At 42.9% G+C, this 568128-nt stretch overlaps 1 protein-coding gene across 7 annotated transcripts; it reads right to left on the reverse strand.

Moving 5' to 3' along the window:
• Nucleotides 1-147652: 147652 nt before the first annotated feature.
• Nucleotides 147653-431905, reverse strand: CPNE8 (copine 8). 7 transcript variants are annotated; one of them, XM_077835129.1, is made up of 21 exons: nucleotides 431634-431690; nucleotides 431147-431282; nucleotides 410186-410226; nucleotides 385105-385151; nucleotides 377986-378089; nucleotides 364732-364771; nucleotides 350686-350762; nucleotides 327664-327727; nucleotides 305468-305571; nucleotides 301592-301696; nucleotides 295036-295077; nucleotides 292625-292700; nucleotides 277785-277838; nucleotides 264677-264738; nucleotides 249224-249270; nucleotides 224831-225012; nucleotides 212470-212597; nucleotides 189989-190091; nucleotides 174006-174063; nucleotides 169101-169174; nucleotides 147653-149424 (listed from the first exon to the last, which is right to left on the reverse strand). In XM_077835129.1, the coding sequence occupies exons 5-21, from the start codon at nucleotides 378027-378029 to the stop codon at nucleotides 149236-149238; spliced, it is 1449 nt and encodes a 482-aa protein (XP_077691255.1). In that variant the 5' UTR covers nucleotides 378030-378089; nucleotides 385105-385151; nucleotides 410186-410226; nucleotides 431147-431282; nucleotides 431634-431690; the 3' UTR covers nucleotides 147653-149235. The 7 variants fall into 7 exon arrangements, 6 of the variants coding, with proteins under 6 accessions (XP_077691255.1, XP_077691233.1, XP_077691250.1 ...); XM_077835107.1 differs by lacking the exon at nucleotides 431147-431282 and having other exon boundaries at nucleotides 431634-431894; XM_077835124.1 differs by lacking the exons at nucleotides 431147-431282; nucleotides 431634-431690 and adding an exon at nucleotides 398765-398869 and having other exon boundaries at nucleotides 410186-410205.
• Between the last annotated feature and the right edge of the window lie 136223 nt (nucleotides 431906-568128).

A 568128-nucleotide genomic window follows, 5' to 3' on the forward strand; every position in this document is an offset into this window, starting at 1 on the left:
TAGAGCTGAAAATGGGCTTTCATAGTGGGATCAAAGGAGAGTGCCTCTGTTTCTTTAAATAAATGTATTTATTAAGGAATGGAGTGGATCTCTGCAGTTGGGAAGGGCACAGAGAAGAGAGTGGTCATGATGGCTTTATTCTGTAGGTTTTATTTTTGTACTGGTTATAATACAAGGTGTGAACACTATAGGAGCCCAATCCTACAGTGATTAGAAGAAAAGGTATTCATCCTTCAAGACCCTTGCAGCTACTGCAAGTCTCCTGCATGGAAATGGGGCATTTGGACTATGAGATCTACATAGTCATGGCCACCACCATTCTTGCTCTACCTCATCCATCGGAGGCTGCATGCAGTGGCTGTCCCTATAGAGATCAGCTCTGAAGAACGCAGAGGGTATGTCTACACTGCATTGTAAACCCAGGATTCAAACTCAGGCTCAAGCTAATATCCATTACATCCACACACAAATTGCACTAACCCAGGGCTTGGAGCCAGGGTTCCAGAAGCCTGTGGGTGGAGGATCTGATCCTAAGTCAAGCCAGGATCCAGTGTTCAAGCCCTATTGCTTTGCAAGGTAGACATAGCCCAATTGGGCTCATACCCTGGGAGTGCACCAAAAGTATTCCGGAATCCCATGGGCTGATTTTCTTTGTCCTCTGGACAGTCAAATTTGGTGGACAGTCAAGTTTTCCCACACTGCTGAACAAACAAAGGCCTAGACAGGCCACAGTTTGGGAGGGCACAAGGAAGTCTGGGATATAGGTGGATGGGCTCAGGCCTTCATAATGCAGTGTAGATGCCGGAACCCCAGGTTGGGACCCAAGGTTCAACAATTCCTAACCTAAGGTTACAAAGGAGATGCTCAAGCCGTATGTTAACAAACCCAGGGTCTGCTAACTCGAGTTTTACTAACCCTGGGCTTATATTGCCTGATAGACATATTCAGAGAGTGCATACTCCTGCATTGGTTCCACACATCTGTCACCTTTCCTAGGCAGTTGAACAGAACAGGGATCCTTTGCTTCAGGTAATTGGGAGACTGTGGAAGGGGTGACCAAGATTCGCCTTAAGAAAACCAGTGTTCTGTAGATCTGTCACTTTAAATTCACCACCTCTTGTGTCCTGTGTCAAACAATATTTGGACTGGGGGCTGGACAATTCATCTGCAAAGTTAATTTCTCCTTAAGAGCATTAAGGTCATGTTCTTCGTAATATCTTTTTTTAAAAATAAACTAACAAGAAAATAGAGATGAGAGATCTGACTGAGCAGTCTCCATTACATATCCTAATAAACAACTGGAGCCTTCTCATGCATCCTCCACACCTAAGAAATATTAAATGAAACTGAAATATTACATGAAAATAATTACATGAAAGTACTCAGTTCAGTCTGAGATTCCTGAGGCTTCTGAAAACACTTACTTCACACTAGACATACTAGGAGTTATAATTCAGGCATTGGGTAGTCACTCCCACATTATTAACATTACACAACCTCACCTGCATATCTGCTTAGATTGTAAACCATTTGGGACAGGGACTGTCTGCACTTCGTGAACAAAAATATAATTAGTGCTTAACAAATTATATATATTAAAATACTCCTATTATGTTCTGGGTTGCAATCCAGACTGGTGAAGAGTTGTCACTCTTACACTATAACCTTTAAGTTCCTTAAAGGTTTGCTGCTGCAGATCTCTGCCTAGGATGCCCACAATCAGCAACAAGCATGCACTTTATGTCTATGTATTGGGCAGCCAGGCTCCAAAGCTTTGGAGCCTACCTGTAATACCACATACTTCCACTGGATGCCACCAGCCTTGGTTAACTACTGGTAAGATGAGCCTATGCTCTTCGTAACCCTGAATTTCCCCTCAAACATGTTTTCTGAAACTTCCAGTCCTGTCCTGGAACAATCAGAGAAATATTAAAGTTCATTGCTCCTTTAAAGAGTCGATATCCAACAGTCTGTTCCTTTAACTGGAGTTGTCAAACAGTTCAGTTCAAACACAGTGCTGGGTTGGTTTAGAATAAAAATAAAACAAGTTGATTTCATTCCATAGAGATAGATTTTAAGTGAGTACAAATATAAGGATTAAAGTCGGAAATGGTTACTAGAGAAATAAAGATAAATTCTTTCTTGTAACTAAAACTTAATAAGATAGACTTTGTTCAAGGTAAAATCCTCACCACATTTCCATCAAGATGGCTGACAGAGCTCCTGGATCAGGATCTATCCCCTAAAGTCAAAGGCCTGGTACCTTTGTCTTCTTAGGTGAAAGACAGATAATTTGGGATTCTATACCCCCTCTTTTACAGTCCATTGAATCTTTTAAAATGGATTCTTCTGAAGGACAACTCCAGATAAAAGTCAATTTCCTGCTCTAAGGTAGGCAACATATAGTCCAGGGATTGGCAACCTTTGGCATGTGGCCCATCAGGGAAATCCGCTGGTGGGCTGGGACAGTTTGCTTACCTGCGTCCACAGGGGTTCAGTTGATCACAGCTTCCACTGGCTGCAGTTCGCCGTTCCAAGCCAAGGGGGCTGCGGAAAGTGGCGGCCAGCACATCCCTCGGCCGCGCCGCTTCCCGCAGCCCCCATTGGCCTGGAACGGCGAACCGCAGCCAGTGGGAGCTGCAATCGACTGAACCTGCGGATGCTGCAGGTAAACAAACCGTCCTGGCCAGCCAGGGGCTTTCCCTGATGGGCCACATGCCAAAGGTTGCCAATCCCTGATATAGTCTGTCTTGAAGGAAGTGTCCTGCTGCTTCTTCCCACACTGGGTTTGTTTGCTAAAATGCAAATGATTTAGTTCCTGTCCTCTCCAGTGCAACTGAATGAACATTAGACAGGTGACCGTCAATCTCCTCCCCTACCGTGGTAGTGTGAGGTTTCCTCTACCCCTTGTTAGCTTGGTGGTTCTGTTTATTCCATATGTAAATACATTCTCATTGTCTTTCGAAGTAGTTTGGAAGTAACTCTGGGGTGGAAGAACTGCATTACTTTGTCTAAGGTGGTATAACTCCTGCTTGGCTTTCAAACACATTTTAAGAATTATAATTTCAGTTTATATTCTTAACTTTGCATCAGTTGCTTGCATCTACATTACAGGATGATATTAATAACCAGTGAGTCATGAGCTTTTCATATACATTTCATGACTTTAAAGAATTGAGGTACACTTTAACTGGTTAAGATGGCTGCAATTCATTACCAGATATCTGGGTGGCCATTACCCTCTTTCCTTCAGTTGTTCTTCATATCATAACTCCCTTACTACTAACTTTATGCTTCTCCTTGGATGGCGTGGTACCATAAAGCTTATGCTGATTTTAAATAATAAATACTGATCATTACAGCACCCAGCAGAGAGAAATTATGTTCTCCTACGTGCAGTCTATACTGCAAACTGAGTGATTACCTGACTTGCCTCAACAGCAAGACAAGGTGCATGAGGTAATATCTTTTATTGGACCAACTTCTGTTGGTGAGAGAGACAAGCTTTTGAGCTTACACAGCTAAATGCCACAGCTAAATACAAGGTGGAACAGATTGTTTAGCATAAGTAGTTAAGACATATTTTAAAGGACCATTCCGGGTGAAGTGGCTAGTTAACTGGCCCAACTTGAATGGTCCCTTGAAATATGTGTGAAAAGAGATTACCTCAGCCACCTTGTCTCTCTAATATCCTGGGTCCAACATGGTTACAGCAACACTTGCCTCAATTATGGCAGCGTACAATACATTTAATTATCCCTGTGCTGTTCCTTCAGTTTCGTGTTGTGACTACTTAAAATAACTTCCCACACCCATGAATCTTCAACTAAGAAATTATTCATGTTTCAAAACACAATGAATCACCTTTTGTACAAAGTTCTACTAAGTAGTCAGATGGTAGAGGTGCTAAGTAGTGTTTCTGAGCAACCCAAGAATACTAAATTCAGCTGATAACTTGTATCATCTTAAAATGCTACAGTTAGATTAAAACACTGTCCTCCAAGTAAAAAAAGGATTTGCGATCTGGCCAATGCAGTGGGAAGCTTTTCATTAAATATTAAAGAGAGCGCCCAGTGAAAGTAGCCAATTTTCTGAAATATATTAAAATTTTATAAAAGCACAAATTTCCTCACAGATTGTGCATGATTTTTATTTTTACATTGGGTTTTACACTGTTAGATAAATGTGTAGTGGAACTCCCAGTGAAAAGGACATTTGTATGTGTGAAGAAACTTGCATGCAAAACCTTGGCCAACTTGCACAGCTTTCAGAGAGCTCTTTCCTTCCAGTAAAGTACATTTGTGCTGCCATTAACAATATTTTTTTCTGCTCTTGCCCACTTCCCAGCCTAAACCAAACAAATGTCAGAGGTCTTGCTGGAAGTAAAATAATCTTTGGTTCAGCCTGGTTCATCAGGTGATTCTACTACGCCTGTACTCATGCCCACTCCTCCTGAGCTGCTTGATTTAGAGCAGTCAGCTAAGGCAGTAATTGCAGAATGTAGTTAAGAGTCCTTCAGGTCACTAGTAAATACAATAGATGCTCGTTAGTAGCAACATATCAGTGCCCTTTTACTATGTTACTCCTAAGCGGCTGTTGCTGTTATGGGGAGTGTCCTCTGACCAAAGACAGCCTGCTTTGGGGTTGTACGGATCAGTTATCCAGGAAGAGACGTATTTTATGGCTCTGCGAGCGAAGCTGATGATCCCATTTTTTAGCCAGTCGATGAAAATCTCACCTGTGACCCAGGCATTCGCTGAACTGACATAATTTAGGGGAAGTTTCCTGAAATCCTTCAGAAAGCATCAGGGTCATTTTGACTTCCCAGTCATGAACAGCAGGTGTTTGTCACACCCATCCATGTTGGCAAAGGTGAGCACAGTCACTCTGTCCTTTGAAACTTTCCCTCCTTCTAGATTTTCATTTTTTTCTACATGCCCTCTGTCACAGAACCCTTTCAGATAAAGTCCTGTTTCATCAGCATTGTAGATGTCAGCTGGGGAAAACTTTTCCAGAATGTGAGGAAATGTTTTGCACTGTCACTGCTCAGCAGCTGCTCTGTCTGCTGACTGTTTTTCACCATATTCTTTTTTGAAAGTGACACTAAAGCGTTTCTTCCATCTGGTAAACTAACCATCACTTGCCTTAAAATCATTCAATCCAAGTGAAGTAGCAAGCTGAAGGGCTTTTTCCTTCATAGTGGACCCAGCAAGCAGTGCTCCTTGTGTCCTCTTCTCCTTTAACCATATAAAGAGAGCCTGGTCGACATCAGGGTCTTTTTCTTCACGCACCCACTCACAGCAGCTGTTTGACTGTTCATCTTTGTATTTAGTCAAAAGCTTATCCTTCTGCTTCCACATTCTGCATACAACTGACCCGTGCAACTCCCACTTGACTGCAACTTGGTTTTGAGTAGCCCCCGGAGTTTGACAGTTTTGGATAATCTGTACTTTTTCTTTCAGTGGGAGACTTCTTGGCATTTTGTCAGTTTTTGACACCAAAAAATGATTTAAGTAAGTAGAGGATGTGACATCACAAATGTTGCTCTTATGAGGTGGCAATGTTGCTGTTACTGAGTGGACAATTCATGGTAGGGAAAGTGTTCCCAAAGAAAATGTTCCTTGTAAGCGGTGTTTGCTCTGATAAGGTGCTGCTGCAAACAAGTGTCTATTATACTATTAAGGTGAAAAAAAGCAATCAAGGTGGTTGATTCTGCAAGATACTGAGTGCCTCCTATGAGTTGTTAACCCTCTTAACGCCCATTGAGCACTCTCAACTCTCATGCATTTTGATAGAAACTGAGCTGCTTGGCATTTTGTAGAATTGGGACCTAAGTGCAGAAACTCAGCACCATAATATAAATGCCCAAACTACGTTTTGGTATTCTTTTGGGTCTTGAAAAGCAAACCAATTCTGTAGTAATTCTTCAAGTACAGTGGAATAAAAGCTGTCTTGTTAAAATATGTGCTAGAGGATTCTCGGGTGATGTGAATAATGAGCCATCTAAAAAGCTGTACGCAAGATCTAATTTATTCTTCTGATTTCATGAAGTTTACATACAAAAACCAACAATTAAATAATGGAAGGATGTGACACAAGCCAACAAGTTGAAAATTACACTGTTCAATCAGACAGTGTGACACAGTGTGCTCCACTCACCACTGGGCTGGTGCCTCCTCATTGGTTGGTCACTCTGGGGATTAGCTCTACAGGCCAACGTCCCTGTGTGACATTATCTGATTACAATATAACCATATAGATCATTGTTACAACCACAGCTATATATTTGCATCAAATCTTGTACAAAAGTTGTCAAGTGAGATGTCTATGAAAAGGTTATGATTTGATAGATATAATTATGCTATCTGTATGCATATATCATTTTTGTATGTGAAGTTATAAGTATTGGGTCTATACTTGGATTTCAAATGTTTGCTCCTGCGGTAACACCCATGAAGTAATTAGCTAGCACATCTTGGAGGGACTATTCAAATTGAGTAGCCTATTGAAAGAACATTTAACTGATAATGGACCATGGGAGATGCCCAGCTACACTTAATGAAATTCCCTGCTGTGACTAGGCGAAATGCATGGACATGGGACTTGCCCATGTGACTCCAAACTCCATCTTGTTGCTGTAATTTTCCACAGTAAGAACAATGGAATGCCCTCCACATGGCAAAAGCTATAAAAGGCCCTGGAAACATCTCCATTTTGTCTTCAATTCCACTTCTTACCTTTGGAGGAACCTTGCTACAAACTGAAGCTCTGAACAAAGGACTGAATGACCCATCCAAGCTGTGGATGTACTCCAGAGACTTGACTTAAGCCAGCAGTTTATTCCATCGCTGTTACAGCCTGAACCAAGAACTGTGCCATTACTGTGTGTAATTGATACCTTTAACCAATTTTAACTCTCACCTTTCTTTCTTTTTATAAATAAACCTTTAGATTTTAAATACTAAAGGATTGGTATCAGCGTGATTTTTGGGTCAGATCTAAATTATATATTGACCTGGGTGTGTGGCTGGTCCCTTGGGACCAGAAGAACCTATTATTTGATGAGGCTGGTTGTAAAGAACCACTCATCTCTGAATCCAGTGTTTTTGGTGGTGATATAAAAACTTGAATGCCTGAGGAAACTGCCTTTATGTTTTCTTGTTAGCCAGTGTGGTGAAACAGGATTTTACTTTTGTCGCTGGTTTGGTATATCTTATAAAAGAATAACCACCAGTTTTGGGTTGTGCTTGCCCTGTTTCTCAGCAGTTCATCCTGAATTTGGCATCCTCAGTTCTGGCATCCATTAAGGCATGGTTACATCCAGTCAGTGGTTAGCTCTTACTCTGGTCTGCAGCTCCTCTATCTCCACAGCCCTCAGCATCTCCTTCATGACTTAGGCCTCTGGTTAGGTCACTCAGCGTTCCCCTTTCTGGGGTACAGTCCATCAGCAGTCCTAGGCAGTCTTCCCATTCCCTGCCTCAGTTTTATGCCACGCCCTTGGTGGCTGGTAGGGGAACCTGGCCCCACCATCTTCTCCAGGTTACAGTCCAGAGACCCTCAATTTAGGAGTTCTGGGATTTTTCTCTTTCTGCCCTCACTGTCCCTTCCCTGGCCTACTTCCTACCATTCTGGTTCCCCTTCTCTCTCTGGGTGTACCAACTCCAAAAACTCTCTTCCCAGGGAGTGACTGATGCCTGCCTTCTTGCAGCCTTTCCCAGCAGCCCCAAAGACTCCTCCCTCTTCCCAGCTAATTGGCCTACTCAGCCACCTTAACTCCAATCAGACTTGTGTGGGGTGGACACCCCATCACACAGTGCCCCTGCATACGTAGACCTCAAGGTGTACAAAGGCCCCTGCTTGCAGCAGCAGGAACAAGCTGCTGTAGAATCATGCAGAGGAGAAAGATCACTATGTGGAAATGTCTGCTTTTCCGTGCAGCCACCTTTGTTCCCTCTGCAAAAGATCTGTGTGGCACAAAAGGAAAGAGAGGATGGGCAAGAGAATGGCAGGGTGAGAAAAATGGAATTCCTTTTCTTTCCTCTAGTAAAACTTAATATTTTCTACAGCAAAAGCTGTGGCAATTTAATCCTGCCTAAAGTAGCCATAACTGCACTCTGGACTCAGCAATGACTAGCCCTGTCAACCCTCACAAAGAGCAACTGTGACATGGCTGGCCAATGGCAGCAGCGAAAAGGGTTATGGGGACAGAGTCAAGCAGGATCCATGGTATTGAAGGCTTGCTTTGACATGGAATCATGTGTGTTTTAGTCCTATTTCCTACTAACACATCATCCCACCCTGTCCTAAAAAATAGAAGGAAAATAGCTTTAAGCCACTGTTCTTAGAGAAATGTGTAGTTCTAGGGCAGGGAGGGCCAACCTGATCCTGAGAAGGAGCCAGAATTTACCAATGTACATTGCCAAAAGAGCCACAGTAATACGTCAGCAACCCCCCCTCAGCTCCCCCCACACCCTGCTAGCACCTCCCACCCACTGGCAGCCCCACTGATCAGCACCTCCCACCTCCCCGCACCTCCCAATCAGTGGTTTGGTGGTGTGCAGGAGGCTCGGGGGTGGGAGGGGGAGGAGCAAGGGCACGGCAGGCTCAGGGGAGGGGGAGGGAAGGGGGAGTGGGGACAGGGTCTGTGGCACAGCCAGGGGTCGAGCAGTGAGCACCTCCTGGCACATTGGAAAGTTGGCACCTGTAGCTGCAGCCCCAGAGTCGGTGCCTATACAAGGAGCAGCATATTAACTTCTGCAGAGCCGCATGTGGCTCCGGAGCCACAGGCTGGCCACCCCTGTTCTAGGGCCAACTTATTCCCTTTGTGGTGTTTTATGCAGAAGGGGAATCTATGGATCAAGCTATTAAGCCAATAAGACCTACAAGGGTGTAGAGTTAGTCTCATAGGTACAAGGGACATAAATAATAGCTTCCCCAATTCAATGGGACCAGCATGCTATTCCCACAGCCATTACAGACATCTGGGCTCGGTACAACTTTTTTTAAACAAGTCAGCTGCAGCCCCCAACAAAGCCATGTGAGAGTAATAGATTTTGGCTAGACTTAATAGATCAGTCCTACCCCATTATACCCTCCCCATCAAAAATCTGGGCAACCTTCTAGTTTAGCCAGTCAATCCAGCTGCCCAGACCTCCTGAGCCAATGCCTGCCACTCCTGACAAAGCTATCTATTGCTGAATATCAGAGAACTATGATAGCTTGACATCACACTCTAATTATGAATTCAAAGTGTGATTGTGATGTTATCTGATTAAAATGTAAACATGTAATCCATTGTTGCAACCACTGTTATATAACTGCAGCAAATGTTATACGAAGTATGACACATGGCCAGAAAGGGTTAAGCAGCTTGTAGGCTAAATAACCGAAAGTCAACCATTACAGACATGTTAAAACAGTATGCGAATGCTAATTAGGGCCATTCCATGGTAGATAGGCTAGATTCGAAATTTGAAATGCAAACCTATATTGTTAGAAATTCAAGGTGATCACTAATTGTATATGTTTACTTATATGTTGTTTAATGATTAACCATGTAAACAGATGGTTCCTGTCTGTCACTAAAGCTATTAATTCAGAGATCAAAAGGGAATATTAACATTTAGATGAATCTTGGGTGCAATAATGTCATTGTCTATATGTCTCTTTGAAGTTTGTGATAGACTGCTTAATGGATAAATTGCCCTGTGTTAATTTGTGTAACTAATTACCGGTGGTTCTTTGGAAATAAGTCTCCATAATTGCCTATTGTTTGCTGAAGGACTCCAACCCGTCAAAGAAGGCGAAACTGTATGAAACTGTATAAAAAAGGCTTGAGCCCCAATCCTTTTTATCTCTGTTCTGCATAATGCTTCATGCAGGAGAAGCTTAAGTCATAGGGCTGAGATCCCAGTCCTAAGCTGCAACTACAAAACTCACCATCTCTGCTATGAGTCTGAATCTCAAGAATTGTACTCATGTCTTATGTACACTGATATTTTAACCACTACTCTCTCTCTCTCTTTTCTTTTTTAATAAATTTTAATTTAGTTAATAAGAATTGGCTATAAGTGAGTATTTGGGTAAGATCTGGAATATTCATTAACCTGGGAGGTAATGTGTCTGATCCTTTGGGACTGGTAAAACTCTTTTATATGATGAATAAGATTTTCAGTAATCCTCATCATATTTGGCTTGGGTGTCTGGATGGAGGCCTAAGGCGGGGTTACTTCAAAGGAACTGTGTTGTTGACTTCTGGATAACCAGTGAGGTATTATATAGAAACTGTTTTGAGCTGGCTTGGTAAATCTAAGTATTGGAATATTCACCATCTTTGGGGATTGTCTGCCCCATTCTTTGTAGTTCACCCTAATTGAGTGACCTCAGTTGGCTCCCCGGGGACTCCGGTCACAGTGATTGATCTAGGAAAGTGGTTTTCAACCTTTTTTCATTTGCAGAGCCCTAAAAATTTTGAATGGAGGTGGAAATCTGAGACAGAGTCTGTGGACCTCCAGGGGTCTGTAGACCACTGGTTGAAAACCATGGTTCTTTGGTAATGACAACCTTTCGCAGACTGCTGAGACATAGCCTGCTGACCCTCCGAGGTCCATGGTCCACAGGTTGAAAACCACTGATTTAGGAGTCATGGTTAAAGTCCTAGGAAATAAATAATCTTCTCCTACGGAAGCATCTGCTAGTCAAAAACTTAGTTCTGAGCTGTAAAAATAAGTTTCCACCACTGTCAACTTTTTAACAGTATACAAAAACAGAAATGGCAGGAAGTCAAATATACTCTGATCTCACTTTGGTGTGACGCTACACTGAAATGGATGACTCCAGAGCCTTGGCTTGTAACAGGACTTGGCAATACACCACACTGCAGTTTGCAGGATAATTACTTGTCCAAGTATGTGTGTGATCTCACTAGCCCCATTGGACCACAGCAGGTTTGGGCAAGGAGGAGGTTGGTCCTGGGGCCGGTTTTGTTCAATATCTTCATAAATGATCTGGAGGATGGTGTGGATTGCACTCTCAGCAAATTTGCGGATGATATTAAACTAGGAGGAGTGGTAGATATGCTGGAGGGCAGGGATAGGATATAGAGGGACCTAGACAAATTGGAGGATTGGGCCAAAAGAAATCTGATGAGGTTCAATAAGGATAAATGCAGGGTCCTGCACTTAGGACGGAAGAACCCAATGCACCGCTACAGACTAGGGACCGAGTGGCTAGGCAGCAGTTCTGCGGAAAAGGACCTAGGGGTGACAGTGGACGAGAAGCTGGATATGAGTCAGCAGTGTGCCCTTGTTGCCAAGAAGGCCAATGGCATTTTGGGATGTATAAGTAGGGGCATAGCGAGCAGATCGAGGAACATGATCGTCTCCCTCTATTCGACATTGGTGAGGCCTCATCTGGAGTACTGTGTCCAGTTTTGGGCCCCACACTACAAGAAGGATGTGGATAAATTGGAGAGAGCCCAGCGAAGGGCAACAAAAATGATTAGGGGTCTGGAACATATGACTTATGAGGAGAGGCTGAGGGAACTGGGATTGTTTAGTCTGCAGAAGAGAAGAATGAGGGGGGATTTGATAGCTGCTTTCAACTACCTGAGAGGTGGTTCCAGAGAGGATGGTTCTAGACTATTCTCAGTGGTAGAAGAGGACAGGACAAGGAGTAATGGTCTCAAGTTGCAGTGGGGGAGGTTTAGGTTGGATATTAGGAAAAACTTTTTCACTAGGAGGGTGGTGAAACACTGGAATGCGTTACTTAGGGAGGTGGTAGAATCTCCTTCCTTAGAAGTTTTTAAGGTCAGGCTTGACAATTAATTAGGAATTGGTCCTGCTTTGAGCAGGGGGTTGGACTAGATGACCTCCTGAGGTCCCTTCCAACCCTGATATTCTATGATTCTATTATACCAATTCTCCCATCCAACTGCCAGCTGGCCCCTGGGTCACATCTTGGGGTCCAGATGATGTGCACTGAGTACAGGTCAGTACATATATACAAAGGTACTCCCCTGACGTGCTGCAGCTCTGTGCTGGGCTACTCCCCTTGTGCTGTGATAGCAGAGGTCTAGGGCTGGTTTAACTTACATCAGTACAGCAAAGGAGGAGCCTGAGGAGCCAAAACTGCAGATGGGAGTCTGTGTGTCACAGAGGCATCCCAGCCTTGATCCCTCCTCCCTCATTTCCTCTGGCCATGCTCCCATTTCCCAGCTACACCAACTGCCAAAAGGGGGAGTGATGTCACTGGAGGATAACCCTTATGCTGGACTAATCCTACTGTGGCTGGCTGTAGGGCCAGTTAACACTGACAATGAGACACAAAGCAGCTGCAGTGTGTCAGAGAAACTGGCCCCATGCACTGGCACTAGGAGACAATAAATTGTGTCAAATATTGAGCCAGAGTTTTACAGATCAAATAAATGTGTGGTCTATTGCCTTTTCAGTTCAATAAGTTGCCATGATCTCCTTTTTGGCAGCACGAGCATAAATATTTTTCCATTGCACAGATGCTGAATTAGTCACAATACTTGGCTGCTCTTTGCCAACATTTTTAGACTTAAGAGATCCAACACAATGACACTTCAAATTTACAGGAATGAGTTACTGTCATTAAATGCACATTTACATCCTGCAAAAAAGCTATCACTATGCTAAGTTTGTTTGAACCTGTGTAGCATCTTATTAACCTGTATGAATAAATATACAACCCAAGCAAAGCCCTCTTCACTGAAGAACTGTTTAACAGAATGAAGCTAAAAAGACAGAAGGCTGACAGTGACATATTACCGAGCCAGATGGCACAGTATCTTAAGACAAACTAACACATTTCTAAAAGAGCAACTTGAATCTCACACAGAAAGTATATTAATTTAACATGGAAATGCATTTGCATTAGAAGAGGCACCAAAGGTTTCATTCAGAAGCCCAGCATGAGCCATTAACAGACTATCAACTAGAGTACATTGCTTTGGCTTAAGGAAATGAACAGTGGAAAGAAATGGGATGACTAAAATCATGAATGTCACTGGAATTTCAGATGTAAACTGCTGGAATAAGCAAAGAATCACGTCTTTGTGGGAGGCTTTCATCTGGGAGGAAATAGACAGGAGTTACTGGAATCAATAAATCATCTTCAAATTGAGATGTCACTTTGCTCAGGGGGTTGTATATCAAATTTTAGGATGGAATGAGACACATGGCTCATTTGAGTCACATCCATTCTGTCTAAGTTATAAGTTTCACTCCACTTTTTTCTCTCTGAATACTTTTCTCGTTTGCTACGGTAAATTAGAGTATGTCTACATTGCAGTCATGGGGTAGGATTGCAGCCCATGTAGACATAGCCAAGCTAATTTTATCTAGCTAGCTCAGGAACCACTTGCAGTGAAGCCACAACAGCACAGGCTTCGGTCTGGGATGTACAACTCTGGGTAATTACTTTTGGGGCTAGCTCATGCTAAGGTCCATGCTGCCGTGGCTGCACTGCTCCAGTGCCTGAACTAGCTAGATTAAAACTAGCTCATGTATGTCTACATAAGCTGCAATCAGGTTTCATGATGGTAGCATAGACATACCCTTAGTCTCTATATTAACTGTTCTGCAAGTGAAGAATTAAAGGGCGGTCAGAGGGTGTGGAACGGGGGTTGAATGGCGGCAGGGGCCCCAGGGGGGCAGTCAGGATGGGGGGGGCGGTCAGGGGATAGGGCGCGGGGGGTGTTGGATGGGGCAGCGGTCCTGGGTGGGCAGTCAGGAAGGAGAGGGGGGGTTGAATGGGGTGGTGGGGGCAGTTAGGGGCAGGGGGCAGTTAGGGGTGAGGGGTCCGGGGGTGGTCAGGGAGAAGGGGTGGTTGGATGGGGCAGGAGTCCTGGGGGGGGCAGTCAGGAAGGAGGGGGTTTGGATGGGGCGGTGGGGAGCAGTTAGGGGTGGGGAGTCCGAGGGCAGTCAGGGGACCGAGAGCGGGGGGTGGGGTGGTTGGGGGGAGGTCCGGGGGGGCCGTTTAACTACCAGCTTAGCAGGTGCAGAATGATGGGTGAATGTGCCTTTAGTCATTTGAAGGGTTGCTGGCATTGTCTGCTCACAAGATTGGACCTCAGTGAGAAAAATATCTCAAATGGTTATAGCTGCCTGCTGTGTCCTGCATGATATCTGTGAAGCAAAGGGGGAAAAGTTTCCGCCAGGGTGGAAGGCAGAGGTGGAGCAGCTGTCTGCTGAATTTGAATAGCCAGATACCAGGGCTATTAGAAGAGCTCAGCGTGGACCTATATGGCTCAGGTAGGCTTTAAAAGACCATTTTCACAATGAGCCAGAATAATATATGTTGTTGTAGAGTCTGTCCCCCCTTCTCCTCCTCCTTTTCCATGTCCACCACCTCTTCCTCCCTGCTGTTCACAGCAGGGGTTTGTGACTCAGGCTTCTCGGAGGTATCCACTGTGCTGTGGCAGGATCGGGGAGAGGGGAGGAGGGGGTTCAGCTGAGCGTGGCATTCAGCTCTTCGTAAAGCAGCAAGTCTGCAGCTTGGCACGGGATCGATTGTTGGCCTCCCTGGTTCTGGTATGCCTGCTGCAGCTCCTTGGCTTTCACATGGTGCTGCTGTTGGTCCCTGTCATAGCCCTTCTCCTGAATCCCCTGAGCAATCTGCTTGTAGATGTCAATGTTTCTATGACTGGTTCAGAGCTGTGCCTGTACAGCCTGTTCTCCCCACAGGCCCAGTCGATCTAATATCTCCTGTCTACTCCAGGCAGCAGCACATCTGGAGTATGTAGCCAGCATGGTCGTCTGGGCAGTTGCAGTCAACAATGGAGAGCTGCTAGGTGTGATCGCCAAACCAGGCAATGAGGAAAAGGAATTTCAGAAATTTGCAGGACTTTAAAGGGGAGCGGGGACTTCTGGTATCTGTGACCCGTGGGTAGTAGAGTTCACAATGGTGACCAGAGCGGTCATTGTGGGGCAGCTGTTTGAGGACAGTTAGGATCTACACATGCACTGTGTTGACCTACGTACATTGACCATGGCTCTACGCCACTTGGGGAGCTGGTGTTACTATGTTGGCATAATGGGGCGCTTACAGCTGTGGGAGACCAATTTAAGTGTAGACACTTGCACAACTAGGTCGACCTAAGCTGCCTTGCATTAACTTTGTAGTGTAGACCAAGCCTAAGAAAGCACCGCTGGCTGGATGTCCCAGTGTGTTTATGTGTTTACTAGTCTGTCTATGTAGATTGTAAGTTCCTTGGGGCAGAGTCCAGATTTCTCTATATGTCTTGTCCATCTCCAAACCCAACATTGTCACTTACTAAACAATGTAATTATCATTTGTCTGACCCTTCTACTATAGGTGACTTTACCTTTCTTTATCTGTTCTGCCCACAGAAACTCAGCTTCCTGTGTTCTACAATATAAACTCCTACTGTGTTTTGAATGTCTCCTTTATACAATATACAAAGAAAAAATGTTGATTTTTTTCTTAAACTTTTCATAGCATGGCAGTATTACTCTCAAAATGATTAGCACGCTCATACACTAGGCACATGTTCCCTGAACATCATTTCTTGATCTGTTCACAAATGAGACCCCTCTCCCCTCCATTTTAGATATAATTCTTCAGCTAACTAGGTCTGTAAAAATTAAAGAGAGAGAGAGAGAGAGAGAGAGAAGCCTAGCCCAAAATAAGAATGAAATGCAATGTGCAAAGACATCTAATCAGTCAGCACCTCTTCCCCTCCCACAGTTTCTACACATACTTCGTACCAGCTGTACCTGCTTAATCTCAATAACTGGCAGGTGTTCGCAGTCAAATGTACCCACATAATTCACTTTTTCTAAAGCTCTTAGGAGTTTCACACAAAATTACCCTTCCCTTAAGTACTCCTTAAAATCAGCTAGAGCTTTTAAAATATGCACATACACAAAAGCTGAAGGAAAGAATAGCTTAGAAATGTAACAAAATGTAAGGTCAAGCAATGAGTGGGCTCAATTTCTCAGGCTTAGAACCAGCAGCTGTTCAGAAAGAACTGAAATTTCCACTGTGGGTCTGGAAGGGAGAACAATGTTATGTGCAAGCCTCTATAGCACATATTCATATTATAGCACTATCATAGGCAACTGGCCATCGTCCTTTTAGCTAGATGTCAAAAATAGTTCCTTAGTTTAGTTAGCTTAATGGAGTAAATATCAAATATTTGTGAAGATGGAATATGGCATATAAATGCTAAGTATTAATACCATTATATGTGAAAACTGGAAATGGTTAAGAAGATATGAGTGAAGAAAAAGATAAAAATAGAAATATTTACCCCAAAAAGGAAGAGATAATAGAAGAAAAGAGTTAATTAGTTGATCTCACTGAAGCCAAAAGCTGTCATCTAACCAATGGAATGTTCCATTAATCCTTGTTCAGAGAAGTAGCATTTTGAATGGCCTCCGATTTTGAGCGATAGGAATTTAGTTAAGCTAAATAGGTCTTCGGTGACTGGCACAGATTAAATTTGACTGACACAAATTAAAATAAAGTCTGCTCTAGATCACCAGCTCACACTAAAGAACAGGATGACTGCCTCCTTATGCACCTATCTCTAATGTGTAGGGGGAAAAGCTGCAGGGTCATGGGGGCTTCAGTTTGAATGACACATGTTGTAGAGCTCATGCTACCAGCACTAAAACATCCTTGGAACGTCTAAACGTTATAGATGACAATGTCGTCACTCAAAAAGTGTTGCAGCCAACATGGGGGAATTCTGTACTAGACCATATCCTAACAAATAAAGAGAAATAGACCACAGAGCTAAAAATTAATGGGAGTTTAAGTACAAGTGATCATGACTTGATTACATTTATAATATACAAGCAGAATAAAGTTGAGAACAGTAATATATATACTTGGTGCTTTAACACGGCCAATTTCACAAAGCCACAATCCCACATCTGAGGAAGAAGTCCATGCTGGTTAAAAATATGAGCTAGTTTAGAGGGGAAGTGAAGGCAGATATATTATTAATTATATTGTATTATAAAACAAATGGAAGAAAGAGGACGTTGATAGTAATTAATGTAAATCAGAAGATAGGAATTGTAGAAAATAAAAAAGGGAAGCAAATGGACAGAATAAGAAATCTATGGCCAGAAAGTTAAGGATAATAAGGAGATTTTTAAATATATTAGAAACAAAAAATCCTGACTATGGTATTGGTACATGATGAGATGGAAATGGTAGAATTATCAATAATAAATCAGAAAAAGCAGAAGTGGTCAATAAATATTTTTGTTCTGTGTTTGGGGAAAAAACAGATGATCTAGTCTCATCATATGGTGATGATAACACTTTCCATTCCACTAGTATCTCTGAAGGATGTTGAATACCAGCTACTAATGTGAAGCATTTTAAAATCAGCAAGTCCAGATAATTTGCTTCCAAGGGTTTTAAAAATGCTGGCCAGGGAGCTCACTGGACCATTAATGTTGATTTTCAATATGTCTTGGCACACTGGGGAAGTTCCAGAGGACTGGAAGAAAGCTAATGTGCCAATATTTAAAAAGAGTAAACAGGATGACCTGGGTAATTATAGGCCTGTCAGCCTGACATCAGTCCCTTGCAAGATAATGGAGTGGTTTATATGGGACTCGATTAATAAAATATTAAAGATGGGTAATGTATTAATGCAAATCATCGTGGGTTTATTAAAAATAGAACTTGTCAAACTAACAATTTTTTGTGAGATTACTAATATGGTTGATAAAGGTAATAGTTCTGACATAATATATTTAGACTTCTGTAGGGCATTTGACTTGGTACCATGCAAAATTTTGATAAAAGAACTAGACCAATATACAATTAACATGGCACACATTAAATGGATTTAAAACTGGCTAACTGATAGGTCTCAAAATGTAATTGTAAACAGGAAATCGTCATCAAATGGTTTTGTTTCCAGTGGGGTCAAGCAGGGATTGGTTCTTGGTCCTACGCGATTTAACATTTTTATCAATGACCTGGAATAACACAAAATCATCACTGAGAAAGTTTGCAGATGACATAAAAATTGGGGGCATGGTAAATAATGAAGAGGACAGGTCACTGATTCAGAGCTATCTGGCTTGTTCGGTAAACTGGGCACAAGCAAACAGTATGAATTTTAATATGGCTAAATGTAAATGTACATATCTAGAAACAAAGAAAGTAGGCCACACTTACACAATGAGGGATGCTATCCTGGAAAGCGGTGACTCTGAAAAAGAATTTGGAGTTGTAGTGTACAAACAGCTGATCATGAGCTCCCCGTGTGACACTGTGGCCAAAAGAGCTAATGAGATCCTGGGATGCTAAACAAGGGAATCCCACACTGGAGTAATGAGGTGCCCCAATAGCAACTATGGGTGAAACCAGACAATCACTACGCTCTCGAATGAACTCACACAGGAAAATGATGAAAGACAAAAACACCACATCACTTGTGGGTGAACACTTTTCACAAAGCGATCACTCTATATCTGATCTCTCAGTGCTCGTCATCAAAGGAACCCTCCACAACACTTTCAAAAGACAAGCGAGGGAGCTTAAATTCATAACTTTGCTAGACACTAATGTAACTTTAGCGCCCTCGTGACCAAGATGGAGTCTGCTCTGCAGGCAGCTCTGGCCAAGAGACGAAGCGTGCAGGAATGCAGCAGGAAAAATTCCTTCCACCCCAGGAGCACCTGTTCCAAACCCCCCAAAGTAAAACACACCCACCCACAGGAAAAGTACAATGGATATAACAAAGGGAGATATTTATTTGCAGATGGATGAAAGGAGAAAAACAACAAGGGGAAATGTAGGGGGAGCAGTGGAATAGGGCTGCATCCAAACCAAGGCCCCACAGGCCCAGTGGTGGCACAGTCTGAAAGGGCAGACGCTGAGCAATGTGTCTGCACACAGAGTTCAGGAGTCCAGTGCTGAGTCTTGGGTGCTCCTGGTTGTCTTCGGCGCCAGTGAACTTTCCTCAACAAACCCCTCCGGTGCCCTCTTCTGCCGCTCTCTGCAAAGCCACACAGAGCGACAACCTCCCCACTTAACTAATTAGCAGCCTCCCTCCTGATCCCAATGCAGAGTCACAAGCCCCAGTACTCACAGCCCCATGCAGCTCTGGGCAGCAGTGATATTGGGTCCAGCTCCGGCCTGTCCTTCTTGGGCCATTCCTCCCTGGCACAGTGCTCCTCCTGGCTCCTGTCCTAGGGTGTCCCCGATCAGCCGCCCTGTCCTTCCCAGGCTTCAGGCAGGTTCTCTCTCCTTCACTTTGTCCAGGGCCTCCCTGCTGCAGCCCTTCTTTCCCGGGGCTCCAGAGCCACACCCCCAAGTTTCCCTCTTTTCTCTCACTGCTCCCCCTCCCCAATAGGAAAAAGATTTAAAGGGGCTATGCTCTCTAAACCCCAAGGGGTTACACTAAAAATCCTGGTTTTATGGCTTATTACAACAATCTGTAACCCACTAACCCCACTTTTTGTTCTATGACCACAGGCCATTTCACCTGGAATAGTCCCTCGAAATGTGTGTTGACTACGTAACTGTTCCACCTCGTATTTAGCTGTGGCTAAATACAGAGTATCTTTCCCAGACTTGACGAAGAGCTCTGTGAAGCTTGAAAGCATGTCTCTTTCACCAGCAGAAGTTGGTCCAATGAAAGATATTACTTCCCCAACCTTTTCTCTCTGCAGTGATAATAGGACATTCAGTCAACATGCTGCCTGACCATAGTGCCTAATTGCTAGATTCTGGGATGCCATCCAAAACCAAGGCTGAAATCACCAAATGCACTTCAGTTAGGGTTGCAAACTGAATATAACCAAATTGAAAAATAACTGACTGGTACAGTTTGATGGATTCAGCAAAAAAAAAAAAAAAAAAAAAAAAATCCAAAATAGCCATTTAAGTTCACTAAAGAAAGATTTTATTACTGATCTTGCACCTTGAATTTCAATGGTAAATGGAACCACTTGTAAACCACTACCCCATAGGCCCCCCCCATCCCCATGTCAAATGTTACATACACAGACTTCAAATTGATTTTGTCTAAATGATAAATGAAATCGGAATGTAATCTCCCTACAAGCTACAATTGGGATTGGCTGAGGTTGCTGGTTCCCTGGCTCAATGGAAGGTTCTGTAACAGGCTCACAACTCTGGAACTCACTTTCCCCCTTGCTATGATAGAGCCTGAGTGTCTTGACTTTCAAGGCCTCTTTGTTTCCCCATGTTTCCAAAAGGTAGCTCGCCTATGTAGGATACAAAGGATTTTAGAGGGGGCAGACCTAATGAGCCTAACAGGCAGGAGGGAGTGTTGTATTAATGTCTGATGGAATAAATGGCCCCCAAAGTCAAAGGTGTTAATGTGAACCTGTCAAACATCCAACAGTAAACATGTTTTAAATGAGGTTCAGAGTTTGATATACAGCACCTAATCCTGCTTATTATCATGGAAAACACATCATTACAAATCTTTTAAACATTTTATTAAAGATACAGAAAAGAAGGAAAGCCAGCTAAAGCATTTACAATGTAAAATATTATGTAAATCTTTCATTTTAACAACATTCCTTGGTTCCTTTCCCTCTAACTGGAAGGCATTTTAAAAGGACCCCCCCCAATTTGACAGTCTGTCAGATGGTATTAAGATGGTAATAATTGTTCTTTTTGCAGAAAAAAAGAAGACGGTCACTGAAATGGGCTGGAGCTGCTGCTGCTGAAATCTGATCCCATTTCCTAAAAGACAAGACAAACACACAAGAGCTGAGAAAAAAGAACATCAAAGAGAAAAAAAAAGCAGCTTCTGTTAACTTTCATTTGCAACCTCATACCTGGAGAAACACCAGAACCCTCGTCTTATCCACCTATCAGGAATGAGTGTCGGCAGGTGCTCCTGCCCAGTCGTCAGACAGTCAATGAACACAGCTGTGCCCTAGAAGAACCACCTGATATTTCAAGGCAGTCATGTGGCTTGCTCTTCAACCCAGCAGCTACAGAGGCTCAGCAGTTGCTTAATGCACATGTTCATGGATTATCTGTGTGCCAACCCCTTCTCCAGCCTAGATTCTACCCTGCGCCCAGCCTTATTCCAATCATGTTGCAGCCTTGCTCCTACCTTGGAACCAGCCTGATCCTGCTTTTCCTGACTTCCAGTAATCTGCTTCTGATCTCAGCCCCTGGTTCTGAGTCTGCCTTGACACTTGGCTCTGGCATTTGAACTCTGACTTTGGTTCTGACTTTCAGCTCCGACCCTATGCTTTGACTCTTCTTGACCTTGGGCTCTGGCATTCAGACTCTGACCACTGGACCTGACTCCTGTTCTGACTGCTTATTCCTCGTCTCCCTGAAACCACCACTCTAAGACCTGGCAATTTGTACAAGCATTGGGCTGTTTAGGACATTGCTTTTCACTGCCTTTCTAGCCACAGGCTTTGAGCAGTGTTGCAAAATACAGTCTCGGCTAGGTAAGCCAGACTGTCATTGTCCCCACACCCTATGTGTTCTTTTCCTTCCCCACCCTATTTCTTCTCTTTTCTATCCCTTTTCTTTTTCCTTCTGTTTAATAACAAAGTCTCACATCCCATCTGGTGTTCGGGAGCTAGCCAGAGATAGTGGAGGTCATGATGTCGTCTGGTTCCTCTCTCTGACCCCGTCTAGTCAGGAAATCTCTTAGGAGCAGAATGACAAGTGCTCATAGTGTTATGGTGGATCCCAAGGACCCAGAAGACCGTGGGGGTGGCAACCATGATGGTAAATCTCACTGCAGCAGTTGTTGGCAGCCATCATCTTCTTCTACTAATTTTGCTCCAAAAGTTGTCTTTTAAGAACTTGAAAAGGGGATGATAAGTGGAATAGTCATCCCCTCATTATTTTGTTCACTCATTAGGTCTAATTTCCAACACACCAATTTTAGTCGATTGATTTCTGGTCCCATGCTTTTCTTGTTTAGTAGGCATTATCTTAACACAGTCCTTGAATTATATCAGTAGGCCTTTTATTTGGACTAATTCAGTCTCTCTTCCTTTTCCCTTTTTTCCCATCAACATTTGTTGTTACATATTTTTGTGACTTTTATAAACCTTCACTCACTTTTTACAACTGAGCTCAATTAGGGTAAATGTGTAAGCCCAATTATCACAACAGGTGAGACGAATTAATATCTAATTGGTTTATTTTGAATTAATTGACCTGTTCTAGCGTAATTGGATAGATACATTTTATGGAAATCCAAAAAAGTGCATAAAATGTATGTATAAGGTGAAGCTTTTGCAGTTTATATTGTTACCAGCAACTCTAAAAAAAATGTATCTAAATATACATGCATTTCTAAGGCTCCTGTCTCCATAATATCTAAGCACCATACAGCAATGAAACACAATTGATTATGCATAAATGGCAAGTTTTTGACAGCCTCCTTTGTTCCTTGTATTTCTTTTCTTTTCTTCTCTTCCTTTCTGTCTCTTTCTTCCTCCCTTTCAGTCTCCACAGTTACTGGTTGATGTGAGGCTTTGGTGTTCAATGCAGACCAGTACAAGGTTGTGTTGCTGCCTTCCCTGCAACTGTGTTCCTTAAATGCTATGCTACTGTGGCTCACAGCTCTGACACCAACAGCTAGCATATAAGCATGCAGATCACACACTGGCTTCCACTTTGCAGAGTGACACCTAACCCTCCCAGTCCCAAATTTCCCCAAAATCATCTGTCACTATGACAATCTGTTGAGGTTCCCAGAATTGGGAGTTACTGTGGTAGCCCTCTCAGCCTCAAAAAGTGAGAGTTTTGCTACTGCTAAGATGTGTGACAATTCCTTGACACACCAGATTGTTTGTTTGCCTGGCCAGCAAACTCTTCAGCACTGTGCCAGGCCAAACCTTCCTTTGGAGGTAACAAACAGTGAACCCCAACTCCTGTGTTTCCCCAGAGCCATGTCCCTACACTGTCCAGCCCTCTCTTGGAACACTCACAGAAGTTAAGTCTGTTGCTCCTTTAAATACATTGCAGCTTATTAATTTAATTGCAGTTTGACAAACACTCTTATTTCAATCACAGCACTGATTTGATTTATAGTTAAAGTAAAACAAGTTTATTTAACAAAAGGACATAGGATTAAGTGATACCAAGTACATGGAATAAAGATAGAAGCATACTTTTTGCTTTTGTTTGCATTTCTAAAACTAAAATGTAACTTCAGTAAGTTACAATCTTTGCTTAAGCAGGTTTCTCACATATATTCAGTTCCCAGATACTTCAGCTCCCTTGTTTGAAGGATTCCTCTTTCTCAGATGTACCAGAGCTGTGGCCTTTTAGCCCCCAACTGCTGTGCTTAATAACTCAAATGTATAAGAGAGGAAAAAAGACCACACCAAAGTTCATTGTCTTGGTTTCAAAAACCAGGCAGGCCCATGGACTTCCCATCCCCCTGCTGATTCATATATAAGTGGGCTTGCCATTGTTTTGATTCCACTTTGCTTAACTTACATTAGAGACAGGTAAATAGCTCCCTTCCCTCCTGTCTGGGAGAAACTGTTTCTCCCTGTGTTTGGTCACAGACTTTAAAGCATAATGCCAGAAATATTCATAATGCCTCAGAATGTTAATACATATTTCACAATGATAGAAACACCGGTGTGTCAAAGGCTTTCATATAAGACCTTACTCAACACATTTTGATAATAGTTATATTATAGATGATCAGTTCATTCAATTGCTTATCCTTGACTCTCCCCCTCCCTGCCCCGTCTTTATAGCCCAGTAAACCTTTGAAATATTAATAGAAAAAGTAAGCCCAGACCAAGCTTCTCTCTCTTGCTGCCATAGTAGCCAGGGACATGCTGCCACAGCTTAGGTGGTTCTCCAGAGTTGTGTAAGTGGCACTCAGAGCCACATTGGTCCCAACAGCAGCTCAGAATTGGCCACCTGAATCCTCCCACACCTCCTCAGTAGTAGTGAGCTATGTGCTGAGTCTTCTGGAGGTACAGTTGAGAATCTCAGCCTCAGAGTTTTAAGTATGTGCAAAAATGCCATTTTCATATGTTAATTGTTGTTTTTCCCCGCAGCCAAAGGGCCAAGGTATTTTAACAAGCCCTGTACTGAGAATCTTCAATCATACCTCAGTACAAAAAATAAACAGTAATGATGTGATCAAATATTTGGGTGATACATAGCACCTGTAATCTGTATCTGTGAACTCTTTGTACTTCATCATTTCACAGATAGCAACTTCCTCTGGGAAAATTAGGTTGATGGGTTTGAAAAACAAGACATTTTCATTAGCCTCTTCTGGTACTCATATTCTAGATTCAGTAGTTCTCCATCATTTAATAGCCTGCTCTCTCATGGAGAGTTTACATTTGTGGTATCTCTAAAACTAAAAATTAGTCATTGAGACTAAAAGCACATGGTTCTGTTTGGAAAAAATGAGAGGGGGATAAGAAATGCGGTGAAGTTGGCATTGACGCATACATTCTAGAACTTTGTAGATAAACCATACGTATTGCTGAACTATCTTATCTAATCTAAATATTAAACTCTAAATATTAAATTAAATATGGCTTTGAGTGAGATGGAAAAGAATTGTGGTCCTTGAGTGGTTAGAAAATGAACTCGTACTCCATGTAACAGCTGTGTCAAACCGATGTCAAGGTCAATAGGCCTGGTAGAAGTGGCAGAAGAAATGAAAGGTAGTGATGTACCAACAGCTAGCTACTAAGCTATCTGCTATGCTGCTAAGCTAATGGAATCAAATGGCCTGGGAAAAAGGACAGAAGGAGCACAGCACGTGTCTCCTCTAGAACATTCTTCATCATATCTGCTCACAAAATGGCAGAGAGAAAAAATGGAGAAAAAGTGATTACAGTGGAATGTGTGGCATATGGAATTACATAACTAACAGTTTAAGAATTTATTGCTATTCTATAGACTACATCCCGCATTACTGTCAAAATAATGTGGACACAAACTGGTATATTCTTTTGTGCTGACTGAAAAGCAAACCCTACTTTAATTCTTATTCTGAAGAGTTTGAATTAGGCTGGTCCCTCCCTATGAGTGCGTCTGAGTGCTGTTCAAAGCATATGACTGATCTCTTCAGCTCTTGCTCATATAGTTGCACATCTCAAAAATCAAAGCTTTTCTTTCAGTACTGTGTCAAAAGATCTTGAAGTTTTAATAGCTCAACTGGACATTTACCAGCACTAAAGTACTACCTCAGCTCATGAGGCTACTGAATGGACCCAATAATCTTTTAAAAACAGGACTCATCTTAAAGTAACTTTAAATATATGTAACCCTTCCACCAGGTGGAGCCGGCAGCAACCAGGGCCAGGTTCAATATCTAGGAGCTCCTTTTCAACAATACAACACAGAACTGGCTCGAGCCCCCATCCAGTAACTTGGGAAAATTACACACCACCCCTGAGTACCTCTGAGAGGCAATACTTCCCCACTCGCAAGAACAGAGTCTGAGTGTAGACTTTGATGGAAGTCATTAATTAGGGAAAATGCCGCAAGCAGGATTCATAATCATAAAACTGTGTGGAGGACACCCACCCCAGAATGCAAGGGGCAGTGCCTTCTGCCTCATGTTCTTGAGTCTATGACCAAAAGTTCCTTTTCTGAGCCCCTCTCTGCTCCCTCACCAGATCCCACTCACAGTGGTTGTCCTTAGTCAGTTAGAACCCAGGGTTCAGAGGTGCATCTGTGTGAGTTCACCTCCCACACAGGAAAAAGGCACCTGACTTGCTCCACCATCTGAGCACTTGCTCGAGCTCACCTCACAGCTGATGTTTCTTAATATTCCTATGCCTGGAAAGCCCATCCTCACTCTACCTTTGGGCCAATCTTCCATTGCTGACCCCTACACAGTGGTGCCCATTCCAGATATGGCCACAACCCGCAGTACTTTAAATTTATTTATAAAAGAAATATCAGGAGAGGAACTAGTAAGATGTGTATGTTAACAATAAGCTTGACTCATGATCTTTCATCCTGGTAACCCTCATTTTTCTTTGTCTCCTCCCTCTGTTTATCATTGTGTCTTACACTTATTACAGTAATATAGATATTTGGATAAAAGGCCCTACATCTATAAAGTGAAAGTTGAAGGATAAAGATCCTGTGGGAATCATTTATACGAAACAAGCTCCGATACTAAGTTTTTCACAAAGCAGACAAATGGGCCCTGCTGGTGTGAAGAGGCAAGACTCCCATCAGATTATAAGCTCTTTGGAGCAAGGACAGTATTTTTTGTTCTGTGTGTGCTCAGCACCTAGCAGAATGAGGTCCGAGTCTAGGACTGGGGCTCCTGTGTGCTATGATAATACAAACAATAACTCAGGTAAATTAAGCTGCATCCATTTATATCAGCAGAGAGCCTGGCTCAGGTGCGAAGCCAGTGAGCCTAGGAGTGGATTGCATGACCGATTGAAGTAAGCTATAATGGCAATTTTCTGGGTCCATGATGTGGATGTCTTTGGGGTAATCTGATGTATTCTTCTCATACTAGCTGTGCTGTGGTGATCTACACATTCAATTACCATATGTTTAGCTGAAAAATTCTTCAGAAAAAGGAAGAACTACAGAGAGGGATAGGTGGTTCCTGAACAAGGGTGTTTGAGTTTTATTCATCATGAATAAAAATGTTCATTTTAGGAGATATTCTAGGTAGATCCTAATGGTCTCCTAACTGTCCATGGACACTGTGCATTCATGCAGAAGGCAATTCAGTGAATTTTTTTTCCGTCTCTGAAGATACGTATGGAACCTCATTCCACATGAAGTTTAAAGGTGTGTGTGTGTGTGTTAATGTCCTTCTCAGTTCTATGTGGTCTACTAATGTGTGTACCATAGCAGCCCTTCTTCATTCAATATGTAAAAGTGCACCTCTTCTGGCCTTCAAACAATCCCCCCAACCTCATCATCAGAAGCACGCTCCCCACAGACCACACAAACCAGCTCAAAGCAGGACCAGACCCTGCCAGAACAACAGATGCAAAACCTGCAGATGTATCTCCACTGCTATAATAATCAATAGCCCCTACAACAAACCTTTCAAGATCCATGGGTCCTACACATGCTTATCACAATATGTGGTGTACCTCATCCAGTGCACTAAAAGCCACAATAACTGACTATGTGAGTGACACAAGACAACCTCTACACTCTCTAATGAACTCACACAGAAAAACAATAAGACAAAACCACCATATCACCTGTGGGCAAACACTTTTCACAAAGTGACCACTCCATATCTGACCTCTCAGTCCTCATCCTCAAAGGGAACCTGCAGAACACCTTCAAGACAAGTCTTGAAACTTAAATTCATAACTTTGCTAAACACCCCAAATCTTGGTGTTAATAAAGATGCTGGATTTATGGCTGATTACAGCAATCTGTAACCCACTAACCCTCCTTGTAGAGGTGTTGGCTGCCCACTTCATCTTGAATGATCTCTTGCATGTGTTAAATGCAGTGTGGAACACATAAGGAGTTAGCAGTGAGACCTGAAGAAGACCTCTGCCTAGCTCAAGCTTTTCTCTTTCAACAACAGAGATTGGTCCAATAAAAGAGATTATCTCACCACCTCCACCTTTGTTTCTTGGAAATTAAAAGCAACCATCACAAGGATAAAATGACTGCAAACTGCCTGGGGTTTATTTAAAAACACCAAAATAGAGGCTTACCCTAAATCTATACCCCAAATAAAAAAAAAAAAACAAATAAAACCAAAAGAAAACAACAATAAAAGTAAAAACAAAAAAATGACACCATGGCTAAACAGCAGAATAAAAGAGGCAGTTGGTGAGGGGAGAAGGCTCCTTTACATATTGGAAGTCAAATCCTAGTGAAGAAAATAGAAAGAAACATAAATTCTGACAAGTGTAAAATTACAATAAAGCAGGCCAAGAACTTTTTTTTCTGTTTGATTTTTGTGTCCTTAACTAGTTGCTCTTCAAATTCTAAGTACTTCAGAAGCAGGAAGCTTGCCATATGTGTGCGGGTGACCGAAGAGCACTCAAGGAAGACAAGGCCATTGCAGAGAAGTTAAATGAATTATTTGCATCACTCTTCACTTCAGAGGGTATGGGGGAGATTCCCACACCCAAGCCATTCCTTTTAGATGATAAATCTGGGGAACTGTCCCGAACTGAGTTGTCAGTAGAGGAGTTTTTGGAACAAATTGATAAATTAAACAGTAATAAATCACCAGGACCAGGTGGTATTATGATGATATTCATCTGAAGAAACTCAGGTATGAAATTGCAGAACTACTAACTATGGTGTAGAACCTCTTGCTTAAGTCAGCCTCTTTGCCAGATGACTGGAGGATAGCTAATGCAACACTGATTATTACAAAAGGATCCAAGAGGCAACCCTGGCAATTACAGGCTGGTAAGCCTAATTTCAGTCCCAGGTAAACTGGTTGAAATTATAATAAAGACAGAATTCTAAGACACACAGATAAGCACGATACGTTGGGGAAGAGTCAACACAGCTTTTGTAAAAGGTGAGACATGATTTCCCATCTATTAGATTTATTTGAGGGTGTCAGCAAACATGTGAACAAGGGTAATCCAGTTGATGTAGTGTACTTGGACTTTCAGAAAGCTTTTGTCAAAGTCACTCACCAAAGGCTCTTAAGTAAAATAAGCAGTCATGGGATAAAAGGGAGGGTTCTTTCATGGACCAGTAACTGGTTAAAAGACAGGAAACAAAGGGTAGGAATAAATGGCCAGTTTTCACAGTGGAGAGTTAAATATCAGGGTCCCCCAACACTGTATACTGGATACAGTGCTGTTCAATATAATCATAAATGATCTGCAAAAGGGGATGACCAGTGAGGTGGCAACATTTGCAGAAGATACAAAATTTGCAGGCGATACAACATTCTTCAAGATCTTTAAGTACAAAGCTGATTGTGAAGAGTTAATATGGGATCTCCCTAAAGTGGGAGACAGGGCAATAAAATGGCAGATGAAATTCATTGTTAAGTGCAAAGTAATGAAGACTGGAAAACATACTCTCAACTATACATACAAAATGATCAGGTCCACAGTGGCTGTTACCAGTTCTCTGAAAACATCCACTCAATGTGCAATGACAAGCAAAAAAGGGAACAGAATGTTAGGAACCATTAAGAAAGGGTAGATAATAAAACAGACAATATCATCATGCTGCTATGTAAATCCATGGTACACTGACACTTGGTATACTACGTGCAGTTCTGAGTACAGACGCTCCCTGACTTACGCAATCGTTCCGTTCTGGAACGCCTTGTGTAACTTGAATTTTGCGTAAATTGGAAACATATACCTGACCATTATGCCAAAAAAAACCCACCCCAAAACCCCTCCTATTTCTAACTTACAGAACTTTTTCAATAAGTGCGGATTTGCGTAAGTCGGGTCTTATGTAACCCGGGGAGCGTCTGTACCCCATCTAAACAAAAAATACATTGGAATCGGAAAAGGTACAGAGACGGGCAACAAAAATGATTAGGGGTGTGGAACAGCTTCTATATGAGGAGATATTAAAAAAAACTTGGACTTTTTAGCTTAGGAAAGAGACAACTAAGGGGGAATATGATAGTGGTCTATAAAATCATGAATGGAGTGGAGAAAGGAAATAGGGAAGTGCTATTTACCCCTTTAAGTAACACAATAACTGAAAAGAAAAGGAGTACTTGTGGCACCTTAGAGACTAACCAGTTTATTTGAGCATGAGCTTTCGTGAGCTACAGCTGAGCTCATGCTCAGCTCAAATAAACTGGTTAGTCTCTAAGGTGCCACAAGTACTCCTTTTCTTTTCAGTTATTGTGTTACTTAAAGGGGTAAATAGCACTTCCCTATTTCCTTTCCTAGCTGAGCTGTAGCTCACGAAAGCTCATGCTCAAATAAACTGGTTAGTCTCTAAGGTGCCACAAGTACTCCTTTTCTTTTTGCGAATACAGACTAACACGGCTGTTACTCTGAAACAATAACTGAAGGTCACCTAATGAAATTAATAGGTAACAGGTTCAAAATAAACAAAAGGAAGTACTACTTCACACAGTGCACAACCAACCTATGGAACTCATTGCCAGTGGATGCTGTGGAGGCCAAAAGTATAACTGGGTTCAAAAAGAATTAGTTAAGTTCATGGAGGATAGGTCCATCAATGGCTATTAACCAAGATAGTCAGGGATGCCATCCCATGCTCTGGGTGTCCCTAAACCTTTGAATGCCAGAAGCTGGGAGCGGACGACAGTTGATGTTTCACTCAGTTGCCCTGCTCTGTTTATTCCCTGTGAAGCATCTGACACTGGCCACTGTCACAAGACAGGATATTGAGCTAGATTGACCACTGGTCTTGTTACGAGAACTGGACTTGACATAACTGCAGCCATTTTGTGTACTTACCCACCATAAACTGGAAGCAAATACCATGTAGTCAGGAATAATTTGTCCTTTGCTTAGGCAGACAAAACAGCTGTACAGCTTCAGTGATGCTAACAAAGATAGATAAAGTGACAGATTCATGAGAATGAAAGGGAGTGTGGAAAAATGACCTTGTATCTGGGTGTCTGTAAGTTTCTTGCTGGGAATTGCTTTGCTGATAAGTAGAAACTATAAGTTCTTTGCTGTTGCTAGGGAAATTGTTACCCCATTGGGGTCACGATGAGTGATGTGCTTTGTTTTGAACAACATATAATAGATTAGTTCAGAGTGTGCAATTTGGAGACGTTTCAGAGAGGTTTTCAGCGAGCTAAGAGATGGACTTCCAACTCCCCAATGGCTAGGAAGAAGGCTGGCCACTGGAACCGGGCTGCTGACCAGTAGACAGCATTTCAGATTTTGAGTAACTATACCTGGGATACTCTACACTATTACTATTTTAGATGTGTGCTTTGGACTCAATGAAAGCAAGGATTTTTGAGTGAAAGCACTCTTGTGTGTACCAATCATTTATCAGATGGAGGAACTGTGCCCCCACTGATTTATGTCCTGACACTGTTAGCCTGGATTCCCCAGATTCAAAGCTCTTGGTAACTTTACTCTCTGCAAGGCAGTATAAAGAAATAAATCAATGGAGACGCAGCACATCCATCTGCTAGGTGGTTGGCATAAATCACACAAAGTCAAGTGCTTTCACTTAAAGCCTTTACTTAGTTTCCAGCACTCTCACAAGAATGCCTTTACTAAAAGTCTCTGCTTTATTTAATCTCGATCACATACAAACACAATGGGTTACACAATACACAATAGTTACCTATGGTCTGGAGAGGTCTCAAATGATCTAAAAACAAGGTTCAACTGGCCAGCTATCTGCCAATTGCTGGGGATTCCGAGAATCCAAATTCTTAGCCTTGTCTACCCCTTTTATGTTAGTAACTGGTACAGTTACATCAACAACACGTCAATCAAAGAAAAACCATTAAGCAAGCACTTTTTAAGCTGTTAGTTATACAGATGTGTTTTTGCAGTCTGGAGTCTCATAGGTATACACATACACACAAGTCATAAAGAGAGAGACTTCCTGTTTTTCACACACGCTTACCCCAGCATATCAGGGAGGACGTGGAGTCAGGCTCACTCCTTGTGATCACTGCCCCCCTCCCTCCCAGCTTTGCCTTAGTTATGCTAAGGCTGGTACAAAGGCCTACTAGCTTAGCTGCTTTTGACAATAAGTATAATAATGGCTATTCCAGTGCTAGCAGTGGCCTAAGCATTTTGCTGCACTGCCAATGTCTCCCCTAACAACAACACCTGGAAAACAAAAACTAGTTACCCTGGGTTATTTGAATCCAAAACTATGGTAACAGTCTGACCCAGTATGGCCATTCTTGTTGTCTTGTCTTATCCATATTTCAGGGGGTCACATACCATGGTGATGAGTGCAGTATAAGAACGTAAATAGCATAGGATGGAACCTATTGAGATCTGTGATGGGGTGTACACCCCACACTAGCCCTAATAGAGTTAAAGAGGTCCTGAGAGACCAGTTAAGTTACCTGGCATCACCTGAGAGAGGGAGGGTCAGGGCTAACTGAGAGTGAAGCTCAGCTGGGAAAGGGCTGACCTAGCACTATAAAGCCAAGAGGCTAAAAAAACAGAAGGGGGCTGCAAGGGAAGGAGTCTACAGTCACTCCCCAGATGGAGGTCATCAGGAGCAAGAAGGAAGCCCACAGAGAGAGCACTGGGATCCTGCCCTGGAGTAAGGTGTCTCAACAGAGGCTAGGAGGGGAAGTAACCATGGAGAGTAGAGTAGGCTCCCACAGTAAATCCAGAAACAGGTAAGATAAGATGCAGGGGATGGGCAGCAAGGAGCCCAGGGAAACAGCAACAGGGACGAGGACGTAGAAGACCTGGATTGCTGGTTGTAGGGTCCATGGGTTGGAACCTGGGGTAGTGGGTGAGCCCAGGTTCCCCTGCCAGCCACTGGTATAATGGCACAGAGCCCCAAGCTGGGGCTGAACACTGTCTGGAGAAGCATTAGGACAGTGGTCCTGTTGTTGGACCTTGTAACCCTGGAAGGGGTGGACTAAATGGTGACCTGGCTTGAGAACCAAGTTGCCAGAAGGCTGTTGCAGAGGAAGCAACAAGTGAGACCTAATAGCAAGAGATACATTCTCTGATATAGACACAAGGAGGTGCACTAGCAGTGAGTGGCAACCCCATTACAAGGTCCTGTTGTTCTACAGCAGAGGTTCTCAAACTGTGGTCCGCAGACCACCAGTGGTCCGCAAGCTCCAGTCCGCCGATAGTTCTCTGTAAGGTGCGTGCCTGGGCAGCTGCACACGAGAGAATGAAGGGCTGCTCACCTAATTAGTGGAGCCACACAGGCATGGCTCCACTAATTAGGTGCCTGGACCCTGGAGAAGATACACATGTAAGCTGAAGTGATGGCCTTGGGGGGGAATAGGGAGTAGGTGGGAGGGGGCAGTGGGGTGAGAAGAGGGGGTGGGGGGAATTTGGGACATGCAAGGCTGCGGCGGCCAGAGAAACAGGCGACTTTCCCTAGCTCCAGGGCTGCGGCTGCTGGGGAGCCTCCTTCCCAGCCCCAGCTTGGGGGCTGCTGTGGTGGGGGAGAGACCCCGCTCCTTCCCAGCCCCAGCTCAGGGGCTGCTGTGGTGGGGGAGAGACCCCGCTCCTTCCCAGTCCCAGCTCGGGGGCTGCTGCGGTGGGGGAGAGAGAGCACATCCATCTCATTAGAAAGGTAAGACTAATGATATTAAAATGAGTAGTGTGCTTTTATTTGTAGAACAAAAAAACATTTATTATGAAGGGTATTTTTATATAGTGCTTTTATCCTAAGCGCTTTACAATAGTTAGCTAACGGTACAAACAACATTTGGAAAGATCATTGAGTGGTCTGCTAAAACCCTCAGCAATTTTCAAGTGGTCCACAAAAAAATAGTTGGAGAACCACTGTTCTACAGAAACCGCACAAAGCTTAGCAAAACATACTATAAGGTTTTGTAGAATATCACATAAATGAGGATGTGGGGATTGACATCGATGATAAAAATTCCTGTTTTACTTGAGTGGGAAGCAGTATCAGACTCTAGCTTGACAAGTAAGGCTTATGAATTTTAACGATAAATATTCACTACTATAAATTGATCCCATTTAGCTCTCTCCTTCCCTCCAAAAATATAAAATGTTTTAATTATTTAGGTGACAAGCAATCAAATACCATACATCAGACATATCTATTCCAGGAAATAATTAGAGGCATAGAGAGGAGAAAACAAGATGCCAGAGAAAAGACCATCACAACGTGACTTGAAAGATGACTTTAGTAATGATAATATTTCATTAAATAGAAAGAAGCCAGGGCTGAAGTTGTGGAAAAGCAGACTGATCCATGGGAAAAATAAATTAATTAAAATGAGGTTGAGGATCAACAGTCTATCACAGGCTTCTTGTTTGATATTAGTGTAGAGGAAATGGATAAAAGGACAGCAAATGCCAGCAACAATAATGAATCTGTAACTCTGCCTAGAAAGGTATGAGAAAGTGATACTCATGATTATGTGCTGTACATGAAAATGATGGGAATGTGAGATGAAAGATTTCAATTATTTTGTTAATAGTTTTTTGTGAGTTGCATGAGAGGGCGTGATTCACTGGAGAAATAATAATAATAATTTATTTGTATGTAGTGCATTTCATTATCTTAATGTCTAAATGGCATAGTAATTTGTTAAAGTTGAAAGCAGATAAATGCCTAATAGTTTTTATGATCCTTATATATTTTTAATATTTAAAAATAAAACCTTGGAATAATATCAACCAGATAAGCCTATCTGTATACGTTCTCTTTCCTGATCTTAGCAATAATTTATTTCCACAGGGTCTCCCTGCATTTACAATTTGCTTAATAGTTTTAGGTTTTTTATGTTAAGTATGCAAATAACTGCACATGCAGTTTTGCATCCCCAGTGAACTGTGGGGATAACTGGTAATACATCTCACTACCAGATTTATAGATGCAATTATTTATGCCACAAGAATCTGAGTGCAAAACGGCTCCTGCAAAATCTGAGGCCAGGCAAAAGCCTGGCTGAAAATCAATCCCTAAAGGAAAAAAAGTATATTATATATTGCTTACACTGAAATTTATCTTTTCCGTGGTATCACTTATTTTTAAGTATGCTTTGCAATATACTAATTTATGAGTCAAACCCTTCAGCCTCAATACTTTTATGAGGAAATATGGTCCAAATGATACAAACTACTTGAATTGTCTACAGTAAGTTTTATAATATACTGGCATCATGTAGATGACAGCTGTATTTTAGAAGTGGTAGGTAGGGGATAAAAAGGGATGCAATGGTTAAATTTCCTGAATTTCAGAGTTTGTTGCATGTTCCCTGCAATGTGACATGGAAAATTTCCCCTGTTCTATTGTCGGTCTGCTTTTAAAATGTGCTTCTGAGTCAATGTCTGACCACAAAATTTTGATGGTGCAATCACTGTGAAACCCAGGAACTGGACAAGTATATCTTCCTGTTTAAAATATTGAAGCCAGAATGCTGATTCCTAAGGTTCGTTTTAGGATTTTTAGGAAGGTCTGTGAGATTATTCTAGATTCATAGATACTAAGGTCAGAAGAGACCATTATGACCATCTAATCTGACCTCCTGCACAACGCAGGCCACAGAATTTCACCCACCCCCTCCTGCGAAAAACCTCTCACCTATATCTGAGCTATTGAAGTCCTCAAATCATGGTTTAAAGACTTCAAGGAGCTGAGAATCCTCCAGCAAGTGACCCGTGCCCCATGCTACAGAGGAAGGCAAAAAACCTCCAGGGCCTCTTCTGTAGGGGCTGCTCCAAATTTATCCCTTCATCCCAACCAGAGTTGGAAAGAAGGATGTCTAACAGCAGCTAAAAGGTGAACTCCTCTATGCTGACTGCACCAGGTTGTGTGCAGAAGGGCAAGTATGTGTTTATAGGGAGGAGGATGTTGCAGTTGTTGAGGTGGCATGAATGAGAAGTTTGGCTGTGGGGCTGGAAAGAAAAGGGCAGATCTTGGAAATCTTAAGAAGCATCAGGAAACTTGTGGTTGAAGCTAGAGCCTAATTCTTAAAAAGACTTCAAATTGTGGTTAAAAGATTTCAAGTGATGAAGAATGTACCACATTCTTGGCAAGGTGTATTGACAGCTAACTTGGTCCACTGTTGAAAATGTGTGCCTTATTTCTGTCTTGAATTGTCTAGCTTCAATTTCAACCCATTGGCTGTTATATCTTTGTCTGCTAAAGTAAAGAGCTCTCTGCTACCTGATATCTTCTCCCCATGTGGTATAGATCACAGTCAAGTTATATCTCATGAGAGAGGCAGGTTGAAATGCAGGATTGGATGCCAGGACACAAGTTAGATAAATTAAAATCTCTACCAGCAAAGAAATGTCACTCTTAAAGGCCCCCTTATTGCTGTGCTACTTGTGCATTAATTGTTTCCCTTCTCCTAAAGTCTATCTATTTGCCTGTCTGTCGTCTTGAATGTTTGACAAATACCTTTTAAATAAGTGAATACAGGAAGATCAGATCTACTGCAGCATTCTTGGCTCCAGGGCAGACCATGTATTGCATATTGAAGGGACTGATAAAATTCTGCCTAACCTGAACTATTCAAATCTCCCAGGGTGGGTAAGTATCTATTGAGGGGTAAAGCAAACGCAGCACATGCTCTTGAGTTCTAGTCATCTTCTGACCAGGTCAAACAGCATTTGGATTTATTTTGGCTCCACTAGAGAGGCGAAACCTGTCCTCTTTAGTATTGTCTTCATTCAGTGTACACTTATCTTTAGGAGAGCTAGCTCTAACACCCTGACAAACCAGGATAGGATACATGCCAATTTAACAGCTAACTCTGATATTGTAGCAATTCAAAATTGTAATAAGAATTTGCAACCAAACAGATCTTTTTTGGCAGTGCTAATGCCAGGATTGAAGTCAGCTCCCAAAGATTAAAATAATGGGTCTGATTTCAGACCCAAAGCCTATTGAGTCAATGGAAACACTCCCACTGACTTGAATGGACTTTTGCTTGGAGCCCTTTTAAGTTTTATTCCACTGTTACTGATTGATGCCAGTTCAGTTATTCCTGAGTTACACCAATGTAAGTGGGATCACAGTTAAGCCCATTGACTCTTATGGAAAAATCCCAGATGATTTAATAGACAGTGACAGATTTTCTATAGGTTTGTTTTTAAGCATCCTGGAGAATTTCCCAGGATCCCATTCTCTATTAAATTCTTCAGATTTTTGAAAAACCTCTATAGAACCCTACTAAATTTCTCCATAACCCTGAAGGTTTCATTGCTATTAAATTCTATAGGGCTTTCATATGGCAGACCACTGTTCTCTTGAAATAAACAAAATTATTCTTAATGTTGCAAATAAATCTGATTTTTTTACCCCACTTCTCTATTTCTGCAGTTCTGAGGTGCTTTTCTAGTAAGCATAAGACATGAAGTGCATTTTAAAGATTCTTCTGAAAACAGAGCTCTCATCTGTGCCTGCCGCTATGGTAGATGGGAAACATTTAGAGATAGAATAAACCATAATATGTAAAACCCACTGAGTCAGTTCATGTTGTTATCTAATTAGATGAACAAATTCATAGCAACATTGCACCATTTTTAAAAAAAAACGTTGGAGAGCAAATCTTTCAATACTTTCATTCTGTGTTTTCTCCCGTTACTTTAAATCTTTAGTTAGAGAGTAATGGAGGTGAGCTGGATAATGAATATTTTTAATACAAACTCAAGGCACTTTTCAGATTTCTCTCCGCTGAGCTGAAGGTTAAGTCACTTCGACATAATAGAAAGTATCAACATGATTCTTTTTCGGATCCTCTTATTGTGTACAAATTGCCGATGGCAGGATATAATGAGGGGCAGGAAGATGTGGGGTATTTTAAAACTTTATTTAATTGATAGCAAAGTAACAGAATATGGCATTTAACTTATTTGGGTGGTAAAGTCAGCAAGAAAAGAATCTCTTTGTACTTTTTACAGTGTGACTCAGATCAGAGAGAGGATTCTAACAGACAAAAATGTCCCCAACAGATTTCAGGTTCTGGGATAGGTAACAATTTGTTGGCCCCATTGGGAAGTGGAGATGAATCCAGTTGATCTATTCCTTTACATAGGACTAAAGGTACAATTACACAGCAAATAAAAATGTGATTGCAATGCAGGTAGGCATACCTGTGCTAGCTTTAATCTAGCTAGCACAGGTAACACATACTAGTGAAGATGTAGCAGCATGGGCTTCAGTCTGGGCTAGCCGCTCCAGCACAAACATGTTGGAGACCCTGGGTATATACTTTGATTGCCAGTCCATGTGGCCATATCTTCAGTACTATTGTTAGCTAGTGTGGGTATATGTCCCTGTGCTACAATCTGTATGCTCCTGTATGACTGTGCTATGTGTAACCTGTATGCTCAAAAGGTCTGTTACACCCCCTGCCCTGACCCCCATTGTGTCTCCTCTCCCTCTTTGAATACCTGTGAAGTGGCTTTCCCCCTCCCTCGTGGAATGCTTGTGCTTGTGAATGGGCTGGTTGAACAGCTGGAAGATCAGAAGAGCTCCCAGATAGGCAAGGTGTCTGGGACTCTAATTAGGCTGCACTCACACACCCAGTGCATGGGCACTGCCCGAGGTGGAGTGTGACCAACCAGACACGGCCAAGTCATCTCGTTGCAGGCCATGAGGAGCAGGTCCTTAAAAGGGGAAGGGGCCATGTGCTCAGGAGTGCACTCACAAGCTTGTACCTCCCGTGAAGGCCCTTCGCCCGGACCGCCTGGCCAGGGGTTTGCTGAGTTGCATTCCATCGTGCCTTGGGAAGACTTACCTTCATCGCACCGGCCATCGCTGCACTGTGGGACGCTTATCTTGAAGGATCCTGACATCTCCAGTGCCATGGCTGTCCTGGGTGCATGAGTATGCGAGCGAGTGTGGCCCCCACGCCCCTTCTTTTGAGCTTAACTATCAGTATAATAAACGTGCTGCTTTCTGCCAAACTTTGGTGGGTCATTAGTCCTCCCTAAGCTTACTAGCTGGCCCAATTTCGGGTAGCAACCTCCATGAGGGGATTAGCTCCAAGCGCTGGGAGCGCAGCTTGTCTTTTGAAAGTATTGTGTTTGAAAGGGCTTGGATTAAATCAAGCTGAGAGGCCCTCATGATGAGGGCATATCGCCCATTCTGAACCACAATTAACCATAGTCTTCCTGTTCACCATTTGCCATGAGTGTTCCACTCAAGGATATTGTGCAAGCAAGCCCGATGCCACACACAACAGAGAAGCCAGGCTGACTCTGCCAATGTGGACCAGGGCTCAGCAACATGTCCGTACATGGACACAAGTGTCTGGTAAAAAATTTGAGGTCCATGGTAATTTTTCAAGAAACATTGAATAACTGAATGACTATTAACCCCCCATTGTCCGTCACTAAGTACGGTAATTTTGTCAAGTGTCCGTCGCACAACATGGTGGTGCCGACCCTGGATGTGGAACGAGGAACAGTCTACCTAGCCCAGCCCAAACCTGTATGACTCTCTTTTGTGGAGGCCAGATTTTGTGCTGTACATCAAATTCGTCCCTTCCAGTTGCAGCAGGATGCCCTTCCCTTGCCCCCATGTTCAAGTCAAATAATGAAAGTAGGAGCTGTTCTATTTCAAGCTACAGTGACCCATCAAGTAAAGCTATAGGAAAAGTGGGATTGAAGCCCAGCTGAGGACCCAGATACCATTCTGATACAATGTTGTGTGTTGCATCTGCAGTTGCAAACAGTGGATGAACCTGCAGTCATCAAGGGGAAAGAATTCTGTACTAGGAAAGACATAATGGGCATATTACTGAGGAGTTCAGAGGCCGTGTTCTGACACAAGCTGCATACCATCTTGCTATGGGGATGCTAATACCATGGCTCAAATTTGGAATGAATGAGTGTCAAGCTTTTCAGGGAGAACGCTAGGAATATCAGGGGGGCCACTTATGTGAGTAACTTGCAAGTGTTTGCAGAGTCAAGTCCTTAAATGGCACAAAAATCTAGTTTCACTGTAATAATACAGTCTGTAATATTCATAGAAATAATTTTAAAATGCTTTTGTGTAAACTGATTTTTGTAGTCAGAATTTTTTATACATGTCTCTTTTCTGACCAACAGAAATCCACATTTCAGATAATATTATAGATGACCTCTGTAAGGCAACTCAATTAAAAAACAAAACAAAACAACCCAGCACAGAATTGTGTGATGCCCAGCAGCAATTGCAAATATGGTCTCAGGAATTGGTTTGCAGAATTTTTTTAAGGCCATATGTCTACAGAAGCTATTCTGGGGCAAATTCTTTGCTGGTCTAACTCCAATGAAATAAATGGAGTTACACCAGCAGAGAATTTGGACTTCTGTGTGTGGCATGGAATACCTTAGTTGTTGTTGTTTTAAAGTTTAGTTTTAAAGTTGTTTTAAATGTGAGTTTTAGAAAGATCTTTTGTAATTAAAAAGGAAAAAGAGTAGGCATTATTTTTTACTGTTTTCTGAACATATAAGAGCTAGTCTACACACAAACTTTCACTAATTTAACTAAATCCCTTTTCTAAAACAGGTTTCATTACTTCCATGCAAATCAGGGTGTGGACACTCTTATTTTGTAGGAAAAGTGGCTGAAGTTGTTTAGCTAACTGACTTCAGCCATTTTTATTCTGAATTAAGAGTGTCTACATGCAGACTTCCACCAACAAACTGAAATTAGTTTTAATTCACACCTTTTGGGCGGGTTAGTTGGTGTAAGTTTGCGTGTGAACCAGTCTTAAGAGTTTGGATCTTTCCTTCATGCTGTACACATACAGAATAATCTTTTAATAATTTTAAAACATTTTCAAAGGACTACTATCAGGTCAAAACTTATTCACAGATTTTAAAAAATGTTAAAACAGCGTTCAGTTTGAAAATGCATTTGACTGGAATCCAGCTAACTTCCCAAAAGCAATATTACACTTCCTTACATGTGTTTCTCATGCCATAGAATCCTTCATCACTTAGTTTCAGCCCCTTTGACTTACCCTGCACATCTAGACAATTTTGTCTCCTAAAATTTTCAAAAATATATACAAATGGAAAAATAACCCTTTCCATCTCTGAGAAGTGACTGGGGAAACCAATGGGACTAGTTGCATCAGTATTCTGTGCATGAGTGCTGCAGGATGAAGTCCTCAGCTTCCTAGGAGCAATTATTTTGTTCATGTTTCTTACTGGGTCCCTGTTAGACCTCTCTCTGTCTAAAGACACCTTCTATATTAATGATGTATTTGTGTGACTAGGCATATTGGCAACAAAAGTTATAGATATTTTCGAGTGGATGTGAGGGACAATGAATTGTTCAAATGCCTACTAGTGGCACTTCTGCTTAGTGGGAAATATAGTGGACCAAACTCTGCTCCCCATTGCAGTCAGGCAATCTTACTGCTATCAACAGGGTTGCATGCCTGAACTGAGTGAAGAATTTGGTCCTTTGTATTCTCTGTTCTAAACTCTGTGTGTCTGTGTCTGTGTGTAAATTTCCTTGACCTCTTATTCCCAAAACCAAGGTCAATGAAGGACTGTTGCCTATCTTCAAAGGAGTTTTAAATGGTAGTTTCCAAAAATATATATGAGAGTTAAATATATCCTCTAAATTGACGGAAACGTGTCAAGATGCATTCACAATGGATGTGTGATATTGAACAACAAAGGGAAGCAGCCCTGAGTATGTGACCTGTGACTCTGTATTAAATATTTAATCAATGTATTAAAATAGGAATGCACAGCTTGTTGTCAGTTTCTAGTACACCTGAGAGGATTTTACTCTGGTACTATTTGGAACTGGGAAATCTTGCTCTTTCAGAAACTTATCTCCCTACTGTCGTAACTGCAGAGTGGTTAAAAAATGCTTTTTTCCCCCCCTTTCAGTCATTTTTAAAATGTTATTACAAAAATGAAAATACTAACAGATTTCAAACTGTTTCAGGACACTTTTGCCTACAAGGAACATGTTGACTTTTTAAACAAATGGCTTTCTTCCAGTGTGATTAATTTTAAGAGGTTCATTTCTGTACTGAATGATTAAAATAGCTACTGTGTAGCAGTTTTAGGAATCCAGGCTTTGACATTAAGAAAACTTTGTATTAATTATTTGAAAATTACAATATGCCTTTCATTTTCCATCCTGATATGGAACCATATGTTTCCCCGTAGACATCATATGCCTCTATACAGGGCATGATTCCTGTACCTTGATCAGTAGGACATACTTTTAAAAAGGTGATACTCACAGCTTTTGGAGTTTCCACAGGGTGGTAACTAACCATTCACCCAACACTTTGTCTCAAATCTCATGGAAAATCTAAGACTATACCCTTCTCCCCCAGCTACCTAGAAGTCAAGTGAAAAGGATATAAAGTATTCTCATTGACCACCATGTCATCTGTGCTGGTATTTGTTCTTCACGCTCCTGTTTCAGCAGGCAGGTCACACTAATTTGGCAGAGTTAATGTATGATCTTGTAACGTGTAACAAGGCAACTGAAAACGTACATACCAACCTGTCAATGGGATGTTAAATCCTATGTCATGGTAAGAGACCTTGTGAAATGATGAGAGATGCCATTGGCATTTGGGGGATACTCAGTGAAATAAATATTCAGGCCCCCTCCAAACCAAACTAACCCTGTTCCATCTGATCACAACACAAATGCACATGACCTGCCTTTGACTTTGGGGGTGGCTGGGGAGACATTTCTTGGGGAGATTCCCAAACATAACTAAGTCATTTAATGTAAGTGTGTGTGTCACTTGGTGTTGTGGTTTAGGAAAATGGAATTGAACAGTCAGCAGCTGCTTTGCTTGAGAAATTGGTCTCAGCCCCTGCACTGGGTCCGTGTATATTTGTCAACATTTAAAACAAAATAATCAAGGGACAAGTCTCCCACTAAGCTAAGAGTTGGAATTGGTAGACCTCCAAGGCCAAAGAGTTTTGTATGCTTCCCAGTGAACTGCAGGATGCTTTCTCAGTCCTTTTCACTAGGTATTTAACTATAGAATCCAGAGTAACCAGTAGTATAGAAAATAGTCACCCCATCCTCTTCCCTTGAATTTGCAGAAATGCAGGACATCTGCTGAGGAAGCACAATAAAATAAAGGAGCATAAATAGATTAAACTGTACTTACTGTCTAATAAAGGCTATAAATCAAGGTTGGCTCCTCTGAGAGAAGGTGCCAGAAGCGCTCTCCATGCCAGAATCCAAGTACTTGTTGTTAGTGTAGAAGCAATTGGCTCATAGACATGACAAAGGGTAAGAGTGGAAAGGGTGAGTCTATGGCTAGTGACTGCAGCTGGTCCCAGCAGGAGCCTGTTCTAAACATCTCTTAAAATGGTGGAGAGGCAAAAAAGAAGGAGCAGAATGTGTGTCAAATTCCCCTTTCCCCTGGCACATTCTGCTCTCCTTTGCTGCCAAAGTGTCCAGCCACTGCTGTGAGTGAGTTGCCTCATCCCTACTCCCTCCCGATACCTACTGAAGCAGTGGCTTTAAAAGCCATAAGAACCCTTTCTTGTTTATTTCCTTCTCCCACTGCTGTAGCCTCTTTTTCTCTTCTTCCATGACTGAAACACTGTTTCACAAGGAGGGTGGTGAAGCACTGGAATGGGTCACCTAGGGCGGTGGTGGAATCTCCATCCTTAGAGCTTTTTAAGGCCCAGCTTGACAAAGCCTTGCCTGGGATGATTTAGTTGGTGTTGGTCCTGCTCTGAGCAGGGGATTGGACTAGATGACCTCCTGAGGTCTCTTCCAACCCTGATATTCTATGATCCATTCTATCCATCTCCACACCATCTTCTCTTGGCTCACTCTGTTTCACTCCTTCTGTACCTCTCTTTGAAAAGCACTTTGGCTTGGATACAAAAAAGGAGTTAGGAGCATAAGTCTCTGTTTTAAGAATCTAAGTCCCAGTTTTGGGACCACCGTGATTCACAACTCCCACTGAAACCCTGTAAACTCCTAAACACTCTCAGCACCTAAGGTTTTGCGGTAAAAGTTCCCTTGGCACCTATGTCTCTACATTGGACATGTGCACTGTCTTGGGGCTTAGCACACCCCCCTTTCATCAGCATCTCCTATTGGCTAGCTTAGACAGCTCCCTGCCTAGCCTTCCAGCTTTTGTCAAATGCCTAAATCCTTTTGAACATTCAGCCCTTTCCCTTTTCCGCTCTTCTCGTTCCTATTCACCCCATCACACTCATTCTCTTAGACAGTCCAGGTGTGATGTCTCCAGATGCTCTGTGGCCACAGTTGAGAAACACAAAGGCTCCAAACAATGCAAGGAGCACACTAAGAAAAACATGCTTATAGTATTCTACCTTTAATGCTATTTGTCTTTGAAGCAAAATATAAAAACATCTCAATATCACAGAGCTGTGTCCCAATCCTCTCCTTACTTAGTAGGGAAAAAGTTTTGGAACTAAAGCAAAGTCATTACTGACTGTTTTCACAAAATGGATTTACTTTCAGTTCTGGTTTGTAGTCCTGTACAATGAAAACATTTGAATTTTAATGATACATTAAAGCAGTGGCTCAGAATACAGCGAGTCAAATGTGTCATTACTATTACAATATCTGCCTCGTTTACAGAGGGAGGATAATGGTATGTTCATTCATGTTGGTTTTTGTTTTGCTCTTTCATGCCAAGAGCTAGATCCTACAGATCTTCAATTGCCATCAGTGGGAGTTTTGCCTGTGTAAGGACTGCAGGATGGGGCCCAGAACATTCAATTAAAAATGTATTTTAACCAAAATAATGATGATGAATCACTCGGTATGGATTATTTATCTGAATGAAGCATTAGGTGTATAGAACTTCATAGCAAGTAAAAATGCTGTAGGAGTAACACACTCACTCACAAAGAATGAGTAAAAAATGACCAGAGCTTTGATGTTTAACCCTTTAAAAAAGGGGCATTGATTTACTGTATCAAGAAACTATTTATATTCTTAGGGTAGGTCTACACTGCAATGTGAGCCCAGGGTTCGTAGAACTCGAGTTAGCAGACACCAGCATTAACATAGGGCTTGAGCATCTACACTCGATTGTAACCCCAGTTGGGAACTGCTGAGCCCTGGGTCTCAATCTGGGGCTTCAAAGTCTGTACTGCATTATGCAGGTCCCAGTCCAATCATCCATGTCCCAGGCTTCCTAGTGCCATCCCACAACGTGGCTGCTCTAGCCCTTTCTTTGTGGTGCAGTGTGGGAAAACTTGACTGTCCAGAGGATAAAGAAAGTTGGCCTGTGGGATTATGGGATACTTTTGGCAGACTCCCAGAGCATCATTTCAGAAAGTCTGTGCTTGCATTGCAAAGCAATAGGGTTTGAACACTGGGTCCCATCTTGATTCAGGCTTGGGACCTCCACCCCTGTGAAGCCTTGGGACCATAGGTCTGAGCCCTTGGTTAGTGTGATTTGTGTGTAGATATAAGGGGGGAGGGTTAGGCTTGAGCCTGAGAGTGAACCCTGGGCTTTCACTATAGTGTAGACATACTTTTAAACAACATGGTTTAAAAATGAATTATTTTCCTAAAAGAATGACTATAGGTCTGTCAAAGGGGTTCAAGCATAACTCACCCAATAAGACCATTGTAGCCTAAGCTTCAATGAATGGGGAGAGATAGGTGCCTTACCTGCAACTCACAGAAAGCCAGTATGCAAGGTAGGGAGCCACCTAGGCTAGCCAATGGGAGAGGCTACCCTCTCTCAGAGATGAGTGTCTTCCTGTTGCCTGGACTTAGCAGAGATAAGCACCTAGCAATTTTCAGTTGTGACCCTCCTTTGGTGTTAGGGACTGTTTAGCAAGGAGGAGGTCCTCCCTCACAACTTTTAGCCTAGTGGTTAGGGTACTCACCTGAAATATGGGAGCTGGTTGATTCAAGTCCTCCACATGAGAGGGAAAGAGGATTTGAACAGGGATCTGCCACCTCTTAGGTAAGGCTCTAAACCCTGGGTTATGAGCTGTTTTGATGTAGGGGGCCCTCAGTCTGTCCTACTGAAGCTGTTGAACTATGGATAAATAGTCATTGCAGCAGGTGGACTGAATTTGTGGGTCTCCCAAATCCTGGGTGAATGCTCTACCCACCAGGCTGTAGACTAATTCTCAGTCTGTGCTCTCTCAAAGACATTTGGGACAGAAAGAAAGAGAGCAAGTCTGCATGAGCTGTAGCCTGGTGGTTAGAGTATCCTCCCAGCATCCAAATCCCCTGCTCCAGTGAAATAACTTCTGTCTCAAGTGACTCTTTAAAAGACCACAAGCATGACTCTACAGCCTGCTAGGTAGAGAACTCACCTAGGATGTGGGAGGCCCATGATCCAATCTGCCTGCTGCAGTAACTTTGTTTATCCACAATGCAACGGTGCCAACGCAAGGGACTGAGGGAACCCTCCATCAGAATATCTCATAGCCCAATGTTAGGACACTCACCTGAGGTGGTCAATCACTATTCAAATCCCTTTTCCCTCTTCGACAGAAGGGGATTTGAACCAGGGGTCTCCTGAATCCCAATATCATAACCACTGGGCTAAGAGTCATCATGGAGGTCCCACTTCTTCCCTCCCCTCACCTCCCAGCTGTTCTCTGTAAACTTGCCTTAGGGGCCTGAGCTGGTAGCCACCCCCTAACCATGCCTGCTAGATTGGGCCCTGCATGCAACTTAGGTGGGTGAACACCTGTCTTCCCCTGGTTTGTGGCTCACTCTGGGACTTAGGTGGGAGATAGGTGCCTGGGCCTCTAGAGGGAGGCAGCAGTGCACATACTCAGAAGCAGAAACATAGGCACCTAGGGAACTTTGACTACAAAAATGTAGTTGTTGAGTGAGTTTAGGTGCCAAGAGGGTTCAATAGGATCTTGCAAATCAAAGGTCCCAAAACAGGGACTTAGGTTATGTGACAGGGTCGGACCAGATGGCTATAGGAGAGTAATAGAAGGCAGATATATTAGCCCCAGGCTAAGTAGGTCCCTTTTCCCTGGGTAAGGTAACAGGGAAGGTTCCAGAACAATCAGGAACCTACTGGAGACAATTAAGACAGGCTGATTAGAACACCTGCAGCCAATCAAGAAGCTGCTAGAATCAATTAAGGCAGGCTAATCAGGGCAACTGGGTTTTAAAAAAGAGCTCATTTCAGTTTGTGGTGTGCGTGTGAGGAGCTGGGAGCAAGAGGCACTAGGAGCTGAGAGTGAGAATGTGGACTGTTGGAGGACTGAGGTGTACAAGCATTATCAGACACCAGGAGGAAGGTCCTATGGTGAGGATAAAGAAGGTGTTGGGAGGAGGCCATGGGGAAGTAGCCCAGGGAGTTGTAGCTGTCACACAGCTGTTCCAGAAGGCATTCTAGACAGCTGCATTCCACAGGGCCCTGGGCTGGAACCCGGAGTAGAGGAAGGGCCCAGGTTCCCCCCAAATCCTCCCAAATCCTGGTCAGACTCAGGTGGAGTCGACCTGGACTATGAATTCAGAAAAACGGCCAAGCTGAGGCCTGCCATGAAGCTCCAAGGCGAGCAAATCCGCCAATAAGCACAAGACCCACCATGGTAGAGCAGGAACTTTGTCACAGTACCTAACTCCTTTTGTGCATTCAGGCAGTAGAGCTTTCAGCAGTTCTCAGGGATTGTCAGCATTTGGCTTGATCAGGCTCAGAGAGGATTTTCATTCTGATCTAAAACAAATATTTCTTTCTGATCGGATATATCTTTCAGAATGACTACCCCACTCCAGTGTTTCCTTTTGTGTGATCTTGCAGTGAAGTCATAATCCTGTTTGTGACATCATAGACAATTGCCTTGGGAGTGACTGAGATCTCATTATGGGTGAGAGTGAGGTATGTTCAAATGTAAAAAGGACAAGGACATTTTTGAAAACCACAAAACAGAAAAGTGAATCTATTTTATTGGTCTATTAAAGTATTCCTCAATGAGAAATCCCTTCTTTATATGTCAGAGATATTGAAGGGCATAAATAACCCCTGATTGCATGAATAATGTAACAGTGACACAGTGAGCATGCAGCTAGCCTGCAGGCTTACATAAAAGGTAACACTGGGCTTCCAGCTGGCTTAGTTTAAAAAGTCAGGCAAACCATCCTCACTTCTGTTGCTATAATGCATCCCAGGGGCAGCCATAGACCAAATGGCACCCAGGCAAGGAGTGTCTTCGGTTCCCCCCTTCCATTTGTTAATACCTTATTTTTTATTGCATTTGTAGCCCATTTCTTGACTTTGATGCATGATTTGGATGCATGATTTATCTCTGTCATATAAGTTACATTTGCAAGCTAGGATTTGTAAATCTGTATGTATTCATGCCATATATAAGTAAATAGAAACTTTTTTAAATTTTAAGAATAACTGAAAAAATGTTCTAATGTCAAGAACTTGCACTGTGCACCAACATTGGGTGGACCAGTATTACACAGTGTCGTGGTAGCCTTTGAATAGTAACCCTAGTCCTCTAGTTCCACAGGCCATTTTTCTCGCCTTTGCCCTTGCAAACTCAAGCACAGTGTCAGAGAGAGAGAAAGACTAGCCAATGGCATTTTCAAGTGATAAAATAGCAAGTGATGCCAGTTGATTAAAGATATGTTTTAATGAGCCTGAGCTTTGAAAAGCTGTGCTCACCACTTGCGACTGTGACTGGCAGTGTAAGCAGAATCCTCAAAGCTATCCACACATTAGGAATCATAGACTTTAGACTCATAGAATCATAAACTTTAAGATCAGAAGGGACCATTATGATCACCTAGTCTGACCTGCACAGCGCAGGCCACAGAATCTCACCCACCCACTCCTGTAACAAACCTCTAACCTACGTCTGAGCTATTGAAGTCCTCAAATCATGGGTTTAAAGACTTCGAGGTGCAGAGAATCCTTCAGCAAGTGACCCGTGCCCCACGCTGCAGAGGAAGGCGAAAACCCCCCAGGGCCTCTGCCAATCTGCCCTGGAGGAAAATTCCTTCCTGACCCCAAATATGAAGATCAGCTAAACCCTGAGCATGTGGGCAACACTCACCAGCCAGACACCCAGGAAAGAATTCTCTGTAGTAACTCAGATCCGACCCCATTTAACATCCCATCACGGGCCATTGGGCATATCCACCGCTAATAGTCGATCAATTAATTAATTGATCAATTAATTGCCAAAATTAGGCTATCCCATCGTATCATCCCTTCCATAAACTTATCAAACTTAGTCTTGAAGCCAGATATGTCTTTTGCCCTCACTGCTTCCCTTAGAAGGCTGTTCCAGAACTTCACTCCTCTGATCGTTAGAAACCTTCATCTAATTTCAAGTCTAAACTTCCTGATGGCCAAGTTTATATCCATTTGTTCTTGTGTCCACATTGGTACTGAGCTTAAATAATTCTTCTCCCTCCATGATATTTATCCCTCTGATATATTTATAGAGAGCAATTATATCTCCCCTCAGCCTTCTTTTGGTTAGGCTAAACAAGCCAAGCTCTTTAAGTCACAAAAGTGTTCTTCAGCTCTACATCATGAATGAATTGGAGAACTTGGAGTGGAGAAAAGAAAAGGAGTACTAGTGGCACCTTACAGACTAACCAATTTATTTGAGCATAAGCTTTCGTGAGCTACTGCTCACTTCATCGGTTACATCCACCTGTCATTGGAGTGGAGAGTGCTTCCCATGTTGCAAAATGTGACAGATGTTGTCCAATTTGACATAGAAGTCTTTATCATTGATGTCTGAATATTCCCCATGTATCAGTGTCCAGTGAAGGTCTATACAATTGTTCAACAATGTTTTCCTGTTTGCCGGCAGCGTACAAAGGTCATACAAAATGGTGCTTCATTTATCAGAACCTTTCTTTGACGTACAGTCCTGTCAACAAGCAAGCAAAAAACCCTCCCTCTTGACTTTTTCTTCTGAGCTTCTAATCACTTCATCTCTGCCCTCATAAACAAACTGTTTCTTCTTCCAATGAATACAAGTTTCCTTGAAGATAGGCTCAATTCCTAAATTTTCCGCCATTTCTTTGGCAGCAATCATGGCATCTTCAAATTTGTTGTCTCTGTAGGCCACAACAAAATCAAGGCAGCTTCTCATCAAAGTAGTAGTGGTTGCGATGTCCACAGACTGAGTTTGTCATGCCTTGTTTACAATGTTTACTTCAAACAGGATATTGTGCCAAACCACAAGTGACACCATAAATTTGAAGTCCGTGATCTGGTTTGCCAAGCTTTGCACCTTATGTTGGATTCCAGCCACAGCTTTACTCAACTGTGCCAGTTCCATCATAGCACTGTAAACCTCAGTCACTTGGTACTTCACTGGCCTTACACTGTCAACGTGGCTCTCCAAGTGAATGTCACTTAGCAGCTTCATGGTCAGATTTATAACATTGTCCATGAGCATCTTCCACCTGGTAGTTGATGTTGAAAACAGGACGTATCTCCTTTGCCGTACTCCAAAGAGAGATACTGACTCTAAAGAAGATGACACTGCATCTGACACAGGTTGAGGGAATGGCAGCCACCAGGCACAAAGAAAGCTCTTGGATTCAGTGCAAGGATCCTAGCCTGGATATGCTGCTTCCTCCCTGCATGTTCACGCCATTGGCATAGCCTTGGCCGCGGCAGTCCTGAAGCTTTATTTTAGTCTCAGAACTGTTTATGAACATTTTGAAGTAGGCCTAACATTCTGTCCTCAGACCAGAAATGGATAGATAGTGTTCGTTTACTTGGATACAGCTATCCGTGTCATCAACAAATCTTACTGTAAAATGACACCTTTTCACTAATTAATGTAGAGAGTGGCATAGTACTTGGCTTGGCTGAACCGCATCAATATATTATCAAGCATCTTCCTTGCCATAAGGTCAATCATTACTGCAGCAAAACAATTCAAAATTAATTGGTCTATAGCTTCTTTATGAACTACTTCATCATAGCTGGGATGATGTAATTGGGGTTGGTCCTTCTTTGAGTAGGGGGTTGGACTAGGTGACCTCCTGAGGTCTCTTCCAACCCTAATCTTCTATGATTCTACTTGACATAGGTGCTTAAGCATGACATCATCGTGTTTCCCAAGGAGTTCTACCAAACCAAGGAAATTATCATTATGTTCAGTGAACAACTTATCCAATGAGCTCTAGAAAGCCAAATTATTCTTTGCAAGGAAAAGGATAATTGAAATCAGCTGCCTGAACACGATCCTCCAGTGCTGGGTTTCTACATGAATAATGTGCTGGTTTTCTGTGTCTATGCATTTATTCAGCTTGAGGCTGGACTCAATTACAGTAGGCTGTAAAATGGCCGGGTGACTTTTCATGCTGCTTCAGAGCATCAGCTAAGTTTTTTATGCCAGTAATTGTACCTGGAAAGCACACACAATGACTTGGCATTCTTGTCAAATATTTTGCAACAAAAATAGAACACTTTTTATCAGTTGATTTTTGAGTAAACTAGCCAATGCCGATTTTAGTTTCTTACCATTCTTGAGCACTCTTTCGCAGTGTGACTTTGAGAAGTGTCGATTCTGCTCATTCACTGGAAATGTCATATCCTTAATTTTGCCCAGCCTGTTCAAAATTGTACAATCAATACTGGCAGAGTTTAGGATCACCAGCCACGAAGCAGGGTCTGATGTATCATTGAGGGTTACAGTTTTCCTCACTGCTGTTTCTGCCATCATGCAATGCTGATTGTTCTTCATCATTTCTCTCCTTTGTGTGTAAACCAGATTTTTCTTTGTCATTACTCTCCTTTTCATGTGAGCCACATTCTTCTTTATCATCAATTTCCTTTAGGCCACTGGGAAAACTGGATGATTTTCCATCACTTTCCTCATATTTCCATTCCTTATCTTCAGGTAAATCTGTTAATTCCCTAGTAATAGGACTTTCATAATTTATGCTTTCCTCCTCAGTATCTTCTGCACTGGGACAATTGCTACAGCCGAAAGCCCGGTCTGTGTTCTGTTCCAGATATTTTTCCCATCAAATTTGCCCCTGGCTACAAACTAGATTGCAACTGAGCTTTTTGCTTCCTATACTGAGCTCCTGAAGGCTTCTTCAGGGGCATCTTTTATTTTCTACGCGGGAAAACAGACAGTATTAGGGAGAGCAAAAAATCTGTTCTGGTCAGACATTGTGTTAAGCATGGCAAAAGAAGTAAAAGTATCTTTTATATTGTTGCATAGATAGTGGTTTGATAGATATTACTGGTGTCTCATTAAATATATCCTTTATTAGTTGCTACTTTTCAAGTCTTAAAACACAAGTACACTTTCACAATTACACAGTAAAACAAGGTTCACAACATTGCAGCTGGACTTTCACTTTGTTCTTATATCTCACTGACTGCCGATGCCCCACCCCTTTATAGACTCATGAGGGCATGGCTAACAACATTCTAGAAGGTTCATGAAAAATGGAGTTCTCAAAGTCTGGAAGGTTCCAGTTAGAAATCTGATTGTGACAAGTGTTCTGACCACCCTGTTCTTTATGTAATTCCTGCAAGTGCACTTTTATATTTGCTCAGTTAAACTATGTTGCCAGTCAGCTAAGGTGTGGGGGAGTGCAGGGGCAGCTGGGGTGGGAAGTGGGTGAGGTGAGGGAAGTTTTTGTGGGGAGAACTTGTGCTAGAATAAGAGGATTAACAACTAGCAAACAGCTGGGAACTGGTGTGATGTTATGAGGGTGGCTCTTCATAAGGGAGTGACATTTTAAGAATGTGTTCCTTTGGTGCATGTTATATGGAAAGGAGACCTATTCAATGCAGTAATCGCAGAAACGCAAACATCTAAATGTCACCAAACATAACTGCATTGTTGGGTATTTTTCTCAGCTAACACCATATATTCGTTTGGAGGAAGGATCAGCAAGCAGCACTTTGGATTAAATTTAAAGTTACAAGCTCTTTTTGCAACAATGTTTTTTTCCAATATATACATATCACAAACAGTGCTAGATCAGTTCCTTGGCTGGGGTACCCTATGCACAGAGAGCAAAAATTGATTGCAGTTAACTGAAAAGGAAACACAACAATCTCAATGGGAACCAGGTCCCAGGACATCTACAACTTTCTAGATAATCTTTATTCTTCTAATTTCACCTGGAAACAGACAGGAAGCCAGTGCAAAGCAGAGGATTTATAATCTAATTTCAGTCTCACTGCTTTAAAGTCAGGCAATCCAATTCTGCATTAACCAAAGCTTTTGACGGGGCTTCATAGATAGCCCTAAACAGATTGCATTGCAATCCGGAGGTGACACAACTCAATCTATTCTTCTGCCTGTACCATCAGCATCATGGCCAAACTAATCTGGAGGTTTGGGGTAACCCGGTGGATCCAGACAACTTCTACTCAGTGACAGAGCTAAGTTAAAATACTCACTCTGAATAGGTTTCAGAGTAACAGCCGTGTTAGTCTGTATTCGCAAAAAGAAAAGGAGTACTTGTGGCACCTTAGAGACTAACCAATTTATTTGAGCATGAGCTTTCGTGAGCTACAGCTCACTTCATCGGATGCATACCGTGGAAACTGCAGCAGACTTTATATACACACAGAGAATATGAAACAATACCTCCTCCCACCCCACTGTCCTGCTGGTAATAGCTTATCTAAAGTGATCATCAAGTTGGGCCATTTCCAGCACAAATCCAGGTTTTCTCACCCTCCACCCCCACACACAAATTCACTCTCCTGCTGGTGATAGCCCATCCAAAGTGACAACTCTCTACACAATGTGCATGAGAATCAAGTTGGGCCATTTCCTGCACAAATCCAGGTTCTCTCACCCCCTCACCCCCCTCCCAAAAACCACACACACAAACTCACTATCCTGCTGGTAATAGCTCATCCACTCTCCCTACAATGTGCATGATAATCAAGGTGGGCCATTTCCAGCACAAATCCAGGTTTTCTCACCCCCCCACCCCCATACACAAACAAACTCACTCTCCTGCTGGTAATAGCTCATCCAAACTGACCACTCTCCAAGTTTAAATCCAAGTTAAACCAGAACACCTGGGGGGGGGGGGGGGTTAGGAAAAAACAAGGGGAAATAGGCTACCTTGCATAATGACTTAGCCACTCCCAGTCTCTATTTAAGCCTAACTTAATAGTATCCAATTTGCAAATGAATTCCAATTCAGCAGTTTCTCGCTGGAGTCTGGATTTGAAGTTTTTTTGTTTTAAGATAGCGACCTTCATGTCTGTGATTGCGTGACCAGAGAGATTGAAGTGTTCTCCGACTGGTTTATGAATGTTATAATTCTTGACATCTGATTTGTGTCCATTTATTCTTTTACGTAGAGACTGTCCAGTTTGACCAATGTAAATGGCAGAGGGGCATTGCTGGCACATGATGGCATATATCACATTGGTGGATGTGCAAGTGAACAAGCCTCTGATAGTGCGGCTGATGTTATTAGGCCCTGTGATGGTGTCCCCTGAATAGATATGTGGGCACAGTTGGCAACGGGCTTTGTTGCAAGGATAAGTTCCTGGGTTAGTGGTTCTGTTGTGTGGTATGTGGTTGTTGGTGAGTATTTGCTTCAGGTTGCGGGGCTGTCTGTAGGCAAGGACTGGCCTGTCTCCCAAGATTTCTGAGAGTGTTGGGTCATCCTTTAGGATAGGTTGTAGATCCTTAATAATGCGTTGGAGGGGTTTTAGTTGGGGGCTGAAGGTGACGGCTAGTGGCGTTCTGTTATTTTCTTTGTTAGGCCTGTCCTGTAGTAGGTAACTTCTGGGAACTCTTCTGGCTCTATCAATCTGTTTCTTTACTTCCGCAGGTGGGTATTGTAGTTGTAAGAAAGCTTGACAGAGATCTTGTAGGTGTTTGTCTCTGTCTGAGGGGTTGGAGCAAATGTATCGCAGAGCTTGGCTGTAGACGATGGATTGTGTGATGTGGTCAGGGTGAAAGCTGGAGGCATGCAGGTAGGAATAGCGGTCAGTAGGTTTCCGGTATAGGGTGGTGTTTATGTGACCATTGTTTATTAGCACTGTAGTGTCCAGGAAGTGGATCTCTTGTGTGGACTGGACCAGGCTGAGGTTGATGGTGGGATGGAAATTGTTGAAATCATGGTGGAATTCCTCAAGGGCTTCTTTTCCATGGGTCCAGATGATGAAGATGTCATCAATATAGCGCAAGTAGAGTAGAGGCTTTAGGGGACGAGAGCTGAGGAAGCGTTGTTCTAAATCAGCCATAAAAATGTTGGCATATTGTGGGGCCATGCGGGTACCCATAGCAGTGCCGCTGATCTAAAGGTATACATTGTCCCCAAATGTAAAATAGTTATGGGTAAGGACAAAGTCACAAAGTTCAGCCACCAGGTTAGCCGTGACATTATCGGGGATAGTGTTCTTGACGGCTTGTAGTCCATCTTTGTGTGGAATGTTGGTGTAGAGGGCTTCTACATCCATAGTGGCCAGGATGGTGTTATCAGGAAGATCACCGATGGATTGAAGTTTCCTCAGGAAGTCAGTGGTGTCTCGAAGGTAGCTGGGAGTGCTGGTAGCGTAGGGCCTGAGGAGGGAGTCTACATAGCCAGACAATCCTGCTGTCAGGGTGCCAATGGCTGAGATGATGGGGCCCCCAGGATTTCCAGGTTTATGGATCTTGGGTAGTAGATAGAATATCCCAGGTCGGGGTTCCAGGGGTGTGTCTGTGCGGATTTGATCTTGTGCTTTTTCAGGAAGTTTCTTGAGAAAATGCTGTAGTTGCTTTTGGTAACTCTCAGTGGGATCATAGGGTAATGGCTTGTAGAAACTCGTGTTGGAGAGCTGCCGAGCAGCCTCTTGTTCATATTCCGACCTATTCATGATGACAACAGCACCTCCTTTGTCAGCCTTTTTGATTATGATGTCAGAGTTGTTTCTGAGGCTGTGGATGGCATTGCGTTCCGCATGGCTGAGTTTATGGGGCAAGTGATGCTGCTTTTCCACAATTTCAGCCCGTGCACGTCGGCGGAAGCACTCTATGTAGAAGTCCAGTCTGCTGTTTCGACCTTCAGGAGGAGTCCACCTAGAATCCCTCTTTCTGTAGTGTTGGTAGGGAGGCCTCTGTGGATTAGTATGTTGTTCAGAGGTATTGAAAACTTGTACAGATACAGACAGACATCATCTTCCTTTCCAAATGCAAACAGATGGACATCGTACCAAAAAGACTGAAGGTAAAAAATCCATTACAATCTACATACCACACAGACTATGCTGACAGCTTGTGCCACACGCTCTCAAAGAAACTGCGGAATCACCTGATCAACATCCTCTATAGCAAACAGGGAAAGATTAAGAATGAGCTCTCAAAAATGGATACTCTCATAAAAAAACAACCTTCCACATAAACTTCCTCGTGGCTGGATTTTACTAAAACTAGACAAGCCATTTACAATGCACACTTTGCTTCTCTACAAAAGAAAAAGGACACTAAACTTTCTAAACTACTACATGCTACAAGGGGCCACAGCAATGGTTCCCTCAACCCACCTAGCAATATTGTTAACCTATCCAACTATACTCTCAGCCCAGCAGAAGCAGCTGTTCTATCTCGGGGCCTCTCCTTCTGCCCCTCCACCCCCACGAACATGATACAGTTCTGTGGTGACCTAGAATCCTATTTTCAACGTCTCCGACTCAAGGAATATTTCCAAAATACCTCTGAACAACATACTAATCCACAGAGGTCTCCCTACCAACACTACAGAAAGAGGGATTCTAGGTGGACTCCTCCTGAAGGTCGAAACTGACTTCCTGAGGAAACTTCAATCCATTGGTGATCTTCCTGATAACACCATCCTGGCCACTATGGATGTATAAGCCCTCTACACCAACATTCCACACAAAGATGGACTACAAGCCGTCAAGAACACTATCCCCGATAATGTCACGGCTAACCTGGTGGCTGAACTTTGTGACTTTGTCCTTACCCATAACTATTTTACATTTGGGGACAATGTATACCTTTAGATCAGCGGCACTGCTATGGGTACCCGCATGGCCCCACAATATGCCAACATTTTTATGGCTGATTTAGAACAACGCTTCCTCAGCTCTCGTCCCCTAAAGCCCCTACTCTACTTGCGCTATATTGATGACATCTTCATCATTCTGGACCCATGGAAAAGAAGCCCTTGAGGAATTCCACCATGATTTCAACAATTTCAATCCCACCATCAACCTCAGCCTGGTCCAGTCCGCACAAGAAATCCACTTCCTGGACACTACAGTGCTAATAAACAATGGTCACATAAACACCACCCTATACCGGAAACCTACTGACCGCTATTCCTACCTGCATGCCTCCAGCTTTCACCCTGACCACACCACACGATCCATCGTCTACAGCCAAGCTCTGCGATACAACCGCATTTGCTCCAACCCCTCAGACAGAGACAAACACCTACAAGATCTCTGTCAAGCTTTCTTACAACTACAATACCCACCTGCGGAAGTAAAGAAACAGATTGATAGAGCCAGAAGAGTTCCCAGAAGTTACCTACTACAGGACAGGCCTAACAAAGAAAATAACAGAACGCCACTAGCCGTCACCTTCAGCCCCCAACTAAAACCCCTCCAACGCATTATTAAGGATCTACAACCTATCCTAAAGGATGACCCAACACTCTCAGAAATCTTGGGAGACAGGCCAGTCCTTGCCTACAGACAGCCCCGCAACCTGAAGCAAATACTCACCAACAACCACATACCACACAACAGAACCACTAACCCAGGAACTTATCCTTGCAACAAAGCCCGTTGCCAACTGTGCCCACATATCTATTCAGGGGACACCATCACAGGGCCTAATAACATCAGCCACACTATCAGAGGCTCGTTCACTTGCACATCCACCAATGTGATATATGCCATCATGTGCCAGCAATGCCCCTCTGCCATTTACATTGGTCAAACTGGACAGTCTCTACGTAAAAGAATAAATGGACACAAATCAGATGTCAAGAATTATAACATTCATAAACCAGTCGGAGAACACTTCAATCTCTCTGGTCACGCAATCACAGACATGAAGGTCGCTATCTTAAAACAAAAAAACTTCAAATCCAGACTCCAGCGAGAAACTGCTGAATTGGAATTCATTTGCAAATTGGATATTATTAAGTTAGGCTTAAATAGAGACTGGGAGTGGCTAAGTCATTATGCAAGGTAGCCTATTTCCCCTTGTTTTTTCCTAACCCCCCCCCCCAGGTGTTCTGGTTTAACTTGGATTTAAACTTGGAGAGTGGTCAGTTTGGATGAGCTATTACCAGCAGGAGAGTGAGTTTGTGTGTGTATGGGGGTGGGGGGGTGAGAACCTGGATTTGTGCTGGAAATGGTCCACCTTGATTATGATGCACATTGTGGGGAGAGTGGTCACTTTGGATGAGCTATTACCAGCAGGATAGTGAGTTTGTGTGTGTGGTTTTTGGGAGGGGGGTGAGGGGGTGAGAGAACCTGGATTTGTGCAGGAAATGGCCCAACTTGATTCTCATGCACATTGTGTAGAGAGTTGTCACTTTGGATGGGCTATCACCAGCAGGAGAGTGAATTTGTGTGGGGGGGTGGAGGGTGAGAAAACCTGGATTTGTGCTGGAAATGGCCCAACTTGATGATCACTTTAGATAAGCTATTACCAGCAGGACAGTGGGGTGGGAGGAGGTATTGTTTCATATTCTCTGTGTGTATATAAAGTCTGCTGCAGTTTCCACGGTATGCATCCGATGAAGTGAGCTGTAGCTCACGAAAGCTCATGCTCAAATAAATTGGTTAGTCTCTAAGGTGCCACAAGTACTCCTTTTCTTTTCACTCTGAATAGTTTTTCATGCATGCTGCAGGGAAGGTCTGTGGTGTTCAGTAATCATTCAGAGAGACAAGGAGTCCGACAGAGGTCTGCTTCATTCAGTGTCTGAGTTCTGTCTAATGAGCACTGTGTAACATGAGCCTCTGCGTTATATAATTGGTTCTTCCCATAACCCCTTAAAAGTACCATTCCCCACAAGGCTGATCAGGGCTATGGCAGTGTCTCTGGCACTGAGGACATTTGTGGAACAGGAAGGGGTAAAAGGGTGTCCTCTCTTCTCTACTTGAGCTTCATTCAGTCTCACTCATAGGTGCTCTGAATGTGTTAACTTTAGCAACCACCTACAAAATGGACTTATTCCCATTAGGGTTAGCAAGAGCCAGTGGAAAGAGTTTAGGTTTATTGCTGATGGGGAGCTATTCATACCTTCTTTTGTGAGAGCATGTTACAAAGGATTCTGTCTACGAACTCTCCACAGCAGCTGGGCGGATGCTTAGCAGTGTGAGAAGACAGACATGCTAGCTCTGTTTGAGCCAGCACACTAAATAGCAGTGTAGCCACTGTGGCATGGGGGGTAGCTCAGGCTAGCTGCCCAGGTACAATCCCACCTGGCCCCCAGGTATGTACTAGCGTCAGCTGCCACATTGCTTTTTTTAAAGATGCTAGCTTGAGCAAAGTGGTGCATGTTTTATATGGTGGAGACAGAAGAATGCCCACCCTTTGTCTCACTTACTTAAAATATTGTAATCATATTAAACCTTTATTGATCTCCAATGCCCTGGTGACAATGGTGGCTTTAGCTGTATTTTATGTTTGGGCTAGAAAGTTTTTACTAGTGTCTAGGCAATGGAAAAAGGACTGAAGGGTGTGCATAAAAATTCTCTCTCCAGTGCAGCAGAACCCCAGAAGTCTTCTAACAGTTTGAAGTACAAACTACCTCCATCCCCAAGATAAAGGTAGCACAATACAACTTTTTTTTTCTAAAATCCATTTTTATCATCATGACAAGATGCAATTTCCCTCTCCACTTTGTAGAATAATACCTAACATATACGTCTTTCCTATCAAATAATGGCAAATCTCACCATTCAGTCTCTTGTGTCTTATTTACAGGGATGAAAATTCTTTTCATTCACTCTGCAGTACAATGGTCTCTTCATAGTGAAGAATGGTCCTGTTCCCCCTGTGATGGTGCCCCCCATAAGGCTTTATGGAAATATGCTTATGAATGTATATATGACATAACTAGAACTTGTTACACGGCCTATGTAGCATAAAACATATCTCTATAAAGGTTATGATCTACTGAATCTATTAATCCTATTTGTATGCATGTATCATTTTTGTATTCAAGGTTATGAATATTGGGTGTGTACTGGCTTGATTTTTAAGTAGCCTTTGTAAAGCATTTGGTCAGCTTTTTGAGAAAGGAATGGGCAAATTAAGTGCCCAGTCAAGAAGCACTTAAGGGACAATTTTCAGAGTAGCAGCCGTGTTAGTCTGTATCTGCAAAAAGAAAAGGAGTTCTTGTGGCACCTTAGAGACTAACAAATTTATTTGAGCATAAGCTTTCGTGAGCTACAGCTCACTTCATCAGATGCATGCATGAAGTGAGCTGTAGCTCACGAAAGCTTATGCTCAAATAAATTTGTTAGTCTCTAAGGTGCCACAAGTACTCCTTTTCTTTTTAAGGGACAATGGATCTTGGAATGCTCCAATCCACATAAGAAGTCTACTTGAGGATGTTCAAGGTAGCATGTGACCCATGGCTGCTACCTGTAAGTTCTGAGTCATGCATGGACATGTGAATGGCCCATGTGACTCCAAAACTCCATTTTGTAGCTGGATTCTACACAGGGGGAGGAAGGGGTATCCACCTACAAGAAAGAGTCTATTTAAGTCCCTGGGAGACCCCTCCATTTTGTCTTCAGCTGGCTCAAGAGATAGCCTCTCCACCCCCAAGGATATCTGAAAGAAACTGGAACAAAGGACAGTAACTACAGGTGGTGTGCGTGATTGCTGGACCCAGTCTAGAAGGAGACTAGTCTATAAAAGGTGAGGTTTTTATCTGTATTCAGTTTTCTTAGCCATAGACTTGCATGTTCTATTTTATTTTGCTTGGTAATTCACTTTTTCTGTCTGTTACTACTTGGAACCACTTAAATCCTACTTTCTGTATTTAATAAAATCACTTTTTACTTATTAATTAACCCAGAGTATGTATTAATACCTGGGGCGGGGGCAAACAGCTGTGCATATCTCTCTGTCAGCGTTACAGAGAGCCAACAATTTATGAGTTTATAAAGCTTATACAGGGTAAAATAGATTTATCTGGGGTTTGGACCCCATGGAGAGTTGGGCATCTGAATGTCAAAGACAGGAACATTTCTTAAGCTGCTTTCAGTTAAGTCTGCAGCTTTGGGGCAAGTGGTTCAGACCCTGGGTCTGTGTTGGAGCAGACTGGGCGTGTCTGGCTCAACAAGATGGAGTGCTGGAATCCCAGGCTGGCAGGGAAAGCAGGGGTAGAAGTAGTCTTTGCACATTAGTTGGCAGCCCCAAGCGGGTTTCTGTGATCCAACCTGTCACCCTCCCCCACTATCCCCCTGGCTTTAGTATGCTGGTTTCTTTTTCCCAGCGAAGAGAAGCCCCAGTGATGCAGACCTAAACATGATGGTTTCTTATTCCTAACAAAGAACATTCCCACTCAGTGTCTAGTCTGTCTCACAACTGAGTCTCTTTCATGGTGAATTGTTGTTTGGGAGGTTGGCCCATTGGCAAGAGACAGCGGTGCATGTTTTTTGAGCATCTTTCAGGCCATCTTTAAGCAGGCAGGCGTGTGCCTTTTCAAACTGGTGTGTGAGCCTCTTTCCCTCATCTTAGCTGGGATGCCCTCCAGGGGAAGGGAAGGGATGATTCTCTAGGGCAGTGGTGGGCAACCTCCAGCCCACGGGCTGCATGTGGCCCATCAGGGTAATCTGTTGGTGGGCCATGAGACAGTGTTTACATTGACCACCCACAGGCACAGCCACCTGCAGCTCCCAGTGGCCTCCAGCCTGTGTCACAAGGTAGGGTTTCTCCCCAACATGCTAAGGATTCCCCTGCCACCACCAGCTGCAGGATGTTTGCACCCGTGAGGAGATGATGGTAGCTGTGGGGACCTGGCCTCTGTGGATATCCACCTGCAGATGTCGCTCGTGAAGGGTTTAATGACACAGGAACAAGGTAGGGCTTCTCCCCAATGTGCTAAAGATTCACTGCTACACCCACAGTGTTTCATGCAGCTTTACTGTCCAAACTTGGATCAAATCAACAAAATCACAGTTTCTCAACTCACACTGGGCGATAGCTCACAGGGCTCTTCCCCCTCCCCCTTCAGTTACCTTTTGCTTCCCCTCCCAGACGACTCTGGCAGTCCTCCTGCTCCTCTTGTCACTCCCTCCCCTCCCAGGAGACTTGGGCAGTCCTCTCTTTCTCCAGGGCTCTCTATTCCTAGGGAGCAGGCAGTGAGAGCTCATCTGGGATCAGCTGACCAGTCACAGGTGCACAGGCCCTGCTCCCTACTAAAGGGGCAGTGCCACCCGTGAACACCCCTTAGCCTTGGATTACGTGCACACCTTTTCCCATAGCAGCTGGTGCTGTATCTGGAAGATTAAACTCGATAAGTTTATGGAGGAGATGGTATGATGGGATAACATGGTTTTGGTAATTAAATATTCATGGTAAATAGGCCCAATGGCCTGTGATGGGTTTTTAGATGGGGTAAGATCCAAGTTACCTGGGAAAGAATTTTCTGTAGTATCTGGCTGATGAATCTTGCCCATATGCTCAGGGTTTAGCTGATCGCCATATTTGGGGTCGGGAAGGAATTTTCCTCCAGGGCAGATTGGAAGAGGCCCTGGAGGTTTTTCGCCTTCCTCTGTAGCATGGGGCACGGGTCACTTGCTGGAGGGTTCTCTGCTCCTTGAGGTCTTTAAACTACAATTTGAGGACTTCAATAGCACAGATATAGGTGTGAGGTTTTTTTTGTAGGAGTGGTGGGTGAAATTCTGTGGCCTGCGTTGTGCAGGAGGTCAGACTAGATGATCATAATGGTCCCTTCTGTCCTAAATATCTATGAATCTATGAAAAGAAGCTGAGGCAGGGGAGGGTGGTGATTGGCTGGAAGGGACAGCAAGGGAAGGAAGTATCAGCCACCTGGAAGCTAGAGATGCAGAAGGACAAGGAAGCAGGAGCCTCCACCCAAAAGTCTCTCAATATGCTGTACAACAGTGAGCAGGGAGGAGATATTCAGGCCAGGACACCAGGACAGTGCTTACCCCTACAAAATGCACCATAGATCTTTAATGCCTACATAGAACTTTGAAAGTTTAGGCTTTTTTGAGGGTTGGGGGTGGGGGAACTCACTCAGTTTACCTGTCTTGGAAAGAGGAAGGGCTGAGATGACCCTTCTGGAATCCAAACTTCTAGTTACAGGAAGTCCAGATATTTCACACCCAATGTGTAGGCCACTAAACCATCCACTATTAAAATAAATTTTCCAAGTTTCCAAATGTTAGGATATAGATATTCAGGCCTGTCTGTAAAGGCCTATGCTCTAAGAATTTAGGTGTATTCTTATCACTTGGCTAGTTAGAGGTATAAAAGAAAGAATCAAAATCACTGTCTGCCAGTGTAAGGTCTTTCTCTTACTGTGACAGTCTGAGGCCCTGTTCTTAGGCTAAGGCCTTTGGCTAAGCAACAGAGGCAGCCATAAGCTGGGAAGCAACCGGTCACCACCTCAGATTCCAAACTAGTCACATTGAAAGAAGGTGCTATTGGGCTGTTAGGAATACAATCCTGTCCTGATAGTGCCTATCACCTGCAGAGAAAGGGAAGTGCCTAGAAAATGTAAAAGGAAACTTAGTTTGATAGCATCTTGTCTGGCAAGAACTTACTTATCAATAGCTGGGATGTGAAATCCTCACTTCTCTATTGTTTTGTCATTATAGTTTCCACTTTTCTATTGACAGGTTTCAGAGTAACAGCCATGTTAGTCTGTATTTGCAAAAAGAAAAGGAGTACTTGTGGCACCTTAGAGACTAACCAATTTATTTGAGCATAAGCTTTCGTGAGCTACAGCTCACTTCATCGGATGCAGTGATGAAGTGAGCTGTAGCTCACGAAAGCTTATGCTCAAATAAATTGGTTAGTCTCTAAGGTGCCACAAGTACTCCTTTTCTTTTCACTTGTTTGTCTGTATAATCTCTGTCTGGTTCTGTGATTGTTCCTGTCTGCTGTATAATTAATTTTGCTGGGTGTAAACTAATTAAGGTGATGGGATATAATTGGTTACATAATCATGTTACAATATGTTAGGATTGGTTAGTTAAATTTCAGGAAAATGATTGGTTAAGGTATAGCTAAGCAGAACTCAAGTTTTACTATATAGTCCGCAGTCAATCAGGAAGTGTCTGTGTGTGAAATGGGAACAGGGAATGGGGGTGGGGAAATTGGAATCATGTTTGGCTAAGGGCAGGAATGGGAACAGGGAATGGAGGTGGGGAAATTGGAATCATGTTTTGCTAAGGGGGGAATGGGAACAGGTACACAGGTAAGGCTCTGTGGTGTCAGAGCTGGGAAGGGGGACACTAAGGAAGGAAACTGGAATCATGCTTGCTGGAAGTTCACCCCAATAAACATCGAATTGTTTGCACCTTTGGACTTCGGGTATTGTTGCTCTCTGTTCATGCGAGAAGGACCAGGGAAGTAAGTGGGTGAAGGAATAAGCCCCCCTACCACCAAAGCTTGAGTACTCCCAGGAAAAAGTGGTAGTAGCTAGCGTGCCTCAGCTGAATGCAGCATCAGAACAAGTGATGGAATATTTTAATGTATGGTATCAGGAAATAATTTCATGGAAGCTTTCCTTGTGCTCATCAGTCTGAGGAGCTTTTAAGAACTAAAGAGCCAACTTATTTGCAAAGTAGTTGGTTCCAAGAATTCTTGCAGTTCTACCCTTTTAACCACAATTTCTTAAACATGGAGACCAAGAAAAAACAGGAGCTCACATTAGGCTTCTATGTCTTTATGATCTCAATAAATAAATCTGATTTTCAAAAGTGCCAGGCATCTACCAGCTCCCCAGGATTTGAATTGGACTGCTGGGCACTCCGGTCATTTATTTACCAAGGATCATAAAGAGATTTAGGAGCCTAACCCAAGGGTCCAATCTTGCCTCACTTCCTTATATGAGCAGAATATGAAGCCTTTCATAAACGAAATAATTATTGGTAAAGGGAGAGTAAAAATTTGCAAACGCTGCTGGAAAGGAAGAAATATAAAACTTAATTGGGATTACCCTTTCCTTTCTTAAAGATAATCTGTCTCTCCTTCTGTTTTGCAATATTTGTAGTAGTTTTATGTTGAACTAATTACTTCCAGCCCTTGGGGGCTATCATGCAAATATAAGATGTCCTGATGGCTTGACTGTTAATTACCATGATGGAAGAACAGTTGAGGTGGAGAGTAAGATGTCAGATTGCTGAGATAACTACGTATGAATAATGCAACTTTATTGCATAATGAGAATCAGAAGGCAGTAGTCTGAGTTCTCAGAGATAAAGGAGATGGGAACTCATTTGTGCTTCTGTTAAACACCCGGATTGTTAGCAAAGAGCTACTCACTAAACATATGCCTGCTCATGGAGCTGGGGGTGTGATTCCCAGCTGCAAGGAGACATAGCTGCACTCGCTGTCATTGAGGGGTACGGAGGGTTTCTGACTGGCAGGTATTCAGGGTTGCTAGCCCCTTTCACTGCTCATATTGCCACCCCTACACTCTATTTTTAGCACGCTAGCTTAATCAGCCCTAGTGTATGTCTCCTCAAGCTGGGAATCCCACCCCCCAGCATGAAATATAGATACGCTGTAAAAGCCAGGTTGCGGCATTTAGCTGCAGTCCCGAACAGGAGGCAGTGTGGACACCTGAAGGGGGTCCTAAAGGAAGCCCTGGGCCCCGAGCATGCTGCGGGAGGGTACAAACTGTGTCATCCTTTGGGACAGGGAAGCCTGTGCTCCCTGGAGTTCTCAGCTGGCTCTGGTGTGCTGGGTGAACGGGCTTAGATTGTGCCTGCTCCCCACCCCATTTAGAGTGATTTTGGTGCGTGTGTGGCCCCTGTCCACACATGGAGGAAGCAGCACCAATGCTCTCCTGTTCACAGGGCTACCATTGTCCTGGGCCCTTCCATGGCATAAGGAGAAGACTCATTGCACCCTCCCCTGCCCATCCCGCACATCCAGACTACTGCCAGGGACAAACTGACCCTATAAAGCAGGGGTGGGCAAACTTCTTGGCCCGAGGGCCACATCGGGGTTGCGAAACTGTATGGAGGGGCTGGGTAGGGAAGGCTGTGCCTCCCCAGACAGCCTGGCCTCCACCCCCTATCCATCCCCTCCCACTTCCTGTCCCCTGCTTGCCCCCCCTCAGAACCCCCCTGTGCTCCTTATCCCCTGACCGCCCCCTCCCAGGACCCCCTACCCCTAACCTCCCCAGGACTCCAGCCCCTAACCAACCCCCCTGTCTCCTGACCGCTCCCCGGAACCCCCTGCTCCTTATCCAACCCTCCCGCCCCACTCCCCTTGCCACTCAGAGCAGCAGCAGGAGCTTGCAGCCCTGCCGCCTGGCTGGAGCCAGCCATGCCACTGCGCTGCCCGGCAGAAGCGGCGGGCCAGAGCACTGGCAGTGTGGCGAGCTGAGGCAGTGGGGGAGGAGGGGCAGTGGGAGAGGGGCCGGGGGGGCTAGCCTCCCGGGCCGAGAGCTTAAGGGCCAGGCAGGACAGTCCCGCAGGCCAGATGTGGCCCGCGGGCCGTAGTTTGCCCACCTCTGCTATAAAGGGAAGAAAAATAGGAACATATTCCAGCCTGCCCATCGTGAAAGTAAAGAGTTAACAACTTCATGTTGCAGATGGCAGGATATTTGCTTCTAAACCTGAATTTCTGCATAGATTCGAAGACCAGATGGTCAGACCATTGTGATTATCTAGTCTGATCTTTTCTATGACACTGGCCATAGAACTTCCCTAAAATTCCTTTTGAACTAGAGCAGGGGTTCTCAAACTTTAGCAATCTGAGGACACCCATTTTGGTTTAAAAATTTTCAGAGACTCACAAGGCTGCCCCTGCTCAGTCCTTTCCCTTTCCCCAGGCCACGCCCCCACTCCATTCCCTCCCTCCATCGCTTGCTCTCTCTCTCCCACCCTCACTCACTTTCACCAGGCTGGGGCAGGAAATTTGGGTGCAGGAGGGGGTGAGGGGTGCAGGCTCTGGGAAGGAGTTTGGGTGTGGGAGGGACGTGAGGGTTGTGGGCTCTGGGAGGGAGTTTGAGTGTGGGACGGGGTGGCTGCGCAGCTGAGAGGGAACTTAGGTACCAAGTCAAATGCCTTACATAAGTCCAAGTATGTTACATACATTTTTTATTAACCAAACTTTATTTGTGTACATATATTCCAGAACAGCCTTTGGCGTTGATCCTGCTGAAATGTATCTTGAAAGGACTTTCAGTTCATCACCTAAATCACTCGCATCAATATCACACATGTCACCACTGTCTCTAGTGCCCTGCATTGCTGGTGTAGGTCTTCTTCAGATATAGTGAGGAGTATAGTGAGGAGTTTTGGAATATCATACAACATCCCAAATATACTGCTGTGTTCCTTGACCTGCATGAAACATTCTTCAACTGATTGTATTGCACAATCCAGCACTTGGTTAAAGAATTCAACTTTGAATTGTTGTTTGGGGTCTCTTATGGGATTATCCCGTGACTTGTAATCAAAATGTCGTCTACTTCTGTGACTCCTGTATTCTTGAATGGGTGGGAAAATAGCTTCAGTGTGAAGTTCCTCTGCCAACTTCAGAACGTTTTGAAATCCCTCATCTGACCGGTAAGCCTGTAGGTATGACTTTGCTTTGTCCAGTTGTTCCATTGCTCCAGATATATCAAGGTCAACACCTTGGAGTCTCTTGCTTATAACATTTATTTCAAACAGTATGTCATGCCACAACACTAAGCCACACAGAAATTTGAAGTTATGTATGTTTCTGGTGATTCCATTTCCCTCTGCCACTGTTCTCCCATGAACAGTTCCTGTCATAGCATTATCCTCCATAATGGCAACTATGGCATCATCTATCTTCCCAGTTTGGTGTTCAATAGGCTTTATCGCCTCCACTTGACTTCCCATTGTGTGGCACTCAGTGTTTTCAGTGTCAGAGAGGATGTTGCTTCAAAATTTGCCATCGATGAGTTGATGCAGAGAAAAATACATAGATGCTTTGAATTACATTAAAAAATTCAGCAGCCTCACTAGAAGCTGATGCTGCATCACTGACCACCAAGTTCAATGAATGAGAACTGCATGAGACAAAAAAAGCTCCAGGGTTTAACTCTCGGATCCGTGTCTGCACTCCTCTGTTCTTTCCTCTCATGTTGGCACCATTATCGTAGCCCTGACCTCTCATGTCAGCTATTGCAATTCCCGTATCTTCCAGCTTTTTAAGAAGCACATTTGTCAGACCAGCTCCTCTGGTATCATCAATGTCCATAAATTCTAGAAAATGCTCTCTGACAGTCACCATTGCTGGGACATTTTCACTAGGTTCTGTTGTTACAAAATACACCATTAAAGTCATTTGTTCCAGGTGTATAGTCCAGAATAATATCTTGCTGACTTCAGATCTGCCACAATCTTCTGTTTGACTTTTGCCAGTAACTGTATGATCTCATTGTGAATTGTTTTTCCAAGGTAGTGGTGTGTGTACATTTCTTGGGTGGTGACTCTTCTGAGCCATCAGCTCCACAATTTTAAGGAAGTTTCCATTGTTTGGCACATACAGCTGATCTGAAGTGACATACAGTGCTAGATTTTGGGTAGCAAGCATTCTCACAATGGCAATGAGCCTCTTCAGAATATTTTGCCAGTAAAGAGACTCTGATACAATCTTATCTTGATGCTGATCATCTAAGGTGGCCTTTAACCTTAGTCTCATCTCAAGCTCTTTTCACCTATGGAATGCTCTCTGGTGATTTCCTGCCTTCTCATGGCATGCCAGATTTCTAGCCAGATTTTTCCAGTCCTTTGTTCCTGTAGAACCCAATGTGGCTGGAACATTAGACTGAAAGAGTTTGCAACAAAAACAGTATGCAGCATTCTGGGTTTTTGAGTACATAAGCCATGGCTTCTCCACTTTGTCACCATTGGTGATTTCACGCCAGTAATGTGTTGGATGGAAACTTCTATTTTCATTGTCTTTGGGGAACATGAAGTTTTTCACTTGCTGTGGCCCATGCAGAACAAGGAAGTCCCTCAGGCTACTGCTCAAGGGGGTCCACAGTCCCGGATCATCTAGACTTAAGGAACTAAACTCAGCAGCAGTTGGTTCTTGCGCCTCCACCACACTCTTCTCTGATCTACACTTTTCTTCAGGAATGTGCATGGTTACATCCATTTGAGATGGAGATATGGATGCTGCAGTAGCTTCCAGTTAGTCACCGGCACTCTGACTAACTGGAAGATCAGGCATCTCCTCACCACTCACATCCTCACTGCGGTCGGAAGGCTCACCGTGAACATTTGTGTCTATGTCTCTCAGGAGAGCTCCTTCCTGCTTAGATAGAAAAGATTCCTTTGCTTCTTCTTTTTCTGAATGCTGCCCCAGAGGGGCGTTTTCTTCCTTCACTCATGACTGCTGTTCTGTGCTAGCTATAGTGGCTCTCAACACTCAGTTGAAGGGGACAATTGGTAGCAGGGCCTGAGTGAGGGAAGATATCAGCGTCTTAAGGGCCTAACTGGCTCCTACTACTTCAGTTAACTGCCTGTTCTCCTCAAGTGGGTTCAGGGAAGCAGCAGGAAACAGGAAGCTCCCTGAGAAGCTGGTGTTAATCAGTCCAGGCTCCTGAGGGTGCTAGAGAGGTACATAAGAGGCTCCTCCTCCTCTCTCTCCCTGCAGCTCCTGATGCTTTGTTATTCCCTCTCACCTTTTCTCCTGCCTGCCTGTTATGTCTCTTGTGCCCTCCTTCCTCCAGCACAGCACTCCACCATCTCTGTGCATCTAGAGCAGAAAGAATACATATGTACCAGCAGCAGACACAATTTTCTACACTCTGGGTCCTAGTGGCACTCCCCACACACAGTCTGGCACCTGAAGCAGCTGCCTCAGTTCGCCTCATGGTAAGGCCATCCCTGTTGTCATCTGTTAAAAAATATATCCGGTTAGCTTGACCGGATCTATTTTCCATAGACCCATGTTGACTGGCATTATTTATATTATCCTCCTTTAATTCTTTGTTCCCAGGGAAGATAATGGATAGGTTGCCACAGGACTTGATTAACAATGTCAGACTGATGGACATATAGTCACCCAGGTCATCCCGTTTTTAAATATTAGCACAACATTAGCTGTCTTCCAGACTTCTGGAACTTCCCCAGTGCTCCAAGATGTATTGAAAATTCATTTTAATAGTTCACTGAGCTCCTCAGCCAGGTCTTGAAAACTCTTGAATGAAAGGTTTTTTGACCAGTATGGCCTTCATTGATTGTGGGATTATGGCTTTTTGGACATCTAGTAAAGTGTTCTTATGTTCTTTACCTGAATTGTTTAGTATAGTATATATGTTAATAATTCATGTAATTTGTTTAGTTATTACAATGCAAATAAAGAACATATAGATTTGTTACAATGCAGGTAAAGAGCATTGATCTAAAACCATTTCTGGAATAACTGCTGCTTGTGAAATAAAGTACATTGTTTTACTACAGGCAGTGATTATCAGTCTAATATAATGAATCAACCAATTGCAAACTGGGTATGTTCATCTCTTAACTGGCCATATTTATTCTTAGGGTGTGTGAAGTTATCTAATTAAAATATGAACGTATAGATAATTTTTGCAACCACTGTTATATATTTGCAACAAAACTTGTACAAAATGTGTCATGTAACATTTCTATGAAAAGGTTATGATTTGCTGGTTATGATTATGGTAGTTGTATTCATGTATCATTTTTGTATTTAAAGTTATAAATGTTGGCTGTATACCTGAATTTCAAATGTTTGCTCCTGGGTAACGCCCACAAGGTAGTTAGCCAGCACATCTTGAAGGGACTATTCAAATTGAGTGGCCCAACAAAAGGACTCTTAACTCACAATGAATCATTGGAGATGCCCATCTTAAACTGAATGGACTTTTCTGTGAACGTTCCATCTAAAGCATTGGGAATGGCTTCCTGCAATGACTGAGCGAAATTGCTCATGGACATGTGACTTGCCCAGGTGATTCCAAACCCTATCTTTTATCTGTAAATTTTCCACAGTAAGAACAATGGGATTCCCTCCACAGGACAGAAGGTATAGAAGGTCCTGGAAACCCCTCCATTTTGCCTCTTTTCTGCTCCAGCTTCTGGACTATGAACTTACATTAATGGAAGCATTCTAACCAAGGAATTGAGGACCTTCCAATGATCTGGAAGCAACCAGAAATTTATCAAGCCAGCAGTTTATTCCATCACTGCTATAAGCCTGAACCAAGAACTTTGCAATTACTGTATGTATTTGATTCCTTTAACTAATTTTAACTCTCACCTTTCGTTCGCTTTATAAATAAACCTTTAGATTTTAGATACTAAAGGATTGGCATCAGTGTGATTTTGGGGAAAGCTCTAAGTTCTATATTGATTTGGGTGTGTGGGTGGTTCTTTGGGATCAGAAGAACCTGTTATTTGAAGAGATTGGTTTTAAAGAACCACTCATCTCAAAATCCAGTGTTTTTGGTGGTGATATAAAAACTGGAATGCCTAAGGAAACTGCTTTTATGACTTCTTGTTAGCCAGTGTGGTGAAACAAAAGTTTACTTTTGTTGTTGGTTTGGTATATCTTATGGAAGAGTAACCACCGGTTTTGGGACGTTTGCCCTAAATTTGGCATTCTCAGTGGTGACCCACTGAGGCACAGCTACAGTCTGTCTCCAGGAAAGAATTTAATATGGGTATACCCCCTTTTAATATTCTCAGACAAAAACATTACATTGGAGTTAAGGTTGAGAGTACATATCAATAATTTAGAGGAAAATACATTACAAAGATGTTGCAGTTGTCCCCAAACCAAATGTTATAAACCGAGGAAACTCAGAGTGAGGATTAAATTTAAAACACGTTACATGTGGATGAAAATGCACAGTTATTTAGGGCACTCACAAAACCTTAACTGGAAGAATAAGTGCTGTAATTTGGGGGACTATACTATCGTCTTCATACACAAATTTGTTGAACCCTACTTCAGGTGGAAAACATAACTCACCCGAACTATAGAGTCACCGACAAAAACGTGGCAGTTAAGATTGCCCAGTGGTAGGTCCTGTTCAGTAGAGTTTACTGATCAACAAATTTTGCCTTAGCAAAAAGACGGCATTTGACCTTGTGCTACAGTTGTAACGTACCCCGTTCCCTGAGTCTCTCGTGTGATTTGGAAAGGCAGAGTGTGTGCGCGCTAAGGGTGTGTTTGATCATCCCTCGAAGAGGGCAGAGTTAAGGTTGGTGTGTACTGTAACTCCGTATTTCCTGATTTTTTTCAGAGGTTTGAGCTTTGCTGAGCTTGACATCTTTGAAAGGAATGAGATGTCTCCAGGAAACAGTAGCTCTGTGTTAACAAGTTGTCTTTTGTTTTGGTTTAGTTTTTTGTCTGTATGCGTGTGGGTTTTGTTGTTTTGTTTAAACAGCGCAATGTTTGTCTAAGAGTTAGTGTTCTTAGGCACTTGTAGTTGTAGGTTTGCAGCTGAGGCACGGCTACGGGCTAACTAAAGGTGAAGGCTATGTGATTCCTAAGTGGTCCTTCCCACTTCTGTACAGACGAATGGCGATAATGGTCATTCTTTGAAATCTGTGGAGGGTGGACTTGCTGACAGGGCAGGAAGAGAAATCAGACGTGGTCTATGTCCCAAAAATCTTTTAAATCTTGATTACAGGAGCATGTAAGAGAAGACTGGTGTATCTCACTCCTTCTCCACTCACCTGCCCGAGCTTTCCCCACAGCATCTAGCACTTCGCTGCCAACATTTCCAGCTAAGCACCCCCCGCCCCTTCCCATCACATTAGCACTTTAGAAGCCATTAGCACGTAAGAAGCTGAACCTTGCTGTCTGGCCCCCTCTGGGACTGTGTATACACTCACAAGCTGCAGCTTACTAGTGTGGGGTGAATATGCTTATGATGGGGGTACAGGTATAATTCAGGTTCATTGACCACAGTAAGTCCCCAGGAGCCACCAAATTACTTTGAAACCCTCTTATCTAATCCTGCTGCACATGCACATTTCATTGTTTTTGGTGCATAACTGTTTGGCACATATCATGCTAGAGAGCCAAATTCTTCTATTAATACCAGTTTCAACGTTGCTTCCCCAAAGGGGCAGTGCATGTCATTCACTAGCTGAGATCAGTTTGGGGAACAAATCAGAGCCATAGGTTGAGCCCCATATGTGTACAAAAAAATTTCTAAGAACCAGCTGATTTTATACAATGTTGTTTCCCCCCTGCCCCCAGGGGGTTATATTTTGGGAATCCCTTGGTCAAATAACCCCAAATTTGGCTCACCAGTACAACCCCCTGAGGCACAGAAACTTTCAAGACAATTTAAGCATGAAAATTTTAGAGCAATTAGACAAGTCAGCCTTTAAACAGAAAGATATTTCTCAACCTAAACTCTAGCAAAGCTGGTGCTCTGCTGTAACAATTATGGAAATGTGAACGGTTGCTTCCATAATTAATGAGAATTCTCTGGCGATGATGATGTCTACTTGTCTCTCAGGATTCTAAGAATGGGTAGGAATAAGATGCAGTGAATTTCTTAAAATGGAAAGTTTTGGCTAAAAAAAACATGAAAAAATCTGGAACTTGTTTGGTCATTTTCATTTTCCCCTTTAATAATAGTTGTATTTCACAATTGTTTTGGAAACAAATGTTTTTATTTCTAGCACTGCTGGTTGTCAATGAGGTATGCAGTCCTCTGTATCTGTTTGTAGCCATTCCATAATAATAATAATAATAAAGGCAATAGCAGGTGTGAGTGCCTAACACTTTTGAGAATCAGGTGGATTCATTCCAGTTCCTAAACATGGATTTAGGGTGCCTGATTTTAGGCACCCAACTCTGAAAAATCTGGACTAAATTTAAGTAACAACTTTCAGCACAGAGGATCCAAAAGGACCTACTCCAAGACAGGCCCAACAAAGAAAATAACAGAATGCCACCACTAGCCGTCACCTTCAGCCCCCAACTAAAACCTCTCCAGCGCATCATCAAGTGTCTACAACTTATCCTGAAGGACGATCCGTCACTCTCACAGATCTTGGAAGACAGGCCAGTCCTCGCTTACAGACAGCCCCCCAACCTGAAGCAAATACTCACCAGCAACCACACACCACACAACAAAAACACTAACCCAGGAACCTATGCTTGCAACAAAGCCCATTGCCAACTCTGTCCACATATCTATTTAAGGGACACCATCATAGGATCTAATCACATCAGCCACACCATAAGATGCTCGTTCACCTGCACACCTATCAATGTGATATATGCCATCATGTGCCAACAATGCCCCTCTGCCATGTACATTGGCCAAACTGGACAATCTCTACACAAAAGAATAAATGGACACAAGTCAGACATCAAGAATTGTAACATTCAAAGACCAGTTGGAGAACACTTCAACCTTCCTAATCACTCAATTTCAGACCTAAAAGTTGCAATTCTCCAACAAAAAAACTTGAAAAACAGACTGCAACGAGAAACGGCAGAATTGGAATTAATTTGCAAACTGGACACCATTAAATTAGGCTTGAATAAAGACTGGGAGTGGATGGGTCATTACACAAAGTAAAAACTATTTCCTCATGCTAATTTCAAGCCCCCCCCACTGTTACTGGCACCTTCTTGTCAACTGTTTGAAATGGGTCATCCTGATTATCACTACAAAAGGTTTTTTTCCTCCTGCTGATGATAATAGCTCACCTTAATTGATGGGTCTTGTTACAGTTGGTATGGCAACACCCATTGTTTCATGTTCTCTGTGTGTATATATATATATATCTTCCTACTGTATTTTCCACTGCATGCATCCAATGAAGTGGGTTTAGCCCATGAAAGCTTATGCCCAAATAAATTTGTTAGTCTCTAAGGTGCCACAAGTACGCCTTGTTTTTTTTACAGATAGAGTGTGCATGATCTTTGCCAGTTGTCTTATAGAGATGATGAGCTAAGCAGAGTAGTGTGAGCTAGGAGGAGCCAGGGACATAGGGAACTGCTATGCTCCACAACGTAGGAAGAAGCATGGGGAGCTAGAGACCCTATGAAGTTCCTAAAATACACTGTCCCCTCCCTCACCTTTTTTTCTTAAAAAAAAAAAAAAAAGCCAAAAAAGTTAGTTACTTAAGTTTAGTTGAAGGTTGCTATGATATATTTATACCAAGGAATGTTAGAACTGAAATAACAAAAACCTAAACCATTTAAACCTGTGACTATGATGAGTCAGGGTTTCACTGAAATTGAATACTTCCATGGGGGAAAAAAAATCAACTTTGGTAGAATTTTCCATTGAGAAAATCAAAATGATTTCATTTTGGTTTGTTGACATGAAGTGGAAAGATTTTTTTCTCCTTGGGTAGATACCTAAGCTGCTACTCATGTACTTCAGTGGCTGAGGCCCAGGGAGACACTGTGGTGAATCTTGAGAGATGCAGTCCAGCTGGACTATAGAAGTCACTTGAATATAGATCTACTTAAAGAGAATTTGAAGATGCAGGATTTTGCACTTTCCATGTTGAGTTAGGTATGACGCAGTCTTTGGCTTGCTTCCAAAATAACTTGAAGTCAAGACATGATCGCTTCAACTGTTTGTACGGTGTACCAGTCACCTTTGAAGCCCCAGATTCACAAAGGAACTTAGATATTCTAATGTTCAGTGTTGCAATGCTGAACTTTTCGTGGCCTTGAAAATCACTGGGATCCACAAAGCTTTAGTTAGGTGCCTAGCCTCCTTATACATGGGGAGAGCGAGGTGCCTAAGAATGGATCCACAAAAGCCAGCACACTAGGTGGGCAGCTGGCTAAGCTAGCCAATAGGAGATGCCAACAATAGGGGTATGTCCTAAGTCCTGCCCCTCACAGGGAGTTTGACACCTAAGTTCAGGCTATAGAGAGGCTCCCATCTCTGCTTCTGATCTATAGCTGGGAACCCCGCTCCTGGAGTCAGGTGGCTTATGCGCCTAAGCTGTTTCACACAAAAATACCTTAGGTACCTGCCTTATTCCACATAAAATGGCCAGAGGGCGTGGAAAGAGGAGGAAGCCTTGCTTATAATCTTTAGCTTAGTGGTTAGGGTGCACACCCAGGATGTGGGAGATCTCTGGTTCAATGGCTTCAACAAGAGAGACTGAGAAAATATTCCATAGTCCAGTGGTTAGTTCAAAAATTTAGGCAGTGAGTGAATTTAGTGTTAGGTGGCAGCTGAGTGGGGGTTTTGCAGATTGCAGTAAGGCCTAAAACTGGTCCTAAGATGCCTAAATCCCTTTGTGGATCTGGGCCTGGGCACCTAACTCTGATTGATTGGGCCCTAGACATGTGACTGACAGGCCAGAGGGAGGCACTTGTCTCCCCTGGATTCTCATCTATGAACCCTCTCCTGGAGTTAGGTGCCTAAACCAAGTCAGCCCTTGCAAAAACCAAAGAGAGCAACTCCACCCCATCATAGCCAACAGCCTAGCTCTAACGGGTTAATTGATGAGTGCTGTATCCATGTCACACAAATGAGTCAGCCTTCTATGTCAGAATGTTTCTTAATTTAGAGACACCGTACTGCAGTTCCTTTCATCCAGTTTTCAGCTACTCTAAATATGAAATAGAAATACATTTGTTTTCTTGCTGGTTCCCTGATGTCCTCCTGTGAGTCAGTGAGAGTGACTGACAGCATTATTGTGATACCTGCAGATAAGGAGGAGCTGTATCATAAAAAGAAACATTTCCACAGCATGAGCAGACAAATAATATAAAGTGCCAGAAACATTATCATCAAGGCTAGATACCATAACCCAGGTCCACACACGATACTTACGTCTCTGAAGTGTTGTCCCCTGATTGGTTGGCTGCTTAATTAATATGCTCTTCTTTAAGACCCAAACCTATTCTCATATTGTAACTAGATTCTGTGCGGTCTATTAACAGGTCTTAATGTTGCAGGTCATCCTTACTAATCACTGTACCATAATCTAATGACTTCCTTTTCAGATCCAAATCATTATAATTTAACACAAAGGATATAATGAGACTGATAAAAAACCAACCCTTGATCACTGCTTGAAATGGAAACTTCAAAATGTTCAAATGTCTGCATAGTACAGCTTGTTCCATGGGTAGTACTTGTGTACTTGCTGCATTATCATAACCTACAAGAAAGGTTAATAGTGGAAATTACGGTCTCAGTAGAGCAAGCTGGAGAAGAAGCGTTATTTGAAACTAACTCAGAGCAAAAAGCAAAGGAGAAAAAAACACGTTATTGTCATAGAGGTAAACCTTCCCTTTTTGCAACAGTGAAAACAAGAAACCCAAAGGTTATTATGTGTCATGAAAGCATCCATAAAACAATTAACTGAGCAAGGAATATAGTAGTGTTGCACGAAAATAATTTCATTTCATAAGCTGTCATATGATGTCTCCTTTGTCACTGAAATTATCCATCACTTTCACTGTCCTCCCAATTTGGCACCAGTTTCTTATGAAAGTGATATTCTAGGGGTGGAGTAATGAAACTTTTGGGTCAGACAAATTCTACAGCATTGGGCGGCACACTCTAAGACCCATAACAGGAATGCAGGACTCTTCTGTTGAGTCACCTTGTGCACAAATGCTAAATTCAGATTCAGGGTAATTACTGCCAACATGGAGGTGCAGGTGGTGGGGCGGGGGCAGCTAGTTCCGATCAGGATATAAAAGGGGTGGGAGTTTCTTTGGCCAGAGGGAACTAGGGAATTAAGAAGTCCTGGTAAGAAGTCTTAGGACTGGCTGAGCCTGAGAAGGATACTTATGCTGTGAGTCATGCTGTGTCAGGGTTTGTGACTTAATGATGAGGATGTGATTTTGGATGCTGTCTAAGGCTCAGTGTGTGGTATTGGGGATGAGGAGAAGACTCAGCCTGTTCCCATTCTGGCTATGTAGGTAGACATTCTAAAGATGGAAACACCTATTTGCCAGTACAGGCTGCACAGCTGAAAATGTCTTTTAGAATTCTAAACTCTCCTGAAAAACTGGGGGAAAAACAGCAATGTAGTAGAAAGGGAGCCTGAGAGATAAGTCCTTGTAGCACAGGCCTGGTGTGAGGCCTGAGACCTGAACTAAAGTAGTCAAGCCCTGCTAATCTAAAGCAAAGTTAGCAAGAGACAGGCTGTGAGCAGAAGTCCAGCTCTGCTTGCATGCAAGCTCACAGAACCCGGCAAGAGCAGGGCTGGTATAGCAAAAACACACACAGTCCTAAGAAGTGCTAGGCACAGGACACTCAAACAAACACATTCCAAAAGGGTGGTACCAGAACACCCCGATACAAAGTATGGTACAAACACCCCACCCAAAGATAACAAGGACATGTTGACCCTGACCCCCCCCCCAAAGATAAGGTCAGGATGACAGTGTGATGGATAGACATGTTTTAATCGAACCAACATGTACAAGGTAGAGGGTGGTACTTAAACCACATCAGAAGGTGGTAATTGACCATGTCAGAGGGGCAATACATAATTTGTTTGTATTGATGAATAAAACAGAGTCTCAGAGGGAGTGTCCTTGCCCAGATTGGAGGGGACTTGAAAGTCCTGCCATTCAATGAACTGCGTCCATTGTCATGGGCTTACATGTGCTAGTGTAACCGTAGACATTGATCTGGGGAGCTAGGACTGTGCTTCGTTGGCAATAAACCGGACTGGATGCCTTCGCTACTAAACCAAGTCTTGTGGTCTCTGTGGGCAGTTCAATCAGAGCCTGCTGTATGGGCTATCTGGTCAGAGCCAGTGCAGCACGCAGGGAGAACACATACAGCCAACATCTGATGACAAGCAATACCCCAGTACTGTCAATATTCTGCCCCCAAAACATCTTCTACAAGGAAAGTGCTGCCAAAGATTTGCTTAAAATACATGGGAAAAATAACTTTCTTGTTTCTGGAACCTCCTATGTCAGAGTAGCAAAGAATATTTTATTAATACGTCAAGGTCCACCTTTGGTGTAACCCTCTACTCTAAATCCTTTCAACACTGATGAGAAGCCTTACATAATGGTGATTCATGCTCTGACTGGCTAAAACACTCAGTTAATGTTTGCTCCTGTACAGTAGCAGATGCAAGCTATGATAACGATCTGGTTTTTGGATCTGAAACTGCTTATTTAATTCCCCAGAATCACTTTGGCCAGTAGGGAAAAGGCAGGAATGCAAATTTCAGTTTTGTGGCACAAAAGCAGAATGCTTCATTTACTGCTGTCCATGTATTGTTTAAACATTTATCATCTTGTTTTTCTTAGAACTAGTTCTCATCAATTTATGATGTGCTTCATGTTTTGCTACTTTTGCTAAATCTTTTAAAGGTGACCTGTGAAGGTAAAGGACCAAACACAAGCAACTTTGCAAATCTGGGTTGACTAGCTGAATAAATTCCTCTAAGAGTCACAGTAAGTGGGAGGCCTTGACCAAGTAAATTTTTATCCAGAAGTTACTTTAATTCCATCCTTTTGACTGTAGAATATCCATCTCCTCACAACTGCCTAACTCCCCCTCCACTATGATGCCTCAACATAGACCAAACCCTGGCATGGGAGCTGGCTGATTCAGCAGGGATAAACCTAAGGGGATCAGAGGAGAAAAATAAAAATAGCTTTTAATATTCAGTTGTCTGTTTAGACTGAAGACTCATACTCTATGTGTGTGTTCAGTGCTTATCACAATAGGGCCCTGAGCTCAGCTGGGCTTGCATCTGCAAAAGCCTACATGAATCTTAACCGTGAACGTTCCCCTCACCTCCACGGAACCTACTCCGCCCCCTGATGGTGCCTCCAGTCTGGGAAGGGGCATTCCTGCAGTTCCTGGGCAGCTGGTGCCCAGTGCTTCCCTCCACCCATGGCAGCTGGCACCCTGGACACCAGTGACACCCCCCCACTCCGGTGCCAGTGTCCTGTGTCCCATGCCACAGTGGTGACTGGCACATGTGCTCCTGGGCTGGGTTTTTCTGCTGGGACCCATAGTGGCTGGAGGGTGGGGAGTGGAAAGCTGTTCCTGCCTGCTCCCTGGCAGCCGACCCAATGTCCTGCACCATGGTGGCCTCTCCCCTGGGTCCTGCTCTCGCCTCTGCTCCCCTGTACTTGGATGCGAGGGTGGAAACAGCTGGGTCCTGCTTTCACCTCCATGAGAGAGTGTGGGAGAGGGAAACAGTGGGGAGAGCAGAAACATACAGCAGGTCCCCCCACCAATATTTCCATTGGCAGGAGCACTAGCCCTCCTGGCTCCCCTAGATCAGCTGCCCTTGCTCAAAATGCCCTCTTTGAAGATCTAAGAGCAGGTTATTTGATAACATCCAGCATGGAGCTGTTCATTTCTTTGTAGCATATGGTTCATTCATAAAGTGACATTAACATTTACAATAAGAATAATTTGGATTCTGAGTTATTGCTGCTTATTATCTGATGGTCTCTGGGGTTTGTGAGGAAGCCCAGTGTGCAGAAAGTATAATAAAAATGTTCCTCTTCTTGCCTAGAAACACGCAACATTGTCTGGTCCCTTTGGGGTGCTATCTAATAACGATGAAATGTCACTTATTCCACAGAACAAGCCAAGCATCTAGCTTTAAAAAAACAAACAGACCCCTAATGTTAAAACACTGTTCATTACTCTTCTATCTCAACTACACATAGTTCATAACAGATTCATTTTTATAATCAATTTAAAATGGCTTATGTAAACATACTGCTGAAGAACAGATTTTGTGGCCTTTACTCACATTGAGCACTTATACACCCAAGGTGAAAAGCTTTCTGCTCACAGAGAACATGCCTATGCAGGCTCACTGTAGATGAGGGATGGGGGGGAATGAAATTCTCCCCATCTCTCTAACCGAGGCTAGGGTGCAGGGCTGGAGTAGCAGTCGCAGCCCCTCCTGTGAGTTGTATGGGATATAGCAGCTGCATAAATGAAGATCTGTGGCCCCTCCCATGGCTTACTGCTGGATAACCCACCCCATCACATCTGTAACGTGCCCTTCCGCACCAGGCATGCACAGACTGTGGAACTGGTCTCCATGCTGGTGTGCAGGTGGTGCATGGGCACTGTAGTGTGGCTGATCTGAAAGCACATCCTTGGCACAGCCCCCATGAGAAGCATTTGTAGAGCAGAGGGCCTTGGTCTGGCCCTGCATTTGGAGAGCTAGGCAGTTTGAGTTAAAGGGAAAAAGTATTTTACATCTAACCCACACATCTCAAATGCAGTATTTTTAGTGCCTCATTTTCAAGCATTCTTCCTTTTCATTCAGACAAATCAGCAGTGACTGGCATTTATGAAGCGACTTTCAGACAAAAGGAACCCAGAATGCTTTTACAGCTCCAAAGTATCTATTTACATCATCTGCATTATTTAATCCTCCTTATGCTTCAATTAGGGAGAAACCTGTATCAATCAGTTCCTTCTGTACTTATGCTTTCATAAGCTGTGACTGACAACTTTAATCATCTTCTTCAGACAGCATAGGCAGCATCTACAGCAGCACCTAAATGGTCCACAAGAGCTGTAATTAAAATAAAGCAGCCCATGGGTTGCTTTTGATCACAACAGGGCAGGCCAGCTTAACCTTCAATTTATGCCAACTTGAAAGATGGCTCGTACAGAGAACCAGTATTACAGACATATTTTTGAATTAATTGTGCTTATTCTCTGGTATTATTTAACCATCTGATTAGCTTCACAAGCTACCCATGGCATGATCTGTGGGTGCAAATGCCAAATCCCAGTGAGAGCTCCTCCCCATTCAGAAACAAAGTTCCACATTTGCCCAGTATTTGGGGAGGGATAGCTCAGTGGTTTGAGCATTGGCCTGCTAAACCCAGGGTTGTGAGTTCAATCCTTGAGGGGGCCATTTAGGGATCGGGGCAAAAATTGGGGATTGGTCCTGCTTTGAGCAGAGGGTTGGACTAGATGACCTGCTGAGGTCCCTTCCAACCCTGATATTCTATGATTCTATGATTCCAGCTGGCTATGGGAAGGGGTCATTGGAGCTCTATGATTTTGCTATTGAGTCTGCTAACTCAAGTTCTACTAACCCAAGTTCTACATTGCAGTGTAGACCTACCCTTTGATTATAGCTGCACATTGAGCAGAAATCTTCACTGAGCTATTCACAATTATTCCCAGGCCCTTTTTCTTGGTAAGTTGATACTGTAGATGGATTGATACTGTTAATTTTGAACCCTGTGAGGTATATGAGCCGTTCGAATTTTCCCCTCCAATGTGCATTACTTTGCACTGATCAACACAGAATCAACATTGCATTGCACTGATCAACACTGAATTCCATCTGCCATTGGGCTCAACATCGAAGTAGGGAATTTTAAGGGGTGACTTGATTACAATCTGTAAGTACCTAGATGGGGAACAAATATTTAATAATGGTTTCTTCAATATAGCAGAGAAGGGTATAACATGATGCAATGGCTGGAAGTTGAAGCTAGACAAACTCAGAATGGGCATACTGCATAAAATTTTAACAGTGAGAGTAATTAACCATTGGAACAATTTACCAATTGGTTGTGGTGGATTCTCCATTACTGACAACTTTTAAATCAAGATTGGATGTTTTTCTTAAAGATCTGTTCTAATAATTATTTTGGGGAAGTTTTCTGGTTTGTGTTATACAGGAGGTCAAACTAGATGGTCCCGTCTGGCCTTGGAATCTGTGAATCTACGGAATCTATAAATGTTGTTATTTGTGCTGTCGATTAATTGCAGTTAACTCATGTGATGAACTAAAATAAATTAATTGTGATTAATCGCAGCTTTAATCACACTGTTAAACAATGGAATACCAACTGAAATTTATTAAATATTTTTGGATATTTTTCTTCATTTTAAAATATATCAATTTCAATTACAACACAGAATACAAAGTGTACAGTGTTCACTTTATATTATTATCTTTATTACAAATATTTGCACTGTAAAAATGATGAAAATAAATAGTATTTTTCAGTTCACCTCATACAATACCGTAATGCAATTTCTTTATCATGAAAGTGCAACTTACAAATGTAAATTTTTTTTATGTAACTGCTCTCAAAAACAAAGCAATGTAAAACTTTAGAGCCTACAAGTCCACTCAGTCCTACTTCTTGTTCAGCCAATTACTTAGGCCATGTCTACACTACGAAAGGACTCCGATTTTACAGAAGTCGATTTTTGGGAACAGATTGTATAAAGTCGAGTGCATGCATCCACACTAAGCACATTAATTCGGCGGGGTGCGTCCACAGCACCATGGCAAGCATCGACATTCCGAGCGGTGCATTGTGGGTAGCTATCCCACAGTTCCCGCAGTCCCCGCTGCCGATTGGAATTCTGGGCTGAGCTCCCAATGCCTGATGGGGCCAAAAATTTGTCACGGGTGGTTATGGGTAAATGTCGTCAGTCAACTCTCCCTCCCTCCCTCCGCCAGAGCAATGGAAAACAATAGTTTTGCGCCCTTTTCCCTGGATTGCCTGAGCAGAAGTAGATGCCATAGCACAGCAAGCATGGAGCCCGTTCAGCTCACCACAGCAGTTATGACCATTGTAAACACCTCGCGCATTATCATGCAGTTTATGCAGAACCAGCACCTGAAAAACCAGGTGAGGAGGCGACAGCAGCATGATGATGAGGACACGAACACACTTTTCTCTAAAACCATGTTTCCCCACAATTTGGAGATCATGGTGTTAATGGGGCAGGCTCATGCCATGGAACGCCGATTCTGGGCCTGGGAAACAAGCACAGAGTGGGGGGACCGCATAGTGTTGCAGGTCTGGGACTGTCTCTAACTGTGGTGGGGCTATAGACGGAATGCATATCCCTATCTTGGGACCGGACCACCAGGGCAGCCAGTACATAAACCGAAAGGGGTACTTTTCAATGGTGCTGCAAGCACTGGTGGATCACAAGGGATGTTTCATCAACATCAACGTGGGATGGCCAGGAAAGGTTCATGACACTCGCATCTTCACGAACTCTGGTCTGTTTAAACAGCTGCAGGAAGGGATTTACTTCCTAGACCAGAAAATAACTGTTGGGGATGTTGAAATGCCTCTAGTCATCCTTGGGGACCCAGCCTACCCCTTAATCCCCTGGCTCATGAAGCCATACACAGGCAACCTGGACAGTTGTAAGGAGCTGTTCAACTATAGGCTGAGCAAGTGCAGAATGGTGGTAGAGTGTGCATTTGGACGTTTAAAGGGTCGTTGGTGCAGTTTGCTGACTCGCTCAGACCTCAGCGAAACCAATATTCCCATTGTTATTGCTGCTTGCTGTGTGCTCTACAATCTCTGTGAGAGTAAGGGGGAGACATTTATGGTGGGGTGGGAGGTTGATGCAAATCACCTGGCCACTGAATACGCACAGCCAGACACCAGGGTGGTTAGAAGAGCACAGCAAGAAGCTCTGCACATCAGAGAAGCTTTGAAAACCAGTTTCATGACTGGCCAGGGTACTGTGTGACACTTCTGTTTGTTTCTCCTTGATGAAAACCCGCCCCCTTGGTTGCCTCTAAATTCCCTGTAAGCCACCTGCCCTCCCCCCTTCGATCACAGCTTGCTTGCAAAGGAAATAAAGTCACTATCGTTTAAAAACATGTATTCTTTATTAATTGGTTATAAAAATAGGGAGATAACTCACAAGGTAGCCCGGGTGGGGTGTGGGAGGAGGGTGGGAGGGAAGGAAAAGACCACTTTAAAATTTCTTGAATGACAGCCTTCTGTTGCTTGGACTGTCCACTGGGGTGGAGTGGTTGGGTGCCCGGAGCCTCCCCTCCCCCCCCACGTTCTTGGACATCTGGGTGAAGAGGCTATGGAACTTGGGGAGAAGGGAGGGCAGTTAAACAGGGGCTTCAGTGGCAGTCTGTGATCCTGCTGCCGTTCATGAACCTCCACCAGACACCGGAGCATGTCCGTTTGATCCAACAGTAGCCTCAGCATTGCCTCATGCCTCTTCTGATCTTCCTGCCGCCACCTCTCCTCATGTTCATTGGCCACTTTCCTGTACTCTGCTCTTGTGTCCCTCCACACATTCTGCTGAGCTCTGTCAATGCCAGACGACTGCATGAGCTCGGAGAACTTTTCATCGGCGTGCATTTTTTTCGCCGCCTTATCTGAGATAGCCTTTGGGACGGAAGAGGGAGGCTTGAAACATTTGCAGCTGCTGGAGGAAAAAAAGAGAGTGAAGTATTTAAAAAGATACATTTTACAGAACAATGGCTATACTCTTTCACAGTGAACAACACTATTCACATTACATAGCACATGTGATTTTGGTACAAGGTCGCATTTTGCATCTTATATTGAGTGCCTGTGGCTTTGGTAAAAAGAAAAGGAGTACTTGTGGCACCTTAGAGACTAACCAATTTATTTGAGCATAAGCTTTCGTGAGCTACAGCTCACTTCATCGGATGCATACCGTGGAAACTGCCACGTGGAAACTGTGGCTTTGGTGTTAGAGATCACACACGCAGTGCCGGGCAACAGAATTTGGTTTGCAGGTGGTCATGGTAAGCCATAGTCTTTTGGCTTCTGCAACCTTCATAACAGCAGCCCTCTCCTCTCCCATACCAAGCAAAGCACGTTGAGTTAGCTATTTAGTGCTGTGGTTTTCCTGTTAATGTGCAGCAGCAGAAACCAAACTAACTCCCCTCCCCCCTGCCATCCAATTCTCTGGGATGATCGCTTTACCCCTCACCCCACCGCGTGGCTGGTATCAGGGAAGATCCCTGCTAGCCAAACCCGAACAGCTCAGCACCAATGGCCCCCCTCCCACCGTGTGGCTAACTGCGGGGAGGATTTCTTTTCAGCCACAGGCAAACAGTGCAGTAGGAACGGCCACCTCTGAATGTCCCCTTAATTAAATTCCCCTATTTCAACCAGGTTATCATGAATGATATCACTCTCCTGAGGATAACACAGAGAGATAAAGAACAGATGTTGCTTGAATGCCCTCAAACACCGGGACCATACGCTGCCAGGCTTTGTCATGCAGTGATACCAGATTACTTGCTACTAGCGTGGTAAAGTGTCCTACCATGGAGGACAGAATAAGGCTGCTCTCCCCAGAAACCTTCTGCAAAGGCTCTTAGAGTACCTCCAGGAGAGCTTCATGGAGATGTCCCTGGAGGATTTCTGCTCCATCCCCAGACACATTAACAGACTTTTGCAGTAGCTGTACTGGCCACAAATGCATCCCGAGTCCTCAGGGCTACTTAATCATTAAAAAACACTTGCTTTTATAACATGTATTATATTTAAAAAGGTACTCTCACCGGAGGTCCCTTCTCCAGCTTCGTTGGGTTGGGAGGGTATTTCAGTCAGGGTGATAAAAAGATCCTGGCTGTCGGGGAGAACGGTGTGCTGTGTGCTCTCCCCAAGCTCCTCCTCATCTTCCCCGTCTGCAAAATCCTCAGGCATGGCGGAGAGTACCCCACCATCGGAGTCCACGGACAGGGGTAGGGTAGTGGTGGCGGCTCCCCCTAGAATTGCATGCAGCTCAGTGTAGAAGCGGCATGTTTGGGGCTCTGTCCTGGAGCATCCATTTGATTCTTTGGTTTTTTGGTATGCTTGTCTGAGCTCCTTAAATTTCATGCGGCACTGTGTTGCATTCCTGCTGTAGCCTCTGTCCCTCATGGCCTCGGAGATTTTTTGAAATGTTTTGGCATTTCGTCTTTTGGAACATAGTTCTGATAGCACGGATTCCTCTCCCCATACAGCGATCAGATCCAGTACCTCCTGTTGGGTCCATGCTGGAGCTCTTTTTTGATTCTGGGACTGCCTGGTCACCTGTGCTGATGAGCTCTGCATGGTCACCTGTGCTGATGAGCTTGCCTGACCAAACAGGAAACAAGATTCAAAAGTTCCTGGGGCTTTTCCTGTACACATGGCCAGTGCATCCGAGTTCAGAGTGCTTCCAGAGTGGTCACAATGGTGCACTGTGGGATAGCCCCTGGAGGCCAACACCTTCTAATTGCGTCCACACTAACCCTAATTTGAAACAGCAATGCCGATTTCAGCACTAATCCCCTTATTGGGGAGGAGTACAGAAATAGGTTTTAAGAGCCCTTTATGTCGAAAAAAATGGCTTCATTGTGTAGACGGTATAGGGTTAATTCGATTTAACGCTGCTAAATCTGACATAAACTCGTAGTGTAGACCAGGACTTAGACAAACAAGTTTGTTTTCATTTACAGGAGATAATGCTGCTGGCTTCTTATTTACAATGTCACCTGAAAGTGAGAACAGGTGTTTCCATGGCACTTTTGTAACCGGCATTACAAAGTATTTACATGCCAGATATGCTAAACATTCGTATGCCCCTTCATGCTTCGACCACCATTCCAGAGGACATGCTTCCATGTTGATGACGCTCATTAAAAAAATAATGTGTTAATTAAATTTGTGACTGAACTCCTTGGGGGAGAATAGTATGTCTCCTGCTCTGTTTTACCTGCATTCTGCCATATAGTTCAGGTTATAGCAGTGTCAGATGATGACCCAGCACATGATGTTTGTTTTAAGAACACTTTCACTGCAGATTTGTCAAAACACAAACAAGGTACTAATGTCAGATTTCTAAAGATAGCTACAGCCCTCGACCCAAGGTTTAAGGATCTGAAGTGCTTTCTAAAATCTGAGAGAGACGAGATGTGGAACATACTTTCAGAAGTCTTAAAAGAACAACTCTCTGATGTGGAAACTACAGAACCCGAATCATCAAAAAAGAAAATCAAACTACTGCTGGTGGCATCTGACTCAGATGATGAAAGTGAACATGCATCGGTCCGCTCTGCTTTGGATTGCTATCGAGCAGAACCCCTAATTAGCATGGACGCATGTCCTTTGGAATGGTGGTTGAAGCATAAAGGGACATATGAATCTTTAACGCATCTGGCACATAAATATCTTCCGATGCTGACTACAAGAGTGCCAAGTGAACACCTGTTCTCACTTTCAGGTGACATTATAAACAAGAAGCAGGCAGCATTATCTCCTGCAAATGTAAACAAACTTTTTGTCTGAGTGACTTACTGAACAAGAAGCAGGACTGAGTGGACTTGTAGGCTCAAAAGTTTTACATTGTTTTATTTTTGAATGCAGTTATTTTTTATACATAATTCTACATTTGTAAGTTCAACTTTCATGATAAAGAGATTGTATTACAGTACTTGTATGAGGTGAATTGAAAAATACTATTTCTTGTGTTTTTGCAGCACAAATATTTGTAATAAAAAGTAAATATAAAGTGAGCACTGTTCACTTTGAATTCTGTGTTGTAATTGAAATCAATATATTTGAAAATGTAGAAAACATCAAAAATATGTAAATGGTATTCTATTATTGTTTAACAGTGTGATTAATCATGCAATTAATCATGATTAATTTTTTAATCACTTGACAGCTCTAATTGTTACTACTCAACATGGCATTAGTAAGACTATTACAGGAATATAGTGTTGCATACATTTTTTAAAAGTTGACAAATTGGAAAAGGTTCTACAAGAAGGATTCGAGGTCTGGAAAACAGTAAGAGAGAGAAGAAGTTCAATCTATTTAGCTTGACAATGAGAAAGTTAGGAGGCAATTTGGTCACAATGTACAAGTACCTCTGTGGGGAGAATATTGCTGATAGCATGGAACTCTTTAATTTTGCAAAATGTAAAAGATCCTGTGGCTGGAAGCTGAAGCTAGACAAATTCGTATTAGAAATAGTGCTCAGTGCTTTACAGTGAGGGCAATTTACCAATGGAACAGGTCACCTATTGATGTGGTTCTCCATCACTTGAAGTTTTCAAATCAAGACTGAATGACTTTTTAAAAGAAGTTCTTATTCAACCAAAAGCTGTGGGTGTGATGCAGGAACAACTTGGTGAATTTGATGGCCTGTGTTATGCAGGATATCAGACTGGAAAAACATAATGGTCCCTTCTGACCTTAAAATCTATGAATTCTTAAATTTCTTCAGAACAGATGACTTTTTATTTATCAGTTAGTTCCAGAAACTCTTCTTCTGCCACATCAATTTCTAATAATAGCTACCTCACATTATTAATAGCAAAGATTAGGTCTGGAGTCGGTGTCTTTCCAACATCTTCTGTGGGTAAGAGTGATGCAAAGAAATCAATTCACTTCTCAGCATATCTTTTAGAAAGACATTAGTAGGCAACACAAGCTCTTATATTTAGCAAAACAATATAACCTTTCTCCCATCTTGAAGATCGGTAACCTCTGAGAAGGACCCTCTGTCAAGGTCAAATTCATTCCTGGTGTAATGTAACTCCACTGATTTCATTAGTGTTACAGCAGGGATGAATTTGGTCCAGTGTGTTTTTGAATGATGAGCTTCACTAATGCTTCATTATTAAAACCATACCACTCTTGTTCTGTGTGCCTCACTGAGATAGATGGTCAAGTCTATTTCTCTGTTACAAAAAAATGTGAGTAGAAGTTAAAGCTCCAGCTGTTACCATTAATTACTGAAAATATCTATCCTGCAGGTAGGTTAAGTTTTAATTTATCTCCTGCTATGCCACTAAAATGTCAAGAGGAGAATATGCATTGAGAGGCATCGCACAGTGTCTAGGAACAGCATAGGAGGTCAGTTAATAGTTTGTATCATTTTGAAATTGTTTAGCTTTTCTTTTTGATACTTAAATTAGCAATATCACTTCCACAGCTGATTTTACCAGTTTGCTACTTCATTGTTTCCCTTTTAGATCTCTTCAACCATTGTCAATTTGCAGCTACGAGATTAATATTAACTACTAGGGAAAAATAAGATTGTTTTTGATCTGTTCTGTTCTACTCCCAGCACATAACGCAAGCCTCGTTTCATGCATCATGGAATCATAGAATATCAGTGTTGGAAGGGACCTCAGGAGGTCATCTAGTCCAACCCCCTGCTCAAAGCAGGACCAATCCCCAACTAAATCTTCCCAGCCAGGGCTTTGTCAAGCCTGACCTTAAAAACCTTAAAGGAAGGAGATTCTACCACCTCCCTAGGTAACGCATTCCAGTGCTTCACCACCCTCCTAGTGAAAAAGTTTTTCCTAATATCCAACCTAAACCTCCCCCACTGCAACTTGAGACCACTACACCTTGTTCTGTCATCTGCTACCACTGAGAACAGTCTAGATCCATCCTCTTTGGAACCCCCTTTCAGGTAGTTGAAAGCAGCTATCAAATCCCCCCTCATTCTTCTCTTCCGCAGACTAAACAATTCCAGTTCCCTCAGCCTCTACTCGTAAGTCATGTGTTCCAGTCCCCTAAACATTTTTGTTGGCCTCCCCTGAATGCTTTCCAATTTTTTCACATCCTTCTTGCAGTGTGGGGCCCCAAACTGGACACAGTACTCCAGATGAGGCCTCACCAATGTCAAATAGAGTGGAATGATCACGTCCCTCTATCTGCTGGTAATGCCCCACTTATACAGCCCCAAATGCTGTTAGCCTTCTTGGCAACAAGGACACACTGTTGACTCATATCCAGCTTCTCGTCCACTGTAACCCCTAGGTCCTTTTCTGCAGAACTGCTGCCTAGCCATTCGGTCCCTAGTCTGTAGCAGTGCATGGGATTCCTCCATCCTAAGTGCAGGACTCTGCACTTGCCCTTGTTGAACCTCATCAGATTTCTTTTGGCCCAATCCTCTCATTTGTCTAGATCCCTCTGTATCCAGTCCCTACCCTCCAGCATATCTACCTCTCCTCCCAGTTTAGTGTCATCTGCAAACTTGCTGGGGGTACAGTCCACGCCATCCTCTAGATCATTAATGATGATGTTGAACAAAACCGGCCCCAGGACCGACCCTTGGGACACTCCGCTTGATACCGGCTACCAACTAGACATGGAGCCATTGATCACTACCCATTGAGCCCGACGATCTAGCCAGCTTTCTATCCACCTTATGAGTTGGTATGAGATGGCATTACCCACAATTCAGTCTTGGCTTCTATTGCCTCACGTCTCCGCAATGTGTAGGTGTCATCATACAAAGTTAGGACTCACCTATACCAGTGATGTAACCATTTGGGGGCTCATTATATAGCTAAATAGTTTCCCAACTATTTTATTACATGTTTTCATTCTGCCTGCCGATACATTTATGTAATAATCATCTTACCAAACCATGCGAGAGCTCTGCACACTACAGAGATAACACAGGCAAAAGCAATGTATGTTAACAAGCAACACTCCATTCAGTTCTGATTAGGTTCTTATATTGTGCCATTCACTATACCCTGTCCCCTAACCTACTCATGGCTAGAATGACAATTTAGTCCAGTGATACTCAAACCTCAGTGGGTTCAGGAGCCAAATTAGCAACCAATAATACCCAAAAGAGCCACAGCAGTGTAAATTCATTGTTTTGTTTGCTACAGTACTATCTATTCATATTTAAACAGTCTGACAGGGGAAATATTTAGTGTGTGTATATATATATAATTCTCACAGCAAAATGACTGACCAAGTATTATTATTTTACCAACTACAATTGGTTAATAACATAGTAAAAGCATCCTGATTGGTTAATAACTTAGATTGGTTAATAATTAAATCACACTGAGTTTTAATATCACATGCTGCAAAGAGCCACAAGAGACACATGGAAGAGCTACTTGCGGCTCTTGTGCCTCAGTCTGAGTATCACTAGTTTAGTCCACACTACCACCTGTCCATCAAGCTGCCCTGTGCTCTAGCCATATCTGTATGGCTGTGGGTGGGCTGAGAGCTACACTATAAGCAGAATCCCTGTAGTTAGAATCCTAGAAGACTACTAGGGGGTCTTCATGTTTAGAGCCCATAGAAACACAGCCTTCAGGGCCTTCTCCACACAGCTCCCTTGCTCTCCCAATGAAAATGGGAGGGAATCATGTACTTGAGAGGATGGTGCCTCAAATCCAGCATATCCCAGGCAATCCATGAAGCCTAAGATCTCTGGAAATCCATTCCCCCGATTGAGCTGTGTAAGAGGAAGAGTGAATTATTCTAGTATTTGTGGTCACCAACAAGCTGGGACTGTTTGTTATGGATGGATAAGGTTACTGATTTTTTCCAAGTGTCAATATGAGATCAGAGCTAGCTTCAAATGTTTGGGTTTCATGGGAGTGCTACCCTTTTCCGGAATTGCCTGGGTTTATAACTTTTTCTTTATATAAACTTCTTCAAAGGTAGCATCTGCTCAACATGCTGATGTGTCTGTAACCTTAACTCACTTTTTTATGTGGAAATTCTTTTCCTTTCTTTCTTTCTTTCTTTCTTTCTTTCTTTCTTTCTTTCTTTCAAGATTCTAAGGTCCACTGGAAAGCAGCCCTGTTTCTGTAAATCTAGGCAAACTAAACTTGCAAAATCTGAACAATTCAGGTAGAGCTAGATAATACTGAGGCAAAAATTAGTGTATGCCACGTGAAAATTAATTCAGATCATTGTCAAAGAAATTTAATACAGGGAAGGATAAATAAAGAGTTTTATATAGACCCTTCTCTGTCTAGCAAGTCTTAAAACTTTGGTCCAGTCAATGTAACCTACTTTAAATTGAAACTCAGCCAGCTGTAACCTTAATTGTGGAATGACTGCTTCTGCTACATAATCTTTTAAATAATCACGAGAGCACTCTGTGTTTTCTAAGCCCCATTGTAAGCCTCTGAAACTGTTACAAATTAAACCAGCAAAAGCTGCACAGCTCAAGACAGCTCAGAATCAGAGTATGCAGTGTGAAAATTAATTCAGAATCACTGTCAAGGAGCTATAATACAATGAAGGAGATAGAAAGTGTTTTGCATAGACCCTTCTCTGTCTAACATGTCTTAAAACATTGTTCCTTTCTATCTCTCCAAGAGGAACATTTTAATGGGTTTCTGTAAGTGAAAAATGCATAAAAAGCAATTATTTCTGTAATTACCACTGTGACTCTGTTGACCCCAGAAAGCACATTCCTGCACTCACTGCTAGGAAATTATTCCTGTGATGGATGTCTGTATAAATGGGGTCAAATAGGCGAGACATTTTAAGATGGTTTGTGGATTGCAAAAAAACAAGTGTCCGGAAATATATGTGTATATATACATATATATATATATGTATTTTCTGAACCCTTGTTTTTTTGTAATCCACAAACCATCTTAAAATGTCTCTCATATACACGCACATATATATGTGTGTGTATTTAATTTTTTCCGTTAGGAGGAGACTTGCACAGAGGCCAAGAATGTAGGAGCATTTCTCATTCCTGCTGGCACAAGTGGTTCTGCACAATCAGTATCTTTTTGGCACTGCACGGGCAATATTGATATTATCTGAGTGCAGCAGCAATCGTAGTTGCTTCCAAACACTACTTTATTTATGACCGCAAATGAATGTATGCAAGAAATGGAGATTCACATCCCTAATTACATGAGTGCCTGGCACTAAGGCCTGGGAATTTACTGCAGCAGTAAATGAATGAGTCTGAGGATAAACGCCATAGAAATCAATCTTGTAGAAAACAACAGATTTGCTGATATGAGAATACTGTGGGGACAGATGCAGCTCACCTTTTAGATATGACTAAACTTAATGGCTGTGATAACTGGCTCCTAAGTTAGTGAGATCAGTTCTTTCAAATGTCCTGTTTAAGCAGGGCTGGAAAGGGTACCTAGTTAAAAATTCTCCATTAAGTTGAAGGGAAACTGGGATTATTTCTCTGGTCTGGGAAATGATTTTACCCCTCTCTGGATATTGTTGGATGGACATTTACACTTCTGAAGAGCCTAATTATGTTTTGTCTTTGGGATACACCAGACTGCATAAACTACCATGTTTATTTATTTTAAACCCCAGGGGAGCATCCCCCCATTCAGCTCTTCCAGGCCCCCAGTTTCAAGTTGCATAAGCTGAACTCTTATTAGTTGCACACTGAAATGGTGTTGAACATGGTTTGGTCCTGTCTGGATCTGCTGTTAAACTGTTTCCAACATGGGTTTGGCTGCACCTATTGCTGACCTCCTGTATCATGTTGACAAGGCTCAAGGGTGTTGAGAGATTCCTAATAAGGTGCATGAACCTGGTTAGTCTGTGTGTGCATACATTTATGGTCACTAGGCAAGCTGTGGCCTAGGAATCCAGAAAAGGAGGAACCTGCAATGCCTGTTTGTATTTGTCTCTTTTGGAGTATTATCAAGGGACTTTTCTGTTGTCAGAAGGAGACTTTCTGCTACCTTTTCTCAGTAGATTACCATGATCTCCCTCTATCTTTTCATTCATTTCCCTCCAGCTAATTCATAAAAAAACATCTAAAGTGGATATTATAGTAAGGGCTTCATGTTCCATGATTCTGCAGCTGTGGAATTTGCCCTGGGATCCACCTCTTGCCACAGAATTGTGCTCCAAAATCTAGGGAGAGATTTTAAAAGGCACAAATGGGAGCAAGGCCCAAACTATGCTACCAATCCTTATGGCTGAAAAGAAAATGTTGAACACACAAACCAATTTGAGTAACATATTGTCATCTCCCTGAATCTGCAGGAAATTGAAGACAATAGCTCTGACATATGAACTATTACATTAATCTCAATGGGAGGCTAAGTCTTCAACATTCAGATGACATGAATTGCTGAGCTAATGTGGTTCCGGGAGGGCGCTGGTATTTCTAAGAGATGCTTAGATCACTGAATCATCCCCTCCTTGTTTGGTGAGGCAAACAACAGAATAAACTAAAAATACTTTTTCTGAAGCATGGGACGGATTTGGCTGTCTGCCACAGTACATGCAAGTGCAGGACCCTGAGGTGGCATGGTAATATGGTACAAAACTTCAGCAACCTCTTTGCCACCAGGTGCCCTCACAGCTCCAAAAGTGGACAGAGCTGGCTGGGACGCGGACCAGATCCACTGAACCTACCTCAGTATTCACTGTCAGCAACATTATCTGGCAATATTGTAAGCTAGGGCCTGAGGAGAGAGCATAGTATTATAAGTTCCATTGGTTGTTTCCCACCGAAAGTTTTCAGTTTGATGATTTTTGCAGGCATGTTAATAAATTGGTTCTACTAGCAAAAACTTTTCCAACTGTTTCCTCTCAATTCATTATGGTTTTCTTTTGGGTAGGGATGGGGCATATTTATTGTATTTGTATTAGAAACTGTAGCAAAATATTTCAGCCTACACTATTTTTGCTTTATGCTGTGATGCTTTCCTCTGTGGGATTTTGTTGTATAGTGATGCAGCCAATTCTATTGGAAGTATGTCAAATTGCCTTACAGAGCTCTTGACTACATTAACATTTTCATAGCCCCTTTTCTCACAACTGTGCTGGAGTAGAACTACACAATCTGTTTAGTTGGTTCCAGGACAAGGGTTTGTATCATGACATAAGCTCTGTTTTTACATGAGCAGACCTGGAGATTAGAACTCTTTCTTGGGGGATTATAGAAGGGAACTGCTGAGTAACATTCCTTCGCACCAGCAAATTGAGTGCCTTGAAGCAAGTCCAAACTCCTGGGGATACTCCATCTAGTATGGAAGGGATAACTACAAATACAGTATCTTCTAAAAGTATGTAGCAGTCAAAAACTGATTATTATTATAGGCTAAAAACATATCACTAAAATATGTAAAATGATAAATGAGTAAAATAATAGGTTCAATACAAGAGTCTAGTGAGTAAAACAAGTTCATTAAAGACCACCAAATTCACAAAAGGATAGGACATTTTTGGAAGCTCTAAGATACAGTCACTAACTAAAGAAAGCAAATATACTGAAGGATTGCCCTAGTTTTCTGCCTCCTACATTAAGCAATTCCCTCCAATTAAAATCTTGCACACAGAATATTCTCTTGCTTAAATTTGTGACCTAACTCAGTTTTAATCAGTTAAACAACAAAAACAAAAAATCTATTTAGTTCAGCTTTAAGCATCACCTGCAAAGGAAAGTAAAATGTTTCCACCTTAGTAAAAGAATAAAATACTCCCTCCTCTTTGTTTTTAACATCATATTTATAGGCTTGGAGGGATTCAATTTTTATCGGTAAATGTCGATTTCATCATACACACACAAACTGATTTAAAAGTATTTCCATCAATAATAATCCAAATTTACAGATATACAAAGTAAGAAAAATGCTGCTTGAGACTTAAGGATATTTGCTTTGTATATTTTGACATATGAAGTTGACAATTTGTGTTTTAACATTTATAAAGCTTTAATTTTTTCAATCTTCATGTCTGCTGTCATCAAATAATTAGTGTATGACTCCCTCTTGTCTGATCCCCCCATAGTTTCCAACAAATATGAACATTTAAAATTGATACAAATAAAAATGCTTTAAAATAATCACTTAAAAAGTAAAAATTAAATTCTGCCAAACCTACATCTATATATAGAAATGTAGGTGTATGGCTTTGTGATTTTGAGTTTTACATTGTCCTTTAGCAACCTTAAGTGTTTTTGACAAGGAATTTTTTATTTGTGTCCAGATGTGTGTAATATACAAGTCTCATCAGCCTTGTCAAGCCTTGTCAACCCTGTGTTTACTGGAAGATTGCATGGACAACTGGCAAACAAGTGGGATTATAACATCTCAGATGATTGACATTTGAACAGCTGGGAGAGAAGAGATTTTCAGTCAAACTGAATAAAAGTGTTCGGTTTTATTTTTAATGCCTTTATTTTTAATGTCAAACTCCTCACACTCGGGAGACCAGCTTCACGAATGTGTCCCTCTGGGTGCTCCACCACAGGACGTGGGCACACGCCTGTGCGCTCTCAACTGCAGTGTCCGCAGGCCTGCTCCTGTGCAGAGCAGCACCTCATGTTCCCATATGAAGACATATGGGGGGCTGCTGCCACTCAGTTCCTTCTCAGCCACCTGTGGCTCAAGATGGAGCATTTGTTCTCTGCTGCTTTGGAGCTTCCCGCCTTTCTTATTTACCATGCTGTTTTATTTTTATTTTATTTTATTTCAGCACAGTTGTGCTTTCAAAGGTGTTTCTCTCCTCTTTTTTTTCAGGCCTTTGGTTAGTGCTTCAGCACACTGGGTCATGATGAAGACCCTGGGGTTTAAGCCCTTACAGACCTGCCACAAGTCTTTCCCCCACAATGACAGATACTCTAGCGGTCTTTGGTGTCTCCCATCAACGTGCAAGGTCTGCTCAAGGTTTAAAGGCAGTTCTAGAAAGGATAGAGAGGCTAGGCTGAAGCTCCTCTTAATGGAACGATTCCTAGCTCCTGTGGAGGCCACTACCCCAACTCCTGTACATTGGCCTCAACATCTCAGGACATTTTGGTGAGTGCTGGAGCCTTGTTAGCAGCTCCAGAGATGAGGACTTCTAGAAAAAAGAAGCCTTTCTCCCTTCCAGGGAAACAAAGAAGAGGGGTAGGTCACCGCCTAAATCTCACTCCTGGGAGATCTCGTGCCCCTTAAGGGATATTGCTGAGACTCTGACCAAAACAGATTCTGAGGTATTAGTACCATATAAGAAGTCACATGTGGAGAAGTATTCTAAACTCATGGTAGCTTCTTGGTACCGCCTGGCACCTCTTGGAGCCACGATGTAAACAGGGCTACTCAGAGGGCTGTGGTATTATCACCTTACAGCTGCGAGGTCAGAGAAGCCCTTCTGTTGACCTCTCCAGTAGCACATTCACCTTGCCGATCAATATTCCCAGCTCTGGTACTGACTGAGGGTTCGACAAAGTGGAGTCACCCCTGCTAATGAGATCTAGGTCACAACCTGACTCTCAGTTGGGCTTCCAACTCTCGATATTGGCACCGATGCTCGAGGGCCCCCTCTTAGCTCAGGGGAGGATACTTCTGACCCTGAGGTCTTGGTTCAGGGTTCTACCTCAGTACCGTACTGTCACACCCCTGAGTCCGTTTACTGAAGAAGACCTTTCAGAGCTCACCAGGTATCCTAGACCTTGGCGATATGAATATCCTCATGGACCCTTCCTCTATCCCCCTCCTCAGTGGGCTTACTGGAATTCATGGGAGCACTCTGGTGAACAGTTTTTCAGGGTGCCAGCTGGAAAGAGACCCAACTACTCACAGGTACTGTATCATGCACAGGCACCGACGGACCATCTCCCACTACCTTTTGCCCCCTCAGTCACCAGCACTGGAACCAGGGGGAGGGGGAACTGGGGGCCATGGCCCCTCACTTTTTAACAAAAGAAACATATGTGCTTTCTTCAGGATATTTAAGAACTAATTCCTCCACCATTTTGGCCTTGGCACCCCCATTTCTACACAGGTTCCAGTGCCCAAAGGGCCATTGTCCATCCCCCCTTTTAAAACCTGGATGGATGGGGCAAGGAGAGTGCTGTGACCTGACGTGGTTGGCCAGCACTTGGATTGAGTCACATGCTGGCATCTTGTCCCTCACCTGTTGGCTACCAAATTGCAGTGGAGGCTCCTCTTGGTGCTGGGGACCAACTGGATCTGGGAAGCAGGAAAGACTCCATCACCTGAGGGCTTTGGGCTAGTCATCAGGGAGACTAAGGTAAGGACGGGGGGAGGGATAGCTCAGTGGTTTGAGCATTGGCCTGCTAAACCCAGGGTTGTGAGTTCAATCCTTGGGGGGCCATTTAGGGAACTGGGGCAAAAATTGGGGATTGGTCCTACTTTGAGCAGGGGGTTGGACTAGATGACCTCCTGAGGTCCCTTTCAACCCTGATATTCTATTCTATGACTTCTATGACAGTGTGTGGTGGGAACAGAGGCTCCAGGAGGGTGAGGCTGGTGTGAGGGGGAGGGGCTCTGGGAGCATGAGACTGGAGGAGGGTAGGGCAGGGCTCCAGAACAGAGTGCTGGGAGGGCAAGGGGTCTGGGCGGGGCAGGGGCTCTGGGAGGGTTGGGCCATGCGGGGAGGGGCTCGGTCTCCCCACTCTTGCAGTCCTTCCAGAGCCCATGCCCTCAGTATTAGGATGCACACAAAGAGAACAGAGCCACAGACTGAGGAATACTCACCTCCTTCAGCCAAGTCATTCTCCTCCCAGATGTGGTGGCAATGTCACCACTCGCTTATGCAGATGACATTCGGGCTTTCCAGGAGCGCATGAAATGCCTGGAGGACTGCTTCCATTCCACTAGAAGAGGCCCAGGAGTCTCAGCAGTCTCTGGTGTACATTTTAAACATTACCCCCTGGGAAAAATTGGCCTACCAATTAATGAGACAAACACTCTAAAAATTATTATAACCCAGCTAAGGGAATGGAGCACTTCTCCCATCCTGCCCCCTAATTCCCTGGTGGTATATGAAGTCAATGAAAGAAACCATCAGGCTCATTCTAGACCCCCTGCTTTGGACAAAGTAATTAGACCTACTTGACTGGAAGAGCTACTCATACTTGGATGTCTCATACTTGGATGTCCAGCTCCTCAGAGATTGGTCAGCTCTAGAGGTTCAGTTGGCAACCTTGAAGGAACTAGCCCTATTCCAGTCCCTGGGTCTCCGTGTCAACCTGAAGACATTTACACTGACTCTAGTCCAGAGGATAGAATTCATTGGAGCTACTCTAGACTCTCTAACTGTCCAAGGAGAGATTCTCCACTTTGTCCAGTCTAATCTTGACAGGACACCATAGCCTGCATATAACTGCAAGGACCTGCTTACAACTCATGGGCCACACGTTGGCCTCCATGTTTGTCACACCTGAGGCAAGACTACATCTCAGGTGCCTTCAGATGTGTCTAAGGATGATGTACACCCCAACCAGACACAGTCTCTCCAAACACATCACAGGACCTCCAAAGTTCTGGATTCTCTCAGGTGGTGGAGGGGCCTCACTGAAGATCTGCATTCTCACATTCCCCACCGTCAAAGATTTTCATAACAGATGCTTACGTTTTGGGGTAGGGGGACTCATCGCCAAGGGACCAAAGTCCACGGCAAGCATGAGAGGCCAGGCGCCACATCAATATCCTAGAACTAAGAGCAGTTTAATATATTTGTCAACATTTCCTTTACATACAGGGTCACTCCATCAAGTTAATGCTGGACAGCTGGGCAGCAATGTTTTTAGAAACCAGCTGGGCAGAGCAAGATCCCAGTGCTTTTGCACAGAAGCACTAAAACTCTGGAACTAGTGCATTTTCTATCAGATATAAATCTCAGCAATCCATCTACCAGGCCTCCAGAATACAAATGCAGACTCCCTGAGCAGGAACTTCCATTTGGACCATGAACGGGAGGAAGCTCAGCAATTCTGTCTTCCACAGGACCTGCCAAACCTGGGATTTCCCAAAAGCAGACCTCTTTGCTACCCCAATCAGCAGAACATGTCACATTTTCTGTTCCAAGGGATGATATGGTCTGAAATCATTGGCAGATAGCCTGATAACACCATGGCCCCATACCCTGCAATATGCTTACTCACCTCTATCTCTAATTTGCAAGATTATGTTCAAACTGTGACAGGAAAGAGTGAGGCGGATTATCCTCATAGCATTGTCCTGGCCAAGACAGTGTGGTACTCAAACTGTCTTCACCTCCCTGAGGTAACGCCTCTCCGCCTTCCCCTCAAGAGGGATCTCCTGTTACAGAACTCAGGGGCCCTGATCCATCCCAACCCCTTGTCCTTGAAGCTGAGAGTATGGTTGCTAGATGGTTCTCCAGTCAATGCTCCTATCTAGCAGGAAACCTACTACTCGCAAAGCTTACCTTCAAAAGTGGAAACACTTCCATTCCTGGTGTTCTTGTCATTCTTCTCAAGCATCAGATGCTCCACTCTCCAAGATTCTAGACTGTCTGTTGGACTGAAATGTTTGCAGTGTTGCTGTAATCATGTTGGTCCCAGGATGATAGTGAGACCAGGTGGGTGAGGTAATATCTTTTATTGGGCCAACTTCTGTTTGTGAAAGAAACAAGCTTTTGATTTAAATACCCAGGGTCTCTCAGTGAGCTCAGTCAGAGTACATTTGACCGTTTCCACAGTACACAGCTTTCCACTCATCCACTGAAGTCTTCTTAGTTTTTTCCTCACACTACTACGACCAGATTCCTTAGGGGCTTACACAAATTATTTCCTTCTGTATGCAACCCAGCAGGATCTTAATTTGGTTCTCAATGCCTTGGGGAAATGAACCAATGACTACCTGCTCTCTCCTCCATCTCTCCTTCCAGACTTCATTCCTTATAGCCATCACTTCAGAAAGGTGAATGAGATGAGACCATTCTGACCCTTCCTTAGTTGGAAATGGCTCCAGTACCTTCTGGTGCAATGACGTGGTTTTCTACCTGCATCCAGGTCTACCTTATGACACTATAACCAGTTTACTGTAACATAAACCATTTCTGAAATTACACTAACCAAAGTGTATCAAAATGGGGCTGTCCCATCCTGATAAAACAAATGGACTGATGTGAAAACATGTTAATATTTAATATATTTAATAGCCTCGTATTCTGGTAGATTTGATGCAAAGCATGCTAACACTGCACTCTGTCTCCTGCAAATGATTCGAAAAGCAGCAGCATTTGTATGTATTATTAACTTCCACAGTGCAAGAGACATGGAAACTGCTTTGCAAACAAAGAGACTGAGTGTTCTGAGAGTCCATTGACTTCACTGATGGCTTATCTACAAGGAGCAGTAATGAGCACTAAAAGGGGACCATTTCTAAAGTGCACCAATTTGTTGCATGTTAACTGGCCAGCATAGACACTGCTGGCATGAAGAAAAACTTGCTTAGTGAACATTCATGTAATAATGTTTGAAAGAATTGAGGGCACTCAAGTCCATGTAGGATCAGGATCATAGTTATAATGTTCTGTGTGATCCTGGTCACTCACTTTCTCTGGAGGACTGACCCTCAGAGCCATCCCTTGGGTACGGCGAATCGGGGTGACTGCTCCAGGCCCTGTGTTTGGGGACCCCCTTGGGCCAGTGCGATTGGACAGCTCGGTTGGTCTCAGAAGTGACTGGTTGGTCCTGGAAGTGACGGATTTGCCACTTCCACCCTGGACCCCGCACTCCTCTAGGGACGGCTCTGCTGACCCTAATGAATGCTTAGGCAGGTCTTAACTATCTTTTAGAAAATATGCATGTGATAGTCTCTGAACAGTCTAGCTGAGAGTTTCCATTTAAGGGAACAGTGACCCAATTTACTGGATTTCCCAATTTATGGAAATTCATCACTGTGCTCTTGTTCAGTTTCATTATCAATTGGCTTTAGAATCTGCATAGAAGGCGTTTTGTTTACATCTATGTCCTTAGTTATGGAACTTTTTCATGCAATTTCTTACCATCAGGCCACACTGCTTCCTAATAACTGTTTGAAAGGATGAGACTATAAGTCCTGAAGGAACAAAATATATAGTATGTGATCTAAGCACCAACAGCCTTCAGAAAATAACCTGCCTGTTATCACTATCAAGCAGTGGTCTGTGCTCAGTGAACCATTACATTGTCTGCAGGAAACCGTTAAGAGGCTTTTGATTAGGAATTCAAAGAGGAATTCAAAATAGATTCAATCAGTAATTTAAGGACAGTCTGTAGGCTTAAAGAAAAGCTATCTTGTCACTGGTCAAATATGAACGTAAGAATTGTTATGTTCACAGTTGACCAATGACATGAAAATAGAATTGGATTGGACTATCTAGTCCAGTACCCTGTGTCTGACAGTGGTCAGTACCAGATACTTCAGAGTCAAGTATAAGAAACCCCATAAGGGACAATAATGAACTAACCTATCCATTGGGAAGTTCTCCGATCAATTACAGGATTGGTTTATGCACTGACATATGAAGGTTTATATTCTTCTTTAAACATCCTATCAAATATAACCATGGCGCTCTTGTTATCCATATAAATGTCTATTTCTTTTTTGAATTCTATTAAATCTTGGTTTGAATAATACTTTGTGGCAATGAGCTACACAGAGTTAGTCTGTGTCCTGTAAAAAGAAAAATCACCTTTTATCAGCTTTAAATTTGTTGCCTTTCCATTTCACCGAAAGGCCCTCTGTTCTTGTATTAGGAGAAAAGGTAAGTAGAGTCACCTGATTTACCTTCTCTGGACTGTTTATTATTGTGTCTCTCTAACACACACCCTTTATTTGTCTCATCTCTAAACTAAACAGTTCCAGCCTTTTCCGTGTCTCCTCATTTGGGAGTCTATGCATGCTTGTAATCTCAACCAACTGTATTACCATTTAAAAATAATTTGAGATAAGGGGCCCTGAATTGAAAACAATATTTCAGGTGAGAGAATTCCATTGTTTTGATTAATGGCATTGCAATCAATCTCTGGTTGCTGGACTAATTCAGGTTAGAAACAAAACACAACTTTAACAGTGAGAGTGTGGAACAATTGACCAAAGGTTGTGGTGGATTCTAAATTGAAAACTAAATCAAAACTGGATACCTTCCTGAAGTGGTGAAATTCTTTGGCCGGTGTTATGTAGCAGGTCAGATGATCATAGTGGTCCCTTCTGGATTTAAAATCTATTAATCTATTAATCTTGTCAGTGTTATTTTTTATCCCATTCTTTATACCTCCCAACATTTTGTTTGCTTTTTTTGACTATCACTGTGGGTTCAGCCGATGTATTAATTGAGTGTCCCCAGTGAAATGCAGATGTTTAGTAACTCAGGTAATTTAGAACCCAGCAATGTGTATAGATTTCTACAGCAACAAACTGTTAGGGCTTGGACCGCATGTTTAAATATATCTGCAAGGCTATGGATTCCTTTGAGAGAGTTAGACTTGTATTTTATATTACTGTATTAGAGAAGCAGAGAGGATACACAGGACAAAATGTTCTGGATGGGTCATTTGGAGGTTTATGTGGCTGCAATAGAATGCTTAATCTGATAAGGAATGGAACCAGAGCGGTGACCTAGCAGAGCCTGTCCCTGTGCTGTCCCAGAGGTAATTACTCCTGTCTAAGATGTAATTTGACTGGATATTTACCTTGTTCATGTGTATCACCATAGCATCAGACGCAAGGGGAGGATTGAACTGCTTCATTGTGCCAGCATGTCTCTTGTGACTCCTTGAGTTTCTGCACAATTTAAGATTTTGTTTAAAAATAAATTAAGATTTTGGCCCTTCTGATTGTAAAGATCTCATTCCAGTCATGAGCCTGCAGCCAGACTTATGCCCTACCAGTAGGCCAAAGGCTAATACTGTCTTTACCCTTTCCGTGGGCGCCGAAAGTTGTAAGCACAACAGAATCAGCTTGGTTTCTTTGTGGCGGGGAGGGCACGCAGCAGCACAGTGGTATTTTGCATACAGAAGGAGTTAGCTGCAAGGTAAGCATGGTGCAGGCCAGTGGCAGTGGATGAGATACTGCACACCAACAGGTCTGTAGCAGTGGCATGTCATGCTTACAGGCTGAGGGAAGGACTCCTTTTCCCTCAAGTGGTCTTCAAATTCTCTGCACAAAGCCCATTTGCTTGGGTTGTGTGTGGCAGTGCAGAAGGCAGCAGTAATGTAATACGAAGATGAAAACTGCTCCATTCATATTAACGGTATGTTGACTCTGAACCCTAATGGGTACCTTTAAATGTCAACATTGTTAATTTTTTCTGTGCCAATCTCTTTCACAGAAATACCTAGTGTGTTGTGGGTGAAGTTAGGACTGTGGCTGGAGTCTGGGTAGGATAACAGCATGAAATCTTCCCCAAACCTGACCCCAACTTTATTGAATCTAAAAGAACTGCACAGGTACTCCGTTTCTTGTTTGCTATTGATCCAGTGCTGCACCACTGAAGTCTGTCACTTTCACCAATAACTTCAGTTGTGTAGGATAGGTCAGTGTATGTACCTTAGTCCCCTGACAATATAACAACCCAGGGAGCTCTCAAGAGCCAACATTTCTCATGATAGGGTGTGTTAATCAGTTGGTAATGGAATTGTGTTGGGATCAGACACGCTTATTTTTGAGACTTAATCTAAAAATCCTAGGCCAAATTCTTTCTCTAGTGTTTAATTACACTAAAACTAATGGAGTTATGCCAGAAGAAAATTGGGGCCCAGTTGTTTTGAATTTGGCCTTTTCATTTGTATGGAATCATTTTCTGCACTAAAACAATGTGCATATACGGTGTCAGGTATACTTTGAATTCTGTTTTAATTGTAACCAAAAATATGTCAAATTAGTATACAGATACAGTACACAGATGCTCTAAATATTCTGATTTCTTTGGATATCCAGAGCTGTAGAGGTAATAGGCATAGAATTCCTCAGGTCTAGCTGTAGCTGCTAGCCAAGTGACAATGCCAGAGTGGTGGCAAACCTAATGGTTGCATCATTAGTTATTTGAAAAGTTGCTTTGTGTGTGTGTGTGTTTTAAATAAGTCACATTATAGAAATGGCCTTTTGTTGTTTTGCTTTGTGCTTCCTCTATGATTTCCATGTCAGGTTTACTCAGATTACTAGTCAAAATAAGCCTTTTCTTCCATTCACAGTGTAGATTTTCTGTTGCTGAAGAAAAGACCTATTCTTTTATTGTAAATATCATAATAGTCAATAGACAGATAATAAAAAACAGGTTTCATTTCCTTTGAAACACTAGCTCAGGGATTGGCAACCTTTGGCATGCAGCCCATCAGGGAAATCCGCTCGTGGGCCAGGACGGTTTGTTTACCTGCAGCATCCGCACGTTCAGCTGATAGCAGTTCCCACTGGCCACGGTTCGCCATGCCAGGCCAATGGGGGCTGCGGAAAGCGGTGGCCAGCACATCCCTCGGCTGTGGACCTTAGTTCAGTCAGTGCATAGCTGAGCTGATAGGGAATCTTGGATACTTGATCCCACACCCAGTGAAGTTAATAGGAGGTTAGACGCTGACTGATGAGAACAGAGTCAGGCCCTTGTGCCCCCTTGCAGGTGGATATTACAACATGTGGTATAAACTTTCCTAGGTTTTAAGGCCAGAAGAGACTGTCATGGTGAAGTAGGCTGACCTTCTGCATTACACAGGCTGTAGGACCCCACCCAGGAATTGTTGCATCTAGCCCAGTAGCTTGTGGTTGAGCTATAGCATACCTTATCGAAAGAGACATCCAATCTTAATTTTCAGCCCCTGAGTGACGGAGAATTTACCACACCTCTTGTCAAGCTGAAAGCATAACTCTGGTCTGGTAAAACCAATTCACTCCCATTTCATATTTTGTGTTTTGCTTTGGAATACTGCTTTCCAAGGGGCTGATCCAACTCCCATTAACCTCAGTGGTTTGAATCATTAATTGTTGCTGCTCTGGGGGCCTATTCCTCAGCATCCTTGACTCACGTATATAGTCCTATTGACATCAATGAGACAGCTGGTATGTGTATGTGCATGAAAGTGTTTACCGGATGGGGCCCCTGAACTGCAGTATACTCCCTCTCTTTACAGTAATTAGGGGTGGGGAGGCTTGAATATAACAGAGCACATGGTTGAAGGGAAGCCAGTCAGAAATCGCATGGCAGGGCTGACAGCTGTGCTGATATTACTGTAGGAGACTTAGGGGAGGCATGGATGGAGAGACGCCTATAGGAACTAGTCCTGTTTTCCCCCCACACGCAGATCTTTGCCTGCACAAGCAGTGGCTACTCCTGGAGTGAAGGGGCCCGCAAGAACATTGGACTGGTCATAATTGTTCTGTGCCTTCGTCAGAGGATCTGACTCATGGCAGGGAAGTGCTGCATGGCTGCTGTCTTCAACGAGGAGGTCATTGTTCTGAAATAAACACTGTCCTTCTGTCCTGCTCTGCTGTTCTGATTTATTACATACAAACACAGCAGCAATGTTCCAAGCACAATAAAGGGGCTGAAGGAATCTAATAGACTGCACAATTCTCTCTAAAGACAGTTACCTCGTACTTTAAACTCAAACATATTGTACAGCCCCAGTAGGCCTTCCATCATAATGGAGGAGCAGCCTGCATCTCCAGCCCACATACCATGTACTATGGCAACTGAGCTCGAGTGTGCTGGCTGCACCCAAACCTCAGCGACTTATGGCCGAACACTGGTGGGCTGAGTCCAGAGCCCTGTTAAGGCCACAGCCTGCAGCCATTCTGTCCCTCTCCTGCACTTAGCTCAAATGCATTGTTTGGTAGTGCCTGGGGCTGTCTGAACTACTGCCTTTCCTTTGGCATTATTTCTAACTAAACACTCCCCATCTGAACAACACGAGAATGAGTGATACAGCCCTGGAACAGCATTCATCTCTGTAAACTACAAGAGGTATTTTCCAACTTTGATCAGCAGGCAAGGGAGTGTGAGACAACAAGAGAAGATAGAGCTGAACCAGCATCAGATAAGAGGTCACAGGACCAAGAAGCAAAGGAGAGGGAAGTGAGAGGAGCAAAAGTGATGAAGGAAAAGGAAACTAGTAGAAAGTTTTTTCTGATTGTCATAACGATATCATTACATTATTTAGAATGTAGGCATGGGGGTGAATGACCTAGACAGACTTATTATTGTCATAAATCTACTGGATATTAACTCTTACAATTGTTTATCCTGGTATATCCAATTTGCATTCCATGTGCTCTTTAATCCTATGAATAATGGTATTACTGAGGACAAACATTCATATTTCAGGGCTGGTCTTGGTTTTTCCAGTGCTAAGCTGAACATGAAACTAAAATGAACTAAAACAAAGCAGCTGAAGGAACAAGCACAACAACTGATAGAGTAGTGGGAATTGGAGTGATCGATTAACAGGAAAAGCTCGATTTAAATCTTACATATAGAAGACAATTGCAAGCTCAGATGTAACCACTGATGTTCATCAGACACTGAGTAAGAAATCATATAAACTAAAAGGAATAAAAAGATGCTGCTCAAGATCAACATCAAGAGTAAACAAACAAACCAGTTCTTCTACAGAGGACATTTGCTGTGAAAAATAAAGTTGTTTGCAACTAAGCTGTCATAGTTAATAGCCTAACAGAAACACTTTAGAATAAATTAATCTATTGTTTGTTCAGTTTTATGTCTGCTTTTTGGTATGGGATCTTTTCTCTTATTCTCTCTCAACTCAGTCATTAAAGGAATGAATAAAAATTATGCACAATAATTAAAAACAAAATCAACACTGCTTTCCCAGCACTTTGAAATGTCATAAACTGTATTAAATTCAATTAAACAAGTGATAAGCCCTTTTCTGTTTGATCACATAGCAGTAGGAGGCTTATATTTGATTTCCCTCTGGCCAAGTGATTGCAACTGCTTCTTTCCTGTAGGTAATATCTTTTATTGGACAAACTACTGCTGGTTAGAGAGATGAGCTTTCCAGCTTCAGGACCACACCCGGTTGGAAAGGGACCTTTCCCAGCTGGTGAAAATGAGCGAGTGAGCGGGGGAGAGCAAGTGATGGAGGGAGGGGGGATAGAGTGAGCAGGGTGGGGTGAGGGTGTTTGGTTTTGTGCGACTGGAAAGTTGGCAACCCTTGGAAGAGCTCTGTGTAAGCTCGAAAGCTTCTCTCTCTCACCAACAGAAGTTGGTCCAATAACAGATATTACCTCACCCACCTTGTCTCGCTAATATCCTGGGACTGACATGTCTACAACAATGCTGCATACATCTTTCTGGTAGGTAAATGCCCAAAGTGACAACTGAAGTCTGTGGCAGAGATAAGAATTTAAACCAGGATTCTGGAGTCCCAGTCAAGTTGTTTTATTAGCAGAATAGTTTTCTCTCTACTGACTAATGAGGGAAAACGGAGTCCTAATTTTGCATGATCCTGTCCTGAAGGCAGTATCAGAAGGTCTCCTGATAGCACCAGTGACACAATTCACCACTTGAGCTTCTGCAAAAGGGGAGAACAAGAGACAAAGGCAGAGATGGGACAGAATTTACATACAGGATAGAAAATAAAACAATACCAGTAACAGAACTAAACCTTAATGGTGTATTCAATTCTATTTAATACTGCTGAGTAAATGGAAATGGCATGTGCTGTCAATTGATTAATACTACAGAGATCTCTGGTTCTTAAACTTTATTGGTTCTCTCCACAGCCTATTATATTAGAATTCTTACAGTGCCAATTTCAAAGGCAGACTCTACCAAGAAACAAATTAGTAGTTGATGATGTTCCTTTCTAAATGAAATCAGAATGAGTTTATTCTTCCACCTGAATTCGTTGTGATATTTCAAAGCTAGTCAATCAGCTGGCTAATTGTTCCTCCAACTGGACAGTGTGATAAATTTTCTAAGCTCTTACCTGGTAAAGTATACGGTCTAGGGTCCTTTTGATTGTGAGAACCTCAGGTTCTCAGCAGACTTCCTCCTTTTGGCTGGTTCTGAAATAGATTATGATGTGAATATCTGTGATTTCTTGGCGTCCCTTCCTCTACCTATGGTCAGTTTCTGACCAATCATTACTATTGTCTTGACCAGCTACTCTCGGACATATAGAGGTCTGCACTATCCATTCAGTAAGTCATTTGGTAAAACTTAAGTGCTCATGTTGTATGAAACTTTCCCATTTGGGGAAAGTTATTGAGCTTCAGGTGCATCACTACCCCACCGCCATTCTTGGTTGGATCTGGTTTGGATTCAGGCTTATGTTGTATGTTCAGACCAGACTGGTTAGGACCATTGACATCTTGGTCATGCTAGACCTCTCAGAGGATTTGGTATGATTGCCCATGGCTTATATAAGCACTCTGAGATCTACTGATGAAACATGTTATGTAACAGCGAGGTTTATAATATAATATAATTAATTTATAATTTAATTAATTATAATTAATATAATTAATATATACTGCAAGGTGGAAGAGTATGTCTGGCACTGCCTTCAATACCTCGATGACAAAAGTAAGATCAGTGATAGCATGCAATTATTTAATTGTCAAAGGATTCTAATTGTACCATCCCTCAAGGTGTCCCCACATTGCTAAATATGTGTATAAGGTCTTAAGCAAAATCATTTCTAATAATTAGAGTATCATTAGGAGCGCTGTGCTCTTATGACATTGCCAACTACAAGTGTTCAAAAATCATGAGTGCAAGGCTCCCCCCCCACAAAAAGTCACATACCTGGCTTTAAAATAATGAGTTTTTAAATAAATAATAAATGTGGGGTTCTTTTTCTTTGCTTTCTGGTTTCTGAGCCTTTAGGTTACACTAAGATCACATTTTCAAGCTTTTGCTAAGCAACCATGAGGGCTACAAACTTACTTTATTTTAATGAAAGTTGATAATCGCAACTAATCACTTGACTCCAGGTACTGGCACTTTAAGAAAAAAACAACAACTAGGAACACCGCTCCTCCCTTTATCCTAACCCTTGTTACTTACCTAGTGTATTATGATGAATCTGGTATTTGGTATATTTGTTGTATTGAAAAAAAATAATAAACATTATAAATGTGTAAAAAAAGAAGAAAAAAACTATTGTGAGACTTGCAATAAAATCCTGAGTTGATAACAGTGACATTGGCAGCTCAGTGCCTCAGAGCTGCCTCCTTTTCATACAGAAGCTTTGCTGGTGGGTAGAGGTAGATGGTATAAAGAGATTCTCTCTTTCTTTGCATTCTCAAGAGGTCATGTCCAGAAGCAGTGAACGAGGTAAGAATCTGGTGTCATTTTTGACCAGACTCTTTCCAAGAAAAGTCCCATGTGTCAGGTCTGGTATGGAAATATATTTTTTCCGCAGCAGTACTTACAGAGAGTGCACCTGTACTTCTCTCTTGAGGACATCACAATAGCAGTACATGCCCTTTTGCTGTGAAGGCTTGTCCGCGGTGGACTCAATCACAGTCCGAAATGGTATTGTCTGGTTTATGTTAGTAAGCGAAGATGTTTTCAGCAATGATTCCATTTTCTACTGTAGACTAGACTTTAGGAATATACTTTTGTCCAGACTCATTAAATAAGGGTGTCTAGGAGCACCGTGCATTTGTTTTGGGAGGGCTAACTGCACTAGTGTTAGATGGGGATTGGTCCTGCTTTGAGCAGGGGGTTGGACTAGATGACCTCCTGAGATCTCTTCCAACCCTGATATTCTATGATTAGTGGAGCAGTAATGCTAATGGTTCTCATCCACACGAGCACTGAAATAGTTTAAATTAAGGAGGCATGGGTGGAGATGTTTTCAAGGCTTCCTCAGAGCCGATGCAGCGTCCCCATCCTGGCAACACTTGTGAAATATGAGGAGCACTTAATGCAGACACAAAGTGTTTTACAGGCAATTCAGTTGCTTGAGCCAGCGTTGCAAATGCCAACCTGTTCCAGTGCAAATAAGGCTTTACAGGCCACCCCTTTTCATCTGAGGCTGCCATATGATCAAGACATGTGATATCAAGACATGTGACAGCTGACCCATCTCATTCCCATCTCTCTTCTTTAAAATACCTATACTTTTTTTTTTTTCAGAGGAGGGTTTATTTCTTGTTCATCATCTGTTCCTACATAGGAGCTGCCTTTTCAATGATGCCTTTTTAATAATATTTGATTATTTTGCTGGTACAATCTTTTAAATTTACTTTGAACTGTTTATCCAGCATCCAAATATTTAATCAGCATTTAAGGGCACTCCATACACTTTTTTATTTTATTAATCAAGGAAGAATTTTTTAAATTAAGAAGATGAGTAAATATTATTGTGCATAACAGTTGTGCCTTTTATTCAAAAGCAAACAAATACCACCGTAAGAAATGTCTGAGATACAGGATTCAGGTTGCAGGATTCAGGTTCATGGCTGATGAGGGAACCTACTTATCTCTGGCTACGGATACAACTCTAAAAAGAGCAGAAGCAAAAAGCAATTAAGAAGCTGGTCAGTAAGAACTGACAGCAGCATTTACAGTACTGCTGCTTCACATCCCTTTTTACTACGAAAGGGTCAACATACTGTAGTAACCCTAAAATGAGTAGCCGCTCTGGGATCCCCATATCATGGATCACATGAATACTGCTCCCTGTCGCCTCCTTCTGGACATTCTCTTTTGCTCCAAGAAAGCTAATATACAATAAACGCTGGTGTACATGACTTGAAGGAACCCTTCTGTGCATTGCTATACTCTGTGCAGATGATGACGTACACAGATGGGCATTTTTGGTCTCGCTCCTGCCTTCCTGGTCTGTTGCCTATTTCAGCTATTGTAGATGATCTAACATGACCACTCTTATGTTCATGGCATCCATACACGGAAGTTAGATTACAAACATAAAAGGCTATTTCTGGAAGTTTTTAATTTAACACTAATTTAATTTTAATTTTTCTTAGAATCCAGAACCCTAACATACAAGAACCAAAAACAGAGAGAGACAAGGCAGGCAGCTCCCTAAGCAGAAAGGTTCAACTCACCCCACCTTGTTCTGGGCTGGCCCTTTGCAGACTCACTGCTGAAGAGCCAGGTTGCACATTTCCTTACAGAGCCCCCTAGCCTGCAAGCAGGACCAGGAGAACCCTTACAATTTAAAGTGATAGCTTGTAATTTTAGCACAGTTTTCAATACACCACAACCACAATGGCAATGAAGATACACTGATATCATTTGCAGGGGTGGTGGCTTCTGTAGAGATATATAGGCTGTCAATGAGGTCTGTCAGCTAACTATCACAACTGTTACATTGAATGCGTGTGCTTCACCTCTCCACCTTTTACCCCCCAGAGTCTGCATGAGCCATTTCCTCCCCAGTGGATGACCTTGAACCATACTTTGTACCTCTCATTCAATCAGAGTTTTTACCCAATGCATGTATCGTTAAAAGTATTGGACTCTCCCAGTGTTCTTTGCTGGGGAGGCTTGAGCAAGGGGGAATGGCCTCCATTCAGATTTCCAGTCTTGCCTATGGTTCTCCTTGATGAGTGATGTGGTATTACTTGTACTGTCCTGGTTCCTGCTAACTGCATACAGTACACTGTCTAAAAAGGTTGAACCATCCTTGAACATGCTATCCAGTGCCACCAAATGGCCGTGGGTATCACTGGATGACCACTCATGAGCTGTGCAGGGATGAATTTTCTCCCATACGGATTACTGTGAAATGGACAGCTGACTCCTGAGCCCAGCCTTAAGAGTGGGCATGCTGCTGGGCTTGTGGGATGTGGCTATCGCCATGCAGATGCATAGCATTCAGTTTCTGACGGCTTTGCCCTTGCTGGTTCTGTGGATCCACGGGCAGCTGAGCCAACTCACAGCCACACGCTGAACACCCTCATAAGCCTGGATCACCTACCCCTCCCCTACTCACCAGTTCAGACCAACTGGCTGGATCTTTTTCCTGGTACATGTGAGGCTTTCTCAGTTCAGGCAATTGTGCAACTCGGGCCCTGCTCATCACGGTGTCTGTGATCAGCAGGGCTACTTCATGAGGCCTTTTAGCTGCTTCCGCCTCCTCTCCATAACCTATAACTGGAGGCTTCTCTGCTGTGCTGCATCTCCTATTTGCTTATTGCACGTGCTCCCTATTCTGCTAATGATAATTCCATACTATAAAGTATCCCTTATGGAGCCTTTCCTATGTGTGTATTGCAAGGGCATGGGAGAAGATGAGGCCAGGCTGGCCAGTTTCCTTTACATCCTCCCTTCTAACCCATTTGTGATGGGTTATGCCCTCTGTTCACAGATTTTGCACTGCTGAGCACAACCCAAATGCATGAGTTATGTTCAGGGATGGTGATGGGCAGGAACTGCCAGGTATTCACTTTACCCATTTTTTCTGTCCCATCACTATTGACCCGATGTAGCAGGCTTCACTTGGGACCAGCTGGCCTAGTGGGCAGGCTGTGGCTCAACTGTCTCTCAGAGTCTTGGAGTGGCCTTGCCAGACAATCTGAAGGCCTAGCGGCTGAGTTACATACCACTATTCCCTGATGCTCCACAGGTGCCCACCCCTGGGTGGAAGGAGGGGAGAGAAGAGTAGGAGGGACCAGGCTCACCCTCTCCACCATGTCCTGGCCCAGGGCCCAAGGAGAAAAGGATGAGGAGAGGCTCAGTCCCCTCAAGCTGGTACAACAGACCAGCCACCCCAGACCCCTTCATGCCCCAAACTGAAGAGAGGACAGGGGGAGGTAGGGTCATGGTGCTCGGCTTCCTTCTCAGCAGAGGATTGCTCCCACAGTCTCAATAGTTCAAACAGTCCCTTGGGTCTTCCCAGCTCACTTTCTAGTGTCCACTTGCTATCCCTTGTCAGGGTGGGGGGTGAGGGAGGAGGGGAAAAGGGGTTAGGGCCTTGGCCTTCTGATTGGGTCTTACCTGCAGTCCAGTCTCTTGCCCTCTGTCAGCCAGTCTCTCCTTCACTTTCCCCCTGCTTACCTGTCAGTCTCCTTTTAAGCAGGCCCTGCAGTTGGAGCATGCTCTGCAGCTGCTGAGGTGCAGGGCCTGCTTGGCCCAGTACTGCTCATTGCTCCATTAGTTTTAGTGAGGGGTCTGTAATCGCCATCACAGCTGGCCTCAGAGAGTCGATGCCACGGAGTTGTTTTTCTGTGCAGATATGCACTTAGGGTACTTCATGACATGCAGCCACAAGGATTATTGATGCACCGAGGTTTAACAGTTCAGATTTTGGGAAGAGTTGACTGGGAAGAGTTGATTAAAGACTAGGGCACCTTCCTTAGCACTACCATGAGTTTGCATTGATCATAGAATCATAGAATATCTGGGTTGGAAGGGACCTCAGGAGGTCATCTAGTCCAACCCCCTGCTCAAAGCAGGACCAATCCCCAACTAAATCATCCCAGCCAGGACTTTGTCAAGCCTGACCTTAAAAACCTCTAAGGATGGAGATTCCACCATCTCCCTAAGTAACCCATTCCAGTGTTTCACCATCCTCCTAGTGAAATAGTGTTTCCTAATACCCAACCTAGACTTCCCCCACTGCAACTTGAGACAATTGCTCCTTGTTCTGATCCCCTCCCACCTCAAAACCCAAAGACATGCTAAAATATTTTCTACTCTCATGCTGCTTGCTCCTAATCTGTCCATAGCAACAGAAATTCTCCTGAAACAGAAATGGATTTTCTTGCATCCAGTGTCCACACTAAATTTAAAGGAGAGAACAGAGTTTCATCAGCTGCCAGGAGCAGCAAAGATCAAGATATTACAGCATGAAGTGTGAAGTGCTTCCTGTATAATTAATGTGGAGCTCCAGGCACTTCCTGGGAAGGCTTCTTACAACAGTGCCAGTCCTTGGAGGGCAGTGACAGCACATATGATTTCTTCTAAAGCTTATTTTTCAGCCTTTAGTACTAGTAGGCCCTAGAAATGTTACTTCCAAAATTCCTCTTTAGTTCATATCCTATAATACTATGCTTTGAGATTCTGCCACTTGGCATATATTTCATTCAACCTTTTCTTCCCTTATTTCATTCCAAGCCTCCAGAGCTTGTTGGCACCATCGTTCACGCTTGAAAAGGTCTTGCAGAAAGCAGTGAATGATTTCATCAAAAGCCTTTTGGTTACCCATTCTTGTATTGCAAGTGCAAATTGCAGAGGACAGATCTTGTCTCTGTGTGGAGTGCTTTGGAACCACCATAAAGATTCTTCTTATTTTGCTTTCTATGGTTCAGATCATATTACTAAGAGGTACATTCTAATAATTTGCATTAAGTCGAGATCCATCAATAAGACAAAGTGTTTGCTTGCTCTGTAGGATCATGATGTATCAGTTAAGTCAAAGATGCAAAGGGAAAATAAAACAATGGTATACCAGATTGTTCTATAGTATCTGTATTATGCCCTTTATTGTGCCTCACTCTTGTTATATGATTATTTTAATGAATACAGGATAGTAATGATATTCTGTATTTCTCTAAAGCAAAGCTTTTTATATTAAGAAGGGATATTACTTGTTCTTATTGTGGACAGAACAATCAATTAACTTGCTTAATGCCGCTGCAATAAACACTGTATTTTATGTAACTGAGCACTCAGGAGATTAAACAAGCTAATATTTTCTTTTGGGTTTAACTGGAATTTCTTAACTCCATGGCAGTTCAGTCTTCACAGACCAGCACCTATTCAATAAATCATTCTCAGTAGCTGTGGAGTTCAAACCTTCAGATAATTAAACAGATATCATCTTAGAATCTGTCTGTAGTGGGGTAGCTGCCCCACTCCTATCCTAAATGGGGCTTCAGCAGGCCAGGGAGGCGGTGCAGGTAGGCGGCCAATCAGAGAAGGCCTGTTAGGGAGCCAATCAGAGGCTGACTTAGAGACAGCCAATCAGAGCCAGACTCAGCCATATATAAAGGCTGCCCAGGAAGGGAGTGGGGAATCTCTTCCTGGTGGTCAAGGGAGGAGAACTGGCTTCTTGGCTGGAAGGTAGCACCTTGGACAGAACAGTGCTGGGGAAGGCCAGAAGGAGCTGGGGAGCTCTGGCCAAGGAAAACCCCAGGCTACCGGTCTAGGCCAGGCAGGTGCATAGGGCCGAAGGGGAAGTAGCCCAGGGACAATAGCAGGGCAAGGGGGGAGAAGGAGGGCAGAGAGGCTGCCCCTAGAGGGTTCCTGGGTTAGGTCCCAGAGTACCAGGTGGGCCTGGGTTCCCCCCCTTCCCTTTGTGCTACACTGGGCTGAAGAGCGTGGCCCAATCTAGGCTGTGGCTGGGCCCTGCGATAAGGGGCTAGACTTAGAGGCTGCAGCCGGCCACTACAACAGGTGCAGATCGTGGACTGCTGATAACACCAAACCCCTGGAAGGGGCTGAGACCAGAGCAGTGGGCACTGCCGGAGGGCAGTGTCCTGAAGAGGACGCTGCCAAGGGGGGAGGAACGAGGGTCCCCAAAGCAGCAGAGCAGACAAGGGGCAAGGCACCACGTGAGAAAGGTGCTCCATGACTGGACAGAGCTAATTCCCGGAGCACCCAGCAGGAGGTGCCAGCAGTGTTGAGTCCTAAGCCCGTCACGCTGCCGATAAGATGCAAGAGTAGGATTCATAATGATGTGTTAGCTACTATATCATTCCTTTTAGAACCTGTTCAAGAATTCATTGAAATCAGTGAAAAGACTTCAATGATCTCAGTGTATACAAAGATTACTACTCATCATCATTTATTTTATTATGGTAGCGTCTAAGAGCCTCAACCAAAACTGGGGCTACGGAGTGCCAGGCATGTTATGAACAGATAGCACCTGCCCCAAATTGCTTACAGTCTAACTAGACATTGGATTAGGGAAAAGAATCCAGCACACAAGCAGAACAAACGGAGTGAGTGGTTGCAAATGTCATGTTATATTCCATGGCCATTTTTGTGCGTGGTTGAGTTTTTTAATAAAAAACTCTTCATGGGTTTATGCTTGTTAGACATGCACGGGTGTCAGTACATATAAAATATATTTTATGGCAGAGGTGGGTGTGGTGGAAAGGCCAGGAGGGATTAATTAAAAGGAAAAATGAAGGGGGCAGGAGCACTGAGGGGAGGGAGGAAAGGGTGGCAGATGGAGGGAACTGAAGTGAAGTGTCTGTGAGTGAGGGTGTGGGAAAGCAGAATCTGTTATCAGGCCCTGGTGAAACCACATCTATGCCTGCTGCTGCTGGTTTAAGTCACTGCCCCAGCTGGCTCCATGGAGTTTTTCTCTCCCCCACATGTATAAGTAAAGATCCTCTGTAGTTCACCTGTAAAGTTAGAGGATCTGATGAGCATTCGGGCAGTTAGAAGGAAAGTGCTGGTGTTGCCAGTGGAATAAAATTTCTCTGTCTGTGCCTGCCCAGCGTGCCAGGTACTGACCTGCTGCTGCTGCCAGTGTTTCCCCTCATCCCAGCTGACCCTGCTGTGATCAGAAAATAAAGACTGAGCACTTCTCATCCCGGGTTCTCAAAATGCTTTACAGATATTCATTAGGCCTCTCACCCCCGGCCCTGTGAAGGTGGCAAGGAATGTACAGTACAGGGAGCACTTTACCCATCCCTGACATTCAGACGCTCCTGGGCAAAATAAGGAGGCAAACAGTGCACAGAGAATTCGGCAATGTCCTGGGCCCAGCTAGTGTGTTTGTGTTGCACTGCCCTCGCTGTCTGGAATCAGAACAGCTCATGTCCTTGTCAACCCAGCCCTAGTTCTGCTACTGCTAACGGGCCTGAAGAAGAGCTCTGTGTAGCTTGAAAGCATCTCTCTCACCAAAAGAATTTGCCCCAATAAAAGATGTTACCTCACCCACCTCGTCACCACTAAAGAAGGCAGCTGCCCCTGGAATCTTACAAGGGGAGTTTTGTGCCCACCCCTTTTTCTTAAAATCTTCCCACTGCCCATCAGCTCATGCTGAATGTTCAGACCTGTCAGTTTTGGCCACTTTCCATCCAATTTGTGGATGACCATGTCTAAGAAGAAGGCAAAGCGATTCTTCAGCTGCCGGCCATCAGACCCCTGGCACTCGGTGTATCTCGTAGTTAGTTGTGTCTCATGGTGTGTCCAACTGCCATGCCGTTTTATTTTCCATTATGCTGACGTTATGGTGCCCAAAGTAAATAAACCCAGAAAGTTGATGCCTGGCAGTGGTTGGATGAGCCCAAGGACTTCTCACCTCTTGGCCTTTTCTTTGCCAAATAGCAGAAGAGGTGCCAACCCTAATCACCTGTGGCTACATTGTTAGAGGCACTTTGCTATTGAAACCAATTTGGAATAGCCAGTGGTGGGAGCCTCTCCCATAGTTAGAGCATCTAAGTAAATCTCTTCCATTTAGAGGCAGAATTTTCCCTTTGCATAGACCTGGATGTGATGGATTATCTACTTGCAGTATAATGCCATTCATCTCGAACACAGCATCAATATTTGCCATGATCTTTTGTAAGCCAGCAATAGTTGTGAAGAGCACTAAAAAGGAAAAACGGGAGTTAAAAGTGGTTTTGGTTAAAAGCAAATTTCCTTAACATTGCAGAAGCTTTTTGTGCCCTAACATGGCAGTAACTTTTAAATTCTCAGTTATGTGACAAATTAAAAATTGGTGTGTTTAGAAAAGAATAATGGCACAGTATTAGCATTTTTAAAGGTGATTTGTGTTAAAATCAGAATATTATAATTTTTCTATACATTTTTAGGGCAATAAATGCACATAGCTATTACTTTAAATAATTTCTCAGCATAAATTTTCATCTAGCCAGCTCTGTTTTGGAGAGATTTCCACATTGACTAATATTATTTAATAGTTGTGGCCCATTGTGCTAGGCACATACAAACCTATATGAAGACACAGTCCTTGCCTTGGTGTTCTTAAAACTCTGTCGTTTGCACTCTCAGTGATTCCTTAGACCTCTCTAAGGAATGTCATGTGGAAATAATAATTATGATGCCTTTCTTGTTATCAGAGTTCAAATGTCATGGAAACAAGCAAGCAGGCACAAGACACATCAATGATACTGATGTTAATGTTGCTATTAAAGAAGCGCTGAACTGCCTGCATTTCACTGAGTTGGCACGCAGGGATACCATCTGCTTTGAGAACAGTCTGTTAGCTCTGAAGGGAAGTCAATCTGTTGCTCTAAATGTTTGATGGGGCACATCGGCAGTATTGGCACTCGGTATATCGAGTATGTCAGTGTCAAGGTTCCTCCCCCACTCTGAACTCTAGGGTACAGATGTGGGGACCTGCATGAAAAACCTCCTAAGCTTATCTTTACCAGCTTAGGTCAAAACTTCCCCAAGGTACAAAGTATTCCACCCGAAACCAACTGACACACCCCTCTGGCAGCAGCTTCTTGCCCTCCCACAGGCACCACCCCCTCAGCTCCCATTGGCCGCAGTTCCCAGCCAATGGGAGTTGCGGAGTCAGCGCTTGGGGCGGTGGGCAGCACGTGGAGCCCGCCCTCCCCAGGGGTGCAGGGGCGTGCCAGATGCTTCTGGGAAGCCTGCCTTAGCCCCACTGCGCTGCTGGCAGTGGCGGCAGCAGCTGCGGGCTCCCAATCCCTTTTAAATCACCTGGGCCCATGGGCAATTGCCCCCTTTTCCGCCACCCCTAGCCCCCTGTCGGTAGGCCTGCAGCCTCCCCTGATTGGTCTCCTGGGCCCTAGTCCACTGCCACCCCCACCACTACTGCCCGCACAGTGCCCCAGCTCCAGACCACCCACAGTCAGCTGGACCTCTTCACACAGAAAACTTCAGAGCGCACTTCTTGTGCGCTTGCCTGTTAAATGCCTTTGTACTTGTGTAATTTTTGCACCATGGGAAGAGCCAGAGGTTAGGAGGTAAGTAAGGGTTTAGAAGGACTGAGAGTAGGTCCCTTCCTTCTCCTCCTTGCAGAGTTCCTGAGCTCCAGAGAATAAAGGATCCCACTCCGCTCCCCATCATATCCCCCTGCAGAGCTCCTGGGCCAGATTCACCATCCCTGTTCCTGTTCTCAGAGCAGGACTGGAGGGAGTGGATAGAGGTGACTTTAGTAATGAAAGCTGTGGGGTTACACCAGATTAAAACTAGCCTCAGGCTATGTATATACCACTGTACTGCTGCAGTGTAGACACGACAGCAACTGGAAGGGTTCTCACATTGCTGTAGTTAATCTGTGGTAGCTAGGTCAACAGGAGAATTCTTCCAGCCACCTAGCACTGTCTATACCAGGGGTGTGATTGGCTTAACAATGTGGCTCATGATGTGGGACCGTAGGCAATGAAATAATTGAAAGCACGGTGTCTGCACCCACTGTATACCCAGCAGCAGCAGCTACCCTTGTCAAAACCCCTCAGAAGCCTGGGACACTGAACAACCAGCACCTCCTGAAGTTACATCGCAATGGCAGCTAGTCAGCCAGCATGTTCAGCTTGCGGCATGAGCGTTAGAAATACTATTTAAGGAAGAGATCTTTTTAGGGCCTTATTTGCAAACACACCGATGGATCTATGGCAGGTTGGCAGCAAATAGAGATGGGACAGAAGCAGTCTTGCTAATGGGCGTCCCAGAACAGAGTCTGACTTGCTGAACTTACCTTCTTGGCACAGAGCAAGTGAACCCTGCTGTATCAAAACTCATATAATTTAAGTTGGCAACCACTTTTACATTTGCAAAGACCATGTCGTTAGCTTTAAAAAGTCATAATGTAACCTACACACCTCCTGGGGTGGTGGTCTGTCCCATCTGGTGGCACCAAGATCACTTAGAGAGAGAGATTAATGAGTCTGCTCTACAGCCTTAGTTAAGGGCCATGTGGCTTTTAGCTCATGCATTTAGCTCCAGAGGTCCCATCCTGCCTGCCACTGACCGGGGTCTGTCGGTGTTACAATAGCACCTGAGAAAATACAGTCATTATATGGGCTAATCTAGAATGATGTCTGGTTCTCCATTAGCTTTATACACTTGATTTGAGCTTAAAAGTATATGCATGATTCTGGGGAGGCGGGGGGTGTCTCAATGATGATACACTGAGTTTGTAAATAAATGCACTCAGGTTAGTTCACCCTGTTTATAGCCAGCCTTCATTGTATTGCTACTAGAAATCAACGGATGTATTGGACATTTCAAATTTCCCCTGCTACAGGAGTCTATGGAATTAAACCCAACTAAAACTGGTGATTTATTTCCCTAAATCAATCATTTCCCTAATGTTCTTTGAAAAGCCACCTTTTCTTAGCACGAGAAAATTATTACTCTTTTAGCTTTTGGTATGAGACAACTGGAGGAAACCTATTCCTAATAACCCAATATACAGACATGTCAAGACGTGGCAGGCAAATTGCAAAAGGTGCAGATGTATGGACTGGACAAAATGTCTCAAGTGCTTTTGAAATGACTTTAGCTCAGATTTTCTCCTCCCATTGAACCTCAGACACAAAAAACAGTGACTAGCTAAATAGTTGGCTACCAATTAAGTGGTTACCTTAGTAACAGGCATCACATAAAAGATCCCTCAAATTCCCTAAGCACCGGTCTCCAGAGAGAAGCTGAGGAATTGCTCTTCATTGTGACAAGCTGCATTTTAGGACATTCATTTCTAGAGCAGGCTTTGTTTGTTTTTCTGTGTCCACCATTAAAAGCTAAGGGGGGGATTTTTACCAGCACGGAAGGGGTTCTGTGGGAGATGGGCACCTAACTCCCATATTTGCCTCTGAAAAACCTCACCCTAAAGAAATAGAGTTCACTTCAGATAGATATTTGACTGTGATACATCCATTCCCTGTTAGAGCTAACTGACAACACCAGAAATCTAGACGACTAGTCAGTTTTCCAAGACAAGTGTTAGAGGGGAAGGCCAGCCTAAATTAAATACTGATTACAATAACACTCTTTTCCCTGGACCTGGAGCTCTGTGGGCTACAGAATCACCACTTCCACATCCATCCTTTCCAACACGTCCTTGTTTAAGTGCCCCCAGGTGCCTCCTTTAACTCTGTGTGACAGGACTAGGGCTGTGCAAAATGCAGTGGGTTTGCTATATACACAGGGAACCTAGGGAAACATTTCCTTCCATGTTTTATCCTCATAGGTCCACCTCACTTCTGAGTTTCACTTGCCGTTTCCAGGTTCTAGTGACCCTACCACAGGCTCCAAGTTGTAGCCTGATCCTTTCGCCGTCCCATTTGGTACTCACCTCATAAGAGGCGTGTACTTTTGTTTAATATCTCATCGGGAATCCGATGGGCAATGGCACTAGGCAATGGCGCTCACCCGGAGAGCAAAGCACAACTGTAGCCACGTTTATTATACAATTAATAGGGACAGAGAAGGTCCAAACCACACAAGTAAATAGCAATAATACAGTATTAGGGACATCTCAAATGTCATCCCTGGCATAGCTCATAGACATATACTCACACCCCTTTCTTGGAGTTCTGGTGGTAAGAGACAAAAGCCCTAGCCCTAGCCCTTGCAAGCCAAATGGGTCAGATGGTCTAGATCCCCAGTGCTTGAAGATAAATGATAGATAATAGCACTAAAGCGCTAAAGGGTGGAGGGTTAACTATCTCCTTTGTGTGGGTTCTTGCTTATATAGGGCCTAGGTACCACCATGAATATTCATTCAGATACCCAGCCTGCCCTGTCCTTATCCAACTTCCTCACCTCATCATATTGGGGTGCCTTTAGCCAATAGGCTAGCATATTAATTCCTTTTCGCTAATTACCATACACGTCCAACTACTGCTAAAGCAAGTTTGTGGTTAGACATCTGCCAATGATCCTATCCTAAAATAGCCAAGCTTGGTATCAGTTCAGTATCTCTGCGTTTGCTTAGTCTCATTCTATGCCAGCTATTCTCTTAAGCAAGCTATTCCCAGTTCCCCAAAATTCAGGGTGACCATTGGGCCACTTTATCTATGCTAATGGTCATAGGCCTATGCTTCACTTATGCTACAGTGTCTGACAGGATACAGGCCTGTAGGTTCCATCTAATTTGATTATCTGGTGTGATTAGATATCACAGATGTTAGATACGGAAAAGACCTATTTGGTCATCATGGGGGAACAGAGTTCAGGTGAGAGTAAGTATGTGGAGGAAAGTAAAGACCTCCCGTGAGTGCTAGAGAGGCTTAGCAGTTCATCATCAGTAACAGAGTAACTCATGGAAGGTTCATTGTGCAGCTAACTTTGCAAGTTTCATAGACCAAGACGCAGCACCAGGTTTTATTTCAAGAACACAACACAGCACCTAGCAGGTAAGGACCCAAGTAGCTGTTGCACTGAGCAAACAATGCCTGAGTTCTTATATAGCCAGCAAGGGCAGTCTCTGGTGGGCAGTGACCAATAGGGTATAAGCTATCCTAATTATAAGCCCTGCACAGGCTGCATGAATTCCTTACAGCAAGGCTCAGTGAAGACTCCAGTCTCTGTAATTTTGCAGGGTATTTGGCTCAGACAAAATGTTATTTCCAAATACTTAAAATACTAAAATACTTTGGAGGGAAGAGTGGACTTTAAATTATAGCTGCTTAGGGTATAGAGGTCTTTATCTGAAGCAGTCAGGGGTAGCGAAGTGGGGGCTTTTGCTTGTATCATGCAGGGGAGCAGATGCAACCTTTTCTGTGGAGGCCTTCAGTGGACTGATCTTTCCCACTTACTGACTTGTCAACCTGTGCTGTGGAAATATGACTCTGATTGTCATTCCCGCGCTGAATGAAGCAGGAGGCTTCAAGATTTGTCTGATTAATGATTCAAGTGAAGGGACAAAAGAATCTGCCCTTGTTTACTGACCCTTGTGCAGTGTCAGGCCTGAGGTCAGCTGGAATTGATGATTTACAATGCTCCGTCACGCTGAGTGAAAGGAAAGCATTGAATTACTGTCAATGCCAGTAGAAAAGGAGATATGCAGAGTTACAGAAGAGGCTGCCCTTTGTACCAGCCCCTTTGGAAGTATTCACAATTGTGAACAGAGCTTCTCTCTTATGAATCTGAACAGACCACAGAACATTAGACTTAAAACTGCCACCTCAGATATGAAGCTTGGAGAGGCGGTTTCAGAGCATCAGTGCCAATGTTCCCATTAATACTCCTTCCCCTGCAGAGTCTCTATGGGGCTAGTAATGTGCTTCACGCACTTACAGAGCTTTGCTGGTTCTGTTTCTTTGTTTTGATGCTTAGCATTTCAATATCTGCTGAAACAATTTACTTGACTTACGGTCCCTGATTATCTTGATTTATTCTGTAGACAAACTGTAAATAGTGTAGGTGCTTAGCTCTGAGCTATGCTAAGTTGTTTTCTTCCAGCTGAAACTTCTGCCACTTCCTTGCATGTTAATAAATAGACTATCTCCACATTTAAAACCCTTCACGTTATCAGCAAGGCATTGGGAACAGGCTCTCGCAACTTGTAACATTTTGGCCAAACAGTATTGATGGTGTCCCTTTAAACTGCTGGATTTTTCCTGCAGGCAGGCAGAGGAACAGTTCGTGCATGAGAATGTTTGCCAGCAAGAACCCAGTCACCTGAAAGTGTTAGAGACTTGTACAGTAACGCTTGCATTTCTGTGTAAATGGGCCTGTTTTTACTGAATTGTGCAGCTCCTGATCAATCTATGAAGTGTTTTCAAACATTTGAAGAGAAATTCAGGTATCAAGGAGAACAAATAATGGAAACTCTATCAACTTTCTGCAGAAAAAAACTCATCTGTCCATTCTGGCTGGCATCTACTTAGCAAGTTTTATGACAGCAGCTTAGTGTCCATCAATGTGAAATACCCAAAGGAATTATGAAACCCTAAAAATAGGGACAAGTTCTTCCCCTAAAGTTCATAGCTCACAGAGAAGGGGCGGGACAGGGGCACAGTCTCAGGGAAGGGGTGAGGTAGCGGGCAGGTCAAGGGTCTTTGGGTTTGTGCGATTAGACATTTGGCAACCCTACCGGGCGGGCATGTGAAAGCCATGGCCATGCCAGCAATTTGCTAGGCACTAGCCAGTGCAGGCGCAGCACTGCCCAAATGTCAGGCGGACCATGTCCGCTCTGGCACGGCTTGTGTGTGCTTGGGGGTCCATTGAGTGAGCTGCCCTGGGGCCCGGAATCGCTGTCAGCGGGCCTGGAGGCTTCCATTACATGCCTTTCAGGCTCACCAGAAAGAGCCTCAGTTCCACTGCCACTCCCTGGTCCAGATCACTCCTAGCAGTACAGCCCCCGGGAATGCCCCCTGAAGTACCAACACCCTGGAGACAACTTTGGCAGAGTCAAGAAGAGAACTCAGTTCTTCTGCCTCCCAGTTCTGTGGTTTGAACACTAAACCTTGCTCACTCTCAGAAAACAAATCACTAACATTCTGAACCTCAAAAAAAAAAATTCAGTTCCTGTTGTGTGACGCGAATTAGAACTGGGTATAGCAGAACACAAAAGCAGGAATCTTTCATCCCAAGAGGTGGGTCTGCCATGGAATCAGAATCAATGGTCTCCCAGTGCTACTGTGACTCAGAAATCCACAGCAGTCAGTGGCCAAATTGAGCCCTAAAACTATTCCTCCTGGTAACTAAATGCTTTGCAGCATGCAGGCTTTCAGGAGTGAAGCATTAGCTTTCTCTCTCTGTTAATTTAGAGGATATAAATCTTGTTCTATTGCAAGGAAATGCAATAAACATTCCTCTTTACCTATCTCTTTTTTTTTAAAATTCCTGCACCCAAGACTTCTAGGCCTGCTATCTGTCTACTCTCTAAACAGCATTTCAGTCTTTTGCAGTATCCTCCACTAATATCTGAGAGAACAATGTGTTATATCACAGGGGCACGGAAATACAGCTATCTCTTGCTGACTGTGTTCTTCGAAGAGTGACTGGGCTAACAGGCTCACCCAGCAGGATTTCTTCCTACATAGGCCTTCCCTTTATGCCAGATGGAAATAACAGAAGAAACAAATGCCTTACCAAAAATATGCTTTCCAGCATGGCCCTGAACAGCAGCATCACTTATTTTCCTGCTGAGTCTGACTTTAAGTCGTGTTGACTGCTCTGGGAAAGGTCAGTTATTACTTTTCCCCAGAACAGATTGTCCATAGAATGAATGGACTTTTTACATAACATTGCAATCTCTGTGCAAAATGAAAAAGCAGATGAAATCTACGGCCTGAAATGGGAACGTTATGTTTGGGATTTCCGCCTGGCCCATCCCATACAATACACACAGTGCATGGACTCCTGAAAGAGCAATGATGAATGTGTCACAGGCCGTGCAGGTTTCAGAGCAGCACGGGGTGCTCTAGTCTTAGGGTGCACGTGAAGGAATGTCATTGTCATGAGGCCAGAACAGGCAGGGGTGCTGGTAAAAAAAACGGATCTGAATTTCCTTGCCCTCAGTCACATGACATGGCTGAAGAGTTCAAAGGTTAATGCACCTGCTGAATGGCACATGCTAACAGCCACTGAATGCAGTGGCTCCTTGTAAAATGTTCCCTTAAAAAGAAATCAAATGCATATAAAACAAAATCAACTGATTAATGCAGCCAGTTAATAAAAAACCAAGTGGAGACATCTAGGAAGGTGATCAAGCTAAATTACAAGCACCCCAGACAAATTGAAGGATTATTCTGTATCTTACTGGACCTCTGGAAATAGGTACTGCCATATCTCTGAATCTCCATGTCTTTTCAATTACATGGCCTCTTCTTGCTCTCAGAACAGTTCCTGCTGGTGGCTTGTGCTTGGCCATGGTAGTAATATAGCTGCTGGGAGCCTCGCTTTACAGCTCCCGGTGCTTTTTAGTTAGCAGTGACTGGTGGGCAGCTGTTACTTCTGTCAGCCCAGGAGCACTGTCAGTAGTATTCTGGACGTCCTCAAGAAACAGAGGCCAGCATTCTCCTGTTTTTTTAAAAATATGCTTTTTATTCCTGCTGTATTCCTGACCTCCTCCCTCCTCCCAGTTCAGGTGGTGTAGCTGTATTCTGGCAACTTGCCAGCTCCCTGCTGTGAAATCTCACAGCCGTACTTGCTGTAACGGTCCATGTTTGTCAATCTTGTAGTATTTCGTCTCTTCTAGTTTCTGTGTGCCTAGTTCTTTGCTAGCTACTTCCTGGTTAATTGTCTTAGGCTCCAGAAGCTTGGTAGCTGGAACCTCACTAAGGTATTTTGTTCTCCTGTTCATGAGTCTCCAGCCTGGTAAGCTTCATGAAGCATAGTGAATTGTTATAGCTGCTCAGTGCTGGAGGTACCTAAGGTACCAATAACATGCCAAATGTACCATGATTCGGAAGCAAGCACTGTAAGTACTTCAACAGCTAGGCCTTGTAGGTGCTAGCCCTGGTGGGTCCCAAGGACCACTCAGAAACTTGGCTAAGGGAAAGGATATTTTACTAGGGCTGGCAGGAAAGGGGAAGGTTGCAAATACCCTAGGTACAGGGGTTTCACCAGTTACAGTTCAAGGTGAGCCATAATGGTTCTTGTTTTGGGCCCCTTGGGGTAGTCCAGTCAAGAGTCAGGGCTTTTCAGGCCTAGTGCTTGGGGTGCCCTCTCCAGTCCAGTCTCTATTCAAGCAAACAGAAGCTTGCAGGGACTCAGGCCAGGCTCACTCATTGGTCTCTCAGCACTGGCTCACTGCCCAGCTGCTGCTGCTCCCCCATAAGTCCCACAGAGACCTGCACCGAGCTGTAACATCCAGCAGTCACAGCTGGTCCACACAAGGCACCGTGTACAGCTCATGGGGGTTCTTCTCTGCATCCAGCTTCTCTGCAGTTCCTGGCTTACCCTGCAGCTGCTGCTTCCCAAAAGTGTCCACTCCAGTTAGGAGTCCTGCCTCCTACCTGACCAGGGGAAAGGTTTTTGAGGCCCGGCTTGACAAAGCCCTGGCTGGGATGATTTAGTTGGGGTTGGTCCTGCTTTGAGCAGGGGGTTGGACTAGATGACTTCCTGAGGTCTCTTCCAACGCTAATATTCTATGGTTCTATAATTCTAACATTACTCAGTATGTATCCTTGTATCCACTGTAGTGCATAGAAATTGGGTAATATCTCTTTAAATAGTTTGGAGCCCTCTAGTAGGCACCCCTGTCTCCCATTGCAGAAGCCATCAGACCCCTGCTGAAGCAGCAGTGTGCATAGGTAGTTCGGCCTTGACTATTTGTACATAGTTAAAATGTTATTTGGAATCCATCTGTGCCAAGCATGGTTTCCTCAGAGTCTTAATGTTGTGTAGAGAGCAAGGACACAACAGCCACCAGGTTTAGTTGTAGCACGTTTTTCACTGTGTGCACTGACGTTTCTGTTAACCCATTGGACTGTGTATAGCTAGGCTTTGACATAGAATCATAGAATATCAGGGTTGGAAGGGACCTCAGGTGGTCATCTAGTCCAACCCCCTGCTCAAAAGCAGGACCCATCCCCAATTAAATCATCCCAGCCAGTGCTTTGTCAAGCCTGACCTTAAAAACTTCTAAGGAAGGAGATTCCACCACCTCCCTAGGCAACGCATTCCAGTGTTTCACCACCCTCCTAGTGAAAAAGTTTTTCCTAATATCCAACCTAAACCTCCCCCACTGCAACTTGAGACCATTACTCCTTGTCCTGTCCTCTTCCACCACTGAGAATAGTCTAGAACCATCCTCTCTGGAACTACCTCTCAGGTAGTTGAAAGCAGCTATCAAATCCCCCCTCATTCTTCTCTTCTGCAGACTAAACAATCCCAGTTCTCTCAGCCTCTCCTCATAACTCATGTGTTCCAGACCCCTAATAATTTTTGTTGCCCTTCGCTGGACTCTCTCCAATTTATCCACATCCTTCTTGTAGTGTGGGGCCCAAAACTGGACACAGTACTCCAGATGAGGCCTCACCAATGTCGAATAGAGGGGGACGATCACGTCCCTCGATCTGCTTGCTATGCCCCTACTTATACATCCCAAAATGCCATTGGCCTTCTTGGCAACAAGGGCACACTGCTGACTCATATCCAGCTTCTCGTCCACTGTCACCCCTAGGTCCTTTTCCGCAGAACTGCTGCCTAGCCATTCAGTCCCTAGTCTGTAGCTGTGCATTGGGTTCTTCCGTCCTAAGTGCAGGACCCTGCACTTATCCTTATTGAACCTCATCAGATTTCTTTTGGCCCAATCCTCCAATTTGTCTAGGTCCCTCTGTATCCTATCCCTGCCCTCCAGCGTATCTACCACTCCTCCCAGTTTAGTATCATCCGCAAATTTGCTGAGAGTGCAATCCACACCATCCTCCAGATCATTTATGAAGATATTGAACAAAACCAGCCCCAGGACTGACCCCTGGGCCACTTCACTTGACACCGGCTGCCAACTAGACATGGAGCCATTGATCACTACCCGTTGAGCCCGACAATCTAGCCAACTTTCTACCCACCTTATAGTACATTCATCCAGCCCATACTTCTTTAACTTGCTGACAAGAATACTGTGGGAGACCGTGTCAAAAGCTTTGCTAAAGTCAAGATACAATACATCCACTGCTTTCCCTTCATCCACAGAACCAGTAATCTCCTCATAGAAGGCGATTAGATTAGTCAGGCATGACCTTCCCTTGGTGAATCCATGCTGACTGTTCCTGATCACTTTCCTCTCATGTAAGTGCTCAGGATTGATTCTTTGAGGACCTGCTCCATGATTTTTCCGGGGACTGAAGTGAGGCTGACTGGCCTGTAGTTCCCAGGATCCTCCTTCTTCCCTTTTGTAAAGATTGGCACTACATTAGCCTTTTTCCAGTCATCCGGGACTTCCCCCGTTCGCCACGAGTTTTCAGAGATAATGGCCAATGGCTCTGCAATCACAGCCGCCAGTTCCTTAAGCACTCTCAGATGCAACTCGTCCGGCCCCATGGACTTGTGCACGTCCAGCTTTTCTAAATAGTCCCTAACCACCTCTTTCTCCACAGAGGGCTGGCCATCTATTCCCCATTTTGTGATGCCCAGCGCAGCAGTCTGGGAGCTGACCTTGTTCGTGAAGACAGAGGCAAAAAAAGCATTGAGTACATTAGCTTTTTCCACATCCTCTGTCACTAGGTTGCCTCCCTCATTCAGTAAGGGGCCCACACTTTCCTTGGCTTTCTTCTTGTTGCCAACATACCTGAAGAAACCCTTCTTGTTACTCTTAACATCTCTCGCTAGCTGCAGCTCCAGATGTGATTTGGCCCTCCTAATTTCATTCCTACATGCCTGAGCAATATTTTTATACTCTTCCCTGGTCGTATGTCCAACCTTCCACTTCTTGTAAGCTTCTTTTTTATGCTTAAGATCCGCTAGGATTTCACCATTAAGCCAAGCTGGTCGCCTGCCATATTTACTATTCTTTCGACACATCGGGATGGTTTGTCCCTGTAACCTCAACAGGGATTCCTTGAAATACAGCCAGCTCTCCTGGACTCCTTTCCCCTTCATGTTAGTCCCCCAAGGGATCCTACCCATCCGTTCCCTGAGGGAGTCAAAGTCTGCTTTCCTGAAGTCCAGGGTCCGTATCCTGCTGCTTACCTTTCTTCCCTGTGTCAGGATCCTGAACTCAACCAACTCATGGTCACTGCCTCCCAGATTCCCATCCACTTTTGCTTCCCCTACTAATTCTTCCCGGTTTGTGAGCAGCAGGTCAAGAAAAGCTCCCCCCCCAGTTGGCTCCTCTAGCACTTGCACCAGGAAATTGTCCCCTACGCTTTCCAAAAACTTCCTGGATTGTCTATGCACCGCTGTATTGCTCTCCCAGCAGATATCAGGAAAATTAAAGTCACCCATGAGAAACAGGACATGCGATCTAGTAGCTTCCGCAAGCTGCCGGAAGAAAGCCTCATCCACCTCATCCCCTGGTCCGGTGGTCTATAGCAGACTCCCACCACTACATCACTCCTGTTGCTCACACTTCTAAACTGAATCCAGAGACACTCAGGTTTTTCTCAAAAAAAGAAAAGGAGTACTTGTGGCACCTTAGAGACTAACCAATTTATTTGAGCATGAGCTTTCGTGAGCTACAGCTCACTTCATCGGATGCATACCGTGGAAACTGCAGCAGACTTTATATACACACAGAGAATATGAAACAATACCTCCTCCCACCCCACTGTCCTGCTGGTAATAGCTTATCTAAAGTGATCATCAAGTTGGGCCATTTCCAGCACAAATCCAGGTTTTCTCACCCTCCACCCCCCACACACAAATTCACTCTCCTGCTGGTAATAGCCCATCCAAAGTGACAACTCTTTACACAATGTGCATGATAATCAAGTTGGGCCATTTCCTGCACAAATCCAGGTTCTCTCACCCCCTCACCCCCCTCCAAAAACCACACACACAAACTCACTATCCTGCTGGTAATAGCTCATCCAAAGTGACCACTCTCCCTACAATGTGCATGATAATCAAGGTGGGCCATTTCCAGCACAAATTCAGGTTTTCTCACCCCCCCACCCCCATACACACACAAACTCACTCTCCTGCTGGTTTTTCTGCAGTTTCGTACCGGAGCTCTGAGCAGTCATACTGCTCCCTTACATACAGTGCTACTCCCCCACCTTTGGTATGGTATGCCTAACATTCTTGAGATATTTGTATGACTGTCTAGCACTAGGATAGGTCTATCAATGGCTATTAGCTGGGATGGTGTCCCTAGCCTCTGTTTGCCAGAAGCTGGGACTGGGCAACAGGGGGTGGATCACTTGACGATCACCTGTTCTGTTCATTCCCTCTGGGGCACCTGGCATTGGCCACTGTCGGTAGACAGGACACTGGGATAGATGGACCTTTGGTCTGACCCAGTCTGGCCGTTCTTATGTTCTTACTTTGCAGTCTCCCTGGTACTCCCCTGGGAATGTATTGTACCTCACCATCGCCTCTTGGCCTGACCCATAGAGCATGGGAATGACTTCACACGCTCTGATTTCTCTGCAGTGCCACTTGTGCCCAGGAACTTTTTGTAGAGCTGCAGTTGTAGTTCTGTGCCAGGTTCCCCTGCAGACTGAGGTAATCAGCTGGCTTTGTTTGCTCCTTTTTGCCAAAGAATCTTTTACTCCTGACACCACGTAATAAAGGCGGGATACTGGTAAGAGAGTGGTCTTCAGTGCCTGGACCTAGTCACAAGTTATGGGTCCGGGTTAGACAATTAAGTATCCACTCTTAAGCTATTACCATCAGCAGGCAGCTTTTATGCAGTGGCGCTGGAGCAATTTCTATAATGGCGGGGATGCTGAAAGTCTCTGAACAGAACCGTAAGCCCTGTATGTGCCGGAAGCCATGCATTTGGGTGCTATTATTACTTCAAGCCGGGGGTGCTACCATAGCCCAGCATCTCTACTTCTTACACCCCTGTTCAGACGACTTTCTTCGTTCGATGTGAGGAAGGGAGGCATTGAAAAATGGGGAAGCCTAGTAAGAGGGGATGTAGGGTGAGATGGAGACAGGAGGGAAGAGTAAAGGGGACGAAGGAGGAAGAGAAAACAGGAAAGGAGTAGGAAGGAAAAGGTGACTGAGTGAGGTCAGGGAGATGTTCCCAAGTGGGCTTGACAGAGGGGAGAGAAATATAAACAGGGAGAAGAAAAGAAAGGGGGGAAGGAGAGAGAGAGGGTGAAAGGGGATTAAAGGAAGATAAATGTCAAGGGTGTCCTAGAGGGGACGAGGACTCTATGACTTTCCAAGGAGGGCTTGAGGTTTGAAATTAAATATGAACATGAAGCAATGGAAAAATACGCTGACTCAGCTGCATCATCTTCCTCCTTCCCCTCAGATGCACCCGCAGCCCCTCCCCAAACCCCACATAATGGCAAAGGGTTTGGGTAATGTACAGTAAGGAAGGATCGGTTATTCAGGTAACATGCAATGATCATGCCTTGTTAAGGACATGCTTGCACCTTCTGTGCATCATGCAGGTAGGATCCTTGCACTTTTGACAGTTTGATCTTCAAGAAGAAACAGAACCTTTTATTTACTGTCCTGGGGAAGGCGGTCAGGCCTCCTCGCCCATTCCTTCACCCTTCTCAACTACATAGAACCTTCCCATTTTGTATCTTTGCTAGGGGGGAGCCATTGCCCATTCACTACAATCCCAGGTTTTAGTGAGAGCTGCATATTCGGATGGAAAGCCTTGGAATTCCTAGTCTGCCCCTGGAGGTGGAGTAGCTGCTACTGCTGTGGGAAATGGCCTCGCAATCTATGAATCTGAATTAAAGAACCTGATGACACAGGAGGCTGTGGGGAAAGGCCACAAAACAGCACGTAAGAGAGAGCTGGTGCTTGCTATGGAGCTGGGGAGGGGAGAGGTACAGAGTGAGTTCCATAAAGCTCTAGAAGCTTTAAATCAAACAGGCTTGAACTGTCAAGCCAGTACAAAGGGATTGCTGAGCCTCCAACCCTTGGTGAAGCAAAGCTGGCATTGTTCGCACAGCTCTGCTTACAACAATATAGACTGTGTTCAGAGCTGGCTAAGAGGCACACAGTTCCCAAGGGAACTGGACAATCACTTTTCATGCAGCACCCTCATTCAGCCAACCTCTTTGCTGTTTATCATTTATGGCAGACCAGGAGAGGACTGCAGGATATGGAAAGAAAGTAAGTGATGAAGAAGAAGTGGCATGAGGGAGGGAGCACACACCAGTCAGGACTTGTGCTCATAATGAAATTAGCACTGTTATTAGAGTGGGATTAATGTGACTACAGTTGCTAGTGTACTCCTTCACCCGCTGTTGCATCATTTCTAATGGATGTGGCTAATGAGATGCCTGGTGGATACAATCATTTAGCTTTCTTTATAATAATCATAATTTAGGCTTCCCATAAAAAGTAATGAAGCAGACTGGGGAATAGCAACTGGAGTCCTTGTAAACTCATCATAATTGACGAGCCAGCAGTACAAATGCCCAGCCTCACCGAGGCTTAGCCAATGAACTATTTGTAACGTGAAAGAAACAAAGATATATGGCTATGATCTCAAGCAAGAACTACCCTGTGCCGTGTCTACCGTGGCACATACTGGCCTGAGAATGACAATTCTGCACCAAATACCCATGTTCCTACTTGTGTATAGAAACTCTACACCAGCTCCTTTTCAGTGTATAATACTGCAGCAGATACCCACAGCCAACATTTTCAAAAGTGACTAGTAACTGGGCCCCTCCCATCTAGGGGACCAACTTGAGATATCGTCGTGTGGCCTGATTACCAAAGGTGGGTGCTCAGCATCAGCGCTTTCTGAAAATCAGGCTCATTTAAAGTGTTGCAAGTTGGGAACCCAAAATCACAAGTTGCTGTTGAAAAATCTTGACCTGTGCATGGTGCCGCTCTATTAAATCTCTGTGTTCTGACCTGTTCGCAATAAAACCTAGAGCAGTATATCTACTTGCATATTTCACATGTGTACTTAACTGCAAGTATTCCCATAAGTCACAAATAAAAAATCCACAGTACCATGATGGCTGCTGGGCACTAATTTAGCTGTTTTCAAATAGGTCTAGTTGGCAAATGTGGGTAGAAGCTGCTTTTTATTGATGCTGTAATTTTGAAATATTTTAAATATTTTAAGTCTGGGGAGATTTGCACCCTTAGCCCTGGTCTACACTGGTGGGGGAGGGATCAAGCTAAGTTACGCAACTTCAGCTACGTGAATAACGTAGCTGAAGTCGACGTACCTAGATCTACTCACCGCAGTGTCTTCACTACAGTGAGTTGACTGCTGCCGCTCCCCCGTCGACTCTGCCTGCGCCTCTCATGGTGGTGGAGTACAGGAGTCGACGGGAGTGTGCTCGGGGATCAATTTATCATGTCTAGACTAGACACGATAAATTGACCCCCGCTGGATTGATCGCTGCCCGCCGATCCGGCGGGTAGTGTAGACATACCCTTAGTTACTTTGACTTGGAAAAGAAATGACTCCCAAAGTACCCTTTGCTGAGCAAAAGACAGGGCCAGGGATGACACCTCTAGCATTAGCATTCAACTCCAGACTAGATTAGATGATCTGTTTTGCTAGCAAGGGTCGAGGAAGTCATGCCTCTTTGCCTTTTCTCTTTGTATCTATAAATCAAAAGAATATGACAAGCACCAAGGAATGATGAAAAGAAAGAAAGAAAAAAAACCTTGCTGAGCTGCTATATGCTGAATAGCTTTCTAGACATTTTAAAACTAGGAGAAAAAACAAAACAAAAAAATCAGAGAGAATCATGTCATGTAGCGGGAGAAGACACAAGGAGAATACCCAGGAGCAGAACTACAGACAATGCTCTGTTCGATGCTCATTGCCTCGCTCTCTCTAGAAGGAATAAATATCATCATCCAGTTAAACAGTCCATGACCTCTCCTGGCAGTACTGTTAATAATATAACACTACTTTTATGTACATCAATATATCCTTTTCCGGTTTTGCTGGTCAGGCTGTGTCAATAGGTGTCCCTATGCAATTTTACCTCCATTTTTTGTTAGCTATCAGTAATGTTTATTCCTACAGCTGATGCAAAAGACCGGGGTATTAACCAACAGTTGATTACATGCATTTCATAGTACACTGAATACTCTCCCATTTTGACAGCCCAGCCTTCTCCAATGTTCCAGATATCATCGGGACACATGCAGGACTCCACATTCAATGTTTCAAACAAGTCCTTGCTAGCAGGAAATCACCTCAGAAGGCACAGCCAGCTTTAGCATGTGGCTGTCCCTACAGACCTGAATTTATTGCAGAAATCAACATTGCCAATATGGTGGCCATGACTTTGTAAAGATGGCCTGTTATTTTATGGGTGCCATTTTACAATCACAGTTAATTGTGTAATATACTGGGAGTGAGATCTATTTTATTTATTTAAGAGAACGTTAAGAGGTGACTTGATCATGATCTATAAGAACCTACACAGGGAGACTATATCAGATACTAAAGGCCTCTAGCAAACAAAGGCCTAATAAGAGCCAATGGCTGGCAGCTGAAGTCAGCAAAGTTCAAACTGGAAAAAAGATGCAGATTTTTAACAGTGAGGGTAATTAACCGGGGGAGAGATTAACAAGGGATGTGATGGATTCTCCATCACCTGGAGTCTTTAATTTAAGACTTGATGTCTTTCCGAAAGATAGGCTCTAATTTAAGCGCAAATTATTGGACTCAGCACAAGAATTCATGATGGTCCTGTCTGGCTTTTAAAATCTATGCACTGCTCCCATAGCATTTAGGGGTCTACTTGTTTGGCTTTTCAAATCCAGCCCCTCCCCAGTGATTTGCATTGGCTTCGCTGCAGTAAAGTAATCTGTGACTTTCAACAGGATTGACAGTCCTAGTCACTGAGGTGCTGTTCAAAAGTGTACCCAGAGATTACTTTGGGCCAGATTTCCAAAAGTATTTTGACACCCAAATATGTACATAGGCACTAAGTGGGATTTTCAAAAGTACCTAGGCATCTATCTGCCCCCTCCCCCCCGAAACAATTAAAATCCTGTTAGGCACCTATCTGCATCTTTAAGAGCTGAAATACCTTTATAAACCTGTCCCTTTGACTTTGGTTGTATTACAAACAAATTTATTAGCAATAGAGTCATAGATTTAAAGGCCAGGAGAGACTATTGTGATCATCTGGTCTGACCGCTTGTCTAACATAGGCCATAGAACTTCCTCCAAATAATTCCTTGAGCGTACCATTTAGTAAAGCATCCAATCTTGATTTTAAAATTGTGAGTGATGGAGAATCCAGCACGACACTTGCTAAATTGTTCCAAGGGCTAATTACACTCACTGTTGAACATTTAGCTCTGATTTCCAGTCTGAATTTGTCTAGTCTCATCTTCCAGCTATTGGATCGTGTTATACTTTTCTCTGCTAGACTGAAGAGCTCATCATTAAATATTTGTTCCCCATTTAGGTACCTGTAGACTGTAATCAAGTCACCCCTTACCTCTCTGTTAAGCTAAATAGATGGAGTTCCTTGAGTCTATCAGTTTGAGCCCTGTTTTCTAATCCTTTAATCATTCGCGTGGCTCTTCTTGTGGGCACCAGAACTGGACACAGGATTCCAGCAGTAGTCACACCAGTGCCAAATACAGAGGTAAAATCACCTCTCTCTTCCTCCTTAAGATTCCCCATGACATGTCTCTGACTTTTACTAAAAGTAACCTTGACAAAATGGGGAGGAAGGTGTCCAGCACCCACCGCTGCTACGGCTCTGGGGTCTCTCCCACTGCCCGTGGTGCCTGAGAGTGCCCCCTCCACCGCTATGGCTCGAAGCTGCAGGGCAAATAATATACTTTGTCTAAAATTAATTTTATTGTAGATTAAAGCAAAACCTCAGGAAAGAAGAAAAATGAAATCTCCATGAGCGTACAACATGTGTGTGTCTTGTCTTTACCTGCCTGCAGCACCTCTGAGCCACAGTGTCTGCTGTAGCTATACACATGGGGTGAATGGTTAGACATTAAGGGCGCATTAAAAGCAGCACAGTGCCAGGCTATGGACATCATAGGACACAAAGGAGAACAGTGATATTGTTCATGTTTTGGTAAGAGCTGCTCCAGCTCCCTAGTGACTGCAAAAGAGTGTTCCTGAGGGAAGGATGCATTGAGGTTTTAATAGACTCTGCAGATAACCATATTGTGATTTATTTTGATTATAAGAACATCCATCCAATGCTCTAGGGGTCCTTGGTGGAAGGGTGAGATGGCAAAGCAGGAAGAAAAATGGAGAGATAGATGCTGGCAGTCCATCTTCTCCCCAAAAGTCGTCATGACGGAGAAAGAAAATGTGCAGGGGAAACAGGTTAGGGAAGTTACACTTTTAGTATGAGACAAGGATATCCATGTGAGGAACACCAGAAAACAACCAGGAAGGTATCGTGGAAAGCTCACTGATGGCTATTGTAGGTGTGGTTGGAAATTCTTGCACAACACCAGTGTTCCCATTCATCCTGCATTAAAACAAGAAACTTTGCTGGCGCACACATTGTGTGCGTCTTTGTGTGAAGAAAGAAACTGTGTGAGTGGAACAAAACTTACTTTGAAAAAGATTTGCCAGGGAAGACATCTACTGAAAGCGTGGGTACCTGAAGCAAAAGCACCTACTCCTCTCAGATGATGAGATTACCCAGCCAGCTAAATATCGCCCCCATAAATGTCTTCTAGCTGCTGGTTCAAACAACACTGGCTGGCAGTGGATGTTACAGTATCTTCCCAGAGTTGCCCTTTTGATTTAAACTTCTGAATCTAAGCTCTGATAAAAATGGCAGTTTCAATAAATCCTTTTACCATATTTTCTTCAGAAGCTTTATCTGTTCACAGCCCCCCTCTTGCAGAGCAGATTGACCCTACTTCCCACTTTGTCAGCATCTCACATACTTCTCAGGTCCCAGACACATTTAATGCTACTCACAGAATTCTGTCACCAGTTAGATTTAATTTCCACTGAGATATCCTTTCAAGCCTCTCTTTTAAAAAAATCTTGCCATTTCCAGCTACCCATCATTATCTCCAGGCCCAGGCTGCTCACCATTTTTTGTCAGTTTACTGAAAAGCTGGACTTAGGGACTCATATTGAGTGTGCTCATCAAGGTTTTTGCTGTTGTAGAATGGCAAAACAGCACGTTGCCCCACTCCTTATGCAGTCACTCACACCAGTGCAGTTGACTACACAAAATGAAGGGTAACAATGAATCGGACCCCTGGTTTTACTGCTGGAACTCAAGAGCCAGATCTAAAGCCCTTTGAAGTAAATGGGACTCTCACCAGTGATTTCAGTGGGCTTTGGATCATTCCCCAACAGAATGCCTCCCTACTAACACGGAACCTCACGCTGCAGTCCTTTCAGAGGTAAAACTAGCCCTTTCAGTGAGAGCTGGGATGGAGGGTCACAGCAGTTGTTTTTTTCATGACAGGGTCAGCTATTAATTATTAAAATAATAAATGAATGATCCTTGGGATAAGGTTTGCTAGAACCATAGGGATTTTATTGCCCACTGAGTTAAGGCACCAAGGGAACCATTCTTCGTTATGATTTACAAACTCATTAATTCTTTTAAAAAAATCACCTCACCTCAATCTTATACTTATGACAATTACATTACAATTCTGAGGGCTACTTTTCATTGCAAATCTGTTCCAAGCAAACGTAGAGCTGCTGCATTAATTCTACTGTATTGTAGTTTGAGATTCATTTACTGTGCTCATACGCTACTTAGCCCCCTGGCATTGGCAGGCCCATCATTCCCGATGTGAAGTGCTAATGTGCTCTCCATTTGTCAAATCCCTGCTCCTAGAACCAAAGGGCCAGATGCACAGCAGAATGATCAATTTTCTTCAGATAGCAGATCACTTCATTTCAAGCCTCACCCCTTTGCTCACACGTAAGAAAGTCATCTCTTTTCCATTACACTCGCTCTGCAAACCCAGCTAATACAAAGGTGCTTTCAGGAAGTCACAACTACTTGCGTGCATTTTAGCCATATATAATAAAAAATTTATCTATTGTATATTTTAATCATAATATATATTCATTGGTAATATTGTTGATATTTTCTCCTTGGCTTTCCAGGACTCTGCATATGCTTGGTCTCGTTGCTGCTTCTGGAAACCATTAAAAATTTACTTTTCCATCTATGGCAGGCAAAAAGGCTGCCCCATCCTGTTGAATTTTGGCCTAGCTACTGTGATCACACATGGCATGGCCTTCAAGCTTAACCACTGTAATTTTCTGTACCTCAGGATGCAGCCATTAACTGTAAAATACTTGCAATCAGTTCAGAACACAGCGTCCCATCTGCTCAGTAATGCAGGTCCATGAGAGTTCATCACCCTATGTTCTACTCGCTTTCCTGGCTCCCAATGGAACAGGCCACGCTTACTGTTTCGGTTCTCATGTTCAAAATCGTACCCAAGACTGGCCTATGTTACCTGAAAGGGCACCTCTCCTTGGTGAGCATGACATCTCATGCCACTTACCTTTCTCTGGAACCACAGAACAGAGCCTGACCCATGTGCACAGGAGACAGCTGTCACACTCATCCGCTTCAGCGATAGTTTGTTTGCCTAAGGTTTAAACGTATTCTGAGAGACATAAAATAGCTAAGACTGAGGTACTGCTGTCTGGGGCTACACTGGAGAGGTACAGTATTCGGGCTATAATACATACGATATTTAGAAAATGTGCTCCGTTTCCACAGTGACACGAGCAGTATAAATGCCTAGCTAGAGCCATTAGGTGGGCGATAGGAAGTGTATTCAACTGCATGAATTTGCCACTGCTTCTGTTTACATTTGAAACAAAGGGGAAAAGATGCTTAAAAATCTGACAGACACAGAAAGCAAGTCAAATGTTGTATAGTCCTCATGTTCTCATTCCAGTATGGTAGGTTTTACAGTAGTGACATGTTTTTTAAAAAATGTGGTGTTGTCTTGGTGTGAGATATATATATATATATATATATATATATATATATATATATATATATATATATAAATAACAGGCAGATATTGATAAAGTGCATAAATGTGTGTAAAATTTAATTTACTTAACAGGTTTTTAAACCTCTACTTAACTATTAAACTTCTATCAATATAACAGAAATCACTAATTAGTGTTTTAGGCATGTACTAAAATGTGTCTTTCTTTTTTCTTACTAATTCTGTCAGGGCAGTTGGTAATATTTGAATGAGGCAGTACAGAGAGAGCCTTCCAAATAATGGACCACTGTGATCCAAAGATTTTCCTCATTCACCTGCGTCATCAGCTCCCTGGTATTTGTATTCACCCATAGGGCTCAGTGAGACAAGAGAAATTATCTCTGCAGAGACTGGAGAGAGTGCAACTGACTTGTGCTTGCCAATGTTAAAAAGGAAACAGATGTATCTGCTGAAATGGATATCATTTGGGGTGCAGGGTGAAATATATGTGAATTAATTTTATTAGCAGCTGTGATTCCATCATTATACTGAGCATATCACAAATACACATGATGACATGACCAAGTAAAATGCAAAAGAAGTGCTGTTCCCCTTAGATTTCTTGAAGGGGTTGGAAACTGCTGCATATAGGGGAAATTTATACAAAAACAAATTACAGAAAAGTGCCAAGTGATCAGGAATGTCTAGCCTAAGAAGTGCAGGAGAATTCAGTTTAAGACAAATGTCTTTTTGTATTCCCAGATAGAGGCACTAAAAAACAATACATCTCTGTGAAAATAGCAGCCTCAGAAGGAAACCATCAGCTCTGAGGATGGTTATTGGTAGATAGCAGTAGCACGGGCATAGCTAGCGCTGTAAACTGATTTTCTCTCCACCCGGAGGAAGATTTTATCTGAGAATTCATGCACAGTGACGGTGAAAGGTACACATGTGAGGGCATCTGATAAAGTTTATGCAATTACACTCCACCAACTCAAAAAACATTTCTGTTCTCCTTTTATCAAGAGACATATGATCCGTTAACAGTGAGTTCATTTGACACGAGGGAAATATCAGAGTTTGTTACAGTAGGAAAAGCTTGTTATGGTGCTATTTTAAACCCCTGTCATCTAGCAGCACACTCCACTTGAACATGTCTAAAGGAATTTTGTCAGGCTTGCTTGTTTGCCTACATTACTATCAATTTAGTTGTAGGTTCATCGCTACATTTGTGCTGAAGCACTTATACATAAACAATCAAAGCAACACATGCGTGATGTTACTTTAGTCCAGTGGTTCTCTATCATAGTGGGTCGCAGGTGGAGAATCACAGGGCCCCCCACCTAAACCCCAGTGCAAACCCGTATGCTCAGGGCCCTCTGCTCAGAGATCCCTGCATAGGGTGGGGCCAGGAGCAGAGCAGGAGGGACCATAACCCCGGACCTCACTGTGTGGAGCTGGGCAGCAGCCAGGACCCGCAGCCCAATCCCTGCAGCCTGTTATGTGGGGCCGGGCGGCAGCCAGGACCCCGCAGTCCGACCACGCAGTCTGACCCCGCTGGGTGGCAGCTGGGACCCTGGACCTTGACCCTGCCACACATTCATGAGGTCAGAGTATCCCTGTTGGGATGTTCTCCGTAGTGCTGCATGTAGGGGTCTAAAAGTGATGTAGGTAACTTGATGGGTCATAACACACTGCTAGGGATACCCAGAGCTGTGAGTCTTGGTGTTACCTCTCTGCCTCAGCAAGCGTGAGCCTTGCTGGCAGATAGACTGTGTCAGCTCCTTGCCACACAGGGGTGCTGGAACAATTTGCATAGCAGGGGTGCTGACAGCTACTGAACCAAACTGTAAACACTGTCTATGATGGAAAGCACTTCAAGCCAGAGGATGCGGCAGCACCCCCAGAACCCCTAGGTCCAGCACCTATGCTGCCACACCAGTCTGTCTTCCTCACCAGCAAGCTCCTCAAGCCTCTCCTGGCCAAAACCTTGCCTTGCAGGTAACAATCAGTGAATTCCAGCCCCCAAGGTCCTCAGAGATGTTTCTCTGCAATGTACAGACCCTATCACTGTGCATTTAAAGAAAATACTAAGTTTGCTGTTCTGTTAGAGTTAGTACATCACAATTTATCAGTTTAACTGGGGTAAATATACCCTTCCCTTCAAACACAGCACTGAATTGGCTTATAGCAAGAGTAAATCAAGTTTATTAACAAAAGAGCAGGGATTAAGTGATACCAAGTAGAAGCACTAAAGGTAGAGACGATTACAAGCAAATAAAAGTGAAAACACACAACTAAAATGCTAAAACTTAATTTAATAAAATACGGTCTTTATTCAGGATGGCTTCTCTCATGCCCCCGTCTTCTTTTCAGCTTTCTACTGGCCAGCCTGGACAGGACCATTCACAGAGATCAAATTGCTTGGTCTTTTTGTCTCCCTAAGGTGAAGGATAAAGATGAAGTCTCTCTCTCTCGCTGTTCTTTATGTTCCCAGAGGGATATCTTTGTCTTGCAGCCAGGTCGATGTGCAACTTCTCACCTCCTCAGGCCTGGCTCGGGGAAGCTGCCCTTATGGCCATGTCTGTGCTTCTTATGCTCACAGTGGGGCTTCAGCAGATGTGGCGGTACTGAGGAGGAAGCAAGAGGGGCACTCACTGGTGGTGATGGGCACCATTCCAGTGGATCTGCCGGTCCCAGATCTGAGGGACACATTGGCTCATAGCCTCCTCCATCAGAAAAGTGTAGAGGTGAAGTTCTCTAACTTCCCAAGTCTGAGGCAGGACTGAGTGGCAGATGGTACAGCGGGTGATGATGTGGGGCTTCGCCGAGGCGGTAGAGACACTGTTGGTGCTCATCATTCACCGAAAAGGAGCCTGGGCACAAAGCACAGCTTTTGAAGCTGGTTTGCCAAGGCATAATCCCTGGAAGGGGTGGGGTGGGTTGTCTCCTCACTGGAGGAAGAAGTCCAACAGGGAGCCTACCTAACTAAGAACGTTACAAGATTATAAGATACAACTATAAAACCTGAACAACTATTTACATGAAAGCAGAAACAGACAAGGGCTGTCTTAGCAGAGCTAAGAGCACTGAGGAAGAGGGGTTCTGACTCTGGCCATATGGCAGTAAGAGGGAACTGGAGCGCCATAAACCTGCAAGGCTTTTTATAGCCTCAGATGCAGACATGCGGATGACACATGATGCGCATGCGGGTCAATGGACACTACTAGGAAAAACTTTTTCACTAGGAGTGTGGTGAAGCACTGGAATGCATTACCTAGGGAGGTGGTGGAATCTCCTTCCTTTCAGGTTTTTAGGTCAGGCTTGACAAAGCCCTGGCGATGATGATTTAATTGGGGATTGGTTCTGCTTTGAGCACGGAGTTGGACTAGATGACCTCCTGAGGTCCCTTCCAACCCTAATATTCTATGATACTACAAAACAGTTCCAGTTCTGGCGCATGACACACATGGGCACCCACCTCTGGAATCCATAGAGACCATCACCCATTCCAGTGCTTCACCACCCTCCCAGTGAAAAAGTTTTTCCTAACATCTAACCTAAACCACCCCCGCTGCAACTTGAGACCATCACTCCTTCTTCTGTCATCTCCTACCACTGAGAACAGTCTAGATCCATCCTCTTTGGAACCCCCCTTCAGGTAGTTGAAAGCAGCTATCAAATCCCCCTTCATTCTTCTCTTCTGCAGACTAAACAATCCCAGTTCCCTCAGCCTCTACTCATAAGTCATGTGCTCCATCCCCTGAATCATTTTTGTTGCCCTCTGCTGGACTCTTTCCAATATTTCCACATCCTTCTTGTAGTGTGGGGCCCAAAACTGGACACAGTATTCTAGATGAGGCCTCATCAATGTTGAATAGAGGGGAACGATCATGTCCCTCGATCTGCTGGCAATGCCCCTACTTATACAGCCCAAAATGCCGTTAGCCTTCTTGGCAACAAGGGCACACTGTTGACTCATATCCAGCTTCTTGTCCAGTGTAACTCCTAGGTCCTTTTCTGCAGAACTGTTGCCTAGCCATTCAGTCCCTAGTCTGTAGCGGTGCATGGGATTCTTCCGTCCTAAGTGCAGGACTCTGCACTTGTCCTTGTTGAACCTCATCAGATTTCTTTTGGCCCAATCCTCTAACTTGCTTAGGTCCCTCTGTATCCTATCCCCACCCTCCAGCGTATCTACCACTCCTCCCAGTTTAGTGTCGTCTGCAAACTTGCGGAGGGTGCAGTCCACGCCATCCTCCAGATCATTAATGAAGAGATTGAACAAAACCAGCCCCAGGACTGACCCTTGGGGCACTCCACTTGATACCGGCTGCCAACTAGACATGGAGCCATTGATCACTACCCATTGAGCCACCTTTCTATGCACCTTATGATCCATTCATCCAGCCCATACTTCTTTAACTTGCTGGCAAGAATACTGAGGGAGACCATATCAAAAGCTTTGCTAAAGTCAAGGAATAACACATCCACTGCTTTCCCCTCATCCACAGAGCCAGTTATCTCGTCGTAGAAGGCAATTAGGTTAGTCAGGCATGACTTGCCCTTGGTGAATCCATGCTGACTGTTCCTGATCATTTTCCTCTCCTCTAAGTGCTTCAGAATTGATTCCTTGAGGACCTGCTCCATGATTTTTCCAGGGACTGAGATGAGGCTGACTCGCCTGTAGTTCCCTGGATCCTTCTTCTTCCCTTTTTTAAAGGTGGGCACTACATTAGCCTTTTTCCAGTCTTCTGGGACTTCCACCGATCGCCATGAATTTTCAAAGATAATGACCAATGGCTCTGCAATCACATCCGCCAACTCCTTTAGCACCCTCGGATGCAGCGCATCCGGCCCCATGGACTTGTGCTTGTCCAGCTTTTCTAAATAGTCCTGAACCACTTCTTACTATTGGGTCTTTCCTTCAAAACCAAATAGTGAAAATATTGTTTTCACCTTGATTTTTTTCCCTGAGCCTCTTTCTATAATATTATACCTTCACCCCATCCTGGTTCAACTGAGTATTAATTTGAGGCTATAACAGGTTTCAAGTTTTCCTCTCAAGGATGTATAAGGTCTTTTCCTTCCTCTTTGTAGTTATTTTTATGATGTGGAGGTTTTGCTATCACCATAAATGTTACAGATGATTTATCAGGAATATACTGCATGGTGGCTACATTTAAAAATGGTTTTGTTTTCCGCTTGTCAACTGTTCTTTGCATGATGAGTGGTATATGTCAAAAAGGCAACCTCCCCACCCACTCTCCTGTCTGTCATTCCCAAGATGGCAGTGCTATTTCCAATTCACGTCTTTGCTCCAGCAACTATTAGCCATGCATGAGCATTTAGCTTGTGTGAGGTACCAGAGTTAATATTATGGCATTACAAGTATTATTGATTTGCTTGTGTCAGGCTAAGTTGGGTATAGGGTGGTTGGGTATGGGTCAGTCAAGTTGAAGGGCCACATTGCGTAAAAAGAAGAGGGAGAAAGATGCTCAATACAAAGTAATCAGTAGCAGACTGATCAGTGCAGAAAGCACAAAGGAGAGATCACAGTACTAATGGGCCAAAACTTCATGCTCCTCTTTCATAAAATAGAAAAAACTCTGTATCCTATTTCAGTCAGAATTGGGATTTTCCGGTAATTTTTTCTCACTTGTTTTTCAGTCCCTCTCACTCTTTGTCTTTTTGACTTTTCTGCTGCTTGTGCTTATTTTCCTTTTGCATTTGCTGGATCAGTTCCCAGGGTTGACATAAACTTGGAGAGAACATGAAAATTTAGCGAGTGCTTGGAAAGCCTCCAATGCTTTTATAAATTCTATGAATTAAAATTGATCTGAACTATCAAATAGAGACATTGTTTTGTTTTTTTTCTAATTTTTATTTTAGCACATTGATCTACTCTATTTCACTGACTCCTAGAAATGTAGGGTAGGAAGGGGCCTTGAGAGGTCATCAGATCCAGCCTCCTGTGCTGAGGCTGGACCAAGTCTAGCTAGACCATCCCATACAGGTGTTTCTCTAACCTGCTTTGAGCCTGCTTACCAGTTTGAGTCCTGCAGGTGAGTTAGTAGGAGGAATGCCTATCTTCTCCTTGTTTGTGCATTGCTTTGGGGTTTAGGAATCTGGATGCCAATGGTGAGGTTGCTGTGTGCATATACAGAGGCAGAAACATAAGTACCTAAGGGACTTCTGCAAAAATTAGGACAGAATGAGTTTGGGCTCCTACAGGCTTTGGCAGCATCTGAGCAGAGGCTTTTTGAATCCCCGTGGGACTGATTCTGGGATTCATGTGCCTAAAGTGGCAGTCAGGCATCTACGTCCTCTTGTGAATTTGGATCCTAATATCTCATCTCTTTTAATAAGGAGGCAGAGATTATGACTACCTCCACTTTATCTAAAAAATGCACACCAATTCTGTAGTTAAGATGTCATGTCCCTGCAACCTACGATGCTTCCTGCAGCTCCCATTGACCGGGAACGGTGAACTGCGGCCACTGGGAGCTGCGGGTGGCCATGCAAATATAAACAAACTGTCTGGTGGCCCGCCACCAGATTACCCTGTTGGGCCACAGGTTGCCCACCACTGATCTAGGGAATATCGCCAACCTGCATTTCTTTTTGTCACTAGGGAGATGGTACTGCATTTATTCATTACTTTTACTTTTCATATTTTTGTTTGATTTATAAATCAATAGTAGCTAGATAAGACCAATACAGTCATACATAAACCTCAAATAGTGCAGCTGTAATGGGTGTGTATGTTGTGGGGAAAATTGTTTTAGTTATATACCTATCTCAAAACTGTCATACTGCTAACATGTAAAGAATCAAATTAGCTTTAACACTATGCTGTGCATTTATAAAATGTTATCTGAGTCAGGTCTAAGATATTTAATAGCCCTCATAAGCCTCTTTCTTTCTGGACACAGTCTGATATCTGCTGAATCAAAAATATAAAGAGAAGTAAACGATTATAGGAGCAGCAGATAGAAGAATGGCAACCTGTGGCTTGGGCTGGAGACTGAAAAAGCTGTTTAACCTGTTGATCATTACAACAGGTTTACAAGTGTAACAACAGACTTAGCTATCATATTGGAACAACAGAGGTGCACCATTGTATAATATTAATTTGCTTTAATTGCTTGTGAAGTACTTATTGATGCAATGTTTAAAAACATCTTATAAAGAAATTATGGCATGTTTAAAATTAATTCACAGCATAGAAGGGAAAATAACATAATATAGATTGATACATCGTCTATATGAAGTTCTCTCCTTAATAGCAGTAGTTGCCAGATATTAAATTTCATTCACGCAACATAAGCCCACTAAAAATCTCACATTTTTGTGAAAAAATTAACTTCATTCTCATGTAAAAACTGGTTTGAAATAAAGTTAAAATGATTTGTTCTTACAAAAAAGTCCTTGTCATGACAGAATAGCTATCTGAAAAAAGTAATATACAATGTGAGATATTAATTTTAATTTTAAGTTTTAATATATTTCAAAATGGAAGATTCTGCACTTACATAGTTATATGTCATTGATACTGCAAATATGTTTTTCAGCAAAAAATCTTTGTTCATGCTTAAAAAATGTGCCTTACCTTGATACTGTATTGTACAACATATAGGAGTAAGAAACAAAGTAATAAACCAATTATATGTAAAGAAAACAAAGTCACATTACAAGGTAGTTACAATGATAAATAAAACATTTTTCAGTCTTAACAGAATTTGAAGGCAATTCACAATCATTTCCAGGAATTTTGTGAGATTTAAGGCCATTTATTCTAAATAAAATGTATCTTTGACACATATACTCACAATACTGTGAATTTCTTGTAAAAACTGTACATGCAAAACATTTTATAATTAGATACGAACAGGCATATAGTAAAATTTTGGGTACTTAAATACACAAAACTATTGTGCACAAAGCAATATGGCTGTGCAATTTTTAAACCAGTTAATTCATGAAATATTAGCATCTGTGCACTTCAAATAGCAATGTGATTAGGTGACAACAATGAATCCAAATATTAAGAGCCAGCATCCCTTTGAATGGGCAATCTAGACAATAGGTGACAACTTTACATTTTAAATGGGTGTTAAAACGGTTCATTATAAAATGTCCGTTATAATCACTTGAAAATAGCTTTAAGATGCAAAAGTGCTAATGCTATTAAGCAAAGTATGAGATGATTCTACTAAGTCAGCTATGGGACTTGAGGTAATTATTCTTTCATTACGTTAATATGCAATTGTTCTATTCAGCCAGCAAAACCTATTTTAAAAAATGTAAACTTACATAAATTTAGAAATTGAGTATCTCTGAAAAATACATAACCCCCTTCCTGAGGCTTAGCTTTATTAGTAAGTCAAATACAGTTACAGTCTTCACATCTCCAGATCTTATTCTCAAATACTGTTTTAAATTTTGACAGATGAATTGACTACTAAGCACTTACGTGAAGCAATTCAGTTATTGAGAAATATGAATGTATTTGTCCTCTTTTTCCTTAGTTTTGCGCTTGTATTTGTCTGGACAATCATTCAAAGAGATATTGCTTCTCCTGTGGCTATAGCTATTGCAAGTTAGAAGATACATGATTCAATATTCCAAACTCTTATTCTTAAGAATATTTATAAAAGTATTGAAATTTAAAAAGTAGTAACATGTAAACATTGATACAGAGGAATTGCATTCCTAAATATGTATATACACACAGTAGTCAGGGAGAACAATATCTTCCGAGTTGAAACTGTGACTCGTGCTTTCTCCCAACAAATAAATGAAAAAGTAGCTTTTTCATTCAGAAAAAAAATGAGACTTGAAGAGAATAGCGTTTAAAAGCTTTTCAGTTGCTCATGCAACCATATTGAGAATTTTGGTATATGAAGAGAATTTGTTTCGATCCAAAAACCTATCGCAAGCTACTACTTCATCCAGACAGACAACAGTCTCAATTCACTGGTTCTTTAAAGTGCACCAGCACTGAAGCACTGAGTCAGTAGCTCTACATGGTTTGTGGTAAGTGTTAACCATTTCGGAGTAGTCATATCTGAGTCTGTAACACATGAAGAGGGGGTGTGTATGGAGGTGGTGCAGGTGATGGCTTGATTCCTCTGACCCTCATGTAAGAGAGAAACTGGTCTGGGATCTCAGCTAAGACATCTTTAGCAAGTCTGGCCATGCTCAATATATAGTTTCCACTTCTGTCAATGTAATCCCGGAATGGCACAAACTAAAATAATAAAAAAAAAAGATACATTATACATCATATATTCCATTGTGTATATGCAAACATATCATACAATATAAAAATTAGGTCTGTCAATCGCAGTTAATGCAGGTGATTAATGCAAAACAAACTATTTTAATCACACTGTAAATAAAAATAGAATACCAACTTAAATTTATTACAGATATTTTTGGATGTTTTTCTACATTTTCAAATATTGATTTCAATTACAACACAGAATACAAAGTGTACAGTGTTCACTTTATTTTATTATTTTTGATTACAAATATTCTCACTGTAAAAACAAAAACAAAGAAATAGTATTTTTCACTTCACCTGAGAGAAGTATTGCAGTGCAATCCCTTTATTGTGAAAATGCAACTTACAAATGTTGATTTTTTCTTTTTTTTAACATAACTACATTCAAAAACAAAACAATGCAAAACTTTAGAGCAAAGGTTCCCAACCTATTTATCATTGTGGGCTGCCCTCCACCCAGAGACCCCTTCACAAAGTGGGGCCAGGAGTGGAGTCCTGGGTCTGGGAGGCTGCGCAGGGCTGGGCAGCTGGGGCCCTGGATCCTGCCAGGCTGGGCAGCCGGGACCCTGGGCCCTGCCCAGAACCTGCCGCGTGGGCCATGGGGCCTTTAGCACACAGTGCAAATATTTGTAACAAAAATAATATAAAATGAACACTGTACCCTTTATATTCTGTGTTGTCATTGCAATCAATACATTTAAAAATGTAGAAAAACATCCAAATATTTATAATAAATTTAAATTGGTATTCTATCACTGTTAATAATGCAATTAAAACTGTGATAAATCATGACTTCTTTAAAATCTCACAATTGATTGTGATTATTTTTATTATTTTTTTGACAGCCCTAATAGAAATAAGAGATTTGGAGATAGGAAAGTTTTGTTTTAGATAATTAATAAACTTAAAGCAGGTATCTGCAGGAATGTTAATTTTGCTTCAGACTGCATATGTTTTAAAAAGTAAACCACAATCAGATAATAGTAATTATTGCAAGCCTTCCACAACACTTCAAATTTGTCAAGCCACTGTTGCCTCAAGCAGATGAATATATCCTCTTCCATAAAAAGGTGTATGGGAAAGAGCATTTTAGGTGATCCTAATCTCTACTGTAATGAGCCATTAATCCCTTCTACTATGTTTTTGGTATAAATATGAACTGTTCCCTTCCTTACTATTCTAGAAAACAATGATATAGTATTGACAACACATGTAGTCTTATCAGGTATTTACTATCTCTAATTTGTTTCTGCTGCTCCTAAGATCATCTGCTTGACTGGTCATTCTCATCACCCCACTCTTTCTCCTGTGTGCTGCCCCTTATGCATAGGAAAAACTCCCTATCAAAATCAGTAAAGCTATCACCTTATCTTCCTACAAATGCCTCCTTAAAACTCATTTCTGCCAAGATACTGATAGAACAATTGAAACAGATAATGGCTGCTCAGGTGGTGAGTAATGCTGCATACAACTAATCTATACAAAACTTGCTCATGTTACTGCTACCGTTTTCATCCTTTTTCCATTCCCAAAATGTGTCACACTCACTTACTGCATCTTGTCTAAGATTCTTTTGGCCATGGATTATCTTTTAGTATATGTGCAAGTTGTGCCTGGTGCAATGGGGCCCTGAGCTGTCCATAATCAGTAGGTGCTACTGTTATAAAAATTAAGTATTAACAACTTATTTCTAGCTCTAGATTGATTAACGATAATACATATTTAATTATCATGCCAAAATTTAATAATAGTTTTTTACTGGATTATTTCCATTTATTACTTAATTTACAAAATGAGGATAGAGCCCTTTCTGTGACAGAAACATCCCCCCTCCTCCCTTCATCAGCAGCCCACTGCCCTAGTACTGGGATAACAGCAACTGCAATTGGTATTTACTCTCTGTTTTCATCTCTGTTGTAACCTACAAATGTCACATATTTATGGGTACTACTTGAGAGGCCTTTTTCAAGCCTTTCCATTTCTAAACACATATTTTTAAGTGGTTACAGGGTGGCATACTTTGCCTGTTGCTTTGTCCTGTGGCATTTAATTTCAGAAAGGGGAACTATGCAAAAATGAGAAGGTTAGTTAAACAGGAATTAAAGGGCACAGTGACTAGTGTGAAATCCCTGCAAGCTGCATGGACACTTTTCAAAGACACCATAATAGAGGCCCAACTTAAATGTATACCCCAAATTAAAAAACACAGTAAAAGAACTAAAAAAGAGCCACCGTGGCTTAACAACCATGTAAAAGAAGCAGTGAGAGATAAAAAGACATCTTTTAAAAAGTGGAAGTCAAATCCTAGTGAGGTAAATAGAAAAGAGCATAAACACTGCCAAATTCAATGTAATAAGAAAAGCCAAAAAGGAGTTTGAAGAACAGCTAGCCAAAAACTCGAAAGGTAATACCAAAATGTTTTTTAAGTACATCAGAAGCAGGAAGCCTGTTAAACCAGCAGTGGGGCCCCTGGACGATTGAGATACAAAAGGAGCACTTAAAGACTATAAAGTCATCGCGGAGAAACTAAATGAATTCTTTGCTTCAGTCTTCATGGCTGAGGATGTTAGGAAGATTCCCAAACCTGAGCCGTGTTTTATAGGGGACAAATCTGAGGAATTGTCACAGATTGAAGTGTCATGAGAGGAGGTTTTGGAATTAATTGAGAAACTTAACAGTAACAAGTCACTGGGACCAGATGGCATTCACCCATGAGTTCTGAAAGGATTCAAATGTGACATTGCGGAACTATTAACTATGGTTTGTAACCTGTTCTTTAAATCAGCTTCTGTACCCAATGACTGAAAGATAGCTAATGTAACGCCAATATTTTAAAAGGGCTCCAGAGGTGATCCTGGCAATTACAGACCGATAAATCTAACATCAGTACCGGGCAAATTAGTTGAAACAATAGTAAAAAATAAAATTGTCAGACACATAGAAGAACATAAATTGTTGTGCAAAAGTCAACATGGTTTCTGTAAAGGGAGATCATGTCTTACTAATCTATTAGAGTTCTTTGAGGGGGTCAACAAACACGTGGACAAGGGGGATCCAGTGGACATAGTGTACTTAGACTTCCAGAAAGCCTTTGACAAGGTCCCTCACCAAAGGCTCTTACATAAATTAAGTTGTCATGGGATAAGAGGGAAGATCCTTTCATGGACTGAGAACTGGTTAAAAGACAGGGAACAAAGGGTAGGAATAAATGGTAAATATTCAGAATGGAGAGGGGTAACTAGTGGTGTTCTCCGAGGGTCAGTCCTAGGACCAATCCTATTCAATTTATTCATAAAGGATCTGGAGAAAGGGGTAAACAGTGAGGTGGCAAAGTTTGCAGATGATACTAAATTGCTCAAGATAGTTAAGACCAAAGCAGACTGTGAAGAACTTCAAAAAATCTCACAAAACTAAGTGATTGGGCAACAAAATGGCAAATGAAATTTAATGTGGATAAATGTAAAGTAACGCACATTGGAAAAAATAACCCCAACTATACATACAGTATGATGGGGGCTAATTTAGCTACAACTAATCAGGAGAAAGATCTTGGTGTCATCGTGGATAGTTCTCTGAAGACGTCCAAACAGCGTGCAGCGGCAGTCAAAAAAGCAAACGGGGTGTTAGGAATCATTAAAAAAGGAATAGAGAATAAGATGGAGAATATCTTATTGCCCTTATATAAATCCATGGTACGCCCACATCTTGAATACTGTGTACAGATGTAGTCCCTCATCTAAAAAAAGATATACAGGCTTTAGAAAAGGTTCAGAGAATGGTAACTGAAATTATTAGGGGTTTGGAACAGGTCCCATATGAGGAGAGATTAAAGAGACGAGGACTTTTCAGCTTGGAAAAGAGGAGACTAAAGGGGGATATGATAGAGGTATATAAAATCATGAGTGGTGTGGAGAAAGTGAATAAGGAAAAGTTATTTACTTGTTCTCATAATATAAGAACTAGGGGCCACCAAATGAAATTAATGGGCAGCAGGTTTAAAACAAATAAAAGTTCTTCTTCACTCAGCGCACAGTCAACCTGTGGAATTCCTTGCCTGAAGGCTAGGACTATAACAGGGTTTAAAAGAGAACTGGATAAATTCATGGAGGTTAAGTCCATTAATGGCTATTAGCCAGGATGGGTAAGGAATGGTGTCCCTAGCCTCTGTTTGTCAGAGGGTGGAGATGGATGGCAGGAGAGAGACAGATCACTTGATCATTACCTGTTAGGTTTACTCCCTCTGGGGCACCTGGCATTGGCCACTGTCGGTAGACAGAATACTGGGCTGGATGGACCTTTGGTCTGACCCAGTATGGCCATTCTTATGTCCTTTTCAAAGGGGTTCATTCCCCTCACTAGAGTTCTGCAGGGAATGAGGCTGGGGAGACACTCAAGAGAGATACTTGCAGCTTCCTGGTCCTATACCACCCAGCTCTAGGGTTCATTAGAGCAACTGAGGAGCTTTTCTGATTTATATTAGTGGAGAACTAGTGTAGTGTAGCATTGCTACATCCTACCCCAGTCATACCCCATCACTCTCTCAACAATACCTCTACATGAGGAGACACTTCTGTCAGAGTTATTGCCAGTAGAGAATTCTTTTACACAACAGGGATTCTCTACTGGCCCTTTGCAGCCAGAATCCACTCACTTTGCTGCCTGAGCAGCACTGAATGAATGGAATGGAATGGAATAGAATAGACAATTTGGGCTATTAGTTTCATCATACCATATAGGACTTATATTAGGGCATATTTAACTTCCAATTTCCTATATGGGGATGAGCAGAGGCAACAATTCTTTTTCATCCCAGAAAAGCTATTTCTTATAAATAATTGTGTATTTTTTCCCCTTATGCATATCCTCTTGATGCAAGAGGATAAGACTTTCCAGGATGCTAGTAGATCCAAGGAGAATATATAAACAGAAAGTGCTTTAAAGGTGACTTTCAAAGGTAATTTCTTTTTTTTAAATAAAAGGGCTTGATTTTTTTTGCTACTTTATTATGTATAAAAGACTGAAGTTTTTATAAAATAAATAAATTTGATTCCATTCTACATCTATTTTACATTAGAAATGTAAGAACATAAGAATGGCCATGCTAGATCAGATCAATGGTCCATCTAGCACAAAATTCGGTCTTCCAATCATGGCCAGTGCCAGATGTTGCAGGGGGAATGAACACAACAGGGCAATTATCGAGTGATCCATCCCCTGTCATCCAGTTCCAGCTTCTGGCAGAGATTTAGGGACATCCAGAGCATGGGACTGCATCCCTGACCATCTTGGCTAATAGCCATTGATGGACCTATCCTTCTAATTCTTTTTTGAGCCCAACTATACTTTTGGCATTCACAGTGAGTTCTACAGGTTGACTGTGCATTGTGTGAAGTACTGCCTTTTAAACCTGCTGCCATTTAATTTCATTGGTACCCAGTGCTTGTGTTATGTGAAAAAGTAAACAACAGTTCCTAGTTCACTTTCTTCTCCACACCATTCATGATTTTATAGACCTTTATCATGTACCCCCAAGTCATCTCTCTTCTATGATGAACAGTCCTGGTGTTTTTAATCTCTCCTCATATGGAAGATGTTCCAGGCCCCTAATCATTTTGTTGCCCTTATCTGTATTTTCTCCAATTCTAAGAGAGGGGGCAACCAGCACTGCACACAGTATTCAAGATGTGGGTGTACCATGGATTTATATAGTGGCATTATGATATTTTTGTTAATCCCTTTCCTAATGGTTCCTAACAGTCCATCAGCTCTTTTGACTCCTACTGCACACTGAGCAAATGTTGGCAAAGAACTATCCATGATGATTCCAAGATTTTTTTTTGAGTGGTAACAGCTAATTTACACCCCATCATTTTGTATGTATATTTGGGATTATATTTTCTAATGTACATTACTTTGCATTTATCAACATTGAATTTCATCTGCCATTTTGGTTGCCCAGTCACTGAGTTTTGTGAGACTCCCTTGCAACGCTTCGCAGTCAGCTTTGGACTTAACTATTTTGAGTAATTTTGCATCATCTGCCTATGTTGTGACCTCACTGTTCAGTCCCTTTTCCACATCATTTATTAATATGTTGAGCAGCACAGGCCTCAGGACCGATCCATTGGGGGCCCTTTATTTACCTCTCTCCATTGTGAAAACCGACCATTTATTCCTACCCTTCATTTCTTATCTTTTATACAGTTATTGATCCATCAGAGGACCTTCCCTCTTATCCCATGACTGCTTACTTTCTGAAAGTCCAAGTACATTATATCAAGTGGATCACATTTATACACATGCTTTCTGACACCCTCAAAGAATTCTAGTAGATAGGTGAGACATGATTTCCCTTTACAAAAGCGGTGTTGCCTGTTCTCCAACATATTGTGTTCATCTATGTATCTGATCATTCTGTTCCTTTAGTTTCAACCAGTTTGCCTGGTACTGAAGTTAGTCTTACTGGCCTGTAATTGCCAGGATCGCCTCTGGAGCCTTTTTTTTAAAAAATTGGCATTACATTAGCTATCCTGCAGTCATCTGGTGCAGAGGCTGATTTGAGCAATAGGTTACATACCACAGTCAGTAGTTCTGCAATTTCATATTTGAGTTCCTTCAGAATGCTTGGGTGAACATCATCTGGCCCTGGTGACTTATTAGTGTTTAATTTATTGATTTGTTCCAAAATGTCCTCTATCAACACCTTAATCTGGGACAGTTCCTCAGATTTGTCACCCAAAAAGAATGGCTCAGGTGTGAGATTCTCCCTCACATCCTCTGTAGTGAAGACTACTGCAAAGCATTCATTTAGCTTTTCCGCAAGAGTGTTTGTCTTCCTTGAGTGCTCCTTTAGAACCTTGATCGTCCAGTGGCTCCACTGATTGTTTGACAGACTTCCTGCTTCTGATGTACTTAAACTTTTTTGTCTCTTTTGCTAGTTGCTCTTCAAATTCTTCTTTGGCCTGCCTATTTGTACCTTTAGACTTTATTTGCCAGAATTTATGCTCCTTTCTGTTTTCCTCAGTAGGATTTGATTTCCAATTTTCAAGGATACCTTTTAGCCTCTAATTACCTCTTCTACTCTAGTGTTTAGCCATGGTGGCATTTTTTGATCCTCTTGCTGTTTTTTTAATTTGGTGTATATATTTAATCAGTCTTTATTATGGCATTTTTTGAAATGCAGTTTGCAGGCATTTCACTCTTGTGACTGTTCTTTTTAATTTCCATTTAACTGTCTTCCTCACTTGTGTATAGTTCCTCTTTTAGAAGTTAAATGTTACTGTTTGTGGGTTTGTTATTTCTCCTCAACCAAGGATTTTAAATTTAATTACATTCTGGATGCTATTACTGAACAGTTCAACTATATTCACTTGTTGGATCAGATCCTGTGCTCTAGTTAGGACTAAATCAAGAATTGTCTCACTTATGGGTTTCAGGATTAGCTGCTCCAAGAAGCAATCGTTAATGGTGTCTAGAAATTTTCTCTGCATCTTGTTCTGAGGTGCCTTGTTCCCAGTCAATATGGGAATAGTTGAAATCCCCCATTATTGTGGGCTTTCTGTTTTTGTAGCCTCTCTAATCTCCCTGAACATTTCACAATCACCATCACCAATGAGTACATCTGACCCAACGGAATGGGGGAGAGGTGTAACGGCTGGAGAGCTGCAGCAAGGAAAGTGAAGGGATTACAGTTATGGTGAGGGGCCTGAAAACCATGTCAAGTGCATGTAGTGGAGTATTTGCTAGGGTTTCACTATAGCCCAGCTGTTGTAATTTCTGTAAATTAACTGGCATGGCAATGAATTTGGGACTTGTCTTACATTTACCAACACTACTACCTCTAAGTAAGTTCACCAGCAGGCTCCATGTTTTGTCTACACCAATATCAGTTTATTAAAATGTTTTCTTGCTTAGAAGGGCTAGCAGGTGAGAGACACAGCAGATATGGCCTTATATAGGAAGCACTGACTTTGAAAAAGATTTGGGGGTTGCGATGGATAATCAGCTGAACTTGAGATTCCAGTGTGACACTGTGGCCAAAAGGGCTAATGCAATCCTGGTATGCATAAACAGGAGAATCTCAAGTAGGAGTTATTTTATCTTTGTATTTGGTATAGTGCAACAATTACTGGAATACTGTGTTGAGTTCTGGTTGGGCAATGCCCCGCTGACTCTGCAGCCTGTAGAAATTTGAGTAAGTGCAAAAACCTTGCGGGGGGTTGCCCTCTTTCCACCAATCTCTCCCTCAACTGGCACCACTGAGTAATCCCAAGGGTTCTCCTCAATCTGGTACTCTGCATGGCAACACTAGGCACAGCTGCCTTGTTACTTCGCAGGCTTTTGTGTGCTATCCACTTGAAAGATTCTTGTTCTAAAGGGAACCCCAATATATTTAATAACCTTCTCTTGCAAGTTTTATCTGTTAAGGGAAGGAAAGACAGCAAGGATTTGAAAACTCAGTCTGTAGAGGATTAACATCACTAGTATTTAAGAAAATTATCTTGATCATATTGATATCACAGAGATTGTAGAAGCCACAGGGAGTCTTGACCATGTACATATCCATGTGTGCAAAGGAAATGGCTGAGTTCAAGGGTACTACTGTGTCTACCAGTACCTAATAATTTTTGCAGCAAAGTCTATGATTCTGTGGGTGTCTTGTGTGATAAATTCTGCAGCATATTTATTCAAATGTTTAAAGTAAGATTTAATTAACTAAATAGAAGTATGAATCATACAGCCAGTACTGTATGATTTTTGTTATTTATTTTGATATTAAACATTTAATTTATTTTATAGCGCACATACATTTTTAGTCTTTGATGTGTTGCATATTTCTGAATTCACATAATTTTGCAACTCTCCTAGAGAAAGCTAGAAATTTTAAAAAATTAGGAAAGCAAGTGCGGCAGTTTGAGATTATGGGTTAAATACACCATCTGGATGCTTCTACTAAAATGATCAGCAATTAAATAGTTGCCATTGCCATCTTTAAGGTTTCTATTCCTATTCACTAGAGCTGGTTGGAAATATTCTGATGAATTTAGTTTAATCAGAAAATGCCACTTTGCTGAAGCAAATTATTTGTCGAATCTGTAATAGATTTGGCTAAACAGAACATCAAAATAGATTTCCAATGAAAATGTGCCTGTGTTCCAGTGACCACAGCTCCATGGCAGGGAGCTTGCCAGCCCCAGGAGCCCTATGTGACTCTAGAGCTCCTGGTGCAGCTATGTTCCCTGCTCCGCCAGGCTCCCTTTTGCAGAGCAGGGGGCCTGGCAATACTGGACTGACTTACAGGGTCCATGGATGTGGGGCAGACTTGCCATATGGAATGCCCTGGAACCAGGGATCCCAGGGCTACAATCTCCCAGGTAAACTGGCTCACAAGGCTGACTGCTCAGGAGTCGGGCAGCCAGGGAGCTAGTCGGGAGTTTGGAAGTCCCAGGGTTCCTGGCTTCAGGACAGTCTGCATGGCAAGGCTACTCCAGAACAGCAGACTCTGGGAGCCCCAGCAGTAGCTCAGTGAAACTAAGATTCAGTGACCAGGTGGGTGAAGTAATATCTTTTACTGGACCAATTTCTGTTGGTGAAAGAGACTGACTTACAAGTTAGAGACAAGCTTTTGGGCCTGTGTAACTTGAAAGCTTGTCTCTTTCATCAACAGAAGTTAGTTTAATAAAAGATATTACCTCACTCACCTTGTGTCTCTAATATCCTGGGACTAACGTGGCTACAACAACACTGCAAACAACATTTAGTGACCAGTCAGTTGAACATATTTAATTTTGGAACCACCACGTTTTGGTGTTTCAAAAATGAATTTTGCAATTCACCAAGAAATTTTGGCAAATTTTGTTTTATTCTGATGCAGAAAGAACCCAAATTTCAAAAATGCAAACTATCTTAAGTGAAACATTGTGAGTTTCAACCAGCTCTACTATTCACGTAGCTTAGAACTATTTCATGCTGTCTGCAGACTAAGGAAGACAAGAATGCATTAATGCTGCTCAGAAAGAATTGACAAGAGAAAGATAAATAAATTGACTAGTCAGTAGTAGTAGAAGACAGCAAATGAGAGAGGTACAGGGAGAAAGAAAAAGGCAGAAAAAGATTGTGTCTACACTTTAGAATGTCAGAAAAAAAATGTCCACTTGTTCTACTACCAGTTCAGCTAAACTAGCAGTAGCACTGGTGTGAAATGGTGTTTTTCTAAAATTTCTTAAGTGTAGACAAGGCCCCAAGGGAACAGGAAAGAGAGATGCATTCAAAAGGAGTGAGAGAGGTCACCAGAGAGATTGCAAAGAATGTGATACACACAAGGTAGGAGTGGGTAAAAGAGCAGAGAATTGGCTTTGAAGATCGTAATGGTCATCTAATATTACCTCCAGAAGTAAATAGGGAACCAGTGAAGAGCATACAGTGCTGATATAATGTACATATTGTGACCCACTATATTTAGGAGTCACATTGCTGCATTTATGTTTAATTAAGATACTTAACATCTGTTCCAACAGTTAAAATCTAGCATGCCACGCAGAAAAACATTCTTCTGACTTTACATTTAACTAAGTTGTTAATTTTATAAAAAGCAAATCAATGTTTTCTAGTCTGACAGTTATATACTATACTAACGGGATTTTAGATCAAATCCCTACCAGTGAGTATAAAGGTCATGCTGGATTTAAAGGGTTTGATGACATCCCTTTTTATTTATTTAGATATTTGATTTATCTTTCTTACTATTACTTAGCCAAAACAACAAGAGCACAAAATAATATTGCCTTCAGCTAATTAAGTGTCTTACTGATTTGTATCAGGGCTCTGAATTAAACATATTAATAGTGAATATAAATGAATGAGGTTTTGGATACTCCAAGAATGCTAAAGAAATTAAAAAAACAACAACATTAATTGTGCATTGCTGTTTGTGCCTTACCACTGAGCGTGGGATTAGTCTTTTAGGTAAACTGTGTTTTCACAAGTTATCATTTTGCTAGGAAATATTAAAATGTGTTACCAATGTTTAAAAAACTGTTTAGTTATGTTTATAGTTCGACTGCAAAATTGCTGTTTGCTGGTTGGAGACACTGCTGTAGTCATCACATGAATGAAGAATATATGGAGTTTATCCTTGATCACCAAGAATTGCTATGGTAGTGATGGTGAAAGAAGTATTTCTCTTCTCTGATTACTTTGGAGTTTTGTGTCTTCCCTCCACCTCCAATTTTACAGCCATCCTTCTGCAAAAACTGAATCTAAAATCCAGAAGAGACTCCAGCAAATCTTAATATCACATTTGCATTGTGGCTCAAGTTTGGCATGCCTATCTTACCCAGCAGATATTTTCTCCAAATGTTGCAGAAAACAAAAAAGGATATTCCTTACATTTCTGAAATAATAGCTACTTCTAAAACAATTGAAAAAAAAGTTACCTTCCTTTCTGTAACCATTGTTCTTTTGAGATATGTTGCACGTCTATTCCACTGACAGTTGTCAGAGATTTTTCCCCCAGCAATGCCCACTGAGGCAGCATGAACGCCCTCTCATGTCTTACACCGCTGCATGAAGGTATAAAGAGTTGCGCTGCCCCTGATACCCTCAGTTCCTTTTGACCCAAAAGACACTGATAGAGAGGGGAAGGAGGGTGGGTCATGGAATGGACATGTGCAACACATCTCGGAGAACAATAGTTACAGAAAGGCAGGTAACCATTTTTTCACCTTTGAGTGATTGCACATGTCCACTCCATTGTAGGTGACTCACAAGCAGTTTGAATTGGAGGGTGGCTTGGAGTCTACTTGAAAAGGGCTTTGTAGGACTACCTAACCAAATCTGGAACTGTCTCTCGATTGTTGAGAGATGGCATAATGAAAGGCAAATGGAGGGACCAACAACCAGGTTGCTGCCCTACAAATGTTTAGCATGAGAACATGAGCCAAAAATTCTGTGGAAGTTGCCTGAAACCTGGTTGAGTGAGCCATCACTTTACTTTGAGGTGCAATATCAGCCAATCAGTAGTATAAATTAATACAGCTGGAAATCCAGGAAGAGATCCTTTGGGCAGGTACTGCATGGCCATTTACTCTGAGTGAAATTGCAATGAAGAGCTGAGAGCCTGATCCAGGTAAATGAGGCTTACCCCTTTACTCAAATGAGGCTTTGGAAAGAAAGTTGGTAAATAAATTGCTCTATTAATGTGAAATCGCAAACCACTTTAGACAAGAATTTTGGGTGAGGTCGAAGGAAACCTTGTCCCTAAAGAAAACTGTATTAGAGAGGCTTTGATACTAAAGCTTGCAATTCCCTTACTCTCCTGGCCGAGGTTATAGCAACCAAGAAAGCCACCTTTATAGACAACTGTAACAAAGAACAAGATGCTGGTGGCTTAGAGGAGGGCTCTATTGATTTTGTCAGAACTCAATTTAAACTTCACTGTGGAACTGGGCTGTGAACCTGTGGGTATACTCCACGCAAACCCTTTAGAAATCTGATGGACACAGGGTTTGAAAAAAAATATTGGTTATCCATGGGAGGGTGGAAAGCAGAGATAGCTGCCAAATGTACACTTATGGAACTAAAAAGTTAACCCTTGTTTCAGAAACAAAAGATAGTCCAAGATATGGCAAAATGGAGTTTGAGGTGGAGGGACACCTCTTTGTATCTTTTCCATTTAGCAAGGTAAGTAGACCTAGTTGAAGGCAACCTACTATTTAGCAGAACTTCCCACACCCCCTTAGTGCTAACTTGTTCTGAGGTTGTCAACCATGAAGTATCTATGGTGTCAGGTGGAGAGCCTGGAAGTTGAGATGAAGGAGGTGGCCATGGTCTTATGAAATCACATCTCTTGGGAATAGCAGTGGAAGTCTGACCAACAGGGATAGTAGAGTTGGAAAAACAATGTTGACAAGGCTATGTTGACAAGGCTATTAGAATGAGATGAGTGGAATCATGCTTGACTTTTGTCATAAATATAAAGGGAAGGGTAAACCCCTTTAAAATCCCTCCTGGCCAGAGAAAAAATCCTCTCATCTGTAAAGGGTTAAGAAGCTAAAGGTAACCTCGCTGGCACCTGACCAAAATGACCAATGAGGAGACAAGATACTTTCAAAAGCTGGGAGGAGGGAGAGAAACAAAGGGTCTGTGTCTGTCTGTATGCTGCTTTTGCTGGGGATAGAACAGGAATGGAGTCTTAGAACTTTTAGTAAGTAATCTAGCTAGGTATGTGTTAGATTATGATTTCTTTAAATGGCTGAGAAAAGAGTTGTGCTGAATAGAATGACTATTCCTGTCTGTGTGTCTTTTTTGTAACTTAAGGTTTTGCCTAGAGGGATTCTCTATGTTTTGAATCTAATTACCCTGTAAGGTATCTACCATCCTGATTTTACAGAGGTGATTCCTTTACTTCTATTAAAAGTCTTCTTGTAAGAAAACTGAATGCTTTTTCATTGTTCTAAGATCCAAGGGTTTGGGTCTGTGGTCACCTATGCAAATTGGGGAAGATTTTTACCAAACCTTCCCCAGAAAGTGGGGTGCAAGGGTTGGGAGGATTTTGTGGGGGAAGACGTGTCCAAACTATGTTTCCCAGTAAACCCAATTAAAGTTTGGTGGTGGCAGTGGTTATTCCAAGGACAAAGGATAAAATTAATTTGTACCCTGGGGAAGTTTTAACCTAAGCTGGTGAAAGTAAGCTTAGGAGGTTTTCATGCAGGTCCCCACATCTGTACCCTAGAGTTCAGAGTGGGGAAGGAACCTTGACAACTTTGGACAAGACTATGGGCAGGAGCAGAACTGGAGGGAAGGCAGACCAGGGTAACAGGAAAGCATTTGTCAGTGAACCTGGGCTATGACTCACTTAAGGAACAAAAAGATTACTTTTTTGTTAGCTCTAGTTGCAAACAGGTCCACTTGGGGAGTTCCCCACAGCTGGAAAATGGACCTGGACACACCTGGCTGAAGAGACCACCCCTGGTGACCTGCAACAACTTGCTCAGGTGGTGTACTTTGAGCCCCCAGAAGGTAAACAGTTCTCAGGTTGATGGAACTGGCAATGCAGAAATTCCAAAGGAGGACTGCTTCCTGGCATAACTTTGTCAAATGATCTCTCCGTTGCCGATTTACATAGAATATGGCTGCTGTGTTGTCTGTGAGTGCCAGCAAGTTCAACCCCTTCATATGTAGAAGGAATGCCATATGAGGTAAATGGATGGCCCAAAGGTCCCTGATATTTATATAGTGCCATAGGCTCCGAGTCTGAAGGGGACCAAGTGAGCTCCCCAACCTAGAGCTGATGCATTTGTGATTAGAGGGAATAATTGTTGTGGAGAGGCAAAGGGACTATCTTTGCAAACATTTGCAGGTTCTGCCGACTAGTTCAGGGAGGACAAGAACTGAGCAGGTACTAGAACTACCATGTCTGTTTGTTGACAGGCCAGCGAGGCTAGTCAACCCTGCAGTTCTCCGAGGTACAGCCTGACACATTGCACTATATACGTGCAAGCTGCCATGTGCCCTAGAAGTTTGAGGCAATTTCGAACGGTGGTAACAGGGTGCACTTTTCGATCTAAAGCAATGACCTGCAATATTTGGAACGTCTGCTCCTACAGGAAAGCCCTGGCCTTTGTAGAATCCAGGACTGTCACAAAATCCTTTGAATGGGCATCAGGATAGATTTCTTTATATTGATTAGCAGACCCAGCGCATTGAAAGTAGACTGAATAGTGTCTATGCTGGAGATAAAATTATCAACTGTCTTATCCAAAAAGAGCAAGGGACCTTCAAATGGGAGGTCTTGAATGGTTTGTTGCACCTCTAGGGGAAGACCTGATGACTGCAATCTATATAAATGCAGCATACTGATGGTAGGGAAGCCAAAGATCAAGCTGCAGAGTCTGAAGCATCCAGACTTGCTTGCAAATGAACTTCACTTCACAGCAGTTAACTCCTGCTTTGTCTCATCAAGGAGCTTGTCTTTGAATTTCAGGATATTATCTCACAGGCTTAAATCTTATCAACTCAGCAGAGTCTGCTGGTTATGATCCCAAGCTGTAAACCTCCTGTGGAATAAAGTTGAAGGGAGGTGGTTACAGAAATGCTCAAATCTCTGTGAATGGACATACCTTCTTTCCACCCTTTTAGCAGTGGGAAATAGGGAAGATGGTTTTGCCATAAAACCTTGACAGGTTCCAGGATAGGCTCATTAATAGGGAGAGTAACCCTAGAGTGTGTCCTGCAGAGGCTAAAACGTCCACAAGCCTGTGTGACCTTTCTTGCACCCTTTTGATTGGATAGCCAGAGCTGTAGCCACCTTCCTCAACAAGTCTTGATATGAGCCCTGACATCATCAGGAGGGGAAGAAGTAGACCCAGTCACTAACACCCCATCAGAAGACAAAGATGAAGAGGCTAAGGGTTGTTGAGAAGGTCCCCCCTCCAACTCATCCACAGGAAAGTCCTGAGTGCATGGTTCCCTCTGCATAGTACCAATCCCCGTACCAGGGGAGGGAAGACAGTGACCTTACTGCAGACGCTCCCAGTGCCTAGCTGACGTAGAAAAGCAGAAAGGAAGGGAATAGAGAACCTCTAGGATGTGGAGGGAAGCCCCAAGGGATCCAAAAGGGCCACTGATATGGAGGCAGACCCAGCTATGTGCAGGTCATTGGTAATTAGAGTTCTGAGGCTGTGGCTGGTACTATGGTGGGTATGTTCGTGTCGAGACACATATGATCCGATCTTAGAGTCTGTTGAGGAGTTTGCTTCCTGAGGCCACGGTGAGGTTGACACGGTCAGTACCAATCAGCTCCAAATTTGGAGATGTGGGTACTGGTGAGATCATTGCTGGCTTCTCTCTACATGGAATCTACAGAGAGGAGCTACAACTGTAGAAGTCATCGGTACTTAACGGTACACAGAGGCTGGAGCTGGGACTGTAGAAGTGTGCGCTTCTTCCAATCCCGGCACTGAGTGAGATTCCTGAATAGCAGGAGAAACTGGTACTGAAGGTTAAGCAACTCTCTGGCTGCCTCCAAAATCTCAGGTGCAAAATGAACTGGAAAGGGCTCCTGAGTCTAAGGTACTGAAAGGTGCACTGATCCCTCAGGGATTGGTCTCAATGGACCCTTCTTGGGCTCTAGAGTCAGCACTCCATTCTGGCTTATTGACTGTCTGGGAGTGTCTCTTCTTTGAGTGCACCTCCAGGTCCTTACCTCGGCTTGGTGCCTTCACTGTAGACTTTGAAGGCCCAGTTACTCAGTGTTTGGGAGACTTACGTTTTCTCTTCTTAGGTACCTGTGACTAGGCTCTGCCTCTGAACTCAGAACAGAGTGAGAGCACTTCTAGCTCAACTGGACATGCTCAGTACCGGTTCTGAGCGGGAAAGTTCCGATGTTGGATGAAGTGCACACTGCATAAGTAGGTACTTGCGTCTTGCAGCCCTGTCCTTTTCTGATCAAGGTTTGAATCCCCTACAAATGTTACATTTGTCGCTCACATATGCCTTTTCCAGATACTTAGGCACCTGAGATGCGGGTCACTCACAGGCATAGACTTGTTACACGAGCGACAGGCCTTGAAGCCAGGAGAATGAGGTGTTAGTCCACTAGAACCTGGTACCCAACTGGAAACTGTTAACCCTATTACAGAAAATTACTATCCTAAACTTATTCTTATATCTAAATCTATACAAATATACTACATGAGACTGAAAACTAACTCTACAGATACTATAGAGGTAAGACTTGCAGATGCAAAGACTGGAGCTCCAACAATTATCACTGGTGGAAGAAAGGAACCGAGGGTTGTCAGGGGCACCAGAGGGGGCTCACACTGCCCCAACAGGTACTGTTGGGGAAAAATCTCTGACAACTGTGCATGAGGCATGCACATACCTACAATGGAATGGATGTGTGCAATCACTCGAAGAAAGCTTAGTTACTTTCACGTGTATAGTTAGGGTACCTACCAATTTCACGGCCATGAAAAATGCGCCACAGACCGTGAAATAAGCACTTAGACGTGAAATCCGATGTCCCCTTGTTCCTAGGAGTGCCCCAGCAAAAGGGACTCATAGCTCTGGCTGGGCTGGGGAGGAACAGGACTTGTCCATCCCTGTACAGCTACTCTCAGGGGTAGGGGGAGACCAGACCTGCCTCCAGGTGCCTCCCCCTGCCAGTGGCGTAGCCAGGTGGAAAAAACAGGGGAAGTGGAGATAAAAGACTCGCTCCGGTCTTTGGCACTAAAGGACCGCCACACGCCCGCCACCACAATGCCGAAGACTGGAGCGAGTGAAGGACCAGATGCAGAAGTGCTGCTGAAAACCCGAAGCGCCGCTGGATGAGTACCAGGGGGTGGTGCCTTTTTTTTAATCTCCGCTCCCCCGACCCGCCGCCGAAGACCCGGAGCGCCACCAGTCGAGTAAAAATTTAAAAGGCGCCAAAGAATTAAAAAGGCACCACTGCTGCTCAGTGAGGGAGCGGCCGCTGCCCCGCTCCCCCACAGCTACGCAAGTGCCCCCTCCTGCAGGATGCTCTGGGACTGTACAGCAGCCCCAGAGGTTCCTGGACCTAGAAGAGACTTGTGGACCTGGGTCCAATCTCCCCTTGTTCTAGGATTGCCCCAGCAAAGGGGGCTCCTAGCTCCAGCTGGGCTGGGAAGGGACAGGACTTGTCCATCCCCTGCACAGCTGCTTTGGGGGGAGGAGGAGTCCTGACCTATCTCTGGGTGCCTCCCCCTGCTGCAGGATGCTCTGGGACTGGGAAACAACCCCCAGCAGTTCCTGCAGCTGGAGGAGGCTTGTGGAGTTGGATCTGATCTTCCCTGTGCTGCTGGGAGTGCCCCAGCAAAGAGGGCTCCTAGCTCTGGCTGGACTGGGGGAGGGACAGGACTTGCTCTTTCCCTGCAGAGCTGCTCTTGGGCATCTCTCCCCGCTGCAGATAGCGCCGCATCCCCTCCTCTGTACTCGCTTCCTGTCCCCTCTCTTTGCAGCTGCCTGGGGAGGGGACATTGTACAGAGAACTGCCCCCCGTTCCTGTTGCAATTAACTTATTTCAAGAAAAATAAAAAGTGAGGTACTTTCCAGAATTTTTTGACTGACACATGACAGCAGTAAATCACAGTCAGGACTCAACTCACTGATTGGTAGATATGGACATTGTGGAAGTTTTATAGTGTGTTGGTCTCGACTGTCTACAAGAAGACACATGCAATTACAATAAAATGAGTGTCCAAAGTAAATCAAAAACCTCAAAAATGATTACTGTAGTGCATCATGTGAAAGAATTAGGAAGCCAAATTCTACATGCCAATGGTGACAAACTATTTTGTACAAGCTGCAATGTTTCATTGGCTGATGCTGGTAAATAAAAAGTTAAAAAAACAAAAAACAAATTTCTTCTCTTTTTATTAAGACGATAGAGAACTCAGATCTGTCATTTAGCTAGAATGGAACTTGTGGATGCATTGGGAAGAGCTAATATACCACTGAAAAAACATGATCACCCAAAGCTGCATGAATTCATTCAACGGAACATACAAAATGCCGGTTGTTTACCAAGTGCGAATATGCTATGACAGAACTACCTTCCAAAGGTTTTTGCTATACATTTTGAGGAGATGAAGTCTCCAATTAACTCATGTGAGTGTTTTGTAATTATTTCGGATGAGTCCACAGATGAGCAAGACAACTATGTACTGCATGTTCTGTTTCATTTTATTTCTGACAGGGCTGAAGATGTACACACAGGAAAGTGAACAACAGTGTTCGCCGACTGCATTTATTTGGATGCTGTTAACTACACTAGTTTCTCAAGCGGTTTCAAAATACAGTGTGAACTCTGACAACGTATCTGCTTTTGTAAGTGACAATGCAACAATGTCCCTCCCAAGATGGCCAAGACTAGCAGCTAAGAGTCCCTGGCTGGGGCACTCCCAGCAGTAGGGGGAGATCAGATCATGTCCACCTGCGGGAATCTCCTGCGGCAGCTCTGAAATCCAGCTCTGAAGGCAGCACAGAAGTGAGGGTGAAAATTTTATGACCCCCCCCCACCACAGGTTTGCAACACCACAAACACAATCCCCCTTTGGGTTGGGACCCCCACAGATACAACACTGTGAAATTTCAGTTTTAAACTCTGAAAATGTTACATTTACCAATTTTCAATCCTATGGCTGTGAAATTGACCATAGTGGACCATGAATTTGGTAGGGCCCTATGTCTAGTGTTACAGAGTGCAAGCGTAGTTTGACTTCTGTTTGTCTTTATTCATTGTTTACTCATTCCTAGGGAAGTGTTCCCTGTTAATCACGAAAAAAGTGCAAAGACAAACATTAGTCAATACTACATTGTGAGGCTAAAACAGATAAAAGGTCATTATTAATTTTAATGTATCATGTAGTTAGTCAGACTTGCTTGTCTTGATTTCATCTATATATAATAACTGAATTAGTAACATGAATTATGATACTAGTTTTGAACTAGGTGCATACTTGTTTTGAACACTTTCTTCAATGGGAAATGCATCATCAACTAATATCTAATGCATTCTTAAATTTTATATATCAATATCCCTAGTACATATAAAATACGTCAATTTGAACTATTTTTATTTTTATCAATGCACATTAGTAATAATTTTTCTCTCTCACCTGTACAATATCCCTTTCTGCATATTTTCCTCTTGAGGAGATTCTGACTACATCACCATCCAATTCTTCCATAGCTTAAAAAAAAAAAGTAGTTTATCCACTTGCCATTTCAGCCACCCAACAAAACTATGTTATCAAAAAGAAATTTTAGATCCTTCTGAACCCAGAGCAACAAAGTCATCTTTCTTTCTATTAATTTAAGGCACCTCTTAAGATCCTCCTTTATACAAAATGTATAAAGGTACAACAGTTAATTTGCACTCTCCTATCATTCACAGAATAATCTGTTTCTTATCTTTATAGTTTTGTTTACTTCTTTAGCACAAAATAAACCCTGGTATGGAAAGCCAGTACAAAACTTTTTGGATCACTTAAATCCTACCCCAACATTTTCTGTAGTCGCAGTAACACAGTCGCACTGTAGCCCAATACCCAAATTTGAGTGTGGGACTCTCTTCTAACTCCCATTCCTTCAATTAACTGAACTTTATCGATAAAATAAATTTCACAAATTATTTCTATTTCTCTCTCAGATAAAGAAACCTTTTTCCTTAGCCTTTGACATCTTTCGGTATGGCATGAGGCAGGAGTGATTCAAACTTATATCTGGAAATGTAATGACTGCCATTGTCTAGTAGTAACAAGCTCTTGAAGATTATGATAGTAAATTGATTGTGTAACACTTTAGGTAAGGAATTTATTCAGTGTTTACATAATTTTTTAATTTGACAGGTCATAACTGATTTGAATGTGAATATCTGCACCACACTAATAAACAATCAGACTCCACATGTATAGAATTAGAAAAATTAAAGTGATTTTCTATTCTAAAAAGTGACTAAAAATGGCACTACACTTTTATGGTCTCTCAATGATTTCGAGAGCAAAATGTACTTAGTTTACAAGTAATTTTTTTTTTCTCCCATGAACTCAACCTGGAATATAAATTGAAGTTTGATTTTTTTTCTTTCTTGTGCATCAGAACCAGTAATAAGAGTTCTGCAGGTCAAAATCTGCTCTAAGTGACACCTGTGCAAATCCACTGCCTCTGATTCTTCAGACATTCATTTTTTCCTTTTTGATTTTTTCCATCAGTTTCACTGCTGAGGCTATCACTGCAGTATATATCACCTGAAGCTTAGCTGATAACAAAACTGAAGTAAAATACCATAAGTGATGAGATACTTTTTGTAAACGATTTTCGTCTCTGCCGGGTCATAGTACTAAAGTCTAGGAAGATTAGAAGTTTTTTTCCTTCAACCATAAGTTACTTTTTTTTGTAAACTACTTCCAGAAGACATCAGAAGTGCTGTGATCTTTGTGCTACCCACTGAATTGAGCTCCAAGTTAGAGTTTTGTGGCATCACATCTATTCCACATAGATGGATTGAAAAAACAGTTTCAAAGCTAATTGTACAAGTGTTATATTTTTAATGAGATGCACCATATTCTGAAGTCTTTAAAATACTCAACGTTCTGGATATAATTTGGTTTGCCAGTTATTCTATCTAGAACTGGTTGAAAGGAAATGTACTATTTTTCAAACCTGAAATGTCTTACAGAAGCAAGTCCAGTTCAATGAACTTTTGATCATTCACAGACAGTGTTCTATTGGACCTTGTAAGGTTCCCTGCCAATTCACCTAGTGGGTTGCTGGGACTGGGGGCTTCTACAGTCCAAGGCTCCAGGACAACCCTGCCATGTAGACTGCCCTGGGACTGGGGATCCTGGTGTTCCAGGGACCATAGCAACAAAGCAGCCCCACCATGCAGACTGCCCCAGGACCAGGGACCCTGGGCTTCCAGGGTTTGTGGCTCTGAGGCAGACCCACCCTGTGGACTGCCCCACAGCTTCCAGGGTCTGCAGCTCTGCCATATGGACTGCTCTGGGACCAAGGATTCCCAGCTATCAGGGTCTGTGTTAGCGTTACCATGTGGACTTCTGTGGAGCTGGAAGCCTGGAAACCCTAGAGGCTCTTGGCCTTCAGGCCCCTGGCTGCTGTGCTGGGAGCTTGGATGTCCTAGGGTGGGCTCCCAGGATCTGTGGCAGCCTTGCCATGTGGACTGCCCTGGACTCAGGGCTTCCAGATGCCTGGGCTAGCTGGCTCCCTGGGCTGCCCAAATCCCAAGTGGGCAGCCTAGGGAGCCTGCTGGCCCAGGCATCTGGTAGCCCTGAGTCCAAAGAAGTCTATATGGTGTGGCTCTGGGGCAGATATAGACTCTGGGAGCCGAGCAGCTACTGACTGAAATTGACATTCTTGTCAGCTCCACTGCTGATAATAATGGTGAAACTGATAGTGTCAATCTCAGTCAGAGCTGCTGGTCTTGGGGGACATTTTGTTTGGGAAACACCATGTGCTGGTGTTTTCAGTGTTTTGGGGGATTTCTGGCTCATAAGAAATTTTGAAAAATTTGATTTTGGTCTGATTTGGAATGAATCCAATCTCTGAAATATCAATTGCGCACTATCCAGAAAACCCACGTTTTGGACAGCTCTAGTTCTATCCTTTGATCAGCCCACAGCATTGGCTTATCAATTTTTACTCATAGCTGTAAATTTTATTTAAGTTTGTGGGTTCTATTTGAGAGAACTGCCCGTAGTTCTGTAACTGATGGTTCCCAAGTTCTTTTGCGGGGAGAAAATGCTCTGGAGATTCATCTGCTGGCTAATTAATAGCAGACTCTTGTTTTCAACTCGCCCCTCCCTCCCCCGCTGTTTAGGCACTAAAGAAAATGAAGAAAAATACTTAGTTTCCTCCAGTTCAGGACAGAAAGACACTCCCTCTCTTAGCAGAATAGCCTATCAGTGCCCTGCTACAATACATCCTCCTTTTTAAATTGGTCTAATCCTCATCCCCACCTAATATCAGGAAGCCCTTTTCAAGATTCATAGCAAATTTTTGAGTGATTAAAAGACAGTATAAAAATGGTATAATGTTTCCTGTTAGTCCATATGTAGACAACCAGGTATTCATCACTGCCCTATGGTTTAGTAAGGTGCATGGGGATTACAACTCCTGCAGGCCATGTATTTTGATCCTTGTGGTGCCCAATGGTACCACTGGATCAGTGTTTCCAGGACTGGCATGGAGGTAAAAATGGGGTTGTTATTTCTGGACACTCAGTTTGTGTGAAACTTGATAGTAGGTACCTTATTCTGCTGACCCCTACTTTTTCTAGTCTTGTCTTATTGGTTTCATTATTGGACTTGAGTCCTAGGTTTATTTTCTCTTTCTCGGGTATAAGCCAACCTCTAATGGAGGACAAAATTTCTCCTATGAGCAGGTTATTTCATTATTGGCCACTTCAGGGTTTCTTGCACCTTTCACTAATGCATCTGGTACCGGTTACAGTTTAAGATAGAATATGGCATTAACTGGACCATTGGACTGATCCAATAGGGCCATTACTTTGATCCTCTGACAGAGGATTATAAATACATTCTCTGTTAGCGATGGTCACTTTTTAACTTGCCACACTTTTTATGTATCGTAGATATTGCAAGTATGGCTTCTTTTTGCTTGAAGACAAATGAAAGCATATCCATTTTATACAAATATAGGCAGACATGGAAGGATTAGATGTTTTAATCAGTAAATGTCAATTTCACCACACACACATAAACCAAATAAAAATAATACTTCCATTGATAATCAAATTTTACAGACAGGCAAAGTAAGAAAAATGTTGCTTGAGAACATATTAATATTTGATTTAATGATATTTACTTTGTATATTTTGATATCTGATATTGAAAATTTGTTTTAATGGTTATCAAGCTTTAACTTTTTGAATCTCAACATCTACTGTCATTGAATAATTATGCCTGACCGCAACAGTTTGTCTGACCATCCTCTAATTTACTGCAAGTATGAAAATTCAAATAGATAAAAAAAGAAAAAAAATGCTTAAACCCCATAATTCTACGCAACAGTGAAAATACAATTGATAAACAGAGAAATAAATGCTTAAAAACAAACTGATATTTTCTGTTAAAATTATACAAAAAAAGTAACCATCGAGTTCTGCCAAGCCTAAATATAGGTCAACATTTTCTGGAGCTACAACTGCAACCTCAGGGTAACTGTAGCCCCTGTTCTCTGGCTCTCCAAGGGGTCAAGGGATGATGTTCAATAGGCCTCATATTTGTAGACCAACTGGACACTTCTTGCTCTTCCCCTGCCAGCTCTGTGTTGAAATGCTGATACCTGCCACAGAATATAACTTCGTAGAATGCTGGGGGAGTGCAGGCCCAATCAGGTGGCCTCTCTACAGCTTGGATGTTGTTTGGCTGCATTTAGGGTTTTTTGTACCTGTCTCGTGATCAATTGTCAGGATTCTGCTCTAAAAGTTTGGAAGAATTTTAAAATAATTTTGGAACTTTTTTGTTCACACTATACTAGTCTCCCAACACTGTTGCTAAATTATGCTAGTCCAAAATCAAGCGGAGATAATATAATCACATTATATGAAAATTAAATATAATCTAGATAATATCTTAAATTTACTCAGAGTTCTTTTATTTCTTTGGTTATTGCTGTTAGAAAGGTCAGTCAATACTACCAGCCATCTGAAACTGCACAAATAACTATCTGTTCAGCAAAACTTCTTGAGCATACCCACTTTTCTCTTTTTACATAACAGCTTGTGGAGCATTATAAATGAAGAGTCCACATATGGTTCTGTGAACTGAACAGGTGTTCTTAGGGGCAATATAACTCCACATGCAGGGTTGTAAGCATGTTGAGCTATCAATCAAGTCAGCTGGAAACTTCAACATTGTTCATAGCTTGTTCCATATTATGCTGTTCTTTAAAAAGCACAGAATTTATTTGAAGAGCCATATATTATTGAAATATAAGGGATAAGCATTTTAGGAAAAACATACTGACACCAGAACACTTACCATCAAACTCTGCTGGTCCAACTCCTACTATAATTATTGACATTGGAAGCTTTGATGCCTTCAAAAAGAAAGAAAAACAGATTTAATACACAGTATAATCTGCAAATATTATGCTGGACTTGAAAGATAGTTGGACTAAAAACATGTACAGCTCCTTATATTGTGAGGAGGAAAGGAAAAATTACCCAAGAAAAATACATGTAAGTTGTCTGCTTTAAGTTATATAAAATCTTGGATGAAGATAGTATGATAGTTGATCATTTTGTTCTTTAGAGTTTTGGTTTGTTATTCCCCATAATTTGTCTTTTTATGATTCAGATAAAATAAAAAAATATGAATAAATGCAACAAACACTATTAAGGCATGTTAAGAGTGCACAACTAAAATTCCTATAGCAGTTTATTAATCAATGCAAATAAGAGTTGCAAATGTACATCCAAAGGCAGAACTTGACGCTTAATTAATACACACAGTAAAGTACACAGAATTTCAAGATACTTGCACATGTACTATTTCTATTCTTGGCGCCTCTCAGAAATAAGACTTTATATCTCTCCCATAAAAGAAATGTTAATTAAATCAATTAGCCCAGAGAATGAGAAAAAAGAAAATAGGATGAGTAACAAAATAAAATTGTGAAAGGTAAAGCTTTTAAAATGAATAGATACTTCAAGTTTTTTATTCTATAAAAACAGATAGATGATATACAGCTTTATGTGAATAAAATATTTGTAAATTCACAGAGGCAATGTCATAAATATTTTAGGTTCCCTTTCCCCGATGGAAGCACAAAACATCTGCAAGTTGCACGAAGACAACCAAAATCCATCAAGCAAATGTCAGAACTAACAATTGTTCCTTACGGGGACATACTGCTAAACTTTGAAATCTTTAAAATCATTCTAAGCAGAACTTGTATATTGGCCCAAATCATACATGCACAATTTCCCATAATAGTAATTGTAGGGAGCAAGTTGGTTTTGAAACACACATAATTTTCTTTTCATATATTCCATTGCCATTTGTCACTCTTTATTTTATAATGCTTTCCATGAGCTAATTTACTTTAGCAAGAAAATATGACAAACAAATTTAATTTTAACACAGCAGACACAATTCTTGAAGACAACAAATTTTCCTTAAATTACTACATCTGAAATTGACTTTTTTGTATAATATAGATCATGTCAATGAAATTGTCAGTTACAAAAGAGAAGTCATATTACCAGCCAGAGTTATCAGCAAATTTTTGCTGCTACTTAATACTGTGCACCATTGTGAATTATACCTAATATGGTAGACAGCTAAGATACCAGGAAATGACTGCAGTTACAGTGTAATTATAAAGTATAATCTATAATCTAGGTAGTTAACCTTCTGGTTATAGGATCATGTATTAGGAATATATATGTAAAAAGCATAACAAATGTGACAAAGTTCCTGCGCTACCTTGGTGGGTCTTGCACTTATTGGTGGATTTCCTCGCCTTGGAGCTTCACAGCAGCCCTCAGCTTGGCCGTTTTTCTGAACCCACAGTCCAGGTCGACTCCTCCTGTGTCTGACCAGGAGTTGGGAGGATTTGGGGGGAACCCGGGCCCGCCCTCTACTCCGGGTTCCAGCCCAGGGCCCTGTGGAATGCTGCTGTCTAGAATGCCTCCTGGAACAACTGTGCAACAGCTACAACTCCCTGGGCTACTTCCCCATGGCCTCCTCCCAAAACCTTCTTTATCCTCACCATAGGACCTTCCTCCTGGTGTCTGATGATGCTTGTACACCTCAGTCCTCCAACAGTCCGCATTCCCACTCCTAGTAGTCCATTCTCAGCTCCTAGTGCTTCTTGCTCCCAGCTCCTCACACGCACCCCACAAACTGAAGTGAACTCCTTTTTAAAACCCAGGTGCCCTGATTAGCCTGCCTTAATTGATTCTAGCAGTTTCTTGATTGGCTGCAGGTGTTCTAATCAGCCTGTCTTAATGGTCTCCAGAAGGTTCCTGATTGTTCTGGAACCTTCCCTGTTACCTTACCCAGGGAAAAGGGACCTACTTAGCCTGGAGCTAATATATCTGCCTTCTATTACTCTCCTATAGCCATCTGGTCCGACCCTGTCACACAAAGTAATTACAGGATAATGTATTAAATATTAAATTAAAGGGTACTGAGTATATCAGCCCAGTAGTTAACTGTAGCTATCAAAATATGATTGCAGTGTAATTAAACTGTAACTGCATTATACATTCAGTATATACAGTACGGCTTTCACTGCTTAGTGCAACTATATAGTTACTGCATTATAAAATGTATTTAGATATATTTCATAAATAAAATATCCTATAATTTTTATTACAATCTTGTGAATTGCAACTTGAATATAAATTACTTTAATGGACTCTATCTCGTATACATAAGCAGTACACAGTACTACAAGATGCTACACGTATGAATCCTATAAGAGGGGGAAGTGAAGCCTGTGAATGCAACCTTACCATTTGGCATCTCCTGAATGAGTACTTAATGTTGCAACTTTTAATACTATATTAATATAGTTTTCCATCAAAGTACAGTGCATGTGACAAACCAGTAATGAGAAAGATTATGCTCAGTGCATGCAAACATCATGTATACCTAAACCACTGGAAATATACTCTGCTTGAACTTCATGAACTTCATTGTCTTATTATACCAAGAAATAGATTTTTTTTTAGTAATTAATGAAAAAAGCTTATCAAATAGCAATTCAATTTCAGAATATTTTGTCAAGTTGACAAACGGATTAAATAAATGTAATAAAATCTTATTCTCAAGAATCCAGGCAGAAAAATTAACATAGCTCCATAAAAACAAAAAGTATACATATCTCCAACATTTCACTTACTCCAGGTTAAAGATATAGCCATTTAGCTGTATTTCCACAATCGTGTAAAGCAGTTTTGTTATTGTAGACTCTGTTGTAACATAAAACCATGTTTTGACTGGAACTATTAATTACTGAAACAAAATAACTGTTTTCAGTCATTTTACAGGGTAGTGAGAGCTGAGCTGGGTTTGATGCTTTTTTGTTTAACCTGGATGGATGCCCAACTTGGTGTCAGGCTGGACCAAAGGTCATTCCTCTAGCTCTAAGAAGCTGGGAGGGAGGGAAGGAGCTGTGCTCCCAACCTTTAGGCTGAGCTGGAGAAGGAGCAAAGAACCATTTGAACTCTCCTCCTTCTGCAGCAACATTTTTTGCAGGCATTCTGTTTGCTCATTCACCCCCACACACGGCCCAATGCGAAGTGGAAAATGGAGCAGTCATGACAGTGTGGGCTTTGACTGCTGGCAGGAGTGCTCTATCCCCACCATCATCCCCCACCTTTACAGGTGTAAGCTGCCACTCATTCCCTGCAGTTTCACCTCAAAGGGGAAGAAACTGCTTTGGGCACAAACCAGTAAACCATCTTCTTCCTCTCCTTCCAATCCCTCTATTAATATGGTCAGTTTTCAAGCACTTCTATCAGACAGCTGGATAAAGTATTTAGGGATATGCTCATGGAGTTGCCCAGAGAAGAAATCAATGTGGTTGTGGGACTGTTTGGTACTTTCACCCCTTGCTTTCTGCCTTCCAAGTGGCCAAGCCTCCATTTCCAGAGGAGAGGGAGGAAAAGGGAGTTAGAGGCAGACCTCATAGGGGGAGGGCTAAGTTCCCTCTAAGCTGTGCAGCCGCGTGGCCACACAGCAGGCTATCAAGAGCAGCGCAGCAGGGAGAGGTGCCTCTTCCTCGTCCCCGGGGCTGCAGCAGCCGGTGAGAGGCGCTTCTCCCCTGGCCCTGGAGCTGCTGCAGCAAAAGAGGAGCCGGGGGAGTCCTCTTTCCTCACCACAGCCCCGGGACAGCCTGCACCCCCAAGCCCCTGCATCCCTGGCCCCACCTCAGAGCCCTCACACCCTGCACCCCAATCCTCTGCCCCAGCCCTGAGACCTCTCCCACACTCCAAACCCCTCGGCTGCACTCTCACTACACATCATCTCCTTATTGGTGCACATGGATGTAAAAAATTAGAGGGAACACTGGCGAAGGGTCAAAAAAACTTCAGATGTTGATCCATTGGAGGACCCAGTGTCTAAGATGAATGAGGAGCTATAAATTAGTGGAGGATGGCCATCATGTGCCTGGATTGAGGAATGGAACAAGTATATCTGAGAATTAGCTTGAAAGAGTGAGAGTAAAACAATGCAGCTGCATCAGCCAGAGAAAGAGTTCAGGTATCTGAAAGGGTATTGATGAGAAAGTGAGCTCCAGGGCATCCAGGGGCAATTCCTGGACTTGGGGCCAAGGATCTGGTACAGGAGAAGACTCCATGAGAGCTAGTGTTCATATCTGGTGACCCCTGTAGCTACCAAGAAAGTGGTTTCAGTAGTTGTGGGGAGAGACTCCATGCCTGCAGTGGGAAGGAAGCAAGGATTGTACCTTCCCAGAGACTATCTGGGAGAGAAGGGCAGTCCCAAGCTGTCAAGCCATCCATGTTTGCACTCATCAGTAGTCCACAACACAGCCAGCATGTACACAACAACAAATGTTTAAAAGCAAGGCACCAAGTCATCCAGCATTTCCCCACAAATGTTTCAACCCTTTTCCAACACTCAAGAATCAACTTATAAATAAGAATCAGTGGAAGTGTATTAATAAAGAAACAAGACTAAATATAAAATGTCTTTTTTTTAAAAAAAGGTTTTCAGTATTTTCTGCCATGATGCATCTTGCCACTATTCTGAATTTGAGTAGAGATTTATGAAATCACCATTTGTGGACCCATAGTTAAGGTTGGGTTGAATTTTGAACTTCAACCAGGGATTCAAACACTTTGTTACATATGAAAAATACAGCATATCCTCAAAATTACAGCACTTATTTTTTGAATATAGAATGAATTTTCTTAGAAATTCCAAGTAAGAGCAATTAACTATTTTGAGTTTAAATTCCTTTTTAAATGGGTCCTCTAAGAAGCGTAACACCCTTTGTCAGTCTATTAACTGTGGTTCTATAGATCCACAGCTTCGTAGCAAATTTGATATACAGAACCACAGTTTTACCAGCTCTGTTGGTGCTGAGAAAGGCTGAAGAACACCAGACTGACATTTTCAGTTCCCATTGTTCCTATCAGCAACTCCATATCAAGTGGCAGGACAAGATCAGAAACAAGGATATTTGAAGCCAAAACTAGCAACCTCCATCATCATCACTGTTTTGGTATGCTCATATTATAAGAATGGAAGACCAATAAATTCCAAAGCGTGTGTAGCAAGGAATGCTACTGCAAGGCTGGTGATCACGTAAGCACTAAAAGCTTCATTGGCACAACAAGATTGTTAGTGATGGTCTTAAACTGAATATACAATCAGACCACCTTAAGCACCTTGCCAGAGATTGTTCTGGTTGGTGATTGATTGGCAAGGAAGCCACATCCCTTTGGCATTTGCCATGAGGACGATGATGATGTCAGGTTATTTTTTTTTTTGCCTCAAATGATCTTAATAATGGAATAAAACAGACTCCTCAAACTTCCCATGTAGTTAGGGTTTGTTTTTTTTTAGGATTAATGTTCCTTTTGTGCTGTTATTCTCAATAACTGAAAGTTTTCTCTTCAGAAGGGGCTGACAAATAACATTCTTCAATAGAGAATTACATCAAAAACTGCCCTCTTTCAAAATGGCTGCCATCTCCTATTATTCTTAATGGAACTAAGGCCACTGGTGCCTTCAACTGAAATATCCTTTTTCAAAATGGCCACCACCTCCCATTGTTCCAATAAGAGTAAAGTCAAGCTGTCCTCAGGGAAGACGGTAGTCCTTGACAGAATAGAGTGTTGATTCATAATCCTGAAATCAAAATTAACTGTAGTTTCTGAAGAAATATCCCTTGTGTATTGGATTTTACATTCTTTGCGAGCTAGTACTAGCATTGATTCTCTCAAAGGCTATCACCTCTATGCATTGCACAGTGAGGTGTCGCCTTGGGTACAGGCACCAGAAAAAAATTCCAGGACCCCACGCATGTGAGGCTGGGGAGAAGCCACTCCTAATATTGGTGATAGCAACTGCAGTAGAACCTCAGAGTTATGAACACCAGTGTTACGAACTGATCTGTCAAGCACACACCTCATCTGGAACTGGAAGCATGCAATCAGCCAGCAGCAGTGACAAAGAAAAAAAAGTAAATACAGTACTCTGTGTTAAATGTAAACTGCTAAAAAAAATAAAGGGAAAGTTTAAAAAAAATTGATAAGGTAAGGAAACTGTTTCTGTGCTTGTTTCATTGAAATTAAGATGGTTAAAAGCAGCATTTTTCTTCTGCATAGTAAAGTTTCAAAGTTGCGTTAAGTCAATTGTAGAGAGGTTAGCCGGGGCGTGTCTCTCTCCGGGGCGACAGGGAACCACACCGTCTCACTAAATTGGGGAATAGGTCTCGCGGGGAATTAGTTCAGCCACAGGAGTTGTCCTCTGTGGCCTTTGTGAAGGTGGAAATACCACAGTAAGCCCAGGCCCTAGGTCAGGGCGGGGTAATGGTGAGTCAGGCACTCAGGCCCTCAGGCAGGGGGCTGAGCAACAACAGTATAGAAACAGTAGGCCCAGGCCCTAGGTTCCAAAGGGCCTGGGAGAGGGGGAGACTGCCACCCGCGAGTTGGGTGGCAGGGGGGACGCAGGCCCTCCCACTCCACTGCGTCCCAGCCTGGGGCCCTAGCAGTAGCAGAAGACCTGCTGCTGAGTCAGTGGGGATCCTGGCCACAACAAACTGACATGGGTTCTGGCAGTGCTGCAGCCAGACTAGGGTCGGCTGCCCCCAGGCTACTTCCAGACTCCTCCTCTTGAGGTACCTGGGTCAGGGTGGTATCCTCAGGGGGGTCCAGCTCCAAGGGTTCCTCAGGATAGCTGGCCTTTAGGGATAATAAGAAGGTCATTACAATGACTGGGGCCTATTCCTTCATAATCTTATTAACCATCCTTACTTTAAGCCTGTCTGCCTTCAGCCATTGAAAGGAGGCCTTTTAGCCCACTTCCGAGATAGAGACTGAAGCCTCTGTTTCAGAAAAAAGAAAATGAGTATTTGTGGCACCTTAGAGACTAACCAATTTATTTGGGCATAAGCTTTCATGAGCTACAGCTCACTTCATCGGATGCATAAAGTGGAAAGTACAGTGCGGAGATTTTATATACACAGAGACCATGAAAAAATACACATTGTAAGGAGAGTGATCACTTAAGATGAGCTATTACCAGCAGGAGAGTGAGGTGGGGGAAGAGAAAACCTTTTGAAGTGATAATCAAGGTGGGCCATTTCCAGCACATTTCCAGGAGTTAACAAGAACGTCTGAGGAATGGGGGGGGGGGGTGCGGGGAGGGGGGGAGGAGGAATAAACAAGGGGAAATAGTTTTACTTAGTATAATGACTCAACCACTCCCAGTCTCTATTCAAGCCTAAGTTAATTGTATCCAATTTGCAAATTAATTCCTATTCAGCAGTCTCTCGTTGGAGTCTGTTTTCGAAATTTTTTTTGTTGAAGGATAGTCATTTTGAAATCAGAAATCGAGTGACCAGAGAGATTGAAGTGTTCTCCGACTGGTTTATGAATGTTATAATTCTTGACATCTGATTTGTGTCCATTTATTCTTTTACGTAGAGACTGTCCAGTTTTCCCAATGTACATGGCAGAGGGGCATTGCTGGCACATGATGGCATATATCACATTGGTAGATGTGCAGGTGAACAAGCCTCTGATAGTGTGGCTGATGTGATTAGGCCCTTTGAGGGTGTCCCCTGAATAGATATGTGGGCACAGTTGGCAACGGCTTTGTTGCAAGGATAGGTTCCTGGGTTAGTGGTTCTGTTGTGTGGTGTGTGGTTGCTGGTGAGTATTTGCTTCAAGTTGGGGGGGCTGTCTGTAGGCAAGGACCAGCCTGTCTCCCAAGATTTGTGAGAGTAATGGGTCGTCCTTCAGAATAGGTTGTAGATCCTTGATAATGCGTTGGAGAGGTTTTAGTTGGGGGCTGAAGGTGACGGAAAGTGGCATTCTGTTATTTTCTTTGTTGGGCCTGTCCTGTAGTAGGTGACTTCTGGGTACTCTTCTGGCTCTGTCAATCTGTTTCTTCACTTCAGCAGGTGGGTATTGTAGTTGTAAGAAAGCTTGATAGAGATCTTGTAGGTGTTTGTCTCTGTCTGAGGGGTTGGAGCAAATGCGGTTGTATCGTAGAGCTTGGCTGTAGACAATGGATCGCGTGGTGTGGTCTGGGTGAAAGCTGGAGGCATGTAAGTAGGAATAGCGGTTTCAGAGTCTCTCTTCCTCACATGGAAAACGAAAAGACATACTAATTGGACTTGAATGCGAATAATTTCATCAATAGGCTCCCAACCTGGCCTGTGATACACACGAAGCTGACCTTGGTGCTAAGTGTGCCTTGATAAGCCAGCCAATCTGGGCTTTCCTTCCTGGTGGAGAACCCTGAGGAACAGAGTGGGAACTTCGACCTAGGACATGAACAAGTCTACCTCTCTTAGCAATGCTGAATGTTTTCTGTCTTTTTAGCAGTTGTATACACACCACGTTTCTGAAGAATCATTTGCTGGAAATGGAGGAGTGACTGTAGATTCATAGATTTCAAGGCCAGAACTGTTGTAATCTAAACCTCCTGTATAACACAGGTCATAGAACTTCCCCAAAATAATTCACAGAGCATATATTTTAGAAAAACATCCGATCTTGATTTAAAAATAGTCATTGATGGAGAATTCACCACAACCCTTGGTTAATTTTTCGAACGGTTAATCACTCTCATTGTTAAAAATGTCCATCTTATTTCCAGTCTGAATTTGTCTAGCTTCAACTTCCATCCATTGCATCATGTTATAACTTTCTCTGCTAGACTGAAGATCCCATTATTAAATATTTATTCCCGTGTAGATACTCAGACTGTGATCAAGTCACTCCTTAACCTTCTGTTTGTTAAACTAAGTAGATTGAGCTCCTTGAATCTCTCACTATAAGGCATGTTTTCTAATCCTTCAATTATTTTCATGGCTTTTCTCTGAACCCTCTCCAATTTGTCAACATCCTTCTTGAATTGTGGGTACCAGAACTGGACACAGTATTCCAGAAGTACTCAAATTCTCTGGGTTATGCATCACAGGTTCACATTAGCTCTTTTGGCCACAACATCACACGGGGAGCTCACAATCAACTGATTATCCACCATGACCCCCAAATCTTTTTCAGAGTCACTGCTTCCTAGAATAAGAGTCCCCCGTCATGTAAATTTCACCTACCTTTTTTGTTCCCAGAATGTACATATTGACATTTAGCAATTATCAAACGCATATTGTTTGCTTGCATCTAGTATGTCAAGTGATCCAGACAGCTCTAAATCAGTGACCTTTCCTCTTCATTATTTACCAGTCCTCTAATTTCTGTGTCATCTGCAAACTATCAGTGATGATTTTATGTTTTCTGCCAGGTCACTGACAAAAATATTAGGTAGTGTAGAGCCAAGAACCAATCCCGCAGGACCCACTGGAAACACACCTGCTCAGTGACAACTCCTTGTTTACCATTATATTTCAAGACTTCTCAATTGGCCAGTTTTTAATCCATTTAATGTGTGCCATGCTAATTTTATATCATTCTAGTTTTTAATCAAAATGTCATGTGATACCAAGTATATTATGTCAGCGCTATTACTTTTAATCAGTCAAACATGTAATCTCATAAAAAAAGATATCAAACTAGTTTTACAGGTTCTATTTTCGATAAACCCATGTTGATTTGCACTAATTACATTACCCTCCTTTCAGAGTAGCAGCCATGTTAGTCTGTATCCGCAAAAAGAACAGGAATACTTGTGGCACCTTAGAGACTAACAAATTTATTAGAGCATAAGCTTTCGTGGGCTGCAGCCCACTTCATCGGATGCATAGAATGGAACATACAGTAATTATATATATTACACACACATACACACACACACACACACACACACACACACATACAGATAAGTTAGAAGTTACCATACAAACTGTGAGAGGCTAATTAGTTAAGAGGAGCTATTATCAGCAGGAACAAACAAACACTTTTGTAGTGATAATCAAGATGGCCCATTTAGACAGTTGACAAGAAGGTGTGAGGATACTTAATTTAAGGAAATAGATTCAATATGTGTAATGACCCAGCCACTGCCAGTCTCTATTCAAACCCAAGTTAATGGTATCTAGTTTGCATATTAATTCAAGCTCAGCAGTTTCTCATTGGAGTCTGTTTTTGAAGCTTTTCTGTTGCAAAATTGCCACCCTTAGATCTTTTACTGAGTGGCCAGAGAGGTTGAAGTGTTCTCCTACAGGTTTTAGAATGTTATGATTCCTGATGTCAGATTTGTATCCATTTATTCTTTTGCGTAGAGACTGTTTGGTTTGGCCAATGTGCATGGCAGAGGGGCACTGCTGGCACATGATGGCATATATCACATTGGTAGATGTGCAAATGAATGAGTCCCTGATGGCGTGACTAATGTGATTAGGTCCTGTGATGGTGTCACTTGAATAAATATGTGGACAGAGTTGGCATCGGGCTTTGTTGCAAGGACAGGTTCCTGGGTTAGTGTTTTTGTTGTAAGAAGAAAAGGAGTACTTGTGGCACCTTAGAGACTAACCAGTTTATTTGAGCATGAGCTTTCGTGAGCTACAGCTCACTTCATCAGATACATACCGTGGAAACTGCAGCAGACTTTTCCACGGTATGTATCTGATGAAGTGAGCTGTAGCTCACGAAAGCTCATGCTCAAATAAACTGGTTAGTCTCTAAGGTGCCACAAGTACTCCTTTTCTTTTTGCGAATACAGACTAACACGGCTGTTACTCTGAAACCTGTTTTTGTTGTGTGGTTGCTGGTGAGTATTTGCTTCAGGTTGGGTCATTACACATATTGAATCTATTTCCTTAAGTTAAGTATCCTCACACCTTCTGGTCAACTGTCTAAATGGGTCATCTTGATTATCACTACAAAAGGGTTTTTTTTTTCCTCCTGCTGATAATAGCTCATCTTAACTAATTAGCCTCTCACAGTTTGTACGGTAACTTCTAACTTATCTGTATGTGTGTGTATGTATAGATATGTTCTGTGTGTGTGTGTGTGTGTGTATATATATTACTATATGTTCCATTCTATGCATCCGATGAACTGGGCTGTAGCCCACGAAAGCTTATGCTCTAATAAATTTGTTAGTCTCTTAGATGCCACAAGTACTCCTGTTCTTATTACCCTCCTTTAATTCTTTATTGAGTCCTGTATCAGTCTCTACATTATCCTGCCCAGGATCAATGTCAGGCTGACAGGTCTATAATTACCCAGGTCACCCTGCTGTGCCAATTTTTAAAAAGGGAAAACATTAGTTTTCTTTCAGTCCGGTCTGCTGGAATTTCTCCAGTATTCCAAGACTTATTGAAAATTTAAACTGATGGTCCAGTGAGCTCCTCAGGCAGCTCTTTTAAAACTCTTGAATATAAATTATCTGGACCAGCTGATTTAAAGACATCTAATTTTAGTAGCTGCTGTTTAATGTCTTCCAGATATTGGTGGAATGGAAAGAGTGCTGTCATCACCATATGATGAGACTATATCATCTGTTTTTTCCCCCAAATGCACAACAGAAATACTTAGTGAACACTTCTACCTTTTCTGTATTATTATTGATAATTCTGCCATTTTCATCTAATGGACTAATATCACTTTCAAAATATTTTTTATTCCTATTTAAACAACTCCTTATTGTTCTTAACTGTGTTGGCCATAGATCTCTTCTTCTGTTCCTCAGCTTTCTGTATCAGTTTTCTACAATTCCTAACTTCTGGTTTACATTCATCACTATGAACTTCCCCTTTCTTTCATATGTTATATTCTTCTTTCTATTTTTTTTTATAGCTGCCTTCATTTCCCCTCTAAACCAGGGAATTTTTTTAACCAATAAGATCTTCTTACTCACTTGTGAAGAAGTTGTTTTTTTTGGCATCTAGTAAAGTGTTCTTAATTGATTCCCAGTTATCATTCACATTTTTCTGATTACATTCTTCCTCACAGCTGATTTGGCTCATAATTGCTTTCAGCTTTGTGAATTTGGCCCTATTAAAGTACCAAGTATATATATATATATATATATTATTGGTCTGGACTTTATTCAGCTTGTACATTATAACTGTGATCAAGTCATGATCGCTTGTACCTAAGCTACCATTAACATTTTTAGTTCTGTGATCAGTTACTCTTCATCTATTAGGACATGGTCTAATAAAGAATTCCCTGTGTTAGCTGTAACGCTTTTTGAGTTAGGAAATTATCATCTATTATGTTCAGAGATTCCAAGGATGTTTTAGTACTAGTTGCATGAGACTTCCAAAATGAGTGACTCAAATTGAATTCCCCCACGATCACACAGGTTTTTCCTTACACACTATAGATAAATACTTAAAGAGGTGGTCATCCTGTTTCCTAATGTGATTTAGCAGTCTGTAATAGACACCAATACCCTATCTTGTGCTTTATCTATTTTGACATTGATCCATATGCATTTAAGATTTTCTTCTGAGTTATCAGTGAGTGAGAAACAGCTAATGCCATTTTTGACAGAGTGCCATTTCGACTCCCCTTTAGCCCACTTGATCCTTCCTAAATAGGTTATAACCACTGATTTTAAAATTTGAATAGCAAGAATCATCCTACCAGATTACAGTAATATCAACTAGATTTAATTTATTCTCATAAATGTCTGACTCCAGTTCCTCTTGTTACCCAGGCTCCTAGCACTGGTGAAGAGACAAAATTCTTGAACTGCCTATACATGTCCTTTTCTTGATTAATTTTGTTCTTAACATCTCGATTTTGTGCTGAGTGCTCATACCTACCCTCTTTTTACACTCCCCTTTTGTGGTTAGTTTTGCGCTCTCTTGACTATTCTAGCCAGCCTGTCCTGATGAGATTGGTCCCCCTTCTAGTGAGGTGGAAGCCATCCAAACCCCTGTGCCTATAGAAGGTGGACCAATATTCCACAAAACCAAAAGCTTCTGCCTTACATCACTTACTTAACCAGTGGCTCTAGAATCTTCCACTTTCTGTCATGAGACAGGTCATATTCCATGTCACCTTCTTTGGGCAACATTCACACTCTCATCATATAAAGATCACATAGCAATCCAGATATGTTCTCCCTACCTGAGTTCTTGTATCTGTACTGATGTTACAAACATTTCAGAGTTGTGAACAACCTCCATTCCTGAGGTATTCGTAACTCTGAGATTCTACTGTATTTCCACCTGGAATATTGATCTCTGTATGGACTTGTTGAATGGGTTGCATTCTACAATTCTCTTTGCAAGACAAAGAATCTTGTGGAATCTTGTAACCGCTCCAAAAGATTTGGCTCTCCACAGAATTGGTTCTATATTCCAGTATGTAGGAGATGGTCTATTGCACCCTTCATCTTCTGATGCTTCGAAGGTTCTCATAGTGTTGGTTTATTCATTTATTTTGAGTAAAGAATAAACTTGTCCCTAGGACAACAAGCAAGTTATATTGAATATCTTTCCTTGATTATCTCAAGTATTTGTTTTCTGATGTTGCTCATTCCCAGATGAAGGCCCACCCTGAAGTCTCCTTAGGGGATGTTGGGCGGGGGGATCTTCCCAGTCTTGGACAACCCCAAGAGATGCTTTTGGGAGTGGATGGTTTTTCCAGAGAATCCCATCCTCTCCAACTCTCAGGAAAGGCAGCAATGTCCAACTTCTGTGTAATCTATGCTCGAACCTAGAGGAACAGGAGGATCAAATGGAACATCTGCTGAGGTATGGTACTTTGAAGATTCTCTCACTGGAAGGAAGGAGGGATTTATTCCTTCTCTAAAGCCTCAGCGACAACTTTGTCTCAGTACTCCCCAAAGAACTGATCAACAAAATATTTGGAAGGATAATCAGATGTTAGACAGCAATTCCAGTTTCTTCAAATGGAGCCGTAGTTGCCCCCAAGACACATCTTTGGAATTTTTGAATGTATAGCAAATAAGTCAAATGAAACATCACTTGAAAAAGCTGCTAGGGAAACCTAATTCAAAGCAGATTTCTTTTTTCATGCTCTCAATTGCCTCCCAGCAGAGCATAGATAGCCACAATAAAAAACTGCGGCCAATACTCTCAGGAGTGAAGCTGCTGTATACAACTTTGGTCTGAATGTTGCTCCTATTCTTTTGATAAGTTTGGCAAAAATACTTCCTTGGTTGCTGTGACTAAGCCCTTTACTAAAGAGGTTGCAGCAGGCTTAACCTTTGATAGAGTAATGAAGACCCTTTAGTCCTTAGATACAAGTAGGTCTTGATAGGGAATTCCACTCCACTTTAATCATAAAATATCACCTCATTAAATAAGTGAGAAAGAATTTCAAAGGTCTTCTTCAGTTTTGTACAGTTTTGTTTTTGTTTTGTTTCCACTTTAAAAAAAGCCACAACCACTTCTGAAGTTAGATCCTCATTTGTGCATAATTCTGGGAAGCTTAGTTGAGACTCTGAGGGATCTGGCAAAAAGCCCCAGCTTCAGAGATTTCTCCTTCTCTTTACAGGATCAAGAGGGAGACTCTCTCATGAAAGGTTTTAAGACTTTGCGCTGGCCCTTTAAGATCTGATTGTGAGCAATACTGTTCACCATTCCTTGGGACAAATCCTGAGAGAAAGAGGGAGGAACCCTGTGAAGAGGAGAGTGCACTACCATTAGACTGAAAGGTCAGTCTGCAGGAATGTATTCTGCATGTATCCCTTCAGAAAACAGTAGCCACTTTATGGCCTGCGTGGGACCCCTGGAGGCTAGAAGGACAGAGAAGGTAGGTGTATCTCACAGACAAGAGGATCTGAATCACTTCACCAACTGCTGTTGGGTTTGGGCTGTGTGGGGACCATCCACACAGAATGAGGAGTGGGCTGCAGGCATTGAAGACAACGGACTTATTAGTTTCAGAAAGGTCACAGGAGCTGGCACGTTTCAAGGCACATGAGGACTTGCAGGTAAAACCGCTAGTGAGAAGGGGCTTGCTCTGTGGCTTTTTTAAACTATCTCAGCACAGATCTTGCTTATGTGCCGGCTAAGAGCAGGAATTTCATCGTCCTCGTTGCTATGGGGGAAACTTGTCTTGCCTGGAGATTTAGGAGATTCCAGGGAAACTTTCCTGCCTGTTCTGGAAGCTATAGCAATAGGTGTCCCATATCTGGGGGAGAAGCAGAAGGGTTTTGAAAAACATACATCTGGTTCCAGGCCACTTATTCTACCCTTATCTCAGCAAAGGCAATTTCATCTGTGTTGATGTAGATCTTGCTCACACATCAGGTGGGAGCTAAGTTTCTGCAGCCTGCTATCTCTGTCTGCCATTTCTGAGAAGGGAGGGGAAGAGAGGTGCTGTCCTTCAAACCCTTCTCAGAAAGTCAAAATAATTTTTTAAGTTTAGCAGTTTTGAGCAGAAAAACTTCAAAACCAATGAAGAAACTGACTTCAGCTAAAAATCTTTAAAAAGATGCTACAAAAGGAAAGCTGGAGTCTGCAGTACATGCCACTCAGAGGCAAATAATCCTGGAAAGGCATTTTTCCTGAGGGTTCATCCTGAGCCCAGGCTTATAGTAAAGGTCTTCATTCATAGATTTTAAGACCAGAAGGGACACAGAGATGGAGAACATCCCATTCCAAAGACCATCTGACATAAAGAGGACTGAGAAGTCATTTACTTCTAGATTGTACAATCAATATATAGTATCAGCTAGAAGACCACAAGTTCCTCAAAGCACTGATTTGATAAAGCTAGTTAAGATTTCACAGTTAAGTTTCATTTGGCCTTTATCCCTGGCAATTTTTATTATTTGAAAAGAAGAGTTTACTGTCCAAAATATTAAGACCAGGAAATATACTGCTTATAAAATATAGAAACCCAAGTTTAAATAGAACTTACATTAACTATAGATTCCTTTGTTTGCGCCATGTCTGAAATAACTCCATCTGTAATAATGAGAAGAACAAAATACTGGGAGCCATCTTTTACTGAGGAAGCATATCTGAAAGAACAACAACAAAAAAGACCAAAATTATAACAGCAGAAAACCTGTACACAAACAGATTAAGATGACAAAGTATACTTTTACAATTCAATTGCTTAAAAAAGTAATGCTGAATGTCTCTGCTAGGCCCCCCCAAGAGAAAAAGCATTCATAGTTAAAACAGACAACTCTGCTTTTAGCCGAATATGTTCTAACAAAGTAACTGTGGTATGTAGGATAACTGTGTTAATAGATATCTGCAGAAGCAACTGAACAAAGTTCTCTGTGGCTGCAGAATCAATGAAGTGTGAGAAGTATATTGTTGATAGGTTACAGCAGCAGAGGTAGAATGGAAAATGTAGTATCTGGCAGTGCCTTAGGACTGTATTAGTTATTAGGGAGTTATTAGAACTATGGAGGTAGTTGCTGGGGTCTAATGGGGAAATATAATTATGGTGCATTTAAAATAATTAGGAATCAGCACACGATATGAAGATCTTGTTAAACACCTGGAATGTTTCTGGGTCATATGCAACAGTTTGCTATATTCTGCATCAGCAGTTCTAACCCCTGAAATTAGCCATCCCCACATGACCTGTGAAGATTGTGTTGGATCCACCTCTGAGGATTATGCACAAGTTTCACCAGCAGAAGATACCAAAATGATCACTTTTTCTTGGGTAGCAGAACTGGCAACAGTGAATCTGCATCAAGAATAAGAGTATGATGCAGTTTCAGTATGGAATGCCATAACTAGTAAATATCCCTGGCTCCAGCCTGCAGCTAGGGGTTATTTTACAAGTTAATATATAAGGCACTACATACAATAGTTTACACACAGACTCTCGCTGTTTTATTCTACTTTATAGTCTTACTTTATTTAAGAGATACAGGGAAACAATTAAATTATTTGCTCAGGAATCTGTTTAGCTAAAATTACCTGGTCCAAATCACGTGCCCTAGATCAACACACAGAGGGAACCTTCTGTGTGAAGCTCTCCCTATTATTATTTAGAAATCAGGCCTCAGTCACCTTCACGGAAGCATCTCTCCCCTCAGAAGTCTCGCCAGGTATAGGGGCTATACTGAGGGAGGATGCAGAAGAGATGCACATCATCTCTCCTATACCCCAATGGGGAATCTCCAAAGAACATAGTATACTCTCCAGGCTGTATTACCTCTTCTGATGAGTCCACTCCACCTGGGGGCACTGGGTCAGACGAGGCACTGGTAGTGTGATGAGCCAGGCTACCAGGGATACATCAGTATTAACGTCAATGTAAAGGTGTAGGAATGCAGAGATCCTCGGGGTTCTGCCAAGTTTAGGGTTCTGTCATTTTCATGAGAGAAAACCCTGCTCTCTCCCCAAAAGGAGAGCTCTGCAGAAGCATCCCCTTGGAGATTTTCTTCCATAGGGACTTCTCCTTTTGGTTTTAACATGGGAGGGTATGATCTGGGCATCTGTTATTTATCTGTCACACTATAATGCATAATTTCATAGTTGGTCCCATGTGGATTATGAGCCCATACAATAGCACAAAGTAGTCCTATAAAAATGAAGTAATATATATATGTGGAACAACGTTTCACTCACTAGTATCCAGAGTGATTTTTAAAAATGTATTTTTTACATCTCCTACCCTGGTCTTCATTGTTTAAAATGTACATAAATGTAGTATATTAAATTAATTTTGAATGCACATCCCTAGTTCTTGTTAGGATTTTTTAAATATAAATTAAACTAGTCTCATGAACTTTCATTGTTGTAACCTTCATCCTCCCACATCCCCTCCATACTGCTTTTGTTTTTGCTATGTTAAATCTAAGCACTTTGGATTAAGGACCTGACATTTTATTTGTTTGGAAAGTACCATTCGTCAAAATTAGTTGATTACGACAAGTTGAAGACACTGAAAATTATATCTTTTTCCTTTAGTACTGCTTAATGTAACTGACAATAAACATTTCTGTGTGTGAGACCTGGCTTGAAAGAGCTTTCTCAGGAATGGACTTGTTTCTCAGGAATGACAGTTTGTCAAAGGGTTTCTGCAATGGCATAAAAACAATTGAAAAAGCAGTTGCAGAGGTTTAAGTGGTAGCTGCATATTCCTTACTATAACCATTGGTCTTGTCATTGTAGATTTTTACAAACTGAGAAAACAATGTGTAGGATTCAAAATATAAAGCTGTTTTAGATCGTCAATTCAGTTTTACAAGTAGGCTGTTCAAATAGAATGGCTAGCAATCTGCCTTTTCTTTACTACCATGGAATAGTAGCTGTTTAAATTACCTATCCTGAAACTAAGTATTTTACTTACTCTGTACACTTAAGCTAACATAGTAATTCCTAAAATAAATTAGTACTGGAAATAAAACCATTTATGGGCCAACTCATTTAAAAAGAGGCACGTGTAGAAAGAAGCCTTAGATTCCTTACTCTACTGGCTCAGGGAGTAAAAGCCCAATGCAAACATTATATATAGGACATTATATACAATGTAAGATGTATCAGCAATCTACACTGAGTAATTTAAAGGAAAACTCCCAGTTACCAGCACAATTCAAAATAGTTCTTTGTAACTCTAGTTTTTCACTTGCATTTTACAAAAGTAAGGAAAAAGTTCTGAGCTATGCAATTATACATTTATTCTTGGGCCTCATGGTCACATGGTTAATGAAATTAAGTTTTCAGGAAGTTCATAGCATAACAAGGCACAACTCAATCAAAAGTAGTACATTGTGCATTGCAGGTGTTAACTAACTAAAATACTTGTTTTGACAGCATGGGAGGAACTAAGAATATTATCTCAACAGTAGCACTGTCGCAGCAATCAGTCACATCTTCATCAACTAGGCCACAGGGGACTCTAATGGCTGGTGAAACAGTATATCAAAACCATGGAATCTGGATGTATCCCAAAAGCCTGGCGGGAGGCGATAGTCATTGCCATATGCAAACTGAGCAAGCTGACTGATGATCTAGTAAGTTATAGGCTGATATCACTCCTGTGTACTACCTACAAACTTATTCTTCAGAGAATCAGTCTTCTTGCTGAGTCAATGAACCCCAAAGAACAAGTGGGATTCCGGCCTAAATGCACTTGTTGCGACCATGTTTAGGTGATTGTAACACATATTAAGGAAAGATTCCAGAAAAAAATTAAGATCAGCACAACCTTTGAAGATGTGTCATCAGCCCACAATACAGTCTGGATTAAAGGCCTGATGCTAAAGCTCACAAGGATCATCCCCTGCCACAAAACACTACAACTACTGTGGATGATGCTGAGCAATAGGTGGTTACATGTCCACCTGGGCAACGCACGTCAGTTCGCTCTGGTTCCTCAACAATGGACTGCCACAGGCTCAGTACTCACACTGATGCTTTTCAATGTTTACAAGAGTGACATGCCTCCAAGCAAATTTGCATATGTGGATGACCTTCCCCTGGCAACAGAAGCAGCCACCTTTTGCAACATCAAGTCTACCCTGAACAGGGACCTACACACCAAGAAGGAACATTTCCGGATGGAGGCTCAAGCCAAATCCTCACAAAACAGTCACTTCATTCCATCTTGATAACAAGAAGCTAAGCGCACCCTAAAAGTGACCTTTGGCGACACCGTGTGACATGACACCACCTCAACCTATCTCGGAATAAAGTTGGATTGCCTGCTAACCTTCCACAACCATCTGAAGAAAGTAGCTGTCAAGATAAAGACAAGGGTCAATAAGGTCCAGAAACTGGCAAGCACAAGTTGAAGAGCATCAGCATCCCAGTGTTATGGACATCAGTGATGGCCCTTATGTACTCTGTAGCCGAGTACTGTGCACAGCTATGGACAAGTAGCCATACTTGACTTGTTGATGTCCAACTAAATAGTGCAATGTGGTGCATCACTGGAACCATCAATTCGACCCCAACACCTTGGCTGTCAGTGCTGTTGCACATTGCTCCCCCATCCATTCGACGTGATGCCGCAATCCTTTGGGAATTCCAGAGGATCATGGAAAATAAACATCTTCCCATTCACCAGGGCCTTAAAAAAGTCCCCCCCCCACCCCAACACCACCTGAAGTTGTGTAGGCCCTTTTGGTCTCACATGTTTAACCTGCAACAATGCAACTTCAACCCTGATGAAGCCTGGAAAGCCGAATCGAGTTCACAAAAAGTTATAAACAAACACCTTATGAAAGAGCTGATGCAGAAGATCTCTGGCTTTGATCTCCCATGAAGTTCATGGGCAACTCTAAACTGTATCTGCACAAACTATGACAGATACGGATACTTGCTGCACAAATGGAAAATTAAAGACTCTCTGGTGTGCGACTGTGATCACCCAGAACAGACCATGGAACATATAAAAACTCAATGCTCAATTCACAAACATGAAGGAGACGTCACAGCAATAGACTCTGCTATTCCAGACACAATTATCTGGCTTAACCATCTAAATGTAAAATTATAGTTGTTGCTCTACATTTACATCAGCAATACAAAGAAGAATATACCTTTTATGTCTCCTAGTTTGTTTTAATGCTATACTTTAATATTATGTTGTAAAAGATGTACTGTTATTGCAATTTGTGCTTTGCATAAGGTATTTAACAGAAATTTTAGTTGCCAGTTGTAAATGCCATAAATGGCAGGTCATAAATCCAAGGGCAATTTTGATCAAAAGGCAAAAGAGCATCTTCTCAAAGAACAGGACACTTCCCCTTGTACAAGACCCACTAGTCTGGTTTACATATGATCTTTGTCTCAAGAAAACAAACTTTTAAAAGAGTTTTATGTTTTAGAGAAAGACCTGGTAGCGCAAAAAAATGAGGATTTTTTTTCCAGGTTATTCCAAAGAGAAGTATAGGGATGTGTTATCAGAGCTATAAATTAAGACACAGAAGTGGGCTTTTTCTTTAGACCCGCCTCTGTTTTGCAAGAAAAAGCATCAGTTAAAACACCTACAAAATTCATACTGAAATACACTTCTTTTACAAAAAGAAAAGGAGTACTTGTGGCACCTTAGAGACTGTAACGAAAGTGATCAGCTAAGGTGAGCTATTACCAGCAGGAGAGCGGGGGAGAGGGGGGAACCTTTTGTAGTGATAATCAAGGTGGGCCATTTCCATCAGTTGACAAGAACGCCTAAGGAACGATGTCTCGTTGGAGTCTTCAAAAAACAGACTCCAACGAGAGACTGCTGAATTGGAATTTAATTTGCAAACTGGATACAATTAACTCAGGCTTGAATAAAGACTGGGAGGGGATGGGTCATTACACAAAGTAAAACTATTTCCCCATGTTTATTTCCCGCCCCTCCACTGCTGTTCCTCTGCTGCTGGTAATAGCTCACCTTACCTGATCACTTTTGTTACAGTCTGTATGGTAACACCCATTGTTTCATGTTCTCTGTGTATATAAAGCTCCCCACTGTATTTTCCACTGAATGCATCCGATGATGTGAGCTGTAGCTCACGAAAGCTTATGCTCAAATAAATTGGTTAGTCTCTAAGGTGCCACAAGTACTCCTTTTCTTTTTGGATACAGACTAACACGGCTGCTACTCTGAAACATTTCTTTTACAAACACTCTAAGGTTTTCATTCTTCAAACTAAGAAAACAATGATGGTTGAAAATGTTGGTTCCTCTTAGCTGAGGCTTGCTTACACAATGAGTGGTGCAATAGAGGGGTGTGAATTCAAGTACACACTAAAATTTCCTAGTGTGCTTTAATGTAGCACTGTTTGAAATGGGACTACATTAACGCGCACTAGGGACCATTTAGTACACGCCAGCAAATCCACACAGGCCAGTTAGTGTGCAACACACTAGTGCACACTTGAATTTATATCCCCCTAGTGCAGGTCCACACACCATGAAGACAAGCCCTAACTCATTTGGAACAACCCTCTTTTTTATTCCTTAAATACTTAAATTGCTAAGCTTATTTTGAAATGCATATTTGCAAATATTTTGTATCAAAGCTTCTAATGATATGTAAATAATAAAAGGCAGTATGTACCAACTTTGAATCTAATGACCATGCGGACTGGTTGCTAACTACAAGAAGCCATGTAAGTATAGAATACTTATATTAATTGGGAAAATAACTAGTTATTTGACAATGCTTAAGCAACTCCTTCACCCAGCTCAGAAAGAAAATCACCTCTCCAAGACTGTTAAGAAAAGACAATGACTTATTTAATGACTATTCTAGTCTGAAGACAGAAATTCAATTTATATTAGATACTAATAAAGCTGAAGAAATAGCTCAGAAAATGGACTAAATAAAGGAAAGCATTAAAACTCTTAACTTTAAAAATGTTCTGATAACTTCCTGCCACAGAGACAAAAGCAATATAACTATCAAATTAAGATAAATTTATAATCCTAATGCATATGCATTAATGGGCTACATAAGCTCCTAAGGATACTGCACAAAGATACTGAGCAAACATAAGAATGAAAACAACTAATTTAAATCCAGCCAAGCCCTAAAAATAGGTATGTCTTGCACCACTAGCAAAATTATGAAAGAAGAGTATAAAAATCTCTGTAGTAAGCAAGCAGTATGCACTTTGCTCCCATCCTCAACTTTACAGCAGTCACAGCTCATCTGGCAAGCAAACAGCAACTGCCACTATTTTGGCAACTGCCAAATTAAGACAGCCAATAAAAGAACAGTCACTGAGCCGCATCAAGAAAAAGCGACCCCCCACCCCAGTTCAGAAACATCCCCAGGTCTTCAACATGAATTGGTGAGATGGAAATTAACCATAGCATTGTCAAGGAATTAGATCTGAATTTTCTTGTAATAATTTTAATGGGATATTGAAATACTATTTTAATTTAAGATATTAACAACTTCTCCTGTTAAAATACCAAATGGTGAGACCAGGTAATCCTAGTTAGGTCTAATATTGGTAGAGAGAGAGAACTAATGGGATTTAATTCGGATTACAGTTCTTAATGTTAATTAATTTTTACTCACCTTTGCCCATTTATAAACTGTTTAGGTTATATATGGTAAACCAAATAGGACTCACCTACCCTTAAACAAAATTATTTTCCTGATCTATAAACTGTTTTAGTTACTCAAGATACACTATGACTGGACTCTCTACTAATTTTGGAAATAATATACTTTGGTCTTAACTTCCAAAGAGAGAAGTGCCTCCACCAGAGGCAGGCCCAATCTTAAAGATGTAATCTCTGTCAAAAGCTTTCCACAGAGACACATACAGAAGAGACTGCAATTTAAGTAAGCATTATTTATCATTTATGTTCTGTTTGCTTTGGTTTCTGTGGTTCCTTTCTTTAAAAATAAAATACCCACAGTTAATTATTGTGATGATTTGCTTGTTTTTAACCATGGTGTCCCCTAAGAGCCCCATATGCCTGAAATAGCAGGAATCACATTCCTGAACTGGCATTCAGAGATTGAGTTTATTATGAGCTGACCCACCATTTCTTTTTTCTCTAGACATTTTAGTCCTTTTTTGGATAAAATTACTTGGTGTCTAGCAACTTTAAAAAAAACACTTTCACTCTCACAGGTGGCAGGGAGAGAAGAGGGACACCAGCTAGTTCATATTCCTTGTTCTGTGGTTTTCTGTTGAGGTATATTTGCAATCAGTTGATCTTTTTCAGATGCCAGGAATATTACATTACTGCACGGTGACTTCTTTGAAATGCAGCGTGCCTGGCACCTCCTGGGACTAGCCATGGGAACTGGCAGGAAGTGGAGTGCATCTAGATAGGATCTATTCCATGCAATTGAATGAGGGGATGAAAAAAACCTGAGAACTTCTGCCACTTACCAAGCTATACATTCAGCTATTCAGGATTTCCTCCTGAATGATTTTTCTAGAACTGCCCTTTTTTTTTTTTTTAAAAATAATACAGTAGATAAATCTTTTGCAATAAAGTAAAAAGGACCAACCAGCCTACAGTTCCTGTTCAGATTTTTATCTGGAAAAAACCCACTATAGTTAAGACGGATGAACAATTTGAACTTGATTCTTCACTTACATATACAGATGTGCATCACTGTGTAGCTTATAAAATAAACTACTATGTTTGTGCACACATGCAAAATAGCAGAGGTTATTGAATGCTCTTTAATGCGTACCTGGATATCTACTAGCAGGATTGAAAATGTGGCAATTCTTAACGTCTTTATACAATCCTTTTTATACCATGCCAGATCAATGATAGAGACAGATGTTGCTATTACTACTATCTTCTATGCAAAAACCTAATTAAAGTAGTTGAATTTATATCAAAATTGTGCAAAAAGTAGTCATTCAGACTCTTATGCTGACTTCACAAATGAGAATTCTTACATTTTAGTTTGTTCTTGGCTTCTTCAGTTCAACACAGAAGACTTCCTTATATTGTCTGACAGGTAGGATTTGCACTTGACTTTAAGCCTTAAATGCATAAACTGGAATCTTGAGTAGGAGCAGTGAGGTTATATTACCTCTGTATTTCACATGGTGTGACTGCTGCTGGAACACCATGTTGAATTCTGGTGTCCACAATTCTAGAAGGATGTTGATAAATTGGAGAGGATTCAGAGAAGAGCCACAAGAATGATTACAGCATCAGAAAACATGTTTTGCAATAATAGTGTCATGGAACACTGTTTAGCTTAACAGAGAGAAGGTCAAGGGGTGACTTGATTAGTTTGAAGCACCTACACGAAGAACAAATATTTAATAATGGGCTCTTCAGTCAAGCAGAGAAAGGTATAACATGATCCAATGTCTGGAAGTTGAAGCTAGACAAATTCAGGAAATAAGGTGTAAATTTTTAAAAGGGAGAGTAATTAACCACTGGAACATCACATTGGATTCTCAATCAGTGACTGGATGTTTTGCTAAAAGATATGCTCTAGAAATTATTTCCGGGAATTTCCATGACCTACGTTATACAGGAGCACAATGGTTCCTTCTGGCCTGGTATATGAATTTAAGATCTCTTATTGTTTTCACAGATTTTTTTTAACGCCAGAATGGACATTAGATCATCTAGTCTGACCTTCTGTGTAACAGGCCAGGTGCAACAACATTCTCTTCCCTGACTAATATTTCTATAGCTAATATTATGATGTTAAGTAAAATCTTACTTTCCACTAAACTTCTATAGGATTGTCTACATGAATATTTAGTTTGCAACAAACTGGGATGCAAGTCTATTCCATCCAGCCAGATGTGCATTAAGGTGTCCATATGGACCCGGCTGCAATGCACTAAAAGTTCTGTAGTGCGCTTTGATCTACTCCACTTTGAAATGGCACTAGATCAAAGTGCACTAAGGAACTGTGAGTGTGGGTCAGGAAGGTCCACAGAAATAGTTAGTGTGCAACAGACTAGTTTGGGGTTGATTCACACTCCAGATTGCCACAAACTAAACTTAAAAGAAACTCAAAAAAGTTTACTTGTAGAAACCAGTATTCTTTTTACAGTATGGATAAATTCTTCCAAGTTCAAGAAATGAAGATTCAGAAAAATTAACAGGTAAAAATTCACATTTCTGCAGTCATAAGTTTATCAGCTCAGAACGAATGGGATTTGTACAGGAGCCCTCTATTAGAAAAAAAAATCGTAACTGGATATCAATGTCAGGAGGAGAAAGCATTATTTAGAAAAATGTCATGGAAAAAACTATGAACCCAATTCTCCACTCTGCTATACCAGTTTAATGCAGTGAAGTTACTCCACATTTACATCAGCGTAAATGAGTAGAGAATCATAAGGCTCTATGTTTGCTTGATACACCAAAGGACTCTGTATGCCCTGCGTCCACTGCAATAAAAGAGGGTGTTCTACAATTCTTTATGAAGATGTGGAGAAAATATCACTCTGCTGCTTGGTAAATCCTTTCCCTCTTCTCATTCAAGAAGGAATGCCTCTTGCAGAATGAGCCTATATATGGTCTGGACTCAGAATACCTTTGGGCTTTTTAAGGGTCATATGTTTCCCAATCCAGTATTCTCTCATAACTTGGGACCGAACAATAAAACGGAAAGGCAATCATATTTCCTAAACCAAACATAGAAATGCTCATAACATCGATTCCTTTCTGGGTTGTTCAGAGCCTTAGACCAGAAAGATGGAAGGGAGAATTCTTGATTGGCACGGAACTGCTTTAAAAGTGTTGAAGGAAGGTAAGGTAGAGAGAACAAGATAATATGTAGAAAAAGTTAGCACCAGAGAAGAGACAAGGAGACTTTGAATACTAAGTCACTCTCTGCGATGATCTGTGTAATCTGATTGCTAAGCATACCATGTTGCATGCCATCTAGATTTTCCCTGGGAGAGGGAAGACTTTCCCTGCTTTAGAACTAAATTAGGCTTGGATTCCCAGCAGCTAAATCAAGGTCTGAATTGACTGAACAGTGCTTTTCAGATGGTGTCGTGGGGTAGGTACATCCCGTCATTGGGTGTTGTTGGGTCATGTAGAGTTAAAAAGAAGGGCGGAGGTGATTCTGCAGTCGGTTACATCCTATGCTGATGAGCCTTACTGTAACATGGGGTAGTATTGCCTAGTGACTAGAGTCAAACAGCCCTTCCCGTCAGGGCAGCGTGGCCCAATGGCCAGAGTCAGTGAGCAGCCCTTCCTGCAAGGGCAGTGTAGACCAATGGCCAGAGTCAGTAAAGTAGCCCACTTCTGTGAGGCTGTGCGGCCTATTGGCAGAGTGGGGCACCACTCAGGAGGGTGTGGCACCCTGGGCCCTCCCTGCTCCTCCGAGCCCCAGCCCAGGGCCCTGGCAGTAGTGGGGGAGCTGACCACCAAGTCAGCAGGGATTCTCCCGAAACATGCTGACTGGTCTCCCGGTTCACTCACTGGCAAAGGAGTTCGAGTCCCCTGGGCCGCTTCTTACCCTTTCCCCCACGTCGAAACTCCCGGTTTCCCCAGGTCTCTGTGGTCCTCAAATGGCCGAGCTCCCACCGGTCCCATCCCTTCTCTGGACTTGTCGGGCAGCCTGGAGTCTCCAGTCAGGAACTCTGTGAGCCGTAGTCCCAAGGTTGGGACTTGTAGCAACTCCCTGCAGGGAGCTTTCAGCCTGAGTCCTTCCCGGTCAGTAGCTTCTCCAGACTGAGCTGTGCTGCTACCTTTTATATGTTGCCTCCAGGCCGAGTATGACCAGCAGGGTTGGAGGGGCGGGGCTTCCTCAGCTTGCAAAGCAGAGTTAACTCTTTCGGCGCTGGTGTGGGATAGGTATGCCCTGTCACAGATGGTTAAGTAATTGAACAGAAGGTGCCACTTTTCAACTGCATTTGACAGCTCTCCTGCCTGATTCAACTGATGGAACCAAAATCAGAAACTCCTACAAGTGGTAGAGAAATACAATTTTGTTCTTCCTTGGTTTTGCTGCAATGATGACCATGATCTTTGAGAAAAAAACATGGCACTTTCCTAATCTGAAGGGCCTGCCACTGTACTATAAAATTCCCCAATGGAAAAAAGATGATTACTAACATTCTGTAACCGTTGCACTTTGAGATGTGTTGCTCATGTGAATTCCAGTGTAGCTGTGCGCGTGCTGCATGCACCGCCGGTGGAAAGTTTTTTCCTCAGTGGCATCCATTGGGTCAGCTCTGGTGCCTCCTGGAGTTGTGCCCTCATGGCGCTGTACATACGGATCTACCATCCTGCTGACTCTTCAGTTCCTTCTTGACGGCTAACTCTGACAGAGGAGTAGGAGGGCAGGTTTTGGAATGCACATGAGCAACAAATCTCAAAGAACAACAGAGAAGGTTAGTAACCGTCTTTTCTTCTTTGAGTGCTCGCTCATGTCCATTCCAATGTAGGTGACTCCCAAAGATGTAGGAGGTGGGTTCAGAGTTCAACAACAAGCAGACTCTAGCACTGCTCTGCCAAATCCAGCATCGTCTCTGGCCTGCTGCATGATGGCATAGTGAGTTGCAAAGATGTGGACATATTGCTGCTCTGCAGATATCATGGATGAGAACCTGTCCCACAAATGTGGCTGAAGACGCTTCTTCACCCTTGTGGAATGTGCCATCAGGGCTGGAGCAGGGACTTTTGCCAGGTCGTAGCATGCGTGGATACAAGAAGTGATCCACAATGAAATTCTCTGGACTGAGACTGGAAGGCCTTTCATCCTGTCAGCCACTGCCATTAAGAGATGAGAGGTCTTCCTAAACGATTTGGTTCTTTTTATGTAGAAAGCCAGTGCTCTCCTGACATCTAACAAGTGGAGACTCTGCTCCTGGCTACTGGTGTGCGGTCTTAGGTACAAGACTGGGAGAAAAATGTCCTGGTTATTGTGGAACTGTGCTGGCTGGGTGAGGGCACAGCTGGACCTTATCCTTGAAGAAAGCTGTGTATGGGGGCTCTGATGTGAGGGCCCTAATCACTGAAACCCTCCTGGCTGATGTGATGGCCATGAGGAAGGCCCTCCATGACAAGAGCATGTTGCCAAGGGCTTGAATGGGGGTCCCATGAATCTTGATAGTACCAAGGTAAGGTCCCAGGGAGGGATCAGCTGCCACACTTGTGGGTACAGCCCGTCCAGTCCCTTAAGAAAGTGGCTACAGAGTGACTTAGAAAAAATAGACCTGCCGTTCACCGCTGGGTGAAAAGCTGAAATTGCTGCCAGGTGTACTCTAATTGAAGACACCAATAGCCCTTGCTGTTTCAGATGTAGCAAACAGCTCAGAATACACGGTGCTGATGTTTGGGAGGGAGAGACGTCTTTCTGCACTAAACAGATTGAGAACTTTTTCCGTATGGCCAGGTACGTGGTCATGGTGAGTAGCTTTCTGCTCCGTAAATGGACTTATTGAACCGGACCTGAGCATGTTACCTCCAAGGGATTCAGCATGAAGCTTCCAGGCTCTTAGATGGAGGGACTCGAGGTTTGGATGATGTAAGTGTCTGTGATCCTGAGAGATTAGATCCAGAAATGGAGGTAGGGTGATTGGTGTTTCCACCGAGAAGTCCAGAAGAGTGGTGAACCAGTGCTGATGTGGCCAGACCGGCGCTATCAGGATCAGGCTCGCTCTTTCCATTCTGGCCTTCAGCAGGACCTTGTGTATGAGCAGAATGGGAGGGATTGCATAGAAGAGATGTTCCTTCCAAGGGAGAAGGAACGTGTCTGTGATCGAGCCCAGTGATTCTGAAAGGAACAGAACTGCAGACACTTTCTGTTGCGCTTCTTTGCAAACAGGTCTATCCAGGGATTTCCCCACCTCTGGAACATGGCCCTCACAACATCCGGGCGAATGGACCACTTGTGATTAGAGAAGGATCTTCTGAGACAATCCATTAACTTGTTCTGGGCCACTGGAAGATAAGAAGCTTCAAGGTGGATCGAGTGGGTTATGCAGAATTCCCAGAGGTGGAGGCCTTCCTGGCATAGGTGAGAGGAGCACACTCCACCCTGTCTGATTATACAGAACATCGCTGTCATGTTGTCTGTAAGCACCGACATACACTTGCTTTCCAGGTGGGGCTGGAACGTTTGGCAGGCAAGGCACACTGCTCTGAGTTCTGTCACACTGATGTGTAGCAAGAGCTCCTCCTGGGACCAGAGGCCTTGTGTCCTGAGGATCCACAGGTAAGCTCTCCAACCCAGTGTGGAAACATTGGTGACTAGAGACATCGACAGCTGAGGTTTCGTGAATGGAACGCCTGTGCATACTACCCCCGGATCCAACCACCGTAAGAGGGAGGCAATCACCGAGGGGGGAATTGTGACCACCCTGTCTAAGCAGTCCTCACCTAGTTGGTACCCTGATACTAGCCAGGCCTGAAGAGGTTTGAGTTGCAACCTCGTGTGCTTCACCATGTACATGCATGACACCATATGCCCCAAGAGCTTTGGGCAGTTTCTCGCCATGGTGATGGATTGTTTTCTGAGGCTCTCTACGATTGAGCTTAGAGCCTGGCATCCAGTAGAAAGGCTCTGACTTGGACTGAGTCAAGGACTGCCCCTATGAATTCTATCCTCTGGATGTGAGAAAGAATCCATTTCTGCATGTTTAACAACAGCCCAAACTTCTGGAAGGTTGACAGTATCAGTCGTATGTCTGCCTTCACCTGAGCCCTGGTCCGATCTCTGATCAACCAGTCGTTGAGGTCAGGGTACACCTGCACTCTGTTTTCTTAGGAAGGCCACGACCACTGCCATGGACTTCCTGAAAACCCGAGTGGCTGCTGACAGGCCGAATGGAAGTACTGTGAATTGGTAGTGTACTTGACCCAAAATGAAACGAAGGCATCTTCTATGGCCTTGGAAGACTGAAATACGAAATACTCAACCTTTAAGTTGAGTGCGGCATACCAGTCTCCTGGATCCAGAGAGGGGATAATGGAAGTCAAGGAGACCCTGTGGAACTTTAGCTTCTTCATGAATTTGTTGAGGTTTTGCAGGTCCAGTATGGGTCTGAGTCCGCCATTGGCCTTCATGTTTAGAAAATATCGGGAGTAAAACCCCTGCCCTTTAGCTCTGGAGGAACCTCCTCTACCGCTCCCATTTGCAGGAGCTTTTGCGCACTTCTTGAATCAGAGAAGGCTCCCTGAACAGGGAGGTGAAGAGAGGGTGGGAAGGACGGGAAAAACTGAACTGCAGAGTGGATCCCAGTCGTATAACGTGTATCACCCTGCGATCTGAGGTGATATGGGCTCATTCCCAATGGAAATGGGATAGCTGGTCAACATAAATTGGGGAGGTTGGATCCAGACACTGTCCTGGTATGGCATCCTTGGGCGCATCCTCAGAAGGCCTGTTTAGAATTGTCTGGCAGGCCCTGGTCTGTGAACCAACAAGGGTTTGGAAGGAGGCCTCCTCTTGTAGCTCCTGCCCTGCCTCCTATTATAATCCTGCCTCGACTGAGGCTGGTAGAAATGAGGCAGAGACTGAGGCATAAAATTCTTTCTCAATGGGTCCGGTGTGTGCAGTCCCAGAGACTTCCCAGAAACTGGCCCAGGAGTCTTTCAAGCTGTGGAGCTTGGAGTCTGTCTGCTCTGAAAAGAGTGCCGTGCCCTCAAATGGAAGGTCCTGGATAGTTTGCCGCACTTCATGTGGGAGACTCGAGGCCTGCAGCTACAAGCTTCTTCTCATAGCCACAGCCAAAGCCATGATCCGAGCAGCTGAGTTGGCCACATCCAGTGCTGCTTGCGCCACTGCTCTGCCTTCCTTGACTTGAACCAAGAACTGAGCCCTGAATTAACATTGTGGCAGCAACTCATTAAATTTTGTTATTGTGCCCTAGGAGTTAAAGTCATAATAGCTAAGGAGCACCTGCTGGTTGGCAATATGAAGTTGGAGCCTCCTTCGAGTAGATTTTTCTGCCAAAGAGGTCCAGATTCTTGGCATCCTTACCCTTGGGGGGGGGGTAGGTCTCTGGTGCCCCTGTTTCTCCCACTAACGATCCTGGAGGAAGATCAGTATATAGTTAGTCAAAGCCCTTCCGTGGTACAAAATATTTCCTCTCCACCCTTTTTGACATGGGTTGAAAGGAGGCAGGAGTCTGCCACAGTGCCTTACCAGGCTCCAGAATGGCACTATCCAGAGGCAAAGCTACACGTGAGGGGACTGAAGGAGTCAAGATGTCCACTAGGGCATGGGAGGTCTCTGCAATCTTCTCCACCTGGATCCCCAGGTTTTGGGCTAACCTCCTTAGTAGATCTTGGTGCACCCTGTGGTCATCCTGTGTGGGTGCAATGGAGGTTCCCACTACCACCTTGTCTGAGGAAGAGGATGCTAGGACTGGCACCAGGCCTTGCTTCTATCCATCAGCACCTAGCACATCCAATGGTGCTGGTCCCTGAGGTATGGTACTGGGCTCAGTACCTGGGCCCTGTTCCTGTACCGCAGGAGAAGGTGGTGAGGCTCTACCCCCCGATGCAACAGAGTATGACCTCCTTGACTGAGATCCTTGGGTCTTATGAAAAGTGAAACGAGTCCAAAATAGCCATTACAGGCATCAGTGTGTGCCAGCCAGGCCACTGGTGGAACCCCCCAGGCCCAAATCGGCCATTGGGTACCGGTGGTCAGACCAGTGCCGGCTCCTGTGGGAGCTGTAGGATTTCGGCTTTGAATCTGAGGGTCAGGATTTACTCCCCAATGACTATGGGGGAGCGGTGCCAGATGGCATCAGCGAGTGGTGCCGAAAGGGGGTGACTGGTGCTGCGGCATCAATTGCTGCTTTACCCTTTGACGGCACCTGGGGTCTCAGTGCCTTAGCTGCTCGTGCCTCCAGCACTGATTCATGCCTGGTGTCAGATGGCAGTACCAGCAGGGACATAAGTCCTGTGCTGCCTGGAATGCCTCTGGTATAGATGGAAGTGCCAGTCCCGTGTGCCTGTGGCTCTCCCTCCTTTAGTCTCTTTCTTTCTGGCTACAGGGTTTGAACCCTTTACAAATCCTGCAGCGGTCACACAGGTGAGATTCCCCAAAGCACCTGAGGAAAGCTGAGTGGGGGGTCACTAATGGGCATAGGCTTGTGGCAAGCCTCACATGGCTTGAAGCCCTTAGACCGAGGCAAGCCCTGGTGCCAGGGATGGGGGAGAACCCTGTTCAGAGGGGTCCTACTTTATTACTAACTATAACAATTAACTATTCATTTTTCAACTATTTACAGGAAAAACAAAGTCCACCAGGGAGAGTACTTGCAAGAGCAAGAATGAGCAGAAGTTCCAGCAACCATGACGGATGGAAAGAAGGAACTGAAAGTGTGGCAGGTCAGCAAATACCTATATACTGCGCCATGAGGGCATGACTCCAGGGGGCACCAGAGCCAATCTGATGGATACCACTGAGGGAAAAACTTTCTGGCAGCGGTGCACACAGCACAAGCACATCTGCACTGGAATGGACATGAGCAAGCACTCACAGAAGAACATAAATATTGGTGAAGGATGAAGTCTACTGTGATATGAAGATACTCATCCTGTAAGATTACTGGTGCTAAAGCTTTTGGATGAACTCCTAATATTACTGATTGGAGGCAAATTATCTATACCTTGTATATTACTGTCTATTTTATAGCTGACCATGATCCCCAAAACTGCATGATTTGTCCTCCACAAAGAGTCATTCTGAACTTGAGATTCTGGGTGCAGGCAAAAACACCTTCTCCTCTCTATTCTACCATGAACTTCAGAGTTAATCTGAGTGGTATCATGGTGAAAAAGAGAATGAACATTTACAGAAATAGTCCTACTGAGGATCTTGGGCAGGACCAGTAAGAGGAAGAGGGATCAGAAGTATGTGGCTGCTGCTGAGTGACCTCTGCTTATCTTCTCTGCCAGTTGATCTTCTAGGCTGTCTAGAGTTCCCATCTCAATCCCTTAACCTCTGAGGGAATGGTGAGGGGACGTTCCAGACACCTGTCGTATGATGTCCTTTCCAACAGAACAGGGCCATAACTAGGGAGGGGCGAGAAGGGCAGCTGCTCAGGACACAGTGCTGGCATGGGTGCAGAACTTGGGCAGCGCAGAATTGGGCCCAGCAGCATCAGCCCCCTCCCTGCTCAGGATTAGGCCCAGCAGTGTTGGCTGAAGTCCATGAGCGTAGTTTTTTTGGAGGGGGCTTACCCCTCTCCCCGCCCCAAACAGGGGTCTGGTCCTGGTCCAGAGCGGTTTATTGCTGTCTCTGCAGCTGTACGCCACTTCCTGGGTCCTAGTGCCAGTTGGCTTCCCTTTCTACCTATGCTGGATGCCCTATATGGCCACAATCCTGTTTTCTGTACAAAGGTGAGTGCCCGCAGGCAGGAGGAGAAGCAGGGCAAGGGTGGGGGTGGAAGTGAGGAAGGAAGGGGAATGGGATAGGGCAGAGGAAAGATAATGGGATAGGGAAATGGGGCAGGGAGAGGGGTATGTGGGAGTAGGGGGTGGGAGATGGGGCAGAGGACAGTAGGGAAAGGGGATCATAGAATATCAGGGTTGGAAGGGACCTCAGGAGGTCATCTCGTCCAACCCCCTGCTCAAAGCAGGACCAATCCCCAATTAAATCATCCCAGCCAGGGCTTTGTCAAGCCTGACCTTAAAAACTTCTAAGGAAGGAGATTCTACCACCTCCCTAGGTAATGCATTCCAGTGTTTCACCACCCTCCTAGTGAAGAAGTCTTTCCTAATATCCAACCTAAACCTCCCCCACTGCAACTTGAGATCATTACTCCTTGTTCTGTCCTCTTCTACCACTGAGAATAGTCTAGAACCATCCTCTCTGGAACCACCTCTCAGGTAGTTGAAAGCAGCTATCAAATCCCCTCTCATTCTTCTCTTCTGCAGACTAAACAATCCCAGTTCCCTCAGCCTCTCCTCATAAGTCATGTGTTCCAGACCCTAATCATTTTTGTTGCCCTTCGCTGGACTCTCTCCAATTTATCCAAATCCTTCTTGCAGTGTGGGGCCCAAAACTGGACACAGTACTCCAGATGAGGCCTCACCAATGTCGAATAGAGGGGAACGATCACGTCCCTTGATCTGCTGGCTATGCCCCTATTTATACATCCCAAAATGCCATTGGCCTTCTTGGCAACAAGGGCACACTGCTGACTCATAGCCAGCTTCTCGTCCACTGTCACCCCAGGTCCTTTTCCGCAGAACTGCTGCCTAGCCATTCGGTCCCTAGTCTGTAGCTGTGCATTGGGTTCTTCCGTCCTAAGTGCAGGACCCTGCACTTATCCTTATTGAACCTCATCTGATTTCTTTTGGCCCAATCCTCCAATTTGTCTAGGTCCCTCTGTATCCTATCCCTGCCCTCCAGCATATCAACCACTCCTCCCAGTTTAGCATCATCCGCAAATTTGCTGAGAGTGCAATCCACACCATCCTCCAGATCATTTATGAAGATAAATGGGATGGGATGGGGAAGAGAAGGGGCGGGAGAAGCAGGAGCCCTGCATGCAGTATCCCCTTGGGAGCAGCAGCTAGGGCTCCTCCATTAAGCCAGTCCATCCCCCGCCCAGCATTGGCAATCCATCTCCAGTGGGTACCCCTGTCGCAGTTACCCCCTCCAGTGCCCTACAAATACCTTCTCCAAATATCCCTCCCAGCACACAGATACCCCTCCAGGACCCCATCCCCCTTCCCCAGTTAATGTGCTTTATTTGGGAATTTGAAATATGGTAATCCTAGGAGTTGCTCTGTTCTCATGGCCTTGGTTTCTGGAGCTGGCAGGAGCGAATCCACCCTGTCAGCAGCTGCCTGCCCCCAGCCCCTGGGCTGGGCACCAGTCTCACGTGGCTGAGCTCAGGCTGTGTCACTGCTCTCCTTGGCTGCTGGGCTCGCAATGGGTAGTTCTACTCTGTGTGTAGGGAGTGTGGCGAGAGTGACCAGGCTGCAATGGCAGGCCCCTGGGCAGTGAGTGGGCTGTGACCGGGCTGCCGTGAGGCAGGGGCCCCAGGGGAATGAGTGCTCCAGGGAAAATCTTATGGCAACCAGGCTTCATGCACAGTGGCTGGTTAAAGGGGGCATTGCCGGCTGGCACCAAGCTCCTTTGGGGCAGAGGCAAGAGGGTGTCAGGAGCTCGGAGCAGTGCCACCGCTCTGCCTGGGGAGTGCCTGGCTTCGCAGAGGTGGCCTGACTCGGGGAACAGGGCAGGGAAGGCTGCTTGGCAGCCAGCCAGCACTCCGGCTCCCACAGCACAGAGAGCCAGGGGCCTGAGCAGACCGGGCAGCTCCCACCAGCTTCCGATCTGCTGGCCTCTAGTAGAAGGTAACGGTTTTAAAACTGTGGGGTGCATCTCCCTCGGAAGGTGTGCCCCACAGTTTGAAAACCTCTGTACCAAATGGGAGGCAGAATTCTGGGAGGGAGGGCATGTGGCCCTGCATGCGCCCCCCCCCCCACAGCACCTCTAGGGGGCGCAAATATGATTGTTCACCCCAGGTGATAAAATGCTTAGTTACAACTCTGCAACAGAGATCTTCCCCGGCTACAGGAAGCACAAACCTGTCCTGCACTAATGACTGCACTTTTTGGCCATCATCCTTACTTTTCATTTTAGTTTTTTTCCACAGAAAATCTCTTCAGAAACGCAGGAATACTTCTGATGACAATGTTACAACACTACAACATCCCTTCCCCAATCAGCAGAAAGAGACAAACAAATCTGATAGTCCATTTGAGTAAGGTGCTTATTAGCCACACTGGGGATTAAAGCATGTATTAATTCTCAGCAGAACTCTTAACTGGTATATTTCTCGTATCTATCTTATGTTTTGGAGGAAAGGGACTAAGTTTTCTCTACTACATAACTTAGTTTGGTGAAATGGGAAGTTGTAAAATATATCCCTTCAGAATGGAAAAATTGTTCCTAACATACAGATAAGAGACAATAGTTCAGAAAGATTCCAAGCACCTTCTCATTTCTCTTTTGAATATTTATTCCATTTTTCTAACTTTTCTCTACAAGTTTTCTGGATTTTCACTGAACCAGGAATTTTCAAAATATCAAATTTTCAACATTTAGTTTCCCCCCCCCTCTTTCTGTGCCTTTTTTCCTTTCTGCCACCGAATGAGATAGTGTGCTTGACTAGATTATTTTCCATTGTTCTTTTTTTCCATTTCTCTCTTTCTAATTTAATTTTTCCTTTTGCCCCCTCTAACTTCTCAAAATCTACTCAACTTTGGAAAAGTTAGAGAAGCAAAAGGAAAAGTAGGAAAGTTCAACTAATCAACCCACCCAACCCCTGAATGTTATTCATATTATTGTATTCTGTGGCAAAGAGGGAAGAAAAGAGGAAGGGGGAGGGGGAGAAACATTTTAAAATTCAAAATGTCAAAATAAAAAAATATTTGGTGAAAACTTAAATTCTTCCACTTAGGACCCTGTAAAACAAACAAACTACAAAAATATGAAATTTTTTTTGTGAAATATTTTTCCATTTTTCAGACAACTAATTGTAACATACTTTGTTTTTCCTCAAAAGAGGTGAAGGTGCTAAAACAGTAAAACAAGACAAATGAAAAATACAAATTTAATAAAATTAAAATATTTCATCTCCTAAAATGTCATTTTATCAGGTCAGATGCCAGATCCTCAGCTGCACAAGATTATCTTGCTACCAAGGAGGAGAAGAGATGAACAAAAATGTGTTTAAGCCACCTTTGATTACAACGTGCCCTCAGTATAAACCTGGATCAGCCTGAGATCTGTTCTAAATTATGCTAGCTTGTAATGGCCACCAAAGAGCCCTTACACTGGCCAGGTATTACCAAAGCACAACACACTCCAGTGACACCCCTTCTCAACTGAACCCCACTAAACTGGCCTCTAGGTCACCCAGAGTCGCCTCAAGGGCCAAACTAAGGCAGCTTTCCAGGCCCTCTGTGCTGCTGGAGTAGAACAAATGGGCTGGGAGAGGGACCAAGATCTGTCTAGTACACAATAGTACAGTATGGCACATATGAGGCCAAATTCCCTCTTCAGTGAAACAAGTGCAACTGAAAGGAGACAGAGGATCCCTATGATTACTGTACAGAATTTTGTAAAAGAAATTATTTTTTGAATAATTTAATTATTTGAGAAACAATATGTAATTATATATGGAAAGACCATGTTAAGAATTGCACATGAAGGCAGAAAATTAAGATTTAACTTTCAACCTTAATTCTATTTCCTGACAATTGAATGCTTGACTTCTCAACATTAATGTCCTATTTCTGTTTCTCTTTTCAACGGAATAATTATTTTGTGTGACAAAGTTCCTCCTCTACCTTGGTGGGTCTTGCGCTTATTGGCGGATTTGCTCGCCTTGGAGCTTCATGGCAGCCCTTAGTTTGGCCGTTTTCGTGAACCCACAGTCCAGGTCAACTCCTCCTGTGTCTGACCAGGAGTTGGGAGGTTTGGGGGGGAACCCGGGCCCGCCCTCTACTCCAGGTTCCAGCCCAGGGCCCTGTGGAATGCAGCTGTCTAAACTGCCTCCTGGAACAGCTGTGCAACAGCTACAACTCCCTGGGCTACTTCCCCAAGGCCTCCTCCCAACACCTTCTTTATCCTCACCATAGGACTTTCCTCCTGGTGTCTGATAATGCTTGTACTCCTCAGTCCTCCAACAGTATGCGTCCTCGCTCCTAGCGCCTCTTGCTCCCAGCTCCTTACACGCGCACCACAAACTGAAGTGAGCTCCTTTTTAAGCCCAGGTGCCCTGATTAGCCTGCCTTAATTGATTCTAGCAGCTTCTTGATTGGCTGCAGGTGTTCTAATCAGCCTGTCTTAATTGTCTCCAGAAGGTTCCTGATTGTTCTGGAACCTTCCCTGTTACCTTACCCAGGGAAAAGGGACCTACATAGCCTGTGGCTAATATATCTGCCTTCTATTACTCTCCTGTAGCCATCTGGCCCGACCCCGTCACAATTTTGGTAATAGGATGTCAATATATTCGGTTTCTCCAAAGCAACTGTTGGAATACTTACCTTGCTACATGATTAATTACTGGAGCAAAGTTTGTTGGTCCATAAAGCTGTACAGATTTTAAACTTCTATAGTATGCCTCCATTACACCATCAATTCCATTGCAATAGGGATTTTGAGGGTTTCCATTCTAAACAGTTAAATAACATTGGATAAGATTGATTAATAACTGAAATATTAACAAATCAAAATAAGCAGTATCACAATATACAGAGAAAGTTCTCATATGATATTTAACTGAACATCTTGTGTTCATCTGAGGTATAAAACAAAAGGTATAAAACTGTATGGAGTGTTGTTGCAGTTGTGTTGGTCCCAGGATATTAGAGAGAGACAAGGTGTGTGAGCTAATATCTTTTATTGGATCATGTTTTGGAATATATTACTACTTAATTTCTTATTTAAAACATTTCAGGAAAAATAATATGATGGCCAGACCCCAATGTATACACAGTATATAAGCATAAGGGATGCTGTAGTCTTTTATTGGCTTCAATATTCTGCTCTCTACTGGGCAAGCTGATCCTGAGCATGATTGGACCTAGTACATAAGGGGGACAAATGGGACCTGTGATCTCACTATGCTGGGAGACACAGGACTGCTTGGAATTCTTGTACTTGAGACTAAGCTTTTTGGGGCAGGTTTTTTTACTACATCTCTATAACACTTATCACACTGAATGCCTATGCACAATGGGCTGCCAATTTTGAGGAACCTATTTATTTGTTTCACAATATGTAAATATGTCAAATTCCAGTTTAAGATTCCATACTGAATCTCAAGGCTGGTAGTTACAAAAAACTCTTAACTTCTGAAATTATTTGATTTTATGAGCCAGTTGTCCAGCTATAGATAACACCCGCAGGCCTCAATCATGACGTTAAACTACTACCACCACCAAGCATTTGGTGAATACTCTTGCAATAATTGCATACTCAAAGGGCAGTGCACCTTATACTGCTAGTGACTGAAAGTACACAGAGATATATCCTGTGTCTTCTTTTAGTGAAATGTAGACATAAGCATCTTGAAGATCTAAGGCCCCAAACTAGTTCTGTTGGTTAAGAGTAGTGATAATACTTCCCAGTGCAATCATATGAAATGTTATCTTCCCAAAATATTTGTTTCATTTTCAGAGTGCACAGGATAGCATTCTATTTGGGAAAAACGGAATACCAGAAACAACACCTTTTACTTCAGTAAAGTTCTGGCACCACTGTTTGTTTACTCAACAGTGCAAAGATCTCTTCTTGCACAGTTTTTCTCATAGAACTGGAAGGGACCTCAAGAGGTCATCTAGTCCAATCCCCAGCACTCAGTGTAGGACTAAGTATTATCTAGACCATCCCTGACAGATGTTTGTCCAACCTGCTCTTAAAAATCCACAGTGATGGAGATTCCACAACCTCCCTAGGCAATTTATTCCAGTGCTTAACCACTCTACAGTTAGGAAGCTTTTCCTAATGTCCAACCTAAACCGTCCTTGCTGCAATTTAAGATCATTGCTTCTTGTTTTATCCTCAGAGATTAAGAAGAACAATTTTTCTCCCTCCTCCTTGTAACATCCTTTTATGTACTTGAAAACTTTTATGTCCCCTCTCAGTCTTCTATTCTCCAGATTAATAAATCCAATTTTTTCAATCTTCCCTCATAGGTCATGTTTTCTAGACCTTGAATAATATTTGTTGCTCTTCTCTACACTTTCTTCACTTTATCCACATGTTTCCTAAAATGTGGCACCCAGAACTGGACACAATAGTCCAGCTGAGGCCTAATCAGCACAGAGTAGAGCGGAATAATTACTTCTCATGTCTTGCTTACAATACTCCTGCTAATACATCCAAGAATGATGTTTGGTTTTTTTGCAACAGTGTTACACTCTTGACTCATATTTAGCTTGTGGTTCACTATGACCCCCAGATCCCTTTCCGCAGTACTCATTTCTCATTTTGTATGTGAGAGACATGAGAGACAACAGAAGGGGGCTTTGGCATTAGATCAAACTAGGGGGAACACGGCCTCCTGTGAGATGTACAGATTTCAAATAGGCCCCTGAGTGTATTAAGAATAATAAGTAGAGTACCTTCTGGCCTTAAATCAGAAAATCTACCAATTTATTCCCCTACCAAGGACACAACCAAGGTTACAGTATGTACCTTTGTTTACCTCCAAGTAATGTCTATCTCAATCTAACCAAAAATAATAGGAAACCAGCAATCCACACTGCATCTTGCTTGTGGAACAGAAATAAGTGAAGTCTGAATCTGAAATTTTCAGGAAACTGATCTGGAATGTTTAAACAATATCATTTAACTACCCTTGTGCAATGGATTAATACAGAGACCATTTTATAAATTTATATATGGATGGAGCCTTCTTTGCATGGCTAAAAAAGTCCACCCAGAAGATTAAACAAGGATATGGAAAAAGAGGATGTTTTCCTATGCAGACAAACCCATAATGTTCTGAGAGTTAATCAAGTCACAGAGTGTGAACACTATAGCATTTATGCAAGCTAGAAATAACTTCCTGTTTGAACCAAAGAAACTGAAGGTTACATGGACCAAACTTCTTTATACCCCACAAGTCCAAAGCACATGTTTTCATTCCAAATTAAAACCCGTACTGTATCTGCCTTATCAATCAGATGTACCACCTTTCTATATGTGGATAATTTGTCTGGGTCCTTGAATATTTCTTATTTTATTGTAAGCTTTGAAGAATGTGAAATAAAATATATTAGATATAATCAGAGAACGTATGACCATGTTCACCAAATTCTGTGGAACTATAAAGGATTATTTTCTTTCTAAATTATTGCTGCATTGTAGAAATTTTATGAATTATATGGCATAAGGAAGCATAAACACCTAACTTGTGTATAGTCTTAAAGTATTAAAAGATTCTTAAAAGAGGGAATTCTAATTAATAGGGCGCTCAAAACAAAATACAATCTTTGAAATGAATAAAATGTAAAAAACCTCTGACAAAGAAAGAAATGTGTTATATACCAAAACTATCTACTGGATATCAATGAAGTAGCGGGAAAACTGGGGACTAGAAATCAGAAAGCTGGTTGACAAGTGGCAGCTTTTTTATTTCTATTGGACAACCTCCAATAATCCCTGAAAAGAAGGTATAAAACTGGAGGTCACCAAGTGGTACCTCAGAATTTGCTGAACCCATCAAAGAAACTGTCTAACTCCAGAAGTGCTACCAGACACTTGGACAGCTTCTCCCTTCCTCCATGGTTACCAGGACTTTGAAATCTTTCTGTTTCTTCTGAGGTTGATTTCTCTGTCTTTAACATGGCTGTTACTCTGAAATCTGTCTTTAATATAAGTCTAGGTAGTGGGTGGGGAAGAGCCTATTCAAGGCAATGAGCCATTAGGAAAAACAATAGGGCTTAGGAGAAGCTTATCTCCCAGCTGGGGACCCTTCCTGAGAATGTTACAGACAGCCTCCAAGTAATGGCTACTATGACTCTACAAGGACATGTGATAAGACCACGTCTCTAGACTCCATTTTGGGATGTCACTATTTTTCCCACAGACTGGTCTGAGAACCAAGCTTTGGGAACAAAGGGTTCCCGCCATATGCAAAAACTACATAAGGCAGGGAGTGATATCATCTGGTGTTCTTCACTCCCAAGAAGACACAAGAAGACTCCTGGAAACACCTGAGGAACAAAGACTGGACTGGCAGAAGTGCTGGACCCAGGCTAAAGGGATTTTTAGCTTGTGAAAGAAACACCTGGGGATTCCAAGCTATCACTTATAATCACTTTATGTCTATCTTTTGTAGTTAATAAACTTGTTTTTGCTTTATCTAAACCAGTGAGTTGGAGTGAAGTGTATGGGAATCATAACCCATGGGCAAAGGCTGTTGCATATTCCTCTCCACATTGAGTGACGCGGTGAATTTTATGAGCTTACGTGGGTACAGTTCCCTGTGCAGCACAAAAACAGTTACCTACCTTATATAAAGTATAAAAAACAGTTACCTTTATATAAAGTATAAAAAAGTATATAAAAGTACTTTAAATAAAGTATAAAAAACAGTTACCTACCTTTTGTAACTGTTCTTCGAGATGAGTTGCTCATGTCCATTCCAAGGAGGTGCGTGCGCACCACGTGCACAGTTGTCAGAAGTTGTCGGGTCGTCTGTGGAGCCCCGTGGAGTGGCGCTTTCATGTCGGTGTATATAGGTCCCTGCCGACCCGCCACCTCTTCAGTTCCTTCTTGCTGGACACTCCGACAGTAGGGAGGTGGGTGGGTCTTGGAATGGACATGAGCAACACATCTCGAAGAACAACAGTTACGAAAGGTCAGTAACCATTTTTCCTCTTCAAGTGATTGCTCATGTAAACTCCAAGTAAATGACTCCCAAGCAGTCCCCCGGAGGAGGGCTCGGAGTTCACAGAGTTGCAGACTGAAGCACTGCTCTACCAAATGTGGCATTGTCTCTAGCCTGCTGAGTGATGGTGTAGTGCGAAGTAAAAGTGTGAACTGATGACCACATCGCCGCCCTGCAGATATTCTGAATGGGGACCTGTGCCGGGAATGCTGCAAAGGAAGCTTTTGCTCTTGTGGAGTGCGCTGTCAACGATGGAGCCAGTATCTTTGCCATGTCACAGCACAGGCCGTGATCCAAGAGGAGATTCTTTGTGATGAGACAGGAAGACCTTTCATCCTCTTGGCAATGGCAACGAAGAGCTGCATTGACCTTCTAAATGGCTTTGTCCGCTCAATGTAAAAAGCTAGCACGTGTCTAACATCCAGGAAATGGAGCATGTGTTCCATGTCATTAGCATGTGGCTTGGTTGTAACTGCACCTTGTCCTTATAAAACACTGTATAAGGGGACTTGGACGTCAGAGCCTTAAGCTCTGACACTCTTCTGGCTGCTGTTATAGCCACCAAGTAAAGGAGAAAGTTGCCAAGGGCTCGAAGGGAGGGCCCATCAGCCTAGAGAGCACCAAATTGAGATCCCATAAGGGAATCAGCCATCTTACTTGAGGGTATAGTCTGTCTAGACCCTTGAGAAAACGGCCAACCATACGGTTAGCAAACACTGAGAGGCAAACTGAGCCAGGGTGGAAAGCCAAAATCACAGCCAGGTGAACCTTTATTGATGGTACTGCTAACCCCTGCTGTTTTAACTAGAGTAAATAGTCCAGGATGAAGGGAATCGAGGCCTGCAATAAGGAGTGCCCTTCTGAAGTGACCAAATTGAATATCTCTTCCACTTAGCCAGGTAAGTGCTGTGAGTGGAAGGCTTTCTGCTGCCGAGGAGAATCTCCCTAACGGAGTCTGAGCAAGCAAGCTCCAACAGGTTTAGCTTGGAGTTTCCATGCTGTGAGGTGGAGAGACTCCAGGTTGGGGTGCTGGAGGCAGCCGTGGTCCTGGGTGATCAAGTCCAAACCAGAGGCAGGGTTATAGGTGCATTCCCGGACTGGTCCAGTGGCGTGGTGAACCAGTGCTGACATGGACATGCTGTTGCTATCAAGATTAATCATGCTTTGTCTTGTCAGACCTTGAGGAGGACTTTGTGGATGATTGGGAACGGTGGAAATATATACAGCAAGTGCCCTTTCCAGGAAAGGAGGAAGGCATCCATGAGCAAGCCCTGGCTGCAATTCAGGAAGGAACAGAACTGCTGACACTTCCTGTTGTGTCATGTCACAAACAGGTCTATCTGGGGAGAGCCCCACCTGTGGAAAATGCTGATAGTGCCATCCGGGCAAAGAGACCACTTGTGGCCGGGAAAGGACCTCCTGAGTTGGTTGGCCAGTTCGTTCTGCAAAATGGAAGGTACGAGGCCTCCAATTGTATTGAGTGGGCGATGCAAAATTCTCACAGCTTAAGGGCTTCCTGACACAAGGGAGAGGAGCGAGCACCACCCTGTCTGCTTATATAGAACATCGCTGTGATGCTGTCTCTCAATACTGATAAACATCTGCCCTGAAGATGGGTTTGAAAAGTCTGGCAAGCAAGGCGCACTGTGCCCAGCTCCTTTATATTGATATGCAGCAACAGTTCTGCCTGGGACCATAGAACCTGAATCCTGAGATCGCCTAAGTGTGCTCCCCATCCCATCGCCGACACATCTGTGACTAATAACAGAGTCAGCTAAGGTTTGGAGAAGGGTATTCTCGCACATCCTGTTTGTGAGTCGAGCCACTACCGGAGGGACTAAGAGTGACCCGAGGAGTAAGAGTGACCAGTCTGTCTAGGTGTTCTTGGTTAAGCCTGTAAACTCGGGCCAGCCAATCCTGAAGGGGACAAAGCCAGAGTCTGGCATGCTGTACCACATAAATGCAAGCAGCCATATGTCTGAGTAATTTTAGGCAATTCTGTGCCGTCATGGTGGGGAATCTGCTGACATCTTTTATGATGGCGCTCATGGCAAGGAAATGAGCTTCCAGAAGAAAAGCCCTGGGCTGGGTGGAGTCTAGCAGGGCTCCGATAAACTCTATCTTCTGAATGGAGATTATAGTTGACTTTGCTATGTTCAGAATGAGGCCAATCCTGAGTAACTTCATGTGCACCAGGCTCACATGGTCCTCCACTTGGGCTCAAGATTGGCCGTTGATTAGCCAGTCGTCCTGGTAGGGAAATAATTGCACCTGCTGCATCCGTTGGTAGGCTGCCATGACCCCCATGCTCTTGGCGAACACCTGAGGGGCCACCAAGGTGCTGAAGGGGAGGACCGTGAACTGATAGTGGAGATGGTTTACCACAAATTGAAGAAATCTTCTGTGAGATGGAATTATGGAGACGTGAAAATACATGTCCAAGTCGAGGGCGGGGTACCAGTCCCCCTGATCCAGAGATGCAATGATGGAAGCTTCAACTTCTTCATGAATCTGTTGAGGTTTTGCAGGTCTAAAATAGTCCTTAGCCACCCTTAGCTTTAGGGATTAGGAAATAATGGTAGTGGACACCCTTGTCCCTGAACTCTAGAGGGAGCTCCTCTACTGCCCCGAAATGTAGGAGCATTTGCACTTCCTGCACTAAAAGTTGCTTGTGAGAAGGGTCCCTGAAGAGGGACGGGGAGAATCATAGAATATCCAGGTTGGAAGGGACCTCAGGATGTCATCTAGTCCAACCCCCTGCTCAAAGCAGGACCGAACCCCAAGTAAATCATCCCAGCCAGGGCTTTGTCAAGCCTGACCTTAAAAACTTCTAAGGAAGGAGATTCCACCACCTCCCTAGGAAACGCATTCCAGTGTTTCACCACCCTCTTAGTGAAAAAGTTTTTCCTAATATCCAACCTAAATCTCCCCCACTGCAACTTGAAACCATTACTCCTTGTCCTGTCATCCGCTACCACTGAGAATAGTCTAGATTCATCCTCTTTGGAACCCCCTTTCAGGTAGTTGAAAGCAGCTATCAAATCCTCCCTCATTCTTTTCTTCTGTAGACGAAACAATCCCAGTTCCCTCCTCCTCTCCTCATAAGTCATGCGTTCCAGTCCCCTAATAATTTTTGTTGCCCTCCGCTGGACTCTCCAATTTTTCCACATCCTTCTTGTAGTGTGGGGCCCAAAACTGGACACAGTACTCCAGATGAGGCCTCACCAATGTCAAATAGAGGGGAACGATCACGTCCCTCGATCTGCTGGCAATGCCCCTACTTATACATCCCAAAATGCCATTGGCCTTCTTGGCAACAGTTGGGGGGAAGGTGGGAGGGAACAGAACTGGAAAGAATATCCCAATTCTACTGTGCTCAGGATCCACCGGTCTCAGGTTATTTGGGCCCAAGCACGGTAGAAATGGGATAGATGGTTCACAAAAGGTGGGGAAGGATCCAGGATGTGGACTGGTGCATTGCCCCAGGGCGCACTTTCAAAAAGTTTTCTTGGAAGCCGGAGACTGCCTCGTTGAGCCCTGGCCCTGGTTCAAGGAGGTCCTTGTAGGGGCCTTCACCTATTATTTCTACCCCATTTTCTGCTATAGTCCTGTCTCTGCGGAGAGGGGTAGAAGTGAAGCAGGAGCTGAGGCTTAAAATGCTTCTTCTGCAGGGCTGGCGTGTGGAGACCCAGTGACTTTACAGTTGCCCTAGAGTCTTTTAGGTTGTCAAAAGGCAAGTCCTGGATAGCTTGCTGTACCTCTGGTGGGAGGCCTGAGACCTGCAGCCATGAGCTTTGGCGCATAACAATGGCAGTGGACATTGTGCGGGTGGCCGAGTCCACTGCATCCTATGCAGCCTGGAAGGAAGACCTTGCAATCGCCTTATCCTCCTCGAGAGCAGCTCCCAAGTTGGATCGAGAGTTTGTTGGTAGGAGCTCCTTAAACTTGGACAGAGAGTTCCAAGAATTAAAATTGTAGTGGCTGAGCACTGCTTACTGATTAGTAATTCGAAGCTGGAGCTCTCCGGTGGAATAGACCTTACAGCCTAAGAGGACCAACTTCTTTGCCTCTTTGGATTTTGGTGTAGGACCTTGCTGCCCTTGCCTTTCCTTGGTGCTGGCCACGTCCACGACCAGCATACCTGGTTGAGGGTGGGTGAAAAAGGTATTCGTACCCCTTGGAAGGTACAAAGTATTTCCTTTCCACCCACTTTGTCGTGGGAGCAATGGAGTTTGCCACAGGGTCTTTGTGGTGTTATGAATGGTCTTGATCAAGGGCAAGGCCCTTCTGGTGTCGGAATATCCACCATAGGATCTATGTCTTCTGATACCTCTTCTGCCTGAAGACCTAGGTTTTGAGCTACTCTTCTAAGCAGCTCTTGATGGGCCCTACTTGTCCATGGCTGGCAAAGAGGAAGATGAGCCCACTACTGCATTGTCTTGGGAGGAAGATGAAGAAGCCCCCGTGGGCACAGGTTCCTCCCTCAGTAATGCCGCCTGTGTGGTGGCAGGCATGGTGCGGCCTCGGTGCTGACTTCAGTGCTGGCCTCAGTGCCAGGTTGGGTGCTGGGCTCCAATCCAAATCCTTTTGGATCAAGTATCAGAGGGGTAGCCATGTTAGTCTGGATCTGTAAAAGCGGCAAAGAGTCCTGTAACACCTTATAGACTAACAGACGTATTGGAGCATAAGCTTTCGTGGGTGAATACCCACTTCGTCAGATACATCTGACGAAGTGGGTATTCACCCACGAAAGCTTATGCTCCAATGCGACTGTTAGTCTATAAGGTGCCACAGGACTCTTTGATCCTTTTGGAGGTTCCCTCACCATCGAGGAAGATGGGGAGGCCCTGCCTGTCTGAGGCTACAGACAGGGACCTGGAGCTTGGCCCCTGGGCTTGATGGAATGCCAAGGGGGTCCAGAAAGGCCATTGCGTAGAAGCTTTCCATTGAGGGGATCCCAGGGCATTTTAGGGACCTGGTGTGCCTCCTTCACTGGGAACAATGAGAATGGTGCCGGCTCTGCCTGGAAATATATGACTCAGGCTCAGAGGTTGAGTCCAACCTTGAGGACCACAGGGGTGCCATGTGGGATGGTTTTGGAGAGCGGTGCCTAGGAGAGCGATGTCCAGGTGAGGGGAACAGTTGATGAAGCATGGCTGGTTTGCCCTTGGAGAAAACTGGCCCCCTGTGTGGTGCTGGAGACTGCTGGCCCGTCATCTCTATGAGGTCCCTTGCAGCCTAAAATGTGTCCGGGGTACATGGCAGGTCCAACTCCCATATTTGGCTCTTCCGTGCCAGTGAGTACAATGGGACTGGACTTGATGGTTCCACCTGTGCAGCCGGAGTCAACAGAGCCAGTTTCGCCTGAGCAGGAGTTGAGTGTCCCAGCATGGGATGCACTCCGTGGGCACCATGGCACTCCACTGCTCTGACTGTTGGCAAACGCCCCCTCTCAGCTCTTCTTTGCTTCTTATGCAGCACCAGTGAGTGTGACCAGTGCCAAGAGGCCGTCGAACTTGTCTTTGATGCCGGACAGTGGCAGTGTCGTGAGTCTCTGCGTGCCGGGTCCTTTACCAGCACGGCGCCCTTTCTTACCGAGGCCAGTCTGCTCCACACCAAAGTGCTGGATTTTGGTGCCAACACAGGCTGTGCCAGCTGGGGGCGAAGAGCCGACTTCATAAGGAGAAGCTTAAGTCTGAAATCCCTCTCCTTTTTTGTTCTTGGGTGGAAGCTCCTGCAGATCTTACACTTATCAGTCTGATGGGCCTCGCCTAAGCACTTTAAGCAGGAATCATGAGGCTCTCCCCTGAGCATAGGCTTCTGACAGGACCCACAGGGTTTGAAGCCTTGAGATCGAGGTATGCCCCAGTCCCCAAAGGGGAGAGCATGCGGGGAGCAGCCCTCAACAAAGCCCCTTAACTACTAACTAACCATTAAAACTGACAATACTATGCTAATAAAACTATTTACAAAACAAAGACAGGAAATGCTAGGGAATCACTTGCCCGAGGCGAGAGAGAGAGAGAAACTCCAGTGGCCATCACTGGTGGTAAGAAGGAACTGAAGCAGCAGCAGGTCGGCAGGGACCTATATACACTGCCATGAAGCGCCATTTTAGGGGGCTCCACAGCTGATCCAACGGGTACCACTCGGGGAAAACCTTCCGACTGTGCATGTGGTGCACACACCTACTCGGAACTGACATGAGCAATCACTCGAAGAATTTTGGGTTTATACTCCAGAGGGGGTGCGTGTCTGAGGAGTTGCCTTAGCTGTAGCCTTCCTATGCAGGGACTGGTCAGAAAGCTTGCATGCAACTGCTGCTGGGTGTGTCCCTACCTGTATGTATGCTGGTGAAAGTGCAGGCTGGAGGGCTCTGCAGCTTGTCACAGCAGTATAGCATGAGAGGGAGCCCAGGCTGGTGGGTCACAGGGCTCAGTGGTACCCCAGTTCCAGGTGGAACCCCAGGGGGAACCCATCACAATGCTGTATGCTTGTTTCTCCTTGATAAGTCCAAGGAAAGTGACCTAAGAGGAACCTCCAAGAAAAACTTTTAAGTAATTGCTTTTGATGCTTTAAATTTGTCCCTTTCAAAACAAACTAGAAGTAGGAGGGACCACACTTATAAGAGTGACTTAAAAAAGTTTAACTTTACTCCTTGGAGAAATACTTTGAAGTACAATAAATGTATTAGAAATACTGAAGAAATTAATAACTGATGATTATAAGTAAATGTAATAAGACATTTTAACAATTTTATGTTGTATGGAATAACTGCTTGAATCCAACACTGGTCTACGTCAATAGCTTTCAAGACTGTATGTTGTGCTCAGTGAATGCCTGGAACATCTGGTACACAAACTTAATCTATAAACCTCTTTAAACTGTTGATTATATACCTTGGTGGTTCTTGGCAAATTAATAAAACTTGTTGATTGGTTAAGAATAACTAAGGTTATGTCTACACTTACATACTCGCATACTTACATACATACATACTCGCACTAGCTCTCCTTGAGCTAGCATGCTAAAAATAATAGTGTAGCTGAGGTAGCACAGGCAGTGGCAAGGGCTAGCCTTGCTGAGTGCATACCCACAGAGTTCAGGCTGGTTTGCACTCAGCACAGCTAGCCCATGTTACCAATCACCACTGTCCATGCTACACTAGTATTCTTAACATGTTGGCTCAATGAAAACTAGTGTGAGTATGTCTATGTGACATGGGAATCGTACTCCTAGCTATCCCTAAGTGTCCTGATTTGAAAAAGTACTGTCCAAAGTAAGAGATGAGAAGAACCTAGTGTTAAGATTAGTCAACTAATGCTCTCTGGACTCAATATTACATTTCACTCAAGTATCAGCTAAAATATCTACCAAATTGGCCAATCTTGTTTGTTAGATTTCAGCTTTAAAATGTAACTGGCACCCTGGCAAATTCATAAATTTGACCCCTTCACTTCACTTTTACACCCTATTCGATTATCTGTAGGATCCTTCAGTTTGAAGATTTTGCCTTTTATACATGTACAAATTGGGACACAATTAGTCCCCAAAAAGTGGGACAGATGAAGAAAGATGACCTTGGTGTGATCATATCCTCCAACTGGATGGCTAGAAGAAGCAGTAATTGTTTGTCAAGCTACTGCAGCTGAGGCCTAGGAAGATTACCTCTTCCTCCTCCTTTGGGGTTTAAAGGACTTCCTGACTATTTGGGCTTTCTGTCTATAACTTAGTCCTGATGAAGACTGCTGAAACTACTACCTTGAACATGAAAGTAGTTTGCTTTTGAAAGCTGGATGAAACTGGTAGAACATTTTCTTCGGTTTTATTGCCAGTTGTGATCAAAATACAAAAAAATACTTCAGAAAAAGAGGCCAGAATTTACTACTGTACTCTCAAAGATTTTCTGTACTGCAAGGAATTCAAGCATATGTACAACCACAAAATAACTTTGCTAAACATGCAAGAAAAGTTATTAAAAATTGAATTCCTATGCATTTTCTTACCAAAGCAAATTCATGCGATACTCTTCCATCTGGGGGCAGCTTAGCCCCAAAACCTAGAGCAGGAAACATTTTGTCACTATCATAATCTTGAATGATTTCACCTACTGCCTTCAGTGCCATGCCATAAGCATTCAGTTGGTATGGGTTCATATAGTGGAGCGAGGTGGGCTGTGCAGGGTTACCTGTTAAAACATAAAGATCAGATGTATGTTATAATGGATTCACTTGGGAATGCAACTCAGCTTTGAAGCCAGGAAAGTGTCCTTTTTCCAGGGAAAATCCAAGATATGCAACCTGGTAGACTAAGCTATCAAATGACAGAGTCATCACAGAATTGTCTCTTCTCTGGAAGAGGTTCATTGCAAATATTCTCACATAAGTCTGAAAAGCTCACTATTTCACAAACATGAAGGATGAGATTTGAATAAAATTGGAACACACAACTGAGTATTCAGATAGGAAAAGCAAAATAAGTATGTTTATTAAAAGGGCAGAAATTTTGTTTATGAGCAGATAAATGACTGGGCGTAGACATTACAGCACCTTAAGTGAATAAAGCCTAAGAACACTATAATCAATATGATAATACAGCAAACATCTTTACTTCAAAGACAAATGAATATATGAAAAGGAATCTCACTGACAAAATAGAAAAGCTCAATACAAGGGCAGGATTCAAACTGACAGGTAGAACCTACATCTTGTCAGTGATGCTCAAGCTTTGACAGACCATGAGTGACTGACATACCAAGCTAAAGATGTAAGCATTTGATTGTCCGATTTCTCTTACTACCTCTAAGTATGTACCAGTGAAGATTAGTTTTACCTATACAAAGACATGCTTTCATACCATATATATTATTTTTGATGAGCATCTCTCTTACTTTTCCTAATAAACCGTGTTTATTTAAACTTCTTCTGATCTTAAGACTGTTTTGGGGTTATTTACAGAGCGCTACTCTGTGAGAGGTAAAATAACCTTTTATCTCTACGGAGAAGTAATGAAGGGGATCTGTTACCTAAGTCCATTCAAGACTTTTGTTCAGAAGCAAGGAATAGAGATCACGGTTTTATAAAAGTGCAACCAATGCCAGGGTTGTGTTTAACCCAGTACATTACAAAATCTAATGACAATGACCAAGAGTCAAGTTACAGGGGTCTAAGGTAATACTATGTATTTATATGTTGTAGCTACTACATAAAGGTTTTTTTTGCTCAGGAAAGAAAACTCCTGAAATTTCTTAAACTCATCTGCCATAGTCTTGTACTGCTTTTGTAATATTAGGGTGGTTGTGATTCATGGTCATGTAAGCAGCGATACCCCCTCCTGCCCCTGATGCAAGTGGTGAAAATGGGAGTAGTCTTGCCTCTTTTCCCAAATGCTTTTGCTGGCATAGTTCTGTTAATGCACATGGAAGCACACCAACACAAACCCTCTTGCTTCTCATGACTGAACCTTTAATTTATGGAATAGCTTGATTTGAAAGCTCAAACCTTCCCCTCCAAAAATCCCAGATCAGACAAGCATTTTCAAATTTTTCTTTAAAAAAGGAGTTCAACACAAATTACGACTTGCTGAAGTCTGTGATGCTCATATTTTAGATGCCATTATTCAACAGTTACCAATAAGTGAGGTTTGTGGGGCTGCAGCCAAAGAAGGAAGCACTAAGATATGCTTTCCCTACTTGCATCCCTGGAAACTAGCCCGTGGCCTGTGCTTGGCACATCACAGCACTTCCTTCTTTGGCAGTGCAGCCAGGAAAGGAATCCTGAGGTATATTAAGCCCTGGAGAATACAGGGGGAGGTCCCATGCAGCCTTGTGGGTCCTTAGTACTCCTGCTCCCTGTGGAAAGCATTGGCGACTGGGCTGCAGCCCCCCTGGTTTTTCAGAGTCCTGGTACTGCAGGTTGGGAGGGAAGTCTGCAGGGAGAGTAGCAGTGGGGTGAGAGACTGCAGCCCAGAGCTGGAGCTTTACACAGGAAGCAGGTGTTCTGGGTGCCTGCAGGGCTACATGGTACCTCTCCTTACACTTTCTGAGGTGCACTCTGCCCTGGCACCAGGGACCCAAGCTTCACACGTCCCAACCCTTCCCTTCCTGACTGTAACGCAGCAGCAAGTTTGCAGTGCTGCAGCCAGGGAAAAAAGTGACGGGACATGCTGAGCATTGGCTACAGGCTGCTTCCTTCCCTGGCTCCAGCCCCAGAAAATTCCCTGTTGCAGGGGCTTTTCACAACAAGTTGTGGTGCTAGGGCCCCATGGGGCTGCACTGCAAAAAAAAAAAAAAAAAAAATTCAATAAGTGGCATATTAGTAACCAGAAGTTGTCAATACCACGATTGTTAATAACCGGCATACACTGTATATGTTTTAATTCTTTTCAAATATCAAAATTATTTCCCATCTGTGCTAGTGGAGCACAAGGTATTAAAAATTTCAAAAGTAGCCTTTAATTTTGGATAGGGCTGTCAAGGGATTAAAAAAATTAATTGCGCTTAATCGCACTATTAAACAATAATAGAATACTCTTTATTTAAATATATTGGATATTTTCTACATTTTAAAATATATTAATTTCAATTACAAAACAGAATACAAAGTGTACAGTGCTCACTTTATATCTATTTTTTATTACAAGAACCTGCACTGTGAAAAAACAAAAGAAATAGTATTTTTCAAATCACTTAATACAAGTACTGTAGTGCAATCTCTTTATCATGAAAGTTGAATTTACAAACATAGAATTATGGAAAAAAACTTGAATTCAAAAATAAAACAATGTAAAACTTTAGAGCCTACAAGTCCACTCAGTCCTACTTCTTGTTCAGCCAATCGCTCAGACAAACAAGGTTGGTTACATTTGCAGGAGATAATGCTGCCCACTTCTTGTTTACAATGTCACCTGAAAGTGAGAACAGGTGTTTGCATGGCACTATTGTAGCCAGCATTGTAAGATATTTACGTGCTAGATGCGCTAAAGGTTCATGTGTCCCTTCATGCTTCAACCACCATTCCAGGGGACATGCATCCATGCTGATGACAGGTTCTACTCGATAACAATCCAAAACAGTGTGGACTGACACACGGTCATTTTCATTATCTGAGTATGATGTCACCAGCGAAAGATTGATTTTCTTTTTTGGTGGTTCGGGTTCTGTAGGTTACGCAGCGGAGTGTTGCTCTTTTAAAGACTTCTGAAAGCACGCTCCATACCCCATCCCTCTCAGATTTTGCAAGGCACTTCAGATTCTTACACCTAAACTGAAAGCAATTTAATCTTTCTTTGATGATTCAGATGGCACTTCAGGATCTTGCAGTGCCTCAGGGTCACCATTATCAACATCAATTACTGTTGTACATGTAGAAGGTGTGGAAGGTATTCTCGGGGGGGGGGGGGAGGACAGCTCAGTGGTTTGAGCATTGGCCTGCTAAACCCAGGGTTGTGAGTTCAATCCTTGAGGGGGCCATTTGGGATCCGGGGCAAAAACTGGGGATTGGTCCTGTTTTGAGCAGGGGGCTGGACTGTTGGGGATTGGTCCTGCTTTGAGCAGGGGGTTGGACTAGATGACCTCCTGAGGTCCCTTCCAACCCTGATATTCTATGATTCTAAGATTGGGCTGAATCTGCAATAACCTTAGGACGCATCCTGGAAGCTACTTTTCTGAATAAATCCCTGATATCAGCTTGCTTACTTGTCTTCTGCCTCATTTTCATAAAAGGGGAGTGCAGAATGTGCAATTGCATAACCTCCTGGACAGTACACTAGTCCAGGTCACTAGATTGAAGATTTGTATTGGGAAATATCAGAAATGTCGGTTAATAGAGCTTTTTGGTTGATTAAGTGCTGGATAACACAACCTTTACTGTAGTTGAGAAATTGATGGTGGAAGGCAGCTTGGATGAAACTGATCATTAAATGACAGAGCTCATGATTTTAAGGAATGGTAAAATGGAAAAACAGAATAAAGACAATGGACTTCACGAAGGCAGATTTTAGGAAACTCAGAGACCTGGTAGATAAGATTCCAGGGGAAGCTAGTCTAAGGGAAAAAAAGGGTTCAGGAAAGTTGGCAGTTTTTTAAAGAGACATTATTAAGGGGACAAGAGCAAACTATATCAATTCATAGGAAAGACAGAAAGTATGTAAAAGGCCACTCTGGCTTAACCAGCAGATCTTCAATGACCCGAAACTCAAACGAGATTACACTAGCTTGTGATATAAAGGGTAACAAGAAAGCATTACACAAATGCATGAGAAACAAGAGGAAGAACAAGGACAAGGTAGGCTGATTACTCAGTAAGGAGGAAAAGACAATAACAGAAAATGCAGCAATGGCTGAAGTGTTAAATGCCCTTTTTGTTTCAGTTTTTACCAAAAAAACCTAACAGTGATCAGACGACTAACAGTGAACATCAGTTTCAATGGGGTAGGATCAGAGTCTAAAATAGGAAAAGAACAAGTTAAGAATTACTTAGACAAGTTAGATGTCTTCAAGTCAGCAGGACCTGATGAAATACATCCTGGAATACTTAAGGAATTGGCTAACGAGATCTCCGAGAACTTGTGGAGGATGGGAGGTACCTGAGGACTGCAAAAGGAAAATATAGTACTATCTATAAAAAGGGGAATAAGGACAACCCAGGGTATGAGAGACTAGTCATCTTAACTTTGGTACCTGGAAAGATAAGGGAGTAAATAATTAAGCAATCAATTTGCAAACACCTAGAAGAGAATGAGGTGATAAGTAGCACTCAGCAAACAACCAAATATCCTTTTTTGACAGGGTAAGAAGCCTTGTGGATAGGGGGAATGAGCAGATGTGATATATCTCAGTTTGGGGCCTGGTCTACACTGACAAGTTTGTGTGCAGTAAAGCAGCTTTGAGTGCTGTAACTCCCAAGGTGTACACACTGCCAAGCCATTTAGTGCACAGAGACTGCGCAGATGCAGCGCTCTAAAAAAACCCACCCCAACGAGAGGCGTACAGCTTTCTGCACCGTGGCTACAGCGCTGCGGTGCCAGTGTAGACACCGTGGTGATTACAGCACTGCGACTGGCCTCTGGGAGGTATTCCACAATGCCTGTTCTCACCTCTCTGGCCATCCATTTGAACTCTACTGCCCTGCCCTCAGGTGACCAACTGTCAGCCCCACCTCGTACATTCCTTTGCAAATTTGAAAGTCCCCTTCCTGTTTGCTTGGTGATGCGTGGAGTGGTCTCAGTGCATCTTTCCAGGTGGCCATGCCTGCTCCACGCATCAGGTGATCCCCTGCTTGGAGCAATGCCAAGTGCTGGACCTCATCAGTATTTGGGGAGAGGAGGCAATGCAGTCACAAGCTGTCGGAATTTTGATACCTATGGACAGATTTCTAGATGCATGATAAAAAAGGACCATGACCGGGACACATTGCAGTGCAGAGTCAAAGTGAAGGAGCTGCGGAACGCCTACCACAAGGCGCGGGAGGCAAACCGCCGCTCCGGTGCTGCGCCCACAAGCTGCTAGTTCTACAAAGAGCTGGACGCGATACTCGGTGGTGACCCCACCTCCACTGCAAAGTCCCCTTTGGATACTTGGTTAGCTTCATTGCCAGTCGAGAGTGGACCGAGCCAGGAGGAGGCAATCTTGGATGAAGAGGGGGATGGGGGAACCAGAGGCAGAGGATGACTCGGAGGCGAGAGATGCATGCAGTCAGGAACTCTTTTCTACCCCGGAGGAGCCCAGAACAGTTACAGCAGGCGGATACTGGCAAAGCGCAAACCGGAGAGGAGGCCCCTGGTAAATGGATCTGATTTTGGGAATGGCTGAAGCAAGTTGTTGGGGGCAGGAAAGTTGCAGAAAGCAGGGTTGTCTCCCACCTCATGCCTAGTTTGAGCAACAGAACAGGCTGTTGATCACTCCCTTATTCATGGTAATCTCCCTCAGAGATCTCCAGGAAACTCTCATGGAGATACGAGGAAATCTGTTCCCGCAGGTTCCTCGGCAGAGCTGCTTTGTTTCTTGCCCCATTAACGGTAACTTTTCCATGCCACTGTGCCATCACCAGGGCGGGGCAGGGAAGAGACCATAGCTGCACACAGGCTAGCCGCATAGGGCCCAGGGCAGAAGCCACAGGCTTGGAGAAGACCCTCCCTTGATTCCCTGCTCACCCTCAACAGCGAGATATGTTCGGAAATGATCACTTCCTGTGGAAAGTGTGGGGACAGGAATGATTATCAGCCCCCCCCCCGCCCCCCAGTGCTGGCTCTCTCCAAGTGCCCAAGAGACACATGCCCAGTGGACAGCAGAGTCCGGGAACAGTGATTTAGCCTGCCCCTGTGGCTATTCACCATTTCGGGGGGGTCTTGTGGCTTATGTGTGCTTGCCTGGGGTCAGCCAGTTTGTGCCAGGTGTGAGAGTACTGGTTGTGTTTTAAAGCACTGAAACAGTGTTGTCTGTGTTGCAAACAATACTGCTTCTGTAAAATGTTGCATTTAAACTTCACAGAGATGACCTTGGGAGGCCAGCCTCCCATATCAGTGGCAGAACGGTTGCAAAGAATTCGAAATCAGCCAAGAACTAAGGAGGACTTTATGCGTGAGGTTAACGCACTCCGCCGCCAAGAAAAAGGAATTGAAAGAGTGGTGGGACAGCGAGAAGAGGGAACGAAAGGAGTGAACATGGCACACCAGAAAGAAGCCACGGAGCGGCTCTTACAGTTATGGAGCGCCAAGCAGACATGCTCCAGGCGATATACTGGCTCTTCAAACTGAGAAGCTTCCGCGCCCGCCCTCCCCTGTAGCCGCTGTAGCAAAACTTTTTCCCATGTATCCCCCCACACCGCCAACACACTCTTATCAATCTCCTGACTTCACTCTCTACCTGCAGCATTCTACTCCTCCCTCCTCACAGTCCAGCAGTGTGGACTTCCAATACCCACTGCACTCAACACCTGTCCATCTGCAGTTTGGCCCTGCTGAAGTACAGCGCCTGCTGCATCATACTCCAAAGGAGAAGGTTGAGTATGATCCCTGGACGTACACAAATCTGTAGCTGTCCCGGGACCCCTCCTCCTCTTGAGACCTTCCATTTCTCCATTCCTTCCATTCCCCCATCCCCCTCCCTGCTGATTAATTTTTTCCTTTGACTCTCTCGTCTGGTTGTTGTCTTTCAATAAAAGAATTGTGGTTGTTTGAAAGCAATCATTCTATTAAGTGAAAGCAAAAAGAGTACTGCAAAGCAACATATATATAGCTATGCTAAGGCCCCTTCTTGCATAATGTGCACCAATCACCTCCTAACATTACAAGCACTGCAATCCGAGCATAGCAACAAATATTAGGGGCTTTCAGCTTCAAATCGATGCCTCAAAGCATCCCTAATCCTTATGGCCCCACGCTGTGCCCCGCTAATAGCCCTGGTCTCCAGTTGTTCAGCCTCAGCCTCCAGGCGCTGAGTCTCTGAGGTCCAGCCCTGAGTGAAGCTTTCACCCTTCCCTTCACAAATATCATGGGGCGCACAGCACGCGGCTATAAGCATAGGAATATCATCATTGGCCATGTCCACCTTCCCATACAGGCATCGCTGTAAATGGCTGAATGCACACTCCACTGTCATTCTGCACTTGCTCAGCCTGTTGTTTAACCGCTCCTTGCTGCTGTCAAGTTGCCCCGTGTATGGCTTCATGAGCCACAGCATTAAGGGGTATGCGGCGTCTCCCAGGATCACAATGGGCATTTCAACTTCCCCCATGGTGATCTTCTGGTCGGGAAGAAAGTCCCTGCTTGCAACTTCTTGAACAGGCCAGTATTCTAAAAGATATGTGTGTCATGCACCTTTCCAGACCACCCTGCTTTAATGTCCATGAAACGCCCACTGTGATCCACAAGCACCTGGAGAACCACTGAGAAATTCCCCTTGCAATTAATGTACTTGGTGGCTTTAGGTGGTCTGGTGCCAGAACTGGAATATGCATACCATCTATCGCCCCTCCGCAGTTAGGGAAGCCCATTTGTGCAAAGCCAGGCACAATCTCATGCATGTTGCCTAGAATCACGGTCTTTCAAAGCGCGATGCGATTGATGGCTCTGCACACTTGCATCAACATGAGTCCAATGGTCGACTTTCCCACTCTGAACTGGTTAGTGACTGATCGGTAGCAGTCTGGAGTAGCCAGCTTCCACACAGTGCAATCACCACATGCTTCTCCAACAGCAGGACAGCTCTCCTTTTCATGTCCTTGTGCCACAGGGCTGGTGCGAGCTCACCACACAGTCCCATGAATGTGGCTTTCCTCATGCGAAAGTTCTGCAGTCACTGCTCGTCATCCCAAACGGGCATCATGATGTGATCCCACCACTCAGTGCTTGTTTCCCGAGGCCCAAAGTAGTGTTCCACAGTGGTCAGCACCTCTGTGAATGCCACAAGAAATCTCAAGTCGTAGCTGGTAGGCGTGGTGAGACCAATGTCACACTCCTCTTGCCTTTGTAGTTTAAGGAATAACTCCACTGCCACTTGTGACGTGTTGGTCAATGTGAACAGCATTCTTCTCAACAGCTTGGGATTCATTCCTGCAGCCAGAAAGAGGCAGGACAGGGTGTGCAGTACATAAACCGTTGAAAGATGGCGTCAAATGCGAATGGAAGCACAGGGATTGCTGGGATGCGAAGCAATGCATCATGGGGCATTGGGACAGGACCCAGGATGCCCTGCGACCCCTTCTGCCTTCCCACAAGTCTTAGCGGCAAAAGAGAAAGAGGTGCTCTGTGGTATAGCTGCCCAGAGTACACCACTCTGAATAGCGCCGCAAGCGCGAACATGCTATTACGCAGGCAGCTGTCAGTGTGAACACACAAAAGCGGTTTTCCTTAGGCGCTCTCTGAGCGGCGCTGTAAGAAGAAGTTACTCACCTTGTGCAGTAACGATGGTTCTTCGAGATGCGTGTCCATTGTCACTGCACAAGGTGAGTAACAACAACTTCTTCGAGTGGTGTCCCTGTGGGTGCTCCACTCTAGGTGCTTGTAGAGCAGTACCCCACCAGGGGTGGTAGGGGTTCGGAGTTATGTATAAGTGTGTGATGAGAGCACTGTAAGGCCAATGATAGAGTCTGAGACGAGGCCTTGGGTGATAGTGTAATGCTTTGCAAAAGTGTGCTCCGATGTCCAGGTTACAGCTCTACAAATATTTATTAAGGGGACATTGTTCAAGAATGCAATCTATGTCACCATGGCTCGCGTTGAGTGGGATCTGATGCCAAGGGGGGTTCTTTGTGATGCAGGTGGTAGCAAGTTTGAATACAGGTAGAGACCCATTTGGAGGGTCCCTGAGTCGATACTGTAGAGCCCTTGGAGTGCTCTGTTGTAGAGACGAATAGTCTTGGTGACTTGCAGAATGGTTTAGTTCTGTCCAAGTAGAAGGCTACAGCCCATCTGTCATCTAGCATGTCTGTCTGGGCCACGTGGGGACAATGAGAATGATGTATGCTTTGTTGAGTTGTATCTTGCGGATGACCCGTGGGATCAGTGGTATCAGCAGGAAGGCGTACATGAGGGACACGTTCCATAGGATGAGGAAGGCATCCCCTAACAACCCCAGTGCCAGGCCTGCCCTGGAGCAAAATAGTGGACATTTGTGATTTGTTGCTGAGGGGAAAAGGTTGATTACTGGGTGACCCCATTTTTGGAATATTGTGTCGAGAACACTGTCATGGATTTCCCACTCATTTTCCTTTGAGAAGTGCCTGCTGAGGTTGTCGGCTGTTTTGGCACCCTGGTAGGTATGATGCTGTGATGTTTATATTGTTGTGGATACAGAAGTTCCATAAATTCATGGCTTCTACGCATAGCAAGTGAGACTTGGCCCCTCCTTGGCGATTGATGTAAAACATGCACACCACATTGTCGGTGAGAATAGAGATTGAGGTTTCTTGTATGAGGGGGAGGAAGTGTCAGCATGCATTGTGTACCACGCGGAGTTCCAGGAGATTGATATGTAGTTGGGTTTCTGTCGCAGACCATTTGCCTTGTACATTGTAGTGATCCAAGTGAGCGCCCCAAGCTATCAGGGAGGCATCTGTCGTAATAGTCACCGATAGGGGGTCTTGTTGAAAGGGAATCCCGGAGTATACATTCCCTGGCTTTGTCCACCATTGTAGGGAGAGGATAACCCTTGGTGGTAGTGTCACACATCTGTTGAGAAAGTGTTTGCTAGGTGCATAGATCATGCTCAACCTGTGCTGCAGACAATGCATATGGAATTTGGCATACTTTACTACGAAAGTCGTAGCTGCCATATGTCCCAGAATCTGAAGGCATGTCATCACTCAAGTTTGTGGGCTGATGGTCACCATGGAAATAACAAATGTAGTGAATCTGTGGTTTGGCAATATTGCCTTAGCTTGTATGGAGTCTAGGTCGGCTCCGATAAACTCCAATTGCTGGATTGGTTCCAGGGTAGATTTCTTTATCTGTAGACCTAGCTGGTGAAACACGTCTATTGTGGTTGCGTACGAGTTTTCAGAGATCTACGATTGGTCTCCATCCCCCTCCTTTCTTCTCTGTCAGGAAATATTTGGAATAAAAACCCCTCCCTCGGTATTGATGTGGTACTGGTTCTACAGCACCCAGCAGTGGGAGGTGGTCTATTTCCTGTTGCAGAAGGTGCTCTTGAGAGGGGTCCCTGAAGAGGGGTGGGGAAGGGGGGAGTGTAGGAGGGATAGCTGTGAAAGGAATGGTGTAGCCAGATTGTATGATCTCCAAAACCCATTGATCTGTGTTTATCACAGCCCAGGCATGGTAAAATGGGTGTAGGCAATGACCTAAATTGTGGGATGGGGTATCTATTAGCGCTAGAGGTGTGGGGAGGTCATGCATACCGTCGACCTAGTCTTCAAAGTTGTGGCTTAGATGTAGATGGATGAGGCCTGGTTCTGTGGAGCTCGTCGTCTCTGAGCCCGTTGTTTGGGTCTGTTCTGAGTGAAGTATGTTGGTTGTTGATGGTTAAACGAGGTGTCTTGTGACCTCTGGTATGGTGTAAAGCAAGGGTGTTTGTTAGGCGGTGGGTGTATGCCTAGTGTATGCAGCGTCGCTTGGGAGGCCTTCATGGTATGGAGGACGTCGTCTGTTTGAGACAAGAACAGTTTATCCCTATCGAAGGGGAGGTCCTCCACTTTTAGCTGTAGTTCTTTCGGAACTCCCGAAGCCTGCAACCACGACGTTCTTCTCATAAACACAGCTATTGCGGTTGTTCGGGCAGCTGTGTCCGCTACATCCATTGAGGCTTGCAGCGCTGTGCAGGCTATTAACTGACCCTCATTGATAATGGTGTTGAGTTGAGGACGTTTATGCGCAGGGAGGTCCTCCACAAGCTCTTGTATTTTACTATAGTTAGAGTAGTCATAATTTGCTAGTAGAGCAGAGTAGTTGGCAAATCTAAGCAGAAGGGTGGCTAACGAGTAAACTTTTCGCCCAAAGAGGTCCAGTCTCTTGTGTTCTTTATCTTGCAGTGAGGAGTGGAAATGAGGCTGTTTACTGAGCTGACTAGCAGCCTCTACTACCAGAGAACAGGCTTGAGGGTGTGAAAACAAAAATTCCATGACCTGAAAATTCCATGAAGTATTTTCTGTCAGCCCTTTTGTTGGTGGGTGGTGCCGATGCCGGTGTTTGCCATATTACTCCGCAGGCTCCATTATAGCCTCATCCATCGGGAGGGCAATCTTGGTCGATGATGCTGGTTGTAAGAGTTTTAACAACTTATGTTGTTTCTCCTGCACCTTATGTAAGGCAATTTCTTGGCTGTTTGCTACTCTTTTGAAAAGTTCTTGGAACTGTTTCAGGTCATCTGGTGTCGTAGCGGTAGACGAGGTCACCGCTTTGTCTGGTGCAGAAGATGAGTGTGGGGCAGGTGTTGAATCACCCAGGTCTGCCTGAGATAGTATCTCTTCCTCTTCTATCTTTGTCTGGGGGGGTGGAGGGGGTTTATCAGAGGTTTCTCTGTGTGGTAATGATGGGTGTACTCTGGAACCTCTTTTGGCTGGGGAAGGGGGGCCAGAATAGGGGTTCTGGAATGTGGGCCAAGGACACCATTGTGGCCATTGCATGGGGTAAGGTGGTAATGGGTAAGACCAGTGCTATGCATACCCGGGCTGTGAATGCTCGGAGGGGTGAGGCTCAGGCTTCACAACATTCCATGCAGGTCTCATCTGTGTTGGGGATGAACGTTGAGAGGAGAAGCCATTGTCCTGCATGTCTCCTTCCTCACCACCATGCATGGAGAGTGGTGCAGGAGATGAAGGATGGTACCGTGCTATGTAGCTCGAGGAGTGTTCAGTGCTGAGCAGTGGTGACTGCGGTGCCGAAGAAACTGCTATGTCAGCAGGACACAGGAGTTGTGCTGGTCCCGCCTTGGGGTTCCGGTCAACCGTTGGACCGCTGCTGGTGCTGGATTTGGCTTATTAGGCGGCAGAAAGTCTTGGGTCGGTGCCAGTGGCGGCAGCATTGATCGCGGTGTTGCTGCCTATGCCATGCTCTGCACCGGGGTACTCGGTGCTATGGAGGACATTGACATCTCAACTCCGGTGCTGTGTGCTGGGGCTCAGCAGGGGTCCGCTGAGGGATGCTGCCAGAGGAGCCCGGTGCCTCATAAGTGCTCACTCTGAATGAGTGGAGCACTGAGGGTAATGACCTCGCTGGGAAAACTCTCTTTTTCTGAGAGACCCTTGCTGGAGAGGTCAAGGCTTGCTTCCTGACAGTTTTGGAAGTCGGAGCCTTATCAGAGCTCAGGGATCTCGGTTTATGAGACTCCCCGGAGGACGTCTCTTGCAGAGGTTGGAGGGATTTCTCCAGCAGAAGCATTTTCAAGCAGAGATCCCTGTCACATCTTGCTCTTGTTGTTAAGCTGGTGCAACGTATGCATTTCTGGGAGATATGAGTTTCTCCCAGACAGCGAATGCAGGATGTGTGGCCTTCAGAGACCGGCATCGGTTCATGGCAGGAGTCACATTTTTTAAATCCTGTTGAGCCTGGCACGACTGTTTCATTAAGAGAAACTAACTAAACTATGTAACTATGTGTAGACTAAGACAAACTAAACAATGTAACTCAGTATAGACTAAAAAGAAGTTACTATGTAACTAACTTTTTTTTTTTTTTAACATATATAGAAAGTATCAAAGAGAGCACTGCTGTGGAGCTCTGTCTGCAGCCGAGGCTGGTTGAGAAAGAACTGAGGGACGGTTGGGTGAGCATGTGCTGCAGGAGGTGCCAACAGCTGCATGAGATGACTCCTGTGCATGCCCTTCCCCCGACCGAGTACTGCTGCGAGAAATCTCCGATCTCCGGAGATGCACTGACACAGGGATGCACCGACACCTAGAGTGGAGCACCCACAGGGACACCATTCGAAGAAGAACTGCCAGTGCTGTAACTTTGCCAGTGTAGACGTGCCCTTACAAAGATTTTCTGATACTGTTTCACATGACCTTCTCATAAACAAACCAGATAAATATAGCCTAGATGAACTTACTATAAGGTGGGTGCACAACTGGCTGGAAAACCATAGTAAAACAGTAGTTATCAATGGTTCACAATCAACTAGAAGGGCATATCGAATGGGGTCCTGCAGGGATTTGTCTTGGGTCTGGTTCTATTCAATATCTTCATAAATGATTTGGATAATGGTATATGGAGCACACTTATAAAGTTTGTGGATGATAGCAGCTGAGAGGGGTTGCAAGAACTTTGGAAGCTAGAATTAGACATCGGAATGATCTTGACAAACTGGAGAAACTATCTGAATTAAATAGGATGAAATTCAATAAGAACACATGCAAAGAGAGGGAGGGAAGGTGATCCCTCTGCTGAACGAACAACGTGTGTAGGAATATTGGGGTGAGTGAGTTTGTTTGGCTGTGTGTGTTTTTCTCTCTTTTCAGGTTATTTAAAGTTACAGGGTCAGTTGGGATTGTGTGTTTGGGGACTGTTTGAGCCTTTGTTCCCTGGATTATCCTTGATCATCTTTGATCAGCCTCAATCAGCCTTGTGATCACCCTCCCCCGAGTGATTAATGAGGGGGTAGGGCTGACTTAGGAGAGAAAGCCTTAAAAGCCAGAGGCTAAGGAACCAAGGGAAGCTAGCGAATAGGGGACTGCAAACAGGGATATTGAGAGGGAGTCATAATATAATCGCTATGGTTTGTAAGAGTCAGTGCCAACACTGTTCTTGTCTCCTCCATCTGTACCTGGATCCAGACAGAGAACCTGGCCATGGATGCCTCTACCTAGATCCTGGTATGGATCTGCAGAGATTGTGGCTGGCATTTCCCATTCTCAGAAAGACAGTCTCGGGGGGACTCTCCAGTGTGAAAGGTGTATGCTGGTGAAATCTCTCAGGAAGCAGGTGGGAGAGCTACAGGAGGAGGTGGCTAGGCTGAGGAGCATCTGTGCCCATGAGGAATTCATTGGGAGTATTCATATGGAGATGTTTAAGGCTAAGGAAGCTATCCAGCTAGAGAGGACTGCTGTCATACCACTGGGTGAGGAGGATATGGCTCAGTCACAGGGAGGACAGTGGCTGCTGGTTACTTCTGGCAGCAAGCAGTGCTCCACCCCTATTCCCAACCCACCCATCACAGTGATGAAGAACCGTTATGATGCCCAGCAACGAGCAATAAGGAATCACCCATAAAGGAGGAGAAGGAGAAACCAGGTACCTCCAAGGCTGGGAAGATCACAGCCACCACTCCCACGAGGAAACATAGGTAGCGGTGGTTGGTTACTTTCTTCTGAGGGGTCAGAGACACGCATCTGTCAGCCTGACAAGGCATCTTGGGAGGTATGCTGCCTGCCAGGGGCCCATATAGGAGACTTTACAAAGGGATTGTCAAGGATCATCCAGCCCTCTGACTAATACCCCATTGTACTCATCCATGTGGGCACTAAATGATACTGCAAGGTATGACCCTGAGCCTATCAGAAGCGAATACAGGGCTTTGAGAATAAGGGTGAAGGAGCTGGGGGTGCAAGTATTGTTCTCTTCAATCCTTCTGGTCAAGGGTAGGGAAAGAGAGATGCACCCTGGTGATGAATGCCTGGCTGTGAGGATGGTTTTGATAGGAGGGCTTTGGCTTCCTTGACTACAGGATGCTGTTCCGGGAACTAGGACTGCTAAGCAGAGATGGTGTCCACCTATCGAGGAAGGAGAAGAGCATGTCTGGATACAGACTAGCTAATCTAGTTAGGAGAGCTTTAAACTGTTTGATGGAGGCTGGTGAAAAAAGACCATAGGAGACCTGGGAGAAGCATGGGCTGTTGTAGCAGGGATATGACAAGAGAAAACATGGGGGGGGGGGGGGGGGAGAGAGGAAATCAAATCAGTATCTTAGATGTCTGTGTACTAGTGCTGTCATTTAATCGCAGTTAACTCACGATTAACTCAAAATTAATTGGAAAAAATTGTGTTTAATCATGGTTTTAAATCAAATTATTAAACAATAATATAATACCAAGGGAAATTTATTATAAATATTTTTGGATGTTTTTCTACATTTTTAATAGGGCTGTCAAGCAATTAAAAAATTAATCGCAATTAATCGCGCTGTTAAACAACAACAGAATACCATTTATTTTAAATATTTTTGGATGTTTACTACATTTTCAAATATATTAATTTCAATTACAACACAGAATACAAAAAGTGTACAGTGTTCACTTTACATTTATTTTTGATTACAAATATTTGCACTGTAAAAAAAATGTATTTTTCAATTCATCTCATACAAGTATTGTAGTGCAATCTCTTTATCATGAAAATTGAACTTACAAATGTACAAAAAAACTGCATTCAAAAATAAAACAATGTAAAACTTCAGAGCCTACAAGTCTACTCAGTCCTACTTCTTGTTCAGCCAATCGCTAAGACAAATAAGTTTGTTTATATTTACGAGAGATACTGCTGCCAGATTCTTATTACAATGTCACCTGAAAGTGAGAACAGGCATTCGCCTGGCACTTTTGTAGCCAGTGTTGCTAAGTATTTACATGCCAGATATGCTAAACATTCGTATGCTCCTTCAAGCTTCGGCCACCATTCCAGAGAACATGCTCATTAAAAAAATAATGCATGAATTAAATTTGTGACTGAACTACTTGAGGGAGAATTTTATGTCTCCTGCTCTGTGTTTTATCCACATTCTGCCATATATTTCATATTATAGTAGTCTCGGATGATGACCAGCAGATGTTGTTCGACTTAAGAACACTTTCACTGTAAATTTGACAAAATATAAGGAAGGTACCAATGTGAGATTTCTAAAGATAGCTGCAGCACTCGACCAAAGGTTTAAGAATCTGAAGTGTCTTCCAAAATCTGAGAGGGATGAGAAGTGAAAGATTCTGTCAGAAGTCTTAAAACAGCAACACTCCAATGCAAACTACAGAACCCAAACCACTGATGGCATCTGACTCAGATGATGAAAATGAACATACGTCGTCTGCACTGCTTTGAATAGTTATCAAGCAGAACGAGTCACCAGTATGAACGTATGTCCTCTGGAATGGTGGTCAAACCATGAAGTGACATATGAACGTTTAGCACATCTGGCATGTAAATATCTTGCGACACCAGCTACAACAGTGCCATGTGAAGGCCTGTTCTCACTTTCAGGTGACATTGTAAACAAGAAGTGGGCAGCATTATCTCCCACAAATATAAATAAAGTTTTTTGTTTGAGAGATTGGCTGAACAAGAAGTAGGTCTCAGTGGATTTGTAGGCTCTGAAGTTTTACATGGGTTTTTTTTAGTGCAGTTATGTAACAAAGAAGTCTACATTTTTAAGTTGCACTTTGACGATAAAGAGATTGCACAACAGAACTTGTATGAGGTGAAAAATACTATTTCTTTTGTTTATCTTTTTTACAGTGCAAATTTTTGTAATAAAAATTATAATATAAAGTGAGCACTGTACACTTTGTATTCCGTTTTGTAATTGAAATCAATATATTTAAAAAGGTAGAAAACATCCAAAATATTTAAATAAATGATATTCTATTATTTAACAGCACAATTAATCGCAATTAATTTTTTTAATCGCTTGACAGCCCTACTGTGTACTATGGGGAATAAGCAGGAAGAACTTGAAATGCTGGTTAATAAACACAACTATGACATAGTTGGCATCACAGAGACTTGATGGGATAATATGCAGGACTGGAATATTGGTAGAGAAGGGTACAGCTTGCTCAGGAAGGACAGGCATAGAAAAATGGGAGGACATGTTGCCTTATATATTACAAATGAATACACTTGGACTGAGGTTAAGATGGAAATAGGAGACAGACTTGTTGAAAGACTGTCTGTAAGGACAAAGGGATAAAAAACAAGGGTGATGTCATGGTAGGGGTCTATTACAGACCACCTAACCAGGAAAAAGAGGTGGATGAGGCTTTTTTTAAACAACTAACAAAATCATCCAAATCACAGGACTTGGTGGTGATGTGGGACTTCAATTACCCACACATCTGTTGGGAAAATAATACAGACAGGCAAAGATTATCCACCAAGTTCTCAGAATGTATTGAAGACAATTTTTTAATTTAGAAGGCAGAGAAAACTACTAGGGGAGAGTCTGTTCAAGATTTGATTTTGACAAATAGGGAAGAACTGGTTGAGAATTTGAAAGTGGAAGGCAACTTAAGTGAAAGTAATCATGAAATGATACAGTTAATTATTCTAGGGAATGGTAGGGGGGAAAACAGCACAATATAGATAATGGATTTCAAGAAGGCAGACTTTAGCAAACTCAGGGAGTTGGTAGGTAAGATCCCATGGGAAATAAGTTTAAGGGGAAAAACAGTTCAAGAGAGCTAGCAGTTTTTCAGAGAGACATTATTAGTGGCACAAGAACAAACTATCCCACTACAGAAGAAAGATAGGAAGTATGGCAAGCGACCAACCTAGCTAACCCAGAACATCTTCAATTATCTGAAACTCAAAAAAGAGTCCTACAAAAAGTGGAAACTAGGCTTGGTTGGTTAGAGCCTTTTGGATCAAGCCTGCACAGAGACATAATGCATTTGTTGTTGTTTGTTGTTTTTAAAAGCTGCATGCGGAAGGGATCTCTTGATACATGGCGTAAAAGGTTTTTAAATCATGTTATGAAAAAGTACAAAGATGCCTTACACGTATTTCTTACTATAAATTTTTCAGCAGCTGAGCGATGGTTCTTCAGAGGACTTGGAGGTTCTGGACACCAACAGCTCCGAAGGGCCGAGTGGATTGGGCCTAATCTGTTTTTGCCCAGACCCAAAACCAGATGTTCTTTTTAGTACAAGTCTTTGGTATCATTTTGTTTTAAAAGCAGGCCTTGGACTTTCTTATTTCGGAGCACATTGGCTTCTTTTTTCACATTGTTTTTACTGACCATGTTAATCTAAAACTTTTTTGTGTTTTTAATTCCTGAACTGTTTCTGCAGGCTTCCCTTTAATTAAAACACTTATGTCAATGGGACTAAATAAAGGAGTGTATCTTTTCAAGGGTTTATTCCTTTACAAGACTTTCACCTCTCTTCGTTAAAAAGTAAAAAAACAAAACAAGCTTCTTCTCTCTGATCCAGGGGTTAACAAAATAAGGAAAATATAAACTGTCTGTTACTAAAAACCTGGGGTTTTAAAGCTGGGGTAATTCTGCCTGCTCTATTTTATTGAAACATCCCTGTAAATAAAGGGATGTGTCTTTTCAAGTCAATATAAAGCAGAGCTTTATTCCATTACAAAACTTAATGTAACTAACTTGTGTTTGTTAAAAAGCAGGTAAAAAAGCAGCCGCCTTCTTTCTAATCACAGCTATCAGCTGCAAAAGCCTTTGGTTTTTATATTGGGCTTACTAAAAACAAAACAAAACAAAAAAAACAATCAATCAATGCTAGCCTAAAACCTAGAAAAAAAACTTTAAAAAATTGTTGGTTACTAAACAAGTATGGTTTTAACTTTTATGAAAACCCCCTTCTAAAAAACATACATGGTAGGAAAAATGCTGGGTGTCTGTTTCTTTAGATAAGAATAAGGCAGATAAAAGGGGGGGGGGGAGGTCTTGGGCCTATAAAATTGGGACAGAAAAATAAACTCTATACTGCCATTGTAAAACAATCTCTGATTAGCCCAATCCAAAGGCGGGGGTAACAAGTCTGAAAGTTTCTAAACTGTGCGACTGCCTCATTTTATAGAAAGACAGGCAAGGTAAAAAATCTCTCTCTCTTCGATTCAACCATGTGCTCTCTATTTTTCCTCTCTTCTTTCTTTTAATCTACCCTGATACTGAAGGCTTTTTTATTTACTTTTTATCATGTGCTTAGGAAATTTCCTTTTTATTGCTTTTAATGGTTTTTTTAGCCAGCATTTGCCCGTGTGCTTACTAAACAATTTTTAATATTGTTTAATGCTTTTTTATTCACTTTTTTATCATGTGCTTAGTAAATTTCCTTTTTAATCCTGTTTTTATGACTTTTAATGTAAGGTAAAGATCCTCTCTCTCTGATTCAACCATGTGCTCTCTATCTTCCCCATGTTCTTTCTTTTAATCTCCCCTGATACTGAATGCTTTTTTATCATGTGCTTCCTAAATTTTCTTTTTAAACCTGTTTTTAAATGTTTTTTTAGCCAGTTTTTGGCCAGGTCTTTACTCAACAGGTTTTTAATATTGTTTAATGTTTTTTTATTCACTTTTTTATCATGTGCTTACTAAACAGGCTCTGCAACCATGTGCTCTTTATTTTTCCCCTTTTCTAGTCCTGTTTTTTAGGAAAGGTAAAGAGCTCTTTCTCTCTCCAGTTGAACCATGTGCTTTCTATTTTTTCCCCTGTTACTGAATGCTTTTTTATTCACTTTTTTATGTGCTTACTAAATTTCCTTTTCTTGCTCTGCTTTTTTAACCTTTCTTTTTTTTAACCTACCCTGATACTGAATAGTAAGCACATGATAAAAAAGTGAATAAAAAACCACACAGACTTTGCCTTAGTTTTTAATATTGTTTAATGCTTTCTTATTCATTTTTTTACCATGTGCTTAGTAAATTTTCTTTTTAAACCTACTTTTAATGTTTTTTTAGCCAGTTTTTGGCCATGTGCTTACTAAACAGGTTTTTAATATTATTTAATGCTTTTTATTCATTTTTCATCATGTGCTTACTAAATTTCCTTTTTAATCCTGTTTTTATAGCTTTTAATGTAAAGATAAAGATCCTCTCTAAATCTTGGGACTACAGGATTGGTTCTACAAGCACATTCTGTGACCTAGCTGTAAAACCATCTCTGATTGGTCCACCAAAAGGAGGGGCTAGCTCCCAGGAGCGCTGCCCAAACCAGCTATCATTTCACTACCAACAGTTGGTGAGGTAGGATGTTTCGCTCTCCATGTGTTCAGTAACACAGACACTCTATTCTTTACCAACAGCTCTCCTTATTTCAATAAACCTTACCCAAATGTATCTCACTCTAATCTTCCAATGTATCACATTTTCTATTCTTTTACAGCATACCATCATCTCTTTTCTTTAATAATCTGCCCTTTAACAACAGCTCTCCTTACTCAATCACCTTTTTTCAATAAACCTTACCCAAACTTTAAACTGCTCTCAGTGTATCCACGCACAACACTTCCCCCATTCAAAAGTGCACAATTTTTTTTCAAAATGGCCGACGGCGCCAAACTTCGGTGCCAACGGAAACCGGGTGGGAAGGTGGGACAAAAGCCCCAAATGGGGCATGGAAACCTGTCAAAAATGCATGGTGATGAGTACTATCGAGGCCTTTACTACTGAGGTAAGATAAGAGGCTACAATAGGGAAAGAACAAGTTAAAAATTACTTAGACAAGTTAGATGTCTTCAAGTCACTAGGACCTGATGAAATACTTCATAGAATACTCAAGGAGCTGACTGAGGCGGTATCTGAGCCATCAGTGATAATCTTTGAAAAGTCATGGAAGATGGAAGAGATTCTAGAGGACTGGAAAAGGGCAACTATAGTGCCCATCTATAAAAAGGGAAACAAGGATAACCTGGGGAATTACATTCTAGTCAGATTAACTTCAGTACCTTGAAAGATAAGGGAGTAAATAATTAAACAATTTGCAAACACCTAGAAGATAATAGGGTAACAAACAACACTCAACATGGATTTATCAAACCAACCTAATAGCTTTCTTTGACAGGATAACAAACTTTGTGAATGGGGGGGAAGCAGTAGATGTGGTACATCTTGACTTTAGTAATGCTTTTGATACTGTCTCACATGACCTCAAACAAACCAGGAAAATACCACCTAGATGGAGCTACTATAAGGTGGGTGCATAACTGGTTGGAAAACCATTCCCAGAGAGTAGTTATCAGTGGTTCAGAGTCAAGCTGGAAGGGCATATTGAGTGGAGTCCTGAAGGGATTAGCTCTGGGTCCAGTTCTGTTCAATATCTTCATCAATGATTTAGATAATGGGGTGGAGAGTACACGTACAATGTTTGTGGAGGATACCCAGCTGGGAGGGGCTGCAAGTGCTTTGGAGGATAGGATTAAAATTCAAAATAATCTGGACGAACTGGAGAAATGATCTGAAGTAAATAGGATGAAATTCAATAAGGACAAATGCAAAATACTCCATTTAGAAAGGAGCAATCAGTTGCACACATACAAAATGGGAAATGACTGCCTTGGAAGGAGTACTACAGAAAGGAATCTGGGGATTATAGTGGATCACAAGCTAAATATGAGTCAACAGTGCAACACTGTAAAAAAAGCAAACATCATTCTGGGATGTATTAGCAGGAGTGTTTGTTGTAAGCAAGACATAAGAAGTAATTCTTCTGCTCTGCTCCATGCAGATTAGGCCTCGACTGTAGTACTGTGCCCAGTTCTGGGAGCCACATTTCAGGAAAGATGTCTACAAATTGGAGAAAGCCCATAGAAGAGCAACAAAAATAATTAAAGTTCTAGAAAACATGATCTATAAAGGGAAGATTGAAAAAATTGGGTTTTTTTAGTCTGGAGAAGAGAAGATTGAGAGGGGACATAAGTTTTCAAGTACATAAAAGGTTGTTACAAAGAGGAGTGAGAAAAATTATTCTTCATAACCTCTGAGGACAGGACAAGAATCAATGGACTTAAATTGCAGTAAGTGCAGTTTAAGTTGGACATAGTGAAAAATTTCCTTGCTATCAGGGTGGTTAACCGCTGGAATAAATTGACCAGGGAGGTTGTGGAATCTCCATCATTGGAGATTTTTAAGAGCAAGTGAGACAATCACCTCCCAGGGATGGTGTAGATAATACGTAGGGCTTGTCTACACTGGCAATTTACAACGCTGCAACTTTCTCATTCAGGAATGTGAAAAAATACCCCCGAGCGCAGCAATTTTCAGCGCTGTAAAGCGCCAGTGTAGACGGTGCACCAGTGCTGGGAGCCGCACTCCCCACGCTGGGAGCCGCACTCCTCGTGGAGGTGGGGTTTTTTGGAGTTCTGGGAGAGCTCTCTCCCAGTGCTCTGCCGCGACCACACAAGGCCCATTAAAGCGCTGCTTGGCAGTACTTTAGTGTTGCCAGTGTAGACAAGCTCTTAGTCCTGTCATGAGTGGAGAGGACTTGACTAGAACTCTCAAGGTCCCCTCCAGTCCTATGATTTTAAAAACACTTATCACCCGTCGGTGAACACTTTTCACAAAGCAATCACTCTGTATCTGGCCTCCCAGTCCTCATCCTCAAAGGAAACCTGCACATCACCTTCAAAAAATGAGCCTGGGATCTTAAATTCATAACTTTGCTGGACACTAAAAAACAGGTTTTAACAGGGATACTGATTATATGGCTCATTATAACAATTTGTAACACACCCTCATTGCCTCTGCTAACCCTCTATTGTCCTACAACTGAAGGGGTGTTAACTGCCCATTTCATTTTAAGTGATCTTCTATAACAGGTATGCACCCCTTCTGCTTAACAATTTGTCCCATCTTTTATTTCGCTTGGACACTCTGGTTACTTTACCTAGACCTGAGGAAGAACTCTGTGAAGCTCGGAAACTTGTCCCTTCCGTTTTACTGGCTGGCTGAGAGTCAAGTCTGACTGTGAAGTTGGGGTGCAGGACCCTTTGGCTTCCCCAGGAGCCCTGCCTGGGCGGACTCGCTGTGGGACGCGCACGGAGGGGCAGAGGATGCTGAATGCTCCGAGGTCAGACCCAGGAAGGTGGAAGCTGTGTGAGCTTCTTGCCCTGAAGACAGTCTGCTCACAGAGAGGAGACTTCACCAGAGTCCTGACTGGCTTCATAGGGAGCAGTTCCAGAGCATCGCCTAGGGACTCCATGACAGTTGTATAGCAGTAACTGACACTATGTTTTGAGCTCTTCAGAGGCCTTTGTGGAAACTTTATGACAGCAAGCTTACCAGAAAGCTGAATATTTATACAAACAGTTATATAATCTTTACTTCATGGCAATAAAATGTGGGTGCTGAAGAAGGCTGAAGAGCAGGGAACTGATGTTTTTGAACATAAGAACGGCCATACTGGGTCAGACTAAAGATCCATTAGCCCAGTATCCTGCTTCTGACAGTGGCCAATGCCAGGTGCCCCAGAGGTAATGAACAGAACAGGTAATCATCAAGTGATCCGTTCCCTGTTGCCCACTCCCAGCATCTGGCAAACAGAAGCTAGGGACACCATTCCTGCCCATCCCAGGTAACAGACATCGATGGAGTTATCCTCCATGAACGTTATCTAGTTCATTTTTTAACCCTTTTATAGTCTTGGCCTTCATAACATCCTCTGGCAAGGAGTTCCACAGGTTGACTATGCATCTTGATTCTGCTGGTCTTCATCAGCTATTTCATGTAAGTGGCAGGAGAAGATTAGCAATGAGGATATTCATGGCTGAACTCAGGAGCCACCTCTATCAGCACTGGTTTGGTTTTGAAAGCTTTCTTGGATGGAAGAATAACAAATTACAAAGCATGTTTACTAAAGAATGCTGCTACATGGTCACTGATCATGTGGTCACCAAAAGCTTTGGTGGCATGATAAGATCGCCAGTGATGAACATATTGGCCTCCTTGCCTTGAAAATGATGAACATGATGTTTGCAGGTCATCACAATGTTCGCTTTGCTTGTTTATTATATCTCTTTCTCCCAACCCATTGTCTGTCTTGTCTATTTAAACTATAAGCTCTTTGAGGCAGGAACTGTCTCTTACTCTATGTTTGTACATTATAATAATGGGGCTGAGATACAGTTGGGGCCACTAAGCAGTATAGTGATACAAATAATACACAATAATTGCAAATCTAAGCTGTGTAGAATAAATATAGAAATACATATGTAGTACTAAAGAAAAAATGTTCTGAATCTGGACATAGCATTCAATTTTACAAGAAGCTACTTTTGCTACTCACCATTTGATGCTGTGAAATCAATAGCCACTGTGAAATTGATTTGGGTTCTGTCAAACAAGCAGATAGGAATCTTGTTAATAATACCATTGATAATTGGAAAAAATATGCAAGGGAGGTAACATACCTTTTAATGGACTAATATACATGTTACAATGTATTAGTTTTCTGGTCAAAAGGTATCACTGCAAAATTCAGGTTAAAATCATTGTGCATTATTTTGTCTTTTATACAGTATCATCAATGAAACATCAATTCTTGAGGTTACTACTCTTTGAAACCTAATTTTCTCTTACCTGTAAACTACATTTGTGAAAGAGTCTCTCTTCTCCCTTTAAATACGTAGAAGCGTTATGTAACTGGATGGGTATTCAGTGGTCCCATCTTGGAGAAACCTGTCCACTTCACCAAAGCTTCAGTTCAAATACTTTACCAATTAATTTTATAGCAATAACTTCATACACGATACACTATATAGGACATGCCTGGCTTTCATTTATTTTTGTCCCACCTCCCTCCCTTGGCTTTCCCCTCCCCCCTGCCTTCAAATACCAGACAAATTGGTTGAAACACAACATGTTGGGGAAGAATCAACACGGCTTTTGTAAAGGGTAATCACGCCTAACCAATTATTAGAATTCCTTGAGGATTTTAACAAGCATGTGAACAAAGGGTGTGATCTAGTGGATATGCTGTACTTGGACTTTCACAAAGCCTTTCACAAGGTCCCACACCAAAGTTTTCTACGCAATATAAGCTGTCATGGGATAAGTGGGAAGGTCCTATCATGGATCGGTAATGGTTAAAAAATAGGAAATGAAGACTAGGAATAAATGGTCAGTTTTCAGAGAGCAGTGAGGTAGGTAGTGGGGTCCCCAATGATCTATACACGACCAGTGCTGTTCAAGAAATGATCTGGAAAAGGGGGTAAACAGTAACGTGACAAAGTTGGCAGATGATATAAAATTACTCAAGATACTTAAGCCCAAAGCTGACTGCAGAGAGTTACAAAGGAACCTCACAAAACAGGGTGACCGGACAACAAAATGGCAGATGAAATTCAGTGTTGATAAGTGCAAAGTAATGCACATTAGAAAACATAATCCCAACTATACATACAAAGTGATGGGGTCTAAGTTAACTGTAACCATTCAAGAAAGAGATCTTGGAGTCATCATGGATAGTTCTCTGAAAACATCTGTTCAATGTGCAGCAGCAGTCGGAAAAGCCAACAGAATGTTAGGAGCCATTAGGAAAGGGATAGCTAATAAGACAGAAAATATAATAATGTCCCCATATAAATCTATGGTATACCCACACCTGGAATACTGCATGTAGTTCTGGTTGCCCCATCTCCCAAAGATGTATCAGAATTTGAAAAAGTACAGAGAAGGGCAACAAAAATTGATTAGGGGCCTGGAACAGCTTAATATGAGGAGAATTAAAAAGACGAACTATTCAGCTTAGAAAAGAGGCGACTAAGGATGGATATGAGAGACGTCTATGAAATCGTGAATGGTGTGAAGAACAAAGTGAATAGGGAACTGTTATTTACCCCTTCCCATAACATGAGAACTAGGGGTCACCAAATGAAATTAATAGAAAGCAGTTTTAAAACAAACATAAGAAAGTATGTCTTCACACAATGTAACGTCAACCTGTGGCACTCGTTGCCAGGGGATGTTGTGAAAGCCAAAAGCATAACAGGTTCAAAAAAGAATTAGATAAGTTCATGGAGGATAGTTCCATCAGCAGCTATTAGCCAAGATGGTGAGGGACACAACCTCATGCTCTAGGTGTCCCTAAATCTCTGCCAGAAGCTGGGACTGGACAACAGGGGATGGATCACTTGTTAATCGTCCTGTTCTGTTAAGTGCTTCAGAGGGAATTGATACAAGCCACTGTCAGAAGGCACTATGCTGGGCTAGATGGACCATTGATCTGACCCTGTATGGCCATTTTTACACTCTTAATGGGTAGGACAGAGGACACAATCTTGGGTCCAAGAGTCAGCTATCACTAAAGTCAGAATTTAAAGTGAGAATTTATTGCCAAGGAACAAATAAAATGGTATGCAAATCAATGTAATACCAGTTATGATCCATTTTGCTAAGACACTGCAGGGACTTCCTCCCCTTCTTAAGGACAAACCATACTTGGAACTTTCAACAAATATAAAAAGGAAATCTCAGGACCGGAACTGCTGTGTTCTAAGAAAATAGTATTCTTAAAGACAGTCAGGAAGCATGGTTCTCTTTCATTTGAGGATTTTGGATTGGCAAAGAAGTAGGGAATGTGACTGTCCTGATCCCAGTGGTGTTGAGAATCCACTTTAGGTTTAAAAAGACGGTAACATTTTAAGTGTGGCTTTCACCAGGACAAAGTATAACAGGAAACAAGCAAGACTGAGCAGCCAGCTTACCCACACTATGAGCTAAAGTTCTGACCATAAGGAACACCATTTCAATTTGGAGTTCTACGCTATCCTGAAAAGCATCTATTATTATTCAATAGATTTGTTCTGTGAATTTAGAGACATACTGATGTCAGTGACAGAGAAGTTTTTTTTAAAATTTTAGCCCTTTTAACACTAGAACAGCAAAGATTGAGTGAGCAATAGTCTATTCCCCCTTGTGCACTGACATATTTTTTGTTAAGTTCCAACCATCTAGTATACTTACTACTTGAATGTCCTGCAGCAGCTAGAATACTGCCTTGATCTGCTGCCATTTCTCCCAGTCTAAAAAAATTGGGGATGGAATAAAAAGTGCTCCATGGCTAGGTGCTTGAATTCTATTGCATAAATGCCAACAATTTGTAGTTATCAGGCACACAATGGCAGATCCTACCTCTCAGAAAAGGCGAGACTTGCTCATACCTGTTGTGTCAGGAATAGTCTTTAGTTCCCTTGGAATACTCATAATTCGTCTGAAATCCATGGAAATCAGTTTATGAAAACCTTTAAAACTTAGACTGGAAGCTGGACTTCGCTGAGGAGAGATAAAAGCTGTTGTAGTCTTTCTGAAAGTATCAGAAGCTTTATAATCTTATGAAATGAGGCCTACTGTTTTACTTTATCCAGAGTCTCCCCCTAAAGATGCTTGTCTTCTAAGGCGGTGCTACTCAAAGTGGTGGTCCGCAGACCGGCCATCGGCTGCGGGTCTGTGCACACATTGGGGAAAAAAACCGCCAGTCCCTCACATCATATAGCTTGAGAAGCACTGTTCTAAGGGTATGGCCATCAAGCTTCACTTGGCCTACATCATCAGACTGTTAGGACCTCAGGCACATCACCATTTTGCATAGCTTATTGGCTATAAGGAACAAAGATGATGAGAAGCAGTGCAGGCCTGCCAGCTTTAGGGTAATGTACAAGGGAGTCTTCAGGCTATTTTCTTTTGTCATGAAAGGGATAGCCAAACCACATAAGGTCAAGGACACTTACTTCACCTAGAGAAAGAATGAGGAGTACTTGTATCACCTTAGAGACTAACATAAGCTTTTGCGGGCTACAGACCACTTCATCATATGCATGCAGTGGCAAATACAGTCGGAAGAGAGACAGATAGAGAAAACATGAAAAAATGGGGATTGCCATACCAACTCTTATGAAACTAATCGATTAAGGTGGGCTATTATCAGCAGAAGAGAAAAAAAACCTTTGTAGTGATAATCAGGATGGCCCATTTCAAACAGTTGACAAGAAGATGTGAGTAACTGTAGGGAGAAAAAGAAAAGGAGTACTTGTGGCACCTCAGAGACTAACAAATTTATTTGAGCATAAGCTTTTGTGAGCCACAGCTCACTTTATCGGATGCATACAGTGGAAAATACAGTAAGAAGATTTTATATATACAGAGAACATGAAACAATGGGTGTTACCATACATATTGTAACGAGAGTGATCAGGTAAGGTGAGCTATTACCAGCAGGAGAGCGGGGGCGGAGGGGGGACCTTTTGTAGTGATAACCAAGGTGGGCCATTTCCAGCAGTTGACAAGAACGTGCGAGGAACGGGGGGAGGGGGGGGAGGAATAAACATGGGGAAATAGTTTTATTTTGTGTAATGACACATCCACTCCCAGTCTTTATTCAAGCCTAATTTAATGGTGTCCAGTTTGCAAATTAATTCCAATTCAGCAGTCTCTCGTTGCAGTCTGGTTTTGAAGTTTTTTTGTTGTAATATTGCAATTTTTAGGTCTGTAATTGAGTGTACAGGGAGATTCAAGTGTTCTCCGATTGGTTTTTGAATGTTATAATTTTTGACATCTGATTTGTGTCCATTTATTCTTTTGCGTAGAGAGTGTCCAGTTTGGCCAATGTACATGGCAGAGGGGCATTGCTGGCACATGATGGCATATATCACATTGGCAGATGTGCAGGTGAACGAGCATCTGATAGTGTGGCTGATGTGATTAGGCCCTACGATGGTGTCCCCTGAATAGATATGTGGGCACAGTTGGTAACGGGCTTTGTTGCAACGATAGGTTCCTGGGTTAGTGTTTGTGTTGTGTGGCTGCTGGTGAGTATTTGCTTCAGGTTGGGGGGCTGTCTGTAAGCAAGGACTGGCCTGTTGCCCAAGATCTGGGAGAGTGATGGGTTGTCCTTCAGGATAGGTTGTAGATCCTTGATGATACACTGGAGAGGTTTTGGGGGCTGAAGGTGATGGCTAGTGGCGTTCTGTTTTCTTTGTTGGGCCTGTCCTGTAACACTAGCCCATGAAAGCTTATGCTCAAATAAATTTGTTAGTCTCTAAGGTGCCACAAGCACTCCTCATTCTTTTTGCTGATACAGACTAACACTGCTACCACTCTGAAACCTTTCACCTGGAGAGTTATTCTTGGTGTCCTTGCTGTCTCTGCTGGTAACAGCAGCTGCTGGGCTGCTTTCTCCCTGCCTTTTTTAAAAAAGGCCCTTTGATGTGACACACTATGTGAGGGGAAAGACCAGTCTTTTATAGGTGTTGTGGCTCAGGCACATAAATTCTCATTAGAAACTGACAGGGTCGAATAAAGGAGGAATTTGTCATCCAGCGAAGATTCAAGCAATTTTTTCTCAGAATAGAAAAAGCAACCTCTTCCTTGTGCACTCTTTTCTGAGTCTGCCATTCCAAGCTGCCTGGCAGCAGGAGACTGGGCCAGACAGATACTGAATGCAGCAGAGAGGAACAGGAAGAAGTACAGGCGAAAAACAGATAGAAGAAAAAGAGTTGGCATAAGTAGAAAAAACTAAGGACTAAATCTCAACTGGAAAATTAACAAAATCTTTTCAGCCATCAGCCTTCTGCTAGTCTGTCTGATGGACACAGTTTCTGAAGTGTTCCTCACTGTGGCATCATCTGCTGCATAGCTTTTTAATTGTCCATATGCTGTCCCAAGTAAGAAGAACCCAATTATGAGGATTTGTGGATAATTCCTTGAAAAGGAAATGCAGATTCCTGCCTCCATGGGGGACAATATTTTGCTTTGCCCCGTAGGACTTGAAGGAGTCTTTAACCACCTGATATAGCCATTAGCTACTGAAAAGCATGGAAAATATTGACTCTGTGCATGCCAATTGATGCCTACCTCCATTAGGATAAAAGGCTTCAAACTCAGCTAACCCTAGCTCTCAACTTGGTAAGCTAGAAGCTTCTATCTATATTCTTTAGTTATCTGTTCAGTAGATCGGCTCGAGTTGTCATTGAACTCTGGTGATTCATTGGTTTGTCATGGCTTGTGTGTCCTAATTCTTCTACAAGGGACTCTTGCTGTGGTACTCAGAATTCTGTTGATCACCATATTTGGAAATGGGAAGGAATCTCCCCCCTCCCCAAGCAGCTTGGTCTAGCCGTTGTTTTGTGTGGAGCTTCACCTTTTCCTGCATGTCTCTAGAGGTGGCTCATACACATAAATCCCTATTAGAAACTGACAGGGTAGAAGAGAGGAGGAATTTGTCATCAGCCAAGATTCAAGCAATTCTTCCTCAGAGAAGAAAAAACATGTCTTCTTTGTGCACTCATTTTCATGAAGTAATTTTGACTGTGATCAAGCTGGAATAGCTTGAGTTTCTATGCATTGCTTTTCTTGTGTTGTTTCTTGGTTGAAATTTATAGTTGATAAATGTTTTTATGTGGCACAAGTAGTTACTTGAAGATTTAAACTTTTATCAAAGACAGGCAAAAGATGGGGAACAATGGGTCTAGGCTTTGCAGCTGAATGAGTCAAAAAGCAGAACCTTACCATTCAGAATAGATTCCATATGACACATGGACAGGGCCTCATAACCGTGGACAGAGTCTTTTTCCTCAACAAGGGAGGAATGATAGCCTGAAGATCCTCAGCTTGTGAAGGACACAGTCTCCAAGAAAGTGCTGGATATGGCAGGCTGCTGTTTCCAGTCAACTAAGTAGGTAACTAATGGGATGAGATTTTCTGGCTAAATTAACTTTTGGGGTACTTTAGAGAGAGACATGGTGGGTGAGGTAATATCTTTTACTGGACTAACTTCTGTTAGAGACAAGCTTTTGAGTTACATACAGCTCTTCTTCGGATCTGGGAAAGGTAGTGAGAGTGTCACAGCTAAATACACGATCAAGCAGATAGTCTAGCACAGAGATTCTCAAACTTCATTGCACTGTGACTCCCCCTTCTGACAAAAATTACTACATGACCTGAGGAGGTGGGAACTGAAGCCTGAGCCCATCCCAGCTCTGCTGCCCCAGGTGGAGAGGGGGCAAAGCTGAAGCCCAAGGGCTTCTGCCTTGGGCAGGAGGCATGTAACCTTAGCCCTACCGCCTTCCCAGGGCTGAAGCCCAAGGGCGGTGGGGCTCGGGCTTTGGCCTCAGCCCTAGGCCCCAGCAAGTTTAACACAAGCCTTGGCAACCCCATTAAATGGGGTCCTGACCAACTTTGGGGTCCCAACCCAGTTTGAGAACCCCTGGTTTAGCATTAGTAGTTAGCACATATTCTAAGGGACCATTCAAGGTGAAGTGGTCCATTAACACCTCTGTAGTCATAGAACAAAAAAGTTACTGTGTTACAGATTGTTGGCATAAGCCATAAATCCAGTGCCTTTATTAAGGCTATGAATTTTAGTGTTTAGCTAAGTTATGAATTTAAGGTCCAAGGCTTGTATTTTGAAAGTGTTGTGCAGGTTTCCTTTGAGGATGAGGATTGAGAGATCAGATATAATGTGATCGCTTTGTGAAAAGTGTTCACCAACAGATGATATAGTATTTTTGTCTTTTATCATTTTCCTGTTTGAGTTCATTTGAGAGCACAGTGATTGCCTCGTTTCACCCCCATAGTTGTTACTGGGGCATTTAGGCTTTCTACGCTAGTACTTTTGTTGGTCACGGGTGTGAAAAAAAGAACAACATGCGCCTGACTGAGAAAAGCACTGGTGTGGACAGTGGCATGTGGGTGGGAGATGCTTTCCGCCAACATAGCTACCGCCACCCAATGGGGGTAGTTTAATTATGCCAGTGGGAGAGAGCTCGTCCCCTGGCATAGAATGGCTACGCGGGAGACCTTACAGCAGCACAGCTGCAGTGGTATAGCTGTGCTGCTGTAAGGTCAGTAGTGTAGACATAGTCATGGGTAGGACCCATAGATCTTGAAAGGTGTGTTGTGGGAGTTGATCATTGTGGCAATGGAGATATGTCTGCAGGTTTTGCATCTGTTGTTTTGTCAGGGTCTGGTGCCTCTTAGATTTGGTGTATCCTGGTCTGTGCAGAACTTGCTTCTGGTGATGAGCTTGGAGAGGTTGGGCAGTTGTTTGAATGTAATTTGTATTACATGATTTCATAAAATTGCAGCCCTCTGTTTTTAACCCAAGCAGAACAAGGAATGTAGGCCACACTTACAGGATGGGGAATTCTATCCAGCGAAGCAGTGACTCTGAAAAAGAATTAGGAGTCATGAGTGGATAATCAGCTGAACATGAGCTCCCAGTGTGATGCTATGACCAAAAGAGCTAATGTATATTGAGATACATAAACAGAGGAATCTTAAGTAGGAGTAGAGAAGCGATTTTATCTCTGTATTTGGCAGTGGTGTGACTGCTGCTGGAATACTGTGTTCACGTCTGGTGCCCAGAATTCAAGAAAGTTGTTGATAAATTAGAGAAGGTTCAGAGAAGAGCCACAAGAATGATTAAAGGATTAGAAAACATGTCTCAGAGAGATAGATTCAAAGAGCTCAATCTATTTAGTTTAACAAAGAGAAGATTATGGGGCAACTTGATTACAGTATTCAAGTATCTACATGGGGAACAAATATTTAAAATTGGCTCTTCAATCTAGCAGAGATAGGTATGGCTGGAAGTTGAAGCTAGACTTCAGACTGGAAATAAGGCATAAATTTCAAACGGTGAGAGTGATTAGCCACAGAAACAATTTACCAAGGGTCATGGTGGATACTCCATCTCTGACAAATTTTAAATCAAGATTGGATGTTCTTCTAAAAGGTATGCTCTAGGAATTATTTTGGGGATGTACTTTAGCCTGTATTATACAGAAGGTCAGACCAGATGAACACAATGACCCTTCTGGCCATGGAATCAATGAAGAGTGCTTGTGTGTGTCAAGGAGTAATGGTCTCAAGTTGCAGTGGGGGAGGTTTAGGTTGGATATTAGGAAAAACTTTTTCACTAGGAGGGTGGTGAAACACTGGAATGCGTTACCTAGGGAGGTGATAGAATCTCCTTCCTTAGAAGTTTTTAAGGTCAGGCTTGACAAAGCCCTGGCTGGGATGATTTAATTGGGGATTGGTCCTGCTTTGAGCAGGGGGTTGGACTAGATGACCTCCTGAGGTCCCTTCCAACCCTGATATTCTATGATTCTATGAATTTCATACCTATATTAACTGTGATATAAAATAAGACCAAAGCAAACACTTATTTTTATGAGTTATCCTTTCATTTTAATCTATGCTTGTTTCAGAGTTATTTCTATAGAGAAAGTAATAAGTAGTAAAACCAATAACTCTCTCCCCCTACTGCCGCAACCAAAACAAAACAAAAACTATGGACAATCCTAATAGTTTAGCCATATTAAATTTGCTTAAGTATTCCTTGAACAGAAAATAGGTATGGAAGCTTCTACCCAACATTCACTTGCAAAGAACACTGGAGTCAGTGAAGGAAATTTTTTCAAAGATAAGAATTCAGTTGCAAACATGCATACCCCTGTGTGAAGGGTTATTACAGAGGAGTATGAGCTCCACCATAGTTAAGGTTCAGCAGAATTTTCCTTGTAACAGGTAAATATGATAAAGCATGAATCACATGGCCATAATTGAAACAGTCTGGGAAAACTAACTTCAGAAACTATCTGTTGTGGAAATACCAGAGATGAACATTTTATAAACCAAGAAGGATGATTAGTTTATTCATTTGCAGAACATTCCTCAGAATACTTTTGTCTGCATTCTGGAAACAAACTAAAAGTTATGGACATGCTTTACAGTGCACTGAACTTATTTTTCTACAATTCATTATGTTAATAGAATCTAATAATGTTTTATTTGAATCTTCCAATTTCAATCCAATTTCATTACTACTATCATTTTGTGTGTTCATTAACAAATAAAAATATGTTTTACATTACTACGTTCTGGTAACTCTCACACTGCACTGTTTGGTATGTTCAGAAACACCCAGTACACAGGCCACCTAAGAAGTTATGTCACAGTTTCAGTCTTCAATACCTAATAGCATAAAGGTCAATTTTCTTAAAAAATGGTTGCCTAAAGTTGAGCTTCTACATCGATATTTAGGTGCATGATTAAATAAAATGAATTTCAAAAGTATCAAGACCTAGCAGCTTTCCCTTTTAAATTTTGGCTTAAATGTTTAAATCCTGTAAGCACAATGTACTTTATTAATTAGTTTTAGTTGAACAAAGCCAAGTACAGCTTTATTTAATCTATGTAAGGCTGTTTTGCAAGCAATGATTTAGCAATATCTAACAACAATTATTTTTAAAAAGTGCTCAGATACTATAGTGATGGACCTAGGATAAGGTGGATGGACTGACAGACAGAAGTGATGTTTTGACTTCAGTAGGATTTTAGGGAGAACTCTATTCTATATGATGTTTGGAGAATTGTCACACTAATTATTCAAACTAACATCATGAGTATGATGTATTTATTTTTTAATATTGAACTAAAATCTACAAAATTTTTGTAATTAAAGTCCCTTATAATTTATTGTAAATAAATAGATTATTTAAGAACTCAGACCAGGAAAAAAGATAGTGATTTCCAAACTGAAATATATGCAAGCATAATCTGGGAGATTTTGTCCTGCATATTAGTGTAATTTTAGAGAAAGAATATTTGAGAAATTAAATCATAGACTCGCAGGACAGGAAGGGACCTCGAGAAGTCATCTAATCCAGTCCCCTGCATTTATAGCAGGACTAAGTATTATTTAGACCATCCCTAACAGGGGTTTGTCTAATCTGCTCTTAAAAATCTCCAGGTGTGTTTAGTTCAGTCAGAAAGTAGAAAGAATGCCTTACAATAGGTGTGATAGCTTTCCAAAGTAACAAATTTGAAAAGGGCAAAATTAAGCAATAAAGATTCCAACAAAAGTATTTTCAAACTATTTTTAAAAATTGCAGTTGAAACCCCTAAAAAAGTCATTAAAAGATTTTAAATTCTTCATAAAATAAGTTTTTTACTCCCCAACAAAACATATATGAACACAATATTTTTATTCCTCTTGTGCTTTCTCTAATTATGTTTAAAAGCACCTATAACAAATACACAGAGACACTACAGAGTTCTCATATCCTGCAATTCAAGGACATTTACTGACTGAATGTCGTCAAATTTAGAGTTTTTAAGTTACCATGAAGCAGGAAATCTATGCAACTCAGTATGTACACAGAATACCACTCTGGAAGTCAAAACTATGACATTTGTTAAATGCAGAAGACAAGCATTCTAACAGTACAGTACTGGTATATTTGTTTGAATCCATGCCCTTCCTTAGGCACAGAGGTATTTATAGTTCAGGAATGAATCATTCTTATAACCCTACAACAATGTGGGTGAAACTCACCCATCTATTCAATTATGAAAAACAACATTTTGCAGTAAGTGCAGTTATGGGAACTAAGCAAATGCATAACTCTGGCATTACATAACTTTTGAGTGCTTCACTCTGCAACCTTAATAGCGTTCTTTACCACAGTTTTATAGTATATAATTTCCTAAATTTTAAAAAAAGCAAATTGAAAAACAGAAATTCTAGCATGTGGCATCATACTGACACCCAGATGCAGGATTTGAACCTGTAGATCCATTGCACAGACCACTTGAGATAAGGGAGTATCTTATAGCAATAGCAGGTTGCTGTCCTCTATGTGGATTAAAGGAGACAAGACACACACTTTGCTAGTGGGTTTCACAGATGTTTGCTGACAGCAGGTGAGACTCGGGAACCTTGGGTTCCACTCCAGTACTTTAGTAGCCATAGACTCTTCTGCCCATTCCCTCCGAAGCCTGATTCATTCTGCCATGACCCGTCCAACCTCTCCCCGTCCGAGTCCTCTCTCTTCTCCACCCCTGGCTCCTTGTCCCAGTTGCATTCTCCCTGCCTCTACTGTCCTAGTTTGCACTTCTCAGATTTCTTATCTTATTTCTTATCAGTCTCCTTGCCCAGTCAGTCCTAGATTCCCCTCTGGGTTTGCTGGCCAAGTCCCAAAGTATTCATCACACCCGGTCTAAGTGGTTGTCTATACAGGACATAGAGAGCAGCAAGGGTGTGTGTGTGTGTGTGTGTGTGTGAGAATCTACAATGCACCAGCCTGCCACACACAAAGTGGCCATATGGACACTGCTGCTGCACAGTAAAAGTTACACAGTACCCTTTGACTTACTGCTGTTTGAAACAGTTCTCTCCTCCCGGCTCGTCTGATCTCTTTCCCCCTAACACACATCACTGGCTCCAGGTTCTAGTTTTCTTACCCAGGCAACTCAGCCTCCCACACCAACCTCCTCTCTCAGCCTTTTGCCCAGTCTCTTTAACCAGACAGTCACATTTCTGCCCCTCAGCCTCTTGTCAGATCTATTTTTCCTTTCCAAAGCTCATTCCCCTCTACACTGGTTCCTATCTTCAGGCTCCTTGACCATCCAGTCCCAGTCTCCTACCCTCTCCTCATATATCATCATCATACATCCTTCCCTTGTTAACTGGCTCCCAGTCCCCATCATCGTTTTCCACACCATCTCCTAATCTTGTCTCTCTGGCTCCTAGTCCTGGTCTCCATGCCCAATCAGTTACTGCCTCCCCTATGCCTTCCATCTCTTAGTCCCAATCTCCTTGCCCAACAAAGCCCATTTTCATCTCCATCCCTCCAGTTCAGGCCTATGATCCCCCAGTTTCTAGTCTTCTTGCCCAACCAGTCCAGCCTCCCACGAAGAATGCCACAATCTAGGTAACATACCGCAGCTGAAAAGCCAACCTATCATATGTCTTTAATTTCAGAGGTATGCTGTGGCACAAAATGTTGCAGCTCTGACTCCAATATTTTGCTCTATGAAATTGTCACGTGCAGTAGAGTGAGCTATGTAATTTGTGATGGCAAGAGTCAATTAAATGGTGGGAGATGGGGATAAATATATTCTATGTCATATATACATAGTAGAGCTGCCAATTAATCACAGTTAACTCACATGATTAACTCAAAAAATTAATCGTGATTAATCACAGTTTAAATCGCACTGTTAAACAACAGAATACCAATTGAAATTTATTAAATATTTTTGGATGTTTTTCTACATTTTCAAAATATATTGATTTCAATTACAACACAAAATACAAAGTGTACAATGCTCACTTTATATTATTATTTTCATTACAAAAAGGATAAACAGAAGAAATAGTATTTTTCAATTCACCTCTTACAATACCATAAGGCAATCTCCTTATCATGAAAGTCCAATTTATAAATGTAGATTTTTTTTGTTATGTAACTGCACTCAAAAATAACCCAATGTAAAACTTTAGAGCCTACAAGTCTGCTCAGTCCTACTTGTTCAGCCAATCACTAAGACAAACAAGTTTGTTTACATTTACGGGAGATAATGCTGCTGGCTTCATTTTAAGAACACTTTCACGGCCGATTTGAAAAAACTCAAAGAAGGTACCATGTGAGATTTCTAAAGATAGCTGCAGCACTCAACCCAAAGTTTAAGAATCTGAAGTGCCTTGCAAAATCTGAGAGGAATGAGGTGTGGAACATGCTTTCAGAAGTCTTAAAAGAGCAACATTCTGACGCAACTGTAGAATCTGAAGCGCCAAAAAAGAAAATCAACCTTCTGCTGGTGGCATTTGACTCAGATTTTGAAAGTGAACATGCGTCGGTCTGCACTGCTTCGGATCGTTATCGAGCAGAACCCATCATCAGCATGGATGCATGTCCTCTAGAATGGTGACTGAAGCATGAAGGAACACATGAATCTTTAATGCATCTGGCACGTAAATATCTGGCGACGCCAGCTACAACAGTGCCATGTGAACACCTGTTCTCACTTTCAGGTGACACTGTAAACAAGAAGTAGGCAGCATTATCTCCTGCAAACATAAACAAACTTGTTTGTCTGAGTGACTGACTAAACAAGAAATAGGACCGAGTGGACTTGTTGGCCTTAAAGTTTTACATTGTTTTATTTTTGAATTCAGGGGTTTTTTTGGTACATGATTCTACATCTGTAAGTTCAACTTTCAGTTCAACAAATAAATTGTATTACAGTACTTGTATGAGGTGAATTGAAAAATACTATTTCTTTTGTTTTTTATAGCATATATATTTGTAATCAAAAATAAAGTTAGCATCTAAATAAAGTGTGGGTGTCCATCTGTAGTATCGTAAAGGAAAGCATCTCTTTTTATCCTCTCCCACTAATCTGCTTCAAGGGCTATCTCACGAGTTTTCAAATGTTCTGTTTCATCACCCTTCTTGTTCATGGTATGAATAGGACCATTTGGGAGTGGGTAGTGAAGAATTATAGGTTTGATGAATTCAGGAAACTGACAGGGTGGGGCTGTATTTTCTAGTAATGACTGCCAAACTTGCTTTGCAGTCAAGAACCCTCCCTTTGGGGAGGCAGAAATTCATCAAGAAATCACTCCCAACACCATTATCAGTAACTAACACTCAGCTCTATTAGCAACAGACATGTTGATCAGTAACAGACAGCCCCAATGTTATCTCCCACAGCATCAGCCACTGATTAGGGATCTCCCTCCTTTAGGCTCTGGCTGATCCTCATGTGCAGCATGTGAGGAGTTTTGGGGGCCTGTACTCTATCACAGGATTCGGACTCTCAGCCTGCCATGTCCCTTCAGCAGCAGCAGTTGCATGTTCGTTCTCTGCCACTGCTGCCATCCCTTCTTCTCAAGAGAGGCTGCAACAAGATGGAGTGGGATTTCCTACCATCTCTCTAACTAGCTAGAGCTCTGTGGAGATGGAGCCCCAGTTTCTCCTGTTTGTTCACGCCATGCCAATCAGGACTCAGAGAAGGGCCAGCTTTCATCAAACTGTTATTAATCTTGGGGAGTGGGGTCTCCACAAAGACAGCACCCAATTTTATATTTCTGCCTCTTCTGACTTTGCCTGGGTATTGGTAACAGGTTACACAGTGTCTGGTAAGACAGGGCATGGATTAAAGAAAGGCAGTTGAAATTCCATCCAGACAAGACAAGTTATGCCTTAGGCCTAAAAGACTGAGGGACGCAATTAAATGAGACAGCGAGAATTGATTCTAATGTTGGGAGCAAGGGGAAGGAGGAGAAGGAATGTTTTGTAGTATCTTAAATTGCTCCTGACGCTCAATTGTTGTTCAGTGCAGCTCATTATTTACTTGGCCTTTTTAATGTTGACCTTGCCATGGTTATCCATGCCTTTGTTACCTTGACATTGGACTATTGCAATGGATTAAACATAGGACTACACCTTCAATCCATTCTCAAATTAGTTAATAAGCAAGCTACTTCAATGGTCTAGTTCTGGGATACCTAAAAGATTGCCTAAAACTCCAGGGTGAGGACCATGATCAACAACTCTACTGTACAGGCACAATGGAACCTTTGTGAGGGCCAGCCCCAAGGCTGTGGAATGAACTTCCACAGAAATTATGAACCATCACAAACCTTACCACCTTCTGCTCCAAGTGCAAGGTACACTTATTCAGCACTGACTTCGCGAATACAAACACAGATATAAGCACAATTAACAAACAAAATAAAACCTTACCAAAACAAAACATAAAACTTTCTTATATAGTTAGGGTTGGGTTGTTTTTTTTTTTTAAATCAATAAGGAAGTTTACTCCTTAAAATGAAAAAAGCAATGCAATTCTTATGGATATTTAGAACGATCACTTAGCAAGAATGTAAACCGGTTAATAGTGAATTATAATGAAAACAGGAAAACAAGAAAAGTTTGCAGGGATCACTTACCCGCCTTTAATAAAGTCAAGGAATGAAACTTCTGTTTCAATTAGGAAGGAAAGCAATGTTACCTGAAATCAAGTAAAACAGAATCAGGCATGAATGGTCATTCCTCAAATCAAATACAAGCAGAAAATTAATGTAAAATATTTTCAAGGCTTATATTTGTGGTATCATTTCCTACAATGTTAGGGAAGAAAGAAGATAAGCAATTCATAAATCCCTTGTGGAAGGCATGGGGCAATCCTGGAAGTCTAAAAAGAGTTTTAAATGACTTTGTATTATTCTAGACTAAGTGAAGGATGCAGGGAGGGGAGAGAAAATTTTAAGGAAACATATGGGGTAGAAAACAAGTGTGGTGGGGGTCACTGCATGCTATAGAGTAATGTCAGATGCTACGACTAGTTGATCCATTATGCGAGTACTTCAACTTCATTTGAAAAGCTACATTACATTATCTACATATGTTGCATGTCACTTCATTTCAGTGGGGACCTCTGGGTAGTGATAAGAGTCAAGAATGAAAAACAATAAACTAAAAATAAATAAAACAGGAGATGTTCTATTATTTGCCAATGTGAAACATTACAAGGTGTACATTTTCTTCTTCACTGGCTTTCACTATCCAGGAAGAATGAAAGTCCAAAGCACAGGTTGTGGTATGAAATAGTCTTAACACCTCTAGTACTTCAGTGAACGACAATGGCTTAAACTCAAACAAAACAGATCTAGCATTCAGCCCCGTTAGATATTGCATTACATCCACAGAAGCAGAACGTTCAGTTCAACTCTATCTATAAAGTAAGATGAAACTTCCTCACAACATCTGACCCTTGGTGATCTGTGAAGATGAAGGTGGGGAAATCATCACTACAAAGTCCTATCAGTCTTTTGAAAGAGTGATTTTTTTTTAAAGGCAACATGCAAATTTCAATTTATACTTCCATTGAACATCATCATTTTTATGGCCCTCCTGTCAGTTATTAAATCATGTTGCTTCATTACCAGTCAATTTAAATAATAGTGAGTGATAAATTGTTTGTACACAAAAGGTTTGTGACCAACAGACTACTTACTTCTTCCCTTATACAAAGTAATTACAACTTTCCCACTTCTTTCATGATACTATAAGCATCACTATTTTAGGTGTTGTTTAAGGCTGTTCATGTTCTCATAAGCACTTGTGTTTAAAATTTGATTTTACCTCCCATATTAAAAATAGCCACCTAGCGTTGGTGTACACTAGATAAGACGGGTACTGTTTTCCCATTGCCTTTACAAGCGGCTGTGAGGCAGCCTGTAGTGAATAAATCCACCTTTTCTTAGTGCTTCTGGTGGGTTTGGGAGACGGAAAACTTGGAGAGGCCGCAGATTGAGTGCAAAACGGAAAATGTGAGTTGGAAGAGGATTGTGATAGAAACAGAAGGAGAGAATATGGAGGGTAGGGGGCTAAAAAGGGCATGGAGAGCAATACAGAGGCAGATGATTAGGATGGGACTGGTAGAGAGCATGGGGAGGGAGTTAGACAGGGAAGAAAATTACTGCTGTTATTTTAATGACGACCAAAAGCGCGCTAGTTCCCTCCCTGTACAGAGAAAATATAAAACCCTGTCCCATAAAATTACATTTTAACTTCAGACAGAGGGTAACAAGACAGTCTGATTTGATACACAGTCATGTTTGCATGCACAAACACACATCGGTGCACTTTTCAGATGTGACTGCATGCATGCACGCACATGTCAGAATACTTAACGTGCACAAAAGAAGACCATGTTCTGAAAGCCAGGATGATAACATACACATAAAATAACTATACTTTTTCTTTTAGAGACTGTTCCCTAACAAAACTTCATTATCAGATTCTGAATATTTCTGTTTTGAGCATAGATTTAAAGAAAAAGCGTTACTCACCTTGAGCAGTAACTAAGGTTCTTCGAGATGTGTGTCCCTGTGAGTGCTCCACTTTAGATGTTGAGTGCCCCGCACTTGTAATCAGAGATTTTTGGTAGCAGTGCCTGGTTGGGTCGCACATGCACAGTCCCAGTCTTGCGCTGCCTCAGGCACTGTTAACCAGCACTGTGCGACCAACCCTCCCCTTCTGTTCCTTCTCTATTGCAGAGCACAGAGTGAAACTCCGAAGTAGAGGGGAGAAGGGAGGGTGGTGCAGCACCCACAGGGGGTCACATCTCGAAGAACCTCAGTTACTGCACAAGGTGAATAACCCTCTTTTCTTCTTTGAGTGATGTCCCTGTGGGTGCTCCACTTTAGGTGACTTCAGAGCAGTGCCCTCCAAGCGAAGGGAGGGACTTTGGCATTGAAGTCAAGGCAGAGGACAATATGATGAGTCTGAATAATGCATCAGATGTTTTATACTGTGTAAATGTACGGGCAGAGGCCTAGATTGCAGTTCTACATACGTCTGTAATGGGAACACTGTTCAGAAAAACTATCAAAGTCGACACTGACCTGGTGGAAAGTGCATGAATCCCCACTGGGGGTTGCAGGTTCTGTTGCTGGTAACAGTTTGATGCATTCTGAAATCCATTTGGAGAACTACTGTTTGGATATGGTGTCTCCTTTTGATCATTCCGTGATTGAAACAAATAATTTTGGGGACCTGCAGAATTACCTTGTTCTATCTATGTTAAAAGCCAGGGCCCTGCGAACATCAAGGGTGCGGATTCTTGTCTATTCTTATGTGGCTTAGGATAGAATGTTGGTAAGCAGATGGGCTGGTTTAGATGGAGAGAGGAGGCAACCTTTAGGTAAAATCTTGGGATGAGGTCTGAGCGTGATTTTATCTTCAGAAAATACTGTGTAGGGTGGGTCAGTCATGAGGACTCCTAGTTCCCTCATTTGTCTTTCAGATGTAATGGCGATTAGAAAGGCCACCTTCATTGACAGGTGGAGAAGTGAGCCAGTGGCTAATGGTTTGAATGAATGTCTGGTGATGCCCTAGAGAACTAAGTTGAGGTCCCAAGGTGAAGGGGGAGTGAGGATTTCGGGGTAAATGTTGTTAAGGCCTTTCAGAAAATGTTTGGTGGTAGGGTATGCAAAAATTGATGTGCCATCTATCTTATGGTGGAAAGTTACTATGGCTGAGAGATGTACCCTGACTGAGCTAATAGAGAGATCTGATCTCTTAAATTCAACCAGGTAATCCAGAATCAAAGGTAAGGGTGCAGATACTGATGTCTGCGTCGTGTGACACCAGGAATCAAAATGTCTCCATTTGTGTAAGTGTGTGTGGTGGCTAATCGGTCTGTGACTATTTAATAAAATGTTCTGTACTACTTTGGAGCATGTTATTTCTGGTGCCTGGAGCCATGAAGCAACCATGCTTTGAGGCGGAGTGTCTCCAAGTTCAGGAGCAGGATATGTCCTGATTCCTGGGACAGGAGATGAGGTAGGAGGGAAAGGGTGAGAAGTCTGCACGCTGACATTCTGAGAATGTAGGGGAACCATGTTTGATGAGGCAATTTGGGGGTTATCAGTATTACTGAGGCCTTGTCCTATTTGATCTTGTGAAGCATTCGTGTCATTAGGGGAATGGGGCGGGGGGGAAGGCATATAGGAGAGGACTGTTCCATTTGATAAGAAAGGTGCCTCCCAAGGAGTGAAGGCCCATTCTGTCCCTGGTGCAAAATAGTGGGCATTTGGTGTTGTGCTCTATTGTGAAGAGGTCTACTATGAGGAATCTCCACTGTTTGAATATATGTTGTGAAGAAACCTGGTGTCAAGTTTCCACTTGTGGTCCTGAGAAAAAGTTCCTGCTAAGTGAATCTGCCATACTGTTTTGATATCCAGGCAGGTAGGCTGCTTCAATGTGGATGTTGTGCAGCATGCACCAATGCCAGTCACATGGCCTCTGCACACAGGGAGTGTGAGCGTGCAACCCTGTTAGGATAAAGATATTCAGGCCAGTCTGCAAAGGCCTGTACTTTAAGAATTTAGGTGTATTCTTATCACTTGACTAGTTCTAGAGGTATAAAAGAAAGAATCAAAATCACTGTCTGCTGGTGTAAGGGCCTTCTCTTACTGTGACAGTCTGAGGCCCTGTTCTTAGGCTAAGGCCTTTGGCTAAGCAGCAGAGGCAGCCATAAGCTAGGAAGCGAACAGTCACATCCTCACATTCCAAACTAGTCACATTGAAATAAGGTGCTATTGGGCTGTTAGGCACTATCAGGACAGAATTGTATTCCTATCTCCTCCAGAGAAAGGGAAGTGCCTAGAAAATGTAAAAGGAAACTTAGTTTGATAGCATCCTGTCTGGCAAGAACTCACTTATCAATAGCTGGGATGTGAAATCCTCACTTCTGTATTGTTTTGTCATTATAGTTCCCACTTTGCTATTGTTTGTCTGTATAATCTCTCTGGTTCTGTGATTGTTCCTGTCTGCTGTATAATTAATTTTGCTGGGTGTAAACTCATTAAAGTGGTGGGATATAACTAGTTACATAATCATGTTACAATATGTTAGGATTGGTTAGTTAAATTTCAGAAAAATGATTGGTTAAGGTATACCTAAGCAGAACTCAAGTTTTACTATATAATCTGTAGTCAATGAGATAGTGAGTGGGTGTGGGTGGGAGGGGGTGGGTGGGGGATATGGGAACAGGGAATGGGGGTAAGAAAACTGGAATCATGTTTTGCTAAAGGGGGAAATGGGAACAGGGAATGGGAGTAAGGAAGTTGGAATCATGTTTGGCTAAGGGTAGGAATGGGAACAGGGACACAGGTGTAAGGCTCTGTGGTGTCAGAGCTGGGAAGGAGGATACTAAGGAAGGAAACTGGAATCATGCTTGCTGGAAGTTCACCCCAATAAACATCGAATTGTTTGCACCTTTGGACTTCGGGTATTGTTGCTCTCTGTTCATGCGAGAAGGACCAGGGAAGTAAGTGGGTGAAGGAATAAGCCCCCTAACAAACCCCTTGTCTGTTTATGTAGAACATGCATGCTAAATTGTCTGTGAGAATGCGTATGGTCTTGTTTCTGATCATGGGTACGAAGTTCGCGCATGCACTGCGAATGGCTCTTAGTTCTAGTAGATATATGTGAAGTCAGGCTTCTGTTGGAAACCAATGGCCCTGAGCAGAGTGTGAGTTCAGATGTGCTCCCTATCCTATGAGGGACGCATCCATCATAATAGTCAATGTAGGAGGGGTTTGGTTGAAAGGCACTCCTAGGCATATGTTATGTGGTTGTGTCCACCAGGATAGCGAGTCTTTTACTTTGTTTGGCATCGTGAGGCATTTATTTATACTGTGCCTTCATGGGGAATTAGTTGTGTGGAGCCACACTTGTAGGGTTCGCATATGTAACCCCGCGTGTTGGATGATTAAAGTCGATGCGGCCATGTGGCCCAGTAATTGCAGGCAAGTGCTGGCTGTTACCTGGGGACTGTTCAGGGATGTGGAAATCAGATTAATTAGAATTAGAAAGTGTTGCCTTGGTAAAGATGCTGTTGCCTCGGGTGTACTGAGAGAAGCGCCAATGAATTCCAGTTCCTGTACTGGTGTGAGAGTTGACTTTTGTGTGTTTATTTGGAGACCTAATTGCGTAAAGAGATCTATTGTTTGTTGGAAAGCCTCTATTGCAGGGGTTCTCAAACTGGGGGTCGTGATCCCTCGGGGGGTCACGAGGTTATTAAGTAGGGGTCGCAGTCAGCCTCCACCCCAAACCCTGCTTCACCACCAGCATTTGTAACAGTGTTAAATATAAAAAATGTGTATTAGTTTATGGGCGGGGGGGCACACTCAGAGGATTGCTGCGTGAAAGGGGTCACCAATGCAAAAGTTTGAGAACTACTGCTCTATTGCCGCTGGTTGATTCGCTGCTTTCAGTAGGCATCCAGATATGGAAATATCAGGATTCCTTTCTTGCGGAGGTGTGCAGCGACTACTGTGAGTACCTTTGAGAAGACTTGGGGAACAGTGGACAGACTGAAGGGCAGGACGTGATCTGGTCCGAGAGCAAAATCGGAGAAACCTCTGATGTGATGGGTGAATCGTTATGTGAAAGTATGCATCCTGGAGGTCAAGGGCTGAGAGCCAGTCCCCTCTTTCTAACACTGGGATAATGGTGGCCAGCGTTACCATCTTTAAATGCTGGTTTCTGACAAATTTGTTGAGCCATTGGAGATCGAGAATGGGCCTCCATCATCCTGGTTTTTTCTGTCTAAGGAAGTAGTTTGAGTAGAAACCCATCCCTCTGTATTTTGTTGGTACCAGTTCTACTGCTCCTAGATGGATGAGGTGGGTTACCTCCTGCTGCAGTAGATCTTCATGAGAGGGGTCCCTGAAGAGAGATGGGAAGGGAGGATGGGTAGTGGGATTGGAAGTAAAAGGGATGGAGTATCCAATTTCAATTATCTCGAGCACTCATCTGCCTGTAGTGATGGATTTTGCCAGACTGAGTAGTAGGCAGTTAAACGGTCTCTGAATGGCTAGGAGATGGTAGGAGTTCTCAGCGCTGAAAGATGAGGGGGTCTTGGGCCCTCAACCAGCGTCTCAAACTTGCTGCTTGGCGGATGGTTGATGAGACATGGTAGATTGATTTGACAGTTGTCTCCTTTGGGACTGTTGTTTCCGGGCTTGTGGCTCATATTGCCTATGTGTCTCTACATATGGTGTGGACAGGAATACCTTCCTTGTTTTCTCTTTCCCCTAGGAGTATAGATAGCCAGGGACTTCAGAATCGCCCTCAAGCCCTTGAGGGTGTGCAGAGATTTGTCTGTATTGGTTACGAAGAGTTTGGGCCCTTCAAATGGCAGGTCATCCACTGTTGCTTGCACTTCTTTGGGGAAGCCAGAGAAATGTAGCCAGGATGCCCTTCTCATTACAATTGCGGTGGGTGTAGATCATGTTGCTGTATCTGCAGAATATTGGGCAACTTGCAATGCCATCCTGGAGATCAGTTGGCCCTTGGAAATGAGTGCACCAAATTGTTTTTTTTTTCTCTTCAGGGAGAAATTCAATAAAATCTGATAGTTTGCCATAATTTGTGGGGTCCTATTTTGCTAATAATGCCTCGTAATTAAAAATTCTAAGGTGAAGCATAACTGAAGAATAAGCTTTTCAGAAAAAGAGGTCAAACCTCTTCCAGTCTTCATCATATGGGGTGGGGATATTTTGGGGATATTATTGTCTGCCCCTTTCATAAACAGCATCCACTACCAAAGAGTTTGGTGTGGGATGTGAAAAAGAAACTCTGTTCCCTTTGCAGGAACATATTATTTCCTGTCGGACCTTTTCCAGGTTGGAGTGATTGTTGCAAGGGCCTGCCAGATGTGTTTGACAGGTTCCATGATTGCATCATTCTTGGGTAAAGCGATATTAGATGATGCTGATGTTTGCAGGATGTCAACAAGCTTATGTCATGTATCCTGCACTTCCCCCAGTGAGACGTCAAGGGAATCTGCAACTCTCCTATAGAGATCCTGGAAATGTCTAAAGTCGTTCCCCATGTTGGGAGGAGTTGGCATGATGGTGTCATCTGGGAATGATGAAAAAACATGGGTTGTTGCTCCGACCTCCTGGTCAGAGATTTCTTCCTGTTCTTCTGTCATCTCTTCGGGGGCTCAGATGGTCCTGGTACTGACGGCACAGGTGACTGCTGTGCACCCTCCCTGTGTGGGTTAGGAGGTTTGAGGTGGTGAGGGGGATATGCCATCCATGGGGCCCATACCACTGCTGTTCTTTGGCCCCTGAATAGTACCCCTTGTGTGGCAGGGCCAGTTTGATAGTTTTGCGGGCGGGGGAAGAGCAATGCTAGGGGTTCCTCATCCTCATCATTGCTCAAAAATGGGGGAGCAGAAGTCAGTGGAATCATAGAATATCAGGGTTGGAAGGGACCTCAGGAGGTCATCTAGTCCAACCCCCTGCTCAAAGCAGGACCAATCCCCAATTAAATCATCCCAGCCAGGGCTTTGTCAAGCCTGACCTTAAAAACTTCTAAGGAAGGAGATTCTACCACCTCCCTAGGTAACGCATTCCAGTGTTTCACCACCCTCTTAGTAGGAAAAACTTTTTCACTATCCAACCTAAACCTCCCCCACTGCAACTTGAGACCATTACTCCTTGTCCTGTCATCTTCTACCACTGAGAATAGTCTAGAACCATCCTCTTTGGAACCACCTCTCAGGTAGTTGAAAGCAGCTATCGAATCCCCCTTCATTCTTCTCTTCTGCAGACTAAACAATCCCAGTTCCCTCAGCCTCTCCTCATAAGTCATGTGTTCCAGTCCACTAATCATTTTTGTTGCCCTTCACTGGACTCTCTCCAATTTATCCACATCCTTCTTATAGTGTGGGGCCCAAAACTGGACACAGTACTCCAGATGAGGCCTCACCAATGTTGAATAGAGGGGAATGATCACGTCCCTCGACCTGCTGGCTATGCCCCTACTTATACATCCCAAAATGCCATTGGCCTTCTTGGCAACAAGGGCACACTGTTGACTCATATCCAGCTTCTCGTCCACTGTCACCCCTAGGTCCTCTTTCGCAGAACTGCTGCCTAGCCATTCGGTCCCTAGTCTGTAGTGGTGCATTGTATTCTTCCGTCCTAAGTGCAGGACCCTGCACTTATCCTTATTGAACCTCATCAGATTTCTTTTGGCCCAATCCTCCAATTTGTCTAGGTCCCTCTGTATCCTATCCCTACCTGCCACCGTATCTACCACTCCTCCCAGTTTAGTATCATCCGCAAATTTGCTGAGAGTGCAATCCACACCATCCTCCAGATCATTTATGAAGATATTGAACAAAACTGGCCCCAGGACCGACCCTTGGGACACTCCACTTGATACCGGCTGCCAACTAGACATGGAGCCATTGATCACTACCCGTTGAGCCCGACAATCTAGCCAACTTTCTACCCACCTTATAGTGCATTCATCCTACCCATACTTCTTTAACTTGCTGACAAGAATACTGTGGGAGACCGTGTCGAAAGCTTTGCTAAAGTCAAGAAACAATACATCCAGTGCTTTCCCTTCATCCACAGAACCAGTAATCTCATCATAGAAGGCGATTAGATTAGTCAGGCATGACCTTCCCTTGGTGAATCCATGCTGACTGTTCCTGATCACTTTCCTCTCATGTAAGTGCTTCAGGATAGATTCCTTGAGGACCTGCTCCATGATTTTTCCAGGGACTGAGGTGAGGCTGACTGGCCTGTAGTTCCCAGGATCCTCCTCCTTCCCTTTTTTAAAGATTGGCACTACATTAGCCTTTTCCCAGTCATCCGGGACTTCCCCCGTTCGCCACGAGTTTTCAAAGATAATGGCCAATGGCTCTGCAATCACAGCCGCCAATTCCTTTATTACTCTCGGATGCAACGCATCTGGCCCCATGGATTTGTGCACGTCCAGCTTTTCTAAATAGTCCCTAACCACCTCTTTCTCCACAGAGGGCTGGCCACCTACTCCCCATGCTGTGTTGCTCAGAGCAGCAGTCTGGGAGCTGACCTTGTTCCTGAAGACAGAGGCAAAGAAAGCATTGAGTACATTAGCTTTTTCCACATCCTCTGTCACTAGGTTGCCTCCCTCATTCAGTAAGGGGCCCACACTTTCCTTGGCTTTCTTCTTGTTGCCAACATACCTGAAGAAACCCTTCTTGTTACTCTTGACATCTCTTGCTAGCTGCAGCTCCAGGTGTGATTTGGCCCTCCTGATTTCATTCCTACATGCCCGAGCAATATTTTTATACTCTTCCCTGGGCATCTGTCCAATCTTCCACTTCTCGTAAGCTTCTTTTTTATGTTTAAGATCCGCAAGGATTTCACCGTTAAGCCAAGCTGGTCTCCTGCCATATTTACTATTCTTTCGACACATCGGGATGGTTTGTCCCTGTAACCTCAATAGGGATTCCTTGAAATACAGCCAGCTCTCCTGGACTCATTTCCCCCTCATGTTATTCCTCCAGGGGATCCTGCCCATCAGTTCCCTGAGGGAGTCGAAGTCTGCTTTCCTGAAGTCCAGGGTCCGTATTCTGCTGCTTACCTTTCTTCCCTGTGTCAGGATCCTGAACTCGACCATCTCATGGTCACTGCCTCCCAGATTCCCATCCACTTTTGCTTCCCCTACTAATTCTTCCCAGTTTGTGAACAGCAGGTCAAGAAAAGCTCCCCCCCAGTTGGCTCCTCCAGCACTTGATCCAGGAAATTGTCCCCTACATTTTCCAAAAACTTCCTGGATTGTCTATGCACCACTGTAGTGCTCTCCCAGCAGATATCAGGATGATTAAAGTCGCCCATGAGAACCAGTACGTGCCATCTAGTAGCTTCTGCGAGTTGCCAGAAGAAAGCCTCATCCACCTCATCCCCCTGGTCCGGTGGTCTATAGCAGACTCCCACCACTACATCACTCTTGTTGCTTACACTTCTGAAGCTTCTGAACACTTCTCAGGTTTTTCTGCAGTTTCATACCGGAGCTCTGAGCAGTCATACTGCTCCCTTACATACAGTGCTACTCCCCCACCTTTTCTGCCCTGCCTGTCCTTCCTGAACAGTTTATAACCATCCATGACAGTACTCCAGTCATGTGAGTTATCCCACCAAGTCTCTGTTATTCCAATCACGTCATAATTCCTTGACATCACCAGGACCTCCAGTTCACCCTGCTTGTTTCCAAGGCTTTGTGTATTTGTATATAGGCACTTGAGATAACCTGCTGATCGCCCCTCATTCTCAGTATGAGGTAGGAGCCCTCCCCTCACAGACGTTCCTGCCTGTGCTTCCTCCCGGTATCCCACTTGCCCACTTACCTCAGGGCTTTGGTCTCCTTCCCCCGGTGAACTTAGTTTGAAGCCCTCCTCACTAGGTTAGCCAGCCTGCTTGCAAAGATGCTCTTCCCTCTCTTCGTTAGGTGGAGCCCGTCTCTGGAGTGGTGGGACAGCTCGGTACCGAGAGTGCTGTTGTAATCTCGGTGCAGAGAATGGGAGAGTCTGGTGTTCACGTCACCTTGAAGTCTCTGGGAAGGAAGAACTGTTGTGGTGTCAACAGCCTTGGTGCCGCTGATGTGGTAACAGGGGGTACTGGCTGCTGTGGAGCTGTTGTCTCTATGGGTGCAACTGTTAATTGCACAATGCTGACAGGAAGTAAAAGCATAGGCTGCAGGTGTTTTCATATGACCGGTGCCAAGTGTCGGGACGGCTCTGCTGGTGCCGAGATATGGGGTTTCTGTTTTCCCTGGGTGCCTGCATTGGAGCAAGCTCTCTTGGAATCTTTAGCTTTCGCAGTACCAACGGTACCAGAGGGTCCTGCTATCTTGGCTGTGGAGCCTCTCGGTACTGACAAGGTCTCTTCGTTTGGGGAACGCTGTTTCTTGATCAGTTCCTGAGCTGGTGGGGACAGCATATGCTTCTTAGCCACCTTTTTATTTGGGTGGTCTATCACATGAGTCACAGACAAAGTAGAGCCCATCAGAGGCTGCAGTCAGTGAACTGTGTCTCGGGGGTGTGTGTGTTTCTGGTTCAGATGCTGGCCGCAGAGACTTCTCCATTAACAGTAGTTTAAGCTTCAAGTCTCTGACTTTCCTGGTCTGGGCTGTCAGTTTATGCAAATGAGGGCACTTTTGAGGCACGTGTGCTTCGACTAAGCAGTGAACACGAGCCTGCCTGTCCGACACTGGGATCGATAGCCTACAGGGGAGGCAGCGTTTAAAGCCTTGAGACCCGGTCATGCCCCTGAAGGGAGAGTTTTGTCCCCCTGAAGGGAGAACCAGAAGTAATGGTTCAATGAAAACCTATTTCTATTCAGGAAACAAATAAGGGTGGTGGTTTTTTTGTTTTGTTTTGTTTTTTTTAAATAAACGGGGATAAGGAAATGAAAGGAGTTAACTATCTATAACAAAACTAGAACTAATTGGGGTATACTATGCTAACTAAGCTCTGAGGAGCTGCTGAATGCGCCGACTTGTAGCCAAGGACGGTAAAGAAGGATCTGAGGGGGAGTTGGTCGCACAGCACCAGTTAACCACCTGAGGCAGCGGGAGACGGGGACTGTGCATATGCGACCCAACCAGGTACTGCTACCACAAATCTCCAATTACAAGCGCAGGGGCGCTAAACACCTAAAATGGAGCACTCACAGGGATATCATGCCAACACACTGATGCAATGTACTAGTACTTTGTTCTAACATATTAAAGTCTACCACTGGCAATATATTAACATGAAAGAAAATCACTCACTCCTTCAATAAACTCTTACCATCAAATTACCATAGAAATAAAGTTTCTTCTATTCTGGATCTTTTTCCATAGGTTTGTGGAAAAGACAATGGCACATGCCCCATTTGTGAACGGAAAAATACACACAGGAACAATCATCATTTTCCACCTCAAGGCTGCAATCCTGCATATGGAAGTCCCACTGACTTCAGACTGCTCCCATGGGTAAAATTAAGCATATATGTGATTGTAGAACGAGTACTCATCTGTATTTAGTTTGACTTTCTGAAATATAAATTCTTGTAGATTTAGATTTATTCTGGTCTTATATTAAATTATGTTTTGATTCTCCTGGATGCCAGAATATTAAAATCAGCATTGCAGTTATTACAGTGGATCAAGCTAATATAACTGAGACTACAAAGGCTCTTGCATTTTTACTAAAAACTTCACAACATTATATGGAACTGGCTGTTAGTACCTCAATGATTAAAAAAACATGAGCACTCTTGCAAATTACAGTCACAGCATTTCTTAAATCTAATTCTGCCAAAAATTTAGAGACTAGAGAATAAATATTTTCTTAAACACAAAGGACACAATCTATCATCCCTTATTTGTTCATGTCTCTGTACACGATCTGAATAACTAAGAAAAGCATTTTAATGCATTCTAAAAATCAACATGTATTCCAGATAAAAGTCAACACTGCCTCCAGCAATTCTAAACTCACAGGGAACCCAAAATTATATTTTGGATAAAGCTTTCACGAGACACTCATTTAATCACAGAAAAGAGGGAAAAGTAGAAAAAATGAGTTATAGTAAATACTTTACTCTTGCATTCTTCAAAGAAAGTCTTACTCTAACACTGTCAAATTAGTTTGAATACACTTTATTTCACGAAGTCAGACAGAAAAGGAAAGCGTAAGTATATACTTACTGTTCCAGAATTAATATACTTCTTCTTTTTTCCTTTTTTCTTTGGATTTATTACCTAGAAGGGCAGATAAAACTATTACAGATGCATCATTCATTATGCAGTTGACATAGTGAAAATTCTTAAGATTCTCTTAAGGTACGAAGTAGTATTCTTTAGATATATGACACATTAATAGTTACATGTATGAACTGATACTCTTATCGGATACTTCATAATAACTCACAACAGGACACTGGCAATTGTTAAGAGAAGACTACATTGTTGCTGTTGAACAGAGCCAGAAGAGTTTGCACACACTGCATCAAGATTTTTGACAAAAATCAGAAAAAACCCTGCATTGTTTTGTGAATTTTTACTTCCATTTCTTGCCCAACTCTAGTGCCCAGCATATTACTACAGTTTCGTTACCTTTACATAAAGGGGACCTGAAAAGTCCAAATTTCCCACTTGTAGAAGCAACTGTAATTCATAGCATCATAGAATATTACGATTGGAAGAGACCTCAGGAGGTCATCTAGTCCAATCCCCTGCTCAAAGCAGGACCAACACCAACTAAATCATCCCAGCCAAGGCTTTGTCAAGCCAGGCCTTAAAAACCTCTAAGGATGGAGATTCCACCACCTCCCTAGGTAACCCATTCCAGTGCTTCACCACCCTCCTAGTGAAATAGTGTTTCCTAATATCCAACCTAATTCTCCCCCACTGCAACTCGAGACCACTGCTTCTTGTTCTGTCATCTACCACCACTGAGAACAGCCGAGCTCCTTCCTCTTTGGAACCCCCCTTCAGGTAATTGAAGGCTGCTATCAAATCCCCCCTCACTCTTCTCTTCTGCAGACTAAATAACCTCAGTTCCCTCAGCCTCTCCTCGTAAGTCTTGTGCCCCAGCCTCCTAATCATTTTCGTTGCCCTCCGCTGGACTCTCTCCAATTTGTCCACATCCCTTCTGTAGTGAGGGGACCAAAACTGGACACAGTACTCCAGGTGTGGCCTCACCAGTGCCGAATAGAGAGGAATAATCACTTCCCTCGATCTGCTGGCAATGCTCCTACTAATACAGCCCAATACGCCATTGGCCTTGTTGGCAACAAGGACACACTGCTGACTCATATCGAGCTTCTCGTCCACTGTAATCCCCAGGTCATTTTCTGCAGAACTGCTGCTTAGCCACTCGGTCCCAAGGCTGCAGCAGCGCATGGGATTCTTCCTTCCTAAGTGCAGAACTCTACACTTGTCCTTGTTGAACCTCATCAGATTTCTTTTGGCCAAATGCTCTAATTTCTCTAGGTCACTCTGGACCCTATCCCTACCCTCCAGCGTATCTATTTCACCCCCCAGCTTAGAGTCATCTGCGAACTTGCTGAGGGTGCAATTCATCCCATCATCCAGTTCATTAATAAAGATGTTGAACAAAACTGGCCCCAGGAATGACCCCTGGGGCACTCTGCTTGATACCGGCTGCCAACTAGACATCGAGCTGTTAATCACTATCCGTTGAGCCCGATAATCTAGCCAGCTTTCTATCCACCTTATAGTGCATTCATCCAGCCCATACTACTTTAACTTGCTGGCAAGACCATATCAAAAGCTTTGCTAAAGTCAAGATATATCACATCCACCGCTTTCCCCATATCCACAGAGCCAGTTATCTCATCATAGAAGGCAATCAGGTTGGTCAGGCATGACTTGCCCTCGGTGAATCCATGTTGACTGTTCCTGATCACTTTCCTCTCCTCCAAGTGCTTCAAAATGGATTCCTTGAGGACCTGCTCCATGATTTTGCCGAGGACTGAAGTGAGGCTGATCAGTCTGTAGTTCCCCTAGTTCTCTTTTTTCCCTTTTTAAAATATAGGCACTATATTTGCCTTTTTTCAGTTCATACTCCCTCAGTGAATTGTACATGCAAATCTTAGTATTTTCAAGTTCACCTAAATTATGAATGCAGAAGGACAGACATGTGACTACTAAAACTTGGTGCCCACAGTGATTTGTAATCACAGAAAATGTGGGCATGAACTGTTTGCACAAACAGACAAGTTAGCCTTCAGCCCAGTTGAAAATGTACAGGGTTACTCCTTCGTTGCTATGGTAAGAACATGAAGGCATCCTAGAAGTAATTTTAAGAATATATTTTTCAGGCTTGAGCACCATGATTTACACTTTTGCAAAATCTTTTGAACTTTCACAATGTGATTTTTCATAAGAGAAAAAATATCTATTGATTGAAACTTGAGAACTTCAGAGATATTAGAAAATGCTCTGTAACAAAGCAATACATGGAGTAATAGCCTTACTTCCAGAGTTCTTTTGATCTCACCCAGTCAGCTCACCCAGAAGCACTACTGCTCATTTTTAGGTGAATTCAGTGTTCAAGTAAGCAATAGTTTAATAGTACTGGTAGAACCAGCCACAGTAAAAATGAGGATACTATTCTACACACTTCTAAAAATGACTGTCAATTGGAAGACTATTAATGAGTCAAACTGTTGTCTTTTATGGATGTGAGTAAATGCCCAACAGGGACTTGCAACCTTCAAAGAATGGGTAAACTAGTTTGGTTAAAATAAGAATTAACACAAAATTATCACTCATGCATTAAAATAAACAAAGCAAATTTGTTTACTTGAATAAAAATTTCAAGATTTGGCACAGTCCTTCCCTTGGTTTTATATAACAGAACCATCAAACTAGATAACAATGCAGTCACAATATTTGTATAATGTGGCATAAAGCATAGGTATATGCTGCAGTTATAGTGTGACATGTAGGAAACCAGCAGCAAATACAATCTATAAACTACATATTTAAAAAGCTACATTTTAAAACCATGTTAAAGTTGCAAAATCAAGCACTCTAAGGTAGGAAATGCCAGAATTAAAGTTGCCTGTGTAAGCAATATGATGCGGTCTTTACATTAATTTAGATCACATACAGTAACTAGAGCCTATATCATAATGTTCATTTAGCACATAGGATGGATGGTACCTACAGAATGATCAGCTATTCAATAGTTCTTTTTATCCTCATAATTCAATGTATGAGCCATGCCTTATTTACTGCACTCCATTCAACCCTGCTCCAAAACCAGAGGTGTCAACTTCCTCAGTGGGCTTTTCCTTGGCACTCATCACAAATGTCTGAGTGCCTCCAAAATGTTAATGAATTTATATTCACAAGACCCTTGCTATGTAAGTTAGTATTATTATTATTCACATTTTACAGATGGGGAACTGATGCAGAGACACATTAATGTCAAAAGTGTACATTAATTTTGGGCACCCAATTTGAGATACCTCTGGTCTGATTTTTCATAGTATTTGCTCAGTGCACAAATCTGAGTGACTTCAGTTGCAGCTGAGAATTTCCACACTTCTGCAAATCAGGCCCCAGGTCTCACATTCCCCTACCCCACTATTCTCTTTGCCCCAGTCCTCTCCACTCCTGTCCCACTGTCCCAGTTTCCTGGCTCATCCACTCCAGACCCAGCTCCTAGATCTGTCCTTAGGGTTGGGGCACATGGACGACTGCCCAGGGCACCGTGGTCAGGGGGCACTCTGCAGAGTGCTGAAAACTTGCAGAGGAAACGCAGGGGCTGAACAGCTGATCACGGCAGGCAGGAAGCACTGGGTGGAGCTGATCGACAGGGCCCACCAGCGTGCGGGAGGGCTGCGGGGCAGGAGCTGATCCGCAGGGCTGCCGGTGGGTGCTGAGCTACACCACATGAGGAGGGGAGTACAGGGATTAAGGGTTGCAGACCGTGGTTGAGAAGAAAGGGGCACAGTGCAAGGATTGGGGTGCAGGAAGGGAGTGCAGGTATTTTACAAATATTTTCGGACATACATCTCAGATTAGATGCCTGGAATCACACACTATTTTATCAGTGATTATTATCTCTCAGCCTCTCTGCTCTGAGTCTATCACCCCCTCTGTCTGCCTGGGGTCTCTCCTTCCCAAATATTTGATCCTGAAACCTTTATGCTGCAAGGAGTCCTTACTCATACACTTAATCCCACTGAACTCATGAACTCATCTGTTCCCAGCTCCTGCTGTAGCTCAGCAGCTCAGAGTTTTGGAACAGCACTACATCTGTGTTGATTTGTCTGTAAACATTTTAATGTTTTGCTGCTGCCGCCAGGAAGAATGAAGAACGAGTCTATGTTCTACCATGCAGTCTTTGTATCCTGAAGGAAAATCACATATGCCAGACTCCTGTTGGCTATATATATATATAGCACATTTTGTGAGAGATAAAGCACGTTTTCTTGCCGATCCTGAGACAGACACTGCAGATGTATAATGTTGTTAAAGCCCAAATGTATGGGTTTATACAGAAGGAATTTGCCTACAAATCAATTCCTAATAAAGATAATTTCTTCAGAATAAGCAGTGGAATCAACTTTTGAAATACTGACTAGCCTAATCAGATTATCATTTTTCTAAAGACTGTTTAATAGCAGACAATGCATGCCGTAGTTTTTGCACTTTATATATTTTTATTATTGCTTTTTATTTTTTGGCTAACACAGAAGTCGGTAAGTGGTTGTTAAATTATACACTTATATAGTATATATACATATGTATACACACACTATACTATACTGGAGAAGCAAACACTGTGTGTTCTGTATTCTTTTTGACTGGTTATTTTGAATATGTTTTTTAAGACTTAATCTCTTGCAACTCCAATCCCACAGCTATGGATAGTGGAAATTCCTGTAATAGATGATGCAGTATCCATCCTGCTTTACTGGAATGTGTGAAAGAGTGTATTTATGTTTTAGATTACTTATCTCCTACGTTTTTTTAAAATTACAAATACAAAAATGGGTCAAAAGTCTTTATCTCGTTTGGTTGTTTGAAAATATTAACTCTGCAATAACAGACCAGCAAGAAGGAAAGCCAATCTATAAATGATCCTTTCTCATGGCATTCTATTAAACTAGCCAGATAGAGCAGTTATAAGAGAGAAGCTCGAAGAAGCAGAATCTTTTACGATGTACAGAAAGATCTGTTGTTCTGTATAGCTTTCTGAAGTTGATTTTTTTCCTCTCTAATCATGTCATGTGATAGTATGACAAATTTCTTGTAATTTAGCAGTTCTCTGTTTTTTTTGTCTTCAGAACTTGATGCCTTGAGAGCAGTGGCTGCTGGCCGGGCACCGAGCTCTGAAGGAAGTGCTGCCACCAGCAGCAGAATAAAGTAAGGTGGCAATCTATCATATACCATTCCACCCTTGCGTCTCAGTTGCTGCTGGCAGTGGCAATGCCTTCAGAGCTCAGAGCCCAGCCAACAGCTGCCACTCTCTAGCCGCCCAGCCAGTGCTTAATTTTTGTTGGGGCTGAGCTCTGGCACCCCTTTCAATAAAAATTAAGCACTGCGGAGAGGCAGCAGGGTCCTGGGGTGGTGGAGAGCCAATGGAGGTCAGGGGTAATGGGGGGTGCGCCTCACCCACAGGGATGCCAAAATACAAGTTCGTCCAGAGTGCTACTTTCCCTAAGGCTGACCCTGCTAGCTCCTTATCCTTCTGCATCCCTGGCAAGCTATTTCCTCCTCCTTCTCCATATTACCTGGCCAGCAGTGGGAGCACTGAGAGCACAGGAGAAGTTTCTTGCTCTCAGTTCCTGTGATTGGTACCAGAGCAGCTCTGAGGTGCTGGGAGGAGCAACTGCAAGGAAAGTCATGCTCAGTGACTATAGCCTTGGAATGGTGCATGCCCAATCACTCTGTGAGGATAGCACTTATGCAGAATTTGGCCAGCACACCAGAGCAGCATGATGGTGAAGCACGCTCAGTACATGAGGAATATTTAGCAAACTGAGCCATAAAACTTTTACAAGTTTTACTGAGCATCTGTGAACTAAGATTTTCAGAGGCTCATAACTTGGCCAAAGTTGGATGGCTTCTCATGGGGACGGCAAGAGGCACATCCCCAGCATTAGGGTGATCCATCCCCCTGCCAAATTTCAAATCCCTTTTCCAAATCTAGAATGTCTCAATTAAATGGTTGCAAGAATTTTATTAATAGGAACAAAACAATGTAATTTTTCCTTCACTCATTCTGAGAAATGGCTAAATCATTTTTGCAGAGTATTTTCCAAATAAATTCAACATGAGGCAGACACCCAGTATGAATAATTTCAGCCCAAAGTTAAAGTTTGGCAAAATTGTAAACAACTGAAAAGAGAGCGTTGTAATGGAAAGTAGCCCCTATAATAAACATCTTGCCAGCCACATAAAAAACCTACCACCAACCAAAAAACACTTCCCTTTTAAATGTCTGCTCAAAGCCATCTGTATAGCTAAGTCAGTTTCACTATGAACACACTGAGCGAGATGGGAGCATGTTTTCAAACACTAGAAGTGGAAGCAAAGAGATTTTATCAATGATATTTATCAACTAATCTCCCAGACAACTACGAAAGAGGAATCCATATGGCTTACTGCCAAATTTTACTATACACTATACACAGATGTTCTGTGAACGACGAGGAATTAAAATATTCATATTTGAAATCTTGGTAGAGCTATTAAAATGTACATTGTTAGAAAAATAGAACATTTTAGGCCATCAACTGAGGGGAAAAAATAAAACCAATGTCCTACTATATTCTTTGTGCAATATAGGACCACTGTGATATAAAAGACAAGGGAATGCATGCTGGTTAAAATTTTATTCATACCCCCACACCCTCAAATTTCAGATATGTTTGCAATTAAAATACAATTTTTTTTAATCACTGAGAGCCACCAACCCTGACTGTCCTAGAAAACTACATGAACTCTTGGCTGTGGTTTAAAATGAAAAAAAAAAATCCACTGAGATAAGGATATAATACTACTACTACCAAATCCACAATCTGGGGGCCCATTCAAACTCTCAAAATTCTCTTTTCAGCTAGTAGGTTCAAAACAGTGACAGGAGAACCCATCTCCACAGTTTTTATCTTGCTGTGTTCATCATTGTGGTGCCCCAGTGCATCTATTTGGCAAAGTGTTGGTTATAACTGCTAAGTAGTTACCATTAAAAGTAGACTATTTAAAGTCTAGATTTTTACTATTTATTTTATTTACTATTATTTTACTAAAAGTAGACTATTTAAAGTAAAGATTATTCTACCCTTCATATAAAGTTCACGGACTATAAAGTTCCTTTAAATTGCCAAGAGAGAATTCTCCTGGCACAGGGAACAGGTAGGAGTTTTGCCAGACCCAGAAGAGGATATCTCCATATTGCTACAAAGATTCTGGCTTTTATCACAGTTCAACTGAGTCTGCTGTAAATTAGAGTTAATTAATTAGAGTTAAGGGGCTGCTCTGGCCCGAGTCTGGGCAACGCAAAGATGGCTTAAAAGCTACCCAGACCTCATCCTGATGGACTTTATTTTAAGGGACATTTTAGGGAAACACCATTTCTTTACTCGATTCTTTAAACAGTCTACTCACTTAACAGTGAGCCTGGCTTAGTCAGGAAGGATAGGTGAGAGCTACAAGAGACCAGGAAGTCCCTGAAGAAAGACAGTAAGAGTCAGTCAGGAGAGTGGAACAGGTCTCTGGGGAATGCTGCAGAGGCCCTCCCTGTGAAAAGGAAAGAATCGACTGTATATGTTTGGGACCTTGGAGAAGCTGAATGCGGGAAAGCAGCAAAAGGGGTTTGCTGGCTGGTGTCCCCAGCCAGAGAGCCAGGGCTGAAGGCAAGAGGAGCAGCAGAGGGAGTTGCCTGTTAGCTCTAAACCGGACAGTCAGAGCCAAGGGCCAGACAGGACTAAAGGCAGGGGAGCAGTGGAGGAGCTTAAGAACATAAGAATGGCCATACTTGGTCAGACCAATGGTCATCTAGCTCAGTTTCCTGTCTTCCAACAGTGGCTGATGCTAGATGCTTCAGAGGGTGTCAAGGTTCCTCCCCCACTCTGAACTCTAGGGTACAGATGTGGGGACCTGCATGAAAAACCTCCTAAGCTTATCTTTACCAGCTTAGGTCAAAACTTCCCCAAGGTACAAAATATTCCACCCGTTGTCCTTGGACTGGCCGCTACCACCACCAAACTAATACTGGTTACTGGGGAAGAGCTGTTTGGACGCGTCTTTCCCCCCAAAATACTTCCCAAAACCCTGCACCCCACTTCCTGGACAAGGTTTGGTAAAAAGCCTCACCAATTTGCCTAGGTGACTACAGACCCAGACCCTTGGATCTTAAGAACAATGCACAATCCTCCCAACACTTGCACCCCCCCTTTCCTGGGAAATGTTGGATAAAAAGCCTCACCAATTTGCATAGGTGACCACAAACCCAAACCCTTGGATCTGAGAACAATGAAAAAGCATTCAGTTTTTTTACAAGAAGACTTTTAATAAAAAATAGAAGTAAATAGAAATAAAGAAATCCCCCCTGTAAAATCAGGATGGTAGATATCTTACAGGGTAATTAGATTCAAAAACAGAGAACCCCTCTAGGCAAAACCTTAAGTTACAAAAAAGATACACAGACAGAAATAGTTATTCTATTCAGCACAATTCTTTTCTCAGCCATTTAAAGAAATCATAATCTAACACGTACCTAGCTAGATTACTTACTAAAAGTTCTAAGACTCCATTCCTGGTCTATCCCCGGCCAAGACGACTACAGACAGACACAGACCCTTTGTTTCTCTCCCTCCTCCCAGCTTTTGAAAGTATCTTGTCTCCTCATTGGTCATTTTGGTCAGGTGCCAGCGAGGTTACCTTTAGCTTCTTAACCCTTTACAGGTGAGAGGAGCTTTCCCCTGGCCAGGAGGGATTTCAAAGGGGTTTACCCTTCCCTTTATATTTATGACAGAGGGCATTAACAGAATGGGGAAATTTATTGAGTGATCCATCTCGTCATCCAATCTGAGCTTCCAGCAGGCACAGATTTAGGGACACCAAGAGCAGACAGTTTCACTCCTGACCATCTTGACTACTAGCTATTGATATTCTTTTTGAACCCAGTTACGCTTCTGGTCTTCACAACATGCCCTAGCAATAAGTTACACAGGTTGATTGTGCATGGTGTAAAGAAATACTTCCTTTTGTTTGTTTAAAACATACTGCCTATTAATTTCACTGAGTCCCCCCAGGTTCTTGTGTTATGTGAAAGGATAAATAACGCTTCCCTATTCACTTTCTCCACACCATTCATGATTTTATAGACCTCTACCATACTCCCCCTTTAGTTGTCTCTTTTCTAAGCTGAACAGTCCCAGTCTTTTTAATCTCTCCTCCTATGGAAGCTGTTCTATGCCCCTCATAATTTTTGTTGTCCTTCTCTGTACTTTTTCTATTTCTAATATATATTTTATGAGATGGGGTGACCAGAACTGCATGAAGTATGCCAGGTATGGGTGTACCATGGATTTATGTAGTAACATTATATTTTCTGTCTTATTAGCTGTCCCTTTCCTAATGGTTCCTAACATACTGTTAGCTTTTTTATTGTACTGCTGTTTCACATGGAGCAGATGTTTTCAGAGAACTATTCGCAATGATTCCAAGATCTCTTTCTTGAGTGGTAATAGCTAATTTAGACCCTATCACTTTGTATGTATAGTTGGGATTATGTTTTTGAATGTGTTGAAATCACCGATAGGTTGGTTTAGCTGGATGAGCCTTAGACCTAGTGTGGGGACAGTACTGCAGTCAAAGGTAATGCAGAGGAAGCAGCACTGGTTCTCCTCTACCCAATGAAATTACTAAAAGCTGAAATCGTTAAGTACTGGGGGCTAAGTGGAGGAACCTCAGAACATTGCACTGCAGCTAAAGGCAGCAGCCAGCAAAGGCAGCAGCAATGCTAGCAAGCAGAGGCAGCAGCAGTGATCAGTGCCAGCAGAGATCAGTTGCAGAGGTATCACTCAACCAATCCTCCTTCTCAGGAGCAGGAATTAAACCCACCTGACTGCATCCCTGGATTTTAAGATGTTGGTGACCACGGACAACCAAGAGTGGGTGCAGCAGAGAGAAAAGGGAAGCAGCATGTTAAAGGGACATTCATCTGTCAGTCTTTCACACTGCAAGATGGGAAACTGAGGTAAGGAATTGCTATCCAAGATAGTGCGAGGTGGGCATTTACTTATTGTTTGCATACTTATGAACCACTGTTGTGGTGTTTTGGCAAATTAATTCTGCATTCCGTCTCCTTTTTAATAAAAGTTTTCTTTTGTTAGATACAAATTCAGTGCTTGCAAGTGGGGAAGTATTATGTAATACTCACTTACACAAACACAGATTTATTAGGATGCAGCATGTACCAACTTCTGCACACATAGGCCGGAATGAATTTCCTGTTAACCCCCTATGTCAGATCAACAACATAATATACAAGACAACTTCACGCTAAGATAAAGATAGCACCTCCACCAATAGATGGTGCACTGTCTACACTAATCACTCCAACTCCCCCCCCCCTCCACTTAAAGAAGAATTTAAATAGTAATTCCTAAGAATCCAGGTAGTTTGCCATTTATGCAGGTTTCTGTGTTCATCTGCCCCCTTGAGTCCTATATTCTGCCATGGACATATTGCTTATAGTTGGATCTAGATATCTGTGAGTGCAGAGTTCATGGCCTCTAGGTCAGACCTGTCTCTTGTAGACAGACTGTTGAAGATGGCAGTAAGTTGAGATCCTGAGAACACCCTGGCAATTTCTCCTGCACAACCGGTCTCCCATGACAAGCCACAGGAGCCAGCCGGAGTACGTCCAAATCCTCCTCTGCATCCCTTTGGAATGATTGTTGAGTATCCACAGTGTTTGCCCTCCCCTTTCTTTCAATGAATCAGAACACCAGTTCTTGATGCACTACAAATGGGTGAGGCTCTTGCTTTTTGTATTAGCAAAGATAAGTTGTTTAGTTGCTCCATCACTGTGTAAGGTCCCCTCCATTAAGAGGTCAGTTTGGGATTTTTTCTGGACTGTTTTTTCCAATTGCATAGCCACATCTTCTTTCCTGAATGGGCCCATATTTTCCCATTTTTCTGGCATCTGGTACATGGCATGCTCACTTCTGGCCTATCTGTTCCACCACCTTCTGGAATTCTGTCCTCAGGTCACTGATGTAGTACTCTGCCATATCACCTACCTGTGCGGGTGCAGGGCTTTGCCAGTTCTTGCTGCCTGAACATCAAGTCACAGGAAATCATGGGTTTGCAGAGTCCAAAATCTCATAAGGAGAGTGTAGCGAGGCGATGACTCACCGGTGCAGTGCCTCCTGCTGGTCGTCTTGGGAATTAGCTCTTCCAGCCCAGAGTGTCCTATGCAGGCCGGTGTCTCCCCTGCCACTGGCCCAGCGTCCCTCCTGGACCCCGGTGCCCCTTTTCCTCAGGGTTCTGCCCCAGCAGTACCCCCACTCTGGGTCTCCCCTCCCAAGGGAACCCCCCAACCCTTTAAACCCACCTTGCCTCAGTGGCTACTGCCAGTCGTTATCCAGCCCCCTTTCCCTGGGGCAGACTGCAGTCTGTAATGGCCACCCAACACTGGCAAGGGGGTAGGACCTGCTGCCTTTGCCTATCCCTGGGCTGCCCCTCTGCAACACCAGTACCTTTCTGGGCCTTTACCAAGGCCTGCAGCCTGGGCCTTTACCAGACTGGAGCTCCCCAGCACCCTTTGCCCTTCCCCAGCACTACTCCACTTAGGGTACCTCGCTCTCAGGCAGCTAGCCCATCCCACTCCAGGGCTAGTGTGAGACACTTCCAGCTTCTGGCCCTCAGCCCTCTTATAGGGCCAGCTGTGGCCTAATTGGGGCATGGCCCCAGCTGTGGCTGCTTCCCCCAATCAGCCTAGCTTTTCCACAGCTGCAGCCCTCTCCAGGGCTGCTTTAACCCCTTCAGGGCCAGAGTGGGGTGACCACCCTGCTAGAGAGAATTATTTCATTATTTGTCCCCCGGAATCATTTGGTTTCCAGGTCCTGTAGATCCTCTGTACCAATAGGTACAGCGAGTAATGGATAACTGAATCACAGCTGATGTTGGTATGCCAAGACAACAAAAGGTGACTTTGCAGCCCAATTTTGTTGGTCTTCAATGACTAAGACTTTAAGCAGAGAACCAATGATGTGGTTTACTCTCTCCACTTCCCCATTATTCGCAGAATGAGCAACAGTAGTCTTCACCTTGGTTATCTGGAGATGTCGACAAACCTCGCGTAATAACTGTGATTCAGATTCCTTCCCCAATCAGTGCAGAAGCAGCTTAGTGGACCAAACTGCAACACTACATGTTTCATCAATGCATTCATAACCCTCCGAGTCCCTTTATACTTCTGGGATTGCACCACCACATACTTTGAAAAGGTGTGAGACACCACCGGCAAATCCTGATTTCCATCTGGTGTTTCTGGTAGTGGGCCTTTCAAGTCAATCTGTATGAACTCCCAGAGCTAACTGTGTTGGAGCATTTCCCCTAAAGGAGCTCTACCTCTTCTTGCTGGCGTTTTCCTTTCTTGACAAGTAAGTACCTAATCCTTAACATCTGCAGCTATGCCTCACCAAAAAAATCTGTCAGATGCCCAGCTTTTCATAACTCATGTGCCTGCTACTTAGTCATTAGGAAGACACTCCTGTCTTCTCTGTATCCTTCTCTGTAAGCTTGCTGGACAAATCCAGGTACCTTCAGATACCAGGAAGTTGGTAACCAGATCAATGGATAATTGGTCCAGGACTGCACTGAACCTCCCTAGTCTGAGTCATCTTTGATAGTTCTGTTGGCACACTGACTATATCAGGATCCTTAGACTGTTCATGCCAGATGACTAAGTTGAGTCTATTCTCACTGCCCTCACCTAGCTAAGGGCATCTGTAACCACATTTTGCTTTCCAGGTTTATGGTGAACTGTGAATGTATGTTCAGTTTGTGAATCCATCTCCACACTAGTTCTGCTTCAGAAGGAACCGCTGCAGGGCACTTAGGCTGTGTACACTGAATTCCATACCTATTAAATTGGGACAATAGGTCTAAGTTTAAGTATTTTCGGGTTCCATTTATTAAATGGTTTACGTATTATTGTGGGCCAGGTTTGCATGTAACCTCTCTTTAGGGAGGGAGATTGGATGTGAATCCTGGGAAATGTTATGAACTTCAAAGGACTATACTAAACAATGTCCCAGACAAGAATGGACTTTTGGGACAAACAGCGTCAAATGGTTTACCTGGGTAATCTGTACGGGAAGGTGAATGCAAATTCTCCATCTCTGGTTATGTAAAAATCCAGCCTTTTGAAGCTACACCCTGATGAGAGGACCACTGTCTGCCATAATAGTTCCTAGAGCATGAAGATCAAAAGCCCAAGCTGTATAAAGGAAAGACTGAACAATTCATGGGTGTGCTAGTTCTGACCTAAGGCTGTTGTGAACTTGTAACCACAGAAAAAACCCTTTGAGAGGTTTGAAGGACTGACGCCTATCAGAGGCCTTGTTGGAGTTGGGACAGACGCTGGCCTGTTTAGGCAATCTGGGTTGCTGGGACTATCACAGTGCAGGCAGGGAACCATGCTGCCTGGAAAAACACTCTGGTCAGAAAGAAGAAAGAGGGAAAGGTCTCCATCTAAGAGAGGTGATGAGTGATGAGCCAGGAGCCTAGAGTAGGTGCCCTTGATGGACCACAGAGGGGAATACAGGTGCAGTTGCCCTGAATTGTGACCAACACATCACCTGCTTTTGGGCTCCTGACTCTCCCCTTCTACACAGTTTTGCTTCCACTTCTCTGGGGGACTTAGCTTGTGCTTCTGTGTCCTGCCCTTACTTGCCCCCTACTCCTCAGAGAAGAAAGCAGGGAGGTAATGAGGGAAATGTCACATATGTAGCGACAAAAAACTTGGCACCTCTGGGGTGATCCCACTGAGGTCACACCATTGTCCATGCCTGCCCTTCTCCAAGACCTTGTAAGTTTCCAGAAGGAAATCAGCAACTACTATGTGGAATGACACTAAAAGGTTTCTTTCTCTGCGGTTACCAATACCACAGACAGGAAAGGCAGCTGCTGCTCACGTGTACAGTGGCACTGCGCAGCCACACATCAGAAAGAAACTAATTGCTTCCTTCACAGTCTAACAAACCAGGAGAATAGAGTCCTGGCACCATGAGATATACACTGAATGTGGTTCTGACTGGCTCCAGGAGGACAGACAGCACCCAAGTTCAAAGAAGAGAATGGCCCTATCTTGTACATAAGGGAAACCAGTCTTTACTATACGTTGGTAGAATATATTTACTGAATTTAATTTTCTTCCTGTGGTATAATGATGAACATTTTCCTTTTTAATAATTTGGAGCAGGTAATGTGGTTATGACTACTGATATTAGGAAATCAACACATGTCATCTGACAAATCTAGTCTGAGGCCTGATTAAAAACTTTTTAAAAGAAACCTTTTACAACTTAGCTTCATGGATGCTATAGACAAAATAAATCCAGTGATACATTATGATGTGAAACACTAAGCAAAGATTACAAGGTTACAAGCCTTTCTTTTTCTTTTAACTGTTTACTTTGGCAGTTTAGGCAAGCTCTGTTTGCCATATGCACACTTTTTATTTCTACACAAAGCTGTTTTAAACAAACAACTATACTGAGAAAGAAGAGCTATAGAACAAGAGATTATTTTTTGTTAACTTTTTCAAAACAGCACTGAAGATACTGCTCTTGTCCAAAGAACATATGCTTTTAAACTCGTTTCTGAAACGAATCCTTTTTGACCCAGAATGTCTGTTTTCCCCTTTATAAAGGCTTGGATTCTGATAGTAACCCTGAACATTGACTAATCCGACAAGCAAACATTGAAAGTTCTCAACTTTATCCATTTTCGCAAGATAAATAAAAATAAAAGTTCAAAATACTTACCTCATATACATTGAATTGTGATTGCCCTCTAGACAATTCCCTATAACTTGTTGTGAATTCTCCAATGAAATCATGGCTAGAAAAAAAAAAGTTTTCAAATCAACACATACACAATATAAACTACTTTTCCATTAATTTACAAAAATACATCTAAGGTGAAGCACAGCTGACACATGAATAGACATGTGAGAAAAGCAATGCTAGCAAGAGACTTGTTATTCTGTTGACTTAAATATAATGTATGTTCATTACTCTTCCCCCCTAAATTATAATTATAAATAGATTTGATTGAATCCATCTGATAGCTTATGTTAACTGTACCCAACACAGAATGAAGAACTAGATTGCAAATTTACAACCAGCACCGAATAAAGACTGTGGACCGTGAACAGAACCTGAAAGGAACTGCCAACAGTCCTCCATTCTCTCTCTGGCTCCCCACTTGCACCATGACAGAGTGCGAGTGTGTGTTTGAGAGAGAAGAGTGGTGAGTCGGAAGGGGAAGGAAGTAATTTGTAATTGGGAAAGGTCAGTCCTAAACTATGCTGATTCGTGCACTAGAGGGGAAGAGCCAAGGCTCTACTCGCTCCTTTTACCTGTCCACCTACCTGCTTGGGAGGGGAAATAGTGGCTCTGCAGCTACTGCTCACCCTGGTGTGCTAGAATCCATTGATCACATAAGTTCATACAGCAGATTAAGGGAATTCTTTGTGGGGGGACAGACCTCAATATTGATGCAAAAATTATATTAATAAATTATAACCAACTTTTAAAAAGTTTTTACAAACTTGTTTTCACCTTTATTGAATATGACTACAAAAATGTTATAGCCAAAATGCTTGAAAATATGACAAATCACACGTTTAGCTAATTATGTTACAAAATGTTAAAGTTAATAAAAACATTCCAAAAGGTTTCTGCTTCTAGCTCTCAAGGACAAGCAAACAAATCATGTAGCACCTTTAGGAAGGAACCTGATAGTAAGAGTTGTGTTATCAAAGCAATAAATCTAGAGGTAAAGTTGGCCTATAATACCCATCCCCTTCTTTTCTTTTAAAAGAAACACTTGAGTTTAAATCCACACAAAAAGTTCCAAAATTATCCTTATTTCAATAAATGTATTTGTAAAGCATATTGGAAAATATTTATGGTGGAAAATGTTTTACAAAATATATTGTTGACTTCCAACTCACATTTCCACTTAAATCTTTGGTATTTGTTTCTCAAATGTTTAAGATGGCATAAGCTTATTTTAACATTTTATATTTGGAAATATTTTGTATCTAAATGCAAGCCTTCATATAAGAACTGCCTAATATCTTTGTTATATGAGTAGTAAAATATTTTATGTACAAATATAGCAAGACTATATAATGCTAGATTAAATTACTAAATATGTAACACCATTTAAGTACAAAATATTTCAATTAATGGAAAAAAAATAATTAATTACTGGCAACACACAAGTAAAACCTCACCCAATGCGAACATACAAGAAAATCTTCATTTCAAAAATCATCATGTAAAGTTAATAACTTAGGCCAAAGACTTTCCAAGAGTTATTTAATTTTAATAACTACTTTAAGAACCAAAAACTTATATAAGGAATAGAAGTTTGAACTTTTTCAAAACAAAATTTCATTTTCTGTCAAAGTAAACAAATTTTTAAAAATCTCAGAAAATATAACAGTTAAAACTAACTTTATAAGTTATCTAAATCTTTTCTGTCACCAAAAAAAGCAATTAAAATGTTGCATATTCATTAACCAAACAGCATATTCAGAAGCTAAAAGTGTCAACTAGCCAATAAAAGCATAAAACCATTAAAAAAAAGTAACAGCAGCCAACTTGAATCTAAGCATTAGATCTCTTCATGTTCGGCATAGAGTCTAGTATTGGGAGTGGTTTCCTGCTGTACTTGGCGACGTGAATCTCTACATCTACTGGAGGAAGGAGAGCAGGAAAGGTGCACAACATATCTTTTCTTTTGAAACAAGTTCAAATGGAGAGTTCTGCCCACGCTCTACAGGTTGACCATGCCCAGCAGAATTACTATAGCCCCAGGGCTTACAATAATTCTTGGATAAACAAACTTGCAGCTCCTGTTTCGAATTATTATTAGAGAGTAGCTTCCATATTGCAAAGTCCAAGCAGCTATCATACCTTTATTGAGCACTGGAAATTATGCAAAGATTGGGCCTTTTCTACAATAATCTAAAAAGAATATTAGTTGAAACAAGGAAGTAATTATGTGGAACTGTACTCCTTTCTTAATACACATACATAATAGCTATTGACATTATATGCATATCTAATTCTCATTGAAGAACAATTAACCACTAAAATTGATTTTAAAATGCACAAAATTTTCACAAACCAACTTTAGTGATTGTAATACAGAAGTATCTTACCTTCCATCTCTTTCCCAATCATACACCTCTATTTTAATCGTTCTGCAAAAGAAAAATATATATATATATTTTTAAAATGCAAGTTTTCACTAAACATCATGCTTAATTTTTGAAAAAAATATGCTAATGAAAATGCACTCTGTTCTGAAAGATTAATTTTCCATTAAAAGCAGAAAGGTCAGACAGTTTGGCTGTTTGCTCAGTTTAAGTAGAAAATACTTGCTTGAGCTATTCAGTTATGATTTCCCATTATTTAACATTTTTAGCCATCCAGCAACCTACAAAAAACATTTCATACCAGCTAAGATTTAATACTAAATTCATTTTAGTCCAAGTAATTTTCTTCAAATAAAAAAAAAAGTTAATGAAAATAAATACAATTAAAATTTCATTAAAGACAAAATTGTTCTTTTTACATGGGATTTATGGGATCATTTCCACAGAACATGCCTGGGATTCAAACACAAAACCAGTTAACAAATTACAAGATTTAGGAGTGTACATTCCTTTCTAATACCATCTCTCACACATTGATAATGCAGAAAGTTCAACAGTGGAGTGCTCCAGAGTTCCGGCTAGGATTGGTGTTATTTAATGTCTATTAATGATTCGGAAAAGGGCATGGACAGTAGGCAGGCAAGATTTGCCAAAAAGAAAAAAAGTTATTTAGGTTAGTCAAAAACTAGAGAAGACCGAGGAACTTCAGAGGGACAATGCACATGTGAAGTAATCATATGAACTACCCTACACATATCTTGGTTCTTAATTAAAAGTAACTAACTACTCAGAAAAAAGACCTGTCGTTGGGGACAGCTCAATGAAAGCCTCAGCTAAACACACTGTAATGGTCAAAATGGCAAACTTGCCCCATATACCTGCCACCTCAGAGGTGGGGAGACTGACTGTGCCAACAGAGGAAAGAAAACCTTTGCCCCTTTAAGGAGCACATCCCTTCCCCCACATGGCCTTGAGGATGGGGGGGGGCTCTTTGACTGATTAAGCAAGAAGAGGAGGAAGCAGCATAATCCTACTGGCACTTACACACTCAAGCGGCAGGTTTATAAACACTTTCCCTTGTCCAAACTGCTATTCTGCACCCAGGACCAACAAATCCCTTCTCTTTGGGACTAGAGTAGGACCAGGTTTGCCCTTTGGTAGCTGGGATAGAATTACCAAGTTGGCATAGGTGCTGTGGGTATTTTCACCTTCTTTTCAGTGGCTCAGTGACCAGGTGGATAGATTAGATTGTAAAACTCATGTTGTCAAAACATAGCAGGTACCCAGTGCAGATGCTTGTACAATAGGGGTCTGGTTCCCTGATAAACAGGAACGGAAGCAGATTAGAAGAAGGCATCTCCTAAAGAAGATGGGGAATGGAGTTTTGGCTTCTAAATCTGGTGCAGTGAGGAGACAAATCTTCTTTCTCATACCATCGTCTTTCATGTGAGGAGAGGGCACTGGGATCCCAGCTGGAGGGCTAAGCGCCCTGAAAATGGGGGCTGGAAGGACAGAAGGGGAGGAGAGTGAGAACTTAGCGAGTTGGGGGGCAGCCAACTCCAGGCTGGGAAGGAGGGCCCCAGGGTTCCTACCAGCTCTCAGGCCCATTCAAGCCCCTCCTGGTTCCACTCCCTGGCCTGATCCTGGGCCCTGTAGCAGCCACTTCAGCCCACCTGGGTGTTGATCTCACCTCCAAGCTGATGCCCCCACAGCGTGTGAGAGTTTATTTCCATTGCAGGGATGCCCCCCTCTTCTGTTGCCACTGGTCCCGGGAACAGTGCGGGGACCAAGTTAAAGGTGTGTGGGGAGGGTGAAGAAAGCCCCCATCCCTCAAGTCTGACAGTGGATGAGTTATAACCAGATGGTTTCCCAGATGTGTTACTTAATAAAGTTACAGCCTAGTTAAACCATGTTCTTGGTATCTTGCCTTTTTTTCCTGTGGTGTCTGGGACAACATTAGGATGCATATATGGAACGTAAACATGATGCCATTATAATAAATGAACAGAATGCCCACACCAGGATTACCATGTTCAGAACTGGTCACTGCATCCCAAAAAAGTTATAACAGAAACAGACAGGACTTAGAGAGTCAGGTGACAAAAGTAACTGGAGACCTGGAAAGATTTTCATGAGAGAAACTGAAAAACTGAGAATATGACAGAAGCCCCCCAAAATGAATGGCATGCAGAAGGTAAACCGAATGTTCCATTTACCATTTCTTATAATTAATGCTAAGAGTCTGTCACACATATTTCTAGTAAAAGTCACGGACAGTTTACAAGCAATAAAGAAAAATTCACGAAAGCCCGTGACCTATCCATGACTTTTACTAAAAATATGCATGACAAAATGGCGAGCTGCAGGCTCCTCACGTCAACCAGTGGGGGCTGGCTTGGAGGTGCATGGTCCCCCATCACTCCGCTGCCTCGGAGCTCCGGGCACCCCTGACTCCGCCCCGGCTAGGAGCTGCCTGCGGGGGAACCCGTCTCCATCTGTGGCTGGGAGCTCAGGCCCCCGCAGTTCCCAGCCGCCAGGGGGGGCGGGGAACCCTACAGCTCCCAGGCGCTGGGGGCTCAAGTCACGGAGGTCTCTGGAAGTAAAGGATTCCGTGACTGCCATGACCTCCATGACAAAATCATAGCCCTACTTATAATACAAGGACCAGGGGATATTCAGTGTAATTGAAAAGGTTAGCAAATTTAAACCAAGAGGAAAAACTTCTTTATACAACACATAATTAAATTGTGGACTTATTGCCACCAGATATTATTACGGCTGAGACCTTTCTAAGACTAAAACTAGAATTGGACATTTACATGGATAATGGCTATATCCATGAATGTTAGAATAAAAAAAAAATAAGGATCTACAACTATCCACTAATTGACAATATTAGGAAGAAACTCCTATTAGGGATGGGTTATTCCTTAATTGTATCCTAGAGAGTATTTTGTACCTCCTTCTGAAGAATCTAGTATTGGCTACTGTCTGACACAGGATATTGGATTAGTTTAGCAATCAGATCCAGTATAGCAATTCTTATATTGCTAGGTATTTCTTAATATTATTTATGCATTCATCCGACATGTACAATGTTGACAATGCGTTCTTCATATTTTAGGAAATTATACCCTAAACTGCTGAACTATTAGGCACTTATCCATCCATAAGACAGTCTTCAGCGTCAGAGAGAGCAGCAAATGTTGAATGATAACATACATGAAAAAAAGTTTCCCTACCTGTTTCCCTGCCTCCCACTCTTTATGGGTGATTGGCAGAAAATTCTCCTGCTTCAAGGGGTCACTGCTGCTACTGTATACAGTATTGAAGAAAATGACTTCCTCAGAACTAACACACTAACAGATCTTGTTAATATCAAACATCAAGACTGATACATAACAAAAACCACCAGGAGATTGTATCTTCTCAGAAAAACCATTTACTGGACGAGGAACATTCTGTTTTCGGAAAAGCTCCAGTACTGAATGGACTCTATTCAATATCAATGAGGTGAACTAAGGACATAAAATAATATACCTACTGATTTTCCTCCTCCTTTTAAAACACATTAGATTAATTAATTTTAGTCCTCAGATCACTGGTTTGATGTTCTTTCCTGGAAAGGAACTCTTTCTTGCAGGTATGCTTTACAAATAGTTGAATGAATTAAAGAAAAAAAATCAATGCTGTGGGAACTGTTTTGCCTCTCTGTTCTCTTGTAAAAGAGGCAATGAGGTGGTCTGGATGTTCTCTCTCTTCCAAGTAAAATTTAAGGACTTAGACTGCATCATTTAATATATAATATGTTTTTTTAAAAACATATTTCAGGTTCATGGAGAAGGAAGTGAAGGATGCCTCCTGATTAGTGTGAAAGTTACTCTTTAGAACAAAGATGAAAACATCTCCAAAGACTAGTTTGTCACACCAGTGAAAAATTATGAAAATTAGAACTGGCACTGGAAAGGGAAATATCCTTGTTAGTTTATCATAAAAAGTAGCACATCACAAGAAGTCTGTTATTCTAGTTATTTGCTACTTGACTTCAAGATCTGAGAGGTGTGCTAGTTACTTAGCCAAACACACCTTGGCACTTCAGCCACAAACCATGCCACAGTGACTGATAGCTGAAAACTGTCATAATAAATCAGTTCCTGAGACAAAAGATTGTTTATGTGGTGGCCAGGGCTTCTGCATGGTCCAAAGTGTCAGTTCAACAAACCAGACACTTGGGAGACCAACTTGGTGCAATTTTCTTCGCAACTTGGGAATAAGGGTTAACAGAGAAGGTATGGTAATGTTGGAATTTTTACAAAAACAGATAACTTGTCTATGCCTTTTAATGTGGTTCCATTTATCCGCTTTAGAATAGTTACACTTTGCAATTGTGGCAAAAAGCCAAATCTCCCATGAGTTCTCTACCCCCACTACAAATTAGATAATATATGTGGAAAAAAGGCTTCTCTATTGCTTATGGTACATGATAGAAAAACTCAGCCAGTCTGTAGAGATATTTATTTTCCCAGCTATGTGAATGAAGTGCCAAAAGTCTCTTTTCTGCCTATTTCAGGATGGGTAACTCTTCTTTGAGCAGGCTACATACTCTCCCCAAAGGGTTCCACGGTGAGAAGGCTAGCTATTGATCTTCAATTTTATACATTTCACATGAGATGTGCAAGAGATATTTAAACGTGTCTTCAAAACCTACAGATTCTGAAAGTTCACACTGGTGTACAACTGATATTATATACCAAAAGGATTTCATTTAAGTTTCTTGTATTCTAAAACATTTTTTCATTATTGATTTTTCACTCTGAGAAAACAGGTTATTCTTTCCCTGACATGAATGAAAGGAGGAGATCTTTAGAAAGTTGGAATTTGGATACATGATGATAGATCTGTAAGACTGATAAGATCTGAAAATACTTTTTTAAGCATTACTGGATTAATTAATTCATTACAGGAATGTGTATTGTCTTCACCATCATTAGCAAAATATCTTGAAAGAGTTCAAAGTAGCACTGGCTAGAAAATCAGTAGGTATAATGGCACTACCTGAATGTCAACATCTTTAGTGAGAAAAGATGCATTTAGATCTGCCTTCAAGCCCTTGTCACCTGTATCAAACATATACCTCCTTTAAAGTGTTCTTCTTCCTGTCTGACCGGTCAGATGAAGCTGTTCACTATAAGTGAATATACAATTTCTTAGAGCCCTCTGAAATATGGGAATTCATGAAGAGTTTCATAACAAAATTCAAAAATTCTACTTATCCTTGAGTAGTGTTTCATAATTTATTAAACACCTTAGTTATTGTCCAGGCCCTTTTAAAACACAATTGATCCTTTTCGTCCTCTGGTTTGAAACATATGTGGACAATTCTTTCATTTTTGTAATGATTGGGAAAAACTTTTTCTTTTACTATAGAAAGTAGTGCAATATACTGAGACAAGAGCCTTGAACTCTACTCTGCTTGTGTCCTCAATATTAAAAATACCCAGGAAGGTGTCCTCAGCCTACAGTTCCAATAAGAAGGTTAAAGAAATTTCCCCTTCTCCTCAAAAACTTTGGGTCAGTTAGGCTTGGATTTCTTTGTATCCTTTAGGGAGAGAAAGGCTTGCTAGGCTTATTATCATGAAAGTGTGGTTCTCAACTCTTGGTGAATAAGAATGCTTCTTGCTCTTATGCTGCTTAGTACTGACTACTTGGAGGAGGTTGAGTGACAGATTGCGGTGTACGTTTTTGGTGTCCATTGAGGACTGGGTGAGATGTACCAACAGCTCCAGATACAAGGCTGAGACAGGGAAGCAGGGACACGATAAATGGGCTGAGAAGGGCCAGTTGCAATTGCAGCAATGTCTCAGTGCACCTAGAAAACATTGGTGGTAACAACAAGAGGTAATCAACATGTAGAGTTATACTTTTTTTTTCTTGTGCGTCCTGTCAGAATTTAATGCGGAGTATGTCTATTTGTAAGAATTTTGGAGATGCCAAACATTTCTAGACTCTGAGCATGGTTGGGTCTTGAGCTGTTCTGACTCCTATGTACTTCAGGCACACAGGGTCCAGCTGCCACATACATAAGGACACTGCAGACAAAAACCATTTGATAAAATACCTTATTTTTTTGGGACTTTTTCCCAGCATCCTCTGACGTACAAGTTCCACCCCTGAGGAAAGTAGTGCACCAGTATTTGCTTCTCACTGAAGCAGAGTAGAAACTAGTTTCCATGCACAGTAGTAGCAGGGACTCCTTTTGATGGAGAGAGGATTATTTACTAGTTTGAATTACTCAAGATACTTGCTGCACGATTCATATTTTTGCCTTGCTCATTTATCTCCTAGCTAAAAGGAACTTTGTTCACATCTAAGTAAAGGATTCAGATAAATATTTTTTAAAATGTAACCAATGTTTTGAACTAATTTTGTCTTCTAAAATGAAGATTAAATAACGCAACCAAAAATTCAGAAGCAGCAATGCTTACAGAAGTTATTCACATAAGAATTTGTAAGTGAAAAGAAAATTATCTCTGCATATAGAACTCAGTCTTTATCTTACCTGTCATAGTCTCCATTACACAGCGCTCTGACAGAGATTTTGAATGCCTGCCACACTGGATTTAATGTATTTTTTACAACTTCTGTCTTGTGACAGATCGTAAAACTGAAAAAAATAAATAAATATTTTTTCACTTTTGAGTGATCAGATGTGGAGTCATAAATATGCAGAAGTAGTCAATAATCTCTTTATTGCTCTACCTCAGTATTTAAATAATTTAATTCTAAAGCTAGTATGTCCAAATACAATCTAAAACAGAAGTACGATGAAGTCTAGGACTAGGAAGATTTTACCTAACCGGAAAAGGGCAGACTTTAGAATTTATAAACTTGCAGTTATGCCAATTCATGACTGCTGTGTTCATTTTAACTGCGATATTTGGTTCTATAAATGTTGGAACTCAGAGAAGGTGAGCTGGGTCCTTGTTACTCTTTGACTGCTTGCACAGTGAACAACTCTTGAGCTATTTTTCTGGACTTGGACAGACCTACTTCAGAGAGATCACCAGGATCCTTCTAATGCATGGCCTAGCTCCAGAAAATGTATATGCACCTGTTTTTTTTTTTTTAATGCAGATCATTTTTTCTGAATCATGTGATTCCACACATCCAGAAAAAGTTGCATGTATGTGGCCACTGACACCCCTGGACACTAGGCGGAGAGAATCCTTTTAAAAAGTTCAAACCTTGAAACCACATTCACTGAAGGATAGCAAGTTTTAGTAATCTGTCCATTATCTGAGAACAGCTGCAGGATACATCAATTGCAACAATCAGAAGGAACTACACAGAAATAGGACACTTAAAATGTTGAACAGACCCAGAAGCTGGTTAAAAAGAACAGTGAGTGCAATTGACTTTAAAACTTGTTTCACAGCTTGCATCACTTTGCTTTATCTTCCATAAGGATAGGAAATGTCCGCACAGATTGACTCGGAAGGAAATCCCAGGTGGACTATTCTGGATATTGGGATTATAGAATTTTTGGTGGAATGCACAACTACTGTAGCCCCAGGAACCAGAACAGAATTTAGATCTTGGTGTTCTGCAAGTGTTTTCTCAGGCCAGCTAATCATACCAGTAGAGAACCATAATCCTCAATCCTTCTCTTAGAAAAAGATTTCCAAACTACACATGGAAGAATATTTACTCCACTAAAAAAACAAATCAAAATCTGAACAAAAATTGTGGAACATTGTAAACCTCATGTCCAATCAGCCTGCCCTTATCACTTCTCATTTCCCACTGCTTTGTTTGTATGCACAAGATTGTAAATTTACTGAGGCAGACCGTGTAGTCGTTCTTGTCTGAGCAGTGATACCATTAATTTATTTTAAAAATTATATCTTTTGGCCCTCATTTTACATTCAAAATAGTGAAAACACTATTGGTCAGGAATGAGATTTTGTACCAGTGGCATCTCAGTGGCATTAATGATTTGTTTTTTGTTTCTTTTAAAATAAAGAGCAATATGATGCCACATCTCTTATATTCATGATTCAATTAACCTCAATGGTGTTGAATAAAAGTTATTTTAAATTTGAAATGTTTTTTCTTCAGAAAAGAGGTACTGCAATCAATTGTAACGTGGCATCTATTTATCAGTTATCTAAAATAAGTTAAAATATATTCCCTGTAAATGATTCCATTAAATGGGAGATATACTTTGGAAATGGAAGTTAAGTTTTGATACCTGTAAGTACTTTGTAGCTGAACTGAAAAGAATCTATTCTACTTTAGGTTTGGAATTTAATACTAACCAATCACACTGTTAATTGTTTGGATGTATTGGTTACCAGTTTTATAACAAAATAACTATATCTCTCTTTTGGAAAATTAAAAGAAATTATTTATTTTAATCATATATAAGATCTAACCTGAGCATTATTAGCTGTTTTACACCTAATTGTTGAGTTAGGGGAATATGACCTATTCAGATAATGTACAACTAAGATGTGTGAAAGGTTTATGACACATAGCTGTTTATAATTAAACAACATATTAAAAAAAGAGGTTATAATTTGAAAGGTTAGGACTCTTTAGGCCTAGTGCTTGGGGTGCCTCTCCAGTCCAGTCTTCTATGCAAATCAAATAGGATCTTGCAGATTTCCAGCCCAGGCTCAATTAGAAGAGCGCCTCTGAACTGCGGATTCCTCAAAAGTCCCACACAGTCCTGCTTGCAGCTATAATGTCCGATAGTCACACCCTGTTCCAATGACTGCGTCCTGGCTTCTGCTGCAGCCTGCTCTGTACACAGTTCCTTGGGGATTTCTCCTTGCATCTGGCTTCCCTGGTGCTCCTAGCTCCTAAGCCGCTGCTATTTTCCCAAGAACCAGATAATTTCCTGGGTAAGGGTCTTTCCTTCTATCTGATAAGGAGAAGGGGATGTGCAAGGGTGAGGGGGCTGATGAGAATGACAGTTTCTTGCTTACCAGGTTCATCAAAATCCTTTCCTAAGCTCCACAAACCCTGTCTTTTATTCTTGTTCTTATTGTGAGGGAGCCCCTGAAGCTCTGAGCCAAGCTGGGGAGTATGGATCCAGCCTCTCACAGGAGTTCTGAAGTGCTGCTCCTTGTATCCCATTATAATCAGATTTAACGGGCTACTTGTAGTATTGCCACCTCTCAGGTACAAAAAACCTGGGCATCTGGGATGATCCTTAGCTCATAAAATTTGATAGCTCAGTGTGTGCACTGAGCACCCTTACAAATTACCTAGGACAGTTACCTCAAAAAAGGGATGATCTTCAGAAAACTGGGACAGGTTGCAACCCTAGGGGCAAGTAAGGAATTAAAGGCCCATTGTGGTCACTATCAGCAGCATACAGAGGCAATTATGCCTACCACTGGTGGGGTGTGGTTCTTATGGACAGGGCTCAGCCACACTTACCAGCACTCAGGAGGTTCCCCATTGACTGTCTATTGACTGTCTGAATGCATCAATGGAAGGGAGAGGAGAGAGTGCCCTGCAATTTTTCAATAGAGGCCCAAGTACTTTCCTGCTGCACTTTATAATCTTTAGGAGCTGAGCTGTTCCAGCAAACTGCCTCAGAGAGGCACAGTTCTTGGCGACAGCTACTTACATAGAACAGCTTATGCTCCAGAATTTGTCAGTAAGGCTAGTTCCCCATGGACCCACCATCAGGCATGGCTAGCCTCTGGACTGCTACATTCTTGAATATGACAATGAGGAGTATCCCAGAAAGGAAGACTCCAGAAAACAGGTTAAGCCAATTGCTAATAGACCCACATAAGCAGTCCCTGGGCCAGGAATTAGTAGATCAGATATTTCTTAAGTGGAACACAACAGAGATAAATCTATTTTAGTGAATTAAGCATGAACGTAGCAGACAGACACATCTGAAAATCATTTATGTATTGAGAGGTTTTGAAATTTTGTTCATAAGTCTTTTTCCCTCACGACTCTAATGAAAAGGTTAAAACAGATCTCCAAACTTGCAGCAGAAGGACTCTTCTCTAAATCAATCTTTGTGCATTAATATATTCTTCACAGATGCATCTAGAATTCTATTAACATGTTAAGGTATACCACATGATCTATTTTCCACAGTAATAAATTCCATGCCATTTTTCATAGCACTCTAGGCTTACTCACAAACTCAGCTTTAAAATGCCTTAGTTACGTTATTTTAACTGTGTGCTAAAATAACAGTCTTATTTCTACACTGCCATAACATTATCTAGTTTAGGTAAATGAACTTGTTAAAATAGTAAACTATATTCCAAGCAATTGTTGTTATGAGGTTACAGAATAAATTAGAGCTTGCAGTCTGACAATCATCATCAAAATGCAACAACTGTGTATTATAACTACCAACATCAGATATCCCTATTGTCTTTATAATTTTGTTATCTACCTGCCATCTTCATTGCTTCGATAAAATACTAGGAAAGGGTCAGATTTCCCAAAGAAGTCCTTCTTGTCTAACTTGTTTGCACAAAACTGCATAAGTACAGAATCCTAAAAAAGAAATAAAGACACAAATTATGCTCAGCTTGTCATCTGCAAAAATAAAGAACAAACAACAAAACAAAGCAGTTCATTTATATGTGAGCATTTAAGATTACTCACCTTCAAGATAATCTCTGCACATTCACATTCTTGGGATATGCCAACAGTGCAGCTTGACCCAGTGAAACCTTCTAGAAGCAGTGCTCACTGAAGTGCTCTCAGACCCCTTTTGTATCCAAGCATTTGGAAGGCAGTACTATAATAGGGAGACATGTCATGGTGCACCAAACGCCTCAGTTCCTTCCATTGCCTTCTTGGGTCCAAAGTTGAAATTATGACTGAGTAAGAGGGGAAGGTGGGTGGGGAGTGTGAATATGAAGAGTTCATCTCAAAGAATTTGGTTACAGACAAGTAACCTTCATTTCTTCTTTGAGTGGCCTCTGCACTTTCCTACTCTTAGGATAGTTGGATAAGCAGTACTCTTGTCTCTGGATAGTACAACACAGAGTCCTAGTTAAATAGAGACTGTAATACTACTTCACCAAACTGCATCTGATCTAGATGCCAGCTCTGAGGAATATTTCTAACGTTATGAAATAGAGCTCCACATGGCAACTCTACAGATTTCTAACATGAGAATATTGTAGCTAACAGCATAGACAGCAACTCCACCAACAGTATGTCAAAGACTGGCCACAGAAGCAGCCCTTGCTCTAGCCAAGTGCACTCTAAGCCCTTCTAGAAGAGGAACAGATGTAAGTTTATAAATCTTTCCATACTTATTCTAATTCACTTAGAAAGGCATTGGCATGTGATTGCCTGACTGCTACTCTTTTCTGAATGAGAGAAAAAAAAACCCTAGGTGATTGCTTGTATTCCTTAGACTGAACCAAATGGAGCATTAGCCCTCTAAGTTGTGCTTCCCTGAGTGAAAGTAAAGCTTGGGAAAATATACTGTCAAGTTTATAGACTAGTTAAGATGGAGTTTTGTTACAACCTTGAAGGGAAATTTCAGGTGCAGACAAAGGACTATGATATTTTTGTGAAAGACTGTAAGGGAGACAGGGGAAATCAGCCATAAGAGCCTGCAACTTGTTCACTCATCTAGTGAATTTAATAGCTACCATAAAAGCTGTCTGAATTGTGATATGAAACATGGAACAATCTCTCATAGTCTTGAAAGGAAGTTCCATGAGCTAAGTACTAGATTGAGGTTCCATGTAGATATGGACTCACTAATCAGAGGGCAGATGTTCATTAATCCCTTCAATAATCTTATTATAGCATGTCTAAATATAGTATTTTACTTGACTACATTTTGATGGTATCTTGAAGCCAAGATGCTTGTGAGATGTACTTTTACTGACAGTTAGGACAGCCCAAAGGATTTCAAATGAAGTAATTACTTCAGTATGGACTGAACAGGAGCTGAAGCTTGGTTCATGTTATTGTGGGTTACACACAAAAAGAAACTTTTCCACTTATAACTGGTGAGTTGACTGCTTCCTGGAGTTGAATAGACTCTCCTTTACTTTTTCCAAACAGATAGCTCAAGTTCTATGACCATGCCTTCAAGTGGAGAGAGTCTGAATACAGATACAATACAATTTCTCTGTTAGGTCAAAAGAAAATGAGTACTTGTGGCACCTTAGAGACTAACAAATTTATTTGAGTATAAGCTTTCGTGAGCTACAGCTCACTTCATCGGATGCATTCAGTGGCTGAATGCCACTAATTTCTCTAAGGTGCCACAAGTACTCCTTTTCTTTTTGCAAATACAGACTAACACGGCTGCTACTCTGAAACCTGTTAGGTCAATAAGTCTGGAATTGCAGGAGACAGATAAAACCCTTGTGATGGTCACAGTACCTGAGAATGACTAATGTCTTGCTCAGGCCAGGGCAATCACAATAACCTTGGCTTTGTCTTATTTATTTTCCAGTGAACACTGAATTAGAAGAATTGGGGGAAAATGCAGAGAGGAGACCTACCTCACAGCCTAGAGGAAATAGAATATCAGGGTTGGAAGGGACCTCAGGAGGTCATCTAGTCCACTGCCCTGCTCAAAGCAGAACCAATCCCCAACTAAATCATCCCAGCCAGGGCTTTGTCAAGCCCTACTTTAAAAACCTCTAAGGAAGGAGATTCCACCACCTCCCTAGGTAACGCATTCCAGTGCTTCACCACCCTCCTAGTGAAAATGTTTTTCCTAATATCCAGCCTAAACCTCCCCTACTGCAACTTGAGACCATCACTCCTTGTTCCATCATCTGCTACCACTGAGAACAGTCTAGAGCCATCCTCTTTGGAACCCCCTTTCAGGTAGTTGAAAGCAGCTATCAAATCCCCCCTCATTCTTCTCTTCTGCCGACTAAATAATCCTAATTCCCTCAGCCTCTCCTCATAAGTCATGTGCTCCAGCCCCCTAATCATTTTTGTAGCCTTCTGCTGGACTCTTTCCAATTTTTCCACATCCTTCTTGTAGTGTGGGGCCCAAAACTAGTCATAGTACTCCAGATGAGGCCTCACCAATGCTGAATAGAGGGGATTGATCACATCCCTCGATCTGCTGGCAATGCTCCTACTTATACAGCCCAAAATGCTGTTAGCCTTCTTGGCACCATGGGCACACTGTTGACTCATATCCAGCTTCTCATCCACTAGTAACCCCTTTTCTGCAGAACTGCTGCCTAGCCACTCGGTCCCTAGTCTGTAGCAGTGCATGGGATTCTTCCGTCCTATCTTGTTGCAACAAGATACATCTCCAGATACCTCCACAGGGAGAAGATATAGTTTGTTATCAAGTTCTGGAGTAACTATTTGTGCTGATCCTGCAAGTTTCTGCTCAGCTGATAGGCCAGTATCTTGTCCTTGTTTGCAAGGAGGATAAATTTGGTGTACTGCGCACCACTCCCACAGAGTGGAAGTGTCTTTGCACAGCTTGCTTGTTCATACACAATATTGATGTAGTAGTCCTGGCAACTACTTGGGCCACTCTGTCATGTGGTTGAAGGAGAAAGGACTCGAGAGTCCAAAGTATTCCTTTTAATCTGATACGGAGTTTTTCCTCTCTGAACTTCCAGTGACTGAACTGTCAAATTCTTGCAACAGGCTCCCAGCCCAGATTGGAAGCGTCTGAGTCTACTGTGTCTGACAGAATTGCAGGGTTGAATGTGGGAATAGGAACACACCTCTGGGTAATGTCTGTTTTGGTATATAGTGTCCTTTTAGCCAGTGTTGTAGAGGCCTCATCTTTAAATGTGTACATAGTGTTATGTACATTACAGAAGCCATAATGCCACCAAGCTTGAGTAAGAACAGCACTGTTTGATATTCGTTCTCCTATAGTACTTTTATTGCTGTTTTGCTGTAAGGATTTTAAAGTGCCTTTCTTCTGGAAGAAAACCTCTGCCTTTTTGAGAATACAAAATTTAACCAACAAAAGGTATGATGTGGGCTGGAGCTCTGTGCAATTTCTTCCCATTTATCTTGAACCCCAGTGTTTGGAATAGGGTACATGATTGTGACATCCTGTGAGGATGCCCAGATGAGCCAATCATGCAAGTAAGGGACCCTAACTTCTCAAATGTGCTGATACTACTGACAAGCACTTGAGGTGCTGCAGATAAGCCAAATGGAATGACAACAAGCCATAAGTATTTTTGATGTGAATATCTGATTGAGATGTGACAATAAACATCCTGTACAGCAAGAGCCCCAAACCAGTCTTGAATTGATCAGGAGGAGATGATCATGACTTGGATAAGCAAGCAGAGGTTGAACTTTCTGTTGAAAGAGTTGAGATTTTGAAGGTCTAAAATGATTCACAAAAAGAAAAGGAGTACTTGTGGCACCTTAGAGACTAAAATTTGAGCATAAGCTTTCGTGAACTACAGCTCACTTCATCGGATGCATGTAGTGAAAAATATAGTAGGGAGATTTTATATACAAAGAGAACATTAAACAATGGGTGTTACCATACATACTGTAACGAGAGTGATCAGGTAAGGTGAGCTATTACCAGCAGCAGAGAAAAAAACCTTTTGTAGTGATAATCAAGGTGGGCAGTTGACAAGAACGTGTGAGGAACGGGGGGTGGGGGGGAAATAAACATGGGGAAATAGTTTTATTTTGTGTAATGACACATCCACTCCCAGTCTTTATTCAAGCCTAATTTAATGGTGTCCAGTTTGCAAATTAATTCCAATTCAGCAGTCTCTCGTTGGAGTCTGGTTTTGAAGTTTTTTTGTTGTAATATTGATTACAGACCTAAAAGTCTCAAGTGACCAGAGAGATTAAAATGTTCTCCGACTGGTTTTTGAATGTTATAATTCTTGACGTCTGATTTGTGTCCATTTATTCTTTTATGTAGAGACTGTCTGGTTTGGCCAATGTACATGGAAAAGACGCCCTTGAGGAATTCCACCATGATTACAACAATTGATTTCATCCCATCATCAACCTCAGCCTGGACCAGTCCACACAAGAGATCCACTTCCTGGACACTACAGTGCTAATAAGTGATGGTCACAAACACCACCCTATACCGGAAACCTATTGACTGCTATACTTACCTACATGCCTTCAGCTTTCATCCAGACCACACCACACGATCCATTGTCTACAGCCAAGCTCTACAATAAAACCGCATTTGCTCCAACCCCTCAGACAGAGACAAAAACCTGCAAGATCTCTATCAAACTTTCTTACAACTACAATACCCACCTGCTGAAGTGAAGAAACAGACTGACAGAGCCAGAAGAGTACCCAGAAGTTACCTACTACAGGACAGGCCCAACAAAGAAAGTAACAGAATGCCACTACGAGCTGTCACCTTCAGCCCCCAACAAAAACCTCTCCAGTGCATCATCAAGGACCTACAACCCATCCTGAAGGACGACCCATCACTCTCACAGATCTTGGGAGACAGGCCAGTCCTTGCTTACAGACAGCCTCCCAACCTGAAGCAAATACTCACCAGCAACCACACACCACACAACAAAAACACTAACCCAGGAACCTATCCTTGCAACAAAGCCCGTTTCATAGATACTAAGGTCAGAAGGGACTATTATGATCATCTAGTCTGACCTCCTGCACAATGCAGACCACAGAATTTCACCCACCCACTCCTGCAAAAAACCTCTCACCTATGTCTGAGCTATTGAGGTCCTCAAATCGTGGTTTAAAGACTTCAAAGAGCAGAGAATCCTCCAGCAAGTGACCCGTGCCCCATGCTACAGAGAAAGGCAAAAAACCTCCAGGGCCTCTTCCAATCTGCCCTGGAGGAAAATTCCTTCCAGACCCCAAATATGGCGATCAGCTAAACCCTGAGCATATGGGCAAGATTCACCAGCCAGATACTACAGAAAATTCTCTCCTGGGTAACTCAGATCCCACCCCATCTAACATCCCATCATACCATCTCCTCCATAAACTTGTCGAGTTTAATCTTAAAGCCATATAGATCTTTTGCCCCCACTGCTTCCCTTGGAAGGCTATTCCAAAACTTTACTCCTCTGATGGTTAGAAACCTTCGTCTAATTTCAAGTCTAAACTTCCTGGTGGCCAGTTTATATCCATTTGTTCTTGTGTCCACATTGATACTGAGCTTAAATAATTCTCTCCCTCTCCGGTATTTATCCCTCCGATATATTTATAGAGAGCAATCATATCTCCCCTCAACCTTCTTTTAGTTAGGCTAAACAAGTCAAGCTCCTTGAGTCTCCTTTCATAAGACAAGTTTTCCATTCCTCGGATCATCCTAGTAGCCCTTCTCTGTACCTGTTCCAGTTTGAATTCATCCTTCTTAAACATGGGAGACCAGAACTGCACACAGTATTCCAGGTGAAGCCTTGTATAACGGTACTAAAACCTCCTTATCCCTACTGGAAATACCTCTCCTGATGCATCCCAAGACCGCATTAGCTTTTTTCACAGCCATAACACATTGGCAGCTCATAGTCATCCTATGATCAACCAATACTCCAAGGTCATTCTCCTCCTCTGTTACTTCTAATTGATGCGTCCCCATCTTAACAACCACATACCACACAACAGAACCACTAACCCAGGAACTTATCCTTGCAACAAAGCCCGTTGCCAATTGTGCCCACATATCTATTCAGGGGACACCATCACAGGGCCTAATAACATCAGCCACACTATCAGAGGCTCGTTCACCTGCACATCCACCAATGTGATTTATGCCATCATGTGCCAGCAATGTCCCTCTGCCATGTACATTGGTCAAACTGGACAGTCTCTACGTAAAAGAATAAATGGACACAAATCAGATGTCAAGAATTATAACATTATTAAACCAGTCGGAGAACACTTCAATCTCTCTGGTCACGCAATCACAGACATGAAGGTCGCTATCTTAAAACAAAAAAACTTCAAATCCAGACTCCAGCGAGAAACTGCTGAATTGGAATTCATTTGCAAATTGGATACTATTAATTTAGGCTTAAATAGAGACTGGGAGTGGCTAAGTCATTATGCAAGGTAGCCTATTTCCTCTTGTTTTTTCCTCTCCCCCCCCCCAGATGTTCTGGTTTAACTTGGATTTAAACTTGGAGAGTGGTCAGTTTGGACGAGCTATTACCAGCAGGAGAGTGAGTCTGTGTGTGTATGGGGGTGGGTTTTTGGAGGGGGGTGAGGGAGTGAGAGAACCTGGATTTGTGCAGGAAATGGCCTAACTTCATTACCATGCACATTGTGTAAAGAGTTGTCACTTTGGATGGGCTATCACCAGCAGGAGAGTGAATTTGTGTGGGGGGGTGGAGGGTGAGAAAACCTGGATTTGTGCTGGAAATGGCCTAACCTGACGATTACTTTAGATAAGCTATTACCAGCAGGACAGTGGGGTGGGAGGAGGTATTGTTTCATATTCTCTGTGTATATATAAAGTCTGCTGCAGTTTCCACAGTATGCATCTGATGAAGTGAGCTGTAGCTCACGAAAGCTCATGCTCAAATAAATTGGTTAGTCTCTAAGGTGCCACAAGTACTCCTCATCTTATAACTAAAATTCTTGTTATTAATCCCTAAATGCATGACCTTACACTTCTCACTATTAAATTTCATCCTATCACTATTACTTCAGTTTACAAGGTCATCCAGATCCTCCTGTATGATATCCCTGTCCTTCTCTAAATTGGCAATACCTCCCTTTGTATCATCCGCAAACTTTATTAGCACACTCCCACTTTTTGTGCTGAGGTCAGTAATAAAAAGATTAGTCCCAAAACCGGTCCTTGAGGAACTCCACTGGTAACCTCCCTCCAGCCTGACAGTTGACCTTTCAGTAGGACCCGTTGTAGTCTCCCCTTTAACCAATTCCTTATCCACCTTTCAATTTTCATATTGATCCCCATCTTTTCCAATTTAACTAATAATTCCCCATGTGGCACAGTATCAAACGCCTTACTGAAATCTAGGTAAATTAGATCCACTGCGTTTCTTTTGTCTAAAAAAATATGTTACTTTCTCAAAGAAGGAGATCAGGTTGGTTTGGCACAATCTACCTTTTGTAAAACCATGTTGTATTTTGTCCCATTTACCATTGACTTCAATGTCCTTAACTACTTTCTCCTTCAAAATTTTTTCCAAGACCTTGCATACTACAGATGTCAAACTAACAGGCCTGCAGTTATCCGGATCACATTTTTTTCCTTTCTTAAAAATAGGAACTATGTTAGCAATTCTCCAATCATACGGTACAACCCCTGAGTTTACAGATTCATTAAAAATTCTTGCTAATGGGCTTGCAATTTCAGTTGCCAATTCCTTTAATATTCTTGGATGAAGATTATCTGGGCCCCCCGATTTAGTCCCATTAAGCTGTTTGAGTTTCGCTTCTACTTCAGATATGGTAATATCTACCTCCATATCCTCATTCTCATTTGTCATGCTACTATTATCCCAAAGATCCTCTTTAGCCTTATTAAACACTGAGGCAAAGTATTTGTTTAGATATTGGGCCATGCCTAGATTATCCTTGACCTCCACTCCATCCTCAGTGTTTAGCGGTCCCACTTTTTCTTTCTTTGTTTCCTTCTTATTTATATGGCTATAGAAACTTTTACTATTGGTTTTAATTCCCTTTGCAAGGTCCAACTCTACTTGACTTTTAGCCTGTCTCACTTTATCCCTACATGTTCTGACCTCAATAAGGTAGCTTTCCTTGCAGATCACCTCCCATCTTCCACTCCCTGTATGCTTTCTGTTTTTTCTTAATCACCTCTCTGAGATGCTTGCTCATCCAGCTTGGTCTACAACTCCTGCCTATGAATTTTTTCCCCTTTCTTGGGATGCAGGCTTTCAATAGCTTCTGCAGCTTTTATTTAAAATAATCCCAGGCCTCCTCTAGCTTTAGATCCATAAATTCTTCAGTCCAATCCACTTCCCTAACTAATTTCCTTAATTTTTGAAAGTCAGCCCTTTCGAAATCAAAAACCCTGGCTGCAGATTTATTTTTGTTAATCCTTCCATTCAGTTTGAACTGAATTAGCTCATGATCACTTGAACCAAGATTATCCCCTACAACCATTTCTTCTATGAGGTCCTCACTACTCACCAAAACCAAATCTAAAATGGCATCCCCTCTAGTCGGTTCAGCAACTACTTGATGAAGGAATCCATCAGCTATCACATCTAGGAAAATCTGAGCCCTATTATTGTTACTAGCACTCGTCCTCCAGTCTATATCTGGGAAGTTAAAGTCTCCCATGATCACACAGTTTCCATTAGTATTTACTTTATTAAAAACATTAAAAAAGGGCCCTATCCATATCCAAATTAGATCCCGGCGGTCTATAGCACACCCCAAGCACTATCCCAGGGGAGGCTCTAATAGTTTTCTTCCCCAATGTCATTTGTGCCCAGACGGACTCTGTCTTATCCATTCCATCGCTTATTTCTTTACATTCTACCTCATCATTGATATACAATGCTACTCCACCACCTTTACCTTTATTTGGGTATTTCCTAAACAGCACATACCCTTCAATACCTGTAGTCCAGTCATGACTACTATTCCACCTTGTTTCTGTTATCCCTATAATATCTGGTTTCACTTCCTGCACCAGTAGCTCTAGTTCCTCCATTTTGTTACCTAGGTTCCTCGCATTGGTGTACAAACATCTTAATTTTTACTGTTTGGCTTCACTCACATTCTGTACCCTATTAGGCATGGTCATTCTACAGCCAGTATAACCTATTAGACTGGTATCCACACTGCCCTTCCTCCTTATATCCATTCTCCTACCCATGGCTGTATCCTTTCTTACTTCGTTTTCTTCCCTCTCAATGCTAAAATCCGGCGTGGAGATTACCTGGACATCTCCCAACCATCTCCCAACTGTGTCCACATATCTATTCTGGGGACACCATCATAGGGCCTAATCACATCAGCCACACTATCAGAGGCTCGTTCACCTGCACATCTACCAATGTGATATATGCCATCATGTGCCAGTAGTGCCCTTCTGACATGTACACTGGCCAAACCGGACAGTCTCTACACAAGAATAAATGGACACAAATCAGATGTCAAGAATTAGAACATTCAAAAACCAGTCGGAGAACACTTCAATCTCCCTGGTCACTCGATTACAGACCTAAAAGTCACAATATTACAACAAAAAAACCTTCAAAACCAGACTCCAACTCCAGTATTGAATGAAATTCTGATCTTAGCATGTCCTCCGGTGAAAGATGCATGAAAGGAGATGGGGAAGGAGAGTTGGGACAAGGGATAATGTTTACAAACTCCAAGATACATCGGTCTATGGCAGTAGTACTCCATGTATAAGAAACATGAGAGATTGTTTTCAAATGAAGGTGAGCCCTCTTATAGGTTTAAAACTGACCTAATTTTTTTGGACATCCCATCAAACCTGAGGCTGGTGCAGAGGAAGACGATACAGTGGAACTCCTGCTAGCTCATGGTAGTTAGGTATTGCGTTGCTGCCGATGCTGAACAAGAGGCTGCTGTTGGTATAGGAAGTAGAGGCTTGGTATGGTTTCTCTGGCAACAAAACTGAGTCAGAAAATCTTTTCTTAGGGGGCTGACAAATCCACAGAGACCTTGCAGCATACCTGGTATCTTTCAGTTTTTCTAGAACCTTGTCTGTTTGAGAGCTAAATAGCCTTTCACCATCAAATCACAGATCCTGGATGGAGGTTCTTGTTTCTGGAAGAATTCCAGAACAACAGATACACGTGATGCCTCAAAGTAATCGTGGATGCTCCAGCTCTAAACATTACATCAGAAGCATCAAATGATGTTCTCAAGGAATGCATAGCAACTAAATGACCTTTGATAACCAGGGCTTTGGCCAGTTATCTCTGGTCTTCAAGCCATGACTGGGCAAACAGTGCTATTGTACATTACTGCCTGAAAACTCACCACTAATTCCCAGCTTGGCAGAGGAAAACATCTTTCTACCTTGTGCATCTAGCTGCTTAGTTGCTCTAACAGAAGGGGTAGAGTGGACTACACCTTTATCACAGTCACCAAGTGAGCTGCACTTCATACTCCTTCCAGTCTGTCTTGAGTGCACTTCACAGGTGACTGGCCTGGCTACCTTCACCCTCTCTCAATGGTGAACCCACATGGTCCTACTACTCAGATTGGATCTCTGAGCTGCAGCCCCCATTTACCAACCGTGTTAACCTGACAGACCCAACTGGCTCTGGCACTTTTCCTCCAGGAGCTTATGAAAGAGTGAGCTTGTGAAAGAATAAGTTTGCAGGGACAGAGAAACAGCTTCATCAAAAAAAAAGTATCATTTATTCACCCAAAAGTATACACCAAGCCAAGAAGATGGTATAAATAATTAAAGGCTTATACTCCCATTTCCCTTACCTGCACCTTAATATTTCCTTGCCAGCTTTAATAAGTTCCATATAGCCCAGTTACCTCCCTCTCTAGTAGGCTGGGAGAAGCAGACTGCTTGCTGCAGCTTCTGTCTGTGTCTCATTCAGCCTGTGTGCCAGGCTCAGTTTGCTAACGGATCCTTTCTTCCCTCCCTCCATCTCTGCTAGGCTAGCATCTTTAAGATTTTATTATATGCTTTGATCCTAGGTTTGGTCCAGGAAAAGTAAACTTTGTCAACCTAGTGGGCACCAGGCCTGGAGTTATTTTCCACTTATTAGCTTTCTCATTGTTCCTGAAGGATGTTGGCATTGCTTATAATAGCACCTTATCTTTGCCATTGTTTTATTTCCTGTTCATTTCCCCTTGCAACTTCCTTTGACTTAAGTCTATACACAGTCAGAGAAGAGAATCTCACAGGTAAACTGAGGCACATATGATATTTATAAACAATACACAACTCCCTCATTCTGCACAACCATCCTTTAGCGATTTGGGCAGGAGCCACCACTACCAATGAATTAGTAGCTTGAAGGATCAGCAAGAAAAAGATGACATCAGAAGGCAGCTCCATATAGTTTGCTTTTTTAGAAACTGCCTGTCCTGATGCTCTGTTTAATCAGGTATTTTTTGCCAGCTGTAAGAAAACTTTCTAGAATTCACTAGGTAATATTACTCCTAGAGGATGAACTCAGAATATTGAAAACTAAGTGTAGTTTCCTCTTGTTACCAAAGGGATGTTTAAGGTAATAGCCATTCTTTTTGAAACTTGGAACATATATTCTGCAAGGAGAGGAAGAAGATGATGCATCCACATTCTTATATGGAAGAGTTTGAACATTTGGATCTACAGGCAGAGGTTCAATAGGCTCTTCTATAGCTCTACTGCAGACAATGTGCTTGAGACAAATCTCTTGGTCCCTAGCAAGTGTAACAGTTCTGGTGCAGGTCATTTCCCTTGAACCCTTTTGGGAGAAGGTTTCCCTTGTGGCTGTCTTTCTTCAGCCCTTTTAAATTCAGGATAATATCTATAGGGAAGGTCAATATGGCCACATTGCCAGTTCTGCCAGTATCCGGTAGGGAATTCCCTATGATAACCCATAGTGAGTGAAAGCGATCTCATGGTCTGAAAGGCTGGAACCCAAGGAGGATTAGGGCAAGAAAAGGTATTAGTTCAGGGTGAAGATGATCTATATGGACCAATAAGAGGGCTAAAGACCTTCCACCAGGCTTCCATACATGTATATACCTGAAGAAGGAAAAGTGGCAGGGTAAGGAGGACACCTCTTGAACCATTGCTTATCTTTAATTCTCACGTATCAGAATCAAGGACCTGTGCAGGGTACTAAAATCCTTAATCAAAAAAGAATTCAAAACTAATTAAACAAAAGAAGGTGACGGCACAGGGAACGATCCATTCCAATGAATCTGGGTTCAAGATCCTAAAGGGGGTTCCTAGTTCACCTGCTATCACAGTTGGAAGGAACTGAGGCAATTAGCATGCCACACCTTCTTTTGTACCTCCCACCCTCCAAATCCCAGAGTCCTGAGGAGAGAGAGAGAGAGTGCACAACAGCATTCCAGCAGACACTGCTACTAGAAGGTTCCCTCAGTCCAAGCCACAGTGCTGGCACATCTCGAGACTATGAATGTGCAAAGGCAGTTTGAAAAAGAAAAAAACGGTTACTCACCTTCTCGGAACTGTTGTTCTTTGAGATGTGTTGTTCATGCCCATTCCAATCATGTGTGCGCGCGTGCACGTGCACAGTGGCCGGAAGATTTCTCCCATAGCAGCATCCATCGGGTTGGTCTAGGCGTCCCATGGAGTTGTGCCTTCATGGCACTCAATATAGAGCCCTGCTGACCCACCACCCCTTCAGTTCCTTCCTGCCGGCTACTCCAACAGAGGGGAAGGAGGGTGGGTATTGGAATGGACATGAACAACACATCTCGAAGAATAACAGTTACGAGAAGATGAGTAACCATTTTTTCTTCGAGTGCTTGTTCATGTCCATTCCAATCAGGTGACTCCCAAGCCCAAGTTCAGGAGGCGGGGTTGGAGCTGTCCACTGATTAGAGTACTGCTCGTCCAAAGGCAGCAGCATCTCTAGCCTGCTGGGTAATCGCATAGCGCATGGCAAAAATGTGTATGGAGGACTATGTCGCCGCTCTGCAGATTTCCTGAGTGGGAAGCTGAGCCAGGAATGCTGTAGATAAAGCCTGTGCCCTGGTGGAGTGTGCAGTGATCGGAGGTGAAGGAACACCTGCCAGGCTGTAGCACGCACGAATACAGGATGGTATCCATGACAAGATGCGTTGGGATGACACAAGCTGACCTTACATCCTGTCCGCCACTGTCACGAATAACTGGACTGATTTTCTAAACAGTTTCATTCTCTCACTGTAAAAGGCCAGTGCCCTGCGGACATCCAGAGAGTGGAGTCTCTGCTTCCTGCCACTAGAATGTGGCTTAAAGGTAGAATACTGGGAGAAAGATATTCTGGTTGATGTGAAACTGCGACACAACCTTCGGGAGAAAAGTAGGATGAGGCCTGAGCTGAACCTTGGTCCATACAGAACTCTGTGTAGGGAGGGTCTGATGTTAGGGCCCAGAGCTCAGACACCCTCCTGGCCGAGGTTATCGCGACCAGAACTCCACCTTGTAAGAGAGGTAGCAACATGCTCCCTGCTCTAACAGTTCAAAGGGAGGGCCCATGAGCCTAGAAAGGACCAAGTTGAGGTCCCAGGCAGGGAAAGGCTGACGGATGTTAGGCTATAGCCTGTCGAGCCCTTTTAGGAATCGGCTGACCATGGTGTTAGCAAACACAGAGCAGCCCTGCGTGCCCAGGTGGAAGGCCGAGATGGTGCTAAGTGCACCCTTACCGAAGACAATGAGAGTCCCTCCAGCTTCAGATGGAGGAGGTAGTCCACAATGAGCGGCACTGAAGCTAGCATGAGGGCGAATGGTGCTGCGCTGACCAGACTGAAAAGCTCTTCCACTTGGCAAGGTATGCGGCTCTCGTTGAGGGTTTCCTACTGCCAAGGAGGACCAGTCTAACCTGGTCTGAACAGGAAAGCTCCAATGGATTTAACCATGAAGCTTCCACGCTGTGAGATGAAGCGACTGGAGGTTAGGGTGTTGGAGACGTCTGTGATCTTGTGTGAGAAGGTCTGGGAAGAGCGCAAGGTAATCGGGGTTCCCGCGGACACGTTTAGGAGAGATGTATACCAGTGCTGACAGGGCCAGGCCAGTGCTATCAGTATGACGTGGGCTCGATCTCTGCGGATCTTGAGAAGCACCTTGTGAACGAGTGGTATGGGTGGAAAGGCGTATAGGAGAGAATCTCCCCAGTGGAGGAGGAACGCATCCATGCTGGCACCCAGGCTGTGATTCGGGAAGAAGCAGAACTGCTGGCACTTCCTGTTGCGTCACGTGGCAAGAAGGTCTACCTGGGGAAAAACCCACCTCTGGAAGATTGGAATTGCGACATCCAGGCGAAGGGACCACTCGTGGCTGTGAAACGACATGCTGAGGTGGTCCTCTAGCTCGTTCTGTACCCCAGGGAGGTACGATGCCTGAAGGTGTATTGAATGTTCTACACAGAAGTCCCAAAGTATGAGGGCTTCCTGGCATATGGGAGAGGAGCATGAACCCTAGTTTGTTGATATAGAACATTGCTGTTGTATTGTCTGTCATGATTGATACACACATTGTCTGGTTAGGTATGGAAAGTCTGACATGCTAGGCACACTGCTCTCAGTTCTTTGACATTTATGTGGATATACAGATCTGCTTGAGACCAGAGGTCTTGAGTCCTGTGGTATCCCAAATGAGCTCCCCAGCCAAAGTCTGACGCGACTATCACCGGTGACAGAGATGGTTGTGGGGTGGTAAAGGGAACCCTTGAGCACACCTCCTGAGCATCAATCCACCACAGAGGGGAGTCAAGGACCACACGAGGCAGGGTCACGATCCTGTCCAAGCTGTCCCGGACTAGGCGATACACTGACACAAGCCACGACTGAAGCAGTCAAAGCCTGAGTCTGGCATGCTGCACCACGTAGGTACAGACAGCCATGTGTCCGAGAAGTTTCAGGCAGTTCCTCGCTGTATTGTTCAGGCCCTGAAACCTTGCCTCCGGAAGGTATGCCCAGGCTTGGGTCAAGTCCAGTACTGCCCCTATGAACTCTAGCCTCTGGATGGGAGACAGTCGATTTTGCTTAGTATAGAAGTAGACCCAGGCTATCGAAGGTGGCTCTGATTAATCTGACCTGAGCTTCCATTTGGGTCCTGAAGTGGCCTTTGATCAGCCAGTCATTGAGATACAGAAATACCTGTACCTGGTGCCTTCGCAAGAACACGGCGACAACTGCCATGCACTTGGTGAAGACTCAAGGTGCTGCTGACAGGCTGAACGGGAGGATGGTAAATTGGTAGTGGGTACTGTTGACCACAATCTGAGGTACTTCCTGTGGGGTTAAGAAATTGCAATACGAAAATGTGCGTCCTTCAAGTCGAGGGCAGCATACCAGTCTGCTGGATCTAGTGAGGGGATGATGGAGGCCAAGGAGATCATGCGGAACCTGAGTTTCTTCACGAACTTGTTGAGTTCTCACAGGTCCAGGATAGACCTGAGGCCGCCTTTCGCTTTAGGTATTAGGAATAAAAGCCCTTGCCCCTGTGTTCCGGAGGAACCTCCTCCACTGCCCCTACCAATAGGAGCGACTGCACCTCCTGGATAAGGAGCTGCTCAGGAGAAGGGTCTATGAAGAGGGACGGGGAAAGAGGGTGGAAGGGCAGGAATGCACAGAATTAGATGGAGTATCCCCTGTCTACCGTGCGGAGCACCCAGCGGTCCAAAGTGATACAGGACCATGCACAGTAGAAAGGGAACAGTGGGGAGGAAAAAGTTAAGGTGGGGTAGATCCAATCTCTGATCTGGTGTGCCATCCTCGACTGCCCCTTCCAAAGGCGGTTTGGGTTGGCCAGAGCCCTGGCCTGAAGATGGGTGTTGTCTCCTCCTGCCACTCCTGTTCCTCCTCTGAGAGCCATCCTGGTGGTTTTGCTGATGAAATCTTGGAGGAGATTGCAGTCTGAAATGTCTCCACTTGAGGGTGGCTCATGAGTCTTTCAGACTGTGTAGTTTCTTGTCTGTCATTTCAGAAAAAAGCATCACACCCTCAAATGGGAGGTCCTGAATAGTTTGCTGGACCTCATAATGGAGCCCTGAGACTTGGAGACAGGAGCCCCTTCTCATGGCCACCCCAGTAGCCATGACCCTAGTGGCGGCATCTGCACCGTCCAACGCAGACTGGAGGGAAGCCCGGGAGAGTAGCTTCCCCTCCTCCACAAAGGCCGAGAACTCAGCTCGGGAGTCTGAAGGGAGGAGCTCCGTAAATTTGGCCATTGCTGCAGAGGTGTTAAAAGAGTACCTGCTGACGATGGCCTGCTGGCTCAAAATACGGAGCTGCAAACCCCATGTAGAAAAGACCTCTCCCCCGACAAGGTCTAGTCGCATAGCCTCCCTGTTTTTTGGAGAGGGTCCTTGGAAACCCTGCCTCTCACGCTGGTTAGCAGCATCCACAACAAGAGAGTCAGGAGGTGGATGAGAATACAAATGTTTGTACCCTTTGGAGGGCACGAAATAATGCCTCTCATTGCGCTTGGCAGTGGGCAGCAAGGAAGCTGGGATCTGCCACAGGTTCTTGGTGGTGTCCACAATAGTCTTAATAAGTGGTACGGCAATACAAGAAGGTTCCGAGGGGGCGAGGATGTCCACCATGGGATCAGCCTTGACCACATCCTCGGCCTTAATTCCCAGACCCTGAGCAGCCCTTCGCAGCAACTGCTGCGGCACCCTGTTGTCCTCAAGTGCCGGAACTATGTCTGTGCCCACCAATGCCTTGTCTGGCAACGATGAGGAGAAACACTTACAAGAAGCGGATGCTCCCTGCCATCTGCTCCCAGGGAGTCCAGCAACTCTCAGAGCAGCGTTGGTGCCAATGGAGTGCTCGCCGGCACTGGGGCTGTCGACACTGAACCTGGTGTTGACGCAGGCATCAGAAACACCGGTGGAACCGTTGATGGAACTGATGCCAAACCCCATGTCTGGGCCGATGAAGGTGGCAGGCCTGTCACCGGCATCGGCGCCAGGATCGTCAGTGCCTGTGCCATAGTCGGCATTGAGATCAGTGCCGAAGTCGGACGCGTCACCGGTGCCAAGGTCAGTGCCAGCAATGGCACCACAGCCAGAGGAGTTGGCATGTGGGCAGGTGCCGAGGTAAGCTGTGCAGTTGATGGCAGGATGAAGGTGGCTGAGGCCACAGAAGATGCAGCGGAGCACTGCCCTTGATTCCTTCCCTGGCTTTGGTGAAAGTCCCCGGGGGTCCAGAATGGCCACTGCAATGGCCATGCTTGGGGCTCTCTCCTGTCTCTCCCTGACTTCGATCTTCGCCTCCTACTCCTCCTAGATTGGTAGGAGTCAGACTGACTCTGAGGTCTCAGACTGAAGACCACGGAGGAGTCAAGCCTCGGTGTCTTGAGCGTCGAGAGCTCGGGAAATGAGTAGGTTCTCTGTCTGAGTGGGCCAGTGCCGAAGGACATGGAGAGGGGGAGTGCCTGGACATCATTGCAGGCTTCCCTCTTGACTGCACCCGGAGGTGGGGTGGGACCGCCAGTGCTGAAGGTTCCTCCCTCCTTGGGTGTGAGAACGGCACTGTAAGGTGCAGCAGGTCCTAAGCAGCTTCAAAAGCTTCCAACATCGAAGGGAGCTGTAGCTGCGGGCCCATAGGGACCAGTGACCATGTGGAGCCTAGACTCAACTGCCTCGCCTGGGCAGGAGTTGAGACTGCCCAGTAGGGGATCCGGAACTGTGGCCTGTCTGAGGTCTCACTTCTCTGGATTTAGCCGGAGATGATTGACTGTTTGGCTTCTTTTTCTTCTGAGGCACCGGCGAGTGGGATCGGTGCCTGCTCTCCGCTGGACCTCAGGAGGTGCCGTGCCAGTGCCAAGCAGCCCGGTAAAGTCTTTTCTCGGCACTAAGCTGGAGTACGGTGCTGGGGTGCTCCACATCAAGGAGCACATGTTAGGAGCCAGGTCCCCTGAGCCTGGGTCCGATTGGGGGCATAGAGCTGCCTCCACGAGGATCACTTTAAGCCGCTGTTCCCTTTCTTTAAGGGTTCTAGGGCGGAACTCATGGCAGATCTTAGAGTGATCCTTTTGGTGACCCTCCCTTAGACACTGTTTAGCATGAGGAGTGTAGATCGCTCTTTGGCCTGCGCTTTGAGCAGGCCACAGAGTTTTTAAACCCTGGGGACTGCAGCATAACATAGCTCTGGGGAGTCAAAATGGGGGGGGACCCCTCAACAACTCTAATTACTAATAACTAAGGTAAACTATATACAAAGAACAGTAGAATGTGCTTGCTAAGCAAGGACTACGGGACGTTCCAGCCAACCGTCACTGGCGATAAGAAGGAACTGAAAGAGTGGAGGGTTGGCAGGGCTCTATATTGAGCGCCATGAAGGCGGGACTCCAAGGGGTGCCCACACCAACCCGACAGATGCTGCTATGGGAAAAATCTTCTGGTCACCATGCGTGCGCGCACACCTGATTGGAATGGACATGAAAAAGCACTCAAAGAAGAATTAGGCATTACACTGTACCCTGAAGGGCACGATATTTGGAATCTATTGGGCTGCCAAAGGCAATGAATAGTCTGTATAATTATTTACATTTTAGGACAATATGCAATTTAAAACAGTTTCTACTCTGCAATTGGACATACAAGCCTAAGTAAACTAGAAATAAGGCACAGGATTTAGGGTTCTTAATAAAATATTTTAAACAACAGAAAACAGAACATAAAAAAGCATTATGGTAAGTTCTCAGGGTATAGCATGTTGGATACATCAGTAAAGATACAAACAAGTTACTACTGTAAAAATTGAGAAAAAAAGTGAGAAACACTGTTACCCAGTAAAAAAAGTCAAAACAGTTAAATAAAACATTCAGCATGACACTAGCAATTACTAAAAATTAAAACCCTTAACAAATCCCTTCAAGCCTCTACATACTCCATCCTATGTCTTCATCTAGTTTCATTCTACTTCCTTATTTGCTCCTTATGCTTTTTACCAAATACCTTGCTTTATTGATCCCTACACTTAGTTTTTCCTTTCTTGACTTTGTATCTTCTCTTATGTTACCACTTACACTTGGAAAACTCTCTCACTTTCTTTCCAGTAAACACCATCCTTCTATTTAGCAATCTCCTCAAAACTCCCTTCAGGAATCAATCATTCCTTGTTATCCATAACAATAATCTCTCCTCACTCTCTCCCCTTCCTTCCCTGGTCCCTACAGCTTTTCCACATTTAGACGCTCACGAGTATCACTGGGCTGGGACAATCTTTTTAAATTTAGCCTCTCTTTTGGAGCTATTCCTTTTCATACAAGATATTATTTATTCCAATAAACTTTTTTTAAACTGTTTTAGCCACACATTAAGTACAAAACAGACAAACTCTGAATTACAAAGCTAAAATTACAAAGATTTCTTTTGCTTGTTGCTGTTCTTGCTACTCACGTCTCTCTCTCTCTCAAAAAAAAAATCTCATAATGGACATATAACCCCATAACTCACATAGTTTACTAGCATTTGGGGATTAAGAAACTAAGGCCTGGTCTACACGATGGGGTTAGATCAAATTTAGCCGTGTTAGGTCAATTAAAAAAATGATTGCGTTCACATAACGAACCCCATTCCGTCGACCTAAAGGGCTCTTAAAATTGACTTCTGTACTCCTCCCCGACGAGGGGAAAAGCGCTAAAATCGACCTTGCTGGGTCAAATTTGGGGTAGTGCAGATGCAAATTGACGGTATTTGCCTCCAGGAGCTATCCCAGAGTGCTCCATTGTGACCGCTCTGGACAGCGCTTTGAACTCCGATGTACTAGTCAGGTACACAGGAAAAGCCCAGGGAAATTTTGAATTTCATTTCCTGTTTGATCAGCGTGGCAAACTCAGCAGCACAGGTGACCATGCAGTCCCCCCAGAATCGTAGCGCATAGACTGTTTCTACGCTCTCCCTATCATCTCCATCCCTGAGGCTATCATAGATTAGAAGGCGAAAAAACCGCACTCATGATTACATGTTTTCTGAGCTCATGCAGTCCTCCCGCACTGATAGGGCACAGCTTAATGCATGAAGGCATTCAGTGGCAGAGGCCAGGAAAGAATTAAGTGAGTGCGAAGAGCGGAGGCAGGACGCGATGCTGAGGCTAGTGGGGGAGCAAATGGACATGAAGCAGCACCTGCTGGGGGAGCAAACGGACATGATGAAGCGTTTGTTGGAGCTGCAGGAAAGCCAACAAGAGCACAGACCCCCCCTGCATCCACTGTATAACCACCTATTCTCCTCCCCATGTTCCATACTCTCCTCATGTGGGGGGAGGCTCCGGGCACCTAGCCACTCCACTCCAGAGGATGGCCCAAGCAACAGAAGGCTGTCACTCAAACAGTTTGATTTTTAGTGTGGCTACAATAAACAACGTGGCCTTGTCCTTTCCACGCCACCTGGGCTACCTTGTCTATTATCTCATTTTTTTAAAAAAATAATAATGAAGAAAGAATGCATGGTTTCAAAAAAATAGTTACTTTATTTTGAAGGGGGGGGGGTTGGCTTACAGGGAATTAAAATCAACAAAGGGGGTGGGTTTGCATCAAGAAGAAATACATACAACTGTCACACTGAAGCCTGGCCAGTCATGAAACTGGTTTTCAAAGCCTCTCAGATGCACAGCATGCTTTGCTGTGCTCTTCTAATCACCCTGGTGTCTGGCTGCTCAAAATCGGACGCCAGGGGATTTGCCTCAACCTCCCACCCCGCCATAAACATCTCCCCCTTACTCTCACAGATATTATGGAGCACACAGCAAGCAACAATAACAATGGGAATGTTGGTTGTGCTGAGGTCTGACCTAGTCAGCCAACAGCGCCAGCGAGCTTTTAAACATCCAAAGGCACATTCTACCACCATTCTGCACTTACTCAGCCTATAGTTGAACTGCTCCTTACTGCTGTCCAGGCTTCATGAGCCAAGGGAGCAAGGGGTAGGCTGGGGTAGGTGCAACCGCGCGGTGCTGCCGGCTGGGAGAGCAGCCTGAGGCAGAAGCCTCCAGCTCGCATGACATTCCAGGTAGGACTCAATCTCCATGAGACGAAAATCAAAGAAGAGAATGACCTGGAGTCTCTGTCTCCCATTCGGTGCTCTAAGAGGAGAATAGCCATGTCTGTCCAGGCGCCCGTCGACCTCACTGAGGTCTGCCAGGAGCACACAGGAGACATATGATGGTTATCAGTCCTACTGCACTATCTGCTGCAAAGGCAAGGAGCTGCTGCTGTGTAGCAATGCAGTACCTTGTCTGCCAGCAGCACCCAGGAGACGTACAGTGACAGTGAGGTGAGCAGGCTCCATGCTTGCTGTGGTATGGCATCTGCACAGGTAACCCAGGAAAAAAGGCACAAAACGATTGTCTGCTGTTATTTTCATGGAGGGAGGGAGAGAGGGAGACCTGATGACATGTACCCAAAACCACTCGTGACAATGTTTTTGCCCCATCAGGCATTGGGAGTTTAACCCAGAATTCCAATGGGCAGCGGAGACTGCGGGAACACCGCTCTGTAAGTCGATGCTAGCCACGGTAGTGAGGATGCATTCCACCAATTTAATGCGATTAGTGTGGACATACGCAATCGACTGGATGATTTAGTTGGGGATTGGTCCTGCTTTGAGCAGGGGGTTGGACTAGATGACTTCTTGAGGTCCCTTCCAACCCTGATATTCTATGACTGCATAAAATCGGTTTCTAAAAATTGACTTTTATAAAATCGACCTAATTTTGTAGTGTAGACATACCCCAAGAGGAGGGTCATATTGATTAATTTGGGGAACAATAAGAGTAGGTTTAATATGAACTTTGCTGTGCTCCAAATTGTTCTTCACCTCTCTCTCTACTATTCAGGTTAATAGTAACTGAAAAGAACAATTAAGTGAAGCAATAAATAATGAATTGCTCTAGGATTTCATAAAAAGGTAATTGTGTTCCTATTTCTTTTACCCCATTGTAAACTGTATCTTTAAAAAACTGGTCTAATATCAGGTTACATTAGTACCAAAAAACCAAATTGTTTAAGAAACAGTGCAAACATTCACTTACCCTGCAACAGTTCAGCTCCTCTGCTGTCAGTATGATTGTTCCACATTTCTTCCCTGGAATTCCTCTGAAAACAAACAGCAAATATATACCTCAGAATGATTTAATATTATTTAGCGAAAACTTCCCATGCCAGCAGCCAAAATTCCACAGACATGATTTTAAGTGTCTTATCATAAAGGAAAGCTTAAATAATTTGTATTTCATGGCTAGGTATAAAGCCATTAATTAATATCTTCCATGAGACAGGCTACAGCTAACTCAAGCTGAACACTAGCATGTGCCATTGCTGGTCAGACTACTCAAAGAGGACTTGGCCTTCTTGTATTTTAAATAGTATAATTGGTACCTTAAAACACAAGTGTTTGTCTCCCAACTGTGCTGTGCAAGGATTGGGGTTAAAGACAATGAACAGACTCAAAGAAAGTGAGAGAGTACCTTGGCAATGTGGTAAATGGAATTTTATTTATTTGATAAAATAATTAGTTTAGAGCTATAAATTAGAGAAGAGAGAGCAAAAAATCTTCAGATGCAACAGGATGGCCATTTCAACTCTTCTACCATGCGTGCTAAACAAAAGAGCTCCTGAGAAGTTGGAAAAAACTGCAATTCAACAGTTTCTTAAAAGGTGTACTGTTTCATGAGAAATTTGTTTGAACAAAACTCCAAAAACAATTTGGAAGATAATGAAATGCCTTTATTTTGTGACGTCTTACTACAAAGTGCTTAGTTATGTATAATTACTACCCTTATGTTAGCAGCAGTACCTATAAAATAACTTTTAATGCAACAAACTAAAAAAATTAGCAAGAGAGAAGAAATAATTAGGGCTGTCAAGTGATTAAAAAAATTAATTGTGAATAAGCGCGCTGTTAAAAAATAATAGAATACCATTTATTTAGATATTTTTGATGTTTTCTACATTTTCAAATATATTGATTTCAATTACAACACCGAATAGAAAATGTACAGTGCTCACTTTCTATTTATTTTTATTATAAATATTTGCACTGTAAAAAACAAAATAAATAGTATTTTTCAAATAACCTAATACAAGTATGTAGTGCAATCTCTTTATCATGAAAGTTGAACTTACAAATATACAATTATGCAAAAAAGGAACTGCATTCAAAAATAAAACAATGTAAAAACATTTGGTGCCTACAAGTCCACTCAGTCCTAATTCTTGTTCATCCAGTCGTGAAGACAAACAAGTTTGTTTACATTTACAGGAGATAATGGTGCCCTCTTATTTACGTCACCTGAAAGTGAGACAGGCGTTCGCATGGCACTTTTGTAGCCGGCATTGCATGGTATTTACCTGCCAGATATGCTAAACATTTGTATGCCCCTTCATGCTTTGGCCACCATTCCAGAGGACATGCTTCCATGCTGACGATGCTCACGAAAAAAATTAAAAGTGAGCTGTAGCTCACGAAAGCTTATGCTCAAATAAATTTGTTAGTCTCTAAGGTGCCACAAGTACTCCTTTTCTTTTTGCAGATACAGACTAACATGGCTACTACTCTGAAACCTTAATTAAATTTGTGACTCAACTCCCTAGGGGAGAATTATATGTCTCCTGCTCTGTTTTACCCACATTCTGCCATATATTTCATGTTTTAGCAGTCTTGGATGATGACCCAGAACATGTTGTTGTTCATTTTAAGAACATTATCACTGCAGATTTGACAAAATGAAAAGAAGGTACCAATGTTAGATTTCTAAAGATAGCTATTGCAATTGACCGTAGGTTTAAAAAGCCGAAGTCTGAGAGGGACGAGATGTGGAGCATGTTTTGGAAGTTTTAAAAGAGCAACACTCCATTGTGGAAACTATAGAACCTGAACCACCAAAAAAGAAAATCAACCTTCTTTTGGTGGCATCTGACTCAGGTTATGAAAATGAACATGTGCTGGTCTGTGCTGCTTTGGATCATTATCGAGCAGAACTCGTCATCTGCATGGATGCATGTACTCTGGAATGGTGATTGAAGCATGAAGGGACATATGAATCTTCAGCATATCTGGCATGTAAATATCTTGTGACGCCGGCTACAACAATGTTATGCTAATGCCTGTTCTCACTTTCAGGTGACATTGTAAAACTAGAAGTGGGCAGCACTATCTCCCGCAAATATAACCAAAACTTGTTTGTCCGAGTGATCGGCTGAACAAAAAGTAGGACTGAGTGGACTTGTAGGCTCTAAAGTTTTACATTGTTTTGTTATTGAGTGCAGTTATGTAACAAAAAAAAAAAATCTACGTAAGTTGCACTTTCACAATAAAGAGATTGCACTGCAGTACTTGTATGAGGTGAATTGAAAAATGCTATTTTTTGTTTATAATTTTTACAGTGCAAATATTTGTAATAAAAATAATATGAAGTGAGCACTTTATTAATAATTTTCAATTGGAATTAAAACTGCGATTATTCGGGATTAATTTTTTGAGTTAATCGCGTGAGTTAACTGCGATTCATCGACAGCCCTAGAAATAATATATTGTTTTTATGGGGGGAAAGGTACAGAATAGATTCTTATACCAGAGAGCTATATTAATTAAGAATATAAAGGACAGACATCTTGTTTGACAGTAGCCAGTGCCAGATGGTTCAGAGGTAGGTGTAAATACTCAGCATTCACTTATTTGCACAATACTATACCATACATGGGTAATTTCTTTCTGACTCTTGCCTGTGATCAGTTTATACCATAAAACATGAGCCTTAATAGTCACTATTTTAATTTTATCCAAGCCAATAAATCTCAAGTGTCTCCTCCTCGTGGTACGGGGAGTGAAGATGTGGCAAAAAATGCACTGAGTTACTAAGTCTCATCCAGACACAGAAGACAATGGATGTGGGTATCAGTCTCTGGTATGATCACCACACCTCTTGAAGGCCTTATGATGCCAAAAGGGACAAGTAAACTATCGTATACTACTCTATGCAAACTACTTAAGGAAAAACCTAGTCTTGAGGACACAAATATAAAGTCTGATTTGCTCTTTGCAGTGGTGGCAGAGGAAGTGAGGCAGCTGGGAGGTAAATTCTCTTACTGGAGTACAGCAATGACAACACCTTTGTATGAGAACAGTCATGCCTCTCCAATGGACAAAGCTTTTCAACATAGTTCTGTAGATTGACATCACAGGCACCATATTCAATTAGTGGGAATGCCCCTATAATTCGCCATTTTACGGAAAAGATCATTTAGAAATGTCTTACAATGTTAAACTTTCATTGAAACCAGTTTTCATAACCCTCTCCTGTAAAACCAAGATCTCCAAGCAGCCTGAGTTTAACTAAACAGGCTTTGAAGGAAAGGAAATTTTTAAAAAGTAATCCTTGAAATACACACAGACCTTAAAATATCTTTTCATACCATGTGACAATATTTTAGGCTTGATACTTAAATATTTTTTGTAGGACAAGAAGTTCTGTATTCTAATGAAAAATTGGAAATCTGCCCTTTCTGCTGCATCACACAGTAACCAATTCTAGCCATCTTGGCTCAAGGAGGCATCTGATCTTAAATTTGTCATCAACCTGAGGCTGAAAATTGCCCATCCTGTATATCATTGTATTCTGAAGTGTGGATTCCACATTTGAGAGAAAAGGAATAAATTCTCTCTGGCACAGGAAACACACACACACACACACACACACACAAACACACACACACACACACGCTCTGTCTCTTTTAGTTATATAATTGTACTAGTTTAAAAACATTAATACAAAAATGTTTTAGTCAAAATTAATTAGCTCTTTGTAAAGTCAAAAAACTAATTATTCCCCCCCTCAGAATTTTCATTAATCCAGTTAATTCTCTCTAAAATGAATTTCATAAGTAGTAAAGGGTTCTGATTCTTGGAATATATCATCTTGCAAGATTCTCACTCCTGGGTTTCAGCATCTAAGTTTGATATAGGTGAAACTGCCTAAACGTACTATTGTCTCTTAAGGGTGTGAGCCAACCTCTACTCCACACACTTCTTACCTGCACCTACAACTACTGGCTTGAACATTACAATTAGTTTGTGACTGACCTCCCTCAAATTAAGCCAATCACCATCTATTTGAAAAATCAGGCCTCAAAAGCAGAAATAATAAACTCAGTACATGTACATACATAACATAATCAGTAACTAACGAACAAATATACCACACTCCAAACTCTGAGGGGAGATGGGAGAGTGAGAATCTTGCAAGATTATATCTCTAATGAAACAAAATGGAATCTAAGTCATTTTCTGTCCTCTGAAGATATCTGTGCAAAATTCTTACTCCTTGAAAGCAATGAGCTCAAGGATGTCCAAAGGAAAACATTATATAGTAACTACTAAAATGGCTGAAAGAACAAAGACAAATGCCATCAAGGAAAAAGGTTTTTGTGGGTTTTTTTTGTTTGCTTTTTTGAAATAAGAGGTAAAAATTACCTCCCAAACACATCAGCCTTCACCAATAAAAAGCTGCGAAGATGTAGAAAATGACCCAACCACCAGAAAAACCATTCCAAAAATCGTATCAACTCAGTGGAGGGACATGCTGAAGAAACAGAAATTCCAGAAAGTGCGAGTGACAGGACTCCCTTGGAAACAGAACTACAGAACTGCAAGATCAAAGCAGAAACACTCTGTATGGTCTTCAAGCGTGGTTAGAGAACTGGTGCATTCTCCCTTTAAGACAGGCACGGGAAATGACTCTCTTGTATTGGCCACCTCTGAGAGACAGACAGCAAGAGCAAGACAGCAGGTATGCCAACGCAGTGAGCTGGGCTGCTTAGGCCAGAATATGAATTTGTATATAAATGCTCTTGTAAATAAACCCTGTTTAGTTTACCCTATCCTGTGTGGATCTCCATTCCTGTGAGCAGTCTGAGCGAAGACAATACAGAGTCTTTAGAGATAGAGTACAAGCAGTACTGTCTAGTAGAGCTGGACAGATAATTGATTTTTCAGATTGGCCCACAAACTTTAAAAAAAAAATCAAAAAATATTTTCTGTTCTGAAAATGTTTGGAATTTGTCAGCAAACTGGAAATCTGTTTCAGGCCAACAAATGTGTGTGTGTAGTCCAGTGGTTAGGGCATTTCCTGGGATATGGGAGACTCAGGTTTGAATCCCCTCTCTTTAGCAGGGACTTCAAACTCAAGTCCATTAGGACTTCCCCCTGCCAGATGGGCATCTTAACCATCAGGCTATAGTCTATTTTGCTCACAGTCCCTCCTAGTGAAACTGTTCACTGGGCCAGAGAGAACAATGCTATAACCAGAGATGCCATTTACAGAGGGCAGTGGGGCACCTGACACCCCCCCGCCCAGTTTCATACCAGAGGTCTGCTCGTGGTGTACACTGCAGTACCATGCAGCCAGGTCCCCTTCTCCAGGAGCTGGGGCTCTTCTGGTCAATTTCCTCTGCCATGCTAGCTCACCCACCCTGCCCCGTTGTCTACCTCCACCAATCACTAGCTGAGACTATACGGAGTGACAATCCTCCTAACCAATAGTAGCGAGGCAGTGAGCAGTGCCTCTGGGGGTGGAGCACGCAAAGAGGTCAGTCAGAGTGGGAGCGGGAGCATAGGGTACCCTGTGGTAGTGGTAAAAGCATAAGGTACCCTTTGGTGGGGGTGAGTAGGAGGGGAGGAACACAGGGGCCCCACTGGTGGTGGTGGGAGTATAGGGTACCCAATGGTGGGGGGGGGGAGAAGCAGATGGCCTCCAATGCTGGAGGGAGCACAGGGTCCCCCTTGATAGCAATGGGAAGGAGAGAGAGAGCACACGGCCACCAGTGGTGGGGGTGTTGGAACTTGGGGGGGCCAGTAGGTTTGGAAAGGGGAGAAAGTCTCCAGGGGAAAGGAGAGGTGAGCGAACAGGTCTTTCCCCTGAGGGAGGGGCCAGTGAGCATAGGAGGAGCAGCTGAGGGGGAACAGTCCCTGGGGCAAGGATCCTGAAGGAGGGGGAGCTGAAAAAGGGTGGAGGGCTAGGAACAGCTAAGTGGGTCTTGGGGGTCTGTTTGCCCTCAGAGGAGCAGGAAGCACCCTCACCTATCCCTGGGAAGAGACCAGTGACAGACCCTTCTGGTCCAGAAAAAATGGTTACCTACCTCTTGTAATTCAAGATGTGTTGCTCATGTCCATTCCAAGTAGGTGCACAGTCGCCAGAAGAAAAGAAGTACTTGTGGCACCTTAGAGACTAACCAATTTATTTGAGCATAAGCTTTCGTGAGCTACAGCTCACTTCATCGGATGCCAGAAGGTTTTTCCCCTAACAGTACCTTTAGGGTTGGCTCAGGTGCCCTCTGGAGTCATGCCTTCATGAAGCTGCATATAGGGCCCTGCCCTGCCAACCTGCCACCTCTCCAGTTCCTTCTTGACAGATTACTCTGACAGAGGTGAAGGCGGGTGGGTCTTGAAATGGACATAAGCAACACATCTTGAAGAACAACGGTTACGAGTGGTAGGTAACTGTTTTTTCTTCTTTAAGTGCTTGCTCATGTCGATTCCAAGTAGGTGACTCCCAAGCTTTACTTAGGAGGCGGGGTTGGAGTTCATGGAATTGCTGACTGAAGCACCGCTTTGCCGAATGCTGCATTGTTCCTGGCATGCTGGGTAATGGCATAATGAGAAGTAAAAGTGCGGACCGAGGACCACATTGCCGTTCTACAGACATTCCTGGATTGGGACTTGGGCCAGGAAAGCCACCGAGGAAGACTGAGCCCTAGTGGAATGAGCAGTCAGCGCGGGGGCAGGTATCTTTGTTTGCCAGATCTTAGCATGCTTGGATGATCCATGATGATACCCTTTGGGAGGACACTGGGAGGCCCTTCATCCTGTCCACCACCACCTCCACAAACAGCTGGTTCAATTTACAAAACAGCTTTGTTTGCTCAATATAAAAAGCCAATGCATGCCAAATGTCCAGGGAATGGAGCCTCTGCTCCTGATTATTAGCGTGAGGCTTCAGGAAAAAAAACTGGGAGAAAGATGTCTAGGTTGGCATGAAAATGCAAGACGACCGGAGGGAGAAAGGCCAGGTGCGGTCAAAGTTGCACCTTATCCTTGTAAAAGATGGTATACGGAGGGTCAGATGTGAGGGCCTTGAGCTCGGATACTCTTCTAGCTGAAGTTATTGCAACCAGGAAAGCTACCTTCCATGATCCATAGAGCAGCGAGCATGTCGCCAAGGGCTTGAATGGAGGCCCTATCTGCCTTGGGGGCACCAGATTAAGGTCCCAAGCCAGGGTTGGTTGCCGATCCTGTGGGTACAGCATATCCAGTCCTTTAAGAAAACGCAGCACCATTGGGTTAGCAAAGGCCAAGCAGCCTGCCTCTCCTGGGTGGAATGCCGAAATGGCAGCCAGGTGAACCTTTATTGATGAGAGTGACAAGCCTGCTGCTTCAAATTTAGCAGGTAGTCCAAGATAAAGGGTGTTGAAGATTGCGTCGGAGAGGTATGGCTCTGCAAACACCAAATCGAGAATCTCTTCCACTTGGCTAAGTAGGTAGCCCTGGTGGATGATTTCCTACTGCCAAGGAGTATCTCCCTAATATGATCTGAGCATATGAGCTCTATTGGGTTTAACCATGCAGCTTCTAAGCCGTGAGGAGAAGAGATTCGAGATTTGGGATGCGGGGGCCGGCCACGATGCTGGGTGATCAGATCCGGAACTAAAGTAGGGCGATTGGGCTGTCCACTAATAACTCCAACAGGATGGTGTACCAATGCTGGCAGGACCAGGCTGGAACCATCAATATCACTGATTCTGCGGATCTTGAGGAGGACCTTGTGAACGAGCGGGATAGGTGGGAATGCGTAAAACAGGTGGTCCAGATGAACTGCACATCAGTATCAGAGAGCTGATAGAAGCGACAGCTCTGCTGGAGACCAGAAGCCCTGAGTTCTGTGCTCTCTGAGGTGTGCTCCCCACCCTACTGCTGATGCATCAGTAACCAGACACAGCAAAGGGTGCTGTTTGGAGAAAGGGATGCCTGCGCACACCATTCACATGTCGACTCACCACTGAAGAGTCTTGAGAACCAGCAGTGAGAGTGTGACTACTCTGTCCAGACTCTGTCTGCCCAGTCAATACACTGATGCTAGCCAGGCCTGGAGAGATCTGAGCCTCGCGCATTGCACTACATACATGCAAAATGTCATGTGCCAGAGGAGTTTTAAGCAATTCCTTGTAGTCCAGCAGTAGTCATGGGGTATTGCCTGAGGTCTTGTATAATGTCGTGCATAGCTTGAAAACGGGACTGTGGTACGAAAGCCCCGGCTTGCCTTGAGTCTAACACCACCCCTGTGAACTCTAATCTCCGAGTGGGGGTTAGTCAACTTTTGCACATTCAGCAAGAGACCCAATCTGTCGAATGTGGACCTTATCAAATTGACCTGTTGTTCCACTTGCATCCTGGAACAGCCCTTGACCAACCAGTCGTCCAGGTAAGGGAATACCTGAACGTGCCTTTTCCTCAGGAAGGCGGCTACAACTGACGTGCATTTGGTGAATACCCAAGGGGCCGATGACAGGCCAAAAGGGAGGACTATGAAATTGTTAGTGAATGCTACAAAACTTAGGAACCTCCTGTAGGGCAGGATTATGGAAATGTGGAAGTATGTGTCCTTCAAGTTGAGGGTGGCATACCAATCCCCTGGATCCAGGAATGGGATGATGGTGGCCAAAGAGACCATACAAAACTTTAGTTTCTTCATGAACCTGTTGAGGTTGCACAGACCTAGGATGGGTATAACCACAGGTAATTTGGGACCACCCATCGTAGGAATGAGATAGATGGGCCAAAAAGAGTAGTAACAGATCCAGAATTTGCGTTGGTGTATCGCCCCCAGACACATCTTCAAAAAGTCTGCCTAGGACCTGGGGGTTGTCTTAACGATCCCGACCCCTGGCTGTTAGGGGGTTGAGACTGGTGATGCCAATGGCTTCTGCCCCTTCTTCTATAGAAGTCCCGCCTAGAATGCCCCTGATATGGGCGCGGCATAGGCAGGGATTTAAAATGCTTGTGCTGTGTGGCGGGTGTGTGATGCCCCAGAGATTTGAGAGTGGCTTGAGAGTCTTAAGCTATTCAGCTTTGGGTCAGTTTTCTCTGAAAACAAGATGGAGCTCTCAAAAGGGAGATCCTGAATAGTCTGTTTAATCTCCTCCGGTAGGCCAGAAGCCAGGAGCAACAAAGCATTGCAATCCCCGAAGACATAGTGCGGTTTACTGAGTCTGCTGAGTACATTGAGGCCTGCAATGAGGTCTTGCCATAGCCTTGCCCTCGCCAACCAAGGCCAAGAACTCAGACTTGGAGTCTGCTGGCACAAACTCCTTAAATTTCAAATTTTAAATTGCGTCCCAGGATTAAAAATTATAGAGACTTGAGGATTCCCCGCTGGTTCACAAAGTGAAGCTAGAGCCCTCCAGTGGAATGCACCTTCCTCCAAAAGAGATCCAGCTTCTTTGTGTCCTTTGCCCGGGAAGTGGGTTCCTGTTACCACGCCTCTCCCGCTCGTTGACCACCGCCGCTACCACCACCAAGTCCAGTGGGGGGCACGTAAAGAGATATTCGTACACCCTTTTTAGGAGTTCCAGATGGGCTCAACTATCCGGTGGGCCAGGAACCTATGTTCCCGCTACTGCCTCATCGGGGAAGGATGAGGAGGAAACCCGGGCCAGTACAGGGCCTTCTTGCCCGTCCGGTTCCTTGAAGCATTCCCAGTTATCTGTAACTGCGCCCATCTCGGTGCAGACTGTGGTGCCGACTGCAGTGCCAACAACTATGTCATCCACGGTGCTGGCAGCATCCTGGATGGCGCTCATCCATCTGATGCAACCAAGAAGGATTGAAAAGGAACCCTGGGATTGATGGTATGTCCACAGGGTCCAAAAGGGCTACTGCGCTGGCATCTGCCACTGCACTGGCCATGGCACGGGTGGAAAGGACTGTGCCATCTCCAGTCTCTGGGGATGTCTCTGCCCTCCGTGCCAGCTATTCCTGGAGACATAGGGCTCCACCTCCAAATCTGCAGAGGAGTCCAAGCGCAGAGACGATGGTGGAGCGGTGCTGGACAGTGCTGGGGAGAGGGTGAGCAGAGACATGATTGCCAACTTGCTCCTGGGATGGCACCGGCAGTCTTTGCAGTGCTGGAGGCTTCAGGACTGATGACCTCTCATGCTGGTTGGGAGAGTGCAGGCCCGCCAGGGCTATCAGATCCCTGGCTGCCTCAAAGGTCTCTGGTGTGGAGGGGAGATCTAAGTCCTCCACTTGACCCTCTTCCACAGGTGGCGGCTCAACAGACCAGCGTGGGCCTGGAGTCAATGATGCTGGTGACCCCAGAGTCCTTTCTCAGTGCCACATCCCTGATCGAGGCTGGTGCGCTGCACACCAGTGCTGAAGAACGAGGTGCCGGATCCATGGGGCTTGACTCCGACTGCGGCCACAGGGCTGCCTCCATCAGCAATGGCTTCAGCCTGTGGTCACTCTCCTTCTTGCTGCCGGGGCAGAATCCTCTGCAGATTTTGCAACTATTCATTTGATGGGATTCCCCCAGACACTTCAAGCAGGATGTGTGTGGGTTGCCTCTTGGCATCAGCTTCTGGCCAACCCCAGACGGCTTAAACCCCTGGGACCGAGGCATGCCCCGGCCCTAAGAATATGAAGGGAACCCCTGCTAACAAGGGGTTAAAAAAATACACTACACTATACTAAGAACTATTAACTATTTAAACTATTTACAGGTAAGAACTTAGAGTCCACTAGGGGATTGCTTGAAAATGAAAGAAGAGAACGCTCCAATGACTACTACTGGTGATAAGAAGGAACTGGAGAGGCGGCGGGTTGGCAGGACCCTATATGCGGCACCATGAAGGTGCGACTCCAGGGGGCGCCTGAGCTGAGACATCAGGTACTACTAGGGGAAAAACCTTCCAGCAACTGTGCACATGGCACGCACACACCTACTTGGAATTGACATGAGCAAGCACTTGAAGGACCATCATGTTCATTAGCAGTTGCAGTTTCAAGGACAGGTATGCTTCAAATTCTGCTCAGAGGTGCTGAGCTCGTGGGGGATGAAGGATGTGCTTCTGGCCAACACAGATCAATCTGTACTCCACCAACATCCCATCTACCAGTTAAGTCCCCTTCAGCTACCACCAGTGGGCATCTCAACAGCTGACCTATGTTATAGTAGTGCCCAAAGACCTTAATCAGTACGAGTCCCCCATTGTGCTAGGCACCCTACAAACCATTAAGAAGATCCAGCTCCTGCCCCACAAATCTCAAACTACTCCTTACACTTCCATATGGCAGGCAGCCAAGTATTATTATTCCCATTTTACTGCAATGGAAACTGAGACACAGTGTCCAAACATAGAATGGTACTTAAAACAAAAAACCATACATACCAACTCTAAATAATAAACAAGACTCAATTTTTTCCTCAACTTTAAAATGTGTAATTTTCTTGGTGTCTGGTTTTAAATATTCTCCTCTGAGAACTACAACTCAATCACTGTAGTGTTGTGTTTAAGAACCTTCTGGAAAGCAACTAACTTTTAAACAGAAGTGAAAGTGACTTGAAAGTGTCAGTTTCACTCCTGTTAAAAGTCAGTTTCTAGTCTATTATTATTTATAGAGCCTAACACCCCTAGAGCCCCAGGCAGGTGCAGTATAAACTCACGTGGCCTTGCCCTTATAGGACGTTTCCAAAAGTTAAATGACGTATTCCAAGCTTGGTGAACCGCAAAAAGTAAGTAGACTAAATGATAGAAAGTAATCTAGATTTTTATACAATTGTTTTAATTATTGTATTCAAGAGTTAGTAACAGAGTAAAAATATACATTAATATTTTAAACCTAACCACTGTCCCGATTTTTAGTTCTTTGTCCTGCGTCCCGACCGATGCACGGTCGGAACGCCATTGGTCCCAATGTTGCAGCTTTGGACACTTTTTGTTTTTTTTTTTGCTTCCCCCATGTTTTCCGATATTTTGTGCGTTTCATCTGGTCACCCTACCAGTGTCCCTTAAGTGACTTGGCACAAGATGTCAGAACATATTAGTATTAAAGCTGAGTGGGTCTAATACAGGGCTTTTCAAACTGGGGGTTAGGACCCTTCAGGGGGTCGTGAGGTTATTACATGGGGGTCGCGAGTTGTCAGTTTCCACCCTAAACCCCACTTCGCCTCCAGCTTTATAACAGTGTTAAATATAAAAAAGTGTTTTTAATTTATGTGGGGGGGGGAATTCGCACTCAGAGGCTTGCTGTGTGAAAGGGGTCACCAATACAAAAGTTTAAGAACCACTGGTCTAATAGTTATTTAATTTTCTTTATTTATATAGGAGTTAGATATAGTGCTCCTGTCAGCTAATTTCTAAGTTATTCTCTGCCAAAAAGCTAGAGAGTTTTCAGATGCCTCAGTAGCCCCTGGAATCATGATTAAAGTTGCCTCCCTGCCACCAAAGTCTGAAATGGTGACCGTGGCTACAAGGTGTAGGTACGTGATGTGGATTCAAATCTTCTTTCTGCCTACTTCAGAGGAAGGATTTTAATTCACATATTCTGCCTCCCAGGTGAATGCCTTTATCACCACGCTATAGAACCACCCACTCTTTTTCTTTGGCCCAATTAATATTTAAGTATTTATACAAATTAGAACAGCTTCAGTAGGAGAGATTGAAAGTATCCCACCCCGGAATAGTCTATATTCTAGTGGCTAGGGCACTTACCTGGCAGGGGAGAGATCAAAGTTCAAGTCCCTGCTCCACAGTGGGAATTCAAAACCTCAATCTCCCCCATCCCAGGCAACTGACCTAACTCTCTCTCTCTCTCTCACACACACCCCTACCTCTCTCTCTCTCTCTCTCTCTCACTTTTGTTAAAGCTAACCCTGAAAACACTTTTCCCCAGCCAAAACTATTGTGTCACATTGACAAACACTTTCAGGTTGACTAAAACTGAACTCCAACCAACTATCACCCAAAAAGTTTTGCCCAGCTCTACTGTCTAGTGAATATCAAGACGGTCATTTCCATTTCAGAAGTACATCGAGAAGGATGGGATCTTTGACCGACCATTTACTAATTTGTATAAAGGTCTGCGGAGGTGATTTGCAAGGGTGTTTTGTAGACTGGTCAGATGGATAAACACTAGTGTGATGTGGTAATGTAACCACCATTCCTATATGTACATTGCTTCTTGGCAGAGAGGGAACGACTTCATCCTTCCCTGTTTGTTGATGTAGCACGTTGCCCTGGTGTCATCAGTGAGTACTTGGACAGTGAGACCTTAGGAGGATAGAAAGGCGTTCAGGCAAATTGTGTTGCTCTGAACTCTATTATGTTTATATGCAGGCAGGCCTTCTATGGCGACCATTTCCCTTGAACTTTTAAATGGTGGGCTGCCCAACCCAGAGCGGAGGCATCTGTTATCACGGTCTTGGTGGGAAGTGACACAGAGAATGGAACTCTGCTGTGTATTTGGAATGGATCTGTCCATCAACGTTCAGAAGATAGGACTTCTGCAGGGGTGGTGACCAGTCGGTCTGTGCTGATATTATTTCTTGGGTATGTATACTGATTTTAAGCAGTGTTGCAGCAGCCAGAGGGAAAATCTGGCACGCTGTGTGACAGAGGTGTATGCTGCCATGTGCCTCAAAAGCTTGAGATGTGACCTCGCTAGGGTGGGGGCATGTGTGGAGCTTGTTGATGAGGTCTACTGTGATGTGACAGAATGCTGGGAATCAGCAACTGAACCAGCACTCTGCTCAATGTTGAGCCAATTAGGCCCTCAGGGAGGGCCTGATTAAGGGGAAAAGAAAGAAAAAAAAAAAAGAGTTCCTGATTACCAGATCAGGCTGGGGCTGGGAAGCTAATGAGCTAATTATCCCATTAACAAGGAGACTGGATAAAAGAGCACAGGAAGAAAGTGAAAGAAGGGAAGAAACATGAGACACAGAAAGAGAAAAAAGGCTAGAGGGCCTGACAAAAGGGAGTTCTCTGGAAGGAAACATTCCCCCTCCCCTTTTTGCAGAAGGGGGAGTAAAGCTAGATAGCCTTGAAAATACTATGTGAAAGGTGGTGGAGTGAAACACAATAAACAAACTACACTGTATCTACAAAAGGGAAGGTCTTTGAGCGGTCTCTGTGCAAAGCAAAGAGGACAGAACCAGGAGACCCTGCACACGCGGGAGCTTGTCCAGTATCCTGCCTTTATCCAAAGAAATGGAAAGCTTGATGGGCGAGCTGGTGTAAAGGTTCAGCAAGTTGGGAGATGGAGGAGATGGCTGGTTGAACAGCAGAAGGAAATTCAGAAGGCCTTGAAGACGTTCCAGCAGCCCACCACTTGGAAAGACAGTCCTTGTTTGTCTGGCAGGCTGAGCAACAAAAAAGCCTGCCGGAATTTATAAGACAATAATCCCAGGTGCAGCAATAGCTACTACCAAGGGTACTGAGACCTGCAGCATGAATCAGCATTCAGGTGCCTGGGAGTAGGTGTGACCTTAAGAGCCCCTCAATGCCCACTGTCAGAGAGCCCACTATACGGTGAGTCATATCGGGCCTGACACACTGTTGTTATAATACGTACCCAAAAAAAGGTATCTTGTAAGGTATCATATGTAAGCCAGTGATATGCCGGTCAGGAATATCACTGCGTAATGTATGTCTGGGTTGTGTACAAACAGATATGCATGTGTGCTAGAATGAGGCAGCAGTTAATGAAAAGTACGTTTACATATAAGGTAAACAAAGCAATCAAGCTAAGAAAAAGCAGAGAACACAGTTTAATGAGCACACCAGGGGACAGTCTGCACCCCCAAAAATTATTCCTGGCTCTTGAGACAAAGACAATGGACTTTGAAAAATATAAGAGGAACAAAAAGACATTGTAGTGATCCATCACTTCAGGAACAAAGGGGACAGTACCCGATGATTCTGTGGAAGCTGGATCCCTGGCCTGGAGATGCTGGTAACATGATATGAAAAAACTGCTTAGGCAAAGAATGTAATTTGCTAAGATTAAGTTTTAGTTGCCAGGAAGTGTCTTTTGTTTTGTTTGTAGCTATACCTGTCTCTTTTTCTGTTGCTTAGTATCACTTAAATCTTATCTTAGTTTTACCATAAACCAATTCCATGCTGTTATATGAAGGGTGAGTCTTCAGCTAAACTAAAAGCTAGTGTGTGTTCTGTCTCTAACTTCTGTGAGTGTCCAGTAAGAGGGACTGCACACTGCAGAGAGATGTCCCTGGGGAACTTGGGACTGGGGTTCACTGATTGTTATCTGCAAGGCAAGGTTTAGACTGGCGCAGCTTTGAGGAGTTTCCAAAGCAAGCAGACAGACAGTCTGGTGTGTCGGGGAGCTGACACTCAGCATAGCAGCAGCCAAACTCTCATTTGCTGAGGCAGAGCGGTAAAACAGTGGCTTGTGGTTCTGGTTTCCTAGAGAAAAGCATCACAGTAGGCCTTTGCAAGATGGGCCCTGTGGATGACCCTAACAGGTTTTTGATCACTTTTGAGTAGGTGTGGTGGCAGAATGAGACGGGGAATATGGGCCCTACAGGGGAAGCTCAGGCAGTCTACATGGCTCTCAGTGACCAGCAGGTAGAGGATTATGAAGTGGTTAAGGCAGCCATCCTCAACCAGGTGGGGCTTTCAACAGAAAGAAATACCGGCAAAAAGTTTGAGACACAAGATAGCCTGGGAGATTATGGCCCAGGGCATTTGCTCAAAAAACTGCCAGACTGGGCCTCTCACTGGCTGAGGTCAGACACCCAAGGTATGAGCGATATCATGGATACTGTCATATTTGAACATTTCTTTCAGAGTCCCTGGAGAATACCCAAATATGGGTCAGGCAGCATCAAACTGGTTACCCCATATACAGCAGTTAAACTAACAAAAGAGTTTGTGGAGGAGGACATTCCCAGAGGGAGCTGGTAGTTTAAGGAGACTGACACAGGGAGGAAGACCAGCCAGCATACATCTGGAAAGGACACCAAGAAGAAGAAAGAGCAGCCTAGAGGAGCACCCATGGGGTCTCAGGCTATTGTGTTTACCAGCATGGGCAGCAGGAACATATAAAAAGAGCCTGCCCATAAATGGAGTGTGGGTTTACAGAAATCTGCGGTTGGGCCAGAACCCTGGGCAGGGAGAAGGAAGGAAGTTAACAACTTTTTCTGTGATGTTGGGAAAGAGATATCAAAGGGTCTGGTGAACCCTTCCTCCATCTGTTCACTAATCAGGCGGGAGTTGGTGAAACCCCATTGGCTAATTTACAGAGCGAGAGAGAAGCTTAAATGTATACATGGGGGTAAGAAATTTTGCCCTATGGCACAGAAAGTTTGGAGGAAGTTTAAATGGAAGTGGGTTGCCAAACCCAACTGAGTTAGGCACAGACCGGAGCCCCTTCCCATTAGGGAGGCAAAGGGGTGTCGCAATCCCAGAGGGAAGGTGTGAAACCCACAGTGAAAGGGAAAAAAAGGAGTTGTTAAATGTAAAAGGGTTGGAAAATAATAAACAGGAGAACATGTCAAAGAGAAAATAAAGAGAGGGGTGTGCCCAAGAGAAAGAAGAAAATAAAAGAAGGAAATAATCTCAGGGGATAAAGATAACCTGAGCTCATTAACAGAGGCTGAGCAGTTATCAGAACTCCCACCTACAGAATTCCAAAAGGAGGGATCCCAAGAGGTTCAGCGGGTTAGGGGAACAAGCAACCATGGGTAATCAGGAGGAGGAGGGGCACCAGCAGGTCCTTCCACTAAACAAAGAGGACAAGAACAAGGACAGTCCCCCCGAGGTTGCCCCTGGTGTGAAGACCTGTGGGCTGAAGTGGAATTATGGGGGTAACCTCCACCAGTCAAATTTTATTTTGGTGGGTAAAGAATAGATGGGCCCTACATGGGGATCCTGGATGACCACCTTGGGAGCAAAGAAAGGCTGAAGTTGAGTAGCACTTCTGGTAAAGTGGGGAGAGCATGGGGAAAGGAATACACTTTTGTCTGGCAAAGGGGGCAAGCGTATGACAGAGTTGAACCAATTAGGTCCTCAGAGAGTGCCTGACTAAGGAGAGTTCTGATTATCAGATAAGGTTGTGGCTGGGAAGTTCATGAGCTAATTAGCTCATTAACAAGAAGACTGGATAAAAGAGCACAGGAAGGAAGTGAATTGGGAGGAGAAAAGGGATAGTGGGTGTTGACAAAATGGAGTTCTCAGGAAAGAGACACCTCCCCCACCTTCTGCAAAAGGAGTAATAAAGTTGGATAGCATTATAAATACTAAGACTTCATTACGAAGTAAAAGGTGGTGGAGTCAAACAGTAAACAAACAACAAGGTGGTATCTACAAAAAAAGGTATCTGAGCAGTCAGTGTGAAGCAAAGAGGATGGGAAGAGGGTGACCCTATTACATGTGGTCTGAAAACAGTGAGATAGACTCCCAATCCACAAGGGTTTACCTATCAGAGCTCTGATTAACTCTGTAGACTAGATCAGCATCAGAATAATTTTGTATTGTAAGTGAAATCAATATATTTGAAAATGTGGAAAACATCCAAAAATATTTAAATAAATGGTATTCTATTATTGTTTAACAATGTGATTAATTGCAATTAGTTTTTTAAATCGCTTGACAGCCCTAATATTTAACCAGATGGCTCACCACTAGCTTTATCACTGGTCCAGTTCTGGTCATTTTCTATCCTTAAGTAGGGTCTGGTTAATCAATTTTATTAAAATTCCAAAGTTGTACACCCCTGTTCACTGCTGCCAGAACAGACTGCTTTAAGGTTTCATGGATTCCAAAGCCAGAAGAGATCAATGTGATCATATAGTCTGACCTCCTATATAACACACACCACAGAACTTCCTCAAAATAATTCCTATTTGAACTAGGGCATATTTTATAGAAAAAACAAACATCCAATCTTGCTTTACAAATTGCCAGCGATAGAGACTACACCACAATCTCTGGTAAATTGTTCCAATTGTTAATTACCCTACAATTCTGCCTTTTCAACTCTACTATATCCATCTTGTAATGGGACCACTGTTAAGATTCTTTTTGTTTAAAAGCCCCTTTTTATTGTCCTTAAGCCTGCTGGCCATAAATTTCTCCTTCTGTCTCTTATATGTTTTTTCTTCATGTCCTTTGGTTTCTTGATTAATTTTGTTCCCAACATCTGAATCTTGTTCCCTCTTTTCACCTTCTCCTTTTGTCGTAAGTTAAACGCCCTTCTGACTACTTTAGCCAGCCTGTCCCCAAGAAAATTGGCTCCCCTTCTACTGAGATGGAGGCCATTCACACCATACTCCCCCTCTCCCATTAGAAGGTGGGCCAATGTTCCACAAAACCAAAACCACCTATCCTATTTTCTCTTTAATGGTTCTCCATGTGCGGGAGATTTCTCCCTCTACCTCCTTTTTCTGGAGGAAAGGGTACTCGCTCTGTCCAGGGAGGAGGCGCCTAGAGAGTCCCTAGGATGGATAAAAATCAATGATTTAAAAAATAAATAAATAAATAAAAATTGAATTTTTTTTAATTTAAATCGGATTTTTTTGATAAAATGCTTTTTGAGGAAAAAACCTACCTAAAAGATAGTTTTAATTAAGATACATTATAGCTCAAAGCTATCTCATCATGGAATAGGGATTATAAATTCTAATTCTATAGCATGACAATATATTCATGTAACATTTAAGAAAAGTTTTGTAAATGAGTTCCAATAGTTCATGGATTAGGGACCCAATCTTATGGGGTTCCAGGGGCTTCTGTATAGATTATTTAGGTTAATCTTTCTATCAAACCAATGGGACTCAGTGCTCAGTCTAGAAGATACCATCAGAGATGCTTAGTTTTGCAGTTCTCAGACTGTGGATTTGTGTCTCCAGAGATAACATCCTTGTTAACAGCAAAAATGTTTTTAAAATAAAAATAAATACACACATACATAATAGAGAGGCAAGAAATAACAGACCTCAACCCTATTGTCCCTCTGCAAATTTGTGTACACAGAGTCAATCCCTTACCTCTCTCTAAAAGTGCAAAGTTTCAAAAAGTTCAATGAATAGAAGATTGTTGGGGGCAGAATAGATCTGTACAAAGGAGAAGAAGTCTGGAGATAAATGTGAGAAGGGAGGGACAGGCACTAGAAACAAAAGTGAAACTGTTTGATCAGCATATTCCAGAAGGCTTGAGGTCTTTCTGAGTGTAGCCTTCATTGATTTGAGATCTACCATTCTCTCACTAGAAAGGAAACCCTATAATGGCAGCAGGCCGTAAAAGAGACCCAGTTTGGGAATATTTTAATGAAGTTCCTCTACCTGTGGGTAAGACAAGCATGCGTGCAAAATGCAAACAGTGCAACAAAGAAATGCAAGGTCTGGTTTCCTGAATGAAACAACATCATGAAAACTGTTCCTTCTCAGGAGGAAGCGGTGTTGAAGATGATGAAACAACATGTTTGAACATGCAGGATCTTTAGGTTGGTAAACTTTTTTATATCATTCTTCTTTAAGGATTGCCTGTCTTCCTTTTGGACTATTCTTGAATTCTCATGTTACTCTCTATTTTTTGCTCAAACAACTATGGTACTATCATTTTAGATGCAGTTGTGATAAATAAATAGCTGAAATTGGCAGATCTTCCTTTTACAATTTCACCTTTAAAGTAGTACTGAATGTCAGTGAAAGCAATAAGTAATACTAAATGAGCAGTATGGTAATAATAATTAAATAACTGCATTGACTTATTTTGTTTAGGAGAATCTATCCTCAACATACAGGATTCTGAAGACTATCCACCTTCAAGATCACCATCATTTTCTATAGTTTCAGAGTTATCTGCCAATCATAGTGTTTCAGTCACATCATCATGTATGTCACATAGCCACAGTATATCACCTGTAGCAAAAAGAAAAAAAAAAAAAATCTCCATCACCCAGAAACCACCATAGATAAGTTTGTGATAAGAACCAGAGGATTACAAAAAGAGGTTTACTCATTAAGACCAGGATACAGTCCACCCAACAGAGCAGATGTCGCAGGCAAATTGCTGGATAAGGTGTATGAAAGAGAAATTGAGCAGCATGCAAAAGGTCTAGAGCGTAAAATTGTTAACCTGAGTCTTGATGGGTGCAGCAATATCCACAATCATCCTGTTGTATGTGCTTGTGTGACAACAGAAGGAGGGAATGTCTTCCTTACAGAAAAAATTGATACATCAGGAAACGCACACACAGCAGAATACTTACAAGAAGCAGCAGTAAAAGCTATAACAAACTGAAAAAAATTTCAAATTTCTAGTAGGCAGCTTGGTCACAGACAATGCTACAAATGTATCCAAGATGAGAAGAAATTGTTTAGAAGAGAGTCCCAAGCTAATAACATACGGTTGCAGTGCTCATTTGATGCACCTCCTAGCCAAAGACTTCAGTGTTCCAGAAATAAGGCTAATTTTGTTGAAATTGAAAAATACTTCCGTAACTACCACTTTGCAGCAGCTGCTCTGAAAAAGGTGGGAGGAACCAAGCTAACTCTCCCACAAGACATGCCATGGAACTCAGGAGTGGACTGTTTTGAGCACTATCTCAAAAACTGGCCTAATCTAATGACAGTTTGTGAACAAAATCATGAAAAAAATAGATGGCACCGTCACAGCCAAAGTTCTCAACATTGGGCTTAAGAGAAATGTTGAACACATGCTGAGTACCCTGAAGCCTATTTCTGTAGCCTTGAACAAAATGCAGGGAAATAGCTGCTTTATTGCTGATATGGTTGAAATTTGGAAGGAATTGAGTGAGATGTTAAAAAAAGAAATATGCAATGACAGAGTTAAATTACAAGCATTATAAAAACAAATGGAACAAGCACTATCTCCAGCTCATTTTCTTGCAAATAGTCTCAATACTCAGTACCAGGGTCAAACCTTAACTGCTGAAGAAGAGGAGTTGGCTGTGACATGGACATCCCACAATCATCCCTCCATAATGCCAACTATAATAAACTTCAGAGGTAAGGGTGAACCATTCAAGAAATAGATTTTGCTGATGAGGTTTTAAAGAAAGTCACTCCAATGAACTGGAGGAAGTCACTTAAGCACTTGGATTCAGAGACTGTTGGAGTGATAATCCCACTTTTAGCAGCAGTAGCTTCTTCTGCTGGTGTAGAAAGAATATTTTCTTCCTTTGGCCTAATTAATTCCAAATTGAGAAATAGTTTGGGACCTGAAAAAGCAGGAAAACTTGTTTTTCTTTTCCAGATTAAGAACAAACAGGAAAATGAAGGTGAAGACAACTGACTTAGCTGCAGAAAGCCAATATTTTAAGTTTCTGATGTTGACCTGGCTGAAATAGTCAATTTAATTTTTGTTTTTTAAACATTTCATTTAAAATTGTTTTTAACTAAAATAGTTAATAAAACCAAAAAACTGATTTTAAAAAAACTTGAATGTTTAACTAAATTCAAAAATTCATATGCATGTTTTATTAAAATATTATATGTTCGCTGTTGAAGAAAAAAATCCAGAATACATAACATTTAAATGTCTGTCTGGTGACGTTCTCCTCCTAATACAGCATGGCAAGAAAATCCTCCAAATATTAATGGATTAACCTGTTGACTTGGAGATATTTATGAAGTCATTAGGAGATGACTTATCTGCTTCAGTTACCGTTGGTAAATGAAATAACCAATAATTCACTTTCTGATATAGCTATAAAACTAATCTGAAAAGTTTTCAAAATAAATCACTTTAAAAATGTATAGTGTGTACCTTCTAAAAATGAAACCTACATCTATCTCTGAGTTGTGAAGAATATATGTTAAGGTTATAACAACCAACAAGAATGCACTTTTATGTAGAAATCCATGATTAAATCGAGTCTTCCTAACTAGTGATTTAAATCATGATTTAAATCAATTTGATTTAAATCAAATCCACCCTGAAAGTCCCCCCGAATGGGTTTTTTCCAGGATCAGAAGGTGGCAGTAGGGATTTCTCCATAAGAATCATATTGAACCAGAGATCTCTATCCCTCCTCACTCTGGCTTTGAGGTTGCTGCAGTGGGCACATTTCTGAGGAATGTGCACCTCCTGTAAGCAACGGATGCACTGCGAGTGCCCACCGGAGACAGTAATAGCATCCTTGCACGAACTGCCTCTTTTAAAGCCTGGAGAGCCTGGCATTTTTGTTTTTTCTCTCTCTCTTTTTTTTTTGGAAACATTTCAATGAAAGAGAAAAAACAGACAGGTTTTTCCCCGTGTTTGGTTTGTTTAGAGAAAAGTCTAATTAATTAAAAACAGAAACCTAAGCCTAACGATGAACTAAGTACTAATAACTAAAAGTTAACAAACAACTATTTCCAACTCTCTTCTAGGTTTTTTCAACCCTGCTTTTGGAGCTCAGTCTGCACCCAAGAACAGCTGAGAAGGAACTGAGGGGGTGAGGCCACGTGAGTGCTAGATGACGCGCCAATGGCACAGTGAGGTAGCCTCTATACATGCACGCCCCAACACCAGGCACTGCTACTGAAAATCTCTGATCGGTGGCACTGGGACACACCAACACCTGAAGTGGAGAACCCACAGGGACAGCATTCGAATAAGAAATTAAGGTTAAAATTGAAGCTAGCTATTTATCTTATTGACAAGATTAAAACCATAATCAAAGCTGTTTCTATAGTGAACCATTTCTAAACCTACACTTACAAATATAAAACAGATCATCATCCCAAAAAAGAACAAAATCTCACTTAAGGCACTACACTCAATGTAGTTAAAAGACAGTTGAGAACAAAGAAAGGAGACAAGATATTTAAATACATCTTCAATTCATTTGATAATTACCCAAAACAGAAAAGAAACATAATAAAAATTTATAATGGAAAATTATTTGAGTCACCTATCAATTTATTTTCTCCAAGACGCTGTGTCTGCCACAATGCATATGGCAAAGTACCTCTATAAATTAATAGAAATGACCACACATTATGAGGCAGCGCTTATTTATCCAAGAATGATGCACTTACGCAATTGCCTTTTCCAGTCTGCTTCCCTGTGATCCAACTATCTCTCCTAGTGTACAAAACACTTGTCCCAAAAAATCCTGAAAAGCAAGAAAAAAGGTCATAAGACACCAATACATCCTATTTTTTCATTGATCTGGTCTTTGAACTTTCCTAGAACACATTTATCCTGTTTTTCATTATTGAGCTTTACTATCTGTATACGCATTTATATTCTGCCAAATATTGTTGTGGAATTACACAATGATTCATAAGTCAGACTTTACTCACATTTGATATAAAATTAGGTACATTAAAAACCTGGGGTGTGTTACATTGTATACTGTACATATTACCGTATTTCTAATTTTAAAGTAAAAGGAGTTTCTTTCAGTTACTCTTTTACATTAAAAATTAAACTTTTAATTCTTGTAATACTTTCTTAGAAACTTAAATAGCATTTTCTAGCAATAATTCCCCCTTGCCTAATTTTTTTGTCCTTTATTTTCAAATAAACCTGAAATTTAACTTTGCTTTCTGATGACTACTTTGTGCACCAGTAACATCAGTGATCTCCGGGTACCCTGAGAGTAATGATTAGGTTTAATTTATAAAAGCAGAGCATAAAATGTTGCTGTCATAAATATAAAGGGAAGGGTAAACCCCTTTAAAATCCCTCCTGGCCAGAGGAAAAATCCTCTCACCTGTAAAGGGTTAAGAAGCTAAAGGTAACCTCGCTGGCACCTGACCAAAATGACCCATGAGGAGACAAGATACTTTCAATAGCTGGGTGGAGGGAGAGAAACAAAGGGTCTGTGTGTCTATATGCTGCTTTTGCTGGGGATAGACCAGGAATGGAGTCTTAGAACTTCAGTAAGTAATCTAGCTAGGTATGTGTTAGATTATGATTTCTTTAAATGGCTGAGAAAAGAATTGTGCTGAATAGAATGACTATTTCTGTCTCTGTGTCTTTTTTGTAACTTAAGGTTTTGCCTAGAGGGATTCTCTATGTTTTGAATCTAATTACCCTGTAAGGTATCTACCATCCTGATTTTACAGGGGTGATTCCTTTACTTCTATTTCTATTAAAAGTCTTCTTGTAAGAAAACTGAATGCTTTTTCATTGTTCTCAGATCCAAGGGTTTGGGTCTGTGGTCACCTATGCAAATTGATGAGGATTTTTACCAAACCTTTCCCAGGAAGTGGGGTGCAAGGGTTGGGAGGATTTTGGGGGGAAAGACGTGTCCAAACGACGTTTCCCAGTAAACCCAGTTAGAGTTTGGCGGTGGCAGTGGATATTCCAAGGACAAAGAATAAAATTAATTTGTACCTTGGGGAAGTTTTAACCTAAGCTGGTAAAAGTAAGCTTAGGAGGTTTTCATGCAGGTCCCCACATCTGTACCCTAGAGTTCAGAGTGGGGGAGGAACCTTGACAGTTGCATCTACTGCTTTGTAAATTATTAATCTCATCAATAAAAGTAATTTAAATAAAAATAAGTATAAATGAGCATGTCTATAAGCCTCCCCCTAACCAAATTATAACACAATTGACTGAATTCTACAGTGACTTGTACCTTATGCAACCTCAGAGATGTCACTGTGGCTTTAAGTAGTTGAAAGTGTCCCTTTAATGATGGATACTTGATTTTTTATTCTGATAAGGCTACTATGCATACTAGAAACCAAATCACATTTAAAAACCCATCTCACTTCAAGACAAAAGGTTAACATTCCATGGCATCTATTCCCATAAATTCTATATATGAGAAAGACCTTATGCGGTTTTACAAGTTGACAAGCAAAGACATGTAGTGGTTTAATTCCTTTAGTGAATAAGTATTTTAGACAGAAAATAATAGAGTGACTGCAGTTCTCATCAATATAACTATTGGCACAAGAATCATTCATTAAGACACGCTGAACAAATAAATATAATAATCACAAATAAATATAATGCAAAGTTTCAAAAATGACCTTGTATCCTAAAACACTGCTATATAGGTTCGACAGTATTTTTATACATGTTTAAATAAGGTCAGTGGTGAGCTGGAGCCAGTTCACACCGGTTCACATGAACCGGTTGTTAAATTTTGAACCGGTTTTAGAACCGGTTGTTAAAAATGGTTATGGCTCCCTGAGCTCCCAGCTGGGGAGGCTCCCCCGGCCCTTCCCCCACTTTTCCCCCTCTCACAGAGCCTCAGCGTACTGCACAGCCAGCACCAGCGCTCTGGACTGCTCCTGGGCAGCTCTGTAGCTCCTGCCGCTTTGAGTGGTGTGGTAAGGGGGTAGGTCTGCGAGCTCCAGTGGGCCACGCAGCATCCACATACGCTGTGCTGAGTGGCATGGTAAGGGGGCCAGGCCGGGAGAAGGGGTTATATAAGGGGCAGGGAGCGGTTGGAGGGGGGAGCGGTCCTGGGGGGGGGAGGCGGTCAGGGGACGGGGGGAGGGTTGGGTAGGTGTGGGAGTTCTGGGGGGGTCTGTCGGGCAGGGCCGATGCAACCACTAGGTGGACTAGGTGGCCGCCTAGGGCGCCAAGTGGTTGGGGGTGCCAAAAACTGGTGCCCCCCAAATTTTTTTTAAACAGCGGAACACAAGGCTGCCGCTGCTCCCCGCCTCCAGAGGGGCCGCCTGCGGTGTGGCCAATCCCTCCCCTCGAGGGAGCAGCCAGCGGCGGAGTGGGGAAGGGGAGGGTCTAGCACTAGCAGCTGCGCCTTCTTCCCCGCGCCACAGGCCGAGCCGAGCTCCCCGCCGCCCCCAGGGCTCTCAGCAGCAGCTACCGCCACTGCCACTGGGAGCCCCAGGGGTGGCGGGGAGCCCAGCTCGGCCTGCGGCACAAGGAAGAAGGCACAGCTGCGCTCTACTCCTCAGGTGGAGAAACTGGGTTTCTACTCCACCTACAAGGTACCTAGCTGGGCCACGGAGAGCCGCACGGCCCCACGGAGCACCAGGGGGTGTATTTGGGAACAACCCGGGCATCCCTCCCCCAGCCATTGCCACCCCCTCCAACACCCACCTTCTCCCCTGTGCATCCCCCACCCCAACAACCCACCCTGTCCTGCCACTTTTGCCTCTGGGCAACCTCCACCCAGCAACCCCCCACAGCCAGCCACAGTCACCTTCACCCCTGCATCAACCTCGGGACACCCCCGCCCCCCCCCCGCCATCTCCCTCCTGCCCACGCCTCCCTTGTGCAAACCCCTACCTGCCACCTTCACCCCACTGGAACAACCCCAGGCACACACACACCCCCGCCTGCCAGCCCCTTGCAACAACCCCCTCCTGCCCACTTCTCCCTTGTGCCACTCCCTCCCTGTCACAAACCCCTTTTGCCTCTGTGCAATCTCTTCCCTGCCATTACACCCCCGCCCCCTCCACCCCTTGGCACATCCCTTAAATCAGAACTTTTTATAGGGAACCGGTTGTTAAGGTTTTGGTACCTCATCACTGAATAAGGTATAACATACAGAAGGACCTGTTGTCTCAAAACATCCATGTGTGATGCGAATAACTAAATAGGAAAAAGAGCCTGAAACAACGACCCACAATTCCCTTTAAAAAAGCTTCAGTTGACTTCAGTGAAAACTGTAGATGCTTGACAATGCTCAGGAATCACTCCATAAATACAAAGTTACTGTCCTATGAAACACCTGAAATTCTCATGGAAACATTGACAATGTCACTGTTAATTTATCTTTCAGAAATGTCAAATGAGAGATATACAATAAATATATTCAGTAATAGCAGACTTAACATTTTAAAATATAGGACTTCTCTGCATTCAGATAAAAGGTAAACTTATTTCCACAGGCCTGGCTCTAAGTAAAGCGAGGTTCTGTGGTTATTCACCTTGGAAACTAGGCTATGTAACTACAGTGTCTGGTTTCAATGTAGGTGCGATCAAATATGCATATTGACCTCAGTGGTAGCTGTTGGGTGCTCAGCGCTTTAAAAAAAAAAAAAAAAATCAGGCAGGTGCCTAAATATGAACTCAGGAGCCTAACTTCAGGCACTTACGTTTAAAAGCACTATACACACACACACACACCGAGATGAAAAATACATTCATGCAACACTACAAGGTTCTATCACTGCAACTGATTTCTCCTGGAGAGAAGTAGTAATTAATGAGCTCTGCAAATAGTATTAATATTTAGGTCTACATTTCATATGTAACATAAGTAAGTTCTGGTTGCAGAAATCAAAACTTTCATTTTCTTCACTTCTGGGGTTTAAATTCTCAGTTACGATGTTACAATAAACTTTTTTTAAAAAATTTGAATTCCTGTGTTGTTAGTGTATCATGATCCATGAAATTAGTCAGAGGGCCCGTGTTCACTGCGGGGACTATTATGGACAGGACGCCAGGTGCAATCAGTGGAGTTAGGCTGGAAGCAGCTCAGCCACATGGACAGCACAGTGCATAGGATTTTTAAAAGTGCATAAGATTTTTCCCACTTGCTAAACTTAACCTGCAGTCAATTTCAGTCTTTGGTAATGAAACATGATGGCAATGTAGGGTTGCCAACTTTTTAACTGCAGAAAACCAAACACCTTCCCCGAGGCCCTGCCCCCAGCTCTCTACATCCCCCTCCCTCCGTCGCTCGCTCTCCCCCACCCTCACTCACTCGCTTATTTTCATCGGGCTAGGGCAGGGAGTTGGGGTGCAGAAAAGAGTGAGGGCTCTGTCTGGGGGTGTGGGCTCTGGAGTGGGGCCAGGAATCAAGGATTTGTGGTGCAGGAGGGGGCTCCGGGCTGGTGCCGAGGGATTCGGAGTGTGGGAGGGGGCTCCAGGCTGGGGCAGGGGATTAGAGCTCCAGCTGGGGATGGGGCTCTGGGGTGGTCCAGGGACGATAGGTTTGTGATGGAGGAGGGGGCTCCAGGCTGGGGTCGAAGGGTTCAGAGTGTGTGAGGGGGCTCCAGTTTGAGATATGGGATTGGAGTGTGGGAGGGATATGGGCTCTCTGCTGGAGCCAGAAATGAGGGGTTCAGGGTGCAGGAGGGGGCTCCTAGCTAAGGTAGGGGGTTGGGGTATGGGAGGGGGTGAGGGCTCCAGCTGGGGGCATGTGCTTTGGGGTGGGACCAGAGATGAAGAGTTTGGGGTGCAGGAAGGGGCTCTGGGCAGGGGCCAAGGGGTTCAGCATGCAGGAGGGGGCTCGGGCCTGGGGCAGGGGATTCAGGTGTGGGCTCCGGGTAGCTCTGATCTCAGGCGCCTCCCAGGAAGCGTGACATGTCTCTCTGGCTCCTCGGTGGAGGGGCGGCCAGGGGGCTCCATGCACTGCCGCCGCCCACATTCGCCACCACCTCACATCCCATGGGCTGCGGTTCCTGTCCAATGGAATATGTGGAGCCGCCATTCGGGGCAGCTCCTGGAGGCTGAGACAGTGTGGGGAGCCTCCCTGGTCGCCCCTCTGCCTGGAAGTGGCTGCTCCCCAGGAGCTACCTGGCCATAGTGGCTGCTCCCCAGGAGCTACCCGGAATCGGGCAGGGAGCCTGCCAGTCCTGCTGTGCTGCCAACCAGACTTTTAATGGCCACAGACCGGAGCTGCCAGGGTCACTTTTCAACCTGGTGTTCTGGTCGAAAACCGGACACCTGGCAACCCTATGGCAGTGTCAGAGCTGTGAGTTCTCTGAAGTGAAGTAGCTGGCAGCATGAGCCATGGAACTCACTCTGAAACCTCCTTAGAGCCTTGAATTTGGACACATAAACCTAGCTCAGCAATGGACGCAGTGGAACAAGGAGTTTGAACTGTACACATGGACATGCAGGAAGACAAAAACAGCAGCAAAGTAAAACTATTATTTAACCTTACTACAGAACAAGGCAGAGAAGTCTGCACCATTTTGAGCTCATGACTGCCTTAAGCCTTACAGCAGTCCTGGGAGCCCTGGGGAACTATTGCTCCCCAAAGCAGAACAAAACTGTGAAGCAACACAGATTTTTCAACAGAGACCAATCTGAAGGGAAGGGAATAGACCCTAACTGCTACATGCAATTTTCGGGATTTGACAGATTCCCAGATTTGGGCAGAGTAGTCTGCAATGATGACATCATGACTCTTTTTGAGTCTGCGAGCATATCAGCTTCATGCTGTTGGGACAGGAAAACAACAAGGGAAGATACGTCCCTCCATCCATGCACTGTTAACAGGGAAACACCCTTTGCGATTTCAGCTGGATAGCAGGGCCTCCTGCAGTGTGATTCCTTGGTGTGAATTGGACTTGAAAACCATTACAAAGAGCAGGCACGCTCTAATAATGTACAATGAGGGCATAATGCAGCTCAGAGAAAAATGTGACCTCACAGTAACTAACCCAAAAATAAGACAGTACCAACGGAAGTCTGTGGTCATGAATGGTAAGCTCCACAGACCTAATTGGGGAATACATCCATACAAGTCATGGATCTGATCAGGGTGTAACATCAGAATTCTATAGCTGCAGTGCAAGAAGCAAAAAGGGGAGTCCCATGTACAATGGAGACCATTTTAAAAGCACATGAAGAGGCAATGGGTGCCTTGAAGGAAAGCTGCAACTGAAAGTAGACCACAAAATGGAAACTCCATGCTTCCCATGAAGGAAAATACCAGTATGTAGCGGGGTGGACACCTGCTCAGGCCCAGAGAGGTTTAAGATAGCCCTGGGAGAGGGCTGGGGCAGGGGAAGAGCTAGGCCGATTGGCAGAGCAGCCACAGCTGGGGGCCTGCCCCAAACAGACCAGCGGGCCTTATAAAAGCCAGGAAAGCCAGGAGCAGAAGAGCACTCTCTCTCTAGCTCTGAGAGGGAGTGACCTGGCTGCAGAGACCTGAATAAAGGACCTAGTTTGGAGCAAAGCTGGGGAAAGGCCAAGGGAGCCGGAGCTCTGGCCTAGGAAAGATAAAGGGTACAGGCCTCGGAAGGCCTATTAGGTACGGGGGGTGCAGGGGGAGCCCCGGGTAGGCAGAGGCAGCACGTCCAAACCCAACCTTGCTGGTGATGAGTGGCTCATACTGCAGTCTGCCCCAGGGCGCGGGGGCTAGCTGGTGACTGGCAGGAGCTACGACTGAGGCGAGGCAGGGTTAGTGGGTGGGGCGTGCCCCGGGAGGGGGAGACCCAGAACTGTGGGGGTACTGCCAGGAGGCAGCACCCAGTGAAAGGGACACTGGGGTCCTAGGAGGAACACGGGAGCCAGCAGCAAGGCAAGACACCAGCTTGAAGAGGACGCTCTGGAGACTGGAACACTAATTCCCAAGGACAACCAGCAGGAGGCGCCACCGGTGAGACTGCGCCTGGTTACATAGTGATACTTCGTAATTCAATACTCAAGGAGCTTGAAAGTCTGCAGAGTAGGAGTATCTCAGCACCTGTAGAGGCCAGTACAGGCTGGATAAGCAGCATGGTGGTGTAAAGAAGTCATCAGACATATTATGCTTCTGCACAGACACTGAACCAGGCACTGAAGAGATGTTATCAATTGTGGTCAGAGGATAGCAGCATCTTGCCAGGACTTCCCAAAGCCAGACTCTTTACCATCTGATGTGAGGAATTGGTTTGGCACATAAACCTGGATAATGAGTCCAGCACGTTGACAACCTTTGCAACACCATTTGGTCACTACAAAATGCTTTGTATGTTGATGGGCATAAGGGGAGCACCGGAGTTGTTCCAGAGAAGACTCAGTGCTTGGGTAATTATGGCAGATGACAGCTTCATTGTAGTGAAGGGAGTAATTATACAGAAGCTGAATCAGACCATAGCAGAAAACTACAGGCTTTTCTACAGGGATACAGGAAGAACATATAACTGAACCCAGAAAAAATGGTACTCAGACAGCATGAGGTAACATACATTGGATATCTGCTCATAGCAAAGGGACAAAAGAAGATCCCAACAAGATCAACACAATCAGAGATATGTCAGCTCCAGTGGATGTGAAAGGATTATAGCACTTCATAGGAACAATACGTTTTCCGACCAAGTGCTGTCCACTCCTGGCTTCAGTAGTGAAACTAATAGGTCAGCTCACTAGGAGGATGTTGAGTGGGACTAGGTAACTTCCCAACAACAAGAAAAGGAGTACTTGTGGCACCTTAGAGACTAACCAATTTATTTGAGCATAAGCTTTCGTGAGCTACAGCTCACTTCATTGGATGCATACTGTGGAAACTGCAGAAGACATTATATACACAGAGACCATGAAAACAATACCTCCTCCCACCCCACTCTCCTGCTGGTAATAGCTTATCTAAAGTGACCAGTCTCCTTACAATGTGTATGATAATCAAGTTGGGCCATTTCCAGCACAAATCCAGGTTCTCTCACCCCCCCCCACCCACACACACACAAACTCACTCTCCTGCTGGTAATAGCTCATCCAAACTGACCACTCTCCTTACAATGTGTATGATAATCAAGGTGGGCCATTTCCAGCATAAATCCAAGTTTAACCAGAACATCTGGGGTGGGGGGGGGGGTTAGGAAAAAACAAGGGGAAATAGGCTACCTTGCATAATGACTTAGCCACTCCCAGTCTCTATTTAAGCCTAAATTAATAGTATCCAATTTGCAAATGAGTTCCAATTCAGCAGCTTCTCACTGGAGTCTGGATTTGAAGTTTTTTTTGTTGTAAGATAGCGACCTTCATATCTGTAACTGCGTGACCAGAGAGATTGAAGTGTTCTCCAACTGGTTTATGAATGTTATAATGCTTGACATCTGATTTGTGTCCATTTATTCTTTTACGTAGAGACTGTCCAGTTTGACCAATGTACATGGCAGAGGGGCATTGCTGGCACATGATGGCATATATCACATTGGTGGATGTGCAGGTGAACGAGCCTCTGATAGTGTGGCTGATGTTATTAGGCCCTGTGATGGTGTCCCCTGAATAGATATGTGGGCACAGTTGGCAATGGGCTTTGTTGCAAGGATAGATTCCTGGGTTAGTGGTTCTGTTGTGTGGTATGTGGTTGCTGGTGAGTATTTGCTTCAGGTTGGGGGGCTGTCTGTAGGCAAGGACTGGCCTGTCTCCCAAGATTTGTGAGAGTGTTGGTCATCCTTCTGGATAGGTTGTAGATCCTTAATAATGCGTTGGAGGGGTTTTAGTTGGAGGCTGAAGGTGACGGCTAGTGGCGTTCTGTTATTTTCTTTGTTAGGTCTGTTCTGTAGTAGGTGATTTCTGGGAACTCTTCTGGCTCTATCAATCTGTTTCTTCACTTCTGCAGGTGGGTATTGTAGTTGTAAGAATGCTTGACAGAGATCTTGTAGGTGTTTGTCTCTGTCTGAGGGATTGGAGCAAATGCGGTTGTATCGCAGAGCTTGGCTGTAGATGATGGATCGTGTGATGTGGTCAGGGTGAAAGCTGGAGGCATGTAGGTAGGAATAGCAGTCAGTAAGTTTCCGGTATAGGGTGGTGTTTATGTGACCATTGTTTATTAGCACTGTAGTGTCCAGGAAGTGGATCTCTTGTGTGGACTGGACCAGGCTGAGGTTGATGGTGGGATGGAAATTGTTGAAATCATGGTGGAATTCCTCAAGGGCTTCTTTTCCATGGGTCCAGATGATGAAGATGTCATCAATATAGCGCAAGTAGAGTAAGGGCGTTAGGGGACGAGAGCTGAGGAAGCGTTGTTCTAAATCAGCCATAAAAGTGTTGGCATACTGTGTGGCCATGCGGGTACCCATAGCAGTGCCGCTGATCTGAAGGTATACATTGTCCCCAAATGTAAAATTGTTATGGGTAAGGACAAAGTCACAAAGTTCAGCCACCAGGTTAGCCGTGACATTATCGGGGATAGTGTTCTTTGTCCTTACCCATAACTATTTTACATTTATAAGTATTTTACATACTATTTTACAGCCTTGTTCCTGTCCTACTCCAGTCTACTGCTTCTCTGATAGCTTCTGACTCCAGCTCAGATGCCCCAGCTTGGCCCCTGGCTCCAACCCTCCAACTTGACCCCTGGCTCCCGCACCAACCATTAGGCATGACTTCTGTGCTAGCCACTGGGCCTGACCACCCACACCACAGTCGTAACATTGAGTGGCCCTTGATGTTTGGTAGGAAGTGATGGCAAGCATATCAGTAGGATGTAACAATGGAAACCCTTACAACTAGTGGAAGGATCCAAAAGGTCTTCGTGGGAGTTGAGGACCCATTGAGATATTGATACCCCCTTAGACAGATGATGCTTAATGGGTGGGTAGACAGACCTAAGCCAGGCTTGAAGACAACGGGAGCGTAGTCTTGCAAGGGATGTTACAAAAGGACGAGCTACCATGTGGTCCAGTGGTTGAAGGCAAAACCTTGCTATGGTTTGCAGGCTTTGTTGTATCATGGAAGTGAGACTGTGCATTGTGGTGAACCTATTCATGGACACATATGTTCAGGAAGCAGTGGAGTCCAGACTGGCTCCAAAGAAGTCTATTGACTGTATAGGTATAAGAATAGATTTTTTCCATGTTGAGTCGGATGCCCAAGGAGTGGAAAAAAGATAGGGCCTCATTGGTTACCAACTGCACTCTGAGAAAGGAGCAATCCTTAAGGAGCTAGCTGTCCAGGTAATCTGGAAAGCATTCCTGGGTAGGCAGCACATCAGGAAGTACCAGCATCTCTACCATGGCTTCATGAGGAAGACTATTCTGAGGATGACAACTTCAAGATCTTAGTCCTGGAGGAATTTTTGTACTCCAATCCTCATACAGATCCCTGATGCCACTCACTCAAGATTGCTTCTTGGAAGGTTTCTCAGGACGCAACATAGTCTTCTTTGGCAGTGCTAGGATTGCGATACCAGAAGATGTAGACAACTCAGCAGTACCCATGCTATGACATGATGCCTCTTTTTTCTCAAGTCAAAATGGTGACTTTCCCCTTCTCTTGATCTCTCTTTCAACAGAATGGAGTATCTTCCTTTTAGACAGTCTGGAAGACTTTGAGGGTCCCCCAAGGCCTTTTCTTACCGAAGCCGGGATGGTCACCAGAGTTAAGAAAGACTGCAGACAGAGAAGGCCAAGTTGGAATGTAGGATCTGACCAGGCAAAGAAGAATGGGGTAGGGGAACTCCCCAAAAGAACAAAGTTGTCTTAAATAAATTATAAAGTGGAAAATAAAATAAAAATCACTATATAAATAAAATCTAAAATTTCACCATGTTGTAATTGTAGGGGTCCTGACCCAAAAAGGAGTTTGCTGGGGGAGTCGCAAGGTTATTGTAGAAGGGGGTTGAGGTATTGCTACCCTTACTTCTGTGCTGCCGCCCGCAGAAGTAAAGATGGCATGGTTTTGTATTACCACTCTTACTTCTGTGCTGCTGCCTGCAGAGCTGGTCCCTCAGTCAGCAGCTGCCACTTTCTGGTTACCCAGCTCTGCAGGCAGCAGCAAAGAAGTAAGGGTGACATATCACAACCCCCCCTAAAATTACCTTGCACACCCCCTGCAACTCCGTTTTGGGTCAGCACCCCCAATTTGAGAAACACTGGTTTCCCCCATTAAAATCTGTATAATATAGGGTAAAAAGCACACAAAAAAGACCAGATTTCACCAGGGGGCAGGCAGGGGGAGACCAGATTTCATGGTCCATGACACGTTTTTCATGGCCGTGAATTTGGTAGGGACTTAACTATATACTAAAGAAATAAAAACAAATAAGAAAAAAAAACCCAGCAAGATAGGTAGCTAGGACGCAGACACAACACTCCATCTCAAGCACCTCCGGTTGAGAAGGAACTGGAGTGACAGCAGGACCACCCCTTCCTATATATTCATATGCAAGATCAGTAGCGTGCGTAGGATGCAGGCACAGACCCATGGACACTGCTGACAAAATCTCTGACAAAGAGTGTATGGGTGCACATGTGGAGCACACATAGCAATAACAACTGGAAGAAGCAGTAATATTCACTCATACTGTCAACCTGTATGAGATTTTCAAAATCACTTATAATTTTGTTATTTCTAAGCATTATTTCTTCAAAGAACATCAAATCTCTCTCACTTAAGTACTAGGATTTGCTAAAATGCTCACTGAAATAAATGGGAAATTTTCCAATGACTTCAATGAATTTTCAATCAATCAGGCTGTAAGTTTGAAATTTTACAACTAAGCCATTTTTAATTACCCAAGCACAGTGAGGCATATTAATTTTCTCAAAACATGGACATTTGTTTTTCAAGCTTTAGACAACTTCAGCTGAATATTTCTCCTTCAAACACATCCACTTTGGGCTGACAAATGTCCGAACAAAAGACAATTTTATTATAATAATAGATATAAGCACCTGGAAACAGGATCCAACAACTAAAGTGCTTTTAAAGCATATGTTTTAGAACTGTGTACCTAACACATGATGAATAATTTAATTTTGCCTGCATTTCAGTTGACCAAATTCTAAAATGTACTAATTAATCACAATTATTTATGAATTTCTATTCTATTATGTGTTCTACATGAATAGCTTTTGAACCTTTTCTCTACCCTCCTCATTTCCGTTCCCCAGAGCATCCCCCACCTAGAACAGCCCCGCCCCAGGGGCTTCTGTGACCAGCCCATCCTCTTCTTTTTCCTCAGGCTACCCTTGGCCCTTCTAGGCCAGAGCCCCCCTTCAGTCCACTGGCAGGAGAGAGACTGGGGGGAGGGGAATCCTCTTTGTCCTGCACTGAGGCAGGAGCAGGCCCTGCTGCAGTAGGAGTAGGCCTAGGCCTTGGCTCCCTAGGCCAAGGGAGGGGGGTGTCTGACCAAGGCCCCTGCAGCTGGGAGGGCTGGGACAAAAGCCCTTTGCAAGGGGAAGGGGTCTCCCTCCTACCCACTCTGAGTGAAAGTGATATTTGAATCCATCCAGGACCTTGTGGAAGTTATGAAATTTGGCTCATTCCCTCTGCCCTGGGCAGCTCAGTGGCAGCTCAGTGAGTGGCCTGGGCTTAGGGAACCCCCGGCCTTTCCCAAGGAGAGATCCCCTACAGCCAATAAACAGACCTCACCCACCCTTTCTGTCACCCTACCATAGCCCCACTCCAATCCTCTGCCCCATAAATTACTCCCATTCCCATTCATTGTTCCCCAGAATAACCTCTTATCACAACAAATAAACCACTCACCTTCCCAAAAATATGGAAACCTCCCCAGCCATTTTATAAGATCAATTGAAAAGAGCTCGTGATTGATTTTTTTTTAAAAAGGATTTGACAAGTAGTTTAAAAGATTTACTGAATTCTACAAATATTTGCTTTGATTTGTGTGGGTTACGTGGACATATATTTTTTAAAAATGCAAAACAGAAATGCCTTTTTTTTTTTTAAAAAAAAAAATGATATTCTGCATTTAAATCATTGTCCTTTTTAGTTCATGGAGATTCTTGAGATGCAGCATCTTGATTTTTTAACTCTCTCTTGAATATAGATTATAATGAAACAGTCTCTGCAACCCAGGATTTCTGAATCACTTAAATGTCAGACCCATACCATTCTCCCCACCCTGCAGCCCCAGGCAAACCTACCCTTTTCTCCCCAAAATGAGCTGTAGGGTTCCCTGCAGTCCCCCACCCAATGCTCCCAATGAACCTCTTCTTCCAAACAGACTACAGATTCCCAGGGATTCTTCCTCCAAAGTCTCCCTTCAATTAATAAAATAGTTATACTCAACAGATATTACAGCTTCTCTATCGTGCTCTAGTGTATCTGAATTAAAATATTGCATAATCTGGAACTTTTCCTTTCCATGATGCTACAAGTGCTAAAGATTTCTAGTTAGAAAAAAATCTATGCACCAGCATGTAAATTACTCAACTCTTGGGCCACACAAAAAAGTGTCAGTAAGGAGATGATGTCCTTCATTTATCTAAACAGATATTAACTTTAAAAATATATATCCCTTCCTAATGTACATTCTGCGTGTTGGACATGTAAAAATCCCATTTTAGCAGAGTTACGCACATCTAAATCACAACACAATCCCTGTATTTGTGTCTGCTGCATTTGACACAATTTGCCAGTAAATACCATAAAACATTCTAGAAGATGTAATTAAAAAGTTACTCTAAGATAAACCCTATAAGGAAAAACCCATAATAAGTAGAGTATTCTAACCATCCACTTACATGCTTTGATAGGTTGGGACTCTTTGAATCAACATCATACCTAAAAAAATTAAAGAAAAACAATTACTACCAGGTGGCAGAGTTAAGGAAATGTAAAAACAGACATTTCAGTGTATTTGCATATACAAAAGAAATATACAGAATTGGTAATAAAGACATTTGAAAAGACACTTCAGTAGTAAATGAGATTCCCTCATTCCAGAAAAAATGGTTACTCACCTGTTCCATAAAAAAAAAAAAAAAAAAAGGTTACCTACCTTTCAAAACTGTTGTTCTTCTAGAGGTGTTGCATATGGCCATTCCATTCTAGGTGCATGTGTGCCCACGTGCGCAGTAGTGGAGATTTTTGCCTTAGCAGTATCCGGAGGGTCTACAGTAGCGCCTCGTTGAGTGCCATACTCATGCACCGGTATATCAGGCGCCACTGACCCTACACCCTCTCCGTTCCTTTTTGCTGGCAACTGCCTGCTTAGTTGTTCCCATTGTTAGGGAATTGTTCCCATTCTTAGTGAATTCCCCCGGAGCATAAAACAGGTGTAAAGTTTTAATGCTCCTTTACTCCACTCTGGCAATGACAGTATGACCTTATAAATGCTTACTGTGCTTTAATGATTAGAATGTGCTCCATGAACGGTTCACTACTGACCTTTCTGGAGATGGTCAGTGGCGAATATAAATTGTGAATTTGATTACCCAGCCCTCACTTGCTCTTCAGTTGCCTATGATGTAATATTGACCATATAGCTGCATGTATTTGTTTACAAATAACTATAAATAAAGGGTCAAAGCTAGTTGCATTACTACTAGACAAAGATCATTTGTGGGATTTCCTCCCCACTCCCATTCTCCATCCATTGTATTGTAGTTGCCTTGCTCTTTTACAAATCAATATGAATCTTTCAGTGAGGGCTGTGTGTGCAGGAATATAACATTGCCAATGCACCTATTAATATTGTCTGAGAATTAGGTTATAGATCCTGTGATCAAATGAAGTAACAGGAAATTGCTGGGTGTTAGACCTGCTCAGCACCAGTTAGCATATATTGTGAATTACAAGATAAATTATGTTCCAAAAAATAAAATTGTATTCTTCTGTAACATGAACCAGGCAAATAAATATATTTAGAATGTTATAAAACTTAAAAAATGAAGGGAGAAACAACTTGCGAAGGCAAAAGAGCAGCCATTTCCATTTTAGGTACACATACGCCAACCATGTCTTTCATAGATCAGCGTATGTGCAGCTGTGATTGTCTTTAATGTCTCCCAGAATGAAGTGGTAGGAGTAGAGGAGCAGCCACTGATGCCACGTGGAATGTTGGGGGGGTGGGGGGAAAGAAGGCGCGGCGGATAGGGAGGTCCACACATTGGAGTTGTGTCTGGGTTGCAGAAGAAGGCGAGCATGGGATTCTTCGACCTACAGGTCTACCAGAGTCTACAGCATCTCAGTTTGTTGCCTGAGAACCCACATTATGTCTTGGTGCATCTCACTCTCCTTTTCCTGCTTGGACTTCCAGGCCTTTCTCTTCTCCATGCTGTCTGCAAGGATCATCCTCCAGGCCCTGGTCTCATTCTCTGATGCAACTCAGACTTGCAGCATCTCCTGAAACATGTCATCCTGAGTCCTTTTCTTTCTCCTCATTTGACACAGATGTTCCACAAGAGACCCTCAAGGCCACAATACCATCAGCTGCAGATATAGCACACAGAGGTACCACTATCAGTCTATTCACACCAGAAATTGAAACTTAGGATACTGAACTCAGTCCCCTTGATCCCAGAAAGTTGTAAGCACTACATTCTCACTTCTCCTTGGGATTGATACAGCACGGCACCAGTCACAGCACCAGCCACGGCGAGTATGGCCCTCAGGAGTACGAGGGGCGTTGGGAACACAAGTGGGGAAAAACTCACAGGAGAGAGAGAGAGAGAGAGAGAGAGCGAGAGAGCGAGCGAGCGCGAGAGCAAGCGCGAGAGAGAGAGAGAGAGAGAGAGAGAGAGAGAGTGTGTGTGTGTGTGTACGTACACAGGGCAATGGAATGGAATACTGGCATTGTTTTCCACAGGTGGTGGTGGTGGTGATTTTCGCTGATCTCACTCCTGAGGGTAACAGAGGCAGAAAGAGGACAATGTCCCAATACCACCCAGGCCCGTATGTTGCTGGCTTGTGTACTGCAATGGTGCCTGCTGAAGTAATCCCTGAGTGGCGTAGGAAAGTGTCCTACCATGGCAGAAGAAATGAGGCAGCCCTCCCCAAAATGCCTTTGGCAAAGGATTGCAGAATAACTTCATGAAAGTTTCATCTCTCTATGGAGGATTCATGAGACATCCTGGTGCACATAAACAAACTACTCCGTGTGGTCCCCCTTGCCTAGAAGTGAATAAAAAGCAGATAGCAACTCTACCTCTCTTGGTCAATTCACTAGCTCTTCTAGCACAAGCAAAAAAAAAAAAAAAAAAACCAACACTCTGTTCTTCTACTTTGGGGGTTCCATCCCTGTAATTTCAAAGCAAACTGCATACTTACCAGAAGTTCCGTCTCCTGCATCAGGCTCACCCATGCTAGACCCTCGGGACTTGCTGGACTGCGGTGGAGTCAAAAATATGTGCTGGCTTGCTGCGCAGCTGGATCCCCTGATCACTTGCCCCCCTACTATTCCTCTTCCTCATCCGCCTCCTTGTCCTCTCTATTCACAGCAGGGGCCTGTGACTCCGGCTCCTCCAAAGCATCCACTGGACTCTTAGGGAGTAGTCTCTGCCGCTGCTCTTTGTAGAAGCAGCAGATCTGCAGCTCCGCATCAGATCAATTGTTGGCCTCCCTGGCCTTCTAGTACACCTGCTGTAGCTCCTTGGCTTTCATGCAGCACTGCTGCTGGTCCCTGTTGTAGCCCTCATACTCCAAGCAATCTGCTCATAGAGATCAATGTTTCTACAGCTGGATCGGAGCTGTGCCTTCAAAGCCTCTTCACCCACAAACCCAACACCTCCAGTGTACTCCAGACAGGAGCACATCTGCAGCGTGTACCCGGCATGGTCAGCTGGGCAGTTGCACATAGCAGTTGAGAGCTCCTAAGTTTGCTCACAAAGCTGAGAGCCCAGGAAAAGGAATTTCAAAAATTCATGGGGCTTTACAGGGAGGGGTCGCTCCCTGTCTACATGTTCCCTGAGCAGCGGAGTTCACAACAGTGACCAGAGCAATCATTGTAGGGCATTATGGGACAACTCCTGGAAGTCTGTAACAGTCAACATAAGTAACACAGTGTCTACACTGACACTGTGTCGACCTAACTAAATTGACCTTGATTCTATGCCGCTTGGGGATGTGGTATTAAGTCAGAGTAGCAGGGCAGTTATGCCAGAGGGACCAAAATGTAAAAGTGTAGAGCATCCACAGTCAAGAACATAAGAACTGCCATACTGGGTTGGACCAAAGGTCCATTTAGTCCAGTATCCTGTCTTCCGATAGCGGCCAATGCCATGTGCCCCAGAGGGAATGAACAGAACAGGTAATCATCAAGTAATCCACCCTGTCGCCCATTTCCAGCTTCTGGCAAACAGAGGCTAGGGATACCATCCCTGCCAATCCTGGCTAATAAGCATTGATGAACCTATCTTCAATGAATTTAGCTAGGTCAACATAAGCTACTTTGTGTAGACCTAACGGTGTAACATAGACAAGGCCTAACTATTTGGCATTCAACAAGACCTGTACATCAATAAAATATGAGAAGTTATTACTATAGTTGGTTAGCAGGTGCCTTTGATATGATTTATGGCTGTAAGTGGTGTTCAGATTCTCATGTAATCATAGCTTTTCTATGTTCAAACTCCAGGTAACAGACTTAAATTATGTTGGTAATGTTCCAAGTGGCTTTAGCATGCTGACTACTCCTCTGATAAGGTGTTCCTTCTGTGCATGCCTGGACCCGTTAAGGTCACCCAGCAAACTGACAATCCTAGATGGTATTAACTTCACTGGCCACAACCTGTAGCTGAACACTTGTCAGCACAGGCTACATAAAAGATAGGTGAAGAGATTACCAAAGATGCATGCTAACTATTCAAAATATTTTTTCTGGCAAGTATAAATGGCCAAAACTAGGAGTTTTTTGATTTAATACCAAAGACATGACAAATGTATTATAAGAAAATAAGTAAACTTTCCAATACTTTAGAATTAAATGCCTTTCAGGAAAAGTTTATTAGGAATCATGACACATTCAGAATAATTTCTAGCAACCAATACTCTTTTACAAACTCTCTTTTCATTCCACATCATTTTCACTTTTGTCAGAAATTCTATTCTTCCATTTCTCAATCTTATAGAGGTTTATTATAATGAAACCTTTGTTCATTATCAAGGAATAACCAAGATGATGAAATGTCTTCCAAAACCAAGGCACTGCAAACATGATGCCTTAAAATGGAATGATTAAATATGAATTTGATTTAGAGTCACAGTAAAAAAAGATCATTAGTTTTAGTGTCTAATCTACTTAGACTGAGTTTTTTTGGAGCAGAGACCATGTGTTTGTTCAGCATCTAGCACATTTGGGCTCCCAATTCCTGATTAGGGCCTCTAGGCAACAATACAAGATAGCTATTAATAATAAAAAAAAATTATTAAACTAGTATTGACAATGAACAATTATGCTACACTATAGGTTTATGGTATAGTCATTATAAAGTAGCATATGATCAATTATTTTATTAACCAGCTGTATGGTTAACTCAGATTTAAGCATCACTGAAATACTGATGACTCACTATCAGTACTTCTTAAGTAAATAAGTTTGCATCTGTTGATTTCTGACAACGGGGTCTGCTTCTATCCCATAATATTTTAACATAAGCATTCGTCTTCTCTTCCATTCCAGAGATACACAAGAGTCTTCACCAGTATCACCTCTCAAAGGCTTCAAACTTCTTATGGAGTAGCATTAATTTCCCACAAGTCACATCCATAAATTGCTACGGAAGAATTAAGTTTTTCACCAGCTGAACCTTCATACATTTCAAGATGCCACTGTTTTTCCAAACTTTTGTAAAGGAAGCCATGACTCTACTCTACTTCTGATTTCTTTAGAACAGCATCCATGGTTGGATATGTATAATTCCAGACAACTGAATTCACCTGTTGCCTCTACAACTGGACTATTGATTGTAATGTCCACTTGCATCCTGTTTTTGTTAATCATGTCAACATGCATGCCCTTCACTTTTGCTTCATTCATTCAGGGATAGTCCACATTCCTCACGAACCGTTTTTACAGGCTACATTTGTTGCATTGCATTGGTTGTTGTAGAAAAGAGCACCCATCAGAGTATCTGGAGTTGATTAAAAAGGTGTCCACCAATGGAAATTCCAGCTCTTTCTAGTCGGACAAAACCTTTCAGGCCTTGTCTCAGAGTGAATTTCTGCATGAACATTGAAAAGGCCTGGAGACAGATATACCTTTGTCTCAAACCCTGACCACTGGAAAAATAATTTAGGTCACCTGCTGCTATTCACTCTGTGGTCTGTTGTAGATGGTAGAGACTTGTGATGAGTTCAAGGAGGTGCTTTGGGATCCCCATGTTTGCCAGAATCCTACAAAGACTGTCATATTATGTCAGACTGTACTGACACTTCTGGATAGTCAGTGAATCACATGATCAATGGGTGATTATACTCCCTACATTTTTCAATGATGTGATGGATATTCGCAATTTGATCACATGTACCTTCTTCTCTGAAGCCAACTAGCTGTGGTGCTAGTTCTGCTAAAACATTCACTTCATGAGATTCTGAATTATGTAGAGCAGAATGTCACATGCACCATCAGGGAGAGAACACAATTGTTACTACACTCTACTATGTCTGCTTTGTTTGGTAGAGGCAAAAGGATTCCTTTTGTCTAGTAATCCACCAATTTCTCATCAGCCCTACATCGCTGTTTGATCAACAACTATCATGGCAGAACAGCAGCAAATCTTATATATATGTTTAACCAAATAAACCAAACATAACATTATTTTTGGATGTAAAAATGCTAACATTGCAGAGTTAGCCATATAAGTTAGGAAATTCCAGAAGTAAGGTTGCTCACACAACCTTAATTTGTCCCCCTTGTGCATACACATTATGATACAGTCTTTAATTATATGATCACATACTTTTTTCTTACAAGACACTTACCAGCTCCTGCCCCCTTCCCGCTCAGCTCCTATCCTCCCTCCCCGCTCCAGCTCCTGCCTCCCCTTCCCTCCCCTCCTATCTATCCATCTTACCTAGTTGCCATCTCTGTCACAGTCTTCTCTTATCCAGCCCATCACCTGGTTCCTGTTCCCCTAATCCTGTGCATCCTTTCACCAGCTCCAGTCCCCTTCCCACTCTCTAGCTCCTACAACCCCTTTCTCTTGCATCCCTCTACTTTCAAATGGGATGCTTCTTCTGTCCACTTCATGTGGCCAGGGCACCAGCATGGGAGGCAAAGCCACAGGAGAGACCACCTCCCTACTCTCAGTTCCTGTGACCAGCACCACCGTGGCTCCACAAGCTACCAGGAGAAGCAATTTCAGGGAAAAACCCGCTCAGTCACAAGATGGAGAATGCTCAGTTGCAATCTGAGGATGGTGCATGCGCAATCTGGTGTGCGTGTAGGAGTTATGATATGATGCCCAAAGTAGATAGAATTTGGCTACTAAAATTCTCTGAAGATTCCAATCAGTCCTTAATGAGCATGTGTAAATTGCAGTTTTTATGACAAATTTGGGAGATTTTCAAGGGGAAGGCAAAACACATAGTCCTGATATCAGGTCATCCCTCCTGACATATTTCAAATCCCTGGTCCAGATTATGGCGGCATTAGAGCTTCCCAGCAAAATGGTTGGAAGAATTTTTTTAAAAAAAACATAGGCTAATTAAAATTTTCCCCTGATCTCTTCCTGAGAAACTGCTAAACTGTTTTAGCTGAAACTTCCCACAAAAGGCAGACAGCCAGCATGGAAAATTCCATCCCAAAAAGTTAAAAAGTTATAAGCAACTAAAACCAGAATCTTTAATGGAAAGTGCTAGTCAACCTTAACTCTATATCAGCTCTGTCTATAATTGCTGAATTTTACGAATTAGCAAATAAACAGTTACACAGAAAAAAATACAGTAAAAAGAGCAAGATACATCAAGAAAACCCCCTCTCAAACCTCAAAGACCAGGTGCCCAGCCCATCTGGGACAGGGATAGTCTTTTTTGTTCTGGGTTTGTATGACGACTAGCACAATGGGTTCCCGGTCCATGACTGGGGCGCCTAGGTGCTATGCTAATATAAATAAATAAAAACAAGTTGTTCCCCATTTAGGGACTTCCAATACCAATGGAATGTGAGCCCTTGCAGAAGCCCCAGTTTATTGTCAACTTTTCTTTTTTGTAGGGACAGCACATGGAGTTTTGAAATTAAGTGTAAAAATACTACTAAAATCCAGAGCAGCTATTAAAGGAACAAAAACATTGAAGAGCTTAAACCAACAGTATGTTAAAATAATTGAATTTGTTCATTCTACTATAAAGAAATAATGATTCAGTGGTGTCATATTAACTGGCTAGAAATGCCTGTGAGAAACTAACAAATAGGAAGGGAAGAATATCCCAGCAGGCAACGTGTGTAGAAGCCCTAGTCCAAAATTAAAAATGGAAAGTTTTAGTCTAATTAATAGGAACCACTGTAGGATAGTGAATAAAACTGGACAGCTGAATAATTGAATAACCTGCCAACAGAGGTCGTAAAATTACTTTAATTGAGGCTCTTCAGAGAAAAGGAGAGAATTTAATTAGGATTCTATGGGCTACATGGGAATGTACTGAGTGATACAAAGACAATCAAGAATTTATTTTCATATAGTCACCTGAATTCCCTTGTTACCTTTAAAGTTTTGTAAACCAGTTATTTTATTTAATCCTGTGCATCTTCCATTAATTTTGTTATGTATAAAGTTAATGATATTTATATTGAGAGAGTTATATTACTTTCTGTAAAACGAAAGCATAAATTTTATATATTAAATGTTTTACAGAGTAAACCAGATTGCCTACAGAAGATCGTTTTAACTCATAAAAATTGGAAGTAAGGCTCTCCATTTTGCTCCATTAGAGACTGTAAGCAAATACTGTTTGCAAGGGCAAACCCAACCTCATTTCCTGACCATAAAGGGCCCCTTAGCAGCAGTATTGGCAAGGGACAGGGAATCTACTGCTGCAAAGATTCTTTTGTCCCCCATTCAGCTGGAGACTGTATTAGGCCCAAAGTGGCCATTTCAGAAACTGTGGCAACTTAAACCTAGTGAAGCTCTACAGCTATTCCATCATTTAGGAGGAGGATTTCTATGCACACCCTGCTCCACTGCCAGGAGCCTGAACTCAGTTACTTGAGGCAGACAGTGAACTAAGGTTTTGGCCCTCAGTTATACCTGTGTAATTTTAAAAGGACTAACTGCAATGGAGTCAGTATATTTACTGATTTACACGGGTGTAACAACATAATTTGCCCAGCACATGCAATTATATAGAATTTCTTTTTAAAGAAAAACATATCAAATGTCAAAATATTGTGAAGTTTCTCACTTAAATATATTTAATTTTAGATGCATTGTATAAGGATCAAGTTTTGGCAATGGATTTATATCTGTGTACTTCAGAGAAAGGCAGAAAGGTAAGACCCTTAAACTTCCTTTCACACAAAAGTTAGCTACACAGAATTATTGATGTGTTACAAATCAGCAAAATAAAATCAGAGTTAAATCTAACACTTCATTCTTTTCCAGTGTACGGGAGTCTTAAAATTCCACCTGTCCTGCATGGTAGAAATGATTTATTTCTTTTACTGCTGTTCTTTTTAATGAAAGAATTCATCCTGCAGAGCAATTGAAAGTTTTCTTATTCAGGACTGTAGGCCCAATAAAATAGAATTGTTACATTTAGCTGAGACCATGATATTTAGGAACAAAATGATAAATATTAAGGACTGAGCAACTGCCTGAACTTTGAATTTCCTCTGAATGGCTATCAGATATAATGTTTAAAAAAATGTAACCAGTTATATTTTAAAATCAATATTTTAAACTAAATGTAAGAAAAATAACTGAAAAGTGACTTCCGAAAGTGTCTTTACATCAATATGGCAAATGACGTGCCTAGATTGTACTTATTTAGACACAAGTTTGTGGAAGAGAGGTGATGCAAAGCGATACAACCCCAAAGGGAGCCCTAGGAGGAATTGCACTTGCCAAGGACAAAGTGTCATGTAAATAGTAAATGCAGACACTAACTTATTGACTGAAGTTTTAAAAACTTATATTAGATGTGCTGTGTTTGTCTACTACAGCTAAAATAATAGGAACTCAAATGTCCATTACCTAATAGCCCCACCAGAAATGTCTGCCCCTCAGCATTCTTGCCAGAAAGATTTGTCCTGACTCTTTACAGGGACATGAGCTGGAGCTCCCATCTTTTTAAGTTTACCAACAATAAAAATAAATAGCAGAAATCTTAGTTGTGACTCCAATAGTTTTTCCACTTGCTAGTGGTCTTTGACAAACAAAATAGCTGGTTAAAACTGAACCCAAGCAAGACTGAAGTTATGCAATGGGCAGAGGAATGCACTTTGAAGAGTTTGCAGCCACAGTGAAGACTCCTTTGGTTGAAAGTACATTACTTCTGTATTAACCTATTCAGGGTATTCCTGAACTATGAACTGGATTCTTCATGGACACTAAGCTTTCACATAGTAGCATCAGAGAGGGACACTTTCCATTATTTCTGACTGGCTAGAAAACTCCATCCCATCCAGCGGGACCTCAGTTATACACATTTTCATCACCTCCCAGATGGACTATCGCAATGCAATGTAATATAGCTGGCCATGAAGCTAACAGCAACTAGTAAAGATCATTGTAGCATACACCCTCAGCAACACAGGCTACCAGGAGCACCCCTCACCTCTCCTCAAATCTGTAGACCAGCTTCCAAAGGAATAGCAAGTCAAGCCTAGTGTCTCTATCTTTATCTTACAGAAGCTCAATGATTTCAGCCTACAATAACTGAAAGAGTGCCTAAAGCTCTCAGATGAAAAATTCCACTCCTCAAGCACCATGGAACTTTCTACCATAAGGGTAAAGCTCAACTGGGCAGGCCATTGTTGGGTACCAGTTCAAGATTATAGAATGAACTCTTACAGGGAGTAAGGATCATCACAAATCTCACTAACTTCTTTTCCAAGTGCAGGATGAGCTTCTTCAACCTTGCATTTGCTAATATAAGGCACATAGTCTGTGAATAAACAGAATTAAAATAAAAACAAATCCTACCAAACCAAAACCTTCCAAATCACGCACACGCACACTCCCCGCCCTCCCCAGGGAGAGGAGGAGAGAAAGAATCAACCACACGACATGTCAACCATGTCAACCACACGACATGTCACTTAACTCACAATTCATAGGTGCTCAGATAGTACAGTGATTAGGACAGGAAAACCTATAGAGAACAGAACAGAAAGTATTTACAATGACAGTTTTAAATTTATTTACCTCAGCTTGTCGGAGAACAAGATGCTACACAAAATGTCTGCAAACATGCACTCAGGAAATTATTTGCTATGCCTAAAATCCAACAATTTTACTGACACTACAAATTTATGAACAATTCAATATATTCGGATATAGCCATAGATGACATTCTATAGATAAACTATCTACCTTGAGACATACAAAAAACAAACAAAAAAACCCATTAAGTTATCTAGTTTGCAAAGTCAAGCATTCGAAACTTAGGAAATGGCAGTTTTACTGTTGCCTGGCCCACCTTAATTCTACCTCCTTGTGCATTTAACTTACGAACTGAAAGAATCAGAGGTCCTGTGGAACAAAAACCAGCATATTATTGTGTAAATTAAAATTAATTCTGCCACCTTGTATGTATGCATTTTGATAAAGTGGGACAGACAACTGTCATTTTGGCATTTCCTAACTCTCATGTGCTTGACTTTGCAAACTAAATCATTTTTAATTTAGTTTCTTAGTATGTAATTTCCTTTTTTTTTTAATAAAAGGAAACAATGTAAAAACAAGTTATATTATTTAACACACACACTATGGTCTGAACACTCATTCTTCAGCACAAACTGCTACCACTTGAGCTACACAAGTAAGCACATTAGCTGCCAGCAGCAGAACGCTATTATCTGTGCTATTATCCTTGCGGGGCGGTGGGGGGGAGCAGAATGAGCTGCTTGTGCCACATGCTTGATTAAGAGGGTGGTCAAGGGGAACCCAACTTGGTGCTCATTATCTCTCTCCTTCTACCTCCATGAGATGCAAATGGGACACAGATCTCTCTTCCAGGTCTGGCGTGTGTGGGTGTGTGTCAGGAATGGGGGTGCTGAGGTCCAGCTCAGCTTGGCTCTCCACACCACACCTTTACAGCAGCTCAGCATTGCAGCATGTGCTCCTTCAGCTTCTGTTATGATGGTTATGGCATGGGCCAAAATCTTAATGTTTGTGTTCAATTATTATTTTGCATGCTGCCAAAAATAGGTGTACAGCATTTTTAACCTTTTATAACATGACTAAATCTGAATGGAATTTCATAGGGCAAAGAAAAACATTTCTGTAGACTAAAGGTTTTCTCCTTGCTGAACTTCAAAAGGCTACTGAAAATAGTGGAGGTGTTTGTATGTCTCATAAAAAGGTCACAAGAAACTTTTAATAGAAAGCGTTAGGCAATCTATAGGGATCACAACCAGCTCCTTCTATATCATGTCTTCTATAGAAAACTCCTAACATTTCTTACAGTAATAAAAACTAAAATTCAATTAGCTTTATAGTCTTTGAAATTATGAGGCAATTTTACTAGTCTTCCACTTCATGAGATCCCTTCTTTTGTTCACATTTGTGCTCGGAGATAGAAGAGAAAGAGAGGCCATATTTAGACAAAATTTAGAATCATCTTCTGCATTTTATATATCAGTATCTGCAACAGTTTCTCCCAAGATATTTTGGGATTCACACAGAGTATTATTTATTATATTTTTTATTAATCTCATAGACAAATATATTCAGTAGCAAAGTACAGGAAAGGTAATAATTTAAAATACTCTGAGTTTTTGAAGGAATAAGTTAATTTTTCTTGTCTAATACATAATTTCCACGTCCAGCCTTTGACTGATCTTCCATGACCTTTCTGCCACCTTCAGTGTAGATCTAATTATCCTCAGGATCAGTCATGATTCCTATGAAGTCCCCATATGTGACAGTATGGCACCAGTGTGAGCAAGGTAGAAGCAGCCTGGCCCAATAGATGGCATACTGAATTGGGAATCAAACCTAGGGAATTGAAATTTGGCTCTGCTACTAATTTACTGTGTCATCTTGGGCAAATTCATTCTCTCTCTCTCCCCTATGTTTTGCCATTTATAAAATAGAGATAATAATGCTCACCTACTTTATGAAGAACTTTGAGGTATACAAAGGAAGTTATTATTATGGATTATTACTACTACTTCTATGTAGACAGCATCTGGCTTAGTTCATCAAGAATATCAGAAGGCCCTATTCTTTCCCATAGAATTTGTACCTAGAGGTAGCACAAGAAGACATCTTCTTGGATGTGTTTATTCTGTAAATGGCTTAACCCTCAGATTATATGTAGGAGGATAAAAACTACAGAAAAAAAATAGGAAGGACAGAAGGTGGTTATTATTTGGAACAATGTCAAATTTCACTCACTTCTTAAATAATTATCTCCAACTTAAAATGCCGAGCCAGTATTATCAGATGTACACTTGTAACTGTAGGTGGAGTCATGTCTTATTTTGATTTAAAAAAACCCTAGATCTGCAATTAATGTGTGATAATTTACACTTGGAGTGTTTGCTTCACACCTTGTTTGCGAATATGCCACAAGTACATTTGCCATTTCATAACAATTTAATGAACTTTTAAGTTTTTCAAAACTCTGATCTTATAAAAGATTTTATAAAAAACAAAGCAATACTTTTAACCACTAGACATCCACTCATTCCTCACAGTCGCTCCTAATGGCTTACCATTTTACATAATTATTCCATTTTGATAAATATAAATCACCACATTCATCCAAATTAATCTACTTCACATTGAAGATGTCACTTCTTCCCAAGTAAACCACTGGTTGCCTTGACAAAACATCAGTGCATTTTCACAGTGCTAATGACACTAGAATCAAAGGTGTGTTGATTAACTTACAAATCAAACCGCAGGTTCTCTCTTTCTTCAAAGAAGTAGTCCATGATGAATTTTCTTACAAAATCTGGATTTAAAGTATTGTCAATTACTTCTGTTCTTCCAAACTGTAAAAGAAAAGTAATAGCTTATGGCAAGCGTAAGATCCTATTGTAAGAAGTTACATATCTATATCACAGCATATAGATCCAGGAACAGAAACGTGCAAGGGACATGAAGTAGGATGCACCAAAGGTCTCTCCTGGAACAGCGATTTTGCAAGGAGAGGATCATGTCCACATGAAAACACCCAGGAAAGCAAGAAAAGACTACCAGAAGTCCACCCTTTCCAGCATGAACAGCAGCATGTGCCCATCCCCATTTTATAGACTGAAATTTCAAAAGACAGCACTTCCTTCATAGAATCATAGAATATCAGGGTTGGAAGGGACCTCAGGAGGTCATCTAGTCCAACCCTCTGCTCAAAGCAGGACCTACCCCCAATTAAATCATCCCAGCCAGGGCTTTGTCAAGCCTGATCTTAAAAACTTCTAAGGAAGGAGATTCTACCACCTCCCTAGGTAACGCATTCCAGTGTTTCACTACCCTCCTAGTGAAAAAGTTTTTCCTAATATCCAATCTAAACCTCCCCCACTGCAACTTGAGACCATTACTCCTTGTCCTGTCCTCTTCTACCACTGAGAATAGTCTAGAACCATCCTCTCTGGAACCACCTCTCAGGTAGTTGAAAGCAGCTATCAAATCCCCCCTCATTCTTCTCTTCTGCAGACTAAACAATCCCAGTTCCCTCAGCCTCTCCTCATAACTCATGTGTTCCAGACCCCTAATCATTTTTGTTGCCCTTCGCTGGACTCTCTCCAATTTATCCACATCCTTCTTGTAGTGTGGGGCCCAAAACAGGACACAGTACTCCAGATGAGGCCTCACCAATGTCGAATAGAGGGGGACAATCACGTCCCTCGATCTGCTCGCTATGCCCCTACTTATACATCCCAAAATGCCATTGGCCTTCTTGGCAACAAGGGCACACTGTTGACTCATATCCAGCTTCTTGTCCACTGTCACCCCTAGGTCCTTTTCCGCAGAACTGCTGCCTAGCCATTCGGTCCCTAGTCTGTAGCCGTGCATTGGGTTCTTCCGTCCTAAGTGCAGGACCCTGCACTTATCCTTATTGAACCTCATCAGATTTCTTTTGGCCCAATCCTCCAATTTGTCTAGGTCCCTCTGTATCCTATCCCTGCCCTCCAGCGTATCTACCACTCCTCCCAGTTTAGTATCATCCGCAAATTTGCTGAGAGTGCAATCCACACCATCCTCCAGATCATTTATGAAGATATTGAACAAAACCGGCCCCATATCAGTCAAGACATTAAAGCTACAAACAATTTTCCCCTCAAACTTAGGAAAACTACTCCCCACCATAAACATTAGTTATATTTACTCTTCCCAATTTGAACGCTATAGTTCCTAGAAATCAAAGACTCATAGCAGGATAGGATTGGAAGGGACCTCAAGAGGTCATATAGTTCTCCGCTCCCCTCCCCTCCCCCGCCTCGCACTTCCCTCCACTCCACCCTCCTGGGGACTAACAGGTGTTTGTTTAATCTGTTCTTTAAAACGTCCAAGGACAGGGATTGCACAACCTCCCTAAGTAATCTCTTCCAGTGTTTTACTATCCTTATAGTAATAAAGTTTCTCCTGATATCGGACTTAAATCACCCTTGCTGCAACTAAACAGATGACTTCTTGTCCTACCCTCAATGGACATGAGAGAAAGTGTACACTCACCCTGTGCAGTAACTGAGTCTTCGAGATGTGTCGCTATGGATGCTCCACTACAAATGCACTTAGGCACTCTGCACCTTTGATCATAGATTTCTCATAGCAGCACCTATTCTGCCCACACATGCATATTACTCAGTCTCATGGTCCGTACTGTTATATAAGCACTGAGTGCGTGAACTGCTTTCAGTTCCTTCTCTACCATGAAGCTCCATAGCAGAGAACTCCAAAGCAGAAGGGAATGAGGGCGCGTGGCGGAGCACCCCCAGGGGAACACATTTCAAAGAACGATAGTTACTGCTTGGTGTAAGTAACCATTTCTTCTTCTTTGAGTTGTGTCCCTATGGTGCTCCACTCCAGATGGCTATCAAGTAAAAGTAAGGAGGAGGGAGCTTCGAAATCAAGTCCAGTACTGAAGAAAGTACAGCCGAATCATGAGTTATTGCATAATGCTCACCAAAAGGTATGTATAGAGGCCCAAGGAGGATTTTTGAAGTATTCAGTTGTAGGCCCAATTTGAGAAAGAGATCTATGGCTTCACAAGTTGCCTGTGAAGTAAGGTCCAGGAAGCAACCTTTCAGAAGCCAATCATTTAGCGGAGGTGTGCTGCTACTACTGATGACCTTTCAAAAGGTCTTTGGGGCAGATCATAAGCCAAAAGGGAGCACCCTGAACTGAAAATGGGCCTGAACGACAGTAAAACGTAGGAATCTTTTGTGGGATGTGTGGATTGCTATATGGAAATATGCATCAGAAATTCGACTGTACAGTCAGCAAACAATTTAGTGTCATCAAAAGGAAAGTCTTCAACTGTATCTGGATATCTTTTGGAAATCCTGAGATCTGAATCCAGGAGGCCCTCTTCATAACTACCACCATAGAAATCAAAGGAGCGGCAGCAGCGGCAGCAGCCAGGGAGGTCTGAAGAGATGTTCTGGCAAGCAGCTGGCCTTTGCAATAATTGCCTGGAATTGCTCTCTGTGTTCCAATGATAGATGTTCAATAAGGGAGTTCAGCTTGGTATAATCTGTACAGTTGTACTTGGCCATTAATGCCTGGTAGTTGGTGATTCTAAATTATAAAGTTGCTGACAAATATGATTTTATACCCAATAGGTCAAGGTGTTTATGATCTTTACCATAGGGAACAGCATTAGCGTGGTACTGCCTTCCATGTTCGTTAACCACCTTGACCACCAAGGACTAAGGATAGGGATGAGAAAATAAAAATTCTGAGTCCTTAGAGGGGACATAGTATTTTTTTTGTCTGTTCTCTCGAACATGGGTAAAATTGAGGCCAGGTGTGCCAGATAATGAGGCCCTGAAAAAGCCAACAAGAAAGGCAATGTGAGCAGATCAAGCTGTATGAAGAATGTCAAGCAGCTTCTGATATGATTCTTTAACCTATTGAAGAAGAATTTGCAAAGAATCCGTGACCATCTTGATAAAGGTCCTGGAACTGTTTAAAATAGTCAGCCAGGGATCGTGGAGTGGCATGACCACTTCATCAGGGCATAGAGAAAAGATGCTGGCTAGTGGAGAGATCTCTTCATCAGCCCCTAGTTTCCTGTTCCTCAAAAGGTTTCTTCCTGAGGTTCTGGTCTATTGGAGAGAGGGCGATGAAAGTTATCTACCTCTGACAGATGGCGTTCGAGGCCCTAAAGAATTGCCGATGACAGGCCACCTAGGTGTCCTGACTTCCAGTATAGCTGAGGGGCTGGTGAATATTACATGGGTGGAGGAATCCATGAGTGTTTGTACCAGCAAGATGGTGGTTGTGGACATCTCTCATGACTGAGATCAATTTCCTCAGAGACCTATGGAAAAGAGCCTCTATAGGAATGAAGTGGAGAGCCTCAGGACAGATATTTGAGAGATGAAGATAAGATCTTTATCAGAATCCTCCTTTTCAAAGTCACTGTGAAGCAGTGGAGCAGCAGAAGAAATTTGAGGTACAACCATCAGTACCAACCAGGTGTCTGGGAATCTGGAGATCCTAGGTACAGAGAACAGATCAGAACTGAGCAATGACTGAGTCAGGTGTCTCGGAAACAGCCAGGTCTAGCGGAAAATGAAACTCCTGCAGTACCAAGAGCAGTGTCGGTACCATATCCATGGCCTGCACCAAAGTGATAATGGCAGAGGGAGTTGACGGTACTATAAATCTCAACCACTCCGAGGGGAGACCTCCAGAAGAAGCCCGATTGAGCATCTTCGGTACTGGGTGAGAAGAGGCAGTGCTCTTTTTGCTGCCTTGATCCATTGACAGTACCAGTTGACCTCTCAGAACCTGGGACTTCATAGTCTTTAGGCTTGATCATGCCCTCAGTACCTGAGGAACCAGCAGTCTCGCAAGTACCAGACTGGAGAGCAGTGGGTGCTGAAGGGGCTGGAGTCATCGAAGACAGTGACTTCCTTTTGAGGTAGATTCCCTATCTGGATAACTTGAGGGACAGATTTTGGGAGTCTTATGAGAGGAATCTTGGGTATTCCTCTTAGATATCCTTGAGGAGTGCAGTTTGGAGACAGTGGAGGCAGCGGACTTATTCAAAGACCAGCCAACAGGGGTTGGTCCCCTGGCTAGGGTCAGAGGCCAGGCAGAGTGAGCTCTCCATCATGAGGAGTTGAAGTTTGAGCTTCCTGTTTTTTCTGGCTTTACATTTTAAATACCAGACAGAAGTTGCATTTTTGGGAAATATGAGAGTCCTGAAGCAACAGATGTACCGGGATTGCCTTCTGGCATGACAGGCAAGGTCACCAGGATTGCCTTCTGGCATGACAGACAATGTTTGAAACCAGGAAAACCAGGCATGCCTTTCCAGTAAAGTAAAAACTCCCAGGGGGGAGTAACTGTCTAAAAAAAATCCAATAACTTTTTAAACTACTACAGTTAAAACTACTACTAAGAACAACTATAATTAACTACTTAAAGAGCTAAGGGGACACAGTTGAGGTAAAACTCAGTGCAGACAACTGCTAAGGTTCCATCGCGGGTGAGTGGTTGAGAAGGAACTGAGGATAGTTTGCTTGCACTATGCAATATGTGGGCCAAATGGACACTGCTATGCAAAAATCAATGATCAAAGGAGCATAGGGTGCAAGTGCACCCACAGTAGAGCACCTATAGGGACATTATTCAAAGAAGCAACTAATCACAGTCCTCTTTATACCAACCTTCTATATATTTGAAGATTTATCATGACCCCCCCAACCAGACATTCTCTTCTCTAGAATAAACACGCCCAGTTCTTTCAACTATTCCTCGAAGGCAGGGGTTCTCAAACTTCATTGCACTGCAACCCCCTTCTGACAACAAAAATTACCACATGACCCCAGAAGGGGGGACTGAAGCCTGAGCCCTACCGCTGCACCTCCCCACCCGGGGGCGGGGGTGTCAAAGCCAAAGCCCAAGGGGTTCAGCCCCAGGCAGGGGGCCTGTAACCGAGCCCTGCCGCCCAGGGCTGAAGCCTTTGGGCTATGGCCTGGGCGGTGGGGCTCGGGCTTCGTCTCCAGTCCCCAGCAACTCTAAGCCAGCCCTGGTGACCCCATTAAAATGGCGTCGCAACTCACTTTGTGGTCCTGACCCACAGTTTGAGAACTGCTGCTCTAAGGTCATGTTTTCTAAGCCTCTTATTTTGTTGCTCCTCTCTGGACTCTCTCCAATTTGTCCACATCTTTTTTAAAGTGGTGCTGAAAACAGGACACAGTACTCCAGCTTAGGCCTCATCACTGCAGAGTAGAGCAAAACAACTACCTCCTTTGTCTTACGTACAACACTCCTGTAAGTACATCTCAGAATGACATATGGACTTTTTCGCAACAATATCATACTGTTGGTTTTACAACCCACTATAACCCTCAGATTATTTTTCTGCAGTACTACTGCCGAGCCAGTTATTCACCATTTTAATTTTTTCTTCCTTTGCTTCCCAAGTATAGTACTTTGCATTTATTTTTACTGAATTTCATCTTACTGATTTCAGACCAATTTTCTAAATTATCAAAGTAATTTTGAATTCTAATCCTGTCCGCTAAAGTGCTTTCAACCTCTCCCAGCTTGGAGCCATCCACAGATTTTATAAGCATACACTTATGGCATGATTTCTTCTTGACAAATCCACATTGGCTCTTACTTATCACCTTATCTTCTAGGTTGAATAAAATTATTCAATAGTTTATTCCAGTATCTTTCCAAGTATCGAAGTTAGACTGAACCGTCTGTAATTCCCTGGGTGCTCATTTTCCCCTATTTTGAACATAGGTAATATGTTTGCACTTCTCCAACTTTCTGGGACCTCATCGATCCTCCAAGAGTTCTCAAAAATAATAGCTAATGGTTCAGAGATCGGTTTGGCTAGTTCCTTAAGTATACTGCAGCAAAGTTCATCAGGTCCCACCGTCTTGAAGAGATCTGATTTATCCAAACATTCTTTAACCTATTATTTCACTATTCTGCCCAGAAATCCCCTCTCCCTTGTGGTTAATATTGTGTTAAACATCTGGTCACAATTAACCTTTTAAGTGAAGCCTGAAGCAAAAAAGGCATTAACGCACTTCAGCCTTTGCTGTGTCATTCATTATTTGCTTCCTTCCCTGTTAAGTAATAGGCTTAACTTTACTTTGTCTTTCTTTTACTTCTATTGCTAAGAGTGCCAACAAGCGTACAGTACTACACGTAAGTGATGTTGACATCTGTCCCCTAGAAAATGAACTGAGACCACTAACTTATTTAGAGCAGGGCAATGAACAGTTGTAAGGTAGTAACGTATTTCAGTCATTACCACCTGAGATGATTCCAACTGCTGATACAACAATGAAATGTTCTTCTTCCCACTTAGAATCTGGAGGCACCCAGGCACCATACTTAAGAACTCGAGTACATGACTACTGTAAAGTACCAGTAGGCCAAATCGGAGAAGTAAAACCATTAATAATTGAGACAAAAACTGTTAGTGATCTAGTCTCCTCCCCCCTTTCCCCTTCACAAATAGCCTTTGGAAACCTGGCTAGCCTGCTCCATATTTTTTAAAAATAAAGTTGGTTTTATTTACAGTGGAGGGAAGTATGGGACACTCATTTTTCTTCTTTAAATGGAATTAACCATTTTTAAATATAACACAGGATATATAAATACAAAGAGTTCAAAATAAAGTGACCCTGAGTCTTTCGGCTTTTTTTTCTGCACATTTCAGAGTTGGACTTCTTTTGCATAGCAATCAATCAACTAATCTTGATTTTTCCCTTTTTTTTTTTTTTTGCCATGACAAACAAACCACCACACTTAATTAAAAAATTAAAAACAAAAACATACATTAAAAAAAAAAAAAAACCACCACCTTACCTCTCTCCATTCTTTGCTTCCAATACCTTGTGTATACAAAACACATACTGTGGAAAGAAGAAATGCTCTGTCATTTTCATAATTTCTTTTAACATTCTTACATTAAATGAATCTGTTTTAGGAAGTCTTACATTTCTGTTGCAATTACTAGCTAGGACAATCAAATATCAAATCCTTGCACTCAGTTCCTAATAGTCCTATGCTTGGAGCCCTCCTATGGAGACAATATGGACAATGAGCCTGGAAATAGAATGGCTCTAAAGTGGGCTGTGATACTTACTGCTTGACTTTTAGCAAGTCACTTGACAATCCTTAGATTTAACACTGCGTAAAAGCAAGATTTCACTAAAATCAGATTGAAATATTGGTCTAACTATAAGTACTCTAAAAAATACACTGTCTTCAGGAGATGAGAATTAAAAGAGAAACAAATAGGGACCCATATAGGAAAGAGAGAGAAAATAGGGTGGGAGAGATAAAACTTCCTGAGCCTTTTTTCCTTAGACCTGCTCCAAATATACAAAAGAAAGATATAATATGTTGTATATCGATACACTTTTTAACTAAATTCCCACAAACAAAAATTTTGTTTAAAGCCAGTAATTGTTGCCAAAGTGACACATCCACCCAGTACAAGCCTTAAAAAAGGAAACGCCATAATAAAGAACATTTATGAGCTGTCACTAAATGCCCATACAGAATATTTTCACTTTTAGCAACAGACTTCATGCCACTGCCTCCTCCGCAAAAAAGAACTCCCTTTGTTTCCAACAGATATAATTTTTTTATTAATTATTATTATCATCTGACTCTCCTGCTCCATCTCAGGAGCTGGGAGCAGGAAAACTCAATCCTGGAGGTACAAAAATCGGGAGTTCTCTGCACTTCTGTAATACAGTTAATAGCAGCAGTTATCCAATACATGTATAAAATTGATTAGGGCAATCAACTCATTCACATCCAACAGCCTTTACAGGTTAATGTTTGTTCACTACACATGAATCTTGAACCACGTGTAAGCCAGCAACCAAAAGGCAACCTAACACAGTACCACTCCGCCTTCTGAATAATGCTGATCTAGATCTGCCCTAAATGGTTTTCTGACAGATTATTCTCCTGCTTCAATACATTTTTAATCTCTAATTTAAAAAAACAAAAACAAAAAAAAACCCATGCTTTGGGTTGCAGTCTTTAGCAACAAAGGGTAAGGACCCAATTCAATTCTGTAGCAGGGTGCTGATGCAAAAGCGCCTAATTAGCCCCTGCCCAGTCAGCTCCAATCAGCGGAAACATATTGGGGCTCATGGAAAAGGCCTGATGGTGGCCTGAGGATTGGCAAGACCTGCTGGCCTGACAAGCCACGGGCTACAAAGGCTGGGAGGCAGCCAGTTAGGGAGGGGACTGGAGGCCTCCTAGCTGAAGGCTGGTTCTGCCTGTAAAGGAGGAGATTAATCCTGTAAAGTTGTATATAGACAGACACTGGTGGTGGGATAACCTTTAGTGAATAAAGACACGGTGTTGCACAACCCTGAAGCCTCTGAGTCTGAGTGGAGCAGCAAGCAGGCCCTAGGAAGAGGGGCGGATTGTGGACCCTGTTACATACTTCCATTGGAGTTAAAGAGAATCACCCTACTGACTTCAGTGGAAACAGGGTCAAGCCTGAAACTGGATTTTCTTTCTCCTCTAAAAGATACTTTGCTCCATACCTAATTTGCACTAGTCTGCAGTTAACAGAATGAAGGTAAGACACAGTCCCAGGAGCACAGAAGACAACCCACCCATATTGATCCTGCACTGGCAGGCTAAAATGGGAAGTTGGGACTAGTTTATACCAAATGGCAGAAAAACAATAAAACCAAAGCCAAATAATACCAAGCCAAGATTATCATAGTCTATAGAGGATGAAGTTGATATTAAGGAAGTGGGGGGGGGGGCTATGATTTTTTTTTTAATTACATTGAAATCATCACATTGTGTACCATGATTTTTATTATACTAACCATCTTCCTCTATCCTCCTTCCATCTTATTCTTGTACTCAGACTGTAGGTCTTGTCTTAATTTAGACTGTAAAGTCTTCATGACAAGGAATGTGTCAATTTGTGTATGTTTATAATAGTGCCCAAAACAATGGTGCCCCTGAACTAATAAATAAATAATAATAGATAATAAAGAGGTTACTTACCAATAACTATTGTTTGTGTGTTGCCTCTGTGTATTCACAATTGTGAGATATGGCACCTTTAGAGTCAAGCAAAGGAAAGGCCTTGAAAAGCCACCTCCAGTACAGCTGCCTGAGAGATCTCATGCAAAGGTGTCAACCCCTTACTCTATATAAGGAGAAGTGCGCATACACAGACAGCCTCAGTTCCTTCTCCCTAACTGCCAGTCCTAATGTTCTAAGAACTCGGAGGTAGAGAGTAAGGTTGGCAGGTACTGGGACTACACCCAAGCAACTTTTGAAGAACAACAGCTATTGGTAAGTAACCTCTCTTTAAGGGCCTCTTTATATTTCCATTTATGGGAAATTAGCAAGCAGTGTTCTGCCAGGTGAACATGGGTGCGGAGTTCTTGGCTAAATATAGATATAGCAAAGTTGTGCTACATAATATTGTTATACATCTAGCATAATGTTTGCTCTGACCAACCTGATCTTCCTAGAACTATGGGTATCAGAGAAATTTGAGGGAAGGCATATAGAAGAAGTTAGCTCTAGTCCAGCAGAAACACATCCAAGTGGGATCTTTGGTCTGTGTGTGCTCTTGTGCAGTATACATAGCACTTAGTGTTTTGCTCAGACACAAAGAGGTCTATTACTGGCCCCATCTATGAAATAATATGTTGGCCTCCACTGGTATCAAGGACTACTTGGCTTGATCCTGAGACTCCTTACTGAGAGACAATGTATAGACATAGTTCTCCCCAGCAAGGTGAAGAGCTACTAGGGAGATTTGGTTTGGGATACAAATTTTTTCTTTTTTTAAATAAAAAAAACAATGCACCACTTTTCTTGCTTCTGCTGTTAAGTCCTGCGAATACACTCCTCCCTGCTTGTTGATTTAATAAATGGCCATGGTATTGTCTGAAAGCACCTATACTACATGAAGATACAGAGACAGGGCCCTTTGAGTATGGCCCTTTGGCCCACCATACTGCACTGAGCTCCAGTGCATGGATATGGAGTCTGGATTGCTAGGTGTTCCACAGTCCATGTATTTGGAAATCATGATCATGTGCACCCCTGCATGGACTGCAAGCTTCAGTTGTGACCACGACGGTGGGGAAAGGTGAAGCAAAAGATATCCCACTGGAGGATGTTATCCCTGTTCTTCCACCAGCAAAGCTGTTCAAGGACTTGAGGAGGGATGGTCAGTCTTCTTTGAACGTGGTGTACATTTAGTATGTATTCGCCTACCACCCAGAGCTTCAAGGATCTCATGTTCAGACAATCATATGGTGAGATGCAGGTTGTTATGGCAATCAGGCTTAGTAGTTTCAAGAATAATTGTGTGGTCTGCATCAGTTGTTCTCTGAGAATTGCCAGGGAGTCTTGACTTTTGGGAAAACTCTTTTGCAGGAAAGGAACTGGCACAAATAGAGTCCAGGATTACTCTGACGAAGATGATCCTTTTTGTGGGATGAAGTGAGTATTTCTGACCTGAGATTAAACAATCCCAAAGACTGCAAGAGATTACCCATATATTGGATTGCTTTGTGAAATCCTGTTGGGAGCTGAACCTTAGAATCCAATTGTAAAGGTATGGTTAGATAAAAATCCCTTGTGTCTGAGATGTGCAGTAACCATCACAAGGCACTAGGTTAAGACTTGTAGAGCCATGAATTAACTGAAAAAAAAGCCGATGAACTGATAGTATTTTATTCCGCCATCCCTCAAAAGCCCTCAGATACTTGAAGCAAGTGTGTTTGACTGGCACAAGGGCAAAAACCATGTAAACTGAGAGCTGCAAACCAATATCCCTGGGATAGGTAAGACAATGTCCTGCAGAATAAGCATCCTGAATTTAAATGTTCTCCTAAACCTGTTGAAGTTTAGGAAGTCAAGAATGGATCTAAAACTTTGGAATCAGGAAATAGTGGAAATACAATCCTTTCCCTCACTGTTCCTGTAGAAATACCTGTATGGCTTCCCTTATTGAGAAGGGAATCCACTTCTTCCAATAGGACTCTGAGACAGGTCTGTGAAGGAGGAGGAAGAAGAAGGGACAATGGTGAGGTGGCCAGGTGCAGAACTGGATAGAGTACCCAATGCAGATAACATTCAGTACTCAGTAATCAAAGTAATAATGCACTAGGCATTGGAGGAGGAGGAGAGTGAGTCCAAAGGAAGGACATAAAGAAGGAAGGATTGGAGAGGTAATGTAAATTGATACATGACTCTGAACTGCACCTTCAAAATTGTTTTTAGAAGCGGATACTGAAGGCTATGGGGATATGTGGCAAGGAATACTTGCTCTTCTGTTGCTCAAATCATTTGCCAATAACAGGATTAGGAGGCAGCTGATACTGCCTCTGGGAGGGAATCCCTTGGTGTTGTGAGGAAGCCTGTCTTTAGAAGTAGAATGCTGGGTGGAAAGTAAGTTGAAAAAGGACTATTATTTCCAAGGATGGTGCAGTAGCTTTAGTAGCCTTGGTCTTCTCCACCGCCTCACCACTTTGGTCATGAGAGGCTAGTGCCCTCAAAAGCGAGGTCTTTGGTTTTCTCTTGGGATTCAGCTGTGAGAGCCACCTGTAAGGATCTCAAGCAAGAATACCTCACAAGAGCCACTCCTGGGGCCACTGTTCTTGTACTCATGACAGAGGCATCATACAGCAATCCTAGTGCCAATCTGACCCTTGGTGAAGAGGGTCCTGGTACTTCCCTCTGGTCCTCAGGCAAAAAGTCCAGGATGGGGCTCTTGGCATCCCATGAGACAATCATAATGGGACATAATGATTTAAGAAGTGGCTTCTTGAAGACCTAGTGAGCTGAACAAGTAGACTTTCCTGCCAGAAGTGCTCAGCTTACATTGTTCTATGTCAGAAGGGGCAGAATGAGAAGCCTTGTTGCTCCTAACTCTTTCCTATGCTGCAGATACCCCTATAGAGTTTGACAGTAAGTACATGTGATTCATAAGCCCACTGGCACCAGGGCAAAGAATTCACTGTTCTTTACCAATAATTTTGTCTCAGACTTGACAAACTCACTTCACCTAATACATCACTTTCATTATATTTATCCATGAAGGGTACACCATGAGGAGGTGTCTCTACTGCAACCTTGTGACTTATCAATACGCAATCATGAGGTGTGTGTCCAAGGAATGATGTAACCATATTGAAAATTATCCCCTTATGGTCATGGTGTGAAAGTGAGTCACCAGGGAATCATGTATCTCAGTGAGGGCTCATTGAAGTGGGAGGAAGTAGTCCCCCTCCCTGGCTAACTGATTATGTAATGCATTGATGAATGTCCAACATTCCAACAACACAGAAAAGTGTCAATGGAAAACCATCAAAGAAACTATAACCACTGAAACCACTTGCAGTAAAAAGGAACATTATGACAGACGGGGATCACCTTTTCTACGAACAGAGACACAAAAGACTGGTTTAGTTAGAATATCACCAGGTGGAGAAAGACACTCTAGATCTATTAACTGAGGAGACCTCTTATTCAGCACGGGTGTTTTATGAAAGATTGGATCCTGTTTCCCGAGAAGCAAGCGAGCTCCGCAACAGATTAAACTGGGGGAGGGGAGAAATCCGATTTTATTAGATAGCTAAGGTAACAAATAATGAGTAATGTAACTAATAAGTGTAGGCCCTAGTTTGCGTTTTATGTGGGCTTTTTAATTGTAACCATTTGTTTGCACCACTCTTGTTTCTAGTGGAACCTCTGTATTTTCTTAAAACACTGTTGTTTTATTATAAAAGCACATACATGCTGTGTGTTATACAGGAGCACCAATTTAAGATAAAACTGAGAAACTGGGATACACTGCTCCTTTGGGAAAAGAGGATTTGGGATTTCTGTGAGTAGCAGGTGTCAGGGGCTGGAAATCACAAGAGAACACTTCAGTGGGACTCAGGGACTGTCATGCCTCTCATTTATCTACGAGGCAAAGACAGGGCTGGCACAGCTCAGAGGAGAGTGCTTGAGTGGCTGAAAGGCTGGTGGTTTTAGGGAGCTAAGACCAAACCATCACAGACCAGACTCCCTCTCACTTGAGAGGAGGGGTAACAAGGTAACTCACAGTTCCAGGTACTCCAAGAACCATTACAGTACAGTAATATAAATGAATGTCCTTCCACTGGTATAGGATATATCCTGTATACTCTCAGATACAGGTGGAGATGAAAAGTGGGAGAGAGACAGAATCTTGGTTGGGTTGAAGAGAGCAGACCTAATAGGTATAACCAGCCTCTCCATGCAGGGCTTTGGAGCTGTGCTCTGGCTCCGCTCCAGCTCCAGGCAAAAACCTGCAGCTCCACTGCTCCGGAGCTGCTCCGCACTCCAGCTCCGGGCTCTGCTCCAAAGCCCTGTCTCCATGATCTGCATCTCTAAAATGTCAAAAAAGGGGATCCGAGGTCTACATTTGGAGACAGAGAATAATTGTCATTCTTCCCTGTGATTCCTGAAAACTATCTTTTTTTCCCCATTTTGTTTCAGGATCCAGCTTAGACATAACAGGGTTATGAATGTCCATTATCTGCAATGTCTACAACTTCGAAGTGCATAGCTTTGTCACACACAATGCTACAACTATAGCAAACAGGAGAAGAAATCTAGAAGAAGATAATGAAAGGTCCCTGAAACTTATAAAATATGGGTGCAGATGCATCTTTTAGCTGAAGGCTTAAGGTAACTCCAGGAAAGAAAATCTTACTGAAATTGCAAAGTGGTTGTTTTGAAAGTATTTGGCTTTAGCTTCACTGAAGAAAGTAAGATGATCCAAACTAATTCTCATCCAAGATGTACCATAGAATTTAGCGGGTGACAGTTCTGATCTATTTATTAACATCTGGCCCATTCGGAAGACATTTTGGGAAGAAAATTGTAACAAAACAGATGGAACTATCACAGGCGAAGTAGTCACCATTGGAATAAAGAAAAATGTAGAAGATATGCTGAACATACTGAAACCTATTTCCACAGCCTTGAACAAACTGCAGAAAGACTGCTGCTGCATTGCTGATGTTGTTGAAATATTGAAAGAACTTTAAGAGACATTGAAGAAATATCCTACAACAAAGTTAAATTGCTGGTAGGAAAGAAGTGCACGGAGCAAGCAGTGTTATGATATGAGTCATAATATATTTCAGGGCTGGAGGTGAACCATTCAAGCAGTACATATTTGCTGATGATGTTTTAAAGTCACACTACTGAACTGGTAGAAGTCACGAGCTAAGCACCTGGAACCAGAGAGTTTATTTAAGTGCTAAACCAACTTTTAACAGCAGTAGCCTCTTCTGCTGGCACATAGAGAGACTATTTTCTTCATTTAGACAAATTCATTCATAGTTGAGAAATCGATTGGGAGTTCTAAAAATAGGAAAAACTTGTCTCACTCTCTCTTCCAGTCTATGAATAAAAATGAGGATGGAGGGGATGAGATCTATTAGTTTTAAAAGTTTGAAGGATAGCCTAAGTAACGTAAGAGACTGTTGTCTCATTGTCAAGAAACTTAAGCAAGTAGGAACTTAAGCTCCAGTCACTTTCACTAGACATATTTGAAAATTTTCCCAGGCTGACCTGAAAATCTGTTTAATTCACTGACTGCAGCTATCCCTCTGTTCCTTTAATAAGTCATTTAGTTGTAAATGTGAAAAATGTTTTGATAAGAGACGTTTATGTATCCAAAACATTTTAGGTTGTTTTAATAACTATATATTGTATACCCTCTTTTGTTTATTCAATTAAATTCCAGTTACTATCCTAATGCAGCTAGACAACTCATTTTTTGCTCATGATTTATCTAATAAGCAATATTCACCATCTACTAACATACTAAAATGTACAATTAATAAGAATCTGAAAATACTAAGCTATATAATCGCTTAATTAAATGTATAGGGTTACAGCGTACCCTCCTAGATAGCAAAAAGATGTACCAAATCTAGTGTAAAGGCTCTATTTAGTTGTAATTCAACCAATGAGAATTCACCTTTCTTTAGAAAAGAAATTAAATACAAAAGAAAAAGTTGATTAAAATCATGAATTGAAATTAATCCACTATGCCTGAGGCAAGACAAGAACTATCAGAAATGATTAAAGATCATAATTCAGAGGAGTACTTTCCCAGGCATTAAAAAAAAAAAAAAAAAAAAAAAACACCACTAGCCAAATATATGAAGTCAACTTTCTACAAATTTTTACTTTAAAAAGTTGCAAGTCACAATTAATTATAACCTGGCTATCATACATAATTATAACATCAAAATTAATTGATGGGTTGGATTTGTGGACATGAGAAATCATTAGAATACCAGGTAACTATATTCAGAATCATCTAGAAAAATCTACCATGATATTATTGAGATTGAGACATTCTCCTAACAAATGACTTCTCTGCTGGGGAACTGTACATTCAAATTCTGTTTAATTAGCATGAGCGGAGACAGCCATGTCACATAACATTTCTAATTTTCTTGGTATTATGCATATAACCTTTTTGCCCAAGCTGTGGCTGCCACTTGAGTAAAGCGCTCTCTGAATTTATGAGGTGGAAAAGAATCTATGGCTTTAAGTTTGAGGGATGTGTGAACTTATCCACCTCAATAGTGAGACTTCTGCTTTGACAATAAGAATATTATAAGAAACAGTTTGACTTTCTGAATTGTTTAGTCATATATATTATAAAAATAAAAATACTTACTACTCTTTTGACATCAAATTTGTGAATTTTTTTCCCTTGTCAGAAGCTAAATTTAGTTGTAATGAAGGAATGTTATCTATTCTGATAATTGCAGAGGATGGTATTTTGTGGAGTGGGAGGGGTCTCTCCTCAAGGATATTTTATCATTTGAACTGTACAATACTGATTATATTGCTACAACTTCAGAACTTGAGCTCTTTTTGAGGTTACCATCACTAAAAAGGAAACTTTGTAGAAGTGGTCAATGATGTCAACTCCAGAGATTCAAACAGAGGTTTAAAATTGTAATCCACCAAAACAAAAATTTCAGTGTTGAACATCCTGTACTTTGCAAAGGCCCAGTGAGAGTTGCTGCTTATGGAAGTCTTAAAATGTAAGAATGAGAATAAAACATGTTTTGCACTCTTGTAATCTGAAAGCAAATACATGGAAAGTCTGACCTGTAGGAAGTACAAAACATGAGTAATGCTGGCCATCTTCACAGAGGTTCTCCCTTTCCAATGCATGAGTGCTTGAATTCGAGAAAAACTGATAGTATGACCTTCAATAACGTGTTTTCTTAAGGCTCAAATTTTAATCAGTTACCCACTGTGTACATCTTTTGTCGTCATTTGCTACCCTTTCAGTCTCCATCATGTCAGAGAAAGCTTTCCTGGTTCCAGATGTACAAAGGGCCTTTGAATCAGATATCTGAGGACGGGAAGTTATAGGAAGAGCAGAATGCATTTTTAAGTCTGAGAACAAAGGGAATCTTGTTCAGCTGGGAGTTGGGGGAGGGCTCCAAGAATGCCTACTGATCTATTCATATTGTTTTAGATTCTTTTAGCCAGAAGTAGATGTGGCATATGTAAAGGAGACTTTTCACTGTTGTACAGTGCCACTAGACCAGTGATTTTCAACATGTGGTCCGCGGACCCTGAGGGTCCACATACTATGTCTAAAATTTCCAAAGGGGTCTGGCACCTCTATTTGAAATTTGTTAGGGGTCCGCAAATGAAAAGGTTGAAAACCACTGATCTAGAGCTATTGTCCCTTGTCCTTTACAACTGCAGAAGCCAGCTCTGACTTTAGCATTTCCTTTGGCCTCAAAATCTGGCCACTATTACTTGAAATACTAAACTGCGAAGGCTTCATCCCTCCCAGTCTACCTGGTACAGACTTAATAAACTCAGATATTCAAGATGTTCATTTGTCCTTTGACCAGGCTCAGAAAGATATATGTTCTTTTCTGTTCATATGTACTGATATACAGGTTCTTTGTAAAGATATCATCTCTTCCCATCTTGGTAGTTCACATTCACCTGTTATCAAGTTCCTCATCATTACCACGTTAATCTTACTCTTGATCTTGTCTAGCATTCTGAGCATAGTGGATAGTTAATGTGCCTTTTTTAAGAGTACCTATTGATGTAGCTTCAACTTGAGATAACTTATTTGAGGAACATATTTTTCAAACAAATTCATGTCCAACAGAATTGTTCTTTTTGGTTTCTGGACACTGATCAGCTGAGGACCTGAATGACCACTATTCAAATTTGCAACTTTGGCATCCAGGTTACATGGGGAAAAGGTGGCCACAGAAAGGAGAAACTTCTGCAGAATCATCATACGGAATAAGACACACTCAATGCATATACCATCTTTACCTTTAGCTTCATGGGGGTTGGGGGAACAAACTTTAGCATTATCAAGCAAGAATTAAGACCTATTGAATGGCTGTCATGATCCTCACGTATATCTCCTCTGAGATGGAAGCTTTTCTTCTGGTGGTTTAAAGTTGCATCCAGGTGTGGTCACCAGTATAGGTCACAAAGGCAATTTTTTCCCTGGTGTATTCTGGGCTGTTGGCGGGTTGTGTTTGCCTTTTTTTTGTTGTTGTTGTTGTTGTTGAAGTCTCTTTTCTCTGAAGCATCAGAGATGGCCATAGCTGGAGTTGGGATACTGGAGGAGGTGGGCTGGTAGTTTGAGGTGGAACCAAGAGTTCTCTTTCTCAGGTCCTTGGCTGGTCAGTTCTTGCTCAGATGCTCACTGTCTAACTTCCCTATATGGGGTAGGGAAAGAATTTTCCCCAAGTCAGACTGACCATGACCTTGAGGTTCTCTTCCCGCACTGTCCTCTGCAGCATGGGGTGCACGTCACATGCTACCATCGTCTGGGCTTAATCTCACCTGATCAATGCCCCTGCCATTGCAAAGGCCTCAGGTATTGGTGCACCACAGTCATTCCTGTTTTTCGTCTGTGGCACACAATAGTTAAGTTTCCAGAGTGCTGTAATACTTAAGTCTAATTCTGGTTGTTGGGTTTAGTGTGTGGCTGGCTGGGTGATGTTAGTGGCCTGTGATATAGAGGAGGTCAAACTAGTCTTACTCTCGGACTCTAAGATACTAGAACTTTTGAGTTGGAATTTAGTAATTTCTACACACACACACAGTCTCAGGGTGATCTGGCCCTTTAAAGGGATTGAGGCTCAGCCCTCCCTGTGACCGGTATAGCCTGCCTTCCTACATCAAGGGATTGAACGTAGGGATTATGGGACAAGGAGGAAGCATGTGGCTAAACCAGGCCTACTGATAGATAAAAGGGCAACCTATGGTCATTCCTGGGAAGCTTCCATTAAAGACCAAGCTGAACATACAGAAAGACACCATGGGATGAAAAACAGAGTAGTTTGTTACTGGGGAGACATGTCAATTATTTAGGTACTGAGGGAAGGAACCCATAGTAGAGGTTTCAGAGTAGCAGCTGTGTTAGTCTGTATTCGCAAAAAGAAAAGGAGTACTTGTGGCACCTTAGAGACTAACAAATTTATCTGAGCATAAGCTTTCGTGAGCTACAGCTCACTTCATCGGTTGCATACAGTGGAAAATACAGTGGGGAGATTTATATACATAGAGAACATGAAACAACGGGTGCTACCATACAGACTGTAACAAGAGTGATCACTTAAGGTGAGTTATTACCAGCAGGAGAGCGGGGGGGAAGGGGCGGGACCTTTTGTAGTGATAATCAAGGTGGGCCATTTCCAGCAGTTGACAAGAACGTCTGAGGAACAGTGGGGGGGGATAAACATGGGGAAATAGTTTTACTTTGTGTAATGATCCATCCACTCCCAGTCTCTATTCAAGCCTAAGTTAATTGTATCCAGTTTGCAAATTAATTCCAATTCAGCAGTCTCTCACTGGAGTCTGGTTTTGAAGTTTTTTTTGTTGAAGAATTGCCACTTTTAGGTCTGTAATCGAGTGACCAGAGAGATTGAAGTGTTCTCCAACTGGTTTTTGAATGTTATAATTCTTGACGTCTGATTTGTGACCATTTATTCTTTTACGTAGAGACTGTCCAGTTTGACCAATGTACATGGCAGAGGGGCATTGCTGGCACATGATGGCATATATCACATTGGTGGATGTGCAGGTGAACGAGCCTCTGATAGTGTGGATGATGTGATTAGGCCCTATGATGGTGTCCTCTGAATAGATATGTGGGCACAGTTGGCAACGGGCTTTGTTGCAAGGAGAGGTTCCTGGGTTAGTGGTTCTGTTGTGTGGTTGCTGGTGAGTATTTGCTTCAGGTTGGGGGGCTGTCTGTAAGCAAGGACTGGCCTGTCTCCCAAGATCTGTGAGAGTGATTGGTTGTCCTTCAGGATAGGTTGTAGATCCTTGATGATGTGTTGGAGAGGTTTTAGTTGGGGGCTGAAGGTGATGGCTAGTGGCGTTCTGTTATTTTCTTTGGGTGAATGTGGGTTCCCCCTATGCTGCCATCTTGTGAAGTAATATAGCCACTCCTGCCAGCATCAAGGGACTGACTGGCGCCCAGAAAAAACGAGAAGCTGATCTCAGGAGAAGGGATACAGATTGTTGTGTGCAGAGGACAGACCCTGAGAGGAAAGGCTATGCCCAACAAAGAGTCTGGGATGGAATCTTTGGGTTCTGTTTCAGTTTGGACTTTAATAGACTCCAGAAGAAGTCATGACTTGGATGGAGGGCTAAGTTGCTTCAGCAACCTAGTCATGCTAGAAACTGGTGGGAAACTATCTGACAGGAAGGCAAACTAAGGCAGAAGCAGAGCTTGAAGCTAGACCAAGTGTGAAGATTCAGTACATGTTTGTAGGTATCTATATCAGCTACAAACTGCATTTTGTTTTGTTAGCATTCTTTTGACTGTAAGACCGTGCTGTGCCTTCCTTGTTCTCTTTTTACCTCCATCTTGGATGATAATTCCAAGGGGTATAGATACAATACAAACAGTACTAATCAATAAAGTGTCATGACCATTGAATGACTTTGCTCTGGCAATAAAATGGGTATGCTAAAGAGTGTGGCCAAAGTTGCAAGAAACCAAAATTTTTCCAGTCAGGACTCAGGGTGGACTGTAATCAAGCAAGAGATCACCTGATGGTGGACCTTAAATCACTTGATGGGGCCTTAAGAGATGGACAAGGAGGGTCAAATGAAAGGAGGATAGAAGTTTTTAAAAGGACAGGGTCCACCCTGACAGCAGCTTCCCCATCCAGAATAAGATGGCCAGACCAGCCAGGAGGAAGGAAGGGAGCAGAGTCCTGTGGAACTGAAAAGAGACTGACCAAATCCCAAACAATGATCAAGAGTGTTGAAGAAACTTAGCCAGGGGTCTTACACAAATGTAGTCAATATAATAAAACTGCTTGCATCTCTTGTAATTTTTCCATGAATAAAGTATATTCAGCTTAGAAATCCCTTTGCAAAGTCTCTGTATTACTTGCTTCAACTCTCCCATGTTCCTGAAGGATTAAGCTATCAACTGGATTACCCATGGGATTGAAGGTCTAGGGAGGGTCTGTTTGATTGGGAAGACTTGGGAGGGTTCAACACCAGTCCTGGAGTCCAGGTCAGCTGGAACACAGGATCCTATTTCCTAGAAATAGTACCAGAAAAAAGTCTATGTATGAGTCTGTGGCTGGAGTCTGCCCAGATCCAGAAGAGCTCAGAAGCACATGGATGCACCAGTTGAATCAGTCCAAATAGCTGCCCGGTAAGGAGGAGCTCAGCCAGGACTGTAACACCAGGTAATTCCTATTATACCCACAAATTACAACAAAGCCACAGGACTGAAGTTTATCATTGCCTCAGTATTGAGAGCTCTTTTCTCCCTCAAAGAGGCTTTTCAGGAAATGATAGAAATGCACTCCTTTTGGAATTAGGGATGCAATGAAAACTACTAAGATTTTCATAAATATTTGAGGTGTTGCCAGTCTAGATAGGAAAGCCTTCTATTGGAAACGCTCCTTTTCATAAGTGATCTGGAGGAATCCCCTGCGGCAATGTCTGGAAGGAATTTGAAGAAACACTATCCTGAGATCTGTCAGAGTGTGTGCTAGTGATCACAGATCTCTCTGTCCCTTTCTCCTCCAAGACCAATACCTTCTAACCCATCCCTTCCAACCTGTCCTCATCCCAATCTTATCTCTTCTCCACCCTGACTCCTCATCCCAGTCTCCACTCATCTAATCCTCTCCCCTCCCCCAAGCTCCCCCCTCTCTCCAACCAGTCCCAGTTTCTCTCTCTCTCTCTCACACACACACACACACACACCCACCCACCACCTTGCTCCAATATGCTCCTCTCTCCCAGATCCAGTTCTTGCCCCTCCTGCATTTGAGTCAGGCAATCATCTTCTCCACCCTGCCTGGGACCAGCAGGGGGAGCATTGAGAGCACAGGGAGAATCTCCCTGATGTCAGTTCTCGTGCCTGTCGTCACTCCTGTAGCATCAACTGCAGAGAAAGTCCTTCTTATCTCTGTAGCTCTAAGAAGTCTCTGAGCAAGTGCAAACTATAAACCTCTGAGAAATCTCAACCTGGCCAAATTTGGGAGAATACTCAGGAGGACAGCAAAAGGCAGATTTGTCTTTTCTCAGGTGTGGGTTCAAAGTCCTTGGAGGCACCAAATTGCTGCAGAAGACATAGTTAGGGGCTTTTAAATAGACTAAGATTAACAATGAACATTAGAATAGACAAAATTAAGTAATAAGAAATTAGATACACAAGCAAGAGGAGCAGGCAGGAATAAAATATTTTCTAAAGTTACACACTATCATAAAAATATACAGAAAACTACTGGAACTAACAATACATGTCCCTATCATACATCTCAGAATGGAAAACAAAGAAGTCGCTTGTTATCTCAAACATATCTATTTTCTGAGTTCCCTATCCAATAAAGACCTGAAGCACTTGCCCCCAAACAAGGACCAACTGTTATGGCAATTAGGCCCAAAATCCACAACATCATCAGAACATCTGCTGGAGCCAGCAGATGATCTGCTTGATTCATAAAAGCTAATCCCAACCTAAAGTAGGAAGGCTTGGAATTGAACTTCAATAGCATATAGTGAGTTTATTCCCCCTAGTCTACTGGATTATATAGAACACTCCTAGGCACAACTCAGCTAAAAAACCTTACCTCCTACTGTGCATGTCTGTAGATATCCTAAGGAAGGAATCTATTGACTTTGTATATCCTACCTACTCTTTGCCTACCTGTAGAAACAGTATGTTTTGGTGAAGTGGAAATTAGAGATACTGCTGGTGTTTGAGATGCATCCCTATAGGCATGCAAGGGACTACAATGTGCCACGCACAGAGCCAGTCTCTCGCTGGGTCGAATTTGGGGTACTGTGGATGCAATTCGACAGTATTGGCCTCTGGGAGCTATCCCAGAGTGCTCCATTGTGACCGCTCTGGACAGCACTCTCAACTCAGATGCACTGGCCAGGTAGACAGGAAAAGCCCCAGGGACTTTTGAATTTCATTTCCTGTTTGGCCAGTGTGGCAAGCTGATCAGCACATGTGACCATGGAGTCCCAGAATTGCAAAAGAGCTCCAGCGTGGACTGAATGGGAGGTACTGAATCCATGCAGGCAGAATTCTGTTCCAAAAGATGAAATGCCAATTTATTTGCCAAAATCTCCAAGGGCATGATGGACAGAGGCTACAACAGGGACACTCAGCAGTGCTGTGTGAAAGCTAAGGAGCTAAGGCAAACCTACCAAAAAACAAAGGATGCAAATGGTTCCTCTGGGTCAGAGCCCATACACGCTGCTTCTAAGAGCTGCATGCAATTCTAGGGGGGGCCCCTACCACTACCCCACCACTGTCCGTGGACACCTGCAAGGGGGGAGTCTCATCCAATAGGGATGAGGATTTTGTGGAGGAGGAGGACAATGACGTGGTTGAGGATAGCGCACAGCAGGCAAGTGGAGAATCCCTTCTCCCCGGCAGCCAGGAAGCGTTCATCACCCTGGAGCCAATATCCTCCCAACCCTCCCAGGGCGGACTCCTGGACCATGAAGCCGGAGAAAGGTACACTCACCAGAGGTGCTTTGTAAATATAATACAGGGTTTAAAAGCAAGCATGTTTAATGATTAATTTGCCCTGAAGACTTGGGATGCATTTGCGGCCAGTATAGCTACTGGAAAAGTCTGTTAACGTGTCTGGGGATGGAGCGGAAATCCTCCAGGGACATCCCCATGAAGCTCTCCTGGAGGTACTCTAAAAGCCTTTGCCACATGGTGTGGGGAGGCCCACTCATGCTGAGCTGTTTGCGTTTGGCTGAGAGGGATCTTCCCTGAAACTAGCCACGGAGGGGGGTGGTGAAGCACATGTGCCATGTAATGTGAATCGCTTGATTCAGTGTGAAATAGCCTTCCCTTTGTTCTCTAAAATGTATCTTTTTAAATACTACTCTCCCTTTATTTTCCTCCCGCAGCTGCAAATGTTTCTACGCTCCCCCATCATCTCCGTCCCAGAGGCTAGCGCAGATTAGAAGGCAAAAAAAAAAAAAAGCAGTCGCGATGACATGTTCTCAAAGCTCATGCAGGCCTCCCACACTGAAAGAGCTCAGTAGAATGCGTGGAGGCAAACAATGGCAGAATCCAGGAAAGCGTTGAATGAACGCGATGAGAGGAGGGAGGATGCAATGCTGAGCCTAATGGGGGAGCAAATTGACATGCTCAAGCGTCTGGTGGAGCTGCAGAAAAGGCAGCAGGAGCACAGACCGCCACTGCAGCCCCTCTGTAACCGCCTGCCCTCCCCGACAAGTTCCATATCCTCCTCACCCAGATGCCCAAGAACATGAGGGGGTAGGGGGAGGGAAGGCTGCAGGCACCCAGCCACTCTACCCCAGAGGATTGCATAAGTTTTGAACTGTAGTGTGGCCTTGTCCTTCCCTCCTCCACCACCCCACCCGGGCTACCTTACGAGTTTTCCCCCCCGTGTTTGATGAATTAATAAAGAATGCATGATTTTGAAACAATGACGACTCTATTGTCTCTGAAAGCAGTGATCGAAGGGGGGAGGTTGGCTGGCTTACAGGGAAGTAGAGTCAACCAAAGGGGGTGGGTTTTCATCAAGGAGAAACAAACAGAACTGTCACACCGTAGCCTGGCCAGTCATGAAACCCGTTTTCAAAGCTTCTCTGATGCGCAGAGCGCCCAGCTGTGCTCTTCTGATCGCCCTAGGGTCTGGCTGCGTGTAATCAACCGCTAGGCAATTTGCCTCAACCTCCCACCCTGCCATAAACGTCTCCCCCTTACTCACACAGACATTGTGGAGCACACAGCAAGCAGCAATAACAGTGGGAATATTGGTTTTGCTGAGGTCTAACCTAATCAGTAAACTGCGCCAGAGAGCTTTTAAAAAGTCCAAAGGCTCATTCTACCACCATTCTGCACTTGCTCAGCCTGTAGTTGAACAACTCCTTATTACTGTCCAGGGTGCCTGTGTATGGCTTCATGAGCCACGGCATTAAGGGGTAGGCTGGGTCCCCAAGGATAACTATAGGCATTTCAACATCCCCATTGGTAATTTTCTGGTCTGGGAAGTAAGTTCCTTCCTGCAGCTGTTCAAACAGACCAGAGTTCCTGAAGATGCGAGCGTCATGCACCTTTCCCAGCCATCCCATGTTGATGGGACGTCCCTTGTGATCCACCAGTGCTTGCAGCACCATTGAAAAGTACCCTTTGCGGTTTACATACTGGCTGCCAAAGTGATCCGGTCCCAAGATAGATGGAACGCATATCCCTATCGACCCACCAGTTAGGGAACCCCACTGCAGAAAAGCCATCCACTATGACCTGCACATTTCCCAGAGTCACTACCTTTAATAGCAGCAGCTCAGTGACTGCGTTGGCTACTTGGATCACAGCAGCCACCACAGTAGGTTTACCCACTCCAAATTGATTCCTGACTGATCGGTAGCTGTCTGGCGTTACAAGCTTCCACAGGGCCACTTGCTTCTCAGCTGTGAGGGCCGCACTCATCTTGGTATTCTTTCGCTTCAGGGCAGGGAAAGCAAGTCACAAAGTTCCATGAAAGTGCCCTTATGCATGCAAAAGTTTTGCAGCCACTGGGAATCATCCCAGACCTGCAACACTATGCGCTCCCACCAGTCTGTGCTTATTTCCCTGCTATCTGTCTCTGGTATGGGAGCCACGTTTGTTTGAGCCACGTGCGAGCAATAAGAATGACCCGGGTTTTGTCCTGCCTGATCTTGTGAATGATCTGGCTCAGTAGTGGGATCGGCGGAAATGCATACAATAGTGGCACTTCCTATTTTACAAGAAGAGCATCGCCCAGGGAGTGGTGTCCCAACCCAGCTCAGGAGCAGTATTGTGGGCACTTAGCATTCTGAGCTGTTGAGAACAGATCTATAATAGTAAACCCCCATAGTCTGAATATGGCTGTGAGAGTTCCGGGATCCATCTCCCACTGGTGGCTTTGTAAGAAGTCCCTGCTTCATTGGTCCGCTGTTATGTTCTGACATCCCAGCAGATAGGATGCCAAAACGTCTATGTTAGTGATGCACCAATTCCAGAGGCGTATTGCCTCTGCACACAAGGGGCATGATCAAGCTCCCCCTTGGCGATTTATATAGAACATAAATGCTATATTTTCCATAAGGATCTTGATGGTCTTGTTCTGGATTAAAGGGAGAAAGTGCTCGAAAGCGTTTCAGACTGCCCTTAGCTCCAGTAAGCAGGTTAGAGTCTGCTGGGGACCAGTGGCCCTGGATCGTATTGTCATGTAAATGTGCCCCCCATCCCATGATGGAAGCGTCCGTCATGATTGCTACAGTCGGAGCTTTTTGTTGAAAGGAGATCTGCGCAGAAGTTCTGTGGTTTACCCTGTGGGGCATCGTGAGACATCTGTTGAGAGAATGTCTGTGAGGTATATATACAGGCCTGGCTTCGAACTGTAAGCTTCTCGTGCGGAGCCTGGAATATTTTGCGACAAACGTTGTCACAGCCATGTGCCCCAAGAGTTGTAAACACGTTCTGGAGGACGTTTGTGGGCGGTCCATCACTGTTGCAATTAGATTGGCTAAGGTGAGGAAGCATTGTTGGGGTAAGCTCGCTGTTGCTGTGAGACAGGCAAGGTAGGCTCCTATAAATTCCAGCTGTTGGACAGGAACCATGGTGGACTTCTGCACATTTATCTGTAACCTAAGGTCCACGAACAGGGTTATCGTGGTCTGTGTGGCGTTTATCACTGCCTGCTGCATTGGTGCCCTGAGCAGGCAGTCATCTAAGTATGGAAAAATTATCACCCTGGCTGCGGAAGTGAGCTGCAACAGCAGCAAGAAACTTGGGAAAAACCTTCGGGGCGGTTGATAGGCCGAAGGGTAGCACTCTGTATTGGAAATGCTGATTCCCTAGGTTGAATCTCAGGAACCTTCTGTACACCGGGTGAATGGTAACATGGAGGTCGAGGGCTGAGAGCCAATCTCTAATGCCAGAATTATTGTGGCTAGAATCTCCATTTTGAAACATTGTGTTCTCACGAATTTGTTGAGTTTTTGTTAATCCAGGATGGGTCTCTACCCTCCAGTCTTTTTCAGAGTAAGAAAGTAATGGGAATAAAACCCTCTCCCCGTGTGTTGAGTTGGTACGGGTTCCACAGCACCTAATTGTACGAGGTGGTTTATTTCCTGTTGTAACAGGTGCTCGTGAGAGGGGTCCCTAAAGAGGGATGGGGAAGGGGGGTGGGTAGGTGGAATAGAAATAAAGAGGATGGAGTAACCCTTCTGGATAATTTCCACATCCCATTTGTCTGTAGTGATGTTGTTCCAGATTTTGTAATATAGTGACAGACTGTCTCCAAAATGGGCTGGAGACGGGATATGGTTCCGGAATCAAAGAGTGTGGAGGTCTTGTGCCCTTGACCACATCTTCCAAAAATGATTGTCTGGAGGTGGATGGTTGAGACATGGAAGGCTTCTCTCAGTTTTGCTGGCGTCTTGTCTCCGTTTACATTGTTGGTCATACCGTCTTTGGGGCTGGGAGTATGGGACAGCCCAGAATCTCTGGTTATAAAACCTGCCTTGTTTCTTTTTGTTTGCAGGTACATAGATGTCCAGGGTTTTTAAGGTCACCCAGGAGTCATTTAAGGTGTGTAAAGACACATTGGTGTTTTCTGCAAACAATTTTTGCCCCTCAAAGAGTAAGTCTTCAACAGTGGCTTGAACCTTCTTTAGGAACCTGGAGAGATGGAGCCAGGATGCCCAGCACATTACCACTGATATAGCAATGGTCTGTGCTGCTGTGTCTGCAGAGTCGAGAGAGGCCTGCAGGGCTGTTCTGGCAGTGAGAGCACCTTCAGAAATGTTTGCTTTCTGCAGTTCTTTTCTGTCATCTGGCAGACTTTCAATGAAAGCTGATGTCTTGGAGAACAGATTATGTGTATATTTTGCCAACAAGGCTGAAAAGTTAGCTATGCGGAACTTCAGCATAGCTGAGGACTAGGGGTCATTCTAGACTGGTCGTGTTTTCCCCCTTTGATTAACCACCTCTACCACCAGTGAGGGAGGAGCTGTGGTGGGAGTCTGCCAAATTATTTTTGCAGGGTCCATTATGGAGTCATTAATAGGCAGTGTTATCTCTGCTGTTGGGGATGCCCGAAGTATATCTGTGAGCCTGTGTTGGGTTTCTGGTAGCTCTGGTTAAGGAAATGTCCAGAGATTCTGCTACCCTTTTGAATAGGGTCCTGGAAATCATCCCCCAAAGTGCAGGGTGGTGGCATTACCATTTCGTCCGGTGATAAAGACAAAAATGTGGGTGAGTGGCAGGGTATCACCTTCAGGTTTGTCCTCAGGCTTCTCGAGCTCTTCATCCTGCATCTGAGGGTGCTGGGACAGTTGGTGAAGGGGACCGTGTTGTTCTGGACCTTGTTGGGTTGGGGGGGGGGGCTGAGGTTCTGGGCCGTATATATGGCCCAGGGATCCCAGTATGGCCAATTAGGTGGGAAGGTCATAGGAGGCGTACCCATGGTTGAGCTTGCCAGCCTTGTATGCCTGCAGATGTTTGGTGCTGAGAGTGTCCTGATTTAGGGAAGGAGTGGCGAGGGATATATAGCCCTGCGTCATCCTCTTCTTCCTCATTGCTGGAGAGGGGAGGGGCTGACCCACTGGGAGTGGACACCAGGCTTGGTCCTGGTCTAGCTGGGATACCATTGGTACCAAATAGGGGAGCCCTAGGCATTGAAGCAACTATCGGGTCCGCCTGTCTCATGAGTTGCTGTGGAACCATAGGACTGGTGCCAGGGGAGGCAGCATGCACTGACTAGGAATCAGGGTCAGAGCTGTCTGTGCCGATGACTTGCTGTGTTGTTTAGGTACAACAGGTGCCACCACTGCCCTGCTCGGTGCTGAGGTTTTCTTCGGCTCCATCAGTGCTGAGCTGGGAGGTTTGGCTTTAGTGTGCATACCTCCATGAGAGCTTGCCGGCATACGGTCTTTAGCTCCTTGGGAAGTCTTTGTGCCAGACGTTCCTGTTGCCTCATGGTCTGGCGCTCTCGGTGCAGTCAGTACCAGAGCAGATTTTTCACTCAGTGATCACTTTCTTTTAGGTGAATCTCATTGTAGGGATGAGTGAGACCACTTTTTGGTAACCTTCTGGGGAGCAGGCTCCTTAGTAGCCGTTTTTGAAGTAGAGTCCGTCAGACGCTGCCGCTGGCGACCATTGGCCAGGAGACATCCTGGACTCAGGGTAGGAGGTTGGTCTGAGGGATTTCTCCATCATTAGGAGTTTCAACTGTAGATCCCTGGCCTTCTTTGTCCTAGCAATCACTTTGCAGTGTGGCACTTTTGAGCAATGTGTGTGACACCGAGGCAGTGGACACACTGAGTGGCCATCTGAGACTGGTATCGGAAGTCTGCAAGTCAAGCAGTGTTTAGATCCAGGAGAGCTGGGCATGCCAGAAAGGGTACTTGCTTTGGAGAAAGAAGAGGAATAAGCCTGTTCTTGTTTCTCTCGTTGTCTTTCAAAGCCAAGGACCCGCTGAAGAAGTAGGGTGAAAGGGAAGGGGAAAGGTATAAATTTTTTTTAATAAAGAAAAACTACATGAAATATAAAATATAGGCTATAAAGAACTAAACGATAGGCTAACAATACCAGGAAAAACAGAAAACTATTGAGCTATCTAAGGTAAGAAAGGCGCTGCTGTCACTCTGACTCAAGGCAAACGCGGAAGAGAAGAAACTGGGGGACTATTGGCTGTGCACAGTAGACAACCACTCTGAACAGTGTGAGATGGCTGATGCGCGGGCGTGGCCAACCAGGTACTGCTACTACAAATCTCTGATTACAAACGCAGCATGCCAAGACACCTAAAGTGGAGCACCCACAGGGACATGCCTCGAAGAAGCAGCATTAGTACCATTATACAAGGCACTGGTGAGACCTCATCTGGAATACTGCATGCAATTCTCGTCTCCCACTTTTACGAAAGATGAATTCAAACTAGAGCAGATGCAGAGAAGGGCTACTCGGATGATCCGAGGAATGGAAAACCTACTTTATGAGAGGAGACAAACAGCTTGGCTTGTTTAGCCTAACCAAAAGAAGGCTGAGGGGAGATAGGATTGCTCTTTATAAATATATCAGAGGGATAAATACCAGGGAGGAAGGGGAGTTATTTAAGTTAAGCATCAACGTGGACACAAAAACAAATGGACATAAACTGGCCATCAACAAATTAGGCAAAGGTTTCTAACCATCACAGGAGTGAATTTCTGGAACAGCCTTCCAACGAAGCAGTGGCGGCAAAAAACCTAACTGAGTTCAAGACTGCACCTGATAAGTTTATGGAGCCGATGGTATGATGGGACTGCCTACAATAGCAGGTGGCCCATCAACGACTACTTTTAGCAAATATTCCCAAACGGCTAGAGATGGGATACCAGATGAAGAGGGCTCTGAGTTACTACAAAGAATTCTTTCCCAGGCGTCTGCCTGGTGAGTCTTGCCCACATGCTCAGGGTCTAAGTGATCACCATATTTAGGGACGAGAAGGAATTTTTTCCTGGGTCAGGTTGGCAGAGACCCTGCAGCATGGGGCATAGATCACTTTCAGAGTTAAACTAGTGCAAATGGTGAATTCTATGGAACTTGAAGTCTTTAAACCATGATTTGAGGACTTCAGTAACTCAGCCAGATGTTAGGGGTAAAGGAGTGGGTGGGTGAAGTTCGGTGGTCTGCAATGTGCATCAGCATTTCTCAAACGTGGCCGCATGCGGCCATCAGGGGCTTTTCTTGACGCCACAGCCTCCTGGGCAGTGACTGGGGGTAGGAGGGGTCAGCAAGGAGAGGTTGCGTCCTGCCCCCTTCTTGAGCCACAAACATTAGAGGAGCAGACAGCCGATGTGAGTTTCCCACCTTCCCGAGGGCAGTGGAGCTCAGGCTTCCGGCTTCAGCCCTGGTGTGGCAGGCGGCAGGTTCTGGTCACGTGTCGGCAGGCTCTAGGCTCCGGGCTTTGGCTGCACAGCTGCAGTCTCCTCCCTCAGGCCACTGGGCTTCAGGCTCATACACACACCCCTTGTCGCCTCTGGTTCCTGCTGCCGCCCCAGTCCCTCACCCCCATCATCCTTGGCCCCCACTGCCTCCCATCTCCCCATCCAAGGCTTAATTTGTCCCCCAGCTTTCCAGGGCTGAGTAAGTCTGCTGTGAAAAGAGATATTTGCATGTTTGTTAATATCGCTTTTCACTGCCTCTCAGCTAGCTAACAAGTCTCTGCTGTGAAAAGTGATATTAAATATCCAAATATCACTTATCACAGAAGTGGACTTTCTAGCCAGCAAATCTAAAAAAAAACAACAACAACAAGAAGACAAGAACATGCAAAGCATCTTGTGTTTCTATTCTGTTTGGGTCCAGTAAATAGAGACAACTGTATGTTATTACTGAGTCTGCAAAAACACCCCTACATAAATAAATTACTATGATTGGACATGTATATGCACGAATGTATTTGTTTTTCCTGAAGTATTTTAGGAAAAATTGTCAAAGCAGCCACCAGCAAGAGTTGGTGGCCGCACACTGAGGCCACCAAAAAATTTGTTGTGAGAACCCCAGGACTAGATGATCATAATGGTCCCTTCAGACCTTACAGTCTATGAGTAGAAGGTATCCATGCTGGACCAAAGCCAGGAATTTCATGCCAAGGGCAATCCTGCCAAGATCATGTTCAGCAACATGGTTCTCTGCACAGCTGCATTCTTACATTAATCGAGGAGTTGTCTATGATCTTTCACATCTGCTCTTGGAGGGCTTACAATCAAGATGTGACATTGCCCAGTGACCCAAGGCATATTAATATATCAACACAAAAGTAAATGGCATTTATTTCTCATCTTTTGGCTCTAGATTTAAGATTAATTCTATTCATTAGGAGCATTAGCAGAAAGAGGAGATTTTAAAAAGGTTTCTACATAGTTTGCCTAGCAGCCTGGAAAAATGTGAAAGGTACAATAGACTGTTTTTTTAAAAAAAAAAAAAAAAAAACAGGAATTCCCAGCAAAAAAAAAAAAAAAAAAAAATTAACCTTAAATCTTCTTCAAATGGACTAGATAGCTCAAGAAACTGTAATGGGATACAGAACCTTTAAATTCTATGTCACTCATCGAAAATGTGGTTCACATCAGTAGTAACGAAAATTTATCAGCTAATGACTATTCAGTAGCCTATGTGAAATGAGTTCAGTAGTCTCAGTGCACTTCCTAGCATACAACTGTCTACATGACAAAAACCATTGTTACAATTACACTATGTTAAGTCTCTGCTGAGGGGACAAGAACTGAATTGATTTAGAGGCTGAATTCCCCTTAAGGTTTACCTGACATCTTTACACTGCAGTTTATCCAGTCCAACAAATAAATATAATAAAAGATTTTTACTTACTTGGATCAGATTTTGAAAATGTGTCTCTGTCCAAAAGGTTTCTGTTAAAGAAAGACAGATAAATGACACTGCTACTAAAACAGAGAAAGACGATCTCAAAGAAAACAATGATAATTTCTTTCTGATTGAAAGCCTCTACAATGTATACATGATTAAAAACAGTTTATTTAAGGAACATAAGGGGACAGTTGGCTCTCCTCCATCTCTTACGCATATCAGAATTACTCAGAGCTAGTATTCTGCCAATCTCAAAACGTTACACTTTTCAGTTTGTCACACAATTCTGGTGCATATAAACTGTAGATTGTAGACTCAACTACCACAAAGGGTAAAGAAGCAAAACACTCTATCATTAAAAATATATTTTTAAATGTAATGTCCCACAGGAACTGAAATAACTTTAAGCTGTCATGGTAATTTGCGAGTTTATTATTTCAGCTTTAAGCTAAAAGTAACACCCCCCCCCCCCCCCCCAAGATTTAGAACAAATCTTTCAAGTTGGGTAGATCTCTACCTAAACCAAGCTTCTAGGCTCAACCTAATCTTTCCAGGCTAAAACAGTCTTTTGGCCCTGGATCCCTCTAGTAAAGTGTTCTGTGTCCAAGCTCTCATTATTTGATTACACTTGGTATCTTACCTACAAATGTAGTAATTGCGTAACTATACAGTTCACTATTGTTAAACTATCATTAATGCAAACTAGGAAACTTAGTTTGTACCCACAGCATCCACTTGGGGAGTTAGAGAGCAGTATTTTGGTGCACACTGCTTTTCACATCCCGTAGTCCCAGCTGTGGGGTAGTGTAGAAATAGCATGGGTAAAGAGGAAGTGGTCAATCTTAATACTGCTCTACTGTTTCTTCTTTCAGTTTAAATAATTACATAGTTCTTCCAGTGTTGTATTTTGCTGAAGTAACCAGTAAAAATTAAAATGGATTTTTTATTTTTGAGTAACAGTGGTCCTCTTTCCTTTCTCTTATCCTAAACTCTCTCCAGTATTAGGCTTTGTGATGACATTTGGTCATTCTTAATTTATTTCATTAGGATTAAAATGAACACTATCCACATATGTACACTCATAGTAATTTCAGACATAATCATCATACTGAATCAGATGAGTGGCCCATCAAAGTCTAATACCCTATATTTGACAATGTCCAATACCAGCTGCTTCGGAAAAAGTTACAAGAAACTCTGTAATAACAATTAAAAATTTCCTCCTAACTAAAAGTTATACATGTCAAGACAAACTATATGAAAATGGCATTAAGGTTGGGAGTACATACCAATAAATAAAGTAAAATACATTACAGGTGTTTCAATTATCCCAAAAATCAAGTGTTATAAATCCCCAAAATTCACAATTAAATATAGAAGAAATCCAAACATGTTGGGGTATGGAAATCCTTAATCAGGATACCAAACCACCTTAGTGTACTAAGTGTACACCTTAGTGTACTTACTAACATTCGGGGGGGGGGGGAGGGTTTGGTTGGCTAGCTCCCAGTACTAAAAGGGGAAGGGTCTATGGGAAATCAGGACCCTGAGACTGATAGTCCCCAGGAACAATGGGGAGAGGCCAATGCTCCAAGTCAGCCTGAATGACAGGGCGAGCAGGCTAATCAGGGAGTCAGGAGGCCAGGGAGGTCCCATCCTCCGTGTGAGCTGGATTTGCCTGGGTCAGACAGATTGGGGCTGAGCTAAGGAGAAAGCAGGGGCCCAAGATAAGCTGGGGAGCAGAGCTGTGCCAGATCCAGAGGGACCAGAAAAGCAACCCAGAGAGAGCAGACCCTATCCTGGGAGCAGAGCTGCAGCCCCAAAGCCAGAGGCACAGCCCAGAGAGAGCAGACTTGCCCTGGGAGGAAAGCTACAGCAACCAGAGCCAGAGGGGCCAGAAAAGCAGGCCAGGGAGCTGGAGGCAGAGCAGCAGCGCAGAGACAGAGTGGTGGAGCTGAGACTGAAGCAATCTGGAGCTGGGTGCAGTGAGCAGCTGGAGAGAGCGAGGGGGACCCTGGGCAGCAGGCCCAGCACAGGGAGACGCCTCAGCCAAGAGGCTCTGCAGGCCAGGCTTAGATCGTAACGCCGACAGGGCGGGGGCAACACTGGGCAGAAGGTTCCTACCACTTAGGGCCTGAGAGCGTGTGGCCACCACCAGAGCAAGTGTCCAACCCACAGCATCCCTCCATCAAAGCCAGGGCCTAAGAAGAAGGCCTGGGACTTACAAGGAACAGACTGTGAACCGCCCTGACATTCCAGAGACACTATTTGTGATATTCCCTGCCACAGAGAGGGTTGATGTGTTTCCTTTAACCTTTCCCATTTTTCCTTATTCTTTTTAAAATTAATTGATTAAATAACTTGCATTTGCTTTAACTTGTATGTAATGGTCAGAGAAGTGAGTCAGCAGTGTGCCCTTGTTGCCAAGAAGGCCAATGGCATTTTGGGATGTATAAGTAGGGGCATAGCGAGCAGATCGAGGGACGTGATCGTCCCCCTCTATTCGACATTGGTGAGGCCTCATCTGGAGTACTGTGTCCAGTTTTGGGCCCCACACTACAAGAAGGATGTGGATAAATTGGAGAGAGTCCAGCGAAGGGCAACAAAAATGATTAGGGGTCTGGAACACATGACTTATGAGGAGAAGCTGAGGGAACTGGGATTGTTTAGTCTGCAGAAGAGAAGAATGAGGGGGGATTTGATAGCTGCTTTCAACTACCTGAGAGGTGGTTCCAGAGAGGATGGTTCTAGACTATTCTCAGTGGTAGAAGAGGACAGGGCAAGGAGTAATGGTCTCAAGTTGCAGTGGGGGAGGTTTAGGTTGGATAGTGAAAAAGTTTTTCCTACTAAGAGGGTGGTGAAACACTGGAATGCGTTACCTAGGAAGGTGGTAGAATCTCCTTCCTTAGAAGTTTTTAAGGTCAGGCTTGACAAAGCCCTGGCTGGGATGATTTAATTGGGGATTGGTCCTGCTTTGAGCAGGGGGTTGGACTAGATGACCTCCTGAGGTCCCTTCCAACCCTGATATTCTATGATTCTAAGTGCCCAGTGCAGACAGAGTACCCTGGAGTGGGGACACCCTAGCCCCTGTCCTAGGTAACCACAGCAGGGTTGGGGGGGGGGGGGGGTCGAGCCCTCCAGGAATTCTGGGCCCAGCCTTGTTGGGGTTACGAGGACTCTGCCAAACAGGAGAGTGGAAGGGGAGTCCTCAAGGGCAGGGAGACCACTGGGTAAAGGAAGTGGGGGAGAGGACTCAGATCCTTTTGCTAGCCCACTTCACTGGGGTAGTGCAGAAGCCAGGAAAGTTCCCCACAATAGCAGAACTATTCCCCACTTACATTAGCTCCCCACTGTAGCAATTGTGTGCAATAGCTTTATGATTATGGAATTTTAGGTTTGTGGTCAACAATTAAACTAATTATTTAAGACATATTTGATCTTCTTTCATGTTGCTATAGGGCAGAGTTAAGGTCATCTGTTTCTATGCCATTCATTAATTTTCTACATTTTTACAATGTCTCCTCTTTTCATCTCAATTTTCTCAACTCATCTCTAAGCCGCTTCTATTTCTAGTGCATATCTTTTATAGAAATTGAGTGACCAGAACTGAAGACAGTATTCTAGGTGAGGTTACATAACTGATTTAATAAATTGAAAATCACATTTCCATAGTATTCCCTATTCCATTAAGTACATAGTCTAACATTTACTTGACTACTGTTGCACAGTGAGCAAAAGGTCTTTATCAAACTGTCCGTAAAAATGCAAGTCTTTTTTGTAACTTTGTTTAAAACCAGTAAGGTGTAAGTATTCATAAAGTCTAATGCTAGAAAGGACTGCTGTGATCATCTAGTCTGACCTTCTGCATAACACAGGCCACAGAACTTCCCAAAACCAATGCCTGTTTGAACTAGGCAGAGCATATCTTTTAGGCAAACATCCTATCTTGATTTAAAAATTACTAGTGATGAAAAATACTGGCCTCCTCTTTACCTCCCACCCCAAATTTTGGGTCATCTGCAAAATTTATTTAGTTATGATTTTTTGTTTTCTTCCAAGTCATTGATAAATATAGTTAAAGGGCATAGGGCCAAGAACTAATCGATGTGAGACCGCAGTAGACATACCCTCACTCAACAACAATTCCCCTTTTACAATTAAATTTGGAAACCTGTCAGTTATGCGGTTTTTAATCAGTTTAACGTATGCCATGTTAGTGTTATATCGTTCTAATTTCTTAATCAAAATGTCATGCAGGATCAAGTCATATGGCCTACAGAAGTCTAAATCTATTAATCTTTATCAACCAAACTTGATATCTTTTTTTGATAAGATTGCAAGTTAGACAGGATCTATTTTTACATAAGCTCATGTTGATTGGCATTAATTACATTACCCTCCTTTAATTCTTTATCAGGCACTCCATTATTTTGCCTAGGATCACTGTCATGGAAACAGACCCATAATTACCCAAGTCATCTCATTTACCCTTTTTAAATACTTGGCACAACATTAACTTTCTTTTACTCTTCTGGAACCTCCCTAGTGTTCCAAGAGTTATCAGGAAGGGCGGAGGGGGGGGAAGAAACATTAACAGTGAAGCAAGCTTCTCAGCCAACTCCTGGATGCAAGGTACCTGGACCTGTTGATATTAAATGTCTAACTTTAGTACCTGCTATTCAACATCTTTCTGAACTGTTATTGGAATGGAAAGCATTTCTTCATCATCAATCATCATCTGATAGGACTACATCATCTGTTTCTCCTCTTCCCCCACCACAAAACAAAAATATTTATTGAACACTTCTGCCTTTTCATTATTGACTATTCCACAATTTCCATCTAGTAATGGACCAACAAAAAATTCTTCCCAATATAATTTACAAACCCCTTCTTATCGTCCTTTACTCTGTTGGCTATAGATTGATTAGGTTTACCCGACTGGCCCACACAGACAAAAATAGGTGGAGCATCACATCTTCAACTGGTATGGAGATCACCCTTGGGCTTAAGGATGAGACAGGTGCCCAGAGACCCGAGTCAGGCAGCAATGCACAAATCTAGAGGCAGAAACTTAGGCACCTAGGGAACTTTTACAGCAGAAATCTAGCCGCAGAGTGAATTCAAGTGCCTAAAGAGTTATGCGGCAGCTTAGTAGGGGTTTTTATGGATCACAGCAGCACCTAACTCTTTGTTTTCCGTCTCAGGATACTTGAACCAGGTTGCTTTTGGAAGTGGCATCAGTATGCAGAAACCAAAAAACACATTTCTTTAAGCCAGGGCATTATAGAGAAGAGATCTGATGATGTTGAAGAAATGATTATAGAAGAAGCCAGCATCATATTTATAGAATCTAATTTCTTTTTGGTCTCCCTCTTTTGATCTCCACAGAGCCTCTTTTTTCTGAGAGCTCAGGAGGAAGTGGAGATACACAGGGCCATTTAAGCAGATAGTCTTTTTTGTGTCGCCATTGCATGTACTAACGGAAGAAAATTCCAGCACCTTTATAGGTACTTTTTGATCTTTGGATCCTCTGGAGAGCCCGTCTCATCAAATGGGATCAAAATCTCTCATCTTTGACTGAACCTGACTAAGGACAAGAAAGAGGAGTCAATCTTCAGGTCAGAAGAGAGTCTGATGGCCTTAACCCAGCATAATCTCATATAGAGATACTTTAATGATTGACTTCTTTTCAGGCTTGGAGCATACAGAGAAATGTGCGGGGGTGAAATCTACAGATTTCTCAAAAGACCTGCCTTTCCTATGGCTCATCTTGAGGGGGATCCTGAGCAGGAGGTTAAGTTGCTTGCTCAGGCAGCTTGAGAGAAATTAATTAATCCAATGAAGACCTCTATGCCTTTATTAGGGAATAACTGACCTGAATCTTCTTCCAGAGTATTTAAGAGGGAGGAAAGTTCTCCTTCATCAATTGAGGACTAGAACAAATACTTGTTTAATCTAGACAACCCTCAAAAGAAAAGGTCTCTTTGTTTTGCAAGTTGGGAAGTAGTATCATGTTTATGGCCCAGTGATGAAAGTCCTGAAAGGAAGAAGAAGAGAACCATCCACACTGGCTGGAGTAGGATACAGGGTCAGGAGGTCAGAGGAGGGAGGGAGAGCCCATCACCCAGAACATCTACATGGTTTGGATGTATGAGGTGCCAGCTTAAGAAAGAGTGAGGCGGGTTAAAGACATCCGAATAAGTTTCTTGTTCTATTTAAAGAGTAGTAACAATAAAGCAGAAAGAACTAGCCTAATTATTCCATACATAAAATAGTTCTTAGTGAATGAAATTATTAACTTTACTGTAGTGTAACCTCAGTCGAACCAATAAAATAAAAACCTCTTATTTCCCTAAATTGTGCAGCTATTATAATCATACTACATTTAGCCTAAAACTTGAAGATACTGTACCACACTTGATTAAATCAGACCAGTATTCACTAATCCAGTCAGCTGCTGTAGCTAAGTATAAAATAAAAATCACTGATCCCTATGTTGTTTTATGTGGTTTAATTTATACAATTTATACATTAGGGTAATTTATACATTATGCATGGACTGATTAAAAAAACTGACCTAGATTATAAAGGTAACATTTGTTTTAGGTTTCAGAGTAACAGCCGTGTTAGTCTGTATTCGCAAAAAGAAAAGGAGTACTTGTGGCACCTTAGAGACTAACCAATTTATTTGAGCATATTTTATTTTAGCCTGCTCATATTTGGGGTTTTTTTTTCTAATTTCAAATTTTAGAGTAATGAGAAACAATACATACTAACTTCATCTCTGAAGAATACAAAATTTTCCTCCTGTAACCTCACACGCAACTTAAAATCCACTCACGCATAGCAAGTGAGAGCCCTCATCTCCTGCAGAATCTCAGATTTCATTAAATATTACTTATCAGCTTAATATGGTGGTGCCATTTTCCCCATTGTCAATTTTCAGACTAGACACTTTAATACTCTCTTTCCTCACTAAACACGGGTCAACAGGGGAAAAATCCTTCCCTTGTGTTTTGACAGAGGACTTACTGAGCATGACCCAGAAAATTATTTCTAAGGGCCTCCTTGTTATTTGGGTAGTATCAGACTCAGCCCTTGAGTTCTATGGCCTGTATTATACAGAAGGTCAGACTAGAACAGGGATTGGCAATCTTTGGCCCCTGGCAGGCCAGGAAGGTTTGTTTACCTGCAGCGTCCGCAGGTTTGGTCAATCGTAGCTTCCATTGGCTGTGGTTCGCCGTTCCAGGCCAATGGGGGCTGCGGGAAGGGCGGCCAGCACATGCCTCAGCCCACGCTGCTTCCTGTAGCCCCTATTGGCCTGGGACGGCGAACCATGACCAGTGGGAACTGCAATCGGCCAAACCTGCGGACGCTGCAGGTAAACAAACCATCCCAGCCCGCCAGCAGCTTTCCCTGGCGGACCGCATGCCAATGGTTGCAGATCCCTGGACTAGAAGATCACAGTGGTCCTTTCTGATCTTGGGCTCTATGAAAGAGGGCAACTGTAGAATGATTCAGAATACTTTCCCATCAGAAAAAGTAGTTGTAACATCCCCCAGGGCAGGAGTTCTCAACCTTTGTTTTTGGACCCCTCTTCCCCCACATGCTATAAAAACTCCATGGACCCCCTGTGTCACAATAACTGGTTTTCTGCATATAAAAGCCAGGGCTGGCATTAGAGGGTAGCAAGCAGGGCAATTGCCGGGGGACATGCCAGAGGCCCCCCCCCACAAAGCTACATTGCTTAGGCTTTGGCTTCAGCCCCGGGTGGTAGGGCTCAGGACCCTGGACTTCAACCTCATGGGCTGGGACTTCAGCTTCGTGCCCTGAGCCCCAACGAGTCTAATGTTGGCCTTGCTTGGCGGCGCCCCTGAAACCTTCTCACAACCCCCCTCCCCAGGGGATCCCAGACCCCTGGTTGAGAACCACTGCCCAAGGGTACAGTGTGGACTTTTGAAAAGCTGTGCCTCTTAATTCTTAATTAAAGACCAGGTGTAACAATGCTGGTTCTGGTGGGACCCAACTGAGAGTGCCAATTCAGGATAAATTGCTTCAAGCAGGGCAGTTACAGCCCAAGGCTGGGGTTTCTATGCACACCAAGGCAAACAGAGAAGACTTTGGTTTTACCCCACTGGCTAACCACAAGTCACACAAGCAATTCCCTTAGACACTCCAGTTTCCCAGGATCACCAGTGGTGCCCCTCGTTATGGGGACAAATGGTTATGAAAACCAATACCCCAGTAAAAGAAAAAAAGGTTCTCTCGATCCCAAAGGACCAAGCCCCAGACCTAGGTCAATATACAAATCAGATCTTAAAAATCACGCTGTTGCCAATCCTTTAGAATCTAAAAGCTAAAGGTTTGTTCATAAAAAGAGAAAAATATAGATGAGAGCTAGAATTGGTTAAATGGAATCAATTACACACAGTAATGGCAAAGTTCTTGGTTCAGGCTTGCAGCAGTTACAGAATAAACTGCAGGTTCAAATCAAGTCTCTGGAGTACATCCACAGCTGGGATGGGTCATCAGTCCTTTGTTCAAAGCTTCAGTGTAGCAAAGTTCCTCCAGAGGTAAGAAGCAGGACTGAAGACAAGATGAAGAAGCTGCAGCAGCTTTTTATATCCTCTTTCATGTGGTCTCTTTCTTTCTTTGTCCCAAAGACAAGCTGTCCATCACATGGCCTGGAAAAACCTCAAAGTTCTGTCCATAGGCAGGTCCCTGCATACCTTGCTGAATCCCAAGGCGTGTCTGCCTTCTCTCGTGGGTCAGTTGTATAGCTGATGGTCCTTAATGGGCCATCCAGCAGGCTAGGCAAAGCTGACACCAACTTGTCTGGGGTGGAACCCAGAAGCATAGCATAAGTTTGAAATACTTATATCTTTAAATACAAAAATGATACATGCAAACAGATAGCATAATCATAAGCAGCAAACTATAACCTCATCTTAGACACCTCATTTGACCCCCTTTATACAAGATTTGGTGCCACTACAGGACTTTGGTTGCAAAATGTTCTATATGTCCCAGTTCAAGTCAATAACGTCATACCAGGATTTCCTCTTACACGGCTCTGCTGATGGAAAAACAGCCTCTCCAGGCCATGCTCACACAGCCATTAGCATATAAAGGCACACCCAGCGAAATTACATGAATGCTCTCTCAGCCACTCATGAACTAATTCAGGGGAACACCTCCATATCCTTGTCATAGCACTGCACCCCCGAAGCATGTGCCTTGTATAGTCCAGTTCCCTCACCGTGTAGTGCAAGCTCATTAATTAGTTCATCATTCAATCAAAGAGTAAAGAATATGTAACAGCCTTTGTTAACCTGAATAGAGATTCCCCAAACACTTCAATCAAAACATACTAGTTTAGATAATCTAGTTCTGTTCTTTTATCTAAAGATAGCTTTTAAGTGATAAGTGATACAGGCATAAAAGGTCAGAATTGACTAAAAAAAGAAATAAAATGATAAAAATTCCAATCTAATTCTGAAGCTTCACCAAGCTAACTAAAATGTGAAGCAAGCAACTTTCTCACCCAACCAGATGCTGCAGACAGTTCACAATTCATCCTAACTAGAAAACCTTCCAGTTAGGACCATCCCTTCCCACAGTTCAATACTGCTACTCTTTGCCCTCCAAACAATCTTACTTCCAGGTGTTGAGATGAGGGAGGAGCGAGGTAATTTGTGTGTTGGGGTATAAAAAGGAAAAAAAACACAGCGCCTCATGCTGAAAAATCCTTGCTGTGTCAAGTGGTTAGACAGTTCCATTGCCTATGTGCCCTTCAATCAGTCCTTCATATGAATTGCAAATTCTTGCTTGCACCTTCTGTGTACATACAGTTGACAGTCAAGGCCTTTATTACTTCTGAAGTGCTAGTCTGTGGGCTTTTCCCAGACTCACAATATGTTTCATTAACAAACCTATAGCAAAATCTCATAACTCCATATACAGTGTTGAGGCACAAGTTTTAACAGGACAACAATGTTAAGCAAATTATGACTTTTCAAATGATACCTCACAAGGCATCTCCTGTAAAAAGTCAGAAAGCAATCTAGTTAGATATGCATTCGATTCTGTTTTGTTTAAATGGCTGATAAAATAAGTTGTGCTGAATGGAATGGATATTCCTGTTTTTTGTATCTTTTTGTAACTTAAGGTTTTGCCTAGAGGGATTCTCTATGTTTTGAATCTGATTACCCTGTAAGGTATTTACCATCCTGATTTCACAGGGGTGATTCTTTTCCTTTTTCTTTAATTAAAATTCTTCTTTTAAGAACCTGATAGATTTTTCATTGTTCTTAAGATCCAAGGTGTGTGTTCACCTATGCAAATTAGTAGATTTTTATCAAGCCTTCCCCAGGAAAGGGGGTGTAGGGCTTGGGGGGGAAAGACGTTTCCAAGTGGGCTCTTTCTCTGTTATATTTGTTAAACGCTTGGTGGTGGCAGCAATAAAGTCCAGGGACAAAAGGTAAAATAGTTTGTACCTTGGGGAAGTTTTAACCTAAGCTGGTAAAAATAAGCTTAGGGGGTTTTTCATGCAGGTCCCTACATCTGTACCCCAGAGTTCAGAGTGGGGAAGGAACCTTGACAGCTGGTGAGGGGGGTTGTTAGTGGGTTAGAGATAATTGTAATCATAAATCCAAAGTTTCTATTCAGTCCAGGATTTTTAAAATTATGAATTTAAGCTCCCAGGCTTGTCTTTTGAAAGTGATATGTGGGTTACCTTTTGAGGATGAGGACTAAAAGGTCAGACATAGTGATCACTTTGTAAAAAGTGTTCACGCAAGTGAGGAATAGGTGCTGGTGAGGGCACACACGCTGAAGGGAGCTCACGGTGCTAGAATGGATATTGGTGGCAGTAGCAAGGTGAGGGATTCAATCTCAGTATAAGACACAGGAGATTCCCATTTTGAGCCAGTGATAGAACACAGCACTGAGGCTCAACAGCAAAATCCCATCTTGGGTCCTATATCAAAGGATCACAGCACAGTGGTTGGTTTCAGAACCCTCAGTGGGCCCACTGGGGTATCAAGCTGTAGGCACTGAGAAGCTAGATGAGCATGGAACCTCAAATCTCTCTCCACACCTTCACTCCCTGTGGTGGAAGGGAAAGTCATATGCTGGGTTACTGTGTAAGTCCCGCCCGCACAAAAGGTCACTGCACATGGGCATTAGTGTCCAGTATGATTGCCAGGCAGAAGGCCCATGACAGAGAGGTGCCAGCTGGCAAAGAGTTTACTATTTTGGGTCAGCAACTCGTATCAGGTCTGACAATCTCACTACACCTAACATATTGCTTTCATGGTATTTTTACACAAATAGTGTACTACTTGTTGGGATCCAAACCTTTTGTTTGTTATAGCAAATGAACAATCAAAATGAACGATGAACTGCTGGAGTAAGTTAACTTTTGTCACCTTGGACAAAGGTGCTAGCTAAATTAATTAATAAAATAATATTACATGCCTCCAGTATTCTGTGTTAATTCATTGAAGAATACAAAATAACACAAATCTCAAACTGAAATGGAACAGTCAAATATAAAAATTTAGAAGTATAAATTTTCAGTTTTGTTTCAATTAAAATAAAATTCCAAACATTGATTTAAATCTCAGTTCTAAACAAAAAAAAAAAAAAAAAAAATCAATTAATTTTGCCAGTTTCTATGGCAATACTATTACCATGCCACCTTACTTCTGCAGCTGCTGCTCTCTGGCCACCCAGCTCTAAAGGCAGCATCCCAGCAGCAGCAGTGCAGAAGTAAAGGTGGCATGGTATTGTCCTGCTGCAGGGCTCTATCCCCTACTATTTCCCCCCCCCCCATTTTTCCGCCTCATTTTTCCATCCCCTCAGCTTTGCGCCTTGAGTGGCTGCCCCACTCGTCCTGCCCTGGTTATGGCTTTGCGTACTGTACTGTAGTTGGGATGCAGGGACCAGGGTTGTTACAGCCGAAGTTTCATAATAATGAAAGACGTTACAGCAATGATGCACTGTATTGTAAGGTATCAAATGAAAGCCGGTGACACACTGGTCACCGTAATCACTGAGATGCATGTATGGATGGTGTGTGAGGAGTTGTGTATTCCTACTAAAAATATGCTTTAAAACTATGTAACCTGGCAGAGTTGACTGACAGGTTCTCTGCTAGACCGGATGATTTAAAGATTTTTTTTTAAAATGTCATTTAAATTTAAATTTTTTCTTTTTAAAAAACCTGTTTAAAATGAAATCTGACTGTAATATAAAATATGTTAATGTCTTAAAACATTTACATATAAATTTGTTGAATCCATGAGCCTCTACCAAAAACTGAGTTAAGGGCTGCTTTTCTTTCTAATCTGTTTAAGAAATAGGGGAGGGGGAGAACCTAACTTTTGAGGTCAAGCTTTATAAATATAGCACAATAGGTCATGTACTGTATTAAAGCTTTGATCCTGGGGAGACCCAAGGCCTGTTCTATTGGGTACAGGAGTTCTATTTAGCTGTAACTCAACATGTTTTAATGGCTATATCAACGGAGAAGAAAATCACCTTTCTTTAGAAAAAAACTGAAGTACAAATGGGAAAACTGACTAAAAATCAATGATTTAAATAGAGCAGAGGTCCCCCAAGTGTGGGGCAGGCCCCCTAGGAGGGTGTGGAGGAACGTCCGGGGGGGGGGGGGCATAGTGGGGCCTAGGCCAGCCTCACAGGAGCAGGGAGGGAGCACCAGCCAGCCCCTCCCTGCCCTCAGCTCCCAGCCCTGTCCCCAGCCTCTGCACAGCTCCAATGCCAGTCCCGTGCTAGCCTGCAGCCTCAGCGCCGTTCCCAGCCCAAGGCCGAGGCAGGGGACAAAGCCAGGAGCAGTGCCGTACCTGGCCATGGGCCTGGCTGCCAGTCCCCACAGTGGCTCGGCTGCAGCTCCACTCCCGCCCTCACCCCCAGTCTCGGCCCCTGGCCGCAGCCCCACTTCACCCCCAGCTGCTACCCCAGCCTCAACCCCCTTACCCCGGTCCACATCCTTCCCTCTCCCGCAAACCATGGCCCTGCTCCTTGCCCCAGCTTGGGGGGCTGGGGGGGGGGGGAAGAAACATGACAGGGATAAGGTAGGGGCATAACCCTCAAAAGTTTGGGGACCGCTGAAATAGAGGCTTTCCACTTCGTGATCTGAATCATGATTTAAAATCAATCCACCCTGTTTTCTGCCAGACAAAGCACCTATCTATTCACCTCCCTGACTCTTATGTAAATTAAGTATAGTAAACAAAACACAATGGGAACTACATCTGCATTCTAAGTGTAACCCTTCTGCCCCTCGGAGTTGGCAGCAACAAGGGCCGGGTTCAATATCTAGGGGATCCATTCCAATAACACAATGCAAACCAGCTCGAGCCCCCACCCAGTGACCTGGGACAAATATATACCACCCCCGCTGGGCACCTCCAAGAGGCAATACTTCCCCTCTCACAAGCACATAGTCTCAGTGTAGCAAAAAGCCTTTTAATAACAGAGAGAAACAATGTGGTATTATGTTGGGGAAACACCACTAACAGGATTCATAACACAACCCATGAGCAAAAAACCCACCCCAAGCAAATTGGGGCATGCCCTTTCCCTTTGGTTCTTGAGTCCAGCAACCCCAAATCACCCAAAGTCCCAAAAGTCCAATGACCCAAAAGTCTCTGTCCCTGGTCAGGGCAGCCCCAGAGTTCAAAAGTTTATCTACAGAGCTTTACCTCCCAACCTGGGCGGAGATGGGGGCGGAGGTAAGAGGCACCTTACATGATCTGAAGCAGACCGCCCCACAGCTCCAAAGGCCTTCGCTCCGCTCTGCCAGCCGCCCCACAAACTGCTTCGCTCAGCTCCGCTCTGCAGCCCACACGCAGCTCCCGCCATCCCACAAACTGCTCCACCAGCCGATCAACGAACTGCTCCGCATCCCACCAGCAGCACCCGCCATCCTATAAACTGCTCTACCAGCCTGTCCACAAGGCACTCCAGCCACCCCGCAAACTGCTCCACAATATATCTTCAGGCTCCCCCGATACTTAACACAACGCTCAGTGATATCAGCTCTTAGTCAGTTCAGCTCTTTGGTGAATTCAGCTTGTAGTAGGGGAGCCTCAGTGCTGGTGCACTATTAGCCCAAAGTGAGCTCAGCAGCCTGTAACTAGACTTCTAACGAATTAGCTCTGATATTCCACAGTGGAGAGAAGAGAAAGTGCAATTAGCATGTAAGGCCCTCACCAAGGGGCCCATGCCACCAAGTATTAATACTTGTCCCCAGCCTCTCTCCATTCATAGAGTTTTGGAACCCATGACCCTTGCCTAGCGAGTGCTCCTTAGTTGATGGTGAGTCCCTCCATCATAACAAAAGGCCAAGTACAGTTCCAAGCACAGTTCCCATAATCAGGGTAATAACAATTTATTCTTCCTGCCCCAATAACAGAAACACTGGGGATCCCACAGCAGCCAAAGTGACCATTTGGGCAGCTATGGCCTCATTCTAGGCGGGGTGGGTGTGCCTATGCAAATGAGATCGGCCCCTGAAGTTCTTTTCCACAACTTGCCACACCTCACCACCAGATGTCAGGGTGGAGCTCATCCTGACACTGCTTACCTCAGTCAACATAAGGATGTTAAATTAACATGGAAAGATGCTGGAAACTGAACCACAGGGCATTGTCCTGTCCCTGAGGTGCAAAGACAATCAACTCTGGGGTATAATAGGAAGGCAAAAGGATCCCTGTTTTATCCTGCATCTGGGGACTACTGAACAGTGCAATTACAGTCATGAAAATGGGATCTCAACCAGGGTTTGGCTGAAAGCACCATAAAGGACATTTGGGCAAGACAGACTTTTTTAGACAAGGGCTTAGCCTGTTAATTTTAAGCTTAGAATGTAAGAAGCATGTTATACCTTTTGTTTTATTTGTAACATGGTGTTCTGACTATCCTTGCTTGCGATCTCTTACATATTAAGATGTTAATAAAACTTTATATTTGTTTTACCCACAAAACCTTACGCCCAAATAAATCTGCTTAAGGTGCCACCAGACTCAACATTGTTTTTGTGGATATAGACTAACAGAGCTACCCCTCTGATACTTTATATTTTGTTTTCACTATAAATAGATTACAGTGCTGTATTGTCACATTGGAGATTATACTCAGCTGAATCGAACAAGCTTGCGTTCCTTTGGGGACAGCTTATCTGGTAATTTCTGTGAGTGTCCAGTGGATCAGGGCTAGGGGATACTAGAGGATAGGGCGACCAGATGTCCCAATTTTATAGAGACAGTCCCAATTTTGGGGGCTTTTTTCTATTACCCCCCCACCCCCGTCCCGATTTTTCACACTTTCTATCTGGTCACCCTAACAGAGGGACACTTATGGGGAACTTCGGAACTGGGTGTACTTAGTGTTAATTTGTAAGGCAAACTGAGGGCTGGTGTAAGTTCAGAGGAGAGTGCTTATGTGACTGAAGCGCTGGCAGTATCAAGAAGTTGACATCCAGCCATAGGCACCAAGTTTCTAATCTTCTGGGGGGCGTTCCCCCTCAGCTCTGCCCAGGCCCCACCCCCACTTCACCCCTTCCCCCAAAGTCCCACCCCGCCCTGGTTCTTCCCACCCCCGCTCCGCCCCACCTCTTCCCTGCCCAGTTCCACCCCCTTCCCCTAGCATGTGCCCTCACACCTCCCCCCGGCACCTCCTGTTGCCGTGAAACGGCTGATCCATGGTAGGCACTGGAAGGGGCGGGGGGGAACTCGCTGATCGGCAGGGCCCGCTGGTGGGCAGAAGGTGCTGTGGGGGAGGGGGAGGTTCTGGTAGGGGAGCTGTCCATGGGTGCTCAGCACCCACCATTTTTTTCCTGTGGGTGCTCCATCCCCAGAACAGCCATGGAGTCAGTGCCTATGCATCCAGCTACCATAAGACAGACTCCCTCTCGCTGAAAGCAGTGGGAATAACATGGAACCCCAAGGGAGGTGTACCTGTTGAAACCCTCATAAAGCTCTAGGCCCCGTGAAGTCTTGGTGAGAGGTCAATGGCTCCCAGGAAAAAGGAAGGCTCTAGAATAAACTATCCTATATTACTCAACTGACGTTTACAAGAAAATATTAAAATCAGATTAAGGGAAAAGCTAGCCTGAGGTAACAAAGGCAAGTTCCATTTGCTCTCTGCGACAGTGGCAAAGGAACTGAGGCTGTCAAGGTGGTGCACTCCTTTACGTAGAGTAGGTCAATGATGTCACCCCCACCGCCTGCCCCCGGACTTTGCTAGACATTGCTTTTCAATGCAGTTCATCAGCTACATACCAGATGTACCATATCTCACAAATGGAAATGCACCACAAATAAGTTCTTCTTAATATATGTAACATCACAACTAAACAAACATCTATAAGTTACTTATAGACCACAGAAAATCCCAACAAAAACATTAAACACGAGACCAAAAAAAAAAAAAATCCCAAGTATTTAAAAACTTTGGAAGTCAGTATCTAAACTTAAAAGCACAATTATTTTGGTGCTTCCTGGATAGATCCCCCTGCAGACTTCTAGAATCTCCCTGGATTGGAAACCCACAGACATACTGTGCTCTATCAAGTTCACAGAAACTCTGGCCCTTTTCTTAATTATCTGACATTAAATAAATGTCATGGACCAAGACCCTGTTTTTCTAGGCACTTCACAAACACAGAGGGCTCCTAGACTAGGCACTATGATAATGCAAATCAATAATAATAATAATGAAAAATATCCTGACTTCTTGCTTCTCCAACAATTGTAAGACTATGCCTATGCTCACATTTTATAGCCATACAAATCAGACAAAACATTGTAGACAAAGAAAGAAATAACTGTAAAATCAATACTAAATCAATGCCAAGAGATGAGCCATTTTATCCACAGGTGTCTGGATTTGGCCAGGGATGTAGCAAGTCTTATGATGAAGCAAGACACTCCAGCCATCTGACTTTTTTTGAGTGTTGCTTCGGGGGAAAGAAGTTCAGTTCATGGGGCAGAGCAACCAGTCGGAGCTGCTGCACGAAGAGCTCTCACCCCCCACTCCCTCTTTCCACCAGTTGAAAATGGCTTCAGTGTGCAGGAGCGGGGGGGGGGGGGGGGGGAGGAGGGGGGGCGGTGTTGGGTGTCGAAGGGAAGGAAAGAGCTCAGAAGCTCAGGTCAGCTCCCGTCCCTCATCCCCTCCTGGAACAATGGGGATGGCTCCTCTGGTCCTCTCTCCACTCACTGCAACATGCACCTTGGGAACAGGATAAAGGGGTGAAGAAGCACTAGAGCTAATCCTCCCCATTGCCCCAGCCTGGAATGGGGGAGAAGGGGACCCTGCTGTAGTCCCCACTCCTAGGCCTAGGAGAGAGAAGTGAAAAACCCCAGGAAGAGCAGAAATGAGGTAGAGGGCAGAACTGATGGGGTGGAACATTGAATTGATGGAGAGGCTAGAGGGCAGAACGTACGGGTCCTGGGGCTACAAATGAGCAGAACTGACACAGGAACTGGGGGAAGGAGGAGCAGGATTAATCGCTGGACAGGGGACAGACAGATGTAGGGGTTAGAGCTCCTCCAACTTTCTAATCACACAAAACAGAACACCCTTGCCCTGCCCCTTCCCCAAGGCTCTGCCCCCCGCTCTCTCCATCCCCCCACCCTCGCTCTCCCGCACTTTCACTCACTCATTTTCACCAGGCTGAGGCAGGTTAGGTGTCTAGCCTTCACGCTGCTCCCAGGAAGCTGCTGGCATGTTCCTCCAGCTCCTAGGTGGAGGTTCCCGGCCAATGGGAGCTGCAGAGCCGGCACTCAGGGTGGGGGCAGCGCGTGGAACCCTCGTGCTCACCCCTACATCTAGGGGGCAAAGGGACATGCCGGCAGCTTCCTTGGAGCTGTGCAAACCTGGTAGGGAGCCTGCCAGCCCCACACCAACTGGACTTTAACAGCCTAGTTAGCGGTGCTGACCGAAGCTGCCATGGTCCCTTTTCGACCTGGTGTTCCACTTGAAAACTGGACCTGGCAAACTTATTCCTGCATCAAGGGCCAAAAATCACCTTGCCAAATAAATTTGGGACAGTGAGCAATACCAATTGTCACACAAGCATGTGATAGGCAGAGGGAATTCAAAAATCAAGACAAAATTGGGGTGTGGGGGGGGGAGGGGAAGAAGGGCACTATCTTTTTTTTATAATCTCTTTGGGGGGAAGTCACATGGTTTCTCGAGTGGTCTATCTCTTGAAGTCAGAGGTTTCATTTGTGTGTGAACATAGTTTTATTATTAACTCCAATTTACTGATGGGGAAACTGAAGCACCAAGTAGTAGTGAAGTGACTTGCACAGGTCACAGAGTGAATTATTGGTCAAGTCAGGAATAGAACCCATGTTGCTTCACTCCCTGTCTATTAATGTAACTAGTAGACCACATTGCCTCCACTGACAGCCCAGTTACACCAGTCAGCAAATGACAAATGGACCAGTGTTCTATGGTTCCTATAGACATCCAAAAAGGAAGTGGAAAATGTAGCTGGAATTTAAGAACAGACAAGCACAAACTAATGCTTTATTAGCTGATAATCAGTATCATCACCTAGTGCTAATACTGGTTCTATGGCTCATAATGAAATAATTACATCATTTAAGATATTGTACTACACTATAAATGAAGGCAGAAATTTTCTAAAAACAAATGTAATTGCTAATTATTGAACGATTGAAGCATTTATTGCTGTAACTGGCATAGTTTATTCTTCTGTCCATATTGCATATTTTTATTAGAATGCTATTTCTTTTGAGGTTTTAGCCAATAAATGTGTACGCAGATGAGTCATAATCATGTGTTATTCATTAGTGTCTTTCCTAAAGTCATTCATTTTCCATTTTGATATTAATACATGTTTCTGCTGCCAATCAAAAAAAAAAAAGTGCAGTTCACCACTTGCATTATAAAGGAAATTCCCTTAGGGAATTCCCATATATTTAGACATTAACATTTGACAAGACAGACATAACACAGGAATGAAGAGGAGGAGCTAGGAGGAGTTAACAGTCAAATGAGAAGCCAGTTTTGTTTGAACAACCTTGTTTTTCTTTCTGTTGCATGAACCCATGGAATGTTTTGTTTTCCTCTGTCTAGCTACAGCATGTACACAGACATGAACACCCAGCATTTTAGCCAATCGTATTAAGTGAGTTATAGTATTTAAATAACTTCTTGAACTGATTATTTAAAAAAAATAGTATCTCTCTATAAGCTAGATTTGGATATACTATTTTACATCAGTACTATTTTCTTCAACACAAGTTTCATAACAGTACTGTTCTATTTATTGCCAAGTTTAGTACTGAAAATCTGAAATAAAATATAAAAAAGTAAACCAAGCAATCTGAATTGAAGAGGTGTTCTCTCATTACAAACAAAACTGAGTCAAAAAGTATAAAATACCACAAAATGTCAGATAATATCACAGCATTTACTTACAAAACCAAACCCTAAAACTAAAACTCCTGAATCCTAGCGCCTGTTTTTCTCTAAACAATAATATGCCTTGTGTGGTGTCCAGTTTCCCTTTGGGTGCTATTTAGAAACTCTGTGGAGACTTCTAGAAATTCAGTATTCTGAGGCGTCACAAACTTTGAAAATTTCAATATACAAAAAACTTCATCCCAAAAGGAAGAACTTTTACAGAGTCTTAAAACCAACCCCCATTAAATAAGTTCATCCCTCTTCTACACAGAGAGTGGAGGACGTCAGCCTTTTTTATTATTTGTATTACAGACAGTGGCTAGGGAACCTAATCAATTTATACAGTGCTGTACAAAAAAATAACAAGAAGGTCATTCCTGTCCAAGACACCTTGTAATTTTATATTAAGACAAGAGGCAACTTAAACAATAGTATTGGTGGAGGAGGTGGACAACCTAACAATAAACAAGCACGTTTTGCTGGGGGGCGGGGAGTGCTTGGCTGGGCAGATGAAAAGCTATCAGGAAATCGAGGACTATAGTGACAGGTTTCAGAGTAACAGCCGTGTTAGTCTGTATTCGCAAAAAGAAAAGGAGTACTTGAAATTGGTTAGTCTCTAAGATGCCACAAGTACTCCTTTTCTTTTTGAGGAATATAGTGCTTCTCATTCCATTTATCCTTATTCAAAATGTTCCCCTTAAACAGCTACGAGGTTTACTTTGGGGAAGGGAGTTGCAGGAGCAGCTGTTCTGTTTTCAAAACTGCTGAAGGAGTGGCCGTGGAGCAACAGAGAGAGGATACAGCCTGGGACATTTTAGTAGTACAGTATGTCACTGGCAACGGCTCAGCAAACTGTTTCATTTCCCAACAGGAAGCAACACTAACAATTAAAGCTGCCAAATACACCAGCTATGGCGGCTGCTTATCTACAGTCGATTGGGCAGTTTTAAGGAGATTTCTAAACACTAGGTAGAGGGTCTCATTGCACACAAAGCAAAAATTCTTCATCTTTTGTGGGGGTTGGAAATCTTTCCCAAACTTAGAACATTCTACTTGCCCACAAGCACCCAGGCCGAGTAAATTCTGATGAGCAAGTAAAATATCATTAGTTAGGTTTTTGTTAGTTACCGTTAACTTCATAGTCAAGGATGGACGGAGTGTGTGGCTGGACTGTTAAGGTTTGGAAACAGTTTCAGAAGGCGCCTTTAAACAATGTTTTGACAGGGGTTGTCCCTCCTCTCCGCATCTCATGAGACTTGGGGAGAGGTCTGAGGATAAGTGCCAGCCTGACTGAGGAAATACTCCTTGACCGCAGAAACCCACCTCGAGTCTCTCTCTCTCTCCCCCTCCTCCGGTGAGAGGTTTGGAACAGATCTAAAAAAAGATGCCTGCCTCACACGCACCCTCCCATGAGGAAATAAGTTGAGGCAGTGGCCCAGGTTGCCATACCGTTTTGGTACGGGGAATCCCCCATCTACTATTTCTCTACGGATTTACCATCACTCCCTGCGCTGCCCAGAACACCAGAGCCAATCGGAGATTCCCAGGAAGGGAACGAGCCTGTTACCAGATTTTGGTGTCTGACCCACCCCTCTGCATGAGGATTTACGAACTTCTCCCAGCTGGAAGATTCCTAGAAGAAACGGATGAGACAAGTGTCTCCAGACTGAGCTTGCGAAAGGGAACCGAAACCAACTCTCCTTTGTGCGGTCCCCAGCGTTAGGGATTTCACTCCGCCTGCTCCCCAAGTCCCCGTCCTACCCACCCCACCCCGCAGAGGGAAGGGACCCTCCGCCCACACAGCTCATCACAGCGGGAGTGGAGCGCACAACCCCAGCCCGAGAAACCACAAGGGGGCTGGATCAGTCACGTCGGACCCCCCCTCCCCAATCCTCCCAGGGCACCAGACGGGGCTTTCACACCTGACTCGCCACGCAAGGCGGCACCCGCGGGCGCCTCGCACCGTCTAACCCCGCTCGCTTACCTGCAGGACACAGACAGCTCCACCTTGGTGGCCGGGATGCTGGCGCTGAACGAGTTAAATTCCCCCACGGACGCCATATTCCCAAACCTGCCACCGCCGTCCAGCTTCGGCTGCCCGGACTGCTTATCAGGTCCGAACATGGGGCAGGGCGGGGCGTAAGAGGCGTCGCTAGCGGGAGCTCCCAGCAGCAGAGCTCACTACCGCCGCTCCTCTTGCTGGTCACTAACCGACTGGGTAGAGCCACTGGGCTGAGCTCAAACTGCTGCACGCGGGCGGGAAACGCCGACTAAGTGAGATTAGGGCGCGACCGGTGACGTCACCACGGGCCGAACCCGCGCGTGACAGTAACCCCAACCTGGGGGCCCACGAGTGACCAACGGTCTCCAACGTTCCCTGCCCCGCGCAAGGTGGGTGAGAGCGTTCCCTGCCCCGCGTGGCGCCAGCGCGGGGTTGGAACATGAGCCGCCCCGGTGGCGGGAGCTGGAGGGAACCTGCGCCGGGGCGGGGGAGGAGAAATAGCACTTTACCCTCCCTAGCAGCGCTGGGACACGTGTACAGCGGCCCCTGGTGGGGGACTCCGTTAAGTGAAGCCTCCTGCGGCCGAACATCTGGCGGTTACCTCGAGCCCTGAGCCGCCGTGGGGCAGGCGCTACTCCCTGGCAGTCGCACGAAGGGCAGAGCGAGCCAGACCCCTGAAGGAAGAGAGTACAGGGCAGAGGGGGCCGGAGAGCTGGAGCCAGACCCATGAAGAGGGTTACCACCTTTGAAATGTAGTGTGAGCCGCTGCTCAGGCGGGGGCAGCGCATGGAGACCTCCTGGCCTCCCCTGCACCTAGGAGCCGGACATGCCGGCTGCTTCTGGGAGCCGCGCAAAGCCAGGGCAGGCAGGAAGCCTGCCTGAGCCCTGCTGCGCCTCCAGCTGGAGTTTCAACGGCCTGGTCAACAGGGCTGACCAGAGCTGCCAGGGTCCCTTTTCAATCAGACACCTGGCAACCCTAACCCCCGCCCCACAAGGCAAGCCTGTCACAACCTCAACCACAAGGCTACACTGCAACGCCCCCTTCAACAGCCACCTATGGAGAGATAACACATATAGATAAGATTGATAACATTGCACATCTCCTCACGCTCGCGTGACTCAAATCCTCTCACATATGCGCGCGTGCATTTGCATGTTGGTGGGCAGACAGCTACTGAATTTCAATAGTTTTGATCTGTTGTCACTTAAAGTGTGGAAATGGGAACACTGCTGCATCTTTAGCTGGATACATAAACTTTTAACATTAGATATCCTGGTGTATTGTGATGATAATGCAACTCTTTAGACCCACATAAAAAACCCAGCAGATTAAATTATTATTGTGGCAACTGGCAAATCCATAAAAAAAATGGCCAAGCTGGTCAAATGCCGAGCAGTTGGTAACCCTAAGCCAAGTGCTGAGGGACCTTCCACTGCATGAAATGCAGCCGAGCCCCTTTTGAGCCCTTCATCTATCATAGCCCAGCTGCTGATGAAACTACCCAATGGTTGGAGCCATGGAGAGGGGGGTCACTTAGCAATAGCACAACAGCAAATCGGATTTAGCTGAGGCAGGAGTCCAAGAGGGTTTGCCAGGGGCTGGTACACATCAAGCCTTGTCCCAGCCCCCACAAGGCTTCAGCCACTCCCCTTCTCCCTGTTCCCCCAGCAGCACCAACTCTGCTAGACCAGGACGGGCTAGTTTATGCTGGAAACAGTTATGGGGCAGGACAGGGCTTTTCATCTGCTGGGGGAGGGGAACTAAGGGGGCAGAGGGCTTTCCAGCTGCTGGGTGGAAGTCATGAGACATGGGGATGCTCCTGGAGCATACAGAGCAATGCTCCTCTCTCCCCCGCCCGCAGACATAACCTCCCCTGCCTGACTCAGAAACTGCCTGAGGAAGTCTCCCTCCTACCACCAGTGGGTGAGACATGGGGAGGGTCTGACTGAAAGGGGTCTCCCCTCCAAATGAGTGAGATTTGGGCAGCTCTTCCTGAAGGAGCCCTCCATCTCCCCTATGAGGGAGACTTGGGGTGGGCCTGACAGCCTGAGTCTATCCTCCCCTGCAAGAGTGAGATTTTGGACAGGCCTCAATGAATAAATCTTCCCCCCATCCCCCAAGTGAATGAGAGGCTTGGGAGTGGTCTAGCCAATTCTTCTTTCACTCTTTTTTAAAAAAGACATACACACACACTTCAGGTTTATAATTAACATGCCATCTGGACCCTCATTCAACACCCTGTGTATTTTCAGGAAGGAGAGGGCCTAAACCAGTTTTTAGCATTATGTTGTTCATAAGGGGAAAAAAACCCTAGCAAAGGGGAACACTAACTTTCTTTCTTGTAATACAGAAAACACTGTAATAATTAGATGGCTTTCAATTAAGTGACAGTCCAGGCAGAGACATTAATGAGCAGCTAATCAGAGTGGCCTGTGTACCACCAGGCAGCACTACTGAGCAGAAGCAATGAAGGAGTCCCCATACCATCAAAAGAGAAAATACCTCTCACAGCATAACTTCATAACACTTGGGCCTTGGGGAGCATTGGACACTGGTTCTACAGTATTTCGACAAACAGTGCATTTGTTCTAGACCATTTAATGTTTGTATAGCACCCTGAAAAATGTACACCACTTATCTGCTCCTGTTAAGCCTAATCATTTAAAAGCAAAAACCATCAGAAAATGATACTCTACCATTAGATTAAATGACCTGTACTCTGATAAAGGATCACCAACTTGAAAAAAAATCACACTTCTTCCTGAATTTCTCACGTATTGTTGCAAGTAACTGCAAAGATTATAACTAATAGAGATTAGTTTAAAAAAAACTATTTTCAATTTGATTACTTGCCTCAAAGATCTTCAACTGTCCAAGGAAGACAGGCGCTTCTTGTTGGGGATTCCATATTAACAAGAATGGAAAGAATGTTCTGCAAAGAACAGATGGACAACAGAATGGTGTGCTGTCTTCCCTGAATCAAGCTATGAATCATCACTCTAAGGGCATGTCTACACTTATGATGAATTGACGCTGCAGCAATCAATCCACCGGGGGATTGAAGACCCGCTAAATCGACCACAGATCGCGCTCATCGATTCCGGTACTCCACCAGAAATCAGAGTTTCTCCTGTCAACCCAACATGGTGTAGACACTGGAATAAGTCGACCTAAGCTACGTCAACTCCAGCTATATTATTAAGTTGCATAACTTAGGTCTCGTAGTGTAGACCTGCCCTAAGATTTGATAGGCTTCTGAAGTCAAAGGGGATGGATCCACCAGTGATGGTGCATATCAGCAGTAATGACACTGCATTGCAGGGTATCTCATAGATTCTAGATGACTTCAGGGAAGGAGGAGAATGTCCTGCAGATCTTCTCGAAGATCATTCCTTCTCTATGAGCAAAGAAAGTGTATCACGTAATAGGTAAGTGGCGTAAGGTAGAGAGGCTTGGCTTTGTGGAGTATTAGTCCACCTTCCACAGGGAGAAGGGGCTGTACAGTTTGTATGGCCTGCATTTCAGTAGAACAGGAACCAGTCTTCTCAGGGACAGACTGGCTACAGTAGTCTGGGAGGAAGTGTGTGAAAAGAGGGAAAAATAAGCACTCATTTAGCACCAAATCATGATGTTAAGAACAAAATGAATCAAGACACCAAAGGCTATGAAACGGAGAAATTCTTTAATTGATTATGTGCCAATTCTAGAAACCTACGCTAATCATTGGAATTGCCCATTTATGAGCATAAATTTGATATAATTGGTAGTATTGTAAACTGGTGGGATGAGTCATGTTTAGAATGTTAAAATCAATTATTATAACATATTCAGGAAGGTTTGAGTGGGGATAAAGGAGAGAGGCAGGGGCACTTTGTCAAAAATAACTCTACCTGTTTCTCAGGGCATGTCTACACTACAGCCCTAAGTTGAGCTATGTTAGTTCGACTTACAGCCCGTGGCTGATGTCCACACTTCCCTCCTGTCAGTGGTGTGCATCCTCACCAGGAGCACTTCAACCGACTGAAGAGGGGCACAGTGGGGGGCTAAGAGCCGGGGCTCTCAGCTCTGCACAGCTCCCTGCAGGGAGACCAGCTGCTCCCTGGACACTCAGCTCTCCACTCCCAGCAGGGAATGGCAGGGGGACAGTCACCCAGGCTTCTTAACTCCCTGATCAGGAAGCCTCCAGGCATGAGCATAGGGAATGGGGAGCTGGGGGCAGCATGGAGCCATGAATTTGACAAGACAGCCAATGGCCGACGTAAGTAATGCAGTGTCCACACACTGTGTCACCCTAACTACACCAACATGAGCTCTGTGCCTCTCGTGGAGGAGGATTTACTATGTCCGTGTTGTAGGGCATTTACATTGGCTGGACAAGGCTGTAGTGTGCACAGTGACATAATTAGGTCGACATAAGCTTATAGTGGTGGAGCTGTACTGATGCAGCTGCACTACCATAAGATCTCTAGTGTAGCCACTCTATGTTGACGGGAGAGAGCTCTCCCATTGACATAATTAATCCACCCCCAACAAGTAGCGGTATCTATGTCGGTGGGAGAAGCTCTCCCATCAGCGTAGTGTCCACACCAGCGCTTATGTCGGCGTAACTTATGTGAGTCGGGGAGGGAGGGGTTTGAATAAACCACCTCACTGAGCGATATAAGTTATACCAACATAAGTAGTAGTGTAGACATAGCCTAAGTGACATGCAGGAGGTCTCATGCTGCCAGTACTAAAACTTCCTTAGAATTTCTAAATATTATAGGTGATAGTTTCCTAACTCAACACAGGGCAATTCTGTATTAGACATCGTCTTGACAAATAAAAAAAGAATTGATCACAGAACTAAATATCCGTGATAGCTTAGGTACAAGGGATCATAACTTAATCACATTTGTTTTGTGCAAACAGAATAAAGTCCAGCTACTAATATATATATATAGATTTGGAAGAATTCAATTTTTGTTGGTAAATGTCATTTTCATTGTACACACACAAACCATCAAAAGTATTTCCATCAATAGTCATCAAAATTTACAGACAGGGAAAATAAGAAAAATGCTGCTTCTTGAGAACTTAGAGTTTGATTTAAGGATTTTAACAAAACAAGCATATGGATTTTTGAATTTAGTTAAACATTCAAGTTTTTTAAAATCAGGTTTGTTTTTGTTAAAATTGTTTTTAATTACAACTGTTAAATTTTTTTTAAAAAAAATTAAATCGGTTATGTCAGCCAGGTCAACATGAGAAACTTAAAATACTGGCTTCTGCAGCTAACTCAGTCGTCTTCACCTTCATTTTCCTGTTTGTTCAGAATCTGGAAAAGAAAAACAAGCTTTCCTGCTTTTTCAGGTCCCAAACGATTTCTCAGTTTGGAATGAATTAGTCCAAAGGAAGAAAATATTCTTTCTACACCAGCAGAAGAAGCTACTGCTGTTAAAAGTGAGATTATCACTTCAACAGTCTCTGAATCCAAGTGCTTAAGTGACTTCCACCAGTTCACTGGTGTGGCTTTCTTTAAAACATCATCAGCAAACATATATTTCTCGAATGGTTCTTATTCCCAAACTGTATTTTGCTACTTTCTTTTCTTCCTTTTGTCAGGATCCTGAACTCAACCATCTCATGGTCACTGCTGCTAAGGGTTGCCACCTATTTCTACTTCCCCTACCAATTCTTCCCTGTTTGTAAGCAGCAGGTCAAGAGGAGCATGGCCCCTAGTTGATTCCTCCAGCACTTGTACCAGGAAGTTGTCCTCAAAGCTCTTGTACTATCTCATACAACCCTCCCTGGGTTCATACTGTTCAAATGTGCCCAGTTTCCCCAGCAATCCAGATCAGTTTGTATAACTGACTTGTCTCTATAATTATTTACCACTCCCCCAATTTTGTGTCATCAAAAGAATATGCCTTTTTACTGAGCCAATAATCCCTGTCGAATAGGCGGGCTTCTGTCCAAAACATAGTTATTGTGACCAAGTTCTGGCACTCACAACTCACATTGAGGCTGGCTACCAAAAAACCCTAAAGACTGGTGCAGTATTTGTCGACCTATCATCTGCATATGATACTGTATAGATTAAGGGCCTGATGCTGAAACTTGCTAAAATTATACCTTGCTACCAAACACTTCGCCTGCTGTGGACCATGCTGAGTAACAGACGCATATGGGTGTACCTGGGTAATAAGACCAGCTCACCCTGTATCATAAACAGTGGGGTACCACAAAGCTCTGTACTTGCACCAATGCTTTTAAACATTTACATAAACGACATACCTCAAACTAAATCACAAAAATGTGGATATGCAAATGATCTTGCCATGACAATCCAAGCATCAAAAAAACACACACTTTTCCTGTTTCTGTGTGAAAGACCACACAAAGAGGGAAATGGGAGGAAGTATGGTCCAGCAATTAGGATACTAGCCTGCAAGTCAGGAGAGCTAACTTAAATTACCTGCTCCTCCACAGACATCTTGTGTGACCTTGGGCAACTCACTTAATCTCTCTGTAGCTCAGTTCCCATCTTTAAAAATGGAGTAATAGTACTTTCCTACCTCACAGAAGTGCTCAGATACCATGCTACTGGGGACCATATAAGTACCTGGGAAATGAGATGAAATTATGGCCTGATCCTGCAAATTCTTATGAATGTGTTTAACTTTACTTATGGAAAATGTCCCACTGAGTTCAGTGGACTACTCTCATGCCTTTTCTTCATTATTCCTGATAATTCTACCATTTCCATCTAGTAATGGACCAATACCATTGTTAGGATTCTTTTTGTTCTGAATATGCTTTAAAAAATGCCTCTTTATTGTCCTTAACTCTGTGGCCTGATTTCATCTTGCATTTGCGCAGCTTTGTGAAACTGGCTTTTAAAACCACCAGGCATATATATTTATGCGTGGCAGAATTCAGTTTTTTTATTGTTTTATGATTTTGATGGCTAATATTATATTTAAGCTTTTCTAGATTAAATTTTCACAGTTGCATGAAATTGTGAGATGTAAGCATTTTTTCTACTTTTATCTATTTAAATTTTCAGAGTTGTGAGAACTTATGTGGAAATCAGCCAATAATAGTTTAATGACAGTAGACATTGAGGTTCAAAGAGTTAAAGCTCCATAACCATGAAAACACACATATCTTTTGCCATGTGATGTTGACAAAGTAATTACTTAAAAATCAAGGTGAAGGAAATGTAGCATTATAAGAGTTCATGTTTAATTTGGATTCTACTAAAGTTAAAAGATGCTTACCTTGTTTCAGATACATCTATCCTGCCAATTTTTATGGCTTAACAATTACATTTCCTTGACCTTGATTTTTAAGTAACTCCTTTCTTAATCCCCTGTTTCCCCACTGCAAAATGACATATGTCAGATTTAGGCCTCTGAGTCTGCAAGCTGATGTGGCAGGTCAACCCTTCTGCCAGCATGGAGCCCCACTGAACTGAATGGAGTTCTGCACAGGTGCAGGGATCTGATTACAAGGACCTGATTGCAACATCAGGGGCTTAGATTGTAAACTCTTTTTTTCAAAGACACTAGACCTCAACCAGCAGTGCCACATGTCTCTGACAGCAAAAAGAGCCCCAAAGCAGTCATAACTGAATATAGGGGTATTGCGTCAATGAAGGAGAACCTAGCAAACATAGTCAAACAGAACTGATTCTATGCCACATCCTCAGGAACTCCCAGGGCTGGTATGTGAAGACAAGGAAAGGGGGCATGACAGAGACCTGGTTAATATTTTTCATGAATGCCTTATAAGTTCCCCAGCTTCTTAAAGACCTGGGGGAAATCATCTTCTCAGACTAAGGTCACTGTGATATGACTTGTCAGGAATAATTTTCCACACCAATGCAGCTATGGCTGGCCATTGGGAAGGCCCCACCCATACAAGTCACTGTTTTAATCACCCCCATTCATGAATATATATTCGGTATAGACCTCCTCCGAGGGCAGACCATAGATACCCAATGGGGATACTTTTCCTTTGGGTGCCCGCTGTATGTCCAAGCGGTTGTAACCATGCTGCGGGGGCATCCGTGGTGGAACCCCGTGGTGCTTCCAACCCCCACCACTGTGGTCAACACCAAACAGTATCGGATACCTGGTGGGCATGAGAAAATAACCGCTACCGTTAAAGGACTGCTCCAGGCGGACATCATTCGCCCCACCATGAGCGCATTTAACAGCCCAATTTGGCCAGTCCATAAAAAGGATGGAAGCTGGCGCATAACAGTAGACTACCGCAACCTGAATAGGGTTCCCCTCAATCCTGACAGCGGCAGTTCCCAACATGGTCTCCATCATGAAGCGCCTCGCAACGCAGGTAGGGCAGTGGCATGTCGTGGTGGACTTGGCAAATGCCTTCTTCTCCATTGCCATTGCCCCACAGAGCCAGGATCAATTTGCCTTTACATGGAAGGATTGGCAGTACACGTTCACTGTGCTGCCTCAGGGCTACAAGTATAGCCCTACCATCTGCCACCAGTTGGTTAGTCAAGACCTGGAGCAGGTGACTCGTCCAGAGGGAGTAGTACTAGAGCACTATATTGATGATGTCTTGCTGAGCGGGCCCCATGAGGCGGCACTCTCTGAGGCCAAGAACCATGTGTTGCAGGTTCTGGCAGCCAGGGGATGGGCTGTCAACCCTAGTAAAATCCAGAGGCCCAGCCAGGAGGTGATCTTCTTGGGAATACTTTGGTCGGGGCCTCAACATAAGATCCCACAAAAAGCCATTGAAACAATTACCCACTTCCCAGAGCCCACTAGCGTCAGCCACGCCCAAACTTTCCTGGGCCTCCTTGGGTACTGGCGCACATTTATTCCCCATCTAGGGTACATCTTGCAGCCCATACAAGCAGTAGTCCAGAAGAAAGCCATGTTTATTTGTGGGGGCAAGCAGCATGCCGCATTCAAGCAGGCTAAAGAGGCACTCAGCCAACACGCAGTGCTGAGCCCAGGCAGACGAGGCACCTCTTCGAACTCAAGGTAACGGTGGTTAACCACGTGGCCTCGTGGGGGCTGTGGCAGCAAGCTTCATCTCAAAAGGAGCCCATAGGGTATTGGTAGCGATCCCTGCAAGGCTCAGCTGAGCATTATACACCCCTTGAACAGCAGCTGCTTGCAGTAGTATGGGCCCTGCAGCAAATTAAGCCCATAACGGGCACGGAGCCTGTAAAGGTGTGTACCCCACTTCCGATTATGGGTTGTGTCCAGGACGAAAGCCCGCTCACACGAACTGGGGTATCCCAGACTCAGACCCTATGGAAGTGGAAACACTACCTGCAGCTGTGTATGCAAATAACCCAGGCAAGCATTACTGATACACACGCATGGCTTTTGGGCACTGTCACCTTCAAGGAACTGCCTTCCAGTGGCCAGCACACTTATGCCCCCCCGGTCAAGGTGCCTCAACCCCCCGTACGGAGGCCCCTCCCTACACCTCCTTAACCGAACAACAGTGAGAGGTCGCGTGGTTTACTGATGGATCGGCCTCATACAGGGGGACAGAATGATGGTGGCGAGTGGCTGTTGGGCATATAAAACCCTACCCAATCAATGGTGTGGACGGTGCACATTGGGACGGCTCCTCCCCTATACGTATGGAATGTAAACCATGCATGCTCATGCAGTTCATAATTACATATTGGTGGCACGTCCACGACGGAGCCCAAATCCCATTGTGCAGAGACCCATGGGCTTCCATCAGTTTGTCCGCGCTTTCCTCCCCTGGTTAGGGGTGGCCGAACTGGAGCAGGCTATTGTAAATATTTCAGCCACGTTAAAGATTATAAAGAATAATACCATAGATGCAGTCCAAGCCCTGCAATTAGAAGTAGCTTCTTTGTTGCAAGTTGTATTACAGAATCGTATGGCGTTGGACTACCTATTAGCCACTGAAGGGGGCATTTGTGCCTTAATTAATGAAAGTTGTTGTTTTTATTCAAATCAGGATAAGTGCATCAAAACTGATGTTCATAATATGATGGACCACTTAAAGGTGTTACATGACGTGGGCTTGGAGGCTTCTGTATGGGATGACCCTTGGCAGTGGCTAACCTCCTGGCTTCTGGATCTCGGTGCCTGGGGGAGACACATCGGGCTCCTGCTATTGATTGGACTACTGGGCTTTGTATGTGTGTTTGTCATTCTTCAATGCTGCGTGAATTGTTCCTCTGCCCTCTGGCCCAACTGGCAACCCCCAAACCAGTGTGCACGCTCGAACTGTGCTGGTGACAGTAACTAATACACCTCAGTCTGCCAAGGGGTGGAATGTAGGGGCAAGGTTGCGGAAGATTGGTGAGGAGCTAAGTGGTGGACTGAGTATGTGACTGGATGTAAGCGGAGGATGCAGGCAGTTTCAATGAATTTTGTCCGACAGACCCTGCCAAAAGATATTGTAGCATAGCTAAGCATATTTTTGCCTGTAAATGAGTCAGTTTATGTAATAAGCATAAATTAGATATATAAGAATGTAACCAGCTCTTGACCCCATGTAACCCCGAGATAAGCGCGGAGAATATAGTGTCGCAGAGGATTCCCCCCCGGTGGAGTCCTGCCTGGTCAGCTATCCCGAACAGCCAGAGTCCCCTGAAGCCCCTCCGTGTGTCCTAGGGGCTCCCCATGCAGATTGGAGCGTAAGTTCTTCCTTCCTTCAATAAAGCATAGTTTACTATTCTTAGGCCTGAGTGTCCTCCTTTCGCTGGTATCTCCCCCCCAGCCCTTGCGGGCACGGAGGTATAATGTTGTTCTCACTTATCTACTTTGCAGTAAAAACTACATCTCCACTAGGCCCTGGTCTACACTGGGCCGGGGTTGGGGGGAGGGAAATCAATCTAAGTTATGCAACTTCAGCTACGTGAATAACATAGCTGAAGTCGACGTACTTAGATCAACTTACTGTGGTGTCTTCCCCGCGGTGAGTTGACTGCTGCCGCTCCCCTGTCGACTCCACCTGCGCCTCTCATGAATTTGGAGTACAGGAGTTGACAGGAGAGCACTCAGGGGTCGATTTATCGCGTCTAGTCTAGATGTGATAAATCGATCCCCGCTGGATTGATCACTGCCCGCCGATCCAGCAGGTAGTGTAGACATACCCTAGGATTTAACATCAAGATAATTATCACACATTAGTTGTCTTGATGCAAAAAAAAAAAAAAAAAAAAAAAAAAGACACCTGCTGGCAAAATTCATCCCTGATATAACTCCAGTGAACCAGAATATAGTTGTATATTCTTAAACAGCAATGATATATGATAACTAGAAAAATACATATGTATTAGGGCAGTATCTAGGTTTATGTACACTTAAGCATTACAGAATCATAAAATGTAGGGCTAGGAGGAACCTCAGGGGTCATCTAGTCCATCCCCCTGCAATGAGGGATGATTAAGTATACCTAGACCATTCCTGACAGGTATTTGTCTAATCTGTTCTTAAAATCCTTCAGTGACAGGATTTTGTAACTTCTCTAGATAACCAGTACTTAACTATCCTTAGAGTTAGAAAGTTTTTGTTAATATATAACCTATATCTCCTTTTCTGCAAACTAAACAGATTACTTCTTTTCCTATCACCAGTGGACCTGAAGAACAGTTGATCACCATTCTCTTTATAACAATCTTCTACATATTTGAAGAGTATTATCATGGCTCCTTTCCCCTCCCAACCCTTCTCTTCTCTAGATTAAACATACCCAATTCTTTCAACCTTTCCTCACAGGTCATGTTTTCTGCACTTCTTCTCCTTTTTGTTGCTCCCTTCTTGACCCTCTCCAGTTTGTCCATATCTTTCTTAAAGTGTGATGCTCAAAACTAAATACAGTACTCACAGCTGAGGACTCACCAGTGCTGAGTACAGCAGAACAATTACCTCCTGTGTCTTTGATTAACTTCTGTTAATACATCCGCTTTTTTGCAACAGCATCCTACTGTTCACTCATGTCCAATTTGTGATCTATTATAACCCTCAGATCCTTTTCAGAAGTACTATTGCCTAGCCAATCATTTCCCATTTTGTATTTGTGCATTTGACTTTATCCTTCTTAAGTGTAGTATTTTGCACTTGTCTTTACTGAATGTCATCATATTTATTTCAGACAGGTTCTCCAAATTGTCTAGGGGTTTTTTTAATTTTATTCCTGTCCTCCAAAGTGCAAGTAACCCCTCCCAGGTTGGTGTCGTCTGCAGATTTTATAGGCATACTCTCCACTCCATTATCCAAATCATTATTGAAAATATTGAAAAGTACTGGATCCAGGGTAGAACCCTGTGTCACCCCATTAGATACATCCTCACAGTTTGACAGCAAACCATTGGTACATACTCTTGTAATATGTTTTTTCAACCAGTTATGCACCCACCTTATAGTAATTTCATATAGACCATACTCCCTATTTTGCTTAAGAGAATGTCACATGTCTATTACAGGAGTGGGTGAGTGAAGTTCTGTGGCCTTCAATGTGCAGGAGGTCAGACTAGATAATCATGATGGTCCCTTCTGACCTTAAAATCTATGAGGCTATTGGACTATTGAAAAGTCTTACTAAAGTCAAGCTATATCATATCTACTTCTTCTTCCCTATCCACTAGTTACCCAGAAGGAAATTAGATTGATTTGCATGATTTGTTCTTGAAAAATCTTGGCTATCACTAGGACCCTGAGAAAATAGCAGATTAAAAAAAAATTCACAACATTGTCATGGGTAAAGGTAGTGATTTTCACAAGATATGCACAGAATTCAGTTAATTAAAAGTCACTGCTGCATTCCTTTTGCATAAAACCTGCTCCCCCTCAAACTGCTGCAATTTTTCCAACAGCTAAAGACTGACATGTGCGGATGGCTACTTCCATCTCCCTGCTGTTTGAAAAAATCACAGCAGATTGCAGAGGAGGTTGGGAGGGGACTTGGTGGACAGTTTTATGTGAGGCACAGGAGCCAGCGCCGTTGCCGCTTGGAGCACATGCTTCCACCTTCCCACTGAGGATACAGCTGCTCATGTTCCAAGCAGTAGTAGAAGTGCTGATTACTGTGCCTTGCATAAAACTGGCTGCCGAGTGACTCCTGAACTGCTGCAATTTGTCCAACAGCAGGGAGGTGGAAGCTGGCATCCATATGCACTGGTTTCATGCTTGGTGTAGCTCATAGACCCTCCCTTAACTGCTGTCCTCCCAGCCCCTCACCCAGCTCCCCCTTCATCCTGTCCTGTCTCCCCAGACTCCTCACCCAGCTTCCCCGGCACCTCACACGGCTACCGCCTTCATCTGTCTGATCCACCAAGTCTCTCACCAGTCTCCCATTCCCCCCAGCCCTTGAACCTTCCCCCACACCTGTCCCATCCACTTCCAGCCCCTCACCCAACTGCCCACCCACCTGTCTCCTCTCCCTAACCCCCCCCCCACACACCCTCCTTTACCTGTCCCCATGTCTCCTCCTCTGCTGATACCTACTCCCTGTGACCACAGAGGGGGTGCTTGAGTGCAGCAGCAGCAGCCACTTTATACAGGGCTCCTCAGAAACCATTTCCTTGCAATGCTTCCACCCTGCTCCTCGGGGCTCATTAATACACAGTGAGGTATGGAGCCTAGTTGGACAAGTGCATAGCCAATGGGGAGGGCTGCCCTGTGAGATACTGCACACCCATTGGCTATCCTGCTGTCAGAATAGCATTTGGGGGAAGGAGGAATGGCCATCTGTGAGCCTCACCAAACATGAGACTGCATGTGAGAATTCTCACTTCTGCCTCCCTGCTGTTGGAAAAATCATGGTCTAAGGCTAATTTTGTGATTTCCAGAAAATCACAATTTTCTCAGGGCCCTATGTAGCACCTTGTAATCCTCTAGGAGCTTACAAATTGTTAGTTGAATTATTTGTTCTCCAGTATCTTTCTGGCTCTCAAAGTTAGGCTGTCTGGTCTACAATTTCCTAGGTCCTTTTCCTCCTCTTTGAATGTAGGTACTATGTTTGTCTTTCTCTAGCCATCTGAAACATCTTCCGTCCTCCATGAGTCCTCAAAGATAATGGCTAAAGATTCAGAGATTGCTTTAGCTAGTTCCTTAGTTACTCTAGTGTGAATTTCATCGGGCTCTGCTTATTGAATACATCTAACTTATCTAAATATTTTAACCTGTTCTTCCCCTATTCCTGCCTGTGTTTCTTCCCCCTTGTTAATATTATTTGTATTAAGCATCTGGTCACAATTAACCCTTTTAAAAAAAGACTGAAGTAAACTAAGCACTTCAGCCTTCTGTGTCATCCATTATTTGCTCATCTTCCCCATTAACTAATGGACCTATGCTTTCCCCCTTCTTTCTAATATATTTGTAGAACTTCTTATTGCTGTTGGGTTCAGAGCAAACACACAGAAAAGTTAGAAAAAAACCATAAATACTCTTGCTGAAAGGTTGCAACATAACACTGCTTTATTTCTTAGAATTCAGAACAATAATTCACAGGAACACCCCCCCAAAAAAAGAGAAAAAAGAGGTTGTTCTCCAAAATCAGAAAGGTATAACTCGCCCAACCTTGCTTTACGCTGGCTGTCTGCAAACAGACTCTGCTAGGCCCAGATCACACCCTTCGCTACAGAGCCCTCTAACCTGCAAGTAAGACCAGGAACCTCCCCCGGCCCCCAACACACACCTTTTAAAATGCTAGCTTGCAATTCCAACACTGTCCTCCGTGCACCACAATTATTTGCACTACAGAAAAAACACCACATTAGAGCTGTATGTTATACACACTGTTTTGACATCTGAAATGAGAGCATTGTGCATGGCTATGTTACAGGTCCAGGATAGCAAACGAACGGCAGATAATTTCTTGACCTTCATGTGAGAAGATCATTTGGGAAGCCATTATTGTCAGTTGCTGGTAATTAACAGCTATCTGCACCTCTTGCTTCAACAAGTGCAACCTAATTTTAAGAGTAAAAGGAACACCATTATGGTAATAAATGCATAGCTTGTAAGCAGTCTACAGACTCCAGAATAAGTGAAATGTGTAACACCGAACAATTGCTTTAAAATTTTGCGGCTTCTAAATTTCAGTGGTGTCACTTAACTGAATGCCACGAGATGCAAACATTGATCACTCCTTTACCACCTCCTCAGTTTTCTTGCTTGCAGGTCATTAATTAATATGTCACAAGGAAAGACTTCTATGACTCAATCTTTGTACTCCTAAGAAAACTATTTTGTAGAAGGGTTAAGGAACTTGGAATGGCAAGAAGGGCTACAAAACCATTTACGGAAGGAATGGGATATATGGAATAGTATACTGAAGATCTTAGTAGAGAGTTTGAGTTTTATCAGAACAAAATCACTTTGCAACTGTAACATGACAGTACTTGTATGACAACTAAATCACTGCTTGCTAACTAAGTCCGTGATGAACATGATATATCCCCTCATTTTGCCTATATAAAAAAAGCAAGCCCTGAATCCTGCACATCAACACACACTTTGAGAACCTGATGTTGGCCACCAATGGCAAAATTTATTCCACTGAATCAGAATTTTCCTACAGCATTTATTTTGATCATATATTTAGAGTGGCACAGTCAGTATCCAAATGCTAACTGGTAATAGAGGTTGACTTCTGCATTAACCAGTGAAATATCACAAGACTGCATGACTTATTACACAGTAACTGTATTTTACTCAGCTGTTATTTCTGGTTCTATGTCACAAACCACTTTAACTTGTTGTGACATTATTGACATAATCTCGGACCGTATAGATCACTGTTGCAACCAAAGTCCTGTAGTGGCACCAAATCTTATATAAAGGGGGTCAAATGAGGTGTCTAAGACAAAGTTATGGTTTGCTGATTATGCTATCTATATGTGTGTATCATTTTTGTAGTTGAAGTTATGAATATTGGCTCTATACTGTCTGTAGTTCAAACTTGTGCTATGCTTCTGGGTGACACCCTAGATAAGTTGGTGTCAGCTCTGCTGAGCCTGCTGGATGGCCCATTAAGGACCATCAACTATACAACTGACCCATTGAGAGAAGGCAGACACGCCTTGGGACTCAGCAAGGTATGCAGGGACCAGCCTATGGACAGAACTCTGAGGTTTTTCCAGGCCATGTGATGATCAGCTTGTCTTTGGGACAAAGAAAGAAAGACCACATGGCAAGAGAATATAAAAAGCTGCTGCAGCTTCTTCATCTTGTCTTCAGTCCTGCTTCTTACCTCTGGAGGAACTTTGCTACACTGAAGCTTTGAACAAAGGACTGATGACCCATCCCAGCTGTGGATGTACTCCAGAGACTTGATTTGAACCTGCAGTTTATTCTGTCACTGCTGCAAGCCTGAACCAAGAACTTTACCATTACTGTGTGTAATTGATTCCATTTAACCAATTCTAGCTCTCATCTATATTTCTCTCTTTTTATGAATAAACCTTTAGATTTTAGATTCTAAAGGATTGGCAACAGCGTGATTTGTGGGTAAGATCTGATTAGTATATTGACCTGGGTCTGGGGCTTGGTTCTTTGGGATTGAGAGAACCTTTTTTTCTTTTACTTTTCATAACCATTTGTCCCCATAACGAGGGGCACCACTGGTGATCCTGGGAAACTGGAGTGTCTAAGGGAATTGCTTGTGTGACTTGTGGTTAGCCAGTGGGGTAAAACCAAAGTCTTCTCTGTTTGGCTGGTTTGGTTTGCCTTGGTGTGCATAGAAACCCCAGCCTTGGGCTGTAACTGCCCTGCTTGAAGCAATTTGTCCTGAACTGGCACTCTCAGTTGGGTCCTGCCAGAACCAGCCTCATTACACTTGCATCACCACATTTCTTACTGCAAAATAAAATGGAAATGCCTAATTTTCTTTAAAATGAATCAGCAAAAAACTTTCCAGCTCATATATTCCCCACTACACAATTTAAGTTACTGTTATGAGGATGACCTTAAATATAGAAGCAGTTACAAAGTTTAGAAAAATGGAATGCCATATAAATATATCAAATCTACACGGTACTATTGTTTATATACAAAAGTAACACTTGGATTATTAGCCCCAGTTCAAACTGAAATGCAGTTCAGGTTCTTCCTTATCTCTTCCTCTCTGTCAGTAGTGCAATGAACTGTGCTTGTCAGAGGCACACACCAGTAAGTAAACCAGCTGGAGGTACAGGAGTGTGATCTGAAACAGGCTACAATATAGGTCTGTTTGTTTGAATCTCCTGCATCATGTCTCTGTGTTAGCTGACACTTTGATATCTAACCAGTAACATTATGCTGTCACAGATAAATACCAACTTGAATTATATGTCTACTTGAAACTGGTTGTGGCTACCACCTATGCCCTTCATGTCAGATGAGTTTGTGTGGCAGTCTGTTGATAGCCCAGGTAGTTTACCATTCTTGCTCTCATTAAAGTCAATGGGAATTTTGACATTGACTATTAGCTGTGGCTACGCTAGGATCATTACAAGTTTCCCCACTACTGCTTAGCTAATGTGGGCAATAATGGCTTCTGGTTTATTCCTCATCGTGCCATCTGGATGTGGTTTGAGCAGTGTGAGATGACACTGTATTTAAAATGCCAGCAGATATGGGTGCGATTCACAAGCGGGCCTAACTCCAATATTTAGGTGCCTCTGGCATTCACGAAAGCCCTTCTCATCTAACACTGTAGGTGCCTGAAGTCCCTAGCTAAGTTTCTACCATTAAAGTCCATGGGGTGCCTACATTTTGGTGGCTGGGCATGTGCACCACTAAGTCCTGACATCAACCAGCAGCTCAGCACCTAACTCACACCTGAGACCCAGCAGATTCACAAACTAGGCATTTCCCCACCTATCTTCCCTTGTGCCTGAACTGGTAGGCATGCTCAGAGCAGATCTACACTCACACAAAAGATACTATAGGAACTGATCCCTTTATCCCAATGATTCATGCACACATCTAGCATGTGGGAGACTGGGTTCAAATCCCCCCTGATGTGCTGCAGGGATTTGGATCTCCCAGCTTCCAGAAGAGTGCCCTAACCACTGGGCTATAGGGTATTCTGGAGTGGGTTTCTCAATAGCTCCTGATGAAGCTCTTCCTCTGTGTATAAATACTTAAATATTCACTAGAGCAAGGAGGCTGGAACCTGGGTCTCCCAACTACTGGGCTGTAAAGTTATTCTCTTGCTATGAATATTTATTTTATACAAAGTGGCGCAGCTTCAATAGGAGAAATTGAGAGAGCACCATCCTGAGAGGTGGGAGACATAAGTTCAAGTCTCTGCTCCACGTTAGGCAGAGTGGGGATTAGAACCCAGGCATCCCACCTCCTGGATGCTCTAACCCTGGGCTAAAGGTTATAAGGGTGGCAGCACCTCCTTCTCCTTTTTTTCTTGAAAAATACCTGGCTTAGGCTCCTAACTCCACGGGAGGGTTCACAGCTGTGAATCCTAACTGGAGATAGGTGCTTCCCTCTATCCCAGACTTGGTACCTAACTCCCTTTGTGGGGCAAGGCTTAGGCCACATCCATTTCCTCAGCATTTCCTGTTGCTGACCTTAGGCAGCTCTCTACTCAGTAGGCTAGCATTTGGGAATCCCAATTTTAGATTCTGTCTACATTGCAGAGTAAACCTGGACTAAGACTCAGGTTTGAGCCTAAACCCCACTTCCATCTACACACAAATCTGTCAGACTCAGTCTCAGACCTAGAGTCCTAAGACCCCATGAGGTTGGAGGGGCCGAGCCCGAGTCAAGCCAAGAGCCAGGGTTTGAACACTTTTGCTTTGCAGTGTAGTTCCAGCCCTTCATGGCATAGGTCCTAGGAGTCCAACAAACATATCCCACAATCTCATGGGGCAACTTCTCCTCTAGCCAAATAATCTTCAGTCAACTCCAGTGAAAACTTAAACAATCCCCTAATGTGTACTGTAGCAGCTTGGTGAGTCTGTCTTTAACTTATCCATTGTCTTCTGACCACTGAGCTGCAAATACACCATCAGAGAGTCTTCTCAGTTTGTAATGGAGACTGAACAGAAGAAGCCTTTTGCAAAGTGCACTGTTTCTTGGTCACAGGAGCACAGCCAGATTTTGGTAACTCTCTGGTGCAAGGCCAGCAAAACAGTGGACTTTAGTAGGAATACCAGGAATGATCATGCATACCAGTAAATAGCGAAGAAGCTGGCAGCATTGCAATTTATGGGACCAGTGTGATTCTGCAAGGATTTTTTCCTGCACTGTGCAGGGAGCAGATTAAGTGACTCAGGCCTGAGTAGAGGAAAATCAGGGACCATCACTGCTTCTCAGGCAACTCGCTGACATCATGCCCATTTTATAAGGAGTTTGGCCTGGTGCTGGGCACTGTGCTGAGCACAGAGTCCATGGTAGGGCATGATGACCTGGTCAGCCAGGATGGTGACCTGCTGGCCTCAAGACTCCAGCATGCGGACTAATGGGAGCCACCAGCAGGCACTGAGTGAGGACAGTGAAGTGATTCTGTTGCTGAAACCAGTCCCAGAGGAAACTTGGGAGCAGGAGCACATCCTTGGGCTATACTTGGAGGAGCTGTTTGATGCCGCCCCACAAAGGAATGGCCCACCAATGGAGTCTGGAGCATATAGGGAAGGGACAGAAGCCACGCCTGAGCCCAGTGAGTTTCTGGTTTCATATTAATAAATACTAATACTAATAAATACTAATACAGTGAGGGGAGCGATTTTTGTACTATGAACCAGTGTAAAAGTTATTAGAAGCCTTGGCTATCAGCATGTATCAGCTAGTGATGGATTGTGTACTAATGGCTTGGCTACCTCTCAGAACGTGGAGTTCAATATGGCAACCGGGCAATGCAAACAATAAAAATGTCTTGAAAGTGAATTTTGGAGAAGACACAGATTTTTGCTAGGGCATTTCTGTTTCTTAAAATAATAACCTTGTGTTGGTATGCTTGGAAGTATGCCACTCTGTAACCACTCAGCAGTGTAACAAGCTTCCCAGAAACAGTGAATTGTCCGGAGGAGTGGGAGTGTGGAAATGTGTTCCATTCACAAATCTAGTCCGTTTCAGTTAGAGGCAGTGCATAGATGACAAAATCATTTATGCCAAATTCGACGGGGTTAGAAATTGTGTCCAGAAATATGGCACGTTGGAAGGGAGGTAAAGGGAATGGCTGTGGAGTTTTGTGTATTTGCATGCAGCCATGACAGGCTAAGCCATTTGGAAGCTAACGCATCTTCCTGTTGATTCCCTCATGAATTCTCACACCATCTCAAGTGCTGATAACTGCAGACTTTTCCTGAAGCCGGAATTCCAGATAGGTTGTTACATCTCGGGCAAGGGTGTACTTTCTAGGGCCATCTCAGAAGCTGATCAGCCCACTCCACTTATAGATGTGCCATTCATTCATTATATGTTTGAATACTTTGGTTGGATACACTGCAGGTTTCCCACCAGCAGCTTGGGATAACATCTCCCTTTGCCAATTGGGCACCACAAGAACTGTTTTGTCCTCCAAAATGTGGAAGGGCCTGAAATGATAGAAAAAGCTTTTCTACCACAGCCACTGATGGCACTCCCCTGCCCTCCCCAACCCAAGTAAATCTGTAATTTTTAGAAAACAAAAAACAGCTTTGAATTTTAAACTTATCATTGTCTCTGCACTTCTTTCATTGTGATTAACTAGGCTGTGTCCAGGGAGCTTCTGTGGTCTGAAGCATCCCTCTCACAATATACTGAAGTTCACTTGTGTCCTTGAAATTCTGCCAGGATTTTTTCCTGCACTGAGCTATTTGAGACACTAACCCCCTGAGTCTTGTGCTGTTCCAGGCTCTTCAACATCTACTGGCTGCAGTACTTCCACAGCTCACCCATACTGCAGCGGAAGCCTGGAACAACTTACTTTCACAGACTGTTCCAAGGAGAAGCGTTTCTGTGATGAACTTATGGTTGAAGTTCTGAATAGGGGCAACAAGCAGGTCCATTACCAAAGACAGAGGGACTTACACCTAGAGGAAAAGCATGTTGAGATGCAAAAGGAAAGACTGAGGCTGGCTGCACGGCTTGAAGACAGAGTTTCAGCATGGGAGCAGGCACTTGCGTTGCAGTTCCTGGAACAGGAAAGGCAGCTAAGGGAGGAGGACAGGGATCAACAGAGAGAACTGTTTGAGCAGCTTATGTCACTAATGGCCACGAGAGTTTGGCTCCTACTGCATCAGCCACACCGCAGCCTGAGTCCTCTGAGCAGTACCCCATGATGCAGTCCAGAAACAGCTTGAAAAACTCCATGGCTGGGTGGTCTATGCAACTGGGCCTCATGAGCAGCTGGGCAGGGCAACCTTGCCCATACATCCCTCCACATTGACCCTCTGCCCTATGGATGCTTCCCTGTCTCTTCCCCCAGTGCCAAGGGTGCAGCAAGGGAAAGGAGAATGCGGGGCCAGAGGACATGCAACAGTAGGGGGGGTTCTATCTCATATGTAGTTTCACAGTTTACACCTATTCATCCACTTTATATATATTTGTTTTGGAAAGGTTCTGTTGCTACTGGTGTTTTGGTGTGGTAAGGACCTAGCTGGTTTGCCTGGCAACAGGTGAATGTTGCACTTTTATAATACATATTTATAAACAAAGCTTTTTATGTCATCAGGAAAGTTTCCTGCTATCGGTGCTGTAGCCCACAGGACTAGCTTTAGCATTTATTTTATTTAGCAATAACGCAAGGAACCTATAGGCCTGTCTCCCCTAAGACATTGGCTTCAGCAGTTTGCATAAGGCTTGAGGCCTACGAACTTTGGCATAGATAAATGGCCCAGCAGTCACCCCTACATTTTGGGGAACTGAAAATAGAGTGTTTAAGGGGGAAGTCTGTACATACTGATCAGGCAAGCACAGAAATATCAGCTAATACCAACATAAGAACATAAGAATGGCCATACTGGGTCGGACCAAAGGTCCATCCAGCCCAGTATCCTGTCTACCGACAGTGGCCAATGCCAGGTGCCCCAGAGGGAGTGAACCTAACAGGTAATGATCGAGTGATCTCTCTCCTGCCATCCATCTCCATCCTCTGACAACAGAGGCTAGGGGCAGCATTCCTTATCCATCCTGGCTAATAGCCATTAATGGACTTAACCTCTATTAATTTATCCAGTTCTCTTTTAAACCCTGTTATAGTCCTAGCCTTCACTTATTCAGCTTTTGAATATTTTAGGATAGGAACATCTCTAGATGTGTGACCACAAGAGTGCCATAGCAACAAATTGATATATATGATAATAAGTTGAGATCATTAATATACTAACCTACAGGAGAAGGTCATCCCAACATTAGTAGGGTGAGGAAATACAAATAAGGAAGACAGGAGAAACCTCTACTAAGTATGCATTAGGCATAGTGGCATCAGTGTAAAATATTATAAAGGTTGTATCCGAACCTCTGAACAGGAGGAGAGAGAAATGTAGCCCTTCGGATGTGCCAGAATGACAGCCACTGCTGATGACGAGGAAGATGATGGCTAACATTTCAAGTTGTTCTGCAAGGCATGGTGTGAGTATATGGATGTTCAGATGTACATTCTGTATTATCTCTATCTACCTTGCTGGGTTAGAGTGTTTGTGACTTTGTTAAATGTATTAATAAACTATTATTAAGGGTTCCTAAAGTGTGAGTGTTGCACTTGTACAAATCAGGATTCCCAACTAAATAGTAATTTTGATAATACTGTGCCTGATCAAAAACCTGTCAAACCTCAAAGTGATAACTGGGAATTCTTAAGTAATCAATATAAAAATACATAGATCAGGCTACACTGCATCTCATCATTCAGTTGATATTTGAAATAATAAAAGTAAATACATGACCAGGAACCATTAAGAATTAGTAAGCAACCACTATTCCTCTATTCAGTTAGGTACGTCAGTCTACACTTCAATCACTTCCTTTTATGAATCCTGTCTCAGGGTAGGTGCACGTCACTGGGTATTGGGGTCACATGTGGGCAAAAGAAAGGGAAGAGGCTGTACCACAGCCAGCTAGGTCCTATGCTGATGACCCTTACTATAAAACATGGTAGTGTGGTCTAGTGGCTAGAGTCAATAGCGCTGCTCTTCTGCTCGGGGTATCATGGCCAGAGTCAATAAATTCTGACTCTTCTGTGGCATTGTGTGGCCTATTGGCCTGTTGGGGGAAGTGGGGCGCCACTCAGGGATGTCTGGCACCCAGGGTAGGGGGACTCCCTGCTCCTCCAAGCCCCAGCCCAGGGCCCTTGCAAAGGTAGGGTTACTCGGCACTGAGTCAGCAGGAATCCTCCCGAAATATGTTGACTGGTTCCCCAGTTCATCCACCGGAGCAAAATCTAATCCCCTGGGCTGCTTCCTACCCGGTCTTCGCCAGCGATGGTCCGTGGTTCCCATGGGTCTCTGAGGTCCTCAGGCAGCGTAGCTCCTCATGGCGCAGCTTCTTCTCCGGATTCGTAAGGCAGCCTGGAGTCCTTCTGAAACTCTGCGTGTCTTGGCTCTGGGGCTATAGCAGAGAGCCTGCAGTCTGCATTCTCTCCCTTCAGCAGCCTGCCCAGACTGAACTGGGTTGCTTTCTTTTATATCTTACCTCCAGACTGAGCATGCCCAGCAGAGGTGAAGGGGCATGTCTTCCTCAGCCTGCAATGCATAGTTAACCCCCGCTGTCCAAGGTGGGGAAGGTACACCCTGTCACAAATCCATACCGTGAATCATCCCCCATCTCATACGTGGTCATGTCATTCATAAGCACATTGCATAGCAATCAAGTCCCCATCCCTCCCCAAGAACTGGGGGCTCCCCACAAATATCAGTTAATGCTAGAAGCACATTTAGAAAGGTACTAGTCCATCTCTTCCATTGGGCCGTGCAAGTCCATAATGTGGGCGCACAAAGCATCCCTGACTCCTATTGCCTGGATGCAGCCAGCTCCAGCTGTAGTAGGTGCACTTGCTGGCTGACTGTACCAATTCAGCTGCCCCTGGCTGTCATAGATCCATTCATGGGGAAAATGGTACACCTCTGTCTTCACAAAGATTGTGATGAGCACAGCAAGCCACAGTAATGCAAACAGCATTGATGACACTGGAATCCAGTTGCGGCTGTAGACATTTTCAATGGGATTTCTATCTGCCAAAAGTACATTCAACAACCATTGTACATCTGCTGAGAGTGTAATTAAACCATCTTTTGCCAGGGCTTCTTAAACCAAGGCACAGTTTCATAAGCCAAGGCGAAAGGGAGGGAGCTTGCGGAGTCTCCCAGAATAACGGTGGGGACAGTAACTCCCATTATGACAATGTCACTTGGTGGAAATTGTGTCCAGCCTGCCAATGAATGTAGACTCCCAGTCAGCAAAAAACCTTGGCAGCATGATCTTTCCAAGTGTAACCTACACTGACATTCATAAATTGCCCTCTATGGTCCATGAGGGTCTGCATAACAATGGAGTAGTACCCTTTGCAGTTTATTTACTCATGTACTACTTGAGGGGAGCAAACTATGGGCACATGAGTTCCATCAATGGCCCTGGTGTAGTTTGGAAACGCCATTCTCTCAAGCCAGCAATTACTCCAGGAATATATTTTATGCCCACCAATTTGGGGTAAACCATATGCCTGATGGCAGAGGTTTCTGAGGCAAGTTCTTTACCCGCATTGACTTTCCAATGCCAAATTGGTTGGCAATGGACCTGTAGCAATCTGGGGTAACCAGCTTCCAGATAGTTACAGCAGCCTGCTTCTGGACCAGTAAGGGCACCCTCATGTGTGTTTTTTTATGCTGAAGGGTCAGGGCAAGCTGCTCACAAAGCCCCAGAACTATAGCTTTCTTCATGCTAAAGTTCTGGACCCACTGCTGGTCATCCCAGGTCTGCATGACAATGTGATCCTACCAGTCTGTGCTTGTGGCCCTGCTCCAGAAGCGCCAGTCTACATAGGGGGCATCAGTGGCTTTACCAAGTGTGATGAACAGCATCAGCCAGTTTGAGTCTGCCATGCCTGGGGTACTCCTCCTCCTGTTGCTCTATCATAAGCTCGTGTCGCTAAAAGCTGTGTAGTGTATACATAGCCTGAGTGTTGCAGCATATAAGTCCCCATTGTGAATCCAACCCCTTGAGCCTTATTAAGGTAGCACTTCTGCCATTACTACCACTGCCACAGTTGAACCAGTGGTAGCTGTGACATCCTGACACTCCAATATTCACCATTGTCGTGTGATTAGGATATATTGTACAAAGTATGTCTTAAGAGGTATCATTCTAAAAGTCTTGATCTGCTAGACATTAATATCTCATTGGATTGTATGTGCTATTGTCATATATGAAGTTAGGCTATGTATATGTTACTGAAATATGTTGTGAGGTTGAAAACACTCACAAGCAGCCTTTCAGGTACAACAGTAAAAAGGCCAAATTATGTTAATGGCTTATGGAGGAAATGCACACAAGCACAAGGATTACCTCAGGAACTGTATACAATAGAAACCTCTCAGGGATAGCACTACACAATGGGAACTGTTTGACCCAGGTCACAAACAAAAGAGCTTTCCAGCAAGTGGGAAGAAGATATAAAAGGGGGACAATGACATTATGAGGGTACCTCACTGTCCCTGCAACAATACACCTGGAAACACATGAGGGGCAAGGACTGAACTGTGGGAAGTGATGGCCCCAGGCTAGAAGGATCTTTAGCCTGTGTATGAAAACCCTGGGAAAACCAAGGCAACTTGTGCCTTAAGAGTCTGCCAGCCTGTTTATCATTCAGGGTGAGAATTTGCTAATATATTCCTACTTATTTAGGGTATTATGCTCACTTTGTGGTTTTTGTTTATTTACCAAGGTAATCTGTTTTGATCGCTTTGCTATCACTTATCATCACTAAACGTCTATCTGTTTTAGTTAATAAACTTGTTTTTGTTTTCTCTAAAACCAGTTTGTGGAATTCATAACTGGGGTGGGAGTTTAGGGGGGCAAAAAACTGTGCATTGAGGGAGGGGGTGGATTTCATGACTTTACGCTGTATAGTTCTCTGAGCAGTGCAAGACGATACAATTTGGGGTTTACGCTCCAGAGGGGGTGTGCACTTAGCTGCTGGGCAATTCTCTAGCTGAAGCCTTCCCATGCAGTGCTGATTTCAGTGTCTGTCTTTCTGCAGCTGGGTGTGTCCCTACTTGTGTGTGTGCTAGAGGAGGCTTGAGGGTCTGGCTCAGCAAGATAGTGTAAGGGAGCCCAGGCTGATGGAACAGGTGGGGTCAGTAGTACCCCCGTACATTAGGTGGCACCATGGGGGGGTAACCCATCACAGTAGCAATGGTGGGAAATTTTAGGGCAAAAAATACAGCATTGAAACACCCATTGTCTATAATAGTTGAAGTTGGTGAGTCTCAATTGCTTTCAGATTTTAAAAAAGCTTCTCCTTTTTTCCCCATAATCTCCTATCATTCCCCCTTTCACAGATTTCAGTTTTCCTCTACTCCCTGTGACATTAACAAAAGTTAGACAAACTGTTTAATAAGTGTGGTTTGTCTTTTTTTGGCCACCTTCCATCAGACTTCTCAATCTTTTCCTCATCTCATGGCAACATTCAAACCAGCACTATTTTAAAATCAAGTTACAGATTTGCAGCATGAGTAATTTAGTTGGATTGACTATCTACCAGAAATTACTATGACCCTAACTCAGGAAAGCATTTAAGCACATGCCTAACCACATCAATATTCAAGACAGCACTCCCATTGACTTAAGTGGAATATAAGTGTAATGCTGACAGACCCCAGTCATCAGCGGACAGGATCAAACAGGAGACCTCTGGAGCTTAGCTCGTGTGGTAGAGGCTCATGCTATAAAAGCCAACTGCATGTTAGGTAAGGCTGTAGAGCAGACTTATTTTATCTCTCTAGAAGTGGTCTTGGTGCTACTAGATGGGACAGAACACCACACCCAGGAGGTGTGTGGGTTACATTAGCACATACATAAAGTGTTGTTCTGAATAGAGATGATTTCCTAAATCAGGGCCTATATTTCTCCTACCTGTAGGAAAACACAAGTATAATATTACTGCTCTGTCACATCTCACGCGCCTTAATATAGTTGTCAATAACTATGAATTATTCAGCTGTGATCTAATTCATTACTTGTTTTCAAATAAATGTTAGGTCACCGTACTTCTAATTTTTAAAATATGTATTTCCTGAAATTAGACCAATGAGAGGCAAATTTGCCACATCTATTTTACAGAATATGAAAGATTAAATTGCATCAGTACTGTAGTCTGAACTTGTTGGTGGCTTTCAAAACAACAAATTCCGTAGGTGTTCTGAACCTTTTGTTTCACTTATTTTCAGTAAGCTTTTCCTTCTGCTTGAAGAATACTCTTACTCAAATTATATAACACACATATTCATCGACTGAATGAACATTCCTCCACAGTAATAAAGAACTAATTAGTTTGGGGTAGTGCAAATTGTAAAGTAAACACTAGCAATAATTATATTTTAAAAATTACAGTGCCATTTAGGTAACAGTTGCATAGATGCATTACAAAAGCATTGGCTAGCTGCCACTGCAAACTGTCTGCTAAAGCTGAGAAAGCAATTTCATGCACATTTCATTTTTCTTTGTGATTATCAGCAGCGAAAGCAAGAGAAAATGGCAGCCTTTGACAGCAATAATGTTGCCTGCATTCTTTATTTTCTTCACAGCTGAACACAGAATTCCCTAAAATAAAAAAGGCTCTTATTTGTACAGTGGTCTCACACATCATATTTACATCAATATTTTATTTTTAGGATTTAACTTAAATCTCAGAATATTAAACCAGTGTAGTATCACTGAAAGTGGCATATGAATATGTTTAATGAGAACATCTGAGTTTGCATTATGTAAGGCTAAAACATTTCATGTGTACTAGAAGACAAATTAGAAAAATAGCCATTCATTTATAGTTTGTAAGTAGATTGAGTATCTAAATCATTGCACAGAAATCATTCCTACTGTAACTCCATTGATGAAAGTGGAGTTATATCAAGGATGAATTTGGCCCTGTAAGTTTAATAGAGGTTTTATACAAATATATACTTTAATCATCTTTTACATCATCTTCAGTTCCTCATTTGTTTGTCTTTTTGCAGGATTCCTTCAGTGAATTATTTCGAAATGTACTCATTTGATAATCTGAAGCCCATACCTACAACAACAGCTTTCATATAATTGTTTTAGTCCTATTTGTGCAGATCCCAAAATTATTTTTTGTAGTGTCTTTAAAAAAACAAAATACTGCAATAAGACAAAGAATACCTGTCAATTAAGGCGAGATCATTTGCGTGGATTTAAATCAGCTAACATAGGAATTTTTAAGATAAAGTCAATTTTGTTTTTGACAAAAACATTCTAGAAGAATATCATCTGAGCTTTAACACTACTTTTAACCTATTAATTTTCCCTAAATATTGAGGCTAATTTGTAATATTCATCACCTCTTCTATTATATGATGTTCACACATTTATCCCTCATAATAATTTTGGAAAAACATTTCATAGATTTTTTTTTAACATGAATTTAGTGTTTATAAAAGGTGCTGAAATTACAGCTCTGGAGACAGATCCTCTACGTATATACATGGCAAGTAGAACACAGGTAGCAGCAATACAAACTTTCCTACGCTACCCTATAATATAGTAAATGCTAACTTGAAGGGACAGGCTCTAGGAATGAGTATTGTTCAGCCTCTATGTCTATTCATTCAGTCCAATGCTTCACTTCTGAGACTGCAAGTTAGGCCATTTGTAATTATGTAGTCATTGACCCAGACTTTGTTATACTGAAATTTAAGCCATTGTATCTTGTCCTTCTTCTATTCTGGTGCTGCACTCGTTGCTTAGTTCAGCAAATCTCTGCAATATTTCAGTATTGACTTTCAATCTAGGTATTTATATGCTACTCATCTGCATAGGAATCTTTGGTTTCTAACGGTAGAGGTGAGCTCTAGCTGGATTACTTCCAGATAGGGTTGCAGGCGTCCAGTTTTTGACCAGAATGCCTGGTCAAAAAGGGACCCTGTCAGCTCTGGTCAGCACTGCTGACTGGGCTGTTAAAAATCCAGTCAGCGGCGCAGCAGGGGCCCAGAGGTAAGGTAGGCTTCCTGCCTGGCTATCACCGTGCAGCTCCCAGAAGTGACCACCAGGTCCTTGAGGCCCCTACGCACTTGGGCGCCCAGGGAAGCTCCACACACTGCCCCCGCCCCAGTGGCGGCTTCTCAGCTCCCATTAGCCAGGAACCACAACCAATGGGATGTACGGGGGCAGCACCTGCAGGCACGAGGACAGCGTGTGGAGCCTCCCTGGTTACCCATGCACCTAGGGGCTGCAGGGACCTGGTGGCCACTTCCAGGGTGCCACGGTAAGCGCCTCCAGGACCCCACACCTCCTTCTGCACCCCAACCCCTTGCCCCAGCTCGGAGCCCCCTCCTGCAGCCCAAGCCCCACTCCAAATCCCACACACACACACCCCCGCCGCTGAAGCCCACACCCCCTCCTGCACTCCAAACCCCTTGGCCCCAGCCCAGAGCCCCCTCCTGCACCCCAAACCCCTCATCCCTGTCCCCACTCCAGAACCCACACCCCCAACCAGAGCCCGCACCTCCCTCCTGCACCCCAAACCCCTCATCCCCAGCCCCACCCCAGAGCCTGCACCCCCAGCTGGAGTCCTCACCCCCCTGCACCCCAACCCCCTGCCCCAGGCCAGAGCCCTCTCCCAAACCCTGAACCCCTCGTTTCTGGCCCCACCCACAGCCCACACCCCCAGCCCAAAGCCCAACCCCTCACCACACACCCCAATTATCTGCCCCAGCCCACAACCCTCTCCCACACCCCTAACCCCTCATCCCCACCCCAGAACCCTCACCCCCCTCCTGCACCCCAATCCCTTTCCCCAGCCTGGTGAAAGTGAAGTGAGGGTTGGGGAGAGTGAGCAACAGAGGGAGGGGGTATGAAGTGAGTGGGGCAGGGCCTCAGAGAAGGGGCAGGCCAGCGGTGTTTGGTTTTGTGCCATTAGAAAGTTGCCAACCCTACTTCCAGACCCCAAGCAGAGCCATCACACTAGCCTCAGGCCAACATGCAGCTTCATCAAAGGTTTTTGATGAAATAAGTATTGTTATAAGAAAGACGTAGCAGGCAGCTAGCATAGGAGTTCAGATATCTCACAACTGTAGATGCCGAGGCTCTGGAGAACATTATGGATATGTTAAGGAAATTCTGGTTATTTTACTCCAAAAAAAAAAAAAAAAAAAGAGTTCCTGTAGAATTTCTCTATGAGGTACCTGGGGCAGGAAGCCTAAACAGCTGGATGACTCTGGTACAGAGCAGAGCCATCACTAAAAATAGACACAGGCCTTGCATTATGGGATGTAGTTAGGAGGACTAGCCAGATTAATACAGAGAATGCAATGCCTGTGTTTTTTCTACCCAAACGGTGAAAAAACCCTTGTAGACTGCCATTTCAGCTGATTGTGAGAGAGACAATTGCTCCAAGAAGTGAAATAATCAGTGCTACAAATGTTTGTAAAATGCCTTGGACAGCACACTTCATCTTCTGGGTTTCAGTTCTCCAACTTGGGAAACAGAAAAAGATAATAGAGATCTTAATATTCAGTAGACACCGTATTGGACTGTCAGGAAGTTATACTGAGACTACTGAAGATGAAATATTAAAATTAATCTTGAAGAGATTCTTAAATACTGCAGCTATGGATGATGAGGAAGAGGATTTAGACATCTAGGATCTGATTGTCAGAGAGCTTTAAAGTTTTATGCCGCAATTAATTGCATCTTTATTTATTGTGAATACAAACAAGAGTATTTAGATGTCCAACTTGTACAATGGCACCTGCAAAGCACACAGTTAGCTTTCTAAATACTATCATTGTAAAATTATGCCTTGAATATGAAAGGCCACCTTAAGGCTCCTTTAAAGACTAGACCCTTATCTCTTCAAAAATATTATTGCATTGAAAGTTGCTTTCTAAAAGAAGTTTCTTACACATATTTGGTGTTTACACCTTGTCTTTATTTCAGTATGAATAGATTCCTCCTCTGTGTGCAAGAATGACATATGGGCTAGAGGAAAGCAAACACAAATAGCATGACAATCTTCTGTAAATGCATATGAATAGTTTTTTAAAATATCTGTTCCACTTTGTGTTACAAACTAAAAATAGTAAAATTAACCCTACTAAACAAGTGAAAGGTTTGTATTTTTTCCACCCTTGATTTTTTTATATTTAAAATATTGCTAATTACAGGTTTCCCACTATGTGTGCCATGAGGACAGGGTCCCTTGAAACAAAAATGTCTCTTTTCACAGCTGCAAAATTGTTCTAATTGGCACTAATTGTGTCCTGATTGCTTAATCTTTTCTCTTCCTTGATGTGAGTAGAAAGCAGTTACTTTCTTTACAATCACACTGAAGTCTGCAAAAATAGTTTTGTGTTCTAGTTGCCATATTGAGAAAAATGGATTCAGATATAAGAGACAACAGAACTGTAAACAGGGAACAAGTTTTATTTTGCAAAAATAGTTTTTAGCATGTACTACTGTAATCCCTAATAGAAATTATGTGAATAGTTCTAGATGTAACTACAAATATTGAAGAAAGATGCAGTTTTTACTTCAAAAAGTAACCTGTTCTTATCAGATCAGAAAAATAAAAAGACTGTTAATTATTTAATACACTTGAAACTGATTATGTAACCGTTATATTCACTCTGCTCTGTAGCAGGGATTGTGATAGCTGCCTATTGCATTGGAATCTGCCTACATTTCATTTTTCAACATTTTGCTTTGCACAGAAAAACAGTGGCAAATGTGTACATTGTGTCATTTGGTTCATTACTGAAGAATAATGCCATTTTTTTTAAACTGCCTCTTTTAAAGAATGCTTAGTGAGAGAGAAATGTTTCTTGCACCAAAATTTGGAAGCCTAATGTTTAACTCCATCAATAGCGGAGTTTGTCTATCTAGCTACAAAGAGCAGTCCCCCTACATCTTTCATTAGCCAGCTCTGCATGCTTGAGAGACTTCAGTTGCATGGAGGAAGCTTTTGCTTTGAGGACTCTTTTCCCACGTGACCTCAATGCAACAGCTACCCATCTCTGACAGTGAATTAATATCAGAAGAGCTGATTTCAAGAGTACTGAGACCACATTAGCACCACTAGATTGAACATACCTGAGCCCCACTCTGGCACTATGTGATGGGGTGTAACTCACCACTGTGGCGCCTCCTACTGGCTGTCTAGGGAATTAGTGCTGCACTCTCTTCTGGTGGTGTCTCGACCACTGTCATCTCTGTTCCTGAATCCACATCACTCCCAGGACTGCGGCATCCTCTTCAGTGACACTGCCCTCCAGCTGTGCCACACTCTATGTTCCCCCCTTCTGGGGGGGGACCTGCAGTCTACTGTCAGGCCACTCCCTTCAGTGGCAAACTGCAGCCCATGGTCTAGCCACTTCCCACATGGCTCCAGCACCTTAGAATCATAGAATCATAGAATATCAGGGTTGGAAGGGACCCCAGAAGGTCATCTAGTCCAACCCCCTGCTCGAAGCAGGACCAATTCCCAGTTAAATCATCCCAGCCAGGGCTTTGTCAAGCCTGACCTTAAAAACCTCTAAGGAAGGAGATTCTACCACCTCCCTAGGGAACGCATTCCAGTGTTTCACCACCCTCATAGTGAAAAAGTTTTTCCTAATATCCAATCTAAACCTCCCCCACTGCAACTTGAGACCATTACTCCTCGTTCTGTCATCTGCTACCATTGAGAACAGTCTAGAGCCATCCTCTTTGGAACCCCCTTTCAGGTAGTTGAAAGCAGCTATCAAATCCCCCCTCATTCTTCTCTTCTGCAGACTAAACAATCCCAGCTCCCTCAGCCTCTCCTCATAAGTCATGTGTTCTAGACCCCTAATCATTTTTGTTGCCCTTCGCTGGACTCTTTCCAATTTATCCACATCCTTCTTGTAGTGTGGGGCCCAAAACTGGACACAGTACTCCAGATGAGGCCTCACCAATGTCGAATAGAGGGGAATGATCACGTCCCTTGATCTGCTCGCTATGCCCCTACTTATACATCCCAAAATGCCATTGGCCTTCTTGGCAACAAGGGCACACTGCTGACTCATATCCAGCTTCTCATCCACTGTCACCCCTTGGTCCTTTTCCGCAGAACTGCTGCCTAGCCATTCGGTCCCTAGTCTGTAGCTGTGCATTGGATTCTTCCATCCTAAGTGCAGGACCCTGCACTTATCCTTATTGAACCTCATCAGATTTCTTTTGGCCCAATCCTCCAATTTGTCTAGGTCCTTCTGTATCCTATCCCTCCCCTCCAGCGTATCTACCACTCCTCCCAGTTTAGTATCATCCGCAAATTTGCTGAGAGTGCAATCTACACCATCCTCCAGATCATTTATGAAGATATTGAACAAAACCGGCCCCAGGACCGACCCCTGGGGCACTCCACTTGACACCGGCTGCCAACTAGACATGGAGCCATTGATCACTACCCGTTGAGCCCGACAATCTAGCCAGCTTTCTACCCACCTTATAGTGCATTCATCTAGCCCATACTTCCTTAACTTGCTGACAAGAATACTGTGGGAGACCGTGTCAAAAGCTTTGCTAAAGTCAAGAAACAATACATCCACTGCTTTCCCTTCATCCACAGAACCAGTAATCTCATCATAAAAGGCGATTAGATTAGTCAGGCATGACCTTCCCTTGGTGAATCCATGCTGGCTGTTCCTGATCACTTTCCTCTCATGCAAGTGCTTCAGGATTGATTCTTTGAGGACCTGCTCCATGATTTTTCCAGGGACTGAGGTGAGGCTGACTGGCTTGTAGTTCCCAGGATCCTCCTTCTTCCCTTTTTTAAAGATTGGCACTACATTAGCCTTTTTCCAGTCATCCGGGACTTCCCCCGTTCGCCACGAGTTTTCAAAGATAATGGCCAATGGCTCTGCAATCACAGCCGCCAATTCCTTCAGCACTCTCGGATGCAACTCGTCCGGCCCCATGGACTTGTGCACGTCCAGCTTTTCTAAATAGTCCCTAACCACCTCTATCTCCACAGAGGGCTGGCCATCTCTTCCCCATTGTATGATGCCCAGCGCAGCAGTCTGGGAGCTGACCTTGTTAGTGAAGACAGAGGCAAAAAAAGCATTGAGTACATTAGCTTTTTCCACATCCTCTGTCACTAGGTTGCCTCCCTCATTCAGTAAGGGGCCCACACTTTCCTTGGCTTTCTTCTTGTTGTCAACATACCTGAAGAAACCCTTCTTGTTACTCTTGACATCTCTTGCTAGCTGCAGCTCCAGGTGCGATTTGGCCCTCCTGATATCATTTCTACATGCCCGAGCAATATTTTTATACTCTTCCCTGGTCATATGTCCAACCTTCCACTTCTTGTAAGCTTCTTTTTTATGTTTAAGATCCGCTAGGATTTCACCATTAAGCCAAGCTGGTCGCCTGCCATATTTACTATTCTTTCGACTCATCGGGATGGTTTGTCCCTGTAACCTCAACAGGGATTCCTTGAAATACAGCCAGCTCTCCTGGACTCCTTTCCCCTTCATGTTAGTCCCCCAGGGGATCCTGGCCATCCGTTCCCTGAGGGAGTCGAAGTCTGCTTTCCTGAAGTCCAGGGTCCATATCCTGCTGCTTACCTTTCTTCCCTGCGTCAGGATCCTGAACTCAACCAACTCATGGTCACTGCCTCCCAGATTCCCATCCACTTTTGCTTCCCTTTGCATTTCTTTGCCCTTGCATCAGGGCCTCAGTCTGCAGATTCCTGCAACCTGCCAGGAGCTGCCTTTAGCTCTCTGGGTCTCTGCTTGTATGACAGATTTCTATTACCAATCTGCCTGAGGCATCAGGTGATCAGGGTGAGGCTGCAGGATCGTTTGGGGAGGAGATGATGGAGCACACCAAGTAACTGAGTTTTAAGCTTTATTGATAAAATAATAAAATAACAGCAGAGAGTGCTGGGGATTCCGTTCCCCACGTCACTCAAAGGAAGGAAGAAAGCGTTAGTGCCCCAAGCCCTAACCCACTTTCATACTCACACTTGCACTACCCGAGGCTGGCCAAGCCTGGGTGTAATGTAAGAAGAAGAGGGGGAGGGGTGGATGGGAGTTCTTGTCCCATGCACAGGTCATCCAGGGTCCGCTGTTGATCTCTGACCTGCCCTGGCTCTTGGGAGGATTTTTAAGCCCTTGGTTCTTCTGGGGGCATTCTGTTCAGAGACCTCTGTCCCCTATGCTCTTTGTATCAGTCCGAACCAGCTTTCCGCGGCTTCCTTGGTTTCCCCAAAACACATTGGCTTCAGGGTTGTGAAGGTTATGTTCCCATTTGCTGACCTTCACATTCTCACTAGTTTTGCACCCCCGTGTTTCAGGTCTGTTTGTTTCAGTTCTCCTTTCCCACAGGCTTTTGGCTGTTTAGCAGCAGGGAGCTTGTTTGTGTGTGCGTTGGCCTTGAGTGGCAGTTTCGCCCCTTATCTTCAAGGCTAGCTGAATCGTCGAGTTAACCTGTTCCTTTCTCTCTCCCTCCCTCCCTCTTTGGCTTCCCACAACCTGCAAAGGAATCTTCCACTCCACACTCACACCTTTAACCCTTCCCAAAATGCCTTGCAATACCTGCAACAGCATTAACAACATAAAATGCCTATCTGCCTCCCGAGGGGACCTCCTGAGGGAGGGGGCCATTGAGTTGTGACACCTGCAGCACTGCTCTGTCCAGGGTGCTTGCTGCCCTCCACCTGTAATGCAGCCAGTCCTCCTCCCACCTCAAGCTCCAGGGAGTGACTGACCCTGCTCTCTTCTGCAGCCCTTCTTATATGGGCCAGCCAAGACCTGATTGGCTGCTCCTATAAGCCCTTCTGAGATTGGCTGCCTCCTGCACAGCCTCCCTAGGGCTGCTTTTAACCCCTTTTCTGACAGTTTTCAGAAAAAGAAAAGGAGTACTTGTGGCACCTTAGAGACTAACCAATTTATTTGAGCATGAGCTTTCGTGAGCTACAGCTCACTTCATCAGATGTGTCACTGTCATGATTTCTTACATCCTTAAGTTCCAAAACTAAACAATCATCACATGCCTCAAATGGATAGGATTCCTTTGAAAGGGACCTCCCAGACACCATAAGAAACTTTGGGCCCTTAAAGTATTTGAAGGACAATCACTGAGCAAAGCACTCACGTGCTGCTAATCGTCATTTTCAAAAACTTAAACTTGGTATCAGAGCACATGAAAGACAGCTTCCAGGGACTAATTACACTTGGATTGCCTAAATATTCTTAACATATAGGAGACTTTTGTATAAACTTTATTCTGTCACAGAAAAAAAAGACTCCATTTGAACATGATTCCACCTTTTGTGTTATCCTATGGGGCTCTTTTTAAGAGTTCTTCAACTGGGAACTACCAAAGAACTGGAAAAATACAAGTGTAGTAATGTTCTTTAACAAATAGAAGATAACAAAGCCCTGGACAATAAGCAGCATGCGTTTAGTGTTACTGATATACAGTAATTTCCAGGGTCCACTTTATCCTGGACATTGTATTAATGTTTTAAAACAGTTCCTGCCCCAAAGAGCTGACAAGCAAGAAGTGGGTTTTAAGGGCAACTGGAAAGGATGGGCAAGGGAGAACAAAGAGAACAAATCATGCCATATAATCACCTTTTTAATAATGTTAATGGATGAAGAGAATGCAATGTACTGTATCTGGATATTAGTTAAGCATTTGATACAGTTTCTCACAAAAAAGAGAATTAGCAGTATACAAAAAATCAGTGCAGCACATGTTAAATGTATTAGAATTCAAACGATAATTCTACATGGGACATCATCCAATGGGACCATTTCTAGGGGTGTCCTGTAGGAATCTGCTCCTGGTCCAATCTAATTCAATATATTTATTGATGATCCTTGCTAATAAAGTTTGCAGAAGACACAAAAATTGGTGGAATGATAAAGATAAGTCAGGTTTCAGAATAGCAGCCATGTTAGTCTTTATCCGCAAAAAGAAAAGGAGGACTTGTGGCACCTTAGAGACTAACAAATTTATTTGAGCATAAGCTTTCGTGAGCCACAGCTCACTTCATCAGATGGATTCCAGCTTATGCTCAAATAAAGATAAGTCAGTTCTATAGAGCAATCTGGATCACATGGTAAGCTGGGCTTGCTTGAATATGTCTTTTAATGTAATTAAATGCAAGATCATAGATCTAGGAACCAAGAAAATAGGTCATGTTTATAGAATATAGGTCTGTATTTTGGAAAGTAGTGACTAAGAAAAAGATTTGGGATTATGGTGAACTGCACATGAATTTACAGTTCAATGCAGTGGCTAAGAGCAAATGCAGTCCTTGGATGTGTAAACAGAAGAATGTTGACTAGAAGTAGAGAGCTATTGTTACCACCGAATTTGCCCTTAGTGGAAGCATTACTGGAATACTGTACTCAGTTCTGGTATTCACACTTCAACAATGATGTTGAAAAATTAAAAAGGTTCAGAAAAGAACTATAAGAATGCTTCAAGATCTGGACAACCTGCCTCACAGGTAGAAACTAAAGGAGCTCAATCTATATAGAGTATCAAAGACAAGGTGATTTGCTCACAGTCAGTCAATGAGCACCTAACATGGGTAAAAGGTTTCAGATAGTAGAAAACTTTAATTTAGCAGACAAATGCACAACAAGATCCAGTGGGAGAAGCTGAAGCTAAACAAATTGAACTAGAAATAATTTTTAATTGTGAATATACGTAACCCTTACCTAGGGACATGGTGGATCTTCCATCTCTTAGAGCAGGGGTGGGCCATATCTGGGTGGGGAAACTGTATGCAGGACCATAAATGTAGGGCTGGGTCAGGGGGTTGGGAGGGAGTGCTGGGTGTGGGAGGGGGTACAGTGTGCAGTAATGGGGCTCAGGGCAAGGGGTTAGGGTGCAGGGGGGTGCAGGGTGCAGGAGGGAGCTCAGGGCAGGGGGTTGGGGTGCAGGAAGGGGTGCGGCAGGAGGCTCAAGGCAGGGAGTTAAGGGGCTATGGGCAGGGGGTTTGGGTATGGGGTGCAGGAGGTGTTTGCGGTGTGGACTCCTGCCCGATGCCACTTACCTCAAATGGCTCCAGAGTGGCAGCGGCATGCAGTGGGGCTAAGGCAGGCTCCCTGCCTGCCCTGGCCTTGCGGTGCTCCTGGAAGTGGCCAGCATGTCCAGCAGTGACTCCTAGGGGGGTGGGGGCAGGTGGCTCTGCTGCACACTGCCCTCATCTGCGGCTACCAGCCCCAAAACTCCCATTGGCCACGGGTCCCCGTTCCCAGCCAATGGGAGCTGTGGGGGGTAGTGCCTGCAGGCAAGGGCAGCGCACAGAGCCCTTTGACCCCCTCCCCCAGGGGCCGCAGGGACGTAGTTCCAGCCGCTTCCGGAGTGGCACGGGGGCAGGGCAGGCAGGGAGCCTGCCTTAGCCCCACTGTGCCATGGGGCTGGCAATCCCACAGGCTGGATTGAAAGCCCTGATGGGCCGCACACTGCCCGCAGGCCATAGTTTGACCTCCCCTGTCTTAGAATCTTTAAAGCAAGAGTAGCTATCGTTCGGAAAGATATTCTTCTGCCAAGGGTATTGGTGGCTGCCAGCACATAGGTCATTGATCTGTTGATATTCAGAGACTTTTTTGGGACTAGTAGTCACGTTAGCCAGCCTCATTCAGGATAAAGTTAAGAAGCAGTCAAGTTCTTTTTGGATTAAGGTAGTATGACAAAAATTAAACTAACTAAACTTGACTTCGATATGAACCATGGCACACTGTTTGAAGAACTGCAAAGAATGGGTAATGAATTGTGCTAAAGACAAATGGTAATGTCATTGCAGAGAGGCGTGGATGATGGCTGCTTGCAAACTCACCTAGCCTATCATCATATTGAGAAGACACCTGAGCAATGCATTTGGGAGGGGCTGTAGCTGCTCTCGTGGAAAATGTGGGAGGTTGTCTGCAAGGAACTTCAGGCCATGATGGATCTGCAGGTGATGGAAGAATCATGTGGTGAGTGGAGGAGCCCCATGATGCTCGTGCCTAATCCAAAGAGTACAGCATGATTTTGCATCTATTTTCACATAGTGAATTCTAGATCTACATTTGTTTCCTATCGCATGCCAAGGGTGGACAAGTTACATTTCCATCTTTGTGCTCACTGAAGACTACTGGCAAATTCTGTTAACACCAGAGTCCTGTGAAAAGACTGTCCTTTCTACACCTTTTGGGCTTTATCAATTCTGCATGATGCTGCTCAGCCTAAAAGGGGTAGTGGTGATTTCTCAGTAATTTATGGTCTGGTTACTTTGACTTCACAGCCAGGATGGTGGCCTACCTGGATAACTTACTCATATATGGCAGCTGCTTGGAGGATCATCAGAGGACTATCACAGCCATCCCCCAGTCCCTAACAATATATGCATTCATCCCTGATCTTGAAATGGGGTTATTGTTCATCTTGCTGGGAATCCACAGTCTCCCTGTATCCTATTGCCAGTTGTTCATAAGCCCAGTTTAGTGTCTGGTCAATTTTTTGTTCACTAATTAAATTGATGTCATGAGCCAGGACATTGATTTCTGACATCAGGGCAGCCTCTGGGCCTCCAATTGCCAAGAATGTGAAACACTCTGAGGGACTGGAGGTCATAGATTCATAGATTCCAAAGACAAGAGGGACAATTTTGATTACCTGGTTTGACCTCCTGTATAAAACAGCCATAGAACGTCCCCAAAATAATTCCCAGAGCATATCTATTAGAAAAACATCCCATCTTTGTTTTAGAATTTTCAGTGATGGAGAATCCATCCCTGGTAAATTGTTCCAATAGTTAATTACTCTCACTATTAAAAATGCACACCTTATTTCCAGTTTGAATTTGCCTTGCTCCAACTTCTAGCCATTGGATACTATTATACCTTTCTCTGCTAGATTGAGAAGCCCATTATAAAATATTTGTTCCTCATGTAAGTACTTATATATTGTAATCAAGTCACCCTTTAACCTTCTCTTTGTTAAGCTAAATAGATTGAACTCCTTGAAACTATCACTATAATACATGTTTTCTAATCTTTAATCATTCTCTAACATCAACTCTGAACCCTCTCCAGTTTAGCAAAATCCTTCTTGAATTGTTGACACCAGAACCAGATACAGGTGAGTCACACCATATGCACATTTAACTTATGCAAATTCAACTATATGCGCTTGGCAAAAAAAAAGAATAACAACAAGATACCTGTAAGTAGTGCGGGTGATTCCGCCCACCATTCCACTCAATAAGCATATGCCCCGGAATGAGCTTGAGATGGGAGACGTGAATCTGCTGTTCCCTCAGTCGGCCTCTGTTCCTGCGTGCCTCTCATAGTGTGAGCATCTCGCAGCGCTGAGTGTGATTCTAGTGTTTAAATATACTGTACGTATTATTCGTACAACATGGCCCCTAAACGCAAGCCAACTACTTCATCAGGTGCTCAACTAAAGAAACAGCAATCTGTTCCAACGCTGGAGGAAAAACTGGCTATGTTGGACTTATTGAGAGACTGTATGTCGGTCTCCAACGCGGCACATAAATATGGCCACAATGAATCTTGCATCTGTGCCATCGAGATTTGAGAGAGAGAAATTCATCAAGCTGTGGCATCAAGTGCTCCAATAACTGCTAAGGTGATGAGCCAGGTGTGTGATAAGACTTTAGTGAAGACTGAAAAAGCATTCAGCTTATGGCTGGAAGACATGAACTGTAAACGTGTGCCTATCGATGGCAACATGTTGCGAGAAAAGGCTCTTAGCCTCTATATGCTGTTCAAGCCTCCTGCTGAAGAGGGACAGCCTTCTGATGAGAAGGAATTCAAAGCCAGCCAAGGTTGGCTTAACAGTTTTAGGAACCGCTTCAACCTCAAAAACATGCAGACTACTTGTGAAGCTGCATCTGCCAATGAAGAGGCAGCAAAAGCCTACCCTGAACAATTAAAGAAAATCCTAGAAGAAAAGGGCTATCTTCCAGAACAAGTTTTTAATGCTGACGAGACTGAGCTCTTCTGGAAAAAAAATGCCCGACTGCACTTACACTTTACAATCAGAAAGACAAGCCCCTGGCTTCAAAGAAGCTAAAGACCATGTGACTGTGTTGTTTTGTGGCAATGCGGCTGGGCATTTAATAAAGCTGGGCTTGCTCTACAAGGCTGCAAATCCTCGGGCCCTAAAAGGCAAGAACAAAAATCTCCTGCCTGTGTTCTGACAATCAAATAAAAAGGCTTGGGTGATGGCAGCATTATTTCTGGATTGGTTCCACAAGTGTTTCATTCCGGAGGTCAAGAGGTACGTCGAAGAGAAAGGACTTGACTTTAAAGTGTTGCTGATCATAGACAATGCTCCTGGCCACCCTGCGGCACTCCAGTTTGCGTATGACGAAGTTGACGTTGTCTTTCTTTCCCCCAATACCACCTCCAACCTCTCGATCAAGGCATGATTTGCTGTTTCAAGGCCACGTACACAAGGCTTACGTTCTCACAGATACGTAGCGCTATGGATGCTGATCCCAATCTTAATGTGATGGAGTGTTGGAAGTCCTTCAACATTGCCAATTGCATCTCATATATTAAACAGGCAATGGATGCAATCAAGCCTGAAACAGTCAATGCATGTTGGTGAAACCTATGGAAAGAATATGTGAATGATTTTAAGGGTTTCCCCTGTATGACTGTATGAATCAACAGTGTGCCCTTGTTGCCAAGAAGGCCAATGGCATTTTGGGATGTATAAGTAGGGGTATTGCCAGCAGATCGAGGGATGTGATCGTTCCCCTCTATTCAACATTGGTGAGGCCTCATCTGGAGTACTGTGTCCAGTTTTGGGCCCCACACTACAAGAAGGATGTGGAAAAATTGGAGAGAGTCCAGCGGAGGGCAACAAAAATGATTAGGGGACGGGAACACATGACTTATGAGGAGAGGCTGAGAGAACTGGGATTGTTTAGCCTGCGGAAGAGAAGAATGAGGGGGGATTTGATAGCTGCTTTCAACTACCTGAAAGGGGGTTCCAAAGAGGATGGATCTAGACTATTCTCAGTGGTAGCGGATGACAGGACAAGGAGTAATGGTCTCAAGTTGCAGTGGGGGAGATTTAGGTTGGATATTAGGAAAAACTTTTTCACTAGGAGGGTGGTGAAACACTAGGGAGGTGGTAGAATCTCCTTCCTTAGAAGTTTTTAAGGTCAGGCTTGACAAAGCCCTGGCTGGGATGATTTAATTGAGGATCTGTCCTGCTTTGAGCAGGGGGTTGGACTAGATGACCTCCTGAAGTCCCTTCCAACCCTGATATTCTATGATTCTATGATTCAGTGACAAAGAAGTGAAATGCATTGTTCAGGTGGCCAGGCAAGTGGGTGGTGATGGCTTCGTCGACATCCTTGAGGAAGAAATCGAAGAATTAATTGAGAGCCATACAGAAACATTGACTAATGAAGAGTTAGAGGAACTGATAAAATCATCTACAGAAGACAAAGATGATGACGACGAACAGGAAGAGCCAGCAAGTTGGAATCTTCATAAATTTGCTGAAGTGTTCCAAGCAGCGAAACACTTGAATGATTTAATTTCTGAATATGATCCCTCTATGGAATGAAGCCTCAAAATCACACATAGTATTACGAACCATTTGAGACAGTATCAAGAAATGTTTGAGCCGCTCAAGAGACAACAGTGACAGTTGCCAATCACCATGTTTTTCAAGGAAAAACAACCGGCAGCAGATGAGCCTACGCAATCAACTTCTCGATCTGAACCAGAGCCAATCACTTCGTCTACGACTCGCTCTCCATCACCCAAGCTCTCCGTCACCTCTGCCTCCTGGATCGACATCAAGCCCTGACAATCCCCTGTAATTATTCCCCTGTAATTACCCCCTGTAATTAAAAATACAGTACTGTAAAATTATATTTTGCATATGTACTCTTTATTACATACTGTACATTACTGTATACATTATACATTTATACATATTACTGTACAGGGTTGTATACACAAAACCATGTACAGTATACTGTACTTTATGGACAATTTAAGGGATTTTCAAGGGTAATTTTGACTATACACGATTTTTGCCTTATGCGCTGACTTTAGACTCTAACCCCCGCGTAAGATGCGACTTCACTGTACGCTATTCCAGCACCAGTCACACAAATACAGAGGTAAAATAACCCACTACTCCTATTTGAGATTCCCCTGTTTATGCATCCTGGGATTGCATTAGCCCTTTTGGCCTGGATTATCCATCAGGACCCCCAAATCTTTTTCAGTGTCACTGCCTTCCAGGATAGTCTCCCATCCTGTATGTATGTCCTGCATTCTTTGTCCCTAAATGTATGCATTTACATTTGGCCACATTAATACACATATTATTTGCTTGCACCTAGTTTACCAAGTGATCCAGATCACTCTATATCAGTGACCTGTCCTCTTTATTTACCACTCCCTCAATTTTTGTGTCACCTGCAAACATTATCAGTGATGATTTTACATTTTCTTCCAGATCATTAATAAAAATGTTAAATAGTGTAGAACCAAGAGTTGATTCCTGTGGGAAGTAGAAACACACCTATTCAGTGATGATTCCCTTTTTACAATTACATTTTGAGACCTATCAGTTAGCCAGCTTTTAATCTATTTAATCTCTGTCATGTTAATTTTATATCTTTCCAGTTTTTAAATCAAAATGTCATGGGGTACCAAGTCAAGTGCCTTATTGCAGTCTAAGTATATGACATCAACACTATTATCTTTATCAACCAAACTTATAATCTTATAAAAAAAAAGATATTAAGTTAGTTTGACTGGATCAGTTTTCTATAGACCCATGCTAATTGGCCTTAATTATTCTATCCCTCCTTTACATCTTTATTAATCAAGTCCCATAACAACCACTCCACTATCTTACCCAGGATCAATGTCAGACTGGCAGGCCTATAATTACTCAGGTCATTCTGTTTACCCCTTTTAAAAACACCATGAGTTTTCTTCTGGCTTTCTGAAGTGTGTTCTCTGTTCCAGGACTTATTGAAAATCAACATTAACAGTTGAGGGAGCTCCTCAGGCAGCTCTTTTAAAACTCTTGAATGCAAGTTATCTGGATCCACTGATTTTAAAAATGTCCCTTGACAGTTTCCTCTTCTTCTCCAAGCCCCACTAGTTTTATGGGTTCCTGGTTGGCCATCTCCTGGATCTCTGGGGCTTCTACTGACAAATGGTCATTTAACTCCTTCAACACTTCTCTCAGGGATTCCCAATCCCAGCCCAGGATGACCAAATAAGATAGTTTTAGGGTCAGTCCTGCCACAAGAGTCACAACGTGCTTCCCTACAGTCAGCTCTATTTGCTGGCTAGAATAGGATTTCATGGCCCTGTGGACACATTGTGGGAAAATGATTTCTCTGGGGACTCCTTTTACACTGATCAGCTGGTCCCTGACCAAAGTCTGGTTGCACCCAGAGTCAACTAAACTGACTGCTTCTGTCCTATTAACTTGCATGGGGACAACCATCTTAGCAGGCCTTGCTTACATGCCCATGTTTCCACTGTCCACACCTGTCTGTACATAGTCTATACCAGTGTTGCTGCCATGGAGGTGACCCAATTGTCCATAAGAAAATAACTGGTGCGGGACATTCAGAGCAACAACCATGAAGTCCCCCCTCATCTCCAAGGATTACTGAATTACCTGTATCTCCTGCATCAGTCTCTGCAGCTGGATGATGACTAATTGCATCAGTCACTGCTACTGTACTATCTGTTGTAACAACTGTTCTTCTGTCAGTCCTCTTAGTAGTTGATGCAGACCAGTCTGGCTTCTAGACTCCAACTCGACTCCTGTCAAGGGTGTAAAGTTGATTTTTTTTCCTAGCATCCGACCCTTCCTTGGGGCTGGAAAGGTGCCCATGTTCCCCACCACTTGTGGCAAAATGACTCACCAGCCTGGGTGCACCCTCGTGACTGGGTGAGCATTGTAGAGTTTTTTCTTTCCATAGCCTCCCGACTGGCTGTTCAGCTGTCATCCCCTTTTGTCTTGTGACCCAGCTCTCTGGCCAGGTCATGTTTTGTCTGACTCCTTTTGGGGTAAGTCAGAGTGCAGTCCAATAATAGTCTAGCAGTCTTGTGCCAGGTCTCTGACCTCACTCTAGGCACTTTTTCTTAAAACATTATCTAGGGCCTTCACTATGTCTTTTCTTGATGGCTTGTATGGGAACCATAGTCTCTGATTTCCAACAGCTTTGCTGTTAAAACTGGGAGATTGAATCCATTAACATTCTGCACTATGTCCCAATCCTCATTCCCCAAATCGCTGATGCTAAAGTATGTATGCCTTGCTCAGGGTGTCAACAAACACTATTAATTGTCCTAAGCAATATCTGATCTTGACCTGGTATCACTGGCTCATCAACATGCGCTGCAATCTCTTTGGAGCATTAAGATGGCACTTTGTCATGATTGCCTCTAGAGGTTTGTGGTCTGACTGCACTATTACTGGGTGGACACAGGTGTACTGATGGAATTGTTCCACCCTGAATACCAAAGCCAGAAGCTCTTTTTCTATTTGGGTATACCCCTGTTCAGTCTCTGACAGGGCTCTGATGACACAAGCAACCGTCTGTTCCTGTAAAAGAGCTACATCCAATCCTTTCTCCAACGCATCACACTGGCTTCTCAGTGACTCTGCTAATTGGTAGTACTTCAGGAAAGGGGCATCTGTTATCATTTGTTTCAGCATGTCAAATGCTTGCTGTTGGGGACCTGTCCAGTCCCACTCAACATCCTGCCATGTGAGCTAATGAATGGGTTCCACTGGTGCAGCCAGGTGTGGAGAGAACTTGGTTAGAAAATTTATCATTCCTATAAAGGCTGAACCCCCATGCACTAGAGCTGGCATGTCTCTGACGGCTTTGATATTGTTGGGATCAGCTTTCAGTCTCTCTGCTGTGAGCAGATGTCCAATGCCTGTCATCTCATGCTGTTTCGGTTGCTTTTTTTTTTTTTTAAGTTCAGTTTTATGTTCTTGACTTGCATCGCTGTAGAAAAGCTTGTAATTTTCTGCTATGGTCTTGTTCACCTGCTGTATCATTACTCTTTCCACCTACAGGCAGTTCTTCCAGCACTTCAGTGAGTCTTCTCTGGAACACCTCTGGTTTTGGGCTTATGCCCATCAGCATGTACAGCCATCTGTAGTGGCCAAATGGTGTTGCAAAGGTTATCAGCATGTTGGACTCTTTATCCAGGCCTATGTACCAAATCCATTCCTCACATCACAGACCACAAAGATTCTGGCTTTGGAAAATTCTGGCAAGATGTCATCAATTGTGGGCAGTGGATAGTGGCACCTTTGGGTCTATGCAGATACCTAATTAAGGTATCTGCATAGAAGGGTATCCGAACTCAGGGCACTGACCTCCGAACCACCTTACATGGTATTTTATAAAGACAAGGTGCAGCTACACCCCCACCCTGTGTTCCTGCCTAAGGTTGTCTCCCAGTTTCATGTGAACCAGGACATATTTTTTACCTGGGTTTTTCCCTAAACCCCATGCCACTAACAGGGACCGCATGTTCCATTCCTTGGACGTTAGACGTGCCTTAGCATTTTACATTGAACACACAAGCCTGTTTCGTAAGTCACCACAGCTCTTTATTCCTATTGCAGAAAGAATGAGGGGGCTCCCGATCTCATCACAGCGCATCTCATCATGGATCACATCCTGCATGACCTGGCTAAAGTTGCTTGCTATGACCTGGCTAAAGTTCCAGCCACGCCGATTACGGCACACTCTACCAGAGCACAGGCAGTGTCTGCAGCTTTCCTGGCGCAGGTCCCTATCCAGGACATCTGCAAGGTGGCAACCTGGTCTTCAGTGCACACCTTCACTTCCCACTATGCCATTACCCAGCAGGCGAGGGATGATGCTGGGTTTGGTAGGGCAGTCCTGCACTCGGCAATTAGGTTAACTCCGACCCCTCCTCCAGGGTAACTGCTTAGAAGTCACCTATTGGAATGCACATGAGCAATCACTCGAAGAAAAAAAAACGATTACTTACCTCTCGTAACTGTTGTTCTTCGAGATGTGTTGCTCATGTCCATTCCAAATCCTGCCTGCCTCCCCACTGTCGGAGTCTTCTGGCAAGAGGGAACTGAGCAGGCGGCAGGTTGGCAGGGACATATATACTCCATCACAGAGGTGCCACTCTAAGGGTCTCCATAGCCAACCCGATGGGTACCACTAGGGGAACAGCTTTCTGGCGATCGTGCACGTGGTGCGTGCACACACCTATTTGAATGGACATCTCGAAGAACAACAGTTACGAGAAGTAAGGAACCGTTTTTTCTCCCAGAAGTGGGGAGAACTGAGTGTGACACGGCCAGAGGGCTGTGTCCTGAAGAGGGTTCTGTGTTCTTTGGGACAACATGCTTCCTGGAGCAGATGTGACGGCGGCGAGATGTCACCAGATGAGGGCACACTGGTGAACTAAACTAATTCCCAGGACAGTGAGCAGGAGGTGCCACAGCGGTGAGTCAAACCCCATCACAGCATGTAGTAAATAAGGCCCGGCATTTGAGAAAGAGAAAGGATAGTCTCATAGTTGAATGCTCTCCTGAAAAATGGGATTCTGTCCCTGCCTGTGCCATACAGTTTCTATGTGATGCACATCGTCACTTCACAGGTGGTCACTAATTGTGTGTTTCTCATTTTCTGGGTGCCCAGTTTTAGTCCACAGGGTCTAACTTACAGTAATGCTGGGTATTCATGACTGCAGCCAAAGTCAGAGGGAGCTGCATTTGAACGTATACAGTGCGATATTAAAATATTCTAAAAAGTCAGGTCCTAGGCAACTCATTGGGCAACCAAAATTAGTGGATACTTTTCACCTTATTTTTTCTAAATCAGATTTTTCAGGTATTTAAGCATCTAAGGATGCAGATAGGCTTCTTTTGAGATTTTTCAAAAGCCCATAGGTGCCTAACTCCCACTTAAAACAAAGAGCTTTTGACAATCCCACTAGGTTCCTTTCTGCATTTTTAAGTGCCTAAAGACCTTTGAAAATCTGGCCGCTGTTTCACAGCCTTATCTGTAAAATAGGGATAATACCACACACTCACTGCACAGGGGTGTTACAAAGTTAAATTTAATTAATGGTTGAGAAGCACTCAGATACTAATGTTTAAGGAGCTCCATAGACAACCCATGAGAAAAGAATTCTGTATTCACAGCAGGGTTTGAATAGTGTACAGTAAATAAGGCCTAGGGCCATACATTGGACAAGGATGATAAAACAAAATATTGAATAGCTGCTCACTAAGTGAGCACCCTCCCTCCTGTGCACTGATGAGGTATGGGCCCTGTGGAAAAAATAGTATATGATCATGTAACTAAAGACTGTATCACAGTGTATACTCACAAAGGGTGGGGAGGAGGGACAAGTAAAGTTGCATCATGTAAAATGAGTTGGGATCCTTTGGTATGAAAGGTGCTACACAGAGATAAGATTATCATTTAAAAACACATTAGTTAGACTCACAAAGAAATAATGTAATTTGGCATCAATCTTCGCACATCAACAGAGGTTTAAAAATGCATACTGAAAAATAGAAGATAAGGATATCAGGATTTATTTCCAATCACTTCAGTGAAGACTTTGTCTCTACCATCTGCTATTATTGCACAATGAAATCCGTTTGGAATGCTGTTTGTATAGTAAACAGATAAGAGCTTCTTTCAGATGTTTACTATTTACTGCTTCAATTGTTCCATTTGTAACCCTTCTGCCAGTTGGAATCCGCCGTGACAAGGGCTGGGTTCAATATCTAGGGGTTATTCCTAGATACAACACAGAACTGGCTCGAGCCACCACCCAGTAACCTGGGAAAATTACCTCTCACGCCCTGGGTGCCGCTAAGAGGCAATACTCCCCTCTCACAAGCACAAAGTCTGAGTGTAGAAAAGAAACTTTTAATAAAAAAGTGGGAAAGTAACCTGACATTAACTTCGGAAAATGCTGCAAGCAGGATTTGTAAGCATAAAATTATGAGCAAAACACCTATCCCAGAGTAGGCTGGGCAGTGTCCTTTTGCCTCAGGTTCTTAAATCCAACAACAAAAAGTTCCTTTAACATGCCCCTCCCTTCTCCCTCCACTGCATCCCACTCACAGTCGTTGTGCTTGATCAGTGAAGACCCAGAGTTCAGAGGTGCATCTGCATGAGTTCACCTCCCACCTTGCTCCGCCATCCGGGTGCTTGCTCTTGCATCAGCTGCCCACCGCTGCACCAGCTGCCTGCCCACCACTCTGCCGGTGACCCTGCTCGCTGCTCCCACAGCTGCTCCACTCACTGCTTTGCACCTTCTGGGATGTCTTGAGGTACCACTTAATACAGCTCTCAGTGATTTCAGCTGTTCGTGAGGGAGGCTCACTGCTAGTGCAGATTGGGCAGTCCCTTGCATCAAAGACGCTGTCCCAAAGCAGGTCTAATGCTTAGACCTAGTTATCAGTGATTGCAGTTCTATTGGTAGGACCTTTAGGCAGCACCCACACCACTAGCTAGAAAAGTACCTGTCACCCCCCTTTCATCCCTACGGTGCTTTGGCACCTCTGCCGCATGCTCAGCAAGCAGCAGTTCAGCTGAAGGTGAGCCCCTCAATCAGGGCACACCAAGCACAGTTTTGCTGTCCTTGATTCACACAAGGATAACAACCCTACCACTGCACCCAATAACAAAGTGGCTTGTGATCCATCATCAGCCAAAAGTGATCATTTGGGCAAAGCAGTCCCATCATGCTGAGCCCCTAGGCAGGGTAGGTGTATCCATGCAAACAAGGTCACCTCCTGAAGTTCTCTTCCCCAGCTCATCACTAGACATCAGGGGAGAGCTCATTCAGACCCTGCTTACATGTTGTTGATTTAGATTCTCTTAACTATTACTTTCTTCAGTTCCTTCAAAATCACTTTAATTGAATTCTGATCCCATGTCTGATGGCTAATGCAATAAACATCTTGAACCGAATTTTGCTTCCATTTATACCAGAATAACCCCATTGAATGATTTATCTTCTGAATGTAAGAAGGTTTGTACACAAGAAGGTTTCTGGGTGCTTTAGGTCATTTTCATGTTGTAAATATGGTCCTCCAAACTTCTTCCACAATAAAGGGCATAATTTAGAAGAAATATATTTGTATATACTGCAATTTCATTCACAAGGCTTAATACCGTAGTAGGCACCAGTCTGTCTTCTTTTAAAGCTTCTAATTCCTTTCCCCATGTTTACCTTTCCATGTAAGTGAAGCATGTTAATTCCTCAGACCACAGAACTTTGTTCCAACCAGTCCAAAGCTTTGCCAAGTTGTTTTGATGCAATTTGTGCCTTAGTATCTGACATGGTTTCTTAGATGCTCCTAGTTCTTTCATCAGTTTTCAGTTTTATACCAATAGCATAAACACTATGTTCCTTAAGCCCTTTTGAGGTTTCCCAAAATTTCACACCTAATTTTTCTTCACTTATTTCTCTAAATTACTCTCATTAATCAGTTGCTACCTTCCTAGCTCTCACACTTGTTTTCTTTGCCTATCTGTTGTTTTATTGTAACCTACATAAATTCACTCAGAGTCAAAATTATTGGGTACTTTTCCTTCAGGAACCTGGTTATCCAAAAGACAAGATCTAAAAGTCTGTTTCTGAGGTCAGAGCTCAGTAATTTCTTTTTACAAATATTTACATTACACTCTTTCCCCCGTAAGTATACAATATGTGACATGTCCTAAAGCTTATGTTTTCCTCAGTGAACAGCTGAAAAATATCCATTTAAACAATTCATTTTTCCTTTGATCTTGTTACTTTTCAGTATGTGTCTATAAACTTTCATAGATGACTAAGTCAGGTTCCAAGTTACATGATTTCTCTATAGTTCCAATAAAACATTTAAAATGTTGGAGTTTTTCAACACTGGACATTTAGTCCAAGTTAATATAATTGAAAGAGCAATGCTGTTACATAGCAATAATAAGGTTGATCAGCAGCTTCCCCATGTCCAGCCCATTATCAATATATATTTATGGAAACAACTGTACAAAACATGACACTTAACTTTTCATCATGACCTCTCAATATTTTGATGTTTTATAGAACTGAGCCAGTTACATGGTATAGACAGGCTTCAACAACCTGGTTCTGAATTCAATGTTTAAACCATTTGGCCCTGATTCTTCACTTCATTACACCAGATTTAGGCTGGTGATGCCCTGATTTCAAAGGAGCATCTCAGTGTAAAGCTGGAGATTTCTCTTGGGCAATAGGATCCCTAGGTGGCATAGAACTGGCTTCCTAGCTCTATATCACCCTCCTTATATGGGTTTTTTTTCAGGGGAATAGCACCTGACTGGATTGCTACTGTGTTCTGGCAATCTCCAGTTTCCAAAATGGCCTCTTGGGGGAGGGGGGGAGCAATAGGCACGGGGGTACAACTTTGCAGCTCTTTACTTTCCCACTCCCTGTTCTAGTATGCGCTCAAATAAGGGTCAGGCAGAATCTAGTCTATAGCAAGAAACTATTGATCTTGCTAAAATCAGATAGGACCAGTGTCATTAAGAAAAATAATAATTGTAATAGATAACACTTGTATTAAAGCATCTGTAGGGTTTGGTAGCTTAGGAGCCAACATGTAAAATTCACTGTATTCATATCAGTGGCTATAATAAGTGGAGGGAGGGTTAATTTCATTATACATCTGAATTAACACCACATATTTTCCAAATCACAGAATGGCCAGACAGCATTATGGTTGCTGTTTCGAAGAGGAGTGTCAACAAATGACCTCCTCCTGGACTACTCCAGGTGGCCTCAGGGCAGTCTTGCAAGCAGCCCCTTGCCTCAATTTCCCCTCATGGCTCCTTAAACTGAAAAAAGAGACTTTGACAAGCCCCATACCAATAGACCCTCCCCAGGTCTGATTCATTACGTTAAAGTTCAAAATGAAATGCAAAACTCTTTCCTCCAGCCTACGTTGGACACAACCCCAAACTCCCCCAGTGTCTCAGGGCTTTCCTGCTTTAGCAGGCTACTACCAGTCCTTCCTAGCTGGGGCAACTCTTCTCAGCTCAGGGTCTTCCCCTCAGGAGTTGTTCTCACTCTCTGCACAACTTCCTGAGCCCATTTCCAGGAATCACCTGATACCTGCTCAGGTGTGTCTACTTAGTAACTAGGGGTGGCTGACCCCAAACCTATAGCCCTTAAAGGGGCAAGCCACCCTGTTACAGCAAGGATTTTCTGGAGTCATTTTGTAACAGAGTAATTATTATTTTTGTAAGGTTCTTTTATAGATATGCTTATAGTTAATGGTGATATGTACAGCAGTATATCAGAAGGCAGTGGTAAGCAAACAACTGGTTCCTGCACCAAGAGGCTTACATTCTGAGGACATGATCTTGAATACTAGAAAAAGATTTTTTGATTTTTTTTTTAAAAGAAGGGTAGGGGGTCAGTGTAAACCCTATGAAACAAGTGGATTTTAAGGAGTTTTCTGAAGTTAGGTTTATAATATCACTGTTGCTTATCAATACCTGTGGTATATTCATAGATTACTATGTTACAGAGTTCAGAGTAGCAGCCGTGTTAGTCTGTATTCACAAAAAGAAAAGGAGTACTTGTGGCACCTTAGAGACTAACAAATTTATTTGAGCATAAGCTTTCGTGAGCTACAGCTCACTTCATTGGATGCCACAGACTCCAACGAGAGACTGCTGAACTCTCTGAACAGCAGTCTCTCGTTGGAATCTGTTGCATCCGATGAAGTGAGCTGTAGCTCACGAAAGCTTATGCTCAAATAAATTTGTTAGTCTCTAAGGTGCCACAAGTATTCCTTTTCTTTTTATGTTACAGAGCTATCAGTAATGTGAAAAAAAATTAATTGAAGTGGTCATAAAAAGGATTTTTTCTATAGGAAGCTGCATGAATTTTAAATTACAAATATTCTAGGAGCTGTTGATTTGACGTGTAAACTTTGCAACACAACATTATTAAAGATGTAAGGTTATGAATCATGAATGACGATTTACAAGCTCTGAAAATTCAACATTACCAGCTTGAACCAGTAAAGAAAGAGAGAGAGGACTCCTGCAAAAACTGTATATATTGTAGTACACAGCTCTCCACTGGGAGCCATGGCCTCATACTGTCTCAGAGCACTTAAGTTGGAAGTTTTTCTGTAGGCATTTTGTTAAAGTTTAAGTGAAAAGTAGGGGAAATATGTGTGTGTATTTTATGGTGCCTTTATAATGCATACGGCTGGCCTCAAAATGTTTCTTAAAAAAATTTTAATTGGAAATACCAGGTTCTGATGTCCCTCTTTTTCTGAAACACTTTGCTAATCTTTAGAGGAAAAGTGAGCTCCTCCTAACTGAGGAAAAAGGGGCTATGGTCTTATGGACCAATTTTGGCCCTCTAATATACATACGTAATACCCATGGAAGTCAATGGGAATTGTATGTACGATTAGGAATGCAGAATTTGGCCCTCAGGCAGTCTAAGATTTAAAATCCACACAAAACAGTTTATGTAATGTTTCTTTATAGTCTCCTTTAAACCCTAAATATAACATTATAGACTTTTATTGAAAGCTGGTTGGGGATATATAATGTTTAACAAGTATATGCAAGTAGGTTTCATGAATACATAAAACACACAGTGCTTAGAACAAAGTGAAACAGGGTATGGATGCCAACACCCCATTTAGCACGAAAATCGAAGTACTTAATCAGCCAGATGGCAATATACTTGATTAGTGTACACAAGTGAAACATTGCCCACACAAAAATGTGCTTTTGCAAGCATAACAGGTGTAGTCAAATTTGTTGCCTCCTGCTTTGAAATTTTCTCTCAAATGTCTAACAGTAGGAAGTATCAGAGGGGTAGCCATGTTAGTCTGGATCTGTAAAAGTGGCAAAGAGTCCTGTGGCACCTTATAGACTAACAGACGTATTGGAGCATAAGCTTTCGTGGGTGACTACCCACTTCGTCGGATGCATGCAGGGGAGATTTCCAGAGGCAGGTATAAATCTGCAGGCAAGAATCAGGCTAGGGATAAGGAGGTTAGTTCAATCAGGGAGGATGAGGCCCTCTTCTAGCAGTTGAGGTGTGACCACCAAGGAAGGAGAAACTGCTTTTGTAGTTGGCTACCCATTCACAGTCTTTGTTTAATCCTGAGCTGATGGTGTCAAATTTGCATATGAACTGAAGCTCAGCAATTTCTCTTTGAAGTCTGGTCCTGAAGTTTTTTGCTGCAGGATGGCTACCTTTAAATCTGCTATTGTGTGTCCAGGGAGGTTGAAGTGTTCTCCTACAGGTTTTTGTGTATTGCCATTCCTAATATCTGATTTGTGTCCATTTATCTTTTTACGTAGGGACTGTCCAGTTTGGCCGATGTACATAGCAGAGGGGCATTGCTGGCACATGATGGTGTAGATTATGTTGGTGGACGTGCAGGTTACTGAACCGGTGATGGTGTGGCTGATCTGGTTAGGTCCTGTGATGGTGTTGCTGGTGTAGATATGTGGACAGAGTTGGCATCAAAGTTTGTTGCATGGATTGGTTCCTGAGTTAGAGTTACTATGGTGCGGTGTATAATTGCTGGTGAGAATATGCTTCAGGTTGGCAGGTTGTCTGTGGGCGAAGATTGGCCTCCCTCCCAAGGCCTGTGAAAGTGAGGGATCGTTGTCCAGGATGGGTTATAGATCACTGATGATGCATTGGAGAGGTTTTAGCTGAGGACTGTATGTGATGGCCAGTGGAGTTCTGTTGGTTTCTTTCTTGGGCTTGTCTTGCAGCAGGAGGCTTCTGGGTACACGTCTGGCTCTGTTGATCTGTTTCCTTATTTCCTCGTGGTATCATAGTTTTGAGAATGCCTGGTGAAGATCTTGTAGGTGTTGGTCTCTGTATGAGGGGTTGGAGCAAATGCAGTTGTACCTCAGCTCTTGGCTGTAGACAATGGATCATGTGGTGTGTCTGGGGTGGAAGCTGGAGGCATGAAGGTAGGCATAGAGGTCAGTGGGTTTTTGGTATAGGGTGGTGTTAACGTGACCATCATTTATTTGCACCGTGGTGTCTAGGAAGTGGACCTCCCAGGTAGATTGGTCCAGGCTGAGGTTGATGGTTGGGTGGAAGCTATTGAAATCATGGTGGAATTCTTCCATGGTTTTCTTCCAATGGGTCCAGATGATGAAGATGTCATCAATATAGCGTAGGTAGAGAAGGGGCGTGAGTGGACGAGAGCTGAGGAAGCGTTGTTCCAGGTCAGCCATAAAAATGTTGGCATATTGTAGGGCCATGCTGGTGCCCATAGCGGTGCCACTGGTCTGGAGGTATGTATTGTCATCAAATTTGAAATAATTGTGAGTGAGGATAAAGTCACAGAGCTCAGCAACCAGTTGTGCTGTGGCATCATCAGGGATACTGTTCCTGACTGCCTGTATTCCATCTGTGTGTGGGATGTTTGTGTAGAGAGCCTCTACATCCATGGTGACTAGGATGGTGTTTTCTGGAAGATCACCAATGCATTTTAGTTTTCTCAGGAAATCAGTGGTGTCACAGAGATAGCTGGGAGTGCTGGTGGCGTAGGGTCTGAGTAGAGAGTCCACATATCTGGACAGTCCTTCAGTGAGAGTGCCAATGCCCGAGATGATGGGGCATCCAGGATTTCTGGGTTTGTGGATCTTGGGTAGTAGATAGAATAACCCTGGACGGGCTCTAAGGTATGTTGATTTATTCCTGTGTTAGTGTAGGGAGTATCCTGAGTAGGTGGTGCAGTTTCTTAGTGTATCCCTCAGTGGGATCTGAGGAAAGTGGCCTGTAGAATTTGGTATTTGAGAGTTGTCTGGCAGCCTCCTTTTGGTAGTCAGACCTGTTCATGATGACAACAGCACCTCCTTTATTAGCCTCTTTGATTATAATGTCAGGGTTGTTTCTGAGGCTGTAGATGGCATCGCGTTCTGCACGACTTAGGTTATGAGGCAAGTGATGTTGTTTTTCCACAAATTCTGCCTGTGCACATTGGTGGCAGCATCCTATGTATAGGTCCAGACTGTCATTTCGACCCTCAGGAGGAGTCCACATGGAGTTCTTCTTCTTGTGCTGTTGGTGGGAGGGCATCTGTGTATCAGTGTGCTTTTCAGTGTTATCTTGAAAGTATTCTTTGAGTTGGAGACGGCAAAAGTAGGCTTCCAGATCACCACAGAACTGTATCATGTTTGTGGGAGTGGCAGGGCAGAAAGAGAGTCCCCAAGATAGGACAGATTCTTCTCCCGGGCCGTGTGTGTAGCTGGATAGATTGACGATATTGCTAGTTGAGTTAGGGGTACTACTGTTGTGGCCCCATGTGGCAGGTAGGATTTTAGACAGCTTACAGTCCTTTTTCCTTTGTAGAGAGGTGAAGTGTGTAATGTAGATCTCCTGTCTTATTTTAGTAAAGTCCGTTTGTATGGAAGGTTGGTTATTTATGAGAGTCTCCAGGTTGGAGATCTCTTTTTTGATGTTTTCCTGTTTGCTGTATAGGAAGTGTCTGTCCCAAATAACCTGAAAGGCTGTATATTTGTGGCAGATACGACAATTTCCTGCAATATCTTTGGACGATCTTATTGTATTAAATTTGTGTGTCATTGTGGCCCAGGGACTGTATGTAATTCCATAAGGGAGGGTGACCACAGCCCTCCAGGAACTAAAAACAGTGTATGGGGTAAATAGGCAAATTCACTCAGGTTGTAACATCTCCAGAAAGGTACCACCATCTGGAGAGACTCACATATATACTGGTTCAAACTGGATTCTTCAGAGCCCAAAGACAGGACTTTTGGCTTAATAGCTTGTGTTTAAACTGACCCCTTCTTTCTAATTGAGCAAACAGACAGAAACTTCCATCCCGGGGCAGGGGAGAGGCTCAATCCTTCCTGGGAGGAGTTGGAAGAACTTCAGCCAACTAAGTCTCCATAAGACTAATGTGTGATCTCTGGTAAGTTTTTAGCAAGCATATAGGAACTTCTATTGATTTTAGAATATTTTTTCTGTGATGCTTTCCCCTTAGGAATGAACATGCTGGTTTATAAAGAGCCGTGTGGTAAATTATAACTTGGGGCACTTACACTGTTTATAGCCTTTGAGGCGAGAGCAAAGCACAGGCAGCGGCCTGTCTAGGCAATCTGCCTGGCTGGGAATGTAGCAGCATGGACAAAGAATTGTGCAGCCTGGAAAAAACCTGGTCAGGAGGGAGAGAGACATGGATCTTAACCCAAGAGAGATGATGGCTGAGGAGCCAGGTGCTCAGAGTGGGTGCCCCTTGCCATGGAGGGGGAGTACAGGCAGGCCGGCCATTTGTCTGGTATTCAGTCCTCTTTTTGGGTGGTTTGTTGCTCTTCTAATATTGAGACAAAACCAGAAATGGTTTTGTCTGGTATCAGATGGGGATGGCATTTTTGCACATGCCATCAGGGCAGGGTGGCATGGTCTTCAAAATGGTGTCCTCCATGTGGTGTGACCTTGTGTGTCACCCTACATACAGGTGCAGTTCCCCTGACCTGTGGCATGAATCACCCTTTAAATAGAGGTATTTCCTCTATTTTTCCCCAGACATGTGGGACACGTCTATGAACTGCGGATGCCTACATCTTTCAAATGCCTTCTCCTATACTAGCCTCCAAACTATTAGAAGCACATGAAGCATTGGGTTGAGAAAAATGAAATAATTTGTGTATGGTTTATGCAATTAATGGTTGTCTTTTATGCATTTCCAATAAGATTTGAGTTTTCCTCTGATGTAAAATATGTTGTCTCTAACTGCTTTGTGTTAATAGTCAATGACATTAAGAATGAGAGCACTTTTCTTCACCCATTTGATCTGATCTCTTGGCTGTTGCTCCATCAGATCTTCCCTAAACCAGAGATGCAAGAAAAGAGAAGCACATAAGAATGGACATACTGGGTCAGACCAAAGCTCCATCTACCCAGTATCCTGTTTTCTGACAGTGGCCAATGCCAGGTGCCCCAGAGGGAACGAACAGAACAGGTAATCATCAAGTGATCCATCCCCTGTTTCTCATTCCCAGCTTCAGGCAAACAGAGATGAGGGACACCATCCCTGCCCATCCCGGCTAATAGCCATTGATGGATCTATCCTCCCTGCATTTATCTAGTTCTTTTTTGAACCCTGTTATAGTCTTGGCCTTCACAACCTCCCCTGGCAAAGAGTTCCATGGGTTGACTGTGCATTGTGTGAAGAAATACTTCCTTTTGTGTGCTTTAAACCAGCTGTCTATTAGTTTCATTTGGTGGCCCCTAATTCTTGTGTTATGAGAAGGAGTAAATAACACTTACTTATTTAGTTTCTCCACACCAGTCATGATTTTGTAGATCTCTATCATATCCCCCCTTAGTCGTCTCTTTTCCAAGCTCAAAAGTCCCAATCTTATTAATCTTTCCTCATATGGAAGCTGTTCCATACCCCTAGTCATTTTTGTTGCCCTTTTCTGAACCCTTTCCAATTCCAATATATCTTTTTTGAGATGGGGCGACCATATCTGCATGCAGCATTCAAGATGTGGGTGTGCCATAGATTTATATAGAGGCAATATGATATTTTCTGTCTTATTTTCTATCCCTTTCTTGAATGATTCCCAACATTCTGTTCACTTTTTTGACTGCTACTGCATGAGTGGATGTTTTCAGAGAACTATCCACAATGACTCCAAGATCTCTTTCTTGAGTGGTAACAGCTAATTTAGACCCCCATCATTTTACATGTATAGTTGGGATTATGTTTTCCAATGTGCATTACTTTGCATTTATCAACACTGAATTTCATCTGCAATTTTGTTGCCCAGTCACCCAGTTTGCAAGATCCCTTTGTAGCTCTTCACAGTCTACTTTGGACAAAGTGCTTTTGCAGCATTAATTGATCACACCTCAGAACATCAATGTTAGAAGTTAAGTTTGCTCTATCTGTTTTATAGGTGGGAAAATTGAGGCACAGTGAAATGAAGTGACTTGTTCAAGGTGATGCAATAGAGATGGGATTAGAACTCAGGTTATCAGATCCCTATTCCTTTAGTCTAACCACTAGACAGTGCTGACTCTGATATGGTCAGAATGTTTATTCTTGATAGCAGCGTGTTGGACACACACACTCACTCACACTCTCTCTCTCTCTTTATGTATATAGTATCATCTATTCTCCATTCTGTTTATCTCTGTTTTCAATGTAATCCAGATGGAGAAAAGGGCTGAAGTTTCCTTTCAAAGGGCTTGTCTTCACTACCGGGGTAAGTCGACCTATGTTACGCTACTCCAGCTAGGGGAATAATGTAGCTGGAGTTGACGTAGCTTAGGTCGACTTACCTCGGTGTCTTCACTGCACTGCGATGGTGGGAGATGCTCTCTGGTCAACTTACCTTACTCTTCTTGGGGAGTTGGAGTACCAGAGTCGACTGGAAAGTACTCTGCTTTCAATTTAGCAGGTTTTCACTAGACCGGCTAAATCAACACCCGCTGCATCGACTGCAGCAGCATCGATCTCTTGGTAGTGACGACAAGCCCGAAGTAACCTGTGGATGAAGGAAAATGTGTCTTCCCTTTAATTTTGCTTCTTTAGCATGTCTAAAGAATATCTGGATGCAGGGACCTGGGGTGGGGGTTGCTTTGTTTAGTTACAAAAAAATAATTATATGATTTTTAAGATAGATGTTTAGGTTTTTTCTATGGATTAATAGAGAACTAATAGGATTATAACATCACAAGTATGGTACCAAGGAAAGTTGAAAGGGGAAGGGATATTTTTCAGTAAAACTTTAAAACTCTTTGGCCTAGCTGCTCTGCTGGTGAGTGCAGCAGAGGGACCTTAGAGAGCCAGTTATAGACTCTTGTTCCTCAGCTTTGTATACCAGCTCTGGCAGAGATCAAATCAACCTGGGGGGCTGCTCTAAACTCTTCTAGTTGGTAGTAGCTCCCAATCAGCCCTCTGCCAGCAGGGGACAACCAGAGTGCAGTCCCGTCCCCAATATACCTCTGACATGTCCCTTATGCAGGGGCTGCAGAGGAGGGGCATAGGAACCAACTGTATACCTGCTGAAGATTCCTCCACACCAGCTGATGAGATGTGTCTGCTTTCCATTCCCTGTCTGGTGCACCCTGAAGATTCCCTACTGCTTTTTAATAGCACCATGTTAAAGCACACCAGCAGGGTCTAAACAGACCAATTAATGCACAACATATTAGGGTGGTTTCAGGGCCGGCCCACAACATTTTGGAACCTGAGGCAGGGAACTCAAATGACGCGCCCATGCCACCTTGCTTGGGCCAAAACTTTGAAAGGTCTCAATTCTGCTTTCTTCCTGTTCTACTTCTCTCATGGTACTGCTCTGCTACCTACCCCAATGAAGGAGAACTAACAACTTAAAATGCCTTGTTCAAAAATTGTAAGTAAAACTTAACTTTCAAACGCCTGAACAGCAAATGTAACTTTTCTTGTCTGCATAGTAAACACTGGCATTTTTATCTGTTTGAATAATCAAAGTGGTGTTTTCTGTGCCTTCTTGGTTGCAAAGATTTGAACTGCTTCCTGCTGAAAGTCCACAATCTGGGCCAGCTCATGCTCTGTTGAGATGGTTACAAGGCCGACCAGCCTCTCCTGTGTCATTGTGGAGCGTAGATGTGTTTTTATTAACTTCAGGTTGGAGAAGCTGCATTCTCCACTGGTTTCAGAGTAACAGCCGTGTTAGTCTGTATTCGCAAAAAGAAAAGGAGTACTTGTGGCACCTTAGAGACTAACCAATTTATTTGAGCATAAGCTTTCATGAACTACAGCTCACTTCATCGGATGCATACTGTGGAAAGTACAGAAGATCTTTTTATACACACAAACCATGAAAAAATGGGTGTTTACCACTACAAAAGGTTTTCTCTCCCCCCACCCCACTCTCCTGCTGGTAATAGCTTATCTAAAGTGATCACTCTCCACTGGCAACTGTTACAGGAAGTATTAGAAGTATGTGCAAAGCAACAAGAGCATTTGGAAAGAGGATGGTCATCTTATTTGTGCACATACATTCCAGAACAGCCTTTGGAGTTGATCCTGCTGAAATGTATCTTGAAAGGGCTTTCAGGTCATCACCTAAATCACTTGCATCAATATCGCACATGTCATCATGTGTCAATACTGTCTCTAGTGCCCTGCATTGCTGGTGTAGGTCTTCTTCAGATATAGTGAGGAGTTTTGGAATATCATAAAACATCCCAAATATACTGCTGAGTTCCTTGAACTGCATGAAACATTCTTCAACAGATTGTATTGCACTATCTAGCACCTGGTTAAAGAATTCAACTTTGAATTGTTGTTTGGGGTCTCTTATGGGATTATATCCCGTGCCTCGTAATCAAAATGTCTTCTTCTTCGGTGACTCTTGTATTCTTGAATGGGTGGGAAAATAGCTTCAGCGTGAAGTTCCTCTGCCAACTTCTGTGTACTCTTCAGAACGTTTTGAAATCCCTCATCTGACTGGTAAGACTGTAGGTATGACTTTGCTTTGTCCAATTGTTCCATTTCTCCAGATATATCAAGGTCAACACCTTGGAGTCTCTTGCTTAAAACATTTATTTCAAACAGTATGTCATGCCACACACTAAGCCACACAGAAATTTGAAGTTATGTATGTTTCTGGTGATTCCATTTCCCTCTGCCACTGTTCTCCCACGAACAGTTCCTGTCATAGCGTTATCCTCCATAATGGCAACTATGGCATCATCTATCTTCCCAATTTGGTGTTTGATAGGCTTTATTGCCTCCACTCGGCTTTCCCATTGTGTGGAACTCAGTGGTTTCAGTGCCAGAGAGGACGTTCCCAGATGTTGCTTCAAAATTTGCCATCGATGAGTTGATGCAAGGAAAAGTACATAGATTCTTTGAATTACATTAAAAAATTCAGCAGCCTCACTAGAGCTGATGCTGCATCGCTGACCACCAAGTTCAATGAATGAGAACTGCATGGGATAAAAAAAGCTCAAAGGTTTAACTCTCAGATCCGTGTCTGCACTCCTCTGTTCTTTCCTCTCATGTTGGCAGCATTATCGTAGCCCTGACCTCTCATGTCAGCTATCACAATTCCTATATCTTCTAGTTTTTTAAGAAACACGTTTGTCATACCAGCTCCTGTAGTGTCATCAGTGTCAATAAATTCTAGAAAATTCTCTCTGACCGTCACCATTGCAGGGACATTTTCACTAGGTTCTGTTGTTGTTACAAAATGCACCATTAAAGCTATTTGTTACATATGGCTGATGTCAGTGTGCAGTCCAGAATAACAGGGTAATATCTTGCTGACTTCAGATCTGCCACAATCTTCTGTTTGACTTTTGTTACCAATAACTGTATGATCTCATTGTGAATTGTTTTTCCAAGGTAGTGGTGTGTGTACATTTCTTGGGTGGTGACTCTTCTTAGATGCTCCTTGAGTACAGCATCAAACTGAGCCATCAGCTCCACAATTTTAAGGAAGTTTCCATTGTTTGGCACATACAGCTGATCTGAAGTGCCACGCAGTGCTAGGTTTTGGGTAGCGAGCATTCTCACAATGGCAATGAGCCTTTTCAGAACATTTTGTCAGTAAAGAGACTGATGCAATCTTCTCCTGATGCTGATCATCTAGGGTGGCCTTTAACCTTAGTCTCATCTCAAGCTCTTTCCACCTATGGAATACTCTCTTGTGATTTGCTGCCTTCTCATGGCATGCCAGTTTTCTAGCCAGATTTTTCCAGTCCTTTGTTCCTGTAGAACCCAATGTGGCTGGAACATTAGACTGAAAGAGTTTGCAACAAAAACAGTATGCAGCATTCTGGTTTTTTGAATACATAAGCCATGGCCTCTCCACTTTGTCACCATTGGGGATTTCTTGCCAGTAATGTGTTGGATGGAAACTTCTATTTTCATTGTCTTTGGGGAACATGAAGTTTTTCACTTGCTGTGGCCCATGCAGTACAAGGAAGTCCCTCAGGCTACTGCTCCAGTGGGTCTACAGTCCTGGATCATCTAGACTAAAGGAACTAAACTCAGCAGCAGCTGTTTCTTGCACCTCCACCACACTCTTCTCTGATCTACACTTTTCTTCAGGAATGTGCATGGTTACATCCATTTGAGATGGAGATATGGATGCTGCAGTAGCTGCCAGGTCACCTGCACTCTAACTAGAAGATCAGGCATCTCCTCACCACTCACATCCTCACTGGGGCCGGAAGGCTCACCGTGAACATTTGTGTCTCAGGAGAGCTCCTTCCTGCTTAGATAGAAAAGCTTCTTTTGTTTTCTTTCTTGTTCTGAATGCTGCCGCAGAAGTGTTTTCTTCTTTCACTTATGATTGCTGTTCTGAGCTAGCTATAGTGTCTCTCAACACTCAATTGAAGGGGACAAATAAGCAGGCTGGTAGCAGGGCCAGAGTGAGGGAAGATATCAGTGTCTTAAGGGCCTACCTGGCTACTACTACTTCAGTTGACTGCTGGTTCTCTTCAAGTGAGTTCAGGGAAGCAGCAAGAAACAGGAAGTTCCCTGAGAAGCTGGTGTTAATCAGTCCAAGCTCCTGAGGGTGCTAGAGAGGTAAATAAGAGGCTCCTCCTCCTCTCTCTCCCTGTACCTCCTGCTGCTTTCTGTTATTCCCTCTCACCTTTTCTCCTGCCTGCCTGCTATGTCTCTTGTGCCCTCCTTCCTCCAGCACAGCACTCCACCATCTCTGTGCATCTAAAGCTGAGAGAATAGTTCAGTGGTTTGCTAAACCCAGGGTTGTGAGTTCAATCCTTGAGGGGGCCATTTAGGGATCTGGGGCAAAAACTGGGGATTGGAGAGGGTTGGACTAGATGATCTCCTGAGGTCCCTTCCAACCCTGATATTCTATGATTCTAATACATATGCACCAGCAGCAGACACAATTTTCTACATTTCTGGGTCCTAGTGCTTCCCCCCCTCCCCCAGTCTGGCACCTGAGACGGCCGCCTCAGTTCACCTCATGGTAAGGCCAGCCCTGGGTGGTTTAGAAATCACATCCCCATAAATTGCATTACCGCACTGTGTAGACCAGTCCTAAAAAGGTGATTTGGCCTTCTAATCCAGCCAAAAATTCTCCTTTCTAACTGTCCAAAAGAAAATTAGAAATTATACAAGCTTAATTATTTACTTACAAAGGGTTTATCTGTCAGGATATTTTCACATCACCAATCCAAACTAGTTTTACACTCATCCAGATCTCTCTAGAATTTTTCTCCCTGCCCAATTTCCTTTCACCCAGCAGAGAGGCCTTTTTCGATGAGTCCCTGGGGAATATCTGCTGTTTCTGTGGAATCTGCTGTCTGGGAGAGATCCCGCCCATCTAATGGGGAACTTATTATTTTCACAACTTTTCCTGCCTCAGTTTCCACAGGTACATTCTCAGGTTTTGGGGCTACCATGCTGAAATCCTGTTGCCCTGATTCCTCCTCAGATGGTCCTTATAGATAACTGAGTTTAGTCCTGTGTCCTGTACTCCACTTCGTATGTTCAAGTCAGTATTGTATTGGGTTCCTCTCAAGGTTTATCCCGCTTAGAGTGCCTATTTTTATTTTTCCTATAATTGTGGAACCACACCAGGTCCCCTCTTTTTAAAGTTTTCCTGTATGACCTTACATCATCGTCCTTTCATTTTATCACAGTCCATCCTGGGCATACAGACCCTCATGCTGGTTTGGCAACTAGAGGGTTAATAGGAAAACTGACTGATTGCTCTCTTGGGGCTGATTGGTGGCCTCACAACTGCTGTATAGATGCAAGGGTGAAGGACAGGGCAGCTGCCAGAGATGGAGGAACTTCAGAGAGGAGACCCCTTCAGCAGATTGGCAAGGAGCTGCCAGGGAAGCCTGGCTTCCAGAGAATGAGAACCAGAACAAGAGTCTGCGAAATGCCTAGAGAGGAGGTGAGGTAGGAAGCCACTCAAGGAGCAATAAGGGACTGGAAGAAACTGGTTCTAGCTGCCTCAAATAAGATCACTGAGTTGGAACCCATTGGTGTGGATGGGCCTGGGTGCCCCTACCACCTCTAATGCAAGGCATAATAAAGACTTGGGAGCAAGAAAAGGCCCTACCCCAAGGAACCTAGCACTGTCTACCCTCCGCAAGGGTCACAGGACCCCTGACTATTACCTCAAAAGGGCTGACTATTAGGGGCCCTACCAGAAGACTGGAGTCATAACAAGAAATAGACACAGGACTAAATGATTGACAGTGTAAAGGGAAGAAATTGAGTCAACGGTGTAGCACCCTACTCAGCAAAGATGGTTCCCGCTGGTGAAGGCAGCCTCCGACAAAGTCTAACCTCAATTTTTTTCTAGCAAAGGTGTGAACTTTTCAGTTCTGGATTGTCGAGATTCTACAAAGTCCAAAGGGTTCAAATTCCTGTGTTCATCTTCAGGAACTTCATACAAGAGGTTTGACCAAAACAGGAGGGATGCTAGAATTGCACACACCTGTTCAAACAATTTGGGTTCAAATGGATTTGTGTGTAATTTCACCCTCAACCACAAATCAGGTGAAGAGTTCATTGGCCAGGACCTCAGCCACTGTCACAGCCTCTTGGTTCATCATTGGGTAAACTTCAGGACCCAAGTAGTTCATAGCAATCAGAAGATATTGATTGCCTGACTCTGTCTCAGGCAGAGGCCAAAACACATCAACAGCAATGTGCTCCATTGTTGTGCTCATGAGCTATTGCTGCATAGGGGCTCACCCTGTGTTAGGGGGACCCTTCTTCGCAATCCAAGCATCACATTTCCTATGCCAGTTTTCTACATTCTGCCTTTATTTTATCCAACAGAAATTCTCTAAGGTTTTTCCAGTCCCAAAATATCCATCAGTTCTGAAATCACGACAACCTCAGAAACTCCCTTTTTAATATATTTGATACAACCAGCAGATACCTGGCCTGATCATCTGTTTGTTTTTCCATCTCCTGTACAATTTTATTTTTAATTTCCAAGTTTTCCAATAATCACCAGAAAGCTTTTGTTGTGGTATTCTGAGGGGAGACAGAAGAGGCACTTTGAGTCTTCAAGATTGATAGGAATAGCTCCTTTGCAAGAACAGCAGGTCTTGAATCTGAAGAACTTGGTCTCTGCCATGTCTAGGGGAGTGCTGCGTCTGGAGGCACCATGTGGACTTGAAAAAAATCTATGTTTTAAAATGCCAATGGATTAAAGTAATAAAACTAACTTCTCTAATTATCCAACGAGAGAGATGAATTGCACAGTGCACAGAGATGAGGACAATGCAATTACATGTTCTGTCTCACAGCCATGTAAGAAAGAAAGAACTGGAGAGTGGCTGCGTCTACGGAGGGCAGCTCCAATGGGCATGCATAGTGCAAGTGCTGCTCCAATGGATGCACACAGTGCTCCAGTGGACACTGCTGCTCAAAAGATTCCAATCTCATAGGCACAGGGGATATGCACACCAGAGTGGAATACACATGCAGTCACTTGACGAAAAACCATAGTAACTTCTGTATGTTGTGGTAGCTTTCCAGGAAAGGAAGGATGGGCTGTGGTTGAGACCTGATTTGACACCCAGGGGCATGTTAGTCACTAAAGTTCTTACGGACCTGAAGCAGAGCTGTTAGTTTGCTGAATGTTTCTCACAAGCAGGAAATAGTAACCAACAAACAAATGGTTACAAATAGTAACCATTGCAAAATGCAAGCCAATGGCACTGGTATACGCTAGCATAGAAGGAAATTACAAGGGAAAAGGGGTGAGCTCCCAGAGTGTCTATTGGACTGGTTGCAGCACAGCTATATATTTAGATGATGGGCAACAGAACAGTCGAACAGACTTTCTAGTTGGGAAAGATTGGTACTGGGGGAAATTGACCTTATGGCAAATTGCCGGCACTACTATCATGGTCCTGCGCTTTCTCTTCTTGTGGGTGGGGGGGATATAGGGCGCCTTTTCTCACCCCTGATCTGGGGAATCAGCTGTCCCACTAGTATCCCAGAGAAAGGGAGTGGAGAGGAAGGGAAGCGGACCTGCCCTCTACTCTGGGTCCCAGCCCAGGAGTCCTAGGGATAGCGGCAAATCACTTGAACTAGCGATTCCTTCCCTTGGGCTACTTCCCTCTCTGGACCTTCAGCTTGTGGGGCTTCCTGCCCTCTTTCTGCTTGGGACAGGTTTCTCCCAACCCCTTGTGTCTGTGGAGTCCCTCTGCTCTGCACAAGCTGGGTTTCCTTTACCTAGGGTCTTGGTCTTCTGGCCCGCCACAGCACTTCTCCGAACTCTCCTCTGCTTCCCTCCAAACTGCTCTCCTTCAAACTGCTCTCTGCTCCAACACCAAACCACTCTGCTTCAACTCCTCCAATTGTCTGATTAAAGCAGGGCTTTTTTTTTTAATCAGGTGACTGGCTTCAGGTGCTCTAATTGGCTTCAGGTGCTCTAATTAATCTATAGGAACCTCTCTTCCCTCTACAGGGAATAAGGCTCTCATCATCCTAGGGGTTACATGTCTCCCCTCTATCACCCTCCTGCTGCCCTCTGGCCATGCTGTATCACACCTATTAAACGTTTACCCATAGCATACCGTTTACCCATAGCAAAATGGAAAGAGGCCTTACAGGTCATTGAAGAAATGTACCAGGAAGACATAACTGAGCCTTCAGTCAATCCTTGGGCCTCACTCATAGTTCTGCTTAAGAAAAAAATAGCAGCATCAGATTCTGTGTAGACTATAGAAAATTAAACATACTACTTGAATGAATTCTTATCCATTACCACAAATAGAACATACCCTGGATGTGTAACAGGTTCAGTTTTGGATCCAAAGTGGGTAGTGGAAGTGTATACACAGAATCAGATTATGATGTCTGGTGACAATTTAAAGTGATGGTTTTTGGCTTGTCCAATGCTGCTGCCGTATTTAAGAGGCTAATGGAGAGAATATTGCATGGCAGGCCTCTCTTAGCCTTGGGGTTATACCTACATTATATATCATGGTATATGTTGAAAACCTTTGGACAGGAACTGATACAGTGACAAATTTAAGGCAGCCAATCTGAATTTGAACCCAAAGAAATGAAGTGTTTCAAAGAGAGATACTTTTCCTCAGACATACAATCAATCAATCAGTGAGGGGGGAATTTGCATTGACAAAAAGAAAACTGAGGCTTTGAAAGGGGTTTTGAAAATGGACACAGATGCTAGTGCTTATGGTTTGGGGGCACTATTGGATTTGAGAGGGTGGTGACTTATTACTGCAGAAGTCTAAGTCCGAGCTATGATGTACATATACCACACAAGTGCCGTATATGCTTCTCCTTTTCAAAAAGGACTCAGATGTCCAGAGGGGCTTGTATGAAGGGCTTCTTCAGCATCAGGTGACAAAACTACTCCATCAGCCCAGACTACTGCTCAGAGTCTCTGGTAAACCAACAGGCCACATGAGACTCCAAAACCCATTTGGCATCAAGGAAATCCCATTCCGCCAGAACCTCCTTAACATCTTCATCCCAATCCTCTGAAGAGAGAGGACGGAAGGAGGATTGCTCTTGCAGTAGCTGCAGATACAGATCTTCTACAGCAAATGGTCACCAGCCAACCTCTGCAAAAATCTCTAGATGCCAGCAACATACCCAGTACTGGCAATCAAAGGTTGAATCATCCAGCACCAAGACAGCCAGTACTGAAGCCAGCAACACAAGGGTGCTCTTTGAATTGCCCCACACTGATGCTGGAAGTCCTGATCCCAACAGAGTACGGTCAGACTGAGACTTTCATCTACAGTACCAAAAGCCTCAACACTGCCATTCTCCATCCTGGGTTGTTTCAGATAGGGGAGAAATTTGATGATGGAGTCAAATATTTGTTTGATGTAGTCCTGTTTATTTACAAAGAATGTAAATAAAGTGCTGTTTTCCTGAAGACAGAAGGAAGCAAAGGAGACAGTTTCTTTGCTTACAGTTCCAGGCCTCTCTCCAGCCAGCACTCTAACCAAAAGCTCTCTCCTTTTACCTTTTTCTTAAGGTCATGCTACAAATGCTTCCCTGAGCTTCTTTGCTGCCTTCTCTGTTTCTGTCATGTTTTTCCTGCTTCTTGTTCACATATGCAGCTCTATCAAACAGTATCCAGTCTCCTGTGTTTGCATTCAGCCTCCAGTCAAACCTCTCTACCCACATAGCTCAGATTCCTAACCAGCCCTGCAAATGGTCAGTTTTGGGTGGTGACTTCTATTCTTTCAGCTATCAGTTCCAAAAATTGCTTTTTACATTTATCCTGAATAAAGGGCAGCTGTTATGCCCACCAGCTCCAACAAGATTTCACCGAACCTCCAGCATAGCAAAATCCTTCTTCACTGCATCACAATATTCTTTAAATATGCAAGTTACACACATCCTTAAATACCTCCCTGAATCAGGAACAGAGGAAAAATCAAGGCTGATAGAGGCTATTATGATGAACTAATCTACGTTACCACTAGTATAAAATTTCAGCCACTACTGCATAAAGATTCCATATGGAAGCGTACTGTAACTCAGTACTACTGATTGGAGGGGAACCAATTATCTGGAAAAACTGGAATGAGAATGCCTGTTAATACTGCTTCAATTAATTTGGTGTTACACTTTTAAGAAGTTGGAGTTCAAGTTGACAATTTTCAAACTTTTAAAAACTCAGTTCCGGCAGCATCTGTGATTAAAACATCTAATAGTAAACTAGTTTGGTCCTCATGCTTTCGTAGCTACAGATGTACTTAAATTCATCCAGGACATTATATCTTGCAATACACCAGCAGAACCTATGTCTCATTAATTCAATTTAATATTGACACATTTCAATCAGTGTGAACAGAGGGTGTGGGAATTATGCAGCGGAATGTTATAGACTACAATAAAAAGTTTCTATCGACTTATAGCTCCGTTTGATCCAGCAAGGGAAAAAAACACATATACACTCTCCCTCTCTTTCTTTCTCTCTCTCTCTCTCTTCTGGACCCTGTCCTGTCAGTGTCCCTCTGTATAAAGTGGACATCAGCAACAGATCAAATGTTCAAGATACAGGGGCACCCTAGGCATGAAAACTATTGCATATGTTATGGACTACTCAAATTATAGAATTCTGAAAGGAGAATTAATTTTACGATAGGATGTGATATTGCTTTCTACCAGAGGTGGGTTTTTTTTTTTGTTTGTTTTTATTGTGGGTAGGTGGGAATGCCTTACCATTAGAATTAAAACTAATGATCTCAATGAAAATAGTTCCTTCAAGCTGCATCAATGATGAAAAGAATGGTCTTTCAATACTGGTAATAAGAAACTTCACAATTAGAAATACCTACAATGGGCTTAGTAATATAGTGGCTCTCAACAGAAGAACTTGCAAATGAAGAGAACTACTAACATTTAACGATATTACGTCTTCATGGTGGAAATGTCTGCTTAACAAAACATTGAAAAGAAGATGTCAGTATTCCTCTCTCTATTTGGTAACTAATGGGTTTTTTAAAAGTACATAAAATCTCTGACCCCATGCTGTGTGTGCCACTGTCTAGGTTATGGCTATAAGCAGCAGTAGGGGCATTGACCGGTTGTCACTGTGAGGGGTTCCCTAATAATGCAAAAAGTATCCACAGAAAATCATATGGGATTTCTTCCCCAGAAACTGAAAAATAACATTGGAACTACCCAGAACCCTCCCTAAAGTTTTATATGACTTCTCACTATGCTTGTAGCTATCTACTCAACTGTATAGCCCAGATTCTTCATGCTGTCTGTGCTGCACTCAGTGCAATTCAGGACAGTGGGAAGGGAGGCAAAGGTGGTGTCATGCAACAATTATGGTCTTCAGACTCTGGGGTGTGTTTCGGGTTTAGAGTGTATCCCTGCCTGGCCAGGGAAAAGTATAGTGTCTGGTATAAGCTAGTGCAGCCATGCCCACAGCCTCAAGGGTTGATTAATCAGCCAAAAAGAACTGGAGTACAAAGTTGCTCCAGCCACTCTCCCATCCCTTGACTATCTTTATGTCAGGGACTGAAAGGTAGGTGGAGTACAGCCACTATTCCAGTTGTATTCCTCCTGGTAATTCCCCTTACAAAACAGGACTATCTAAGTAGCTGGTTAAGCTGACTTTCCAGTTGGTTAGTGAGTGCATAATGGTGCAAAACAACCAGAGCAGGGGCCCCAGAACCGGATCTTACATCGTTAAGGATGGTGTAGAAGACAATAGAATGAACACTTTTATAGGTCAAGATCTGTGAATAGTCATTTCAGTCTGTGATGACAGCAATGTTCCTTGTCTTCTCAGTTACTACAGGGTTCCCATCTATCTAGTTAAACTGGTTATATTTGTAATATTCTTTTTAACCCCAATTTTTGTTATATTTATGATGGGCAGAGAGAGATTCCAAGATCCTGCACCCTTTTAAGGTTCATGGTAAAGCTCCCATTGACTTCAGTAGTGCAGGATTGAGCTTCAAAAGAAGGAGGACTTTTTCCAGGCTTGTTTTCTTCTATGTCGATATGCAATAGTTTGAGGTAGTTTTGACTGTTACTGAATTGTCTATAATCTTAGTATTCCTGTAATTGAAGAATAGTTGAATTAAAAGCATAAAATAGTTATTTACATCCCACTAACCTATTATGGTATTAAAAAATACATCAGGAACGTAAGCAACAAAAACTGATTTTTTTTTATTTTGACATTAAAATCAGAATGACATCAAAATTTGAGATTCATTTATGTTGAATTACACAAGTATTTCCTTAATATTCTACTGAAGTATAATGTTCAGCTCCTCAGTAAGTGGTAAAGAAATCTGTAGGGTGAGTTTCTGTTGAAAAAGTGAAACAAATGTAATTAAGAAATGTATGCTAAATTAATATAAAGACCCGCTCCAAATCTGAAACAAGAATATAAGTTTGAGTAGAGACTGCCATAAGACCCTTCACTTGACCTTACAGGTAAGACTCAGTCGAGACAAACTGGACATAAGTTCTGAAGAGAAGTCCCTACATTCCTTAGTACTTTGGTGGAAATTCTGCCGATAAATTAATAAAACAAATCATATGTGAAAATTAAAAATCAAATCGGAGTAGTAGTCCCAATGCTAATTTGATACTAAATTTAATTTATTTTATGCTGTCTCCTTATTTTCAATTTCCATTTTGCCACAGATTCTTATCTTTAGGTTTCAGAAGCAACAACCCATTATGATAAATGGGGGAAATTCATACTCAGACTTTTTTTTTTCCAGGTTCCCTACAAATCTGAGTGCACATTACTGCATTAACCTTGAACATGTCAAACCAAGTGTAATCTCTGCAACTATGAGAGCTAGAAACAGTCTTTTTTAAAATGAAAGATAAGAATCTCCAGCCCAATTGTACATGAAGGGATGAATCCTGTGGCAAATTCTGTAGCCTGAGAATAAAGGGGTTGCCTCGAAGCACTTCAACATTTATAATTTTATATGAGGTCATCCAACAATAAATTTTACGTATTCCTGCTGATATTTTATGTACAACAGTATTATCATCGTACTATAGTAGGAGTAATGCCTAAATTTATCAAGGATAGTTCTATACAAGCTCTTAACTTATATCTTGATTTTAGTAAGGCTTTTTGACATTGTCCCGCATGACATTCTCATAAGCAAATAAGGGAAATGTGGTCTGTATAAAAGGGAAATTAATATAAGGTGGGAGCACAACTGGTTGAGTATGGTCTTTCAAAGAGTAGTTATCAATAGTTCACTGTCAAACTGGGAGTGGGTATCTAGTGGAGCCCCACATGGGGCAGTCCTGCGTTTGGTACTATTTAATGGATAATGGGTGCCACGTTTTAGAAAAAGATGTGGACAAACCGGAGAGAGTCCAGAGGACAGCAACAAAAATGATAAAAGGTTTAGAAAATATGAAAAAAAAACTTGACATGTTCAGTCTTGAGAAAAGAAGACTCAGGGGAGACCTGATAACAGTCTTCAAATATGTTAAGAGCTGTTATGCAGAAAACAGTGATCAATTGTTCTCCATGTCCATTTTAGCTGTAGTGGGCTTAATCTGTAGCAAGGGAGATTTAAGTTAGATATTAGGAAAACTTTCTAACTATAAGAGTCATTAAATTCTGGAATAGGCTTTCAAGGGTAGTTGTGGAACCCACATTGTTGGAGGTTTTGAAGAACAGGTTGGATGAACACCTGTCAGTTGTGGCCTGCATTTGTCCTGCCTCAGCACAAAGGACTAGACCTGATGACTGCTTGAGGTCCCTTCCAGCCTTCTACGTTTCTGTGAGTCTTAACAAGTGCAAAACCCTCTCCTTGCAGTATTCCAAAAGAATCTGATCCACCCCCTTCTCCTAGAGAGGGCTGGATCCAGCCAAAATAAGCTTCAGCAGCCACCATTCATGGAAGTTATGGAGCTTCCTGAACTACCTAGCCTGAAGATTTATCCAACTCCCACAAAGCATACAACAGTAACAAGAGGAAGGCTCTAAGACCGGCTCTAAGCAGCACTAATACAAAACCAAGTAGCCCCCAACAAAGTGATCCATGTCAAAGAGAAAGAAGGACCTTCCTACTCTCAGGTCATTCTTGTTTATAATTCAACCCAGCTAGCAGAACCCCTCCATCATTCATCCTGCACCCATTACATTACATTACAACTCTTAAGGTGTAATATTCCTGTGGGCTGCTGTACAGCTTTAGATGTGTGGGGGTAGGAAATGGTAAACAGTCCTAAGAATTAGAAATAGTGGAATACAGGAGATGGGGAGTTCATTACACACTAAACAAATTGTTGTTGATTTTCTTCCAGAATAAAATGTAAAGAATCTGTTTTAAAATGTGAAAAAAGAGATGCATAATTATAGTGACACAGACCATGCCACAGAACCGCAAACTGTAAATAACCAGGGTCAAATCCTGAGAGGCAGCCAATGGTTAACTTCAATGGGAGTTGCACATGCACAGCACAACTAATGATTTTGTCCATGATATTTTTCCAGAACCTCATTTTTCTGCCAGGTACAATATTTCCCTACTTTTCATCGCTTTTTTACCAAGAAATCTGTATATAAATAGAAGTTTTCTTCTCCATAATCTGCCTGTTCCTCCTGATTAATTCATCCATTAAAGCTGCAGATCAGTGTTTGTAATATCATACTATAAAGGCATCTCTGATAATGAATTCTGTGAAATCACAAATGTTGGATCACAGCATCACCAAATGAATGAGCTAGGAGGAAGAGGCTGATTATTAAGTACTGTAAACTGTTTCTATTTATATACAAATACATTAGGGCTGTACTGTGTATTCAGACACAGCCCATAGTAAAAGGCACTGCAGAGGCAAAATTCTTTTCTGAATTCTCGAGTGCACAGAGGAAGCATGCTTCCTGCTACATCCCCTCAATCTCAAGGAGTATAGTTTAATCCCTCTGCCATGCAGGTTCCATTCTAAGTGCAAGGATAGCAATTGTGCCTCGTTCTTAGGCAAACCATACAAAGGCTCCTGTACACTGACACCCATGTCAAGTCCTGGCATATCTGTGCATTTGCAATCAGTAACAGTATAGTCCTTGTAGGATACAGAAGTAACCTGTACAGGACTTGGAACAGATCTATTTTTTCCTTCCATCATGCTCTTTTAAAGTTGTTTTCACTGCTATTGTTCAGAAATACTGTTCTGTGAAAAGGTATTCCTCATACCAGACTGCTAATTTGAGAAGCCTTTCTTAATTATTAGAAAGGTAAATTAGGAGAAGGTGAATAGGTAAATTAGGAGAAGTAAAGCTTGTAACATGAAAACAGGAGTTGAACATTCAACCATATTGAATCAATACTCCACAAAAGCTGCAGTTCATATTTACTAGTTTTTTCTTATCAACTGGAATTTCTTTCAGCCTTTCCCATACACAACCCCTCCCTGAGTATGAATTATTTATGTTTCTAATAGCAAGTACCGCTTCTTTATTCTTGCACAGTGTATCGTATTTTAACAGTCTCAGGACCGTGAGAAAGTAGTGAGGTCTGCGCCTGTTTTTGTTTGTTTTTAAATACACTGGTTGTAAGTTTCTTAGAACTCCAAAACTGTGAATTTACTCTGAGTTTTCCATAGTAGAAACAGCCCTAATCAACTGCACGAGGCTGATGGCAAAGATGTGATGGATCTCTGGCTGGGAGAAACATATTCTGCTGTTTTAAAGTACCAGATGGTTCAATTAATGTAATTTTTGTGGGATTGGAGACTTTGCTACCACCTGCTGTGGGGGTTATTCCTTGTATTCCTTGTTATTTTAAATAATTGTTAGGGCAGTGAGATCTGGGGTAGCTGCCTTGTTTGTGTTTAAAAAGAAAAAAGAATTATTTTGTAACAACTTTTGACATCTTTGTTGATCTCTTTTTAAGTTTTCATCTGTTTCCATGCTGTCATACTACGGGCTTGCTTGACTGGTTCCTTCCAAGCATATTTCTATGGAGTTTGTTCTCCTCTCCCACTCCCCATTAAGTTTGTGTTGCTTTCAGCTTATTCAGACACAGTTCTGCTGTTAAAACATTTCCTTTGAGGGGATTCTGATTACAGTTATTTACGACATTTTCCTCTAAAAGTGAGTTATCCATTTTTCTTCAAAGCAGAAACTTATTCTCTAAGTTCGTTTGCTCAATTGATTTCTTCAGTAAGATGGTATTAGAAACAAATGCATGTAATGGGTTTCATATCTTGATTACATGTGAACTTAAATTATTAAGTCAGATAAGTGGTGTAACATAGCAAAAACACTGTATCCGTTGCTTGATGATTTGACTCTCTCTCTTTGATAGGAGTAAGCCCTTAGAGACACCTCTTTTTACCTCCACCAATGAAGAACTATGGGGAAAATTTGGGCACCATACACCGCTTGCCAAATGCAAAGCCCAGCTCTGCAGGGTGTTTGGGGATGGAGCATAGGTGGGGAGGTTACCAGAGTGGGAGGATCTACCACTGTGCTGATCCTCCTGTTCTTTCCCCTGTGGAGAAGGAAGCTAAGGACACAGAGGATACTCCGATTATTGGGCGTAGCCTTGGTTTCTCTTTCACAGCCAAAGAGAGGATTCCTCCATCCTCTACTTATGGATCTCCCTAGAGACCTAGATGAGACACTCTTCTTTGGGCACTGGGTTTACCACTTAGCATACTATGGTAGTTACAGCTTGAATCACAGCTGATATTAAAACAAATTCATTTATAAAATAAACATCTTAAATAGAATCATAGAAATGTAGGACTGGAAGGGACCTTAATAGTAGTTCATCTAGCTCAGTTCCCTGCCCTGAATCAGGACTAAGTATTTCTAGACCATCCCTGACAGTATTTCTAGACCATAACCTGTTCTGAAAATCCTCCAGTGACAGAGATTCCACAACCGCCCTAGGTAATTTGTTCCAGTGCTTAACTACCTTGACAGTTAGGCAGCTCTTCCTAATGCCTACCCAAATCTCCCTTGCCACAATTTAAGTCCATTACTTCTTATCCTGTCCTCAGCAGTTGAGGAGAACAAATTTATCACCCTCCTCTTAACAACGATTTTTTACATGCTTGAAGACTGTTATGTCCCCTGCTCTCTGGCTTCTCTTCTCCAGAAGAAACAAACCCAGTTTTTTCAATCTTTCCTTGTATGTCATGTTTTATAGACCTTTTATCATTTTTGTTGCTGTCCTCTGGACTTTCTCCAATTTGTCCACATCTTTCCCAAAGTGCAGTACCCAGAACTGAACATAATACTCCAGTTGAGACGTTAGCAGTGCTGAGTAGAGTGGAAAGATTACTTCTTGGGTCTTGGTTAAAATACTCCTGATAAACATCCCAGAATGTTGTTCACTTTTTTGCAACAGTGTTACCTTGTTCACTCATATTTAGCTTGTGATCCATTATAACCCCCAGATCCTTGTCAGCAGTACTCCTTCCTAGACAGTCATTTACCATTTGTATTTGTGCCATTGATTATTTCTTCTTAACTGTAGTACTTTGCATTTTTCCGTATTGATTTTCATCCTATTTATTTCAGACCATTTCTCCAGTTAGTCAAGATCATTTTGAATTCTAATCCCATCCTCCAAAGCACTTGCAACCACTCCCAGCTTGGTATCATCTGCAAATTTTATAAGTATACTCTCTTTGCCATTGTCCAAATAATTTATGAAGACATTGAATAGAACCAGCCACAGGTTTGCATGTGAAAATAGGAAATTAAATATATCCATTTTTCTTGGACATTCTGGGCACTCATTTTTGATAAAATATCTGAAACATAAATAGCTGCTAAATAACATTGTAGCAGATTTTCCCATGCTGTTGGAATAATATAACACAACAGTAGCAGCTAACATTTCTCCATAGCTCTAAGTATGGTGTGACTATCATAATACTGTAATAACTTGTGGGGATTTGTCATTTTATCACCGTTTTATAAACCTGGAAATGTAGGCTTGTGTAAGTGATAGACACAAAATTAGAGAGACAAGGTAGGTAATATTTTATTGGACCAACTTCTGTTGGAAGAAGGTACAAGCTTTCAAGCTACATAAGGCTCTTCTTCAGGTCTGGGGAAGGAAGCAGACTTTTCCCTGACCTGAAGAAGAGCTCTGTGTAGCTTGAAAGCTTGTACCTTCTTCCAACAGAAGTTGGTCCAATAAAAGATATTACCTCACCTACCTTGTCTTTCTCATATCCTGACCATTTACAACACAGCTAAAAACACAGCAGACAGAAAACTAGACAGATGTGTGAGTAATGACAAGAGATACATTTTCCTACAAATTTTCCTACATTCCTCCTAGGTAACATAACCCAAAAAGTCTTCCATTCTTTAGTTAACCTCATACTCTGCTGTACAAAAATCTGATCTCCAGTAATTTTTTAAAAGAAACAGGACATGAATAGGAAACTATTAGAATTGTTGATCGGGTTTGGGAAAAAGCATATGAAAAATCATTTTCATAATTTGTCAGCACAACTCTTACCCCATTTTCCTGATACTGTAAGTCCTCGCCACGGATGACATTTCCGTTCAAAACAAAAGCATTAGGTCTTGAAGTCACACCAAGAACCTGAACTGTGTTGTATATCAGAGAATCAACTCCACGGTAGCCATTTTTAACAATCTTTGTCCTCATTTGGCCCTATAATAATTCAGAAGAAGGAATTTTAGATTAATAGTAACTTGTTGGAAATTATTTGAATACTTGTTCTATTGTTGTATCTCATTGTTTTACTCCATACATAAAGTATACAAATTTTAAAAATAGAAAGGTGAAGAATTGTAATAGTGGACACATTCGGTTTCATATAGAATAAGATTTTGCATATAATTAAAAACCAGCAAAATAAGAAACAAAATAAATATTTACAGTACATATATGTAATCTTCTTGCACCTCGTTGTGTTATTTTTGTAGCACTGATTCTAATACCCCACTCAGATATTACATTGGCAGGTGCAGTACCAGAATCTAGACAAGTAGTTTAAGGCAAGTGTAGCAGTTATTTACAATATACATGAACTGTTTTCCAGTGAATGTTTTCTGTGTACATTTGGTAGCATATATTTAATCTGATATTTTTATTATCATAATAGTGCAACTTCTGCTACAAACCTTTTAGTCATCATATTTCACAACTTTGAAGACATTGAGGAACCCTATAGTTTCTAGGGAGCTGTGTTTCCTAGACTTGTAATATTGTATACTTGTAACCAAGAAGGCTTTAAACTACTTAAATGAAAATATAAATTTTGCGGACTAACTCTGAAGTCCTTACTTGGGCAAAACTCCTTAATGAGTCCCGAGGAAGTGCTGCAGGATCAAGACCTGTATTTGTAAGTAAATATTTTGACAATTGAAAGTAGAGAGAAAGTTTGTTTTTATTTTTATAAATGTTCCATTAGAATTAGATGAGATGGAATTATGCATCAGTAGTGTCTTATATATATAGGAATATAAAGCATACACTGAGGGCTCTCATATGTTTTAATATCACACATCAGTCATACATTTGTAATGTAGAATGACTTTTTTTTTTTACTTCAATATACTGGTAATAAAAACTTGACATTGGAGGTTACCAGAATACAGAGAGGGATTTCAGACAAAATCAAATATGAGCAATGAGAAATGGAAGCATCACTAAGTCAACAATCATATTTGCACAAATCCCAATTTAATATAAAACTGTTTGCTCTTTTTCTGTAGTCTGCCTACAGTAAATTGCTAAATACAGAATACAGAAAACTGAAGTAATTTTTTTCGTCTTTTACACCCAGTGAAAATGCCATTTTTCTTAAGACAACAAGATAAAAGAAGTGGAATTGTTCTCAGTGCATTCAGAGAAAAAAGAATTAGATAATGAACCTTAAACGCTGGGCAGCATTTGCTGTAATACACAAGGAAAGAGCTGATCCCACTCTATTTACAAAAATACCCATCAATTTATTATAATCTGCTATTACTATTAGAAGGAATAATTCTAAGAACAGTATCACCCTTGCAAATTAAATATAATTTAATTCCTCCAAGTAACTTCTACTGATGGCAAATTTTGGGGAATGTATGATCTGAAAACCATTCACAATGTAGATTCAAGTAGAGGCTAGGTTATTTTCCCCATTTTCTGAATTATTTAAGTCTTCACCAATATATGTGGTTTGTCTTAAATATTTCCTCCTAGAGACTGAATTATAGATATGTAATGGGGTTTACAAACTACGTATTGAGCATGGGCAGAAGGGAAAGGAGAATCTTTCCTCCTTATAATCAAACAGGTTGATCACGCCCACCCCCCAGGAAACTCAATAGGTGCCAGAACTGCCAATCATGGAGACAGGCAACCAGAGCTTGGACGAATAGAGAAAATAAGACCTGCTATAAAGGTGAGAGACCAAAGAAGGAGAAGGAGGCAGAAAGGACTGACATAGCAAAGGGGCAACAGCCCTGTGCCAGGCTGCCTCTGAGAAAGCAACCAGGAGACAGGAAGAGATTGCAAGCCCTGGACTTGAAATGCTCATAGGCTCCATTTTTAAACACAGTGAGACTGAGCCTTTGCTTCTAGAGCTGCATGTATCAGCATTTCAGACACTAAGTGGTTCTCAGAAAGATTTAGTGGAAAACCATTCACAAGAACAATCACAGTGCAGGGAGTACTGAATAGATGACAGCATGGAACTCGCTGAGTTTCCGACTGCACCCGCATGGGAAAGAAGGTTAAAAAGATGCAGGCATCTCCTGCACGTCAGAGTAACACCTCCTTTCACCCAGCAGCCAGAAGTAAGCAGGTGGATGTGGGGAAGGAGATTGCCTGCCTCCCTCCCAGCAGCTCTGGCTGGGGAAAAAGGTGCTGGGGGAAAAGGAGGAGAGGTGAAAAATGTATTGTCAGGGTCATCTCATGATGTCCAATCAATACACTATATATCCTGGTGGCACGACATGACACAAATATGGCAATGCACTATAACAATGTGATTATTTTGTAGCTGTCTCTAATTTTGTTTGACAAAGTGGTTCACCAACTTCAGATGTGGAATATCAGCGCCGTAACAAAGTTATTCAAAGATAAGTAACAAAATACTTGTTGCTACTTACTTCACTGAATGTATATTTGGCCAAGAAATAGACTTCCTTTTCGATAGAATCTGTCAAAACACAGGATTCATGATATTAAGATATACAGAGTTGAATTTTGTAGTAGCCAGCAAATAAGAACAGACAGACTTTTGGGCTGACCGTTCAAATGCTACCTATACATCTTCAGTTCTTCTGCAATAATCTAAGGTAATTTCATAGGAAGTTGAAACCTAATTACTATCTTTTTATTCCTGATGTGCTTGTTCTGATCTCACACCTGTGTTATATGAGTGTAGTGCCATTGACTTCAGTAGCATTACTCATGATTTGCACCAGTGTAAGATCAGGATCAATTTTCCTGTCACTTACACCAATATAAATCAGGAGTAACTCCAGCTAAATCAATGGAGTCACACTGGTGAAAAATTGATATGAGGACAGTCAGGCCCCCTGACTGTTTTGCAGTAGCGTGACAAACATACCAATAGAATCACCATCATCCCAGAAGAGGGACCCAGAGGCTTCTCCTTGTTCATCCAGAACAATTATAAGTCCAAATGGATTCAGACGGCTGATGAGAAATTCAATGAGAAGGATCAATCAATATGGAGGTACTTTTTCTCCTCCTCAAAGTTCACAGTAAAACTAGAAATGTTGTAATTTCTACAAATTATTAAATCAGATTTTACAACAATAAAAAGAGACCAGAATGTCCACATGCTCACAGAGATGGATCCTTTGCTGGAGCTGCTGATGAAGACGACACCAGGTATCCTTCTGTGATGGAGGGGACATCTCTCAGAAACACTGCTGAGGACAAAACCCTCCCTACTTTGGCTGCTTTGATGTGCCAGTTATCAGGTAGCCTGAGGGATGACTTTGCTCCCCAAGGCTCAGTTTGGCTGCTGCATCGTGTGTTGTGGTGTGTACCAGTTTCCTGTCCCACCTGGTCTTTATATTGGCTTTTGAGTGTTTCAGGCATGGTCAAATATTTCTTGGTCTGTGTTTGTCTGGAAATACCATTTTGTTTTGGTTATATGCAAGCCACCTCTTGGTATTAGGTAGAAATTTTCCCCTACAACTGACTGGCTGAGCAGTTAGGGCCTTTCTACTTTCCCCAAGAGTATTTGGTAGTTCCAGGTAACAGTGGAGTGGAGATCTAAAGTTTACCCTTTTGCCACATATTTATTGAAAATATGAAGTAACTGGCCGGCCAATGCAGCAGAGGCATTTGACTTTCTAGTCCCAACTACCAGACTGGGAGTAGGTTTTGGCTGGATCCTGCACTGGTAGGTCAAGATGGTGGAAAGCTTCTAGGTCAGTGGTTCTCAAACTTTTTATTAAAGCCACTCACCAACTGCATTTTGTCTTTTTTTTTTTTTTTTTTTGCAATGCACAATTACATATAAGCACCTTCTGCCCTGGCACTGCAACCCTAATCCCCACCTGGTGTGGAGGATTGCCCACAGCAAGGTGGGTAGAAAGTAAGCTCACCCTGCACTCACCCCACAGTGGTGGCTCTGTCTCATAGAGCTGGCTCCCCATTCTAGGTTTAGCCTGGCCATCTCTATGTCATGACATCCAGCCCTTGATATGGTGACTCATCTAGAAACTTCCCATGACCCACTAGTAGGTTGGGATCCACCATTTGGGAAATACTGTTCTAGATGATTTACAGACTGGGGAACCCCTTGTGTGGGCCCTCATACAACACAAGAACAACTGGTGGGATAAAGACTTAATCCCCTGTTGTACCAGGAGTTGGCCAAGTGTAGTTTCCCTTATTTTCAATATACTTTGATTGCCATCTAGCCATGCCACACTGGACTATTTGATTGCTTGCTAGCCTTATATGTCACCAGTGTACGCCGACTTAAGAAAAGTTGTACCCATTGCTCACCACGCTCATCATGTGTGTCTGTTTTATCCCCATTGGTGTCCAAGCATATAAACTTGGTTTGAAAATAAATTATTTCAGCTGGAGATTCCAAAAGATATGGTCAAATGCTTAAACTAAAATGTAAACTTTACATAGGAGGGGTTTCTCTCTTATTACTAATTAATATTTTGTTTATTTGAAGGATTTCAGCATGACAAGAATAAAGATATCTACTCCTTTCCCCTGCAGAATCCCTGAACAGGAAAATGTGGTATATCCTTTTGAAATAAATATATTATTCTATGGTAGTTACCTCAGAGTAGTCGTTGTGGCTGGCGCTTGGGTTGGCAGAATGTAACCTCCACGGAGAAAGAGTGGGATCTTGCCCAATGGGGCATCAACACTAACATATTTTCTGTGCCAGGAAGCTGGCACTTCATCACCCTACCAAAGAAACAAATACAGTTCAAAGCTCTTTATTTTAAATCCAGATATCATCATTAATTACCATATGAAACGGATCTGGATTTACACTGATGTAAGTAAGATAAGAACCTATCCCCAGAATAAAACCTTGGAATTCAGTGGCATTTCTTCAGATTTACATCAGTATCTAACAGAATCTGGACCTTGAAGTTATGCATAAGTGGTACACCAAGGACAGAAAAATCATGAATAAGATACAGTGAATCATCTTAAAAATTGTGTCATTGTTCAGTATTTTGTGAAAAACTTGTGAATAGTCTCTAAGCAGAAAGCAAGAGAGTCTTGTTAACCTTTCTAGGTATATGCAAGCTGTTACATTTCAGTTTTGTGGTAAGAAATTTATAGTCATTTGGAATGAAAACTTTGTTAAATTTTCTTCAGTCTTTGAGGCAAAACGGTACCATAATAATTCAAGAACACCATGGCTCTTTGTCTAGAAAAAGTCCATTTGGAATGCTGGTGCAAAGATCATTGTCCTAGCCCATCACTTTGACCACATCACCCCTCTCTTTCTATCTATTCATGGGCTTCCTCTTCTCTACCGTATCAAATATAAGATATTTATCTTCACTTTCAAGAATCTTGATGACCTACCCCCCACCCTTCTTATCTTTCATTCTATACTGAAAAGTTGTCTCCTGCCACTGATTGTCCCATGATGCCAGCCTCCATTGCCTTTGTGCTTTCTCCCATGCTTTGGCATAGTTCCCTGAAAATATCAGCAAAACCAATTTATTTTCCTCCAACACTCTCCTTAAAACTTTAAGTGCTGCCATAACAGTCAGCTGAGATGTGGAGCCCCCTGGTGTGAGGTGCTGGGAGTTGAGAAATAGAATTGTTTGAATACTTTTGCTTGGTTTGCTGATAGTTTGAAAACAAACACACACACAGAAAGTAAAAAGAAAAAAAAAGTCAATCAGAAACAAATTATTAAGAAAACTCCAAACCAAAAAATGAAAACAAAATTTCATTTGGGGTTAATATAAATGTTTTGTTGGACCTGAAATTAAACAGTTTGATTTTGAGCTTTAACTTTTTTTTTTTTATAAAGTTAAATAAAATTGAAGGAAATTTCTAAACAAAAAAACCCCAAACATTTCAAATCAAATTGAAAATGTCAAAATGAAACAGGATTTTTTAGGATTTGCTTAAAAAACCATGCAGTTTGGTGAAAATGACATGTTTTTAAATGCAGATTCAGTGACACTGAAATGTTTTTCACAAAAAAAAAAAGGGCGGTTGGGCTAAAAAATTTCACCCAGCTCTATTAAGAGGTGAAGTTACCAATGTGACCTGAAGGCTGACTCCTGAAGGACTGAGTCCTTACGGAAGGAGAAAGGGGAGAAATAACTTAGACCCTCATCCTGGAGCCACTGGCTGAATGTGGAAAAATTCACCTACAAAAAAAGGCGCCAAGTGATGATTCTATAAGAATAAAAATGTTTATGGTTCCAGGCTACTAACATTTTTCTTCTTTCCCTTCCCCTATTCGTAACTGCTCAGGATAGTTAACTTTAACCTTAAACTTCTGGGGTGGAATTTTCAAAGGTGTTTAGCATTGGCCTAAGTCTTCTCTTATTGAAGTCAAAATGCGTTTCACCATTGACTGTAGTAAGAGCAGAGGTAGGCATTGGTGAATTGGAGCCGCTTCACACCAGTTCGCGTGAACCGGTTGTTAAATTTTGAAGCCGGTTTAGAACCGGTTGTTAAAGGGGTGGGCAAACTCCGGCCGGCGGGACCGTCCTGTCCGGCCTGCCTGAGCTCTCGGCTGGGGAGGCTCCCCGAGAATCCCTTTTTAATTTTTACTCACCCGGCAGCGCTCCGGGTCTTCGGCGGCGGGTCCTTCAGTGCCGCCGAAGAACCAGAGTGACTGAAGGAACTGGTTCTTCAGCTTTTGGCAGCTCATCACTGGAGGTAGGCTAGTTCAAAGCACTTTTGAAAATTCAACCCTTAGGCAATGGAACTATTTATACAGTAATAGAAGCTCTCGAGCAAACACTAAACATTTTCAAGACCCAAGATAGGTGGTTGGCTGGAATGGATTTGATTGCTTGTTTGTGTTTTGTAACTTGGATTGTTCCACACTTCTCTGGGACAATTTTTCAAAGAGGCCTCAGCCTCATAGGTCAGATTGCCCTCCACAGTTTTTTATACCAAAATTGTTGTGGTGTGCAAAGTTTTGTATTACTGTGTACAATCTGCAGTCAGGTGTGCAAATCAGATAAATATATATCCACCTGATTTGTATGCATGAAAGCAGTATAGCATGCAAATGAAACTTATGAATGCAAATAAAAATAGAAACCCTGACAATTGTAGGCATGATTTTATAGGCTGCTCTTGAAAATTCAGCCCTCTGTGTCTTAGTGCTGTATAAACCAAAAGTAGAAAATAAAATGCTCCTGGAAGCTGAGTAATTTTCTTGCTCAAGTAGCCAATCTGGTGCAGAAGGTTTTTTTTTCCTTCTGAATTTCTTCACCACAGATGCTTTGGAAAAAGATACTCCTGAGCAATGCTAAAAATTTATTTTACTTAGACTGTAACGTTTTAAATTATGTTCAAACTGTAAGAAATTGTAAGCTTTTAAAATACATACTGTATAGTAGTCAAACCAGGATGCTTCAGGGAAATATACATCCACCGATCTTGCTCCCTGTAATTGTCATAAAAGTAGTTAAACTATTTTTCCACATTTTTGACAGTATATTGCTAAATTATTTTGTTTTGTTTTGTGCTTAAGTATCTGTATATTCAATATCCCTTTAAGGTAAAATCTTGGATATTAATAAATGTTACTACTGTGGCAATATACTAGATTTGACTAATCTAACAGTGCTTGACAGCTGCCTGCATCATGCTGAATTTGGCTCATTGCAGGTATATTGGATGAGTCCATGGCACTGTCAGATTAATTATTTTAGCCCAGTATCCATGCTGCAGGCCCCAATCCAGCAAACACCAATGTATATGACTTCAATGGGACTAATCCCATGCTTAGAAGTTTCACACATGTGTCAATGCCTTCAGGATCAGGGCCTTAGATTGGATAATGGAGTGAGATGTTATACAGATGTTGATGGCACTACTTGAGGGGAAAGGCCTCCTTATAAGGGGTAGGTATGAGACACACAGTTTGGAATGCTTGACTCCTCCCAGGGGGAAGTGACAGGAGGAAAGGTTACATACATCTCTCTGCCTAGGACTCTTCTTTACAATATTTTACAGTGTCATTATAATAGGTAATTTATTGCTAACTGCACAATTACTAGTTTATATTTGGTGACACATTTATTATTGAGTTTCAGAGAAAAAGTCATGTTAATTCTGAAAGTGCTTAGTATAGGATTACTCTGGAAAAAGTTTGAATCAAAAGAAGTATGTTCCATACGTTCTTGGATCAAAATAGATTGTTATTCTTGTGTATAAAATCCCCTAGACTCTCCACGTGCACATCTCCCCTTTCCATGCAGAAGCAGCGCTCAGCTGCCAGGGAACAGGTGGACAATGGGAGCAAGAGGCGGCATGGATGGTCCTAGCCAACCACAGATCCACTAATTTGGGGTAGGAATCTATGGTTTTTCCTCCCATGGGAAGATTTTTTGTTCCTAGAGTCTCTTTTCATGGGTTTTTAAAGCAGGAGGAGATGATCTGGCCCATTACTTACAAAGTAATCTGCAGAAACATGCAATTACCATGAAGACATGTGAGTGTATCTTGAAAATTTTACATCACATATGGGAATAAGCACATATTGCACAGATAGATGAACGTATAATTTGAAGTGCCTGGCCTATTTAACTGAGTACAAAATAAATAGTGTAGTGGTGACTGGAAATCTGTCGATAGAATGGGACTATGACAAAGTCACCCATCTGAAATGTTTAATGGAAAACTCTTGAAGTTGCCATCATGCCTGGGCAAATGTAAACAAATTGAAGGAATGTCTAAGAATATATTGCTTTATTAAAGCACAAAAGTCTTCAGTTAGACATAAGAATTAATATACTGGATCAGAACCAAAGTCCCGCTACTCTAGTCTTCTGTCTGACAGTGGTGGTGACCAGATCCTTTACCAAAAAAAAAATGCAATAATCCCACAGTAAGCAGCTACATGGCAATCTGACCCTCCCCAGGTTTCATCCTGATCTCATAATTAGAGATTGCCTTAAATCCTGAACCATGAGATTCAATACCCCTTCCAAAATACCTTTTTGATTCTTGTTAAGTTCTTGACCTCAATAACTTTCTGAATCTAATCATGCATTGTATGAAAACATATTTCCTTTATCAGTGATTAAATTAATATGAATGTTATTAAAGGTCCCTTTGTTTGTGTGTTATGAGATAGGGAGAACAGAAGTCCCTGATCTGCCTTCTCTAGACCATTCACCATTTTATGTACTTTTATCATATCCATCTTCTCTCCAAGATAAACAATCCTAGTTTTTTCGCTGTTTTTTCATCTGAGAGTTTTTCCCAGGCCCCTGATCATGCTTGTCACCCTTCTCTGAACTCTCTGTGAACTCCCCCAGTTAGTTGTTAGCTGTTAAGAATATAGGGGATATTTGAAAATGAAGGACTCCAAGAAGGCTCAGAAAGCAATCTCCCCCGGTGGTAAAAATGATTTGATACACAGGAATAATAAAGCTTATGCTCAAATAAATTGGTTAGTCTCTAAGGTGCCACAAGTACTCCTTTTCTTTTTGCGAATACAGACTAACACGGCTGTTACTCTGAAACAGGAATAATAATTTCTCTTTGAACTTCAGAGGCACAAGTTTAAGATAAAAATATGTGACAAACAGCAGCCTGTTTGGGGCTAGACCTACAAAGGGGACTTAGATTCAGTTTTGAAAGGCCTAATGTATTGGCATCCTGAAGCTGAGGGGATTCCACAGCCCTGAGTACAGCACCCAGGGTCCCTATAGAATGCATGGGGAGAGTTAGGTACCTAAGAATAAGATTCACAAAAGCCAGCAAGCTGAGTGGGGAGCCGCCTAATGCCGAGGAAAGGCATCCCAGGAAAGCGTTCTAACCACTGAACTATAACAATATAAAGGGGCCACTGCTGCCATAACCACCTCTTTGTCCTCCTCCAGCTGTGCTTTGTGTGGGGCCCAATTCAGTGGGCAGCCTCTGAAAACGCCGGTTGGGTCAGGCCACACAGGCAAGATAGGCAGGGGAATGCCTCGGTCAAGAATTGTCTGGGGCATAGATGCCCAGCAGCTACATCCCAGAGGATCAGGATTTATGTGGCTTTGTTTATCCCCACAGGCAGACATTTAAGTGCCCTGGGGCTTTCCTGGTGGAAATTTTGGCACCTGCAAAGTTAGGCAGCCACTTAGTGAAGGTTTTGAGGATCTAAATTTTTGAGTTAGCTACCTGAAGTGGCAGGTAAGTACCTAAATCCCTTTGTGCCTCTGATCATCAGTATTGGTAAAAAATGACATCGTTCACTCAGGTTCTAGTAACAGACTTATTCCAAACAGAAATTTACATTACTACAAATATAACTATTCATAATGGCTCGACCCCTCTTCCCAGTGCTCACCCAGCCTTGCTGCTGAGTATCAAGGAAGTGTTAGTGTGGGGGAGTGTCAAAGGGTGTGCCTGCCCTGTTGCTTGGTCTACTGGCCAGCATGGCTCTGCTGAGGCCTGCCTCAATTTCCCCTTAACTTATGGCCCCTTAAGTCCAGATATTCAAAACATTCCCCCTTCTGTGCTCCAATGTAGTAAGTCCTGCATAGTCTTTCCAAAGAAAACTCAAACTTATTAAGTGTTTGTCCCAATTTCAGATGGGCCCAGCTCCTCCTCCCTGAAGGTCTATCCTCTATTTAAAGGTTTATTTTTTTCACCCCAGTCCCAAGCTGGGCACAGCCCCTCCTCTCTCTGAGGGTCTGTCTTCCCCTCAGGGTTCAACCACCCTTCTGTTCCAGTTCCAAGCTAGGGACAGCCCTTCCTCCCTGAGATCCATCTTCCTGCCCCTGCCCCACTATTGTTTGGCCTTCTTCAGGGGTCATCCCTAGTGGTATCTCCCGCCTGCTAACTCAGAGCCCTGCAGGAGCCTTCTTATTCCCTGCAGTGTCTGCAGCCATCTGCCAACAACCTGCAGCAGTCTCCCCTGTTTTAAAGCCCAGGTGCCCTCCATTAAGCCCCATTGGCAGCAGAGTCCAGGTGCAGACTAAGGATTGCAAGCAAACCCACTGTGCACCTGGTACTTCAGACTCAATGGTAGAAAAGAATCAGTGGTCCTAATGGCCTCACACAACAGGGGGAAATGCCCTGTGCATCCACAGGACAGTGGGTTTTTTTTAAACCAATCAGAAAGTAACTAACTAATGTTGTCATTAGAGAGACGAGGTGGGTGAGATAAAATCTTGTGTTGGAGCAACTGCTGTTGGTGAGAGAGACAAGCTTTTGAGCTATATAGACTTGAAGAGCTCTGTGTGGCTCGAAGGCTTGTCTTTCTCACCAACAGCAGTTGGTCCAATACAAGATATTACCTCACCCACCTTGTCTCTCTAATATCCTGGGATCAAAATGGCTATAACTGTATATGAAATTGTCATTATCAGCTTAACAGAAGGAGTTTGGTTTCATTTGGATTTGGTGTTGGGAAACCCCTAGCATATTCTTTCACAAGTTCCAATTCCAAGATTTTTTGGGCAGTTTTAATTTATAGTTTAACAGCTTTGTCCACAAGCTGGCAGTCATTCTATATCTGTTTCTCTGTCTTGGCTTTTCTTCTTCCTGCTTCCAAAATCTACAATCCCTTTACGGCTACAGACGGCACCCTTCAGGGACATCTGCAACATGAGACTCGGCAAGTAGGAGAATCCAGCCTGTACGTATAGTTGTACTTTCTGTACAGCTAGGTCTGTTTGTGAAACTGACTCCTCAGGGATTGAGAATGTATTAAAAAAGTGGATGATGAAGATAAATATACGATCACCCAGCCTGTGCTTTAAAGCCCTGAACAGTATTAATCTCTTTGGTTCCTATATTATAACATTTTAAAGTTAGAATACTTGCCTCTTGAAGAACTGGAGCAATCATAAAAGCTGGTCCCCAAAGGAAAGCTGTATCTATTCCATGAGTCTGCTGATCAGAAGTAAATCTAGTTTTGAAAGAAAGATACCCATTGTTAATTCAAATCTTATTTTTTTTTTCAAAGACCTTGTGAAATATTTTGATCCTGTGATTTGCTCACTGCACAACAGTCTCTGGTTTCCTACGTTAGTGTGTTCCATCAATATCCAGATACCTTTTTCATGATTGATAGCAAGAAGTTTTGGTTTCTCATTTCCCAGCCTTTAGGATCAATAACTTAGACCTCATCCATACTGGCAATAATATATTGTTGACTGAAACATGATTTAAAACATAGTTCAACACAGTTTTCCTAGCCAACAGAGTCAAGTCACATCTATTTTACATGTATTAGAGTATACATGTAATCATGTATTTGTCTTTGTTCTAGGCTGTTAACTAGCCTAGAATACGGTTTGAGACAAGTTTATACTCCAGGCAAACCATATTTAAACGTATTTCATGCTAACCATCTTTAAGAACAGTATAGCGAAAATAATTCCATTGCCACTGTAAACAATGCCTTAGTGTGTAAACAGAAGAAAGTCTTTAGTTATCAAACCTGATTTCCTGAGGAGAGAATCTAGAGGGCTAACCCCGAACCAATGGCCCTGTGGAGAAGCAGGCTACTCAGCTTAGTTCACGGATACACACCATACCTGAAATGCCACCTCCTGACAAGACTTAGCCTGCTCAGACTGCCCCATTGGTAAGAAACATCCAGCTGTTCATCCTACTCCCTCAGTAAAGTACTAGCAGGGAGCCTAAAGCACTACTTTGGCGGCCACATGTTTGGATATCAGACTATTCTGGCCTCCTGGGAAGTACAGGCCTTTGGGGGCGATCAAAAGAGCCACTTGGTCTTCAACACTTACAAATGCCAATGGAACTCAGATCTGTCAGTCACCTGAGCAGAAGAGCAGCCTGGAGAAAATGCATGAAAAGATCCCTAAACCCTCATAAGGTGCAAGTATGAGATACATTATTTCTAAAACCTTCCTTCCTTCCTCATCAAGATCCAGACTCTCCAACTCCCTCCAAAGTGTACCTCATAGAAATATTGATCAGCCTTTGCTGAACAACACTATTCCTCCAGCAGGCACAGAGCTGCTGGGGAACTCCTCCTGTAGCTATGCTACCTTCAGCATTCCTGAATTCATTGATCTGGATATTCAAGTGGAAGAGAACAGACACAGGGGTAGATTTTAAGTGGCAGGCTGAAACTTTACTAAAATGTAACATTGGAGAGGGGCACTATTCACCCATCTGTCGTGTTTGATACATTTTAAAATACCTCAAGCATAAAGACATTACTCCTCATCCAAGATAAACATCTGTGAATTCTAATATACACCTGGATCTGTTCCTGGCTGCTTGTGGGACCAGTGCACTAACAGTGAAGGCATTGAAAAAGGGCAACACCAAATGCAGAGCATAGAGCATCCACTAACCCTGATAGACTCTATATGGTTATGGGATGTCTATCACCTTCTCTGCATGCATCACCTCTGCACTCATCCCTCCAATAATTTCCTTACCACAAATCCTCTACATGGGTCAGGGACTCCCACTAGTCTGCACTAAAAGGATAAACCAGTTGGGCAACCCAATGTAGTGGATGAAGCCAATCCACAGCGGGCTAAAGACAGAGCATATCAACCCACCTAACGTTTGGGGATGGGCCAATGACATTGGATACCTTCCCGAATTCTGTGAATTCAATGAGGTTGGCCAAGTAAGCCCTTAAGTCACTGGGGCAAAAAGTATTTTCAGTTAATCCTGTAGCTAACCATAGTCATAGTTCCATAAGGGGTGAGACGTCACCTGTGGATTTGTGCTGGCACACAGTGCACATTTTTGGAATCTATTGTCCTGAAAACAAGTTAGAGCATCTACAATGCCATTTTCTACCCTGGCCACACACACACACACATATATGTAAAACAAAATGCCCTCACTAGTCTCATTACCCATGCCAACTTTGCTGACTGATGATTCGCTATGTGGACCACTGCCTGGTTGTCTAGTTGTCCCTTGGGGATCTCTTCTGCCCTTTCTCTCTGCAGACCAGCCACTTACATCTCCCTTTTATCATGGATGGAGTTAATGAGATACATCTGCCATACAGAATCAGTAGAACTTCTGCAGGTTTATGCAAGTTCTAACACCAGCTGACAGTGTAGGTAAACAGAATAGCATTACCCCTGTTACATAGATCATGAAACTGATAGAGTAAAGAGCAATGGAGAGAGTCTTGGGGATCTGATATTTTCCAGTGAATACAAAGTTTCCCTCCTAAACTATTCATTTGCACGTGTTCATGATACTTTCTAGTGGTTAATCCAGAGTCTCATGACCCCATAGCTAAAGGAGCTCTTCCTTAGCTCAAGTGGAAGAGGCCTGTATTTTCAGTGTTTACAGTCCCAAGTTCTGTCTCCAGTAATGACTGTGGTGTCTGAATACAGACACACAAGGAGCATATTATTGTTGGAAAGTAATGTCTCCTTAATTGAAAATCAGGAGCTGATACACTGAGGAGGCTCATATATGTCCTTCCAGCAAAGGGTGCAGTGTTTTTCATGGCAAATCCATAAGAATGGCCAGACTGGGTCAGCCCAAAGGTCCATCTCACCCAGTGTCCTGTCTACTGACAGTGGCCAGTGCCAGGTGCCCCAGAGGGAATGAACAGAACAGGCAATCACCAAGTGATCCATCCCCTGTTGCCCATTCCCAGCTTCTGGCCAAGAGGAGATGCCACTATATCCAGGTGGAAAAGAGAACTGCCCTCTCTTTGGAAGATGATGTAGCACACAAAGTCCTATTGCAGAATAACTGATGCTTCCCTGAGAGTACACTCAAGTATTTATGGCCTTCTCTGCAAGCCTTTCAATCTACATTGCCTAAATTAATTGACATTTGTCAAATGGCTGCAGAAACTGACCAAATCTCTGACTGCCAGACACAGAACTGGTATTACATAATTGATTCTTCATGCTGAAGATGTAACACTACTTAACTTTAAACACAGTCCTTTTACAGTAAATATTTTACACACCAGTCATCAGACAAAGAATAAAAGTAATTGCCTTAGCTACCTGTAAGACACAGTCTTATTTAGGTCTGGCTGGAAAACAAGAGTTCCATTTTGCAAAATAATTCAGGTTTCATCATTTGTTTTCAATCTGGATCAGAACAAGACCTAGACCTTTTGAATTTTTTTTTGTTAAAGAGAAAAAAGGGGGAAAGGGGAGGGGCACACATCACAGGCAATGGTCCAGCTGACTAGCTGATTCATATTTAGTCAGGAAGGTAAAATGAGAGAGAGACAGAGAGACCTCAGAATACCACATAGCCCGGTCGTTGTGACGCTCACATGGGATGCAGGAGACTCTAAAGTTCCCGCTCTGAATCAGACAGAGCAAAAGTAAAGCATGAATGCCCAGTAATCACTGGGCTATTGAGTGTTCTGGGGTCTCGCTCTCATTTTGACCTTGTCTGAATATGGATCAGCATTTTCTAACAGAAAAATGTTTAATCAAAAAATTCCTGACTAGCTCTAATGGTGTCATCATTACCTTTAATGTCCTTCAGTTATTTCGAAATGTATATGACATTGCTAAAGTTTCCATACACTGACTTTATGTGGTTTTATTGCTTAGGAAAGGATTCTCTCAATGGTGTCTGTGTCATCATACCTCTATATGTGCATAGCACATTGTATCTGATCCTGAAGGAGTTCAGTATCTTAGTAATTCCAAAAGAACTGTGGCAATTGAAAAACAAAGGGAAATGTACCCAATGTTCTAGCTGTTAAAATAGTGGAGAGTTTGGGAGAGTATATTGAGTCAAAGGTTCATGTGCCTGAGGACTTGCTCCAGGCTCTACCTAATTGGGTGTGTGACAGAAAACTTTCAGTAAGAAACTTTGCTTGATAAAGATATTTATATTCTTATAAAAATTTGAACGTGTTGCAAGAAGAAGGGATTTAAGAAGGGAACCCATTTATTTTTCTTCCTGCAACAGTCCCACTACCTCAGACATATATGAAATAACAAGCTATAATTTGATTTTTTAACAGGGTGTTTATAAAGGTGATTGCTTCAACAGACTGAAAACAAACAACACAGGTTATATGTTTAGGGCTTTGCAGAGTGTATGTCAGGAGATCATCATACACCAGGATTTTTTATTTTTAAATCTGTTTTTGATATCTGAGTTTATGTATTATAACCAATCCCAGTTTCATCCTTTGTAAAAGTTCAGAGTTTTCTGAATTGTCTGGCTGTTTTAATAGCTAAGATTTTTGGTTGTTTTTAAAGGCTTACCCTAATAAGTTTGTTTCTTTTAAATTCTCTTAATTCTAACCTCAAAAGCTTTTCACTGATTCAACAAGTTTTCTTTACTCTTGATTTAGCTGTAATAATATTAATACAAAGATAAAAATATCCTATGCAAGGGTGAGAGTAAGTGGGAAATCATAGGGAAGCAAATGTATCCAAAGGAGAAGATGAAAGTGTTTATGTTTATGTATTTGATTTGCACATACAAATACCAGTTATATGTCTAATTGGCTGTTTGTACATACAAACACCACAGCTGATCTTGCAAACATGAGCATAAATTAGGCATGCAAATGAACTCACTCATGTTGAAAATGCAGGCCCTTCTATTCATGCCCCAATCTACTGTGTTTCTCATAGTCTATGAAAGCTAGTTAGCCTATACACATTTCCCACTGTTTGATGTTGTCCCACTTTTCCTTTTTTAAAGATATTAACCAAGTCTTGAATCTTAACATGCACATATGGTGTAGTCTTTAAAGCTGTTTGTCATAGACCATCACTTCAAGTCCTTTTCTAACTGTTGAGCTATTGAATTCTTTTATTATTTCATTGCCTCAGTGTGAGGCACTAAAACACAAAGCAGAATCCGACAGGCCACAGTTGTTGTATGTTATTTGCAACGACCACATGGCCAGATTCCATCATTGGAGATTTTTCAGCGCAAGCTGGACAAACACCTGTCAGGGATAGTCTAGAAAATACTTAGTCCTGCCATGAGTGCAGGGGACTGGACTAGAGGACCTCTCGAGGTCCCTTCCAGTTCCATGATTCTAAAACTATTGTTGGGAGGACTTCTTTAAAAACACAACTTTCACAGTAAGTCTTTGTGAACTAATAAGATACCAAAAGAAAACATGCAGATTTCAGTTTTCTCTTCTATAAAGAAGAAAAATATCAAGTAAAATCCTACAATATTACCCTTAATGATTCCATTTAATTTCTCAAGAAATATCAGATCAAATGCATAGAACTTTTTTGTGCTACAAACATCTAAGTAGCTTTAGAAACTTGATTAATTCTACTGAAGCAATGAGACTGCTTTCAAATGCAAGCACTATGCCCAGTAATAAGTGACTGCAAGATCTGGCCTTGAAGTATTGATAGCAGAAGTGGAGAATAGATAGGACTACAAACTTCACATCACTGAAGACTACATGAGGGATTCTTTTATTAATGTGCATTAAATCACTGCTATTTACCCTTGATATGAATATCCAAAGAGCCCTAATGGTAAAAAGTATGGACAGAAACACTGTTAAGCAGAAATATTAAAAATAAATATTTGAAACATCATACGACCCATTCTATTAAACAAACACCTGGGAACTTTCCTTAATTGTTATTTATTTAAGGAGGCGGGAATATTGCTTTTAAAGTAAAATCTAAGTTAAATGTTACATGAACGATGCAAAATATTTGTACTGTTTTACTGTAAACTTCTCTTGTTAAGGCAGAGGGATACAATTTTATCATTATTATTATTATCATCAAAATAAATATAAAATAATTGTTACACTGGATCTGCAATAAATATGAATACAATATGACAGATAGGAAAGAGACTGATAGCTTACTCATGCATTAATCCTCGCACCACTGTGTTTCCATGGACATGAGAGTCAAAGAATAAGGTGTACAAATAAGGCAACAGCGTGTATCTAATCAATAGTGTAGACCGAGCTATCTCAGCAAATTCTGCTCCAAACACTGCAGGGTCTTGCTCCTACCAAAGAAAAAGTTATTTGTTTTGTATTTAAGTTTACAAATATGCAATTATTACAAAGAAAGTAGCCTGTCATAATTTAAGAAAAGCTTCTATTGACATGAACAGTCTACAGCTGAATGCTTAGAGTAAAAAAAAAACCCTAGACTAATAGTATAGAAAATAAGAAGAATCCAGTCTTAAACTGATTTAGAAACCTTTTATTCCTAAATATATCTGTGAACGTCATAAGCCATGGACTTGATCCTTAGCGGTGCTGAGCACCTGCAATTGCCCTAAAGGTCACTAAAGTCATTGAGAGTTGTAGATTTTTAGGTCCTCTCAGGATCAGACTCTGTACATTTAGAAATCATTTCACCACTGAAATGCAGCTACCTCTGGGGTAGAATGTGGAAGATAAATGGAAAATGGATACTCAATATGCTGCCAAACAGAGGGAAGAGGGAAATTCTTTTGGCCAAGACCATAGAGACAAACCTGTATGAAAAGTACTTTGTGATTTTATGGCCTTTGGGTGAAATTGTGGCCCCCCTGAAGTTAGTAGCAAAACTCCCATTGAATTCAATGGGCCAAGATTTCATACTTATTTTTAAGAGGTCTCAACTTGGTTTGTTACTCTGCACTACAATTTTTGGATGCAAATAAATGCAGACCAAATATTTTGGGGGCACGCTTAATTGAACCTAGACATCTACCTACCTGATTTCAAATACTACTAGATAGTTAGTCTTAATGACATCAATTATGCTTACAAATATTTGTGCATATAATTCTTAGGGAACAATAGGATAGGCCATTACTAAAAGCCAGGTTGTGATCTGAAAGCAGTGCAGGAAATTTAGCTACACATTTTCCAGCAAAATTAATCGAAAATGTGTTCAGTCCCCTGCCCTACTTTAAAAAGCTCAACCCTCATTCCTAAAATCTATACACAGAAGACAGGACTTCTATTTTTAAGGTTTTGTCAAAAAGACCCTCACTAGAAACTGTATGGCCTCCTCAGAAGGAGAAAGAGCAGATTCAAAAATTCACTGGATATTGTTGACCTGTTGTATTCAGTGGATTCACTCTGCTATTTATTGAAGTTCATAGAAACTATGGACTGAGATCATGAAAAGGAGTTGTAAGACTCCATATCTGTTTTAAAAATTTCTCCTTAAATGAGTCAGTTTCTCTTTAAAATACTGCATTATGAATTCCTGGAATAATGAAACATAAAAGGAACAGAAATAAGAAAATTTTGCTTTTATATTATCTAGTGTTTTTCAGGCAAGCATATTATTAAGCCATGCAACATCCCTGTGAGTCAGACAAACCAGATGCTTAAGATCAAATTTTAATATTACACTTAAGTTTTTTTTTAGTTATTTTTACCCTCTTTTATACATACATCTGCATTAGTCAATAACCATGTTTCCTACTGGTTTCTAAGCTCTGGAATGCCAGCTACTTTTTAAAAGTGGAATATTTTTACCACTTGGACAGCCCTAGTGTACAAATATTGTCTAAATACAGTAAAAATAGTCAGTCGCTGAGTCACTCAAAGCTCCCTGCAAATTAGACTTTTACAAAAAATGAACAGAACTGTTTTATGATTTTTAACAGTATAAGAAAAAATTAATTCTAGTTGCTCAATTCACTTTTTCTTGAATTGGCAGGTAGTAATTTGAGTGTGTGGGGGGAACATCATGTGGGCCCTATTCTGCAGCCCTTACTCATGCCTTACTCCTCAAATGGATCCATCAACATAAGGATGACGGAATTGGGCCCTTGACCTACTTATTTATGAGTTGATAAGCTACAGCCTTCATGAAGAAAGCATTCATGTAGGCATATGTTTATGTTTCCATTGTATGCACTCATGTTTGACATGCAAATTAACTACCAACCTGTATGTAGACTACAAATATACTCTCATGTAGGTCAAACACAATTTTACATTTTCATGCACAAATGGGTGCATGCACGAGCGCAAATCAGATAACTATAAATCTAAATACAGTGGACACCCTACAGACAGAATATTTACCCACAGTAGTATCTGAAAAACCAGACATTTCCTATTCTAATTATAGGGAAATACTTTGATATTTCCTATGCCACTGGAAGTTAAATATGGAGGCAAGTCTTGACTTTTTAATAGCAACCATTGTGCCTGTTTCCATGTGCAATTGCCCAATTTTTAAAGGCACATACCCATTTGTGCAGGCAAATGTGAATGCTTGTGGGTGCCCCTGTTACATCTGCCTTTAAAAATCTGGCCTTGCAGCAAAATGAAAGTGAACGGTCACAACATGAACTCCATCTTTGCACATTTCATCTTACAAAAGTAAAAACAGCCTCTTGTAATAGCAGAATCTTTCTTGTTACAGCACAGTGGAGAAATATAATGTATATCCAAAGACCAGAGGACCTTCAACCTTTCAGCAGCTAGAAACAACATGATATTTCTTTCTAGCTGAGATAAGAGCTAGAATGAGTATATGGATACAGAGTTAGATTTGATCATGCGCTTTTTCAGTTATGAATTAAGTTTAGTTGTTTTTTTTCAGATTTCAATTATTCTAGGCTGAGTAACTGTTGTTTCTACTGCTACTGTCCTTGAAGTTTCTAATGTATAAGAAATATAATTTGTCTAAAATTTCTAATTATGATATATGTCTGAAGCTTAATTTAAGATAATGCAGGCTGTACCCTGTCTACCCCTTCCTGTAATGTATGTTAAAAGGTGAACATAAAAGCATTTTAAAAACATTCTAAGCAAATAAAAGGATATCTTATATGTTCATATTTTAAAATTACAACCAAACAATAATTTATGGACAGGAGATAATTTATGGACAGGAGATAATTGCAAATCTGTTCCTCCTTCATTTGCCTTCAAATAATTGTTTCCCTGCAATACTTGATAACATCACTAACACCTAAAAGAGAACAGGAAACAAAAACTAGGGTGTTGGTAGGTAAATCATGGAGGAAGTGATTTTTATCTACATTTTTGTAATTGTAAACTGTGAACAAATTTATTTCTATGCAGCTTTGGGATATTAGACTTTTTTTTAAAGTTTCCATCCATTTTTAAATTATGGGAATGCATAACAATCCCTTCTGTGCGTGACATCTGATAGCACTGCACCATATAAAAGATTCCTCTTCACCCAACAAGGATTTACTCACAAAAATGCAGAATGATTTCTGAGAGTACAATTTAAATATTACAATGATGAATATGAAAATCAAGGGCTGCGGCATTTAGTAGCTTTGCTTTCTTACCATCTGGCCCTCTCCATTATGATTTCTGGAGAAAGGATAAAATGAACCCAGTTGCATCCATCGTAAGCAGAGTTCATAAGTTGTATCAAGGAGAAACCCACAGATATCAGCACCAATCTGAAGAAACATAATACTTAAATAAGTGCTCATGAGTGTAAGAGTTGCACAGTCAGGCCCTAAATCAATGTTACAGTGAAACCTGTAAATAAAGGTCAACAAAAGGACATTTTTCTGGTGATTTTATCAGGTGGTCCCACAATACAGTGTAATGAACATGGAAAAAAATTTGCAGGGACTGAGAATGTCAATATAGATTTGACTATATTTTAATAATTGTATTATTTCTTCAATTCAGCTTGCAAAATTAGAAATATAGTTTGGAATATGAATGATGAAACATATATCAGGAAGGAAATCTATTTTTGCTGGTGTAATGCAGACCCTGGTTTTGGGCAGGCAGGATCAAAGCTGGGACCTCTGGAGCTTAGTGCATGAGCTTCTACCACATGACCTAAAAGCCAACTGGCTGTTAGCTAAGGCTGTAGAGCAGACTCAATCGCTCTCTCTTTAAGTGGTCTTGGTGCCACTAGATGGGACAGAACACCACACCCAGAAGGTGTGTGGGTTACACTGGCACATCACACAATTGTTTCATATGAGAATCTTTGATTCTTCTTTAACTAGAAAAAATTGACAAAGTTAAATTTAATCAGCACCTGCTTGCCATATCAAGCATTTAATTTAAGCAAACATTTGGATTAATTTCAAATGGTATTATGTATGAAACAGTGAGAGCCGTTAGACAGACTTACATATGGAATCCCAAAGAGATTAAATTCCAACATTCCAATTATTGACATGTGCATATCTTTCCAGCGTGAAAAGTTGTCACCTAGCCAGTGACCGGAATATTTCCCACTTCCGACAAATGTAGAACGACTCAGAACGAATGCTCGCTTTCCAGTGGCCTTCTGAACAGCACTGGGAAAAAAATGCATAAACATACAGTGAAGAAAACCCAGCTAAAGCAGTTTTCACATTATAAGCTTAATTCTGAAGTCCCCATATAGGCAAAATTTTTGTTAAGGTCAATGAGAGTTTTATCCATATAATAACTATTATTGTGGTCCGTTACATTCTTGAGTCATGTAAAATACAGAAATCAGTACTGCATCCTTGTAAAGAAAAATGACAACCATAAGTTGGTAAGAATGTATGTCATGATTGTCATGCAGATCATGGAATCCATGAAGTTTAGGGTCGTGTACTCATTCAGGTTCCTCATGAATCTGAATGTATGTGACTAAGAACATAAGAATCTCTCACGATTTGTATTTATGTTCTTCTGAGGCTTGGTTTTCCCTTAGAGAGCCATTTATCAGGTTGAAATAAAACTAGAGCAGGTCTCGTTGTCGAATTTCCACCATCCAGAAACTGAAACATACTATGAGAAGACCAGATCTCTCAATAGTTTGATACTCCAAAAGCTCCCCAAATTATTTAAAAAAAAAGGCCAGTGAGAAACATATACACACAAATACAAGGAAACGTACAAATACTGGAACTTGTGTCATCCCTACTTATATTCATGTTTTGTTTTAGTTTAAGATGTCCGTGTTGTTTGGAAATGTTGTGCAAATAAGTTAGCAAGTTAGTTGTGGGTGAGAGACTGAGTGAAAATGGGACAATGCTTAAATAAGCAGGTAAAGTGAGTTAGACTCATAGACTTTAAGGTCAGAAGGAACCATTGTGATCATCTAGTCTGACCTGCACATTGCAAGCCACGAAACCTCACACACCCACTCCTGTAATAGACCCCTAACCTCTGGCTGAGTTACTGAAATCCTCAAATCAGAGTTTAAGGACTTAAAGTTAAAGAGAATTCACCTAGTTTAAACATGGAAGTGCACCGTTCTCCATGCTGCAGAGGAAGCTGGAAATCCTTCAGGGTCTCTGCCAATCTGATATGGGGGAAAATTCCTTCCCAACCCCAAATATGGTGATCAGTTAGACCCTGAGCATGTCCACACTACTTGAGCGTGCGTAGGTGTTGGATGAAAGTCCAGGTGACGAGTTGTCCAAATTTTACACCCAAAACAAACTATAGGACTGCACAGAAGGCTAATAGAGTGAGGTACTTGGCAAGAACACGGTTAGACAAAGAACCAGGCTGGTGAACTCACCATGAAGGCCCCCTGAAAACTCCGGACTATCAAGACTTGACAGGGCACTACATAAAGGAAAGAGGGTAGCTGCAAAGCAACACCTAAACTTTAAGACAGTACTCTTTTGAGGACACGGAAAGAGGAGGGAAATTAAAAATCTGGATGAACATGGAGACTTACAGAATGGGAAAGAAGGGACAGCAGTGGTTAAGTACCCAAAATATGAGGTGTCCCCAAAATATTTCATAAAGTTTCAAAGTCATTTCAAAAGTAGGGCAAAATTCTCTTCTCAGCTCCACACAGAAGTACTCAGCTCCAATATCTGCGGTCCTTACATGTACAGAACTCCTACTGAGATCAAAATTTATCTGGAATTATAGGAAGAGCGAAGAGTGAAACTGAGAAATATTATGCGAATCTCAGAGGAGAAATGTTGCCATAGTTTGTTACTGCAGAGTATGCCCCTGTCTTTTCATAATATTTATGATGACTTCTGATGTTATCAAGACTCCTCCCAAAATTACCATGTCTAATCTGTAGCCTTGACAATAAACTCTAATATCTATATTCATATTGCTATTAGTAAGTCTGACACCCCTCTACATTTACATGGTTATCCAGTCTCATGTCTTTTCCCATAACATTCACAGTATAAAAATAATTGTACTACTTTGCTTTTAATATAGGAATTTGTTTATGTAGTACTATTAGATAATAAAGTATTAGAATATCAGGGTTGGAAGGGACCACAGGAGGTCATCTAGTCCAACCCTCTGCTCAAAGCAGGACCAATCCCCAATTTTTGCCCCAGATCCCTAAATGGCCCCCTCAAGGATTGAACTTACAACCCTGGGTTTAGCAGGCCAATACTCAAACCCCTGAGCTATCCCTCCCCTCAACCCCTGAATATTGCTTTGATGGCAAGTATAAAGCCAAATGGAAGTAACAAACAAGCACCAAATCAAACTATGAAAGAAATCTTGAGTTACGCTAAACAAAATGCATACTTCCTTTCACTGATTTCTCCCCATTTCCTGTCCTGGTAAAACATTGAAAGTTAGGAACCCAAATTCTATTCAATTTCACTTAGATTTGGGCACCTAACTCCTTAGGCTCCCTGGAAAACTGCAGCCTAGATTATTAATACTTTTGTGTATTATCCTCATCAGTTTCCCTTATTAATGAGATTTGCACAAAAGTGCTGGCACACACATTTATATAAGTGATCTAAGTATTTTACTGTACTGGCTCTTTAACTGGCATAGATTTTTCAAAATGTGTTATGTTGACATTTCTAGAACAAACTGATTGGTTTTCATACAAATAAACAAATAAATAAACATTAAGCTTATGCGCTAACCACTGCAAGGCGTGCAATGCCTGAAACACAATGGAATCGGTATGGTTCTGTAGTTCAAGGGGGCCAGTTGATGGAGTGGCCACATAAAACAAGACTCCAGGTCTCTTTTAGAAGTAACATCCTGGAGCATTACTGGCAAAGAAATCTGCCTTCCCTAAACCTTAGTATAGGTCTCCTCAGATAATCCAGCTTTATGTTTGGGGCAAATTACTGCCCCACACTTGCAACACAGTGCTGAGTAGTAGTAATGGGTGGAAAACAATAAACTAGAGCTGGATGACTAGTTTGTAACAAACAATTTAACAAGTTTTACCACTTTGTGAGTCATCACAGAACCAAATCTGATTTTCTCAAATACATTTGTTTGAAGTTATTCACAGAACATCATCTGTGGATAATTCTCGGGCTGTAAATTGTGTGAGAGCTGATTGTTGCAAGTATTCAGTATTCAAAAGCCATCCTATTTGACTGGAAACAGATCACATGACAGGTTTCTCTTACCTGATTGGATTTCTTAGAATCAGATTTTAGATACAAATACTCATGATTATTACTTTGTAATTCAATTTCTGCAAATATTCTGCAATATATGCAGTTTTGATAAACATTCCTGCCAGTAACATCATTTACTAGATTATTATTTGTGGAAAGTGAATGCAAAAGGGGCAAAACACAGCCATGGAAGACATTTGTTTTTAAAAAATCCAAATGAATATTCTCAGAATATTGTTTGCAGTATTTGCCCAGTTCTACTGCACACCCTGCTTCTGTTTTTAGATGCATTAGGAGCTACTTTATATTTTGAAAATGATTTTTCTGTCTTCAAGAATTCTTTGTGTTTGGTTGAATAAAATGTTTGTATTTCTCATGAACAGTGCTATTCTTCAGAAGCAGGAGGATGGCTGAGAAAGGCACTTTTGTGTGGTGCTATGTTTATGAAGCTGAAATAAAACAGATATGAAAAGGGCCAAAATTGACCTTTACTTTCTGTGTTAGGTCTGTACAGCTGACACAGCATGCAGAGCACACAGCCTTACTGTTTGCGATGGACTGCCTTGTGGGTGGCAGAATACTTGGTTATAAAGCCTCAGGGCAGTTTTTCAGATGTGGAGGTGGACTGAAGGATAGGCTCCTTTAATATCCTAAATACCAGGGTGTGAGATTGTGGGCCACATCTGAATTCTCTACCGAGCTCTCTCTGGCACAGAGACTGTGTATTCTTATGTGGTTGTACAGAAAGTAGCAGAATGATGGGGCCCACACTACCGTTAGTAAATACTAATGTTAAGACTGAGTAAAAATAACATAAGGACGCCAGGTTTTGGCTCTTTATTAATACAACAAAAAGAATTGTGTCTAACCTCAATTTGTACTGAAAACAAGCATGATGTGCCCATTTGATTTTTCTTTTTTGAGAGTCTAAAAAACATATCCAGCCTTTGAACTAACTCTAGTTTCATAGTGACAGATACCATTAGTCTGAAATAGCTCAGCATTTTCCAGCTGCAAAAATGATAATTTTTACATTAACCTATAACTGCAATGCAATGTAACTCCATCATTCAGAATGCCCTTTGGGTTTTCCTTGCCACATCACAGACTTATGCCAAAAAGATAATATACTCTCCAGGCAAGTCAAGACATGTCCATGAAAAGAGGATTTTTGTTATCTTGGGAGTCTATGTTTTTGATTCTTCCTCTACAGTAATAAATACTCCTTTACATATGACATCATAATTAGCTGCTATGAGAAATGGTTGTGAAATCACTAGATCTGATTCTGTAGCTGTTGTGTGGGAGAACTTTCACAGAAGTCACTGAACTTCTCAGTTTAGTTTCACATGAGTAACAGCTGAAGAATTAGGCCCTATCAGAATTAGGCCCTTTCACTTTATCTGAAATAAATTAACATGACAGAAGCAAAGATTTTGATTCCTTGAAATTGTCCTTAGTACATAAAAAGCAAAGAGAACTAAACAGATATTTCTAAGTAGAGCCCATTTCAAAGTTTCCCATGTAACACCAGCTGTTCTTAAATTCTTGTTTAAACTGCATGTTTAGAAGGAGATACTTGATGACTTACACAAAAGTTGGTGGTGTCTGTGACCAGCCAAAGAGAGAATGTGTGTTATAATGATCCCCCAGATAAGTTTTTGAGTCTGGACATAATGTCTTCTGAGCCAGAGAGTAATCGATAATTCCTGAGAATGACATGTAAAGTTAGAGAATTATTCAGATCAAATTTCAAACCTCTTCACAATTGTATTCAATGAAGAAATACTACAATATAGAACAAAATCCTGAAGATTTTAAAAGGAATAAAAGCTGAAGCACTGCAGGATCTATTCTTTTTAGATTGCTGTGTGTTTAAAGATAATAGTGACAAACCTTCTTCTAGATGGACATAGCATAGGGTTGACAACTTGGTAATATTTAAAACCAGACACTCCAGCAGGAGTGCCAGAACCTCCTCTGCTTTGCCTCTTCCCCCAATGTCCCACTCCATTCACTCGTCTTCCCCTTACCCCTCCGTTGCTCGCTGCTTTTCCCCTCCCACCCACTGCCCACCCAGGTCAGGAGGGACTCACTTGCAAACCGGGTCTGGGAGCTGCAGGCGCCTGACACAAGCTGAGTAGTGGCTGGCACAGGTGATGACCCGGCACCTCCCTGCCTCCCCCGCCTCCAATAACCGGACTTTGGGTGTCCAGTCAGGACATCTGACCGGACACTGTCAGGTTCCCATTTTGATTAGACTTTCCAGTCGAAAACCAGGCACCTGGAAATGCCGAGATATATTATGTTCAAAGGGATGTTTCTATTGAGTAGGGTGTGTTAATGTAGTCCAGTTCTATGCCTAGAAAATCAGATCTTTTAGAAAGGTAATGTAGATTCAAATACTAACACACAAAAGGAAAAATCACTGAATCAATAATAATCCTACAGGGTGACACTTGTTTCCTATTGATTGACAAACTTTAGTAAATTCCAGTGTCAAACAAAAATAAAAATGCAAAGGCACAAAGACCTTGCATAATTATTTGAAATCATGGGTCCTCAATTTGCATATCACTATCATTGTAGATGGCAATTAAGCAGTGTGACTCGGAAGGCCTCTGTGACAGAGTAAGAATTCATAACTAGGCTCAAATCCTGCCTTTCTTTCCCTGCAGCATGTCGGACTTAAAAGACAGTGGAGCTAGTGGAGCCCATGCTACTGTATGTTTGAAATTACTACAAAATGTAATCTCCAGTATCTAAAACCATATTAGCATGTCCTCTCTACTCTCCTTCTAGAGCTAGAATCTTTATGATTGGATCCTTTGACACAACAGGCTGTAAAGTCTCCATTGTGGCTGAATTGCATGTGGAATCATTTAATTTACAGTCAATTTCCAAGTAATTTGACAGACAATTCACTAGTTATGGCTAAGTGTAATATTCTGGTGATAAGTAAGTATCAGTTCTGTCCTGCATAAGAAACAAAGGGAAATGTAAAATAAAATTACCAAGACAGAATCCTATTATCATGATTCATTCTTATTTTAAATACTGCAAAGCCTCCTTGATTTCTGCCTCGATCATACAGCTTATTTTCACAATTGTATATTAATCCACAACTTAAGGGGGTTTTTATAGAAAATTGCTTTTTAAGGGCCAGCTTTTCAATCTTCGGCCTCCATTTTTATGGGTTCAGATTACAGGTGCAAATAATTATGGGTACAGTTGAGATAAGTGGCTAAGTTTGTTATATGTGAATGCAAAGCAGCTTAGATATTTCAGTGACCTTATTTGTGGGTACAATTAATGCCAACAACAAAAGAGGCGTACTTAAGGTGACTATGGAAAGCCTTTAAGGGCTTGATCTTTGAAATCAGTGGGGAGATTGGCCTGGGTAGCAGTGGTAGGATCTGTGTGTAATAGTTAAGTTCAACAAACTCCTACAAATAGAGGAGCAGGGTGAGAATCTTCTTGATATTTCCAGTTTAAAAAATTTCTATTGTTTTCAGTATTTTACAATCTTTAATAATATTGTACTTTTGTTGTGTTTCATTCATGAGTTTGTTCAGTGTCCTGAGCACCTCAGTGAGGGAACAGGAGATTTAAAAATAAAAATGTTACTGTTACAAAGCATCCATATTGGAGTGCAACAGAGAAAAACAAAGTAAAAATATCCAATATTTCACTGCCAACAATGAACTGTATCAGCTGCCTGCTGCCAATTAGGCTTGCTAGCACAGCAGGGGTCTGTTGGTGAAATGCTGACTAGATTAATTGGTGGATTGTTGGCACCAGCTGCAGGGCTTCTGGTTTCCTGAGACATAGTTTTAACGCCATAGTTTTAATGTTGGGTACTGGAAGAGGTTTGTCCACCCCATCACTCTCCTACAACTTTATTAGAACCTATCTTCCCGAGAGAAGTGTTGCCAAGGATACAGAGATAACTACAGTAGTTACTTTTTTGGAAAAGTGCCTAGGAATCTTGACCTTTCATCACAGATGGGCTGAAGTTTAACCTCTCACATCCAAGTGACACCTACAGCACAACATAGTGGGCCTGATCCAAAGCCCATTCAAGGAAAGATTCCTACTGACTACAGTGAGGTGTGGATCAGGCCTTAGAACTACACAAAACTCATGATTCAGTTCACACACGTTTACTGCAAAATCAGAGAATTCAGGGGGGAAATGGCAATTGGGAACTACATGCTATTTTAATGAAATTGCACCAGTACAAAACAGCAACAAATTTGCCTAGCCGTAGTTTGACTTTAATATTTGGGGGAGTTGGGGGAGGGCTCCAGTCAGGCCAATGGGCCACACGTGGGGGGAGGGCAAATTCCACGCCTGCCTAAGGCTTGCAATTTGGGGGGACAATGCCCCCCGCTCTCTCCCCCAAACTATGCCCATGACAATTTGCCCTAAATTTGCTCCCTTGCCTGGCAGAAAAGTGGTTTTCAAGCCTTGCATACCACAACCTAAAGAAAAAAATATTCTGGGATGGCAGTGTATTCCCTTCCTAGAATAGAATTTCATTACTGCCTATATTCCATGATCTACACCAGCGGTTCTCAAACTTCATTGCACCCCTGACCCCCTTCTGACAACAAAGGATGACCCAAGGAGGGGGGAACCAAAGCCTGACCCTGCCTGAACCCCACTGCCCCAGGTGGGGTGGGGGCAAAGCTGAAGCCCAACAGCTTGAACCCCAAGCAGGGGGCCCATAACCCTGAGCCCCAACACCAAGGACTGAAGCCCTCAGGCTTCGGCTTCAGCCCTGGGAGGTGGGGCTTGGGCTTCGGCTCTGGTCAATGGGGCTTGGGCTTCGGCCCCAGGCTCCAGCAAGTCTAACTTCAGCCCTGGTGACCCCATTAAAATGGGGTCATGACCCACTTTGGGGTCCAGACCCACAGTTTGAGAACTGCTGATCTACATGTTGCCTAATGATAAAGTCCTGGCTGCTTAGTGAGACAGTAAAACTGCATCTGTGAGGCATTGTTTTAGCCAATGTGAAGAGAATAAAGGAGCCTTTAAGATTACTAATAAGATAACCCATTGGATATCTCCTCACTGAAATACTAGTAGAACTAGTACTTTGTGCTGATTGTAAGATTGTGTGTGTATCTGTGAAAGTTATTTTGATGCTAAATTCAGGAACCTCTTGTGAGGTGACATTGACTTGAGAGTGATATACCCTTGTCCCATACAACGTCACAAGTCAAACTTGTAATAAAACTTACAGTGTTCTCACATTAAAGCAACACTGTATTCACACAACGTGGGAGAAAAGAATTCACACACTTCCTGAGGGAATTCACAGAGGGTTCTGCAAAGCATCTAAGCACTTCCACAGAAATTCCACAGAGACTTGTGCAGCACACACAGCTGCTATTGCTGTTTATACATAGAGAATTTGACACCTTTTCAAATCTTTGTAATATTTTTCCCTCCTATATAAAATATGGACTTGAAATACCTAAGTTTTCTTCCTGCTGCTTGTGATTTAGAGAGCCACTAAGGGCTTAATTACGGTTGAAAGCTGTAGCCCACAGTAGGGGAAAGGGCAGAGGGCCAATCTGCAGAAGGAATTCCCGGAGCTCACTTGTGTGCCTCTAAGGGCAGCAGAGGAGCACAGCTTCTGTGCCACTGTGGCTGGATCACTGTTTCTTGAGTGCCCTCTCTTGGCCTGGGGTGGCTCTCCAGCAGCTCTGACTCAGTTTCCTCTCCTCAGGGCTTCTCAGATAAACCCCCCACAGCCTGGTTTAGCTACTCCAATGGCTTAGCCCGAGTCATTTTACAATAATCCCCCCCTTCTGGGGTATACCAGTCCAAAAACAACAAACACAAAAATCCACCACAGAGTAGTCTACAGCCCAGTCTCAAGCTGGGCCCAGCTCCTGCATCCTGAGGGTCTGCTTCTCAGACACTCTTCTGAAATCCCTCTAGCTCAGTGTTCAGTCTTTCCTGAGCTCTTTTCAGTCTCTGTCCCCCTCAGACCCACCTAGACTCCTTCAAGGGGCCACTGGATCTTTTGCTGCATCTCCCATGTTTTCCTTCTTGGAGTCTTTCTGCTCTTCCTTCCCTGCAACAAACTTTCCCTAGGCCTCCTATCTTTCACTAGGAGGCCTAATTAAAGCACCTCACCTGCAAGTTACATGACCTTTCTGCTTCTCCTCATCTGGGGAAGCAAGCTAATTATGTCACAGATGGGTGTGGGTCCATCTCTGCTTAAAGGGGCCAGCCACCCTGTGACAGCTTTCCTTTCACAGGTTGCAGGGTACACTTTTTTCCTATTTGAGGCCAGCTCTGCTAACCAGTGTGTGTGATGAGGCCATACAAAAGACCATGGGGTGGTAATACCAGCAGTAGCACTAGCTTGAAGCAGGTCTTTCACTTGGAGAAGTGCAAGGAATGCCATTTGCTTAGCCCTCTGGCACAGTCGCCAGACTGACTGAAGAATGTTTTTATGCTGTCTCCCCCTTAAGGGCTGGGGACAACTGAACCCTAAATGATTATGTAACTGAATCTATACTGATGGAACAATAGGCAAGTAAAGATGGAAAACAAGAAACTTTGCACTGTTTGAGGAAATAACCAATCCAGATAAAGAGTTTTTTAAAAGGCACTTACTAGGAACATAAGGAGGGTAGTTGAGGTCATTAAGAGCACAGCCTGGGTACTGGCCAGTTCCAAAATTGGCTGGTTCATTCATATCCTTAAATAAAAAGTTTTACATATGTACAAGTTGTCTTCTTTATTTTGGAAAAAAGAGAAGGAAAATATACTCAGACATACAATCCAGAGTCCGTCATAGTCAAGGACAGTTTTGAACTCAATACACATCTGGATCCACCAATCAGCTGTCCTGGGGTTAGTGTAGTCAGGAAACACCGAATCTCCTGGGGGCCATGCCTGGAATTGACCGTAAGTATTTGATTAACATATTATGACTTCTGATTTTGAAGAGTCGTTAACACTGAAAAACAACACTGCTACCTACGTATAGGCTAATTTAATAAACCAACCTTGCCAACAGCTGGAGTTAGTCCATCAGAATTGTTCACCCAGATTCCCATTTCTTGTCCAAGTTCATAGGGCCAATAAGTACCTGGTGCTTCATCCTTACTTAGGAAAGGATCCTAAAAAAAAAGGTATTCCTAGAATAATCATAAGCACTATGGTAACAGCTACTTTCATTACTACTTTTCAGAATAATTTGGCAGATATAGCTAATGTAGATTGTATTAATATTAGATTAAAACTACATTAAAATGGAGTTAAAGTTGAGAGTACCTCTCAGTACAAAACCAAACATTATGATCCCTGGAATTTCAGAGTGAATGGACATCATCCAATACATTTAAGAAATGTCAGTGCTTGTGATTCTATATTAGATTAAACTGATTTTAAAGAAGAATTATAATTTTTCTCTTTCCCCCTGACCCCCATCAGGGTGTCACTATTTGGCAGAGATAAGCTTGTTTGGGTACCCAGTTGTGCCTTTCCTTAATACAACACCTTAATATGTCTGCATTTTTTTAAGTTCAACGTTAAATCTGAATTTCCTGACTTTATAACACTTGATTCTGGGATAATTACAATAGCCCTGTAACATATTTTACCCTAAATTACTGATATATATTCTCAACCTTAACTCCACTTTAACATAAATTTTGTCTGGGAATTTCCATTTCATTAAGAGTTTCATTCATGAACACTAAACAAGAAATTCAAAGGGAATGTTACTATGTAATATTTCCAGTGATTTGAAGATATGAGGTATCAATCATTTTTTAAATGCTCACTTCAGATTCACCAGTACACTCTGGCTTCTTTATGCCATGCTGGAGAGTTCAAAGAAACCAGGAGTGTACATCTCAGTGCCACTTCTGTCCTCCAGATATCTCTGCTTCTTGCACCTCCTTACATTCCCCCTGCACATACACTCTAGCCCAGTCGCTCCTCCCTCCTGTACTTCAAATTTCTCTGTATATACATACACACACATATACACACACACACACGTATACACACACACATATCCCCTTCCCCTGCCCTTCTACACCCCATATATTCCTTTGCATACATATACAATGCACACTTAAACACACAAGTTTTTCATTTCCTCCTGCCCTACCTTTCAAAATGGTGACCATCTCCCATTGTTTTAATGGATGAAATGCATAGCTTCCCTCAGTTGCAAGACCTCTTTCAAATGGCCACTGTTTCCCATTTTTTCAAAGGTTTCAGAGTAGCAGCCGTGTTAGTCTGTATTCACAAAAAGAACAGGAGGACTTGTGGCACCTTAGAGACTAACAAATTTATTTGAGCATAAGCTTTCGTGAGCTACAGCTCACTAAATGCATCCAATGAAGTGAGCTGTAGCTCATGAAAGCTTATGCACAAATAAATTTGTTAGGCTCTAAGGTGGTACAAGTACTCCATTTTTTCCAAGAGGGTGAAGCGAAGCTGCCTTTAGAGAAGATGGTGGCCCACTACGTTGTCAGGAACACTGAGGACCAGGAAAATGGAGAAAGTAGCCATCTTTGCTCAGGCAGTCAGCGGCCTCAGTCCAGTTGAGAGTAAAAGGAGATAGATGATCTTTTCAATTCTTCCTTACGTGGGGGCAACTGTCCCCTCAATAACATTGAGGAAAAATGGAAGATTACAGCCTTTTTGAAATGTGATGGTTCTTTGTGAGTTCTCTGTAATAGAACAATATTCTTCAGACTCTGCTGAAGGAGCAACTTTTAGTTATGAAGAATAACAGGAAAAAATTATTTATTAGTTCTAGAAACAATTCTTCAAATGTAGACTACTGTACATTATTTCAGTGAGTTTTAATTATAAGGGAAGTTTGAAGAATCTGTGATATTCCGTTATTAAGATCATGAGGGACAAAAAAAAAAAAAAGTTTGATACCAACTGTAAATTTCTCAAAAGGCTTCTGTGATTGGGTGTACCTAGCCCTTTCAAGCCCCCTGCTAGAGGCCCTGCTGTCTTACCACATTCCACGCTCGGAAGGAGCAGTAGAGGTGAGCCTGCCAAGAGATGTTGCATACAAGCAGCCAATCAGAGCTCAGCAGGCTCAGATAAAAGGAGCTTCAGGGCATTAACAGGTCAGTTCCTGGCGGGACCAGAGGAGCAAGGAAGGGTGCTCAGTGCTGGTCACAGGAGCTCAAGAAGAGAACCAGAAGATAGGCTCTGGTGATACTTGCATTCATCAAGGAGGAAGAATTTAAGAACTTCAGCCATTAGGTCAGGGTGAAGAGAAAGAGGCTACGTGGGAAAAGGCCCAGGCAATAGCAACAGCAAACTGAAGGAAGCAATGTGTGGCTGTTGTGTGTATGGTCTCTGGGCTGGGGCCCAGAGTAGTGAACAGGCCAAGATCCTCCTCACTGGCCTACTAGTGAAGTGGCCTAAGTGCCAAGAAGGGGACAAGGCTCTGTTGGGAAGCCCAAGTGAAGGGCAAGACTTAAAGGAGCCCAGAGATGGGGCTGAAGATCTTGGGGAGGGCAGTGTGTTGAAGTCTTTGCTACCCCAGGAGGGGTTCATCCATTTTAAACTGTCTGGGTTGGCCAGAGTGCTGAGTCAATGACGACCCACCTAGTGAGGTCAACAACCTGCAGGGCTGTGCTGGGGGCAGGAGAGCTTGCAGCATCACACCCAGCTGACAGAGGCACTCACAAGAGGCGGCGCCTATCACATCTTCTTTTAAAATTAATTTGAACTCCTACTTTAACAGATTTACTTGCAAATTCTTGAAAAATTCATTCTGTGCTCAAAAAGCCAATGCTGCAATTTTGGCGAGAACAAACTGGATTTTTCCGTGTAAAACAAACAGGCTGAATCCCTATTTTAAGTGCAAAACTCAATTCAATCTTTACCATGGAGCTGCAACTGGTGCCTTAATAATTAAGTAAAGTAAGTGTTAATTAGAATTTTAACCTACTTAAGTAGTTCAGCTTTGAAAAAGAGAACTGTCCATCTGCAGTAATTATTTTTTAATCCTGGAAAAGATGGTTCCCAAGAGATACCAAAGCTCTAACAAGTTGGCTTAATGAGCTACTCCTAATAAAAATCTCTGATTTCTTTTAGCTGAAAAGTTATTCCAGTGTATAAATCTACTATATAATGCAGCTTTAACATCATCCTAAGGAGAACAAAAACTGCCATACCTGATTCTGCATTCAATAAAAAGTTTTTTTAGCACCCGTTAACTCTTCTGACACTATAGCTTTTAGTTGTTCATTTAGGGACTGGTTCTGGGAGGTGCTATGCACTTTCAAATTTCATTGGCTTCAGTGAGAGTTGTCGGTAATCAACACCTCCCAAAATCAGGCCACACTCATCTATGTGCCCAAAAATGGATTTGGGGCCCAATTGTATGCACCCACATTTGAAAAGTTAAGCCTCAGCACCTCACAAAACTGGATCCTTAGCTGCTAAAATAATTGAATATTATTTTTAACCCTGAAGTCTAGCTAATCAAAAAATGTTAAATGATTTTAAATGACTTAAATGACTGCTTCTTGGAGCAGCTAGTCCTGGAACCCACAAGAGGAGAGGCAATTCTTGATTTAGTCCTAAGTGCAGCACAGGATCTGGTCCAAGAGGTGAATATAGCTGGACCACTTGGTAATAGTGACCATAATATAATTAAATTTAACATCCCTGTGGCAGGGAAAACACCACAGCAGCCCAACACTGTACCATTTAATTCCAGAAAGGGGAACTACACAAAAATGAGGAGGTTAGTTAAACAGAAATTAAAAGTTACAGCACCAAAGTAAAATCTGTGCAAGCTGCAGGAAAACTTTTTAAAGACACCATAATAGAGGCTCAACTTAAATGTATGCCCCCAAATTAAAAAACATAGTATGAGAACCAAAAAAGAGCCACCGTGGCTAAACAACAAAGTAAAAGAAGCAGGGAGAGGCAAAAAAGCATCCTTTAAAAAGTGGAAGTTAAATCCTAGTGAGGAAAGCAGAAAGGAGCATAAACTTGGGCAAATAAAGTGTAAAAATATAATTAGGAAGGCCAAAAAAGACTTTAAAGTACAGTTAGCCAAAGATTCAAAAAGTAATAGCAAACATTTTTTTAAGTACATCAGAAGCAGGAAGGCTGCTAAACAGCCAGTGGGGCCACTGGACAATCAAGATGCTAAAGGAGCACTCAAGGACGATAAGGCCATTGAAGAGAAACTAAATGAATTATTTGCATCAGTCTTCACAGTTGAGGATGTGAGGGAGATTCCCAAACCTGAACCATTCTTTTTAGGTGACAAATCTGAGGAACTGTCCCAGATTGAGGTGTCATTAGAGGAGGTTTTGGAACAAATACATAAACTAAACAGTAATAAATCACCAGGACCAGATGGTATTCACCCAAGAGTTCTGAAGGAACTCAAATGTGAAATTGCAGGACTACTAACTGCAGCCTGTAACCTACCATTTAAATCAGCTTCTGTACCAAATGACTGGAGGATAGCTAATGTGATGCTAATCTTTAAAAAGGGCTCCAGAGGTGACCCTGGCAATCACAGGTCAGTAAGCCTAACTTCAGTACTGGGCAAACTGGTTAAAAGAACATATAGTAAAGAACAAAATGATCAGACAAATAGATTAACATAATTTGTTGGGGAAGAGTCAACATGGTTTTAGTAAAGGGAAATCGTGCCTCACCAATCTACTAGAATTCTTTGAGGGGGTCAACAAGCATGTGGACAAAGGGGTTCCAGTGGATATAGTGTATTTAGATTTTCAGAAAGGCTTTGATAAGGTCCGTCACCAAAGGTTCTTAAGCAAAGTAAGCAGTCATGGGATAAGAAGGAAGGTTCTCTCATGGATCGGTAACTAATTAAAAGATAGAAAACAAAGGGTAGGAATAAATGGTCAGTTTTCAGAATGGAGAGAGGTAAATAGTGGTGTCCCACAGGGGTCTGTACTGGGCCCAGTCCTATTTAACATAGTCATAAATGATCTGGAAAATGGGGTAAACAGTGAGGTGGCAAAATTTGCAGATGATACAAAACTACTCAAGAGAGTTAAGTCCTAGGCAGACTGCGAAGAGCTACAAAAGGATCTCTCAAAACTGGGTGACTGGGCAACAAAATGACAGATGAAATTAAATGTTGATAAATGCAAAGTAATACACATTGGAAAACATAATCCCAACTATACATATAAAATGATGGGGTCTAAATTAGCTGTTACCACTCAAGAAAGAGATCTTGGAGTCATTGTGGATAGTTCTCTGAGTGTGCAATGGCGGTCAAAAAAGAGAACAGAACGTGGGGAATATTAAGAAAGGGATAGATAAGACAGAAAATATCATATTGCCTTCATATACATCCATGGTTTGCCCACATCTTGAATACTGCGTGCAGATGTAGTCGCCCCATCTCAAAAAAGATATATTGGTATTGGAAAAGTTTCAGAAAAGGGAAACAAAAATGATGAGGGGTATGGAAAGGCTTCTGTATGAGGAGAGATTAATAGGACTGGGACTTTTCAGCTTGGAAAAGAGACGACTAAGAGGGGGATATGATAGAGGTCTATAAAATCATGACTGGTGTGGAGAAAATAAATAAGGAAGTGTTATTTTCTCCTTCTCATAACACAAGAACTAGGGGCCACCAAATGAAATTAATAGCAGCAGGTTTAAAACAAACAAAAGGAAGTATTTTTTTCACACAATGCCCAGTCAACCTGTGGAATTCCTTGACAGAGGATGTTGTGAAGGCCAAGACTATAACAGTGTTCAAAAAAGAACGAGATAAATTCATGGAGGATAGGTCCATCACTGGCTATTAGCCAGGATGGACAGGGATGGTGTCCCTCACCTCTGTTTGCCAGAAGCTGAGAATGGGCGACAGGGGATGTATCACTTGATGATTACCTGTTCTGTTCATTCTCTCTGGGGCACCTGGCATTGGCCACTGTCGGAAGACAGGACACTGGGCTAGATGGACCTTTGATCTGACCCAGTATGACCGTTCGTTTGTTTTTATGTTCCAATTAATTTCATTCTTAGCTATTTCATTTTCTAGAATGATTTAATGAGTAACATACAAGGGGTTTCATTAAATTTTGCTGTAATAAATGTTTATCATTTTACTTTATAATCATTGTTACTTTTAGAACATCTTGCTTTGATTCTAAACAATACATTTGTTCTGACTCAGAATAAGTCACATTTGAAAATGGGAACACAGTTCAAGATAACCACGGTGAACAAGTCATGATACTCTTAGTTAAAATTCATCCTGGGGCTGAGAGGCAATAGAAGACTTCTAGCACAACAACACTGTAGCATTTCCGATGCACGGGTGCCAGACTGCACTCAGATATGACCCCATTTTCAAGATATCAGTATCTAGATATAAGTGTGTGTGTGGGGGGGGGGGAGACTTAGTACCTCATGCATGTATCTGCACTGAGCATCTTTTCAACTCTGTATATGCCATCATAGAAATGGGCAGTAGGGGGAAAGCCATGGCCATAGAGTCGGTAATGAGGACAAATCAGTAACATAGAAGATTCTCAGGGATTGAGTTTCTCATCCCCCGGTGTTGGAATTTTGTTTAGATGGCGGAATAACTGCTACGCCCTCTGCCACTCTGCCCATGAGTTCAAGATTCTGCCCTCTCCACCCACCACATCATCACAAAACTGTTTACTTGGGTTTTATGTGGTCAAGGTATAATATATATTTAATCACCATTCCTGAAATCATTATCAGAGATTCTAAATTTTGATGCACAAGAACTCTCTCTCTGCAACTGATCCTCAAAGGGAATTGAAAATGGAAAATTATTTTTCAAGATCAAGAAAACTGGATTATACTTGCCTTGACTTTAGTTAGGATAGCTTTGCTGTCACCTTGGAATGAAACTCTTAATAATGTTCCAGCTCCTGACTCAATTTATGGGAGTGATTTACATCACTAAAGAATGAGAACAATAAAAGGATGATAGAAATTCCAGTAACTGCACTAAAGTGAAGATGAAAATCTTCATTGCCAATGCAACCTATACTCTCCATTAGCATTTCAAAGATGATTGAATTTATTTGTATTCATCCATGGCTGACAGTGACCCACTGTAGGGCAGGACAAACTAGACCAGTCTTTGTCATGTTTTCATCAGCGGACAACACAGTTCTTGGGATGTGTAAAAAATGTTCCCTAGCTGCAGGTTAGTTTCTTTCAGTTGTATTACCTAGTTTCTATTAATTTATAGCCTGTATTAAGAATTCTTAATTTTTATATGTTATATTAATTTAGTGATCTAAATTTAGATTTATATAGCAATAATATTTTGCACTTCTATTGCCCTTTGCATTTAGGCCTTTTCCCCTATTTTCTATTTGCAAACGGTTCGTGAACAGACTAGTTTTTTTCATTCATTTGTTCTTACTCAAAATTATTTAAACACGGTGGGCCAGGTCCTCAGTTGCTGGAAACTGGTATAACTCCATTAACTCCAATGGAGCTATGCTGACTTACAACTGCTGGCCCTTTCTGTGAATATATTTTAGGCTGTGAATTGCTGGCAAACTGTGCTCAACACTAGAGCTAGCTGGAAATTTTGCAGAAACATCTGCGGTTTGATTAATTTTGGTCAAATTGCAGGTAAGGTTCCCATAGCTGCTGGGGAGCCACGCCATCCCAGGCTTCCAGGATCCATGGGATGGAGGCCTCTGTCCCAGAGACCACAGGGCTTCCAGGGTCTGTGGCTCCAGGGCAATCTCACTATGTGGAAAGCTCTGAGGCCGTGGACCCCAAACTTCCAGGCATAGCGCTATGCCTACCTACATACCTCCAGCTTTCATCCAGACCACACCACACGATCCATTGTCTACAGCCACGCTCTACGATACAACTGCATTTGCTCCAACCCCTCAGACAGAGACAAACACCTACAAGATCTCTATCAAGCATTCTTACAACTACAATACCCACCTGCTGAAGAGAAGAAACAGATTGACAGAGCCAGAAGAGTACCCAGAAGTTACCTACTACAGGACAGGCCCAACAAAGAAAATAACAGAACGCCACTAGCCATCACCTTCAGCCACCAACTAAAACCTCTCCAACGCATTATCAAGGATCTACAACCTATCCTGAAGGATGACGCATCACTCTCACAGATCTTGGGAGACAGGCCAGTCCATGCTTACAGACAGCCCCTCAACCTGAAGCAAATACTCACCAGCAATCACACACCACACAACAGAACCACTAACCCAGGAACCTATCCTTGCAACAAAGCCCGTTGCCAACTGTGTCCACATATCTATTCAGGGGACACCATCATAGGCCCTAATCACATCAGCCACAATATCAGAGGCTCGTTCACCTGCACATCTACCAATGTGATATATGCCATCATGTGCCAGCAATGCTCCTCTGCCATGTACATTGGCCAAACTGGACAGTCTCTACGTAAAAGAATAAATGGACACAAATCAGACGTCAAGAATTATAACATTCAAAAACCAGTCAGTGAACACTTCAATCTCTTTGGTCACTCAATTACAGACCTAAAAGTGGCAATTCTTCAACAACAAAAACTTCAAAAACAGACTCCAATGAGAGACTGCTGAATTGGAATTAATTTGCAAACTGGATACAATTCACTGAGGCTTGAATAGAGACTGGGAGTGGATGGGTCATTACACAAAGTAAAACTATTTTCCCATGTTTATTTCCCCCACCTCCCCCCGCTGTTCCTCAAACGTTCTTGTCAACTGCTGGAAATGGCCCACCTTGATTATCACTACAAAAGGTTCCCTCCTACCCCCGCTCTCCTGCTGGTAATAGCTCACCTTACCTGATCACTCTCATTACAGTGTGTATGATAACACCCATTGTTTCATGTTCTCTGTGTATATAAATCTCCCCACTGTATTTTCGACTGAATGCAGCTGATGAAGTGAGCTGTAGCTCACAAAAACTTATGCTCAAATAAATTTGTTAGTCTCTAAGGTGCCACAAGTCCTCCTTTTCTTTTTGCGGATACAGACTAACATGGCTGCTACTCTGAAACCTACTTTATCCTATGTCCAATTCCAACTGCCTGTACATAACAATAGCAAGAGTTTCACAGTGCCCTACCCAGGCTCTGTTTGGGAAGCTCAGCCCTTAAAAGCACAGTCCCAAAGTCCTGCCACGAAGCCAGGAGCCTGGAAATCCTGGGACTGCCCTGAGCTGTGGACCACAGTGCTTTCAGACTCCCAGGCCAGCTGGTTCCCTGAGCTACCCAACTCCTGCAGCCTGGTAGGCTAGCTATACTACGGGAGTCTGGAAGTCTGGGATACCTGGCCCACAGCAGTCAACATAGTGGGAATGCCCTGGAGCTGCAGATCCTGAAAGCCCTGGCAGCTGTTTAGTAAAATTGACATGATTCTTGTCAGTCTCATGGTGGCCTACCACTAAATAGCATCAGTGGTGGGCAGCAGTGAAGCACATAATAATCATGTCAATTTCACTCAGCAGCTGCAGGGTCTGGAGAGTTGCTTTTTTCCATTTGGAAACATCATGTTTCAGAAAAGATCTCGGAATCTCCAGTTCACAGGAAATTGTAAACTGGTGAAATTTTTGATGAACCAGAAATTGTGAGCTTTGCCAGCTGTATTCACCACATGTATCACTATTTGTTGTTATCACTGATGACTGACCACTTTGGTCACATGGCATCATTTGTTTCCCAGCTGGGTGAATGTTACTACAGTAGAACCTCAGAATTACTAACACCAGGGTTACAAACTGGCCAGTCCACCACACACCTCATTTGGAACCGGAAGTATGCAATCAGGCAGCAGCAGACACAAAAATAAAATAAAAAATAAGCACACTACAGTACTGTGTTAAATGTAAACTACTAAAAAATTAAGGGAAAGTAGCATTTTTCTTCTGCATAGTAGTTTCAAAGCTGTATTAAGCCAATGTTCAGTTGTAAACTTTTGAAAGAACAACCATAACATTTTGTTCACAGTTACGAACAACCTCCATTCCCGAGGTGTTCATAACTCTGAGGTTCTACTGTATAATAAAGATGGGGCAGGTATGACCAAGTCACTGAGCCTTTGATTCTCTCCAGGAGCTGGTAATAGCAGCTAACAGAGGAATTTGGGAGGGAGTGTGAGCAGCTTTCCTTCCAGGTTCAGCACTGTGTGTGATATCAAGATGGACAGCAATGGAACAGTGGTGGTGACCAGCAACAGATGTGCCCTATTCTTTCTTGCCTGAGGACCAAAGGGATTTCCTGTATACGAAGTGCAAGTTGGTGGCTGTGCTGGAGGAAAAGATTCTTGTATTGGAGGGGCAAGTGGACATGGTACTAAGAATCAGAGAAACTGGGGATTTCCTAGACAACCAGATCTGGGAAACACCCATACTGCAGAGTCAAGGAAGAATGGAGCCTGGAATCATTGAGAACGGAAGTCAGAGAGGACTGGCATTTCATAACCACCAGAGGCAAGAGATCATGGTTGGAGACAGATGAGGCTAGACAGACTGTGGCCACCAGAGAGAAGAGAAGCAGGAGGAATTCTATATAGCTAGAAGTTTAAAATCAATACCAGGTCTTCAACATGGAAACTATGGAAGATACTTCTTAAGATCCAGCAGGTCTGATGGAATGGAGAAATGTATGGATGGCAGCTTGGCCCAATCTGTGAGGAAAAATCAAGCTTATCCACAAAGAGTTCTCCAACCAGCCAATGAAGACAGACAGATCCTCACTGGAGATTCAATACTAAGAAGAATTGAAAGAACATTCTTCAAGGGATAGACAGACAACAGGACAGTGTGCTGCATTGCTGGAGCCATGACACAAGTCACTCTGAGATTGGGTAGGCTTCTGGAGTCTACATGTAAGGATTCATTGGGGATGGTTCATATCAGCACTAATGACATTGTCAGGGGATATCTTGCAGATAATAGATGGCTTCAGGGAACTTGGAAGTATGCTGAAGAAGAAGAATATTCAAGCAATCTTCTCTTAGATACTTCCTGTCTGATGAGCAAAGGGAAACAGAAGGCAGAAGATTCTGGAAGTGACTCACTGGCTAGGTAAATGGTGTAGGATAGAGGGTTTTGGTTTTGAGGAACATTGGTCCACGTTCTGTGGGGAGAGGAGGCCTCCACCTCAGTAGAAGGGGAACCAATATCTTTGGGGACAGGCTGGAGGCAGTTAAACTAATAGCAAAAGGGCAGGGTAAAAAGAGAGAAGATATGAGCACTCAGCACACAGCTGAGAAACCTGAAACATGGTAGGATGATTTGCACTACTGGGATGTTAAAATCAATTGTTATAATCTATTTAGGAAGGATCAGTTGGGGGAAAAGGGGAGGGGGAGTGGCACTCTACATCAAAAATGGAGAGGGTTCAGAGAAGAGCCATGAGAATGATTAAAGGATTAGAAAACCTGCATTATAGTGGCAGATTCAAGGAGTTCAATCTATTTATCTTAACAAACAGAAGGTTAAGGAGTGACTTGATTACAGTTTACAAGTATCTACCTGGGGAACAAATATTCAATAATGGGCTCAAGCAGAAAAAGGTATCACATGATCCTAGCTTGAAGTTGAAGCAAGACAATTTCAGACTGGAAATAAGGTGTACAATTTTAACGGTGAGCCTAATTAATCTTTGGAATAATCAGCCAAATATTGTGGTGGACTCTCCATCATTAACATTTTTTTAAAACCAAACTGGATATTTTTCCAAAATATATGCTCTAGCAATTATCTGGAGGAAGTTCCATGGCCTGTATTGTACAGAAAGTCAGACTACATGATCCCTTTGGTCCCTTCTGGTCATAGAATGAGTGAATCTGTAAATTGGTGGGAGCAGTTTGTGGAGGTTTTGAAGAGGATGGCCAACAGGATTAAGAAGATACATTTCAAAATGTTTCCTTTCACACTTTTCCCAAAACATCAATACTGAAAAAAAAATAAGATTATTGTAAGATTTGTAGATGAGGATAACATTTAAAATGAATTTTTATCTAGTTCACACAACGGTATTGTGTACAGCACGTGTGCATAGTCCCAGTCACAAAGTGGGTGGCCAGATTCTTGTCTGGTTTATACAGCGGTTTGGCAGAGCTCTGGTCAGGGACTTCGGCTGGCTGTAACTGAGAAATGTGAGGTCAGTGTCAGTGGCAGGGTTCTAGCTTGGGGTAACACCATCAGTATAGTGCTGCATTGCTGTTAAGATCTGTAGAGTAATTTTTCATACATCTATCAAGGACTTTTAAAAAATAGTTTACTGGCCTCCAATTTTCTACCACCTACCGTCACATTCACTATAATTATTGTCCCAAAAAGTTAGTAATTTCACTACAAGTGTGTGCTGATCTACTGCAAATAAATAATTTTTATTAGAAATAAATTCTACTTCCATCTCTGCACAAAATGAAATCAGTTTGGTCATTATTACATATTTTTTGACTACAGGCTCAAAATTTGTTTTCCACAAATTTTCATGCAAACTTTCTTATATGAATATTAACAAAAAGCTACTGGGAAAATGAAGTGTGGTTTCTAGTTTCCTAAAAAAGTTTGTGAATAGTTTTGTGCATATTAAGAAAATTAGTTTATTTTCAGAAAGGGAAATGCCTTCAACCAGTTCCCTCTCAATTTGAGTCCATAATTTTCATAGAAACTTCTTGGAAAAGTGTGAGAGAAAAATCAGTGTTGTGGCATACGAAGAGTATTGCTACAGAAGTACCTGATAAAAGCAAAACAGCATTACAATGAGAAGTGTGTAAAGAATTTCTTTTGATTTACTAGACAGATGAATGATATTGCAAGAGAAAAAGATGGAGTACCCATTTCAATAGCATAGATACTTTGGTGCCTAGATATTTCAGTGACTGGTACTTCGTAAATATGTAGCATAAATTGAGAGAAAATTAGTGATGTTGTTAGTTTTACCAGAATAATGACATAGTGCATTCCATCTTTTTTCAGCTGTTGAATGTACTCTGGCAGACCTGCATAGTTTTCTTTATCATAGGTGAAGTCCAAACGACGCTCCATGTAGTCGATATCACCATACTGGACATCCTGACAATTTTGAACATGAAATTATTTTAGTATGTTGTTAACGAAATCAGAATTTATGCTACTTTATTTAAGAAGCCTCAAAAAGTAATTAATCTGCCATGAAATGTAATTTAAACTATTGGATATATCAAAAAAAGGAGATTTCTGATTAACTTTAAGAATAAGGCAGCTAAATTCTGCTCTCACTTCCTCCACAGTAAATCCAATGTATAACTCCATTGAGTTCATCACAGATACTCCAGATTGACCATTATGTAATTGAGAGCAGAACTGGGTTTTAAAACATCATTTAAATTTGTGAACTCCTGGGATACTATTTGCCAAATCATTACACAGAATTATTAATACTCTCATACTGTTCAATTCACAGGGCAATTGTTCCCTTCTATTATTATTTTTTTACTCATTTCATTTTGAGAAGGTAATTAAATAATTAAACTGCACTTTGAAAAAGTCATACTTACATATGGAATACCATACTGCTGCATGCGATCAACTGTTTTCTTTACCACAACAAGGCTGTCATACCCATAACGAGACAGCTGAAATCCCAGAGACCAATAGGAAGGAAAATGTGGGCGTCCAGTGGCCTAAACCAGGAATTAATACATTCTAATAGACGAACAGAAAACTCTGGAGACAGAAATATAACGTAATTCTAAGAAGAATACATGTTTATCGCCATAGCTTCCACACGTTAAAACAGGGGAAAAGGAATGGCTCACAAGCTTTGTTGTGCTATTTTACTCAACTAGCAAAGTGTGCTATGAGAAAATACTTGCTGTAAAATTCTGCAATTAAATTATTTCCCTTCATTTTTCCAAGAATGATACAGCAACAAATATTGGGGCAGATTATATACATTTGCTCCGCTGGTGCACCAGGGCATTTTTGTATGGGGGATGGTACTCACTAATTCTCCAATCCTATTTGAGCCTCTGTGCAGCCCCTTACCCACTGGAGACTAGAGGGGGTCCATTCAAATTGTTTTCAACCTCAACAAAAATGCCCTCAATAAAAATTGTTTTGATCACAATTTTTCATTATTCAATAAAAATTTCAATGGGGGGGGTGGAGAATGTTCTGTTTCAATGGGAAATAAAATCACTCACCTATTTTTTACTTTTTTCAGTGGAAATAGATTAGAAAATGGGGGGATGTCACTGAAACTAAATGTTTTCCTATTTAAAAAACCCCCAACAATTTCACAGAACAACATGAACAAAAAAAATGGTTAGTTTCTTTCTACTTTTAAAAAATATATACTTACCTTTTTTCAAGCAGCTCTCCTGTAGAGCCCTGCTGACCTCCCCACACAGAAACACAGAGCTCTAAACGCCACAGAACTACTGTTCTACAACCATGGTAGGGAGCTAGGGGAGCAGGTAGCAGCAGAGGGTCTCTGCAAGGAGGAATGTCGCGGCATGGCAGATCCAGTGTAGAGGAGCAGAGCCAGGGAGATGTGTCCGGAGAGCAGCCACCACCTGGACGGACAAATCTCATCTCTCCCAGCTGCCACTAAAGGCCTTCAAGCTCTAGTGTTCGCAATGGAGTGGACATGCCGCTGCTCTGCACCAAGCCCGTTACGTTCACTTCACATAGCCCATTTACTCAGGCTTTTTTCGGGGGGGGGGGGGGGGGGGAGATCAGCATTTGGTCTCATTTGACAATAAGCTTAAGTTTGCAGAATAATGACAAACAATGTCACTACCAAGCATTTTGGCAGAAACTTCTAGCTACTCCAGTGCTGTGGGCAGAGTTTGGGGATGTAGGCTGAAGACACCTTCACATCTGAAATTTTTATATATATATTTTTTAATTGAAATGAAGTCATACACAAAGCCAGCCTATGTAAACGAATATTCTCATTACCACTAATGTTTCCCTTCTAATGTAGGTTGCACACATTGTGCCTTGTTTTGAGTGACACTGAAAGCTCTTCTTATCAGGGACTGTCTTTACCTATATGTTTGAAGACCACCTAACATAATGAACCCCTGTCCTGAATGGGACCTTTGAGAGAGAAATAATTATAAGACTAATAGTCTAAGGACTTGTCTTCATTTCTATGTTACATCAGTGCAGCTATATTGATGCAGCTGTGCCAATGTAGCGCATCTGGCGCAGATGCACTATGCCGACAGGAGAGCGCTCTCCCATTGCAAAATTACTCCTCCTCAGCAAGAGGCGCAAGCTATGTCAGCAGGAGAGTGACGCCTGCCGACATAGCGCAGTGTGGACACTGCTTTAAGTTGGTCTAACTTATGTCACTCAGAGGAATGGCTTTTTCACACCCCTGAGCGACGTAAATTAATCTGTTTAAGCAGTAGTGTAGAGAAGCCCGACGTGTATTGTTACGTAGTGGTTCAATACAATCCCTGGGTTTTGCACATTCATTGCCAATTATCAAACCTGTTGGTGAGTAAAAGGCAAATGTTTAATTACTATAGCAATGTGACCATGTGAACCAGAATTAGATTGTTTCTCCTACCACATCCTGCTAAACTAGCTCATCAAAAGGTTGGTGTTATTCTGAGCTCTCTGAAATTTCCATCATTTGTACACGTCACCTGGATCAGTCTCTCCTTTGAAATTCAGTTACCGACAATTTACTATTTACAGGGTTGAGTCACAATGTTGAATTGCCAGCCAATGACTTTTCAGTTATTTGATTTTTTCCCTACATAATAGAATAAATTATAAGCCAGTTTAAAAAATGATTGAGGAAATTGAATACAAAAATTCTCAAGCAACATGGGATGATGTGTTAATTTCTGTGTCTGTATATAAGTCGCTCTTGTTGTTTAAAACTAATGCATAGCAATGATGGTGTTTGGGTTCCAGAAAGAAGCCAAAGGTTTGGGGCATATACACTGTTCTTTTCTGTAGGCCAAATCCGAAAATCTTTACTCCACATTTACAGGATTTGGCTCCATGAGATTAACCTCCATACACTTTCGTTATCCCAGTCAAATTCCAAATCATCCTTGCTGGAAAGGTAATTCCGCTCCATGAAAATAGAAGATGTACTGGGTCTTTATGACTATTAGTTAACTACAGCCTTTGATGCTCTAGTATAGATGTAGCCAGTACTCCTTCCCTGTGTCCCTCAGATCTTCATGGTTCTGTAATTATGCACAGCAGCAGAAGTGAGAAGGAACAACACTTGAGCATTGGTGACAGAAAATACCAGCATGGAATACATTGAGAGACTGCATATGCTCCTTAGGTAATGGAACCTCATCACTGTTAATACGTTATTGCTATGCATAAAGATTAAACATTTCTTCATAAGTGATCTTCTCAACTGAGAGAATGACATGAGAAAGCAATGCTTGAAACTGAAGTTGCCCGAATATACATACCATAGTCTAGAGTCAATTAAATACAGAGAGCCAGAATGAAGCAGTATGTATAAGCCACAGCTGAATAGAGAGGTTGTTTTAGAGGGTCAGTTCCTGAAGTACTCTCTGCCTGCAGAAAACCGAGGCTGACAAAATGCCTGTGAGCTCACGAGGGAGCACATGGAGGACAGGTAACTGCTATGGCTTTTAATTGTGGAGCATGTGGCCAGCCAGGCAAAAGGGCCACCTTTAGCACTGAGAATCAGGATTCTGGCTACCAACTGAACAACACACAAGGTGGGAGGGATGATTCCTTACACTCCTCCTTCCCCTGGGCACTCATTTCAGAATGGCCAGATTCTGGCCCAAAGCAAATTGCACTGTCTCTTTGGCTCCAGTCCTTGCTAGGCTGTGTGACACCTACCTGCCCTTGCTTGTTTGTTTAGTTTCAGTTGTTCTCAGTTAGGTAACTATTCTCTTTAGCCTGTGAACGTCAGGTTTACTCTAAGACAAGGCTGTATGTTGCCAGAGCATCCCTGGGGGAATTTGGAATTAAAGCTGAGTGATTTTGAAAAAAACCCACCTTGCAAGCAAGGTTCACTTTTAAAACAATTAGTTCCCCAGGTTGGCCAGGCTGGAACATGAGATGAGCTTAATTCAAATCAACAGAACGTTCTAAAAGGAGGGATAAAAATAGGGCAACTGGAAAAACAAATTACTTCTAATTGTGCTGTGGACTCTAATGGATCCCCGTGCAGCATCCTGATAAAGCAACTGACATATTACACCTAGTACAGATGGAGCAGAAGCGATGTAATTTTGCAGTCCTGGATTTTGTGATAGTTTTGATATATATTTAGGATACACAAAACTTAAATAAAATTTATCTTGCATACAGAGGAACATAAATTGCTTCACATAAAAACAGTGACTCTCCTAGAAACAGAAAGGGGAAATGATGCGTGAGGAGGGAAACAAAGGAAAGAAAATATCAGAAATTTAGAAGCTGTAAAGATATAGGGTAGTTAGAGGGGAAATCGAATGGAAGGCTGCCACACTGGGAAAGTGGAAAAGTGGGTTCTTATTGTCTCTATTACAGTTCCTCCTAAACACAGTCCATAATAGTTAAGAGCAGGGAGGAACAATGATCCCTATGGATGTTACAGTAGTATCACTGTGAATTTTCCAAGTTTGACAAAAACTAGCGTTAATGTAGCGATTTCACTACTGCTAGATGTACGTCAGAAGGAGATTCAGGGGAATACAGAAAATAGCCTCTGTTGAAACAAAGAGGTTCCTTGGGAGTATGTATGTCATAAGAACATAAGAATGGCCATACTGGGTCAGACCAAAGATCCATCCAGCCCAGTGACCCGACAGTGGTCAATGCCAGGTGCCCCAGACGGAGTGAACCTAACAGGTAATGATCAAGTGATCTCTCTCCTGCCATCCGTCTACACCCTCTGACAAACAGAAGCGAGGGACACCATTCCTTACCCACCCAGGCTAATAGCCATTAATGGACTTAACCTCCATGAATTTATCCAGTTCTCTTGTAAACCCTGTTATAGTCCTAGCCTTCACAACCTCCTCAGGCAAGGAGTTCCACAGGTTGACTGTGCACTATGTGAAGAAGAATTTCATTTGTTTTAAACCTGCTGCCCATTCATTTCATTTGGTGGGCCCTAGTTCTTATATTATGGGAACAAGTAAATAACTTTTCCTTATTCGCTTTCTCCACACCACTCATGATTTTATAAACCTCTATCATATCCCCCCTTAATCTCCTCTTTTCCAAGCTGAAACGTCCTAGCCTCTTTAATCTCTCCTCATATGGGACCCATTCCAACCCCCTAATCATTTTAGTTGCCGTTCTCTGAACCTTTTCTAATGCCGGTATATCTTTTTTGAGATGAGGAGATCACAGTATTCAAGATGTGGGTGTACCATGGATTTATATAAATGGCCATACGATATTCTCCGTCTTATTCTCTATCCCTTTTTTAATGATTCCTAACATCCTGTTTGCTTTTTTGACTGCCACTGCACACTGTGTGGACATCTTCAGAGAACTATCCACGATGACTCCAAGATCTCTTTCCTGATTAATTGTAGCTAAATAAGCCCGCATCATATTGTATGTATAGTTGGGGTTATTTTTTCCAGTGTGCATTACTTTACATTTATCCAGATTAAATTTTATTAGTCATTTTGTTGCCCAATCACTTAGTTTTGTGAGATCTTTTTGAAGTACTTCACAGTCTGCTTTGGTCTTAACTATCTTGAGCAGCTCAGTGTCATCTGCAAACTTTGCCACCTCACTGTTTACCCCTTTCTCCAGGTCATTTATGAATAGGATTGGTCCTAGGACTGACCCTTGGGGAACACCACTAGTTACCCCTCTCCATTCTGAAAATTTACCATTTATTCCTACCCTTTGTTCCCGGTCTTTTAACCAGTTCTCAGTCCATGAAAGGATATTCCCTCTTCTCCCATGACAACTTAATTTATGTAGGAGCCTTTGGTGAGGGACCTTGTCAAAGGCTTTCTGGAAATCTAAGTACATTATGTCCACTGGATCCCCCTTGTCCACATGTTTGTTGATCCCCTCAAAGAACTCTAATAGATTAGTACGACATGATTTCCCTTTACAGAAACCATGTTGACTTTTGCGCAACAATTTGTGTTCTTCTTATGCGTCTAACAATTTTATTTTTTACTATTGTTTCAACTAATTTGCCCGGTACTGATGTTAGACTTACTGGTCTGTAATTGCCGGGATCACCTCTGGAGCCCTTTTTAAATATTGGCATTACATTAGCTATCTTCCAGTCATTGGGTACAGAAGCTGATTTAAAGGACAGATTACAAACCATAGTTAATAGTTCCATAATTTCACATTTGAGTTCTTTCAGAACTCTTGGGTGAATGCCATCTGGTCCCGGTGACTTGTTACTGTTAAGTTTCTCAATTAATTCCAAAACCTCCTCTAGTGACACTTCAATCTGTGACAATTCCTCAGATTTGTCACCTACAAAGGACGGCTCAGGTTTGGGAATCTCCCTAACATCCTCAGCCATGAAGACTGAAGCAAAGAATTCATTTAGTTTCTCCATAATGACTTTATAGTCCTTAAGTGCTCCTTTTGTATCTCGATCGTCCGGGGCCCCACTGGTGGTTTAGCAGGCTTCCTGCTTCTGATGTACTTAAAAAACATTTTGTTATTACCTTTTTAGTTTTTGGCTAGCTCTTCTTCAAACTCCTTTTTGGCTTTTCTTATTACATTTTTACACTTAATTTGGCAGTGTTTATGCTCCTTTCTATTTACCTCACTAGGATTTGACTTCCACTTTTTTAAAAATGCCTTTTTATCTCTCACTGCTTCTTTTACATGGTTGTTAAGCCACGGTGGCTCTTTTTTAGTTCTTTTACTGTGTTTTTTAATTTGGGGTAAACATTTAAGTTGGTCCTCTATTATGGTGTCTTGGAAAAGTGAACATGCAGCTTTCAGGGATTTCACGCTAATCATTGTACCTTTTAATTTCTGTTTAACTAACCTCCTCATTTTTGCATAGTTCCCCTTTCTGAAATTAAATGCCACAGTGTTGGGCTGTTGAGGTGTTCTTCCCACCACAGGAATGTTAAATGTTATTATACTGTGGTCACTATTTCCAAGTGGTCCGGTTATAGTTACCTCTTGGACCAGATCCTGCGCTCCACTCAGGACTAGATCGAGAGTTGCCTCTTCCCTTGTGGGTTCCTGTACCAGCTGCTCCAAGAAGCAGTCATTTAAAGTATTGAGAAATTTTGTCTCTGTATTTCATCCTGAGGGGACGTGTACCCAGTCAATAGGGGGATAATTGAAATCCCCCAGTGTTATTGAGTTCTTTATTTTGATAGCCTCTCTAGTCTCCCTAGCACCTCAGCCTGAGAATCAAATTACTTAATAAACATTTATAAACTTTTATAAACAGTGTCCCATTTTACAACTCAGGAAACTGATGCACAGAGAGAAAATGGATGAACTCAAAAGAGCTGAGCATGCTAAGAGCTTACATAAGGATTGTAATGGGAGTCACTGGGTGGCCTGCCAGATGCACAGGAACAAATCAGGCATGGAATTCTCTGCCTGCTTTCTGTCTCATAATCACCCCCGCCCTTACGTTCTTCTGTGGTGCTCACTGTCTCTCCTTTAGTTTCTCGCTGCTACACTTTTAAAACAGGAAAACAACAGTCTCCTCCCTGAGAATGAACTTTAGTTGGGTAACTCCCTTCAATTCTAGTGGCAATTGTGTGGCTCAGGCCTTGTGCAGTTCTTTTAAAATGTAGAGGTTAGTGTTGTTTTCTGAGCTCTTCCTCTAACTTCTCTCATTTTCAGCATCCTCAAAGGCAATGGTCTCCAAAGGGGGGAGGGGCGCAAGATGATGGATTGGGGGGCACCGCAGGAAGGGGGGAAGGCACAGCCCTGAGTCCTCTGGCCTGTGGAGGAGCAGCGCAGCGCAGCAGCGCAGCCAGCAGCCGGAGAGAAGAGAAGCGGAAAGAGCCGCTTCTCTTCGGCCGCTGGCTACGCGGCTGCCACTGCTCCTCCTGAGTCCTCCGGCCTGTGCTCGCAGGGCTGCATTCCAAAAGGGGCTTTAGAGCTGCAGGCCAGGGCCCCGGGGCCCCCTTAGCCCAGGGCCCTGAAGCCCCTGCGTTCTGGGTGGCCCTGCCTGCCGTGTGGGGGGCAGCTCCCAGAATCACGGCTCCCAGAATCGTGGCCATGGGGTGGTGCTGCGCTGCGCAGAGCCCCCTGCAGACCCCCTGCACCAAACAGGAGCTGCCCCAGGTACATGCTCTGCACCTCCTGCCTGCCCCAGCCCTGAGCCTCTTCCCGCACCCCCACCCTGAGCGCCCTCCGGCACCCTAACTCCCTCCCAGACCCTGCACCCCCACCCTGAGCACCCTCAGGCACCCTAACTCCCTCCCAGACCCTGCACCCCACCCTGAGTGCTCGCTGTATCACAAAGTGTTAAACCAAGATTTTCAAAAATAATAAAGCATTTTCAATTAAATTGCTCTCACTAAAAATATTATTATTAATAATAAATTTTGTTAGTGAGAGCAAAAAGGTTTTTTGTACCGTCAGTAAATAAAATAAAAAATTATTTTAAAAATATTGTTTTTCATCTTTATCTCATCATTTTTAAAGTCTATTTTTTGTGTATGTTTTATAATTTACACAATATATTTGTACAGTAATACATGTATATAATTTATACAGAAATAAATATATATATATTAGGGGTGCATGCTCAAAAAATTTTTACTGATAGGGGTGCGCGATCAAAAAAGTTTGGAGACCACTGCTCAAAGGGCTACCCCCAAAGGGCTGTTGCAGTGCTGTAATTACATGGATGTACCACAGAAGATTGCTCTAAAACGCTCAAACTCTAATTAGCCATATAAAATTACTCTTGATACCTGATAGTTGCCTGAATTTCTTTTTTTAGTAAAGATCTGTAGGAGGTAACTATAAAAATCTGAGTGGGATAAAAGTTCTTGACTTAGAAACAGCAGTTAATGGCCTTGGTTAGTCACAGAGTGGCTAAATTACATGGAAGTTTCACCAGCTTCCACAGTCCACAAATCTGTCAAAAATTGAATCCAGCTCATCAGACACCCCCTCTTTGGGCAAGGTGGCAAAGTGAATGCTGCACACTCTGAGCCACCATCTCCTTGCTGAAGGACCTGTAAGATCAACTGAGGGCACCATCAATGATACATCTGTGACAAGTAGTATGTATAATCAAGTTTTACACACACTAGCTGTCGATTTAAACTGAGATATTGACCAGCAATTTATTCTGCTGAAGCAAAAGTGGGAGCTATCTAAATGTGCTCTTCTAACGCTTGTCTTCTAGCCACTGGTTGCTTGACCTCAGATAATTACAACAAATTTGTGGTCCTCACTCACCTGATGGCTGTTTGATTTCAATATTGTGTTTCATTTGCTAAATAATAATTTTCTGGTATGTTTTCCAATGGGTTTCATGTTATATTGTTATGCAACATACTTTTAGCCTAATTAGTTGTAAATTTATCAGGCAGTAATAACATGAATATTGTGTCTGGTTGTATAATCACTAATTGGTTCATCTGATCAGTTTGAGCACTTTAGTTTATTGCTTTCTTTTGCTATACAGTCTGGTTGAAAATTAGCTGTTTGTCCTGATAGGAATGGTGTGTGTTATATAACTGTTCAGTGAACTAAGAGCTGAACCTATTCTATAGTGGGATTTTGCAGAGAAATACAGAATGTTTATTTTAAAGCATATGTAACCATGATGGAACCATCCTACGACTTACCTTAAACACCAGTTCTCTCAGTAGAATTTAACAATCAGAATAATAGAATATCAGGGTTGGAAGGGACCTCAGGAGGTCATCTAGTCCAACCCCCTGCTCAAAGCAGGACCAAGCCCCAATTTTTTTGCCCCAATCCCTAAATGGCCCCCTCAAGGATTGAATTTACAACCCTGGGTTTAGCAGGCCAATGCTCAAACCACTGAGCTATCCCTCCCCCGAGGGAAGGAAGAGGCAGTAATAGAGTGGAGAATTTTTGTTGTTATACAAGCTGTGACACATGTGTGTAATACCTTCAGTAATTACTGTAACTCAGCTGTTATTGTGCCACTGGCATGCTATTTCCTGTAAACCAACCAACTAGCTAAATTCCTTGCAAAATAGTGTGCAGGAAAAGAAACAGCTCATTAGGGATGGGAGAAGGATTTGCTTTTCAATCAGGCACTCCCTTTCCATTCTCTTCACTGCCCCCAAAGTTCATTTCAAACGGATTAGATTCAGATACAAGTGACGTTTTGGAACTGCACCATTTTAACCCTCTGCCTACACATGTTATGATCAAACTCCAAGGGCTCACTGCTTTCACTAGGGGCCCTGTCCTTACCAAAGCTCCACCACTTGGCTGCATCTGCATTTTCCTCATCAGTGCAGCTAGGGCAGGGGTATTTATTCATCCAAGTGCTGCTGGTTATAAATATTTTGTGAATAAGAGATAAGCACGAGTTACAGACAAAAAGCAAAATTAATATTTAATTCTACTCTAGGCAAAAAGAAAGGCAAAGCAAGCAATCCGCTGAGAACAAATCCCCTTTCTTATAGGCTGTCATAGATATGCTTTAGGTGGCCTAATCAGGTGGCAAGGTCATAGATGGCCTCAAAGGCAGCAGAACAGCTGTGGCTTGGCTACACTGGGGTCCATCCATAAGGGCTGCACCGGGGGATTCAGTACCTCCGGCGCACTGGGGACCATGTTCCATAGGAGCAGTCGCCGTCCCCCCATTCAGGGCGGTTTGAGGATGAGGTGCAGGAGACACAGGGTGTGTGGCTAATGGTCAAGGAGGTGAAGCAGAGGGGCTATACGTTGCACTGTAGTCTCAGGGTTCCAGTTGCAGCCATGGAGTGTCTCTGCTGGTGCCTTGTGGCCTTACAGTGCTTACACACCGAGGTGATCGGACCCACAGAGACAGGCAGATGGGGGAGAAGCTTGTCCCCAAAGAACTTCATTGCAAACCCTATTTAGCTTAAGGGCTTAGTGAAAGATGGGAAACCAGCATCTCGCTGCCCTTTGTGCCTTTGAAAATCTCACACTGAATCCTGACTTGATAGAATGAAGAATGCTGGTGGAAAGGCTGGTGATGGGAAGGCAGATCTGAAGCTGCCGTTGGAAGAAATGCATTGGAACAGTGAGCCAGTGCAACACACAGACAGGAGCATGTTACTTCTGCTCTCAACATGTGCTCCTTAACTGCTGCCAGCTAGTATTTGCTCCTGAGGGCAGCACACACACTAGCCAGCAGGGGGACTGGTCATACCACCTTTCTTGTACGCCTATCAGGCATGTGACTCGTATCTCCTAGTGCCATCTTGCACACCACCAAGTCATTTTGCCTCACTACTTGTGCATAGGAGGAAGCTCCTGCACCTGTCTTCCCTTCCCTGCTTGGGCACCGGCATATCAGAGGACATAATTTGGCCCCAAGAGCATAATAAAGTGTCCACAAGACAGTTGCCCTGGTTACTGAAGCCTGTGGTTATAAAAACTGCACCACAGGGCGAAGGAAGACAGATTTTACTACACTGCTTTATGGACTTTATGGACATTACATCTCTTCTCGCCCATTCTATTCTACTCCCTCTTCTTCCCTGGAAAGAGGGCATGACCACAAGAGAGAATACCTCCAATATGACAACAAAGGTGAAAACAAGCCCAGACAAAATAGATTTTCCCCTCCATCCTCCACCCCCTCCCCACATTTCTTGACTCTAAAAGCTGAATCAGTATCCTAGAGACTAATAACATGGTAACAGTAGCATTAGATATCAGGGAATTTCACAATGTTTGCTTAAAAAGTTAGTTTCACTATGAAATTACCTCCGTGCATTCTTTAAGATTCCTCACAGAGCCTAACACAAAGTCAAAGAATACAGAACAGCATGGATTTTTTCTGGCCTGTGACATATCTATTAAGGAAATACTGGCTGTCCCTTACCTGGCTTTCTCAGAGCCAACCTCAGTTTCCACAGAAATAGGGCTGGAATTTAAGCTGCCAGAAGTCATTAGCTGAGAGCAAGAATTCTCTCTCTTGTTATTTTCAACTGCTGGCCACCCGCTGAGCTGCGAAAGTACTGGTTTCAAACACCAGCAAAAGACTTTTAAAAGATCCAATGGGAGATCACAAATGTGCCCGTGTCCTGCCTTTTGCACTACCCTCAGTGTACCTCCTGTCCTGAGATGGTTAGAATGACATAACACTTCCAGCCAGCTGACTCTTGCTCCCAGCATTGCTAGCACTAGTGGAAGTGCACGAGTAGGAGATTCTTCTTTAAGTGCCCTCTGCATATTCCCCCTTTTGGGATATGAGCTGACTGGTGCGGTTGAATAGTGGAGCCTCCTGTAAGCTGTGCCTGTTAGAGCGTTAGCACTCGCATGCCCCTGCCTCGCCCTCCCCTCAGCATTCCAGCATATTCTAAGGGTGTGGCCATAAAAGGGGGTGCGGCAGCCATAGCCCCCTCAGTCCTTCCAACTGCTGATCTGATAGATGAGAACCTTCTCTGAATTCCATGGATCCAAAGCATTTTAGATAAGTGCCTTGTTGTGCTTAGTAGTTAGCGACTGGATTAGTCTAACAGTTAATTTTACTGTTATTCTTCATTAGAATCAGTGCCAAGAATAGTGGCTGATGTGAAGAACAAGAAGCACAGACTCAAGAGGTGCACGTCATGTCTTGCATTTGACACTCACACCCTGTGCTTGAAATATTTAGGCAAGGGCCATTCTCCTTCACACTGTACCATCTGTGGCACTTGTTCTCCACATGCTGGGAAAGGCGGACAAAACAGGCTTCAAGGCCTTTTGCTTCAAGAAGTTTTAATGGCTAACATTCCTGGATTGTGGGTCTCCAATGTCTGACAAAATGATTAAGGGTCTTGAATTGGCACCAGGTGCTTCTGGTTCCAGAAGGCATTGTTATT

The sequence above is a fragment of the Eretmochelys imbricata genome, chromosome 1 (genome assembly GCF_965152235.1).
Source record: "Eretmochelys imbricata isolate rEreImb1 chromosome 1, rEreImb1.hap1, whole genome shotgun sequence".
In the NCBI taxonomy this organism is placed as follows: domain Eukaryota; kingdom Metazoa; phylum Chordata; order Testudines; family Cheloniidae; genus Eretmochelys; species Eretmochelys imbricata.

Bases quoted from the DNA above. Each gene is read 5' to 3' on its own strand.
- CPNE8 (XM_077835107.1), bottom strand. From the start codon at position 431,773: ATGTTCGGACCTGATAAGCAGTCCGGGCAGCCGAAGCTGGACGGCGGT. The intron at 264,739-277,784 runs GTAAGTATATAC...ACTTGATTTCAG, and splicing joins AGTATATTAATTCTGGAACA to GTAACATTGCTTTCCTTCCT. The intron at 249,271-264,676 runs GTAAGTGATCCC...CTTGTTTGACAG, and splicing joins CTTGACTTTATTAAAGGCGG to AACCCAAATCAATTTCACAG.